This window comes from Anabas testudineus, chromosome 21 (assembly GCF_900324465.2).
Source record: "Anabas testudineus chromosome 21, fAnaTes1.2, whole genome shotgun sequence".
Lineage (NCBI taxonomy): Eukaryota > Metazoa > Chordata > Actinopteri > Anabantiformes > Anabantidae > Anabas > Anabas testudineus.
The window spans coordinates 5,961,496-6,538,211 of record NC_046629.1 but is presented as its reverse complement, the minus strand read 5'-3'; the positions used below and the strand labels follow the sequence as shown (position 1 = coordinate 6,538,211).

Below are 576,716 nucleotides of genomic sequence, written 5' to 3'. Positions count from 1 at the left end.
GCTTAATTCCCCATTTGTGGTGATTTTCAACTGTCCTGTTTTTGCAATGCTGTGCAGAAGGACAAAACTTTTAAACTTACCAGTATCAAATCAGTAGGCTCTCTGTAGACGGTTATTTTAAGGGCTTGTATAATAAAGACAACATAGTTTTGTAATCTTGTAATATTACAAATATCCAAAATGTATTTTAATATTACCATTGGCATTGTAGTTTTAAAGTTATTGCTTAATTAATTAAATTTTTTATATAATTCAAGTGAAAGATGCAAATCAAGGTAGTGTTAGCAGTGTTAGTTTTAGACTCAAAATCACTGTGCTCTGCTCAATCCCGCCCTCCCCCTCCCTGCCCTTCTCTGCTCTGCTCTTCTACGCTCTTCACAGCGCTTCAAGTAGCTGTCGTTATGAAATTACAATAAATGAGCATGCTGCAACACATACTAATTCATATTAAATTGTCTGATTGGTTAGAAGGACAAGCCTTGCTCAAAAGTGTTTAGATATAGAAAATTCTCTTACTTACTTCACAAGAGGCTTTGACAGAAACTCTATCCTTTAAGAAAAGTTTCGGAAAATATTTCTAGTAATATTCCAAGACATTACTGTAGCTTTAAGATATAATTCTGTGGTTTCTCATGGTTAGAAATCCCTCAGCTCACTCAACTACACTGTGGCTCAGACCCTCTACCCCTCAGTTGCACTAGAAAAGAACCTTCTTGTACACACCGTCACACCTCAGCTGCCCCAAGCTAAGCGATGCCACCTCGGGTCACTTAGCACTGTTGTGCCCCCCTCTGACACCCACTTTAGAGCAGCTCTCTATGCTTTGTTCACTCTCTGTTGGTTGCCCTTGCCACTCTCTGTTTTCTGAGATCATAAATCATTTTGTCCTAGAGAATGAAGTATGCTAATCTGATAATAGTGACGCATCGCTTCTTTTACCTTGCCTGAATGTTTTGTATATATGCTAGGCTTATTGCAAATGCTATTCAGGGATTTATCCCTTTATCTTGCAACTATATATTTCATAAAGTATATGTTTTGTTATATACCTTTAAAGCAGTTTTGCCCTTGATGCTCTTGTTCATTTTTCAAGGCAGATTCTGCTAAATATGTAATGTAGTGTCCTTTTCCCTCTTTTAGCTCCCACACAGATGTTGGAGCCAGTGACTCTCCCAGGCATTGTGTCCTGTGTGCTTAGTGTTCTCTGTGGAGGCCTGAACCTGCTTCGAGGAGTCCACGCTATAGAGAGCATACTGCAGGTGAGAACAAGAAAGGAAATTACATTGAAACGGATTCAGTTTCTCTTAAAGGGAAATGCTGGGCAGGTAGGACTTTTGTCATAGGTTTGGCTGCCAGTTGTATTGGAAATAAACATAAGCTAATTACTGATCAGGCAGGATATAAAATAAAGGCAAAATATAAAACTGTTATCCACAAGCTGCTGCTGCACACATATACATGCCCCATACTTTCTAAATGTCATATTCTGTGATAGCTACATTACATACAGTAAGACCATATGGAAAGAAATTAAATATAAGAGCCGCTGAATTTACTTGTTATATTGGTTTCATGATGCTGTGTCTAGACTAGTGCTAAAAAAAGCTTCACTGTACCTTTTCTTCCTGTCTGCAGAATGATGATGAAGACTTTAATTATGTGATTGCCTTCTTCCTCGGGACAGCAGCCTGTCTGTATCAGGTAAGTGATAGTCTGCAGTAAGAGCAGCAATCAGTGGCTGACTAACAGTCCTGCACTTTACAGCTCAGCAGTTTGTCAGCTAGACCAACATTAGTAAAAGTCCGATGCCTTTCACCCTGTTATATTCTTTAAAGCATGTTCATCAGCTCCTTTTGTGCAGCTCCTGATATCAAATGGAGCATCACAAAATAGTAAAGTGATGGGTGAACAAAGTCATCAGAAAAGATTTCGTACTTGCTGAACACAGTTGTTGTCTGATGACAAACACTGAGATGAAAATAAGCCCCTAGTGAGGTTCGAAGCTTTCAGATTCTTCTCTGCCATTCTTCTTTCAGTGCTACCTGTTTGCATACTACTCTGTCTGGAGAAACAGTAAGTCCTTCCTGGCGTTTGCACTCATCTGTCTGTCCAACATGTATCTGTATGAACTGAGGAACATGTGGCAGATTCTCTTCCATGTGGCTGTGGGAGCCTTCATGACCCTGCAGATCAGACTGAGGCAACCGCTGGGCAAAGCACCAGACTATAATGTCTGACAGAAGTTTGAACAACGAGGACAAAGAGACCTTTTGTCAGATCTCTTGCATATGCTCTGGAAATGCGCCGGCCAGTCTTGGGACAAAGTGGAAATAAAAACCAGTTCTCCTGGTTCAGGAAGCAAAACCAAAAAATCTTGCATTACCACAGTAGTCCTGTTGACATAATCCCAGCACCAGTGGATAAGTCTCAGTGTGGACTTGGAGGAATCTTCACAGCTGCCTGAAGGATTGATCTGGAAAGTTGTCCACATCCCATACAGTGTTTACCTTTGTTGCATCCATAGTTTAAGTCAGAGTCCTGCATATAGGATTCCCAGCTTTGCAAACTTTCTTTCCCTGCACCCCAAACTTTATACCTTTCAAAAAGCACAAATAGTTTTATGTATATGTTTTAAAAACGTGGTTTAATGGTAAACTGGACTAGTTATTTTAGAAAAGATGAGTTTAGACTGTAGGGCTGATCATCACTTTGAATTTCTTGTTCAGTTTTTTTCCTCTCTCCTGCTTGTTTTACTTTTGTCCTGCTTACATTCAACTTTTTCTAATTTTGTACCCATTAATTTTGCACATGTACCTGTGGGACATGACCTGATGCAGGGCTCTGATTTACGTCTTAATTTAAAAATATGCAATGCTGCCTTGTATATGTGGCCCTTATTTCAGGTTTTGATCATTCTGTTTTCAGGAGCCAGAGATCATGTCTTTGCATCATTTTTTACACAGTTAATTTTGCTATTTATTTACTAACTGATTGTTCAGTTACACGTGTACAGTGAAAATTTATGCAGATTTTAATAGTTTAGTTTTTCTTTTGATTGCTTATTTTATAGTATCAAACTGGCATCTAGTTGTCACAAATTAACTAGAGCTCCAGCTCACAGAAACAGCCTGTTAGCATTTATACTTTACTTCTTGCCCACACAACTTCAATGCGTGTCAGTGTCAAGTGTTAATAAACAGGTCTGTGTTGGCAGCAGAGACTCAGCTGTGTTGTTGAGGTCAGAGGCAGCCCAGATACTCTGAGCAGCCTCTGCCATGCTTCTCCTCCCTCAGTCCAGACATGGTTGCATGTGCCGATAAAGGAAAACAAAAGAAAATGTCTCTTTGCTTTTGTGTTGTATAATAGTCCAGCTAAATTCAATCAGGATATCCACCATTAATAGGTACTAAGATTTAATAGCCCTCGGCACTGTCCCAACAAATAATAGGAAACAAATGGTTAAAGGAAGAGAATTGAGTCATGCATTTGTTCATTGTTCACGAGTATCTCAACAGTTGTCCCATGATTCTTATGTCTTTTTGTTTTTAAATGTCTTTCACTGGATGAAGTTAAAAGTGAAAATTAAAATGAGACATACAGCTATTCTCCATGTCCATCTGGCATCTACACTACAGATCTGTCAAGAGACGGCTGCAACACTTGGGCCTTGTATGATTCATCAGCGTGTCCTCTGAATATTCTCTGCTTTCCAACAGCAGTACCACACCTACATGACCTAATAGTTCAGTTCACATAACGGCTCTGACTTGGAGTGTAACTGCTGTGTTTTCCACAGCAGTTACAGTAAATATGTAGTTGTTTTGGTTTATCAAAGTATGAAAAATGAATGTGATGATTTAGACGTATTTTAAAACATGGGAATGAGTTTAAAATTTTAAATGTTCCTGTTCACATTTAAATTAATTTTATTTTACACTAGAGTGTCAAGTCCCAGTCATGATTAAAATTCAGAATATTATGATAATTATATCCAATGATTCAGAGTCTGAAAACCAAGTATATCTGAGACTAAAATTACTTTTGTCCATTTGCATCTGTTGCACATGCTTACTCCTTAATTCATCATACGATCTGGTGTTCTTCAGTCCACTTCTAATCCTGTATTAAGACTCATTGCCTGATAGCTCAACTATGAAACGGAACATTAAAGAAAAGTATGCATTAGCATTACAGTGATACCCATTCTTTAGCCAAATAGATGAATGTATTTTTTATCACAACACTGCTGGAGCTTAATGAGACATTTGAGAGCTGAACCATGTGCTCTGTAATTGTAAAAAGCATCTGAGGATTCAAATTGTCCTGTAACAAGGGAACCGGGTTCATGTGCTTTTCATAATTTGTAGAAAACGTGTACCTAATCTTGGAGGCTGGAGCTTCGACCATATGGTAAAAGAGCACTGGAGATTCAGCTGCTGAATGTAGTAAAACTGCTGAGCTTTGTTTAATTCCTCCTCCATCCAAGACATTTATTCTCCCTCTTTGGAGCAACAACAAGCAACAGATTGCCTTGTGATTCACAGGCAGCTGAAATACTTCTCAAGCAGCCCTTTTGTATTTTTTAACTTAATTTTACTTCATCAGGAATGGCACTGGAGTTATGATGATTATAATAATTGTAATTGATGTTATTTGTGGGTACCTCATTATAAGGAACAGCAATTCCCTCCAGATGTAGCAGAAAGTAGGTTGTTTGTATGACAAAGGAGGTTGCGCAGGTTGAAATTGCAGACTACTTGAAGCACAATTTGAACAAAAACGTGTGTCAGGTGAATGTCATTATTGTTTTTGTGCCAAAGTTCTCACAGTTGGGGGCCTCACAAGTTGGTTGTTAAGAAAGGTCAGACTCTTTAAATCTGCCTGAGGATTTTTTCAGCTCCAACATGTCAGAAAAGTCAAGTAAACATTAATTAGTGGTTACCACCTTCAGTACAGTGGCCTTTTATTCCATACTGACTTAACTTCATGCAAATATCTGCATTTTAAATGAAAAGAATGGAATTTAAACTACAGCCCAGCACTGCTGCTTGAATGCATATCACAGACTATTGAAGAAACTGTTAATCTAGATTCTTTCTCATTTGATGTTATGCCCAGTGGTTTGATTAACACTTAAGTTGCTAATCAGCGTCAACATTTTTCATCCTAAACGGTATTCATGAGGAAAAAGAGACAAAGAACCCATGTACAGTATAAACAAAGTGATGTAGTGCTGCTGCCATCTGTTGGCAGAGGGGTTTAAATTGCTGTTGTGTAAGAAAGGGCGATCATTTCTCAGTGAAAGGCATATCACAAAACCACAACTATGTGAATACCTGAGCTTTACACTCGTAAAGCCTTGAAATGGAAGTGGACCATTGCAAAGTGCAGCATTAGGGGGCCTCACCCAAACCACGTGTCCACATACTTATGGCCATTTTAGTGAATGTCTGAGGTCGTATGCAGACCTGGTTTGTTATTATTGGAGACTGTTCAGACAGAAGCTTTCACAGAATAAACAGGAAGTCATCTAAATTCATTAGTGAGCTGACAACACAGAATGTGCAAGAAAGGCAGCACGATAAAATCATACACCTGTGAAACATCTCAGCAGTTTATTAAAAAAAAAGAAAGCATGGTGTTTGGCTGGACAAAAGAAACGAGCTGTGGTTTTGTCTGTGAAGCTGTTTTCATCACAGATTCTGTTTCATCTTGTCATCAGTCATCATGAGGATCAGCTCAGCTGTAGAAATGAAAAGGTGTATCCACTCAGGCACCTTATAGCTACACCCCTCATCTGTGATCTGTGCCTCCCATTTTTCTCATGGCACATTTCTGCACAGTAAAAAAAAAAGTAGAATGGCACTTCATTCAATGACTCAACTGGGATGACACTGCTAGTAGTGTTGTTTGAAGATAATGGTTGCAGCAGTACAGTACATTAACAAAAGAGAAACCACCAGAGGAGAGCAGTACAGGCTTTACAGTCTCAAAGCAAACATTCTGACTAGGCATCAAGTTTCTCAGGGAAGTAAAGGAAAAAACATTTAAAGCATAAGACTGGTGCCGTCAATGTTTTTTTAGTGTCAGCAAATGCTGCAAAAACACCCAAATCAACAGGTAATCCAGCAATGTTAATGTTCGACAAGGCTTTGATATCTCAGATCTTTGTTGTTGTTGTTGTCGTCAACTTTTTAAATTATAGCCTAGTTGCATTCAAATTCAGTTTAAAAAAGCTAATTTAAAATCTATTAAAATACAAAGTCTCACTTTAATAATCAATTAGTAGTTGAAGTTTTGAACAGAATTATTACCTTATAAATCAACTTTGCTTTCCTTTTATTGATGTCCATCTAAAACATTTGTGTGCCACCTAGAAGTAATTTGGCCCTAATTAGGATTTTCCTATTTACATATTTAGTTAATGTAGTTTTGCTACATTTCAATGCCAATTTAATTATAATGAATTTTTTACTTTTGAAAACTGACTATTCAAACACAGGTAAATGCCAACGAGCACAGTCAATGCACCATAGTTCATCTGAAAGTCAAACCCACAGACAACAACCTGGTGTAATACGTACTGATCAGCCACAACATAAAAACCGCCTGCCTCTGCCACCAAAACAGCTCAGACTCGTTGTGGCATGGACTCCACGAGACCTCTGAAGGTGTCCTCTGGTGTCTGGCACCAAGATGAGCAGCATATCCTTTAAGCCCTGTAACGTGTGAGGTGGGGTCTCCATGGATCCAACTTCTATAGTCCGGGTGCCAACTCCTCCCCAGGTAAATAACACACACACACACACACACACTTTAAAAGAAATATAAATTAATAATTATTAATAAATATTCAGACTGGGCCACCCTTCTCTATTGTTCCATGGCACTAAGATAATCAGAGTCTAGTCACTGTTGTGGCTGATCAGTGTATCATCACTAAAGTAGAGCACTGAATGTGTAAGCACACAAATAATCTCAAAAAGAATCTATTTATTCCTGTTTTGAGAAACATTTGCTAGTAATTACAGTGTTTGCAGGTTTTTAAAGAGGTTCTCACAAGAAGCAAAAAGGCAGGGGCTGAGGTTACAGTGTGTGCAGAGACAGAATATGGAAATCAGATAGTGACACACTGCTGATTATGGTGTTTTCATGAGACTTAGCCTGAGTGCTAGCCTTATCCTTGAAGTTACCACCTCCAATTAGCTATATTCCAATGAAATCTGGGACATGTTCAGGTTAAAAAAGAAAAGACTAAAACAAGAACCAGCAATAGGGCACATTAACACATGGGCTCGTCTTTCCCTGTCCACAAGATGAGCATCATCATTGTTGTGTGAGTGTAGAGTTCATATTAAAAGGCCTCATCGGAGATAATTGGACATTCATTGGGTCATACCATCTGATTGCGTAAGCAAAAGAGAGAGGGGTGCGTGGTGCCTGAAAGTGTGGACGGCTGAAAGCACTGCAGTGCAAAATGGCTTTAGAGCACCGAGACTGATGCGTTCCCATCTTTCAGAGTAATCCATAGTGCGCTGTCACTTGGTTTGATTCCTTCTCACAGCGAAATACAAAACCATTAGTGAAGAGAAATCGTCAGATACGCTATCTAATCAGCAAACAGCTGACTTCATGCAGATTGAAAATGCTCAATTTGGTAAAAAGAGAGCAAGGAAAACACGCATCAATCTGCTAAAGCAAAATGGTTCGTCAGCTGTGGTGTCTCACTACGACCAGGCAACACCAGTGAGAGTTTCTGATATTCTAACATGAATGGTAGGGTATGTACATCTGAATACACGTTGGTGTTTATAGATAGCTCTCTAATATATTAATGTACAAAATATAGAATCTTAAAATATCTGATAGGGTTTGGTGTTCTGAAGTCAAAATACAAAATGTCGAAGATTAGAAAAAGCTCTTCATTGACATCCTCTTAGTGTCGAAGGTGTGTGTGTGTGAGTGTGTATGCTGTTGATACTATTGTGTGAATTTGTGATTTCTGACAAAAGGCTTTCTGTAAACACTGTGGACTTTTCTATCTGTTAGAAAACAGTTTGGCCACAAAAAAAAAAATAGTCCAAACCATCTCTGCCTCCTCCCCTGTAAGACTCGCTCTTCACCGATAAGACACAACTTACTGCAACTCCTCCATGAAACTTAGAGAGTAATACAAAGACAGGTAGTGCTGTGGTGCTGGTTGCGTGTCTGTACTTGAGAGATTTGTACCTGTATCACAACAACATGGACAAAATATGGTTTACATACAGTACATAAAACCATATACATACACATAAAACCAGAGAGAGAGGAAATGATGTAGGTTCTGTCTTCCTGCAGGTTTGTCCAAACCCTTCAGAAAATCTGGCAGATGGAGGAAAATCGTATTTCTCAGAGAACATTTTTCCTTTAGGACCTACGGCCGCACAAAGCTGGCAAGATCAGTCTTCACGCTCTGACTTGACATCTTTGGTCTCAGTGTCAGATCCAGGCTGGCCAGGCCCCTCTCACAGTCTCCTCTGCAGGATGAACTTTCTCATCCCTGCTCGTTTTGTAGCCTCAGTAAGACCAGGAAAGGTCCGGAACTGCGAGAAGAGACACTTCAGTCTGTCTCAGTCCGCCATAAGCCACCAGAGGTCCATGAGGCTGCTCGTTACTCAGAGGCAGAGTTAAGGCTTCTAACCCCAATGTCTGTGTGTGAATTAGCACAGGTTAACTACTGGAGGGTCCATTGGTGAGAAAATAGGTCATCATCTCTCCTTTGCCCTTGACTGTGACCACGCCTCTGTACTCTAGAGTGTAGTTATAGGAGCTCAGGACCTGGTACAGGTCTGCGGTCACCTGAAGGCAGAAGGAGGAAGAAACAGTGAGTTATGTGCATTGATTATTATTTCATTTCTTTGTTGGCCCCTTATGATTCTCAATCATCACTGGTTTGACGATACACTGGGCTTAATCTGTTTGAAAAAAAATGTTTTTTAGATCTTTAAGGCACAAAAATCACTTGTTTCTATCATCATCCATCATTTAAATCTTATTATTAAATCACCAAACTTCTAGTTTGGAGCCAGTGCCTAATTTTGATCCAGTTCTTTGTGTTTAACAGTCGAGGAACTGGCTCTTGGTCAGGAAAACTAGTTTGAGAGGGGCACCGACCCTTTGCTGGTCTAGAACCAAGAACTGCTTTCATCAAAGGCTGCAAAAGCTGAATTTTGGCTAAACTCTAAAATATGGTCCCTAAAAACCGTAGGAGGAATTTTAATGAAATTTAACCCATTGTTGAAAAGTGATGTTTATCGGCAGGATTCAATACAGTATGACACTACTCAAGTATCTACTGTGTATTACTTGAAAATGTGACCTGGAAGTCATTGTCACGTCACCCAACTACACAGCTGCTGTATTATATTCACACTTTAGAGGACTGGATTCACTCTGCAGAGGGAAAAATGAACTTTTCCTTGACAAATGATGTCAGTGCTTCTGCTGGCATTTTTATGGATAGTCCCTATGTGACACTTGTGTATTAATATCAAGAACATGCTGTAAATATTGTTGTCTACAGAAAAAAAAAAAAAAAAGACTCAGAAGTTGCATTCAAGCGTCAACGCTGTCGCCATTCTGTTGCTTTGTCGCTTTTTCATGTTCATTAGGACGCAGTGGTTCGTGTTTGCTCTTGTGTTAATGGTTTTTCAGAAGGTGCGGAGGAGACGGATGAGATGAAATTAAAGGGTTCCATCTGTGTTCAAAGTCGCTTTGAGTTATTAAGCTTTAATGATTTCACATCTGATAGAGCAGAACCAATATAGCAATTTTTAATTAACATTTTTCATTAACTTGAATAGACTTTTTCTAAATCCAGCCATCAGCCATGTGTGAAGTGCAATTTTGCAGAGCTTATTCACATTAGATGAATTCCTAATTTTTGACCATAATAGACTGACGCTAGCTCCAAGATGGTGAAATGGAACTAACAGCTGTCCTGACCCAGACGGAAACTTGCAGTGAGAATGCCGACAATTTTAATGAGCCAATTCAGTCTTAACAGTAATTCATTTTTTATTTTGCTGAGCTTGTTCCACTAGTTCTAAATGTATTTAGACTTTTCAGATCATTTAAAACAATACCACAAGTACTCACACAGACAAGTGTTATTCTCAATAAATGTCTCTGTGAGTTAGTAATTTTAATTTTATTTATGCAGGTTCAGTGTTGAGTTTTAGCTGTTTGCATGTTGTTTGTTAATCTGACAAATCGGACAGTGTTGTCACACTTCACCTCACCTGGATCCTCTCCGGTACACCTGTGCTGTCCATGCGACTCGCTACATTCACTGTGTTTCCCCAGATGTCATACTGAGGCTTCCTAGCCCCGATTACGCCGGCAACTACTGGGCCGATGTTAAGACCTGGGAAAGGAAACGTTCAAAAGAAAACACTGACGAACTGTATCCTTCCACATTATTCATATCCGATGTATGAATTTGAATGAACCATGGCTCTGCTCTCTATTCCACAACTCACCTATTTTCATCTTGAAGTTGTTAAAAGAGTGTTCGTTGATGTATTTCATCTGGTCCATCATCCTCATGGCGTAGTCGGCCAGAGCACGGATGTGTGAACGCCCGGCCTTGTCATACGTGGAGTCATTGAGGCCTGAGGCCGCCATGTAGGTGGAGCCAATGGTCTTTATCTTCTCCAGCTGTCGGAACTGATCCTCGCTGATGATCTAGTGGCAGAAAAAGGTTTAAACACGTTTTATTTTTTAATTGCAACAAATAGGTTTTTATTTCCTCTGCATTTTTAGCAAAGAACTATGGAAAAAACATTCAAACTGTGTTGGAGTTTTAGTCCTGAAAGCTGCATTTAATCAATATTTTTATATCCACATTGAGGCAAATAACGCCGCCCGTCTGCAGAACTTTTACTGGGAGTCGACAGTCTCTGACAGATCCCACAGTGGAGGCTCCAGATTCACATCCAGCTGGCCCTGATCACATCTCACCTCATCAAAGTCAGCGATGATCTCATTGAGCAGCCGCAGACACTCCACTCCTTCGTTGTTGGCCTCTAGCTCCACGTAGAACTCGGAGAAGTTGCTGATGGAGGCGAACATCACTGCGACGCACTCACAGGACTGGTAGTAAAGCTCATCGTTACGCCGTTCACGCTGCAGGAAGTGGGCAGCCACATCTTTAGGTAGGATGTTGTGGAGCAGGCGGCGGTTGTAGGCCTGTAGCTCCTCCATCTCCTCCTTCTCCTCTGTGGCCTAGTGTAGAGACAGGGATGAACCAATTAGGTGAAATAATCAGATAGAAAAAAAGAATATAAGTATCTTGAAAATGGTTTAGAAAGGATTTGGATATACACACTGCAATATATAATGTAAGCAAATAGTACCACATACACACATACTGTATGTTTATTCTGACAGCAGTCTGCCAATCTTCACGATTCTTACCTAATAAATACCTCCGCCATTGTTTCTGTGCAATAAGCATACCGGCTCACAGCTGCCAGCGTAGCTGGAGACTCTTGATCTTGTTTAATGTGAACCGCCAGTGACAGCAGTGTGTTGGAAAATAATGACTCTTCCAGCAACTCACGCTTTTTAGATAAATAACTTGTTTATCCTCTTGACTCGATTACCAACCACAGGGAGCACAGCCTGCTCCTGCACCTCCGTGAGGCGTCAAAGAACCCTCGAGCACCCCTTAGGACATTAATACTTCACTGCTCATTTGAGAACCAAGCGCTCACCCGCTGCAGGCCTGAAAGGCAGCTCTGAAACATTTTTAGCTTGTTGATTCTCTGAGGAGAACAGCAGTAGCTGCAATTGATTCCAATGAAGACTCACAAATCACAATAAAAATGTGTAGAAATATTGACTGAAACGGATTTCTCCTGCAACACAGCTCTGATTCGACCCATATGTTCATCATGCTCCACACACTCACTCCTCACTCCTTTACCGTTACGATCCACACTGCTGTGGCTGCGTAAACACATGTAGGTCCCTACAACATGTGGACGACTCAGACACGAACCTGCAGCTTCCAGAGGAAGTCGAGCCTGGCCGTGGACTCCACCTGCTGGGCGTGAAGGTAGAGGGCCAGAACGAAGACGGTGATGACCACCGGCGTCATGATCTTCAGGGGAACCTTGGAGTCCATCACACAGCTGGAGGTCAGCACACACAAACGCTTGCTTAAGTTTTCACGCTTTATACAAAGCACCAAACAAATTCAATCAATTCCCTTCCTCTAATGTTTTTTCTGCATGGTGTATAAAGATGGATTTAATGATACAAAACAAGCTGCCCTCTAAATCTTGGCTCATTAGCGTTAGCATCTGTTGCCAGCAGGTCATTATAGTTACATTTGTGCCCGCATCGTGATAATGATGCTGTTAGCTTAAACAGATGACAGAGGTGATTCCTTCGGTCTATGTAGTAATAGAAGTTGCGATGAGGCTCACCTTGTTCCATTCATGTGCCCACTGTGAGGGGAGGAGGAGAGAAGAGCCAATCAACTGTTAGAGCATCTGCACACAGTCGAAGATTTAAGTATCACAGGCACAACAACAACAACAACACACACACACACACACAGCAGCAATGAAGTGACTCACACAGCAGTGATGGCATTGGCCATGACCAGCAGGTCCTGATTGTCAAAGAGGCTCACTTTAGGCACCTCCATGATGAGAAGGTAGACCATCTCGATGAAGAGCATGAGGAAGAGTTTACCGATGCTGCTGACCTGCAGGAAGACGGAGCAGGCCAGCAGGCTCAGCAGCACACAGGATGAAAAGTACTGAGGGAGGAAAGGGAAGAGAGAGCTTGTTAGGAAAGGTACATTTGTTTTTATGTTGGGATGTGAAGGTTTATATTCTGTAACTGTGTAAAAGGCGTCGCTGACTGAGCCAGAGGTGATTATAAAACAGCCGATAAACCCACAATTTTGACCACTTAACAGTTAATTTAAACATAACTGTGCAAACAAGTTGTTAACATTTAACTTGCAATTACACTCACTTACCACCCATTTGTTCTGCTACTGTTCGTAGGACGTCACTATAAAAAACGGACTGCTTTTGTTCCTTTTATGACAAAGACATATTGTTCTAAAGATAATATTGCACTTAAGGTATTAAACACAACACACTGTTGTTTTTTTCTCACCAGACATTCAGACAGAAAAACACATTCTGCCTGAATTTTAGAGTTTGACGTGTTGAATATTCAACTCTGAGACGATAACATAGTCATTTGATTACACCACTGGATACAGCAGAAAGCCACATCTGTGATTAGATATTATAATGTACGTTCTTGTTTTGTTCCTGCTGCCATTTGAAGCTTTTGTGCCAGACTTTGCAGCAGCACTAAAGTTAATGGAATAATTAACGGAATTAGTCTAATTAGCACTATGTTTCTGCAGAAATTATTAAGATTAATTGGTTTCAGACAAGTTGCTTATGTTGAGACTTTTAAAAAGCCTTAATTGCAGCAGCTGCACCACACTCATCTGTTTTGCTCCATTTGTCTTACTCTTACTTGCATATGTTCATGGCACTTTTAAATTTGCTTAAAAGTGAGTAAGTGAGTGTAATCTGCTGTTTTTACAGATACAGAAAGAGAAATCGCACCATGCACACTATGAAGTCACTGTTTGTGCACACACACAGGCACACCGGTACCTCGGGAAAGCTGCAAATGAGAGCATCGTCTCCACAGGGGCTGTGCTGTGTGTCCAGGCTGTAGTTGAGAAGACGAGCATGGCAGGCGTTGACGCTGTCCAAACTGATGTTGAGCTCTGCTTTGATGCAGCTCCGCAGATCGTGGCTGCGGCAGGTGAACTAAGCAAAGTTGAAGGATAATCAGGTGATTCACAATCAGAAGAATTGAAATATGTCTTGTTGTTTTATGAAATGTGAGTTAGTTTGAATAAGATTAGAAAATGCTCAGCACCTGGAAAAGTGGTTTTATTGTTCTTAATGAGAACTTACAATGTTGATGAAAGCAGAAAGAAATACAATGATGATGGTGAAGACGCCCACCAGGGTGCTGTTTAGTCTCGACTGGACGATCCTCTTAGAAAGAGTCTGCAGTGGGACTGGGAACAGCTGGGAGTGAGTGACGGGAGAGGTCAGGGCAGAAAAAAGAGAAATTAAATCAGTCAATGAAAATGTATTTGGATGTTATTTGCTTGACCCAATTTCGCTGAGTTACCTCGTTTAATATCTAATAACAAATATAAAACGATATTCTTAACCCCTCTTTATAGATCCAAAGACATTTTTTCCCAAAACACAATCGGTAAAAAGCTTTTTTTTTTTCTGTTACGCACCTGTTTGCACAAACCACAGTTTTAGCTGGTCTGTGTTACGTTTCTCAGCTTGTGAATGGCATAATACTGCAGAATAATCATGTTAGAGACGGCACGAAAAAATGTAATAACACAGCTCGGCTTTATTTTCTGATTAACTGTCTGACTGGCTGATTGAATTTTAATCTCATGAAGAATACACGGTGCCCACGTTGGCTGAGAAGACACCAGATACACAACAAGAAGTTATGAAACAAAACCTGTCACAAAACATTGATTCCTGCTACAAATCGACATCATGAATGTCACGTACATCCATCTTCTGTCCTGAAGCCCACAGAGGCTCAGTAAACAGATGGAACATTCACAGATGAATAATATTTTACTAACGAACAAGAAGAATGTTATTTTAATGCCTACATCACACCATACAGTAGTTGTTCAGCTGTACCTCTGCTTTCTACACTAGACAAGCACTGCTATGTGTGTTGATCTGTACGGTGCTTTCAGGAATGAAGTTTCAAATGCTTATCTAAGAGAAAGTGCAGCGAGGTCAAGAACAGAATATGTTTAAATTTCCAGATCAGTACAGCATCAAACCCACCGCCTGATCAAAGATTCAGTTTTTTCCCCCTGTGATTTCTCACTGAAGTTATAAAGAAATAAGAATTAGTAAGGAACAGAAAAGCTATCAGCGCTCCTCTTGATGACATTTGAGATAAATCCAGTACAAAACTGCATCCTTGGGGGGAAAAAAACAAAAAAACCCCGACTATCCTATTAGTGTCTTAGATCTTTGCGAGGTGGCAAGTTTATTTGGCATCGTTATTCAGCACAGGCAGAGAGAACTCACCCCAAAACAGCAATAGACAGCTGAGACGAACATGACAGCCGTCAGGATTATGAAACAGGTGACGAAGAAGCCGATCATCAGATCAGAGCTGCACACAACAAAGACGTAGGATGTCGTTATATATTTATATATGGAGAATTTGTATCTCTGGTCACAGTTTAATGTACAGTGTCTGGACACAGCTGAGGAGGCGACACATCATCTGCTTCTCTTTATTGTCCATGACCTTGTGTTGACACAAATGTTATATGTGTAAGAAGTATGGATTATAGCAGGAAAGGTGTAAAGATGGTGAAAATGATTAGAGAAGATAGATTTAATAATGAAAGAGAGAGGAGATAACGTACGCTGGACTATGTGGAGGACTGGGAGATAAAGGCAGGAATAAAAGACGAGGGGGGTGTGGAGAGATGAAAAGATCGAGGAGAGAGGTTAATAAAGAGGCGGGCTCAAGCAGATCAATACTGAGAGATGGGCTGGGAGTGCAGAGGAGATAAAAAAGGAGGAGGATGAGGAGGAACTGCCTGACACAAATCAGTTTTTTTAATATGGCTGCTGCTTACATGAAGTTCCACTGATTTCCATTTGATATTCTCTTTTATTACTCATCTATTCAGCTCTTTATGTTATGAAAATGACTTCCTCAGTCTGCTTGTTAGTCTAAAGACAGCCAAGCTTGCAAACGATGCTGCGAGGAGGATGAGAGCAAATGTGCGCGATTTGTGAGGCTGCAAAGATTAAAGGCAGAAGAAGTCGACCGAGCAGTAATTCAGTCTATTGACTCACGGTGGCACGATGACAATCTGGATGAAGCAGATGAAGAGAAAGACGAGGGAGGCACAGGCCACGTAAGCCCCGAACCTGGAGTCTACCTGTTTGGAGTACTGCAGGAGATCAAGGAGAGTGAAACAGCATTACAGCAACTGACAGCACGAAAGCAAATGTAAAAACAAAAGAACAAACTCTGAAAGGAAAATGTTGGTGTCTGGGATCAAACATGAGTTCAGGTACTGAAGGCTGAGACGCAGATGACCTCACAAACCGTAAACAGGAGACTCACTGTTTTCTACTTTTACCATAAAGAGAAAGACAGTTACTGAAAGTTGAAAACACCACAAAGCTCTTGTCTTATTTTCCCAGAACTCGACACAATAACCCAAAGTCTGGTCTTTCCTCTGAGCCTGTCCATCACTGTCTGAAGCCGTTTACTTCCTCTTTCCTTTAGCTGCCCCGCTCCCCCGTTTCTCCGTTACACTTTGCTTTGACTGACCTCCTCCAGGGACAGAAAAGGGCAGAGGAGGACAGATTTTTTTTTCCCCACAGAGAAGATTGCTTGCCATGGTCAATTATTTGCTGTTCTACTGGCAGTGTGTGCGTCTGTGGGTGGTGTGTATGCTTTAACCTTTTTCTCCAGGTCAGGCTCTCTGAAGGTGAGCAGGAACTTCTTGACATGTTCAGATCGCAGCCGGTCGATGCTGCGTGCGTCGATAGCGCGGCCCAGGAACTCGTCCACCTCATCCTCTGGGTTTAAGTTTTCCTGCGGGTTTCTAAATATGAAATGCCTGAAAAAAAGAAGGTGGGAATAAATGACGTTTGCATCTCAGGACAACCGGAAATCCTCTTTAGATTTTAATGCTGCCAAACGTTTCGAACTCCTTTTCCTAAAAGATAGAAACAACTAAGTGAGAGGCACACTGGGCAGTACCAAGTTGAACCTTTTGTCAAAGAGAAAAGAGAAATGACCGGACGTGACAACATACCTGACCAGACCCCGAGCTACAGGAAGCCCCTAAATCAAGTCTTAATTCTTGGTAATTAAGGTCTTAATATAGTGGCATAGAACATTTGTTACTCACTGTGAGAGACGGTTTTTACTCCTGAATTGTCTGCCTGAGGTCATGGTTAACATTCAGAGTCTGATACTAGTCAGAGAGGATTTTCAGTCAGGAAGTGAGAAATGTCCAAACGAAACTTTATGCTTTATCTTTTCTAGGAGATAAAAACACAGCATGTACTTCCTCAAATGCTGTCAGTCTGCATGAGAAGCAGGATCTGTGCTGTAGCCTGAAGCAGCGAAGTCGGAGCAAACGCACAGATACAGAACAGCCTGGGAAGCTTGTTTATAAATGACTGCAGCTGCTTGATCGCTGACAGCAGCGTCTGGGTTAAACCTCCCCTCCTCTGTCTTTTTTTTATATTCTGGACATGTGGTCATCACTGCACCACTTTATGAACACGTCTGTGTTAAAGACGAACGTCAAAGTCATCTCTGACTTTACAAAGAAAAAAAAAAAAGACAGGTGCTGAAAAAGGAATTTGATCAAAATTACTAACACAGCTCGACAAGCCGATCTAATTAAGTTGAACGGCCGTTATCAGCCACAAAACTTCAGGGTTTCTATAGCAACATGAGGTGATTGAATGCATCACAAGGAGGGGGAAGTCATTTTGTGCACAGAGCTGTTGTCAGCTCAGAAAACGAACACAGATGACACAGAAACGGCGTCGAAAGCGTAACTCAAGTTCAAACAAAACAAAAACGCGAAGTAGTGTTTGCGAAGCGGGATTTTAAAGATTTTAACTGTGCAGGTTTGGTTTGATATGGTTTTAGTCAAACTTTGCCATCATGTGTCCCTCTATGACTCTTAATGAGAAGCTGATTAAGTGTGAGTGCTCTGTTCATGTAATGTGATTCAAGTGACAGCTGGTTTGTGTTTGTTACTGATTGCAAAGTAGACCACTCAGTCCTCCGTTTCTCTTCTCTTTTAGATATTTCAGACAACGTGCAGATTCATGGCACCGCACTACAACGAAGAGGATGTTTGGAAAACATAAATATGTTGAGATACGATCACTACTCACTTGTCCTTGGGGTCTTCAAAGCCCTGCAAGACACAAAAGAAAAAAAAAATAGAAGCTGTAAACTGCAACATCCAGCTTGTAGTTATTGTTGTTGTTGTTATTAATGTAGTAGTTCTGTAACAAACTACTTTAAATGCCTAGATATCCTATTTTTAAATTAAACACAAAGCTAAGAAGCTTCAACCCACCAACTGCTTCTCTTATTGCACAATTATAATCATGATAAGACTCAATACAAGCATTATAATTTATAAAATAACTGTTATAATATCAGCCCTACAAGAAAAAAGAAAAAACTAATATCGAGTTTGAGCCGTAGACACATGACATGAAATAAAACAGGAGATATGAAGGAGAAAAAACAATCAAGCAGGTGTCAGTAAAATGAAATATATCAGTGTCGGACTGGGCTGAAGATCGGAAGCTGCTCTGTTCTCATCTCAACTCAGCGAGAAAACAAACTGTTTTCAACTGGCACAAACAGTATATTAAAAAATACAAGTACAAGTTCTGTTTGCAGTTTTCTATTTCCTCAGATCAGATAAGGGGGTGAAAAGTGGAGGTGATGGTGTTAAGGAGATAAACAGGACAAGTTTCACTTGTTCTTTTCACTTTTTCTTCTCCTAAAATACTGTTTAGTATGAGTGAGTGTTGCTCTTAATGAAAGAAGCTATTTCTGTCCTGTTTAATGAGGTGTAGTCCACAACAAAACAAGCACAGACGCTCTATTTGTGTCTCTTTCTGTGCCAGAACTCTGTGGTTGCTATTTGTTAAAAAGAATTTATGTAGTTCACATTATGAATGAAAAACACAGAAAAATGTGATCAGGACATTTAGATCTACTTTTAACTGAGCTCTATGACTTTCCAACATTAAATGCTCGTTTCAGACTCGGCCGGCTGTGTGGATGCTAAGATGCAGTGTATGACTCCCTCTGGTGGACAAACAACTCAACATCACCACCAGGCACACAGCTCGCTTCCTAGAGAGCAAAAGGTAGAAACTAAAACCTGGGTACTCCTGCTTCCTGACAGAAATGAGAACAAACATCCATAACTGCTCTGCCTCTCTACCCTCTGCGCGTCTTTGACTCCTCACTCTCTCCATCTCTGCCTCTATAAAAGTTCTTTATCTCCAGAGTTTGCCAGGTGATTAATCAGCAGCGCAGAGATACGGAGGAGGGCCGTGATTTATCGCGTGAAAACAGGGGCTCATGATGAAGAAAGGCTGATCTGTGGTAAATGAAGCTGATGTCTAAAGCGCAGTGAGTCAGGGTGAAGAACATATGGACGTTTTATAACACACTCATCTGACCAGTGATAAACCAGCAGTCGTCCAGCCTGATGTGAGATTTTCTTACACTGATATTTTATTAGTTATAAGTTAGGCAGCACGTTTCTGTTTTTATTGTCAAAAAGGTCGATCAAGCATCAGTTTGTCTTTTTCCTGATATTCTGTGTTAATGTGCTTAGAGTTTCAATAGAGGGCACTATCTTCTTTCTCTTTTCAGTCGTATAAGTCAAGCTATCAAATGAGAATTGCACAATTTGAGATTTATACACTGCTCTGTCTGTAAGTTCATCACTAGCTTTTTAACAGCATATACTCTATCTCTATCTTCACTGAGAGAGGTGGGCGGACTGATGATATGGATATAAACAAAACAATTGTGTGTGTGTGTGTTTCAGGTGTGGGTGCATCTATTCACTGAGTGAGTCACTGTTTGCAGGGTCGGCACCGCGCAGAGAACCACGGTACATAAATAACAATGAATCCCGATATGGTCACATGACTGTGCGACTGCTACGGACGTTAAAGTTTGGAGGATGGGGTGTTTTTTCTTTTTGTTTTTTTAACTATTTATTGTGGTAACTTCCTCACAGTGGCCAGCTACATGTTGCTGTTGTCTCCCTGAGTGCTCCTGAGAGCCGCTCTGAGGTGTGAACGGTGGAGTGTGCCCTGAAGGACCATCACAGCTAGTTATGAGGACTGCACATCAAAGCACTGTGGCTATTAACAGTGTGGCTTTGTGATCTAATGAGTGTTGAAACAACATCTATGCAGAAGAGTCACCTGCCTGTGGACGGTTTAGACACTTTCAATATAACAATGAGCACTGATGACATTTTCCTCACCATCCTCTTCATCTCCTTGGAGACCTGGTTTCCGCCCAGATGGTTGTAAAACGGACGGTCGGTCCAGTGTCCACTGTTGTGGGTGACAGAATTGGTCCTCTGTCGGTTCATTTTGGCTATCATCGCCTTTTCTTCTTTCTGTAATAGACGCAAGACACAGAAAGGAATCAGAATATTTTCATTATATGTCGACTATAAATCACCTTCTATTACTTAGTTTTGTATCTTGGCCCTATTTATGAATATACTTGTAATATAATTGTTTTCTCAAGTGAAAAACCCGAATGCTTCTTCCACCTCTCTTCCTCTCCACTTCAGTTCCTGCATATTCTGTATAAAACCCCAGACTGACAGCACCGGGTGGTTTCAGGTCTCACCACTATGGTTCGTACAGAGTACAGATCAGCTCCCTCTATGTGTATTCATAAAGCTCTTCTAGGAAAACTTTATAACTTCCACCTCCAGGCCAGAAAAAAACAATTTTATGTTTTTACTCCATTCAGATGGAATAAGATTAAAGCTCAAATAGAATCTAAAATTAGATCGACTCACTTCTTTTGCCGGCTTTAAAACTTTTACTTGGATCAACCACTGGAAATATCAAGATCTGCATTACGCAGTAGTTTCAAACAGAGTCTGTATTGTCCTGGGTTTGTAAAGACTCATGCAAAGACAATAAGAGGAACATGTTCTTCTAGAATTTTAGGTGACTGACCCTTAATATCACCAAAGCAAATAAAATCACTCTAAATAAAATGTAACTGGGCAAAGTTGTGCTGCGTCTCTTCCCTGTCTTCTCTTTTTATGTAAAGCTCTTTTGTTTGCAGCTGATGTGCAAGTTAAAAGACATATGTTTGTTTTTACAATATGTAAATTGTAATGTAGTGGTGCATAATGAACAAGGAACATTCTCAGTTCCTAGATTATTATTCAGGTCTAAGCATCAGTGCTGCAGGCAACAATTTGCTCAAAGCCTTAACGGTCAATCGGTTGTCACAACAGTATTCACAGCTGACAACTAGCAAGCAATGTTGCATGAATAGTCTGTTCTTATCCCCCATCAATACGCTCTAACAGTAGAAGCATTCAAAACCAAAGGACCTGCAGTAAACAACAAACTGTAGATTGCTACCAGATGCATAATATTGTTAACAGTATGTGCAGGAGTTAAAATCTCCTCCTACTAACATTTAGCCAGTTTCTACTCATTACACCATGAGAAACTGTAATAAAAGCATCTGCATCTGTATGGTTATGTACTCCGTTGTTCTGTGTTTCCACAGAAACAACCTCCAACTATTATTTATCACACATCTGATATTGGAACTGCACACTCGCTGTAGGGGGCTCGTTTTCAAAAACCCAATATATAAAAAGTAACCAAAATAATTAGACCGCACAATCTTCTTTCTGTCTCTCACAGCATGAGGAGCAAAACGAGAGGAAGATATCACTTCACATGACGTGCTATATATAGTCACAGCTTGTGATACCGCCAGAGGACACAGACAGCTGATAAACGTAGTACAGTCATAAACAAACAGGCAGCGAAGCAGATATGAACTCGGTTCTCTCAGAACCACAATTCACATGGGACAGAAAACCAGTTTCTAAACAATGACATCTGCAATATGGGCCGGCTGTGTGTATCTGTGTATATTGAAAGATGGCTCGATGCATCCAAAACGTCATGTTCTTAGCTTCAGAATAATTAAACACCCACACGTACATGTTTCCAGTGGGTTTGTGTTGTGTAAAGCCCTAATAGACACACAGCATGGAGCCTCAGCTCCACCTTAAAACAGACATAATGGACTCGGATATTCAGTATATTGTGCACATATTGAAAAGCAGCTGATAGAGTTTAGCGAGGTCTCTCAAAACCATTAACAAGTTGTCACAGCTGCTAGATACTAGATGCTTTTCAGCACATTTGATAGTAAACAGGGTTCTGTGGGAGTGAGAACTGCTCCGAAATGTTTTCACAAACAGAACAGAGACTGAAGTGAAATGTTGCTGTGGATTAGTTCTTGTAAGTACAGACGCTCTGCACTGAAGGGGATCATGTGTACATATATTTCCCCATTGTGTTTGTACTTTGGGCTTCTTATTTCAGATGATGGAGACGTCTGTACCCTTTTCTGACTGCAGCCCACGATGAGGTAGGTTTCTATGTTTTGCTTCTTCAGGTAGGCGTTTCTTTCTCCTCCTGCTCCCGGCTCCACATCATAGTCCCCATTGAGATAGTTCAGAGTGGCTTTAGTGATGTGGATGCGTCTGAAATGGTACCAACACACACACAAATGTTCATTATTCACATACTGTATATTCAAATGTACAACTCCAGAGGACGGTTTTCAGCTAAACAGATTAGCTGGTAGTTTGAACCTGACTATAACTGGAGAGACTTACCCAGCTTTGCCCCCAGCCTCCATCTGATTGGCTAATGTGACGTCATTGGACCAGACGTCAAACTGCCACTTCCTGAGTCCCAGCACCCCACAGTGCACCCTGCCGCTGTGGATGCCCACTCGCATGTTGACATTCACCCCCGTCACCTCCCGTACCAGCCTGCATTAAAAAAATAATAATGATCAAACTCTCAGACACAGGTAGACACAACAGGACAGCTGCTTACTGAGTGTTCTGTTGGTTCTAGTCAGCAGATGAAGCAGCAAAATGGACATTTATTTAAACAAGGGTGATCTTTAGTAAATCAGTGATCATCATGTGATCACGAAGTAAATGTTGAGAAAAAAATAAAAGTCATTAAAGAGCATGCAGGCCCTTCAGGAAGTAACCAAAATATCACATCACATGCTTTACTTCGACTATGAAACACCTCTGAGTAGACTGACGACGGAAACCAGGTGTCAGTGTTGCTGTGAACTCAGTTAAACATCAGTAGTTTGTGGATGTGCGACAATAAAGTTTTCTTTTAAAACCAGCAGAGATTAATTCCCATTAAATGTCACTAGAACGGCATCTGGAAACCATCCATTCATCCATCTAGTGTACCACGGTACAGCATGTACTCCGACACAGAGCTTCACGCATTTATCTATTTAACTGCAGCCAAATGTTACCCAGTGACGTCCCCGTTAACCCTGGGGGCAACTTACGAGATGGCCTCTATCATGTCCAACCCCATCTCCACACAGCAGTGGGCGTGATCAGCCCTCGCCTCTGGCAGCCCGGACACACAGTAGTAGCAGTCTCCGAGGATCTTGATCCGCAGACAGTGGTTCTCCTGCGAAGAAAATAACTTACAGTAAATGTACATGAACTCCGAAACTGACGTGCTTGTGATGGGTTCGTTTCACTTGAACATTTTGTTGGATACAGTAAACTCTACATCATGTTGTACTCAAATGTCATACATTTATTATCCCCCAATGTTATTGGCTCTTGCATGTAGTGGACTAGGACCTGTGGGACCTGGTATTTTTAGGACATGTGGGCTTGGGTTTGTGTTTGTGCCTGAGGACTTTTACTGTAAATGTCATGAAACAAAGACGTCAGCTTCAAACCAAAAACGACAAAACAGATGTAGTCAAGCTTAAATTTAAAAAGTGGTTATTACAGTGTACGGGTTTCTTTAAATTCACTTTTTAAATGAAATGAATAAATTATAAAAATATGTTTCACACTTCAACTAAACTTCCAAAACCAAATTTTAAATGAGTGAATGGTGTGTGGACTGGACCTGTCCTACCTGAGCCATTACCTGTTGATGTTTTTTTATAATGTGTACTTTTTCTCTTTTTACAATAACAGCAGTTTTCCTCTTTAGATTTAAGCAAATATGTCACACGCTAAGCTTAAAACTCAAATCTCTCCTCACAGCATGTTAGTGTGCATCTGCCCATTGATCCGTAGGGCTAAAGAGAACACTGCGTCTCATGATAGCCACCTGAGTATCTCTCTAGCACATGGCTCTGAGAATATACAAAAAGAGCCACTGTGTAAAGAGCACACTCGGTTTTGTGTGGATGTGTGCATGTGTATGCACAAATCCAAGGTACAGCTGGCCTAAACAGAAGAGTGTTAGGACCAGCGTTTGTGGTTTATTATGCCATTATGCCCGTTTCACTCATACATATTGATTAACACACCATTTTACCATTCATAAACAAATCAAATTCATTGAGCATTGGCTGAAAAAACAATGATGCATCTGGATAAGAAAAAAATATATCAATACTCAAGACTGTGCCATTTGTATAGCTGTGATCTAGATATCAGATGTGCTATAAATAAAGTCTCACTATGGTGTCTTTTATTTTTATTTAGCTGTGTTTAAGACAGAATGTTGCTAAGTCATTTAGATTTTTAAATTAACTACCTGCAACAAAATTAGGACGTAGAGTTAAATAAAATAAAAAATAAATAAAAAAAAGTAAAAATGAATCAAGTTTAATTCTGTGTTCAAGACTAAACTTTATAGTTATAGATAGATAGTTCATAGATAAACTTCAAAAAGCAAAACCTGGAAGAAATCCTGCAGAAATTGACCCAGTTTGGGATCTACGTTTTATTTTCCTCCAACATTGGAGCTGTGTTGGATTATTTGCACCAATTTTACCAACATTTTACCAATGTTTGAACAATCTTTGAAATGTTCGGACAGATGAGATGAACGGGAATTTCAAATGCCTCACGGTATTACATGTAATACTTCCCCATCCGGTCCACAAACTTCAAAACAGTTTTTCCTGCTTGGACACAAGAGTTTGTTCTTCTCCACGTGTTTTATTCACATCATGTTGTCAGGCTTCACGTTTTATCTAAGCAACAACCTCAGTAACAGAGAGATAAGACAGCTCTACCTCTGCCTAGTTTACTGTCTTCATAGAGTTTTTGGCATTTGTATGGAAACAACTGCAATCTTTCTATATAGATAATACAATAGATAAAACATACAAAACAACATTTGTGCACATTATATATACTTGTACATGTATTTAATTGTGTCCTTACTGCTGCCAACTTGTCAAAGCGGGCGAATAGTTCATTGAGAGTCATCACCAACTCCTGCGCTGTGCACTGGGACGCCAGGCTGGTAAAACCCTCAATGTCTGCAAATAAGATGCTGCAGAAACACAAGAACAGGACAGACAAAATTCAACATTCAGGGAAAGAGGAGGCTAAAAACAGACATCACCAGCAATAAGTATGTACATTAAAATGCAACTTGTGGAAAATTCAATTTAAGCTGGAATTTACGTTTCTCTGAAGATGCACGTACACGTCTGTGCGGACCTCAGCAGAGATGAGTGCTCTAGGTAAACATACTTACTGTTCTGTAACAACTGTTCAACTGCATGTTTGGTCTCTGGAGTAGTTCTGCTCATGCTGCTAAATGGCAAGATGCATCTTAAGTTTAGTCCTGCTGACCAGCTGGGGCATTCTCTGAGGAGTAGTTTCACCTGTGGCACCGAGTTTAGCTTCTGTCCTAAAACTGTCAGTCTGTGATCAACTTACATGTTGACTGCACAGAAGGAAAACATCACCTAAAGCAACAATATGAAATAGTTTAAAGACAACTACAGAGCTAAATATCACACAGGCATAAGGAGCTAAGAGAGATTATTTAAGTTACGAATCACCATTGGAGCAACTCATAAGTCATGTTTAAAGGTAATACAATACCTGTAATCTGGGGTTTAAACTACTTGATATAGCATTTGTGCTAATGAGGTCTTGTCCTGGAAAAATTGCATGAACACAGTGTGTGCGACTGAGAATGAGAGAAAATGAGCCTTAATACAACTAAGTTAGATTCCCGTCCATGAAAATAAGGTAAACCGATACAGCAGAGGTCTTTCTGAGACTGAGGCATTTTCATTACTCTCCTAACACCAGGACAGATGATCTCACCAGGCTGAATCATGGCTCTCAGAAAGAAACGAGGACAAAGGGGACCGGGTTGGCAGGTAGGGACAGTAAAAAGCTCACCATTAGCTGTGGGAGACAGTCAGATTGGCGTCATGCACACTCACAGATAAAAAAACCACTGTGAGCCAGCTCATCCTGAATGGCTCAAGTTGTCACCAGGTCACTGATATTCTCCTGTGTTGAAGGTGATAGGTCACAGTTCAGTTTTGGATATGACAAAAATGAAAACTAATTAGTGTTAATAGTGACTAGCTCAACACTAGACAGTGAAAACTAGTCAAACTATGAATATGTAGGAGGTGCTTTTTAAGTCAGAGCCGCAGGAAGAAGACAAAGAAGAAGAGACCACTATGAATAGACAAAGGTTTGTGACCAAACAAGCTCACATGAATCTCACAGGGTAGGTGCCTGCTACACAGCCAAGAACACGGTGTGTTTGTACAGTACGTGCAGGCACAATGTGTTTCTGTTCATATTTCCATGTAGAAAACAGAACTGTATTCTGTGCGTGTGGCATTAATTTGAGTGCTAAGGCACCGGGTGCACAAAGTGCCCACATGTCAAGAGCACTCACATGTTCTAATCAACTTGAGTTTCAAAATGCCTAAATTTGCTCAATTTGGATCTCGGGCTGAAAGGGATTAAGAGTCCCCACTCTGGGGTACACATTTCTGAGAATAATTGATTGTTTTCTGTGAGCTGTTCCATGGGAGGTCGAGCGAAACCAGACACTTGGCCAGTGTGAAACAGGTCTATGAGTCTGGAAGAGGAGGAAGAGAAGTGAGAGATGGTAGTGAGTGAAGTCTATGCACCTACAAGTTATAAATTAACTGTACACAACTGCAAGCAATTACACATTTTACGTCTAAATCTCTCTCTCACAAACACTAACTTGGAAAATGCACTTCAAGCATATACAGTGACCAAAATAGAAAACCCAACAGCCCCACTTGAGCAGCACTCAGAGACAGTAGAGAGGAAAAACTCCCTTTAGAGGAAGAAACCTCCTGCAGAACCAGACTCAGGGTGGGCGGCCATCTGCCATCTCCAAGTAGAGAGGGTGTCTGCCTCCCGAACCTGAATTGGGAGCTGGTGCCACATGCACAAACTGGAATCTATCCAATAGATAAGATTTAAACCAGCCTAGTGCTGACATGTTCCAGTCTGTGTAATGAAATGTTGTGATCTATAGTGTCCAAGGCAGCACTAAGTAAAGACAGAATATTAATTAATCATTTATATTCAGTGCATAAGTGACTTATTCTCTCAGTCTGAATCTGTGTGAGTCAAATATATGTTGCACAGATTCCCTGGTGGATTACCAATTCCTCCTCACTGACGCAGTGAGTGAAGCAGAGAGGAAGACCACTTCCCACAGCCTGTCAGTGGGTGGTCAGGTACAAAAGCAGCACAGTGAGAGAGGGCATGGGAAAGTCCCATTTCACTGTTACCTTGGTGATGAGTCACCTGTTAGTACACAGCATCAAATCCTGGTGATTGTTGCTTTTGTGAGTGACTGCACTGAAAGTCTACAGTATGTAGTTTCACATGAGGAAAACGTTGGACTTTCATTCTTTTGCAGCTATTATGAAGTTATTTGATGTAGTGTAGTGCGCTTCTTCGAAACCAAGACGACTATAGCTAATTATTTAGCACACGAAAGGGTTTGAATGACAACCGCACAGTCATTTACAAAACGATGACTGCCTTCGACTCAGTTTATAATTGACAGGTGACTGATGACAACAGATTGGACAGAGCCCCAGCCCTGGTAACTGAACGCTACAGAGAGGGTTTGAATGCACCTGTATCAGGACGGTCACCTTTTCCTGCTTACAGAACCACTTCTGCAAAATCTGTTCTGGGTCATATCTCTGCTGAACCAAAGCTGAGATACGACCCCCCTGTCCCCCAGCTGCTCAGCCCTGCAGCTCGGCAAGTGGCTCAAACAGACTCTGTTGTTGGCTCTACTTCACTTCATTTACCTCTTCACATCACTCATCCTATAAATAACAGCCATCGTTTCCTCTTCCTTTCTTTCTCTCTGACCATCTTTCTCCTATATTTCAGATACTTGGCCGACCTTGTTGCAGTTGCAGAAATGAACTTCCTCCCTTCCTCCACTCATGCATGATTACCTACAATGCACAGTTTAACGTTTGTAACCTGTTTGCTGCACAGCATCGGTTCCAGTCCTGCTTTCAAATAGAACATGAAGAACAAAGGTAAGGTCAGTTCCTCTAATTTATGCAACGTTCTTCCATGTCTTTCTCCTCGGGGTGCTGCTGGCCTACATAACAGCAACAGTCACAGTGCTGCTTTTGAGAATATTTCTCGAGCACTCACAGGGTGACCCAGCAGCATCAAAACATCCACCTCAAAGCTGTGTTGTGTAATATCTTAGTCAGCACACATTTTGGTCTCACTGCAGAAGCCACAGGACATTGTTTTCCTCTAGAGGACAAACACAAGTGGGATGCCACACTCTCAGGAAAGGTACCACTCTTCGAAAGTCCCCTCAGTGGTACGAATTATACCTTCTAAACTAAAACGATGGACCACTAGTGACTAAGATTTACTTTTAAACCGAGCGATGACAATTCAGAATCATAAAGAAATCCTGAGTGCATAGTTGAGACCTGTATTTACCCAAATTCTTTTTTCAAAGTCTCTACTAGGTGGTCGAGGTTTCTTGTCACCATCTTTGTTTTTGTAGAGAAGAAACTGTCATCCCAAAGAAACAAACTCACTAAACTAAAATTTAACTATTCCAGGACCGAACTGGATTGTTTTTGACTCTACCCACTAAGAAAGTCTATGAGAAATTCTAAAAATACCTGCACAAATTTGGTGAGTGTTGTAAAAATTGTTTAGCACTGTCACCACCCACCACCCATGTTATTCATGTAGTGTACTCCCTTAACTGACTTTAATAGCTATTCCAAGCTGAACTGGTGCAAATATGAACCCTATATTGTTAAAAACCACTTGAACTTCATGCTGCCTCACAGCGTATCATTATGTGCCGTTCCTTTGTGAAACAAGAACTACTGTATTTGATTGCTCAGGACTCCAGAATGAGAAAACAGCAGGTAGATGAGACTAGAATAGAAACATGCAGTACTCTACAATGTGCAGCAATAAGCATCGGACTCGGTGACTCGCCCTCCACCTTCTGGTTTCCTTCTTTCGTTGGAACAGTGGGAGCTGTCACTTCTCTTCCTGTTGTTGCTCGGCCTCTCAGCGGAGCCCTAATTACAGAAAGCCACAGTGTGCTCTCCAAGAGGCCTAATCACACCAGGTTAGCCGGCCATTGACCACACACTCATGACCACAGAGGAAAAACTAGCCAAGCTTAGCGGATGCTGCTAATGTGCCACCTGCTCCCTACTGACTCAAACCTACAGCAGCACAATCTACTTTGTTTGTTTGGTTTGAAGGTGTAGAAGTTTGCTGTAACTGCAGGTTTTTGTACTAATTATGCAGAAGCCGACTTCACGGGTAATAATAAATTACAGGTTACTGGCTTGTACAGCACTAATGAATACATCCACTGTGAACACACACAACATTTTATTCTCCTCTTATCTGCAGGCAACCGAGAATCGCTAAACGCTGTTAGAGTAAAAGTTCTCATGCAGCTTCGAGGGCCCCGTCTTCAGTCAGACATTTCAACTGTGCCCACTCTCCAAAAACAATTGGCACTCTTACTTTTACTGAACTCTTAAACTTAGAAAACTAAAAAAAGGATCCTTCCTGATAATGATCGCCTTAATAGGAATAAAAAGACCTTTGTGTACGAGAGCTTCAAGTACGTGACCTGATGCTCTAACCAATGAGGATTCAAAGGAGCACATCAAAGCGATAAAAGGTTTCAATAGCACTTATTATGTATTCAAGTTTGGGCTTCCACCTGACTCAGTGCACAGTTTGGTACGAAGGCCGCTCCTGCCACACGTACGCGTGTACACACACCGAACTTACAAGTCAGTTCTCACTTTGATGCACTGTTGTCTTACTCCACAAGGTGGTGCCAAACTAACCTCTTCTTCTTTTCTTTTCTTTTTTTTTAAGCAAAGCCACATCACACCCTCTTAAAAAAGGTAAAGCGGTATTCACTGCATCACTAAGGCTGCAAAATGAACACTGTAAACAAACAGCAGCCAGATATCAGACCAAACATCGCTGAACCATTCAAAATTCTGCGTCACTTCCATAAAAACATATGTTTTTAGCTGTGATAACATATTTGCAAAATGGTTTTCTAATTATCAATTAGCGTTTTTACTTTAACAATGATCTTCAGTGTATTTCTGACCAAGTTGATGTTGCTTTAAAACTACACAACTGCTGTGTATGAATACGCTATAAATAAATTCAGATCGTTTTGTTCAGTCAATGGATGATATATTCTAATTTCAAGTTTACAATATTTTCACTACAGTATAAATGATCATACACTCTATATGGAGAAATGCAGCCTATTGTCATGAACACACTGGCACTTCACCCGTCTCTGTGGGTGGGCTGCACCATTAGAGGATTAACCTGTATTCAAATCACGATGTATTGTACAGGTCTGTTGCCTCAAAAAAATGTTAGAAACAAAAACAAACTTAGTTTTAAACACAATATAATTGATTTTAATTAAAAACTTGCTTTGTTGCGTTTGTTTCTGAGCTTTAAAGGACAATAAAAAATGGACTAAATGGTTATAAAGAGCGTCTAGCTTGTCGTACATTTTTACAAAAAGCTAAATTTTTCTGATCCTTTCTGGTATCTTATGACCCAACAGAGCTAAGTACAGCATTTTTCTCCAAAGCACTCGTTACTGATAAGTTAATTTATATATTGAACCATAAACAGTGTAGATATTGACAGTATATAAAAGCTTGTTGTAAGTTAGTCAAATGCAGCCTTACCAAACTTTCATTTTTAGACTTTTAATTGTACCAGATGAAGTCAATATGCAGTGGTGTGTATTTTTATGTGGGTGGCTGTGTTGTCTTTTTGTCAACACACAGCTTGAAATCATTTGCGAAGTGTGGAGACGTGTGAGGGAAAAAAAAAAAGTGTCATTTAGAGCAACTTCAATCTGCTTCCCCTCATTACCTCACTTCACCCTCCCTGTGGTGGGCAGGCCTGCCCCTGATCTTACCTGACGTTGTCGTGCTTCTGGATGTAGATCTTGTGAAACATCATGTCCTCCTGCTTGGCGTTTATATCAGCTTTCATCTCCATGGCAACATGGCGGGGAAGCACTGAGAGCAGGAGGCGTTCCTGCAGGAAAGCGTGGGGGGGGGGGGATAAGTTCAATGGACAAGTATAGCACTGTATGTAAATGAAAGAGGTGGGAGCTTGGGCCACCTGAGGGGAGACAGCGCAACCAACACACCTGTTCACAACAATAACTAAAGCCCTATATTATAATAAAACAGTTTTTACTTATTAACTAGTACAATAGCTGTAAAACTAAGTGTGTAATTAGAATAATTCTGTGTATGGAAAATATCATAATATATGAAATGTATAGAAAACATGTTTCATTATAAGTATCAAACTGTAATGACTGCAGCCGGTTGTCATTTCACACTGGAATAACATGTGTTAGTGCACTCATCAGCAAACAGCTACAGGCTCTCATCGTACAAGTTATCGAGCAGTGAATATTTCATGCTAATGTACATGTAAGAAAATGTTTACCAGCAAATGGGACCAGTTCATAGATTAAAATATCAATACATAAGCAGATATAACATCATAGTGAGTGGTTTTGTGCTCACTGGCTGCACAACGATTCCCAATTATTCATTGAATGGAAACCTGCCTGCGTGCTGATCATTTATTGTCCATTAAAAATAGCAATAAAAGTAGGTCATGCAGCACACTGTATATCTTCAGCACTGATAAACTGGATAAAACAAATATTTTTCAGCTGCCGTCCTCTACTGAGCACACTCTCTTAAAGCCTGCTGGAAGTGAGCGTGTCATGTGCCTTTTGGTGGGTGTCTTCCTGCTGGTGTCCATGTCTACAGCCTCTATCCTGTCACCATAAATCAGTTCTCTCCGTTTCGCTCACCTGCTGCTGATTTTCCCTCTGGGAGTGGAGGCGAGCCTGGATGCATTCCCTGGTCTCCTGAAAAGCCTGCCTCTGGGAGCCCTCGGCAGGGTAGTGGGTGCATACTCCCACAATATTGGTACAGGAGAAGATCAGCACGTTGGACACTATCTGTGGAAGACGGCGAGAAGAACAAGCACCAATGTCAGCCAAGGGTTAAAGACGCAAGCTGTGGAGTTCAAACCCTGGACGTTTCTCACTCTCTTTACTCTTGATGCTATATCTAACACTGGCATCTATCTATGAAGAAAATAAGCAAATGATCCTTTTACTACTTATAAACAGTATAACAAATAGTGTAATACAGAAAAATGACAGAGAAAAGGTATCTGGGATTGTTCATAGTTTCAACCTTTATCAGACAAATGTTTTGTCGAGCCTAAAATAAACTGATTTACTTATTTGTACATATTAATAATGTGAGAATAGAACTTTTTAAATGGATCTTTACCTAACTTACTGATGTGGTGTGAGTTATATTAGCCTGTTGAGGACCTGAACTATAGCTTCATAGTTCAGCTCTGAGTTAAGATGCTTTGCTGTAGACTTTAGAGGTTGGTGACCAAAAACAGACAAACAGGGAAACAACATCTCAGTGACTATATTAAAACTAAGGCAAATAATTTCGATTAAGTTATTGGCTAGTTGAAAGATAATTAGTAAACTTAGTCTCCCAACTATGAGGATTTGCTGCATTAAACATCATTTTTAACCTTGAGTCAAACAAATTAAACAAAACCTATTTTAATGCTTCATAAGTAAACAATAAACTGATCAAGCAAGGGGGGCAATCTGCGTAATTGATAAAGAATAAATGTCGGTAGCACTATATTCCACACGTCTACCACTACAAAACAAAAAGACACTCAAGGTCACAAGGTTGCACTTATGATGAGGTTATTACTGTATAGTAAAGTGTTTTTCAATAGAGTCTGAAAGTACAGTATGTTTAAACATTAAATATGCAGAACGGAGATGTGGATGGCTGACAAAAGGTGGGCAGAGAGAAACAACGTGTTTGATGTATGTTTTCCAGGCCTGCAGCTGTTTTCCCTCCAACTAAAGCACTCTTTGTTTCCATTAGCTCCACTGTCTGCAGCAGGAACAGGGCGCCCCAGCCCTCTCTCCTTGATTTTGACACCACATCTATCAGAGCATCCCAGCGCAGCCCCGGCAGGACTCCCTCAGCTGAGGACACAGCAGGCCCAGAGCCAGTTCACATGCTACCAGCTTGACTGTTTGGGTGCGTGTCCAATGTGACATGACAAAACAAAAAGAGAGGACAAACAGACCACGTTCTTGCCATCAGCTGAAATATTTATCAAGATTTTGAAGATATTTGACATATTTATTCAATGACACTGAAATTACAGGCTGACTCTAAATAGACTTGGAAGAGTTAGTACTCAGAAATGTCCTGTCATTTTCTGTATAGGTGTATTTATACAACACATTTTTTATCTTTGGGCTCAAATGGGATCAAATCATAGATACTACAATAAAGAGCCAACTCTCTGTAATTAGAGTAGATCGCTATAGAAAGAACTGTGTGGGAGATTTTAACACACGGTGCCCAAGCCCATCGCCATCACCAGACGCTGTACCTTCCCTGTCCTCTCACTGCTACGACAGCCGTCTAAGATGCCCTCTAAAAGCTGCATTCCCCATCACTGCTACAGGTAAAAGAAGAAGAAACGCTTTCAAATCAAAGTCAGAGCTTAGTGGAAATGCAATTACTTAATTAGTACGGCACATGTAAACATGCTACCCAGTTTTCCAGAGTAACCTGGTTTACAGGACAGGTAATGCCAGAATAATAGATGGTTGAACGTCTGTGGGAAACCCAGTCTTGGTGCACACTCGCATGTGAGTGCTCACTAAAACTAACTTTTAATTTGCAAATGAGTACCTTTAGGTTTCATAGACCTTGTCCAAGTTTCCACCTATCAAACAGCGTGCAAATTGTCATGTGTCCAAGAAGCCAGTGCTAAAGACATTGTTCTATTCACTGCCAGGCATACAGTGGGTCCTGGGACCGGCAGCCAGCAGCAAGCCAAAGCAAGCGACCCATTCTGCTCATAGAGCCGTTTAATGGGCTGAATCACCCAGCTGAATCACATTCACACCAGGGGCCTCTCTGTTGCCGGAACAAACTGAACAAACACAGCACGTCTTTATCGAGTCAAAAACCCCTCAGCAGGTCTCTGTGCAAAAACCAAGCGCGGTCATAGGGAGGAGCGACTGGCTGCAGACTTGTCTGGAAGTGAGGCACGACCATGGAAAATAACTAAATGAGGCAGACAGAAGGTGGTGAATTTAGAAAAGGTTACTCAGCTATTTCTGCCACTTACCTGACAGAAAAAGGCAAAAGAATCCTTCAACACGTTGCACTCAAGTCAATGACCTTGTTTCAGAGGCCAAAATGGTTCAATGATGCAGTTTGTGCTGCATACCGAACATTTCATATGAATTATTCTTTTATTTTTATGTATTTAAGTCATGGATACACTACAGCAACTTATTGTTCCTGTTTAAAATTGGGCTTTTTATTTTAAACAGAACCAGCCAGCTGCAGATGTCCATGCAGCTCCACTGAGCCTTCATAGCATGCCACCCCCACACTGCCATAGAAACAGCATGCATCAGATAAAGTTTTTTTTTTTTTTTTTTTTAAAGAGGGCAATACAAATATTCCCCAGCAGCAGTCTTATTCTATTAATACTGCCAGTGCTCACCCAGGCCTTATTTGGAAACCTATGGGCTTTTCCTCACCACAGAAGGGAAGTGAGAGCAGAAAAACACAGCTCCCATCTTTAATAGAGAGATCAGCCCCGAGGGTATGAACACTGAATTCTATAATCAAATAACTACAGAGGAAAACCGGTGAGGTGTCTGCTCTTTATCTGTATCAGTACGTGTAAATACATCAAACTTAACATATAGAATCAGGGTAGATGATTTTCAGTAGTTTCCCAGGTGAATCGTGAATATTGCTTTGCTCACCCCACTCACAGTGACTCATTTTCATACTATTCAAAACCTGCAGCAGCGAAAGATGGCCAAGAGCTCTTAGGCAAGTCATTTTCATAGCAAATGTTAAAACACAGCCAACACAGATTCAGCTTGAAGGACCCCACATGTCCAAGTACCTGTGCTGGCAATGAATCCTTTGGCAGATTACGATTCACAAACATACTGAGAAGAGAACGGTGGTGTAGCAGGGGATAAAAGAGGCAACAGCAAATAAACATCTGCTCGTAGACAGTGTGCAACAGCACAAACACATCTGTCTTGTGTGTCTGTAAAATACAAGTTTCAAGTTTAAAAAAAAAAAATCGAAACTGGCTTAGGTTCAATGCATTTCCACCTGGTATGCATTACAAGGACATAGATGCCTCATTTATAGCGAAATGACATAAGTATGGAACCACTACTAACCCAATCCAGAAGCGTATAACCAAAACAACACTGGAGCACCTTCAGCACAGCTGTTCAACACATTTATCAAAGCAGCTCGTACAAGAACCTCGTACAACATGAGTCCAAAAGTCCAAACACTTACCTCATTATCTCCTGTAAAGAAAACACAGCTCCATTAACTGCAGTTTGCTAATTAAGGTGCAATGATAATGACCGTGGATGATGCAAGTCAAGCTCCTCTGTGTTCTTACGTGTCTAACATTATTCTTAGAGGATGTTAAATCATTACCAGCAGACACCAAAAAAAACAACATCCTAAGTTTTGATATTTACCCTGCAGTCTGAGTTTTTACCCTCTCATACTGTATCTCTCCCACACTTTCTTTTCCATCAACCACAAGGTGTCCCGCTCCTGTTCTTCTGAACTCATGCCACGTTTTCCACAGCCCGTCTTTCAGAGATCCTACCCACATAAGCAATGACAGCAACAAGCACCAAACCACATTGACCTGAATCATGGTAAAGCAAGCTCTTGTATTTCCGCACATGGGTACACATTAAAGGTATCCATGTGATCTCGTTAGCCACTCAGCTGCAGCAGACCAATGTTTTGTATTGTTTGGCTATCAGGTGCTCTATCAGCAGGCTTATGAGGATGCACAGAATGACACAAGCACAGGTGGGATGCAAGACGCATTTCTGCAGAGTGTGGTAAATTCCAAATAAAGCTCATGAAGCCCAGGTCATGTGTTTGGACACTTAAAGTACTGACACATACATTTTTGTTTTTCCGGCTCTGTGCTCCACCACATTCAACTTGAAATAAAACACAGAACACTACATAGAAGCGCCAAGTCGCAGAAAGCATCACTCGCAAATAGCTTGACCCCAGAACCTGTTGAGAATTTGAGTTTCTATGACGAAAGCAGGATCACAAATTCCTGGAGGAACGGCCATAAACATTATGTTAGGCAAAAGTCAGAACAAGAGTTGACTGTTAACTTTGTTTTGCCCCTCGGTAAGTACTGCAACGCGGTGTCAGTCCAATTTTTACTTTTACTTTTCATTAGATTATTAAGTTGATTACAGATATACACCCTCCTAGTTAGCACAGTAGGGCACATTGTGTGCTTTAAAGGATAAATGCAGCTCATGTGCTGCATGCTGATTACTGTGAGCAGCCCACTGCCAGTCTGAGCCTGCAGGGCAATGTACAAGAGGGTGAATGTCTAGTGATTCACATAAGATGAGAGCCTGTAGCTGTTTGCTGATGAGTTCTGGATGTCTGTGTGCGTCCACATGACAATCCTATAAGATTGCTGTCTATTACACAGAAGTCTGGACTCAAGCTTGCAGCTCGCATGTTCTTTACTATAGGGTAATCGCAGATACAGTTTAGTTGCACAGGAATTTTAGATTTCAGGAGACAGGGCTGCAGGGTTTGGTTGGGTCCAATGATTTAGCCCCACATACTCTGCATTGCATGTGACAGCCACTGGTCCCTAAACAGAGAAAAGGGGGGAAACCAGCCGAGAGAGCCACCATGGAACCCCCTAGGAGTACTATTTGTGGCCACCACCTGACGAATGAAAGCCCAATACCGGGTCTCCTAGATTTCTCCTAACTCAGTAAATACAAAGACACAGTACATTCTTTACTATCATCACCAGCTTCTAACTATATTTTCTCCCTTGGTGCAACGCAGGCAGTGCACACTAGCTCTTTTTCCAGTTGCAGAAAATGAGGTTGATGAATGCACTGGGACTGTACGTGTTGGTTCAGTGGAAAGATGCTAAAACACTCCTGGGAGCTGAAGGGAAATGCAGGGTTAGCATGATAATTCCCATGGGAATCACTAGTGTGACGCCTTTTTACATCACATCCAGTCATTTGATTTGATTTATTATGATGTTTGGTTAACGGGGACATGCACAGAGCGTTAAGCTAGATATAGCTAAATACTAATTTCCAATGGGGAGCATACCATTAATAATTCAAAAACTCCATCAGGACCAGAATTCTCCAACTAGACATGCAATTTTAATGTTGGCTTATGTAACTGATGTACCTGGATTCACAATAAACCATCTTCCCTCCAGGCTTTTTTTTTGTGTTTACAAGAATGGGACAGTAAGGTCACAGTGACCTTGACCTTTGACCACCACAATCAGTTCATCCTTGAGTCCAAGTGGACGCTTGTGGACAAAACGCATACAGTCTGGTGAAAGTCTGCACTGACAGAACCTTCCCATAAGAAAAGCTGTTTGTTTGAAGGTGGCGCTGAATTTATCAAACCAACAAATGAAGACAGGAAGGGTTTGAATCTGGATCAAAGGTGAAGTAGTGCCTTAGCCACCGTCCTCTGATTTCCAATGTTAAAGCGCCAACACAAAATGTGGAAACAATGTCAGTAACAACAGAGTTTGGCTTCGACTGGGAACGTTTCTGGGTTCCTGCTTCGACACAGAAACACCAAATGTTTTCAAGCAGCCGTGATCCCTCACAGTAGACGCTGAACTCCTGGGAACTAAAAGGTCAGCCCATGAGTCATGCCTTTGAAGAAGAAAGACAAGGCCACCGACAAACAGAAGAAAAAGCACGTTTAATTTTTCATCTCATGCTTCAAAAGAGAAGAGACAGAGAGGGGACACTGGCTAACTGGAGATTCTTCCAAATATAGACCCTGCATTTCAACACTGGCCATATGGGAGACAAGGTTGCGTGGTTTTCTTTGATGTCAACACCTCGCACTGAAATCTATTTTCCCCCCAATGCTTTGAAAACTCTGACAGGAAAGAAATTCATTTTTAATAGGCATGCAGGTTTCTGCAGCCAGTCTACTGCAGTCCATTCTGACATAAGAAAACTAACTTGTACAAATTGTCTGCACAGACTTTCAAAGCCAGGAGGTGAGAGGACTCGATCTCCATCTTACCTGTAAGGCCTCAGAGTACGACACAGCCTCATGAAATGATCTAAAGCAATGCTACAAATATCCTGCAACACACACACACACACTGCGTTAGTAGAGAATCGCTGAGCTTATGGAGAGGAAAGAAGAGGACTGAGAAGGCGTCTGCTAGTCTGCCTCGAAGCTGAAACACAATGAAAAACACTCCTGGGACCAGTCATCCTCTAATAATACTTGCATGCATTCCTCTTCCCGGTGTCACAAAACAGACATCTTTACATTTTTAATTTTATTTTTTTTATTTTAAATGATGATCACCACCATCACCACCTGAAACACTCACATCTGCACATCGAGTTGAGCGATCCGAGCACCATCTTACATTAGCACTGGTTCCACTTTCATTGAACAGTTTGGTCAAACACACTTATTCTTTTCCTGCAGAGGTGGAGAAGATTAATGCCACGCTCATGTCTAATCATTAAGGTACAAACAGCAGGTGGTTTTGTTATCCTAGATTAAAGTCTGGGGGCAGGGTAAAAAAAACGCTAGCGTGGCAAACCTGCCTCTGTCAAACCCATTCATCAATGTGTAATTTGTGTTGGAGGCTTTAAATAAACACAATAATAATAATTCTGCCAACAAATCATCAATAACTGAAGCACATTTGGCAGAAATACAGTCAAGCACACACTTCCTTTGTTAAAACCTGTGAGTTTGGTGAAGGCCAGATCACATTACAACAACTATATGATCAATGGGACTGGGACTAAGAGAAACACACAGGAGCCAGTTTGCAGAATACTCTTGTAACTTTACATTTCACCTGCTTCTCATTGTGCTGAATACAGTTCAGAGATTAGCCTACAAATGATTCACTGATCAGTGGACATGCAACTGTGGGGCCATTAAGGATTCACATTTCATTTTTGCTGCTTTTACTGAGTTACATCTTTAAACTGTTGGCCCTCTGGTCTATTTTTCATATGAAATAGCAATAAATAAATAACACAAACACTGAAGCACATTGGCACTCAAGATGCAAACTGCAAGATAGAGACTTGAGGCAGCAATAAAGATAACATCAGAAAACAAGTGTAATATGCAAAATGTGTACACAACATGCTGTCAAGTGAGCACTTTCAGCAGTAAAGGAGTTTACAGTGTGTTGTCGCTCGTGAATTCAAGTGATACAGCTCAACACTCATGTTACGTTATTCTGATAAGTCATTGTCATGTTGTTGGAAGTGCTTCTTATTATCTCAGTTTAAATATAGAGTAGGCCCTTATATGTGTGTGAAAGCTCCAGCAGTCAGTCATGAATCAGAAACTATGAAAATTTGTCACTACAAATATTTGACTTGTGTCTGCACAAGTGTTTTACTACAAATGAGAGGTCGGCTAAACTGTGAACTGAATTTACATAAAAACACATGATGAGACGAGACAGAATCATCACTGAACAAACTCTTTTCCATGCAAGTTTGCAACTGGTTATACTCCAAGTATACTGCAAACAAGCCCATCACAAACAAACACCAGTGTCCACGTGATAAATCCTACTGATCCAGACTCTCCTCCCGTAGCATCAGTATTCAAATACTAGTTATTTTCAGATCTTCCTGACTGTTCACCAGGTTTCACATTTTTATTAACATGGATCAGCACAAAAATGAGTACAAACATATACGATGCAAGGAACCATTATGACTTTGGTGATCGGCTGACTTTTCTTTTCTTTTGCCACCGTGAGGTTGATGTTTGTAGTTTTAGGTGAAATGTCTCAACAATTAAATTTACAATTTACACGTCAATGTTCCTTTTGGGATTAATGTAATAGATTAGGGTTATTTTTAATATTTTATCTCATGCCATCCATGACAAAAAAAAACTTTCTTTGTACAGTACTTTGGTTTCCAAATGTCTATATATGAATCACCCGTGTAGATAATCTCCTTTTCCAACCAAATAGCTACCTTGTATGTGTTTAAACAGAAAGAAATGTAAAATAAGTAAATTACAGTAGAGAATTGAAGGACAAAAGTAGTAAAAGTAGTTCGCTATAAGAGAGAGTTAGACTAAAAGAACCAGATTTAGTTATTAAAACATTCTTTATTGCAAATGTGGGATTCTCTGAATTTTAGGATTGTGACTGAGTAAGAATCAGGCAAACTTAATGAATGAGAGATGAGATGGTGATAAAGTTATAAAATAGGAGCCAACTGCAAACGCACAGTGCAACAGAATGAGGACAAAAACAGTCGAGATCATAAGGCCGTCATTTATCTGAAGACAAGAAAGAAACAGAGCTTGCAGTGGATCAGCAGAACCTGAGCTGAGCTTTGTATTAGCAGGAAAGAGTGAAAGTGGGAAAGCTCCCCCGACAAAAGGGGGACTACGCGATCAAAGGATGCTTAAGTGCTTAAGGTTACTGCAGCTCCGACTAAGTGTGGCACAATGTGAGAGAATTATGGTCGTCTCCGGAGTAGTAACTGTTGGATGAACCAATAACTCCAACAAGCAAAATAAACAGTGGACGTGTGTGGGAGAGACAAAAATTCAGTGTGTGTGATTGAGAGGTTGAGAGTGTGTGAGAGAGAGAGAGAAAGAGTGAGAGAGAGCTTAGTGGGAGGAAGTACCTAGTCCCCAACATACCAAGCATACCATTACTGACCCAGCAGGGGATAAATATTAACGCTCAGCCTCAGTGTATGTGAACCTCTGCCCTGTTTTGTATATTTACTTCACACCAATTGGAAAACGTAACCAAATACAGTCACAGTGTAAGGTTAAGAGAACACTACGACTGACAGCCTCACCATCACCAAGTACAGCACACTGAGACACACTTACTGAAGCTTGACATCTATCAGGCAGCTGCACTGACACCACCTGATGGGGTCTTACCTGTAGCCCTCCCATCAGAATCCTCATCGCTGCCCGGACTCTTCAGGAGCTTCCGCCACAGAGGAGAGTCTTTCCTGCCAAATCTGGTCATAAAGCCCATTTGCTATAAATGGTTGATTCCTTTAATCACTGGAATGTTACTGGCTCTGAGCTCTGAGCGGCTGGATAATGTAGAGATAAGCCTACTGGTGGGGTCCTTAGGCAATTAATGATTAATGTAAATGTAGCTCTGTCTTCTATGATTAAGGCTACAAGATCCAGGTTTGAAAGATTTGTTCAGAAAAATAAACATTTACCACATCAGACATGTTGAAGAGACAGCTGCAGGACCACGTACTCACACATTCAGTGTTTAGTTTACCCTGAGACTGATTTAACAGGAAGCCACCAACAATATACATTACAGTAAATGAGTGACTTTGGCACGAAGAAACAGGTGGATAAGGAGAAAGTGCGAACAAATAAAGCTCCAGCTCTGCATCTGACTGCCTAATATTAAGTGTCCAGCAGGGATTAAACTCGGGGACATGAATGCGTGTCAGATATCCTATGCTCCTCTTCACTGCCTCCACTTGTTCCACAGTTTTACCCACACAGCCCTTGTGATGTTTTGCGTCTGCCCATCTGTTGTGTTTGGGTGTCTGGGAGCCGTCCGGCAGCCAGCGGCCATGACAGTTCTGTCTGAGTGATCAAACACACCCACGCTGTGATTTCCACAGCACCGAGCCAAAACAGACTGGAGGCCCTCGGAGGCTGATGGAGCCTTGGTTACAACTGGCCCGTTCAGTGACAGTTTACACTATAACACCTTTCAAAATATGCCAACTGCGCTGCTGAGTCTTCCAAAAGCCTTCAGACTGTTGTTTAGTCGTGTAAACAACACATCACTGCACAGCTACACGACCACATCTCCACAAGATCCAGTGTCTGTGGTACAGAAGAGCAAATTTGTCGTGACCTTTTGGTGCCGAAGAGATATTTATTTAACTACTTTACAGCATATTATCATAAATAATACTGTTTGCACTGCCATACCAAGAGGCAGAACTAGTTTACAAACATTCAGATAACTAGATTTTGTCTATAACAGATTCCAAACAACAGGTTTTTAGCACTTTTCCTTTTAGTTTATAGTCTTTTGTGCTTTATGTTAAACACTGAAAAATAAGGAAAAGTCAAAAGAAAATACCAAAAAAAAAAGAAAAGAGAGATAAGTGTCTCTGCTTTTTGCTATATGCGTCTTTCCATTGTTGTTGTCGAATCATTTACATTTAGTTCTGCTTTTATCCAAAGAGACGTACAAGTGAGGTAGTAAGCAAAATTAGACTGTTCACGAGGTGGAGTAACAACAGGTGCTTTGGATGTTTTTGATTCAGACTGAATGAAGCTTAAGGTCTGTTCTCAGAAACACAACATTAATATATTATAGTTACTTAGGGTTACAAGTAGTGTAAAAGACCACAATTTAAAACCAAGTAATCACAAAGTGACTGAGATACTGTATGGAATAGACATGGGGAAGTAGTTAGTCAGATCAAAGGAAGAGAAATTCTAGTCTCATGTTACATAGTGAGATATGAGCACGTGAAAAGCTGCTGAATAATCCCCAAAGTTTTGAAATCTACAGATGTCCGACTGAATGCAGCTGTCTGTTCTGCAAGAACCTGATTTCCAGGAATGTTGAAACCCAGGAGGCTTTCCTGTTTTCTTAAATGTGTACAGCTGCAACACATCCAAGAGGGCATGTTTGCGCATTGCACACAGAGTTGTATGAAGACAAAGCGTACACATTCATACGAGTCAGCTGATGGCGCTTCTGTAGCGACAAGGATGCCCGAGGTCCTCATCTACCTCATCGTTTTGCGCCATCATTTCTGACAAGTAAAGCTGAGAATGCCATCAGCAAGCCACGAGGCCACACGGTAATCAAACACTACTTGGTGTTTTCATGGCAACAGCTTCAGCGGTTTTCTGAGGACATGACTGCTGGATGAATGGTTGGGTAAGAAGGGGTTATTTGCTATTTTTAGGAGCAATAATTGCTTCATTTCCTTTCCTAATACATGTCTTACACCTTTTGATGGTTTGATAATGAGAGGATTAGTCTTGCAGTGTGAATGAGAGTGACGACGTCACACATTGTTCAAAGCTTCCTATTTTTTTTTACATCTTTTAATGTTGAACTTTTGCAGGGAATGAATTCTGGCTTTGAAGCAAAGGCGCATGTGATTGTAGGCTTTTATTTTTTTATAAGCTGTATTTTGTTACTGCGAACAAAGTTTCCAGTGCATAAGATCTATTTCAATCCAAAATCACACGTCTCAGTGGCCAGTTCGCCCTTTTAAGAGTGGAACATGGCAAAGGATATTATTCCTAATATATATTATCACACTATGTTTTACATCATCATCATCATCATCATCATCATCATCATCATCATCTCTTTACTAAGAGGAAAACAAATCTCTAAAAATATATATTTAAACACCGTCACTCCAAGACAAGAAGCTGACGATTCAAAACTAAGAGGGTTATGCATCCTGTGGTTCACCATCATTTTAATTGCATATTCAATTTAACCTTAAACAATTCAAAGTTAACGATCCCACATAACAGATGTATGTCACACAACACTTCTATCACTTTTGGCTATAATGGAGTCCTAAAAGTTAAAATTCAATTACTAAAAGTGCATTTTCAACAACTGCAACGCTTTTTCAGACTCACTAAGAATAACTGTGCTCAGCTGCTTCTGTGGCTAGTTGATTCAGTGAATATGATCTAATTAACAAGCACGGAAGCTCCATAGAGAGCGTAGCTTTAACTCATCCATGACCCGTAGATCATGAGCAGTTGTATCCTGTTCAGCTTACAAAGCAGATGAGGTTGAAACTCCTTCCATATAAGGCCAGGTGGGGAGACTCAGAGCCTTATCACACCCTGCGCTACTTTGCTGCTCCACCTCACACATGTGGAAAGCATCGCTGGAAAGGGATCTGAGGACTGAGGCTTTTCCTTGACAAAATAATGATAACCTCAGAGCTGAAAGACGGCTCTTCCTGCCCGATTTGGACCATCTGTAATTTCAAAGCCAGTTTTAGCTCAATCTAACCATCCCTTTCTAAATTTAAAAAGAATAAACAGATGTACACACGTCTCGTTCTCTCCATAGTGAGAGTAAATACACACAGTTTCCTTCCCTTTGTATAAGAAGGGAAGGAATGCTGTAATCAGTTTTCACTTCTGTAGGGTCACAAAAGAAATAACACGACTCTCCACAGAGTATATCATGCATGTATGTTATTAGCATATGAGTAACACTGAGGAGTGTGAAGTAAACGCACATGTAAACGGATCTATTTTTAGATTCCTTTAGTACTTGAACAATCTGATAATTTATTCATCCGTTAAGTGGTTCAATTTTCTTCGTTTGCAGCTTCTCAACTGTGAAAACTTGCTAATTTATTCTGTTTTTATCAGAAAATATAAATTGAATACATTTGGATTGTTAGTTATACAAAACAAGTTGTTTGAAGATAAGACTTCGGGCTGTGGAAGTCTGTTATCAGGCTATTTTCAACAAAAATATTAAAAAACATAGTAAATCAGTAATAAAATAATAAGCTAAATGTCTCCATATGAGACATCTGAGCCTCCAGAGGGGTAATTGATGATGGCCATGCTGTCCCATATCCAGCTCTCCCTCTAGAGCAGGCAGCTTTTATGTCTCTCTTACAATGGTGCCTCTATAAAACAATGAAGGGGTTTGTGGGAGCTAGAGTGAGGTTTGACACTTTTAAAACATTGAAACATTTGTCTTTTAAAACATCAGTGACATTTTGTGGAGAAATTACAGTAAAAGATCAGCCTCTATAAATAAGGTCACGGTGTTGATCTGTAAATAGACTGTATGATCGACTCTGTAATTATCAGACCAAAGACCATTTCTTACACTCATTTCATTGGTGAGTCATCTCTCAATGTGAGAGTGACTCTCTTGTATGAGCAACATAAAACGCCACATTTTCCCCTTTTCTATCCGTCAGCGACCTGAAGACAGGACAATAGATCTGGATTCATCACTGATGATAACAGAATAACTTTCCAAAATTAGCATAATGGCACATAATGGGCTCAACGGACTCTGCGTGCCACTTTGACAAAGGCAGCCTGTGAGATACGCTATGTAACTGCGCATGCAAGCACAATTTGTGCTTTGCATGCAATCAGACCAGGACTCTGCACTGACACTGACATCTGAAGAGTGAAATTCTTGCACTGAACAATCATAACATGGTGAAGTATGAGAATACTTTTTACTATATATTTTATAGATACTATAATACAGATTGTCTGATTTCATATTAAGAAGCCACAGACTCACTCTGAGCTTTCTTGTTAAGTGCTGGAAGGAGTACTGCTAATGCACACTAGAGGCCTGCAGGTTTTTCTGCAGGTGTGGTCTTAAAAGTTACTGTGCACATGCTCTCAAACTTTCTTTCCATCATAAAATCTGTTTTAATCCACTGGAAGTGACACAAATTCAAGTTGACCTCAGACTACTCATCGTGCCACAGGAACAACAAGACTACAGGCGTACAAGCATTTAGCTGACTAGTGTAATCAAGAGTGTGTCTATTTTAACCCCATGAATAAATATTCTGATGTAAACAATAGGTCAGATGGCTGTTAAAGCTTTTTTTCTTATAGAGAAATGCTCCAACATTTATCTTAACATGCAGAACTGCTGTTAACGCCTCTGTGAAGCCTGATCAGCTGTTTCAGAATAACAATCACACTTTTAACCAGTCTTAGAATATAAGGAATTTCTGTTTGATTGCTACGTTATGCAGCTTCCTATTTATTGTAATTTGACGAGTAATACCTGAAGAGATGTGCAGAGCGCGGTGGAGCGTAGCAGATGGTGGAGGTTCACAGCACAGCAAGGGGATGGAGGGCTGGACGGAGCCGACTGAATTGATTACAAATCCTACGCTGATGCTAGCTCAAAATGCATGTTGCAGCTTTAAATACAGCTGCATCACCACAGACTGGAACAATGCAGAATGTAATGTGCACATGGATTTGCTGTGTCCCGCCATATGTCTGCTTACATTCAGGAAGCATGTGGCCAGATGGAAGGTGAACAACACATTAAATCCACCCGGGAGACAGGGACTAGCCGTTTCCCTGGATATCATGGGCTCTGATGGTTTTACACATGAGACCAGAGGCATACACATCAGAATATGAGTTGTATTAATGAGGTTTAACCTGAGATCTGATTCCTGTTCCAGCTGCAGCTATGACCCACCCAGAGATTTGCGTGGGTCATCTTTGTTCAGCGGCTGCCTCTGATTCATTTATTATGAGGTAAGCCTGCAACATGGGAGAGGAAAACATCCCCTGTGTAGCTGAAACTAACAGGGTCTCAACTAATAAAAATTGATGTGGCACAACAGAGTCAGACAGCACAACAACACATCACGTCACGTCCTCATTTCAAGCTGGGTTACATTGAAACACATTAGCACTTTGCTATTTTTAAACCACCACTCTTTGTCTGTGCTTACAACAAACTTCGCTTCAGCCAAGGGTCATAGGTCAAGAATTTTACTCTGGACTGAACTCAGCCAAGCTGATTGGTCTGTGCACTGTTTCAGCAGCACATGTGAACATTTCTAGGAAAGCTAAATCCTCAGTGTTTTAAGTATTTTGGGAAAAGAAATAGAGGAAGAATTTGCACAAGAGAAGAAAATACAAACTGTTTTTAAACAAGTTTTTAGATGTATGCCAGTACAAGTTGTGACACAGCTGTAATGTCGTCTCTTTATGACTGAGAGAGATGTACCCTGTCAGAAACTGTATCTGTGGATCAGCTAAGCAGGCTGCCGACAAATAACCATGTGTCTAGACATGCACAACAGAAAATAAAACAACAGTTGAACTTAGAGCAAAAAGAAGAAAGCAGCTACTTCAACGCTTGGATTTCCAGTGTTCAAAGATAAATAAATGAAGACCTCTATCTGGATTGAATCCTTCAGTCACTGCTTTGTATTCTGGACTCTCCTTCGTATGATACTCCCCTTTCCAACATCTCAGGGCGTCATCGAGAGAACATTATTTGTGTGCTTATTCATCACAGTGATAGAGATCTATTCTAGATCCCAGCACATTTACGGCACATTTTTAGAGGACACAGTTCTCATTAAATCACTGACTCGTTACAATTCCCAAGAATTGCAGGGAAGAAACTGCACGGAAACGATCGCTTGTCTTCCTCATATCAAAAGACCGAGTTGTCAACAGCAGGCAATTCAGCAGCCACAGATGGCTGATCATGGGAAATGACCATTAGCTTCCTGACGGTCGTTCTCTATGGCAAATAAACTAAGTCAATACTGAGGTTATGAGACTGTTCTAACACACTAAGTTTCTAGGTGTCTTTTGCTCTGATATAAGGACATAAGTCAACTATTGAACTTCTACTATACCCGGTGCTGCCATATCATTCAGTCTGTAAAGAAAAAATTCTATTAACAAAGCTGTATAATGTGATGAAATACAAGTGCAAGAGGCTGCACTGAATCAACAGCGTGATCATTAATAATTAATAAGCACAGTACATCTGTATTTTATTTATTACTGAAACCATCCACTTGCTATGTGCTACACATCGCGATTTCTAGGCAGAGTGAGACACTGACTGCATCAGTTTTCATCCGATCGCATTTTTTAGACTTGAGTTTATGTGAAATGAGTGTTTTTGGATTATACTCGAGTTAGCTCTGCAGTTTTAGTTATTATGGAAATTTTGTTTCAGCTTGTGGGACAAAAAGTCTAGTTACAGCTACATGGCACGACACCGAGGGAGCTGAATCAGCACAACTTAGACAACTTAGAAAAAGATCTGTTAACTTTTCAGAATTCTGTCCTACATATATTTTAATTGCAACAGGTGTTATCCAATGGTTTTTCTCAAGCGGCCACAGATTTTCCTTAAAATGCAGAGAGGACATCAAAGTAGAAACATTAAAATCACAAACTGAGCTCCTGAAAGACATCAGCGGCATGCAACAATGGGTTCAAATATTTTCCAACACAGTGGAGGACTACAGTCGATGTGATCCAGCTGCTAAAGGGATCCAAAGCATGTTTTTCCACTGGTAGTTAGTGTACTGAAGGATTTGAGATACGTTAACTCAAAAATTGTGTCCCAATATAAAGGAGACGAGACGGATTTTAGTCACTACTGGATTAGCAAAGACTAATAATGCTTGAGCTACAGACAGGGCACCTACAGCCACGATAAAGAACAGTCTGCATGTAGTACGACCCCTCTGATCTGGTCAGCACTTTAAAAAGGTGCAGGACACACTCATAAGGAAGAAACACCTGCTATAAGGTATTTAACAATCAATCAGAGTGGAAATATGTAGCTGTTCAAGGGATTATTAAGGAAAATGGAAAGTGAGAGTGTGCATGTTGATATATGTTTAGTTTCACATAGACAAGCATTGACATGTGAAAAGAAAATACAGTTATTCTGTATAATAAAGTAAAATGTAAATTATTGTTAAACAATGAACGCTCTACTTCTCACACAACTACATTTCCTGTTGTTGGTTTACATTAAATTTCATTCTCTAACTCTCCTTCATATGTTTTTGTGTTTAGATGTGCTGTATAAATAAAGTAACTCAACATTGAAGTGTGCGTTTGCTCGAACTGTTTACGCCCTGGGTCAATTATTTATTACCTAATGTTGAATCTTAGTGGTTTAGTCCGTTCTAAGAAGCCTTATTGAGAAACGTTTTTCCTGTCATCTAACAAGCCACAGGGTTCACATCATAACTTTGAGCATCATCATCCAGTAATGTTAACCATCCAAACTGCCACAGAGTTAACAAGGCTGAGACATAAAATAACATTCCCACGTCTGACAGTAACCAAAACAAAACCCAGGATGAAGCTGGCACGTGAAATGGAAAAGATTTTCATCTAAATTTTCCTGTGACCATCAAAACCCATTAAACTCGACCATCCATGAAGCTTTGAATGTTATAATGAACATACCAGATGAAAAGATGGACCTGATAAGCTTAAAGAAGAGACGCTTATTATGCTGCTGCGTCGCATTCCTGCTTCGGCCGCAGTCTATCTTCACAGCTGAAGTGAAACGGTCACCTCTGTGCTGTCAACACCTGGAGGGAACTGCTCTGAACAGTAACAAGGACAGAGAAGTGCCCACAGGGAAACTAAAGTCCTGTCAATTACAGAAGCTGGAAGGGTTGAAACTGTCCAACAGTTATATCCAAGGATCTGACGCACACCAGTGAAGGTGAATAACTGTTTGATATATTCCTGTAACCTGGTCAGCTCTTGTCCCAAATACTAGGGCCAAACAAACCTCCACTGTGATCACACATCTAACTGGTGACTGAAAATACCTGACATCCTTTTCTGGAGGCTGCAACCCACCGTCTTCCTAATCCGAGTCCAGGACTCTGTCTGCCGAACGTGTTTGTTGTGTTAATGCGATGAACTGTTCTTACGACAATAACAACGCGTCACGCTTTCAGACAGCATTTCCCCAAAGGCATTAATGGTGCTGCTCAGACGTGCAGACAAAAAGATAACAGATCCGAGTGTGTGAAGGAACAAAGGCAGTTTAAGTGATAAGGCCGCATTCAGACAGAGTTTCACTAGATGTGAAGCCTTCATTCAATCATTCCAGTAGCCGGGACCAGGACCACAGGAGATTCTGGGAATACAGCGTAGCCTTGAGCAGAGAAAACGTTGGATCTGGTTTAACATTTTCTGCAATGCAACATGTTGTCATCCAGCAAAGAGCTGCATTAGCCAATTAAAAGCAAGCAAACCGCATCACTGGTGGATTATTTTCAAAGGTGAAGGTTTGCACAATCTTCTCTGGGACTATTACAAACCACTGTGCGGACATGTGTTTCCCAGACTGCATGTTTCACTGTTGATTTCTGGCTTAATCTAACTTTATGTTCACATGTAGGTGTTTTATTTAGACAGAGCTCATAATGAAACACACAACTTAATTCATCATTAAGGATCATGATTATCTTCCTCCTGGCCAGACACTTGACCCTATCAGTCAAGGAAAAAGCTAATAAGCTAATAAGCAGTCAAACTGATTAATGAAGCAGTAACAAAAGGACAGTAAATATGAGACTAGACCAGCCCTAACGGAGACTAATAAAGAATAACAGGACTGTTTAGTCTGAGAACATAAAATCATAACATTACTAATGATAATAATCATCACCAAGCTGGTCTGGTCAGCAAGAAGCAGCACCACATTATTAGCTCTCAGAGGAATTTCCTCATTCGATGAAAAAGTTATTTATTTATTTTCTTGCAAATATTATCCCTATGTGTCTGAACGGCTTCATAGCAAACTAACGTATCCAAGCTAATGAATGTCAGATGAGCAGAGTAAGGTAATATAGCAACAGGCAAGTGCTGCTCAGCTCATCAACAAACTGAAAGTGGAACAAATAATCCGCCTGTATTAACAGGAACATACAGATATCAAACTGAGGACATCTTCCCACTAAGTTTAAATGTTTTATGTTGCAATAAGAAAAAAACAAGCATGCTTTATAATTACTATAAAGAAGTGTAGCAACAATTGTGGTCACACAAATGTCAATAATAATGTTGCTACATGAACAAATGATTAATTTAATGATTCGAACACCATGTGAACCCGATGAATCCACATGAACAAACAAATGATCAAGGTTAAGATGTTAACAAATATAAACTGAAGTCTCCTTCATTGAAATCACATGTGATACACACCCTGTAACCACCTCCTCACAGTCTTCTGAAAGAGGAATCATCCAATATTAACCTGATCCTTCTTAGGGAAGATATGGGGCTGCATGAGAACATCTTCTGGATTAGAACGGCGATCAAAAGAATAACGATATGAACATCAAGTTCATCTGCTGGAAAACACACACAGGTGGTCCCAGGGAAGCAATGAAAGGAGTTGGTTGGCGTTTGTGAAATAGATGCTGTTGCTAAGTTACAGGAGTACCGAGCACAGTTTTCTGGACTCGCAGGAGAAAATGCGTCAGCAGTGGTTGCTGAAAGGTACAGGTTTGCCCTGCATCTATGTTTGGTACAAATATTCTCATCAAACAGCAGCATCCTCTGTACAGTTCAACAGCAGCTGACACAGCTATACACATACAGTATGTTTGGACACTGCCACAGGGGATGGGATATAAAAAGGTGAACCCTGCTACATGAAATCTGATGTTTATATTGGGATTTAGGCCGTTTTCCCGTGGGCCATCTCTTAAGCACATAGCTTGTCCTGCAGGGGAGGGAAGTGGTTAAAGGTCTGACGGGGAAATTAAAAGCATGTCTGCAAACAAGTTAGGACCAGGAGAAATAGCTGTGTGAGAAGAGAAGGAAAGCGAGGAGAGATGATGTGAACATCTGTTTTGAATTCCCACACATTACAAGCAATTCAATTAAACAGGCCCAACTGAAATCCTGCCAACTACGACTGGTCCACTGACATGCCCATCGCTGTGAGAAGAATGGGAGCAGGGCTTTCTCATTAATCCACAAGAATGTTTTCTTCATGGCATGACACTGTCATTTACCCTGCTGTTTAGCATTGTTCCACAAAGAAGGCATCCTGGTGGCTGGATATTTACGGAGCCAGAGAAGACGCTGATGTATTAGACAAATGTGTGAGTATCGCTTGCTGCTTGTGGCTGACCCAAACCTCTTCTGACCACTCCTTGCTATTTGATTGATTGAGCTGCGCTTGACCTATTTCTCTATTTTCTGTAGGAATGCTTTGCTCTCTGTGGATATTTACAGGAAAAATATACTAATATAAGTCACTTTTACATGCACGAAATGCAATTTAATACGCAGCTACATTGATTGAAATGCACGACAGGCATTTATTTATTTAAAAATGTGTCTGATAGGCTTTGGGTATAGACACGGCCCAACCATTACTGGACATCTGTTACCGACCTCCCTCTGAAATATTTAAAGTCATCGAGGCTCGTGTAGGTTTTTAATTGCCGACTTGTGTACAGAGGTGGGTTGAACATGCCCTAGTTATTCAAATCAGCATAGTCCAAATCAGAAACATCTGTCCCAGCACATTTCAGAAAGTGAGTAAACATGTCAGGAGTGAATAGATATGGGTCCTTTATCCCCAGTTGTGTGAATACAGACAGCACTAACCCAGTAGAGGGAAAGGAAGTGGAAATACAGGCAGTGAAAATGCTAAGTCGATCCAGTGTAAGTCAAAAATCAATTAGAGCTTTAGATTGGTTACATACTGTAATGAATAAATGTTCTATTATTAATTATTATATCCTATTTCCCAACTCAAATCTGCTTCACACCCGACTATAGACCTACCACTACTATGCAACTACTTTATCCAAATCCAATCCAGTCATCTTGAGGCTTTTTGACCTTTCAGTAAACAAAAAAGCATCCTGAGTTGCTGGGAAAGGTCAAACAGTCACAGGACAACAAAGGCTCTGTCCCACATCATGTCTCGTCATCATTTGTCTCCCCTGACCTCATAAAACCAGCTAAGCTGCAAAGCTGTTCCAGGTTCAGATTTCAGTCTCACCTGCGATGAACCACGGCTAAGTTTGGCAACCATATATCGAGCGACCACCCAGAGGAATTATCTTGTGCCAACAGAGATTGAACAGCATTGTTTTCACTTGACCAAACAAAGCACACCATAGTAACTCTACAAGACACAAATATTTGTGTGAACACACACTAGAGGTAGATCTGCACTTGATGTCACCTGTTTAGGAAACTAAATATGTGATCTGGGGGATTGATGATGAGAGAGGGGAATAATCTGGGAATTAAAGTTGTGACAGAGCTTTTTCTTACATTCAAACTGACACAGATCTGTGTATTTGTCCACACTTCATTGTAGTTTTACAACAGAACACTAGGAAAGGTAACAGGGTTCACCGACGTCGCATTTCTGAAAACCTGCGGAAACTCAGCATATTCCGGGGAGCACACCCAAAAGAAACGGCATTATCTTGGGATCTCACATAAACAGCAGTGGTCTAACTCAGCACTGAGCCGGTTCCTATGTAAACAGGGGAGAAAAGATATGCTAAAAACAACAGCATGGTGAGGAAAGAACAACAAATACAGAAGCTTGTTCCCACACACTCACATCAATACATCAAATGACAATGTGGCTTACAGGAAAAAAATACAAATAAATGCAGGGTCATATGCTACACACAAAAAAACTCTAATGTTAGATGAGTTTTTGCTTGAACAACCAAACAGTAGATAGAAAAAGAAACAAATGATAGAGAAAAGTGAAATTCAACATCCTTTTTGGCGTTAAACGCATCATTTGCAGGTTTTTATTGCCGATTCACTTGTGATAAGATGACGACCGAAGCAGTTGGGACTGTTTTAAACTTGTGTGCAACATTACATTCATAAATTAGAACTAACCATCTCATTTCAAATGCATTACGATCATCATACATTACATTAGCCACAAGATTTGGAACCTAGCTGCAGGGAGTTGCTTCCATTCAACCACCAGATTTCCCCCATGCAGCGTTCAATCGATGTGGGATAGTTTTCCATGCCAATGTGCAATCCACATGACACTGTAGATGTGTGAATAAAGCATCTTCTTTCCCCTCTGCTATCTTTACTTGCCTATTTCTGATGGTATTTTTCATATAAATGCCTACATGTTGTGCAAAGTGACTTGTAGGAAACCAAATTTTCATCTTTATGTCACTTATCCCCCAAAGTCTGAAGTAAGACAGGGATTTTCTCAAGACGTGTGTTTAAAGTGCTGGTAAAGCACGATACAAACTCTAAAATATACTGAAAATATAGCTCCGGAGACCATCAGGAGACGACTGCAACATCAACAGAGCTGCACTGATTGTCAGTGTGATGTGACATCTCAGTGGTAGTGATGTCTACTACCGACGTTAAGCAATAAGACCTGACAGTCTGTGTCCACATTCATGCCAGAAGGCGTTGGATGCACAAAAAAAACTTTAGTAGAACTTAGTGCACAGTGTTATCGTCGCTTTGAAACAGGAAAGCACCGTCCCCAAGCTGTTTCCACATAGCTGGAAGTACTATTGTCTAAGATATGACTGTGTACCTTAGAATTAAGTAATGAAAAACAGTCTCACACCAAAGTGCACACACACATACACACAACTTGATCGCATAGTGGTAAAACATTCCAAGTTAAATTAAAGTTTTAGGTTTGTATATTTATTAAAAAACAAAACATGTACTGTAAAAAGGTTTACGAGGAGCAGTCAACTGAGAGAGGAGCCAAAACACTGAGGCAGGGGCTGCACACAAAACACAGGCTGCGGTTATTAACACTCTGTCCTACTACTGTGCAGACATTGCACTTATGTGTGCCTTTAAATAATGGTGGAAAATTAAAACCCATTAGTGTAAGCACCTTTATTACAGATAGAGTCCAGCAGCTCTGGAGAAACGCTCTGAAACTAATATTGATGTTGTAAAAATACAACCACAGGCATTTGGATTTTATGAGGAACATGTTGGCTCAGCAGCAACAATATCCCTTGAAACTATTAACTGTAAGTGCACAAGTCCAAATGAAGTAAGACAAACAACCTGAAGTCAGTCTTTCCAAAGCTAAGAGACGTTTTCTTCTAGCGCACCACTTCAGTTTCAGTGTGCGTATAGATGGTGGAGAGCAGGATATAAAGGATTTAATGACTAAATTCAACCAAATATGAAATCTCAAATGCAAAGCATCTACATGACATGTTTGGATAAAGGTTTAGTAGGTGAAAGAGTGGTTCCTGTCCTTCCCGACAGGAACCCACTGAGTTTTCTTCGGATGTAATTAATCCCCACTGAAATAAGAAATAAGTGTGGCGACGCAGCAGGAAGCTGAAAGAGGAAACGCACAAGTTCTGCTGCGCGTCCAGGTGCACAGATTAGTTTAAACTGAACTTTATAATGCAACTCACATTCTTCTACATACCTGCTTCCACAAAAAGCTGTCCATCCCGTTCAACTTCCAAGAAACAGCAACATGGATGGCGGAGAGAATAACTCCTGTGATGACCGCGGCGCGCATCCTGACCGGCAGCAGGGTGTAGATGACATGGATGAAGAACACGGTCCACCAGATCCCCTCCGAGGCACTTCTGGGCTGCACCAGCAGCACTCCGATCACCTGGATCGCCAGCACTACCAGGATGACCACATAGCACACGATCCACATATGGTCCTGGTGAAACCCGTTCCTATTGCAGACCACCATGAGTAGGAGGATGAGGAAGATGGTCAAGGAAAATGCCACCACATAAGTGACGTCCGGTCCCGCTGATGCACCGGAGCAGTGGAAGCCCAGCATGACCGTGAAGACCAGGACCAGCACGGCCATGAGCATAGTCAAGCTGCTCTGGTTGAGGCGGAAAAAGTAGCGCTGGTAGAGCCGCTCCAACTTCTCCGACTGGAATTTCTTGGATTTGAAAATGTGCATGACGCTGGCGCAGCACCCAACCAAAGACAAGTTCACTTCGGGCATGACCTCCTCGTCGTCGGCCCTCGGTTTGGCTCTCCGCTCCTCAAGACCCAGCTCCACAGACTTGGGTCTCACCTCGCTGTCTGGACGCTTCGGGGACGCGCGGCCTCGGTTCTCCTCGCCATGGTCCTGCCAAGCTGACCTGGACCTGAAGCTGACCCTGCTGACGGTCGTGGAGGCTCGCCCGGGCTGCCGGTGGTCCAGCTCATCCTCTTCCCTCCACCGGCTGTTGGTCCTGGTGAGTTTCTTCCGCGGGGATCTGGCCGAGTATGGGCACCCGTTGGCCACAGACTCAGACTCTCCCCAAGCTGATCTGTGCTCGGTCCCTCCCCTCAGCCCCGGCGCACCGACTCCGGGTGGGCTGACACTGTTTGATCTGGACATATTGGAGAGCGGGAGGCAACAACAGACTGCGCCCAAACAAACAACACACTTGAAACTACTGCCAGAAAACTATTTAGTCCCAAAGATGAGACACAGCACACGTCTGTTTAAAGCTGAATTTCCCATAGTTGGTGCGTGGTGAAACAATCTGAGCGCTTTAAACCGGGAGAATCCGGCACGTCCCACTTCTAGAGGCGAACATTTATCTTAAAACCGTGAAAACGGAGACGAGGGAATCCAAATTAATAAGCAGAGGTGGTGAAAAGCTCTGGGAATAAAAACAATTGAACATGCGCAAAAGTCACAGGGGAGAGCGTTTCTCCGGGAGAGGAGGGAACAGCAGATCCACGTGGATTAGACTCTACATCATTGGGCCCAATTAGCTGCACACCATGGAGACGCAGTATATGATGAACCATTACACAATTCAGATGAGCTACTCCCCAGAGATCGCAGCGCAACACCAGCAACTATGCTGCGAATCCGTTATTTCTGCGGACATGTTTCCTGAAAGCGGTTTGCGAGCGGAGAACACGAAGGTGAAGACGCATAAAAATCCCATGTCTGCGCTGCTTATTTGGCGCCGTCAAGTCGTCTTGATGCACATGCATTCGCCAAGCTCTGCATCCTTGAAGGTGGTGGGAGCATCACGTTTGGCCAATAAGCATCATCACGATGCCCGCACACTCGGAGCGCAGGAGAAAACTCATCCGCTCCTCCTCCTCCTCCTCCAGTGGCAACCACAAGACACAGCTCCCAGGTTCATGGTGTAGCCCGTGTGGCTGCGCCGTCAATTTATTGGAAACCTCGGCGCTGAATCAATGTCCACTAACTGTCCATCACTGCTGAATTCCCCACGGAGCGACTCCTCATTTCATTTGTAGCCGCACTCCGCGCACGGCGAATCCGCGTCAATGCGACCGCAGCTTTCCCGAGAAGTGTGCACCCGGTGCCAAAGTGTGCTCCCTCCCCGTCGGACGAGCTGCTCGGTGCCTGTTAGGAGCGTGGCATCATAACATATTTACTGCTGATTGCTGCTTTAATGGCCATTCGACCAAGTGTGCTTCCTGCAGTCCGCCTTTCCGCTGCGCCTCCATTGGAAAAATGAAGCGGTGACTCACGCGATGACGCGCGTTCATTGGACGACGGGCCGGTCAATCCAAATGAAAGGCTGCGCGACCCCCGGGCGCTTTCGATGAATGGGCGGGTCTATGCTTACAGCTGGATAGTCCTCTCACACACACACACACACACACGCACACACACGCACACACACTCACTCACACAACTTAGTTCCTACCCCCTCTCCAACTGGTCTTCCTGCAACAAAATCATTTCTAATAACTACAATTGTCCAAATAGCATCTGTTTAATTTACTTTAGTGTTAGATTTGTCCTTTAAATGGGACATTTTCACAGTTCTTTTGATATTTTTTACACTAAATGGTTAATCACACTCTGGTTAATGGTCAACAATGATAATTATCATCACTCCTAACAGTTTAAATCTTTGCGTCTTTTACCTCCGGCTGTTTAAGTTGTGTGATTGAGTGGGATCTGGTTGATCTGAGGCTGCATACATACAGAGCATAAGAGCATTTCTTTCATTGAAATTCACATTGTGTGCTAATAAATGTAAATTGGAGGCATGTGACAAGGAGCCTCGTGTGTTTGCTGATTTCTCTTCGCCCCTTTTGGAATTCATCAAGCCTGAAACACTATCAAGAACAAGAGCTCCCATTCAGCTCGTGCCCTTGTCAAATAAAAAGGGAACTCTGATATAAATCAGATCCAAATTTATTTTTAATTCAAGTTGTGCAACTTGTTTTCTCTGCTTGTCTTATGACTGCTTGTTTGTTTGCTCGCTTTTGCGGAGGCCTTACACAATTTGCTGTCGAATCATACAAGGAAATGTCGATCTAAACAAATGAAGCGTAACCAAGTGAGAAACAGGTGAAGTCAGGAAACTTAAACACTCACCTTCCCTGAACAGCATCCAGTGGTGGAAAATGTAACTCACTTCACTGCATTTCAGGGATAAATGACGTCTCTTTGTCACTGAAACACTGTAAAATACTGATAACATTCCTCATACACATTGCCAGAAGAAGCATCTTCCATAAACAGGCAGAAATCAATATGAGATCTGAAATTACCATTTAGCATTAAGCGCCACTTTATAGCAGTCAATAACGTTTATGCACACATCCCTCCAAGAAGACGTTTGGCAACAGATACTTAAGATCACGTTCAGCTCAAATGGAAATAAATCAATTTTACACATCTTTACAGACTAATGTGAAATATACATGTGTGTGTTTCCTGCTTTAACCTCCTGTCTCACAATTCTCACACACGTGGGTTTGTACATGAAATGCTTTCACGTGCAATGTGAAAACCTCAAAGCTAACGTGATGTAGGAAGCTAAAGATTACGTGCCCTGGTGATTTGACACAGAAGAACGCTACTGCCATCATCTGAAATGAACTAGTTCAGCAGAGAACCCCCCTCTGGAAATCTCTAATGTGCTTTAATCTTTATTTGATCCGGATGATTTTGGGAAAACCTCTTGAGGATGACCTTTAACCCCAGCTTCTCTAGGCTGGCTGTGCCGGCAGCTTCCAGGTGTTAATCTGTCTGTGTGACTTGATCCAATTCCAACCACATCAACTACTCTGAAGGAATAGACCCATGGTTGGAAGCTGCGAGTGTCCTGTCAGCTACAGACGTGATTCACCATGTGCAGAGGACAGAGGTGGTTTTGCAGATGGATCCAAGTACAATTGCCTCAATAATGTTGTTACCTAGGTTAACCTCTTGGTAAACCTCAGCCCGTGTTGCTATTGAACTGAGTTTCCTGCCACAACAGAAGACCGTGTGGATTCTGCTGGACAGTTTTTCACCTCTGCTCCAGTGACTCATCATCCTCCTACATCTGCAAAGTTTGGAAACTTCACTACCTGTGTTTTAAGTGAAATGCTCACATTATGTGTGTGTGATTTGGTGCCTGAATTAAGCGAAGGGGCAGGACCAGCTATAAGGGACGAATTCTGTGAGCTACTATCATGAGTCCAAGTGCTGACAAGCAAAGCATCCTCTCACCAGCATCCTGTAAACACATGCGGTGAGACACAAGAGAAACATTCAGTCCAGATTGGTGCACATCTATCCTCTCTTTCACAAAAGGGAGAAAATGACAAGCACTGCAGTGTTTGTGACTCATCCTGGTGGAGAGCGACCTTTACGAGACTCTGGGGATTGTACAATCCAACATACACACACACACACACACATACGCAGTCATATACAATCCATTATTGTACTTGCTGTATATGCTGTAGAACTCATACTGAGCCACCCACATATATTAGATATTACATTTCTGAGTCAGTATTTAAGATCGTCATAGCTACATAGTGTTATAGACCGGATAGTGTAATAGGGTAATAGTACTTTTTCAGTACAGACTGAGTTGTTTGTTTGTTTGTTAAAAAGGAAAAATGAGTTTTCTTAGTTTATAATAGGCATTGTTTGTGCGACATTAATGTTGATGTTTTCCAGAGAATTCGATTTTTGAAAAATCCTCAAGGCTGCATCTTTATGCATAGCAGGAATTCCTGCAGGACTGTACTCAGTAATACAGCACAGACAGTGACTGCAGCCTTCACTGCTGCCAAAAGGTCATAATGCAAAGAGTCAGTGTCGCTCCATCCACTCAAGCCTGTTGAAAATGCCTCAACTCGAAAGAAAGAATCATTTACATAATCGTCCCAGGGAAACAGTTTTACTGTGTTATGTCCTCTCTGGTTTTGGAGGAGCTTTGTCAAGTTTGAGTAAATGATCTTTGAGGACGTCACCATGATGTCACCAAATGTTGAAGACCTCAAATTTAATAGAAATTGTGTACTTGAGTTATTTTTTCCTGCAATGTGAATTGGGTTTGAAAGATGTGGATATCTATCTTGCACTAACTAACAAAAGGACACAGATATGTTGTATTATGGGAAATTGGAGAATTACATTTTCATGTAATGTATGTATGTTTGTCTTTGCAAACTCCCAAAACTTATAGAAGTGCAATGACACATTGTGTGAATGCCTCATCAGGTCTTTGATTTTGTTTTATTGGTTTTCCATTTTAGCGTTAATGTCATGATATTGTTTTACATAAGACAGATTTTTTCTAATTACTTGTATTTTACTTATTTATACTGTATTAAAATATTCTACATTCTGGACCTACAGATGCTGTACACGAAGATATGATCTTAACAGCAATACACAGATGAAAAGCACAGCCCTTCTGAGAGGTGGACATCCCTGCAGTTTGACTAATGAATTTAGAGTTATATTTACACCCACTGGTCACAATTGCGACTAAATTTATAGAATATGTTGGAGTTACAGTAGTTTCCATTTAGCTGTTGAAGCCAACAAGTGCTGCTAAACTGAAAAACAACAGAAACATGTTCCCACCTACATGGAGCACAAGTGAATGAGTCACCAGTGCATTTAAAACATAAACCATTACAAGCACGCTCCAAAGTGGACTATATTTCACAGGAATCACCAATCTTGACATATGCATACAGTAAAGTATGTATGTAGTACAGAAATAGTGAATATTCTTGTCTTATCATAGGTTTATTGTAAATATATATTCATTATTCATACCTGTACAAAGTCTCCTGGCCCCATGCAAAACATCAGTATCAAAACTTTATTCATTAGAACCAGTTCTGGTAACATTTGCCATGCTTTTGTATTTTTTAAGATAACTTGTAACACATATCACTGTTCCAGGCATCCAGATTTCCTCTTTCATGCAGTTTTACAATGAGCTGCACTTCTGCTCCTGCAAGATATGCAAGATAGTTTTACCAAATCATGCTCAACGATATCGGGGAAAAGAAAAGGGCACAATCAGCTGCTCACTTTGCTACAGGATAAAGGAGTGTAAGACAATAATAGGACATCAAGCTGGACTTTGGCAACGTAACTTGTATGTTTTGGAGGTGGATTCTTTAGTAGCTGACACTGACTCAGCTTAAAACAGATACGCTGATAATAAAGGTTTGCTCTGAGAGCACATTTTAAAGAACACAACAGTGTAATGACTGGTCTTTTACACATTAAACGGTTCATCCAGTGTACAAAACAGCTCTTTAATAGTGCAGCAGTATTTAGACATGGGCTGTTTTTGAGATATGTTTCCAAGATTTATGCTTCCACCTCAGTGAAATCGATATAAGTTGGGTTTTTTGGGTAGTCAGAGATTAAAAGACATGACTTTGGCAGCGACATATTGTTTTTTGGGTCTTTTAATCCATCTGGAAAGACAAAAAACATACAAAAACTGGACAGCTTGGTAGGTGGACTCTTTAGAGATGTGGTTCCAAAATTGAGGCAAGAGACTCATGGAGGAAACATAGCCAATGTGGGGGTACACCAGACCAGGTGTAACACTACATAAAATAACTGCATTCACATGTTAATTACATTATAAATTGCTGTTTTGTATGAAGAGTTCAATTGTTCAGCATTTAAAGGGTATACAAACATCAGATATAAACAGAAAAACATTTTGCTTTTGAGCTTTTTATATGTAATATTTGAACAACGTGAGCTTTGCAACACCTTTGTGTTCACTGTCATAGATGTCATGGAAGCAGAAATCTCAGAGATGACACTGGGTATCTCAAAAACTGCCAAATACAACTAAAACAATCTGCAAAGCTATACACCAGCAAATATGTGCCAAAAAGTGTCTTTTTGGGGGTTTAACAAACAATTTAAAACAGTAACTCGAGCTGAAAGTTGTGGTTTTGCTGACCTCAAGTGGCCGAAGTTCTTTCTTTGATGCGAAGGTATAGAAATGTACAGGGCAGGCGGACGTGCAGCAGACTGAATGTTTCGACTAAAAGATGTCAGTGAAATAATATTTTCAACTTGCTAAGTCACTGTTTGGCAGAGTAGCAACACAAAATATCACACATTCAGGATTACAACTCCAAAAAGTCACAGATGTAACACTGTTCAAAGCGATGAGCAAACATTACGGATTGGGTACCATGTGTCTTTTTTCACATCAGGTCACAAAAGGTGGAACTCTTCTCATTTGCAATTCAGTTTGTACTGTGTTACTTAATTCATCTCATTGAAAAAATAATGAATACAACCCCACTAAATGAATTCAAGTCTTATTTCCACATTGACGGGGACGAATCACCTACTGTAGGAATATTACTTCAGTTAACACAGCTCTACAGTATATAAACAAATTACCATCCCATAATTATCAACCAAATTATACAAGTTAGGGCTACAATGCAGTTCTGTTTGTATAACATCTCATGGGGGTTTTCATCTGTTACTACTCTTATGTTGTGCTCTGTTTTCTTAAGCGTGCCTCAACTCAAGTCATCATGTCTTCATTGTTCTTTTGTGAGTCGTCACACGGGTAATAAATTAGAAGTGGGGGTGAAAGCGATGACTGCTAGCATTAATAAAATGTACGTTTTAATGTAGATGATTTACAAAATATAGCTTCTCTGGAGCTAAAAATGCTAAGATTTGTCATTTTATTAGATAAAGGATTGAAAATGTAATCACATGAAAGAATGGATGAATGACATGACTCGTCTCTTCAGTTTCTACTGGCTACTTCGAGTTATTGATGAATAAATCCCTTAAACATAAAACACTGAGAAAAATCATAAGACACAATCAGTGTCTGACCACTAAGAACACAAGGGACACCAAAGCAAACAGCAGCTAACACACAACAGACAGAAAATCATGCAAACACAGAATGAAAAACGAGGTTTATTGGACTAAATCAGGAATGTGATCAAAGTATTTACTGAAATGAATGAAAGAAAACAAAGAAACATACGAATCTGGACCACAGTTTGTACCGACAAACACACTGTAAATGCAAAAACCGACAGGTAACCTAGTTAAAGTACTAGTTCTCTCATTATTCTTGCTATAGTAAACTGTCTCTTAACTAAAGAGCATAACACAAGCCATGAGGAGGTGAAGGGTCTATTAGGGATTTTCTACAGTGTTATTTAAAAGGAGGTGATCGATTCTATCAGTGCGTCATTAGTTTAATGCTCTCTTCTGATCGCGTTCTGCTCGCTGCTCAGATGGCTGTATCAACAGTATCCAAGTCAAAATACAGTCTCTGTACAGCTGCATCTCTCTGACTATACAAAGGTAACTCCTGTTTGTTCATAAATAAAAAACAGCAACACAGAAAATAACACCAGTTCGTTCATGACTTGTGAGGTTTTATACATCTGAAAAAGAAAAGAAATTAAGTTGTTTGACAATTGGATCTTCTGCCAGGTCAGTTATGGCAGTTTGAAAACTGGTCAGGCTTTGTGTTTCAGTTTGCAGACGTGATTTTGTTCTTCTTCTGTTGGTTGTTTTGGTTTCTTTTCCCCTCCATCAGATCTTTAAGAACGCTGTTCGGCTCACTCCACTTTGCTGTAGTCCTCTGCGTGGCCCAGCACCTTCTTCCTCTGTCGGATCATGTGGAAGTAAAGCTGGGGGAAGACTGGGGTGAGGCAGAGGAAGGTCAGTATGCAAAGGAGAGGTGATTACATCAAACTACAACAGCAAGTGGTAAATACTCTACTGAGGTGCATTGTATACACCAAAGAAAAGAAACAGGAGGCTTTTTGTTCTGGTTGCACCGTCCTAAATCTGTTATTCATAGGTTAGGCTGTAAACATATTTCATTATATTCCCCAAACGCTGCACAGAAACACTACTCACTCACACAGCTGCTACATAGAGTAGCCACAGTTTATTTCTGACTAGAAAAACATTGCAGTAGTCAAATACATGCAAATAAAGTAGTACTCTCAAAATACAGTAGTGTGAGAGAATGTTAACTGTTTCCACCAAAGATACTTTAGCTATTGGATTTCATTTATTTTAGACATGAATGATTAAAGTAATAAATTAAGACAATTAAGACAATGTGTAATTTCTTATTTTCTCTGGTATATTCATATTCAGTGCGTATTTCTCTGTATCACGGTGGAATGTTTAGTAAATTCTGCTGGTTGACTTACGAGGAATGTAGGAGATCATGATGAGGATGAGGAAGGTGTAGTAGTCAAAAGAGAAGTTGTACTTGTTGGGGAGAGTGACCGAGTACAGGCCTGTCTTCTGCACATACGGCAGCGCTGCATAGATGGTCAGCAGTTCCCCAGTCACTCCCATTGGATACAGCACGATGAAGAAGGTGTACCTGCAGCACAGGGTTGTGCAAAAGACAAACAATAAATCCTAATGATTAATTATTCATTGTTCCTGCAACATGACTGGTGCAAGGTATACTGGGCATCATATTTGCACCACAAGGTTAAGTGCAATGCAGTGCAGTCAGTGCCTTATTGATAGGCCAATAAAAACATGCATATACACTCTTCCGCTCCACAAAAGCAAATTTTCCTGCTAAGAAATGTGGGTGAGAGAGAGGTCTAAAAAAAGGCACTTCATATGTAGTTTGGATGTGGTTTGGTTAAAAACTGCAGCGGAGAAAAATGTGTTGCCAGAGGCGGCAATACCAGAAACATTTTTATATCTACAAGAAAAAGTGGAGGAGTATGAGGAATGTTTGAGAATGTTCTCAGGCTCTGAGACGAGTAATTCAAGTAGGCAAAGAGTCAAGTCAAACATTTCCTAAAACAGAGACGAATCGCAGCCATAGAAGAACATTTAAACACCATAACTGTGCTTTTAAGTAAAGACACAGAGTCCATTCTAACTATTCAACAAAGTTCAAGAACGTAAATAAAAACACTGCTTCTAAATGTTTTAATCATAGGACTCTTGAGGGATCGAGCTTTTTGAGGAGAAAGCTTGGAATTAAATATGAGCGTTACACTGAATTGCTTTTTTTTCTGCAGTGAGAATGAACATCAAAGGCCGAGAATAAAAAGTTCTGTCTCTTTTTAAAGTAGCACGCCGAGCGCTGCGACTGTTTTCTCTGATGCCTCACTGAATTTTCCACGGGTGCACAGCCAATTTTTCTGTCTCTCCGTCAAACTGAAAGTCGATAACCAATATAGCGATGGTCTCATTTGCTACCTAGCAACAAAGACCGCAGGGAGGGAGGCACTTAACAACTGTTGCCTTGGTTGTAGATGCAGACGAATCCCATTAGATATGAAACAGCAGAAGATTTATTGTGGGCTTGATGATAAATAATCCGTTTTGGGAGTCGTGTTCTGTAGTGACAGCAACATTTCAGCCCAACTGACAATTCATTTGTTCGTTTAGTATTCAACTGAGGGTTGACCTGGCTCTTATCAAATGATCTAATCTTAAAATGAGTGTGCAGCCATGTTTTTGAGCAGATAGACTTAGGAGCAAAGTCTCCACCTCTGATAACGCTCTGCAGTTTCCTACCTTGCCCATTTGATGAGGTATGGCAGGTGGTTGAGCAGGCTGAACGTGTAGAAAGAGTAGCGGATGATCTCTGTCACGGTCCAGGCTGTGACGAACAGCAGCACGCTGTCCTCGCTCTGCACCTGCACAAAAACGCACACAAAGGATAATGGGAGGAGAACAAATTAGCAGACGGGCCTGTACCATGCTGTGGTGGATAGTCTGCTGCAGGCTCATCTTGGTTTGTCATCACAGAACCATGCTTGGTTGTTTGTTTCAGATGCGCAGAGATCAAATCACACTGCAGGCCGCTAGTCACTATCCCCAGATATTAGGTTAAAACGAATGCAAATAAAATGTTAAAGACACTCCTATTTATACACTCATAATTTAAATACATGTTCACACATTCACGTAAAATGGAAAGAGAGAACGTGTCAGTAGACCATCATACAACACACAAATGCAGAAATATAATAAAAACACTAAATACACATTATTCACTAGTAAATTCAGCAGAATCATTCCTGCAAGAAGACCATCTGATGTTACTCACATGTTTACTCCGCTCCAATCTATTAACAGGGCAGACAATACATCAGCCGGTCACTTTTGAACATGAAGCCATGTAAATGTTTACAATGCTGCTGCGCTCGTACCATATTCGTAAGACACACTGTTTAATCCAAGACCGATTTATGTGTTTAAGTGTGTATTGAATATAGAGAAGATAGTCTCACCTCTCTGACGCTGTGTGTGACGGCCCATGTAAGGAAGACTCTAGACATAACCTGGAATCCAGTCAGAACCACAGAGGACGGTACAATTCCTGCAATGAAGACAAGAGACAAGAACCACCTAATTAATCAATGAATTAATCTAATTGCCTACATGAGCCTCTGGATTGAAATGTTTATTTAGGTTTTCATTATATTGTAAAAAAACTAAAACAAAATATCTATTTACTGTTTATTATTCATTTATATTGTCTAAATAAAAGCACTGGTTTTCAAATGGAGTGGTTAATAAATGCCAAAAAATACAATCAATGTAAGTGATGTTATAACAAAGAAAAAAACAAGAAAAAAGTAAAGCTGCATTACAGCTGCATTGCTTTTAGTTGTTTAATAGAGCCTCTGCTTATAAACTAGTAAAAATATTAGATAGCCAGAGCAAATGTTTTAATGAGGCACTATTTAAACTCTCTAATCCACACCAATGGAAACCAATGGAAACCAATGGAAACCAATGGATTCTAATGCAGTACCGTCCTCTCGCCATGAGGTAGGAACCTAGAGCTCAGTCTATATGTGTGTGTGTGTGTGTGTGTGTGTGTGTGAGTGTGCACGCTCTGAGAGGACAGCAGCTGCAGGAAGCCCGTTTGCAGAGGGAAAGGTCAGCTAGCTTAAGCTTCAAGTCCCAGATAATGAAGGGAATGGACTATGAACCACAGCGTGGCGAGAGCCGTCTCTCCTCATCGCATTAACACCACGACAGCAAACAGCTTCTCGCCTCTGTTCTTTGGCAAACACTTCACATATGAAAAGCTTCTGTTTGTCAACTTGCATTTATTGGACATTGTATTTACAAATTACAATATGATGAGTCATAATTACAAAATCATAATTTAAGCTATCGCCACTACCGGCTAGCTCGTCTCAATGATCTGCAAACAGATAACCTTCAGCTCTTCAAACACATCGAATGTCAACTGGAAATCTATAGTTTCATGTAGATACATATCTAACACGGAATAGTCAGATGGTTGTGCTAGATGCGACCAATAGTAAGGTTTTAAATGAAATCTCACAGACCACAGGGATGAATAAGAAGAAAACAAACATAATTGCAAAGAAAGAACTCATAAATGAGGAATGCGTGGTGAATGGAAGTTATAAGTCATATTCTGATAAACAACCTGGGTGATCTTGTTGTGATTACAGTGGCTTCAGGAAGTATTCAGACCCCTTCACTTTTTGCATACTGTTGTGATTTAATATGAACTGGATAAAATTGTCCATGTGTACAATTCCACACCTGGATTTGGTTTATCTCATTCTTCATGGCAGATTCTCTCAGGCCCCAATATATTAGATGTTTGGTGTCGGAGAAGTGCCATCTTCAGGTCTTTTCCATGACATTGTACAGCGTTTAAGTCTGGCACACTCAAGGACAGTCAGAGACTTGGTCTGAGGTCAAGACTTTTCTCTAAGAGTGACCTTCCTTGTTACTGTGCTCCGGAAAACATTCCCTCACCTTGATTTACACAGCAGCACGGTTTTTATCAATGAGGTCACTTATCACAGAGAGTTCCTTGAACTTTGTGGGCTGATTTTTGCCCTGACGTGATGTCTGAATTGCAGGACCTTATACTGTCTAAACCAAGGACTTTCAAAACCGTGTCTAATCAATACACCACAGGTGGACTCCAGCCAACACAACTCAACAGCAGTAAAAGCAAACAGTATGCACCTGACCACGGTTTCATGTGCCAAAGCAAATGGTCTGAGTACTTATGTAACTGATAGTTTTCTATTTTTATATATGTGCTTACATTAAAACTTACTAAGCTTATTTAGGATTAATGACACATCACAACAGTTCGTATTTAAACTTTTTGATAAACCAAATTGTCCTTTCTCTAAAGCTATCTCTATATTATGGGTTTACTGGTAACATGGATCCGTGGGAATGAAAGTGGAGGCTCAAGAGAAACTCACCTACAGCACAGTGCAGTATCTGTGAAAGGGAAAGATCACAGAAATTTAGTCAGTATGCTTCAGGAAGTGGATCACAGCACAGCACAGCTTATCTTTACCCACACATACCATATTGCTTAGCTGCATTTTAATTTATTCCTGGAAATCATTTTGCTTTTGGATGTATGTTAATATAATTACATTATTAAGATTCAGTATTCGATCTGTGCTTTGGCTATTTGGTAAATGGAATATATGATCACAGAGCTACAGTATGTCTGGACAGTATCAGTGTCAACACCACCTACTGAGCCTATGTACTGTACACGTGTGTCAGTATTTGTACAGCATGTGTGTGTGTGAGCACTCTCCACACACAGAGGGAACTAGAGAAGTCTCTTGTCTAGTTTTGTGACTCTATTTGTAAAAACAACAGGAGACTTTTATTTAATGCTGTGATTTTCAGCATGACCATAGTTTTATTCATTTGAAATCTTACAAAAACCCATTATAAAATTCCAATAAATAGTTTGGCTCTGTGCCTTTAACACTGTGTGGTCAGGCTGACGTGTTGCAGAGGACATACTGAACACAGTACAGATTAAAAGTACATCCACACATGAATCCTTAGAAGACCTAGTCAGCTGTTAGTGACAAGATGAGTTTTCTAGTGGCTGAATTATTAAGTGTGTTCAAATTTTGCTGATTCATTCATCAGCTAAGGGAACACGGACACCCAAATGCGCACAGTGATTTCCTACAGATGATTAACTCAAGCTGACTCCTTGGACCACTGATAGATGTATCTACAGTACAGTCATCAATAGTGTAATATAATCATTAAATAAAATACTGAAAACATAATTCATAGATTAATCTGAATAAATTAACTGTCTGTGCAGGAATTAATCTGCATATGTAAATATGGAGTTGTAAGCTGAAATCGCAGTTGTCTTATATTGCTGCTTCATATTTACAGTACATTCTGTAAATAATGAAATATAATGTGATTTTATCAGCACTGCCTAACACTCTGTGCTCATCTCACCTCCAGAATAGCTCCAGTCTGAAAGAACTTCAGAGGCTTCTCTATGGAGTAGTACAGCCCATGGTAGCTTCCTCTGGCCAGATAAGCTCTGACCAAACCTACAGCTATCACCAGCCACCTGGAGAGAAGAGGGGGGGGAAAGATTAATCACATTACACTGCAAAAGATCTTTCAGACGATGTTATCAGGGAAACAGGAATATGTGTGTGTTTAAATAAAGAATTCAGTCCTAAAAGTGCAACATTAACCTGGTTTGTGTTTATTAGAGTCAAGATTAATATCAAGCTTAAGAAGTATTATGTCCCTCAAAAAAATTTAAAGTTGTTTTTTCACAAGAGATGTTTTTTAAAGAGATAAATTTATAGTGAGATCATTTTTACATATCTAATTCATACATATTTGTTCAGTTGCCTAATATTTGTCCGCTATTTTAACCATGCTGACATATCATTAGCCATTTATTTGAATGTAATTTCACTAATCAATAATGTCCTGACAAGATAAGAAGATAAGAGTTTCACCACATAGAGTAAAATATTATCATATTAATATGACGTATTACACCACAGGGAGGTCAGAGATAAGATACAGCTCCGAGATACAAGCTGTCAGACTGAAGATCTGAGGATCATATCAGACTTTTCACAGACTGAAGAACATGACCTGTAATTAATAGACTAGACCTCAGTGTCAGTCAGAAGGAGAGATGAATAGAAATTGTACCACTTCAGCAGAAACTGAGTGGGTCTGCTTAGCTGGTAGCAGCAGCGTCTGAATGTAGACACTGCATTTTAACAACAAAAATGTGCATGCACGACACCCTAACTTGTGCTCAATACAAAGCAAGTACTGTATGACCCACCAGTACAATGTGACCTAACTGGTTGGAACAGTGAGCCACAACCTGCCACCATTCAGTTGTGCAACAGTCAATAAAATTCAGTGCAATAAAAGACACACATACACTGATTTTTGTGCTCATTGTTAAAGATAACTACTTTTAATTTAATGCAAGAATCTGGGTCACACAGTGGAGGATGGGGCTGTCACATGCATATCCAGCCTACTTTAATGCAAATCTAACTACTCATTGGAAAGAGAAAATGCGAGCCAATACAATTCCTCAGCTGTTAATGCTGAACAATGTACAGTTCAGATTATACGGTGGTAAAAATAAGAGCATGCTGAATCATTATTGATCTGAAATTGGGTTAAAGGGACATTGTGATTAGGACTTTACCCTTACTTGTCATACTCCAGCCTAGTAATGGGCAAGTATATTTTCTGAACCATCGTCTTTCAAAAACATTTATAAGAACATTGAGACCAATTTAAAACGTCCCTTCTCCTTAATTCTAAGAGTAAAATCTAACAAACAACTTCGTGTATTAGTTTTAAATTGATTTTACTGAATACTTCTTATTCAACCAGTTATTTCACCTGCAGCAATTTCCACTGATACAGGGCTGCTCATCTTTATTTTAATAAGTATATATGTTGATTAATTTTACTTAATCCTTAAATTGTCTGGTGTAAATAAACACTGACTGCACACAATAAACCATCAGTTTTTCTTTATTATGGGCTATGGCGTCCAGTCAGTCCCATTTAATGTGGACACCAGGTGGTTGTCACGTTAATCTGTATAAGCCAGTGGACACTGAGCAAATGTAAACTAAATTCATTGCATAGTACGCTAGCGCGTTTCTAATTATAGCAACTTAAAATAAACAGATGCCATCTGTAAATATTGCTCCAGCTCTTCAGAGATTTCTTGCTCAGCAGCTCCCAAACACTCTCATGCTCCAGCAGCAGCAGCAGCAGCAGCATTAGCAGGAGGAAACACGCTACGTACCCCGCCGTCATAACAACGTTGTAAATGACCAGGTAGGCCGTAGCCAGCGCACCGGGGCCCCTCTTCTTCTTCAGGCCCGCATCGCTGTGGGCCGCCTTGCTGGTCCCCGAAGCAGCTGCCGACATGACTTGAACCCTCAGCGGTCTTTGGTCCTGGACGACGGCGGCTGTCAGGTTCTCCGAGTCCGGAAACGCACAGGGGGCCACACCATGGGCCAGACCAGGAAGTGCCGTCCTGCAGCGAGAGCAGTCACTGCGCCGCACTTCCGGTTTCGCTTTGGGACGCTCTACCTCAAATATCTTTTAAAAGGGTTTGTTTAGACTTTTTCTACCGTTATAATGAGATATAGGATTGTACATATAAAGAAATTAATTAACCTATACAAAATGTATACCATTAGTTGAGTCTCCCACACTGCAAGTGAACATACACACAAAGTCTTCAGTTTAAAATACGCTGCTTTTTAACCTCGTGCATTCTTATGATGATGTTTCTATTATTTTGTTCACTGTATCAATTGTTTATGGTCATTTGTATAATGTTGCTGAGATCATGGCTCGGTGGGAAATATCAGCACCAAGTGCCCTAAACATACACGCTATAATAGGAAATGAGAAATTGTTGTCTAAATTATTTTTGTGGGTGTTTATTCTAAGGATGTACTATACTATATTAGCACTAAAGGTGCATTGGTGATGACAAGTAAGTCCAGGGCTATTTTGTTTGCCTATGTTTAAAAATAAAAATGTGTATTAGAACTGCAATCAGTAATTAGCTGATTAATTAATTTGTCAATTTAACCAAAATTACCCTGGACAAGACACTGAACGCCCCTGTTGGCCAAACATCCCATCCATTGAGGCTGCACAAATATGGACCATGATCCACTGTGGATAGGCTGAAAGATGCATTATATTAAACTGAATGACTCTGCAGTTTAGGTGGTGGTCAAACAAGCATTAGTAGCTGTTTGAATCAACCTACTAACCAAATAATACTAAAGAAATTAAAGGATAATTAATAAAGAAAACAATATTATTGATGCTTGATGTAAAATGCTTTACATTGAGGAGTTGCTGACCTACAAACATTATTATTAGTAGGCTATCTACCTTTTGGTCATGTTTAGTTCTTGTTTGCTTGTTTCACATGATTTTTGCCTTTGGCTGCAAGTGAAACACATATATTGAGTTCAAGTGACTGACACTGCCATCCATTCCACTTTTTCCACTGTATACAATATGTAAAAATATACACAGTCCATATGTTTAACCCTCTCTTGTTTAACTCTGTATGCTTAGAGGATCACTTGATCTCTGCACTGGTGGACAGTCCCACATTTAGCCATCATGGATATAAATGCACTTATTCTTAAACTGAAGCTGAATACTTGAAACTTATAATTAATGCGTGTAAAAAATCAACAATTTGTAACAGTGCTGGATATTATTAACAATATTTTTAAGTACTTGTCCTCTGTTTCCTTTAGGTGTCAGTGTTTCTCCAGTGTGACACATAGGTCGGGATGTAAACAGAGGTGTCTACCTCAAGTGCCGGTGATCTTAAGAAATATTTTTTTTACGAATAACGAATTTGTGTCAGCGTGTTGTATTTTTAATAATTAACAAAAAGACTTATTTAAAGCAGTAAATGTAATTATGACTTATTTTGCTCTCTGTATTAATTTAAAATTATTGTTCAGGCATTATTGAAGGCAGCTAAGTGTTCGCTTGAGCAACTGGTACCAGTTTAATGGACAAGGAAGAGACATTTGTTTAGGTTTAGTCCAGAGAACTTCTACACTTATATTACGTCAAGTAGTCTGTCTCTTTTTTGAGTCGTTAACATGCCTTTATTTTCCCAAAACCCTTTTGACCAAGATGTCGGTAAGTGAAATGGGTCTTTTTGGTGTTTTCAGTGTGAGAAAGTAAACGCTAGCCAACGATAGGGCCAACAACACTTAGCTAGCTTAGCTTAAGTTAGCTTAGCTTGAGTTTTTAAGGTCGCTGTAGCGTTGTAAGTTCACTAAACACCGACGTTTTTTGTTGATAAAAGCCACAAGTGATCGGGATTTTTTACTGTGTATGGTTGTGCTTGGTTGTCAACAACTTCCATGAGTTAAGTTTATGGAGCAATGAACGTGTTAGCGTTAGCGACTGTTTGATAAGTAACTAATGCTAACTTGAAGTGTGAATCATACACTGTCACTAACGTCAGTTACTAGATCAGCTGATCCTAAATCAGGTCATATTGTTTATTTCTGAACTTGGCAAAATAATAGCTAAAAATTAGCGGCTATTTTTAATCTCCGTAAATCTAACCTTTTTTGTCAAAGAATTGCTCATTGTTATTTTAAAGATTCATGATAGAAGAAAGCGAAATAAAAGAGTTTGTAATATATTTGTCATTCAGACTTAGAGCTGCAATGATAATTCAATTAAAGGGTTGATGATTGTTTATTTCTTTATATGATGAGTAAAGATTGTATTTATGTTTATCATAGAAATGTTGATCTTGTATTGTCTTGTGGAAGTACTTTTTTAGGGGACCACATAATGAGCCTTTGTCTTTTGGCTCTGCCTTCACATTTCTTGTGACTGTGTGAATATTACCTTGTTCCTGAATATTTTGAATCTTGTATTGTCCAAATATATTAATTATAAATAAACCAAAAATAGTCATTTTTAAACAGAAATTCCAAAACAATGTTTTCAGCTCATAAATATGTCATATTATACAAAATTAGTATTTCACTGGTTGTCAGATAAAATAAGATATTTGAAGATGTCACCTTCAACTTTGGGAAACCTTAATGGATATATTTTTCTCTCCATTTTATAACATTTTATTGACTAAACAATGGATCAATAAAAGAAATCTCCAGATTAATCCATAATAATTAATTGCTGCAGCCATAATCAATTATCGAATTTAAGTTTAAATTTATTGGTTGGTTAGTCATTTTTTATACAAATTTGTTAAATATCCTCTAGCTCCAGACCCCAAATAGTTCACTTTATTTCACTATAAGTTTCAGGGAGTAACTAGTAATTTTAACGTTTACATAATTATAGTAATTTGTTATTTTTGGGATATTCTCTGTATTTGTTGACCAAATAATTATCAGAGAAAATAATCAGCACATTAGTGGATGACACATATAAATGTTAGTTTAATGCCATAATAAAATTTTTTTAGAAATAAATGTTCTGCCTATCAGCTGATCAACTTTTTGCTTCAGCTCTATTTAAGACACTCTGATAATACAAGATAATGCGTTATAATGCGACAGCTTCACCATTTGTGTTGTCATAGTCATGTGATGCAAATTTTCATGCAAATTTCCTGTGTCAGCACACTCATCTGCCCCTGCAGCACCAATGATCTTGTGTAGCCAGACAGTAGTGCACTGTTACACTTAACTGGCTTTATGAGTGTTGCATGGTGAGTCATGAGCATCATGACAGGGTTTACCATACTTTAAAAAATTTAGGGATTGCCCGAAAGCACATTAGGGAAGCTCACTGGCTTGTAGGATCCCCCAAAGTTTGTTTTTCTCCCAAGTTTATCTTGATAGGATTTAGTACTTTATTAACAGGTTTTAAAGTGGGGTAGTTCAGTGCTTTCTATTCATTATGAAAACAAATTCGCACTGTGACTGGCATGTGTACCCAGTAATACATTATGCTAGAAGACATGCAGCAGTGTTGCCAGTGGGGATGTTTCTCACCTGACCATATGTACTGTATGCCTGTCATATTTTCAGAGAAAGCAACCAATGAAAACAACACGACAGATGACTGGGGGCTCATTATGGACATCTGTGATAAAATTGGAACGACACCTAATGGGTAAGCTGGAGCTCATTAGCAACTGAGCAGCACTGGGTTTCAAATACCTCCTTATTTATAAAAACCTCATCTCAACATTGTGCTGTAAAGAATTTGAATATAGTCCACATTATGTATCATCAGGACCTGAGCAGGAGCATATCTACTGTAAGAACACTGTGTTTAGTTGTTATTTTTATCCTTTTGTTTTTCAGACCAAAGGACAGCTTGAGATCCATTATGAAAAGAGTCAACCACAAAGTACCTCATGTTGCAATGCAGGCCCTCAATGTGAGTTTTATTTAGTATGTCATTGTGCCACTAAATAGACATCTTCTATTTATGTGCTATTAAAGCTACTGCACATAACATTTAACATTTAGCACACAATATAATGGTGTCATGTCCTTGTTATAGGAATCATTATGTAAAATCTCATGTAATCTTCTGCGTATGTTACAGTGTCAAGTCAAAAATAGTAGAATAGAAATTACTTTCCAAAAGAAATTTATCTTGATCTTCTTCAAAAAGCATCAGTCACAAGTGTACCAACCTAACAATACCCTCAAAAGCCAGAGCTTAATATAGTCTTGACATGCTTATGTAAAAGTAGTGTTTTCCTAAATGGAAATAACTATTAGGCAGATTTGGTGTCCTGGTTATTCCTATTACACACACCTATTTTTCATCTGTCTGCTGTGGATGTTCTAAATAAATTTAAAGCCTAGAGCTTACAAGATTCTCCTTGAACAACAGAACAAAGCAAACGAAGTTCTACCGATTTGAGGAGGACCAAACTCTTTTTTTTTAAATCCTATTTTTAATTAAGCAATACATTTTCACCAATATTCCTATTGTTACCTATATACAGGAAAGTGGATGATTTTATACAGGGGGGATTTATGTGAGAGCTGTTTCTCTGCCTGAGTCATCATGAACAAATACTGTCACATGCCCAGCTCTATTTTTAGATCTGTGCTCAATTATTCAGACAATATAAGCCTATCGTCATAAAAACACCTTTAAATTACAATAGTGTGGCCTGATACCAATACTAAATGTGCTTTGAATCTGTAACCTGAGCAGTAAAAAAATCATATTGCTTTGTTTAAATAAAAAACTTCCCTTACAGAAAACCAACTATTGTGTTTTACTTTTACGATTTTGACCTCTTCTTTTGCAGTTGCTGGGTGCTTGTGTAGCAAATTGTGGCAAAATATTCCACTTAGAAATCTGCTCAAGGGAGTTTGCCAGTGAAGTACGGAGTGTGCTGAACAAGGTATGTGAACTTAGATTTATCTGTTTCTCACTGTTCCTACTGTTTATCTGTCATCTTTTTGTGCACTATTGACCACTGTCATGTTTGTTTGCATGTCTCATAGGCCCACCCTAAGGTGTGTGAAAAGCTAAAGGTTCTTATGTTGGAGTGGGCAGAAGACTTCCAGAAGGATCCTCAACTCAGTCTGATTGGTGCCACGATCAAATCTCTGAAAGAGGACGGCATCACCTTCCCCTCTGCATCGTCACAGGTATTTTTCTACAATACAGAATGTGAGTTCCAGATTTTTGAGACTGTACACAAAGCAAGGTGTGAATAAGATCAGTATTGTGTAGTCATATAACATAAATTATATAAAACGGAAAAACTTTTTTAGATTAAAAAATCTACTAAAGATAGAAGTTCTCAAATCTGGTTCTTTATTTAAGGTTCAAGAGCATTGAACATAGTTAAGAAATCTAAGATTTCTCTCTTGTGCACATTAAATTGGAACAAAAATATCTTGAGCACCTTAATATAAGTTGTCATCCCCAGATACTGTCTGGAGTTAATGTTTCGCACATGTAACACACCACAGGAGATGCGAAGTGAGACACAAACCCCTCTGCCAAAATCACTGTTTTGCTTGCAGGACACTATCAGCGCCAGCTTTATGATTAGGAACAATGCTCCACGTATATAACCTCAGTTTCCTGAAGGAGAGAAGCATGCATAGGGTACAAGATCAGAAAGCATAGTAAATAATACTTATAGTATCTGGTGTTGTGCTGATTGTATTGACTGAAAGGGAACACCCACTAACTCGCTGTGAACTACCCGGACAATTACCTGCTCTATTCACACATGGCCTACAATGGACTACTGGATTACTTGGACTTTGTTCTAAGGAGCTGGTAGGTAAATGTCTGTTTACTGTCCAGGCCGACTAACTCGGACATTTGGATTCTCACATACTGCTCCTCTGGATAGTGTCTTCTAAAGTTCAGGGTTCCAGTGCATGTCTGAAAATGGCAATCATACCATACATACCACTGAATTACACTTTCAGTCTGCAGAACACAATTACAAAATAATGGTGTGTGGGGGTTTTTTTTTGTCTCTCCTCACTGTTATTACGTCTGTGGTTTCACTGCAAACCAGCGTGAAACTTCTAATTGGGTGGAGATCATCCCTCGGCAAGAATTTTCCAGTATGCATTTTACAGGGGAATTTCCTTTTCACATATTTTACAGTTTGTTGATATCACTGCATCAGGACTGTCTTTGTGATGATAGTAGATGGGACTATCTACTGGTTTCTTTTCAGATTATTTTGTTTGATGTCTGTCCTTTGTTATGGAACAATCTTATATATGTCAGCCGTTTAAATGGACTTTGCTCTCAGGTCACCTGTTTTATAGTTGTATCATCTGTGGAATTAATCATTCTGTAGCTGACTGTTTGATGTTGAGTGGAACCATTTGGAGTAACCAAATATAGTTTGCTGAGACCCATTAGATATTTTCCATTTTGTCTTTTTATGCGAGACTTACTGGCAAGTTGTGTTTAAACTGTCAGTTCACAAAAGCAAGCTGCAGACACACCTCCTATAATGCAAATATATTACACTAAAAACAAATTCCCTATTATTAGTGTGGCTAAACAACAGAGAGATCAGACTCTGAAACAAATGGAGAAGAATTGCTTTTGTGTTTGCAAATAGGTTAGGCAAAAAATGTTCAACCTAGTGCTAAACTTTAGTGGTTTACTGTATAAACAGACAAACCAAAGCATGTAATAATAAACACCCTTTGTAGGAATAACCAGAAATCCTTTGGGTTTTATTTGCTTTGTCATGTTTATTCTAAAGTGTTGTGCTCCATATGGCTGTTGTGGTGTGCTCCGTACTATGTTGTGGGGAAAGTTTGGGAACCTACTTTAATGGCCAGCAGGTAGCACATGAGGTGGTAGGCATGACATTTAATATCTATCAACTGATGAGCAAACAGCAGCAGGCAGTGTGACTCAAGCTGTGGCAGTGCTTCGGGTTTTTACTTTTAACCATCGTTCACACTTTGAGGCCATTTTTAGACATGATGCACATTGTGGCTGTGTTTGTGTGGATTTCACTTAGTTAACTCGCATCTGAATATGTGGATTTGAAGAGGTGCGACTTGCACCTTCTTTGACCTCACTGTCATGTCGAGAGCTGCCGTAGGTCATCTTAGACAGAAGACTATGAGGCACCTCTGTGAAGGGTTTCTGTCTGTGCACTGGGGAGCAGCTAAAGATTTCTGACAGATGTGTAGTACTTGTCACAACCTGCAGATGGCATTACAGTTACTAGAAATTGGATTTTCACTTCTAGGCGTGTGCTTCACTATCACTCTCTCATGAATGTACACACACACACAAGTACAAATGTGCCCTTATGCTTTTGTATTGACCACAGGGGTCCAGCACAAAGGTCAGCGTGCCTGCTGTGAGCAAAGCATCAGATGATGACGACCTAGCTAAAGGTAAAGTGAAGCATTAACCAGATCTACACACACGACTAGTGGCGATATCTTAGCTATATTTTCTACAACACATACAGTACATGTTGCATTTTCTAACTGTACTGAATGTTCAGGGGTTGTTGTCCAATATTCTAGACTGATAAAATAATAATTATCAACCAGATTGCCAATTCAACAAAAGCGTGTATTGTTTGTTTTAAGCAGTCTTCTGCTTTTTTTCTAAAAAAAAAGAAAAAAACAATGAAAGCAACAAGTCTTTTGTCTGTGCCAAGTCCATATGTGTTGGACGTTTGACAAACACACTCTTCTCTTTCCCACTTCTCCTCTGTTCTCCTTCCCATCCTATCTTCCACCTCCCACAGCCATCGAGCTGTCCTTGCAGGAGCAGAAGCAGCAGGCGGAAACACGGCCCCTGGCTATGACCTCCGACCCACCAAGCTACTCCAATGGTGGAGGGGGGAAGGAGGCTCGGAAGGTGCGTGCGCTGTACGACTTTGAAGCAGCTGAAGATAATGAGCTCACCTTCAAGGCTGGAGAACTTATTCTGGTTTTGGATGACAGGTAATCAGATCGTGAATCAGCTCTGCTTTAGTGTCATATACTCATTTTATAATTAAAGTCGTTAGAGATTTAACCAGATTGTTTTTTTGTTTTTTTACTGTAAAGGATATTTTTAGTTAGGGATATTTTAGTGAAACACATCACTGTAACATACATTTACTATTCAACAACATCCAAGCCAGTATAGCACATGTGCAATAAATGTTTTGTGAATCCTATAACCTCCCAGGGCTTGTTTGCCATGTGTCAGAGAGAGATATGAACAAATAATATAAATGAATTTGATTATATGTCTCATTGTAAATGTCTTTGTACGTTGTGATGGCTGTAACAGGCAGCCAGACACACAATACGGATCGCTCTTAGAAGCTCAAGTGACATTTATTTCTGTTTTGTCCTTTGTTTGCAGTGATCCAAACTGGTGGAAAGGTGAGAACCACAGAGGAGTGGGGCTTTTTCCCTCCAACTTTGTCACAACCAACCTGAATGCTGAGCCAGAGACAGGTAGGTCTTTTCATAAAATCTAAAATTGATCCTGTTCAGGTGCCTTTTTTTAAGCCTTTAATGAACCCTTTAAAATCAGCTTATTACAAAATGCTGTTGGCTTCCCTGACAGCAGTTGTTATGGTCACCGCTATGTACAGTCTCCAAAATTAGGTCTCCTACATCACACTTTGGGAGGTGCCAGAGGGTTAGGCTCAACAAAACCTTAAGACCTCTAAATTTGAACATGAATCTAGTGCCCATTTAAATGTGCACATTTAGAATGTGTTATGCTTTTTACCCATTTGATTTAAACTGGAGCAAATTGGAAATTAACTGCTAATTAAACCTTTTTTCTCAACAGTGACATATGTTGAAAAGACACCCAGTCCTGAAGAGACGACCCCAGAGACCAAACCTGAACCTGAACCTGTTGTCATTGATGAGGTACTGCACTGCATTTCATCTGTGTGCATACGTTTACTGATCCAAATCAAATCAAACTACAGACATAAAACCGCTCCTGTTTTTTCGTAGGGGAAGATGGACAGAACACTGGCACTGCTACAAAATGCAGATCCTGCAGATCCGACTCCTGACTCACCAGATCTGATCCAGCTGGAGGGTATGAACATTAATGCTCTTGTAAATCCAGTCGGTCTGCCCGTGACAGTTGCAACCAGTCTGATCTATATATGTTCTAATTCTGCCTTTGTTTCCTTCCCCATTTGTAAATACCTGATTGAATAGGTGCATGTGAACAGATGAACCCACTGATTGACGAGAAGCTACAGGAGATTGACAGGTAGTGTGTTACACTGTGGATACGAACTTTACTTTGAGGCCTTTCTTGACATTTAAGATCATTTGACAGCCATCATTGCAATAAAGAAGTTCAAGATAAACATAAAACTTGGAAGATTTTAAAGGACTATTCGACAAACTTCTCTTAACACAAATGAGAAATACCAGTGTCTAAAATGCTGTTTATGTCTTCCTGCATTGTAGGAAGCATTCAGAGGTGTCGGAGTTGAATGTGAAGCTTATGGAGGCCCTGGAACTTTACAACAAGCTCATGAACGAGGCTCCGTTCTACTCCACCTACTCCAAGATGCAGCCGCAGTATACACCGTCCAGCTCAGCTGTGGCTATGCAGGTCAGAAGAATGCACTAAAGTTGTTCCCTCGGCCCTCCAATACCTCACTGTTGAGCGCTGATGACATTTTATTTGTGAATTTTTCTATCATAGTAAAGTACTCTTAAGGACTCGCAAGTCAAAGCACAATATAGTATTGGTTATGTAGCTCACCCCACTGTTTGGACTAACTAGCTTCCCACAGTAAGGTGAATATGGTGCAAAGATAATGTGATTGGTTCTTGGGGAAAAATGTCATTTTGAAGTTAAGTTCAGGTATAATAGCCTGGAACAATAAAAAAACAAAACAAAAGTCGTACCTAATTTAAGGATTGATCTAGTGAAGTGTTGACTCAGAGTTCAGAGCTCTAAAGCCTGAAGATTTTTGTGTTAGAGGCAACATTTGTTTGACAAACCCTGTGTTAATTACCAGAGTACCCACCCACAGTTACCCTGCATAATTGAATGTCAACACTGAGTAGACTCCTGCTCTGGCTTATTGATTTTTGTTGGTCTCTTGATGTAATGTTTTTTTTTCTCCATGGCATGAATGTTGAGGAAAGTCATACCAGGCAGTCACATGCTTACATCTTGCCTTAGTGTCATATTTTATTTGTCACATTCTACATTTTTGTTATATATTTGGCCGGTAAAGAAGTAGATCTTCATGTGTCTTGGGTTCATCCTGGTAGCTTGACATTTAGCCTTTTTTCTTCCTCCCTGGAGAGTTGCAGACTGCCTGGGCTTTTCTTGGCAGTAGCTGTTTTCTCTGTAATGACTGATGTCACTGTCTCTTCCCCAGAAATTTAGAAATGTTGACAGGCCCACACCAGGTCGATACATATATATATATTTTGGTTTTTGCCCTGTCGTCTTTTTTTGTTTTTGCAGAGCACTCTAAAATTCAGGTTGTTAGATTCTGTTACACACAGACTTCAAATTAAAAAATTAAATCCTATTACTATTTATAATTATATACACACTGCTCGAAAAAATTTACATTAAATTTGATTAGTTAAATATTCAAGTTGAAAATCTTGTGATCTACATTGTATAATTTCTTCACTTTGAAAAGTGAAACACAAAAACCATAGGCTCATATAAGCAGCATTAATTTCATCACAGCAACACATGATGTGACTCACAAGGGTGTGTATGGCCTATGGTCCATCACGGTTTGGGCATGCTCCTGATGAATCAGCAGATGGTGTCTCCTGCCAGGGAATCTCCTCCCAGACTTGGATCAGGGTATCAGTGACCTCCTGGACAATGTGGTGGTACTTAACTGCACCAATATATAATGTCACGTAGATGCTCAATTGGATTTAGGTCAGGGGAGTATGAGAGGCAGCCTACACTAACCACTGCACGAGTGTAAGGTCGGACTATCACTTTGAGGATTTTCATCCCAGTACATCATAGCAGTCAGGGTACTGTTGGCTCTGATGTGGACTGGGGATATTCTCCCAAGACCAGCACTGGCCCATCACCAAACCAGTCCTGCTTGATGTTAAAAGCAGCATAACATCCACCGTAGCGTCACTAGACTGTTTCTCATCTGTCACATGTGTGAACCTGCTCTCATCTCTGAAGAGAACATGGTGCCAGTGGCACACCTGCTACTACTCATGTTCTCTGGCAAACTACCTGTGCAACCTGATTGGGCTGCAGGTACCGCCTCATGCTACCAGTAATGACAAGGACACTAGAAAAATACACGTCTTAGAAGAATCAAATGAAATGCCAAACGATTGGCTTTTAACTAACCGTTTAACTGAATTGGTTCTATACAGAGATGACTGAAGTGTTCCCACAGGGTATTTAACAACTACAATACAGGTCTCATTCTCTCATTCTTTGAGTGTGTGAACCTGATTTACTGGAACTTTACTTCCACTGTTCCTCTAACGGGATTTTTCTGTCTTATTCTGTTTCTAACTTCTCATTGTCAGACATTTTCTGGAGGCCATACATTCAGTAATGGACTTCTTTTATTAGTGCTTTAGGGGTCAGCCAGGGACAGTAGAAGTAGATCTTATTAACTTTGTCAGAAAATGGAAAGAAATTCTTTGAATTTATAGACTTAGCGTCTGAGAGGGCTACATTGAATTTGGACATTATGCTTTTTATGATTAATGTTTTTTTTCTGCATATTTAGTGGGTTTGTAATTTTTAGTCAGGAGGTGAAGAATAGTCATAAACCGTCTTGTGTTAGTTACACAGATAATACGTTTCTCTAAATGAAGTATATGAATGAGACAGAAACATTTCATGAGCATTTATCCTCCCTCTGATTGCTCAGGGTTACCTCGGGCCAGCCAGTGCTCCCTACTTGCCTCCAGCGATGCCCCAGGTTCCTACTGCACAGCCTTACAATCTGCCCAATGACCAGCCCGGACCACTACAATCACTACCCCCCAATGTGTCAGCTCCTCCCAACAGCCAAGCTGCTCAGCCTCCCTACATGAGGTAAGAAAGCCCTACATTAAAACAACGCAACCGAAACAGTATTATTCACAGTTTGACGTTTTTAATATTGTACCTTTTGTCTTTTGAGGTAGTGGGTATAAGAGCATAGATTCAAGATGATCCACTTAACATAATATTTGCTACATAAAAAGAAGAAAATGTCACTGACACTTTACATATTTGCTGTTTTCATTCAGTGTCACTTCTGTATTTTTTTTCACAGCGCTGCTATGAATGCTCAGTACATGAATCCATCTGCCGGAGCTCCTTACCCACCACAAACAGGTGTGGCCATGGACATGTCGACCTATCACAACTCCAACATGCCTCCTGTATCCTATCCTGTAGCGGCTCCCCCTCACCAGGCTCCTCAGCAGCAGCAGGCGGTATATTATCAGCAGCCTCTGCTGTAAAACTCCATCTGACAGCAGACCTGAGCTGAATACATACCTCAGATATTTCAACTGCTAGCTGTGTGTTCATTTGGCTTAGTTTGTGTGAGTATGAATGTTTGCGTGAGTGAGGTTCATACACTGCTCGTCCAAAAAAAAAAAAAAAAAGTCACACATTAATATTTTGTTGGACTGCCTTTAGCTTGGGTGCATCACTTCACCTGCCTCTCTTCTTACCCTGATGCTCCCATCACTCTGGACTCATCAGACCACACAAACTTCTTCCATTGGACAGTTCTTAACCCAGTTTTAGTAGTTTCAGCTGATGTTTTCTTTACTTGATGTCAATAATTTGACCCTGAAACAGATCAACATCTTTTCTACGACCACAGGGTGCGTCTTCTGACATGGTTGTTTAAGAAATGAGAAGCTACTCACTTCATCAGTTAGGGTTAAATAACATAATCACCCATGCAGTAATTATCCAATGGGAGAATCATAGTTTAATCCAGGTGGTGACTTTTTTGGATGGGCAGCGTACATCATTATTTTGTGACTTGTTAAGCTGGACTGAAGACAACCTAGTAAAAGCTGAAGTAACTGAGGTGTGTAAAAAATGCAGGCCTGCTGAGTTAGGACTCATCTACCGCATGTGAGTCTGAACATGGTGCCAGGGGTTTTCTCCTGTCTTTTACTTGTTTTTCCTGGTTGACGTGGCGCTGGCCATCATGAACGTCACAGGGCAACACAGAAGACAAGATGGGTTTCCTCACCAGCACAGTTCACAACCTGTCCTGTCTAATTTAGGGAAATTAGCATTTTAGGAAACTACTCAACATGAAATCTTCTGAAGTGGTAACGGGGGATCGGGCCATGTCCACGCTAATGTAGGTAAATGTGAAAATAATTCTTCCCCAGTGGTGCCGTGGTCTTTTATTCACACTACCTTCTACACCAATGATGAAGTGACAGCAGCACAGCAGCCCAATGTAAGATGAATGTAATGTAAAACTTGGAACAGAACGGGCCTAAATGCTCCTTGTGTTGCAGCTCTTAAAATAAAACACAAGTGAAATGTGAGACGTTACACTCACCTCACATTGTCAGGTTTCATTGATCCAAACTGAAGCGTATCTGTTCCGTGAGACAGATTCAAGCTGACAATAACACGATTTAACTGCATTAACGTGAACACGGCCATCATCATTTTAAAGACCATCTTTTTTTATGTCTGTAGGTGAATTCATCTGAAGAGCAGTTCATTCTGACTATGTCTTTGTCTATAAGTGTATTTGGCACCGAATGATTGAAACGCAGATTGGTGTGAGAGCTCATGTTTCTGCAAATTCAGCACTTATAAAATCTGACAACAGGTTGCAGTGTGCAGTTATTTAAAAGGCAGAAACTTAGTTTTCATCTGTCTGAAGTACTTTCTTTCATTTTCACATCAGAAATGTAAGTTAACAGTTATGTTGGTTGCTTTCCTATAAACTCTCTGCCTTTTAACTCATTCTGTGGTTGTATTTGAGATATTTAAGATGATGTTTTTTTTGTCTGTTAGTTTATTTGTCGGCTTGTGTTCGAGGGTTTAACCATAATGGGTTTCTTCATCATAGTAAAATTTATTTTAACAGGATCATCATATTTTGGGTGAAGATTTAGTTTGTGTTTGTGATTATTACATCTGTACCTTTCTGCCTCCATGGTTTTTTGTTTTGTTTTTTTTTTTGTCTCCCACATTAGTGGAATCCTATTATGCAAATTCACAGTGCTGCAATGTTTCATGTCCATATACTTCAATTTCATAATTGTCACATTGCCTGTACTTGGATTTCATTTCCGACATTTAACACTTGTAATTAACATGGCTGGAGAATGTGTAATGGTTGTTGCTACGTTGCTGCATCTACTTTTAATGCTTGAGCAAAATGGAAATAGACCAAAATCTGTGGAAGGTTCAGAAATAATTTGTTGTAAGAAATTGAAGTGACACGTTATATTTTAAACCAATGGGCTGTATTTCTTCAGATATTGGGTTAAAATGAAGGAGCAACTGAATTGCAACAAATCGACTCTCTCGTCCTGTTGCAGTAGCTCCGTTGATTTTGTTTATTCGCCTCATATTAAAGGCCTTGTATAATAGATGTAAAATACCTGGTTTGTCAGTGACATTGACGGTGCACCTTAGCTTTGTAAACATTTATTTACCACTGGATGCCTTGTTTTTTCTGTAGGAATCGGAGAATGACACAGATACAACTTTGGTCTCACAATCCGCTGGATATGTATAATTCTGTATATTTAAAATATCCCATGAAAAGTTCCTTATCAGCTTTTGTAACAGAGCAAACAAATATTCTTGGAAGTAAAAAAATTGGCCTCTGTTGAGAAGTGGTCTTATTTATTTATTTTTTCTTACATTTCCCTGCATGTGTCACCAGCTTTGTTCAATGAACATGCCAATAATAGGTTTTCTATGTTACTGAGAACACATCATTTATTCATAGAACTTGGCCTTTTTATAGTTTCTTTTCTTTACATCCTCTAAATGTCAGAATTATTCTGGTAGTAAACTAAAAAAAAAAAACAGTTCCCTTTAATTAAATGCTGGAGGCCTGACACCACAGGCTGTTACACAGTATAAAGGCTTTGTGCAGTCCTGCGGTGGGATTGTCTGAAAGCAGCACAGCAGGTAGCTCAGTCTGCTGAGGATAACTGAGGCGGTTTCGTCATCTGTTGTTCGTCCTGGTGAATTTACTGAGATAATACTGATGGATACAGCAGCAGATCAGTCGGATGTGACTGTGTTGGGCTAGAAATCAGCATATCAAATAGTCTAAATGTGTTTTGTGCATAATATTGGTTTTAATTACCACAAAAAATAGTTCCTGCTGAAATGGTTTTATTTTCATATATGGATTTTGCCTTTATTATTTTTTTCGTATTTCTAGTAGGACAGTATCTTATTTAAATTTTTAATACCATCAACTAATTGAGCAGAACTCAACAAATCCTGGTGCATGAGGGTGTACTGGAGTTTATGCTGCCTTCAAATGCTTCTCGTGAAGTCCAGTTTATAACATCAAAAATGTTTACTGAAGGAATCATTTCAATCATAAATACAGGTCTTAATCACATTTATGCCTGTGGTAGTACGTGATCACACGGCTCATGGCTCAGATCTTGTACCTTTAGTAAAACATCAAATAAAACAACATCATTATTTACACAATGCAAAACGTTTTACAAGCCTATATTGTTGTGTTCTTTTCTTATAGATGACACATCTTTGTCCTGTGGGTCTCAGACAGGGTCAAGCTACTTAAGTCAAAGCCAAATTAGATTTAGCTTCAGTGTATGCACATCAGTCAGAGTAACTGTGTTGAGTTTGCAAAAACGTGAAATTCCCACTGAAATTAAACCAGTTAGTTTCATAATAATGATTATTATTTATTTTGCAGCCTGCACAACTTCAAACGTAGTTAATTTAGTTCTATTTGTATTTAAACCTTGTAAAATGATTAAGAGGTGTGACTGATGTCAGTTATTCTGTTAACAGCTTCGTTTAGTCTGTTGATGTGCAAAGATGCGTTTGTGACAAACACTTAAACATAAAACTGTGGGAGGAGAAATGCTTTTGATAAACTGTGCATGTGATAAAGAAGAGTTTGGAAGTCTTTGAATGCAGCACTGGTAGGGGAAAAGACATTCAACAAAGTTACAACAGGATATGAAATATGGAGCAATCTGGCAGATGGGCATTTGAAAGAGAATTAGAAAATAGAAATCATTCTGTACATTATAACACGGGACATTTCACTTTTCCATCGTGCATCGGAAATTGTGCCTTGCACTTGAACGCAGCACTACTCAGCCCCGTGTGGTGGGGGTGGAGGGGGAGGGGGAGGGCCGGCGGCGCCGGACGCACTGACGGGCAGGTCGCATCCGTGCAGAGCCGCAGCCGAGCAGGACGCGTCCCCGGCGGTGGCAGCGGCCGAGCCCGATCTTTCTCTGCTGTTTGTCGCGAACCGGAGCGAAGCTGGAGTCGGCGGTTCAGCGTCCGCCGGCGGAGCAGCAGCACTTCCAGTGGAGCGGCACCGAGCGGCAGCCTCCGCCCTGGACCGATGAACTGGCTGAGATGTCCCGGCACATCTACACCAGACACGGGATAGGAGAGGGGCTGCAGAAGCCCGTGTTTCAGGTAAGGAGAAAAAAAAAATCAGTGAAGCTCTTGTCTTTGAACAAATCCCTTTAAATCTGAATAATAATAATAATATAATATTAATAATAATAATAATGATCATGATGTTATTGACAGTACAACCTACTATCAGCATGCAACCATCAGAATAAAGATAGATTAGTAAAACAGTATTCTGATCCAGGTGCACCAAACACAGTGTCCTTCACTTTGTTCAGCTGAAGCTACATTTTTCATCACTGCTAACGAGCCCCTGAGGTCATCAGTCAAACTAGACACCAGCTCCTGCGCTGTAGTGATCATTTGATTTATTACAAAGGAAAAATGATAGTGTGCTGAAATATTTAACACTTCTGATGGAGCTCCAGTCATGATGTATGAGGAGGTCCGAGTCACTTTTCTGCAGAAGGAATGGATTTCTAGCACTGTGGCACAATGGGCTGCACAGTAGCCGATGCCGAGGCTGTGATTTGAGTTCTTCTGCTGCATAGTTTGAGCTTAAAAGAAAGAGAAATCAAAGGTTAAAGCTAAATGTATAGTGATGACCGTCACTTCTAACAGTATCTGTCCTGTGATCTCATGTATATTGTCACAATGGAGTACTTTGTGGACTGTACTTGCTTGTATTAAGGTGATGTAATAGAAACGAATGAATGCAGAGCTAAAACACTCAGTTTCAGCTTGTAATATCTGAGATTATTTATATTCCTTTATCTCAGATTAGTGAGTTTGAACATACAACTTCAAGACAAAAAGTCATGTGTCATGTTCCAGAAATGTTCATATGAAACATTTTGATATGACAGCTGGATGAAGCAGTGTTATATTGACTTCATAGAATCAGGTCATCACAGCTGACAGGAGGCAGCTGGATGGAGGCAGAGCCTCGACAACCCCAGGGGCCGAGGGGCTGCTTTTAATGGGGTCGCTGGAAGGAAGGTGCCCTTGAGTTGATGTGGGAAGAAAGTGCGGGATGTTTCTAGGAAATGTACGTAATAAATACACAAATATAGAAAGTGGGGAGCGCGGATTTGATTTGCGTGCTTGTTTTTATCCTAACCAGGCCAACAGAGGGACGTACTCCAGACGCAGTAGACTGAAGAGGTCTGACGGCAGCACCACCTCCACCAGCTTCATCCTCAGACAGGTAGGACACAGCAGCTGGGATGGTTGTGATGCTCACCTGGTCTGTAAGATATGATGTTGAACCGACTGGTTAAACGAAGCTGCTTTCTAACCTGATTAGAATTAAATGCTGCTATGCATGAACATGACACGGCTGATGTTGGTCTGAGGGTGTAAAAAATCTGCTACTGATTTGTTGACCCATGTGACAGAAGCATGTAACATCCATTCATTTAGTTTTTCCACCCAGCACACAGTGGCCATTGTTTTTGATTTTACAGGTGAATGAACATGAAACCACTCTGGCATTTCTTGACATTTAGTGAAGACTGAAGTGCTGCAGTTTGTTTTTATCTATTACTGACATGTCAGTGCTAAAATATCTGTGTAAAATGTTCCTGGCATTGCCGCCAATTACTGCAGTGGAACCTGGTCATCCTCATGACGTCATGAGCTGAGCCTCATACGTCTTTGCAGTAACACGATCATCATAAATCATCATAAATCTTTTGATTCAGGTAGTAACGCGGCCTCTCTCATGGCAGCATCCTTGACAAACTTTTCTATGCACCACTACTTGTAAAGGTTGGAGGGATCATGAGTTTATGAACCCCCCCCCCCATCTGATGGATCGTCTGCATGATCACAATCGCAGCACCGTCAGCGGATGGTGAACTAATTTGGGGAGCTGCTGAAATTCCTCTTCATCACGCGCCACCATAGCTTTCTGACCTCAATCCATCACAGTCTTCGCTCCAAAACTTTTAGTTTCACTCATAAAAATTTCACTCTCGTGTGGAAAATGAACAGAAGAGCAGTGGCATCAAGATGGGAGCGTTCGGGCCTCTGCTGTAGTTTAGGGAAATCGATGGCCTTGATTTTCAGGCCGGCCTGGAAATTCAGTCTGCTCACCTGTGTACGAGGCCCCGACAGGTCATGTATAATTCATAAACGTGGTTTAAGGGCTGTTTGAATGCACTCGCTGCCGGCTTCTTTTATATTTGCCAGTGTAAAACAAATTCAAATTGGTTTCCTGTATTAAATCCCTTCTGTATGAACTACAGAAGTAAGGCCTTATCCATCCAATAAGTCACCAAGGTAACTGAGGCTGCAGAAGCCATTCAACAACACAGGTATAAACAGGTATAACTTCGTCCCAAACCCAGACTCCCACATCACCACATTTCTCCGAGGAGACATCGAATCACAGGTCAGAGGTTTCATCATGTGAATCTGCAAATGAAAGCACACGACGACTTGTCAGATATAACAGCTAGATGTGATTTATGGGATTGTCAAGCACCTGTGTCTGTGGATTCTGCATGTTCCACTACATGTAGGCCAGTTTGGAATTGCACGTCACAAAAATCTATTTGAAAAGATTTAGTCTAACGTTGCTGAACTACATCTATTGTTCAGAAACACAGTGGAACTGCAGAGACGATGATGACAGAGAGGACGTAATGGTCACAAAGAAACAAAGAACAGGCAAAAAAAAAAACAGTGGCAGACAGAAGGAATGTACACATAAAAGCTCTCGCTGGCTCCTTTTCTTTATTACACGCTCACAGATTTCTGTAACACCCCCGCTGTGATTTGTGTCATCACCGTTGTGATCGTCATCAGGTGAGAAGAGGAGCAGTGGGCTCTCTTTGATTCCCTCGTGTATCCATAGTAACAGCCGCCCTTAAACAACAGGGGTCAAGCCCAGAAGGTTGATTATCAGGAAACTGCACGTCTGCCTCCTCTTCTGCAGAAAGTACAGTAACACCTCAAATGAAAGAGGAGGAAGGCTGCAGAACAGTGTCTTTGAAGAAACTCAGTTATGGTACATCAGGGGAGCAGTTCATGTTTTTATCACGTTTGTCTGTTCACTTAACTCCTGATTGAGGATTTGATTGTCAGAGCAAAATTAGATGATGAGTTGAATGCACTAAGAGTTTAAAATGAAGTTTTTAGGAGGCTCAATTTAGTGCAGATTGACTCCCATTATTAGGATTAAGGGAGGATGACTGACACAAATTGTCACACCCAGAATCTGTTGGATGACCTCATGCAGCCAAGTCCATTAAGTGGAAACAGAAGTAGGAAACTGAGACAAAGAGAGAAGGAACTGTTCAGCGAGAAGAATGATTTTAATTGATCCTTTTTAAATGCCAATGTGTTCAGAGAAAGGACAGAATGTATTTCAGAAGATATGGTAGATGAGTCATGATCACTGGATCTGATACAGAAAGGTGCTGGTAGAAATCCCAAATGGTGGGTCGAACATCTACTGGACACGCTCTGCTCACGTGGACAGATGTTTCTGTGCACGGTTGGTGAGCCGATGCCCGGACAGTTTCTGGGCAAAGCTCAATGAGAGGATGCCAAAAACCCGGCAGATGTTTGCTCTTAGGAATAATCCAGAGCCGCAGCGTTGAAATGGCACAGATGGCCTTTGCAGATTCTCTGGTATTTGTGTTTGTCCGATAGGCAAAATAGAGAAGGTTTTTAACTGCGTGTGTTCGTGCACATGATGGCTACTTCACACATTCTGCATCGAAGCACTGGCTGTGTGGGTTTTGAGAAATTAACTCTGTATGTGCAAAATTAAATGGAGTATATGGGAGGTAGTATATCAGGATGTGACCACTCCACGCTGGAGAGATGGAAACAGGTAAAGTTGAAGACCAACAATGAGCCTGAATGGCATTTGCTGCAGTTTTTGGTACCTAGGCCTAATGCTTTAATTTTGATTTTGCCATGTCAGTGTCAGAAAGCTTTTGATTTCACAAACAAGGTGCATTGATACAGGAATAAAAGTGAAAGTCGGATGTTCAGTAATTTATTCTGTGGAGGTTTTCATGGTTGCATGACCAGTAATCAACTTAATGCAAATATCTCATCACTGTCTTCTTTAAAAACAGAAGTCTTGGCCCATATTCACATCCTGGGTCACCATGTTTAATTCCCTTCTGTTAATTCTGAGTCCCTGAAATTAAATTTAGTTTTTGAATCATAAAGAAACAGAAAGAAAACAGAGAGACTGAAGATTTTCAGCGCACAATCTGCAAAGTGATAAGGAAGGGGCTTCTTCACACTGCTAATCCCTGTTATGTAGGTCACATGGCTCAACTCAGCAGCCTTCAATTCGCGACCGCTGCTCTCCTAACTCACGCTGACATCATGCACTTCTCTTCCGGTTCCACCTGAGTAACTTTACAGCCCACTAACAAGGCAGTCTGACAGTAGAACATGTCTGTCAGGAACCTAAGGGTGAAACATGAAACTGAATGTTGGCAGCGCCTATTAAGTAAGAAAAGATGTCTCTGCTTTTGAAATGGGCTTAATAAGAAGATAAAAAAAGAAAACTAGTCTGAAGAGGGTGCATCATCTGACAGGAACAGGTGCAGCTGCTGTAACACAGTCTTCCAGCAGAGGGAGCTGTTGTTCTATTGTTTTCTAAAGAAGCGGCTGAAAAAAGAATATAACCTCTTGCATTTTCACTTAGATTGGATTATACAAGCATACAACAGGAGTTCAGTTTAATGTCACTTTTATTAAAAGCGACAGTGTACATACATTGAAATCTGTGAAATAAGTTTTGTGCACTTGACAATGTGCAGCTAATAACATCAGTACTGAAACGAAATAGATTACACAGTTATACTACATGTAACTTAAAGCATATTAATAAGAATGCATAAAATAAAATAGTTTCACACACGTCTCTAAATTGCCCATAGGTGTGAATGTGTCTGCCCTGCGGTGGACTGGCGACCGGTCCAGGGTGTACCCCACCTCTCAACTTTAACATTTGCTTACTATTCTGTGTGTGCGTTCAACAGACGCTGTTCATAAAACGTGTCAGACCTCACTCTTTCGGATTGATTTCCAATATAAATTCCTTTTAACAGACATTTATAGATTGATTTTATGGCTGCTGTGTGATTCACACATCTGTAAAAAGATGAACACTTGTAGCAAAGCAGTGGATAATTAGCGTCAGGTCTACCTCCTGTTTTAAGGGTCATCACTCAGCTTTTTACCTTCACCGAGCTTTTGCATTTGTAAACTAAATGCCAATCTTTAAAAATTTGTGTTTAGGTTATGGTTTTACCTAAGACACAAACATCACTGCACAGAATACACACACAGCTTGTTAGTTATTGATGATTTAAGGCTGCAGACCACTCCCCACCTCCCTTTATGTCCCTTCCTTATTCACAGCCAGGCAGGCTGACTGGAGCCTCCACCAGCCAATCAGCAGGCTGCATCCCACTTCTGTCATCAGACAGTGCTGGAAGAAGGGATTGGCTTGTGTGATCGGTGCTTGGAAGAAGATGAAATGCCAGGTCTGCTATGCCTCTGGGGACAACAAGGCTGCCCTATAATGGGAACCAACACTCACTCAGCAGAGGGGCAGTAACATTCAATTCATCATCAGGAAAACACAGGACCCCACCTCTTTTTTTTTTGTCTGTCTACTGCTCTTTGGTGGTCTTGTTGCTTTGTGGTCTACCTTCATGTGGAGAAAGAGGCTGCTGGTGGGCTCTGTCACTCCCCTCTCCTCATCACCCATCCTCTGTGGAACAGGTTGATCTTCTGTTTTTGTCTGTTTTGCGCTGAAGAGCTGCTTTTTGGAATCTCACTCCTCCATGTACGATAACTTGTACCTACATGGATTTGAAGACTCGGAGGCGGTGAGTGGAGGGGCGTCTGACACTTGTAAACCATGCCTTTCTGTTGTGTCACAGCCAGTTGATCCCTACATAAACACCCACATAATGCATCGAGACTCGAGCGGACTGAACGTGCACTCTTCTCTTCTCGGGGGAGTTAGGAAAGGTTGGGGGAAGGGTGTGCACGATGGGAGGGTTGGCGGTTGTGTGTGTGTTTGGAGAGTGTGTGTGTTTCTAAAGGCTCCACAATCAACCATCTGCACAGTTTTGTGAGACTGACACAGACTGAGTGTCTGCAGATACAGTGTGAACAGTGTGTTTTTTTACCATCTCTTCGTATCAGATAGTCAGTATGCATGTTATAAAGTGTGTATGAGCCTTATCAACGCTGTGAAGATTTGTATGTGAGCATGTCAGTGTGATTCCCGTCAGCATCTTGTTGTTTGCTCATGGCAGAGAACACCGTTTTCCCTTTTGGCTTCATTTGTATTTTTCTCACTTGTTGGTGTCCCCTTATTAAACTGCACTATGCATCATCAAGGTTTCCTGAAAAGACCAACAGCTATAATCATAAGGATCACACACCGTCACCATCTGTATGAGGCTGTTGCATACAATTGCGACATGGTTCACATAAGACAGTAACGCTTGCACGGCAGAAAAATCTCACATTCCCTCCCCAATAAATGTTCAGCTTTCTCTCTCACACACACACACACAGTTATACTTTAATACAGGGAAGTCTAAACTATTACTGATAAGCAGAGTGGGGATTCATGGGATAAAAAAGTGTCGGCGTAGTGGAAAAATGCTTACAAATGCAATAAATGCAGGAGCTGCTGCTAGGTGGAGGGGAGGAGGGAATCCCACTGAGCCAGAATCTGTCAAGACCTTTCTGTAACTCCACCTGACATCCTGTCTGCCTCTGACTAAAGCAGGACTTAAATCTTTGCATGTTTTGTCCTATCCACAGTATTAGAAACAAAGTCTACTGTGTCTTAATGAGTTAACTGATTTTAGAGGGGTTGGTTTGGTAACGTAGACTCATAGACGTACAGTAAAACTATATGTGATTGTAAAAAGGTCAAAACTCCTGTATGCATCTGCAGTATATTTGGGTTCTCAGGCGTCTGCTTCATAGGGGTGCATCTGGTAATTGACTCAGGTGACACAATATTAACAGGTAGGAGTAATGCATACAGTGTGTGGGGAAGGTCTCTGTTAACCTGGTCGGTGTCACAGTCCAAAACCAATGCAGAAAGCAGGAGGCACTGCACTGCTATTCAAGAACCATCTGACTTTAACTCCCTCACATGTGTTACTCCATGTAATAGTACAGCCCAAACCAGAAATACCATCTGCTTGGTGTTGTTATCCTGTGCTATTGTTCCATTAATATGAGTCTGAGTAACTGATGAGACTATTTACTTCTTCCTCTCACTGCTCAAGAAATTGATTTTCTATAAAATCTGAATATTACCGAGGGGACTGTCTCATCCAGCCTATTATGATCCTGTATGATTAATTCATCACTGCTAAGGTTCCATTAATTTTTTTAAATAGACCTTTTCCCCTTTCAGGAAAAGCAATATCTGCAGTCACGTGTCTGTCGGCACAGCATCTAATTTTGGTCCTCGAGTTGAATCTGTAGTTACAAAACTTAACTTAGAGCTGCCGTGTTCCACACTGTTTCAGGTTTTGAGTGCTGTTGGCAGCACTATAGAGGACATCTTTGGGACTCTTATTGTCTTTGTGGTTTGCTATGGCTTGCCATTATCTTGTGGGTGTCTGGAAGTTTCAGGAGGGAGTTGCTGTTGAAGTGCATCTGTTGCATCCTCAACCTCTCATGTGGCTATTGTCCAGTTGATTTACCACGAAGGTGTTATGAGCTACAACAGCACATTGTTTGGAAGTCGTGATGGTGTTGTGTGTTCGTCTACTTCCAGCATCACTGCGCTTTATGTTCATACTGCCTCACACTGTTCCAACCACCCATATTTTCACTATCATTTATCATTGGTTATAGATATTACTCCTAACTTTCCCTAACAGTTCCTTTCCTGGCGTTGTAGGAATGATGTAATCTAGTTACTACAGTTCTGCACATATGCAGCGTTGTCGAATGTATGACTCACCTTTACAAAAGCTATTATGTAAAATGCAAAGCATAGTAAACCTGCTGGAGTGGCTAATGAGTAATTAGAAGAAGACACATTGAATATTTTGAACCTTAATAATGAAGTTGTATTAGCGTATTGTAAACTGATGTCCCATGTTTGGGTGAAGTGGTTTGAAACAGCCTCGAGACATGTGCCCTTTAACCTTTAGGCTGCTGTTTTTAGTGATAGTAGACAGGATGCTTTTAGCCTTTTAGGATGGATCTGATAGTCCTGGATATTGGGGAGGGGGGCGGGCGTCTGCACAGATGAGGCTTGAGTGTGTCATGATGGATTCAAGACTGCAAGGCTGCACACTTGACACTCTCAGATAATGACCTCACAAACAACTCATTGTCAGCGTGTGTGTGCGTGAAGAGACAGGAGACAGACGTCGGAGAAGGGTATCGTAGTAATGTCTGTGCACATGATAGTAGCGTTGGGAATGATTTAAAGTGCGTCATCCTCGGGATACTTTCTGCTCTTTCTGTTTGAATGTCGTTCACACATTTACAATTTCACAAATACAAATTGGCAAAGGTCTGGATCAGCAATAAAGTTGCCACGTTTGCGCAATGGTTAGTTTACTTGAGGGTTTTCAAGATTTTAAATCTTTAAATCTCTTAACACAAGAAATCTAAGAGAATATGGTTTAAAATGGGAAATAGAGTAACCTGTAAGAAAAATACACTGAGTCGACTCAACCCCCAAAATCCCCACCTGAGTTATTCTGCTAATAAACAAACAAACATACATACAGGTCTGTCATCCAGTCTCTATGATACAAATGCATCTTCCTCATTATTTTGCATAGTGAAACATGCAGCAGATCCACTGTGAGCAGTGGTGAGGTGCTTGTATTTGCCTTTCTCTTCAGCTATAGATTTCATTTGTAATGAGGCTGTAAATAACAGTTATTTGTATCAAGGAAAGACCCCCATGGCTCTGAATGGATCATTAGCAGAGGCGCCTGGAAGCCTTGGATAGGGGCATTAATCCCCACTGTCCAGCTTGACAGGCTGATTTTAAAGACTTACAGCAGTTCAAACCCTCTGTTGCACAATTTGCACATTTATTTTCATTAAATTATTGATATGCAGAAGGAGAATTTCTAATACAAGAACTTGCAAATAGTCATTTGCTAAAAACACACTTCCTGTCTTCTTCCTTCGCCTTTGTCATCATAGAGTAGATTGGATAAGGTGGTCATGGGAAAGGGGAGAAGAAACTGATGAACAAGGCAGAATTTGAAGCAGTACATCATACCTAAGTCGTGATGTCAAACAACCCTTTGTAAGCATTTTCCTGCTCCCATGTGCTTTACCCCATTACGTGTGTGTGTGATTATGTTTGTGCTTGCACATGCACATGTTGTTCCAGCTGTTTGCACGTCTGAGATAAATGGAGCTTCATTTCTAACATGGCACGTCTGTCTCTGTAACGCTGTCTTCTCTGGATGGATGCTTTCAATGAGCTATGGTGAACAGAGTATCTGCCTTCATGTGTTAGGTAAACATTTGTGCTGAGGTTAGTTTTTTTTATTCCATTTGGCTGAGTCGGCAAGACGCCGAACGTCCACCAGCTGGCTGTCCCGTAAAATGGAAAGCAGAATCAACCCAACCTGCCAAGCCGGAGTCACAGGCACAAAGCATCTCTGTGTCTTACTTAATGGATTATTTATGAGGATTTGTAAATGTCAGGCTTTGAAGATGCCCAGCTATAGATCAAATGTGATTCACTGTAGGATGTAAAGCTAAATATGCAACATGTATAAACTGTATTTATATTTATTATAAAATGATAATGCACAGAGAAAGTATGTGACCATCTGGACCTTTACATCAGCCTGTGACATTTAGGAAAAAACAAGCTCTCCCTCTAAGGGCCAGAACAGAAAACCCAATTGGGGACGACTGTCTGTGTGATAGCTACTGGCTTTATGTGGCTTGACGGTTCAGAAGTCCACTCGTGGATGGAACGCCTCCACGATCTTCACACTTCAAAAGCCAAGTGGTGACATGCTGCATCCACAGCGGCCACTTGGACAGAGACAGACGAAGATGTGCAGTATATGCTGCGCATGAGCTTTAGTTTTAGTCATCACACATTTACTTATTACTTTTTTTATCTTCAGGGTAAATTATTTATCTCCTAATAAACATTTTAGCTGTTAGTGATGTGCCTTGCTGGTTGATGATGATGTCACATTGAAGCCCATATGGAAGTAAAGCCTGAAAGAGGAACAGATAGAATATCACTTCCCTGTGTGAGACCGGACTTTCACACAGTAACATGAAACCTAGAGCTCTGCGCTTTTCTTTTGTTAGCACAAAGTATACTGCATCATCTGCCACTCTGTCAGCGCACACATGCATTGTGGAACGTAACTGTAGATGTAACAAATGAAACCACAAGTTGTTGAACTAAGAGAGCAGCGTGTGAAGTAAAGGTGTGAACTTTTTGGTAACGCTCACAACCACTGGGGAAAACATGAAACCTACAAAGGAGAAAAAACACAACAGGTATTGAAAATGCAATGTTTATGTTCCTATGATGGACGACGTAGTAGGTGTTGAATCGTTTTTCTTTTTGTTTGACTTACATATGTGTAGTTAGAACTTATTGGATTCAGCTTGTTGTGTCAAGACACCCTGAGGAAGGCAACGCATCAGTCTGTCTTTTAATTTGTTAGCTCATATTTAATTTAATAATAACCTTTTTCATTTTAAACATCAATATGTTATGTAAATCAGGTCAATTTACTTACCTCACAGTGCCTGCATAGTGCATATCCAACAAATTCAGGCTGTGTGAAGTCGGGTGCAATAGAAAAATCAAACTACTTTTCATGTCTGCTTTCTAACAGCTTTGAATCTACATTTGATTTGAGTCTTTAATTATACTTGTTCAAAATGTCTGTCCTGGAAAACAGACCGGACATTTTCTTGTCTCGCAAACATAGGCCTTTCCATAATGTAGCTTAATTAGATTTAATGTAATGTCCTTTTATCCTGGTGCTCTGGGAATGCAGTGAAATAATGTGTTGAAGAGAAAAAAAATCACTATTAAAGCAAAAGTATGAGAGTAAGAGAGTATGCTTGTACTGCACAGTACAAGTGCAGAGTGCAGTAACTGTGCTGTTAATGTGTGTCACCAAGTGCCATTAACTGCTTCGATGGTTGGACACAAATGTAAAGACGTCATTAAAACTGATGAACATGCATTTTGTCAATGTTCAATACCTCAGCACAGCGATTGCTGCATGCTATGTAATATTTATGCACTGGTTGTTGCATGCAGCAGCGTCTACTCCAGCCAGGAAATACAGGTTTCATGTGGACCTGCAGCTGGAACGGGTCAGTGCCTCTGTACAGTTGTTTTGCAGCAAAGACACACTAAGATGTTTGGACTAAATGACAGATAAATTCAGACTGGCGAACAAGGAGGGTTACAGATGACTGCAGACAGGTGGGTTACAGACACCGTGGGGCCGATGAATCATAGAGGATATTGGTGTCACCGGTGGTAACTGTTGTAGCAACAGCCAAATTCACTCCCATCATTCAGGCCGTCCTCTCATTTAATGCTAGTGACAAAGGCTCCTGACCCTGTGTGTGTGTGTTATGTTTGTCAGCCTGCAGGCCACAGCTCACAGTGCACTTCATGTACCTGTACTTGAAAGTGATGATGAACAGTTGACTAGATTGCGGACCACAGAGAGCTTGTTGTTTCTTGCCTATGCAGCAGATATGAAGAAATCCCACATGGGAATGCAAACAGCTACTGTAATGGTCAGCCACTGCTGTGTGTAGACAGCGTGAGCGTACTGCAAGCCAGCACTGTGTTGAAAATGGTGTTAGCACGCGCTGTAGATTTGACCATTGACGATTGATGGGCCTATAGTACAAGTCCAGTATCCTGGGATCCATTCACAAGGCCCCGTTCAAGCGTGTGTGTGCTTTTCATTTCATGCTCAGGAGAATAGCGTTACGCTGACACATTTACCTCACTGCTGTGTTTGTATGGAGGATGCTGGCAAAGTCACATCAGTTTTAACTCAATGTGTATTAATAATTTGGGGACGACATGTACACTTACACATATGCGTCTGTAATGTTCTTCTTGTCTGTTGCTCAATCAATGAACAGATTAAGATCAATAGTAGAAGAACACGTGACATAATTAGATAATTATGGGATAAGAAGGATGGGCAAATCTTTACGCACGTCTTCAAAGCATGGTGGCTTTGCTCCTGTTGTTCGTTGTAGATGTGGCGTGGTGCTTTCGTCAGGAGATCTGAAATAGTTTCCTCACCCAGCGCCCCCCCCAGCTCACTACGTGCGATGCTGGAGCTTGACGACCGCATTGGTGCTGTAATAACTCTCTGCTCACTCTGCATCCACTGTTGCTTCTGTTTATGTTTGCACATTTTCCTCAGCTAGTCGCTCGTAAACCTGCTGTCTGTCTGGTTCACTATGTCTGTCTCTTTTTCGCTGCCTTGAATAAGTGAGTGGGCATTTTTATTGCTCCTCTAACCCAGCAGCAACTATTAAAGACAAATGTATGAGATTTAATGGCAATAAAGTGGAGGCGGACAAAACAGACAATTTAGTCACAGACCAAAATACTTTTACTATAGATAAAGATAGGAAACGAAGAAAGGCAGAGGGAAAGAATACTGGTATGAATAGATGTAGATATGAGAGATGTTTTCCTAGATTGGGTTCATCATCCTTTCAGTAGAGTTCAGACACTTACAGGTTATAATCTATGACATTTACATTGGTTGTCAACCACCATCTGCACCTTTAGTACATTTATTCCCTTTGTCGTTTCAAGTGGAAAAGCCTTGTCTTCTTATCGTGTCCAACTTTAATTGGTTCTTTCTGTATTTATTTAAGTAAATTCAAGTGACTCGATTATCTGCAGGCTGATTGGCCTGATTGCAGAGTTTAAGGCCCCTGTCAAATAGGTGTCGCTGTCACCTTATCTGATGCTTCTCACCTACCTAATTATGTTAGAATATTGTTATTGCTAACAATCATTGCTGCACTGTATATCAGCTCTGTCTTTGTATTTTTCTCTATAGTTTCTTCTATTTCTTCTTTATTTTTGAACAGAGAACAGCTGTAACAGAGCCAAAGTTGTGTCTCTCAGGGGTAAATAAAGTTGTCTGAATTTTGAATCTTGTATTATTTCAGGTTTTAACCCATATCAGCTGAGCGACGCACTCAGTTTAGGTTTTTCTCAGAGAATTTAGACAATGGAGAATTAATTAGCGTCATTCAAATGTATATTTACTCATATTACCATAGTTACAAAACAAATGACACAAGGTTTCGTGTTGACGTCCCAACAACAGAGTATTGTGTCTGCACTTGGTGCTTCTGATTTCATCTCTAAAAATACAGTTTTGCTGAAGCTTCCAGCTGGTTCGCCATCTTTAATCTGTCACTCTTTGATCCTGTATTGAGAGGAATACATTCCCCCCTCCTCCTAACATGTACACACACACACACACACACACACACACACACACACACACACAAACAAACACACACACACACACACACCTACCTCGGTTTCTGCCACCTCCCACTCATTCACTGGCTTTGTCTCTGAGGTTTGGAGAAACAGGCTCGTATTATGTTCTGTATCTATTTGCACTGTTTTGCATTTAAATAGGATCTTTTAAATTTTGACTTCTATAGTTTTGAGTTGTACATATCAAGTTTTACTTCTATAGTTGTTTTCATGTCTATAAATTTAATCTGAATCTTTTTATCCCTGCTGGTATCATGTAATGTTCATCTCCTGTGTTCTGTGTTCTCCAGGGCTCAGCTGATTCCTACACAAGCCGACCGTCTGACTCGGATGTGTCCCTGGAGGAGGAGAAGGAGGGCGGCCGGCAGGAGAGAGAGCAGCAGGCCACGGTTCAGCTTGAGAGAGCAAAGGTTTGTTTCAGTGGGACAACACCGCTTCAAAGTGTTTTGTATATGAGATGAAGCATCATTACCTCACTTCACCCTCTATAAGTTGAGATCATATGAGTAGGTCAGAAAGAATATTTGAGGAATAATAAATCTAATTAATAAATAACAAAAACAAAAAGACAGGATAACAATCATAAGTTAACTCGATACCAGCGGGTTTATAGTGGAAAAAAGATGAAAGTGTGTGTTTTAAAGAGCCATCTTTGCAGATCAGTGATGCTGGCACTGCTGTGTGCTGTTGATGTGCTGTGATCATTACTGCTGACTTCTGGCTGCCACCTTCGTCAGGAGGTCTGAAATAGCATCTGTATAGCAGCGCTCGCTCCTCACTGCAGACATGTTTCATGCTGGAACGTCATGAGCACAGTGGTCCTGTGTGTGTCTCTGCTTATGTTGAACTGTTTCCTCATTGGATTTCAACAAAAGATGTATAAGTACTATGGAATAAAGTATACTGGTGTATATGTATATCTCAATTAAAGCAGTAGATGACTATTGTGATTTCTTTGTTATCCTTTGATAGAAGACTTAAAGATGCAGCTTCATTGCTGTGATTCTGTGTTACAGACTAAATCGGTGGCATTTGCTGTGAGGACCAATGTCAGCTATTGTGGTGCGCTGGATGAGGATGTTCCTGTGGCTGGAACTGCTGTTTCTTTTGATGCCAAGGACTTTCTCCACATTAAAGAGGTACAATTGAACTAGTAAAGGTAAACCTGTGGTTGTGTACCGAGGATTGAATTTAGTCTACTCAGTTTAGTCTTTTAACCACTTGAAATTGCGTATTGATGTATGGAGATAATTTAAGAGCAGCTATTGTGTAATTATGTTTTTCATTATGTGTTAGAACTTGTGACTACTCTGTGCTTGTACTGTAGCACCACGGCCAGGGAAAACATTATTTCCTGAGTGGTCAGCAGCTGCTTGTTAAAACAATATGTTTTAGTTATATTAAATTGCAGCATGCGTTGACTGACTCCTTAAACAAACAACGAGACAAACTGGCTGCAGCCAAATACATAAATCAGCATCTAACATGAGAAACTAATCTGAACTCAAAGTCAGGTTAGCAGCAGTTCTACAGCTTCCAGTCGTATGAAATGATCTTCATCAGCAGTTTTACTTGTGCTTTAATGTCATTATCAGTATTTATTTACAATGAAATTTATGACTTGATGATTTTGATCCACATCCAGACCTGAGGTTCTTTTGCAGAACTCCTTGTTCTTCTTCTCGCTGAAGTCAGTTCTTCTGTTTGGGGTTGTTTTGATACTCATCTAAAACTTCCTCGATGGTATCACTTCTATAATAAATGTTAGCCTTGACTCAGATCCAATTGTTTTACTTGGAAAATTAGCTTTAAAATGTGTCTTTTATCTCATCATGTTACTCCTCTATGATTATTTTTGTTTCATAAGCTGTTTTATGTCCTATTAAGGGAATAAAAGAGAGTTTACTGGATTGTTAAGTTAACACCAATAAACATATTTTCATGAAAGATGATGATAAATGTGTTTTAACTTCTCCATCTTGAGTCATTTATCTGTTCATTTTACAGAAGTACAATAACGACTGGTGGATCGGTCGCTTGGTGAAGGAGGGCTGTGACATCGGCTTCATCCCAAGCCCCCTGAAGCTGGAAAATATCCGACTTCAGCAAGAACAAAAGAGAGGACGATTCCACGGGTGAGCAGATGTTGAGGACCGGATAAGAAGGAAAGAGCCACTATATACTGTAGTGACAGGGAGGAAGTCAGGTGGAAGGAAACCAACCTGTGCTGTTTGGTTCAACATGTGCCTGAATCGCCAACAGGAGTCTATAACATGGCTAACATGAAGAAAATACACTGGGACGAGACAATCTGGCCACTGACTGGGAAAAAATGGGCCTGTATTTATGCAGTGGAGCTGATGTGTAGGCAGATGGGGCCTGTCTAGTAATAGAGAATAGAGAACAGGTAGAACAGGTGTTGAGGACCAGGAAGGCGTGAAGAGGCAAAACAAACCTAGTGGGAGGATGGAGAGTGGCAAACGAGGCAAGGGCTCAAGGAGACAGGAGGTTAGAACAGGCATTAATAATGGTGTTAGAGCAGGTATTGCAACATTGAAGTACATTATAAACCTCACTCAGTTGAGCTATAATAGTTTATTTACATCCAAGAAACAATATGCACTTTTTTCTTTTTTTACCTAACTATTTTTGTAGATTAAAAAACAGTCTGTGTGATCGCCTGCTTCCCAGGACTGATAACAGCTTGCTGGATTTCACATTAACACCTCTATTCTCTGTTATCAACATAGCAGTAAATCCAGCGGGAATTCCTCCTCCAGTCTGGGAGAGATGGTGTCAGGCACATTCAAGCCAAACCCCAACTCTGCAGGTAGGTCCCAAAGACACACGTCTGTTTAGCTCTGAGAGGAAACACTGGCCTCTAACTCACAGAGGGACTTGTTGATGTTGGTACCTGCTGTGTATTTGTGTCTGTATAACAGCAGGAGGGTTTCCTCGCCTCCTGTGATGTCGTGATGCTTTCTAGTGTCTGATATTATTTCACATTCCACGAGTGTGCACTTAGTGATTGTTCCTTTTTGTTTTAGGGAAGCAGAAACAGAAAGTGGTGAGTAGAATGAATTACTTCTATATTTTCATCTTTTGAAGGGACAATTATCAACTGTTAGTATAACTACTGTTATAGTAATGGTAACAGTAAGGACCAAAACCACACAAATTGCAACTGAAACTGAAACTAGTGCGCAGTGAGTTAACTTAGTCTGCAAGAATTTCACTGATTGTTGATATGGCAAATTTCCTAGAGCAAATTTAACACGTTTTTTCTCGCTGGAGGTGTCAGCTCACATCTTTGAATGTTGGGTTTATACACTAACTATGTTTCTAAAAGAAAACGAAGCACCGCATTCACGACAGCCAGCTGTGTATCTGGTGCGAGTTGTTCGTGTTTCATAGATTTCAGTCCAGTACTTAACACTCACAGTTCCAAAACATGTCGGGTTTATTGATGTGGAGATCTTGCTGGATTTCTCTTTTGACAGATGCAGGCTGTGTAATGTTTTTGAACAGCAGCAACCCATGTTTGACACATACCGAGGAAGAATGTTCCTGTGCCTTTTCCCCCTGTTTACCACTGTTTCACCTGCTGTGCTTCTCTTAAATGAAAGTGCAGTTGTATGTGACCCCTATATCGACATATAGATGAAAGATTGGGTCTTTTATTAAAATCTTGTGGGTGGAGAAGTTGTGCTTACGTAAAACTGAACTTGCTTCCAGCTAAAAGAGTCAATTTGTTACCTGTTGTTTTGGGTTTGTAGACACAATATTGGCATTTGTTTTACTGTTAAACACTATAAATAACACCCAGCCACATAGTTGACCTTATTATTTTTATATCATTTCTCTGTACACTGGGTTTTCTATAACTCAGAACTGTCCACTCTGGTTTTAGTCCTGCCCATGCTTCCTTAAATATTACCATTGACCTAATTCAGCACATCCTAACCCGGGGACAGTGAGCGTGCACAAAGTCACTAGGTTGTATTAAATTAATTGGCTAGTGCATCTGAGTCAGCTTCAGCCTCAGTGCAGATCAGAGCATAAATAAATATCCACAGCTTCAATCATTATGGTTTAACATCACTGATTGTTAAAGAGATTTGTAAAATGTGACTCTATAATAATAATAATAATAATAATAATATCAAAGCTTCACTGTAGCTGTGTGTTCCCACCCCTGCAGGCTGAGCACATCCCCCCCTATGACGTGGTTCCCTCCATGAGGCCGGTTGTCCTGGTGGGACCCTCCCTGAAAGGTTATGAGGTAGGACACAGTGCTGCTCCTAAAGCCGTGTCACTCAAACACAACTGCAAATCTCTTCTCTTAGTCCTCAAATAATTATCCAGCTCTTTTCTATACTTCATAAAATTGTTCTGATCAAAGTTGTGAGGCCAAGATGTGTGCTTTACTGTGCACTGAAGTCTCAGTACTGTAATGCAGAGAATGAGTGACAGCTGACAAGTAAGAAAGACAAGAAAGATTGATTTTACACTTTATTGCCACACACTTTGACATGTGTTTGTGCTTTTGGAGAGAAAATATTGCATTCAGCGCTGATTTAGGTTTGTGAGTTAAATGGTGACTCTAAATTCCTTGTAGTTGTTAACGTGAGCGTGTCAGCCCCATGATAAATTGGTGGTCTGTAACCCGTTGTATACAGTAGTTAAAGGATGAAGGCATTGTCCATGTTAACTAACCAATAAATAATAATATTTCTTTCTGGGGGACAACATATCTATTACAGTCTGATTCATGCCTACTGTTGTGTAGTCTTGTAGGTTCTGGCTCGTTTCCCTCTGAAGTTAGAATTCACGGAGATACATCAACATTAAACATGAACTTCTCGTTGATTGCCAGTTACCACTGGAACCAAAAGACAAACAATAAAGGAAGCGAGGGGGTGGGAGGTGGGAGCTGGAGTCAGTTGTCATGGAATCACAGTCCTCACCTCCCATTCTGGCGTTGCCGTGGCAACAACCTTCTGGGTAAACCGCATCAGTCTAAAAAAGTGGAGCATGGCTTGAAATTAGAAACAGAGAATAATGTGGACTGCGAATGATTTTGTACTGCGCTTTAATACGAGACGAGATACTAAGAATTAATTCTTCAAATAATAATAAAAACCATGATCAACAAGATTTTAATGAGCAGTACTGTTCCTTCTGCCAATGGTCATGAGGGTGTAGTAACATTATCACATTTTGTTATTGTTACATTATATTATTATGGTACTTAATTATTTCAAACATTCAAAAACTACAAATACTTAAATACTTAAAAGTGCAAAAGCATTTTTGCAAACTTGACCTTGATAGTATTTTATTATTACAGTAGCAGACTGTTAATATTGATAGATTAGTAACCCAGCATGTATGCAAGCAGCATTATAATGTTGCATAGCTACTTTATAAACTGTCCATAAGGATGCATGATACTTTATAAACTATGATATATATGAAGCTATATCACTTTTCTGTATGATCTTTTCATTACATTACATTATATTCTCTCTAAAATGGAGTGAAGTTGAAAAAGAATCAAATGACTAGCTTCTTGAGTAATTGCACTTTTGATGATGGCACTATTTTGCATCTGACAACTGCTCCGTCATCTCCCAACACTGTCAAGCTCAGTCACAAATCAGTGTGACAGCTGGTACAGAACTTTGCCTGTTTCGAGTCATATATTTATTTATTAGTGGCCTTGAATCAATAGAATGGCTTTTAGGGTGAGTTTCTGAACAAAAGAAATTCCTGAATTTCTCTTTAAATCTATGCGTCAGAGTGGCTCTCCTATTCATCAGCTGAAGCTATGTTGGGGCTTGAACTGTGTGATTGCCTCAATTCATCAGCTGAGCATTGGGCTTTGTGACGCTTTTCACTATAGCTCCTAATCACTTTATTTAATGTGGCCCACGTTCATCCTGTAGGAAGCCAGGACTAGAGAGAAACTGTGCTCTCTGTAGACAAATCGCACCGTCAAGTGTGTAATACGTAAATGGACGACTTCAGAATGAATAAGAAGACTTCTGCTTTTTTGCTGCTCTCTAGTTTATTCAGTAGATGTGTTGTATGAGGATGTTGATGTATGTAAGGCCCATTTGTTTGCTTGTCACATGCCTTGCTCTCTCCTTGTCCAATGAGCCTGATCTGTTTATGATTATGGATTTATACTTCTTCTTCTTCTTCTTCTTTGATGTAGGTGACAGATATGATGCAGAAGGCGCTGTTTGACTTCTTGAAGCACAGGTTTGACGGGAGGTGAGCAGCTTATTATCCAGTTTATTATCCCGCCGCCAGTTTGCAGTGTGTCACATGTATGCTTTGTGTTGTTGCAGAATATCCATCACAAGAGTAACAGCTGACATATCATTGGCCAAGAGGTCAGTACTTAACAACCCCAGTAAGAGGGCCATCATTGAGCGATCCAACACCCGCTCCAGCCTTGGTAAAACTACAGGAACTGTCTCACTCAATGATGTGCATGTCTTGTGTTGCATTTAATGTGTGAGTGTTCTGTAATCACCCTCATACTCCTGATTCACAGTTATTCTACTATTTGTTGTCTTCTTATAGCCGAGGTCCAGAGTGAAATAGAAAGAATCTTTGAGCTAGCCAGGTCTCTGCAGCTGGTAGTACTGGATGCAGACACCATTAACCATCCAGCACAGCTCATCAAGACCTCATTAGCACCCATTATTGTCCACGTTAAAGTGTCCTCACCTAAGGTAAGATTAAAGGCTGAAACACTAGAAAACCATTCTATAAAACTGTGTCGATTTTCACATTTGCTTCCAAGCAGGACAGTGTAAATAGTCCTAAAGCTCAATTTGGTGCAGTATCTTTGGAGGAATAACATTATTTAAAAGTAACACGAAGAACTATTTTCAATGGGCAAGCAATACAAAGTGAATATAAGAGAACCCATTCTGGCAGTAAGGGGAAGTAAGAAGCAGAAGGCATGACTGTTTCAGTTCAAGGTTAATTTTCTGGAAATTTCTGAAACAATCTCTTCTCTCAAGCTTGCACAGTAGCTGTAGTGTTTAAAAATTAGTTGTATATCACAGACAATGGACAGAGTCATAAAAAGGTGTGTCTTTATGAGTAGTTAATGTTCAATGCATAATTAAAGACAGTTCCTTGTATTTCTCCTGTGTGTGTGTTTCTTACAGGTACTCCAACGACTGATCAAATCAAGGGGGAAATCTCAAAGCAAACACTTGAATGTGCAGCTTGTTGCAGCTGAAAAACTATCACAGTGTCCTTCTGTGAGTAAACTCCAAACATCCTTTTAAATCTAGATAAGCAGAAACAGATAACCTTTTTCATCATAAACCCTAATTAGCCTTTCTTGAGCTTTTGGTACACCACCATCTGATTTGCATATCCTAAAGTTTCCATCTCTCAGTTTATCTTTGCTACCCAGAAGACCAGTTTGAAACTGGTTTCTGAGAAAGAATGGGATTTTCTCTTTTGTTTCTATTAAGGTGAATTCATTTTTTGAGGTTTTGATAATCTTTCAAAAGAAATCCGTATTTAACAGCAGCTATTCTTTTATGTCTTCCTTTACAACCTCAGGAGATGTTTGATATTATTCTGGATGAGAACCAGCTGGAAGATGCATGTGAACACCTGGCAGAGTACCTGGAGGCATACTGGCGTGCTACACACACTTCACTTAGCACGCCACTCAACCCCCTGTTGGGACGCAATCTGGGCTCGACTGCTCTCTCACCATATCCTGCTGCCATTCAGGTGAACTTAAATAGAAATAGAAAAAAAGGGAAATTACATTACACTCACCTGTTTTGTTAAAAGTTGAGCAGTATCAATACTTCCTCTTTCAGGCCCAAAGAAACCGGAACAGCAACCACACAACAACAGACCACTCACCTGTGGAGCGTCGCAGCCTGATGCCTGCTGATGAGAACTACCACAATGAACGGGCGAGGAAGAATCGCAACCGTTTGTCATCAGGCTCACAGCAGAGCCGGGATCACTCGCCTCTGGTGGAGGAGGACTACCAGGACCCCTACCAAGACTCTTACAAGCCTCATCGTAACCGAGGATCACCAGGAGGCTACAGCCAGGAATCCCGACATCGGCTTTGAGCTGTGGCCTCTGGAAACAAAGTGTAGACCTGTCTTTCTCTGAAAACCACTATGGACCTAAGAGTTGAGGCAGCTTTGTTGTAACATTGAAACGACTACACTCATTTGAATTGTAACAACCCTGTATTGATGTGTAGTACCTCCTATTCCCTTTGGCCTAGGCTCCTGCCGAATAGGCATTTGAATATTAAGAGTCCTGCTCTTGCTTTGATGTGAACATGGGAGTGGACTGGATGTGAACGTAGCACAAGAGCAGAAAAGTTGTGTTTTATAGTGAAGGCTAAAGCTAGATCTGAATATGCCCCAAATGTGTACACTAGCAGATGACAATGTGCGACATAGGCTCTTCTGGACCCTTCCTGGCATCTCAGCTGTCACTGTAGCATGCAGGAAGGACCATAATTACAGGTCCCTACCTGCCTCAATCCAGTGCCAGACAGCAAGAGCATCCAGTGGTGATGGTCAGCACAGACCCTGTGCACGCATCCAGGAGCTGGTAGATGCTCAATATGACGCATCTTTAATGATCCTCAAAAGTATTTGCCACTGTCATCGCTGTGAGTGTATAAAATCTTTGTGTAAGCTTGTTCTCAAATCGGTTTTACACGTGTTTATTTTAGGTGACATGGAGCTTCCTGTGCTCACTCTTCGTTCTTTCTTAACACCATTTTTTGTCGTTAACCGTATCACCACAGAAATATAAAAGTCATGCAGATACTAATACAAAGCTCCAAACCTCAGGAATGAGAGGTCATTAAGACCTAGAAGTGCGCTGACAGATGTAGCGTTTATGTTCGTAACCCTTCTTATGGGGAAGTTCATTCTGGGTGTTGTGTTAATTTTTCTTAGAGATTTTATCATTTAGTTGTTACAGACTATAAATATAAGAAAGGGACACTTCCAGACACACGTTTATCAGCTACTGTTGTCTGTCACGTGTTTGGCAGGAGATCATTTGGTGAGTAATTTATACTGAGGGCTTCCATATGTAAATACAGTCAAATAATTAAAAGAAAATTCATTTCAGTTCATGAAATTATATTCCCTTTATTTCTTTTGTCAAAGCTTTGCCTACTTTCATTCATTTTACTTTAATTATAAAATTTATAGAAAATAAAGTAACACTAAGTAGCAGTTTAACAGCCCACCTCTTCAGCTATAAACCTTTCATTATGTTCAATTGGAGTTTGATGAAAGATCCCTCATGAGTGATAAAACTACCTGAAAGCACTCGAGCAAGATTTTGCTGCATATGTGCTGCTTTTGTTTAAATGTAAAGCAATTCCCTGCATTTTTAATTAAATGAATCCACTCGTATGCTATCAGTTAATACATGATTAATACATCATTCACTTTTAATGACATATCCTTGTATCTTGTAATTTACTATTTGTTGAAAATATCAAGTTCATATTTTTAGTCCATCAGCTGGAGAGCTCATTGTTATTCAGTGATTCTGGAGAGGAGATGTGTTCTTATCTGCCACATACAGTAGCTTTTATTGTTGTTTGAAAACTCTGGCGCATAAGCGACAATTTAAAATATTTGAATACTGCCTGTGAGAGAATGATGCTTTGACTAGAGGTTTGTGTGCACTGTAATTTTACAACTGTAATGAAATAAACTGCCCTTAAGCTGTTGTATGCAGAGCATTTGATTCTGTTGAAAGCCATTGGCACACATGTTCTTTGACTTCAGTTCTTTATATTCCTAAATATTCTTATACAAGACAAGCACTTCAAAACACATGCTATTGTTTTTTAAAAATAAACCTGTTAGTATCTTCCAATTACTGTTATATTATTATAACAAATTAAACCCATAAAAGTGAATTATCTTCTTGTGCTTCCACTTTTGGGAGTACAGATGTTTGAATGGTGGGCCTCTGCCTTGCCTATATTAAAATATCTGTCTGCAGAGATTATGTCATCTGGAGGAATTCTGGAGAGGCGTGTCGATAAACTTTACAACCTCCATAGTAAGAGCAACCATCAACATTATCTGAACTAAACAAATCAGCAGCAGCAAGCTGAGAGATAGGCTCCTTTACTATAGGAAATGCAGAGGACAGTTGATTCCATTCCTATACATGTTCTCCCCAAACTAGAACCATAGGAGGCAAAATGAAAACCAGTGGAGTTACTCATCAGGTATTCAAGTTACTGTAATATCTACATCTATGCAGTATTTGTCCACTAAATATTGCAGAAATAGTAATCTTTTTATAGACTTTACTACTGGATACACTATTGTTTTCCTGTTTTTACAGATGCATTTTTTATTATTTCATTATCCTATTTGAAAATTAGCTGCTCTATCACACCAACATGACACTGTCAATACCTGCCATGCACGCATGCGCAGGTGTTGACAGCTAGCTAGCCCAGCGCACTTCTGAACAGCCAGCTGAGAGGAGACCAGCTACTAGCCGCAGTTTTTGGAGTTTTGGTTTCATTTTTAGGAACTGACCGTCATTCTTAAATCAGTATCTTATGGGAGACATCATTAAGATTAATTTATACAAGCATGGCGGTTGTACTTAAGAGATCTGACCGCTCCTCGCCTTTGTAGTCAGCTAGCTAGCTAGGAAAAGTTGATAGCATTGAATAGCATCAACGCTAACTAGCTAAGTTACAGTGGATTCTTACAAGCTGGCATCAGAAAACCTCGTCGTCAGCCATGGGAATACTGTTTACAAAGCTATGGAGGCTTTTTAATCACCAAGGTAAGAGTGGTGCTGTGAAATGTTCGAGCATATGAGAGCTAATTGGACTCGATGGTCAGAAAAGGCCTGCTTTAAAAGACAGGTCTGCTCCGTTCATATTAGCCTTTAAACCAGCTTTAACGTCACAGTTATGAACCTTATATTGTCACCATAATGCTATTAATGTGTATAAAGGTAGTGTTTTAGCTTTATCTGATGGAAAATGAAGGTATTTTACTACACACACGGCTCACCGTTTCTGCGTTAACTTAGTCTTATATTATTTATGCTGGCACAGGTTAGTCGATCCCTTGCTAGTGATCTTGAATCGGTAAACAGATCACGATAGGTCGCAGCGAAACCTGTGTAACACGAATCCCGACGTGTGGTACAGCACCAAGTCCGATAGACCGGTGTCATGACTGGAGATGGTTACACTAACAATGCACATTGAAGTCAGCCACATCAGCAGAACACGTCGGCCAATAAGGATCAATGAATGACTTCAGAATGAATCACACTGGCTTTGTGCTGACAGTGTAATCATATCACCTTATCACCATAAAGTCAGGAGTTCAGGTGACCACACATTCATTAACACTTGGGCTTGGCTTAACAGATATGTATAATTTCACAGTTTTAGTTGATCATGACTCAGATCACATGAGACTTACTGTAGACTGTCAGCAGGTAAACAATACAGCTGGAAACTGGTCTTTTATATTTCCTTCAGATCACACAAAGCTTCTCATGTATTGACTTAATATTCACAGTAAGCAATATATTGTGGTCACATAGAAAGTTTTTTTTAGCTGTTTAAACAGCCAGCATTACAGCTGATATATAATATAATAATATATCATAATCAGAAAATCAATTTTCCAATTAAGTGTTAAACTATGAACAATAAAATGCTTCCTGGCTTAATCACTATTTAATCTTTACAAAATGTTTGCTAAACACATTTTGAAAGCCCATTGGCATAAACATTAGTAGACACCATAATGAATTTTTGTTGCCATCTGTGTCTGGCTCCTCTGTTAACTGTTCTCTGAGCTCTACTGCAGTATGTTACCATCCGAACATGAGATTTGACATTATCAACTAATTCTTTCATTTTCCTAATAGTTTAATATTTAAAGGCTAAGGTAGCAAACTTTATGATCACAGTGTTGTTCTTCCATGTGATATTACATTTGTCCTAAAGCATTTTAAACTGCAGTCCAATTCATTACTGTGATAGAGAACTCATATACATTACCCTGCAGATGTATTAAAAAAACAAAAAAAACAACAAAAAAAAAACAATTGTTAGTTGTGGTTGTAGTAGTCGATTTAGTTTAAATGTGGGAGGAAACCCATGCAGGCAATGTGCCACCTGCTTTTAAATGCATTAACTGTGAATATGTTCAGGTACAACATTTGCAAGCAGCTTATCTTGCACCTGCATGACCTTTTTACTCTAGGTAAGATGTTTTGACTTCAGCCCCTCACACAGACTCACAAAAGGTCTCCAAGCACAAAAAAACAGTGTAGTAAGCTGTGTGTTATGTCTTTGCATCTAGTTTGTTATGTTTGATAAAGCCAGTGACGTCACACATAGCTGTTTCACTTCAATATGATAAAGGTGCATACACATTTTGATCTCTGTTTGCAGCTGCTTTCACTTCCTTTACTTTAGTGAGGTTTTTTGTTCTTGTTACAGCAGCAGCTGTCACTTTACTGTATGTCATAGTTTTGCATTGTCAAATTCAGCTTAGAAACAGCCCACCTTGCTTAAAATATTGCCAAAAACCATCTCTCAGTCTCTTTACAACTCCCTTCAAAACACATTTTAATGAAAATTGACATTGCGATGAAAAAACTTAACAGGACATCAAATGCATCCCTGTGTATGTTTGTTATGTGATGCTATGGTCTACTGTAGAGCAATTATGAACAAGATTTGATAAGATATACTTCAAAGCATGTGCCAGAAAATGTGTGGGTAGAATGTGGACATGGTCTTGTTCTATCATGCTCTAGTTTGCCTTGATTAGCACTTTGTCTGGAGCTCTTCTGTTTTCAGTGTGGTCACAGGATCTGAAATGTGGTAATGTAATTAGGTTCAGTATTTGAGAAAGACTTTCACTGCTGCAGATCCAATGTATTGTCACAAGAGATTTACAAAACATAAAAAATAAAACGCCAACTCTTGCATCCCTGATGCTTTGCTGTTTTGTGTTCTTTACTTTTGTCCTATGTTTGTGCTTGCTAACACGTGTTACTTTAGTGTATCAACAGCAAGAGAGCAATTCATCCTGGTTGTCACGTCTTGTTTGTAAAAAGCGTCTTTGTGTGTTGGTATATGTGTGAAAGGGAGAGACTGTGGAGATGGCACCCATAATGCCATCTTCACAGCTGCTGCTGGGTTCAACCTGATTGTTCAAGCCTGCTTAAGGCCACCCACTAACTCATCTGTGGCTGTGAAAGTACACTGTTCACAGCAACACAGTGTCTCTGTGATACTAGATGTGTGAAGCTGCACAATTTGTTGCTGAAAGATGCTGTGCTGAACACAAAAAAGGGCTGTTGTTAGGATTGATTGGTCAGTGCAGATCATATGACATCTTATAACCAGGCTGAGTTTACATAAGAGTTGTGAACCACTCAGTCACCAGTCAGTCACCAGTCATCAGTCCACATATTATTGTCACTGTTGGCTTTGTGAATTCTTAGTAAGTGTCTTTATTGCCTTTCAGAGCACAAGGTTATTATTGTGGGACTGGACAATGCTGGCAAGACCACAATTCTTTACCAGTTGTAAGTATTCAAACATAGTACCTCCAGTAAGCTTCTTTATACAACCTCTATGTTATCTTACCATGAAACCTTTGTTAAGTAATGTTTTTTTTTATGTCACAGTCTAAAGCAAATTTTTTTCCATGTTGTTGGTTTTAGCTCAATGAATGAGGTGGTACACACCTCTCCTACGATTGGGAGCAACGTCGAGGAGATTGTTGTTAACAACACTCATTTTTTGATGTGGGATATTGGGGGCCAGGAGTCCCTTAGGTCATCGTGGAATACATATTACACAAATACAGAGGTAATAGCAAGTCAGGTGTGCTCACTGTTATTCGAAAGGAATTATGGAGCTTCCCTTGGCAGCTAAACCCCATAACTACAAAGAAGTTGCAATTGTATGTTCTGTGTCAGATTCTTTTGAAATACTTCGAAATAAATGCATAAATTAAACTTCCTATTATATTGCAGCCCAGTATGACTGTGGTGCCATTGTGTCTAAAGCTAGTTAAGGTGTGATGAAGATGCATTTTTTTTTATTATTATTATTAACTGTCTATTGTTTCTCCATCTTTTCTGACTAGTTTGTAATTGTGGTGGTCGACAGCACAGACAGAGAAAGGATCTCTGTGACCAAAGAAGAACTCTACAGAATGCTAGCACATGAAGTGAGTAAAATGTGCCACCTGCTTTTAAATGCATTAACTGTGAATATGTTCAGGTACAATGTTTGCAAGCAGCGTAGCTTGCAGCTGCATGACCTTTTTACTCTAGACAAGATGTTTTTGCTCCAGCCCCTCACACAGACTCGCACATGTCCGGCTTCTGATCTCTAAGCACAAAACAGCGTAGTAAGCTAACAGAAACAGCAGACACAAGTAATGCTAAATCCTGTGTATTTTTTATATATCCCATGTTTGCTGTATTACTTGAAATAAGGACTTAATATTTCAGGATTAAAGTTGCTGCCTGTCGTGTAAATGTATGCCTGTCACTCTCAGATTTATTAAGCACATCTGAGATCTTTTCTTATAAAGGTTTTTAAATGGTTTATTAAGTGTGGTCTTCAGTGCAGTCTGCATTTTTAAATCAATCGACCAAAGTCATTTTCCCTGACTTTTAAATGTCATTATGATGTCTAAAAACCTAATCTAAATTTAATTTTAACCTTTTTTTCATCTGCCTTATTTGTCTTCCAGGATTTAAGAAAGGCAGGGCTGTTGATCTTTGCCAACAAGCAGGATGTGAAAGGTTGCATGTCTGTGGCTGAGATCTCCCAGAGCCTCCAGCTTACCTCAATAAAAGACCACCAGTGGCACATCCAGGCCTGCTGCGCGCTCACTGGGGAGGGGTGAGAACGCCATTTAACACTCACTCTTGCTAAACCTGAAGAGTTGAAGAGTGTAAAAATGTCTCGTTCTGACACAGTATCCAAAGCTTTCGTCTTAATTCCCGTCTGTCTGCATTTTTGTCCCTCTGTCCATTACAAGCCAATTCCTCTGTGACACACCCAATGTCTTGTTTACCTTCAGGTTGTGCCAGGGGCTTGAGTGGATGATGTCAAGGCTGCGTGTGAGATGATGACCTTTGACTCTAAACAAGAGTACGCCCTTGCTGTCAGCTTCTCTGCCTCCAGACATGAGCGTGAAATGAGGATGGGGGTGAGGACAGTTGATGGATGGCCCTCTCCTGTTTCCTGTGAAGCTGATGTGGGCAGATAGCTGCCAGGACTTTATATTCTTCTGTGATAATTTATTATACAAAAGACATCTGAACTGAGAACAAAAAAACATGACCTTTTCACAAGGACACTGGACAATAAAAGAGACTCAAATTATTTAAATTGGAATTTCTGCACGGTTTTCCTTTCAGCGAAACACAGACGGCAGCACAGTGTCTGATTCTTGGAACTCTACATGGACTTATTCTTTAGCTGTGTGTGAGTCTAGCCCATGGTGGCCTTGCAGTATTGCCGTACTGGCTGTGGTGGTTTTTATTGCCCCCTGTGTGTACAGTCCAGTATTCTCTCTTAACATGGTGCCTGCAGCAGAATGTTCAAGCATTGATGGTGACTGGAACATGCAGAAGGGACGGTCAAATCACATGCCCTCTTCCTTTCGGTCCCCATGAATAATCAGTGAAATAAAGTGTTTTTATCTGTTTCAGGTGAATGTTCTGTTTCTTTCAGGTGATTCACAAGATTGCTTTTTTAATACTGAATTATATTTACTATAAGCTCATCTCTTGGGATAGTTGGAGACTGTATTGTTTTGTTTGTAACCTCTTCTTTCTCCAGTCCTTTAGGGGACAGAATGTGTCACATGAGCTCATGGTCTCTGATTCTTTTCAGGGAGCATGATGAGCAGCTAGAGAGGAGAAAGCCAGAGAGTGAGTAAGACAGCAGAGGGATTCAGGGACAGAAGACGAGAGCAGGTCCTAAATGTGAGCAGCACTCAAGTGAGTGGTTAAGAAAAGAAAAAAATAGGAGAATAGCAAGAGCTGTATAGTAAGGCTGTTACTTTTTAAAACCAAATCACATTAATCAATGAGGACTAACACAAATCAAAGCCAAATTGTGTCGTAGAATTAGCATTTCACTCATTTGTAGCTCCTCCACTGCCTCACTTTGTTGAGAGGCTTGACTTTTCCTCAAGTTGCTCCACAGATCTATTGTTGGATTAATATTGCTTTTTATATTTGAGCTTTTCCTGAGAACCCTTTCATCACCTCTCCTCACAATATGTAACAGCCATCCTGTGCCCCTAAATGTAGTTCTGCATGCAGTATGTTTTCAGTATTTTCATTATATATTAATGATTGGAATATTTAAATGCCCTTTTAATTCTGAGCAGTCCCTTTCACTGTGCGTTAAAGCATTAATCAGTGGTTTACATTTACATTTCAAATGACTGCATGTTATGTTAATACAGTCTTCTGAAGGAACAAGCCCACAGAGAATTATCACCCTACCCTGCAGCTCTTCAGAGTTTTTTAGTCTCTTATTGCTCACTGCTTTGGTTTGTTGGCACATGTACGCTATGATTCAGTCTTAAATTGACTAATGTTGCCTTAAGAGCAAAAGGCTGTGAATCGTATATCTTATAGGCTAAGAAGTAGATGTAGAAGAATAGATAAAAACGTTTTGACCTAACAAGAGGGAAGTCCACTTGCCATGACTCAACAGATAAACACCTTTGTGATATTTAGTAAAATTACACAGTGTGAAAACTACATGGCTACAAGATGCAGTTGAAAACAACACATTTTAAATTGACTACACCATATTTATATATATATATATATACAGTATGTCAAAGATGTTCTTTCAGATCACAGAATAGTAAAGGTCTGATGATGATTCATACTGAGCTGAGTTGAAACATGTTCAGACTGAATTTTGTGACGTTCCTGCTGTGATTTTCACACTGATCTGTGAATAGTCATGACCCAAAATGTTTCCGATGCTAATTTATTTATACCTCACTTTAAGCAGGTGTTGTACTCTGGCAGGTAAGTAAAACCCAATTCAAGCTTAGGCCCATGTTTTAAAAATTGAAGAACATTTTTGTCACACATTTGCCATGAATTCACTCTGTAGGAAAGGAGATGTGAGTGTCCTTAGTTTATTTTCAGTAACGTGTCAGAGATATGTCAGATCCTATATTAACCCAGTGATGTGATTGGAAAGCGGAGCTCTTTGTTTGACATATTGTTTTTAAAGGTCTAATTTGTGTTCAGACCAATGTAGGTACAGTTTGTATAGTAGTACAGACTTTTTATCACATCTGCCCACTTACTAAAATTATTCCACATACGACATTTGATTACTCAGTCCGTTCATTCCAGGTAAAATGTGTGTGTAGGTATGGAAATCTGCCATAATATAAACAACACTCAATCCTGTTCTTGTGAATTCATTCTGTGACTAATTGGTTTCCTTTTAGGACTCTTTCCTCATTAGAACTCATTGTTTTGTTGTTGGTAGGCTGGGATTGACAGTGGGTCGTGTTTATGTTGTGGTTGTCTTCCCTGCAGCTGTTGTGTTCTGGTGTCACTGGTCATCTGTAATTTTTTCCAGTGACTAATCATGTAGACACCTCCCTGGGTGTCCTTGGCATTGGGAGGTTAATCTTTTGACTGCTACAATAATTAATAGTCAGACAGCCTGTCTGAACTTGGAATGCATTCAACTGAAATTTTACATTTTAACATGAAATGACCATCACAGGCGAAAGCTGTAAAAAGTTCAGTGTTATAAAGACGTCCTCTAAAACAAAAGAGTAAAATGCAACTTAATTAGTGGTTAATAAAAAAGTCATTTTAAAAGGAGCAGTTTCTCTATAGTTGCTACAGGGACCGTGTCATCAGTAAAGACTTGTTCCAGTTAACACTGCTGTCACTGAGCTCTGGATAATTCACAATAAATGGACCCTTATTTCTAGAACGTGTTGCTGTTTGTTAATCGAAATGTTATCATACATACATTATTTTTTTAGAGTGAAAGCAGAGATCTGGAAGAAATAAATAAAATGCGGACCTATAAAATTTCAACGTTATTTGGCTCAGAAATTGCTGTTTTTGTCTGAGAATCTGATCCAAGACCACTTCTTGAGTTTTGCACACTAGATGAGATCAGAACTTCGGAGATGTTAATGGGGACCATCCAGCAGTCATCCGGTGCATCACAGTATGGGAGACAGAGACTCGTTCAGCTGCTGCTGTCCATCTCCGTCCCCGGGTAGCACCCTGCTTCTAGCGCAATGAGAGAGAGTAAAGATGTCGTACACTAGAGAGAAGGTGACATCATTTGAAGAGAAAATGTACATATGGTACATTTTGCAGTTGCAAGTGCAATTTTGATGTCTTTTGACATTTATTTTTATTCACAAGTTGCTCTTAAATTTATCCAAAGCTGCCTCTGAACTTCCACTGTATGGAGTATGTGATCTAGAAAAAGCTCTTTGTGTTTTACTTATGTTATGGTGGACAAGGGTGAGCATGGAAAAACTATACTGATCTGGGTAACTCACTATTTGTTTACAGGCTTTATGTGTAATCTTTGGGGCAGTGATTATTTATTAGACTTTTTCGCACACATATAGGGAATATCTTGGAATATGCTGAGTTGCTTTTCATCTGGGGTTCATATTTATTTGGGCATGTGCTTGTTTTTATTTTCTGTCTCACAGATATTTAGTTTGATGTTGACCTGATTTCTGGCACTATCTATCCAGCTAAGGGTCAACTAACAGATGACCTCAACAGATCTGGCAGCCCAGGCCTTCAGCTAGCTTCACCTCACAGACTCATGCTGACCTATTTACTCTTGATGAGATCTCCTTCCAAACATTTAACTAAACAACACATCAACTTCACACACAACACACACTCATTCAAACAGGGTGGCTGTTGTAGTTGGGGTTTACTCTTGTTTTCGTGAGACCCCCCCCCCTCGCCACGCTCACCCCACTGCCTACCTTATAACTGTACCGCTGATGCATTAGCCTCAACAGGTGCTCTTTTCTGAAAGGATCACTTAGGTATATATAGATTTGGAAACCTGAGAGCACAGATTTTGATTGGCTGTGTCGACCACATGATAACCTGGGTAGAAACCTCAGCTGTGTGCTGTCGCCCAGCGTTTCTCTGGAGGGAAGCTGGGGAGGCTTTGGCGGCTTGGGAGACCATAAAACTTTAATATAACTGGTAAGCTAAGAAATGGAGAAAAAGCATTTTCCACATTTTCCACACCGTGCATGGGTTTCCTTCTGTGTGGACGTCCATCATTTCCATCCTCTGCTGCCCTGTGGATCCAGGAGGACAGCTGATGAAGGAATGAGGAGTGTGAAGACTGCTGCACATTGAAGGAATAACTAAACAATTCAGAAATGCAAGACTTGGGCAAGATCAGACCATGCCTACCTTGGGATGTATTTGCAACTGCAGCAGCAGTCTGGCGATTTTGTCTTCTTTCCAAAATTTCACTGCCTGTTTGCCTATTTTTTCCTTCTACCTCCTTTGTTCCATGTGTTAATCTTGTTGTTTTACAGCAAAAATTACATTTTAACTTAAAGAGTGGGCAATCAAGTGCTAAAAAAGGTAGTTAGTATGCCATCCTAAATTTAACCTGCAGCCTCAGAAGGCATTGCATGTCCATTTGCTAAACAGAGTCAACCAATCAGGCGGTGGCATTGGCTTACATGTCAAATAGCTGAAGCGCTGTTGGGCAGCTGTCGCCAACCTTCAGCCAGGAGGCACCGTTCTTTCAGCTGTGTTGTGGCAAGTGAGGGAGGAGGGGGTGTCTGTCACACTTTCAAAAGCAGAGGCCTGTTATAATGCATACACCTTCCTAATCTTCCATTCTCCCTGTGTAATCGATTCACCCTTGTAGTGCAGCTTCTGAGGTGTTTTACACATTTTTATTACTTTGCTTAGGATTGGGGCATTTCACAAAGTTGAGACCCTAGTGGATGGCAAGTGAGACTTCCTTACTGTCAGGAAGTACTGCGGGAATCTTTCGCTGGTATGGCATGCACATTTATCTGTTGAATATCCATTTGTGTTTATATTTTTCTCGCATGTGTTAGCTGTTCATTATTCCTCCTTTTGAATGAGGTAATTGGGTTCAACGGGGGGGATGGCTGGCAGCATCCTAAAATATCTCTGGTGCAGTTGTCATTTGGTCTTTTCTTTAAGCCCCAGTATATGCTGCTTGAAATTAAAATTTAATTTGTGTGTTTATCTTTTACTTACACATGCTACATAATGCATTTAATTTACAGCCACACTGTTTGATTATATTATTCATTATTATACATGCCTATCTAGAGTTTAAAGAATGAATGCCTGACAGTGTCCTTTGTGTTCTGCGTAGAACCTCTAAAACCGTCCCAAAATGACGGAAGTTGTGGAGGAATACGAGGAATATGAGGAATATGAGGAGGAGGAGGAGGAGGGGGAGGTGGTAAGTGGATGTCTTCTCATCATTATATGTACATTAACCACAAAGCTTGAATCTGACATAAATAAGAATACAACCTGAGATATGATTTCTGGATCTGGAGCACCAGTTTCAGGCCCTATGAATAGTTAAGTTAGTGACGATACCCCCTCCAGTCAGCAGTTCATGGAACCAGTTCTCCATGCCTACTGGTGGATCCTGTTTCAGGCCGACACCTTCTGATAATGTTTAAGTCCTGAATTGCTCCTAACAGTCAACTATAAACTATTTCAAACTGAGAATAGAACATTTTCTGGTGCCTGTTAGAGATGATCCTTACTGGAGGTCGTGCAGTTGAGCAGACAGCACCACAACATTATAAACAGATTGTAAATAATATAATCTCTACAACACCAGAAAAAAGTCATTTACTTCCACAGAATTCTGCTAAATGACTTTAAAGCATTCATATAACTACGTTTTTATACCTAGCTCCGTCCTATCTATAAACACAGTGATGTAATGGCACCCACAGCCTTCCTGTACAGCATAGATAGTGCAAGATTGGATTACATACAATTTGGGCATCTGCCAGTTTCTGGAAGTTACCTTTTGTCTTTAACCCTAAATGACTGGTTAAATTTAAATCCATCACCAATATCAAGTCACATTTGTCTGCAGATCATGTGATCAAACTTCATACCCTTAAGATTTCCAGATGTTTTAAGCTACATTTATTGTGTATGAATCGTGTTGTTGAAGGTCTCCATGTCAGTGTCCAATGGAAGAGTGAAAGCAGAAGGCTAACAGTTTAATCCCATATTTCCTGGTGAAATAGGATTAAAGCTAGCCTCGTATATGTCAACATTTAATGTTGCTGATATCTTATAGGGGAGTTTTGGCTGCACAATATTAACTAAACACGTGTGGCAATCAGTTGTTTAACTCCCATATAACATATCAACTGTTGAAATAGATTTACTATCTTTACCGCAAAGATATAAATCGTTTGGGAGGTGGGACAGATGCATACACTCTGATTTCACTAGCACTTTCATCTACACTGTGGAGAAAAGTTGCATTGTTTTGAGTAAACAGTAAGACGGCTTCTTATTTAATCTACAGAATGGGGAGAAACATAGAAATAAATTAGTTAAAAGACAGTATTTTCACAAGGATTTAGAAAAAATACCATTTCAATATGAATTAGTTTAGTTTTCTCAAGTTTATTAATGTATCATCATGAACATTTTTCATATTGACTTTTGATTGACTTAACATCTCAGGCCATTAAGGAGTTGAGTGTAGAGTTCTCTGACTGGCATTCAGACAAATTTAGAAGTGGACGTCTGCGGCACTTTGGCAGAGAGATGGAGGGAGAAGCATAGGGAGAGAGGGAGAGCCAAGTGAGAAGAGCCACTGTGCTGTAAATCACACTCTGAGTATATTAACGTCACAGTGCTAGAAATTTGCTTAGTACAGGTAGATGCATGGAAAAACTGCCTAATGTGAGACAGAGTGAGGTTATTTTTACACTGCTTTGTAAGGATGTGTGATGTAGGTAGTTTACTGTTTCATCTACACCTATGGTTCTCTCCTGTCTGAGAGATTCAGATATCGAGGCCTCTTACAAATGTTAATCCGAATGATTGAGATGTTCTTTCTCGCAGCTCTGGTTATTCCTAGACTAGAATTTGTGGTACATTTGAAGGACTATTGGTTAGCTGCCAAAAATACCTGCCCCACAATGTTCAGCCTTGTGTGACAGTAAATGCTCTGTTTAAGTAGGGGCTGTGTGGGAATATGGTTAGTTTCAACAGCCTGAGGTACTTAAATAAGAAATAATGTCGCGTTTAAATAGATTTATTTCTCAGTTTACAGCAGAAATGTTTGGTTATTTGCACTGATTTTGACTTGTCCATCCTCTCAAAACAACTCAATCTCTTTCCCAAAAGGGCACAACATCAAGTTGCTCCTTCTTTTTTAAAATCAGCTGTGAGCTCCACAAATTAAAACCCTAATCATCTCCACTGTATTGTAGTGAAGACAGAAAACTGCTGAACATTAAAATGTATTAAATAAAACACAAGCTATCTGTATGGCTCCATGTTACCAGGCGTAAATGAGAATATGTTTTTTCTTATTTGGGTAAACAAATCCTTTAAATTCATGAGAGCTGTGTAAGCAGACATGGATATTATGAAGCTGTGTACTGCTGTGTGTCACAGCAACTGATGACAGGAACAATGAGGTATGAAATAACAAATAATAATAGCATTATTGTCATGTGAGCGCCTGGTTTTTATAGACTTGAGAGGATCAAAGATTTAGGGTGGTCAGGCTCACATAACACAGAGGATATTAATGCTGCTCTTTCCTCTGTAGAATATAAACTTAATTAGACACAGTCACAATTACACCATATTCACCTCTGAGGATTCATTCGGTGAAGTTTGAGCACAGAAGGAATCAGTTTATTACAGGTTAGGACCAAGATGTGAGATGACGCCAGAACAACGACAGATTGACTCATAGCAGAGTGATTTTAATAAACTGGAAGTGTCCATGTCCGTTAATGAAAAACACCAGAGCTGTGGAAAAATCACCCTCAATCCTATCAAAGTACTGTGCCGTTTCTCCCATAACTTGTTATGGAAGTTTTGAAACCTCAGAGTGTGTCCTATATTTGTAATATGTTGAGCAGATTACAACGACGACTGTCACTGAGCACTCGACTCAGTTCTTACAGGTAAAGCACCCGAGAGACAGCGGTTCAAACAGGGCAGCCTTGCTTTGTCTTGACAATGACGTACCCCCCCACCCTTGTCTGCATGTCTGTCTGGATAATCTGCTGCCTGGTTATTCCATTAAAGGCATAGGGCCTTTGGTCTTAGGAGGCAGAAATAACTAGAAATGAGTTTAAACTCTGCATGAACATTAAACTTAAAGTTTTAGCCAATATTACATTTTACTGTGACCTCAAATAAGGTTAATTGCTTTTTGTACATTTTTGTCCTGTAGCTTTATTGCCCAGCAGATGACATGCTATAAACATCATGTAGATGTATTGCTGAGCCTGGCATTGCATGCAGCACATTGCATTCATAGATACATTACCGTTCAGTGGATGTAATTGTAAATTCAGCTTTTCCCTTTTGCTTGTGTTGGTTTTGTTTGTTCTTCAGTCCCCTTCATCCAACATTAGTAGAAGTCATTTTTCTAACGCGCTGACTTCCATGTAGAATATATTAATGCTTTATTAATTAATTAGGTCTTGATTGTTATCATTTCACTGATTAAATGTAATTACTGTAAGTAAAAGGTATGTTTGCATTTTAGGAGAAGCTTTCTCTTCACCATGACAAAATCAGATTTAGTCAACACGTTGACTTTGTTTAAGCATCACATTATCTTTCTGCACATAGCCAACCCTGTTGTAGTTGTGGATGAGGTTTATCTTTCTGGATACCGTATAGTTTTTACTTGGATAGTTAATTGTATTTTCTTCTGTCCTCTTTTAGTCTGGCTTGCCTGCCAGGAAAGTTAGGAAGAAGGTCAAGGTGGATACTTCCAAGTTCATGACTCCTTACCTGGCCCACAGCAAGAAAATGCTGGAGCAGTTCAGCCATGTAAGAAACAAGTTTGTTTTTTTAAAATAAAATCAGTTTTTGACTGTTATTCCTAATGCCTATTTTGTCTAAGAAATGTATCTTAAAATATTTAATTTGCAATTAACTGTATTTAAATTATTTTTATTTGATAATTGATCATTTTCAGTGATTGCAGTGTATCATGACTGTATATCTATACTACTATATCATGCTCATTTTAATGGTTGCTCTACAGAACAAGTACCGTCAGGCTTATGACAACTCTAGAGGCCAACCTACTGCCATCATCACTGATTCCCCTGAAATGATTCGCATCAGGAAGGCCCAGGAGCAGCTCAGCGAGGTGAAGACTGTTGAACACAATGTTGTCCTCTATATTATGTCATCTGAAGTTTAATGATGGTGATTGTAATGTTACTGTATTTAAAGACGTCTAGTTTGAATTCCTTTGTAAAATGGCTTACATGAACAATTTAAGAGTGACAGTGATGTGTGATATGGTGACAGTAGATAATAGATTATACATAATAAAGATAATATGAAATTATGTGTATCATCATCAGGTTAAATACCGCATGGAGGGAAATAAGGCTCGGACAACTAGCTTGTATGATGGTGAGGCTAGAGAGATCGCCCACGTCAAGCGTGTGTCTGATCTAATCAGCAAGGTGAGATACCTGATTTATGAAGTTGTAAAAGAAAATGATTTGAATGTTTACTTGTGACTGTTTAACACCAGTGCTGCTGCTTATCTCCCCCAGGTTCTGTACAGACAGAAGTGGGATGAGACTAAGGACAGGTACCTGCTGCCTCCTGATGCTCCTGAACTGGTTCTGGCTGTGAAGAATGCTGCTAACTACAGCAAAGTAAGCCCAATGTGGAATTCAGGCACTGAAGTTTATTTCCAAAGAGAGAATTTCTGCTCATGTTAGAATAACAGCTCGATGTATGATTGAACATAATGAGTAGCTGTTTACATTTTAAAGGCATTGAGTAAATCATGGATTTATACCTTGTTTAGAAACTTTACACTGAGGTCTGGGACGAAGAGAAGACCATGTACTACCCTTACTCTGACAGCCCCGAGCTGCGCAGGGTGGCCAAGGCTCAGGAGGTTCTTAGTGATGTAAGTTCAATTTACTATCACTATTGACATTGTCTTAATGTTGTCTCTAAGCAGGATTCCAAGAAATAAAATAAAAATCAATGTAGATTATCTAGTCTATATTTTATTTTATATGCAGTTCATGTCTCATATAAAATATATGTTTTTGCTAGTTTGCCAATCAGCATCATACACACACACACACAAAAGTGAAGGAATTTTCTCTGCTGTCTGTATTTTTATTTATTTATTTGTTTTCAGATCCAGTTGTTTGTGCTGAATTGGGTGCCTTTTATAACTCTGTGTGATCCCACAGGTTCACTACAAGAAGGGCCACAATGAGCGCAAGGCGAAGTACACCTCCCTGGCCGATCCTCCTGAAGTGGAGCTCGCCAAGAGAGTGGCCCATCAGCGCAGTGATGTAAGCAGAAATATTACTGGCTGTAACATACTGTAGAACTTTAAAACAACTATAAGATCCACAAGATAAAGGTAGCGAACATATGTAATGTTTACTGGAATATACTGAATATTCAGTATAAGCCATAAAAAATCCAATATCAGTAGTGTTGGTCACAGTAAAGAGCACCACAGACAGCCTGGCTAAGGATAGCTGTGCACCTGCTTTTTGATATTACTGGCCAAACTATGCTGGAAGGGAGAGGCTAACAATAGGGTTAAATTACAGGCACTCCAATCATTTCCTAAGTGTTCTTCTTTTAATATAATCTTCTAATATTGTTTGTGTTTGTTTTCCCACAGCTCAAATACAAGGAAGATTACAATAAGAATGTGAAGGGTCAATGGTGTGAGACACCCTACTTCGATGTGGCCATTGCCAGGATGGCAATGGACAACCTCAGCAATGTAAGAGCTTAATACCACAAAAGAGACACAGTTTCCTGCTTTATTTTGTTATTTACCTCTATCCAATCCCCTTCTCTTTCTCTTTCAGAGAAAATACACGCAAGAGTTTGAGGATGTAAAAGACCAAATTTATTTCATGCAAACAGACACACCAGTTTACGATACAAACAAGAAGGCTCGTATTGCTGCAAGTGAGGTAAGTCCACACAAGCACACACGCACAAAAAGGTATCAAAGTGTTTTTTATAGGTATTATCTCATGTGGAAGACATGACAGGGAGTTGACCCATGTCTCAGAGCAGAGTGTGAGTCAACACTCTGACGCAGGGACACACCGTATTGTGCCCACACATGCACTGTGTGACTGTGAGCTCTAGATTCGGTTCACTGTCACTGCACAAATTCAGTGTGCACTTTCACTAGTTCTCAGTAACAACATATAAAACCATGGGGAGAGGTTTTTCAGCTACTGAATACCTCATAACCACCCACATGTTCACGCACAATGCACACATGTGTCATGTTGGGAAACAATAAAGACACATGAGACACACTGTACTGGCATAATTGTATGAGTCAGTGTACCAACCATGTGAATACACCTGATCAACACACCTTGTTCCCTTCTCACTCACAGTAATCTCTGTGTTTCTTTCTATAGGTCCAATACAAGAAGGATTATGAGAAAAGAAAAGCACAGTCTGACTACAACACGCTCCCCGCCACTGAGAATCCTCTCCTCCGACAGCTCAGATATGCTGGCACAATCCTCAGTGATGTATGTGTCTCAAGAACCCTCCATAGAAAGACGTTGTTACTCACAGCTGGTTTTATAAAAGATGATAGATGATAATTAGGGGCAATTATAAAAGCGTAGAAGTAGTGCAGTGGCACTAGACAGAGGTGCTGCTTGCATGAATTTGACAGTTATTGTTGTCAGACTATTAATCAAGAAGTGAAGTGACTGCCAAAGTGACTGAGGTGGTTGCGGATGTGGCGCTCAGCGTTTGCAGTCACTTGCAGTACCTTTTGTTGTCAGTTGTTACCAATATGTTGCTTAGCCAGTGAGTTTGTCATCCATTTCATGCTCCAGACTATTTTGTGGTTGATCTACATGAGTTACTCATCATGATTCATCACTTTATCATTTGTTTTTTTCTTTACAGAAAGTTTATAAGTCCAACTATGAGAAATCCAGAGGTTTCAGCATCAACTACTGTGATACGCCCAAGTTTCAGATGGACTCTGTACTTAAAAAGTTCACTGATGTAAGACTAGTCTACAGGACAAAAATCTTTCATTAATCCAAAACAATACACAATATTATTGTTTAAAAAAAATTACAACATTTTATTTCACTTTTTAGACACATTACAAAGATAAATACAACAGTGAGGTGAAGGGCCACTACATCGGCAGCTATGAAGATGTCTACATGCTTCACTGCCAGAAAGTCGAAGAAATGAAGAACGAGGTAAATCACTGGGGGATGTTTTAAATCACTGGTGTAACAATTCTATAGTTTTCCTCATAATTTGCATCTTTCACCTTGCAGCAACTGTATAAATCTGATTATGAAGACATGAAAACAAGATGCTTCTTCCCTCAAACTGTTACGCCTGAATATGAAGCTGTGAAGAAGCTTCAGCAGTGTAACGATGTGAGTATTCCTGGCAAATACAATACTACCATATACAGTATATATATATATATATATATATATATATATATATACAGCACTTACATGTGACAAATTCTTCCATCTTGTGCTTTGCAGAACGTTTATCGGCAACATCCAGACAAAGTGAAATTTACGCAGGTGGTGGATTCACCAGTTCTCGTTCAAGCCGCCATCAACGCCAAACAGCTAAGTGACGTACGTACCTTTTATGGACTACCTCGTCTTAGTGCTGTGTGATAGAATTGATAGAATCTTACTTATCAATATTGCTGTACTTCTTTCGTACTCTTTGATTCATATAATCTGTGTAAGTAATTGTTGTGAACACTATAATTGAACATTTAATGACTGAAATGGCCACAATCCTTCAGCTTGAGATGAAATTATCCTAGATATGCAGATCACTTTAAAATGTGCCCAATCATCCACATTGCCCAGCTGTCTTTCTGTGGGCACCATGGAAACTGGAGAGCCATTTCTCTGTAGTATAAATAGCAACAAGCATTCAGTTGGCCCAGAATAAACCCTGTGATCAGAGAGGGGCTGAGGAGGTAGGAAAAGGGACAATCGTTCCATCTCAGAGAGAGTCCAGCCAGAACACTGCTGCCCTCCAGTGACAAAAAACCGAAAAGCACTTTTTGTGTGTTTATATATATATATATATACATATATATATATATATATTTTTTTTTATTTTACTTTCTTCTTGTTTCAGTTGAACTACAAGGCAAAGTACGAGGAAACAAAGTTCAAGTCCAGTCTGCCCCCAGACTACCCCTTCTTCATCCAGTCCAGAGTTAACGCCTTTAACCTCAGTGATGTAAGTAACTATAGAGTCATTTGTAAATCACTCATCATTTCTACCTAAATGAACATTAATGGCATGATTTTCCTCCTTGCAGAACTGTTATAAGTACGATTGGGAGAAATCTAAAGCGAAGAAGTTTGAGATCAAGGGCGATGCCATCTCGATTCTTGCCGCCCGGGCTCACACAAACATCGCTAGTGATGTAAGTGTGCTACAGTATAATATCAATAGCATTCACTTTTAGTACTCAGTTTGCTTCAGCACAAACTTTTGCTTCTCTTTCCAGGTTAAATATAAAAAGGAGTATGAGAAGAACAAGGGACAGATGGTTGGAGCCCTTAGCATTAATGACGATCCCAAGATCTTGCACTCTGTTCATGTGGCCAAAATCCAGAGTGATGTAAGTCATTAGGAGTCAGCAGGAATCACATTACATTAGCCTCGTCTTATTGGAGCTTTTAAAAACCAAAACTTCTTACTTACCTGTCTCCACAGCGTGAATACAAAAAGGACTATGAAAAGATAAAGACAAAGTACCATACACCACTGGATATGATTTCAGTCACTTTGGCCAAGAAATCCCAGGCGATTGCCAGCATGACTGGGTATAGACGCATCAGTCCCAACTACTTCCTTCCTTATGACAGTGTGCTGCTGGATCTGGCCAAGAAAGCCAACGTCATCCAGAGTGACGTAAGAACAGACAGACTTCTCCTCATCTTAATTGTATGTTTATGTGTAATGTGATTCATTAAGTATTCGTTGACTGATTTCTTTTTGTTTCCTGCATCACAGAATGAGTACAAGTCTGACTACAACACCTATACCAAGGGTAGCCCATGGGTGCCCTATGGCTCCATGGAGGTGGAAAAGGCTAAAAAAGCTGCAGAGATCCTTAGTGAGGTATGTGCACAGCAGCATAAACTTCACACTTCTTGTTCACGCTTTTCTGTTTTTGTCTTTACATGTTAATCAAAAATGTATTTGTTGGTTGGAGGGATTTATTGCATACATTATGTTGTTTCTTCAGAGAAAGTACAGACAACACCCAGATACGATCCCCTTCACCTCCATTGACGACCACCCCATCATGTTGCAGTCTAGAGTGAACCAGCTTCAGAGGAGTGATGTGAGTCCACTGTCACTCTCACTGTTAACTTTATTTTAAGATCATTTCTGAAATTGTTTTTAACTTTAAAGTAGTTACAGTAAATATGACTTCTGCTATTATGACCCTCCTTCCTTACAGCTGTTCTACAAGAAAGGTCTTGAGGAAATTCATCAGAAGTACTCTCTGCCTCCTGATACCCCTGAGTTACTCCAGGCCAAGTGCAATGCCTACAACATCAGCAAGGTGATAGAAATAGTTAGATAATGTTTGTTTAAGAACCTAAACCAAATATGTTCTTTATATACAGTATAGACACATACATACAGTCTACATCTACACTGCATGTAGCTATGTATGCATATGTAGGTGGGGAAGTCTGTGTGTAAATATGAAGTGGATCCGTGCCAAATCTGTTAAGTCTTGATATCTTTTGTTGTTGTTTATATATTGTACTGTCTCATTTCAGAACTATTACAAGCTGGACTGGCAGGAGTTGATTGCTAAAGGTTATGACTTGAAGCCTGATGCTATTCCTGTTCTTGCTGCCAAAGCTGCCAGACATGCTGCAAGTGATGTAAGTTTTTCTTTATTTAAAACAAACTCAAATTCATGCTAAACTTATTTACCAGATGTATTTTACATCTTGTTGCGTTATATCATATGTGAAATAGTTGTTATTTGTCCTTTAACCTCCAGGTACAATATAAAAAGGCTTTTGAGAAGGCCAAAGGACACCATGTTGGCTTCAGGAGCCTTCAGGACGATCCTCTGCTGGTTCACTACATGCAAGTGGCTAAAATGCAGAGTGACAAGAACTACAAGAAGGACTACCACAAGGCCAAGCTGAAGTATCACACCCCGGTGGACATGATAAGTGTGGCTCATGCTAAACATTCTTCAAAAGTGCAGTCCTACATTGGGTACAAGCAGCACCACCATAGTTACTGTATGTTGCCTGACGCTATGAGTCTGGAACTTGCTCGCAACAGGAACTTCAATTCCAGTGATGTAAGCTGATTTAATTCATACTGTAGCAAATGATTGTTTATCCTTGTTAAAAAAAAATGGCACAAGGTCTAATTATACTTTGAATCTCTTCTTTGGCGTCTCTTTTGTTTTCCAGTACAATTATAAACTGGATTATGAGACTGGAGTTAAGGGTATTGGCTGGGTTCCTATTGGTTCCCTGGATGTGGAAAAAGCTAAGGCAGCAGCTGCAGCCCTGAATGAGAGAAAGTACCGCCAGCATCCAGACACTATCAAGTTCACCAGTGTCCCTGACTCCATGAACATGGAACTGGCTAAGGCTAACGCCAAGATCATGAATGTGGTAAGGAAATAGGAAAAAAATGGTTAGAATTACTTTGCTTTGCAATGAGTCTTGTGATTTAAATCTATGAGGGTCTTTTGATAATGGATATAAACAAATCTCCTCATTATTATCATGCAGAAAGAATATAAGGCCAGTGGAGAGAAGTTCATGCACACTTACCATCTCCCTGCTGATACCCCTGAACTGATGCAAGCCAGATACAATGCTGTCAACATCAGCCAGGTTAGTTCAAGAGGCTTGTATGATATTTAACAGCCTTTCATGTATGACATGAATACAGATTTGTAACATAACTCTAATGATGTTTTTATTTAGAATTATTACAAATATGCACATCGTCAAGATCTGCTCAAAGGACATCACGTGAAGGAAGATGCTATTCCTATTGTTGCTGCAAAAAGTTCCAGAGACATTGCCAGTAACGTAAGTTGCAATAATACCATCAATAATACTATTCAAATCTTACTGCTTTCAATAGCAATTTAGAGAATCTCATGTTTTTCTTTCATACAGTACAAGTATAAATTGGCCTTTGAGAAGGCCAAAGGACACCATGTTGGCTTCCGCAGCCTCCAGGACGATCCTCTGCTGGTTCACTACATGGAAGTGGCTAAAATGCAGAGTGACAAGAACTATAAGAAGGACTACCACAAGGCCAAGCTGAAGTATCACACTCCAGTGGACATGCTGAGTGTGGTCCACGCCAAGCACGCCTCTGCTGTCCAGACTATGGCTGGATACAAGAAGATCCCTCACAGCTTTTTGCTTCTGCCTGACAACATGCACCTGCAGCTGTATCGCAACATGATGGAGATTCAGAGTGATGTATGTTTTCAGTTCTACCTGCAGTATATGTTCAAAATCAATTACAGTATATACACAGTAACAAAATTTTAAATGGATGACGTTTAACTCTTGGGATTTTTTTCTCTGCATGCCCACAGAATATCTACAAATCAGATTACTCAAATTACTACAAAGGCACTGGATGGATCCCTATTGGTTCTCTGGATGTTGAGAAAGCCAAAGCTGCTAATGCTGCCTTAGATGAAAGAAACTATCGCCAGCATCCCAGCACTCTGAAATTTACAAGTAAGACTGATGCCATGAACATGGTTCTGGCCATGGCCAACACAAAGCAGCAAGATAAAGTAAGAATGCCTATATACATCTATAATATGTTTACTGCATGTAGGACTGAAACTTCTACACAGACCTTAAAAATATTCTCTCTTCTTTTCCTTCCCCTAGACCGCATACAAAGCTTCTGGAGAGAAGTTTATGCACACCTATCATCTGCCCGCTGACAGCCCTGAATTCCTACAGGCCAAATTCAATGCCCAGAGCATTAGTGAGGTTAGAACACAACGCTAGTTAGCAGGTACATATCAGCATGATCTGTGTTGAAACATTTTCCTAACACTTTGCTGTTTTTCCACAGAGTCACTACAAGCACAAGTGGCTAGAAGATATTGCCAAGGGATATGACATGAAGCCTGATGCTATTCCTATCCTGCATGCCAAGCACGGCAGACATATTGCCAGCAATGTATGTAAATCCTAGATCTGTTCAACACAGTATGTATTCAACTGTATGCTGAACTGAATCCTCCTCCTCGTTTTCCTTTTTTGTTTTAGGTCCAATACAAGAAAGCGTTTGAGAAGGCCAAAGGACACCATGTTGGCTTCCGCAGCCTCCAGGACGATCCTCTGCTGGTTCACTACATGGAAGTGGCTAAAATGCAGAGTGACAAGAACTATAAGAAGGACTACCACAAGGCCAAGCTGAAGTATCACACTCCAGTGGACATGCTGAGTGTGGTCCACGCCAAGCAGGCCTCTACCGTTCAGACTATGACTGGATACAGACAGATCCAGCACAGTTATGCTCTCCTGCCTGATGCCATGAACCTAGTGCTGGCTCGCAACATGAACATCCAGTCTAGTGACGTGAGTGACAGTTTTAAAATTAAATGTGTCTTTTAGATTCAAAACCATGTTTTTTTTTATGCAGCAGCATAGAATCTTCATCAGGTGTTTCAATTACACGTCAAGTTTAAGTCCACAAATTTATCCTAACCTCAAAAATAACCTCTTACCATTTCAGTGTGATTACAAGTCTGAATGGAACAACTATATCAGAGGTATTGGATGGGTACCAATTGGCTCACTTTCAGTTGAGACCGCTAAAGTCGGTGGTCAGATTCTGAGCGAGCAGAAGTACCGCACTCACCCGTCCAACTTCAAGTCCACTAAACTGATGGACTCCATGGACGTGGCTCTGGCTACTGCCAACAACCAGATCATGAACAAGGTGCAGTATGTTTAAATGTAGCATGCTAGGTCACAAACATTCATAATAATCTATTCATAACCATCATAATGTATTTGTTTTATTTACAGAAAGCGTACACTGCAGCTTGGGAAAAGGACAAGTTATCCACACATATCATGCCAGACTCTCCTGAGATTCTTCTGGCCAAGGCTAATGCCCTCACAATGAGCAATGTAAGGCATTAAGTTATATTTGAAATGCATATGTTATTTAAAAAATACATATTTGTATTTAAATGACATGATATGTTTTTCACAGAAACTCTACAAAGCTGGTGTTGTGGAGATGGCCAATAAGGGCTACAACCTCAAAGCAGATGCTATTCCCATTGTTGCTGCAAAGTCTGGTACCAGAATTGCAAGTAATGTAAGTTGGAAAGAAATTATTATTCCAAATCAGGAGGTTTGCCTACTACAATTCATCATAAATGGTAAACATGTTTAATAACTGTTGCAGTACAAGTACAAACTGGCCTATGAGAAGGCCAAAGGACACCATGTTGGCTTCAGGAGCCTCCAGGACGATCCTCTGCTGGTTCACTACATGGAAGTAGCCAGACTGCAGAGTGACAAGAACTATAAGAAGGACTACCACAAGGCCAAGCTGAAGTATCACACTCCAGTGGACATGCTGAGTGTGGTCCACGCCAAGCACGCCTCTACCGTTCAGACTATGACTGGATACAGACAGATCCAGCACAGTTATGCTCTCCTGCCTGATGCCATGAACCTAGTGCTGGCTCGCAACATGAACATCCAGTCTAGTGACGTGAGTTTGAAATGTTAAAATATCTGCTGTGCCAGTCAAACAAGAACTGTACACGTGTTTCAAAGCAGATTTTAACATGATCGCTCTATTGATGAGAGCTTATGTTTGTTTTCAGTGTGATTACAAGTCTGAATGGAACAACTATATCAGAGGTATTGGATGGGTACCAATTGGCTCACTTTCAGTTGAGACCGCTAAAGTCGGTGGTCAGATTCTGAGCGAGCAGAAGTACCGCACTCACCCGTCCAACTTCAAGTCCACCAAACTGATGGACTCCATGGACGTGGCTCTGGCTACTGCCAACAACCAGATCATGAACAAGGTGCTGTACTGTTTGTTTTGTCTGTATGTATACTCTAAAGTGCAGTGCTACAAAAATGTTCAGAAATCTTGTACATAATCACCATTCTTCATGTGTTTGCCTGGTGTCTTCATTCACAGAAAGCGTACACTGCAGCTTGGGAAAAGGATAAGCTTACAGTCCACATCATGCCAGATTCTCCTGAAATTCTCTTGGCCAAGGCCAATTCCCTGAACATGAGCAACGTAAGATGGACTGTTGCAACTGATAAATAAACTGCATTTAATGGTTAATAATGTATATGGACAATGATCACGAGGATGTACATGTAAACACTCTTATCTTATCTTACTATTATGCACTTCACAGAAACTTTACAAATCTGGTGTTGTGGAGATGGCCAATAAGGGCTACCACCTCAAAGCAGATGCCATCCCAATTGTGGCTGCCAAATCTGGTACCACTATCGCAAGTAATGTAAGTTGTCAAAAGCTTTCTTATGAATTCATATGAAATACATCTTCTACAGTAAGTTCATGATCTAAAGCAGTAGGCTGCAACCTCTGTGAATGACAAAGTATGTGTTTGTTGTTGCAGTACAAGTACAAACTGGCTTATGAGAAGGCCAAAGGACACCATGTTGGCTTCCGCAGCCTCCAGGATGATCCTCTGCTGGTTCACTACATGGAAGTAGCCAGACTGCAGAGTGACAAGAACTATAAGAAGGACTACCACAAGGCCAAGCTGAAGTATCACACTCCAGTGGACATGCTGAGTGTGGTCCACGCCAAGCAGGCCTCTACCGTTCAGACTATGACTGGATACAAGCAGATTATCTCCCACTACACTGTGCTGCCTGATGCTATGAACCTGCAGCTGGCTCGTAACATGCAATTCATCGCCAGTGATGTATGTATAGAGAGTGACTTAACCATTTTTAATGATTATGTAAATTACGTTTTACATTAGCCTTACTAATACTTTCTGTAGCTGTGTGTGATTGTGATGGTACTCTGTGCTGTCCGTTTCTCAGAACCAGTACAAGAGTGAATATGAAAGCTTCATGAAAGGAATAGGATGGGTTCCTATTGGATCACTGGATGTTGAGAAAGCGAAAACAGCTGGCCGGATCTTGAGTGAGCAGCGTTACCGTCAACATCCTAGCAACTTTAACTTCAAAAAGGAGATGCAGTCCATGGATCTGGCACTGGCCACTGCCAACAACCAGATTATGGATAAGGTACTGAATAGCACCTACCATGAAATGAACAGAAATACACATATGCTTTTTGCTATTTATATTTGTGGAATCAAACCAAATACATTTTACCGTTTAGAAATCCTACATCAAAACATGGGAGAAGGACAAGACCTCTATCCACATCATGCCTGATGCAATGGACATTGTGCTGGCCCGAGCAAACAAAAGAAACTACAGTGAGGTACAGTGTAATAGTATACATATACATAGTATACAGTTTTTATTTGTTCAAGATCTGCCATGGTTTCTAATGGACAACACATACAGTACTAGTTTTAGGCACTAAAATTAAAGTGAAGATGCTTTCAAGATAGAGCCATCCATGTAATGCCAAGCATCTTTAGGCTGCTGCCTTTTCCTGTAATTCAGTCACTCCATTGGCTTGAGATCAGGACTCTTTGAGGGTCATACCATCTGTAGCAGGAGCCTATGTTGCTGCGAAAGATACAGTAATTCTGTATGGCTCGTTATGTTTGGCTGCAGGTTGAATTTTGGAGCAATCAGACGTGTCAGTGCTATTACTGAAAGATGAAAAAATCTCAACACCTTAAGCACTTCAAAGTTTTGTCAATACTTGACTTTGGCAGATTTTGACAACAGGAAATTAAGACGCTGGTTCAAGTTAGTGTCATAATGCATTCATTTGAAAGTATACTCCCTTTTTTACTGAATGTGTTTTTCTTTTTTCAGAAACTGTACAAATTGGACAATGAACTGTCCAAGAAGAAGGGCCATAATCTTCGCGCTGATGCCATTTCAGTCCAGGCTGCCAAACTCTCCACTACTATTGCTAGTGATGTATGTTTCTGTGTCATCATCTTTATTCTGTATTATCTGTAACAACATATTTTTTGTCCTCTCACCAGTGTTTGGTTAACAAAACGCTCACGCTTGCTTCTTTAGTACAAGTACAAGACAGGATACCGTAAGCAGGTCGGCCACCACATCGGTGCCCGCAGCATCCAGGATGACCCGCTCCTCATGCTGGCTCTGAACTCAGCCAAGATTGCCAGTGATGCTCTGTACAAGAAGGACTTCAACAAGTCCAAGACCAAGTTCAACCTTCCAGTAGACATGCTGAATCTGGAGCTGGCCAAGAAATGCCAGATCCAAGTCAATGATTTTAACTACAGGACTCATCTGCACAACTGGACCTGTCTTCCAGACTCCAACGATGTGGTCCAGGCCAGACACGCATATGACCTGCAGAGTGACGTAAGTATCAGTCCTTGTATTTGCACTGTGGAAGTGTTTTGTAAATGTACATATCTGTTTTTAACCATAAAAACACCAATTGTTTCTCAATCCAGGCTGTTTACAAGGAGGATCAGAGGCTGATGCAGGGTATTGGATGGGTGCCTATAGGTTCACTGGATGTTGAGAAGGTGAAGAAAGCTGGTGAGATCCTGAGTGAGAGGAAGTATCGTCAGCACCCAAGCAACTACAAATTCAAATGCACTACAGAAGACATGCCCATGGTGTTGGCTAAGGCCAATGCTGACATTATGAACAAGGTATTTATTTAGCAATAGACAACAGTGACAAATAGAATAATAAGTTGAATCACTCAGTTGAGAAATTAATCATAATAAAAAATTCCCTACAGTCTAATGAATGCCTGATAATGCCTTAAAGGGTCTCGCTCTGTGCAGAATGAAATCACATCATTTGCATATAAACATATGTACAATCACTGATGTTTTTGTTGTGTCTTGCACATAAAGTGAAATATTCAGTGGTCAATCCTGTAGGGATAAAGACGTTTTTCTCTCTCTACTCTCATTGACTAAATCCAGCATATTAGGAAAGAATGAGAAATGATCTGTTCTGGTACCAACAGGATGTTTGTCTAATATTAGCATTAGTTTATTTATGAATGCATGCTGATAGTATTGTGTCTATACTGTAATGCCTTATGTGTGTGAACTTAATAAAATAAATTTCCCTTACAGAGTGCTTACATTAAAGCCTGGGAGAAAGACAAAACTTCAATCCATGTCATGCCTGATGCTATGGACATTCTACTGGCCAAGGCAAACAAAGTCAACTACAGTGTGGTCAGTATTTCAGAAGCACATTCAAAAAGTTGAGTTATTGTCATTGCTTTTAATACAATATACTTTATAATACACCGGGTATTTTTTGTCCCTACAGAAATTATACAAGCAGGCTAATGAAGAGGCCAAGAAGAAGGGATATGACCTGCGCAATGATGCCATTTCAATTATTGCAGCGAAGGCTTCCAGGAATATCGCCAGCGATGTAAAATAATTTAATTTCTTCTCTTTGCAAGTAGTACGAATAGTGTTTGATCTAACAATGTGAGAATATGTCACATTGTAATATCACTACAGTATTTTAGCAGTCAGATAATTGAGTCCTACATTTATGTAGTATGCTATTTCATTCTAATGTTTATTAGTAAAAATGTAATTGACCATCTCCATATTTACATGTTAATATATGCTAATATTTAAGTGTAAAAACATTACTGCTGCTAATATTATTGCTGTACAAGAGCCAAAATATATTGTTCAGTTATTTCTTTCTTCATTTGCAGTACAAGTACAAAGAAGGATACCGTAAGCAGGTCGGCCACCACATCGGTGCTCGCAGCGTCCAGGATGACCCACTGCTCATGCTGGCTCTGAACTCAGCCAAGATTGCCAGTGATGCTTTGTACAAGAAGGACTTCAACAAGTCCAAGACCAAGTTCCACCTGCCAGTGGACATGCTGAATCTGGAACTGGCCAAGAAATGCCAGATCCAAGTCAATGATTTCAACTACAGAACTCGTCTGCACCAGTGGACCTGCCTACCCGACTCCAACGATGTGGTCCAGGCCAGACATGCTTATGATCTGCAGAGTGACGTGAGTATGAATTTATAAAGTGTAAAGCTTTCATGTTATTAAATACATGTTTTAGAGTTTTTACAGTTATTCTAACCAAAAAATCTTTATTATTCCATCCAGGCTGTTTACAAGGAGGATCAGAAGCTGATGCAGGGTATTGGATGGGTGCCTATAGGTTCACTGGATGTTGAGAAGGTGAAGAAAGCTGGTGAGATCCTGAGTGAGAGGAAGTATCGTCAGCACCCAAGCAACTACAAATTCAAATGCACTACAGAAGACATGCCTGTTGTACTGGCTAAGGCCAATGCTCAGATTATGAACAAGGTATGAAATCGTATTTAAGGAACTGTTTTGTATACTTTGTCAAACTAAATCTGTGGACAGTGTTGGAATATGATTAAGGAATTATTTTATCATGAAATTAATACTATACCTGAAGAGTTCATGATGTCAGTAAATTGTCACGTTGTTCTTTGAATGTAGAAATCATATACTGAGGCCTGGGAGAATGAGAAAACAAAGATCCACATCATGCCTGATGCTATGGATGTACTTCTGGCCAAAGCAAACAACTTCAACTACAGTTTGGTAAGTGGAGAAATAAGTAATAATAAGTAAGTAATAATACAACTAATCTTTTTACTTACTTTAATTTTTAAGGGTACATTTCTAATGTTAATACAAATAGCAAAGCAAAGTATGTGAAATTATATAGAGGTGATTTGTGTTCCAGAATTATACACTACATCAGACAAACTTTTAATATATCTAAAACATTATTTTTTATTAAAACTTGATTTGAACTAATAATGTTTAGAGCAGAATTTAATATATTATTATATCAAAATAATTAAAGAGAACAAAAAGTAAAAAAAAAAAAAGGTCACGATTGTCATCAAGCCCCATTTCAAATGGAAAATGATCATACTTAATATCTGTTTGATGTTTATTCACAGAAAAAGTACAAACAGGCAAATGAAGATGCAAAGAAGAAGGGCTATGATCTGCGCAACGATGCCATTTCCGTCATCGCAGCCAGAGCTTCCAGAGACATTGCCAGTGATGTAAGTTGTTGTATATTTCCATTGATGGACATTTACTATATATTTTTACTGTAGACATGACATGGAACCTTCTCATATTCTGCTTCCAGTACAAGTACAAGACAGGATACCGGAAGCAGGTCGGCCACCACATCGGTGCTAGGTGTGTGCAGGACGACCCTCTGATCATGCTGGCTCTGAACTCAGCCAAGATTGCCAGTGATGCTCTGTACAAGAAGGACTTCAACAAGTCCAAGACCAAGTTCCACCTGCCAGTGGACATGCTGAATCTGGAACTGGCCAAGAAATGCCAGATCCAAGTCAACGATTTCAACTACAGGACTCATCTGCACAACTGGACCTGTCTCCCAGACTCCAACGATGTGGTCCAGGCCAGACATGCTTATGACCTGCAGAGTGATGTAAGTATCAGTCCTTGTATTTGCACTGTGGAAGTGTTTTGTAAATGTACATATCTTTTATTTTACACAATTTATAACCATAAAAACACCAATTGTTTCTCAATCCAGGCTGTTTACAAGGAGGATCAGAAGTTGATGCAGGGTATTGGATGGGTGCCTATAGGTTCACTGGATGTTGAGAAGGTGAAGAAAGCTGGTGAGATCCTGAGTGAGAGAAAGTATCGTCAGCACCCAAGCAACTACAAATTCAAATGCACTACAGAAGACATGCCTGTTGTACTGGCTAAGGCCAATGCTCAGATTATGAACAAGGTATGGCATCACAATCAAATACTTATTTAACATAACATCAATAAATCTATTCACTTTACATGTATGTGATGAGGAAATTATTCGATCAAGACATTTGTACTTGCAACAAATTCTCATGTTGTTGGTTTCTGTCACATTAGAAATCATATATTGAAGCTTGGGAGAATGAGAAGACAAAGATCCACATCATGCCCGATGCTATGGATGTACTTCTGGCCAAAGCAAACAACTTCAACTACAGTTTGGTGAGTGAAAAATTTAAATAGTTATAGTGTCCCACATACCTTTAATAACATATTATTTTCATGTATAACTGTATATATGTAATGTCTCTGGGGTGGTTACAGAAAAAGTACAAACAGGCAAATGAAGATGCGAAGAAGAAGGGCTATGATCTGCCCAAGGATGCCATTTCCATCATCGCAGCCAGAGCTTCCAGAGACATTGCCAGCGATGTAAGCATATGGGTTTGACCCTTCATGAAGACTTACCGTGTATTTACTACTGTACACATGACCATTGAAGCTTTCTTAATTTTTTCTTTTAGTACAAGTACAAGACAGGATACCGTAAGCAGGTCGGCCACCACATCGGTGCTCGCAGCGTCCAAGATGACCCACTCCTCATGCTGGCTCTGAATTCAGCCAAGATTGCCAGTGATGCTCTGTACAAGAAGGACTTCAACAAGTCCAAGACCAAGTTCAACCTGCCAGTGGACATGCTGAATCTGGAGCTGGCCAAGAAATGCCAGATCCAAGTCAATGATTTCAACTACAGAACTCATCTGCACCAGTGGACCTGTCTTCCAGACTCCAACGACGTGGTCCAGGCCAGACACGCATATGACCTGCAGAGTGATGTAAGTCTAGATTTCATACTGATTTGTTTCTGATGGTCTTTTAGTTTAAGTTTTTCTTCTACAGAGTGTGTCAGGAATTAAATGATGTACTACTGTTTATCACAGGCTGTCTACAAAGCAGACTTAAAGTGGCTCCAGGGCCTGGGATGGGTCCCCATAGGCTCACTGGATGTGGAGAAAGCCAAGAAAGCTGCAGAGATCCTGAATGAGAGAAAGTACCGCCAGCACCCCAGCTCTGTTCCCTTCAAGAGCCCCCTAGATGCCATGAACATTGTACTGGCAAAGAATAACGCCCTGACTATGAACAAGGTAGAATTTGTCACATCTTAATTTGCGATGCAGATTTCAGTCTGGCGATTACTTTAGGTGATAACATCCATTAACACTGGGTTTATTTGTGGTTTGTGCCAGCGTCTCTACGTTGAGGCATGGGAGAATGACAAAACCAATGTGCACATAAACCCTGACACCCCTGAGATCCTCCTCTCTCAGCAGAATGCTTTCAACATTAGCAAGGTAAGTATAATCTTGCTGGACATGAACATGTTTGTCTAAATGCTTTTTTCTTGTCTAAAAGTTTTCATCCATGTCTTTCCTTTCAGAAACAATACAGACAAGGCTATGAGGCCACAATCAGAAAGGGCTATTTCCTCCCTGTGGATGCAGTCTCTGTTAAGGCTGCTAAAGCCTCCAGGGAGATTGTCAGTGATGTGAGTGACCTATATTTCAACCTATGAAGTGCCTGTATATATGGGTGACATTATGGAATGAAACGGCAATTTGAGCGATGTAGTTGTAACATAAAACTTTGTCTGATTATTTTATCAGTACAAGTACAAGACAGGATACCGGAAGCAGGTCGGCCACCACATTGGTGCTCGGTGTGTGCAGGACGACCCTCTGATCATGCTGGCTCTGAACTCAGCCAAGATTGCCAGTGATGCTCTGTACAAGAAGGACTTCAACAAGTCCAAGACCAAGTTCCACCTGCCAGTGGACATGCTAAATCTGGAACTGGCCAAGAAATGCCAGATCCAAGTCAACGATTTCAACTACAGAACTCATCTGCACAACTGGACCTGTCTCCCAGACTCCAACGATGTGGTCCAGGCTAGGAAAGCTTATGATCTGCAGAGTGATGTAAGCACTTCTCTGGCATGTTCAGTATCTCAACAATATATGCTACGTTGACTGTGATATTATTCTGATGTTGTATGTATGTGCTTTCCCCACTAGGCTGTGTACAAAGCCGACTTGGATGAGGTTGTAGGTGTAGGATGGATCCCCATTGGTTCACTAGATGTGCTGAAGGCCAAGAATGCTGCAAAAATTCTGAGCGACCGTCTTTACAGGACGAAACAAGACACACTGAAATATAAGACTGACATGACTTCCATGCCCATGGTCTTAGCCAAAGCAAATGCTGATGTTATCAACAAGGTAAAGTATTTGATAGCCCTTTTTTAAAATAATTTTTGCAATTTATTTTCAATCTTCTTCTTGTGGTTTACTATTTATGTTTTTTTGTTTCTCACCACAGCGAAAATACATTGCTGCTTGGGAGGCTGAGAAGATTAAGACTCATGTTAACCCTGATACACCTGAGTTGTTGCTTTCCAAAGCTAATGCTTACAACATCAGCAAGGTATGTTTGGTTTGTTTTTACCTGATTTAATTTTTACATTTCCTGTCAGTCAATATCTATGTAATGGACGTTGGGGTTTATAATTGATCTGTTGTCAATCCTTTTTCAGAAACTATACCGGGAAGGTGTTGAGGAAATGTTCAGAAAGGGCTACGACCTTAAGGCTGATGCTGTTTCTGTTGTTGCTGCCAAACATGCAAGACGTATCATCAGTGATGTATGTAACTTACATTTGAATGGTTTTCTTTTTATTTTGATGTGTTCTTATCTCCGTTGTCTTATCTATCACTTCGCCCTTTCCCTCCATACAGTACCAGTACAAGACAGGATACCGTAGACAGGTTGGTCACCACATTGGGGCCCTCAGCGTCCAGGACGACCCTCTGATTGTGCTGGCTCTGAACTCAGCCAAGATTGCCAGTGATGCTTTGTACAAGAAGGACTTCAACAAGTCCAAGACCAAGTTCCACCTGCCGGTGGACATGCTGAATCTGGAACTGGCCAAGAAATGCCAGATCCAAGTCAACGATTTCAACTACAGAACTCGTCTGCACAACTGGACCTGTCTTCCAGACTCCAACGATGTGGTCCAGGCCAGAAAAGCTTATGACCTGCAGAGCGATGTAAGTATGGAGATTTGCCGATTATACGTTTGTTGCATTCATAGTTCTTACCTTTCTTAAAAAAAATACTGTACTGTACTTCTTCATGTACTTCTACCTGTAGGCTGTGTACAAGGCTGACATGGAATGGATCAAGGGTACGGGCTGGGTGCCAATTGGTTCTGTTGATGTTGAGAAAGCCAAAAAAGCAGCAGAAATCCTGAGTGAAAGGAAGTACCGTCAGCATCCCAGTAACTTCAAGTTCACTGCTCAAACAACTGACATGCCTTATGCGCTTGCTCAGGCCAATGCCCACATCATGGACAAGGTAGAGATGTTATTTGGTGTTTTTATTTTATTTTATGAGCATATTATTAGTTTTTCATCATTATTCTTGGGTTTGAGTATTTCATTGTATGTTTGTTTCTTTTGTTTGACATAAAATAAGAGAACTTGTTTTAGAAAAAGCTCTCTTTCATAATAATGATATATAACTTGAATAACACCACATCTCACTGTGTTTACCTGATGTTTACAGAAAGCATATATTTCTGCATGGGAAAACGATAAGACCAACCTTCACATCATGCCCGACACTCCAGAGATACTCTTGGCCCAACAGAACAAACTCAACACCAGTCTGGTAAGTCTGTAGTTGTATAGCCAATCAGTACATCACAGAGTATTATTATATCAGGAATAATGACCTCGCTTTGCATATCCTAAGGAGGGAAGGTGCTGTATTAGCATATGATAAGCACACAGTGCATATACATTATCAGACACCTTAACAGAATGGTTCTGTTTCCACAGAAATATTACCGTGAAGGCTTCGTGAACATTATCAACAAAGGCTACTTCCTTCCCAAAGATGCTATTTCTGTTCTATCAGCCAAGGCCTCCCGAGACATCGTCAGTGATGTAAGTCTTAAGCTTTGTTTTAAACATTTTCATATCCTCTTTATTTATTGCATTATTTTCCTGTTTTCACGTCATTTAAATAATTTGTATAAAGGAGTTGATTAAATATTTTCTGTTTCAAATTTTTAGTACAAATACAAGGCTGGTTTCCGCAAGCAGTGTGGTCATCATATTGGTGCACTGAGTGTACAAGACGACCCACTGATCATGTTGGCCGCTCATGTAGCCAAGATCTCCAGTGATAACATCTATAAGAAAGATTTCAACAAGACTAAGACCAAGTACAACCTGCCAGTGGACATGCTGACAATCGAACTGGCCAAGAAATGCCAGCAGCAAGTGAACGACTTCAACTACAGGACGTACTTACACCAGTGGACATGTCTGCCAGACTCCAGTGATGTGGTTCAGGCGAGAAAGGTGTACGACTTACAGAGTGATGTAAGTACATATTAAGTTTTCTAGGCTTGTGGAGAGTTAAATTATCACCTTAGCCCCAGAGACAATACAAATCACTCCTAACATTGTGACGTCACTTTTACAAAAACTGCTATTTGTCTTTTTTAGGCTGTGTACAAAGCTGATCTCGAGTGGCTGAGGGGATGTGGCTGGTCACCTCACGAATCTGTGGATGTCGTCAAAGTTAAACACGCCCAGACTATTCTCAATGAAAGGCTCTACCGTCAGCCTCCAAGCACTGTAAAGTTCACCAGTGTTGTCGACCTACCAGCTATTGTCTTGTCCAAGCAAAATGCTGACATCCTCAGCGATGTGAGTAATAACGTTTTATGGGATCCTGAGTTTAAAATTAAAACACCAAATATTTTGTACAAATATCTGTATGAACGAATGTCTCCAAATAACGTGAATGTTCTTTTGACAGAGGAAATACAGGGAAGTGTGGGATAAAGACAAGCTCACCATTCACATACCGCCCGACACCCCCACCTATGAACTGTCCAAGGTCAATTCTGTCAACATCAGCAATGTAAGTTTGCATTGATAAATGTACTGTGGCACAACTGCCTATGTTGAAACATGTCAAATGTAACTTCACATAACTATCATAAAAGTAAAAGTAACTGAGTATCTCACTCTTTCTTCATTTTATAATTGAATCATAACCAAGACTGCTGTCATTTTGATGAGCTAAAGCTGAGTCTTGTTTATCATGCTTATACCTTCTTTGCAGAAACTGTACACAAAGGCATGGGATGATCAAAAGGCCAGAGGCTACCATATCAAGGAGGATGCTATCTCTGTGCTGAAGGCTAAAGCTTCCAGGGATATCGTTAGTGATGTAAGAGAATATTATTGATAATATGTGAGTACATCAGATTAATATATTATCTACTTGCCTAATTTTCATACACTTTCATCTCTTCTCTTTAAGTACAAGTACAAGACAGGATACCGCAAGCAGGTCGGCCACCACATTGGTGCTCGGTGTGTGCAGGACGACCCTCTGATCATGTTGGCTATGAACTCAGCCAAGATTGCCAGTGATGCTCTGTACAAGAAAGATTTCAACAAGTCCAAGACTAAGTTCAACCTGCCAGTGGACATGCTGACACTTGAGCTGGCCAAGAAATGCCAGATCCAAGTCAACGATTTCAACTATAGAACTTATTTGCACCAGTGGACTTGTCTGCCAGACTCCAACGATGTGGTCCAGGCCAGAAAGGCCTACGATCTCCAGAGTGATGTAGGTTTATGTGTGTGCACACAGTTAATGAAACGATCACTGTGATATATACTGTGCACTTAATAAGTAATTATTGTATACATCTTTAATTGATGGAAACACGTCAATAAATTTGCCTGATTTTCTTCCGCAGGCTGTGTACAAAGCTGATTTGGAATGGATACGCGGATGTGGATGGATGCCACATGAGTGTGTGGATGTTATAAAGGTTAAGCATGCACAGAAGATCCTGGCTGATGTAAGTCTGTCACCTGACTAATTGTACACTGACTCTGCCGTTATCTGTAATGTTTATTTTTCATACATACTTTACTTGCTTTTTCACAGAGAGGCTACCGTGTCAAGTTGGATGAGCAGAAATTCACAGTTCCTAGTGACAGAGTTGACATTGTCTGTGCCAAGAATGCTGCTGAGGTCCTTAATGAGGTAAAGATGACTCTTTGCTGCTCTTTTTTGGATGTTCTATGTTCTGAAGTCACTTGTTCGGTTATATCATCTAATTGCAAAGTGTCAATGGCAGATAGTGTTATAAATAATTGAGCTTTGATTTCTTACTGTTTTCAGGCGAAATACCGTGAGGCCTGGCACCAGGACAAGACCAAGTACTCGCTTGTGGACACTCCAACTCTTGCCACAGCCAGGGAGGTAGCTAAGAACGTTCACCCGGTAAGATGACTTTCTACTTATTTAATACATATTTCAAATGAACATTACTTTGTCTTATTTAGTTTCTATCCTTAATGGCAGTCAATTCATCATGGTAAACTTGTTTATTTTCATCTATAGAAACTCTACACCAAAGCATGGGACAGTGTCAAAGCCACAGGCTACTTCATGCCAGGAGATGCTGTACCAATCAAGCAATGTATTTCTACAACTAAAGTGCAGAGTAAAGTGAGTAGCGGGCCGAACCTGAATCAAAGAAGAACATTTATTAAAGTTCTATGAATTGAGGACATGACAATATTGGGAGAATAATTTTTGTCTCTTTTGTAGCACAACTACCTTGAGTCATACCGCAAGCAGGTCGGACACCACATTGGTGCTCGGTGTGTGCAGGACGACCCTCTGATCATGTTGGCTATGAACTCAGCCAAGATTGCCAGTGATGCTCTGTATAAGAAGGACTTCAACAAGTCCAAGACCAAGTTCCACCTGCCAGTGGACATGCTGAATCTGGAGCTGGCCAAGAAATGCCAGATCCAAGTCAACGATTTCAACTACAGAACTCGTCTGCACCAGTGGACTTGTCTGCCAGACTCTAACGATGTGGTCCAGGCCAGAAAGATCTACGATCTCCAGAGTGATGTGAGTGCTACCAGTCATTATTTTATCACATCCACATAATAAAGTGAAAATTCTCTCTCAACCTCCACAAATGTCTATGATTCTGTTTTCAGAATGTGTATAAGGCTGATCTGGAATGGATTCGTGGCTGCGGCTGGGTGGCAGCGGACTCAGTTGACCATGTCAAGGTCAAGAAGGCCCAGCAGATTCTCAACGATGTATGTGCACCATATTACATGCTGTGTTTGGATTTGGTTATTTTTCTTATTGCACATTTTGCCCATTCTAGTTGTCTGTTCATTGTTCTCACCTTGATGCTATAATGTTTTTTATTTTGCAGAGGCTATATAAAAAGAACGCCATAGAAGGCTTTGGAAAATACAGCCTGATTGTGGATCGCCCTGAGATCGTCTTGGCGAAGATAAATGCTGCCAACCTCAGTGATGTATGTAACAATTTCACATCTAAACGACTACATTTCAACATACATTTTATTAAAGCTTAAATATCTTATTATTTGTTTCCTATAGCTGAAGTACAAAGAGAGCTTCAATGCAGAGAAGGGTCATTACATTGGTTCAGATGACACCCCTCAGCTGGCACATAGCAGGGACATGGCTAAGAACATCAGTGAGGTAATTATTATTTTGTGACATTTGTACAATGTATATAACAATTTATCAACTCTTTCTTAACATTTGTACCTACCTTGTGTGATTTCAGAAACTCTACAAGCAGAAATGGGACGAGACTAAGGCTACTAGCTACCAGCTGAACCATCAGTACATCCCACTTGTTAGTGGTAAAAAAGGCAGAGAGATCGCTAGTGATGTGAGTATCTTACATTTCTTTATAATTGTTAAAACTTTTGAGGCAAAAACGTGCAATTAAACATCTTTCTGGAACCTACTAGGTCAAGTACAAGGATTCCCATGAGAAGGCCAAGGGTCATTACATGGCAGGGACCCTGGTGGACTTCCCTGAGGTGGTGCGCTGTGGACAGCAGGAGAAGAACAAGGGACTGGTAAGATGCTAATAAGGGTTTATGCATTTGACCCAGACATACAGTCACAGTTTTTGCTAATCTTTATATATGGATGCATTGACATTTTTTGGTTAATTAGTTCCAGCCTGTTAGTCATAGTTTCCATGATATGCATGTCTTTACAGAGGATCTACCAGAAGGACTACCATCACACCAAGACCAAGACCCACATCCCAGCAGACGTCATCGCAAACCAGGTAGCTAAGCGGTGCCAGGACATGCTGAGCGACGTCCTCTACCGTACCTACCTGCACCAGTGGACTTGCCATCCTGACCAGGAAGACGCCATTCGTGCCCGCAAGACCAACGAGATTCTCAGTGATGTAGGTCCATCTTCACTGCACATCTGCTACGTAGACGATCACTGTATGCATGGCCTGTGCCAGATAATCGGACCACGTTTTTGTTTATTGGACATCTAATTTTGTGCTTTTTGCTTTTGTTATTTAATAGGTGTTCTACAAGGATGATCTGAACTGGATGAAGGGTATTGGCTGCTATGTCTGGGACACACCAGAGATTGTTCTTGCCAAGAAGTCATACGAGCTGCAGAGTGATGTGAGTAATTAATGAAATTAAACTATTAATTTGGTTTACTTAGTGAAAATTATAGAATTGAATTTAAAACTCAACTAAATTCTTATATTTGTGCACTTCTTGTATTCGTATTTGATTATTTACCCGTGTTATATCTTTCCTTGTAGCTTAAATACAGAAAGGATGCCAAGAAAGAATTCAACAATTACTCCATTGTGACAGACACCCCAGTTTATGTGACCGCTGTTCTGGGTCATACCTGGGCCAGTGATGTAAGTGAGCCATATTTAAAAAAACATACATATTTTAAAAAGATGTACGTACTTTTCTAAGCTTAAATTCGTGTTTGAATGCACTGATCAAACTACTGTCATTGACAGCTCAACTATAGGGAGGCTTATCAAAAGGAGAAGCACCTGTATACCCCTGTTCTGGATACCCCCGAGTATGCCAGATGCCACAACGTTAAAGAATTAAGCAGCAGTGTAAGTAAAGTTAAACATGTTAGTATGTCAGTCCACAACAAGATACAAGATGTTTATTTGTGATAATGTGTGATATCTTGTCTCTCAACAGAAAAGCTATTCTGCTGTTTGGGATAAAATCAAAGCCAAGAGTTACCAGATTCCACATGACTCCCACGCTTTGCAACACGCCAAAAACCAAAAGATCATTCTCAGCAGCGTGAGTTCAGTTTTAAGTTAAGTTAAATTCATTCCAGGTTTGAATGTTTGACTTGTAAGACACTGAATGAATCATCTTGCCCCTGTAGGTGAAGTACAAGGAGGATTATGAGAAGTTCAAAACCCTCTACAGTCTGCCCAAGTCTCTTGAGGACGATCCTGCCACTGCTCGCTGCGTCAAAGCTGGAAAACTGGTCCTAGATGTAAGTAAAATTTTGGTTTGTCATTTTATCTTTAACATGCATATTTTCTTTATATTTATACAATACTAGAACTGAAAGAACCATGTGTTCATCATCACAGCGTCTGTACAAAGAGAACTATGAGAAGACCAAGGCCAAGAACCATATCCCACCAGACATGCTGGAGATTATATCTGCCCGCAACACCCAGTCCACAGTCAGTGGAATCAACTACCGCAAGTATCTGCATCAGTGGATCTGCCTGCCTGACATGCAGATGTACGTCCAAGCACGCAAAGTCAACGAGCAGCTCAGTGATGTGAGTAACTGCTCTATCGTGTCAACATGTTAACTTCTTTATCGAGTTTATTTAATCCAGCTGTGTTTATAATTTCTTTAATTATATACTGAAAATAAATCATTATTATAAGGTTAAAAAAACATCAGTGAGAAAATCCAAGTTAAAGACAACTTTAGATTTTTAGTATATACGTACTTTAAACAATTTCCCTCTGGGATCAATAAAGTTTTTTGAATCTTGAATCTTGAATCTTGAATTTACATAAGACTTTAAATGCTTTTTGTTTTAGCTCATAAACCAGTTTTCCACCAACTGCAATACAAACAGATCTGCCAGAAGTCACTTAACATGGTTGTGTTATTATGTGCTTTCCACAGATCTTCTACAAGGATGATCTGAACTATCTGAAGGGTATTGGCTGCTACGCCTGGGACACGCCAGAGATCCTCCGTGTCAAGCAAGCTGGTGAACTTCAGAGTGAGGTTAGTCCATTCAGGACATCCAGTCGTCATTTTCTTCAGTAAATTAGTTTGATTCCATTCCAGCTAATGTTTTAATAGATGTTATTTACATTTATTGTTGAAATAATTCTTAATGCCATGTTCTTCTGTTTTTATTCCAGAGCAAGTACAGAGCCAAAGGTATTGAGGCTTTCAAGAACTACTCGGTGGTGACAGAGACTCCAGTGTACGAGACGGCCAAACAAAATGCTGTGAACTTGAGCGATGTAAATTGCTTTTTACATTTTATTAACAATTTATAATATCTCATTTCTATCTGGATTTCCTAACATAAAATTATGTATACATGACCATTCGCCCTTATGTTCCCTTCTAGCTGCACTACCGCTACGATTACAACGCCAATATCAAGGGCACCAACACTGCTCCTGCTGTTACCGTTGACACAGAGAGGGCACGCCTGGCTAACTACGTCCAGAGTGATGTAAGTGTCTTAGTATTCAATGTCCTTACTTAGAAATTGACCTCATATATTTATAGTATTAATAGTTTTGTATGTGTAGTAAGCTGTGGCTGTAATTTTTACAGTTATTAAACTTCACTTACCTTTTCTATTTGTGAATTTCTATGTACCATATAATACAATCTATTTATTTTACACATAATCCACTACTGTTGGTAGCGTCATTTCCAGTCTCACTCTGTTTTTGTTTTTTCAGAACTGGTACAAAGAAGCAAACAAGAAATTCATGCCCACTGGTTACTCTCTGCCCCACGACACCCCTCTCATCAAGCAGGCTAAGATCAACAGCGTTGTCACCAGCAACGTCAGTATTTCACTTTCTTCAATCCTCCAATTATCCTATTCTCTTAAAAAGATGAAAATCATGTTTCTAGTAAAGTATGTTGTTATTAAATCACACAATTTAATTTGTCTAGGTGAAGTACAAGGAGGCCTTTGAGATGACGAAGGCTAAGACATACACTCTTCATCCAGAGGGCGTCAACTTCGTCAGTGCAAGGAAAGCTCACAAGATCATCAATGATGTAAGATAATGTTGACCCAGGCACATGAGTGGTTGCCACCCTGTGGTGCGTTTATTGAACAAAACAATCACGTGTTGATTTTCTCCTTCTGCAGCGTCTGTACCGCGAGGACTACCATAAGCACAAGGACAAGATCCACACAACCTACGACACCCCCGATATCAAACAAGTCAAGATGAACCAGGCTCACCTCAGTGATGTACAAAACCAGTTTTCATGTCATTCATGTTCCTGATTTTATTCATGCAGCATAATAATAATAAGTGTAAGAATATGTTCTATTCATGCAACATCTTGTTTCCTTCACATTCTAGCTGTGGTACAAAGAGAAGTATTACAACAGCAGAGGCCAGCTGATCTCCATGCCCATTACACCAGAGCTGATGCACTGCTACCACGTCAATCACATCTGCAGTGAGGTACGGTGGAAAGAGTCAATTATTTCCAGATCATGGGATTTAAATGTAATAAATTGTTTGCTGAGTTTTATTTTGTTGTTGTTGTTTTTAGCTGAAATACAAAGAGGATCTTGTTTGGCTGAGAGGCCTTGGCTGCTTCCTGTATGACACTCCAGAGATGGTCCATGTTCGCAACATCACCAAACAAAGGGTATGTGATTACGCATCTATGGCAAATATCCCTTTATAACATTAGTCTTTATTTTAATAATTAGTGACATTTTCTCTATTTTATGGCGCCTGGTTTTCAATTCAATAGGTGAACTATCCAGTGGATGCCAAGAAGAACCTTGCTAACTTCTCTGTGGTCCTGGACACACCCGAGTACAAGCGTGTATCTGAGCTGAAGACCCACATGAGTGGCGTGAGTCAATTTCCCAAACACACTTTATCTCATTACATGAATCAGTGTCTTGGCAGTTAAGTAGTTTTTTTAATAGCTCCTAATAATTAATTCAATTAAATTGTTCATATTATGTCAATTAAATTAATGTTGTAATAGTTTTTATGACTTAACTGTTTCTTCTCCTCAATTTCAGCTGATCTACAAAGCCCACAGCAAGCAGGAAATGGCAAAGGTCACCACCACTGTGGACTCTGTAGAGATCCAGAGAGCCAAATGGGCCCAGCAGCTGACGAACAAGGTACGTTCAGATACAGCTTCGATCACTAAATATATTTTTTCATCCACATTTCTTTTCCACATAATCTAATCATTGTGTTGTCTGTTTCCCTAAAGTACAAGTACACTGATCTGGCTGCTAAGGAAAGAGCTCATTTCACTCAAGAAATTGAAACTCCCATCATGGGTCATGCCAGAAAAATGAAAGTGGTCTACAGTGAAGTGAGTCCCCCTCTTCCTAATTCCTACTTTATTTTTTTCTAGGTTTACTTGTTGATTGTTGTACCTTAAACTATTACTGATGTTTGCCTTTCTATCCATTGATATATGAAATGATGCTCTCTGCTGCATTGTGAATCACTGTAACTCTTCTGATGTTTTACATCAATGTTTCTTCCCACAGAACAAGTACAAAGAACAATATGAGAAGATGAAGCACAGGTACACTGCCATTGCTGATACACCCCTCCTGATCCGTGCAAAGAAATCCTACCTTCAGTCCAGCGATGTGAGTATACTCATTGAAGAACTGTTATAACAGTCCTGAAACAGGAAAAATCTGTTACTGCAACTGAATAAGCTACTGATTAAGAGGATTTTCATTAACTTTTTTATTACATTTGTGTTGGCTATGATGGTATAGATATCTTTTATAAACTTTACTCTTGTACAAGAGACCCACCGGATTAATTTGTGTTTGATAAACTTTGCTTATCATGTCTTCAGCTGCGCTACAAAGAGACCTTTGAACTCTCCAAGGGTCATTACCGCACAGTCAAGGATGCTCTGGACATCACCTACCACCGCAGAGTCACTGATGACATCAGTGAGGTCAGCAAATAAAAATCATCTGGTTGATTATTTCTTATGCATCTCTTTGCACTTTTGTTTACAGACAACAAAAATGTTAAAACCATTTAGAGATTAACAGTTTTATTTCTCTTCCCCAGGTGAAATACAGGGAGAAGTACATTAGTTCTCTGGGTACCTGGAAGTCCATCCCTGACCGTCCTGAGTTCTTCTTCAACAAAATTGTTAATGACAACGTCAGCAACGTGAGTATTGTTGACTTGTATTCCAAAGTGATGTAAGAATAATTACTCACAGTAGGTAGAATGACGTTTCACATACTATGTTATATCTAAATGAAATCCTTTTTTTATGTCTCTTTCTAGGTCAAGTACAAAGAGGACCTGGATTGGTTAAAGGGTATTGGCTGCTATGTATGGGATACACCTGAGCTGATGTTGGCTGAGAGCAACAAGGCGCTGTACAGTGAGGTAAAGGGTCTATTTACTAAAAAGTATCATGGACTGTATTACTTATATCATTTTACTTTAATGTCCCTAACAACTGTTTACTTTCTTGGTAATAGAGATTATACAAAGCCTCTTCTGAGAAGAACAGAGGCAACTTCAAGTACACCTGTGACAGTCCCTTCTTCCAGGCGGCCAAGAATGCCTCTACTCTCATCAACGAAGTGAGTCCTTTCATTCTTTAAGCAATAAATTGTTTTTTTAGATTTTTGCAGCACAATATCATTTGTGTTTTATTACACTTGAATCATTAATCACATTTTTATGTGCATCTCCTTTGATTCTCAGCTTAGAGGTAAAAGAGTGTGAATTCATAGCATTATCTGATCATCGTTTATGTTGTTTATTATGTTCTTAATTATGTGAATCCGTAATGTCAACTCTTCCAAATGTGTCCACTGTTCTTCAAATCAACATTAAGACTCTCCAGTGAGTTTGCATTGTTTTCTGGATATTTGTGTTTAACCGCCTTCTGACATTCTGAGCAGAGGATCTACAAAGCTTATTATGAAAAGACCAAGGATAAGTACACCGTAACTACAGATGAGCCTAGATACCAACTGGCCAGGGAGAACAACAAGATGAGCCAGGTAAACAACTTGGTCGCGATGTGCGACAGGCCTCTTCTGCTACCTACAGTCCCTTCGACCAGACCCCCTGGTGCATGAGGTCGTCGACAGACCTGCTGGTGGTCGCCATCGCATGGCTGTGTCTTCCAACGTGACAAATTCCTCTCACCGTCTGACTCAGCGTCTGTTCGTTCTCTCTCTGTTTTTTTGTACTGCACAGGTTATTGTAAACAGAGCCACTCAAACAGCAGCTTGAACGCTCTCTTGAGTGAGCAGGATCCTCCTTGATCTGTGCCACGAGAAAGACGGTGTAATCTCTCATTCACTGATGATTAATCAAACAAAATAATGAACAAATAATGAGAATCTCAAACTTGAATCAGTGATTATTTCTGTCATTCTGGGCACAAATGAAGACAAGCAGCTCCTTAATCGCGCTTTATTCTCTGGAGTATTCTCCCCTTCTCTCCCACTGTGACTGCTGTTTGTAATGTGTCCTCAACTTTGGCATGTTGTGTGTGTATTTTGTTGTCTCTGTGTGTGGACAGAAAAGGTATAAATCCAAAGCAAAGGATCTGCTAAAGAGTGGCTGCAATGAGCTGCACCGCCCTGACATTCTCACAGCCCTTTACCAGTCCACTATGGGCAGTAAGGTAAAAAAGTCACTACAATAACTCTGATCCTTGTCCACAAACAGGCAGGAAGCAAGCCCTGATTAGTTTCAAGACTCATACACATATACGAAAGTCAAAACGTGAATTTGTCCCTCTCTACTGTTTCTGGACAAGGTCGCATTACATTAAAACTCATCCTGATAAACCTCATCTGGTCCATTCAACTACTGAAGAGATTTAACTTCCACACATTCCACCCTTCTCATTCACGACTTAATCCGTAGGCCATCTATCCACTTTAACTCATCAAACCTTTAATTCATCTTAAAATACATTGCAGTAGTTGCCCAACAGGAGTCAGAGATGTAAAAATAACTGCTGTAGCAAAAAGTAAAAATACTGTTTTCATTCTGTATATGAGCTTCAGATTCAGTGAGCTGTAGCATAAGATGGACTGCTGGTCACCATGAGCTACGTGGGCACTACAAACGTTCATGAATTAATTGTGGTAACATGTGTTCTTGTCTTTTACCTAAAAATAACTCCTGTTGTGTTTGTGCATCTTTCATAAAGCATGTTTTTATAAATGTATGCATGACTTCACTCATTACGCATATTACACATATATTATTTTTGGATTACTTACATAATGCATATAGTTTTAGCCATGTTTTTGACTGGACATGGATTTACACCTTCATGTTATTATCCAGTAACACACACTGATCATTTTTCAAAGTCAAATAATGACAATGTTAAAAGAAAGACACATTGTTAGAACACATACCAATGAAACATATTATAATATTATATATTATTACATAATATAATATTATTATTTCATTTTGTCCTCCATCAGTGGAGGTACAGGGAGCAGTATGAACGTGCCAAGGACAAGTTCACCTCCGTTCTGGAGACTCCTGAGTATGAGACCCACAAACGCAGCAAAAAGATCAGTGATGTAAGTTTTTATGTTCTGTTTTTATCCAGAATCGAAAAAATATATTTTTCAAAAATGTGATACCTAATTTTATCTGATTTTCCTATGTGGTGATGCTAATTCCTTAGATCATCTACAAGATGGAGTACAACAAGACCAAGGCTAAGGCATACACACTGCCTTATGACACTCCACACCAACAGCACATGAAGAAGGTCAAGGAGATCACCAGCAATGTAGGTCCCACTCAGACTGACTGCATATATCACACTTTCAAATAGCAGGAAGCCACAATAGGAAATGCATTTATATATTTCATAATATGTTTTTCATGCATCTTGCAGCTTAAATACAAAGAGGTGTATGAGAAGAGTAAGGCTCAGATCAACATGGACCCTGAGGCTCATGAGATTCGTGCTGCAAAGGAGGCCTACAAGAACATCAGCAATGTAAGTGACGTCACTGTTTTCATTAAATTCAAACTTCCAGAAAATATTAATTAAGATTTTTTGTGTTATATTTTAGCTTGACTACAAGAAAAAGTATGAAGCCACCAAGAACAAATGGATCTGGACAGCAGACAGACCTGATTTCGTCAATGCTGCAAAGAACTCCTTACAACAGAGTGACGTGAGTTGGTGCTTGTTTCTTACACGTGTGATTTTCTATTTTTCATTTTAAACAGCATGCAACAGTTTGTAATGTTTTGTAATTCTCTCTTCACTCAGGTTGAGTACAAGTATGACAAGGAGATGCTGAAGGGCTGCGTGATACCTGTAGTTGATGACAAGTTAACCCTCCTGTGCATGAAAAACGCTGAAATGGCCAGTGATGTAAGTCATCCCCTTCTTTATGTGAAATTACTAAAGGGCACAGAGAACAAGGCGACTTCTGGATGTTTTGTATGAAACAAACTATATCAAACTAATATTTTTTTTTCTCCAGGTGAAATACAAAGAGAAGTATGAAAAGACAAAGGGCCACTATGTGCCTGTCCTGGACACTCCTCAAATCCTCCACGCCAAGGCAGTGAAAACTCTGACATCAGAGGTAAGAAATGATCAGTGCCCCTTCATTTTAAACCTTTATCAAGTTTAGAAAACAATACAGTAAATCAGGCTAAAACGGCTGTTTCATTATGACTACAGTAATATGTGTAGTATAAGTGTATTATGTTCTTCTTCAGAGCAAATACAAGGAGGCCAGTAAGAAGGAAATGCAGTCTGGCTCGTTCACCACTCTGCGTGAGACGCGCGACACTGCCCACAGCAAAGAAGTCAACAAGCTTGTCAGCGGGGTACAACTGTCACGTTTGTTTTTACAAATCAGCTCATTCATCTCGTGATCCTGGGTTATTTCTGTGCTGCTGGTCTTGACATTTCCTTTCTCTCTTTACAGAAACTGTATAAACAAAAGTTTGAAAAGGAGAAGGGCAAGTCGATATATAACAACATGGTTGTTCCTCCTGATGTTCAGCACGCTATGGACGTGGCCAAGAGTCAGAGCAACGTGGGTCATTTCCACAGTCGTGCTACAATAAAGTTTGATTGGTTTAATTCACAGCATACAATCTCTATTATTGGTTTGTTTCATGTAACGTGGTCAGTTTCTGGCACACACTACATTCTGTCTCCTCTTTTTCTCAATACAATAGGTTGCCTACAAGAAGGATGCTAGAGCCAACCTGTCCTACACTACTGTTGTTGATCGTCCAGACATAAAGAAAGCTACCCAGGCTGCCAAACTCATCAGTCAGGTAACTGTCATGTAGATGACAGAAAGACAAGCACCTGTACACACAAAGACTGAAATGAAAAGGCCTAACCTGTGCATGCACAGATGTTAGTGTCCACAAGCCGAAGTTTTAGTTCCAGCAATAAGTACATGTAGGCTTATTCAGCAAAACAATGAAGTGTCTTATATCTTCATAGAAAATCAGTGCTTATCATCCACATAATGAGGGATTAACACCAAAGACTAAGTGCTGGCAAAAAAATGACCTGTACATGGTCGACTGATTCTTGTCTCAATCAGATTGGCTACCGTGAGAAGGCCCGGGAGGAGGCAAGCCGTGGAGGTTCTCTGGCCTACCGCCCAGACATCGCTCTGGCCACTGAGGTGTCGAAGCTGACCAGCCAGGTACACCAAACCATATCAGCCATCTGTCTCGTGAAGCCCATTCTCCAGCTGGTTCCCTAGAGTTATCATCTCTTAGAAAATGTTTATTGTATTTATTTTATATACAAGATGGAAGGAATCATTGAGTGGAAGCAATTTACTGCAACACCATTACAGATCAGCCGTCAGATCAGCTTCCATAAGCTAATATTTGCAGACTAGTTTTGCTGTGGTAGATGCTTAGCAGCGGTCCTGTAGGCCCTAACGATAGAACTAGCAGCTCTTCCATAGCGCTTCCTCTGTCATCCTGCATTATAATCCATGTCTTAATCTGTCATCGTGATTCCATAAAAGTGTATTTAAATGTTTTAACTGCTCATATCATTGTACATGTCCCACCTACACCCTTAAACCTGTCCTCCTACGCTGCTCTTCTTCCTCTATCCCACTTCTCCTCTATTGTCTCCTTATTCCTCATAGCTTTCCTTTTGTTTCTCCTTCCATTGTGTCCTAGTCTCTGTTCTCATCCCTTCATCTCGCCATGCTTTGTAGGTGGAGGCCGTGCCCTCCCTCCATGGAGCAGCTTCCTATGATACCCCCCTGATGCGCCACATTAAGAAAATGAGTGTCGTGACTAGTGATGTAAGGAGGTTAATGCCCTTATTCTGAAGGGCTGCTATGTGTGTCTCCTCTGTCTTTCTGTTCTTATCGTAGCAGTTAATTGACTGATTGATTATTTGATTACTGTGGGATCTGCTGAGCCTTTCATCCAAACCATGAGGAACTTTTATAGAAAAGAATTGATTCGTATTGTCTGGTTTGTCTGTTTGCTTGTAAAACATTTTGTGCAGTTTAGAATTGGATGCATGCTCTGCTCTTTTGTTTCCCCCATAAGGTCGGGCTCATTGCTATGCATAGACAAGCGTTGCATTGCTGCATTAAGTTGCACTAGTCCCAACACTGTATGTTTGTTTGTGTAATTTAATAGTGTTATTTTTTATTCCTCCAGAGTCATTCAGTCACAGTTTACAAATGTGTTCAAACTACAGATTAATTAAACATCACTGCTAGATTGACATGTTTTTTTTTTGTCTAAGACGTTGTTTAAGGATACTGCTTTGTCTCACCTTCTCTCCAAAGCTGGTGTGTGGATTCAAAGAACTATCCAGGCTCCAAGTGAAACACAACCAAAATCCAACAGCCTTACCTCTGTCTTATATGCTCCATTATATATAAGTCCATGTTGTGTTTATGTGGATCACAGAGTTCTGTATTAAGTTCTGTTCACACTTAGCACTAAATGCATCTAGTAGCTCTAACTACAGGTGTAAATTCATAGCAAGAATCAGGTAAATGCAATCAAATGTAACTTGAAAACTTGTTTGAGATGCATTCTAGCGTGAAGTGTGACGTAGAATCCATGGACTGGAAATGAAAAATAATTGGAAGCATGTAAATCATTGGATGTTCTTGTATAACAAGGGATAAAAATTAAATTCAAATATTAATGTTGAGAAGCATGGTATAAACAGCATGTCAACGCTTTTACACCAAATGATGTAGAAGCAGTTACTCTTCCCTTTTTATACACTATAAAAATGGTTATGTTGTCCTTTAAATGTTTCCCGTGTGATGGGGGTAATCTAAATGTTATTATCTAGTATCTCTTACATATTTCTTACCCTGATAGGTGAAGTACAAGGAGAAGTTTGACAAGGAGGTGAAAGGAAAGAAACCACAATTTGACCTGAAGGAGAGTAAGATGTACAAGACTTTGAAGGATGCCAATGAGCTGGCTAGTGAGGTAAGTTCTTACCTACTGTATCTCTTATATAGTAGTAGTAACCATGGTTAGTAGCATCTGCAGTGCTGTAATATTTGATTACTTATAATCAACCCCAGGTGAAATACAAAGGTGACCTGAAGAAGATCCACAAGCCTGTGACCGACATGGCCGAGTCTCTGTCCATGCAGCACAGCCTGAGCACCAGCAAGCTGTCCAGCGACGTAAGACACCGCTACCTAATAAACCCCTCCCACTCCTACCCAGGAAGCTGCTGGGAGTCAGATCAGTTTCAGTGCACACGCCGTGGTTCACTGAAATGTGTCTGAACTCAGTGTTTCTGTCACCCCTGCATTAACCACTGCAGATTATCGACCATCTCATGGATTTATGCACTAAGCTCCATCATCCCAACATCCATTATTCTGTGACCTCATCTGGTAGTGATCCTTACCCTTCTCACCCTTCTTTTCCTATTGACCTCTGACCTTCCCATACTATCATCTTTTATCACTTCTACTCTGACTCTGACTGACTTTTTTCAGTTTGATGTTTTATCGACCTAGTGTTTTATTAATAAACACTTAACACAATCTCCCTCCTTATTTTTCCACCTATTTAACTATCATTTTTAATTTTCACATCTTGTCTTATCAGAATGCCATATTTATCGGCATTGCTTTTTTTTTTACAGCTAAGCTAAGACTTTAAAATATAATGTAATGGATTGGAGTAAATTCCAGACACACGTTCTTTTTCTTGTTTGCTATGCTGAGCTGTCTTACTTGACTGGGAATTCCCCCTATAGTACTGCTACAAGAAGAAATTTGAGGAGAGTAAGGGTCACTACCATATGATTCCTGATACACCACAACAGCTTCATCTCAAGGAGGCCTCTGAACTCCAGAGCAACGTAAGTGGTACAGACTTTGGAGGGTCTGTATCAACGTGACCTTCCACGCGGTGGTGGGTTTTCGTCTGCTTGTTTTGCTCTTGTAAGAGAGTTGTGTTGCAATAAATGTTTAAAGAATATTTTGGTGACAACATTGGGTAATGGGTAGTAAATTAGCTCCAAGCTAATACACTACATCAAATGAGTTAGATTAATGTTTAATGTTGTACGTTTATGCCTACTAAACACATTAATCACATTACACAAATGAGCATAAGTACATGTGATCTTTGTGAACTGCCCACTGAAGACCTGTGACATTAGATTTGTGTGGGCTGTTTCAGGTGAAATACAAAGAGAAGTATGAGAAGGAGAAGGGTAAACCTATGCTGGACTTCGAGACACCCACATATATGACTGCTAAAGAGGCCCAGCACATGCAGAGCCAGGTAATCACACGTAATTCAGTGCACTTTACATTACAGACGTCTCTCCAGACTCTTCAATGCCCTCCTATATTTTAACCTCTTGTAATACTGTACAATAAAATGCTGTCAAGTTATTGTTTATATTAGACTTAGGAAAAAAACAACTTTTACAGTGCTGTTTACCATCTTGTCTTTTTGGAAATGGTTGTGTAAAATGTGCTCAAATGAAGCTTAAGTGTCCTGTTTGTTTCCTAATACTATGTAAATTATTATAAGTTCAGTTTTTTATTACTTATTAATGCAGGGATGACACAGTTTCTTTTTGTTGCAGTGTCTAAAAAAATCCCTAAGGAAAGTGGATTGTAGTTTTTTACAGTGTTTAATTATTAGCATTGAATAAATGTAGTTACATTTAAATTATTCAATTGTTAAACTTCTCGGTGAAAAAGTAAGTAGTAGTAAGAGTTTCCTTACTATAAAGAAGACGATGAAGATGGTGTCATTATAAGCAGAATGGTGTAAACAAGGAAGAGGTGACTTTATTGTGAACCAGCTCTGCTTGTAAGTGGTTATCTGAGCTCTGCCTGTCCCCTGTCTTATCTTCGCCGCCAATAGAAAGACTATAAGAAGGACTTTGAGGAGCACATGAGGGGCAAGAACCTCTCAGGCTTGGAGGTCACCCCTGCCATGATACATGTCAGACACGCTACTAAAATAGCCAGTGAGGTAACGAAGTGATATCCCCGTCAGTTTCCCCCATTTACCTCATGCATTCCTTATAATCATACTAAGACTACATCACAACCACGGTCCCTTTTTCTTTAAACCACTATTTTTTTAATCCTGTGAGTGTTTCCTTCTCTCTCGTAGGTCCACTGATGCAGTTAGTTTTTCTTCCTTTGCATGATTAAAATAAGAATTTATCCATCTTCCTTCTCTCTACTTCCATTATTTAAAGTAGTTATTTGTTTGTATTTTTATCTGTATTCACCCTGTATTCCTAATTTCACAATCAACCCTTCATCTAGCAGGAGACTGCAAACACTTTAATGTAGACAGTCTGCATGCATGCATGTGGTCCTCATGTGATGGTTCCAGAGTGAAATGTTGAGTTGAACTTTTTGTTGTTGTTGCTGGTTCCTCTCTCTCGGTGATAAAACTCTGTTCACCTTGTCTTTTATCAGGATTCTTGCCAAAGTCACAAGTGTCTCCACACTATTTGTGACAATCTTCACTTTTTAAATAATAATACAGTAGAAGACTAAACTATGAATCAATCACTGTTTAGTTTTTTATTAATTATTTGGGGGAGAGGCTTCGTGACTTTGAGCTCAAAGGGCAAGCAGCAGTTTGCCAACTGTACTGTCTCTATGTATGCCTTGGCCCGGCCCGCCTGTGTGCTCTTCTCTGCAGTCTCTTTGTTCTTCTTCCATCCTGTAGAAAGAGTACAGGAGGGATCTAGAAGAAGGAGTGAAGGGTAAAGGGCTAACTGTGCTGGAGGAAACTCCGGAGCTTTTGAGGGCAAGGAATGCCACTCATATCCTGTGTGAGGTACGACTGACTGACAGGTGATGGGAAGTGACATCACATGTCATCCGAGTGACTTCCCGCTATCCTGCTCTTTGGTGCATCATCTGCTGAATCCTTCCCCATCTTAACTAAGCTTCATCATCACACTAAAAGGGCATCTGCTGGGTTTGACTCTTAGTCTCGTCCCTGCTTCATGACATCACTAATTTTCCAGCACTTTCCTTTTTCTGGTGTTTAAAAGATGTTTCCAAAAGCACAATTTGACCGTCTCTATATTTAATTGTCACTTAAACTAACTATTTCACAAGCCAACCTCTAATTTACATATCTGTTTTTTTTTATTTTGTTTGATTAATCATGTAATTTTAATATGTTTTCACTTGCTTATTTGAGTTTATACAGTAGTTCACATATTAATATTGCAGGATATACAGACAGGCAACCAGAAAAATGCTAAGCGTTGTGATCGATAGGATCAAAGCTGTGTATAGAAGTTTATTACCATATATACTTTCAATTTTTTGAGGCCGATTTTCTTACCTTAAGAGACAGAAAACAGTATTTAAAGCAGTTTAAGAGGAAACATAGGTTTCTTGAACTAATTATTCTTTAACACACTGTCATTAACTACTGCTGTTTTTATTTTTCAGTTTTGATTGGAGCTTCACAAACAGTCTGCTGTCAATTTACCATATCTGTTCTTTAAAAAATCCTAATGTCTTCTAACTTCTTTCATTCACCATTCCCTTAGGCCACATGGTTTTGCAGCCCCCTCCCTTCCCCCTTCAAAATAAATGAGTAGATATCCTGTTGTTTACGGCACGCTGCCAGTCGCATGTTGTTTTAGTGATTACATTTATTTTATTTAACACATTATCATTTATGATGTTTACAGAGGGAGTACAAGAAGTCACTGGAGCAGGAGATCAAGGGCAAGGGAATGTTGGCTTTGGCTACGGACACCCCAGACTTCATGAGGGCCAGGAACGCTACTGATATTCTTAGTCAGGTCCGAATCATTATTCTCTTCATTACATTGTTTGCTTAAAGATAATGTAGATGAATAGAGAACAGTGTATGAACATAAACCAAATTAAACTCTTTTTTTTGTCTTAGACTAAGTACAAGCAGACTGCCGAGATGGACAGGGCCAGCTACACAACAGTCATCGACACCCCGGACATCATCCATGCACAGCAGATGAGGAACATTGTCAGCCAGGTAGATCGAATTCAACTCATTCTGTGGTCGAAAAAAAACCATCTCTTGCAGTTTGGACACATTTCACACCAAACCAAACACATATTTTACATATTGGTTTTGATTTCTGAGTGTTTTGTTATTTTTCCAACAGAAAAAATACAAAGAGGAAGCTGAGAAGACCATGTCTCACTATGTACCAGTCCTGGACACTCCGGAGATGCAGAGAGTCCGTGAGAACCAGAAGAACTTCAGCACTGTAAGTAATAAATGGAAATGATGAATTAGGCTGGCTGTTACTGAGCCAGGACGTCTCTGACCCCTGCAGGAAGTTCTTCCAGTGTCTGATGTGTCTGTGTCTGTGAAACGTGTACAGTATGTTTTAATCAGGGATAAAAATAAAAATAGCTTCCATGATGATACGTACATGAAACAAAGTACTTTCTCTCCTGGTTTTCTGTTTTCTTCTCTGTATCACTGGGAAACATTTTAACTGCACTTTTGTTTTTCTCCCTGTAGCTTCAATACCAGATTGACCTTAAAAACATAAAGGGCAAAGTGTCTACTGTACAGGACACTCCTGAAATGCTCCGTGTTAAAGAGAATACAAAGAATTTCAGCTTGGTATCTACTCCGTAAACTTTTTATAACATTTCCTAATACCACTTTTCTTTTTTTATGCCGTTTTCACAGAACCTTAACTCACTCTCCTCATCTTTAACAAACCCTAGTGTGTAGCCTTCATTTTCATTTCTTAGGGTTTTTATCTTTTTTTTTTAACCACCTGAAATGTGCAGTATTTTAATTCATGCAACTAACTCTTCACAGTTTGTTTGTAGTTTGTAGTGTTTTTAATGTTTAGTGCAGAGCTTGTGTGTTGTTAAATACTTTGTCCATTGTGTTGCGTGTTGTGTAGTATTTTTTAAATGTACATTTACATGTTTGTCTCATTCAGTGTGTTTTTGGTGACACATAGCAGCTACATCAAGAGTAGTACGTAGCGTATCTAAGAGTTCAAATCTGCCTAACCGCCAGTTGTTGCTTTCATTCCTCGTCCACTTAAAGATTCATTACAAAGAGGATTTGGGAGGTGGAACAGCTTTGCCCGAGACTCCCGAGATGGAGAGAGTTAAACGCAACCAGCGCAACATTAGCACGGTATTCCACCGAGTGTCCCTGCCCTCCTTCATCTCCTCCTCAATCAACCTTCCCACCATATTTCCCCTAAATCTGAGAGTATAACCAGAGCTCTCTTCACATGTAATCTCCTCCAATCTAACGTTTTACTGAGATTTGTTCTCTCATCCTCAGTATTTTACATTTTTATTATTATGTTTTTAACTAATTATAGGATTCTACAGAGCCCCCAAAGGCACCACATGATTGCTGAGCTGTAAAAACATCTTTGCCCGACATCATTTGTGCACGATAAGAGCTTGTTTTCACAGTGTGGACAACTCTGTATGCACACACTACAGTACTTTGTGTACTTTTGGTCTGGGACTGTTTTTCATAGTTCCGGATATCTTATATCCAAGTAAGGAGAACCTCAGCGCTGCAGCATGCCATGATATTTATGACAATGCTGTGCTTCCAACAGTTTTGACATGATAATGACCCTGCGCTCAAGGCCGGGTCCATAAATAAGTGGTTTCCCTACTTTAATGTGGGAGAAAACCAAATATTAATGTCCATGGTTTAGAAATAACATAAGTGTAATGTTTGTGTAGCCACATACATTTGGCCACATAGTGTATTTTCCACTATAAAATAAATAGTGAACAGTATTGGACCTGTGAGGGCTCTATAGCATTTTTCTTTGTCATAATACTTCATTGCATCCAGAGGTAATAAACTAAATGAACTATCATCCATTTTTAAACCTCAACGATCTAAAATGTGTTAAAATCAATATGAGTAGAAACGTTTGATTGTCAATTGTGAAATGTATGCTCTTGTCACGAATGGCTGGTCTGTGTCTACAGTACATACTTTGCTTTCTGTTCGTCCCTGTCTTACTCTGTACCTGTGTAACTTATTTAATGGTCAGGTACAGTACAAGGAGTCTGTGGGTCAAGGCACAACCATACCTGATCTTCCTGAAGTGAAGAGAGTCCAACAAACCCAGAAGAATATCAGCTCGGTAGAGGAACAGAGTTGCATTGAGTTTTATTTTATCCCCTTTATAACCATCCTTCAAAATGCCCTTTGACCTCTACCATTTATCTAAAAGTACCAAGAATTTTTACCATTTGTGCTTTTATTACTGGTTTTCTCCACCCTTCAACATCCTAACTAAGTTTCATAAATCACTTCTTTTTTTACCAGCCTTGCAGAGGTGACAAGTAACTAAGTACATTTACTCAAGTACAATTTTGCACTTCGTATTTAGTTTAATTGATTAATTAGTAAATTGTAGAGCCTGTACTAAATGTGAAGTTCTACTTAAATATGTAGTAATAATTGTATAGGCATGTATTTCCAATTTTATTTATTGATCATTGAGTTTATGTACTTCTACCACCTCTGCAGCCTTGGCTCATGACTTTGATAGTGGGAGCTTGAGACCTCTGCTGGATTTCTTTCTTTCATTAAAGTTAATCGCATCTTAACCCAGACGTTTAAGTGAAGTATCAAACATTAATCCATATTTCACAACCTTGTTTTTTGCCAACAATACCAACATTCATTGAAATATAGTGTTATACTGTAGTGGTGTGACATACTGTGTTTTTTGTTTGTCACCCTCTTACGCTGCACCTGTGTAACTTATGTAATCGTCAGGTACAGTACAAGGAGTCTGTGGGTCAAGGCACAACCATACCTGATCTACCTGAGGTCAAACGGGTCCGAGAAACCCAGAAGAATATCAGCTTGGTAGAGGAACAGAGTTGCAGTGACTTTTATTTTCTCCCCTTAAAAACATTCCTTACCTTTACCTTTTCTGTTTTTAGTAATGTTATCCCCTCCTCCATCCTAACTCAGTGTCATAAATCGCTCCTTTTTATCGGCATTGTTGATGGTTGAATGTGAGACTATTTAATTCAGCAATCTTACTTATTTCCATCTACAACAAGAATAAGAGAAAATCAGTATGGGTTATCATTTTTTGTGTCTGTGTTGTAAAGTGTGGGCTGTTGTTGTGAGTGGATGGACGTGTCTGTGTTTTCTGTTCGTCCCTGTCTTACTCTGTATCTGTGTAACTTATTTAATGGTCAGGTACAGTACAAGGAGTCTGTGGGTCAAGGCACAACCATACCTGATCTCCCTGAAGTGAAGAGAGTCCGACAAACCCAGAAGAATATCAGCTCGGTAGAGGAACAGGCTTGCAGTGATCCTTATTTTACCCTCTGATAAAAAAAATCCCTCAAAGTGCCCCAGTCTAGAAAACTTTAACTTCCATGTTTGTAGTACTGTTTGTCCCTCCTTCATCCTAACTAAGTCCCATAAGTCACTGTTTTTTTTTTTTACCAGCCTTGGTTGATGACTTGATTTTTTTAAATTTTCCCACAAACATAACCCCCTTCCTGTGTTTTTCCCTAAGTGACTCCATATTTCCCCAGATTGTTGCAATGTAAATTGCATTTTTGGCATTTCCTTCCCTCCCTAAGTTGAAAATGAATCTGCTTTTGAGAGTGTTACCATCATATTTGACTTTTTAGTGCTGTTTCATTTTAAAGCTTCAATACAAAGAAGGAGTGGGACAAGGCACGTCAGTATCAGAGACCCCAGAGATGGAGAGAGTCAAGCGCAATCAGCAAAATATTAGCACGGTACTCCACAGAGTGAACCTGTATCCTCCTGCCCTGACAATAATTTCCCTCCATCCGCCCCTCTACCTCACTCGTCATTTCCCTTAAAGACAGTGTCAACTCCTCTGAGCCTCCTCCATTATTTGTTTTGTCATCAAACCCACCACCCACATGTAACACCAGTGTGTCTTGATGGGTCAGCTTAGCCCCATTGTGTCTCTAACATAACCTGCTTCTTCATTTCTCAGGTAAAAGGTGTGTTTAATTCTGTGCTTCATGTCTGCTGTGATTGCTGTGTCTCCTTTTGTCCTTCTGCTGTTGTCTCTGATTGAACAACTTTTCTCTCCACTTTCTTTGCATGAAATCCAAACTTGAGTAGATCAAATACAAGGATTCTATGGGTCGAGGCACAGCTATACCGGACCTCCCTGAAGTGAGGCGGGTCAAAGAAACCCAGAAGCACATCAGCTCGGTAGTGGAACAAAACCTAACCGTGTGTGCTCCTCTAACGGTTGAGACTGGACAGTAGTGCCCATCAGTAAATTAAGCCTGTTTGCCACCCCCTTTCCTTCCTGCTATCATCTCACCCTCTCTCCACCTCTTGCTCATCTCCACCCATGGCACAGACTGCAGTTCCCTGAACCCCAGCCCTGCCATCATCACCATCTTATCCCTAAAGTAGCTTCATTATAATTGATGTATTTCTTTTCTGCTCTTATTCCTTCAAATCATCTTTAATCCTCAACCATCAGAGCCTCCAATTGAGTGAAACCCTTCTTTTTTTGGCCTGTGATGCTGCCCAACATCCTTCTCCCATTCACAGTGGTTTCTAACCTGCAGCCCAGCTTTCTTCATATAAAGCACAATGACAATCTAAACCTTGTGCTGACGTGTGACGAGTGTGTTTGTATCAACATGTGTTTCTTCAACCGCGATCCTGAGCCACCAGGATTTGTCACTCTATAGGACCAATTTCTCAGACTCTGTAAAACATTCCTAAAGTAGCAAATGCTAAATGAGCTGAGGCTAATTAATGTTGGAAATTTGCTGATTACCTTCTATCTAAATGTGTGAGGGCAATCCAAGTCTATGAAACCAGTCCTATAGGTGTGTGGCCGGTGTACGGTTGAGTGTCTGATCGCCCCCTTGGGGCACTGTGCTTCTGTCCTGTAGGTGCTTTATAAAGACAGTTCAGCCAAGGGAACTCCTGTGGTGTTTACTCCAGAGATGGAGCGAGTCAAAAGGAACCAAGAAAACATTAGCTCGGTACCTTCAGAACCACTGCAAGAACATATTCTGCTGAAGAAATGTTCTTACATCTACCCCATGTTAACCCCTTTCTAACCGACTTGTCCTTAGCCTCTAGTTAATCATATTAATTCTACCCACTGCACCTTCTTTTTAAATGCATTTGATGTCACCGCCTTAGCATCACTGCAATGTTCTCCTGTTGTCGAAACTACTTCACTTCATCTTGTTTTCCCGCCGTCCTCACTCTGAAGACTGAGACGTAATCTTATTTCATGTGTTAATTCCACCTCTTAATAAAAGTCTCCCTGCTAATTCATCTGTCTGAAATCCCAGTAATACCCCAGCTTATTGTAGCCACTAGCTGTGTGTGCCCTCTCATCATTAAGTGCCACATCTCTTGTGCTGTGGATGCTAATGGTTTCTGTATAATGACTTCATGTTTCACACGTCAGGTGCTCACTGTGTGTCCTCCTCTCCTCCACTTTCCACCAGGTGCTGTACTCTGACAGTTTCCGTAAGCAGGTCCAGGGCAAGGCCGCCTTTGTACTGGACACACCTGAGATGAGGCGCGTCAGGGAGACCCAGCGCATTATTTCTGGAGTAAGATTTAGCAGTTGTTTAGCTGTGTTTTTACTTCTCTAATACTACTTTGCTTAAAGGACAAAGCTGGAAGTATTCTAAAATGTCAATGTCACAAATCCAACTAACAACTAATAAATAAACAACAGTGATCCTTACATGTATGAACTGTCGTTGTGGTCTCTGCTCCCCAGGTGAGATACCACGAGGACTTCGAGAAGAGCAAGGGCAGCTTCACTCCCACCACCTCTGACCCTGTGACAGAGCGCGTGAAGAAGAACATGCAGGACTTCAGCGACATCAGCTACCGCGGCATCCAGAGGCGTGTGGTGGAGATGGAGAGGAGACGTGCCATAGAGCACGACCAGGAGACCATCACTGGTACAGTTGCAAGCATGCACACGGTCATTAGTTGCAAGGCAAAGCTACCTCCACTGATAACTTATCTCATACAGGTGTCCTCTCTTTCATCTGTGTCTCTAAAAACTAAACTAAGATGTCTGTGTTTTCTGGAGCTGTTTAATACTCATTAAACCAGAAACAATATTCTCTCTGTGCCATCAGATCTGCGTGTGTGGCGCACAAACCCCGGCTCTGTGTTTGACTACGACCCTGCTGAGGACAACATCCAGTCCAGGAGTCTGCACATGATGTCAGGTGAGATGAGAAAAGAATCTTTTCATAGCTCTAAAACAACTGGATATCAATTTATTTATGTTTCTTTTTATCCCTGATGGTGGAGAATGTGCTCAGTGTGCTTTATAGCAGTCGATATTTAAGTTAACTCAAGTCAATAAATGGAAATCATTAATCATTGAGGCGACTTCTCATTGTCCAAAATATTTTTATTGAATTCTACTTTTGAAAAAGCAAGAAGGTATTTTCTTTCTTGAGAAACAAGAGTATATAAAAACGTCTAGCTGAATCAAAAAAATGACAGCTGTATTTTAAACGACGTAACCAGTTATATTTGACCACTGACATTGTTCTGACAGTGCAAGCTCAGCGTCGCAGCAAGGAGCACTCCCGCTCCACCAGCGCTTTGAGCGGCATGGCTGATGAGAAGTCTGAGGTGTCCCAGGATGCTGAACACCACATGTCCCTGTACAGCAACGGCTTCATGGCCTCCTCTATGGGTAATGATTCAGCATCACCCCAACAGTAAAATATTTTCCCAAACCCAGCAGATCACAACTGAGACACAGCATCTACACACTGCATCATAACTGTGTATCTATGAATCAGGGAACACTGATGTGCTGGTCCCTTATCTGAGGTGTCATATGTTTCCCATCTGCAGGCTACCAGCATGCTAAGACTGTGGAGGTGCAGCAGAGGTCATCGTCAGTGGCCACCCAGCAGACCACAGTGTCCTCCATCCCCTCACACCCCTCTACCACCGGAGTAAGTAAAACACATTCACATTACTCACAGTCCACAATCTTAATAAGGGAAGAGCAACAGCCGACTAGAAGCTGGTTAGTGCTGACCTCCAGTGGTATAACTGGATATGACATCACAGTTGGTGTTGATACAGTGCAGATGCAGTAAAGCAAACATCTGACCAGAACCATCAGTTTGTGACACGATAAACTTCAAACTAGACAAGTAAGAACAACATTGTTCAGACTATCAGCCACCCATCCTCAAATTGTTACCTCTGAGAATGTTTTTGTACTGTATGGATCATGGTAATGAGAGATTGTAGGAACAGGTTGGCTCACTGTCACAGACCTTTGCTAGTCACATGACATATTCACCAACCTTTACACTTTCACACTAACTCTGACTTTATTTTCTGCAGAAAACTGTGCGTGCCATGTACGACTACGCAGCAGCCGACAGCGATGAGGTGTCCTTCAAGGACGGCGACGTCATCGTTAACGTGCAGTCCATTGACGAGGGGTGGATGTACGGTACTGTGCAGCGCACCGGCAAGACCGGCATGCTGCCGGCCAACTATGTTGAAGCAATTTAAAGACAAAGCCCGTCCATGGTCCCTACGGAGTGGGCGAGACACATCCACAGGGTAAACTGATTGGTCTTCCTGTGATCACAACTGTGGCTTAGTGCAATGTGTAGCATTTAGTGACATGTAGCTCTGTAAGTGTATTTGATTTGTGTTGTAATTCTTGTTAAGTCTGTGGATCGTTCATATGCTGCTGCCCCTGTTCCCTGTGGATGTGACATAAGCATCATAACATGACGGAAATTGTTCTGATTATACATACTATGCCTACTATGAATAACAGACCATTTTAGAGTATTGCATCTGTTCTCAGACTCTGTCTTGAAAAGGCGAGACTCACTAGCAAATGCCCTAGCCAGTTATTTTGTAAATTTCAAAATTATTTAGTATATATAACACATTTTTTGTCCAAGCTGTACTGAGAGATTAATTTCTCGTTTAAAAAATGGGCTCAAGTAGTTTCAATTATACCTTTAATGAAAATCCCATGGAGAGAAAAAGGAAATGACTCAGTTACCATCTACCTCCTCCATGATCAAACCACTCCTGAAGAGTTGTATGAGACAAGCCTCAGTCTTCCCTCCTGTATACTGAAGGCTGGCCATTAGTAGAATGTGTGTTTTGTTTCTTCCGATTATTTAGGTTTGGGGTAAAGCATGTCCTCTACCTTTAATCAGTAGCTAATAAAGCACACCAAGCTCCTGCAGCACTCTGCCTCATCCTTTTCTTTGCTAACTTGGACCTTAGGCATCTCACATTTTATAATCCATGTTTTATGACCAAGCGCCATATTAACCAGATTTCTCCTCTAGCTTTGTTTCAGATCTCAGAGTTGCAGCTCACATCTCTGGTGTGAGTTTTGTTGGTGTGATTAACCCATAAGACCCCAGACCGATTTCTACTGAAAGCTAAATTATGTGGGATATGAAACAAATAAAATGCATGCTAAGCTCCAGGCAGGACACGGTTTGAATACAAAAATTAATGTAAAATAAATAAAGGGTTGAAGATAAGGATGCCACCTCACTGTGGCACAATAGCCACATAAATGGAGATGAGCCTGAGATGAACACACCTATAGGAAAAAACTAAATCTGCATAGTTATCTGATTCACGTGGTAAAGCTCGTTCTGTTTCTAACTATGGTACAATAAGATTTTCCCAACCAGAGAACAGCTCAAAACAATAACATGGTGTCAGACTGAACAGTAAAAACAAGAACTAGAACAAGAACTAGAACAAGAACTAGAGAACAAGAAAAAAGAGAAGCGATGTCTTTACACCATGTGTTTTATTTAAAAGGACAACAGTGTTTTTTTTTTCCTGTTTTAGATCAGTGTGGATTATTTCCCAAAACTTAAAAACACAGAAACTACAGGTGCGTGCATATAAAAACATTTAATAAAAAAAAACAAAAAACAAACAGAAGTTATAAAATCAATATTAAACTAGATCATTCCTCAATGCAGCACCGTGGATTTTTACAAATTATTGATGGAACGCTTTAATAAAACAGATTTTATAAATTATATCTAACATTAAAAATGCTTTGTAGATCAGTTGTAAACCTTTTTTCTTCTTCACAGGGACACTTGAGCAACTTAACTTGCATAATTAAATACCTGTTTGATTGTTGTAATAACCACTTCAATATTAAAATTATCTACACTTTTAATTTCAGGTATTATTTTTAGGTATTAAATTCAGTTTTAATGACTATTCTTGCCTCACCTGAGAGCAAATGAATGGCTTATAACTGATCTTTAAGGCATTAGTAAATTGTTTATTAACAGTTAATAAAGTAATTAGCTATACATTTATGCATTTGTCCTCAAATTTGGAGGATTTGTTTTGGTGTTACTAACGTTTCTGCTGAGATAGTTGGGGGAACATGTCTTGCCAGTGTGGTACAATTCCTACAGTTATACAATAGTTGAAGGTATAAGTTACAGATCAGTTTAAGGCTCTTTAGCTTCATTCCTTCACATTCTGTCCACTGACACTGATAATGTGATTTTCTTCATGAGAAGTTGGGTTGGAGTTGTGGCTCAGATTCCAATGTTTGCATTTAAGTCAGCTGGTCCTTCGCTGCAGCGTGAGCAAACCTGCCCGCTGGTGGTACTGCTTCTCTTTGGCCTCTGAGATCTTTGCAGACAGATCCACTGGCTTCTCAAAGAAGTTCACCAGCAACTGTTCAGTCAGCAGTGACGCCAGGATCTGAGCATAGCTGACAGTCCACTCCTTCTCTGCCACCGAACTCCCGCCTTCTCCGCTGGCATCGACGTCCCCACCAGTCACCTGTGTGAGCTGCGCTCTGCTCTCCTCCTCTTGACTGATGCCCTCTGACCCCGACCTGTGTCCACGATGGCCAGCCTCTCCGATCTGCAGCACCAGGCTGGTAACTGTAGCAATGGACTGGAAGAGGTCATTCTCGTCTGGGTCACCATGGAACAAACTGTAGAGTGTTTTACAGAACTGGATGAACTCCCACTGTAGAAACGGGAATAAATGTTTATTTATATAATATAATTTAATTATTATAGATTCTACTGAAGGTAAGTCAACTTTACTTTGTTATTTTGTGTAACTGAATGTTCTGTACCTGGTTCATGAGTGGCAGAGGCTTCTCCACATCTTTCTCCTTCTCTTTGGCCAAATCCTTCAGCATCTGCTTCAGCTGCTCCTGGTAATCTTTCACTTCTCCTTCAACACCTGGAACAACAGACAGACAGAGAGTCAGTCACAACAGACAATAAAACTTCATAACAAAACACATTATAAACTGTTTTCTAATAATAAACGAATAGCTAATTAATCCCAGTGTGTCTGCACCAACCAGAGGGCAGATTAACATAGAGGGGTCTGTTAGTGGACAGCAGAGGGCTCTTCATCACTGAGGGGTCCTCCTCACTTTCTGTCAGAGCTGCAGACATAAACATCACAAAGAGAAATGTTAGCTAGTCATTTACAGCCCTGCAGTGTGAAACTGGGAGTGACTTTTTTTTTTTTTTAACCTGGTGGGATGTGAAGGCGATAGAGCAGCCTGATTTTCTCATTCAGGTCTTCACAGTATAAAGTGTCTGAAATAATCAGAGGAGAGCTTCAAGTTCATGTTATGTTCAGGTGAACAAAATTAATTACATTTACATTTACATTTAGTCATTTAGCAGACGCTTTTATCCAAAGCGACAAATACATTAGCAGGTTTAAACACTTGTTAGGAGCCATCTCTACAACAGGACATTCAGCAGCGTGTTATCTGTTCGTGTCTGCTCTTCCTACCCAGCCAACCAGCAAACTCCCTAAAAGTGACCAGGTTGTCACAGTCCTGGTCCAGCAGAGTGAAGGTGCGGTTGGCTACGGCGTCGGTGTGTTGGTTTGAGTCACTGAGCCACGGCACCAGCAGCCCGTACAGGCTCTTGAACTGGGGCCGGTCCAGTCGGTACTGCCGCTCCATGAAGGAGCGATTGGAGTCACTGAACTGCCACGCCGCCACCTCAGCTGCTGCTGCAGAGCTACTGTCACCCCAGTACAGACTGATTAAATGCTCCGTCTGAAGGAGGAGGGGGACACAGATGATTAGAGTTATGAAAGGACACAACAACACAAGACACAACTGCTACTTTAAACGAGGACACGTACTGATTTGTACCTTAAAGAGGTCGTAGACTTCAGCCAAAGTCTCTGGTGAGATGGAAACATCTGGAGTCACTAATCTCAACTACATCGATACAAATGGAGAAAAGAATTAGGAACTTACAAAAAGGTTCCATATAACACAGAGTGAAAATATATCCGGAGTTTCATTTTGAGTAGCTCTGTACTGTTTATGTGCTCACAGCGTTTTCTTTAGCTGTGTCTTCGTGAGCCTGCAGGACTTGGATTCTGTGTCGACAACGAAGCCTCTCAATATGCCGCACTGTCAGGTCTCCAAATTTCTGAAAGGACCCAACGCAGAGAGAAAATAACTGAAAACATACTGTTCCCCCTCAAGTTGTGAAGCCACTGAGACACTGCTTCTCACCTCGTAGGACTCATTGATGAGGTCAGTGATGTTTGTGTGTTGCACCGTGGGAATATAAGTGTCGCTGCTTGTGCTGCTACTGCTGGTCAGTTCAGCTGCAGGAGGGGAGGACGGAGGACAAGACGCCTCTTCACTTCCAACCTGGTCCAGAAAACTGCAAATCACAGAGTAGAGAGTCGTTTTATTTTCAAACCTAAAAGCAAATGCATTTATTCTGTTCAGGCAGTAAAAATCAGTAAAGTGCATGCAATATCCAATATTTTTATTTTAAACCGCATTCAATGTGGTTTCTAATGCTCTGTTCTGGAGGTGGAGCTGGACCCTCTACATGTTGTACCTGAGAGGAGGACGCTGTCCAAACTCCTCCCAATCCTGTACAATCCCTTTCACCCACTACACAGTGCTCAACATCAAGTGCTCCACAGAGAACCACAGGAGATCCTTTCTGCCTGTGGCCATCAAACTGTACAACTGCCTTTCATCAGAATCATTATTTATATATATATTTGTTGTCATTCCACCCTGAACTATTGTTATTGACCTATTTTCATCCATCGAGTTTTCTGTATTGATGCTATTCTGTATTTGTGTTGCTGTGGATCTGTTTTGGTTGTGGTTCCTTTACTTACTCTCTGAGCTGAGAGCAACTATAACACAGCAAAACTATTTCCCTCTGGGATTAATATTTTTTTAAATTTTAAATCTTGTAAAAGTTGTACACCCATAAACAGGTAGTACCTTGTGAGGATCATAAGTGCCTGTCCATCATCAGTGCTGGAAGAGAGCTGTGCAGCGTTGGCCTCCAGCACAGCCAAGCCCAACTGGAAGATGACTTTGATTCCATTGAAGAAGAAGCAGTCGACCACGCAGACGCCACTTTGGAAAGGCAGGACGCTGAGGAAGAGGGTGAGGAACCATGAGAGGGACACTGAAGAGAGGGCGGAGAGGTCTGGAACGTGTTCAGCCAGTTCTGGCAAACGTTCCCTGATCAGCTCCTCAAACACAGACTGGTCGACCTGAGCTCCTGTCGGAAGAAATAATAAATAATAAACAGTCATCAGGCCTGGGGAGGTCAGTTAGATAAACAGAACAGCTGTGTTATTAAATTTTTTTTTACAAAAAACTAAAGCACTGTTTAAGTATATGATAAAATCTTTTAATACTTCACTGTTTTGCTCATTTGAAGATGTGGGTATTTTTTTTTAATGACCACTAGATGGCAGCAAGCATCGGGCCTGGTCAATAAATACCCTCAAAAGACAAAGATAACTTTTATTTTTTATTTTTATTTTAACTTGCTAAGTACTGTTGGCTGTGTAGCTGTACCTCTGTAGCCCTGGGACAAAATGACATCTAAGAACTGTTGAAAACACAGGAAGAGCAATTCTGTTGCATTTAGATTTAAAGTATTATATTCTTATAATGTTCTTTCAATGCAAATGTGCTTACACACACTAAAGGTTGTTAGTGAGATAAAGCTGCAGTTTTATTTTCTTAAAGGGTGGAGAAATTATCGTTACTAATAAATTATTAAATATTAGCCTTAAAGTGTCACATCATTGCTCTGAGAAAACAATCACTTCTGTTTCAAAGACGAGAAGACGAGAAGACGCCCACAAACACCTGGATGTTAAAAGGAAAAGGAAATTGTTTGAAATGCACCTTCATGTGATAAATAAACAGCCCGACAAACACAGGAAATGAGCCCTGATTTCAGAGGCCAAAATAAGCCTTTTTGGTTGTTTGGTGTCTGAGGAGCAGCAGTTCAGACAAAACATGTCTTACATGACTTCTGTGCCGTTAAACAAGCAGCACCTGCTGTTGAGTGACGGAGGCGAGCGAAGCAGAAAATGCTTCACCGCTGACCCCTGACCTCTCACCTATGACTCTGCGGTTGAAGTAGTCGGGCAGCATCGTCTCACAAACAGCCACCAGCAGCCAGAACGCTTCCTCTTCTTTAGCGTAGAGCAGCAGCACCGACGCCAGGATGTTCATGGACTGGACGGTAGAAGAAACAATAAAAGATCAGAGGCAAGAATATTTGATTCCAGATCAACTATTATAGTGTTTAAACTAAATCAATAAATAAACCAATTCATATTTCTATTTCTTTACTGATACTGCTACTTGTCCTGTAACTACAACTGCTGCTCCTACAAATCTTTGTCCCATACACAACTTCAAAGGCTGACCTGACAATATCCGATCTTTGGGTTGCGGTGAGCATAGGCAGTCAGAACACGCCTGAGTGCTGCGATGCCAGTGGGGTTTTGGAAGGCGGGGTGGTCCGGCAGAGACCGGTGAAGGTCCCGCTCGATCTCCTCTGTGGCCAGGGTGCTCTGGCCCATTGACTTCTGTACCAGGCTGGTGTAGTAACCTTGATGAGACTCAAGCTCCGAGGACGCGTCTACACAGAGCAGAGGCAGAGATGTTAGAAACTAGCAGGTTGTGTTTTCCCACAGCATGAAATGACCTCTGGCGTTGGAGAAAGACAAACAGAAGAGGTGAAATAGGAGGTCAACCACCTCATTTGTCTTGGTGTTAGGTGGTTTAGCTGCCCAACAAATAAATCCGTTTTTATTCCAGACTCTGTTTCAGTTCTAGTCATCAGTTTTTGTTCAACCTGCTCTTCGTGGCAGCAGAGAGCGACTGCTGCTAAACAGAAGTGAGACCGAGCAGAGGAACTAACAGCAAACCAAAATAAAAGCTAGGACAGTTTGGTTCTGACTGAGAAGGTGCCGATGTGGTCCTTTGGTCTGTTTTGGCCTCCACACGTGTACCTACACACACTCAAATACTGCTTCATGCCTCTGAGCTTTTTTAGACTGTAATGTGTTCTGTATATTGGTGATTGGTACATTGGTTTATTGTCAGATAACCAATAAATTACCATAACCTCACTGAGCAAGCTATCAGTTAAATCAGTTTTTATACTTATCATTTTATACTTCCTCTCTCTGCAGAGTGTAGTAATAAACAGCATTAGTTTAAGATGGTTGCGCTTGATGAACTGACAGTGTAAATGTGTGTAAATCCTTTGGATAAAATGTCCGATATCCTTTCCAACTCGTTCAGATGACGTGCCCTATGCATCAGAGGCTTGTTCAGCTAAAATCAACTTGCAGACATCTGTTATAAATGTGGCTGAGCCGCCTGTTTCCATCAGAGCGCTGCTCATTAGCTACAGTGAAGTAATATGACGACTGAACTAAGATGTAAGTGTTAGATTCAAGTCAAATTGTTATTTTAAGCAAAGAGCGCCTTTCTCAGCCTCAACTGTTGCTAGACGGAAGGTTTCTTATTTCTTATTTTTTTAGTTTATCGACAGAGTTTGAGACTTTTGGATCCAGCTGTAGGTGAATACTGTATCATCCCTTTTATTTCTCTCTCTCTCTTTCTCTCGTTCGTACCAGAAAGAGTCATCCACAGCTCCCCTCGCAGTGACTCAGGTATCCCCATGGCAACAAGTCTTTGGATCTTCTCTGTGCGAAACATGTGGACGCCACGGCCAAACTCGGAGAAATGATCCTCCCACAGCCGCTCCTTCACCTGCTCCATGCTCTGACACAAACACAGGGCGACAGATGAAGCCTGCTGATACTCACTGAGTGACACGGACTTAGGTTGATATGCTACAGATACTTTCTTTATTTTCTTTATTGCAACATTAGATTTAAAGTGAATTATTTCAATGTAGTCTGGTCTCTTCTCACTTTGTTGCCATTGGTTCCTGGTTGGTTTTGGTGGAAGGCCGTCATCAGAGCCTCGCTGTTGATGGTGTTACGCAGAACTTGCTCCTCTATCACTTCTTCATCAGAATACCCGGTGTCGTAGTAGAAGGTGTAGTAGGGTGTTGGTGAACTCTGGAGAAACAAAGAGGAAAAACATCATCAGTTATAGAACGGGAGGTTAACTGGAGCTTATTTCTCCTTTAGTAACTGGTCAGTTTTAAATGAATCTATCCCATTATACTTTATATGAAGTTCCATAAAAACATGTTGTGAATATTCTTATTTAGTAAAACATGTACCAGCTTCCTCTTGCTGTCTCTCCTGCTGCGGAACATGGAGTGTTTCCACTGCAGAGCTCGAAGTCTGGAGTTCAAAGTCTCGACCAGCTCGTCTCTGTCCTGCAGCTCGATCAGCTGGAAAGCTTTCTTAGTCCGAACACTCACTATGATGGGGTTGGGAAGCAAGCTGGTGCTTTCCGCTTTTTCTATGGACAAAACCTGATGAGGGGAATGGAAGAGAACAAGCTTTACACCCTCAGTCCACTCTCTTTATGCATCTAGAATATTAAAATATCATAGTTGATCATTGTCAAGATGTGTTTAGGCAACAAATCATCAGCATGAGATCAGCTCTACGGGAAATGTGAAAGAATAAAATGTGCAGTGTCAGTAGGGGAACTATTCCTTATTCACAAAACAGATTAGGTGTGCGGAAATGATTATTCCTTTCTGTAGACAATGCCTCAAAAAAAAACAACAGGAAATAGAGGATTTAACTGGAGCAGTGGAGGAAAAGAACGACGTGCAGCTGGCCGCCTGTCTCCACTTTTCACAATGAACTCAAACAAATAAGGCAACAATAATACTCTAATAAAACGTGCAAGGAGGACGTGATGTGGTTAATTCATGTTTGAGCTTTGCTTGGATTCTCTTCTTAAGTTTAACCATCAAACTACACTTCTGTTGAGTCTAGGAAAGTTGTCTAAAGTCTCACAGACCTTAAATGTCTTAATTAAGATGTTGAGGATGAAGACAACAGCTGCTGTCTGTAGAGGAAGTCACAGAAACACTCACATCCTGTTGGGTCAAATCCAGATTACATAAAATGTCACCACACTAATACTGTATGCTCTCTCCTATTCCACAGACACTGGTAAAGTGCTACACAGGCACCAAGCCTGATCTGATACCAAACCACATAAATTATTTCCTAATATAAATCAGTGACCACCCTGCAAGAGGAAGAGGAACAAACACAACAATAATGCTAAGTTTTCATTATTGAGACATCAGGAATTTACATTGTTGGGGCTTAATTATACCAAATGGAAAAGTGAGAACTTCCTACTACTCCCTAAAGAATCTGAATGAAAGATTAATCAGATTGGAGACACTTGGGATAGTGATTACAGATACGAGAGAGCTTGAAATATCTCTGAACGTAGGAAGGGCAGACCTGCAGTGTAACGTGTTAGTGTGTAAACATTATCAATCACATGAAACTAGTCTGTATTACTCATTAACCCGCAGCAGGAAGGATAAACAGACTGTTTAACCTAAAAATACATACTCACCAGAGAAAACACAGGCCCCCCGACAGAAACTCTAGAATAAGGTCCCTTAGGACAAAAGGAGCAGACTTGTAATTGTAAAGTGTGCAAACTGCTACGGTCAGGAAATTCCTTGTCCTCACTCACTCATGACTCCTGTAATAACGTCACATGAACTGGTTCAAGGAGCCAATGCGGGTTTTATTCTGCAGTTTGAAAGAAACAAAGATCATGTGACTTCATTTACAGCTAAACTAAATGTCCTGACTCATGTAGGGACCATCCTGACCCACCATCCTTCAGTCTTCCACAGACCATCTTAATAAAGCCTTACATTAACTGGGGATGTGTGGATGCCTTTAGCTTCCCCTGCTTTCCCACTAAACACCTCATTTCATTCTCACACTGAGGTTGTGATGCAGCTTCTGTACCTCTGAGAGGGGAATGAGCAGGATGCAGCTGCCTTCATCTCGGCTGGAGAAACACAGATAGCTGTCGGTGGTGTAGAGAGTCCCGGCTGTGTGGCAGCGGGCGTGTGGCGTCCACACCGAACAGGAGGCCACCTCGTGGAGCCTTTCGGCACGAGGGAGCCGAAACAGACCCAGGACATATTCCCTTAAAGCCTGTTCCTCTAGGATTCTAGGGAGAAGAGAGGCATGGTGAAATCTGAAACTAAATCTCGTATCTAGTCTAGATTGAGGCAACTTTACAACAAATATAAGCAAAGAGGAGATTATTATTAACGGTATCTAGTGTATTTATAGAAAGTCATGTTCCTGGTCTTCTTACACAAGCATTGTTCACTAGTCATCTCCTCCATCTGGCATGTGCATTATACACCAAACAAACTGAGCAGCACATTGTGCACAAATAGATGATGTAGAGGCGGACTTGGAGTGAGAGGTGAGGGTAACTGCTGCCTCGAGGCTCTCATGACAGGAAGCATACTGCCCTCTTGACTAGAAGCCAAATTTGGGTTTCAGCCCTGAGGAGATGACTTCAGTTTTAGACACTGTTTTTTTCCTACTCCGTGACCCAGATCTCCTGGCTTTCCTCCTTAAATGGATTCCTACCAGACAACTACGAGCCTCATTTCAAATGGTTTCAACTCTATGCGGAGCCTTTTTTAAAAACTGTTCGTTCTTTCTACCTTCATTCTTTTTTCTTTCTATTCTGGACTCTCTGTGGCTTCTGTGTCTGTGTACTTGTTTCTTCTTCCCTCTTTCAGTTTCATCTCTCATCTTCGGCATGCTTCACATTGTTCACGCCTTTTTTAACATTAATACCAAAATACTTTAGCTATTTACAAGAACAAAAAAACATTAAAAGCTATGTTGAGGTCCACCACTCATTCATACATCTGGAGTATACTGTAGCTCAGGCAGTTTACTTTTAGCTCTGTTTCCTGTCACGGTTTTGAGGTTCTGACATCGACAAAAATAAGTCACTCTGTTTATTACGGTGGTGTCTGAGGAAGAAAGCTATGTTGTTTGTGCAATGATGGAAAGTTAGGTTTGTTGCAAAGTACAGAAAACAGGCCTCACAACGCATGTTAATCTATAATCATGTGTATAGAAATGTGTACGTGTTCACACAGACATCTTGTAAGAATAATGAAAAAGTCTTAAACCTCAAAAACAGAGAGTTGTTTAAACACGTCTGAAGACTCACACATGACTAAATATCATTAGTCTTACTTTAATAAATCTCTTATTGTATGGGAGACACTACTAAGTCCACCTGTCCATAGATCCTGGCCTATTATTCAGCATGAATCTATTTTAGGTTATGGTCTTTCTTAAGCTGCTGTATGCTTCCTCAGAAACTGTCAGATGTTACACAATGTCAGATGGTGGAACAACTTCATCCCACACCTTTACTATTTTAAATTAGTGTGAAATGTTTCACACTATTTCTGTTACTTTTCAAAACCCACGCCCACTGAGTGCCGTTAATGACCATGACCATGCAAAAATAAGAAATGAACCGTGGGTTTAAACTTCTTCATTCTTTTTTCATTAGCAAATCTACTAGTACACATGTATTTCAGTCAGCTGAAACTCCACTGTGCTGAAATAGACAAAACCCTTCGTACTGAGTCGACACCAGAACCAGGTCTGACCTCTTGGTGATGCGTGTGGGCTGCTGCAGGACTCGATCCAGCTCCAGGCCCTCGCTGTCCAGCAGCCGCCTGAGTGCAATGTCAGCCAGCTGACATATGACCCTGAATGTCTCATCCAGGTTCAGGAACATGGAGAATTCCCTCTGCCGCTGTCTCGTGGTGACCCGGATCGCCTCCGTCATCAGACTGGTGGAGACCCGCTCCAACCGTGTTACCTCCGCCCATGGAATCGCGAACTTAACTGAAATAAGGAGGAAAAGAATCAAACATTTCTAAAACCATTTAAAAATCTAACGCTCTGGATCACGGATGTTTGTCCCTGCAACTGGTCCCATTGTTTTTCTGGGTTCTGGATTCAATTGCTGGTTTAAAATCTGAGCCCTTATTTTGCTGTACACACCTTCCTTTCCCAGCAGGAAGGAGTAGAAGGCCATGTGGTTGATGCTGAGGTAGAGGAAGCCCTGCCGAGGCACCCGGCCCTTCCAGCAGCAGCAGGAGTAGTACGTCACCAATTTCTCAGACGATGGAAGGCTAAAGTGCAGCTCGAATTTCCGAAGCGCCTCCCTGAACTTCTCTGGGTCCTCCTCCTGGGCAGCCTGGCGACTCCGTGCCTCCTCTGCAATAAGGCCCTAAAGGGGAGGGAGCATTCAACACTTCAGAGCACTGTGCATGGTGTTGCATAATCAAAGCACGAGAATTTAAGTTGTTATATTTATTATATAATCTACAGTGAGGTGGATTTGTCAGACTTTGACTCAACAAATGCTTAAATCCATGTCCAATTCTTAGGTAAGACTGTGTCAACACCTCTAAATCTCTAATGGTATCTCTAATCTCTGTATTCATTCCAGCAACAGCAGGTTTCACACCTTGACTTTTCCTTTGACAAAGCTGGCAACATCATCCTTGTTCTCAAACACAGACAGAGAATGAAGCAGGTTGTGGACGAGCCAGTCCCAGTGCTTTTTCACCTCCTCTATGGCAGCTCCTGGTGGACACGAAGACAACAAATGGTGTGACTGATCTGGACATGTGAAAGGACAGAAATCTTCCCAGGTAAACCCAGACTGCAGATAACAAGAAATACGACCACAAACAAAAAACACCAAAACATCTGAGACAAAGCTTGGAACAAGAAAACAGACGGCAGGAAGGTGGAGAGTTGATGGTTCAGCTCACCGCTGGCGATTACCCAGCTGATCTGGGAGCCGGGAACCTGGAGGAGGATACGATACGGCGTGACCCTGGCACTGGAGTCCAGCACCGTGTCGAGCGCCCCCACCAGCAGACCTGCAGAAACGACAAAACTGAGAATCAGACTGGGGATGAAATATGCCAGACGCCACAGACACAACTCACGGCAGTGGTCATGTTTTCAGTAAATGGTCGACCTAATGAAAGTCACTAGCTAATAATGCAGTTTAATGCTACTTGTATCAAGGTTTTAAAACTAATTCACTCACTTTACACATACAAACTAATGTAATTATTGTCCAAATTCAAGTTGTCACTGTGTCAGAAAGACAATAGTGTTACAACACAGAGCTCACACAGGCAGCACTGCAGAGAAGAGGGAGCAACCTCGTGACAGTTTAAATGAATCTCATTTAAAAACAGGACGACCTCAGTATGTAATCAAGCAGGTAATAAAGCGCAGTCTCTTCAGGGGACTACTAAACTGTCAGTTGTTTACATTTTAACACCAAAAATCCAGCAGAAAAACAGTTTGCAATCAGCCCCACAGATGTTCAGAGGAATAAAATTGACCCCTGAGAGGCAATAATGTCGAACGACATCATGCAATACAATCACCAAGCAAATAGATCCACACTCTCCACAGGCCGAAGCTTATTTTCATCGTCCTCGATAATGTCTAATCTGCAACATGTTTTTCTAATAACAACTCTAAATTTGCTCTGTGGAGGAAAAATAACATAGAAAGTCTGTATTCTGTCTTTCAAACGGCGGAATACAGACTCATATTTTACATGATCATGCGCCTTTAGACCACATTTTAAAGCTCCTTCATACAGGATCTACTACAGGAAGCAGTTTAAAATATTTCACCCTCCTGTTGCACGGTTTTGTTTTGAATGAAGACACAAAAGGAATGTGTGATGGTGAGAATAAACATGAATGGGTGTGGTAGTTGTTCTGGTTCCTTGTATTCAAGGACAGCTGTCCATTATCACATACTGTCTCTGTAGATCTCTAAGGCAACCAGAAACCCTTCATAGTCCTGGGACAGTATGTGTCCAGCCGTGAAACAAGTGTATAATAAATGATTTCTAAATTATTTAAGAACATTCAAGACATCTCCTAATTCCACTAAGAGAGACACAGTCACTCCTTAGTTTCAATATCACTCACATCAACACAACATAACACAGCCGAGTACAGAACCCTGCATCTCAAAACATGAGACACTAACCCTGAAAATTAAAGCGAAAATGTTCAACAGCTTCCAAAAATAATCACAGTCGAATCAACACCTCATTACAACACTTAAGTCAAAGCTGATGTATCAGACTGCATTAGTTATAACCTGGTGCGCCCAACTGTTGAGTGTGTTTCATTATGAAAATGTACAATGAATGAACCACAGTGAGTCTGTCACAGGCTCAGGCTCCCCCAGCCTACAAAAACACTTCACAGATAAGATGTGCCGATAAGTCACCTCCAGTGGTTGGATCCGGGTCTCAGCCAAGTGTAAACCACATCTTAGAGTGAAAATCAACCTGCCTGAAGCCGCCAAACCAGCAGCCTGGCAACGCACAACCATCCGTCTGCCCCCACAAAGACTAAAGAGGTTTGCACTGGTAAACTTTCTGAAAGAGGGGAGTCGATATGAATCAAGGCCACGGTCAATTTGTTTCAACCTTTCAGAGGCTTGAAGAAAAGCAGACATAAGTTTTCACATTGACCAAATGAACCAAATTTTCATGTTTCATGTTGCTTCGAGCTTCAAAGATGAGCAGTCGGTTCTTCAGCTTCATGAAGTATTTTAGTTAGAAATAAAACACATCGACTGGTATAAAGAGCGGATCTGCTGCAGATGTTAAGTTGCCCATCCCTTCTCAGAAATCCTGCTAGAAGTTGGTGTGGTAGCTCTGTCGAATGTGTTTTCACAGCTTTCAGAGCTCTTTGAGTTTTAGTTTCCATTTTCATCTTAATTGTTGGAAACTAAAATAAAAAAGAGACATAAAATAAACAGCTCTGCTTTGTCTTAGCTTCCTCTGCCTGTGCAGCAGGGACAACCAAAGTGAAGGTTGTTTAATTAGTTAATGTTAAACAACGTGACAACAGGAGTTGACCCTTCAACCCACTTGCAATGGGAACAGCAGGAATAAACACATACACGAAAGTAAACTCCAGGCAGGAAGTTCCTGCTATTCTATTTTATGAGAGGAGGACTGACCAAGTTTCTCCTCAGGGAAGAAGCATAAGGAAGAGGCTGTGTGTGTGTGTGTGTGTGAGCGGTTTGGCTAGTTCTAATGATATGAAATGTCACTGAGGACATAAATCTGCTACCGACATATCAGCAAATCCTGTTAAACAGAGTGCACAGAGGAAGCAAACAAACAGGCCGAGCTCTAAGACCGGCTACAGCTGAAATATGCACATGGTCGGACATCAGTCTAACACAAATCCTGCAGGATGACACACTTCTTATGAGAATAAAACATATCAACAAACAAATCAGATCCTTAGATTCTTTTTATGTTGATTGACGTGTGTTTTTTGTTGTGTTTACATTTTAAAATAGCATGAAAGCACAAGTGTTACTCATAACATTGGCAAGGTGACACCAGGATCCTGAAAGTGAAGCGGACTCATCTATAGGTCAGCCAGTTACACCTGTGCTTCTCCTGCTGCAGCACGTCACGATCTCACTTTATTAAACTGTACTCAAAATTTAAAATAGGTCAACTTGTTGCTTCCCTCCTCCCATATCCTCATAGTCTTGGCTGACACACTGTTGCTGTAGATTTGTTTGCTTTCTATTCCCCATTCACTTCAAAACGTGGCTTTGTGACCTGTGTGGAGTGTTTCTACAATAGGAAGTGAGCCTGGTTGAGAAGTTTTAGCCTCATAATGCAGAGCTGGAGCTGGAAAACCTGGTGAATGGTTTTCAAAACGACCTGACAGATCATATGATGATGCAGAATTCCCCTTCCCATTGGACACACACCCTGGAATCCCCCCTGGATCCCCCCTGGGTACCCTCATGTTAACCTGTTGTTTTCCTTACAGCTGATTTTCTGTCACTGTTTACCTGTGGTCCAGTCGGCTCTGGATCTGAGCCCCACCACCACCACCACCACCACCACCACCACCACCACCCCTTTCTTTGTTGTTTCCTTTGTCTTTATTTACCTGTAAACTTGTTGGTCGGTTCTCCGTGGCCTCTCCTCCTCTGCAGGATGAAGAAGTCGTTGCTCCTCTCGGTCACCCAGAGCTTCAGAGCGTTTTTCAGTAGAACTTCCTCCGGGTTCAGCCACATTTCTTCCAGCAGGGAGGGACCCGAGGAAGCCCTCCGCCGTGTCAGTCTCTGCCGCCGCCGTGTGTGAACTTCGCTGTGCCCGTCCTCCGGTTCCGGGACCGGCCTGATCGATGCTACAGAGGCGGGTGTTCGGCTCTACCCATGATTATCCTGCGCTCCCGACACCGGGAGGGTTCAGACCTGGTCGCCTCTCGTCTGCTGCTGCTCCCCTCACGCCTGATTTGCAGCAGCTGTACACACCAGCCGAAGATCGTATATTGAAGAAAGATAAATACAGTGACGGAAGAAAAAAGACCTTCTTAAACACGAAAGTGTTACAGTCCTACATTCATTGTGCTGCATAAATAAAAGTATGTTATTATTAAACACTGGACTGCTGAGAATATTTTTTTCAAGAAGAAATACTTCACTGTTCTGTAGGTTCTTTTAATTTGAGCATCTAAAACTAAGTTTGATGCTATATGGAAATACTATATTTGCATTACTTCATATGCACCAGTCTATATTGTGGTACAACTTTTTGTTCAATCTCAAAACACAAGAGGTTTTCACCTACAAACAGTAAATATAAAATAATGATAGTAATATAAATGTATATAATGTAATATAACATATACAATATTAATAGAATAAACCGCAGTAGTTGTGTTAATAAATAATAATAATAGAAATTAAGCCTAAAATAATAAACATGGCAAGAAAAAAAGATCAACAAAGCTACTCCTAAATTAGGTTATTGCACAGACTAAAACTTTATTAACTGATTGTAAAATAACTGTAACGACCACAAAACAAACCGTTTCACATGAATAAAAAAAAAATATATATATATATATATACATATATATTTCTGGTTCCTCAAAAACAGGGACGGAGTGAGTGCTCTTCGTTTCACTATCTCTCTTCCTCGTTTCAACTTTCTCTTTCGCCAGTTCCGGCAGAGTCGCTGCTCCCGCTCTGATTGGCTGCTCAGGTGACTCTGTGTCCAGGTGCTCTACACTGATAATAATCACACAAAGGGTTTTGTGTTCAGCTAAAGAAGATCACAGGATCAAAGGCTCTAAGGATCCTGTTGATTCTATTTGATTCTACTGAAAAGTGATTGAACAACATACAGTAATTAGGGTAATTATCAAATTACATAGAATAATTACATTTATCCATAGTGAATTAATGAGTATAGAACATAATCAAACCTGCAAAGAAAGAAAACATAACACATTCAATTCTGTCAGCAGTATATGAGATTTTATTTATTCTGTTAACTGAACGGGTTTAACTTGCTGTTGCTGTTTCATAAAGAGATCTGTTCCAAAAAAGTGATGAGGGATACAATTCATCCAGGCACCTTCTTATCCCAACTTGTTGTCGTTTTTTGTTGTGTTTCCTGTTCACATCTCAGTTTAGCTCCAGATAAACTGTAAATATATCTATTTTTACACAAGACGACCTTCTCCTAATACTTAAACTGACTCTTAAAACAAACAGGAAGAATGATGGTTACAACAAATCCTGTTCAGGTTCATATGTTCACAAAGTACATAGAGAGTTAATAGATAATTACATAAAATGTGTTTTCTCAGATGTCACTGTCAATCTTTCAAAATAAAATAATACATGAATAAAATCAGCTCAGTAGATTCTTACACAAAACAGTTTCACATCCACATGGAGGTATAATGTGACCGAACTGATCTAGACTTATTTATCACAACTAATGTCTTCAAGGGGAGACAGGCAAGAGGAGGAATCAGTGGTCTGATTGGAGTGTTGGCAGGAACACTTGTGTACTCCATGGGAACCACTGTGTGTTTTCTAGTTGGTCTAATCTGGACACATGGAAAACAAAAATACTTACAAATCAGATAACAGATGGATGTAACACCTGTCTCCATATAAAAGCTTTGTAAGTTAATCACACATATTGTATTTGAGCTAATTTATCACACATGGGCCACACTTTTTATGTCTTCTTTCATAAATATGTCTGGTAGTGTGTCTGTCTTTGTTCTATGAAGTCTAAATGGTTTAGTGATCATCAGTCAAAAACTCAAACATGAATTCAAGTTCAAGAGACCACCACATGTTGCGGCTGGGGCAGCACCATGAAGGTGGCAGACACTAGGGGAACTGAAAACTTCCCGCCACATATGTGTTGTCGTTCCACCCTGGACTATAATTATTTACCCACTTTCACTGACCTATTTTGTCCATCTCACATATTGTGTACATATACTTTTTTGTTTGAGTTTTTATGTATTGATGTTATTCTGTACTTGTGTTGGTGTGGATCTTTTCTGGTTGTGTTTCCTTTTCTTTCTTTCATTTTCACCTGTAAAGTCAATTAAAATATTAACACTAATAATGCTTTGGTTATAAAATAATAATAATCATAATAATAATAATAATAATGTTTAATATGTTAAATATGTTTAAAAATGTACTTCTAAAACTTGCATCAGTGCTCACACTGCTATATAAAGATTGGTGTGTGTGTCTATGTGTGGTTTTGTGTGTTTGTGTGTGTTTCTGTGTGTGTGTGTGTGTCTATGTGTGGTTTTGTGTGTGTGTGTGTGTGTGTGTGTGTTTCTGTGTGTGTGTGTCTATGTGTGGTTTTGTGTGTTTGTGTGTGTTTCTGTGTGTGTGTGTGTGTCTATGTGTGGTTTTGTGTGTGTGTGTGTGTGTGTGTGTGTGTGTGTGTGTGTGTGTGTCTGTGTGTGGTTTTGTGTGTGTGTGTGTGTGTTTCTGTGTGTGTGTGTGTGTGTGTGTGTGTGTGTCACTGCACCTGTTTAGCCTCCCTCTGCAGCCACAAATGGAATTGCTGCGCTCCCGCTCCTTATATGGTCATATTGAGCCTCAAAGGAAGTTGGTGTCACTTTTATTATTGTCCCCACCAAAAGCATGTGTTCCTCGCCTTTAAAAAAACGATTATCCTACCTGGTGCCTCATTTAACCATACGTTTAACCACAACCATATCGTATAAGGTAACGTAAAATATATCTCTGCTCAAAGTATCTTCATTTTATCCCTCCACGTATTTTGTGTTTTTTATGAGGCGGTCACAGTTTGTGTTGTCTGCCGGAATCAGTCCGTGGTCGCTCCTTCTGTTTCCGTGTCTGGGAGGAGAGCAGTGGTGTGATTTCAGAGGAGACTTGTCTGACAAAATGCAGGTTAGTAAAGTTTTATTATACTTTTAAACGCTGAAATTTAACGTTGGTCAATGCCATGTTTTAACATTTCTTAATGTGGGTGTGGTGAATTGAGGTTATTGTAGAGCAGAGCTCGTAGTTAGCAGTGTGGCTAGGTATCGACATGTTGGCTTTACTGTTAGCGAGCTAAGATTAACACTGAAAAGTGTCAAAACAAACGAAACATGTTGACATAAACTAATTGGTTGTAAGGATTAAAGCGTCTGTGATTTACCAATTAGTTGGTAGACGTAGAGATGTAAGGTTTTATCGTTTTATTCGTTGTGGGGTAGTGTACGACAGGAGGTATTGTAAATTATTACAGAGCCACAATAACGTAAATAAAGTGGCGTTACGTTTTATGGCATTAGTAGAAATCTGCTCTGTAAAGCCTAGGTTTTGTTTAAAGTCCATTTAAGATTTGTGACACCTGTATTTTGTTTGTAAAACCAACAAATGGTCGATTGCCCATCAGAGTCAAAAACTGGTCTAGAGTACTCTGTTTAAAACAGTTGAGGTGTGTGAAAGTTTTATTCACTGTCTAAAAACACAGAAAGAATTTCACTAACACCCTTTCACAACAAAAAGTCACACATAAATAGAGTAACTGCAAAATTGGAACCTGCTAGGGTGAGGCTAACCTAATTATTACAGTCTGAAATGGAGAGGAACAAATATGCACATTTAAAACTTTAACTACATTAAAGTTATCCAAATTGTAAAATATTGTTTTTACTTATAATCAAGAAGGTTTTGTCATTAAATATTTTTTGTTATACTCAGCAGTACAATACTTGTCAAAATTGTTGTTGAAATTGGAGAAAAAACACGACTCTCGTTGTCAGTTCTAGTCTAATGTTCTGTAGTACTTTAAAAATGACCCCAGGGGCTGAAACGTATAGGGGCCACAGATTCAGGACAATCCAGTTCTGCACAACAATGACGCTCCTGATATATGATCCACCAGGAATCTACAGTTTGTAAACAGGAGTATCTTCTAACCTTTATTACGCACCTTCCCTTTATGGTAAAAGAGACCATTGAACAATACATGAAAATGCTTGTGTAAAGTACAGTTGGTTTAAATATCTGTTCAAATTCCAGGCACTACAGGAGGTTTAGATACCTTCTATATTTGCTTTTTTCTCTTTACTTCCAGTTTTTTGTATGTGGCAAACAATTTCATATATGGAAACAATCAAAAATACCACCCAGAGCCACTGCATGCACATATTTGTCTTACACCATGGATCATTCTCAGTTTATTAATACAAAATGTTAGTGTAAGGGAATTTGTACAGTTCTTTTAAATGATGTCTAATCAACAGCAAAATAAACCAGAGCTTCTAACAATATCCACATATCTGCTTTGTTTTCTCTCCAGGACCCAAACGAAGACACAGAGTGGAATGATATCCTGAGGAAGAAAGGCATTCTTCCTCCTAAAGAGGTACCTAAAGATGAGGAGGAGGAGGAGCTGGCCCTCCAACAGCAGAGTGTTGGTAAGACAGATGGTTTGGTATAAATATTAATATTTATTAGTTTCTTAATGTGAGAGACTCATGTTTCCACATCACAGAACCTTTTTTATTTTGGTTTTATTTGCTGTACCAGTTGGTTTAGTTTATTTGCAGAACATGCTGTGACTTTTTTTTTTCCTGAACAGTTAAAACATATGAGAGCATGACGCTGGAAGAACTGGAGGAGAATGAAGATGAGTTTGGAGAAGATGATGAGGCAGCCATTGAGATGTACAGGTGAGTTTAAGTGAGAGATTATGCAGAAAGAGTTTTGGTGTCTTTTAAATGACTGATGGTCTCATTGTGGTTAGAGACTCTCAGCTGTATCTCAAATCTGATGTGAGCTGTCTCTCCTTGCAGACAGAAGCGTCTTGCAGAGTGGAAAGCATCTCAGATGAAGAACGTGTTTGGGGAGGTGGTTGAAATCTCAGGGCAGGACTATGTCAAGGAGGTCAACAAGGCTGGAGACGGCATCTGGGTGGTGTTGCACCTCTACAAACAGGGGTAGGTCAGGCCAAAACACAACAACAGTCATTGAACGAGAAATATCTTACAATATGAAAGAGTGTTTTTATTATCTTTGCATGAAGAAAGAATGTCATATACAGTAACACAGCTGTTAAGCTCATACTTCCAGTCAACATTTGTTTTCCTTGATGCAAAAAGCTGATTTCTGATGAGATATGGGATTGTTATGGGATCATACAGGCCGAGTATGAAAATCAGCAGTTTTCTCTCAGTTTATTATTAAGCTAACAAAGATGTTCTCTCCTTCCAACTTCTTAAATGAAACATTTACTGCTTTCTCTGTTTTGTATCTTTTCAAATGGAGTAGTTTTGTTTTGGGCTGTTAAAATTACCTTTTCCTATAACCCTCGGGATACAAACAGATTCAGCTCTAACTGGTCATTCCGTCCTTTTCTCTCCATTTGTGTCATTTCACAGCATCCCTCTGTGCACCCTCATCAACCAGCACCTGAGCGCATTGGCCAGGAAGTTCCCTCAGACCAAGTTCCTCAAGTCCATCTCCACCACCTGCATCCCCAACTACCCCGACCGCAACCTGCCGACCATCTTTGTCTATTTTGAGGGCGAGATGAAGGCGCAGTTTATTGGTCCGCTGGTCTTTGGTGGCATGAACCTTAAAGTAGAAGGTGAGAGGAAACATGCTCAGCTAAAATGTTTAGCAAATTTTTGTGAGTCTGTGTATTGTTTTAAAACCTGAATCCTGATTCATCTCCTGCACTTTTATCAGATTTTATGAGTAAAGGGTTTTATGACTTGGCCTGTCTCTGTGTCCCCCAGAGCTGGAGTGGAGATTATCAGAGAGTGGGGCGGTGAAGACAGATCTGGAGGAAAACCCCAAGAAGCAAATTGAAGACAAGCTGATGTCATCCATCAGATGTTCGCTTCCTACACGAAAGGACAGTGACTCTGAGGACGAGGACGATTAGAAAAAAACAAAAGCCTGTCACTCCAGACCTTAAAGATTTTGTGGCTGCTACATTGGAAAGACTCAGGACGTTGAAACATGTGGTGATGCGTCGTGTAGAGATGACGTCTCCTTTGTCAGCAAGTACATTTTTATAATTTACCCATGTAGGTGGCGTTTCTACGTGGGGCTCAGTCCTGCTCAAGGCCACTTTAACAGGACACTTGGCTGGAGAGAGTCAAACCTATGATGTGGTTGTTTACCAGTCTGAACATGTCCGTAGGAAAGTGGCACAGCACAAAATTCACCCATATGTAATTTGAATAAACCTCAAACTGCATCACCTGAATTTTTACAAAAGCATCAGCGTCAAATTTAAATGTATTTTATTATGTTTCATAATAATTTTGTCATAAAATGTACATGTCCATTTAAATCTATTAAATTAAACGTGAGTTTAAATCTTTGCCACTAACAATAACTGTTGCCAAGTTGGTTATAAAGGACTTCCTTACTAGCTTACTCTGAGAGTTTGTATTTTGTGTGTTTTAAAAGTGCAACATGCCAAAGTTGTCCTTAGCAACATTTCACATTCACTTTCACAGATTTCACATTTGAAAGCAGGAAGACACATGGCGGCCATGGCAGTGCAGTTCTGTTATCTCCATCTATACAATAATTTATTTTCTCTCAACAAAAGGTTTCTGTCTTGGAGGACGTGTCAGAGATGCTATATGTCGCCCCATCAGTCGATTTTTGGGTGTGATGTCCACAGGCGAAGCCGCCTTCTGCTCTTCTTCTGTTGGATCTCATTTCCTTTGTTTTGTATATTTTTCTTTTACAACATCCCCTCTGGCAACCCGCGAATCTTCTGTTTCATTAGCAAGACAGAGACAGAAAAAAGTCAGTGTCAGCAGTAGATCGAACCTAAACAGTGACATACTTTAATGTGATTTATGCTGGCTTTCTCTTAATCACTCTTTGATTACTTTACAACCTGACTAGCAAACTTCTGAAAAGGTTAACTCCTGGTAGACAGAAGAGAAATAGTGCAATGTACTTTATGTGTGCTGTTCTCGAAGGGAAAAGGAAGGCCACTATTCTGAAGGATGCCAAACTTTTCCCAATCGATCATAGCCCTGTTTCATCTTGTATAAAAACTGCCTACGCTAACGCTGCATGTTCAGTTTCCTCACCAAAAGCAGCACCTTCTTCTTTCTCCTCTGGGAAAGTTTGGGTGAAAGTTGCATCAGAGGGTGAACAGAGTGAGACTGGAAGAGGACAGAGAAGAATTTGCTTAATGATGATGATGATGTACAGGTGGAGGGTGCAGTAGATGTAGGCTCTGCTACAGTTAGACAGTTTATTATATACACAGACCCTGTTTCTGTGAATGAGCACACAGATACACATTTAATTTCTAAATTCATTAATAATGGTTTTAAACCGCTGTAGTCCAGAGTGAACTCTCTGACTCAACCAACTGTGGCCAACTGTCTAATTGTCAGTATGAAAATGTTCTAATAGCATTTTCATGTTCAGAAACCCGTAGTTGTTGGATACTGTGAACACTAAGTGTCAAAACATTAGAAATCAGCTTGTCAGTTTCACAATCTCTTTGTTCCTCACCTCTTTTTGTACGGCTCCGACAGAGTTACGCGCTTTGGAGTAATGAAACAGGAACTGAAGAAAAGGGAGAAATTCCAGAGTCACTAGCAGCTGAATCTATGTCAGAAATAACAGAATCAACACAATGTGCAGGAAAACTTACTCTTTTGAACACGTTCTGGACTTGCTCCTGTGCACAAAGACAACTTCAGATTAATGACAAGGAACAAAATGAAAAAGATGTTCCTGATAATTGTGTTACAGTCACCACCAAACTTTCACTGTAAACTGTTAGTCAGCTCGGTTACTACTGAGCCCACAGGCACTGCTGTGTTTTACTGTGTTCCTGTGCAGAACATTTTTCAAAATGTCCTGATAGGAGTGTTACTCTCCTCACTGACACGTTACTACTGTCATTTTTAAGCGTATACTATAAATCACTACAACACACCACTGGAAAACCAGAGTCCACGCTCTGTCCCTCTCATTTTCTTCGTCCTCTCATCATGTGTCATGATCATTAAGGGGAAATGTGGAGTCCTGGTGTTTTCAGTTTTGATTAGAAGATTAAAAAACAACAGAGCGTGACTTCATAGACTATTAGCAGCTGGGCTGATGGGAAATGAGGCAGGCTTAACATAAAGCACTGCTGCTGAGTCACAGAGGTGAATGATCATCTCCATCTTAATTTAGACAGTGCTGCCTGACAGGAGTGTAATATATACAGCAGTATTTTGCTTTTTTATTATGCTTTTCATCTACCTCGTCTTGGTCTCTCCACAAAACACCACTCAAATCATCACTTTGGACGCCTCGCACCTGCAGACAAACAACACACTCAGTCGGTAACACAGTTGGGATCTGATGCTGAAATACTGAAAGCTGACAGAGAGAGAAACATATTTAAAGTTTGACAGCAATTGGATGATTGGCTCACAGCACAATCTAATTGGTTTAACAGGAGTGAACGCCCTCAATCAGCTGAGTGTGTTGGAGGTGGAGCACAAAGTGGAAATGAGGAATGGAAATGTAAGATGAAAAGATAATTCTCTACCCGTCTGAACGTTAGGCCGTCTTCCCACTGATCATAGGGACTGGCATCTGGAAGAAGAACAAGAAACACTATTATATTATACTATAATATTATAATATAATAATATTATAATAGTTACACAACAGGCGTAGTAAATATATTGTCTTAAAACAGGGCAACATTTAATTAGTTTGATACAAACATGATGAAATCTCTGTAATGAGTAATACAGTAATACTACAATAATACTGTAATAATTCTACATGTGACTCCAAAGCTGCTATTGTAATTTTCTCTAATTCCAAAATTTATATTATTTATATATTGTAATTTTCTCTAATTCCAAAACTTGTCAGAAATAACATTCACACTAATAAATAACAGCCTCAAGCCCGGAGTGAATAAAACGTTTTTGGATATAATGAAATGAATTGTAAAAGTACATTATATAAGATAATATCTTATTTTAAATATTAAATCTGAACTTAAAACCTGCTGATAATGACTAAAATGATTACAATCCTTAGTTTCAAGTATGCTTAAATGTAATTTTAAGAAATGCTAGTTGTGCTTTAGGTGTGATTGTGTATTTTATCTTTAGCTAAGTTCAGTGTATTTAATTAGAAACCATCAATAAGCACATTCCCTGTGTTACATGATTTACTCCAGTAGCCTGTAACAGCTCAGCTCATCGTGAGGAGCCCTCCAGTGGACAGTTGAATCACTTCTCTCAATGCAAAATACAATGACTTCAAATAAAATGTTTCACAACCCCAAACATCTTAACTGCTTATTGCTACTGAACTACACAGTAAATATAAAATATAAATCCCTTTATCGTCCTTTAAGTTCGTTTTTTCCAGCAGCAGCACAATGATAAAATAAAACTTAATTTCTTTTATATAGAGCTGTAATTTTGCAACTTTGCATTGAAAATATTTTAAGAAAGAGCTAAAAGACAAAAAAGGGAAAATGAATATTTAATATTCATTGAGTCACTTCACAATTTAAAACGTGTTTTAAAATGCTGAAATTGTTTTTTAACGTTAAACTTTAATTTAATTGTTAGACTTCTATGTTTATTTCGATGATCACCCACCTGTTGTGCTCCAGCATCCAAGAAACCATAATAAACAGAAAAGAAAAAGTTGTCGCACCGCTGGCAGCGTCATATCTCCTTTCCTCTCTCCTCTTCCACTCTACTTTTGCGCGCTTTTTGGAGAGCCTTGCTGTGCGCACCGGTGTGCTCGGTCCGGCTCGGCTCGGCTCGGTTCGGTTGGTTGGTCTCTGTCACGACAACCTGTGTGGTCTGAGCGCCGTGCCCTCTGCCCGCAGCAGTTTAAAAGCACACACATTTGCAAGCTGACAGGCATCCCCCTCATAGGCAGAGGTGACCAATCACACCTACCCGGTCATCAGCGCACCCGCTTGCGCAAATCCAACGCACCCTCCACCCCCACGCTCAGAAACGCACACGTTTTCTGGGAATACCGCTGTACTGGAAATGTCTTTGGAGATCTTTTAATGTATAAAACCCCAAAATGACACATTTCGACACTTATTGTCTCATTAAAAACTCGCACACACACACATCCATTGTGTGTCAGGCAGAAATGCACCAAAGGTCAGACATGTTCAGGTACAGGTAAAGAAGAAAGGCATCTTTTGAGTCATTTAGTTGGAGACATGAAGGGAATTATATATTTTATAACTTATTATATGATAATGTCGGGGCAAAATGTCCTTATCTGTTGATTTTCTAGTGGACACTGTGACTGTAACATGTCTTTAGGAAAGGGAGCTGCTTCTCTGGTAGCAGAGCTTGACGGAGAAGATTCTTTGTTTGTGTCTCACCGCTGTTCTGTGATGATTTCTGTTTTTTTTTCTCACCAATTCTTCCCCACAGTCATGGCAGCTCTAATGTCTTCTACTTACGTGAGCTGGGAACTTGTGTATGGATGACACAAATATACCACGACCACTGTACGCAGATGTTGGCATCACTGATTCATTAAAGGACTAATGGAGACATTACCAGAGCTCAGTGTGTTCAGGCCATCATGTAAATGTTTTGTCATTTGCTGCTGATTAATGCCAGCGAACGCAATAGCTAAAAAAGCATCTTTGTGCCTTGATACACAGTATGTCAGTCTCTGTAAACTGGATGATATTTGAATGGTCCAAATATGAAGGCCGGCAGATTTATCATGGTGGAAGTCTCTGTATTCAGAGTCATTGCTCACTACCTCTGTGGATGATGGAAGGCAGACACAGCCTTGTTGTACTTGACAATGACCTACTCACACACTGACTGTGTGAGTAGGGTTTAAATGTTTATTACAGTAAATCCCACAACTGAAATATCACAAGTTTCTCCTGATACAAAGAGAGAGAATAGCAGCAACTCCTTTCTATACAGCAGTGAGGAGGACTGTCAACTAAAACCATCACTACAGTGTTTTAACTCGAAGTGAGTCTCATTTTCCCTTCTGATTCGCCACAGTGACGTTTTTAACAACTTCACTTATTTGTGTAGGAACGATTTGTAAGCTTTCTACAGTCTTCAAACTCTGCCTCCTCCAGGCCACTCAGGTTCTGAAAACAGTTTGGGTGAGACTGTCTCGTCTTTGCGACCTACTCTGCTGAAAGTCTCCTCCTCTCCATGTCTGTCTCTACACTTTTGTGCTTGTGACTCTGCAGCCATAGAAACTGCAATTCTTTTTGCTGGGGATAAGACACAAACTAGACCTGGTCCTGTTTTTTAGCTCATTAGAGCAGTAAAATATGAACTAAGACATGCTTTTTTAATGTTAATTAAAATTAGCATGTACCACCGTAATAATTAGTGTGAATTGTGCTGATATGAATAAAAACAGAGCAGAGACAGATATTATTCTAATAGTTGGACAAGATAAGGTTTTCTCTGCTGCTGTACGATGGTCTACATCACTGGTTTTATTTCATTGTGCATGACTGTGAATGGCAAGTAATACATTCAAATTGGCCATATCCATAAAGTACGAAGAGCTGCTCAGCAGACTGATTGAGCCAGATTCTCCGTCATATGGTGGAGATAAAGAAAAACACTTGACTCTTGAATCGTCCCAGCATGCAGAGCATTTGAAGATCAAGTAATCACAAGGCATCCTGTGTGATTGGCCTGCAAAAAAACAAAGGAAATAGCAATAATTGATCCACAGACAGGCAGCTGAAGAGCTTCTTCTTCAACCTTTTCATTTTGAAACATGGACTTTTTCTATTCTAAGGTGCTTACACAACCACAGAGCTACAAATCCACGTAAGTGCTCTGTGTGGATTATGAAACAGAGTGACAACAGTATCTGTTGCTGTTTTAATAGGCCTGTTTATGTCACGTCTCAGTATTTTAGATTTTTTATTTACAACACAGCTTGATGTTCGATACCTTATGTGTTGTGCAAATGAAGAAAAAACCTTAGATACAGCTACAATAACTATCTAGAGAGTCAGAATATTCTTTAAGGCTTCTGAAAATTACCTCTAAGAGAGCCGTATATATTATAGGTAACTAGGTTATTCAAAAAGTCTATATACAGTTCATTCATTGTCACTATTGGATTGATCTTACTGACTTTAACTAGTGCCACCTAAAATTTCTCAGTGCAGGTTATTGTCCGTCAGTCTCTGCAGCCAGATTCCAGCCCTGTCTTCCTTTTGAATCAGCTTCACACCCTCTTGTTTAAATATTAAAATCTAGAACTGTGTCGTTTTCTGTTCCTGTTCATTAAGAAACATCCAATCTGTGTTACAGACAGTGAGGATGCTCTACACATCTCGTCCCTTTCTTTGTCTTTACCACTCCCATGTGTCTGATGTCATACTGTAGCTGGATGTCTCCCTGTGGACACTGACTTTCACACGTGCTGTGCATGTGCAGCTGCTACCTGTGGAACACACTCCACGGCAATAGAGGATGATGGGAAAGTATCTTGCAGTCTGGTGGTTTCTAGTACATCCTTTAGAACTGATTGGTTTGTTGCAGCAGCTTCATCACTGTGAATGTTTTGTGGTTTTTCAGATGTTCTCATGTTGAATAGTCGCTGATTGCTGCTTCTATTCTGCAGCATTCTCCTAAAATGTAGCTGTGGTGTTTGATTGCATGTGATGTGTGCAGTGAAATATATTATTTTTTGTCATGTCACAAACTAAATCAACCAAAACAGAAAAAAACCCAAATGCTCAGCTGAGCGTCTCTTTTGGGGAGTTCACCATTTAAAGGATGACGTTCACAGAAGATTTTAAGTTTTCTTATTGCAGCAAAATCCCAAGAAAAGATTGATTCCAGCTGTGTTCTTTTGCTCACTTTGTGTCTCTGTATCTAGCCACAAGCCTTCAGTCCCCTATTTTCTTTCCCTGTTCCTGTTTTCATCCTATTTCATTAAACTCCCTTCTTATTTGTACCTGACATTTTTGGGTCCACAACATTTGTAATGGGTGTAACGTGTTAAAAAAACCCACAGTGACTATAATATTACTGTATCTGTAAGCAGATTTTTTTGAGTTCGGGCTCAGGGCTGAGTGCCATGGATGGATGGAAATGAAAATATTGAGAGATGATGTTTTTATGGAATTTGTTGAGAGAAAAACAAAGAAACACATGAACACTGTGCTTATCCTATAAATGAACACTCATCGTTTCTCTGAAAGAGAAGAAACCAGCTCTTGACTTTTAACAGAATAAGGATTCCTGATTTTTTTCATTGTTTTCTTCTGTTGTGGTGTTTATCAAGCTGTGACATTAATGAGCAGGTCACATCACTTTGTTGTTGAGGCGCATCAATGCTCTTCGCCTTATTAACCCCATAACTCAGCTCACCCTGCCTGCAGACCTCACCTTTAAAATGACCCACTGTGTCGCATCTCACAAGGTCGATGCAGCTTAAGTGCTGCTCGGGGAGTTTAAAACTCACACAATTCAAAAAGGACATCGCTCAAAACTTTCAGATGCGCGTGATTTGTGATTAAATAACAATGGTTTCGATGGAAAACGTGCAACAGCTGCATGTACTTTACTTACTGTACCACACCAACTTCCAATTTGCCTTTTTCTCTGCCTCTTACGGGCACATTGGAGGCTCATAGCCAACACTGAGGTTTGTTGAAACCAGTATTTTACGCTTTAAGACAAAGTGGAACATTTTGGAAGTAAAAAACAGTGGTTGCAAAAAGTGTAAATAAACACAAATACTAAGAATGAAAATACACCCATAAGGGGATGCTCACATCACCTTTGAAGAAAAATTTAATGCTTTTATATAGCAGCAAAGAGATAAATAAACACTCAGATCTACACATGCAACAAAGCAGCAGATGTTTTATATCAGTATCTAATTAAAAACCAAATTGAAATAAACTAATTATTCTCCTTCAGCAAGCGCCATAGGTGAATGTGGACTTAATGCTGTTTGCTCGCGTCTCTGCATGTTTCTCACATCACCACAGTGTGGTCTTTACCAGCGGAGTGGTTTGTGCAACATAAAGCCGAATACGTGGGGAGAGGCAGATGCTCTCCATTGACTCACAGTGACCAACACAGCTCAGTCAGTGTGAATCAGAAGACAGAAACTCCCCCCTCTGACGAAGGGGAGGCGTAAACGAGAGAGGAGAGACAAACGTAATTTGTGTGCAGCAGCTGGAAGAACAAACATAAAAATGCTAAAGACAATGAGACATGCAGTCTGATGATTTCCCATGTCCCATATAATGTCAGTTGTATGTGTGGAGTGAAACAAAAGCAGAAATAAGAAGCACAAAGTAGAAAAAAGTGTAAAAAGTGTTGTTAAACACGCTCTTAAGCTAGTTTGCTTAGTGAAGAACCTTTTTACGAATATTTATTTTATAAAACCAAAGCTTACGGAATAAACTTTCTGATGGTTGTCTGCAGATTTACTGTAAGAAAATAAACTCCACCTGTATTCTACATACAAACACATCACAAAAAAAAAAAAAAAAGAAACGTCATTATGTTTTTTATGTCCCATATTCACACCAAATTATTGAACATGTGATTTCAATTTTTAAGAATGGCTATTATGAGGTTGTGTTGAGATCAAATAAATCAGACTAATAACAGATACCAAAACACTCTCATACTGTAATATTTAAGTAATGGAATATGCAGCATACAGAATTAAGACAAATGAACCTAGTAGTTTACTTTGTTTTTGTGTGTTTTATTGGATGTGACAGTAGAGATAAATATATCAGTGTTGTTACAGCAAGTCGCTCACAAATTGAAAGTCGAGGCTTAGACACATTCATAATCAAAACCACTAACACATTTTGTGCTTTGCACTTTGCAATTCTGCAAAAACACATCTTGCACCTACAACACTCACCTACTCACACACATTTATACACACTTAAAACACATACACTAACTCAACACTGATCACTTCAAATCTTAGCATTACACATACAAACATAGATTATTAGTGAGTATGCGTGAGAGTAGATACCAGAACAGGACAGTGCGGCAACAACCTTTCACCGTTACTTTAATAAAAAGATCGTTAGGTAATGTTTGCAGACTTTTATTCTGAAACTGATGTGAGGTGTTTATCTCACTTCAGCGTTATGTCTCCCTGAGACAAAGTGTGTAAGCAAAAAACTGCAATCATTCAAGTAAATACACTTGAAAATTGAAGTGTAATTACAATCCATGATCCATTCATGTTTTTTCCAGCATCAAGATGACTCTATTATTTTAACCCTGTCAAAACCAGAACAGTTTCCCCCTAAAAATCTTTTGCTTTCCATTCCCTGTTATCATTATCGACCTGTGCAGTATTTCAAAGCTAAAGTATTTCAACTGTACATTTTCACATAACTCATTTGTAGCCACATTTGCAGCCTCATTTACTTCATTCACTTAGATAGATATTCACTTTGATAGACTTGTTAGACGGTAACAGTCACAAAACCCTCATCCATCCTGCTGCTGCATGATTTGCACGATCAATAAACAAATCTTCAGAGCCTCCTCAGATGAGCAGTAAAAGTTAACAACACACAAACACACTCTTGATGTGATGACTCACCTTACTCACAGCTCCAATAAAAGGTCTTACCTTAACATGGTCATCAAATCAACTGAACTGTGGAGGACAGTCCACGAAGCAAGTCCTGCAGCTTGGTGTGACATCGAAGAACTGTTGTGAAATCGCATGGAATTGGGTGTATATGTGAAATATATGTTGCAATCACACATACCTGTGTGTGCCGTTGTCCAGTTCAGTAGCAGGTAGGTAGGGAAACTGTGATTTGATGGTTCTGCAGTCACACAATATTCAATACAGTCCAACAAAAACACAAACTGCATGTTGTTTTTAGGGTCTTTTGGTGATTGACTTGTATTAAGGAATCAAATCACGAATTATAACCTCTGCTGCATCAGTTTTAAGTGTAATACCTGGATGAGCTTCTTTTAAAAGCATTTTTCTTTCAGATGTTGATTGCCATCACAGTGAGGTTTTTTTTTTTCCAGACCAGAACAATTCAGCATGTTGTAAAGTTCACATCACCACCTGAGATCACCTGTAGTCTAAATGAGCTCAGTTTGACTCAGAGGAGTCAAAGGTGTCGCCCAGCCGATATGAAAGAGTGGAGAGTGCGAGCGCCGACAGACACTGACAGACACGGTTGACTGGTGAGAAATTAACTGTAGTCTGTCACCGCTGCGTTCACTGCTGTTCTGAGTCAAAGGTCAGTACGAACACTTGACTATCTGATGCTGTGTCATCACCCGAGAAGTGACAGCGAGGCTTTTAACTCTAACTCTTAAACTAACTTGTTTACCTGTGAACTCCTGTGGTCATGATGCTTTTTCTTTCTTGGGTGAACATATCATTTTGTGTTAATTTTGAGAAAACATGGTTGATATATTAATTATTTTCATTTGGCAAGTCGTAGTAAAATATAAATACTTAATGATGTTTGTGCGACGTACAGGACTACTGAGGTGCTGGTCCAGATGAATGACAGATATTTGAATATATATTTAAGACCACATATGTGCTCTCTCTAAACTAAAACTTAGATTAAAAACAGCAAAGTTTCCTTTCAGAGTCCACTTCCAGTTAAAATGTGTTTTGAGGTTCACTGTGCAGCGGCGTTCAGTACAGTAGATGGAGTTTTAACTGTTCAAAATGAAGACGTGCAAGAACCATTTTGTGACGTGACATTTAGAAGCCAATTACAGTCCAATGTGCAGCTTAAGACAAGTGTTATGTGGAAACACGAAGTGCTTTCTGGCCTTTAATATGAAAGAAATACTGTTCATGAGATAATTCTTAAAACAAGGTGGCTTTCAAATTAAATTTAGAATATAAAGGGACTGGTGACAGGACTTACAGCTGGTTATATCTGTGAGGTAATGTGGGTACTTTACTTGTGTTTGATTTGTGGTGATGTCTTTTAACGTTAAGTACACTTTGACCTTGTAATCAGCTGCAGACTAAACTGGACGGGTGGATGTATCCAGAGTTTGTATAGCCAGGAGGAAGTGTAGGTATGAACCAGTGGTTAAACACACTATTCACATAACCAGCAGCACTTTCACACAAAGTAGTACTGAATACTGTTGATACTATCAAGCTTCAGATAATCACAGTTGCTAAACTCAACCAAATTCTCTGTGACATTTTAAAAGTTCTCCTCAACCTCAGTCGTGTCTGATCACCTCGTTCAGCTTGAACGGCTTTTACTGCCCACACTGTTTCACATGTAAGCGTCCGAGCATCTCATATCTGTGGCATTCCTGACTGTGTCGTATTAAAGTACACAGTCATGCGGTGAGTCATGACACAGCAGAACAAAGTCGATCTTTACGGCCTAATTACTGACATTTTCCGAGAAAGAATTTGTCAGCCATTCCCATCGAACAACAACCGACCACAAGTGTTACCATAAAATATTTACATTTTTTCTGTCACTTTTATTGTCAAGAGAGCTTTTTGGCAGAATGACAGCACAATCCGCTATTAAATGGTTTAACATTTATTATTCTACTAGTTCCTTTATTATAGACTTACTGAATAAACTCAGTTATGACAATTCTTAACCGCAACCAAGTATAAATTTAGGGCAAGATTAAAATAAATAATCCAAAAAAGAGATTAAAGAGCATTTAAATACAACTGAAATGGGATTGGGTAAATGCAAAATACATAAAGAAACATAAATAGGCCCTTTCTGAGTTTAAGTGTAAAATGAAAAACCAAATATTCTTTTATTTTATTAATTAATTGAAGTATTTACAGGGTAATGTTCCAGTATGCATGATATTGGAGCAGGAAAAGGAGGAGGAGCATTTTCCTCTGACAAACAAATCTCATGAAGCCGACTAAGGCAGCTGTCTTATTCAGAAATCAGACTGCCATCTTGTGGTTCACTCAGCTGCTTGCATGATGCCTGAAGTGTGTCAGCTGTTGGTTTAATAACAGTTAATTGCATTTAACTTGTTTTTACTATTTTATATTTTTCTATTTACTATTTTAGTGCACAGAAGAATAAATAAGAGCATTCAATTATGTAGTATAGGTTAATTTAATATGTGGTACAGAGCTGATCAGATAATTTTACATTTCACACTTATACTTTGACATGTTTATTACTTTTCATCCTAAAAAATTTTCAAAAAAGACTTGAAGTACCAAGAAATTCATATGTTCAGTATCACCAGTTAAAAAACTAAAGGCAGATTTATAAAGCTGGATAGATTCTGGATCTTTTCATAACTTAAGAGGAAGAGAAAAGTTCAGAGGTTGAGAGGAGAAAAAAGAACAATGCCATTATGACAGTTTTTACATTAGCAGTCTATAAAATATCAAATGTAAAATCTGTCTCTGCTCATTCTGATGTGAAAGAAAACATTATAAAATAAATAACGCTTGAGTACCTGTGAATGCACTTAATGTTTCGATTAAACAAAAGGAAATGACACATCGTCTGTGCAGTCTGCTGTATTTTAGTGCCTCAAATTGTTGAAGGATGTTGACAGAAAGAAAAATGAATGAGGAAATTTATCATTTATTGCCTTGCCCCATGTGTGTGAGTGTGTGTGTGTGTATGTACACTGGGGATGGGGCTAAATACAATGGGCTCGGCACCATAGCAACAACAGCATCCCATTCTCCGCCTCCCTCCTTGCTGCATGTGTGAGGGCCAGCAGGAGCAGCATTCACGTGTTCCTGCTAACTGCTCTTGTTATTTACTCCCAGTGGACTCCACACACTCATTTTACACACACACATTAGAGGACAGGTGGTGCAGTGCTGTACGTATGTGTGTGTGTGTATGTGTGTGTGTGTGTGTGTGTGTGTGTGTGTGTGTGTGTGTGTATGTGTGCTGCTGTAAATGGTCAGACACCCAGCAGCCTCGATGCATGTGTTTTCATTAAATGGTGTTGGAGCCATGTGCTGGTGCATTTGGCACAGAGATAGATGATATGAGGCAATGTGTTTCAGTTATACAACTGTTTCTGATATTTGATATCATTGGCAGAAGATGAACATCCAGCGTTCCTGTAGAATGAGAAGAGTCAAATCACTCATTCAAAAAAGGACACGAGAGAGAGACTCCTTTCAGAACGTGACACGAAAATTACAGTAGAATTTCATTGTCATACAAATGTTGTTTAGAGCTGCAGTGGAAAGAAAAAGCTATCTGCAGATAAGTGAAAGGTGATTGTACACAACAAGGCAATGTGGATATATTTAAAGTCAGAGTTTGTGACATTAGTTTTGCTCTTCTCTAGCTCTTGCTCAAACACATCATAGCCCAGACAGCTGGTCTCTGCATCTAGTCTAGCCTTTTTATGTGGTGCATTTTTATGCAATTTGTGAAACACACTGAATTAACCCTGTGTGTGAAATGCGCTACATACTGTAGCTACATAAAAAATGCAAATATATAAATTTGCCTTCATTCTAGAGAAGAGAGTAGCATGTTTTAGTAAAAGTGTAACTGATTTCTTGTAAATCTGTCTCTTGAATTGCTGCTTATCCCTGTGCCCTGCCTGTTTGTGTGGCTCACACAGCACAATAAAGCACTGAAAACCCTGGGATACAGTAGCTTAAGGAAACTGTTGAGACTCACCTCTTTCTTGGAAGTGGCTGCAGAACAACTGCTGGCCATCTGACCGTCAGCCAGGACAGCAGAGCGAGCTCTCACGTGTTGCTGCCGGGCTAATCGCATAAAGGCAACTCTACCCAGCTGTACAGTCTGTGTGGCCTCCCCTGCTCTGCTTTTATACTTTAACCCAACCTACAAATCAATAAAGCAACAGTTAATTATTATTTCATGGTCAGTTCAATTTGGTTTCATTGAATTGTGTGTTTTATTGAAACCGAACTGAATTTACACTGAAACAGGTGAATTTTGTTTTCTCTTTAGTAGATTTTCACATTCATCTGCAGCTGTACTTGGTTTTTCTAACATGTATTTTGTAATACGTCACATAGTGAATAAGTTCAGCTACAGAAAGCTACCTGGCTGTATCTCATCTACATTAAATTAGTTTAGTCATGTTCACCATAAAGAATGTGTGAAGTGCCTAACACCTAGAAATTAGATCATGCTCTGGGTGTAAAGTACAAATGTGTTAACTCATGAACCCATCTGGCCTTTGAGTCACAATTATAATCAGTAAATTGTGTACTGTGTAAATACTGCGACTCAGTAAAACACCAGACATTTATTTTATCACACAATAAATGTCAAGAATTGAGAACAGCTTGCTGGTTATAACTGTGTATATCATAATGATTTGGCTGTTTTCATGCAGTGTCATGCTGATATGAAGGATACCTCACCAGCCAGTGGGTGTATGGAAATGAAATACTGGCTGTTTTAGCAGCGTGTCAATGCCTCAGTGTGTATCAGCTCGCAGTGACTATTTGGGGGAATCCTGGAGATTACCTCAGTGAGGAGGAACCTCAGGTGAGTGCTGGGATTAACACAGGGATTAAGATGTTACACTGACTTCAGATACTCGAAGCCATTGTGTAGACATGTGTAGACAGGAGTGACACTCTGCACCTACAGTAAAATGAAAACATTAATGGTTCAAAATAGAAAATGTCATATTGTTCTAATACCAAAGCTCAACAACAGCATCCACTCTGGTTTTAGTAGTACTTCCTCTTGTTAGATTTTTTTTGGAAACTCCATTTCCACCGTTTTATCTAATTTAAAGTGAATCAGCATCTTAATGCAGTGGTATTTTCTTCTGCATTTTACTTGTAAAATATATCCTGAGATGACTCTGCTTACTATGACTTGTGGTTAACAGGGTGCAGGAAACAACAGGCTCTGGTTTTAGGGAACTACACACTTCCCTCACTTAGGTGAGGATCCTGTTCATCATGCATGATGAATGAAAGCATGGACATGGATTTCCTGTCACCTAAGCTGTGACAGAAGCTGGTTAGTTGCCAAGCAGGTTTGGCCTTTGTCTCAATGAGTTTCAACATAAAATAGTAACATTACACAAAAAACAGCACAAAATATCTATGCTGTTATTAGTATAGACAGGGTAGAAGTATACCCTGATGTTTGCAGTAATAAGACTAGAGATACATACAAGTGGTGCAGTAGTAGTAGACTGTTGTGTCAGAGGGGGAACTGAGCCTTGCTGTTCAGAATAGTTTTAAAGAAACTTAACAACACTTACATTTAGTTATTTGGCAGACACCTTTATTTATCCAAAGCGACCTACAAGGGTAGGCAGGGTAAGCGCACTACTACTCCTACTGGAGATAGGCTACTGCTGGGATTCAAACCCCAGTCTCCCATATAGGAGGCACAGTGAGCTTACCACTACACTAACCAACCTTGTGGTGAGGTGTTTGATGGAGTTTTTCAAACAGATTCTGTTTGGGAGGAGTCGGACATAATCAGGTCTCTCAGCTGAGCGAATCTCTGCCGTCTACTCTTATCTTTGGCAGTGGAGGCAGCTTCCCTAACAGGGATGGAGCAGGGCAGGATGGACTGAATGTAGAAGTGCACCCTTACTGACTTTAGCAAGTTAAACTTCTTCAACTGCCTAAGGAATTACACCCTTTGCTAAAAATTAATTGTGGAGGTGCTTATTTTACAATTGCCCATTCTGCATGCATCCCAAACCCTCCACCACTCAGCCAATGTCACCATCTAGTGGAAATGATGTGAGAATATTAGTAGTAAGGATAATATAATAGCGAAGTTGTCTGCTTTTTTGAATACTACAACTTCATGGTCACTCTATTCAGATATCTGTTTATTAGAAATTAATTTACACTGGATAAACTGAACGGACCTATGTTCAATTCATCCCAATATGATTTTAACTGTGCATCCAAGTTAGACAGAATCTATCGATGTAGCTTTCAGTATATGGATGTTGCTCAATCATAGGAACAAAGAAAATTATTTTCCAAAACTCTGTGATCATGTATGTGGACATAAACTGATTTTCTCTTTTGGTCATTAGTAGGGCAAAATATTCAAATGCATTGTGGTTGAACTGCCATGGCCACATTTGGATGTTATGTGAACTGAGAAAGCATCTGCCGCGGCGTCCTGATGAGTCTTATTAAGAGAAAGAGAATGTGTGGGTGCAATCTTGGGCTTGTTTGTGCAATGGAAGTAAAATGATTCATTATTGTCACCTTGTGTCTGATATACTTCACTGACAGGTTTTGACAAGAAGTGTCCCAGCATTTCTATTTCAAACATGAGATCTATGTCACAAAATTACAAAACACCAACAACGGATGTTTAAAATGTGGGTCACTTGAGCTTGTTTCATAAGCTGCAGTAGAAACGATTTAACTCTTGCATATTAGCGGGGAAAATAGATCCTTGTCATAATACTTAATATCACTATCAAGCACTGATCCATAAGGTGTGTAGGCATATTAATGTTGATTAGTCCACGAGTAACACGTGTCTACACACATCACATTAGTGTGCAGGTTATATCACTTCATGATACAGGAGCTTATCAAGACATTCATCTTGTTAAAGCTGCCTTCCTTTTTTTATTGCAACACTCCATCAACACACACTCACTTCCTGCAGGGTGTGTTGAACAGAAAGGACAGCAGTGGTTTGATGATACTTAAGGGAAATGAGTCATAAAGGGCTAATGTTATCCTTTTACAACTTTGAACTTTGTGAAGCGTTATTGTATGACATGTTGACAAAATGTTGTCTCACTGCTGCAGTTTAGGTTTGCTTCCTTGTGCAATTCATTTTTAAAACTTGTATAAATAATAACACACAATTAGAAGCAATTGCTGTGAACATTGTGAAGTCTGTGGAGTGTTTATTGTAACCAACACTGTTTACGGAAAGACCACTTTTAATTATTTGGGGAAATAATTTGAAGTCATACTTCTACTTGTAGTGGTTTGTTTTTTTTAGGTAAGTACTTGTACTTTTACTTGAGTGTTGAGTTTGTGCACTTTTAACCACATCTGGCTCTTGCTTATTGGTCGTCTTGCCTTGGGGCCCAAGCTCAGTCCTCTGAAAATATCCCGCCTTGTGGAGCCAGATCCTGTGAGCGACCCCTCAGTTCTTGAACTGGGTCACAGCTACAGTTTTTAAATAGTACAACAAAAACAGATGCAAGTCTAAACGAAGAAGTCCGCCTTCGCCACTTTTTCTGTTTATTTTGGCTAAAACTAGTCTGAAACATGATGATGATGATGATGATGATGATGCTCTCAGCACTTGTGTCTCCAAATCCAGACCTGAGACACTGCTTATATAAAGCATTACATAAACAATGAATCAATCCCACAAGTGTGAGTTAAACAGGGGCAAAGTGGATCACCCAAGTTAGTACAAACCTGGGTGATGTTTCCTCTTCCAACCTGAAGGCATGTTCAGTGACACTAAGTGTGAAAAGCACTTTTAAATCCTGACTTCAGTGTCGGTGCAGCTCTCTGGCAGCAGGTCCCTAAAGGTTACACAACAATCAACGCGTTATATAAGTGAGCCACATAATCGGCCAATAGGAGGCCGCCTCGCGAGTCACGTGACGCCCTGCGTCTGCCTCGACGAATCGGACGTGAAGTCCACAGAAGCTACAACCTTAGCTAAGCTGCTGCAGCTAGCTGGAGAGCTACCAAGATGGAGCGCCCCGGTGACTGCTTCGTTTCCATCGGGGTTTTCTCACTTTTTAGGACAACTACATGACGCCCGAAGGTGTTAGAATATCTATGAGTTATTTTGGGCGTCAGTTTGGAAAGAGTTCGTTTGCGGACTTCGACGGGACAGTGGGTGTTAGCTAGGCGGTTAACCCGCTGTAGCGTTAGCTAACGTCGCTCTCTCTCCGCTCCGGCGCTCCCGGGGAGTCTTATATAAAAACAACGGCTGATCAGGGAGGACGGACGGACGGACGTGTGAGTGTGTAGCTGCCATATATCCAGTTTAGTCTGGACTTTAATGCACGATAAACTATCTTAAACTCAAAACTGTGTTTTTGTAGAGTTAACTTAGTATCCTAACGACGGGATACGACGATCGAGCGAATGGGAATTAAGCTTCTTACTGTCTAAGCTCGGAGGAGTTTTAACGTCTCCCTCGACTAAAAGACGAAAATACTGAAATAACAACAATGTTTTCCTAGAAGTGATATCATCTGGACACTTTTATCTGTCGGGATCAGCCCGCCTCCTCGCTGGCCAGAGAAGGCTGTTGGTAAATAATACCGACCTCTACCCCTTCGCAGCCACAGCCGGCGTGGACGGGGAGCTAGTGCTGTGCTGGTTCTACTCCTGGACGTCGTAGGGGGCTGTTTCTGGACCGACCATGTTCGACACACGGACTATTTTACCGGTATATGACTCGAATTCAGTCATAGCCTACTTGCAGTGGCCAGCAGTGACAGTCGGGCACGCTCGGTGGTTTTGGTTTGACAGCAACATGGTGAACAAGAGTGTGATTTCTGAGCCACGTCCGGAGTTCGGGCTGCTTCTTCCGGACCATCAGTGAACCCCTCCGCTGTCTAAGTGTCTGATTTGGAGAACATGGAGACTGGACTGATGTCTCACCAAGGCGAGGTGCTCGTCCACCCGCTGTCCAACCCAGGGGCTGCGGGAATCTGCCCCGAAATGCTGGAGGTGGCAGAGGAGGCCAGCCGAGCTGGGGACTTTAACCTGGCCGTAGAGATCTACAGCTCCCAGCTTGCGGACCTCCAGCATCCGGACAGGGGTCTGTGTTTGAGGAAAGCCGACTCTCTGGCCAGAGCTGGGCGCATTTCCGAGGCGCTGGATTCGTACTGCATAGCGGCCAGCCTTGGCAAACTGCACCCGGAGGAGCTTCCCCTCCTGGTGGACACGATCGCCCGGACTCTCCGCGAGAAGGAGCCGGGTCTGCCCGGGACGTTGAAGGGGCATGTGAAAAGCAGCGGCGGGGAAGATGGGGCAGAAAGCAACGGAGAGTGTGAAGACGATGAAGCATTGGACTTGTTTTCCTGTCGCCTCTGCAAGTGTCTGCTCTACGAGCCCACAACTGTGGAGTGTGGACACACTTTCTGCAAAAGCTGCTTGGAGGACGAGTCCGTCAAAGACTGTATACACTGCAAACAAAAGTTGAACAAAAAGGATGGTCTGCCAAACGGAAGAAGGTTAAACGTCGTCCTCAGTGGCCTGTTGGATAAGCTGTTCGCAAATGAGAGTAAAGCCAGGAAATTGTGGATTGAAGGAGAGGTGTTGTGGAAACAACAGAACTTCTCGGATGCCTTGGAGAAGTACAATGCAGCAGTGGATCTAGGTAAGACAGTTCATCAATCATGTGGGCCATGAAAGATGTTTTGTGTAAAAATGTCTTTGTTAACTATGAATTAATTGTATAAAATGAAAATGAATTCCTACAGGTGACCTACTTATCCCCAATCTAGCTTCCCAGTGTCACCGATAAGTGGCGCTGCTCCTATGTAGACTGCACCGAGGCCAGGCATTACATGATCCTGCGTTATTTAACCAGCACACATATTGTCTTTTTGCTCTCCAATGACATATTACAGTGCACATATATACATTATTTTTTATTCTCTATGCAGTGCTTTAGTTTATTTTAGAGCTGTTCTGGGGAATTAATCTAAATATGTATCTTGATGGACTTAGAAATTGTCTTTAGTGTCCCCCACCCCCTCCTTACTTGTAGTGTTTCATAAGCGTGTTGAATAACATTCATTAACTCTAGCTAATATGCTACAGCAACTTAGTTCAACATATACAGTTACTCTTTTCCATGTTGTGTCACTTTAACCAGTTGTTCCTGTAAACTATGAGCCAAAATACTGAATGTTCTGTTCTCCTGGCACATTGCATAAAGCGTGCCAGGATATTTCATTAATTGTGGGGCAGGGCAAGTCCCCTGTTTCCTTTTTTAAACTCTGATAATAAAGTTAATCAGTCATATTCCCACCTCTGTCCTACATATTAGAGTAGAGGATATTAATAAAAATTAACCTCTAATTTCTGACTGCCTCTAACATGTTGGTATGAAAAATTGAGGAAAATACTGGGTTTTTTTTGTGTGGTTTTGAGTGTTCGGATGGCAATATATCAGATGTTTCTCTGCTGGGATCAATATTGATTCATGCCTTCTGTCTTGTGAAGGACTCTGGGCAGCAGGAGGACAGAGTGCATTCACAGCTTTGCCACTGACAGTCACTGTTTTCCCAACAAATGCAGCAGGAGGCCTTCTGGTATCCATGATGCAGGATGAGCATAATGGGCTCATGATGTCAGCAGAAATACAGCTGTTATCCAACCTGTGCCTTTTGGCAATTTTCTCCCCTTGGTGGTTATCTGTGCCACATCTTATGCATTGCACTTACACAATGAAAGTGATCTAACAATGTGTAACACAACCAAAGCCCCCGCCTACGCTTTTTAAACTGTTTTAAATTTATTTAACAGCATAACACAGTAATGAAGTGGAAAACGAAAATAATAAACTGCTAACTTGCTCACAAGGGAAGACAAGACAAACAAAAGCAGAACTGAAACGGGGACAAACATGGTGAAAAACAATAGAGATCGAGTCATCTTATGTGTCTATGTGAAGCGTTGATTATGTAGGTCTGCTGTTAAAGCACAACCAGCTTGAGGAACTGCATTCCTCTTTTATCATAGGTAAATCACTGCTGCAGAATCACGATAAGGCTGCCCTTGCATCTGTTCCTGGTCTTGCATATCAGACTTAACACCTCACTGTACAGTTGTGTCCCAGCTGAGATACCTGGAACAGAACTGAACAACCTCCTCCAGTTGTTAGTATAAGCGTAACTTTTCAGTTTAGACAAATGGTGCTAGTGTAATTAAACCATTTTGTATATGGAAATATTAACTTATATAAATATTTCCTATTTATAACCTGTGCCTCAGATTTACACCCATTGTACCATCTTGTATGATGGGTTAATCTTTTTGTGGAACACCTGGGGTTTACATACTTACTTTTATGCAGACTGAAACACCATCAAACTAAAGGAGAAAAAACTTTGTTGTTGGTAAAACTGTTTTGTCTAAGGTTCCATCTTGGCAGCTAGTGGTCATAAAATCATATCAATACTAAGTGAAGAGGAAATATCAGATGTAGACTTTGCGAAACTTAGGTGTTTGATTATAGCGTAATATTTTGGAGTCATGCTAATATTGTCTTTTGGTCCTGCTGGTGTTGTTTGTGCTCAGGTCTGGTCTTAGCTGACTGCGCTCAGGCCAAACAGCCTACTCACCTTCTGTTTAACTTCTCCTTTGCTAAATGGTTTTACAGATGACTTGTGAAAGGGCTTCACAATCCAGATTTCTGGTTGCTGTTGTATTCACAGAATCTAAAGAGCAGAATAAAAGTAAATATCAAACTGAGAACAAAGATGAGATGTTATATAAGTTATGTTGTAAGTTTAGTTATATGACTAACAGTAGGAGACAATGCTAACAGACCTTTATATTGTATTAAAAGAGAATAGCTAAAACTCTGGCAGCATTTAGACTTCTGCAGAAGTCTACTACTCTTCATTTGCAGCCTATTTGAATAGTGTTCGCCAGTTTATTTCTAGCAGTTTTACATATTTATAAGTTAACTGTAAAATGAGTTGAACTCTCCAACAAGAAGAGTTGATTCTTGTTATTTCTTCTGGCTCTTAAAAAAGAAAATTAAATAAGGCAGTGAGGGTTAAACCTGCAAAAGTCAAGATGAGTACATTTGGAACTAGCAACAGTAAAGTGTATTTATGTCAACCTTGTTTGATAACGTGTTCATACAGTGACTGTAATTGTCCAGTCACCCGTCTGATGTCAGAGTTATTATTGCTTTATAGGTTACAAAGCATTCTCACACGTGAAATGGGTCTCATGCCGCATGTTACGTTGTTGGCCTACTTCTGTTAAACCTTTCCATGGATGTTTGTGCACTGACCTGATGTATGTCTTTTTGTTTCCCTTGTGGTGTACAGTGCCCTCTTCAGGCAGACTGCTGTGTCAACGGGCTGAATTGCACATGGAGATGAGGAACTTCAGTCAGGCAGTGCAGGACGCCAACTCCCTCTGTAGGATAAAACCTCATTGGACCAAGGTGAGACACAGCTGAAAATAATTTTTATTAATGCTGTAAAATTAGGTGTAAAAAATTGATGTGACATTGGTGTGTATTGGCCTTTAGAGGTGCAAGTCAAACACAGTGCAAAAAAAACAACAACATATTGTTTGTTTATTTCAGGCTCACTGTCTGAAAGCCACAGCGTTGCGTAAAGCAGGCCGGAATGATGAGGCCTTGCAAGAGTACTTCACTTGTGTTGCACTTAAACCTGACTGGACCAAAGTCAAACTGGAGGCTCAGAAGGTAAAATAAACTCTTTATAAACAAAACAACATGTTAAGCATGTTTCCACCATGAGGATGTAAGACATCTAAGTCTGAAAGCCTGGTTTTCTTCTGCCCTGCAGGTCCTTAGTGAGCTGTTCTCCTCTGTGTTTGAGAATGAGGACATGCCAACGCCGCTGCACCCTCTGCAAGGGGGTTTGGCCACTCGCCTCATCAAACCTCCTGCCTTGCTTAGGTCCCTGAGTCCACTCACACAGAGACCTGGCTCCTCCACACAGGTTACTGCACACAAACACAGTTCATTCACTGAGGCAAATGGAAACATCTGTGAGAAAGGAAAATTTGTCTTAATTATTTGAGGGACTCAGTCCTTAACTCTTGTATGTTTTCCACAACGGCCTTGTGTGTCATTTTATTTAAAAAGGTTTTTGGCATCTCGATGAAATCACACATATCTTAAGCAAAATAAAAACCTGCTGCTCTTATGTAACTACATGTACTTGAGTGTATTTGCACCACTCCTGTCAGGTCTGTGTTTTACATGCTTGTATTGTCAGTCTTCAGTGACCTGAAAATAACTTGTGTGAAGAAAAGGTGTTGAACAACATTTCAGAAATTTGTGCAATCAGACAGGTTGCTGTTAGCATGGTCTTTCGTAAAGCATACTGTGATGTCATTTGAGATTCGGGCGTGTTTATATCAGCAAGTTCACATCAGGTTAATAGATTGTAACTTGAAACATGTACACACACGTGATATCCACAGATACGTGTGTATATGCACTTTTCAAAAGTACAATAGGCCAACACAGAAGAAATTTAATATGCTGGTATTTTGTATCAAGAGTTAAACAGAGGGGCGCAGGTGCAATGTGTGGCTATTAAAGGATGCAGTCTTTGTTCTAATGTCTCCAACTGTCTGTGGTTCTAGGACTCAGAGTTCAATGTGAGTAAAAATGTTCCAGTGGACGAGTCGTCCTCCAGACTCTCTGGTCTGACTCCCAGTAAATTGGACCCTGCTGGAGGGGAAGGCAGCACAAAGAGCCTGGCTGATGTTTTAGCTGCGTTGCCAGCACCGCCCGGTGGCCTTAAGAGGAAACACAGCAGTGACGGACCCTCAGCCTATAACCCTCCTTCCAAGATGATCAGACCTGGTAAGAGAGTTTGAGTTTCATTTAAACAAAAACAATAAATCACTATTGAACAGAAATTTCTGATGGAGTGATACAAAAGCTTCACATTGTTGACCACAGGTTATGAGTCATCGAAAGAAAGTAAACATCCATTGTTACCTTTGGCCTTTGTTAGCCATACATTTAATGGAAATAGTTTTGAATGGAATTACAGGTGAGATGCTACTTCCCTTTTAAATCTGAGACCAATGATTGCTTTTCTTCTGATTGTCAGCTGAAAATGAAATTGATAAAGTGAATTCAGCCTGTTGTCATTAACAGAATAATTACAAGGTACAAGAGAGTACAAAGTTAAAAATTCTTCACTGTAATTAATTTAATAAAGATGCTATTATTCATTACAGCGTCCTGCAGGGTGTTTCTTTGTACAGAACCAGTTAAACTGCTTTTTCAGTACAGACTGTACTATCAGTGCAGCTGGTATTAATCTGTGCCAATGTTTTTGATCTAGGGTGGACTAAATAAATGTGCTGTTCTTCATAATCACATTAATAATCAATGTGAAGAACTTTGGTAGACCACACACTTTGGTGCACCACAGAATAAACTGCAACAAATGGCATTAGTTGCTAAATACAGTTAGCTTCAAATCATTAATGTTTTTTATATAATTATTTGTAATAATGTGAATAATGGTCACTGAACCACTCAAGAAAGTATAAGGCCACTGTAGATGTCAACATCTGCATTATTTATTCGGCTCCTCTTAAATAATTAGTGCAGCCTAAAGGAGAAATCTACTGTTGCCTCTCTGCAAATAATGGAAAACATGAAAACATTTCTGTACTTCTCATGCAGATGAGACGAGCACCTTTCAGAAAGCCGCAGTGAGCGGAGGGAGGACATTTCCTGCTGAGCTGCTGGACAGTGGAGATATGGAGTGTTCACTCTGCATGAGGTGACTGCACACGGTCTAACATTCCAGCACATGCACACAAAACATGCATACACATCACAAATCTTGATAGTTAGGAGCAAAAATATTAACTCAATCTAGAATTAACTTCAAATCAAAATGCTGTAATTAACACACACACACACACACACACACACTAGCATGCCACAGTCACTAACATCACTAACAGCTATTGCTAGCAGGTGCAGCGTGTTAGCGTTTCGCTGTGTGCCTTTGGTCGTTTGTCCTCCAGATTATTCTATGAGCCTGTGGCCACTCCGTGCGGACACACTTTCTGCCTCAAATGTCTGGAGCGCTGCCTGGACCACAACCCCAACTGCCCTTTGTGCAAGGAGAACCTGTCTGAGGTACAGACGCTTATTTAATTTAGTCAAGTTTTACCATTTTATAAAAAAATCATATATTTATTTTCAATTTTATGGACCAAAACTCTTACTTACTTACAGTCCATTGTGTTTTTACATTTCAGTATCTGGCCACCAGAGGTTACAACAAGACTCTGCTGATGGAGGAAGTACTACGGCGTTACCTTGGAGATGAGCTTGCAGAGAGGAAGAAAATCCATGAGGAGGAGATGAAGGAGCTGTCCAAGTTAGTTATAGTTATAGTTCGTTATACACATGTAAACACACATTAAATAGTCTTAAAAAGCCTTGAAAGTATATTTGAACTTGAAACATTTCGCCGTTTCTTTGTCTCTTGTAGCTTAAACCAGGAAGTGCCCATCTTTGTTTGCACAATGGCCTTTCCCACCATCCCCTGTCCACTGCATGTCTTTGAGCCTCGCTATCGCCTGATGATCCGTCGCTCCATGGAGACTGGTACCAAACAGTTCGGCATGTGCATAGCTGATGAGCTCAAAGGCTTCGCCGACTATGGCTGCATGCTACAGGTGAGTGTGTGTGTCTACAGCTGAGCACTCTACTGTATGGTACTCTACTGTACTACTACGATGCTCTAAGCAGCAGTGTAAATACAAGAAAAAAAAAAACTGTGTTTCAGGTGCGAGATGTGAAGTTCTTTCCTGATGGTCGTTCAGTGGTCGACACTATCGGAGTGTCGCGGTTCAAGGTCCTCAGTCATGGCCAAAGAGATGGCTACAACACTGCCAAGATAGAGTACCTGGAAGACAAGAAGGTGGGCACAGAGGACAGTTGAGTGGGTGTTTTGTTGGAGGATGTCATTTCAGGCATTTTCCATCATGCTGCTGTCAAGAAAAATGTCATAAAAAGGGGCAAACACCTGACAGCTCAGCAGTGATAAGGAACGAAACTCTTATGTCATTGAGAGGATTTTGTAATTGGTCATTATCCAGCCCCAGTCATTTTCCTCTGACTATATTTCTAAGAACAAATGTTGCTCTGTCCAATCAGGTGGAGGGAGAGGAGCTGGTGGAGCTTCTCAAGCTGCATGACTCTGTGTATGAGCAGGCCAACAGCTGGTTCACTTCACTGAAAGACAACATGAAGAGCCAGATCCTCAGCCACTTCGGACACCTTCCCAGCAAAGACCCTGAACCACAGGTCTGAAAACATCTTTAGTGTCACTGCTCTTTAACACTGATTTGCAGATTTAACTAATATCTGAGAAATAAGCTTAAAGCAGTATTTATTGTACTAAACTGCACCTTATGCGGTAGGACCGTGTAGTAAACGGTTTCATATTTCTTTTAGTTTGGTTAGAATGGTTTAGTTTACTCTTGGGATATAGTCACCATTTTACACAGCAGCAAAATATTAACATTTCTCTTCTGCAGGGAAGTCAAAGTGGTCCGGCCTGGTGCTGGTGGCTGCTCGCCGTCCTTCCACTGGAGAATCGAGCCCAGCTCACGATCCTCGCCATGACCTCCCTCAAGGACCGCCTCATTGCAATCCGCAGAGTCCTCATCTTTGTCACTCGCAAGAGGCCGCGGTGATTTCCCAGCCGCACCCTAGTCGCCCCAGAACAGCTTCTATGCAGTTCAGCATCTTAGTCATTTGGTCACTTGTTTGTTTGGTCGCTCATTGACTGGTCATTTCTTTTCTTGTCAACTCTTTCATCAGTCCATCCTCTTAGATGCTCGTGAACTCCTTCCTCTGTCATGCAGCCTCTTTGAGCACATGTCATTGCTGTTAGAGGGGCCAGGGTGCAGGCATGAGGGCGTTGCTGGGTTCTCTTCTGATCGCCTGTCAGTTCATCCAGCCGTCCTCGTACCTGCATCTTCTCATTGGATGAATTAAACCATAACACATGTCTAAACGAGTGACCTCTGACCTCTTGTCCTCTGTTGAGGCCAAGCTGTGTCTCTTCCATTTAGGTCACTCCTGGGTTATTTGTCTGACTAAACTTTTATGGATCAAAAGCCTGCTAGCACAAAAGCAGCGTGAACAGAATCTAGTTCAAGAGGAAGTAATCTTTAATACATATATAAAGCAGTATTTCACACAAACTGTAACAAAAGGTGATCTGCCACAGAGACATGTTACCACCCAGATCGACAGTTTGTACAGGTCCTGAATCAAAACAGCTCACCTACTGAAATACAAAGCAAAAACACAAAACGCTTGGTATGATGGCATCACACGAAAGTGAATGTACTGGTCTAGTTGTAGTCTAAAGGTTTTTCTTTTTTTTACCCTGTCACTTTTCCTTTCTTGCAAAGTGAGGCCGTGTCTGGCGACGTGCGCACACAAGCTCCGTTTCCTCAATGTGCACCAGGAACAGCTGCTTCACTCGTAAATCTTCCTGACTGAGCCTAACTTTGTGTGCAAAAAACCTGGAGCTTTCTCTCTGCTGCCAAACCTGGCAGCGGGCATGTACCTCAGCTTGTCAGATAGAAATGAATGGGCGCGTTGAGAGTATGTATTGAAATAAGATTGTAACCATGTCCGTGCTCACACTAAAAACCTCAGACTGAAGCGCGTGAGAACAAGTGCAACTCTACAACAACACGCTCCACTTGTTTTAAAGGGGATTCGAGTAAGACTTGAACATAAATTGGGCCATCGCACAAACTTAAGTTGCATTTAGTAAAATGCATTTACAAATGCATCCTCCCAGATACAGCTGATGTGGAACTTTGTGTCCTATTGTAGCATAACTCTGGGAGTTATAGGGGTGGTGAATTTGTTTTTTGTTCCTCTCTCTGCTATGCCGTTATGTGTATAGTGAAGTTTTAATTTGGATGATTTATATGTATATCAATGTAACTTTGAGGCCTTTTTTCATTCTTTATTTATGGAACATTTCACCTTTTCTCAGTAAATTAACATGCACTCTGTAATACAATTACAACCACAGCTCATAAAGTTTCCCTCTTTTCTTATAAATATTTAGTTTATATTGAACACTGATTAATTTTTCCTTCTCAAACTTTTGCAGAGCTGATTTTCTTTAAACACATATTTTTAAACTTATATTGTTATTGCTTCTTTGTTCTTTGCCTTTACTGGCACAGGCAGCATCTCTTGGCACTCAGCATCAACCAGCTGTTGATTAGTTTAAAAGCTTTAAGCCATTTGTAGCAATGTGTTTCCATAGTGCTACTAATTGTCAGAAACAGAACAACTGTTTAAAAGTTGCACATTAATGTGCCTGTAACCTTTAGATCATGACTGAATGAAAGGAACCTTATGGAAATTGTGACACACTAGTAGCACTGTAGAGCAATATACTTGTGTCCTCTGCAAGAGGATCCTGCTGCAGTTTCAAGACACTTAGTTGCTCAACAACTGGTTAGATCAATGTTCAACGTGCCAGCAAAGATGTAAACAATGGAGATTTACAATATAAGTTTTGCTGTTTAGTTTATTTTAATGAAAAGCTGAATGCATTTTAAGAAGATTCTCCAATGTCTCGAATGATGAATGGTGCTGATGTGTTTAATGGAACTATCGTAAGTCATGAAATGAGATGGAAAAGCGCTTTTATGAGCCACATTAACTGCGAAGAATAATGAGCAGATACGATCCAGAAGGTTTTCACAGCACTTTTACCACATCTTGTTATGAAACAGCCTTATTCCAAAATGCATTAAATGAATTTGTGGCCTGTTAGTGTAGTGGTAAGATCGCTGCCCTGTGTGGGTTCGAAGCGCAGTAGTGGCCTCATCCAGTAGGGGTCCTTAAGCAAGACCTCCTTACACTTACCCTGCCTGCTGTTGTACCTTGTAGCTCACTTGTAGCTACTCCTTTGTTGTCTTGGCTATGTGCTTAGGGCAGTCACCACAGTCTGAAGTCCAGAGGCCTCGATCCAGACTAGTCTCCCAGTTCCCAATTCATTTCATTTAGATTCAGGCCAAAAACTTCAATCTTCAAACCACAGAATCTTGTTTCTCATGAATACTTATGTACATGTGATTTATTTTTTTGTTTAAATAAAGTTCACTTTGAAATTATGGGGAGTTTTTTGAAGAAAATTAATTTAATACATTTTGGAAGAAGGCTGTAACATAATTCTGAATAATTCTGGATGCTGTTTATCAAGCTGAACTTTAAGCTAGTCCAGTTGTTTGCCATAGGACCGCTGTGGTTGTAATTGCATGATTCGCGTGCATGTACATGAAATCCTTCTCTGTATAATTCTGTCCTTCCAAATGTTTGTGACTCCACGACCCAAAACACAAAAGGGTGTGGTTCACAACATGCTGCATTTTCCTGGTATATTTGTAAAGGAGGATCTTATACCTATTTTTTATCACAAATAAAAAAACACATTTAATCCAGTCTCTTGCTGTTGTTTCAGGTTTCTAGTTCAAGCCAGTGATGGCATGAGTATCAACCCGAAAACTGCAATAAATAAGAAGCTAGAGGTCACAAACCTTTAGAGGCTTATGGAGGTCTTGAAAGAGCATCTATAAGCAACTAAGCAGCAGATTATAATAAATATTATTGATGCTTTCTTATCCCCCTTGAGGAAATTCTAGTGGAGGCCAAGTGTTCGGGGTTCAGAAACACTTCAACCTGTGACCAGGAGGAACCAGGAGTCAAACCACCAAGTCCTGAGCTGTTGTCATCTCTTACACAGCTCCTTGTTTTTTCCTCTTCCCTGTCTGTGGCGCAGAATGTGTTAATATATATAGTCTGCACAGTGAGACTGTTGCTGGGCAAAGTGAATTTAGGATGTGTGTTCCCTCATCCTCTCCTTTTCCCTTTCACAGTAGACATGCAGGGCCACAGGGAGGCAGTGTTTGAAAGGGAAAGACCAACAGAGGGGGCATTGAGTTCATACAAGGTTCACACTGAGAGAAGAGGGAAAACAGACAAAAAAGAAAGCCAGACATTATATAGCTGGTTTAAATTAGATTATGACGGTGTTCACTTGAACGTCGACTGGAGGATCACTGTAACAAACTGGTGCATCGTGTGTAAATGTAAAATTATTTTTAATCAGGAAATAAATGGGGCTCAAAGTGGGAACGCACTAATGCTCCGAATGTAAACGAAAGGTGCTTCCAAAGATCCTTTAGCTTTAATCTGGCCCTCACGTGCAGCTGCAGAGCTTCCAGACAGTTTAACAGAGTGACACTGTCATGTTTCTACTCAAACCCATCTGAAACACATCCCGCGCTGTGGAAACAAGCAATGAGCTCATGAGCCGAATAACTGAAGGAACAGAACGTCACGTGACTGCTGCTTTCTGATCATCTGTGGAGGCTTTGTTTATTGTTTTTTTATATTGCTCTCTTAGCTGCGTGTTTCAATGAACAAAGAAGTGAAATTATTTCATTAGAGGGAAACAGATTGGTTCAAAAATGGCCACTGTGTTAATCTGTTTAAAACCTAGCACCTGTCCTACGATGAAGAACTGCTCTTCCAACTGATCACAGCCAACTGCAGGTTTATTGTGGTTGGTTTATTTATTCATTTTCTTTCTTTTTTTACCTGTTGTGAGGTGGGGATAAACAAGAAATCCAGCTTCTTTGAAACCCTCCTTAAATTTTCTCACCTCCTTTATATAGCTGTGATACACACACACAGATACAGAGAAAAAAGAGGAAGCCGTTGCATATCAAACACAAACAGACGGTGTTTCCTCTGTGTCCAGTCGTTCAAACACCCCAGACAGACTCACACAACCATATACACATGAGGAAAAATCAGGATAGAGAGAGAGTAGGGCCTGTATGTGTGTTTGCCCACCTGATTCTCTGCAGTGTACATGAGGCAAACAGCATGTATTCATTAGAATAAGAAGATGCAGTGGCAGTAGAAGTGTTACAGTAATCTAACAACAGCTAATAGCTCATTCTCACATGATATTATGTTTTAACAATGCAACATTACCACAACACATGTAAGTGAAATAAGAGAAAGGTAATCCAAAAAGCATTCTGGAGAAAACTGCTCTCAGAGACTAATAGGTAAAACATCTGTATTTGCAACGCTGGGGGTAAACGATAGATTGAGTGAGTCTGATTTTTATTCAGATGTTTTAAAAAGGTAATAATCTCCTGAAGTGTCCTCACTTTCAAACCATTTCCTCACTTCGACGTGTGTTTACAACACGGATTGAATGATACGAGATAGATGTGTTGAATGACAATGATATATTTGGCAGCTGTGTGACCTGACTGAGTGCAGGTTGAGCTTGCATTTAAACATGAACATGAGAGTTTGCTTCATATAAACCTCATAACCGGACTCTTTATGCATTATTTGCTTACTTACTGGACACTTTGTAAGAAGCTTTCTGACAGAAAATGTGGCCTAGAATAAACTCTGTGATTAAAATGCCCATACAGCCTGAAATCCTTGAAATATACTTGCTATAGATAACACTTGAAAGCAGGGCACACCCAGTGGGTGATACTTTGATGTCTGTGGGTCGTCCCCCTCCATCACCTTCAAAGCAAACACTCGCTCAAGAGAGTACGGTGAAGCTCCAGTAGAGGAGCGGTGCAACATATGTTCTTTACACCAACGTTTAGCATAAAAATGCTTTTCAGGCTTTATAATAAGAAGATAGGGGTTCGATAAAAGTGTTAGACTGACGCTTGGTTGATCGAAAGCTCACTCAACTGTGTGTAAAGTAACACTGATCATCAGATATGAATGTCCCGCTCTGAAGTCCTGCGGTTTCTGTTCCATGTGTGCCAACAGATGTTCATTTTTTGGAATCTGTGGACAGCAGAATTAAAGCAGAGTGAGGCAGTGGAATAAGCCTTAACATCTGGATATCCAACATCATTAACAGGGAATAGTAAAGCTGTGTTACGGAGAGGCTTGCATTCCTGTGGAAAGGAAAATAGAAAACATGGCGCGTAGAAGACAGATTGAGAGCAAACGTGACAAAGTGGAAGACGTGTAGAGCAAGAAAACGGCTGCACGTTCACATAGAGAGCAGCAAAAAGACTTGAGAGCTGCACAAATACACTGTTGATGTGGAGAATTTGTAAGTCGGTGAGACAGTTTGAGTCTTGTTGATATATCATTTTGTTATTTACATGTACATTTAGTCATTTGGGAGATGCTTTTATACAAAGCAACTTACAAGGTAAGCGTCTCTTAGAAGTGCAAACCACAATGATGTGTGGCAGCGGATGGGTAAGGATGGAGGACATAACTCAGCCTGTATTGATATCACAGCTTCCAATGGAAAAACACAGCAGTGACAGTGGTGCTGAAATATTTATTAGTGTTTCCACTTCACATGCTCTAATTGCTTCTTATCTATCTGATGGGAAGACGGAGGTAGAGATACGAGCTAAGGCTGGGATAAAAGGAGAAGAGTGGAAGTCAGGAAGATAAAATAGAAATGTTAATACAGTTAAATCATCTCCAGCAATCATCGGGATCAAGATGCAAACTCATCATCATGTCCTGATGTTTGCAGCAGAAGGAATAAAGAGGTGCACAGAAACAACTTACTATAAAGTTCATGACAGAGCTTCATCATGCAACAAAGCATGCACTGCAGGGGATTCAACTGCTGCAGGACAACAAGCAACAAAACAACAAGCCTGGCTGTTCCAATACTTCTGGAGGGGGTCGTGCGTCTGAATGCACGTCACTCAAGACCAACTTACATTATTATTATTTATGATCTATTTTCTGCTCAGGGCCGCAAAAAGTCTTGGGCTGCCCCTGTTTGAGAGGCAGAGAAGGGGCGGGGCGTGAAGAGAGAGAGAGGTAGAGAGAGATAGAGTTAGAAAGAGAGAGAGAGAGAGAGAGAGAGAGAGGGAGAGAGAGCAGGCTCGGCTCCGGCAGTCGGTCGGTCGGTATGAAGCAGCAGCGGAGCCTCTGTCTGGGATTATAACGAGGGAAAAACGCTCCTGGGATAGAAAATATCACCTGCGGGATTAATAAGACACCACCCGAGGATGAGACACACACTGTCTGTGTGAAGGAGACTGAAAATCACCCGTTATTCCGCTAATATATCCTGTTTTTTACAATAATGGCGAACGACTCGCCGGCCAAAAGTCTGGTGGATATAGACCTGGCATCACTGAGGGTGAGTGTGTGGGACACAGAGGTTTGCATGGTGGAAATGATGTGTTTATATTCACAAATATAAAATACGGGGATGCAGTGACAGCAGCCCTGCGGTGGCTTTTCTTTGTCTAATATTCACTGGCACAGGAGAGGCCAGCAAACCGGGCGCAGCCGGCTCCTAAATCTAACAAACCGGATGATAATTACTACAGGGATTCAATTAATCTGCCCTCTTTTTTTTAATTTCTGTCGTTCTTCTGCTTTCTCACAGGATCCTGCAGGGATTTTCGAGTTGGTGGAAGTGGTCGGAAATGGCACCTATGGACAAGTCTACAAGGTTAGTGGGAGCCTCCATCTGTCTTAAAGAGGGAACAAACGGGCGGAAACTGGAGCACAAACATGCATTTATGTATTTTTTCCTCTCTCACGGTCTCAGGAACACGTTTATTATAACATGCCCCCCCCCCCCTCCTTCACTTGGGGCTGGTGCGGTCTGGACTGGATTATCTCTCAGATAGCGTTTTGGCCTCTCGCTGCTGCACATCCATTCATTATTTTTATTTTAGCTGTGCAACCATCCATCCCTGAACACCCATTTTTAGTCCTGGAGAGGTCTCTCCGCCCTCCTCCGTCTTCCTCTCATCCACACCCCAGTAAATTAGCCCGTTCCCTGCATGCACGCGTTGCTGTGCACTGATTAGACCAACCCCATCCGTGCATGACAGCCTTCACCACGCTGACCGACTTGTGCGCCATTGGGTGGGCGGTGTTTCATTGCGCATTTGTGCACAACATTACCCAGCAGGGTTTTTTTTTTTTTGCTAGAGTGGCTCAGTGCTGCATTAATGGGGATAGGCCTGTTCATCCCATCACACACACTCACACACACTTTGTGGAAAACGCATTTTGATGGAAACCTGCATCACTTGTCCCATCAGAGAGGAGCAGCGACATCATCCTGCTGTTGCCTGAAAGAAATAAGAGTGAAGTACAGGTCTGGGTCTACTGAGATGTTTTATTTTGGAAGTCTTCACCTTGTTTGGAAGACAATGCACATTTTGATGTTGTATGATGGCTGACGGAAACCACTGGATCATATTTCTGTGGTTTGTTTGAAATTATGTCATCTTAATGTGATGTGAGACAGAAAACAGCAGTAGGCAACATGGATTCGGTATTTAGGGATTCAGAAATGGACAAATCGCTCTAGAATAAAAGTAGAGATCATGGCAGAGCTGCTGTTTGGTTTGCACTGGCGTGTGCAGATGTACCTATTACAGATCTCACTGGCTGTAGTGCTAAGTAGGCCAACTGCTGTGTGACACAGGTGACTTCATAATGGGAATACAAACCTGGACATAAGTCAAGTTGTCATTTATCTCTGTTCTGAGCCTTTTCTTTTTGCAGGTTCTGTAGACAGGATGTTAGTTTGGCTTGTGGAAACCTCTGAGGTTAGTGTTTGACATGTTGCTGTAAGTTGATTAAAATCTAAACCATCAGATTTGTAATATTACAATTACCTCTTCTTATAAGAAGCAGTTTGCTGTGGTGTGTGTGTGTGTGTGTGTGCACCATTTAAAATTCATGCTTCACTGAGGTAGCGTCATCCTCTCAAACGGAGAACATGTCAGCGTGGTTCCGTCATCGATATATTGCCTGTCTGTATGCACACACATGGATTTGTGCAATAATGTACAATTATAAATTATAGTGCACTAGAGGGCCATTGACATAAGAAGATCATACACAGGAAGTACGGTTTGAGCTTTATTCTATTAATTATAAGGCTTAAACCTGCCATTGCTGGCTGATGTCCACTATATATACACAGTATATATGAGGCCTATACTTCCAGCCTCAGTGAAAGCACAGCTGAAGATGTTAGTCACCTGAAATACTGGAACAAAATTAGGTCGTTGTTGACATTGAGTCATCACTGTTTGCGCGTCACTCGGCTATAAGCTCATGCCATCGTCTGCTTGATTGGTCGCTCCGCTTGTTAAATATTCAGGTGTGTTGGCAACAACAACTGCTGGCGCTGACTCTCACGTGTTTCAGGGAAAGTCTTGAAGGCTTAATTTTACTCGTTGCATCAATCTTTCGTCTGCTGTAGCTCCAGTGCTCTGAGGATTACACAAGTGACCAGTAGCCGTCAATGATTCCACTGCTGAGACAAGTGTCACTTTTAATCAGATGTTGTAGTTGTAGACCAGGAGTAGGGGATCAAAACTTAAAGCCCACTTTATGTCTCCATAAAAATATCTCCTGTCAAAATTGTATAGATTCAAAATATGACGGGGGCCGGATGTGGCCCACGGGTCTTGAGCTTGACATGTAGACAATGATGCCAGCCTGGGGTGAACCTCTTGTATACTCGTTTCCCTACAGTAAAGGTGATATAAAGACAATGAAATATCTTCTCATACTTAGATGCGACACCTGTTTTGTTTTATTTGTGGCTTAGAGGAGGATGATGGTGGCTGTAAACGTTTCATTAAAACAGGAGACAAGTGGTGCTGTGATGCTCAGATGCACTGGAACATAAATTAACCTTGACATTTTGAGTTTAGTTCCTCAGGAGCCAGTGAATCATAATCATGTGTGCCATGCAAGTATGACTGAGGATGAACCAGGCTGTTTTTTTTTTTGTTGTTGTTTCCTCTTGTCTGCTCTGCCTGACTTGCAAACATCTGACCCAAAAATGCGTACGTCTGTGTGTGTTTGGGTCTGTCTGCACATGTTCGCTGGATCCTCGACACTTGGCGATTGGTCGGGCTTCCCAGGCTAGCGAATAGCTTGTTGCAGCTGTGTGCGCTGACAACAGCTGTTGGGAAGGAAAAACAAATCTGAAAGGGGGGTTAGGGGATAGAGAGACAGAAAGAAAAGAGGAAATTCAAACGAGAGAGAAGTGTTGTGGTTTAGTTGCTAAATAAAAGGGATGAAGCACCTGGATGTGTCCTCCACACAATGTAAGACTTCGTAGACACCATCTGCGTTAATCAGTGATTGGATTCTGAGTTTTTAACTTGTAAGTGGAAACATCTGCTAGCGTGTTTTTAATTTCCCAGAATGTCTTTAGTTTTCAGTGGTCATTTCTTCATCGGCCCCCTCCTGACTCGCTCAATAGATGCATCTGGTTGCAGTTGAAATGTGTCTAAGTTTGTATTAATCTATAATTAATTGGCCAAATTCTTCCTCTATGAAAAAGTTTGTTTGTTAGGAAATGCATTGTGCACAATGTGGAACGTTTTATTTGGTTTCATGACAAAGCAAAAACAAAACAAAGCAGTTAAACAAGGACATTAATCAAGACTAAAAACATCACCCCTCGAAGTTGAAAAGAGAGAGAACAACATGAATGCAAAGAGAAAAAACAGTAGATGTGAAGAATAGCGATGTCAGGAATCATTGTGTTTCTGTTTCCATTAAACCGTGGGAGGTAAAGCGGAAAAATTAAATGAGAGATGAAGAAAGTGGCAGAAGGACTTTAAAACTCTGGGGTAAGATCACGCTCAGCATGTGGGGCTGGGAATCCCCCTCTCTGAGGAAATGGTTTAACCCATTTATGACTTGCTGAGAGCTTTAGACTCTGCAAGCTTCTCTCCTTCAAGCTGCAGCTGTGATCGTTTCAGCCTCGCTGAGACGAGCTGCCTTCAAGTTTATGAAATGTCCAAGCTGTGCAAACAAATCAAACTCTGATTTGTTTTTTAAAAATTCCCCAAATGGAGCAAAGGTGCAATTGGGTTCTTCGCCCGTGGTGCAGAGAGCGACTGGATGTTTGTGAGGAAGTAGTGAAACGGCGGAAGTCATCAGTGCAGTGAGGAGAGTTTGGTGGCTTTGCTGTGATGACCAGATTAGGAAACCACAGCTCTGTTCTGTTGCACATCTATAGATCCACGTGAAATGTATCAGCGCTTTGAAAAGTGACGACTTGACGCCTGGGTGATGTGTTCATGGAGAGCAGATCATGGTTAAAATAAGCTTTATTGAAAATGTTGTTCTATTAGCGATTAATCAGATACTTAGATTAAACATTTCATCTTTATAATGTCTGAATAGAATGAACTCAGACTTCAGCTTGACATTAAAATAATATTCCCCCAAAATATTGAGTTTACAGTGATAAAACAGAGAATTTTCATATTTAGGTTAAAGTATCTTCACTTTAGAAATGAAAATGATCAGTCCATGAGAGATGGATAGATAGGTAGATAAAAGTAAATGTGTGTTTTCTGTGTGGATGTTAAAACCCGATGATAATAAGTTGCACGAAACAGCAGAACGTTGCACTGATACCAGACTGAAAATCTTATCAGTGCATTTACATAGGAAATGAATTTAAAATAAATGGAGATTACATTTGCACTGCCGGTGATCTAAGCTTGTATTTTCTGAACCCTCCAGCTAATCAGCGGTGAACTATTCTCTCTCCTAACCTGTAGAACTGTGTGAGCATTTCTCCGGAGCCTCCCTCTGTTGTGCTTCCACCTTTTTACCACATTTAGACAAAGACTTCATTTAATTACCTCGTCACCTGATATTTTATTCTTCAGCTGATACGTGTTGATAAATGATGCTGATCGGAACACGCAGGTGTTCACTGTAGGTTCCTGTTAAATCACAGGAACCCAGTGAAGGGAACTAAGAGTAGGTGTGATTTAATGGTCTAGATTTTATAAAGGCAGCAACATTTGTTTTTCCACTCAGCTGCAGACAGGAAGCATCTACAGGCTTTCAAAGGTTGCAACAAATGATTATTTGCATGATCAACTATCAATCTGTGTTCCAACATGTATGAACTTCATGTGTATGTACAGATGAAATAGTTTCACGTCCTCTGCCTCTTTTCATCCTGTCTTTTTAACAGGAAAGATGCTTGTTTTTTCCCTTTTTGCTGACAAAGTGAAGCTGGGTGTGGCTCTACACCAGCAGCCTGTCATCAGGAGAGTCCCTCGGGGGAAATGCACTGCAGCATTTCCCTGAACGCATGGTAGATGTGTAGCGTAGTTGTGCACATACTGTGAAGTTTCTACCTCACTTCATCGTTCTGTGAGGCTGAAGAAAACCACACACAGCTGGTGATGTTTCAGAATTCGACTTGTTTGTACTAAACACTGAAAATAGTTTCGTCTTAACTGCTTAAATATTAAATTTACAACGATATTAAACAAAAGAAATCAGTAATTTCAGAGGGGAATATGGAATTTTTGCCTAATATTTAATGAATTGAATGATTTTCAGACAGCAGCTGTTGCCATCTTGTTGTGTACAGTTATAGTATCTAGGTACAGGCGCTGGTCTCACCGAGCGTGAGATTAACCCCAACAGAAAAGTCTGTTTGTTGTTTTGTCCACATTAATGTTCACTGGGTTCAACTGTGAAATGCTTTATTATCTTAGGTTCTCATTTCTCAGTTATCTTCTCATCTTCTTCTGAATTTAGTTCATGTATTGATTCTTGTTACATCAGATGACAGAGATGGAACTTTACTAATTGTAAGATGTTTGTTATTAATAATAGAGCCATGGGTCGACTTTTCAACTAGACATATTTTAACCTGTGGCTGCTGCAGGTTGTTGAATAAGACTTTACATTAAAGTGTTTGTTCATATCGCTTATCTAAAAACATTTTGTCATAGTGTTTTGTACTGTCTCGTCCCCATCATGAAAGAAAAGTGGCAATACTGTGATATTTAAGGTGCCAACACAAATAAATGACCATCAGCTGCTTTATCAAAACAGTTCAGGGGTCCACTACATACATCTCTTAAATCTCTATTGTTTTCCTTATTCCAGCTCTATAGGGAGCTATTTATAGGCCGGCCCCCGCTCTGTAAAGTGGAGGAACTACAAAGCTGTCAGAAGGAATAGACTCATGCAAAGCTGCCTCACCGACCTTCCGGCTATTCAAACTGGAATGTTAGTCGGGTCTGCCGTGACCTTTTACAGCACAGGAAGTGAAGCACAGCCACGGCTAACAGCAGCAGCGGCGGCGGCGGCAGTAAAGTGAGCCGTTTCTCCACTGGGAACTTTGTTTTACAGTCAGAGCTCCTGTTATCTACGGTGACCTTTCCTAACAGAAGAAGCAGAAGCTTTGTCATGGCAGCAGCAACAGGAACTTGACTTTGTCATGTTTTATGATGCAGAAGTCGAGCGGCTGTGTGTTCCTGCTGCACCTAATCATTGTTTTCAAGAAGGTCCGACTACCACTAAGTTGGTAAAGGTTCACATGTGATCAGTGCTACCACAACATCCTTACAACTGGTTTGATTTACAGCCTTAACGTTTCCTTGAACTGAAGAATCTGGAACGTTTTATTGCTTTTATGACTAAATGCAAAGTTATAGGGACAGTGATAGATAATTATTAATCCAGTTTATTTATCTCCATTAGCTGAGTTACAAAGTTTTAGCCTAAGTGCAACTGCTGCTAATCCACCTACAATATGTCATGATGAACCATTTCGAATCCCACATCAGTGATACGTTAAATTCACTGTGGATTAAATTGTTGTGTTGTTGAAGAGTAATTATAGAAGTTATAATAAAGTTTGATTTATTTTACACATATAGGCGACATTCCTCGTACCATTGTTAATGAGTCTGTTGCTGATAACTATTGTTAAGGCTAAAAATAAGACACAGAGTGCGAGACAGAATCTGGGTCATGTCCTTTGATGCTCACTGTGTGGACTGATGCTGTGACTCTGCTGCTATGGAACAAACATAGAAGTCCTGCTGCTGATGGATGATCGTATCCAGGACTATTGTTCGTTTCAGATTTGCAGTTTTTATTTTGCAAGTTAGGAAACTTTAGTTGGACACTGAAATTATAACTATAATTTTGCTATCGCATGGGAAAAGGCAGTCATTGTGGTAAACTGTTAGCTTCCTTAGCTTCTTTAGAGCTTAGAATAAAGATGATTTCAGTCATAGAGTGAGGAGGAAAGCAAGTAAACACAACATACATCAGTCAGGGGTATCCATTACAGCTAACTGCATATACCGCAAATCAGTAGTGGAGAAAAAAGCTCTGGGAATGAAAGATGCATACAATAGGAGGAGGTAGAAGAGAGCAGCCGCGTCCCTCCTCCTCGGCTCTGGTCACGTGCGCTGAGGATGAGGAGGAGTTTGACAACAGGGGGTTTGATGGAAGGCTGCTGTAATCCCTTGGCGCATGCTGAGAGAAGGAGGGAGCGATCAGGATAGAGAACAGGAGATATTAAGAATATTTACCAACTGTTCTTTACTTATGAAGCACTTCCCCAGTGTGATTACTCAGATATTTGTCATGAGCTACTGTTTGGTCTTGTCTGTCTGACAAATTCAGCTGAGGAAATTTACTCAGTGTGTGATATATTAAAAACCTTAGCAATCATTTTTACTACCAACAAGGTAGATAAATGAGCTGATTAGCTGTTTATCTCAGATAAAAGCACCTTTTTAACCATTTGGCACCTCAGAAGCTTCACAAACTCCCTGTACACCACTTAACTCTTTGCATTTGTTGTTCTGTGTGATACTTAATATTATTGAAACAGACGATTAATCAATTTGTTGATCAGCTGATAATTTGATGATGCCTGTAAGTTCACACTGCACCTTTGTGCCACTGATGCTTAATGCTGAATATAAAATATTTTCACCGTTAACAAATGGCCCCTTTTAATTGTTTTGATTTAATCTCTGTTGGTTTCTGTAAAGGTTGTTATCTAACACGCTCATCTGCATGTGTTGTTTTGGGTGGATGCATGCAGGCAGGCAGTGCAAACAGATGGCTTTGTTGTTGTAGTGGTGAGGCTGCAATGCCCAGTCTGTTGAATAAAGTGCTGCAAACAACAACAAGAGCTCTGTCACTTCGCTTAACTCGGCGTATCCACTTGAACTGGTTAGAAACCAGCCATCCTCAAGCACTGTGATGCAGATCTCATCCTACTACTGTTGTTGCTGATTGCACAGTTTAGTTCTGAGTTCAGTTTTGAAGGTGTTTGCTGTAAACATAAAACTTAAAAACATAATATTAAATGTCTTCTTTTTCCTCCCAGATGAGGGATGTAAGATTAAAATTTCAGTAGAATATCCCAGACTGTCTGTCCAGAGATGTCAGCTTCCTCTTTTCCCTTCATCATACTTACTCACCTTTTGGCTCTTTGACTTTAATTCCTCTTCTGCCCTCTCCTTGTCTCTTTGTTGTTCCTCTTTTCTTTATTTCTAAACAAAATATAACTCAGGATTTCCAGACTGCCTCTTTTCCCATTTGAGGAAAACCTGAGTCAATATTTTATGTGTAAAGCTCATAAACTATTCATCAGTCATATCATTAATTACATTTTCAGGCAGGTTTGACTCCTTTCAGCTTAGTTTTCATGGGTAAATAACTAGACAGCTTTAACTCTGTCTGCTTTTTGGTTTGATTCTCTCTCTGCTTCACAAAGATCCATTCTCACGGGTGTACTGGATAGACTCTAGTTTATACTGAGAGAGTGCCTGCTAATTGTAATGTAATTCGAAATAATAGGTCTTGGTGTTGTTTCACTGTGTGAAGAGGTGGTTTCATGACTTTTAGGTAAAGTTATTTGTAGTTTAGCAAGTTGATTATTTCTCTGTTTTCTCTGTATCTGCACATCTGCAGGTCTTTAGATACAGCTGATACAGAGAACTCTGGTGGTTCTCTATGACTGGTATTGAACTAATCACTAATCGTTTGCCCAACACAGATTATTGTTAGTCCAAACACAGTAGAACGGCACTGGGCCTCAGACTTTCTAGAGCAGGGAAAACCCAGGATGCAGTATGTCTGTTGTTTACCTCAAGATCTTCACAACCAAACATCAAACTGTTACTGCTGGCATCACTTTTAAGAGTTGTACTTTCCTGTGGGTGAATGTTACAAACCTCTGCTGTGTTTTGGCGTCTAAGAAACCTTTTAAACACACACCTCATCCCTCCAACTGAACTTCCCTGATTCTATTTCATTGTCTCTCTGTAAATTAAACAACACTCTGTGTTACAATGACCCCTGTCACTGGTGGTTTTCATTTCAGATGCTTAATATTTCCCCCGTGTTAAATGAATCATGTTACTGTAGCTGCTGATGAGCCACTGTCATTCAGCAACTGAACGACCTGATTATTAGGACATAGATTTCCTTTTTTAATCTAGAGCATACAGAAACAAATAATATAACCCTTATTATCGGAGATTGGATCAACACAACTTCAGTATTAGTAATCATCTGGTTCCCCTTGTTTCCCCTTGTTCCCCTTTTATTGCTTTGCACGACACTGCAGAGCAATAACAAGAGGAAAGTCCTAAATGTGTGTTTTTTAAGTGGCTCGTTGTTTGTCATCTGGGGGCATTTGTACTTTAAACCAGACGACAATTAGTAAATCCAGACTTCCACTTCTAGTTGCACAGCAGATGAGTCAAGTAGGACCTTTTGGATTTGAGAAATGTCACAGTAAGGGTGCACGTGCAATGAAACTGCAGCTTTTTCTCAGATTATTTTCATAGCAGACACTATATGCTATAAGAGTCCTGCAGTCTATTACTTAAATTTGTGCTGAGCTGAATGGTAATTAGTCATGGGTGCACACTCACATGAACAGACACACACAATCAGATTTCCAAAGCCAGTGCATCAGGCAAGCCAGTCTAGTGATTTTAGATGGGTTTCATGCCTCTCTCTGTCTTTCTTCCCAGGTCTCCACCCTTATTGATTTTTCCTCTAGCTTTTTGCACAACAGCCCCTTCATGCTGTTATCTGTGACGCGCTCCGGCCTGATAAAAGCCCACAGAAAGCCCCTCTGTTAAGAGCCAAAATGGGTCTGCATGGTCTGAGTTGGGAGGTAAAAGCACGTTGGCTAAAGTAAACCTGCACCTATCAGCTCGACTGGCTTTCTTTTAGGTTTAATAAATGAATTTATCATTGTGGGACGTTTAAACTTGCAGGTGATGGTGACAATATTACCATATACAGAACAGGTCCATCACGTTTGGACCGTTGATGGCTGTAATGTACAGTTTGAGGTGACCACATTTTAACGAGCTGGTCAACACGCCGTGGTTAAAGACACGAATGACCCTGGGAATAGTTTGCATTAGGCCTGATTGATGAACTGAGCTGAGAGAAATCCTTGGTCTGGCCCTCACCAAGAAAATCTGGCTCTGCCTAAATATTAGACCAGCATGAGTGAATAAGAAGCAGACTAGCAGGCCGGTGCAAGATAAAGGCACAACCCAGTAACCCTCCTGTTGGCTTATTAAAGACCCTCCCCCCTCCACACACCCGCCAACTAACTTAGCGTCTGGTCGAGTCTCCTCATGACAGTTGTTGGCCCGTCTGAGCTTCTGTGATTTAAACATGGCACATCTCTGTGTGTTGTGGTGGGGGTGTTACTGTATGGGTGGCCATCTGGAGGGCAAAAACAAAGCTGCTCCTGGGGGGGGGGCTGCAAGCTCTTAAGAGACGTCTTGGAAATCACAATGCCGAATGGAGGAAGACGTTTGTCTTTTAGTTCAGAGCTATATCACAAAGCTTTTACTTCTCGCCCTGAGAAGAGAAGTCGTAGCTGCTTTGGAAACGTTGCTATAGTTGCTCTAAACAGGCAACGTCTGTTTTATTAATGTGCACAATCATGCTAAGTTTATGTTCTCACACACACAAACACGTGTGTTGCTAATAAATCCTTTTCCACCGTGCAGCTCTGCAGCTTCTTTCAGGCGTGCACACAGAGAGGCAGCTGGCTGGGACGACTGACTGAAGCCTCATTAGCTTTTGTTTTCATCTGCTTCAAAAACACTGCGAGCCGGTCTGAGCAGTCACCTGACCTCAAACCCTGCCGCGTGATTGGACCACGGTGATAAGCCTCAATCAGCTGACCAAAACCCAGGCCTGTCATTGGGCCAGAGTTTCTCAAAGCACTTCCTCCTGTAGCTGGGCAGACTGTGCAAACTCCCAAGAGTACTGAAGGGTTTGAAAACACATGTAGACTGCAGTCAGGAGAAAGACGGTTACAGCTAGAAGAACGATGACAACCAAGTAGGCAGAATAAGTGAATTTGAAGAGTCATTCCTCGTGTTCGATCCTTAAATCAGGAGCTACTCAAAGCAGCTGTGTTGTTTTTCTTTGGATTTATGTTGCTGCTTTAGATGATGTTGGCAAAAAGGGTTGTTAAAGGCTTTAATAAGTTCCTCTGAGGTGAACAGAGGCCTCATCTAACCTGAATATAATCCAAAGTGAACATTCAAGGTTTTCACATCACTGTGCCCACATTTGGAAAGAGTCTCGCCGTCTCACAGGCTGTGGTGTCGTGACTGTTTGTGTTACCAGGCAGATACAGGAAATCAGACTCTCTTCAGAAGTTGCTCATGCAAAGAAGCTGCTGAAACTGAATTTAAACTTATTATAGAAATAGTCTGCCGTCATATATCATTTCCGTGTTTGCTCTTCACTCACAGTGAAAGATAAGTGCTCGTCTTGTGGATGAAAATAGATATAACGACTGATTAATTTATTGATTCTAATGTGCAATAGGGAGAAAGAAAATGTGGTTTGATGTGGTTATTGTTCCTGGTTACAGTCCAACCAGGGACCATTTAAGTATCATATTCTGTTTTAAACCTTAATTAATTCGTTGCTGTATTTCACTCTCTAACAGATACATACATTTCTCATCATCACCTCTGTCAGCTTCCTTTCCTGCATCTCTGTTTGCGTTTCTTGCACAGATGTTGCTGAGCTCCTTCTCCTGTGATCACAGGAGAACAGTCGGTGCAGAAGCCGTGTTTTTTGTTGTTGTGGGCGTTTGGCTGTCGGATGGTTGCTGCTCGGCCCTGGGCACGTTGACGGCAGCTGGTACAGAGTCGTGGTAGGGTCAGATGTGGCAGCGATGCCCGCCGACCGCTGTTTTTCTACCAGCCTGTATCCCCCCCTTGCTCCGACCATCCTCTGTTCACCAGGTTGCCTTGGAGACTGGTTTGGAAAATGTTTAGCGGTGAAACACGGTGCTTGAAATAGGAGGGGATCTGGAAAAATAAGCTGTGGAGCTGGTTGTGATGTAGATAAATTGACAACGTTCACAAAATTGATAATGGCACAAAGTTCCAGTCACATCTTTATGACCCATATTTGTAAATTAGTATTAAACTAATTAGAAACATCAACAACATCATTGATAGTTTCTGATTATATTTGTCTATTTTGTACATTATTTAACAAGAAAATCATAGTGAGATCTAGATTCTTGTTAATGTAAAAATAATATTTAGGTTTAAATGCAGTTTTGAGCCATAATAAGTGTTATTTGGAATTTAGAGGTGTGCTGCTAGTGTAAAATGTGCAAATAATAATAATAATAAAAGCAATAAATATGAGGAACCTATTTGCAGAAAACAATGTGAGATGTCAGTGTCAGAAAAAGACCAGGGTGTTTTGAAGTATCCAAATAAAGGAGATTGGAAAGGATTTTTTTGATTTGGGCTTCAAAAAGCTTATACAGCCTGTTAACAATGAGTCAACCTCAACCCTGATCCTGCAGATATTAACAGGACGTCTCTAGCATTACATCTTTGTGAGGTTGTGGTCAGAGAGCTCTTGTATTCTGCACTGTCAGTCAGTTCATTACTTTGATTACTTCAATGTAAACACTGTTCAACTTCTCTTCATCAGTTAGAAATGTACAATGAAGGAGAAAAGTACTGGAAATCACCTGCTGTTGAGAAACAATCAGTCGGAAAAGCTGCGTAAGGCTTTAAATGTTCTGCACACTGCAGTAGAAAGAGTCGGCTTCAGCTACTTGGAAACACTTGATCCGTGACTAACTCTTTTCTGTCTCACTGACACCCCACCAAGATCAAAAACAAGCCTGGGCATGTCTGTGGAGAACCCGGTCTGCTATAGGCTACCTGACTGTGTGTGTGTCGAGCTGTACCTCAGCTACACACTGAATACTAATGTGAAGTAGTAGCACACTTAGTCAAATCCTAAAAATAAAGTTTAAAAGCGTAAATACATAACTGTTTTAATCATGAGCACTGAGCTTCTCACAGTAAAACAAATGTCATATTTGTGTGTATGAGATGGTATGTTCTAGTCTGTTCTGCTCAGCGACCTTTGGAAATCATTTTGACCTCTCCTACATCTGTCTTGATGGATTGCTCATTCGCTGCAGTAGACCTTTCATTTGGGAGGTTTCAGAAAATGCATCTGAACCGTTATGTTGTGAGTAAAGATAAGTTTGATTCTCACAGGTGTATTATGTGTTGAACCATTTATTACAGTGTAATGCTCTTCCTCTCTGCTCTCTGGCATGCATTGGTCTCTCTATGCACTTGTCTCAGTGGCTTTGATAAAAGGCGCTGGTGTCTGCACTCTAGCCTACATTCTGCAGCGTGTCCTACATCTCACTGAAAAGACATAAAAGGCCAAACAAACATTCACAGAAACAGCTCGTGGTTGTCAATGAAAGAACTGATTTAGTTGTTTTGTGTGTTTTGTGGAGTTGGTCTTACTCAAACTGAGCATATGCTGCTGTATGTTGTCCAGATTGTAGAGCTTTCTGAGAGAAACATGTGATTTTTGGCCCTATAAATAAACTCTGCGTGTCTCGACGTGACTACAAGGGAAGGATTGTGTGTGATTGTGATTGTGTACTACATAGTGTGTGTGTGTTTACGTGCATCCATGGAATTCTGGCACTTTGTCAACAGCATGAAGAGCAAAATAAAAGACCTGGATGAACGAAGGATCTGACTATACACACACACACACACACACACACACAGTAAATCTCTCAGTTTAGCTAAAGGGTTTACGGTTTCTTTTATCATCATGGCATTGCTCTGCAGTGAAATCACTCTGTAATCGCCCTTGCTCTCTCTTTCCCTGACTACCTCTTGTCGTGTCTAACCACTATCACCCCTCCTTCTCCTCCTCGTCCTCCTGCTACCATGTGATTAAAACAAACCCTTGGTGTCCACCCTCCTTCCCTGTTGTTTGATTCCATGGTAACTTATGAGGACGGCTGGGATGGCTGATCTATTTTCGGCTCCTCAGCTGATGAGCTCTGCAGGCCTTGGACCCCAAAAGGTTAAATCTTTCAGTGGAGGTGTTAATGGAAAAGTGATGCTGTGCATCTCTTTTAATCAATAGGTTTGAATAAATGTGAAGACCAATGGGTTTTGGAGTGATCTACAACACAGATGTGTATGTACTGGTCCCTGAATTCACATTAATTATACATTGAAATCCCCAATCATAGAGTTATCCCGTGTCCAAAAGAAGAACTAGCACTGTCCACGATAATCTGCCAGCTGATGCTGTAATGACTGAAGCTGAGAATGAGTCCAGACTTCAGTTTCCTCAAACATGAGGAAGTTTTAATGCAAAAGAAAAATAAATTAATGACACTAAAATCTCGGTGGCTTCAAAGCCACATTTTTGGATTTGCTTCCCTGTCACTCATAATGACTCAGCCTGTCTGGGGCTTTCTGTCTGGATGAAGGGCCTTCGGCAGAGAGGGTGGCTGTTGTCAGACGTGTCTCTCTGCCGTTGTGCTGTCACGCCATGCGGGTTGAAGTGGGAGCATGTAGAACAACTGGGGTGACATCATTCCTAAGGTTAAAAATGAACCCGGTGCAGATGTTGGGGGGGATGATGCAAGTCTGGTGCAAGCCCACCTGAGCAGAAACCTACAGACCTGACAAGGATTTACTGTCAGTTCACTTGGGCACAGAGATTCAGGGTCTTTCTATTCATCCTGTCTCCTCCTCCTCCTCCTCTTGTAACTTCAACTCCCCACACTACCTAAATAAATCATGCCAGGCTTTCCAGCATCAGAGCGGTGAAGGCTTTGTGCTGTCAGATGAGAGGAACCAGACACCAGGGATTATCAGCCAGAGCAGAACGGAGGACTTTACACTTTTATTTTTCTTCCTGTCTGTGTTCACACTGCACACTTTTATTCCTCTTCACACAAGTGATGGTGAACAAATCAAATGACTCGATAATTAGGTGTGTTTAAACACAGATAACCAGAGTTACTGTCTCTCATGCCGCTGCAGAATATACATGCTATTTGGTCCAGATGAAGTTAATGTGAGACGATGCTACATCACCTTCGCTGATGCTAATGTAAAAACATACATGTGCACATTTGTATGAGTATGCACATATATGTGCACATGATCAAATCCCTCCTTGTGCTCTGTTTAACCTTGACTCAGATGCTTTTTGCTGATCGTTGTGCTGAGGATTGTTCTAGTTTTACTGCTGTCACTTATCTAATGAAGCAGAAAGGCCACAAAAAGCTGCTCTGTAACTAATTTGTCTGGAGGCCAGATGGATGTGATTCCAGTGGCCTCTGATTATTCACAGGTCTGTTCACATTGCAGGCGATTTGTTTTTCTCAGATATAAGTAACCTCATCTACAGGAACAAAGTCATCTAAGACAAATCAGATACACGAACCTCAGTATCGTCAAAGTGGAACCTGGAGACTCTGTTGTCATATTTGTCTCTGCCCTCGTCCCTTTATCTTCCTGCACCACCCTTTCATTCTCTCCATCCCTCCCTCTCTCCTAGCTGTAGGTTAAATCTCTGTCTATTTATAGCGAGCAGCAGCAACAGCAAAGCTGAATTGTGGGTCAGTATGTTGATAGAGAGGAGGAGCTGCCGCTGCTTTGTGGTGCATCACAACTCGCATGGCTTCACGTCTTGAAGGGAAAATATTTACCATGTCTTTTTAAAGAAGAGAAGTTTGTTTTCTATTTGGAAATTTGCAAGCAGAAATGCATGTGACTTGTTGCACATATATTGAAATAAGCCACAAAAAGGCTAATGAACCGTAGGTTTTTCCGTTTATTACATGCATTCATGCTCATTCTGATTAATCACTGACTAATTACACACACCGACCTTCTGTACCAGACAAAAGCCTGTTATGATGTGTTGATGTTAACAGAAGGAAAAGGTTGGGTGGAGCTGAATCCAGGTCAGCAAGCATGAATTATTTTTAGTATTCTCACCAGCTGAATGTTAGTCACCTGAAAACAAACCTGAAAACAAAGGCGGCACAGTGTTTCATAACAGCATGTATTTGTATTTCTAATTTAAATTTTAATAGTATGTATTATATTCTAGCTCATAATGTTTACTATTAAAGTCGGGGAAAACACTTTTTTAAACAAGCATAATTAGAACAAGTGAAAAACCAAACTGTCAGGAGTCTGGGTTTAGCAGCACAGTTAGTGGACATCTGGTCGTTCATCCACCAGCGGTGTTATGCTGGCAGTTAATCTGAGCTCAGGTCAGCCTGTCTCCTTCAGCGGTGCAGCTCAGCGTTTGTGCAGTTACTGTTGACTTTAGACTTTGACTGAATTACTCTTTATTCCTCGTAATCTCTCAGCTCTGTGCAGAGCAGCTCGGTTGAACCTTAAAGGAGCATTTCACCTCCAAACCTGAACTCTGGGCGGTTTTCTGGGGCTGGGCTGTTAAATACTTTAACTTTCCAAATCTACACAAAGACCTTTTTTACCACAACTAAGCCGAAGCAAAAACTGTAATAATGCTTGAATGTGATTTGATTGAAAACTGCAAGAGCCAGAAAAGTGAGACGAGACCTCTGCAGCTGTTGGAGGATGTTATTTAGGCTGTTGTGTCGTAAATTGAGTTATGGACACTAAAATCCAAGTAAATAAGGAGGGTTGGATGTTAGTAATATGTTCCTTATTTGAATCCGTCTTTGTTGACGTGCTGGTATGTGGGGACACTTTGAAGAGAGAAACTTAACACCATTATTACTGTGACCCTTCGTAATAGTTGTTACAATGACCGCTCTGCAGAAAAACCCCACTTTGGATGAGTGTGTTGAAACTTTAACTTTTATCAGACGACATCTCTCAACATCTTATCCTGATCTTACATTTAAGAAAAAGTATTGATGAAGATGAACTTTGACTTGGTGTTGTGTGATCAGGATAGTTTTTGAAGTGGATTTATTCTTATTTAATTTACTACATCACCACATTTAAGACTGGGTCTTGCTGAAATTTTAAAATACAACCAAACAAGAAGTAAGAAATGGCAAATTATGATTTGATTTGATCACTGTTTGATCAAAGAAAAAGTAAATTAAATGTGAGAACGCAAATGTCTGAAGCAGCTGCTCCGGACATAAAATGTATTTCATCTTACCACCATCAAGTACAAAGGCTGTGTAGTGTCAGATTGAGCCCATGTGTGAACACAGCGAGTGAGTTTCTGTAACACGACTGCTGCTGTTTCAATGTGCTGTAAACAAAACGCTGTGATTTCTGCAGGGTACTTTGTGCACGATGTCCTGCCTCCTGCACGCTCTGCTCAGGCACATTGTCATACGAAAACCGCTATAGCGATGAAGTAATTGGATGCAGCTGCACATAACTAGGTTAATGTTAGCTTACACAACTGTTGTCACAGTAATATTTACAGATTGAAGAATTTGGATAAGGGACGGCACAGGTTTCTGATATCACTGAATCCCTACTTCGCTGTGAGAAAAGGTTAAATTAAATACTTTTCAAGCTGTAAAATGCTAAACGGAGCAATAGAGGATCTCTCATACAGCAGAGACCCAGTGTTATCCAGTCCTGAGTCTAAAGTTTCCCCTCTCTGCCTGACTGCCACCCTGCTTTTCTGTTTTCAGCTGTGTGTTTTCACTGGCGGTTAAAACATCTCTGTCTTAATTAAGTGTGCCTCACCCTTCCCTGTGCTGAAAAAAGAGCCGTTCTCTTTTATTACAGTCCACTGTGAATGTGAACCCTCCTTCGGACCTCACTCCTTGCCCTCGCACGGCCCTATATTTACCAGAACCGCCACCTGCCCCCCTCAAAATCCATTCATTATCCTTGCAGGCCTGTGAAGAGGTGATAAAAATGCCAGTGTTGAAGGTTCCAGTGGTTTGGATATCGCCCTGCCCTTGTGTCTGAACATAGAGGGCGTAGCCAGCATCCCTGGCTGCAACCTTGTAGAAATCATCACAAGATGACATTGAAAAAAATCTTTCCATAATAGCATCGTAGCCCGAACCACTGACTTCCTGTGACTCTGTTCATTCGTCTTAGCAGCCTAGAAATCAGCCTGCATGGACAGTGCCGAGGTGAACGTGGACCATACATTCACTTTAAAGTGAAACCCTGGTACTACTCTTGTTAGAATAGCATTAGTTTGAGTCGCGGTGGACTGTTAAAATATCCACAAACATACTCGTAAAGCTGCACAGGGGTGCATCACATTTGTTACTGGGATGCTCTTGGGTTTAAATTCATGCAGACATGAATTTAGCATGCATCCTTGGACAGCAAGTGGTTTCTGCTGCTCAGTGACACTGATGTTTTGAATGAGGGACAGCAGAGTAAAATGAAGCCACTGGCAGCTGCATCCAGCTCTGCTAACACCCTGAACGCTACACCTACTCTAATTGCATCCTCTTGTTGCTAGAACAGCTAAATAATGTGTTGTTATATTTGTTGATGATGCTTTTGCACAGTTATACGTTTAACTACATGTGAAGAGGTGTATAATCCAGGAAATGGAGAAAATTAACTCCTGAAACTAGAACATCAAACTGGACATACCACTTTAAAACAGAGTCCTAATGTTTTAACTGAGTTTTATCTTCTGGGAAGATGAAAATCCTGAATGGTGACCTTATCCACTGGTGAAAATAAATAAAAGCTACAGCTAATAAAATATCCACAGATTTTTCCATAAATCAAACGTCTCTGGTTTGTTTCAACAGGAAACATCTCATATTAAAGGAAGTTCGTCACTCTCAGAATTCCTTTTTAGTGAGGCAGAAATAGTTTTCTCTCTGAATCAGATTTTTCATTATCAGATACTTCCACCTCATTGTATGTATGTGAAGTCTTATGACACCCCAGATTCAGTAGACAGTTTTTAACCTTTGACCCCATTTTAAATCCCCTCCTTCCCTCCTTAGCGTCACAGTTTCCATAGTGATGCAGTGTATGGTGCTGCAAGCCCTGCAGGAGCTAATGCATTATGGGAACGAGCACATTAGTTCCCCATCACACAAACTGATGGACGAACACACTTCACTTTGACAAATGCCCTGCAGGTCTTTCCATTCTATATTGGCAAATGCAAAGGTGCAAACACATTCAACCTGAGGAAACTCGATTATGGACACGTCTGTCTCACATTTTACATGTGAGAGTGATAATGCTAATTCGTGGTTTATACAAACTCAGAGTCTGTGTAGCCTGCCGTGTCATTTTTCCTGTCATTACATGCACAATGACACTGAAAAACAAAAATCACACAAGCCAGCACGTGCCCAACAAATTTCCAACAAAACAGACATCTAATAGCTGTTTTTGTTTGTTTATATAAATATGCTGCACTCTATTTAAATAGGTTTTGCATTTACTGGTCAGTTAGTTGTTCATCTGCTTGTTACATCATGTGTGCGGTCAGTCTTGCATATTTATCCCTGCACTCACAGCATGTGTGTGCAGGACTGTGCGCCTCCAGAGCTGGAGGAGTGGCCATCTTGCGTCAGCGGCTGAGGAAAGTAGGCCACCGGCCTTTCACGCAGCACAGACAAACGGGGCCAAACGAACACACAGCTGATTTGCACAGCACACGTGTGTCATCAAAATGAGCCGTGTCTGACATGCACACGTCCGTGCGCACATGCCGCCCTTCCACTCACGCTCTGTTTCCCTCTTCAGATGGAGCCGTGCAGCAGAGTGAGCGGAGGACATACTGTGCGATGCCTGGTGGCTTGTGTTTGATATTCTACTGTACAGATGCTTTGCATTGTACAAGCCGGCGAAAACATTGTGGTAAAACTGGGTCATCATTGAAATATTTTGAATATTCAGTTGCTGGATGTCAACGTCAGTATTTGAGGGTTAGGATGATGATTTGCTTTCAAATAAGGATCTCAAATGGGATCTGAACTGAAGTCAGTACATGATATCTCAGTACCTAGGAAGTGAGACCTGATCCAGGATGGACGTAGGTGCCAAATTCTGCTCTACACTAACACAGACATCCTCTGTACGGTTAGGGTTCTGTTGTATGGGTGTCGGTCTTGGGTCTGTGTGTTATTATTTCCAATATTCCAGTGAATCCAAGCAAAGTTGAAATCTTCTCTGGGGAGAAATGACGTCCTGTTGCTCTTTTTGGTTTGACTGCCTCTTGGACCAGACAAGTCCCGAGGGTCTGTTTTGGACTCGGTCTGACAGCTCTCCCCTCTCTCTCTCTCTCTCTCTCTCTCTCTCTCTCTCCTCAGGTGAAAGGTTTATGGAAAGTTTTTGCAGGAATCCAAATAAGTTGACAGCTTCCAGTACACGGAGCGTGCACAGGTTGATTAGTAGAAGAACTAGCACTGACTTCTGACTGCATATGTCAGGTTGCTCCAGGTTTTTTAATCTTCTCACTGTTCGATTTGATCATTATCCTCCGTCATTAAGTCTATTACAGTAACATTATCTGACTACACAGTGTCTAATAGTAAAGAATTGGATGGCAGCTTAGCTTCACAGGGCAGACGGGCTAAAAACACAGTTCGTCGGATAACTAGTTAATTGAGTTACCTCTGGAGCCGGGCGTGGCCTCGCTCTGATTAAGCTCAGCATTGGTTTCCAGGTTGAGTGTAAGCAGCTTGTGGCCCCTGTGGATTATTCAGCCTTGCTTCAGCAACACTCTTGACTCAGTCTGTTCCTCCTCTTTCTCTGCTAATTTTCACTCACATCATTTGCATTTTGGAGAAGTGTGTTTGAAAAATTGGGCTGGGAGCTCACGGTGGGTCGCGAGAGGATTTAAATCCCCGAACTATACTAAAGAAATTAATAGTTTAAGCTCCTGATGCCTACACAAAGTCCCTGCAATAGAAGTCAGATGTGCTGTTTGACACATCTGAGTCTTTGTCATCGTTCCCTGGAAGACATTAGTGTATTAAAATCTCTGTGTAACCATGTTGACAAAAGCTGTGAGCAAACACCTACAAGAGAAACGTTAAGAATCGGTCAAACCGAGCGTCCCTTTCATGAACTCCTGCATCTGTTTATAAGCAGGACGTAAACTGTTGCCGGCTCTCGTCTGATGTTGAGAGTGGGTGGAGGTTTTGTTAGACCAGGCAGAGGATAAGATGGAGTGTGTGGGAGTTGTGGGTCACAGAGGGAGCTGCAGAGGATAGTGAGCCAACAAAGGGATAAAAACAGATGCTCTGTAGTTCACATCACCTGAGTCCAACAATTCCTGTCGTTACTATCGGAGGAAAGTCAAACAATACTCAAAGAGCATTTAAAAGGTTTGTGATAGAAGTTTACACAACTAGAACGACTTATTAACAGTCCAGAAGACTAAAAGTCTGATGGAAACAAAATTCCCATTCATATAAATTCACCTATGAGCAAAACACTCGTACTGGACATTAAGGAGCAGCTAGAATTCAAACACCTTTTGGTCAACAGTGTCCCATCCCGTCACTTTCTGCTCTTCTGAAGGGAGCTGAGGCAGCATCGTGTCTTTCTAACTCATGCGACGCTGGACTCCATCTGTAAACTTCCCTGTTTACTTCCTGTGTCTGTTGATTTAATTACCCTCTTGCAAGTAGCATTAGCTTCTTTCCTACACAGCACTGTCTCTATCACCTTATCTAGCTGCATCCCAAGCCTCTGAGCAGGCCTCTCTAACAGGATTTGTTTAATAGTGCACTACTCCCTGATTCATATCTCTGCAGCCCACAGTCGGCCAACATCAACTCTAATGAGCCTCTCAGAGAGAATAATGAGCTTCCAGCAGTCACTCGACTGTGTCTTCTCTGGACGAGGGAGGACGGCGTGTGGAGGTGGAGTCAGCACCATATCTCAGTAACAACAGAGGTAATGGCGTCTGACGGCGAGCTAATTCCTCCGGTGTACTCAGCCGCTTCACCTGGGCTCCGTCCAGATGCTTCAGACACCACGGAGGAGTTTGCTGAAGCAGTGACTTCAAGTTTTCTGTCTCTTCAGACATTTTTGTGCCATAGTGTTTGTTTTAGATGCCAGTCTTCTGTCTACATGTCCAAGCCGAAGCTGAAGTCCTTGTTAACATGCACACTAGTGCTTGTTCTTTTATTTGGGTCAGATCATGATTTGTAATTTTCCCCTTTGTGCATATTCAGGAAAAAAAAGAGACACAGACTCCTGTAATACATTTCTACCAATGAAAGGATCAAGAAGGAAACTGGTCACTACACCAGAGAGCGTCCTCCATCTGCTTGTCTTTCTGCCTTTTTCATGTCTTCATTCACTAATCCATCTCCCTTCTGCTCTGGATGCTTTCATCTGTGGCTTTGTCTCCACCGTGTTGGTGTGTTTTCCCTGCTTGATCCTCCTGGCTTGTGGAGGAATGTCATGATGAAAGGAGCAGCGAGAGGACGTCTGGTCATCTCTTGTCTGGACGTCCTCAGTCTTTGCAATCAGGGGACTGATCATGTTAACTTTGTCACTTTGGACTTGAAGCTTGAAGCATGAACCAAAATCAACCTGTAAAAAACATAATAATTACAAATGATCACATGAAACTTCTGCTGATTAACCCTCAACAACAAACAGAAGTGCCATCCTCGACATTAGTTGAGGCGTTTGTACTGTATCACATTTGAAAACGCCACGGTTCATCTCTAGCTGTACTTTATGACCATCTTTCTAGGACTCAGCGTTTTCCCAGCTGCCTCTCATAGCTAAGGAAAAGCCCTGATGTTGTGGTTTGTCGGCCTGGTTATGAGCGGTGTCCATTTCACGGACAGTCATTCCTCCATATGTGTCTAAAAATGGGGTGATAGCCCGTTACGTTATGGAAAGTTGCACCCGTGCCCAGAATGTAACCCCCTTACTACTACTAGATCTAATTACAGCAGCTATGCAAAACTGCCTGTCTCTCTCTCTCTGTTGCTGTCTCACTGTGTGTCCTTAAACAATCATTAATATATAAATGAGAAATTGAATTTTCAGCTCGTAGCTAGTTTTCAGCTGTATCACAGGGATCAATAGAGATTTCTAATCGACCGTCCTTTCTCTTTCTCTGTTTGTCAGTGTCTCCCCACAGTGAGGCTGTTTTCTTGGCCTACTTACACACAGCTCTCTGTTTGCACATGGCAGTAAAAGAAACTGAGCTTGAGCTCGAGAGGGACATTTCTTCATCCTCCACCAACGGATTTCTACTTGTAATGAATCTCAAACTTAATCACTTAAACTGCCTCCTCAGATTTCCATTCGAGTTTGAATAAAAAAAACAACACCGTCTTTGGTCAGATTCCACCAAACTGTGTTTGGTTATTGTCACTTTGTCAGTATCATGATTTACACACTTACCCACAAGGTTAGGAATAAAATATATGTTCCCCAAACAGAGTAAATACCACGCAGCCTCAACAACAAACTAATGACTCCTACAGCTTTTCTTGAACGTACCTCTATCTACTCACTGTCCCTGTGCTGTCAACAACGTTCCTTCTCTCAATTAGAAGAAGTCAGGCGTGGCCTTCCTCAGGAGAAGCTGTTGAACACGACTCAACACTACAAGCTTTTTACATTAACTGGGTGTTTTGGCGTGCACGTTGTCAGAAAGCAGCACATCAGCTCACTTCACGTGTCTTGTTCATCAGCACGGCGTCACATCACACCACGTGGTGCGTGATGCATCGGCAGCGAGTGAACTACTGTGACCATGACCTCTACACAGGTAGAGGGTTTTGTTCTTATAGAAACAGATAAACTTTAGCATCATGTTTAAAGTGTTTTTATTTCACATGGCTGCAGGAACTGGAGGTAGCTCAGTGACACTGTGATGATGTTGTGTGTTTGCTTGTCTGGAACCATTTAGAAAATATTTAAATTTCTCATCTGGATTGTGTATCTTTATATATTCAGCTCAGCACTTAGCTGCTTCTCTGAGGTGTGGAAACTCATCATTACAACAATTAGCAGCATTTTCATAACGACATGCACCACTGGTTCAATCAATAAACACTGTTAGCAAGATGAGAGAGAGGGAGGCCTGTGTGAGTGTGTGTGTGTGTGTGTGTGTGTGTGTGTGTGTGTGTGTGTGTGTGTGTGTGTGTGTATTCGTCTGTCTTTGTGCATCTGTGCATTTCATCTGATTCTGTGTTGGTGTTTGTACCAAATCTTGCACCTGGCTCCTTGTCTATGTCTTAAAGCCCGGGGAGGGGGATTCAATAAAGAACGCCTTGTCCCAGAATCCATGATGCTTACACACACACACACACACACACACACACACACACACAACCCAAAGACACAGACTTGTGTCCAGATTTAGGCTAAATAGAAGCTATGCGGGTGTGTTGATAACAGATTATTATGTGAAATTATATGTTACCTGTTTAAGATGGTATATACAGTACGCGTGACAGACGTTTCTCCTGTGTGTGTGTGTGTGTGTGTGTGTTGGTCGGTCGGGGATGACTCCACTCCGCTGGCATTTCCTTCAGGGGAAGTCACACAGTTCCCTTCTTTCCTCGTCTTCTACTCATCTTGTTGTCCCACCTTCGTCTTCGTCCTCGTCCTTAAACTTTCCTCCTTCACTCATCTCATTATTTTCTCCAGACTTCCCGTGTTTCCTGCCAGCAGCCTGAAAAGTATGGAAAACAGATTTCCGGTTGTTTCGAGATATAGCTGACCCACATTTATTAAATGTAGCAACAGGAGAGAGAGAATGAATATGAAGATAAGAATACACCTGTAGTTCAGTAAATCATTCACACATCATTCAGTTTTTTGGAACCAGGGTCTAATTTTCATCTTTCATAGTTTCAGCACTGAGCTTCCTAAACGATCTGTCTGTGGGTTCAGCTTTGTTCTTTTCCACTTTAATGAGAAACCCAGAACATTCCCCAGAAACTTCAGGTCACAGGTCACAACGCTGAAGGATCACGGCGGCGAGCACCTTATGAACCCTGAGGTCAGGTACCCCTTGTCTCAGAAAGCATCCTCATTATAACCGGGTGCTGATTGGACAGATGAGTGATCAGCGAAGGAAGCTTTGAAGGTCGTCGGGACGCGTCTGAGCCTCTCTAACCGTCCGGGGGCTCATCTAGACACAGTGATTGTCAGTTTAATCACTTGCTTTTATGTTTGGAAAATTGCTGCTGCAAAGGTAATTTAGTTCGAGCACTCTGTGAAACTGTCAGCACCCAAACAAGTGGTTCCACACGTCACATGGGCAGCGAGTTGGAGGTTAATAAGCATTTGTTGAAATTCTCTACAGGTTCATCACAGTTTGGGACTCGTGACATGAAAGAATACTTATTAAACCCACTGTCGATACACGAAACAGTCATTTGGCTTCATAATTGCACTAAAAAACACATCTCCAGACACAGTTATAGACGAACACTGTCACTATCACGACAATATGCAGAGCACTAGTAACGGGAAACTTTTCTGTTGATTGGTATCAGAAAATATTTGGAGAATTAGGAAAGATTGTTCTGGGAAATATTCTACAGAACAGGGAATCGTGGGAGGAACAATGACATCAGTGAAGCTGGTGATCTGTGCACACTTCTGTTCTGCCCAGAACCTGGTTTTTGTTTTGGTCAGTGGTGAGATGCTAAAGCAGCAGCTAGTAGATTAATAATCAGCAGAACTCAGTTCTTAAACTCAGTGGCTGCTCTGTGATTGTTTCAGCAACACTTTAAGCCCCAGAGGAGCATTGAATTTAAAGCGGTATTCAGACGTGTGTTCAGATCATGTGAGCCTAAAACTCTGCACTGAAACCAACACAGATGGCCTCTCACCTCCCAGGCCCTCCAGGCTTTTCCATGATCAGGCAGACTGTGGTGCAAACATCCCACACAGAGATTCGACCAACAACGGCGGAGACGGATCATGGTGCTAGTCATGGGAGAGTCGGATGACAGCAGGATTGTATCATGTTTGAATGGAGCGTGGAGTCAGCTGGGAGGTGTTAACAGGGACTTTCAATAACTGCATTATCTACATTCAACTTAGAAAAAGTCTTGAGAGACTGAAGGATTTATTAAGCTTTCCGTGTCAGATAGGTTTACTACAGTAAGAATAGAAATCATGCTGACGTAGTGTGTGTGAATGTGCTTTTTAAAATCCCTTGAAATCGTATAATTTGGCCTGAGTGAAGGAGAAATACAAGAGAAACAGGAGAAGAGTCTGCAGCACAGTTTGACCCTCTATTTGGATTCGAGCACTGAAACCAGAGCTCAGTGACTTTAAATTCATGACCCTCATAATCGACTGGTTTGCATGATCTCATTCACAATGCTTGCGTAGATGTTTAGTTGGACACTGGATCTCAGTGCTTAACATGTTTGATATTCAGAAGAATCATCAGCAGAAGTGTGAAAAGAAAAAACACAGGTGGAAGGAAATAACCTAGAATTTTCCTTGAAGCAACAAAATGACATGTGTGAGAGTCTGAGTCTCGTTTCTGAACAAAGGAACTGGAGAAGAAGATGATATCACCTTGTAACTGTTGTGTGCCTGTGTTGGCGGTTGGAGGGGGGGTTCAGTAATTATTACAGTCTGGGTTCTGAGCTCACTTGTGCATGTGTTAGTAGCAGTGCTACAGTACAGGACGCTGGGCTTCAGTGCAGCCTGATGGAGGCTCACCTATAGTTTTTGGGACCCTTTGGGTTCAAAAGCGCTACAAAAGTCCCTAGACACTGAATCCTGAACTCTTGGAATCATTCTTCTTTTAGCTCAAATTAAAAACATTCCAGCTCTGAAATGTTCTGTTGTGTTCACAGGCTTGTTTGTCTGTGTTATTTAGTGCTGAGGCAGTAGTGCACGGTGGTTTCAGTGGTTTTATCAGAGGTGTTTTTTTTATTTTAGCTAAAATGCTGTTCCTGGAAATTGGACTGATGAGAACAATGTGTCTTAAAACCAATTTAATGAGCTGAAAGAGACCAAAAAAAGGTCACGATAGAGCTGCAGAGTTGTCAATAATTCTTTACACATGCTCATTCATAAGTTTCTACAGTAAGAAAAATACTTTTTGAGTGACACTTTATGTGAATCTTTGAGTTTTAATTATTGGATATCAGAGCTTTTATCTCTTTTTAATGCCGTGTTTTACAGTAAAGAACAGTGGAGCTGCTGTTGTTTGCATTTTAACAGACACTGTCTTATTTGATTGGCGGTCGAGACTTGCACATACTGTTCACATACAGGACTCAGTCTTGTTGTTGTGATTCGCCTTTTTTTACCCCACTGAGATAATCTGGTAATGTTTCTAGTTCTTTTCAGTCTCCTTTCTTCACTGAAACTTCTCTGTTTATCTTTCCCCTCCTCCCCCTTTCGCTCCACTTTGCCCTCTCCCTCAACCGTCACTCTTTCCCCTTTGTGTTTTACAGCTGATATATTTCATCAGCCCACCTGCACGCTGCTTTGTATACGATCTACACTCCTCTCCCCCTGCACACAACATTGCCAAAATTTGGATTTTAATAAAATAATATAAAAAAGGTTTAGGTCTTCTTATACATCATGGGTCCTGCTTTGAGTTTGACCCACTTTCTCCTCTTGTTTGTCCTCCCTCACCTTTCCTTTCCTCTACTGTTCGATTCCCACAGTTAGACACCAGCAGAGATTTGCTGCCTTGTAGTCTTTTGCAGTTTGCTCTCTGAATCAGCCTCGACCTTTTCGCCAGCCTCGCCACCACACACACACACACACACACACACACACACACACACACACACACACACACACACACACACACACTCACATATACACGTCGCCTGTGGCTGAAACCAAAATGGGTTAATCCCTCATCACTCAAACTGTACACCGTGCCAGCTCATTCAGGAACCCGGGCCACTGGCTCAGGTGTCACAATCCTGTTTCACACAAAGGAAACCTGATCATGTAGCACTTCAGACACACACACACACACACACACACACACACACACACACACACACACACACACACACACACACACACACACACACACAGAGGCTATAAACATGATGCAGATGTAAAGATTTCCACAGTAACACATCCCCTCTCTGTCCGTCTGTCTTCCATCTCCAGTTTTCCATCTTCGTTAATTCATATCGTCGTAGCCTCTTAGTTTGTCGGCTGTTTAAAGTGGACTGCAGTAACTACTTGGTTATAATGTTTGATAGATTCTCACTGATTCATATACTGTTAGCATTAGACATCAATCGCTCGATTAGACATCGGTCTAATATTTAATCGTTACACGTGCACAGTAACACGTCGCGTGACATTTAAGGCTCGTCAGTACAACTGGTTGTTTGCAAACGTTACGACCTTCTATAACACACTTCCTCAGTATTTGCTCTGCTGCAGGACTTGGTGGTTGTGGTGTGTAGGTTTTCACATTGTTCATTGTCTGTAAACAAAATAGAGGAGAGTTAATGTAGTTTGAACTAAAGGTTTGGAGCGACCACCTGTGATTCATCACGCTGATGTTAAGGCAAACTTGTTATGAACGTGGCTTTTGTTTTATGACTAAGTGATTTCCCTGTGTGTTTACTCAGCCGATGAATCTGTTGTTTGAACAGTTTTCTGTCCTCGTCCTTCTGGCTTCCTTCAGCGAGGCTGCAGCATTGTTACAGTCATATTATGCTCTTAATTGTCCTGTAACTCAGCTATTCAAACACAGCTTTATCTTTTCCTCATGTGACTCTGTTTTGTTTTTCTCTTCAGGGTCGACATGTCAAGACGGGACAACTGGCGGCCATCAAGGTCATGGATGTCACCGAGGTCAGTAAACAACAATCACTGTTTACTTTCAGTATTTCTGTGTTATTATCGAGGTTTTAATTTGAATTTATACACATATTTTGCTGTTTTGTTGTTTTTACACAGTTACATTAAAATATAGAGAATTGATTTCAGTATTTTGGGATAGATGCATGAAAAATACATGGGGTGAGAGTAATACAGAGGCTGAAGCAGCAGCAGACTCACACAGCAGCTTTTGCAGATTTGGAATTGATCCCAAACTAAGTTTAATTGCGTCTCACTTCCTACATCGGTGCTAATTCTCTCCTCAAGCACTCAGGAAACAGACTCCCCTCCATCTTTCCACTCTGCGACCTCATGTCAATGTTTTCTCTTATAATCACATAGCTTCTTTTTTTCTTCAGTTTGTGTTTTAAGCTCCAAAGATTTCCTGAGGGCAGTTTAGCCAAAAGTTTTAAAGACGCATGGGTGCATACTTGTTAGTTTCCACAGACTTGAGTAAGGACCCAGAGGGCTGCCTGTGTAATTGGAGCCTGTATTTCTTTGTGTGTATACATGCAGAAGTGTCCTCGTAGTCTTGTAAAACTGCATCTCACTGCGCTGATAGTCGTAGTGAGCGCTTTGTTACTCATCACTGAATGAATAACTGAATGAGACAATGAGAAAAATATTCACAAACATGAATTTGAGGTCACTTGACCATTTCCTGCCCAGACGCCTTAAAGAGGAATGGATGTATCATCAAGGCTGCCACTTAAAATCCTTTAATCTGGGTTAACGCTTCCAGAAGAGGATTGGACTGTCTGTCTTTAGGGACCCTGCTGGTTTTAGCTGTGACTCTAAAAACCCTAATACTTCACCTAAAGTCCAGTTTTTAGGACAGGGGTGTTTAAATGGGTCATCAGTGGTATTAATGAGCAATTAGCACGAGTCAGTCTTCGTCCCGGACCACATGTACAGGAGTATGTATTAAAGCTCAGCTCTTCTTATGCATTTTGGCCTTTTATCCACATACGAACCACGTGTTATGTCTGAAAACCGTCTTTTGAGGAAGATGGTCAGACTTTGACTCATTCACTTTGAGGTGTTGATGTGTAGAGTAGATGTTTTACCTTCTAACATCAGATGATGGTGATGTTTTTCTCCTTTGTTTATAAAGTGTTCACCTGCTAATGCACACATACAGTTACTCTCCCACTATGCTGACAATGTGTGTGCGATCTTATTATTTATTATTGTGCACTAATAAATTAATAGAGTACAACTTTACCACCGTGTTATGTGCTGCCAATGTGGTACTAACTTCATACTTGCTTGTTAACAGTATTTAGGGACACAGATTTATACATTAATTACTAATAAATGAACTTATTGGCTTTATAATAAGGAAACAGCCTTTTTTCTTGTGGATGAAAAAATTTAAAATAAACAAAGAACAACACACAGTATACATCACATCACATGGAGGAGAGGATCTGATCACATTTAGGTGTGTGAATAGTTTAAATAGTGTTTTGTTTTTCTCTCCCCAGGCACGATTGTATTTTTAGACTTTTGCATATTCGCCCTCTCTGCACTTTTACCCTTCTTCACACACCTCCTCACCGTTTCCCTGCAGCTGCAGTCTGACACACCCCTCGAAGAAAGAATGACCACAGCAGTTATTAAAGGGCGACTTTGCAGATATTTCAAATAGCTTGCTGTGGTTTGAATTGGTTGTTTTGCTTAAGTAGAATAAATGAGAAGAAAGGATGAAGACAATCAGGCCTGTTAATGAAATTAACGCATTTAACACTCGATTTACTTGCATCCTATGACTAAATAGTCTTATAATAATTGGAGTGTGAACAGTCGCAGTCGATCTTGTCTTCACCAAATGTGAACTGTGTGGATTAGTTATGTCTGTCAGTGATGTATTTCTCTACTCATCATATGACTCAGTTTTAAAAGTCTCTGTGAGTTCTTCCTCCAGGACTCGGGGAGGAAAGTAAGCGGCAGCTGGGAAACCTGTGGGTGTTACAACGATGAAGCCGTTTGTTGAATACAGAGCTGATTGTTTCCTTGTATCACGCAGTCATGTTATCCAACTTCCTGCCTTTAAGACCTGCTAACGCTGAGACAGTTTTATCAGCTCTCAGTGAGGGGGAGGTTAGGGGTTCATAATAGTTTGATTAATGATATAATACAGACATTACAAACCTAATTGAAGGAAGTTAGTGTATAATTTTAGTGTAGTTATTGCTGAGCTTGTTGTGTTCATTAGATATTTTCCCTTTGCTGCCACTGTGGCAGGTTACCAGACATACTTAGGAAGTCCTTTTGAACAATCTAGTTCATAGGGAAATATTGAAAAAGGCAGTCTGATTCGGGAGTGTTCACCTCAAACCTCAGAGTCCCACTGCAGAGAATTAAGATAGGACCTGAAGAAGGCTCAGGAATATTGGACGGACATGTGTTGATGGGTTCATACTGTTCAAGACATGGAGGTTACTTTTCTGTAGCGTGGCCCCTTCCTAGCCAGCTCAGACATTTCCTACTACAAACACACTCAGTTTATCTGGATGTTGGGCCAAACATGACTGTCGAGCAGCGGGGAGCTTGTGCACAGAGAGGGAGAAGACCTAGATAACGAGGAGTCAAATGCAAGAGGAGGTTTGTGTACTGTGCAGATAATTTTCAAGAAATAAATAGGCTTTGTTTAGATTTGGGAGGTGAGGATGTTGATGTCAGTCTGCAGCCTGCAGCTGTTCACATGACAAAAGCGTTATCATATAACAGGTTGTTTGTGTGCTGTGAGGAGTTTCAGGAGACACTTTAGTTTCTGTAACTATCTAAATATATATCTATATATCTTCTGTGTGTGTGTGTCACTGACCACTAATGGGTTGTAAGCGGAGAAGAAAGAAGGGCAGAGACTGAGCAAATGAAACCGTAGACGTCGAGGCTGAGTGGGAGAGCTCAGATAAGGAGAAGAAATACGGGATCGTTCTGTTTTTCCCCGTTGGATAAGGTTCAGCTGAAGTGCAGTGGGATTATGGGAGGGGCCGTCGCTGCTAATATCTTCACATCCATTCTCTATCTCTCTTCTCTCTTGCCCGTCCTTCTCCATTCTACGCTCTCTTCATGTTTTTTTTGTCCAACTTGTCCTGATTCTCACCTGTCTTTTCTTTTCTTCGCTTCTCTTTTTTGTTTTTCCAGCTTGTACTGTTCTTACTTCCGTCCCTCGCCGTGTCCATAACGGCTGCCAATTGCGTTTTCTGTGCAGAGTGAAACAGTAAGAGGCTCGACAAGGAGAAATCAGAGAGAAGGTGGAGAGAGAGAGAGAGAGAGCTTGATGTAATCCAGCAGGATTCGATAGAGGAAAAAGAAAATCAATCCTGATTAGTGTGAAAACGCTACAGCGAGCTTCTTTATGCTACCTTTTGTTTCCACTGGGGAATGAAGACATTTTCTACACCACATTTCCTCACTTGCTGCTTCCTTTGCTGTGACTTGTGCCCACAGAACAAACTAGACACATCACAGAAGTCAACTCTCTCTCTCTGTCTCTGTCTGTCTCTCACGTCCCACTGCTTCATGTCCATTCAGAGGTGTGAAAGTGAAAAGTGGGAAGGTGTCAAAGACTTGGAAGTTCTTACACAGGCTGCGTTGACTGATCCAAATATTTAACACAAGTGATGTGGGACTCTACATCACTAGAAAAATCAACTGGATACAGTATGAAAATATCCCTTTAATATCCCTTAGAAAGGAGGAGAACTAGTATAAAAAGACCTAGGAGGAGGAAAGTGTGAACCTCGCACACAGCGTGAATCAAATGATGAGGTGTTTAAACATAACAGGAGATTTAATCCTGTATTAGAACGTTGCTCAGCTGTTTTTCAGTGTTCCTGCTGGTCTGATTCGAAATAAAACACTTTGGCTGATGGATTTTATCTTTATTTACAGCCGTTGTTTTCTTGTCAGTGATTCTTCAGCTTTGCAAAGTCTCTTTTAACATGAGAACTGCGAGTTAGTAAAAAACAATGATGATATCAAAGTGGTGGTGATGTACAGTTACGTCTGGTGCGTCTGTGGCCACAGTCGTGCATACGAGTGTCTGATGTTGTTGGAGAACAGTATTGAAGCACATTCAGTAACAGAAACCGATCGTTTCATGGTGAATTGTGTGTCGTAGATCAAAAACAAACTTTACATCTCAACATTTATTCATCCTTATTTGCACAAAAACACTTTCCTGAGAGGTTAAACTTCAACATCCACTGTGAGCTTGTAGGTTGTTGGACCTGCTGGTCGATTCACAAACAGCTCAACACATTGCAGAAGTTTAGTTTTTTTTAAATCTGTCTCATGGTGAGACCACAATCTGAACATGCTTGTGTGGATGAATACTGTGCAGGTTCCTTTGAGCCTGTTAGAGACATGTCAACCTCTCTTGGCTTCTAGTCTCCCTCCCACTCAGCCTCCATTTTCCATTATCCTTCCCTTTTTGCGGCTGCCCACTCCCTCGGGGTCGCGGTTCTGTTAGCCCTGCTCACTTTGTGTGCTGTAATACTTTAGCAGCAATATGGCCGCCACCAAGTCTCCCCACCAGTTCATGCCCAGGAATGATAATGAGTAGCTTCAGGACGCCTTGTTTTGAATGACAGACTGTGAATATATGGTTCGGGGAAAGTGAGACGACGGAGTGAAGGAGAGGGAGGTGAGCTGTCGTAATGATGGGACACAGGAACATGGGGCTAAAGTCATTATAGGACACAGAAATGGAACGTGATGCTGCAAGGACGACGGGGGTGGAGACGATGGGTGTTCAGAATAAATGGATGGTACACGAACAGAAAAGTGACACAGTGAACATGTCAGAGAGAGAGAGAGAGGATGATGTCACTGTCTCCTGTCAGAGCAGATGTATCCTGACCTCCTGGGTGTTTTCTACCTGTCTGCACTCCGTCTATCTGGAGTCTAGAGTTTGGTAACTGTCTCGTAAAGTGTGAAGATTTTCAGTTTTGCTTTGTTTTATATCATTGTAAATATAATATCATTAAACCTTTTGTCCAGTCACAAACATATGGCTGACCCCTTGTGAAATAAAGGAATAGTTATTCAGACACGTAATTACCAGAATAATCAGAAACGACTGTTTTCACCTCATACTTAATATTTCCTGATTGAAAAAATAATTTGGAGGATGGGTACTGTATTATATTCTTGATGACTGTTTAAACACACTTTCATTTACACAAAAAGGTATAATTTACGTATGTAACGGGCCGACTGACTGGTTGACTGACTGGTTGACTGACAGGTCGGCTGGCTCACCTGCTGAGGGCCTGGCTGGATGGCTCCTGGCTTACTGATGAGTGGATTAGCAGGAGGACCGGCTGGCCGGTCTGGTTTGTTGGCTTCCTGACTGATTGGTTGGCTGGCTGCCTGGCTAAATGACCGCCTGGCTGGATGAAGCAGTAACCAACTGGCTGGCTGACTGCTGGTGACTCAGAGTGACTGGCTGACCGAGTGACCCCGTCATCTTTACGGACAATCGAAACTCCTGCTGAAGTCTTTGAACAGCCTCAGCAGCTTAAAGCCAAACAAACAGCAGACTTACCATGTTTTTTTTTTTGTGGTGTACAAATAGCACATGATGATGTCCTCTCATGAAAACCTGCCGCTTGTTTAAACATCTCATGAGAAAACAGGCAAGGAAGAATAACAACAAGCGAGCTCGGTGTGCGAGACAGCAGGGAACAGCAGGACATAAGGCACAGAAACCAGCCTGGTTTAACTTGTCACTGTGTCTTAAAGAGCAACGATTGCTCTAAAATAAACATATGAATCCATATTTCAATACAACATCACTGTCGTTCACAAGTACTCTGAATGACTGACGGCATAAAATTGCTGCTTTCTAAAATAATCGCAGATAAGTTGACCACGCACCAGGTTCAGTGGGTGTTCTGTGTTTTAGAGATAGTGAGAGCTGCAGGTAATGAGGTTCAGAAGACTCACTGTCATCTTTAAATGCTGACGCTTGGCAGAGGTGCCCTCTAACCTCTGGACGGGACTCAGAAATGTCAGCCGTCGGCTGCCTGTCATCTGTTGCTTCTGCAGCTGCAGCGCTCGATAAGATGCGCGTGTTCTTCCAGCTCCAACACCGATCATTTCCTATTTAATAATAAAAAAAAAAGATCTCATATCCGTTTTGACAGCCAGAGTGAACTTGACAGCCAACGGAGTGAGGGAGCTACCTGCAGTGATAAATATAAAGGCTGGTGAATGTCTTGGCAGTCATCAAGCCGCATTAACTCACAAGGATGTGGAAATATTTATACTTTCAAAACCTGTGCTTCCTTATATAACTCAACTAAATGTTCCACAGCCTCATTTGATGATTTATCTCCGCTTTGAGTAGCGCTGGCTGTCGTCTTCATCACTGGCCTCTGTTATCAACTGGTAAACTGTAAAACTTCTTTAGTAGTTAAACTTCCTCGTCGACTTTTAGTGCAACAGCACTGAAGAAAATTTGGGTGGCAGCTTTATTTGTAGAAGATTTGTAGCACAGCTGTTCCACAAAATGCCAAATGTCATATGTGAAAAGCCAAACGGTTTTCCTGTGCATTCGTTAAAGCTTTTCCTTTGTGGGCCTGTGAGGTTGCTGCACACCGAGTTTGCCCAGGAGCTCGGGCTGCAGCCGCCTGTCATGCTCCTGCTTATCGACTGGCCGTAATAACAGTGAAAGTGTCTCGTCGTGTCAGCCCCATTCGGCCTGCGGGAACAGACACTCGCAAATAAATGTCACACAGCCTCAGCGATGCTGCAGTGATTGAGAAATAATCGCTCGATCTTGTTACGCGTCTCTGTGCGAGTCTGGGTCTGTACTGCAATATCCTGAGTGGGTGATGGAGGGTACGGGAGTTTGTTTATGTTGTCATTTCAAGTTCAGGCTGCGTGTGCGTGTTTGTTGGGAGTGATACGCGTTTATTAGCCTGGTTTGGACAGCGTTTGTTTCCCAGCTCGTTATATTGTTGCTTTGTTAATGTGACAGGTTTATTTTTAACCTGGTTTCGTGGTTTGATATTTATTTCTTTACTGATGTCATGATGTGGGATCTGTAAAAAGCATGCAGATGTCTGAGCATCTTAAGCTGGTTCAAATAATTATGTTATAACCATCTATAGAGCTATTTAACATCCAGCAGTGACAATAGACAGAAATGCAAAAGAAGACAGTAGCACACTCTGCAAACCTTCAGGTGGGATGTAGGATTTCAAAACAGTTGTTTAATCTGTTTCACAAACATATTCTAACACTGTAAAGATCAGCAAATCCACACGATAGAGAAGCTGGAACCAGATGATTATCACAATGTGGAAAAGCAAATACATGGTATAAAAACTGTGGTGACTGAAACATGAGCATGAATATACATGTACACGTTGAAAGGTGCTTTTTATGTGCAGAAGAGATGATTCGATGTTTTTCCTTTATAATGAGCTTAGTTAGAGGTTGTGTCTGAGCTTTAAAAGGACTTGTAGAAAGGAGTGAGAGCCACACTTTAAGGAAAAAGAGGTTCTGACATCATCATTATCCTTCCAGGTCTATTTTGACTTTTGTTTCCAGCTTAAACAACCTGACTGGGAGAAAACGGTGCTGATCCACCACATCGTATATTCACTGACGCCACACTGATGTTTCTCCCCTTCTCTTTTGTTCCCTCTTGCAGGATGAAGAGGAGGAAATTAAGCTGGAAATCAACATGCTGAAGAAGTACTCCCACCACAGAAACATAGCCACCTACTATGGAGCCTTCATCAAGAAAAGCCCCCCAGGCCATGATGACCAGCTGTGGGTGAGTTTAACCTGACAGAACTGAAAATCCAACAAATCTTCTTCCTGTAAAAAACAAGTTTACAAAGTCATCCAGTGATTAGGACCAGAGCAAACACAGCAAACGGGTGTGAAAACATCGACTCTGACAATAAGAAGTGCTGAATTGCTGAATATTAAACATCAGCACTCGGCAAACTCTGCAACATTAAGACCAGATAAGCGGTCGGTGTGTCTGCAGTTAATTAGGTCTGTGTACAGAGTTAATATGCCTGCACAGACCCTGTCCGCTCGTACAGCGTTAATGTCTCCTCCAACATTACAGCCCCCGCTGGTCGTCATGTTGGAAGAGAAAGAGCAAATCAAAAACACAACAAATTACAGAAAAGTGAAACGCGGCAGCGGAAATGAGTAAAACTAACGAAGCACAAACTAGAAGAGCGACAGAGTGAAGAGGAGGTGGAGGAGGACAACGGCAGCATGTGAGATTTACAGCAGCTACAGACGAGAGATCTCACAGTTACTCCACAACACGGCCCTGTATTTACTTTTACGACCCCTCTGCAGCCTCCACTGTTTTGTGGCTCTGAGAGCTTATTTCATTCTCTTTCTATTCACTGAGGACGAGACATGAGATCTGACAGATGTGTGATGCTCGTCTGACACCAGGGGTTTTATGCCTTCTGCAGACGGCTGATAATGTTGTGTGCTTGTCTGTTCATGTGGGTGGTGTACATGTCCACCGTCTTCTCAGTATTTCCCCATTCTCTCCACCAGCTGGTGATGGAGTTCTGTGGCGCCGGTTCCATCACAGACCTGGTGAAGAACACCAAGGGCAACTCGCTGAAGGAGGACTGGATCGCCTACATTTCCCGGGAGATCCTCAGGGTCAGTGACAGATCATCTCTATCTATACTGAGGCGTCATAGGATGTGATCTCTTTACACCTTAATAAATTTAAGATTTAAATGCAAGAGAACCAGAGATTGCAGGATCTTTGCATGTAAGGCTGCGACGTTGTATATTCTTGGCATAATTGCTCTGAAGCAGCATGTACAGCGACAAGAAAAGTATGTGAACCCTTTGGAATGGTTTCATGGTTTTCTGCATTAATTTGTCGTAAAATGTGATCTGATCTTCATCTAAGTCAAAAGTATTAACATATATAATGTGCCTAAAATAATCTTTCATGTCTTTAATATTGCTTCTGATATTGCTAGTGGAAAAACTATGTGAACCACGTGAGGCCATTGTGTTTTGGGTCATTGTCCTGTAGCATCACCCAACTTCTACAGAGTTGGGTGATGTCAGCTGATATACAGACATTCTCACATTATCCTAAAAAAATTCTTGGGAATTCGTCCTCCCCTCAATCATTACAAACTGGTCAGGTGGTGATGCAGCAAAGCAGGCCCAAATCGTGATGTTTCCTCCACCATACTTTATGATGGGAATGATGTTTTTATAATGATATGCAGTGACCTTGACCATATGCCTGATCCATACTGCTGTGTAGTGCCAATGTGCTCTTTCACAAACTTCAGGTGTGCAGCAATGTTCTTTTTAGTCAGCAGCAGCTTCCTTTGTGGTGTCCTGCCATAGACACGCTGCTTATTTAATGTTTTACCTAATGTAGACTCATGAACACAGATGTTAGCCCGTTTCAGTGATGCCTTCAAATCTCTGGCTGTCACTCAGGTTTGTTTCTTTACCTCATTAAAGAGTGTTTGTTGTGCTCTTGGGATCATTATTACTGGCCGCCCACTTCTTGGTAGAGTAGCCACAGTCCCAAAGTGTCTCCATTTGTAGATTGTCTAACTGTAGACTGGTGAAGTTATAAAATCTTTTCATCACCTCACTTTTAAACCCTTTCCAGCTCTATGTAAATCAACAATTTCTAGGTTTTTATGGTTGTTTTCATTAAAGACATGAATGTTTTGTGTTATTATTTAAGCACATTATATTTGTTAATACTCTTTACTTAGATGAAAATCTGATTGCATTTTATGACAAATGAATGCAGAAAAACATGTAATTCCAAAAGGTTCACAAACTTTTTTCTTGCCACTGTATGTATTGTTTTTTCTCTCCACAGGGTTTAGCTCACCTGCATGCTCATCATGTCATCCACCGCGACATTAAAGGACAAAATGTGCTGCTGACTGAAAACGCAGAAGTGAAACTGGGTATGTGTTTGTTTGCTGCTGGTTAAACCGTGACTCAGCCTGTAGACTGGGAGCAGAGCCTGCATCGAGCTTTGAAATACACTGGATAAAAAGAAAAAAACAAGTGCTGCACCAAATCTGAGTCAGCATCACAGCTGTGCCAACTAGAGCTCTGTCATTACCAGTGTCGTACAGTGTTTCACATGATTGCGCAGTCGTAGGCCTGTATAAAAGTCAAAATGCTTCTCATCTTTCAACATTTGCAGGATTAAAGTTTTACTTTCATTTAATTTTACCAGAAAATAACTGTAGATGTATTTTTTGCAGCAGAACTGTGATACAAAACCGAACATACATCTTCTGCATCGAAGAAACACAACAGCTGATAAAATGTAAATGTTACTAAACTCAAAAGAAATTTTGAGCCACATGAAAATGATGAATCTGTTTTCATCTTCTACTTTATTCTTTCTGACCCTGTTCACAATGCGAACCACATCTGCGCTGTAGACAAAATAAACCACGTTGGAGTTCAGATAAAAGAAGGAAAGATAGAGCCTTTTTACAAAGGCAGGATCTGGACCTCTACACTCTGAACCAGGCCCGACCAGGACTTCAGACTTTAGTGGTTTCAACATGACAAGAACTTCATCTTTTCTTTAGTTTAGGGGCTGAAATTTAAATGTGCTCCTTCACATTGAGAGTCTGTTTTAATGATAATATTAGGATTCTTGTATTTAGCGTTTTAAACTTATGATGTGCGAGTTTCACATTGTTCCAAACCTACTGTACAAAGCTGTTCGATAAACACACGAGACTCCTTGAATGAAACAGGTTTTGTAAATCTTTGTTTTTCTCAGTGGACTTTGGTGTGAGTGCTCAGCTGGATCGGACAGTCGGTCGAAGGAACACCTTCATTGGGACGCCATATTGGATGGCTCCAGAGGTCATCGCCTGCGATGAAAACCCTGACGCCACCTACGACTACAGAGTAAGAACAACAACTGCGTCTGCTCTCTTATAGCTTATCAAGAACTGGACTTAAAGTAGATAAAGAAATTGAAGTGGGTTCGTTAAATCGGTTCTTGTAGGAGCTGATTTCGGCCAATCTTTTAAAAGAGTCATGACTTCCTCAGATGTTTATTTTTACTGATTCACTTTGTACCTTCTGTCCTTTAGAGTGACCTGTGGTCCTGTGGGATCACGGCCATAGAGATGGCAGAGGGAGCTCCCCGTAAGTGCACATCACACGAACTTATGGTGGTTAAATCAGTCGTTATATCATGAGACGTCCCTCCACTGAAAAATCCTACTCTCTATTGACCTTTTTGTTGTTTTATCCAGTTTCTCACAGTATTATGAATAAAACGTGACTTTGATGTGTTTCTGTTTTTTCTTTCCTCCAGCTCTGTGTGACATGCATCCCATGAGAGCCCTCTTCCTCATTCCCAGAAACCCTCCTCCTCGGCTCAAGTCCAAAAAATGGTGGGATGAGATTTTAACCTTTAGCCTTTCTGTTTGTAACACAATGCACGTCTCAACATCGAAAAATCACTTTTAACTCAACAGGTCCAAGAAGTTCTTCAGCTTCATTGAGGGCTGCCTGGTGAAGAATTACACTCAGCGTCCTCCCACGGAGCAGTTGCTCAAACACCCCTTCATCCGGGACCAGCCCAATGAGAGGCAAGTACGCATCCAGCTCAAAGACCACATCGATCGAACCAAGAAGAAGAGGGGCGAGAAGGGTGAGTCCAGCTCGGAGATCTGTTTCTGTAAGACTGAAGCTTGTAGGTGAACGACAGCGCAATGAAACTTGATGTAGTGTAGATTGAAAAAGGAGAATTTGAATTAATTAATTTAATACACATCATACATTTAAACCTTTTAATATTGTGTTAATATATATGTATATATATAATTTATATTTATTACTGAAATGAAATATTTAGGACTGTTTTTGCTTCTTATCCATAGATGAGACTGAGTATGAATACAGTGGCAGTGAAGAAGAGGAGGAAGAAGCATCTGAGCAAGAAGGAGAGCCAAGGTAACTACTGAATATGTATGTGCGGTAGTAGAAAGAGTGTTACAACTTTTGGTGCAGAGTTTTCAGTGCTAGATTATTGTTCTGTGTGTAATTAATTTACTGTTCAAAAAATGCAGTGCAGTACTATAGATGCGTAACTTTAATATTTCCCAGTATTACACATGGTGTGTAATGTGATTTGTGTAAAAATATAGCTGTGAAAAAGAAAAGTAATGAGAAAGTCACACAACTGCATCCTAAAAAAAGAAAAGTAAAAACTGCCTCAACTTTAAACATTAACTTGTTAATAACCTCTGATTTTCATCCTGCTTACAGCTCCATCGTCAACGTGCCAGGGGAGTCGACCTTGCGTCGCGACTTCATTCGGCTGCAGCAGGAGAACAAGGAGCGCTCGGAGGCTCTGCGCCGCCAGCAGCTCCTGCAGGAGCAGCAGCTTCGTGAACAGGAGGAGTACAAGCGCCAACTACTGGCTGAGAGGCAGAAGCGCATCGAGCAGCAGAAGGAGCAGAGGAGGCGGCTGGAGGAGGTGAGCACACAAAAAAAAAAAAGAATAAGATGATGGTTTTCAACACATTTACACATTAACAGTAGTTGTGGAGGTCTGGGGAGGTGGTGACATCACTGAATCACTGGACAGACTGACGGAGGACACCAGGTTGTAAAACACTTTACACAGTTTAAACTATATATTATTTAACAAGCGTCACAGGATCATTCCCCAGAGTTACAGTTACAGTTACTATAAATAATCCTGTTTTGTTATTCATGAAGCTTCGTACATGTATCCCAAGGAAGCAGCAGAGATCCTGCTCTGAGACTGACTGACGTTTCCATTTCTCAACTCTGAGAGGTGATTTGCTGCAGGAAAAAAGAAAGAATACATAGACATAGATACAGTAGCTTGTGTGAACAACTTGCTGCATATGGTGCACACTGGCCTGACATAGGTTTCATCTAACTCCAACCTGATCTCAAGTTGATGACACCGTGAGAACTCTCTGTGCAAATGAGATTAGAGCTTGTTTGATAATTTCACATAATAAAATCAATTTTAAGCTGCAGTGAACCAAAAAAAGAACGGCGTTCCCAGAGGACACGATTGAAAAGCCTTTCTTGTAATTATCCTTTATCTCTTTGAGCTGTGGTCCTTTTCCATTAGTGTCTGCATGAGCTTGGGTGCTCCTCGTTCCTCGGAGGGGAGAGAGGAGCGTACAGCGATCGCAGATACTAACGGGGACTGGAGGCAGGAAGAGAGACGGAATGAGACGATTATAAATTTGGACAGAAGTAGACTGAACTCAATTCTCAGGAAGGAATGAAGAGAGAGAGACCTAAATACCGTAAGAGGAACTGACAAACAAAGAAATGAGTAGAAGAGGAGACGTTCAGCACATTTAAACATGCTCGAACAGACAGTGGAGGTTCACTACACCTCCGAGCTGTCGGAACGCTGCAGCAAGGGGGTTAAAAAGTTTTATTATCACTCAGGTTTTCCACCAACAGTCACAGCTCAAGGCCGCTTTTGATTCACGGCAGTGCCCGTACATGCACATGAAGCCAGAGAGATACCACAGCACGCATGCTCTCCTGTTTTGATGGATTACCTCCTGTGGAATCCTGCTGAGCCCTGAATTTGTACAAACATGATGTGTCATGATACAGAAGCTGCAGCAGATGCCCTGCAGATTTCACTGCACCTTTTTACCGACAGAAATGAGTGGATTTTTTTTCCGTCCGTCTGCTTAAAGAGCCACGTGTTGGATAACTGCCCGTCAGACTTAAAACATTACTCTGATTAAATGATTAACTTTTAATGCAGCGCCTGAAATTTTGGCATTTTTAACTTCTACTTGTCATCGCAGCTCATCCCCTGTCTGTTTTTATTTATGTTTTCCCAACTCAGCTATAAGACCTTACAGAGTATAATGATATAAATCTTTTTTATATACGTCTTTAATGCACTGTAAAGAGTTTTTACATTTAGAGTATAGCGCTCCACATGAGTCTATATGGCCTAGCTGTGCTTTTTAAAGGACGGGACAGGTTACAATAAGGAATTTCATCAATCTAATCAGACTGTTATTCAACTAATTTTCAGTGTCAGTGCACAAACTTCTTTAGTTTAATCAATAATCACAACCATTCATCTCCATTTGTTCTGATTAAACAGATCTTATTTTGGTTTCCTTGCGTGTTGCATCTGAGTGACCTCAAAGCAGCAACAAACAAGTGTGTTTGAACAGACGTCGCATGAAGCTCACACAGTTCAGAGTCTGGTTTTCTAACACTTCCCTAAATACTAACTAAACTTTTGGTGCTTCTTCCTGCAGCAACAACGGCGTGAACGCGAGATGAGGAGGCAGCAGGAGCGCGAGCAGCGCCGGCGTGAGCAGGAGGAGAAAAGGCGCATCGAAGAGATGGAGCGACGCCGCAAGGAGGAGGAAGAGCGCAGGAGGGCCGAGGAGGAAAAGAGGAGAGCAGACCGAGAACAGGTACGAGAAAAATGTTCTGCTACAAGCTATTTCTACAAATCTGCAGTGGAAACACGACATTCAGAGTTATTATCTTATCATTTATTCTGACTCCTGGATGTGGGGTGGGCTGTGTTTGACTGACAGGAGTATATCCGGCGCCAGCTGGAGGAGGAGCAGAGGCACCTGGAGATCCTGCAGCAGCAGCTGCTCCACGAACAGGCCATGCTGCTGGTGAGAGCTCGTTTGCCATTCACTTCATTTTAATGCATCAGTTGTTCAGTCTCTTCCCTGTTCCCTTGCCTCTCTAAATCTACAATATGTTCTTAATGTTATTTCCACCAGTTTCTCTGTCCCAGTGTTCGGTTGTTTTAATGTTTCCACAACTCCCAAGTTGTTAAATTTTATAATGCAGGTACTTATTATTCCTCCGTTACACAAACACTCCTGATTCATTTTCCTTCAAATCTAAACTAAATCAAGTTTTTTGGGATTAACTCGTGACGGTTGTAGGTCCGAGGGGAGTCATTAACAGTTGAGGTCAAAACATAATATGTGCTCTCAGGTTTTTGCCGAGGAAGTCGGGATGTTTGCAAGCCACTTAGTAATGATGTCGTCACCAGGAAACTAGTCGTCCATGGAGAGGGGTTCCCTGTTTTTTATTCCAGATGTTCTGGGTTATTTTGGGGGGGGGGGGGTGCATGACTTGATGTATTTTATTTTTATTGTGGGGATAACACAGGAAGTTCAGATAATGACAGGATATGACGAGCTATATGCTCACTTCCTGCTCACAGCACCTTATTATTTAAAGTGTTGTCACCATTTCATAAACTTCACAATGAAATAAACGACAAAGAACAAGTTTCCTGTCACATCAGAGGCTTTTATACAGTTACTGACAACCTCTGCTGTACATATAGATCCATTGGGCGTTAAAACCACTACAACCACCAGCTGGACACTTGCTTGCTGCTGCATTAGTGTAGTTTTTTTTTTTTCTTAAGAGTCGGCATCCCGCTTTTTTTCCCATCCCAACCTTGATTTCGAGCTCATTACACAGCATTATGACTGAGTTTGACTTGTTTTGAGACTCTTAAATGCATCTAGGTATGAATATTTAGTTATCTGAAGGGGTCCATGAAGAGTAAAGTCCTGGAAAAACAGTGTTCAATTTATCGAAACGTCTTTCTGTCAGCGGTTTTGGTTCAACTCGACCCTTCCTGTACTCAGGAGTATAAATGGCGGGAGCTAGAGGAGCAGCGCCAAGCTCAGAAACTCCAGAGGCAGCTTCAGCAGGAGCAGGCCTATCTGCTGTCTCTCCAGCAAAACCAGAATCTGGACAGTAGCAAAACAACCCAGCAACAAAGCACCAAACCTCCACAGGACCCTGAACCCGTCAGGGGGACTCGGCAGCAGAGCCCCGAACCGGATGCAACAAAACAGTCGCAGGACGCCGACTGTGAGAAGACGCGGTTCAGTCAGAATAACAGTCTGGAGAAAAGTGCAGGAGCTCCCAAGCTGCCGGTCACTGATCTCCACGGCCCCGAGTCTGAGCCAGTCAGAGAGGTGAACCCCTGCAGCTCCACGTCGTCACACTGGCTGCTGTACAATGCTTCCTCTGCTTGTGTTTACTCACTCCCACTGCTTTGGGTGTGCTGTGTGAACATGGTGATGGCTGCTGTAGCTGCTAGTGAGGCTTTGTAGATGAGCTGTGTGACTAGAGTTCTCTTTCCAAGTCTAACGAACAGGTCCGTGATGCACAGATACTTATAACACTGGACTGGGACTTCTCCGTATTAACCTCTATAGATGAACGGGTCTTAATGTTGATTTCATCATGGAAAACTGCATTCGTCAGAGCCGGAGCCTCTTCTGCTACAAGGAGGTTGACACGAGACACAACTAAAACAAACATCAAAATGATGGAAAATGTTTTTTGTACAGCATCGTCAACATGTTGGGTAACCCACATGCTCAGTTCCCCTCACGATAGTATTCACATATAAATAGTTGGTAAACCAATCGGGGCATTTTTCAGAGTGACTTAAGTGGGTGGTGGAATTCAGAAGGTTAGTCAACAGATCCATAAAAGGAAAAGCAGAAGGCTGCAATTTGTATTTGAAAATGTTGATAATGATGTAAAAGTTTAGTCAGCTATGAGGTAGAAACTATTTTGAATGCAGTCTTGCATTCACTTGGAGTAGGTTTGTCTTCTGTGTTCAAGAATTTCTACTTATAAAGTTGGATGAAGTACTCTGGCAGCTTGTGAACAGCAGGTGTTTGAGTTGGATTCACATTGAAGCTCTGGTGTGTTACAGTTCGGTCTTACTTTGGTTGTTTTGTTCATCATTTAAAGTGCTGATAACAATGACTTGTTATATTTGGGATCGAACAACACGAGCGAGTCAGTCGACAGCTCGAAACACTCAAGGACTCATTGTTGACTTTTAAAAGTGTTGATTTGTGATTGGTCTAGATGTGTAGATGTTGTTATTTGTAGATTATGAATGATCATAGCCACACCAAATCTGACTTCAAGCCTTCTATTAAACTTGCCGAATAATCAAAGACAGTTTACAGCATGTTAGAAGTCCGACTGTGATGTTTGAGTTCAGAGACCCTCAGGTTATAACGTGAGTTAGTGTCTTGGACCTCAGTGTGTCTCCTAACCTTTATGTTTCCCCTGCCAGTGGTTTTCCTCTCTGCATTAAAACTGCATGTACCCTCTTTGCTGGTAATGGTGCCGTAGTCCTTCTAGTAGGGATGTGGGAATATCGTGGTAACAATAACACTGCCGTCCTTGAGGAAGTGCTCTGTTGTTCCTGCTGCTGTGCCTGTATCAGCAGATGACTTTCTGATGTGCTTGTACTAGTGCTCGTACAAACAGTCTCTTCTCTGGGGGAGGAAACTAACAAACCGTAACGCCTGATGGGTTCTGTCTACTTACCCTCCTCTTTATGTACTGACACACATTGACCTGTTCTCCCAAACCACCACTAACGCTCCTGTCTCCCTGTGTGTGTCCTTCATTTGTACGTGTGTCCTCCACAGGCTGATGAGCGATATCGGAAAAACATCCAGGGTTCTCCTCAGTCGGCTCAGACCAAACCCCAGCAGCCTCCGGTGCCACCACGCTCCGAATCTTCCTACCCCAATGGGAACTCTGCGTCGGAGGCGCCCGCTATGCACCGGCCCGTGGAACCGCAGGTAACCACCGAACCTCACATCCTCCACCTTCTCTCTTCTCTTCCTTCTTTCAGTGTTGCATAAAGGCAGCATTTTGAGTTTAGCTGTCGCTTATCGGGCAGATCGGAGCACTAAGACACAGTTCTCAACATAAAAACCAGTATATCCCTTTATCTCCAGCTCCGTTTGCTTGATCGTGTCCACAGCAGAGAGCCCAGATTGGGAGAGTCAGTGGAAGACGTGACTCATAAGCTCCTCTAACCAGAAGCTAAACACACATAGAGTCATATGACATGCTTGTACTTCATATGAATCCTGTCTCCCCGTCCGTACTTTGATCTGACAAACAGCGGTCTAGCTGTTTTGCTTACTGTCCTTCACATAGTACTGGAGCTGCGATGGCTTGTTGTTGTGCTTTCATTTGAAAATTAAGACTTCCTGTGGCTTCAAATTAAAAGACTTTCCACTGGCAGGAAGTTCAAGTGCAACTTAAGTTCAACTGTGCTCAATGTGGCTATCAGCCTAATCAGCCCTCACTGGTTTTATTTGGGCTGAACTGACATTTTCCTTTGTGAAAGCGACTAATTAGATTTGTTAAAAGGATCCAGTCGGCACACGTAGACACGTGGTGAACAGGGTCTGAGATCAACACCTGCCAAGCACCAGATATGGGCAGATTTATTATTAGGTGAGTGTCTGCTGTGCTCTGACACAAACTGGCAAAGTAAGGTGGTGAAATGACCTGAATCAACATTTGATTTGGACGTTTGGTTGAACGTTTGCTTGATTGGTGACAGATGCTCGTCACTAAACTATCGATACACTATTTTACATTATGTTTGCTTAAAACTGTCCTCTGTCCCCTCTGTTTTCGACATACTTTATTATCTCTAAATATGAAACACGACCAGCTCAGGCTTATTTGTGTGGGACGACTTCCCACCTCCACTGACTGCTCATATTGTCTGTGCTCGTTAAAGTCTCTCATTAAGGAATTCTCTTTCAGGTGACTTCAAGATACTTTGCTCTTGCAGGAATTCTTGTATTTCCGTGACTTCATGTAGATGTTTCTCTGGTTGTGTTGTGTTACTGTCATTTCCTCTGTGCTCAACTCTTCCAGGTTGTTTCAAATGGAAAATGGATCCAGCTATAAGTTGCTGTCAATCCTGTCAGAAACACAAAGGCAGTTGTTTTGTTGTATAAGTATTTTTTTATGGCCTTGAAAATGAAATGATCACCGCCCTGATTATACACTTTTCTCTCACCATTACGTCTTTGATTGACAGGTTTTCCTCCCACTTGTCGAGGCAAACAAAGTCACCGAATGTGTAATTATTACAGAATCTATTGATTTTCCCATGTGTGAGGACATGAGAATGTTTGTCTGGTGGTACGTTGGGAGTGTTGCACGTCTCTGCTCTACATACTGTACCTCCTCATTGTGTACTCGTGATTAAAAACATCTATAATTCATGGGCACCCAGATTTGCAGCGGGCTGACTCAGACAGTATTAGTCATCTTCGCAGCAAAGGCTTCAACCCACTAAGCATAAATAATCACAGTTCATTGAAGTCAATCTGTTTGGAATATGTTGCACAGATTAAATTATACAGAAGCAGTGATGTAACTTCTAAAATGAAATGAGGGTGATGATGTAATTCACTGGTGCAGGATTAAACATCTGCGATAATGTTAAAGTGGATTAATCAGTTTTCTCACATCGGCTGAGTAACCAGGCTCACATGCCGTGCTGTGTTTTAACATTGTCATACATGCATCACAGTGGAGCAGCTGGCTGGTTTTGAGGTCTTGTGGTTGGAGCTAATTAAATAGAAATGAAAACCGTGCTCTGAACTAGTTTCATTTCCATGTAAAGAAACAAAAAGCTGCAGTCGGGGAGGAATCCGATTAAAGTGGGATGCGACACCTGATCTCACGTTGCTGAATCTCAGCTACAGCAACAGGACGTAGTTAAAGGAAGCCGGGATATGAGCCGCAGTCCAGTGTTGAAGTGACAGGCTTTCTTAGGCCAGCCATGAATCTGTGCCTGCTGGATGACGTGTATGTGGTTCTGCCCATGCAGACTGTATATTTGCATGCCAGTCTGTTCATTTTCATGCTTGGATGCTGGTTGTGAGGTTAAGTGTTACAACCTGAAATGGGTCAGACTCAAGTTTTCTTCCTCCAAAGATTTTAATTTATATTTCCAGTCTCACTAATAGTAGTATTGCAGAACAGTATCAAAGCAGAACATAGATTAAGATCTCTGTGGCGTTTTCCAAATTGAAGCCAATGCTTGTACTATTTTTGGTAAACTTTAACATACAATGGCAAGAAAAAGTAAGTGAACCCCTTGGGAGGGTCTTTTAAACAACACAAAAAATTGAATGCTGTAGTAAAACAGTGATTTTAATTATAACAGCTTCAAGGACATGCAGAAGTTGGACTTTTCTGCATTGTATTGTAATACTTAGATATAGTAGGTTTTAGACTTTGATGAATTTTACTCCAGAGTTTTTCAGAGAGATTTCTGCTGAAATTTGGAGTCATACATATTAAGGATTTCACTGAGTTAAACTAAAAACTGACATCAGCAGTTGTGTTGTTGAAATGATTTGGTATTCACCGTCAGTTGTCTATTTTAAGTGTTTTAAATGGTTTCTGACTCCTTGACTACAATATTTGTCAGACGTGCTCACACCTGAGGAAGACTTTTGTCGTCAGACCTGTAGCAGCACAACCTAAACGCCGTCAGATTATTACATTTAATCTGCTGAGATTAAATACATGTCTTGTTACATCTTATTAAGAGCTTGCTGATAAATCTGTCATTACGTTTACAACCATGCCAACTTCCAAAATTCAGAATATTCACTTTAGATGTCAGCAAATAGGAATCAAATGAAAGGCCCAACATAATGTCATGTCATTCTATACCTGTGACCAATTGGAATTTACTTTCTTATAAATAAAAAAATTTACTAAGCAATAGTAGACAGCAGAAGGTGTTCTGAGATACATGATTAATGCAGCCCGTGCAGAGACAGAAACCACTCTTGCTGCTTGATATCATTACTTTCCGGCTCACCACCGAAACTGTTCTCTCTCATGAACCAGCTGCCAAATATCGTGCAACTATAGTTGCTGTTTATCTAGCAGCAAACCAGTAAACGAAACTAGTGATGCTACATATTCTGTGTCTGAATAAGGCAAATTATAAATAGTAGTGAACTTTTTACAGGGGGTTCCCTTTATATGGGCTTCTGTATAGCTCCAAATTGACAAACTGAAGCCTCTGTCTTTTTGTCAGAGTGCACTGCATGCAGACTGACCCTTCCTCCCCCATTGTGTTGTGTTTTTGTTATTTGTAAGGTCCGTTCCCATCTGGCTGCTTTAAAGAGCAGCGGCAGCGTGACCTCATCAAACTCCTCCTCTACTACCCCGCCTGTTGTGTTGCGGTCGCACTCCTTCAGTGAGCCACTCGCTTCTAGCTTTGAAAATCTTCACCTCCGCAACAGCCAGGAACCCCACCAACAACACCATCACCCTCCACCTTCTTCATCATCATCATCATCATCTTCTTCTTCTTCTTCATCCGCATCATCAATACCTGCACGCACTGACCCACAATCCCACTCCCAACCTAGGCCCTTGCCCATTGAAGCAGCTCCTTCAGAGGAGGTGCCGCCCAGGGTAAGCACAGGAAGAAAGACCTCCAGTGTAGTCTGGCAGCAGTTATTAGATACTTAACACAATTTTCTGTTAACTGGGCTTTCTGTGAACAATTTGTTATGTTAATAGCTTCCCACCCTCTGCCTAATTCTCTATGCTATCAATAATTCATTTTTTATTGGATTTTCTATTTTTGGGGTGCAGAAAAAGCTCATCGGGTCATTGTAGAAGATTTAATTAAATCCTTAACGTAACATAAACCTTGCAGGTTGGTTGGAAACTTAAATCACTTCTCTCTGATGCACAGAACATCATTAGAAAGACAGAACAAAATAAGAGTGGGAGGCAGGTTAAATAAACAAAGGGAACAAAAAATGAAATCAAATTAAAATCAAAATGCAGCCTCATGTTATATTAATGTCAATTCATTATCCCATAAGAGGTTGTATCTGGCTAATAGCAATATCATATAATACATTACACAAACCAGGCCTCATGCTAGAAACCAATCTGGATTCAATTGAACTGATAAATGCAGGTAACTGTGGTTTATGGTGTGGTTCAGGTTTGGCTCTGTTAATATGAACCAAAACCGTGTGGCCTCTTCATAACCCAGCTGCGGATACTGTACCGAGGCAACACTACATGTAGGACAAGTTGAGACAGACTGTCTTTTTGTCTGCATATTTCTTCCCACACCAGACATACGTTCAATGTACGACCACAAAATGACTAAAAATAACTGCATGATTTAAAAATAATCAGAGACGGAGAGAGAAATAAGTGCATTCCTAATATATAGGGTGTGATACTGTGACTAAGTATAAGGACGACAGGAGACAGCAAAGCTATTTGTTGTTGGCCACAAATGTTGGCAGTGACAAATCAAGAAGTTAGAATAATCTAATCTAGTCTTCTGAGCCAAAGTTAGCTTCAGAAAACGAAACTCAAACAAAAACAAAACTGCTGCCAAGCCGAACCACAACCCTGTCAAGACTCGTCCCCAACTTAAACATGTAAACAAAGTAAAATAATGGCTGTTTATCATACTCTAAATTATACTGGCTGCTGCGACTGGCAGTTCTATTGTGTATGTCTCTGCTGTGTTAAGCTGTAGTTTGGATGCTATCAAATGTTGTGCCTTGGCTTTAACTAAATTTACATGAGGCTCGTGGTGAAAGGCGAGTCTGTGTGTGACCAGTGTCTGCTAGTGTGATTGTTTAGATAGGTGCCTCGGGGGCGTGGTAGGAGGAGCTGTGGGGTTTAATTAGTGCACTGTGATGTATTTTTAAAGTATGTATTTCAGTAGCATGTTGTCTTGCAGAACACTGTACCACCAGGAGAAAGGGGCAGCATCTGACCGTTGTACCTGATCATTAGTTATCATGCTAAAGCTGCACAAGATGCTTCAGTGTCACAGATGCTTCCTTTTGGCTACAGCTGTCTTTCCAGACTGTTCACTTTTACTTTAGATTAGTTCAACAATCTCTGCACCATAAACACTATTGCCTTAGGTGCTAGTTACTGTTTCATACGTGTTATTTGCTGATGTTGTGTTGTATAGTATAATTCAGGTTTTCTGGAATGAGAATAGTCACTCAGGGTTGTTGTGATGCAGCTGCAAAGATGTTCAACAAATGACTAACATACATGTTGCTGTATTTGTGTGTTTCATGTATTTGCTACACCATCAAACACACTCTTGCTCACAGAGTGTGTATATGTGAACTGGACCCTGTTTTTATTATAAAAGGTTCCTGTCAGGACTACATCAAGGTCCCCAGTGTTGTCAAGGCGAGACTCGCCCCATCAACACAGCCATGCTGCACATCGCAATGCCACCAGGTAAACTGACATAACCCCACTGATTTGAATGCTTATTTCTATTTTTCTATCACTTTTGCAGAATTCTGGATTTTAAAACTTATAAGGAACCGTTATAGCAAATAGTCCTTAAGCCCAAACCTGCAAAAGGGCATGAGAGAGATGAAACCATATTCAAAACCATATATTGAATAAATCAAAAGGGAAATGTTTTAGTAAATCCCCATATCTCAAAATGCAACCCATGTACTCAAATTACACATAAGAAAAAGAGTGTACTAGAGTAGATAGGGGCCTGTAATAGTGCTCTGTGGGACTCCATATATTATATATCTCCAAGGAGAAAATATATTATGGCTGCATTTTTACAGAGAATATCTTTTGGGAGCTGAATCAGTGTAGGGCACTAACAAAAATTAGATAAAAATATATTCAATTCATTCAAATTCAATTCAATTTTATTTGTATAGCGCCAATTTACAACAGAAGTTATCTCAAGGTACTTTACAGTGTAAGGTTTAAGACCTTACAGAAAATATTTATACAAAAAATTATAGAGAAAACCAAACAATCCCATTTGAGCAAGCTTTAGGCAACAGTGGAGAGGAAAAACTCCCTTTAGAGGAAGAAACCTCCAGCAGAACCAGGCTCATAGTGGGCGGCCATCTGCCTCGACCGGTTGGGGTGAGTGGAAAGAGAAGAGAGAAAAGAACAGCAGGCAATAAAGACAACAACAAGCATCAAGAACATTGGGCAGATGAACTGGATTCTGGAGATGTACAGCTCCAGGCCGAGGATACCTGCAGAAAAGTACAGAGAGAGGGAGACAGAGAGGAGGAAACACAACTAAAAGAGAGAGAAGACACAAAGTTAATGACGTATTATATTATGTGCAACTGTATAAAAAAAGTAATTTGCTGCCTTCAAGAGAGTAGTCAAAGTGCTGTGGACCAGTGTTCAGGCTATGTTTTCAACTATTTAATTAAATTGACATGAAAAAGAATGACTTCTTAAAAGACTGGGCGGAATAACAAACACTTATCTTGTGAGATGGAGCTAATACACAGAAATGCATTCAGTGCTCTCACTGTCTCTGCTGCTGTAGTCTTTGTCTGTGAATTTGTGTAGGAGGATTTACATAATAGCGCTAGCTGTCTAACCTTGTGATACTTCTTTACTTATGTGTGGAAGTGTGTGCTCACAGGCACATGCACAGTTTTCTATTTCCAAACCACAAACCTTCTCATTAGATTTTCTGTCATTTCTCTCTTCCTCTAACTCAGTGCAGTGTTGCTCTAGAATATGATATACTGTGTTTTGTACTGTACTTATTTTGCATTTTTGTGCTCCTCAAAGTTGAACAGTAAACAACATAAACATACATTTAATCTCTGCATTTCCCACTGTAGAATAGCTTTGTATATGAATAGACAATACATATACATAAGCATATTCTGTGCCAAATACATTTTAACATATTGAATATTTGTCCAGAATATTTAGCCTCTTACACCTTGGATCTAAAAATATGACTTTTTTTTTTTGGCAGAAAGTAAAAAATATCTTTTCAAATCAAACCAGAAAATACTGAAGATGCAGCAGCTCTTTTGCATCCCTCTATCAACAGCGACTTAATCTATGACTTTCTTGACTCTGGTGTGTGTTGGCTCTGCAGTGCGGCAGAGCCTCGGCTGCTGTGGGAGCGAGTGGAGAAACTAGTTCCAAGACCAATCAGTAACACTGGCAGCGGAGGCTCCAGTTCCTCCAGTAGTTCCAGTAACTCCAGCTCTCAGCCTGGTTCTCACTGTGGCTCTGGAGAGAGGTTCAGGGCCCGCTGTGAGTTCACACATATACACACACTTTAACAAATCAGCACTTCAACACACGCAGGAGGATGAAATTACCCCTTAAATAATCAAAAGAAAACAAGCCACATAAACACACAAACAGTACATACATATCTGAATTTGTCTAGTTTTTCCAAGAACATCACTTTTTAGTGTAAACTGACTGTGTCACCTCCACCTCCTTCAGCCTCTTCCAAATCAGAGGGCTCGCCCCTCCAACGGCCAGAGAATGCTGGGAAAAAAACAGAAGAGAGGAGGGACTTGGTCAGGCCGAACAGACCAGCGGTGAGAGCGGACTAGCCGGCACTGTAGCTCACTAGCTGGGATAGAACTAGAACTGTGTGCATATGGTGGCTTTGGGTTGGAGTGTGCAAGATTTTCTCCTTTTTCTCCCTGTTTGTCATGTGTATTATTAATTAGCTCCTTCCTTTGAATTGTGTTATGTGACCTACTCCTTATACGAATTTGTGATAAAGCTTGTGAGTGGTTTTCTTTGGATCGTTGCATTGAGCTCACTGGCTGGTGGGTTTCCTGCACTTTTATCACTTGCTTTCTCTCTCTGCCCGGATGGCGGCCATCTTAACTCATGCCTTCTCCTTCTCTAACCTTAAAGAATGTACTTTTCTTCTCTATTTTTCATCCTTGCAGCTAATAATTGTCTCATTATTGGAATTAATCTACTAACCTTACCTGCAGTAATGTGGAATCAGCTGTACAACAGTCATCCCTCTCCTTGCTTCATCTTCGGCTTTGCTCTTACGGTGGCTTCTCATTGGCTGGCTTTCCAGATTAACCATTCTTCTTTTCTATCAGCTTTCCGTTTCCTGTAATACCTGAAAATCTTATAAAGCATCTTAACTAACAATTCACAAATAAAATGTCAAGATGAAATTAAGTTGACCCATGCTTTGCCTTTCATCCCCTCGCCCCGTAGGATCTGACGGCTCTGGCTAAGGAGCTGCGTGCAGTGGATGACGTCCGCCCACCAAATAAGGTGACAGACTATTCCTCATCCAGTGAAGACTCAGACACCACTGATGAAGATGATGACGAAGAGGTGGATCAAGAGGCAGGTGAAGAGTCGACATCTGGCCCAGAGGACTCCAGAGCTGTGTATGTACAAAGTTTGACCTCCGGTCTCTCTTTAGTATTTATTTAAACTAAGGTGTTTGTGTTGAAGAGCTCTTCTTCTCTCCTGCAGCTCTTCTAGGCTAAGCAATGGAGAGACGGAGTCAGTGAAAACCATGATCGTTCACGATGAAGGCGAGAGCGATGCAGGCTCAACGCCCTGCAAAGACAGCACGCTGATCGTCAGACAGGTACTGGCTGAAAAGAAAAGATGACAAAAACCATCAACTTCAGTCAGTCAATGCAACACATACTTTTAGTTGTTCTGGTGTATTACCCCTACTGTTTTTCCATTTCGTTTGCATGTTGTGTTGATCATTTTTTGTTCTTGCACTCGTTGCAGCTGGTAGAAAGGAGCTCAGTGTTACATCAGTGTAGAAACACAGTGTAGAGTAATAAAGACCCCCAGCTAGAGGTTTATGATGATATTAAAAATATATTCAGGTGATGTTACATGTTTAATCTATTTAGGACAATTACGTGGAAAAGAAAAAAAAAAACAATTCAACAGTTGATACATTATCAGTCGTCAGTAGTAGTAGTAGTAGTAGTAGTAGTAAGTACTAGAAAAACGCAAAAGGTATTTTTTCTAGTACCAATAAACGCCAAAATGAAAAGAGTAAGTAAAGTCTCTTATCATATAATTGGAAACTAACAAGAGTTTTGTTTCTGCCTGTAGAATAGCCACTGTAGTTTACCTTTTGCTCTAGCAAACACCTTCCCTTCACCCGAACTGATCAGGAACACATCTAGACCCAAAGTCGTCTACCCCTCTTTCTACTTTCAGAGTGCAGGTGATAACAGAAAGCGTCCAGGCCCTGGCCCGGGCCAAACCCAGACCCCTGGTCTGCTTGCAGGCTTTACCCCAAGCCCTGGCTCAACACCAGGCCCGGGCCTCGGCCAGCATACCCCAAACCCCCACCATCATCACCATCACCACCATCACCTCACACAGCACTTGGAAAGGAACGGCTTTGCTGGCCGCATCCACCACCTCCCAGACTTGATCCAGCAGAGCCATCATTCCACCCCCTCCTCCTCTGCATCCAACTCCCCTTCCTCTTCCAGCCTTGCCAGCCCCTCCTCCATGTCCCCCCAGAGTCCCCTGGACAAGCTCGGCATCCTCACAGAGGTATGTCCCCCAGCTCCAGCACAGACACCTCCTTGTGGCTGCTATTTCTTGTGTAATCTTATGAAACTAAGGAGCCAAAGTAGGTTCATCACCTGGGGACACAGTAGAAGTCAGTGATGTATATTTCTATTTAAAAACAAGTGGTAATATGCTGATGGTGTTTCCACATGTCTTGTACAGCTCTTGTACTTATTTGTGTCCTAAAGTGGCACCCTCTGCTGGTCACCATTGACACTGGTGGAAACCGTTTTATTTTATACTTATTGCACTGTTAAGTCTTGTGCAGAGAACTGGTCTTGTTGGTGGAGGGTTGCATTTTAGGATCCATTTGGACATACAGCTGGAAAATATTGAGTTTATAGGCTTATGTGTTTTGGTTAACAGTCTAAAAAAAAAACTTTGGAGGAAGGATTTACATCTTTAAGCTTATCGCCCCTTAAGGAGTTTTGTAATCTTTTTCTCTGACATTTTTCCTCTGTGGCTAGTCTTGATTTTACAAGCATTCCTAAACATCTAATCTCATTTTATTTCTTGATGTTGCCCATTTTCAGCAAACCAGTTACATTCTTGCATTCCCCAGGCAATAGATCATAGTGAATAGGGCAGTTAGGAGAGCAACGGCAAGTACATTTCCCATGGAAGTATTTAATTTTCCCCCCCTTTGTGTTCTTTTTGTCAACAGCAGTCCATATATTTTACCATCCAATATTGTTTATGCTTTTTCCACAGAATTTTTTTATAATTTGAACCTCTGTCTAGTGTTATTTGCATGCAACACATGCAGAAAAAACGCCTGCTTGCTTGCCTGACTGTATTGTCTCTACATCAGTTTGCATGTGTACACATCTGATGCAGTTTATGATCTTTCAAAAACATTCAGTCCTATTCTATCACCACTGAGACTTATTCTGCCTCTCTGTAGAGCCAGTCCAGTAACAACATGCAGAAACACAAGTCGTCTTCTTCCTTCACTCCGTTCATTGACCCACGCCTCCTCCAAGTTTCTCCATCCACTGGCAGTGCCCTCAACAATGTTGGTACGTCCTTCCTCTCAGTGGCAACTGGGAAAAACTAGACTGCCTCGTATTTGGCTATAACACGGTTTTATAATCATAATGTACAAAACATTTAAGTTTCTTGTTAATTCTGACCAAACAGATTCTTAGAGAGAACAACATGAAGAATACCTTCAGTTACTTTTAATAACAACCTAAAAGCAGTTTGTTAGCGTGGACTCCTCACCTCAGCGAGGTAATGGAGCTTATTAGCTGCAGCAGTTACAGTTCTTATAATGTCAGCTCTCCTGTTTTGGGAAATCGTAAAGCCAGATCTTTCCAGTTTTAGAGCCTGAGCCATTACCTCACCTGATGCAGCTGGTAACCAGCAACTGACCCCTGTTAGTGCACTCGATTGTTCAGTCTGCATTTAATTAATGATCTGATGAGTTTAGATTTTCCTAGAAATGTCTGATGTCCAGAGGGCAAATTGAGAGAGGCAGAGAGAAGCAGTGGTCCACTTTCTGAAACGGATATTATAAAATAATAATGCCATGGCTAAAGAAGCATTCTGAGTCTGTGCAGTTTATGTAGCCCAATTTATGTCAAAAAGATGCTTTATCATATCAGTCACACTGCTGCTAAGAGTTTAGTGTCCTACAAACTCAAACATGAAGGAAAGTTGGACAAACAATTGTCCCTGAACTTCAGATAACCTCCACTTCTTAAAGTTTTGAGTAGATAATTTGCTTCAATAATTTCCTCAGAGCGTTTTATGACGGTCAATCCTGTGCTTACAATTAACTAAGGCAAATTAATAGATTCCACATGCTTTTAGATGCTGACCATTTGACTCTATCCTGCTCTGTAAAGTCTACAGCCTACATTGTCCTACCTAAGCCCTTCCCTCTGACCTCTTAGGCTACAGCAACGACGCTCGGCTTGCAGAGGCACTGAGGGCTGACCCATCTCGGAAGGGCTCTGTGGTCAACGTCAACCCAGTCAACACACGCCCACAGAGCGATACACCAGAGATCCGTAAATACAAGAAGAGGTTTAACTCTGAGATCCTATGTGCTGCACTCTGGGGTAAGAAAACACAAACCTCAGTAAACGAGTAGCCTCTTAACTGTGACATAACCATTAGCAAATGATAAAACAACTACCACCATTTAAGACTGCTATATAATTTTTTATAACTAATTTAATAGATCTGCTATATTATGAATTTGTTTGGAAAATTATGTGCTATTGTATATTCAGTGTCTTTAGAGTTGTGGCTACAGAGGTCTTCACCACCTGATGGCAGCAAAGCCTTCATAAAGCTCGTCTATCTCACATGTCCGCCTAGTGGATTTGAATAGCACTCTTGAGTGATGTTGGTATCCTAAATGTATGTGCTCACGTGTAGGAGTGAACCTACTCGTGGGAACAGAGAGCGGTCTGATGCTGTTGGATCGCAGCGGTCAGGGGAAAGTCTACCCTCTAATAAACCGACGGCGCTTCCAGCAGATGGACGTCCTGGAGGGACTCAACGTCTTAGTCACTATATCGGGTACATATACTGGTCTTTCTATAGCTGTGAAGAAAGTAATTGACATAATGCATTATTAGCCCCTCACATTAACTTAAAACATCAAAACTAAATACTGAATCCCAACCTTTACCCTTAAGACCACTACAAGATTTTCCTTTTCCTTGAACCAGATTCTAATTATGATACAGCTTGGGGGTGTGCATACACAGACATCACATAGATGCACTAAAACACATTGTTGGATTTGGCTGATAAATGGGTGTGACTGGTTGGTAAACAGGATCAAGATCAAGGATGGGACATAAATAACATATACAGTAAGGTCCACAAGTATCTGGACAGTTTTTATAATTTGTCTTCTTACACCACTACAATGGATTTGAAATAAAACAATCAAAATGTGATAAAAGTGTAGACAGTTTTCCAAAAATATGGCATTTAGCAATTAGAGCCACTTTAAGCAAAGTACATCCATTTTTCAGGGGCTCAAAAGTATTTGGAAGTTTAAGTAACAATTTTAAATGTAGCATAATTTATAATAAACTTAGCGTCAATGACTGTTTGTCATTCTGGAGCCCATGGACGTCACCTAATTCTGAGTTTCCTACCTGCAGATGCTTTGCTAGGCCTTCACTGCAACCACCTATAGCTGCTTATTTGAGTGTTTCTGCTTTCAGTTTTTTTTTTATCAGTAGCTGTAAAGCTGCTCTGTTGGGATGAGATCAGGGGACTGACTTGGCCATTCAGGTGCTTTTGCAGTTGTGTTTAGGGTCATTATCCATCTGCACTATGAAGCATTTTCAGTTTTGTAGCATTTGGCTGAATGTGAAAAAAGAATACAGTGAGAGTACAGTGAGCTTATTCTGTTAGCAGGTATACATACCCATGTCATAACACTGCCTCCAACATATTTGACACATGATGTGGTATGCTTTGAATCGTCAACTGTTCCTTTCCTTCTCCATAATTTTCTCTTTCAATCATTCAGGTACAAGTTATTCTTGGATTCATCAGTCCAAACAATCTTATTTTTAGATGTTTTACAGCAAAGTGTAATTGCCTGTTCTTGAATGTTACCAGTGGTTTGTACCTTGTTGGAAACCCCCTGTGTTTACATTCATGAGGTTAAATGTAGGAACGTTTCACCAAGTAACAGATTCTGCAAACATACACTTTACTTCCATGGTCTTCCAGGCCTTTTGATGTTTTTGAGCTCACTAGTGCTTTTGTGCTTTTTTTTAGAATGGTTCCAACTGTTGATTTGGCCATCTATCTTGCCAGCTTAATAACCAACAGAACATTTTTCTGCTTCATTTGTTTTAAAGTAACAAGAAATTAACTCATCAGTCAAATCCAAATACTTTTGAGTGGCTTAAAATGTCTGTACTGTATTTTTGTGAAACCTCTTAAAACAATGCTGAAAGTCTTTACTTTTATCACATCTTGATTATTATATTTCAAATCTATTTTGGATGCGTAGAAATATCAAAAACAGAAAAACTGTTATTGTCCAAATACTTATGCACCTAACTGTACATATAGTGCCCAAATTGTGCATCCACTTTACGTTTCACACGCATGCACAGTCAGCAAAACTAAACTGCAAGTGTGCTGACTGTGCATGTTCTAGCCAGACACTTGTTTTGTTCACTTTTCATTTATCATCCGTGCCTCGGGTCTTACGTAATTGCATTCTTGCAGATTTCATTTATATGTCTGCATATGCATACACCTGATTGTAGAAAGAATATAAGCAACTTTACTTGAGGGCAAGCAAAAACCATGAATGGGCCCTCACTTAAAGTTCCTACTGTACAGTCCACCCAGATTCTGGGCTGCACATTGACATTTGCAGCATTAACTAACCTACACTTAATTCTGACCTCCACATTAAAAGCAAAACTAAACCCGCAGCACTTTAGCAGAAGTTGAGAGGACTTGTCAAAGTTCCTCAAAACAATTGTTTTACATTTTATGCATCCAAATAGTCCCACAAGAACAACCAACATGAAAAAGTAAAATAAGAAACTAACAGTAAACAGGGTTATTAGAAGTTAATGTGCATATAGTAATAATGTAGTTATAGTTATCATGAAACTGAAAAACTATTTCACTTCTGTTTATTCTGCTGTGCCTGCTCATAACAATAGTACAACACCACACTGTCAAGTGTGTGTTCTGTCTGGTCTACTTCTGTTCCTGGCACACATCTGCAGAAACACACAGGAGATGCCACATCCTATATTCTCAGAAAAAAAATGTTTGTGTGTCTGTTGTTGCATAAATATTTATTACAAAGTTTGGTTCCAAGATTTCTCATATTAACACAGCATCTACAAATTTTACTTCTCCTCTTTCTCAATTTCACGCACACAAAAAGCCAGTGCAGTCTTAAGTGTCACAACTGATATTTAAAGCCAAAGGATATTGCATAAATCTCTGCTCTGTGAAATCACGTCATGTGTGTGTACAACATGTAATGCTGACACACACTTCAGTATTCCAACATGGAAGGAAACGACACAGAGAAACGGATGTCAATATTCTTCCATGAAACTGCTTTGCAGCATACAAAAATATGCGTCATGGAAAGTTGTACTACCTCCGTGTAAAAGGCTGACAAAATAATTTGCAAGACTACTCAGGAAACACTGTGCATCTCGCAAAATCTCATTTTATGTAATCAAATTACTAGACAGTGTAAACACAGCCTTGCATATGAAACTGCTTTTTTCTTTACTTTTTTAAAATGTATCCAGCGATTCTCATAAAATTATGGAAATGCTGGCAATACAGCAATAATGAGCTGCCTCTATCATAAGAGTAGAACCAAATTCCAACATAAAGATGCATAAATAAGGTTGTTTTGTTTTGAGACGTGAAAGTAAAAAAAAGTAAAGTATTTACATCATTTGTCCTAGGGCCGGTGATCGGGTCCTCAATTATCCTTTTAATCTAGAATGTGATTGGAGACCAAAAAAATGATTAGACATAGTTTAGAAAGATACACACTACACACAGTCCAACACAGTGTCAGGACAACTCCTTAATAAATGATATATTTTCATTTAGCAGACGCTTTTATCCAAAGCGACTTACAAGTGAGGAACAAGGCAAGCAAACAAAATCTAAGTCAAGGATAAATCAATTTAATTAGTAATGTGCTGTACATGCATACTTGTGCTTTTACATTTACACAATAGTATTCATTTCTTAGGGTTAAGTAAAATAAAATCTCATTTAGGTTTTTACCCACTTTACCACTGACTGAAAAGGTTTTCTACTTGTACAGTAGAATAATGCACCACTGGCAATTTATTTTGTCTACATGTCTGAAAAACAAACACAGAGGACACAGTGTTCCTTTGCATGTTGTTTTGTCCCCACACTGAGAATCACCAACTTCCTAAAAAAAAATATAAAAAAAAATAAAAGGCTTTTAAGATGTGAAATTGATTATTTCCCTGATGTATTACTGCAGCAGTAATTCTGACACTATCATTCAGTCACACGTCAAATTTAAAACAGAGAATAATTTTTAGCTAAAATCAAATCTCAGCAGCAATTAAGGTTCACTTGTTAAAGTCTGGAGAGATGAAAACCTGTAGTAAGATGAATAACAATGTGAGACCAACATATTTCAGCTTGTAGCCTTTATCAGATTCTGCAACCACAAACAATACAGAAATTAAATATTAATCTTGAGAAAATAAATTTGACTTGGTCTTATCATTTTCTATCAGGGAAGAAGAACAAGCTCCGTGTGTACTACCTGTCCTGGCTGAGGAACAAGATCCTGCATAATGACCCCGAGGTAGAGAAGAAACAAGGGTGGACCACTGTGGGAGACCTGGAGGGCTGCGTGCACTACAAAGTTGGTAGGTTACAGGTTTTCACGGGCTATTTTTAAATAGCATTTATGCGCATAAATGCTATCGTTATGTGCATAAATGCTGTATTTCTAATACAGCTGAATCACATAATACATCTGAAATGCTTTTGACAGCTAGTTTTTTAGCAAGAAAACAATGGTATTTGTTCAGCTAACCATCATGGACTTATGAATGTATATTTACAGGCAACCAAGTCATTGATACTGATGGTAGGAAAACCCTGGGTTAAGTAATGATTCATTGAGCATAACCAAATTTATGTCTAACTACTGTCAGAATGTTGGTAATCGTACTGCATCTGAGAAAAGGCAGGCACTTCCTTTTTGCTGACGATGACTTACCCAGCGCTCATGGGAAATAGGGGACTTTCAGAAGTCCAGAGTCTAGACCACATTAGTGACATTTACATGTAAACCTGGAAATAATCGCAAAACCTGAGAATTTAGAAATACAAAAAGTTATGCCATAAAATATGAGACATATTTATGATCCGCACAATTTCAATGTCATCACAGATCCAGAATTTGCAAATTAAAGAATAAAACACCAAACAGAAAAGGTACTGCAGTCTAGTAGTGGCCTCAGAAGTTGAATAACACTCTCTAAACCACTTCTCATGAAGAAAAACAAGGCCAAATGCTTGGGTCAGCTTTTAGGTAGTATTGTTTTTTTTCTGTATGGCTGGCTGATTCTGGTCACAACTAATCCAGTTTTAGCATTTTCAATTAGCTATGCACTTCTCCTTTCATAACCTTTAGTCCAGCCATGAATTGATGCTGAGAAAGTCCCTCTTTGCTTAGAATAACTGTGTGACCTCTGACACTTTCACTTGCCATGTTTTCCAGTATCACAAAGCAATGTACTACTGGAAGTTTGAAGCACACTCTTAACACATCCTTAAGTTTGAATGCTTGCGTTTCTAAACCCAGGTATTCTGAAGTTCCAACATTATTAGTTTTAGTTGTAGCAGGAAATACAATCATGCATAAAATTCTAAGATAAAGTTCTAAAATTCAGTTTAAGTTAATTTTATTGAAGTTAGTGAAAATTAGTTACTGAAAAATATGAGCCTCGGTGGTACCATGTACCAGCAAGAAATGTGACAAATATCCTAGTCTTTTTTTTTTTTTTTTACCTGTCAGATGAGACCAGTTTAACTAACACAAATAATCAACTGACTAAAATTATTTTGCTTTACAGCTGATGGTGGTTTAACAGCTTTATGCCGATTATACTTGCATATTTTTAACGTTTGTCCTTTAATTTTTGTCACAGTGAAATATGAGAGGATCAAGTTTTTAGTTCTGGCACTGAAGAACTCAGTGGAAGTCTATGCCTGGGCCCCCAAGCCGTACCATAAGTTCATGGCCTTCAAGGTGAGTCATTGACCAGGTTATATTGACATCTGTTGCCAAGGCGTCTTTGCCAATTTTGGCAATGACAAAACATTTTTATATATTTATGTATCTGGGTTGTATTATGTAAACTACAAATTTGTTAAAAAACTGCACAGTTTGCTGCCAACACTGATAATCTCTGCAAATGTTTACTGATCTACTGATCAAACATCTCCTGCCTGATTGAACAAGAGAGGAAAAAAACACTTGTTTTTCTGACCTTTGTCCTTTAGTCTTTTGGTGACTTAGTGCACAAGCCCCTGCTGGTCGATCTAACTGTGGAGGAAGGTCAGAGGCTAAAGGTCATCTATGGGTCATGCTCAGGCTTCCACGCTGTGGATGTCGACTCCGGGGCCGTCTACGACATCTACCTGCCTACACACGTAAAGACACACACAAACATAATTATACATACATCTTACTTATCTGCATGTTTCAGTTCTTCACAATAATTACATTTATAGTAAGAATTTCTTAGACTGAAATAAAAGTCACACAGTCACAGAAGACAGATGTCTGAAAGAAAGCCATCCCCCTACAACATGTGAGTGTTGTGCCCTTGCAGATCCAGACCAGTATCCAGTCTCATGCCATTATCATCCTGCCTAACACGGACGGCATCGAGCTGCTAGTGTGCTACGAGGATGAGGGTGTTTATGTTAACACCTATGGACGCATTACCAAGGACGTGGTGCTCCAGTGGGGGGAGATGCCCACTTCAGTGGGTGAGTAACGGGGGTAAAAGCAACACCCCTCACTTACACAACTTGCACTGATCATTTGGCCTGCTGCTGCAGAGGAACCACGTACGTTTGAAAAGGCTGTCTAGTCAGTTAAGGAAGATTTCAAACCCTCGAGTGTCTTTAAATTTGGCATTTTATGGACATCATTTAACTTAAATATCTCTCTGCAGCCTATATTCGCTCCAACCAGATCATGGGCTGGGGAGAGAAGGCCATAGAGATCCGCTCTGTGGAGACCGGGCATCTGGATGGTGTTTTCATGCACAAGAGAGCCCAGAGACTCAAGTTCCTCTGTGAACGAAATGACAAGGTGAGACCTCCATGTACATGTTCAACATCAAATGATCTTAAGATGGAATAAGTAACGTACCAGTACTTATATCAGTGACTGTTCTTCACATGATGATTCTTGCAAACTATAATATATGAAATATTTAAACAATCCACTACACAAAAAAAGCATTTGTTTGTTTCTGATGAGTGACTATTAGACATTGCTGCAGGGGAGCTGAGAGGACACATAGGAACCTGTCATAGTCAGTTGCCATTCAAATTGAATTGGAACAGTTGCTTCAGTCTGTTGCCGAGAGGTTCTTTAAGTTTCAGTTTTGCTCAATCTCTTTTCGCTCAACTCTATCAGCTGTGGAAGTAAATTCCGAGTGCTCCAGTTTCTCTTCTCTTAACTTAGCTGGGGTGCCTGGACTAACGAGAAGTAAATAATCAGACAACATTTCTTCCCCTCTGTGGTTCCTTAGCTGCTTGTATGGAGTTCCTGTTAACAAACCACCGAGGATGCGTGTAGAAAACACATTTCCACAATGTCATAATAGCTCCTATATGGACTTTTGAGAAATAAATCAGCATGCTGGAAAATCCTGTGATATTGCACGTTAGAGGAGAACTTTTTTTTTTTATAACATCATCGGACTCATAGCATTGGATAAAGTTCGGCAGCTAACAAAATACATGTATCACCACCTGCTTTCACAGATTTTTAAAGCGAAATGCATGTTTAACAGCTGGTAAACAGCACACAGTGTAAAACAGTCATAGCTTCATAATATCCATTGCTCTGATCAGATCATTGGTGCTAACAGCTAATTCTGGACTGTAAGCCAGCAAGCTAGTGTTTTCCCCACTTATTTACGCGGCCATAGGTTTAAATTCAAACTGGATCTGAAAGGGTGACTAGAGAATGTGAGGGTGTGATCATACCATGTAGTAAAACCTCCAAACATCTGTGTCCCCTCTTCAGGTTTTCTTCGCCTCCGTTCGCTCAGGAGGATCCAGCCAGGTCTACTTTATGACTCTGGGCCGAAGCAACCTGCTCAGCTGGTAGAGGTCCACATCCTGCTGTCTTCCTCCTCTTTGTCCTCATCCTCCTCATTGTCCTCCACCCTTGCAAACACTGGATCTCGGAACCCACCGTTGACATCTTGTCAGCCCTTGGACAACCAAAAGAGAACAAAAACAGCAACCAGTCAGCCCCATTGGCACAGTCGACAACAATGGCTTCACCTTCCCTCTGGAGCTGCAGCCTTGCTGCATCTGAGCTCCAGGGGCTGCTTCCAACATAGTGACAACCAGTCACAGTCGTCGCCCACTGAAACACCTGAAGTGACGACTTGCGTACAAAAATAAATCAATGATGATGTGTGAAAAGAAGAAGGAAAAAATTTAACGTGAAGTCAAGGAAACGAGGCAAATGGCTTTGTTTCATGCTCCGCTTTCTTGGTGCTCATCAGACTGTGATGGGATGATGATGGGTACCTCTGTATAATTTCCGTGATCCTGGGCTGGTCAGTAACCTTGAGGTTTTCTAACTACTAGTACTGCTACCACTACTATTACTACTACTGCTACCTTCTGCAGGTCTGCCCTCTTGTAAGACAGTTGCTCCTGTGCCCTATGTTCCTACCCTCCACCCTTTCTTATGAGCATTCATGGGGTTGGTGGGGTCAGAGTTTGTTGTATTAATGCTACAGTAATGTGTGTAAATGTACTTCTGTTTGGTCCAATTACTGCTGACGCGCTGGTTAGAGGTTGTAAGCCAGGGAGTAATTGTAAAACCCTGGAGCCAGTGACATGCAGGCAGGAGGGGGCTCATATTTGAGGTTTTATTGTTAGGTTTGATTGACAGGATTCGAGTGGAGGGTTTTGTGTGTGTTGCTCATGTATTGTGTTGTTCGGACAGGTGCTTTAAGAAAAGGGGATGATAGAGAGAAAGTGATTTTGAAGCAGATGGATTTCAGAATAGTATTTTTTGAATTATTACTATTATTCCTTAAAGATAAGTGTAACTATGTGGAGTTAAACATGTCTTTTACCTTTACCTTTTTTTTTTTCTTTTTTTTTTTTAAAGATATACGCACATCCACCCACAGTCCACAGTCTGCTTGCTTTTACTCTGAACCTACAGAAGTGCAAGGTGTGTTTTTGATGTGGGTGTGGTCCAAAAAGTAAAATAAATAAAGGTGTGTATGTACAATAAAAGTTCATTTATGCTTCTGGATAGCGTCGTTGGTCATGTTTTTCCCCACACCAATCAGACATCCAACCCCGGTTGGATTGTCAAATATGAAATGAAAGAAAAATATGATAATTGTGTGATTAAGTAGAGGAGAAAGTTTAGTGTATGTACAAGTGCGCATGCGGTTGGAGAGTTCAGTGTTGTTGACAAATTGCATTTTTCTGGAAGGGAAACATATGGTCAGCAGGCTTATTTCAGTAGAATTTCTTCCGGAGAGGCAGTTTTCAAATAATAAAATTTTTGAGTTGTATGAACTCAGTGCACTACGTGTCAAGAATGTAGAAAGACTTATTAATGTGTGGTGGTCCACAGCATGAGATGATGTTTTTGCTTTGTATCTTGGCACACGTGATCAATCCTAGATGTTACATTTTGAGTTAAGACAATTAGAAGTTGCAGCAGCGGAGCCTCTATGTCAGATGTAGATATTTTCTGGGGTGGGGAGGGATTTGTTTTGCAACCTTTCCACAGAAGCAAACAAGTCAGAGCTGAGATTTTCTGGTATCCCGCAAATCTCCTCAAGTATGTCAGGAACGCTTTTCAATCAAGTAAGGATGTAACCCTATAAATTCAACACTCAGACTCACAATTTCAGTGTTACTGTGATAACACAACTTTGATGAAGTGTCACAAAATGGGCAACAAGGAGAAGCACTTTCCACACTCGGCTGTTTGTGAATAAACTGAAGACAGCAACTCACTTTTTCGGGAAGGAATTGTGTTCTCTAAGTTGTGCTCCCCACTTTTTTGCTCCAACAGCTGTTTCAGTTGTCTGTATATGTGAAAGACTGATCATCAAACTGCAGCAGCAATCTTTAAGCCATCTGGTCAACTGGATTTTTCTGTTTCCACAACAAAAGACTGCACATTGTTCACTGAAAGAAGAAGAAAGAAAAAAATATAGGGGGGGGGGGGGGGGGGGGTGCAAAGGAGAGTGCAGTTAGTGCTCGGGCTTATGTCAAAACATGTTTTCATCAGGTCACAGTTTATCTTGGGCATGTTTTTCCCAATGATAATTACACAAAAGCAGTGTTTTCACATGAAAAGGTTACTGGTGGTGACTCAGTAACTCACTTGGTTTCTGTCACAAACATTTTCCTACCCTCGTATAGAGAGGCTGTTTGGACACCAATGCTGTGTTGTCTGGAACTATGTGCAGTAGTAAATGTGTGTCTCTTATTGCATCAAGGCCCTGATGAGTGGCTGTATTAACATCATAATTTTTTTTTTTTATTATAGATATTCTTATTGGGCTACAAAGAGAATGAGATCCAAGTCTGTATCTGATGAGAAAAAGCAGTCGCTTACCGACTCACATTGGAAAAAGTGCCAAGAGAGCAGCATTTAAAACATGTAAAATTGTTATGAAAACCACTACTTAGAAATTCTTTAAAAAAAAAAAAAATCACTTGAAGCAATGTGTATTCCTAAGTTTTAGAGCTAGTGGAGAAGCTTAACTATAGTTTCTGTTGTTTCTGTAAGTCTATGTACACGTAAATATGCGACTGCGGTGGTTTAATATAATGCTCACCTTAGCTGGAGAAAATGTTTACAGAGGTAATGTTTTGTGACACTAATGTGCATCACGGTATTTATGTTTAACACATATGCGTCTTGGTTTTATACTTTGTTTTTGCTTTTTGAGCCCAGTTTTTATTGAATATTTTAATTTTTTGTCATTTCCTCTACCCCAGTAAATAACCTACTTACAAAACGCTAAAGAACACACGTTCCTTTCAGGTATTCACATAGCGCTGCTTCATCGTGGAAACATTGCAGTGAAGTTCCCTGCAGGCTTGGATGTGAGGCAATGTGTTTTTCCTCTGCTGTTTCTGCCATGCTACTCTAACTTATGTCCTCTGTGTATGATGGGAAGTCATGTATTTTCCTGAAAGTTTTTTTCTTTGAATAAACTTTAATTTTAAAAGAAAAGTTTGTCTTTTGTGCTTAATAGGCCTCTGTTGCTGTTTGTTCCCTAAACACATTCAGACATGTTGAAACAACACACGTTGTAACATATGTTGGCTAATGGAAACACACTAACACAATAGCTGCCCTTTTGTTGGTCTATTTCAACAAATGTTGACAGTTTTAAAACTCACAATCATGACTCAGTTAAAGAATACTAAGATTATTTAACAATAATTGGTTGAGATAGCCTTACCAGGAAGAGTTGGTTGAAAAATAAAATAGTATGGGTATCTTGCAAATTTTGATTTCTTGTGAGGCTATCTTGTGGTGTCTGATCTCAGTGTGTCTCTCAGACGCAGCAGGAAAGACAAGTGCGGATGTGTTATGTAAGGGACCTTCTACTGGCATGAGAATTTTGATGAATGGAAGATGTGATTTTTATAAACAATGCAGTCACTGGGGAAAGTATTCCTCCATACCTCTATGATATGTTGCATATTTTTTTACGGCTTTGTAAATGTATCTAGAAATAAAATGCATGTCAGCAGCAACACTTAACTTTGTGTTGATAATGATGTGCATGTAGAATGACATTTAAACACCACTGATGTTTTGACGTTTTTGTTTCCATCTTATCTAAATAAATTGAGGGAAGGGTTTTCCTATTCATCTGTATGTAAAAGGTAGAACTGAATCTTTTATGCTATATGCATCTAAAATGTTGCCACACAATACAAGGTATTTCTTAGTTCACTTTGCTTATAAGGAAAAATATTTTGTTGAGTTGAGGTTATGAATTTCAGAAGGATTTCAGAAAGCAAATACTGTTGGTAAGAGCCTTTCATTTGATAATTACTGAAGGATTAATATGTCTCACCTGGCAACACAATCGGGTCAGCTGACCTGATCTGAATGTAGACTATTGAATGAACAGGTTTTACCATCAACTGATTTTTCTTCCCTGATGGCATAAGCTTATTCCAATGTAACAATGCTAGGACTCATCAAGCTCAAATTGTGAAAGAGTGGTTTGGCGAGCATTAGACCTTAAGCCATTTGCGAATCGTAATGTGCTGGAGAAGACTTTACCCAGCACTTCAAAACAAATGCATGCATGGAAGGAGTACAGTAAACGTGCCGACATTGCTTAAGGTTATCCAAATGATGATTCAATTCAATTCAATTCAATTTTATTTGTAGAGCGCTTTTTACAATTGACATTGTCACAAAGCAGCTTTACACAACCAAAGAGATGATGACATTGAACAGTGTTCAATTAAAAATGGCAAGACACTAATCTATATAGTAATCTCTTCTGCCATCCAGCTTCTCCACTCCTTCTCTTGTCTGCAGAATTTTGTCATGCAAATGTACAGCCAAACCAACTCAAAACCTGCATACATAGTAAGAGGATGTCAAGTTTACAGATGGTGACTTTTAGGGTACTACACTGATATGTTGAGTGGCTAGAAGGTGACTTCCTAGGCATAAAGCAGGATTGTCAAACTGTTTAGTCATCTGGTGTTATTGAGTATCAACTCATGAGGCTATTTGGAGACTTCCCAAAACATGCAACATCTCCTGCTTTCTCAATGGCCAAACATTAGAGTTTGCCGAAAGGTGTGTACCATGTCTGTCACCTTTTCACCTGCATGTGTTAACATAGCATTGTAAAAGAGGATAATTCTGTTTCAGATTTGAGCAGAATGTGCTGAGATGAAGGTTTATTGTCTATTTTAATTTGTCATGTTTATGAAATATAAGAGGTTCAGACAGCAGGAAAACACTTGATTAAAAAAATAAAAGGGGGGGGGGGGGGGGGTTTAACACCATGCTCACTGTCATTCAAAAACCTCTTCTTACTACAAGCAGAAGTTCCACACCATATCTCTCGGCTATATGTCTCTCTGGGACCTAGCTTAACCATCTGCAAAGATGGTATATAGTGGAAATACTACATGTTATTTATCACATTTTATTTATTACAGTCGCCTTAACCAAGTGATAACGCTCTCTGGTATCAATACCCCGAGTAGCAATACTCCCCCAAGCTAACACGAACAGATCTCCATGGTTAGCCTTACATACATTAGCAATACTCCCACACTCTAACCCACCTGGAAGTAGAAACACTGCCAGTTAGCCCTGCTATCACCTGGCCACACCAGCTTAGCTATAGCACTGTGATACAACAGTAGCTTTACAGCTATAACGTCCTGCTAGTGATCATGGCTACCGCTGATTCCACTAAAGCAGAGGAGACAGTATAGGCACGAGCACGTCCTTGTGGTGACAAGATGTCAAGCTGGGATACCTAGCTTGTGTATGATGTGCCTCGGGCTAAAACATGCCCAACCGAGTCTTTGGAGGAGTGTGCAGACTGTAGCCTATTCCCCCTTGAGGTTCTCCGGCGCTGGCTGTCTCATCAGACTAATTTGTCAGGCGATCTAATGGTGGCTTCCACAGCACAGACGTGTGTAAACGTGCCGTTGCCAAGCTGAATGTCCTGTGACCTCAGGTTTGGGCCAAGGAGGCTCGATCTCGCTGTGATGAAAAAAAAAAAAAAACTGCCAAAAGTGACCGGCAAAAAGACGGGCAAACTCCTCCTGCTGATCTTTCCAGAGTTGATGGAGAAACTTGCAGTCTCCTGGTGCATCAAGCCAAAATAGAGAGAGGCATCCTGTTGCAGGCAGTTTGATGCTTGATTATGAGGGGATGGAGAGACACGTTCTTCGCAACATGCACTCGATAGAGCCTGCGATGGAGGCTCAACTCAACCCGAGGACAACCCTGTCATTAGCGGGATACGTCTTCTAGTCCATAGGGGATAATTTCCATTCCAGCCTGACAGAGAAGTCATACAAGGCGGCTGCACTCTCGGTCCGGGCCCTTGATGCCTCTTCGCTCCTGATGAAATACCAAGCCAAGTTGAAGAAAGAGATGACAGCTTCAACTGACTCAAGCTCATGGGAGGTGGTGTGCATCCTTAACGACCACTGCCTCTACCTCCATAAGAGATAGCAGTGAAAGGGAACTGGGACCCTCTTATGGCTTAATCTCACATTAATTACCTGGAACTCTTGGCAGTACATCTGCTACTGAAAGATTTCCTGCCTCTTCTGATGGGACACCATGTGTTAATTTGGACAGACAACACCACAGTGGTGGCTTATATCAACAGACAGGGGGTCTGAGATCCCCTCGACTACATACACTGGCACACAGACTGTTAGTCTGGAGCTTTTTTTGTCGCTATAATCCACTTGTGCTGGGGGTGCTGAACTGCGGAGAAGATCTTTTATCCAGAAGAAACCCACTTCAGGCAGAATGGAGGCTTCACCCAGATGTGTTGAGTCTGGTGTGGGAGCTCTATGGACAGCCAGCTATGAACCTATTTACAACGAGGGAAAACACACAGTGTCCTCTGTATTTATCACTACATGACCAGGATGCTCCTCTGGGGGTGGATGCTCTGACTCACCAGTAGGCCAAGGGTCTTCTGTATGCATTCCCTCCAATAGCTCTGATCTCCCCCAACCACTGCCAGTTTGGGGAGCTGTCCAATCAGGGGAGATTCATGCCCTTTCAGTACATCCCTCATATATAACGTTCTCTTGAACATGAGGCTGACCTTACAACCTTATCCGGCTTTCATGCCTAAGGTGTTGGGTTCGTGTTCTTCAACTGACCTTGTATCTTTCTATCCCACACCCTTCTCATCTGATGAGCATCAAGAGTTGCATATGCTATGCACAGTTTGGGCCTTGCGCATCTACATGGAAATGTTTTTCAACACAATGACAATGCCAGACAAACATTATTGGCTGTTCTCTGTCACCTTCCCCTTACTTTCAACATTACATACATAGAAGCTGACAATTGACACAGTGACACAGAAATTTCTTCATGACCTAGATTTGTAAAAGAAAAACCACACCTGAACTCAGCCCAAGATTAAAGCTTTTCTTACTCAAATGTCTGTGTCATTTCCCTTGATTTCCCCCAAGTAAAATATCAAATGCCACCCACGCTGATGAACGTGCAAAATGCCATATACTGAAAATTAGGGAGTGTCACACATTTTATTATAAAATGGATGGCTTATAATTAGAGTACTAAACATAAGGTGTTATACCTAAAGAAGCAATATGGAAACACTACATCCATACCGTAGCCTGTAAGTCACATTAAGATAAGAGAAACATCGTCACATCATATGATCAGCCTTTAAATAACCAGATAAGAGACCACATGCTACAGCTACAAATTTTACAAGATTTCAGAAGCAAAAACAAATATCTTTACACTTTCATTGTGGTGTCATTGCAGTAGGGTAAAAAGTATGTCTGAGATTAATTCTTTCTAAAACTGGGCAAAAAAACAAACCCACATATTTGTGCATGGCTGGCTTCTACTAGTGGTTATTGCCTTGATTTAGGTAATAGGGGTTAACAAGGCTTGGTTAACTGGCCGCCTTTCCCTCATATGTGGATAGCTGGTTTGTGTGTGTTTGTGTGCCCAAACAAACATGTCCACCACTGATGCAAGAGGCAGGTGATGGCTGTGAAAAAGCAGTTCATAAAAAAAAGATAGAACCTGCAGAAAATCTTACTGGACCACAACAACTGGAGCTTTTCTCCCACGGTATATGCGTGTGCGTTGAGGAGTCAGCAGATGTAAGTGGTGAGCTGTACAGTACACTGTGTTACATTGGGAAACCTGAGAAATTTCCATCTCAGAGGGGTGGGAACCTTGAAAAGAGAGCACAGGTTTCCCCTGAGTCGATAGGAACCTGACCACATGCTGCTACAGTGCATGCTGTCAGCATATCTGCCTGTCCTAACCATCACAGCCGGAACCACCACAGTCACCTGTCCACTGTAAGTACACTGCACTGTACTGCTGTGCTACAGTCATATGCCAGTGTAATATCATAATATTGCTTTTGTTGTTGTAAATTTTGTTACAATATTGCTTATATTTTCTAGTTTAAATAAGGACAGCATTCAGTCTAAGAATTTCAAAACATCTTTGGTGGCTTGAGATGTTTTTTCTCAAAGTGAATGTACAACACAGAAAAATAAGCTGTGATTTCTAAATGCAATTTCTAAGTAATCCCAACATAATCCTAAATTATAAAAACGCATTGCATTAAATTAAATGCAAATAAAGCAGAAGTACTATAATGAGGACCACTGATTCATTATCTCTTTCTTATTAAATAACAGAAAATGTGACTGTCAGGCATTTGACCATGAGGAAGAATAGGTTTTGCTTTAACTGATACTATCCATGTGACGTGTTTCCATTAATGTCATAAAATGTCAAGCTTAGTTCATTGTGACTCATGTAGAGATATTTGATGTATAACAATGACTCTCCTTTCCATTCATTCCATTCCCTTTGATGACACAGAGACTCTACCCGGGAACATTTATCGATTGTATGTATGTGTGTGTGTGTGTGTGTGTGTGTGTGTGTGTGTGTGTGTGGGTGAGTGTGTGTGTGTGAGTGTGCCTGCTGTCAGCTGTTGAAACGTGAGGAAACTGAAGCAGAAGTGAAAACCTTGTTTCCATGGAAGTGATGTTGTTGAGCTCTGCTGCATAAATTCTGGGCAAGAACCCAAGAGTTCCTCTCTGAAGCAGACCTAGCTAAACCTCAGAAAATTTAGACCAGGGTATTATATTATTGTTTTGGATTAGAAGCAAAATACTTTGTATTACTTCATAAATTAAGTCTTTAATTTTGTCTTTAACTGATACTGTAACTAACACCAGACAAATACTCTACTTAATCTATTAATTAACTCATATTTTCTGAAACCTTTAGTGTCTCATTGTACAAATTATAAAAAAATGTGCCTATATATATATTTTTTTTTTAACTAATTGATAAAAAAAATGCTTTGTTTACAATATTCTACTATCATTATTATTATTATTTCCTAATTTTGCTGACCTCTGCTATTACTGGCCTTTGTTAATGTGACTCAATATACGTGTTGCTGTTGGTAAACCCCCATTGTTATATTTGGCACAGGGGCGGGATGAAAGCGTGATGTCACAAGTTTTACAATCCACAAACGACTTTAAATTACAGCCAAATGTGTGTTAAACTGTGCTTGAGGAAACAACACTGGAAAAGTCCCAGCACCAGACAAGTTTTACTTTATAAATGATTTATTTTTATCGCCATTTGTTTTTAAGAGCTTTCGTATTTATAATACTACAGAAAAGTTGCACTTTGTAGTCCTTACTCTTCCAGTTTGCTCCGGTTTGCTCTCTTCCAATTCTACTAGCTCAAAGTTAGTAAACTGAAAAGAACTGAAAACATTCTGCGACCTGGCCCACTAGGTAGACATCACTATATATTTTTTCAGTGTATCTGCTATTTCAGATTTGTATGCCCTTGCAGACTGCCACCATGGTCCGGTTAGCATTGATGTTTTGTGTGGTCATCATCAAATCTAGTTTTGGAAGACCTCCATTACCCCCACTTCCTATGAAAGGTAAGCATGCTGTATATTACTGTATGTAGCTGCTTATATAGTCAATTAAACACAAATAAACATGGACCAAATTTCACTCTAGTCTAGTCTAAATCTGAATAGCAACATACTGTGTGTCCATACTTAGTCTGTGTGCAAGATACTCTTCATGAATCAGGTGGAGTTACAGAATGCCACGAAGCACAGTGGTGTTTCCCTAGCCAAGTGTACAACAACTTCAAACAATATGTTTAAACTTATCAGGTGTCTGCTGTTTTTCATTTCCTAATGTATCAGCAACTCAACATGCTGCTGTAATCATAATAATTACATTTATGTTGTTTTTCTTGCAGGTGGCTGCTACCATGTGTTTTCCGAGATAGAAATATTCAGAGTGGAAGGTGAAGCCGTAATTCTTGCCTTTCCAATGTTTGAGCGTGTGCTTGAAGTACGCAACATCGCCCCTCCAACAGCAAATTATCTCATCACCAAGGGCAATGGCACAGAGGCTGTAGCCTATCAGGGTGAGGGTCGAATCCAGCAACGTAACAAACAGTTGTGGTTTCTCCCAGCACAGGCTTCAGATTCAGGGGAATATACCTGCACCTACAGGTAATTATCAAGACTTAAAATAACTACTCATCCCTTACTCGTTCTGTTTCTACAAAAAAAGTTATATAGTAAAAAAAAAAGAAAAAAGAATTTGATATATACAACTCGAGTTGTGTTTGTATTATTGTTTTGTTTGTATTACTGTTTCCTGCACCCCAACCAGTCGAGGCAGATGGCTGTTTAACTTGAGCCTGGTTCTGCTGGAGGTTTCTTCCCCTAGGGGGAGTTTTTCCTCTCCACTGTTTGCCTAGTGCTTGCTCAAGTTGATCTTGTTGGTCTACCTGTGTTTTTTGTCTCTCTTGTGAAGCACTTTGTAACATATCTTTAGAAAAGTGCTCTATAAATAAATTTATTATTATTATTATTATTATTATTATTATTATTATTATTATTATTATTATATATTTTTTCCTATTCTTGTCCTAAATGTCCTACAATTCCTCTGTAAAATTTCCTAATACAAATTACACTATCAGATGTTACAGCATAGAGAGCATAAGAATGATACTGACAAGAGACCTGTTAAAAAAAACAAACAAACACTTGAGGCAGTGAGAAAAATGAGATTATTTCTTCTTCTAAATTGCTGCAATGTATAAGCTGATATGATCAGTTTCTATTTACAATAAATAATTAACAATAATAATAATAAAAATGATGATAATAATAATCTCGAAATACTCCATATATTCACATCAAGTCACTAGAATGTTTTTCTCCCAGTGGAGAAAGTCAGTAGTTAAAAGAGAATTGGTGAGAAGTACAAATTATCTTAAATCACTCATCTGTGCCACTTAACAACTAATCTGTTCTTCCATGAGGTCGATTGTCTTTTTACATAAATTTAGCAAGCCTACAGCAGTAGATGTAATTTCTCTGGAAACTAATGCAATATGTCTTTATGATATTCTCTGAATTAAATCAACAAATAAGTAATATAACAAATAGAAAATAAAAATAGCTTTTAACTTTGTGCACAGTGTGAATCTAACTGAAATTGAATGTTTTTGCTTAAACACAATTAACACATCATCTTGCTACTTGTGATTTCATAACTTTCATAATTTCATGTAACCATTGTCTCCAGAAATGAAACGTACTGTATAACTGGGAGTATCACACTGCATGTGTACAAGTCCAGTTATGCGAACATGGAGAAAGTGTCCTATCCGATCTCAGCCACAGTGGGAGAGAATCTGATCTTCGGTTGTCCATCTCTAAGTAACTTCAACAAGACAGACCGACTGATAGAGTGGCACAAGGTGAGAGGAAATTTTAATTTAATATTGGCTCTTAGTCAGCACCAACAGTAACTAATGAACAATGATGATTTTCCACTAATATACGGACACTTATTTCAAAGCTTTTTTAAAAATACATAAAAAAAAAAACATGGTTTTCAATTAATTTTAAACTTTATTCTTTTCTTGCTGACAGGAATCTAGCCCCACTGCCCTTCAGCTAAGAAGAGAGAGTTCCTTTGGCCAGGACAAAGGTAACCTGGTAATTCCTGCCATAAAGAGATCCCATGCAGGTCTCTACACCTGCCAGCTCGATGTGCTCATCAACAATCAGCAGTACAAAGTCAGAAGAATCATCATGCTTCATGTGGATGGTGGGTAATGTGTCAGCTTTTGTTGTATAAAAGGGTTAAATAAGTATTTCTTAGTATATGTGAGTGTAAATGCGCCTCTAGTCTTGTCTTATCTTATTAAAGTCATAACTATTACAATAATGAACCAAACAACTGAATGCTAAAATCAGCAATTACTGCTGTAATTAGACTACCTGTATATGATCATGAGTAATAAAAAAAAAAACACTAATGGAGATTTCAGTTTACTTCAGTAACAGGATAAACTATGACCCTGCCCTGTCCTCTACTGGTCTAATACGTGTAACACACCATCTTACCACAATTCAATCAACCCCCCCCCCATATTGTATAATATCTATATAGTATGAAATCAGTTATTGTAATAGGGTTATTGGATGGGTTCACACATGTCTAAATTTGTATGTTTTATTTGTGTCTGCCAGGCCCACACCCTGAAATCACTACCACTTTGCCAGATGCCTCTACAACCTCTGACCCAGGTTTGATCAGCAGCGACAGCACTGCTCCTTGTGAGTTTTTTACGTTACTTTTCTTTTATTTATTTTTTTCCTTTATATGAGCTAAATTTTTATTTGAGAATAAAAAACAATGGTACAGTTGTTTTTAACTTTTGTTTCTGTTCAAATGTTTGTTGCCTGTATATTTTAGCTTCAGTAAATCAACCACCTGTGATTGTTTCACCACTAAACGGAACAATTTTTGAAAGTCCACATGGTGAGTAACGATCATGATAAGTTTCATGCTTGTATACGAATTGACTATATTATGAATGTATTACTTCGACAAAGGTGTAATATCAATTTACCTCTGACTTGATTTAGGTTCAGGACTGGAGTTGTTTTGCACAGTGCTCACTGAATGTAAAACGGCAGATTTCACTGTGGTGACATGGCTGATCGATGGCCAATCAGTGGAGTTATCATACCTTGGTAGCCGGGTTCTGCAGGGAGGAAGGAAGTAAGTGTTCAATTGTTTTGATAGATATTTCCTCTCAGTGCGAAAAGCTGCGGTCAAAAAATAAAGTAACCAACTGGTTAGGAAAATGAGGAAATGAATTACTTAAATTTAGGTGTAAAGCCATCAAACCAAAAAAAGTACAAGCTACTTTGAAAAATATATATTTACTTTGGAGCCCCCAGGGGGCAGAGAGAGTTTATTACTTTATCTTACACAGAAAACTACTGTCAAATTGGAAAACTAACTAAAAATAAATTCTTGACAATGTATTGCTTTTAAATATAGTTTCCAGATTTTATTTTTACTTTTTATTGCTTACTGGCCCAGGATAATGTGTGCATTGCATTCACTTTTTGTATTTTCTACACACACTTCATTTCCAACTTTTCCCAGTGTAAACACTTAACGGCAACTAGTAAAAACAAACACTTTTAGTAGTGATATGTTCTCTCTGAGTTTAACCTTCTTGGTTTCTACTTGTCCCTTAACAGTGCTAAAAGGGGAGTCTTATTATTCTAAGCATCTTGCCTATTTTTAGACCTGATGTACACCCAGTAGACATTTATAGTTATTTTCCCTCACATAACTCACTAAAATCACACAGTAATATGTAAACAGCAAACTTTGTTTTCAGGATAACCAGTGTGTCTGAAGGGTGCCTGATTGAGGTGGGACTAGCTGTTATTGGGATGACAGAAGAAGAAGCGAAGGCCGAGCTAAAGTGTGTCACTAAGAACCAAGGAGGAAGACAGGAGGTTGTCATACAGCTTCAACTAGAGGGTGAGTTATGTATTTTTAGTGTTTATATGGAGTCTTTGTAATATGAGAGCCCTACAGAAATATTTTTACCACTAAGCATACTGGTGTCAAGGAGCTAAATCCTTCTTAAATAATGTTAGAAATTTCATCAGATAGTTATAATATACAATCTGCTCCAAAAGTATTAGAATGGCATGGATGATATTTTTGTACTTGCAGTACACTGAAGACAGTGTAGTACCGTAAATTGATTGTGTAATTTTGGTCATTGCTGGTGTTGATGATGAGAGAAGTGCACTCACCAAAGTAACAGTAAAGCTGAGTTCTGGTAACAACAATAGCCATAATACCTGACAGAGGAAGAAACAAGAGCAGTCAGAACATTAGACAGACAACAAATGAGCCAGAAGTTTTCAAATGTGAAAAGTTCAGGAGGTTTATTTCCATTGCATGTTCCAATGAACAGACATGAGTGAGAATCTTAATCTGCATCATAACCAACAAAATCAAGTTCCAATATTTTGGCATCATATCTGTGGCTTCCGCCATAAACCAAAACACTTACTTATCTTTGTCTGTCTCTTCACAGACTCCACATTTACATGGCTGGTGGTAGGTGTGGTAGCCGCATCCTGCTTCCTGACAGTTGTTTCCGTCTTCCTCTGCGTTCTCTTTAAACCTAAAAGGAAAAAGAAAATGGATTACATTCTGGCAAGGCAGAACAGCATCTTCTAATCAGTAGTTGAATCCAGCTACAGTAACATTCTGTTACCTACTGCCTTCCTTTCCTTCATCCTGCACTGAGAAATACACAATGTTGTTACTTATGAATGAAACTATTATTATTTCTGTTCTTTTACATTTCATAGTTTTCATTTCATTTTATTTTGACATTCTAACACTCCATCAAAAACAGACACTCACCGCGTTATAAAAAAAATAAAAAATAATTACAACAAAGTTCAGCAATGAGTTCTAAAACCATTTGTAAAGTCTTCTGCTTATTGGACCTGTGAAAACCATGTTTTTTTTTTGTTTATTTTGTGACAATCAGACTGTCAAATTCTGAATATGTAAATAATTTTACATCACACAGTAAAATGCAACATATCCAATGAGACAATGTACTGAGTCCATAAATTATTTTATCTCAAGTGTTTTCTGTGTGCAGCCACAAGAGGTCTCAACATGACAGCGTTTTAAATGTCACCACAACATGGGAGAACCCGTCCCAACTTCAGAAGACCGGGATAAAACAGAGTGAGAAAGGATTAAACTGACAGAACAGGGTTGGGCACTGAGAATGATTACCAACTTTATATACATATAAATTAAATACTTTTCATTAGAAGCAAAAAGTCCTATGTAAGATATCTGTGTATTGTGTGAATCATATGAACAGCAGGATCATCTCCTCCCAGTTATTGCTCAACAGATTAGGACACCAACTGGCTTTCAAAAGATCCATGAAAAGGAAATTGCAACATGTTCTCAAGTCTCCACAGAAGAGGAAGTCAAATGTGAAGAGGACACGTCTGAGCTTAACTTTAAGTTAAAGGGGGGGGGAAAAAAGATGTTTTTTACAAGACTTTCATGTGACCTGAAGTGGCTGTTGCCTTTACACAAGGACTAGAATAACATCAGTCTGGTGAGTTCACTGTTTTGATCAATGTTAACTAGATCTGGGGTTACGTTAATAGTTTCCACCAACATTACTGCATGTGAATTGCTATTGGTCTCTGCTCCATAGCTGCAAGATGAGAACTTTAGCTTTGTATCACACAAGCTGAAAAACAGGTCACCAAGCACCAGATTAGCTTTAGTTCATTCTTCTTTTTCATCCTCCCAAACTAAACCTTACTCCCGTGGATTCCTGGCACATATAATACACACAAAGAAAGTTGTTCTGATAAGACATAGAGCAAAAAGATGGAAGGACATGATAAGGTTCAAACTCAAGAGATCAAAACTATTTTCTCAACCACATTGTTTTTAACCTTACTTTGTCCAAATATTAAGTCAAATTCTGCTCAGGGAACCCCTGCTCAATTTCTATTAGATGAAAAAAGATGTATAAAGTGTAAAGTGAGCACTGAGTCACCCGCAGGCGGGTGTACACAATGTACATGTGCGTCACAACATTGCTCCTTTACAACTCTGGTGTCTAACACAGCCTTTAATTACTTTCGCTCAGGTTTAGGGGTGGGCCAACAGCTAAACAGCACAGCTAATCACCAGTCATCAAAACCTGATTAGCCTGTCCACTTCTGGGTACTATTCATTTCTCCTTGACCAGAAACCTTATACATGTAATAGACATTCACCTTTCTACTAGGAATAATGGTTTGTGGTACAGTTGATCCCTGATCCCTGATCAAATAATGCAAGAGACAGAAGAGATAATACTGGCCTCAATATCAGATAAATGTCAAATATAAATATTTTCTCAGACTGAAGTGTAAGCTCGTCATCGATTGTGACAGCAGTGATTTTTATCTGCTTTACACATCATTTACTATCTGCCTTTTCTGCCTGTGTCACTGTCTGGTCATGCTTTTGACTTGTTTTTGCAAGTCTTAAGCACATGACCCATGCTTTATTCCTCCATGGCAGTGAAACAAGCTTTTACTGCCATTGGTTGGGCTAAATACCTTTAGGGTTCACTTAACCCCTTAAAGAAACTTGCTAGTAACAAAACAATCTACATGTAATGTGACTCACTGCAGAAGTCTTCAATTATCTTGTTTTGCAAAGCAACAGACCAAGCCCCTGAATACTGAATTTACTATGATGTAAGACTCAAAAAAGCAGCTATCTCATATGTGATAACATTCTTATTTCATATTTATCCGATTACCTGAATAGTTTCCATTTAATTTTCTCTTGATTGATATTAATTTAAATCAGCTTGCTCCAACTTAATCTGTTACCCTTTATCATGTGTTTTTTCTTATGTAAGGAAGGAACGAAATCAAATGACAAGTCCTCTTCTGACAAGAACAAGGGAAATATAACATTTCTGGGATGTTATATGTAGTTTATAAGTGTCAGGAAGCTTCTATTACACTGTAAAATACTGTAAAAAAAAACTTACAAGATGTCTGCAACTGGGTGGCAGTTGATTGGTGGGGTGGCAGTAGACAAGACCATGGATGTTTGTGGATGTCTCGCATTTCCACCATAGAAAAACTATGAATTGAGTTGAAGAGAATATATTTGCTGATAGACAGAAACAACAGCTATTATTAGTATTATCCATTAACAGAATTTAAAAATATTTCACTCGGCCTTCTGAAGGAGAGGTTTTTCTTTGGTATAAAAGACCAAATTAGTTACAATGGCAGAGTTAAAACATTACTGTTAATCAGTCTCAACTTTCTAAAGTATATCTAGTACTACTCATCAACAATCGGTCAAAAGACAAATTATTCAGCAAATAACTACTAATTTCACAGTGCAACCTAATTCAACACAACAATCTATTTTGTATGGTGTTAGAATAATGACACCTGCCACACAATGCCCATGGGCTGTTGGGGAAAAAATGACAAACTTTCAATATGAGATAGAAAAGACAGCAGAGCACTTGCAAGCGAGTGAGAATGTTTGTTGAAACCACTGTAAATGTGGCTGTAAATGTACTGTAGTTCACCTTTTCCACATTGCATCCTGTTTGACATTTACTCAGGGGAAAGTGGTTGATCGGGACTTACTCATAGCTGAACAAATACATGTGTACCCTGGGAATTCCTCTGTCTAGTCGGGGAAATCCAGGTGCACCTTCAACTTATTCGTCTGAATAACCAGACCTTGCTTTGGGAAGAACTGTATTTAGGTCAAATTGACATTTAAGTGAATAAAGATGTTTTTTAATACAAGTAAAACTGTTTGGTCACATGTAATCTGAGTACAGCTTTGCTCTAAAGACTGTGAAAGAATATTTAGTGTATAATGTTGTCTGTCAGGTTAACATAAGACATTTTAAGGACAGAATTTGTTACATTGATTAATGTACTGTTGTTGTGGTCATGGTGAGCTATTTCGGGTAGTATTTCGGGAAGGTGTTGCTGCTAGTTTAACTGTGTTGAAATACATAGACAAGCAAAGAGAGAGTTGACATGCAATCCAAACACACTCTTCCTGCTCTTTGTGCAGTTTGTGCTTTCATCCCTTGGAAGCGGGACATAGCTGTTGAGTCACTCGCTGACCTGTATGGTCAAGACTCCACTCTGTTTGCAAAGGTCAAGGTGAAGCTTCCTCTGTTAGGTCCACGGTGTTGTGTAAACCACTATTCTTCTGTTCGTTGCCTTTGTGTTGGTTTCTTTGAGGTGAGTGAATATATTTTGCCTTTGCTTTGCTCAAGTACCGCTTTCTAATGTCAACTCTGACACCATCTGTCCCAGACTACTAATCTACTTAACTTGCCACAGAAATTGCGAGGGCTGCATGGGGTTCAAGGAAAGAAGTGTGTTGTAGTTTGGACCACAAAGTTGACACACTTTCATTATTAAATGAGCAACTAATTTAGGCTTATTCTCGATAGTTGTTCAGTGTTTGGTCTGCACTTCTCAAGTGCTTCCTAGAAGCTGCCCATTTATGTCAAACATTTAGATAAACTATGCAGCTCTTCTTGCTACCTGTGTTTTTTATAGTCAAAGTGGATGTGTTCTTTAAAATACTCCCACATTCTGCACATGAGAATCATGCAGTTAGCACTCAGTATGAGCTGTAGGATGTCTCATGCACTCAGAAGTCACATCTTTGTACAAACAGAAACTAAATCACATGAACCACTGTTTATAGCACTGGACTTTGACACCTGTGGATTTTTATTGATGACTAATGTCTTAACCATGGTTGGGTTAGGCACAATATTGGCTGTATTATACTGTATTTATTGGATCTCATGTTCTAGACTTGTCTTTGGTGCACACCATATTAAAGCATATTTAAAATTGTTAATTGTTAAATTGTCAGAAAACCTGAGCTTTAAGAGTCACTGTGGAAGGAAAAACAGATGAATCAAGTTTCTTGCCACAAAAACCAAAAAGAAAAACATTACTTTTTAAATTACTTTGACACCTAAAAGTATGACACATTGCATTCAGTCATGCATGCCATATTCCCATCGAGACACTCCCATTGCTTTTGCTTTATAGGGCTTAATGACTCAAGCAGTTTGATAACTGATATTTCCAGGCTGTATTAGGTTTTATTTCATAATGCGACTGGTACACTCTCATACAACAGGGTGTGTCATCTATACATTAAGGACAAGGGTTTCAATTCTCCATCACTACTTGGAATCACATCCTCTTCCCCTTCAATGTGTTCCCCTTCAGTACGTTTTTTTGCTTAGCTTAGCACTGCCCCATTACTCTAGGAACAAGAGAATTTGTGTAGGTCATATGAAATGCTTTCGAGTTCCCCAAAAGAATTTTAAGACAGATTTTTATCTTTGTTTCATCTTAGCTTTACAGGCTAAGATCATCATAGTACATAAGAATTGGTCACACTTGGGCTAGCGTTAGATTTTGGAAGGAGACAAAGACGCTTTTTAGTTCGGAACAATCTTAATTGTTGGGTATTTATCAAACCAAAATAGTTATCATGAGGAGATAGTAAATTAACGTCTCTGGGTTTTGGATAAACAATTGAAAAAAGTGAATGCTACCTGCAGTTCAGAGAAACTGCAATATGCAGACAAAGATTATCAGTTAATGAAGAAACAAGAAATTATTCAATGATACAAAATATGTTGCAACACCAGCATCACTATATTGTCACTGAGATTTGGAGTGCTCAGAAAAAAACATGTAAGTCAAGCCCTCAGCTAAATCTCTTATTATATTATTTATATTACGGGGGAGAAAATCAGAGACATTGGTCCAGTGAATCATGTGTGGGCCAAGTAGGATTATTCATTTTTTCTTTTTCAATTTATTTTCATTCCAAAAATTTTGTTTTTACAGTTCACAAAACAGCAGGTGAAAGTAAATTTTGCTCCTGCTGCCTCTCCCCCACGTTTTAGTGAATCACGTTTGAAATCTGCTCGTTTATGATGACTCATATCAGGACTCAGCAGTTTAACCACTATTTAAACCAAATCACTGCTCATATTGTTTATCAATTTATTTCTGTGTGTGCTTTCAGTTTAATTTTTAACCGTGAGGATTTCTGTGTATATATGGTTCATGTTTGCACAGTTGTGATACTTAAACTAGGTTATTATATTTGATCAAATTAACTGTAAGTTTATAGCTTCTAGTTTATACTGTATATATTTTATTTCAAAGATTGCCAAGATAGAGACAATATTACCCTGTTAATTACAAAGGCACTGACTCCATGACGTTTATCAAGCTGTTATGTACTCTGTACTTGTTCATGTTTTTACGACCTTGGACCTGTGATCGCTCTTCACTGTGTTGCAGCCTGTTCCATAAACAGATGGACAAAGTTTGCGTGAATGAGCAAATTTATAGACCAACAATCTATCCATCACTTAGCTAAATGCAAACACAAATACAGAACACTTGTTCCTTTCTGTCAGTTTGTTGTAGTGAAATCAAACATTGCACAAATTTGTCCAGTTAGTGAGGCCTGTTTCTTAACCCTTTCTGTGTGATTTTTGTCATGCAAGCACTTTCCACATCCTCAGATCTCAGTTTACAACATATCACTGAGTCAAATGAATTCCATAAACGTAAATGTTACGAAAAGAAAAGTTCACATTAAACATAAGTCACAGCTACAATCTAAATATATTTAGAAAAGTTATCGCTTTAATAAACATTAGTACAATCTCTCCACATTTCAACTTCACAGTACTACCTATGCTTCCCTTCCTTGCAGAGAATAAATACACTAGTAATGATATTTCCACCATCCTTTCATGCCATAAGCTATCTTCTGTTACCAGGAACCACAAGCTTTAGTGTTGTTTGATTTGGAGTAAAATCATCATGTGCTTGTTTGTCGTCTTTAAGGAATCCAGCAGAGCTTGCTGTGTCCCATTCAAGAGGTTGAGTCATCCAAGACCACAATCTAAACATATCATGAAGGCTTGTTCCACTTATAAGGTTCCTGGCTTTACCTGCCAGTACTTACAGTAAATAATACAATAACCACATTCATATTTCTGACATCCTTTCTCAAAGTATATGCAGTGTGTGGTGTTTTGATATCTGTTCTCTTTTAGACAGATTATTTTAACCCCAACTTGCTCTCCTGGATTTATAAGTAACTATATGAGCAATACATCATGTGTACTGACAAGGTAAAACAAACAAATGTACACTGCCAGTTCCAAAAAAAGTCACCAACTATGTTTAATCAAGCAAATAGGTAAGAGCCTCACATTAGAGAATTACTGCATGGATGATTATTTTTTAGCTGGCAACGACAAAGTTATTTAACCCTAAGTGATGCAGTGAGTAGCTTCTCATTTCTTCTTTTGGGGTTGCTGCAGTTGGTCAGGTCTAGGTTCAGGTTCATTATGTGCCCGAAGAATGAGGTCAGTGGATTTTTTTTCCCTGATGTCTCAGGCATATTCCAAGAGGACAATTCATCTGGTTCGAATTGTAAAAGAGTGGTTCAGGGAGCATGACACATCCTTTTCACTCATGGAGTGGCCACCACAGAGTCCAGACCTTAAACCCAATCTTAGAGCAAAATGAATGCAACTCTGGACAGGAATAAATGTTGTGACATTGTAGAAGCTTAACAAAACAATGCCACAGAAAATGTGTTCAGTAATCAAAGCTAAAGGTGGTCCAACAAAATATTTGAGTTTTTAAATTGTTTTTGGACAGGCAGTGTATTTCATTCTTCATAAAACATTTGCAAAGCTGATTTTTCAGTTTGGTCCTGAAGAAGCAGCTGGTTAAGGGAGTCAGTCCCTAGCCTAGTATAAACAGCCTAGTTTTCCTCCAGTAACAGAACTAAGCTTACTGTTAGGAGTCTCAGGGTTAAAAAGCAGAAGTGGATATATAACTCGACACTTCTTATCAACACTACAATCATGAGGGGACTAAACAATTATCCTCATATAACAACATCCTGCCAGCAAGCAACATTTCTATTACCTACACTCCCTTCCAAATGTATCCAGACAGTGAGGCCAATTCCTTTATTTTTGCTGTAGACTAAAACAATTGGATTTGACATCAAAAGATGAATGTGAGACAAAAAATCAACATTTAATGTCTCAATCCAATACAGAATTTAGAAAATTGTGTGAACCCACCCATTTTTCATGTGAACAAAAGTATTGGAACAGATAAACCTAAAATAGATTAAAGTGAATAAGACTTAAGATTTAGTTGATATATTATATCTTTTGATGTCAAACCCGAATGTTTTTAGTCTACGGCAAAAATAAAAGAACTGAACTGACTGTTCCAATACTTTTGGAGAGGAGTGTATATCTTCAGTTATGAGCTGAGTGTGTAAGTGAGTAATACTGGATGTGGAAGAGAATTGCGTTGCATCTAACTAAGCCCCTGCTCAACCAATTACACATCCAACCACCAACACCAGGTCTCTGGTCACAAGAAAAAACAGTTACCAGACATTTCTCTTCTCCATATGACTCAGTTCAGTTTAATTTAACCCCAGTCTCCCATGCCTTACTCCCACATCTCTCCTCACAGCATGACCCACTAAGCAGAGTGAGCCCTTCCCACGCTCCTCTCTGCCTGGGCTTGTCCCAGAGTTAAACTATGCTGTCTATTACTAATTCTAACAACCTCCAGATGCAGATCCAGAGACTGAAATCTGTGCTCACTAAAACAAAGATTTTATGGCTCTTTATTGTGGCTTAAAGTCATAAGCCTGCTACAACATATCAAAAAACGCTCTCAGTGTGAAGACAACACTGAGCTCTTGCAAGCAGCAAACTTAGCTTTGCGAGTCAAACCATATGACCTGCTGCACCTTATATTCACTACAACCTGCTATACCACAAGTGCACCACCATCCACACAGCTGTCTCTTCAGCAGTGGCAAGATGGAGAAGTGCTGATGTGGTTTAGATGATTTTCCTCTTCTTATTTCCTCATTTTGTTGCTACTCTTTGCTTGCAAAGCAACAATAGTTTGTGGGATGTTGGCCAATATCATCACGTTCAATCAAATGTGAGAAGAGGATTTATCACAGTCTTTTTGGATCATTTTTGACTGTTTTACAAGGTTTAGCGTAACACACATGGTCTCCTATTCAAAACTATGTGATTAAAAATGCATGAATAGTCAAAATGAAATACAAAAGACATGTTTGCATATTCTTTGTTTCTCAAAGTTACACATCAACTGGACCAAAAGCATCTGTCATTCATGTTAATAGCATTATCTTTAAAATCTAATTTCTAAAATTTTCAGATAAGCCATTACATTACACAACATGTAAGTAGGTCCACATATGCTTACATATCCTAAAATAAATTACCACCTCTAACCCAAATGTAACACACTAAATCAAAACTGACACCTGTTTACATAAGAAAGTGGCATATCTGTGGTAAAACTGTGTTCCTGTGACTAACACTGACAGTCATGTGGGAAATAGGAAGACAATATAAGGTATATATATTAGATGTAGTCTTGATATATATCTATATATATATATATTCTTACACTGAAGAATTTACTGACTTAAACCAATATGCAAACAGTAGTTTTACAAGCTTGCAACAAGAGGAAACCAATACCTTCCCAAGGGTTTAAAGTGTTCATTTACGGGCAGCGTTCAGTCGCAATGTTGAGCAGTGTTCAGGATACTGGGCCTTTATCCAGCTCCAAAGCATTACATGGCACTTTGTCAGCAGTTTCCAGGCAACTCTTAAAATGCCAGAACATTTTTCATCTGTGTGAGAGAGTGAGGGAGAGGGTGGGTGGGAAAAGCAGAGACAGTAAGTGAAAGACATAATTTTAGATTTCGGCCTCTTGTGACCCGTCAGTCTTGCTGGACAGCAGTGTTCCAGTAAGTATACAGCTGTCTGTCAAGATTTCAAACTGTCACTGCAGATTTTTCTCCAGCATCATTTTCTCTGTAGTGTAGTTTGTTTTATACATTCATAACTAACTGCGGATTTAAATGTGTTTTTATTTTTTCAGCCATGGGCCTGAGTTCAGCCATGGGAAGCTTTCTGTTTTTGTTTGGGCTGTGCGGGCTGTGTGCAGGATTTATACAAGGTGAGATGATTAACACTGTTTTCTTAGTACATAGAACAACATCAATACCATTAGAACTGTGAGACCATTTCAAACAGACCTATGAACAGATACTTTTAAGTATTCAACATGCATTTCATGTTTTGCTAAGTTTAACTGTAAGGTCCGACTCCAAACTGAACTGAAGAATTTTATCACCCCCTTGTGGCTACTAGTGTATCTGCAGTAACCATTTTTTTCAGTTCTCAATATTTCTGATACTAAATATAAACATGTTTGTCCCGTTTTAAGGGCTGCAAATGAGAGCAGAATAAAAAAAACAGTAACTGGTTGGTGGAGCAGCTGCCACTAGCATGATTTTGCTAAATGTTCTGCCAGTGTTTTAATTAAGTTAGACATAACTGATATAAGACACTGCCAGAAAGACAAAATCTCCAGCAACCTTTATTCAATTAAATTGAACTAAATTGAAGTTTGTTTTTCCTCTTGGTGCAGCTTTTTTTGTCTAGTGTGAAAACAGTAGTTGCACCCGAGTGTGCACCAAATTAACCACAGCATGACCCCTGAAAAGAGGTAGTCTTGATCCACATTGTCTAGCGAAATCTGTTGCGGTCCTTCTGGGGAGAAAGCGTACCAAACCAAAACGGAACCAAACGCTATAAATCGTGTGATTTGAAGTAACTTAATAAGCAATAATCAATGGGATGACCAACCTGTGTTAACATTCATTGTGGAAACATCTTTCTCCTGTTACACAAACGTATAGTAGTCCACAACACTTTACTTTCTTCCTGTATTTACTTTTTAAGTTCCCACGGCAGACACATGTGACAAATAAGCAAAGGCAATGTTTTCACGTGATTTGACGTGACTTATTTTAGTTCACTTGGATTTTTCTCAGTGTGAAAAGAAACCAAACCAAGAGGAAAAAGCTCTAAGTTTACAAATTCATCTACTAATTCAGACCAAAGCAAACACACTTAGGTGTGAACGCAACCCAAGACTTCATTGTCTAATTTGCAGAACAATAATTTAGTGTTTGAAATTGCTGTAAACAAGACAAATGGATTTTCAAACAATGTTTGTGTGTGTTGCAGGGAACTGTACTGACTATAAGCTACAATTTGAGAGAGTTTTCTCTGTTCCTGGGGACATGGCTATGCTGAATAGCACCCTGGTGTCTCCAGATGTCTTCAACTTCACAACTGTCCCATATAACATCACATGGTACGAATCAGACACAAACCAAGAAATGAGTACCCAGACCGGTAGAATCCTGATACGCGGGGAGACTCTGTGGTTTCTTAATGTGACGCTGGACGATGATGGAGAATATGTGACCATAGTGAGGTATGGTAGCACCAACAAAAATAAAAAAAAAACTATTTAACTAATAGTTATAAATAATTAAATAATTATTAAGTGTACTTTAATATTCAGAATTTGAAAGCATGTTGTTGCCCTTAATTTCAAGAAGTTCCTAGTTCATCTGCTTGTTGCTTTAAAATTAACAACAAACCTTGACTGATCTTATTTTTCTCCAATTTACCTTCTACAGAACTCCTTCTCAGTGCTACAGACAGGTAACCAAGCTTGTAGTAGAGCTACCAGTTACTGGTGAGTGTGGAAGGCCAAGGACAACTGAGCAAACACTCACAAGAGGAGTCAATGACAAACTGTACTGCCCTCTGAAGCACTATATTGATAAACTGAAAAGCTACAACATCATTACTTCCCTGGTGTGGTACAAGGTGAGTTATGGAAAGTCTTGTTGAGGACTGACATTCAATATTCATTAATCCTTAATCCTGTTTAATCCCCAACCTACATCCAGTTGGAGTTGTACTGCCTACTCTAGTAGTTTTCCTCTACATCTTGTCTAAAAAGTCTAACATCTACATAATTTTCTTCATCTAGGGTTGTGATCCCATAATGGATGGGCAAGCTGGGAAGTATACCTACAGAGACACCAAACTGATGATAAATACAGTGGAAGCGCAACACAACAGCTTCTTCACCTGTACTTTAAAGTTCACCCTCAGTGGCACCGCAGGATCTGTGTCAGAGACGATTAATGCGATTGTCTCAGGTTAGAATGGAGATACTTACTTGAGTGTGCAAGATAGGGACTATTTAGCGATTTATGAAGTGAGACATGGGCTGTAAAAAAAATTCTGTGTAATTTATGGGAAATTTTCACCATGAAAAATAAGGTAAAAATGTACCACACTTTACTGTACATTTAATAAGAAACCACACATTTTATACTTGGCAACTTTTTTGGTTAGCATTAAATGACTAAACTAAATAAATAACATATATACTGTTAGTTATACATTATATATATATATAAACACAGTACAAGTGTATAACATATTAAAGCATTTTATTGCTCAGTTCAACGTTACAGTAAATTACCAGCAGCTGTGTTTCCCAAATTTTTACTGTAAAAAATATGGTAAATCAAATAAGGCATTACAGTTGACTGGCATAGATTTTACAGTCAACAAATACTTATGATAAATTCTAAATTAAACAAATAAATCCATTGTAAATCAAGGTACAAACTATCATTATTAAAGGTAAAGACTGTACCTTTAAGCATTCTGATCCAATTCAATGTATACATCAAGAAAATCTGTAATTTAAACCAAATAATACGAATAATTTTAGGATATTTACTTGCTTATGCCTCACGGTATTTTTGCATTAATTATAGCTACATTTTTATGTTTTAACAGTAAAACTGTGTACTGTGAACAGTAATAAAGTATAATAGAATAATACTTTATTACTGTTAATCAAAGTATATTATGTGTCTGTTAAGGTGATATACTGTTTTGCATTTAATGGTACTATACTGTTGCTATATAATAGTTTTTACCGTAATTTCTACAAACATTTCTTACAGTGCATGCTTTTGTAAATTAAAGGTAAAACAACAGTATTGGGTTCCTGTCTTTACAGAGGCGTACTCGTTGGTTCCACAAGTCCATGAACCAGCCAATGAAATAATAAAGGCACATATAGGTAAGAATACCTATAAATGATTATTGTCAAAACTGATTCAGGGTTTGTTCGCACCCACATCTGCACTGTCGAATACACAAGCCCCTCATTCTCGCAAACACTGAATATAAACATCCACTTGGGTCAAAGGTCCTTCGACAGCACGAATCTGACGTGTATTTCTGTGTTTATAAAGTTTTTAAAAGATATTTAGAAATCACAAAAAATGTTATTATGTTATGTTATTATTAGTCTGTTTGAGAAATAACCTAGAAGATGTTGAGAAATTAAGAAAAACAGGTTCATAATGTATAACGTGTTACTGTTTGTGTATTTGTTTAGGGTCTAATTTTAGCAAGCGGTGCCTAGTGTTTGTGCCAGGTATTGGGTTTCCCTTTGTGGATATCACTTGGATGGTCAGAAACAAGTTCATTCTCAAAACCCATCCTCCTGAGCGTGTCTACACGTCTGAACAACGGTCAGCACACTTACCCAATCAATGCCTCTTTTCAGTTTTGTTATGCTGCTTTTAAAGGTTCTACAAGTGAAAGAAATGTGCAAAGTGTATGTTGAGACTCCTGGTCTAATCAAGAACAGTATCTTGGATTACTTGTATTCACTGTGATCTGTCTGTGTGTTCCAGTAGTTGGAGACAAGATGCTCCTATCAAAGGTATATGGTTGGAGCGGCTGCTGATGTTTTCTGAACTGAAGAAAAACGATTTCTACATCAACTACACTTGTCGAGCACAAAGTTCCAGAGGTTATCCTGAGGGATATTTTACTCTGATGCCAGCAGGTAACAACACAGATGCTAGCACTAGCTCAGATGTAATACCTGTAGCTTTTATAGTAAATTTCCTCTATTGGCCAGGAAAACATTCTCTTGTCTAAAATGAGCAGCATACAGCAGTGAATACAGTACGAAGCTCACAACAGGAAAGAAAAAAAACAAAAACTGTTACTCCAATTAGGAAAACAAGAATCCATGGCCTGTGGAACAAACAAACAACTCAATGGTAAACAGTGAAATAAAACTAATAAATCTAGCACAAAAGACCAACTAAAAATTCTGATCATATTCATTACCACTCACTACGATTGCACTGTGGTAAGTTAGCACTCTAAGATGTTATTAGGCCTATATACACATATTTTATATCTTCAACACATAGTAGTAGTTACAGTAACCACACACATACAGTTACAAAATTATTCAACCCAACTGCAAATTAGCTGTATTGGCTAAATTTACTTTTACCCGTTTGTAATGAAAAATCGACAAAGAACATAAAATGGTTCAACACAAATGTTTCAAGTGGTCACCCCAAATTCAACACAAATTTTAACAACTGCAGCAAAAATATTCAAACTCCTGAATAAAATCTGTCGTGACAGATTTTACTAATCTGGATGGGGTGAAATAAGTGTTTACATTATACATTTATAGTAAAGACACTGATATTTAGAATCATTCACTTTGGCAGGGATGTGAGAAGAATCATCCAATTCAGATGTAATTTGTAATATTTCACTTGCTGAAGACAAAATACTCCAAGATCATGCAGAAAGCTAAGGAAGCTATACTAAAGTACCAGCAGAGCATCACTAGGAAGAACCCAAGTATTTGGTGATGCCTATGGGCATAGCAAAAAAATTTGGAACCAAGTATTAAAAGTAAACTGAATTTATGGTTATGTTATGTAACTCCTACATAGTTTATACAATATTTTTAACAAGATTCTTAGAACTGGTCTAAACAAAGCATATCTCAAGTGGTCTCTATAAAATCTTTAAAATTGTTTGTGTGCATCATTGTTTGTTGTATTGTATGTTGCCATTTTTTTGTTGTCAATTGCTAGTGCATATTCTTTTTAATCCACCAGTCAGTATGATGTTTCTTTCCTGCTTGAAAGATGATAAGTAGAGGGAGTAGATTTACAAATTTTAATAAAATATGGTACATTCAAAGCTGTAGGGATGTGCATTAGATTATTACAAAAAAAAGTGCTTTTGATTTCTGAAACCCTGTGTCACACTTGCACACACCACTGTGTTGATAGTTTAGTGGTAGGAGAGACCCCCGACCCAACGATTCCTTCGAAAAACCACATTGGATCACATTATCGCTATTCGTGTGATTGAATAGTTTTGACACAGGGATTAAATGAATGAAAATGAATTTAGGTACCATCTTTAAGCATGATATCAAATTCCTTTAACACATCTATGGTGAAGGCTCAACCTAAAGTTGTCTGTTTGTGTGATTTTCATCCTTACAGATCCAAATATCATGCTTCCAATTGGAACCGTTCTTGGTGGTGTGATGGTTCTCTTTATCATCAGTGTCATCATCTATTACATTTTTAAGGTTGACATTGTGCTGTGGTTCAGGAGAGCTTTCCCATTCCTCTATACAAACAAAGGTAATATCTAAATGTAATTAGTAATGTGTTCTTAATTATATATGCCATAATCATGTATCACCATTGCAAAACAGACATCCGCCCTGATTGACAAATGATGATGTAGGGGGCTATCTATCCATCTGTCTACATGCATAAATATGTACATGCATATTCACACACACACACACACACACACACACACACACACACACACACACAAAATCCTAATGCGCGCTTTTTTCCTATGTCAGATTTGGATGGGAAGCTGTATGACGCATATGTGGCTTATCCAGCGCCCTGTGCAGTAGGATTCAGCAATGAAGTAGAAACATTTGCCCTTAACATACTACCTCAAGTCTTGGAAAATGCCTGTGGCTACAAACTCTTCATAGCAGGCCGTGACTGTCTACCTGGGCAGGGTAGGTGGAGCATCGTAGTATTACTGGCCTCATACAGTAGGCCCATAAAACTGTCGACAGCATCTCTTGATCTTCTGTTTATTCTTTGCAGCCATCATAGACTCAGTGGAAGAAAGCATGCAAGCTAGTCGCCGCCTCCTTTTGCTCTACACGGCCTCAACTTTCACCAGCAAAAGACACACGACCAGCACTAGTAGCAATAACAACAACATCTCAAAGAGCAGCAGCAATAACAGAGAGAGGAAGACCAGTGATAACAGCAGCTGCCTTAGTTTTGATGTCAGTGATGAATTATATCAAGATACAAGGCAACAGTTGGAGTGTGTAGAAGCAATGCACAGAGCACTGCTGGAGGGATCTTTCAAGGTGAGAAAATAAAGACCTATCAGACAATATTCTAGGCATAAAATCCAAATTATTACTACAACTGCTACAAATAAAAATACATTGACAGAAGCAGAGTCACTGAGGATTAATAAATATGAATCATTTAGGGATCTCAAAAAAATTACAAACCAGAACATGGTTTTGGTTTTACAGTCAATTTAGTGTTTAGTAATGATTTATTTAATTTATTTCCACAGTTACATGCTCAAAAAGACACACTGGTTCTAATCTGAGTTGTGCTTTACAGGTAATTCTAGTTGAGCTGGAAGAGATTACCCCGGCTCAGCTCGCTCTCTTCCCAGAGTCAGTTCGTCACTTGAGAAAAAAGCAGGGAGCTGTGTGTTGGTGGAAAACCCTAAGGACAAGGCAAATGTGGAGGGCATGCAGCAGAGAGGACCAGAAGAAAAGTGAACATAACACACATCTGTCGCCATCCCTTTCCCCTTCCTCCAGGTTTTGGAAGGAGATGAGGTATCATATGCCAGTGAAGGGCAAGAGGGTGGTGTACCCTGAGAAAACTGCCCTGCTGAACTTATGATTTGGCTCAGTCACAATGTCATGTGTGAACTGTTGGACCAGAGACTATCCAGCTTCTAATGTAAGCATCACAGTGTGTCACAGTAACTCTCCTCACACAGATAATTCACCACCAGAACCACCTAAATCAAGGTTACAGCAAAGGTGCACTTGAAGGCAGTTTTATTACAAATGCTACTCCTACAGGTACATTTACCTGTAGCTTTTCAAGTATCATGTTTGTTGGCCAAAGATTTATAACTGTACTATGTACAGCTGGTGCTGATGAAAGAGTTGATGCTTGACCAAGAAAAGATAGAGGATGCTCTGCTTGAAGACTCAATAAGCACTGTAAAGCACTGGAACTCCCTGGCAGGAGGAGACTGAGCATGAATGTGGAAAAGATGTACTTATGAAACCATACCTTGTGTAAAACTGTAAAATATGGAAATATATGATAAAAAGTGTAAATATGTACAAAAAATGTTTATAAAATTGTAAAGAAGTAAATTGTGAGTACTATATTATACCTAGATTTTATTTACTGCTACTGAAGTACACATAAGTGTAAAGAGCAGAAAGGAAAAGGAAACATTTAATAATAGGCATTACAGTTAGTATCCAGTTATCTATAAAGATGCATTTATGCAATAAGCCAGCAAAAAGTGCTAAGTGAAACAGGTAGTAAATGTTATCTTTATTTGATGAACAATTTTAAAGGTTTTAGGCTGCTTTAAGGTTCGACGCCACAGAATCAGCAATAAACTCAGACTGCCATAAGACATAAACTATCCACCTCATGATGTATATTCAATGGCAGAAAACGTGTAAAATTATGACTTTATGGCAAGATTCAATTCTCAGTGGTGTTCTTTGTATGAAAGCTTGACTATTGTTTAAATAAATGGGAAATCTGTATTCTTTTTTTACTTGTTTACTTCACATCTTTATCTTAAATTACCTGTTTTTAAATCATTTGCTCTATTACCCGTCTTTGTGCTGCTCTGGTTCCTGAGAATTGCCTTCACTGGTACTTTCTAAACAAGCATATCTGGTACTAACTATCCATACAGTCAAAAGACTATACCGGACACTACATCCTAATGAAACACAATGTCTTTTGTTTGTTAATAGAAAATGATCTCCTATCCTAAGTTCTGACCACAAAAACATCACATTGGCTGTTGAAGAAAAATTTTTATAATGTAAATAAGAGATAGGTTGTTTCCCCATAGTGCATTCTGTCTGAAAAAAATTTACTCAGTGGATTGTGGTTTATCAGGACTGACTCATAGCTGAAAAAAATACATGTGTAACCCAGGGCATGCTTTGTCTAGTGGGGAAGTCCTAGTATACCTTAAAACCTCTAAATGAACGCCCTTTGTGGAAGAACTTTTTTTTACGTCACATTGACATTGAAGTACCAGTGTTTTCATATATATGGTTAAGACTACTCCGCGTGCAACCGTTAGAGCTGAGGTTTCCTCTTTGGCAGTGTAGCGTAAACTCATCCATCATCCCTCTGTCTGCTCAGTCTCCTTTGTTTTTTTGCTTTGGCTGAGGTGAGTCAATATTTTCTGGTTTTGCGTAAGTATTGTTTTTAGTTTTCTTTCTGATGTTAATTTTGATGTATTAACTGAAGGGAAATAAAACCAGAACATATATTAATCTACTTAAGTTGCAACCAAGGGCTGCTTGAGCTTGAGGTACGTTTAATGCTTTCATGCGTTCGTGGTAGATCCAACCACAAAGAGGAAACGCTTCATTTCATATTTCACTATAGGCACTTGTGGTATCCAATAATGACTGCCTATTTTGTATGTATTTATCTTATGTATCACTAAAACATGTACTGTGTAGTGCTGCATTTTACTCACTCATTTTTCAAATAATTGTAATTGAATAAAAATTATTTTAGGCATTTTATCAAATGCTTGATTACAGTTTCAATGTAATTAACAGAATTATAGTTTTTGCAAATACTTATTTTTAAAATCTCATTTTTTTTAACCCCTCATGAAAATCGGGCCCAATTTATTAAATTTATTACATACAAGTACCCTTCCATCATTTTATTTTATTTTTTTTTCTTTTTTACCTTGGCTAATGTTACCGTAATGATGGAAATTTGAAAACTGAGAAAGGATGAAGCTTTTCAATACAAATGTCTAAACCACTGTCTGACAGTTCTCAGTTTTTCCTGTAGTCAGCTTTTCCTTTATTGCTAACGATAATTGTGTGTCGCAGCTCACTGTTCCTAGCATTACTGGAAGCGCCTGGGAGGTGCTACTACTTCTGGCTCATAACACTCGAAAACAACATCTTTCATTCGTTCATTAATTCAATCAGTGTTTTAACTAGTAACATTAGCCACAAATGCTACCTTATATCTACACAACTGACAGAAGTGGCATTTCTTTCCTGCTTTGGAATCAATAAACGGAAAGACTGTTTTTGCTATGAGTACTCTGATGTCCATTCTGAAATTGGTTCTAATTTAGACCATGTTATGTTCCCAAACCTAGTCAAACATATGGATAAATCTGTAACCATTAACCTCAATAGCGCTTGACCACTTGATCAATGTATTTTGTCCCCTGATTCTGCAGATTGGAGTTGTTCCACAGGTGGAGGACACCTCATGCACTCAGAAGTTATCACATTTCATAAACTAAAGAATTTTTAAAAAGATTTTTATTTCATTATCAACTCCTTGAGGTTGGGTTTAAGTATTATGTTGTCTTTATCATGCTGTTTTTACTGTTACCTGTGTATCTTGTGTTATAGGCTTCTCTTTCTGCACTCATCAATCGTATCAAATCATATTTTTTGAAGTGGTTTAATTCGTCAGAAACCCTGAGCTTGAAAAAAAAAAAAAACTATGGAAAAACACAGATGAAAAAAAAAACTCTCAGCAGTTTCACAGAGCTTCTCACCACAAAAAAAACAAAATGAAAAAAATTACTGAGAAATTGCTTTCACTTCACAGCCCTACAGTTGTGCAGTATATATTGTCAACGAAGAGACACTCCCACTATTTGCCTTTTAGTGAGTCAAGCAGTTTGACAACCTCTTAGAGGCTAGTTTCAATTTAATTTACATCCATTCTAAATTTAAAATTGGACTGATTACATCCTTAGATGTCAGTTTACAACATTTTCCATTGTCAAAGACAGATGTAACATTTCACAGTGTCAGGGTTTTTATTGGTGCAGTATGTTTGCGATGTCCTGCCATGCGTCAGTAATGCCATATAATTTAAATTTGTACCAGCCTCTAAAAATTCCAACCGCCAGTTTTCCGTTCTGCCACCACCTGTCAAAAAGCCCTTGTTCCTACTCTACAGTCTGAATGTGAAGCCTATCATACAGATACTGTATGAGATAAATACACTTGGATTCACATATGTAGTGAAACATCTATTAAACGTGGTTACCATAGTAAGATTCAAAAAACTTCATTATTAATCCTAGAGGGAAATTGTTTTGCCTTGTTTCAGTTGCTCCAAACTGAGGCAGAACCATAAGTCCATTAAATAACTGTCTCTGTTTTTACGGCATTCGGTTTATAGACTATTACTTGTTTATTCCAAGTACAACTTAACTCTGCTAACAAATGTGTTGTGTTAGAAAACTTATGTGATTGTTGGATTTTTTTTGTTGGGCATGACATCAATTTAAGATGCATCTGTTCAACTGCCTACATGACCAACCAACTCTAGGCCTCTGTGAGAAAAAAAACACAAAATAAAACAGGATTTCTCTTCTCCTTTTTCATAACATAACCTACTGAGCCTATCTGTCTGGCCTTGTCCCAGGGTAAAACTATGTCTATTACTCCTAAAAACATACAGAGACAAAATGATTTTTGTCTTTTTATGTCTCTTACTGTGGCTTAATATGAAGATTTTAAAGCGACAGTAATTCATTTTACATAAAAATAATACCTAATTTAATGTGTATTATCCATTTAGATCTTTACGTCTTGTATCAGGTTTGTAGGTAAGTATGATTTACCCTTGTTTCAGTAGTCTCAGTCAAGAGTGGGCAGTGTAGAAGGCACAAATTGAGTTAGTTAACGAAGCATAAGAGATTTTAACAGCGACATACAATCATAATTCACATTGCATGATTACTGGAAAAACTTATGAGATTTTTAAACTTCTGAAATATTGAGACCTGCAGTAGTCAGCCTTTCAATCAAAGTGATGTGTTGTTTTGTAGTAAGTAATGCAAGTCAATTTAACAGTGTGCAACCTGCTGGGGGTCACAGTAATAATCCCTGCAATATTGCTGTGCAATGAGCTTTTATTGTCTCTCTGTAGCTCAGTCATTGTTCTAATAATAGTAATCATGCTTGCAATGAGTTATTTTGGGATCATGTCTTTGTGACACCAGAGAACATATAAATAGACCTTAGAACCATTTAAGTGATGCAATGCCTGCTGTCTTGAAATCAAATTTTCCCGCCTGAGTCTCGATGAAGCACCAATCATGTAGAATGACAATCATAACAATCTAATCAGTTACCCATCATGTTTTCTGTATAAATGCAGTGTAAAACAAACCATGCAAGAAATAAAATGCAATGGTTTCTCTATCTTTTCTCACGGTCTCAATTGAACAACACTTTAAAGTGCATTTGTCTGTCAGTGTGATCTGAAAACTGTGAGCAGTAACAAAAGCTGTGAAGAGTCATACCACATGACCTGCTCTACCTTATATTCACTGCAGCCTGCTAAACCACAAGTGCACCACCATCACAGAACTTTTTCCACCTGTCACTTAAGCAGAAGCTGTATCAAAACAGAATTTGTAGATGTGGTTTTTGATAAATTTGTTCTTGTTGTTTCCTCATTTTGTTGCTACTGTTGGGTTGCAACACTTTCTGTTTGCCTTACTACTCTTCCTTTAAGTATCCAAAATTTAAAGGAAGAGTCCTATGTGGGCAAATATCATATTTAATCAAAGATAATTTTACCACTATGAGTTTAAAAGTATACATAACTCCCAAGCTGAACTGATGCAAAATTACATCTACTGATATACTACATTGATACCCTTCATGTAATCCTTTGGTTTTCAAGTTCTAACCATCTATCTTGTTTGCTTTTATCTATTGAGAGTCACTGCCTGCAGTTGCATCTTGTCTGAGCACACCCGATCCTGGTAATCAGCAGTAGGTAGAGAAGATATAGCTGCAAAACCAGCAGGACAGTGGCTCAAGCACCAGGGTTGGCCATTGCTATAGCAAATTCAAAAGATAACTACCAAGTGTTAACAGGTGGAACCATCTCTAACCAAAAATGTAACACGTGACAGACTAAATCAAAACTAGCACAGCTATTTGTGGGTTAATATCACACTTACCTTACATAAGAAACAAATGCAGGCTATCATTGGTGAGAAATGCACAACAGTTTCTGTCTGGACTCGCGCCAAGAATTTACTGACTTGAACCAACGTAAGTTGTGCTACAGAATATTATCATCCAAGGGTGACAGAGAGAAAGGAGGGTGTAAAAAAGCAGAGAGATTAGATCAGATAACAGTCAGGTAAAGGTTTGGCTTAAAGGAAAACGAAACCTATTTTTTGCTGATCATTGCTCTGTTTTGATTCCACACTGTCATTGCAGCTTCTCTTCCAATAATGTCTGACTTTACTTTAGCTTGTCTTATATATTCACTACTAACTGGTATAATATAAATATAAACATGTGTTTTTCAGACATGGGTCTGAGTTCAGTACTGGGAAGCCTGTTTTTGCTCGGGCTGTGTGGGATCTATACAGGATTCGTACAAGGTGAGCTGAATTTCTTTTATTGGACATAACTACATAAATATAAAATGTTCTCGCTTGTGTGCTTGTGTTATGCTATTACAAAGTTTCACATTCACTTTGTAAAAGAAAAGAAGGACTTTTATCGCCCTCTTCTGGTACATCTGCAGTAGCTTCTGTAACATTTCTCAGTTTTTAGTGTTTGACACTAAACAAACTTAGTCTGGTACTAAGAGAGAACATTGTATGTCCTACTTTTCTTGGAAAAATGCAAAGAGTTCCATGCTGGGATTGTGATCACATGCTACCGATCCAGACATGAATGTGAAAGAGAGTAAATATGATTCCTAAAACAAAAAAAAAATTGTAATCACATTGCAAGCTCACTAAGCCTGAAGCGCACACTCTATACTCATGTCGCGTGCGAGGAAGATTCGTTTGCCTACACTGTCTAATCAGCACAGAATCCGGTCATGGAGGATCAAGCTTGAAACTGTCTGTAATAATCTCCAGTCAATTTATTGATGTTTTCAGTGCAAACAAAATAAAGACATTTTCCATCTTTTTTCATATGAGCTATTGTCGTTGACTGTGTTTATATGCATTTAAGTATCCAGGTTACTCAGAGAAAGCAGCTTTCTTGAGTAGTTGGGGAACAGACTCATTTGTCATTGAAGGCTGGCCTGCTGCTCTCGCTCTCAACAGTGTTTTTGTGTGCACATCATTACACTATAACATCATTGAATGTTTCATAATGACACTATCACACAACACTTTATTCCAGTGCTATCATTCACAAAATGATATAGCACACCTCCAACTGGTACACCTCTGTCACTGCAGCCATAGTTTTTATATTAGTGATATACAGTACAGTATAAAAATACTGGTCAGCTATGATGTTCTCTGGGCAGCTCTAAATTCCTGAGCTACTAATCAAATGCTGGATTAATAACTTTAAAGTTGGGGTTAATCACAGTGTTTTGTGTAATGTAATCTACTATATAAAATTGCCTATACTGGAAAACTCTCACATTCAATACTACATGTTTGTGTGTGTTGCAGGGAACTGTACTGACTATAAGCTACAATTTGAGAGAGTTTTCTCCGTTTCCTGGGGACATGGCTATGCTGAATAGCACCCTGGTGTCTCCAGAGGTCTTCGACTTCACAACTGTCCCATATAACATCACGTGGCACAAATCAGACACAAACCAAGAAATGAGTAACCAGACCGGTACAATCCTGATACGCGGGGAGACTCTGTGGTTTCTTAATGTGACACTGGACGACGATGGGGAATATGTGACCATAGTGAGGTATGGTAGCACAAACAGAAATAGAAAGATCAATAATAGCAGTAGTTTAATCTATTAATCTAATTTAAAAAATTTATAATAATAATAATAATAAGCTATCTCATCTAATGAATTTCAATTTTAAAGAAATTTCTGATTTGAGTAGGTCCATTACTTCACAATAATAACAGCTGCTGTTAGTTAGTTTTAACTAAGAATAGGGCCCCTACTTTACACTGAACTTTCAAAAGCCACCTTAAAGGAATTTCAGTGTTAATTTTACACAATAACTGGCACTCCGGTGTGACAGTGTTTAACACGACATCTGACAGGACATTAGACAAATATCAATATATGCTGCTGTCAAAACATTACTGGATAAACTGTGATGTGCTTTGGTAGTTTTTATACAAACCAGTACAGAGAAGTAGTGGTGTGGTAAACCTGAAAGGACAGTTTCAAAAGGGCTAACGATATATAGAGTGCTTTAGAGCTGAACTTGTGGTTTATGTAGAGTCATGATGTGATGTCTTTAAATAATTCTGTACAATCTTCATTTTAAAAATACTTGACTGAGAACAGACAGCAGTTTGTTGACCTTAACCTGAGAAGTTCTTGAATCATTTGCTGGTTGCTTGAAGATAAACAATATACCTCAATGAAATTATATTTTCTACAATATACCTCCTACAGAACGCCTTCTCAGTGCTACAGACAGGTAACCAAGCTTGTAGTAGATCTACCAGTTACTGGTGAGTGTGGAAGGCCACGGACAACTGAGCAAACACTCATCAGTGGAGTTAATGACAAACTGAACTGCCCTCTGAAAGAGCAAATTGATAAACTGAAAAGTTACAACATCACTACATCCTTCATGTGGTACAGGGTGAGTTTACTGCAGATATTGTTGTAATTAGTCGCATTAATACAGACATATTCTGGATAATTAGAGTTTGTCTTAAATGTGCTGTATGACCTGCAGACTCTACACTATATTAACAATATCCATCTACACCATCATTGACTTAAGCCTAAGGTTGTGTCCGCTGTTGCTTGAATTTCTGTTAACATTTTCTCATATCTTGCCACTACTCCTGATGTACTATATCTATATATCGTTATATATCTATATATATTTGTTTGTTTTTTTTGTTTTTTTTATTATAATTTCAGTGCCTGTGCTATTGCTTTAAACACGTGGCTTTCTACCAATATATGAAGAAGAGTAATATTTTTTCATTTGTTGTCTGAAAAAGTCTGACTTACATTTCCTTTCCTCATCTAGGGTTGTGACCCAGTAGCTGATGGGAAAGAAGGAACGTATACTTACAGAGACAACCTCCTGATGATAAAGGAGGTGAACGTTCAACATAAGAGCTCCTACACCTGTACTTTAAAGTTCACCCTTGGAGGCATCACAGGATCCATGTCTGACACAATTAATGCTTCCATAACAGGTAGGGCTGTGCCATATTTTATCTACAGTGCATACAGAAAGTATGCCTTTGTTGTATCATCACTGCAAATAAAATATCATCATATACTGTGGCTTTAAGCCTATATTATCCACCCCTACTCACAAGCAAGACAGAGATATGCATTTGAGTTTGTGAGAGGTACTTTCAGGTTGTTTGCTGACAACACAACTGTTTGTGATTCCTACAGCAGAACACATATACTTTTGTAATTCACCAGTACAAGCAACTATTACAGTAACAGTAACCATTAAGTTGCAGCAAAAATCACAACTGGCTGACAAGAGGTGGAAATTAGTCACACGGCCTAAGAAACAGATCACAAACAGCATAGAAGTAGGTGCAAAAAAAGCTAGTAGTATGTATATATTTCTTCCATATATAGTATATTTCCATCATTTAACAACCTGAACCTCTGTTACAATATTTCATGTTGACTTCTTGTCTTTTCAGAGGAGTACTGTTTGGCTCCACAACTTCATGAACCAGCCAATGAAGTAATAAAGGCAAAGATAGGTAAGAACACAGTATTTTACAGTTTAATTGACTAGTGTCAAAACTTACACAGGGCTCGTCACACCAACATCAGCAGTGTCTAAAACATCAAATAACCTTGAAGATGTTGATAAATGAAGAAAAACAGGTTCATAATGTATAACGTGTGTTACTGTTTGTGTATTTGTTTAGGTTCCAGTTTCAACAAGAGCTGCAGAGTGTTTATGCCAAGCGTTGGTCCTTGCAGTGCTTATATTTCTTGGGAAAGCACTAATCCTGAGCGTGTCTACAAGTCTAAAGAACGGTCAGCACCCTTATCTAATCACTCCTGTTTTTTCATTTTGTTTAATTAGCTGTTTTTAAAGGTACTACAAGCAAAACATATGCGTTTATGTTAAGACTACTGCTCTAATCAAGCACAGTAATGGTGGAATACTTTTCTTTATTCTGATCTGTCTGTTCCAGTAAGTGGAGCCAGGATGTTCCTAGTAAAGGGATGTGGTTTGAGCAGCTGCTCCTATTTTCTGAACTGAGGGAAGAGGACTTCCACATCAACTACACTTGTTATGTATACAGTTCCAGAGGCAATACAAAGGGATATTTTACTCTGCTACCAGCAGGTAAAAACACGAGACAAGTCTCAAAAATAAAAACAAAACAAACAAACTAAAAAAAGCTGGTGAAAGGTGGTCACCAAAAGAATAAGTAAGGGCACCGATTTTTATCTCAGTGATGATCACTATAAGAGGGGAGAAAGACAGAAACAAACATAATGATCCAGAATATTCCTTATGTTGGAGGTGAGTAAGAACAAGTCTAGATAAGTGGATCAATCCTTTGCCTTTTTACACAGGCTTTACAAGCATGTTTAAAAGCCATGAAGCCATAGTGGAGCCACAAGTTAGCAGCAGCTACAGTGCTCCATTTGTATATTAAAGATTTAAGAGCTGTAACTGTGCATCCAGAAATTCTTTTTAATTAATTTGCTTTGTGTTCATGTACACAGAAAAAGCAGCTGTCACTGTCTGTAAGCAACACATCATTGGGCTCAAAAGACAAACAAAAAAAGCAGAATAAGAAAAACTAAAACATTAGGTGTGCTCTAATCACCTACAGTACATGATGCATTCTTACAAAGAAGGAATGCACTGGTGAGGTCAGGAACACAAACTGTGAAGAATGACAAAAGTGTACTAATATATACAGCTTTATTGATCCCACAGTATAACAGCTCTTTTTAAATTCACTTGTTAAGCTGTTCACAAAAACAGTTAAGATGCAAAAAAGAGAATATATAAAATAATTACAGGTTTGTATAACTTTACAAAATATTTACAGAATTGTGTAGTAATATATACCAGGTATATTTATAAATCTATTTCAATTTGAAACAGTATGACCAGTGTGACTATGATTCCAGTGTGACTAAAAAGCCACTTCATAACGGTTGAAGAGCTCAAACATTTAGCTGTGTAGGCGTATCTGTGTCAAAGTCAATAACCAAGATAAAATCTCTTCAGATTAAGCACAGAGGGTTTACCACAAGATGTAAACCACACCAAAAACTGGAAGAACCAGAATGATGGCAAGAAACAAAAAAAAAAAAAAGTTTACCATCTGAATGGAAAACTAGAAGCATATTGCAACACTATGTTTTGATATAAAACAGCTGTCTAAAGCAGCGTTCTCTGTGCTGCTCGCACAAGTATAAGGAAATTGACTACTTCTCACAGAGGTGCTTAAGCCTGGTCCTCAACAGGAAGCATGTGTTGAAAAATGATAAATTTTACATTTTCCATTGCATTCCCAATATGAGCCATTATTTACAATATATAATAAAACTTAACATGTCAAAGACCCACAATATTGCATTAGACAAAAACCTGGACATTTGACACTTTTATCCAAAGCAATTTCTTACCACATCTGGTGAAAACCCAAAACATAAAGTTGTCTGTTGTGTGTAATGTTTATCTTTACAGATCAAAACATCATACTTCCCATTGGATTGGTGCTTGGCGGTGTGATGGTTCTCTTTACCATCAGTGTCATCATCTATTACATTTTTAAGGTTGACATTGTGCTGTGGTTCCGAGAGGCATTTCCACTCCTCTATTCAAACAAAGGTAATATTTCAGTGCAGGCATGTACTTATAAAAATAAGAATACTGTGTTTATATTATGTACAGTATGCATTATAATGATGTGTTAACCTTTCAACACACACACCCACACCTCACAGCTTGCAGAATCTTAAGTTCATAGTCATACCTGACCACACGTGTCAACAGTGACAGTAACAAGGGAAACACATTAACCACAGGGCTATTATGCTAAAGAAGAACCACGTAACCTTCAGGATTTGATGTTAGCATATAGCCAAAAGCAAAACTGTACCAAGTCTGTAAAAATCTGACTATATATATGGATTAACCACAATCGCATTACATTCAAGTGTTCATGTAGCATCAGAGAGGAATTAACGAGTAAACAGCACAAGAAAAAGCACCACATGAAAAACACAACATTTCACATAACCTTTCAAAACCCATGGTACTTCTAAATCATGTTTTACACACAGACTGTGTGTAAGTGACACCCAACTTAACAACAAATGCACACACACATTAGCTCTTTATTTTTTTTTCCTGTCTCAGACTTGGATGGGAGACTGTATGATGCTTACGTGGCATATCCACAGCCCAGTGCGGTTGGATTCAGCAAAGAAGTTGAGACATTTGCGCTTAACATACTACCTCAAGTCTTGGAAAATGTCTGTGGCTACAAACTCTTTATAGCAGGTCGTGACTGCGTTCCTGGACAAGGTAGGTCATCTAAATCGTGAAGCACTGTACTATTACTGGCCACAACTGTCCACAGTATCTCTTCATCTACTTTTTACTCTTTCCAGTGATAAGCAATTCTGTGGAGGAGAACATACAAGCTAGTCGCTGCCTCCTCCTGCTCTACACTGCCTCAACTTTCACCAGCAAAAGTTACGCAAGCAGGACTAGTACCAATACTAACAAGATCTCTATGAGTGGTGATTGCAGTGATAACAGTGAAAGCAAAACCAATGACAACAGCAACTGCACAAGTTTTGATGTCAGTGATGAAGTTTATCCAGATACAAGGCAACAGTTGGAGTGTGTGGAAGCAATGCACAGAGCACTGCTAGAGGGATCTCTCAAGGTGAGAAAAAATATTATTGACAGATCAAACTACAACTAAAACAAACTGTGATCACAGAGGAAGATTAACCAAAAAAATGGTAAATAGAAATAATGTGAAAGGACTGGATATAAGTGATCCCAGAAAATCATTAGTTTAATTTAGTTTTATTTCAGCAGTTTAACATTTAAATGCTCAAAATAGCACCCTGGTTCTAATTTCAGTGCTGCTTTACAGGTGGTACTGGTTGAGCTGGAAGAGATTACTCCCGCTCAGCTGGCTCTCTTCCCAGAATCAGTGCGTCACCTGAGAAAAAAGCAGGGCGCAATGTGCTGGTGGAAAAAACAAACTACAAGGAAATCGTGGAGGATGTGCACAGGCAGCAATGAGGACCAGGACAGTGGATATAACACACAGCTGTCGCCATCTCTTTCCCCTTCATCCAGGTTTTGGAAGGAGATGAGGTATCATATGCCAGTGAAGGGCAGGAGGGTGGTGTACCTTGAGAAAACTGCCCTGCTGAGCTTATGATAGGGTTGAGCCATGTTAGGTGTAAATTGTTGGATCAGAGACTAGCAGGTTTCCAATGTAAATGTGTATCACAGTAACTCTCCTCACTTGGAGACAATTCAGAAATATTGTATTGCAAAACTCAAGTCAAGGTTACAGCACAGGTCCACCTAAAGATAGTCTTATTACAAATGTCAGACAGATTGTCCTTTAGTTGTAATTATGTTTTTGATGTTTTTGTTTTTTTATAGCAAAATATTTATAATTGTACCGGTACCAGGTGCCGAAGGCGGGGTAATTACCCTAGAAAAGTTGGAAGAGCAGATACTGTAAAGAGCTGTAAAGGAAAGGTAACATTTAAGAAAATGCTTTTATGTTTGTCTTAGAATGTTGTTGTGAGCCTCCAAATGCACCTGCCATGAGACAACTCATACTCTATATATTAAATAGTAGATGAAATTAAGGTTTCATGAGTTATTTCTCAATGATGGTCTTTGTATATAAAGCTTGACTACTGTTCCAATAAATGGGAAATTTACAAAGGTAAGCTCTTTACATTTCCAACTACTATATTCTTCCTCAAAAAAACACACAAAAAAAAACATGGTTGTTCCAGTTAATTAGCACAGACTTTCCAAACTTCACTTCATGCTCACATAGTAGTCGCGGTTGCAAAACAGGGACTTTTCCTGGTGGCGACTAGAGATTACCGTGTCCTGTCCAATGTTTGACAATCTTCTGAAAAGTGTGTCAAATCCACATAGACAACAGAGGTATCTAACAACAAAAATAAATATTTAAACCACTACGTTTACTATGCCAAATCGCCAGTATAATAACTTTTGAGGTCACATTCCTCAATACTGGTGAACTGTGTTGCATTATACTGACATTTACAGGATTTCATTATCGAGAACTGTATTAAACAGTAGAGACTGTACTACAGCAATGTCTCACTTCACTTCTAGTGCTAATGAAATTTGAACTAGAAGATATTCTATAGCATCTGCCGTGTCTTAAAATCTCTTCTTTGTTACACGTCACAAAATCCAGCAATTCAAGTCATCAAATATGTTTGATTATTTACAGGTTTACACAAATAATATACATTTTCGATGTGTAAAACTGACAAATTGACAAGTCAAAACTGTCTTTAAGTCTTGAATGCACTGGGCCAATCTGCAGCTGTCACTTGCATGACACAATGAGGTCTGGTGGCCTACATTTGAACCAATGATTGGGGTGAATCATCGTGGTGCACCTATACTGAAAAACAATTGGTACAGTTTACTGTTGAGTGGAAATTTCATGCAGGGGTTAGTGGAACATCTTCAAATGCTCTGAAGACAGAAGCAGGGAAAACCCAGCAGTTTATCAGACATTCATTACAAGCAACAAGCAGCTGTCTTGAAGTTTCAACACTCAGACTAGTAAGTTAAAGTTAGTCTTTTCTTTCAATTAATAGCCTTTTTTAAAATTGTGCTATGTACTGTATGTGATTGTGAACAATGAGTTTACATAAGGTCCTTGATTATTGTGTCGCACTGTATACCTATAGTATAATTTTTCTGTTCATCGTGTCAATGAAATGTAGTATTGGTTTCATATTGAGTCAGTTTTTAATAGCATCTTCCCTTCAATATAAAATTTACTTTTTAGAGTACTTTTTGGTACCAAATTTATAAGCTTTTAACATTCATTTAATTAAAAACCAAGGTTTTGTTTGAATTGTTCAGTAGTTTTACTAGTGAGGGACTATTTACTCACCATGAAATAAATGTTCGTCCTACCTGTGCTAATATTTAATTTCCACATTACAATCACTCAGGGACAATTTAATTTTCTCTAGGATACACCATTAATATCTGAATAATGTCTGAGTAGGACAGAGCTGATACAGTTGAGAACAAATAAAAGAGTTAGTGATAAACTAAGATGGGTCAAGAGACAAAGAAATAAAGAGAGAAAGACAAAGAGTGAAGTCCTTCAAATATTTGACCTTTTCCAAATAAAGACCAATCATGGAACTTCCTGGGGTTTCACTGGACATGTTTCAGCCCTGCCTTCTTTTTCTCAAATATCCAAACAGTATCTTTCACTTCCTCTTACTGGGAGCTTTTCAAGTCACATACCCAGCAGGAAATGTGTCAACAAACCTTATTTATTGCCGACAACCTACTGAGAACATGAGCCATGTCTGGGAAATCACACTGGACTTGTGTGAACTTGAATTAGTTAATGAGTTACCTGTCAAATTCCACAGACAAGAAGCATGGCAGTGACAGGCTGGGTCTACTTCTTGGCTGCTATACTGTCTCTGGCATTTGCTAGGTCACACGGTGAGTACTGATCATAACAGTTCCTTTGAGTACTTTACAGATTAGGAAAACTTGCTACTGCTGCTACTTGAAATTATTTCTAAAACTATACTCTGGCTGCCTAGCAGGACAACGGATAAAAGTAATTAGTTGCAGTCTCTTAGGTTTCAGTATTCTCTTTTAATATTATTTCAGTCAGTTATACCAGAAACTGTTGAAAAGCCTGTGTTGAAATGTTACCTTTCCTGTTTGAAACTTGCTGGTTCATTGTTTCTTAGGTGTGTCTCTCAAAAAGGGGGCTACCCTGCAATCCCTATTTCTAGGGAACAACAGTGAAGATGTACAATATACAGTACGGTATACATGTAGCAAAACAGAAGTTTCAAATGGAAAATATGAGATTATGACAGATGTAAACTTCAATTATCTGTGCTGCATTAATTGGGCACCTGGTACTGAATGCCATAATAACTATAGCAAGTTTTACTACATTAGTAAATCAAGGCTGATAATGAATATTAACTGGTGGGTAAAAAGTAAGTGGGAATGATCTGTGACTGTACCATGAATTGAAAAGAAGAAACCGTATGATGATATAAAAAGAAATGACTCAATACTATGATCAGTGAAGAGGACATTATATGGGATTGCATCAGTAATCACAGGAGAGACATTATTCATGAGCAGACAAATATAGAGCTTACTATTAGCATAAAATGATGCATTGTGGTGAAGGGTGACAGCTTTGGGGTCTGTGTCTTCCACAACCATTTAATCAGGCATCGATCAATCAAACGAGATCTTCAGTCAAATGGTTTGATGGCAGACGAAGCTGGTGTGATACCACTGTGGTATGGTTTGGCAAAACACCAAAGCAATAGAAATAAGGCTGCTACATCAATCACGCTCTTTTTATTTATTTATATTTTTGTTAAGCTTGGGATAATTTTTTAATCATCATATTGGCTTGATGTGCAAATTATTTGAGTAAGATTAATATAACCCTGCACACCTCATGTTGTCAGCATATACATTAAATTTACCCAACACAGGTTATATCTGTTCAATAAAGTAATCTTGCAAAATCATCCTGCAAAACAAGATAAGTAATATAAAGTCAAGCTGGGGTAGATGACTGATTACTCACCAGTTTACTTGTTGCGCTTACTTTGAATGCAAAAATGTATCCAGCGTAACATTATAGCAGTTACTGGTTAAGGGCATTTAACCCTCACACCATCAGTCTCGTCTATTGACTTAAGCAGACTCACTTCAGCTAAACAGCACAGTCTAATAGAAAACTAAAGTATAGTGAAAAAAAGCCTATGAAAATTATTGTTGTAGAACCTCTTTAGTGGATTGCTAAAGGAATTCACGCCAGCACCATCTGTATCGTGTCGCTACTATATATTCAGCTGTTAGTGTGACATACTCTGATCCTTCCACTCATACAAGCTGTGGTTTGTGCACGGACTGAAGGCAGATGAGATCAGAAATGAGAAGATACAATACGATAAGATAGCAAAAGGGCTGCGGTATTTGTGCAGCCATATATATATATATATATATATATACATACACAATACTATGCTGTCAATCAAGTACATGAAGAGGCGGGTACATAACAGTATAGCAGCTTCTCAATGATTATTGTAAAATGCTGGGGTAGTGTACATGTTACAATGTTCTACAATTATTTAGATACTAAAGTAAAGTACAGAAAAGTCACTATAGTCCAAGATATGCACAGTGTTTTTCGATGTGATCATCAGATAATCCGAACTGTTAATTGTAATGTGTTGATACTTCATCATTGTCCAAACCCTTTCCAAACTGACATGTTTGTTAGTTGCACCTCCTGTTTCTCACACACATCAACAACAGCATGCACATGAAAAAGTCAGAGCTAAGCTGGGTGAGCTAGAGCTGAGATGAGAGGCAGGTCCTTCCCTGTGCTCAAATTAGTTGTAGTGAACTAATACGAGGGCAGGATGCCAAGAGTGAAACATTTAAGATCTTGCTGGGTAAGTAGTGCAAAGCAACGCCGAAAAAACGATGATGTCCAAACTGTTATGGTTGTTGTTTTTTCCAAACACCCTCCTCTCTTGATTAAATAGGTCACAAAACAGCAAACACTGTTTGCACAATGTGTTCCTTAGATGAAAGACGTGTGTAAAAGGAAATCATTTACTAAGTGTGAAGTTATGCAATAATTCTGCAGAGGAAGTTGAGCTGTAAAATACGTAAAAGGTGCAAAACTAGAACAACAGTTAAGTGCAGCTTAGTCGAATTTGCTTTTAGTGAAATGAATTAGAAAATTCCCCATTTTCCACATATTATACATAGGAGAAAGAAAATATTTTCTAAACTTCTCAAGAACTTTGAGATATCAAAAGCACTGCGTGGTTCTTTACAATCGTATTCTTCATCGACAGCATTTTGCCAGAATATAGGAGATCTAGCAAAGTTCAAAGCAGAAAACAAAAGGCAAAATAACAGAGTTATACTGAAGAACTGAATAGAGTTTGAAACATGTTAGTAGTATTGCTTATTTTTTATGTACGCTTGTCCAAAACTGCAGTCCAACCAATATTTCTGATTAATATCTTAACCTAACTTTTGACTATGCATACAGTATAATAGATGGACTAGAGATGAGGTGGCAAAAAACCTGTGCTGTCAGATGTGTAACATTTTAAAATGCATGTTTATGTACACAATAAAAGTGTATTGTTGCTGCAGATAAATAGAAAATACAAGGAACCTGAACCTGTCAGCATTAAAATGACATTTAAAGTAGAAGGTGGCCAACTTTGACTGTAGTTTCCTTAGCTTTACCTTAATTTCAAAACGCTGTTTACATCACATGTGTAATGTAATCACATAACAGTTCCCCTAACTTTAACCTTCTTATATATTTAAATTACAAGTTGCTCTTTATGTACGTTTAGTTGAAGTCAACCATCCTATAATTCACTCACAGCGACAACGAAACAAGCTAGCATGTTAAATAGCAGGTGGCAGCAGTCAGCGGTCTTACCTCTGTTTGTTTGTTTGTTTGTTTCTTTCTTTCTTTCTTTCTTTGTTGACTTCTCCTGTGCAGAAGTTACACCTCCAGAATAAAAAGGTCCCAGGGCTCGTCTCATTTTCTCAGCAGTATCGTCACTTGTTCCCAGCTGGAGCCATCAAACAGCGAAAACCCAGCCGTTTAAGCTAGCAGCTAACGTTAGCCTGACGTTAGCTAGCATTAAAAAGCAGTTCCAGCACTACGGCCCCTTCTTCTTTTCATCCTTCAAGATATCTTCAAAATGTCCATAGTTGTATTATCCACGTCGTCTGTTCTTGAATCTGCTTTATTTCCCGTTTTCTTAGTATACAGCAGTAGCTAACGATGGGTCGACTTAACGTGAGTTAGCCCGCCATCTGACCTCTGTGTCGTGGTGCGTTCACGTCGGGCCATAAATATGGACATCAGACAAACTGCTGCTGGTTGTAATGATGAAAATATCTAATATCTGTGAAAATTCAAACTGTAAACCAATAATTAATATTAACACCAATAATTATTAACTTCTGCAGCTGTTTAGCTAAATATCACACAGCATACCTGACTTGATATAAGAGAGATAGGGAACTGAAAAAGGTGCTCTTATGTATAATCTTGTGTATAAATAGCACTAAGAGTGTAAATAATATATAATAATGCTCCCTGTCTCTAAATGTCTTGTATTGTCTGACCAGCTCTCTCGAACTCAGTGGTACCTATGGCACTGTGATACGTACAAAGACATGCAAACAATAAATCTTCACATTTCAAAGGCTGAAACAGAAATTGGTCGAGTGATTCAGATATTAATGGAGGAAAATGCGCGTCATTGTTTCTGTTAATCAGATATCAGTTAATCTGCAATTCATTTATCTGCATTTGAAACTTTTGTTCTCAATATTATGCAATCCCCTGTTAACACTTATGTGACAACATCATTTCTGCACAGTGTCTTACACCTACTAATAACTAACTAACACTATCTGGCAAAGAAATTTTCTTACTTATTTCAAACACTGTGGGTGGCACCTTCATTTAAATGTTTATTTTCTAGAGTAGTTACAAGACGTCTCTGCGGCTTATAGTGGAAAATAGGGGTTAGAACAGATTACAGTCTTCATACAGCTTTTAAAATGTCATCCAGGTGAAGTTATCTGGAAGTTGAGTGATGGCAATTGGACTTTCTTCTTGTTAGGTTAACAAAGTGTGCATGGTAGTGCAGTGATTTGGACATGATAGAAACATCATTTCCTTCCTTATCTGGAATGCCTTTTGTCTTGGTAGTATTTGGTTTTTGAAAAAGACATAGTCAAGGCTGAGTTTGAGCTGCAGGTGGTGTTGGAGAGGAGCTGGAATAGTGCTACTCCAGCAGACCTGGCACTTATCATTAGTGTAAAGTAGACAAATGTTGTAATGTAACTTGCATGAAGATTTTCATTTGTCAACTTTTTTGTCAGGGATTTTTCTTTTAGTTTATATGAAATCAGTCTTCAAACATACCTCCACCAATGCTATACAAACCTCTAATATCCTCTAATCCTCTAATATTAGTAAATGGTGGGGCGTATACTTAAAAGACAGTTCTGTCTCTATAATTGGACATAATAAGCAGCTGTCTCTGCGAGGAACTAATCAGTTCATGAATGGCCCAAGGCTGAAGTGTTCAACTACCTAACTTCCTTAAATATCCTCCTAAGCATTAAATAACGAGTCTCTCTTTGCACTTTCACATCTAGGCCTCAGTGGGGAGACAGAGACCTACTACGTGAGCGCTGGTCACCTGTTTTTGCTGAAGTGCCTTATTCCTGGAGCCACCTCAAATGTGACCTGGAGCAGAGGAGGGAGGCACAACCTGAGCCTGCCAGCAGGAGTGGAGGTCAGGGAGGGACTGCTGTGGTTTCTACCTGTGCAGATGTCTCATAATGGAACCTACACCTGTGAGAAAAGGTACAGCAACACCTTTACGAGAGTTGAAGGACTTTAAGTTTTGTGCAACATACATTTAGTTTCTGCTAAACCTAAGAAAACACTGGATGAACATTTCTTAAAATCTTCTGGAGTGTTCTCGGAGGATATTTCAAATTTAAAGCTTTGTTTTGTTTCATTATCATTATAATTGAGCCATGGTTGACAAATAGAATGCATGCTCTTAGATTAGTCTCTTAGGTATTGCATTTCCAATTGGATTACATCACAGATTGTGTTGAGTATGAATTATTGCAACAGTATGACATAAATAGAAGTTCAACTTTAGCCTAGTTAAGGCCTGTGGAGCTGGTCTGACTGACAACTTCCCATCACCCTCAGGAAGTCATTGTTAGAAGAAAGAAAATGATTTCCAATTTATTTCACAATAATGAATTATTTGTTGTTGTTCCAAAGAGCTATGACTCCAAAAAACAAATACTTGCATGCAACAACCAAGGGGATCTTTGAGAGTTCTCAACCACATTTAACCAAAGAAGAAAAAGCAGAAGGAGCGGTTTGAGTCATTCTGGGTATGTAAAGTGAGTGTGCAATTCTACAGAATTTGGCGGGTTTGTCATCCACAATTCCACCACTATACTGGTAATTTACAGTACTTCATCTAGTACTCGTCAATCTAGAATACCAAAAAGAAAACAACATACCCCAGGTTGATTTGTGAAGTCACTCTTCCCACAAAAACAAGCAAATAAGTGCCGTCCCCACATTCAGGGGTCTAGTTCTGCTTCCCTGCAGTGCTTGTAGCTGATTAATAGTCCTTCTTGATTTATGTCCTTCTCCTTAGGGACAAGTCTGGGTTCATGCACATGACGTTTGCTGTGTCAGTATCCAGTGGAGAGTGTCCTGATGCAGCTGAGACAGTGACCATCACTCTTGGTGTGAGTGGAGGTCTTCCTTGCAAACAGAGGGAGATTTTCAAACTGAATGAGACAAAGAACATACGATGGATGAAGGTAATAAACTTTACTTTTAATTAACAGTACATGTCTGTTTTTCATGGTGCATTCATGTGTCTTATTTTTTGGGTATTTATTTAAGTTCCAGGTCAGTTTGGTACAAAGCAACCATGTTTGCACCTTTTAAAGCCGAGCCTTGTGATAAGATTGTCGTCACATAAAGTACAGACTAGCAGTCCACTCAGACAATAAGAGCCAAGTGGAAAGAAACAAACATTGACAGACAGGAATGGCAAGTTGCAGCAACTGCATACATGCATTTCACACATGATAATATATGTCATAATATTTTTAGTGGTGTTGATTTATTCTTTATTCTCAGCCTTATGTCCTTAATGCAACACTGCCCTCTACTGTACACTTCTATCTATGAATCTATGAAAGTGAGGCTAACACATGCTGTAATTGTCTGAACATCTGGCCCATGTACTTGAGATGTTTGCACTGGTAGCTTTAGATGGTCTTGCACAATATTTAAGGGCAGCTAAAACAATTTCTGCACAATCAACATAAAACCACAGTCACAGTGTTCAGCAAGTGCTCTTTCTACATCAGATCAAAGACAGTACATATAGTTTATTCAAATAAAGGAAGACTGTATTTGATGTGATGATTGTTTTGTAGAGAAATGTTTTCAGTGACTTAAAAGTATTTGAAGTTATCTGTGAAGCAGTGATTGTCTTCTATAGAGCACATTACAGACTGTGTTTCTGTGTGAAGGATTGCCGACCAGTGCAGCCCCTCTTTGTGAATAAAGAAGGCTTCATGAGACTGTCTGCAGTGTCGGAGAAGGATGCTGGGAAATACACTTGCCTGGTAGACTTTAGTGTGGATGGTGGGAAGTACACCGCAGCACGTAGCATAGAGATGACTATTAACAACGGTATGTAATGCAACTCACTTGCATCATGAGATTGGAGAATGTTTTATTGTGATTATTAATTCAAGTTCCCTAATTTGATTATTGCGTGTTTTGAAATGAATCCACTTTTGTTGTTGTGGAAATAATTTGTTTTATGGGAATTGGAAATCACAGCACTAAACATATGGGACATTTAATGATTAGTTTTCTCCGTTTGCCCAGTTTATTTGTGTTTTCTCTCGCAGTCTTTAGTAGATTATTTCGTTTATTTATTTATTTACTTTTTACAGATATAGTTGCTGCAGAGCCCGAGGTGGTGTTCCCTCAAAACGAAGTGGTCATAGTGGAAGTGGGTAAGTTGTTGATAGTCAAAATGAAACTTCAACAGAAAAGTGTTTGGTGGAACTTTCACTGTGAGAATGAGAAATAGCATAAAATCAAGTTTCTATTTCTCTGACTATCAGGTGCGACAGTGGACCTGAAGTGTTTAGCCCTCATAGGCCCCAGTGAGCAAGATGGGATTCTCATGTACTGGACTGTTGGTAAAGACTTCACTGATGACTATGAGGAACTTAAAGAGTCCTGGGAATTGTGAGTTTCTGCTTCCTGTTTCCGCTTATACATGACGACATACTGAACAAAATGACACCAAAATGACTCAAAGTGCATTAAGGTGACATTGAATTTGTCAGCTGTGAAAGCCATATAAAAACAGTTATATCAGTAAGAGGATATTTGATTCAAATACTTATAATTGAGTTACAAACACCGGAGGCAAGTAATAGAACTACATAGAGGCCAAATTCTTCCTACACAATATACTGTATACTTTAACAGTAAAAATGGTAAATAACTGTAAAAAAAAATCTAAATCTAATTTATTAACCAATGGACTGGTTCATACATAGTTGGATTTGACTAATTGATGGACCGATTCTGTCCATTTCAGTATTCAAGACAGAGGCAGGGTGTATGCTCGGTCCATCCTGTCCATCTCTAAAGTTCGTCATCAGTTCCTAAATGTCCCCATTCATTGCTACGTGAGTTGCGCAGTTGGAGACACATCTGGTTTGGTGCGGCTTCAAGAAGGTATTTTCTTCTGTTCATTTTCTTAATCAAACTAATTCTATAACCTTTAATTCATTCAATCACATCATTATTAAGCATTACCACATTGTAAATTTAATTGTCTGTGAATCTCTTGTTGTAAATGGAAACTCCTAAAATCAAGGGAACAGATCTCATAACCAGTCAAACAATTTCAGTAAGACAAGGAAAGTTATTGCAAAGGAATTTAGCTTCCTTCTCCACGTTAGTAGTAGTGGAGGTATTTTGTTCCTATGTAATCTCCAACTACAGCTGTGGGTATTCTCCTCTGTTTCCTCCTCTCTCCAGCTGACCACAGTGTCCTCTACACAACAGTGGCTCTCTGCTTCACTGCCCCCCTGGCGCTTCTGGCTCTGGGTGTTGTCTTCCTTTTCTTTAGAGTAGATCTGGTTCTGGCTTACAGGAAAATACTGAGATATGTTTCCAAGCAACAAGGTCAGTGTTTTTGTGGACGGTTTACTTTTCTGTGGAATAACCCTGTCAGATGTTGTGATAACCTCTCTTTGTTACTTTATTGCTCCATTCCTCCAAACATTTATAAAAACAAATGAAAAGAGTTCTTAAAATGGGACAATTTTGTGTTATCTGCAGCTCCAGACGGGAAGCTCTACGATGCTTACGTGAGCTTCCTAGATTCCAAAACCCTGAGTTCAGCTCAGACGGCTCACTTTGTCCTGCAGATCCTGCCCGAGGAGCTGGAGAGAAAAAGCGGCTACTCCTTATACATCAGAGGACGGGACGACTGCCCTGGAGAAGGTCAGGAACAGATGCTCAGCAGTTTCATATTACATGCTGGTGCAGGTAGCTCTCTGGAAGCATCTCCGCTGTGGTCGTGATTTTCCACATGAGCCCAACATATACTCAAATGTCTTTCTGCTTTTTGTTTGAACAGACTACAACTAAATAAACTAAGATGATGTACTGTTCACTGACACAAAAGTTCTTCCACTTTGTCTAAATATTTTAAAATTAACAACAGCAGTTTAAGTATGACGTAAAAATGAAGGTCACGAGTTTGGTCAAAGAATCGGTCATATGATGATTTCAAACATTGTGGCCTTTAGCAGACAAACAAGTGGTTTTAAGTTTGCAGAAATACAGTTTAACCCTGCAGCGACGACTTGTTTCATTTCCTGTGTTTCTCTTACAGCATTTCACGATGTCATTGCTGCTGCAGTTCATCAGTGCCGCAGACTGATAATCATACTGTCACCTGACGCAAAATACTCGCCCGATAGCGGCCAAACAGAGGAAGTGTCGTCAACATGTGGGGAGCAAATCCAGCTGTGCTATGAGCACAAAGTCGGGCTTCATGATGCTTTGACCCAGAACGACCCACGAGTAATTCTGGTGGAAATCGGTGAGCATAGACACTACTGGACCTTTAAATTGAAGACGTCTGCTTAAGAAAAAACATCACATAATGCAGCATAATGATGTGAAAACATAAGTAGGTTGGACTAATTTTTTTGTTTTACTTGTTCTATATTTGGTTTTCCAAAGCACTAAGGTTAAAAAAGTTCAACAACTTCAATTAAACATCAAGAAAATCTCCCTTAAAGCAGTTGCGTCATCTTGGCTACCTGACTCCACACAGGTCTAATCCGAGAGCATCCTTGATCATGGTGGAGCAAAAACCCGTCCAGTTCTTTGCTCAGAGCTTGGCTTGATGTGAACATTGAACTAGAACAGTCCTTGGGCTTTGGCTGATCTGTTTGCAAGAACACAAGTACAGAGGAGATAGATTGAGAAACGCCTGTAGTCTGGTTCGCAGCTTCCCTTTGTTACCAGTCTATGTGCTATTCAGCTGCATGTAGTAGCTTCATATTAACCACACAGACATGCAAGTAGTGACAGTGTTTTACACATTTCACTTAATCTTTCTTACTTTTCTGTTGCTACAAATTGTTTTCGTGGTAATGAGCCATGCTCTCGGAAAGTGGCTGTATAAATCTTTGGGTTGTTTTTTTCAAGCACTAAAGTTGTCAACACAATGAATTTTATTTAAATATATTGTCAACTTTGTGTTCTGTTCTATTCTACCAGATGGCCCGGTGGATTATAGGCACCTACCAGAATCTCTCTGCTATATCAAAAGGAGACAAGGAGCTCTGAAGTGGAAGACAGACTCTCATGCAACCCACAAACTCATTAAATTGTGCTCAAACAGAAACTTCTGGAAGAAACTGAGGTACCACATGCCCTCAGTGCCTTCAGAAAGATGCCAAATCATTGATTGAACTGAGCGGAAAACTTGAATCCTACCCTGAAGTTTACAAATAGGAGCCAACATATTGACATTCTGGCTGTTCCTAACGGACGAATACGGCAGATTCCTGGAAACACATGATTCAAGCATATGAACACCAGGCCCCTGAATCATTCTTCAGGATGTGTCAACAAACAAAACTTGGTTGTTTACAACTAGCATAATGAATCTGACAGTAAACGATAGCTGGAGTTCTTCCCTACCTAAAAACACTGTAGGTAGTTACATAATGTGAATAATGTGAAACACATTTCCACACAGTCATGGTGCTGAAGAACTTGTATAATACATTTCAGTGTTTTAACCCCTTAACTTAAAAATAAGATGTACTTCTAATAAATCATAGATCTAAATTCTGTAATGAAACCGTCCCTGACAATCTGAGATTAATAGAGATTAGTACTGCATCAGTTACTGTAATGTGTGTACACATACTAATGCATACTAATTCAAATTCCTGGACAAGGAGATTTGCTGTTGACTCGCTAATCCACTTTAGGTTTTCCTGGTTCTATACTCATCCAAATCCAAAAGCCAAATCATGTTTGGGTTTGAGACTCTACATCATTTGATTATTTGCATGACATTAACAAAAGTTTAACTTTTTGTTGTTACACCTAATACAATGTACAATGTTACACAATGTACAATCAACGTGCGTCAATCAGTTGATGATTGAACTGTGGAGGTGCTGCCAGGCATACAAACACAAACATGAAAGTGACTCCAAGTTGCCATTTGACAGCAGTAAGCATAATGTGGATGTACTCACACTTAGTATGTGCAGAGCGTGCGTGGTTAAATGAATTTCTGTTTCAGTTTCCTCCTTGTGTTTCTAGTGAAACATTAACTTCTAGATATTGTACTGTGTGGGCTCTTCATGGCAAACCGAGCAGTCTCACATACTTTCTACACTCACCATCTAATCACCTAGAATAATAGAGTTAAAAGTAAAAGTGTTAAAAAAAAAAGGTGTGGTCATGGTGAATAAGAAACAGTTCATCTGGCAGCTCTGCTGTGTTACATGACTCGGCAGTACTGGAATCGTGTGTCATATTAATTAAAGAATACACAAAGCGAGTTTTGTTCCACCATTCAGATGGTAGGAAGAAGAAGAAGAAACATTCACTGTTAGAATTGGAAAAGGTAACACATGCTGTATCAAAGCCTGCTCTCAGTTCATTTTGTTTAGTCGTCTTCTGTGTGGCTTGTGGCGATCTACCAGATATAACTTCCTCTGTCACGTATTGCTGATGCAACTTGAGTTGAAATATATTGAACAAACTGGTTTTACCGTTCTGACAAACACCTCCTCCAGTGGTTTTCCTTTATTTATAGTGTTTTCCACATTAATACTGAAGGCGTGTAGGGATTCAGTTTTAAAGGACCCAATGATAATTGTCAGACAGACTGAGTGAGAAGAGTTTGGGGGAAGACAGGAAGCTGACAAGGGAGCAAGGGACTCTGGGAATAGTAGTCTTGAAAGAACAAACATTTGACTGGTAATATACATACATTCATAGCAGGTGATTTTTTTTATTATAAGATGTAATATAATCAATATTAAAGTGACAGAGAAGCAGTTCCTTTTCCCATCTTTGTCCTATTACTTCCTCACGTACCGTGTATTTCTACATCAATGCACTAAAATGTATTTGAGTAATAATCTGTAAATCACTGTGTTTTGTAACAACTTGTGAAGTTCACAGAATCTGAAGTGCCTCTGTGTCTGAAGACAACTTCAGAATAAAATTGTGTTTACTGGAACTTGTTACTCAGAAACCTGATAACTGACTTACTGAGTATCGGGGAGTGGTGATTGGTGCTCGCGGCTCCTCGGTGAACACTGTACTTCATGCATCAGCTGAAGAGATTCAGCCTGTGCGCTGGAAAGATAATGGCTGATGTTTTCCACCATGGACAGAAACTGTCTGCACTTGACCTAAACCAGAACCTCATCTAAAGCTCTAAAAACACAGTCCAGGTCTCCCGCTGACACATGGACATTCATTTACAGGGACTCGGATATTCCATGCACATTGTTTCTGTGAATTGTCTATATTTATGACCTCTGTGGTATTCTTTGTTTCCTAATAAAAATATAACTATTTTTGCACAATAAACACATGTACAATATGTTTGGCAATCATAGTTTTCCATAAATAAGAGTCCTCTGCGCATGCACATCACTTCTGCTGTACCTGGCTTCTCACTCTACACAGGACATTGAGAGTCTGGTGATTATTATTTATTTCAGTTTGACTTGTTTGTGACCCAGACAGGAACTAGGACTGTTTAACTCTGTCTTCGGAAAATTATGGTCCTGTGTAACTAAGCTAGAACCGCAATTACGTTTTTGTAGAGAACATGATCGTGTCATAATTATGTTGTTTTCGAGGTTGGGTTTAAGCAAGATTTGGTTATGGTTGGAGAAAGGCTGTGTTTTGGTTTAAGGTGTAAGATGCTGTATGTGAGTCTGACCCTCACTTTTACCCAGTGCTGTGAGCTCCTGAACTGGATGTTGTACTGCAACTAATCCTAACACTACATACACATTAAATGTGAAGACAGTTAAGAAATGGATTTTTTGGGACACTGGTCTGATCAGTTTTAGTTAAAGATCAGTGATGAAAACCGTGACTCACAGACAGGATTTTACAACTCTGGAAAGTTATCATTACTAAACTACTACTTAGTTGCAACAATTGTGAGGTAAAAAAGCAGAAAAGTAGAAAATTGCATTGAATTAAATCCCTTGCCAGATTAAATACCTTAGTAGAATGACCGAAAACTGCAATGAAATTAGAAACAGTGAACGTCTGCAGGACAGGGGCAGCTATTTCTCCTGCGATAGTCTCTGTACCTCTGCTTACTAAGCATTACTAAGCATCAAATTGCTGTTTACAGTGAGTGCTTTAATCTTCCGACAAGACAGGACTTGGCACTGACATGAGTGAGGCTAATAAGTAGTTGCTGGAAAAATGATGAACCACTGAGTTAACATGTTTGCATGTTTTCCATTATGGTAGATCATTGGGAAGCACTTAGTGTGGAGTCTAATTCGATTTAGTGCTTCATCACTGGAAGATTAGAGTTACATATTAAAAAATTCCCAGAACAGCACTCTGCAAGAGTCATTTATGTTTGTTTCAAGGTCAATATTTTCCTGTGCAAATTATGCTAATCTATGCTTGCTTGTGTTTCAGTACACTCAAATGAGCACACTGAATGAACTCGGCACACCACAGGTACACTGTCAAAGTTTTGTTGTACACACTTACCACTTCCTCAGTTTGCTCCGTGTAAAAGATCTGAAACAGCTTTAGTTGTGTCTTAGTTCTGCCTTCATATGATAAATATTCATGATAGTAATGCCCTTTTTGGACTTTTAGTGTTCCTCTCTATTGACATAATTACCTCTTACTGAAGTACAACAATCTTTTTGTACAAACTTTCATGTCGTCATCCTCATCATTGTAACATAAAGTAGTAGTAAGTCTAAAATTACTCTGCTGAAGGGTAAACGAGAGGCAGTTGTCAAGACACAGGCGTGTGAGAATGAATTTCCCACTACGGTCTTCTGGTCTGTGTGCATGTGCGTGTGTGTGTGTGTGTGTGTGTGTGTGTGTGTGTGTGTGTGCATGTTTGTGTAATTTGATGTCCTCATCATTCTGCTGAGCTCGGTGATCGTACACAAGGTATAAAACCATGACTGCAAGTGGAAAAGAAGAACAGCACAGACACACAGGCAGGAGGCTGGCTGAGTCTACTTTAGCTCTCCACACACACTTTTATGAGGTAAGCACATATTTTCCTTAACAACCCAGTGCTGCATATTTAAAAATAGCATTTTGCTGTAAAGCTGCTGAGTTTCTGCCTGAGACAGAAAAACTAAAAGCAACAATCTGACATTTACTGGTGTAAGAAAATACTCTAAGTTTAATTAATGCATTTTACTGCTGTATTGATTATTTATCAAGCCTGGTGAAGCTACATTAGTTATTTTTTCATAGATGTGATCTTTAAATCTAATTTATACAGACAGGGATCAAATATTAACAGTGGTTTAATCTACAGTCTACTTTGACATCACACAGTGTTTCTGTAAATAAAATGTATATGAAATCAAACTTTTAGTTCTCAGGCAGGAATGTTGTGGGATCTGTAGCAAAGAGGTTTGTAATTACAATCAGTCTACTCTGCCCTAACGTAAATATGTAGATTTTACATTTTCAAGTTAATTCAACTTAAAATTTCTAGTTTTTATCATCGAGATGTTCTGACTTAATTAATTTTAACTCATTAAATTAAGGATTTAAAAATAAACTAGTATGTTAATGGACTAGTGATATTTAATCAAGTTAACATTTGGTTGTGTTAAAAGATATATTTTCAATTTTCAAGATTTGACTTGATGTAATGTTTTAGGAGCAGCTACTTAACTCCTATTTTTAAGCTGAAACAAGTTATATTTTACAGTACAGAGCTTATCGCTTGGTGCCAGCAGCCGTCTGGAAAATCAGAAAACTTCTTACACAGACTTACTGTATCTCACTCAATTGTAACCTTTCCATAACCAAAGTGTTTCTTTAAACTTACAACTCTAATACACAGGACAGCAATCAGTTGTTTTGTCTTAATAAAAGACAATTTATTACTGAAAATAGTGAATAATACTTCAGTCCTTGCATTAATGAGCAGAGCTGTGTTTAACTGTGTGTTTTATCAGTTTTCAGCTGATTCAGGTTTTTTTTCTTCAGTCAAATCACAAGAGGAACTTTAGTCCTTCGCAGATACCGGTTTAAAATATCACATTTTCCACTCTATGCTTGTACGTTGTTTCCTTTGTACCTTAATTGTACCATAAGTCGCTTTCAATAAAAGTGCGTGTGGGTGGTAATTTCTCACATGTAGAAAGTTCCTCTGTCACTTGACAGAGGAAGGACTCCCTCAAACATGTACACTACCAAAATACAACACATATTATTTCCTATTTCAATAGCAACAATCTACAATTAGTTATTAGTTGTCATGAGGAAGATTTGTACCAGAGTCACATCCCTAGGACACTTTGAAAACAATTTGTGATCCATCTGTGAGTTGTATAATCTACTGCATCTGTATCATCTGTCAATATCCACTCTGATGATATTAGCACGGTTTCAGGAAGCAGCATTGCGGTTGAAGGTTCAGGCCTGTGAGTGCATGAATGTGAAGAAACCAAGCGATGGTCTTTAAATGCACTCTTGTCTCGTCCGTTTCAGCTAATGGACGCTTTACGACTTTTCCTCCTCATCATCGTGATGACATCTGCATCTGAATGTTCAGGTAGAGTACTCATCATGATGGAGAAGAGTGCCTCAGTGGATTCATTTATGCAGCTTTAACACAGAGACATGTCTCCACTGATCACATGTACACTACATACACTCATGCTACTTCTCTAACGGAAGCTTTCTTAAAGGGACAACCACAGAAAAAAGTCTTAAAATAGCATGTATGCATTATGCATAGTGCGACAAGTCTCATTTCCCTCACAACACCAATGCTGCTTTTACCAGCTGTGAAGTTTTGTTTTTATACGTTGTGCTTTTCACCTTCATCATTGTTACCTCTGTCATCTTCTCCCTCACAGAGACCACCAAGCCCCCATGTGACGACTATAATATGGAGTACTTTAACCTTCTGGAGGGTGAATCTTTTTATTTTGTGCCGTATGTTTTTTATGACATCTCTACAATCCCACATGAGGAGTTCACGTGGTACAAAAATAACTCCAAGGTTGAGTTGATCTCATCTGATGAAAAAGACAGGATACATCACCACGGGGGAGCGCTGTTTTTCTTAAACCTCCACCCTGAGGACTCTGGTCTGTACACGGCCCGGTGAGAATACTGGTCTCTTTTAAACTTTAGCAGCTTTGGGAACAAAAGTCAGAAATTTTTTCTTATTTCTTTCATTTCTTAATGAATCTAAATCAACTTAATGTCCTACTCGGATCTTTTGGCCACACTACAGTGTTTTATTTCTACTGAGATGATCAGCTGCTACTGTCTCTCATTGTTCTGCATCACAGAGACTTCCTGCTTCTTTTCCAGGCAGACGCTCCAGTCAGGAGAATGCAGCAACTATTATGTCAAAGTGACCGTCTTCAGAACCAGCGATAAAAACAACAGCAAACTCCTCTACGGACATATCAAAAACTCCGATGTGAACAAATTGATCCCATGTCCACATCCTGTTAAGAAGACATGTAAAGTGTTTAAGGGAAACTTCACCTGGTACAAGGTATGCTCACCTGTGATTACACTAACACTTTTGCAACCACACAAATTTATTTATTTTATATTTTTTCATTTGTGTAAAGTTAGTGGTGATTGGACACAGTCTTTCCCCCTTTAGGGACTTCTGCCAGTCTCCAAATTTCATATGACTTTTTGCATTTTGCTTTTCACCTTCACTGGCTACAGAACTTCACTCCTCTTCAAGGTGAACATGAAGATCACCTGCGTGTCAACAACGCCAAGAAAAAGGACGAGGGCATCTACACTTGTGTTTGTAGCTGGACGCATAATCAGAAGGTGTACAACTCATCGGCTGCGAGGAGGCTACAAATGAAAGGTGAGACAGGTTTTATAGGTATTCGATGGGGTAGTGGTCAACTTACCTGTTTACTGAGGAGGTATGAACCAAAAATATTCATACCATGAATGCTAAAATTAAAGCAGCACACTAGAGCAGATTGAAAATGCTTATCTTGTGTGTATATGAATACAGATTTAAACTAGCATTGTCATATTTTATATTATCCCACAATCATTGTTCAAATTTTTACTATTATTCAAAAGACTTTTATATTTTTGAGACTCTCGAGTTTGGTGATGTTGCATATTTTCATTATTTTAACAATAAGTAAAGGTGTTAGGACAGACTCCACTCTTACCAAAGACATGTTTAGCAGCAGGATCTGTAAACACTGATGTCACTGTTACAACTGAACAAATATAGCAAGATGCTATGAGTTGCACAGTCATGCACGATCATCGAAGTGATGATCGTGCATGACAGCTCGTATTGACATTAATAAAAGAGCAGTAAAATGTTAAACGATAAGTAGGAACATTTTCTTTATCGTTTGTTATAGGCTGCAGGTATTTTTGCTTTTGTACTGTTATATTTTGCAAAAAGCATGAATCAGGGTAGAAACACTAAAACAGGAGTGGCTAGTCCTGGTCCGGTACTGAGATAAAGCCATCAATATTTATTACTCAGTATTTTAAACCAACAATACAAACTAAATAATGACTGGGGTCCTAACAGTTGTTTTGTATTTTTCACCACAGAGCGAGTTATCCGCCCGAAAATAGAAATCCTTTTTCCAATGAACAAGGAGCAGTTTGCTGCTGAAGGTATGAAAAGTTTCCCTCATAACACCGGTGCAGTTACTGTACTGAGACCTTACATATGTGCTATTGATTCAATTATGGTTTTTTAATTTTGATTTAGGGGTTAAAGATATGGCTCCTCAGGCGTAAAGGTGTAACATACAAAGAACCAAAAAACAAACTTGTTAATAATAATCAGTTGTACAACCAAACACAGTAAAAGGTGAATAAGAAGCAACACAGGACGGGGATGCTACTGGAAAGTCTATCAAATAAACAAGGGTTCTCTTACTGACCAAAGTAGGTTAAGGAAGCAAACACAAAAACAAAACTTAATCTAATAAACCTTCCCTGTTAAGAACAAGCCTCAGTGTCAGAGCAGATGGTGTTGTTGCATGGATGCATGTGTGAAAGTATGTTTGTGTGACACCTATCTTGGCCCCCTGTAAAGGTCCAAACGATGGTGGTGCCCAGAAACAAGAGAATTAATACGACAAAGGCACAGAATCAAAGTGCCTACTAACTAGAAACAGTGAAATACTGCCACAAAGCACCAACCAAAGTAACCCAGGGACATGCTTCTCTCCCTACACTGCAGCCGCGCTGAAGGAAGACCAGGCAGGGCTTTTAACAGGAGCAAATGATGTGTCTGGGCTGCAGAGATGCAGAGATGACCACACCAATGGGTAGACGGGGGTGGAGCCCGTGGTGATTGGCCTGATAGGAGCTGAGGCGTGCTGCCAACCAGGAGTGTGTGTTGACACAGCACAGATCGGCACGTGGTCTCTGTACAGGAGCTGGGTCACGCACTAAAAACACATGGGAAAGCAAAAGAAAAAAGAAAGGGCCTGGGGCCATAACACTTCTATTAAAGTTAATAGTTAATAAAACCCGTTATTTGGGTTTAGTATTTATGCATCAACATGTGCTTATATCCTAAAAGCAGTTGAAACATTGCTCAGCAAGGAATCAGCTGTCATTGTGAGGAGTGTGTGGTGTCTTCAGAGAAGCTTGAGCTTTACATAAGCTTATAATTACTTATATTACGTATTTGTGCTTTAAAAGATTTTTTAAACTTTAAAAGGTGATTTGTAACATACCCGTCCAACATATATCTTACTTCCTGCTGTGTAATGTTGTTACACACACGTATATCTGCACTGTAATAAAGTTTGACTGTCAGAGAAATCTTGTCTTGTGTTGTTGGAGCTCTCAGGATGTCGATTCATCATCGTCCATGTTGACTTCGTTCTGTCACTGATTACAAATGTTTAGTTTCTCAAGCTGTATCCTGTTTAAATGCAAAACCATCTTTCTAGCCAGCGGTACTTTATTCAAGTACACAAACTGTGTTCACACACAGCTCAACAGTGCAGCAGAGTCTAAAGGGAAATATGCAACTTTTTAATCACGTGAAACCTATGAATGCTTCTTCTTGAACCTATACCTATAACCTATAACCACACCCATGACTGATGGGATGTTATTAGGTAGTAACGCTGTAGACTGCAGGCAGCCCGACATCAGAGGTTTTACACAGCATCTCTTACTTACTGCAGTATGCTTCATGAAAAATATTAAAAGTTGAAGCAGCAGTGTTACGTTGCCAACAATAGCGAGCAACCAGCTGATGCTGGTGCAGAGTAAAGTCCAGACAAAAAAGATGGCGACGTGCTGCTATGGGAGGTTCATTTACTCCCTATGTTGTCCACAACTTAGGTAAAAATGTTGTGGGGTTGTTGCACAACATGCAGTCCTACAAAGAATAAAAAACGGCTCTTATAATTATAAGACAAGAAACTAGGATTTACTATAGTTACTTTGGTTCTTGTATTTTCTTGCATTTATAGACTGGGGCCATGAATTTCAGTTGTATATTATGCAGCCAGTGAAACAATGTAAAGATTTTCTGCATCATTTCAATGAATCACTCTTACAGATCTCAGGGTAAACTCTCAAAAATGTGTTGTCTTCTTTCTGTCAGGTGCTGGGATCAAGTTAAACTGCTCTGTTTTATGTGGAGCTGGAGAAAATAACTGTCACGCTAGCTGGGATGTCAACGGGAAACCTGTCAACCAGATGCCTGGATACAATCAAACCATCGAAACGTAAGCCGTAAAATGTAAACCAGAACTCAAGTACACATGTTTTCTACTAATAAAATACACAGTTCACACAGTTCCAAACACATTTTGTGCACGCCGTGTTCAACATCACCCTTCCACAATCTGCTACTGTTTCCAAAGTGTTTTCTGCAGCTTAAAATATTTTTAATTTAAATGTGGATTTCATGTGTAACAAATCAAACTCTGTGTCTGTCGTCAGCTTCACTGGGAAACTTTCTCAATACACCATCTCCACTGCGATTCTGGTCATTGAAAAAGTGTCTGCTCAGGATTTTCAGACTGAATTCACATGCAGCGGTGTGGGCTTCTACTCCATGAACTCCACCACTCTGAGTCTGAAGCGGGAAGGTTGGTAACAGGACAGGCTGCTGTGCATTTGTGAGATTATATAAGGTTGAGTGTTCTTACAAAATGTACTGTTTGTTTACCAGAATCGACAATTCCTGTGCTCATCAGAGCTATCTGTGTGCTGTTCGTCTGCGTGTTTGCTGCTGTCCTCTTGAAGTGCTTCTGCATCGACCTCACTCTCCTCGTCAGACCCTACTGCACAGGATGCAGCCACGATCAAGGTGAGGGACACAAGGGTTCATTCACATAATGTTCGCAGGAACACTTTTGAAAGTGTTGCTCAATCAAATACAGTTAGTTCTCATGTTGACATTAGTTGCACAGTACAAGTAGAAGAGAAACAACCAGAGCTGCATCATGGTGTAATTTTGTTCTGCAGCAAACTGCTAACTTGTATATAATCCTAATTTAGTGAAGTTACATAACAATTTGCTCCACACTCATCATGTTGTAGTGTTTTCTGCAACCTAATGACTGACATCTGGGCTTTCTCAGTTCACTTGTGCTGGGATTGAGTCATAAAGATCTCAGGCCAAAAGTAGACATCTTATAAACACTGAACATTCAAGGCTTAAAAATATAAAAAACACAGACACGCCTTGGAAAAGTTGTGTATCTGTTGCTTTGTACTTAACAGATATGAGGACGTACGATGCCTACGTGGTCTACCAGACACAGAACATGGACAAGGTCACTGAGGACAGACTCTGTCGGTTCGTCACAAACATTTTACCCTCTGTGCTCGAGGAGAAGTGTGGATATCGGCTGTTCATACATGGAAGAGACGACATACCCGGGGAAGGTCCAAGGTTTTCTTTATAGTTTTTTTTTTTTTTTTTTTGAAAGATCCAGGATATAATATCATACTTCAGCATTTCTGAAAGGCTCCTTTACTTTAATACTAGTTCGGGGAATCAGTTTCAAACAGTAGATCAACTAGTTTTTTACCCTACAGATAGTCTGGAGCTGGCCGAGGACCGTATGAAACAGAGCAGGAGGCTGATGGCCATCCTCACACTGAGTTCAGTATCACAGTCTGAGATCACAGAAAAAACTCCTGCATTGCCACAGAACTCAGCGATAAGAGGGTTTGATTGGCAGGTAGGAATCGTACACAATCAAACAACATTTTTGTTGTTTTTGGAAGCGAGTGTGTCTGTCTGTAAATCAACCGTGTTATTCTGCAGGTGGGACTGCAGGATGCGCTGGTGCACAGGGACAAGAATGTGATCCTGATCCAGCTGGGCGATCCTGGGCCTCAAGGATACAGATGTCTTTACCCCAAGTTCCAGCGTCTCATTCACCAGAGCGCCCCCATTAGATGGCAAGAGGAATCTCCGGATGCTGCCGCATGGAACTCACGCTTCTGGAAGAGAGTGCGCTACCTGATGCCTGCTACACCTGTGAAGAAACATCCACCCTCTGCTATTATTTGAAACCTACATGGATGTAGATTTGACCTCCTGGAGCCACAGATATGTAGCATAAGAAAAAAACTGAAACACAGTCCCAACACATTATAGTGTGTGTGTGTGTATATATTGTTGTAAATCATTGAAATACACCGTGTGTGTTAGAGATGCAGCATCTGTTCCTGGCTTGTGTGTATTTATATAAAATGTCAGTTGTTCTGTAAAAAATGGAATGAATGATTGTTTTCTTGATCGTTTTACACAGCAAAAATAAAATCCCAGAAGATATAGAAACATAAAGTGGTATATTTATTCAGTTCAGTTCTCGCCAGAAATGTCGTCTTCATTCTCTGTTCTGTTTAAATTGAGGAACCAAACCACTAGCAAGACATAAAAAAGGGCAGAGGCATTGAAAAAATTAACTAGAAAGAAGACCACTGCAGATATTTCCACAGCAACGTTGTGCAGTAGTGAGGGCTTCATGAACTTTTTCAATAAGAAAATTGTAAATATAAGGCAGAAAATTCAGGTTTTAAAACCAGAATATTTAGTTGACGCAGGTGACGAGCTAACCACAGCAGATCAGTACCAAGAATACTTTACTCCCCTTGAAGAGAATGAACTAATTTCACTCATCTCTTCTGCATCATCAGCTTTACATTAGACCCTATACCGACACACTTTCTAAAACAGAGAGGTGAAAATAATGAATTCTTCCCTCAGCAGTGGGTATGTGTTAGCAGTTATTAAACTGCTAATTAAGAAACCTGATCTCGACCCCTGTCAGCTGTCCAATTACAGGCCGATATCAAACCTCCCCTTTATGTCCCAGATTCTCAAAAGGATAGTAGCGGAGCAGCTATGCTCGTATCTACATAGAAATAACATACACAAACTCTATCAGTCAGGATTTAGGCCTTATCACAGCACAGAGACAGCACTTGTTAAAGTAGTAAATGACCTCCTATTGACCTCTGATCAGGGTTGCGTCACTATGCTTGTGTTACTTGACCTCAGTGGAGCTTTTGACACCATTGATCATAGTATTCTCCTTCACAGATTAGAAAATGTTGTTGGAATTAAGGGAATGTCCCTCTCCTGACTTAGATCCTATTTGACTGATCGTTATCAGTATGTAGATCTAAATGGTGATTACTCCACATGCTCTTCAGTGGAGTTTGGTGTTCCACAGGGTTCAGTTTTAGGTCCACTGCTTTTTTCCCTCCATATGCTTCCTCTTGGCAACATAATCCATATGCATAGTATTAGCTTTCATTGTTATGCTGATGACACACAGTTATATGTTTCATGAGAACCAGATAACCTTCTGCTTAATCCTGATAAGACAGACTACTAGACAGAAGTCATACTAGTCATAGGCTCACATGCAGCTAGAAGCAAGATTTTAGATCACGCCGTAACTCTAGATGGCCTTTCTGTTACATCTAGTGCAACAGTAAAAGACCTTGGTGTGATTCTAGATTCCAGTCTTTCATTAGAAGCTCATGTAGATAATATCACCAGGACAGCTTTCTTTCACCTCAGAAATATTGCCACTAAACAATGCAGAAAAATTAGTCCATGCTTTCATCAACCTCTAGGTGGGACTACTGTAATGCCTTACTGTCTGGCTGTTCAACCAGGTGCATAAACAAGCTTCAGTTAGTTCAGAATGCAGCAGCGAGAGTCCTCACTAGAACCAGAACATATGAGCACATCACCCCTACCTTATCTACACTTCATTGGGTCCCTGTGAAATTTCGCATTGATTTTAAAATACTACTTTTGACATTTAAAGCATTAAATAGCTTGCATTGCAGTATCTGAGTGAACTGCTAGTGCCTTATGATCCACCGCGCCTACTTCGATCAAAGGATGCAGCCTGCCTGTCAGTACCTCGTATCATAAAAACTACAGCTGGGGGCAGAACCTTTTCTTACAAAGCCCCAAAGTTATGAAATAGCCTTCCAAATAGCGTCTCAGACAGGACACTGGACTGCCTGCTTCCTAACACATAGTATGTAATCACCCATATGAGGATGGGTTCCCTGTTGAGTCTGGTTCCTCTCAAGGTTTCTTCCTGTTTCCTTCTCAGGGAGTTTTTTCTTGCCACCGTCGCCCTCGGCTTGCTCATCAGGAACAATCTGATTATTATGATTCATACACATTCACTGTTTCATGTAAACTTCCATAGTTTCTTTGCTTGTGTAAAGCTGCTTTCTCAATCTCAATTGTAAAAAGCGCTATACAAATAAAATTGAATTGAAAGGCACTTGTCCATACAAAAGGCAAAAAAACAATAAGAGTTGGAACAAAGTCCAACAACAAACAGGTAGCAAACCGGGAAGGTAAATCACACACATCTAAGAGGGTGGGATTGATGGAAAAGAGTCAGGTTGTTGAAGGACTCTGAATCCTAATGAGAGAGGAGAGGTAACCAAAAGAAAGAGTATGAGGACATCTGCTGGCAGATGGAGATGTTTACATTCTATCATTACTGGGCAAAGACAGGAAAGCCTGCATCAAATTCCTGATTCACAGGAATACACATTCCTGATACACAGTCCAACATATTTTCTTGCAGAACCTGAAAGTAAATTGTTTTCCCACTGAGAAAGGATCAGCCAACCTACCTGTGTCAACTGGTAACTGTGCAGTATTATCACAGTGCTGTAATGGTGCCTGTCAGGACGCATTTAGGCTTAAAACTTTTTAACAGAAAGACACCATTCAGCATTAGGGGTGTAGAAAAACATCCATTTTCATTAGCTACTTATATAAAGCAACAGAGACCTGATTACAAAATATATAAATACAGTACACATTTACACATGAAGACATTAAAATCCATCTCAGGGGCCTTTACAATCTGTACAACAGCACCCTTGAGCTAGAAAAGGAACAATTCCCCCAGAAAACGCTTTAACAGAAAAACTATTATTTGAAATGATTATTGAAACACAGAAAGCTCCTCACAGAGATACTCTGCAGTGCTGACTATATTTAGCACAGCTTCACCATTTTGATGGACTTTGGTGATATATGCATTACGTGATTTCCAATCACAGTATGTAAAAGGTTATCGCAAATGATCAAAGGTCATAACTGAATTTCTTTCCACAGGTGAAGTACCCGCATTTTGTTGATGCAGCTCTTTGTAAAACCACTTTTCCCCTCTTTCCCCGGCTGGACATCTTAGGTATAAAGTGCCGTCAGTCTGCCTGATGAACACTCTTGGGCCGAGTGGCAAACGGTGATGACTGAATGTTCATTGCATATGGAAAATAAATAGATAGTGTGTGGCCGCCCTGACGAGCACAATGCATGAAGACACGACTGGAAACACACTGAATCTGTTGCTCCAGGCTTTAGACATTAGAAACTGCCCTGCACTGATAAACGCTACATTCTGTGAATCTTGCACAAACATTTCCTGTTTAGTGTTTTCAGAGAAGCAGCCTATTTTCTTATCTTTGTCATTTGTAGTTGCTGCACTTCAGATGTCCTGTCCCCTTGTATTCCCTTTTCTGTAGTGACTGTAGTGTAACATTGTAAAGGCCCAGAATAAATATATTTATTTGAAAGAATGCAGACTGACCAGAGAGTATCTTTATTATCTTTATTCAGAAATAGTCTAATGTCATGAAAACAAAACCCACAGCAGTGACATTTGAATTGAATACAGTTTAAATCACACTTTTATGTTCGGATTTGACTTATTGGTAACTCTTTGTAATAATGTTAAGTAATAATGGATTTAAAATCCAGGTAATATGAACATATGTACATTTTTGTAAATCATTCAGAAACGTTATGTTGGTTTTAGGCCACGACAAACACAGGTTTCTGATGTTTACGTTGGTGTACAAAGGATCAAGGCAATAACGTCTGAATACATGACCTCCCAGGGAGGCTTCTAGAAAACACGTGAGAAAACAGCTCTCTGTGCCGTCTTTGCCCCATCTCCAAGTTTGACAAATCTCTACTGGCTCAGATGCTATCAACAAGTTAATGGGCCATTATCCAGCCCAGGGTTCCCGCTACTCATAGCCAGATATGTTGATCTGCCATTTAAAATGTTCAAGAAATTAAACTGATTCTGATATTTACTCAAACATTGTACAGCTAAGAATAAATGCAAAATAATAAACCAAAATAATAAATAAATGAACCATCAAATCACATAGAGTGATTAAACCAATGATGCCTCACTTCACATGTGAATAACCCACAAACCACAGCCTGAACTTTGCCTGCTCAAAGGTAAAAGTAGTTTTTGAGACATAAGAGAACCGTTTGGGGCATTGAAGATTTTGTAGTGCCAGTGTAACTACCTCAAACACCTACACATGCTAGATAAGGGTTCACTGATATCCTTTCTATTTTGCAGGCTGCTCAACTCAGCGATGAGCACAGCAGATTTAAAACCACAAAGACAAGTAGAGGAGAAAAACAGTGCAGAAACACGGGAGTCTGACTGAAGCCGCTCCAGCTGTTCACACACTTTTATGAGGTAAGTTTTCATTTACAATCACACATATTCATTAGAACATATACCATAAAGTTTAGTAAAGAGGACACTGTCTGAGTAACCCAAAAACTAAAAACTATACTTATAGAAATACACAATGTCGCAGTATAGAAGGACTGTACTTCATTTGGTCAGCGGCTTTTATGGAGGTTTCAGTGAACATCAAGGCAGGTGAGGCCAGATTCATTAGTGCCAGCCTTTAAATAGCAAACGAAATGAAAGGAAAGATGGGAAAACAATGTTTGTTCTGAAGCTGTAGCACAAGGATCACATATTTACAGTGGCACATATTTAAAGTAGCTACACTGCTGCCTGTAGAGCAGCGATATTCAACTCAGTGAACTCACTTTAGACTCTTATTAGCTGTATTCATGGTCAAACTGAGGTGTAACAAAGTCCGATGAATAAAAACAGCATCTACAATAATTATGAGTAAAAAGTCTTTGTTAATGTTAATGGCATTTAACAAATACATGAAACACTCCTGATCACCGTCTACTGAAGCTGAGTGAATGTGCCTCAGGACATCAGGAGTTAAACATCTTTGCAAAACTAAAACAATTAGCATCCTCAGTCCCGTAATGAAGTGCAATTCAGAGGAAAAGTGATAAACAAACCTTACTTCTAACCTTTTTAGAGGCATCAAACTCTAAATTTGCTCCTATTTGAAAAACGTCACTGTCAGATAAACAAAGTCTGGACAGGTTTTCTGTGTTAAATGTCTTTAACATGCAGAGCTGCGTTTGACAGTGTGTTTTCATCAGTGTTTAGTTAAACCTGCAGTTTTTCAGTCATATCAGTAGAGGAACTTGTATGAAAAGATTAGGTCCCTCGGTTTTTTGCAGAAAGCTGTTTCAGGACATTTCATTTCCACTGCATGCTTGTGCAACTGCTGCTGCTGTTTCTCGCCAGTCATTTTTGTTCTTACTTAAATAATCTACTGTGCTGAGCTGGATTTAACCTTAAATCTGAACCGAAAGTAACACAACAGGACATGAGAACAGTTCAGAGCATCAAAGTTTCGGTGTTTTTTTCTTTACGTGCATGTTTGAAAGCATTTGCATTGATTCATTCCTGTTATCAGCATATTCTCGTCCAATTTTAATTGGACAATGACAAAAAAACAAAACAAAAACATTTTATAGCCACTGTGATCATGCTGCTCTGGGACGATGACACAGAGATTATAACATTTGAAATCCACTGTGTCTCACAGCTGATGGATACTTCCAGACTTCTCCTGATCTTGGTGCTATCTGAATATTCAGGTAGGGTGCACATTATGATTAAGTATTTTATGTAAAGTATTGTGCAAATGTCTCTAAATTTGTACTAATTATGCATAATGAATTAAAAACTCATTTTACATGATGATCTTTGTGACCTGCAAACATTTCACCATCTTTTATTACAGTCACAAATGTAATAATTTTTTATTTTGCTGCTACGTTAGTACTTAATGAAGTCAACATTTAATTCAGGATATAGTATTGATACAAACTGGATCAGGATTCATTACTTCTCCCTCACAGAGACCACCAAGCCCCCATGTGACGACTATAAGAAGGAGTCCTTTAATCTTCTGGAGGGTGAATCTTTTTATTTTGTGCCGTACGTTTTTTATGACATCTCTACAATCCCACATGAGGAGTTCACGTGGTACAAAAATAACTCCAAGGTTGAGTTGATCTCATCTGATGAAAAAGACAGGATACATCACCACGGGGGAGCGCTGTTTTTCTTAAACCTCCACCCTGAGGACTCTGGTCTGTACACGGCCCGGTGAGAATACTGGTCTCTTTTAAACTTTAGCAGCTTTGGGAACAAAAGTCAGAAACTTTTTCTTATTTCTTTCATTTCTAAATGATCAGCTGCTACTGTCCTTCATTGTTCTGCATCACAGAGACTTCCTGCTTCTTTTCCAGGCAGATGATCCAGTCAGGAGGGTGTAGCAACTATTATGTCAAAGTGACCGTCTTCAGAACCAGCGATAAAAACAACAGCAAACTCCTCTACGGACAAATCAAAAACTCTGATGTAAACAAATGGATCCAATGTCCAGATCCTGTTAAGAAGACATGTAATGTGTTTAAGGGAAACTTCACCTGGTACAAGGTATGCTCACCTGTGGCTGCAGTGACAGCGTTACAGATTTCATACTGTGACCTGGTAACATCATTAATGTGTTATTAGATTAACAGATTCATTTAATAAACTGATTTTACAGACTATTACCACTGTATTAATGTCACACAGAGTGTACAAATGTTTAATGGGTGGTTCCAGAAGGGTCTGGAAAGTAGTTTGAAAAGGTGCTGCACTCTTTAAATCATTTAGGTAATACAATAATAAATGTCAACTTCACATATTCTGATATAAAGTACAGTATCGATACAGTAAATATGCATAAATTACCTACTGAATTACTGCATGAGCCACCCAACAGTGCAACAATCAAACTTTTAGGGTCATAAAGACAGATCCAAAAACATTCAATTCAATTCAGTTTATTTATACAGCAACAAATCTCAATGAAAAGACACTTTACAGTGTCAGATTAAGATCTGGTGGAGTTTTATGGAAACCCCCCTTTCAAACGAAGAAGCAGCAGAACCAGGGGAAGGGTGGGCAGATCTCTGCGGTGGAGGTGGAAAGTGGAGAGAGAAGCAACAAAAGAACAACAACAAGCAGCAGACACAAACTAAACAAAGGAAACACTAATTACTTTCATTAAAGTTAAAATAAACCATGGTGCTGGTGCTAATGTGGTTGCTACTTAATTACTAAGATGATGATTTACTAGCTAAAATAGTTCTGACTTCTTTATGCATCGTTATTTTCACTGGTCATGTTCTTCTCTGCAGAACCTCACTCTACTTCACGGTAAACATGAAAATTACCTGCGTGTTAAGAACGCCAAGGAGGACAAGGGCATCTACACTTGTGTTTGTACCTGGACACATAACAACAAGGTGTACAACTCATCGGGCTCCAGGATGCTAATAATGAGAAGTGAGTTTTAATTTTCTTATAAGCATTTTCTGGGAAAGAGGGAAGGGATCTGATAGTTGGATTGTTCGTGCCACTAAAGCAGAGACAGCAACAATTTGTAGAAAGACAGGAAACAAATGAGCAAATGTTGGCAGATGCTTTGACGATTGACTGGATAATGGTTTAATTAACCATCAAAGTAGAAAACACGTGATAAATGAGAAATAATCTTAATGAATTAATCAACATAGAGAAAAAAATCCACTGTGTTCAGTTTTTTACTAACTGATTTAGGTTTTAATGACTATTGTCATGTGTGTAGCAGAGGAGAATAGAAATGACTGCTCAGTGTTGGGTTGTATTTTTCACCACAGAGCCAGTTGGCCACCGTGAAGTAGAAATTGTCTCTCCGATCAACAAGGAGCAGTCTGCTGATGAAGGTACTAACAGTTCCTGTCCTAACACCACAGTGCTCTCGTGGCTCTGTAAATACAATAATTCATGCACTAAGATGACCCCCTACACTGTACCTGAGTTTTGTACTAGAGTGTTTTCAGCCAGGTATCTGTGAATCGTTATAACTGTGGTACTTTTGTCAAATTAAAAATGAGACAGTTTAACAAACTGATTTTGTCTTTCGCGTTTCTTGTCATTACTTTGTCGCTGAGAATCTCAGCTAGACTGAATTTCACTCATCTTTGTGTTTTAAAGCACTGATCAAACCGAGCCATACTGTACGTAGCAGGACCTGCTGTGAAATACATTTTCATCTCTCTGCCAGGTGTTGGGATCAAGCTAAACTGCTCAGTCGTCTGTGGTGCTGACGTAGGAAATGATTGCAAAGCTGGATGGAGTATCAATGGAAAACCTTTCAGCCCGAAGGATGGATACAGTCAGACCATCGAAACGTAAGTCTGGTCAGAAGAAGTGTCACCACAAAATGTCCTCAATGCTCATTTACTTATTCTTGTTTGATTATAATGTCGTTATAATCAGGGTCACTGAGAAACCTTCACTCAAGACCATCTCCACTGCGATCCTGGCTATTGAAAAAGTGTCTGCTCAGGACTTTCAGACTGAATTTAAATGCAGCGTTGAGGGCTTCTACTCAGCCAACTCCACCACTCTGAGTCTGAAGCGGAGAGGTCAGTGTCTGGATAAGAGACTGGTGTTTATCTGTGGGACTAGATAAGGCTTTAGCTAGTTTTATCATTCACGTTGACACACATATTGTTTCTGAATTACATTTGTTTTCCAGAGTCGATAATCCCACTGGTCGTTGGAAAGTTGTGTGTGTTGTTCTTCTGTGTGTTTGCTGCTGTGCTGGGAAAGTGCTTCATTATCGACCTCACTCTGTTCTTCAGACCCTACTTACCTGGAAGCAAACACACAAAAGGTACGCAAGACAAGGGCGATTCTTCTATTGCACATTAGCCAACGTGAAAATGTCACTTGAATATGTGAATCAGTTCAGAGGCCTCTAAGTTGAGTCCTTTGTGAACTCCATTTAAACAATAGAAAAGCTTTCTCCTTGTGTGGCGAAACTTCATAATAAACAGAGGGAGGGTTTGAGTTTTTGGATATACCTTTATTTTCCAGAGAATAAGGCATAATGACCATCGAGTCATAAAAGCTGCTTACTTTGTACACAGACACGAGGATGTACGACGCCTACGTGGTCTACCAGACGCAGAACTTGGACAAGATCACCGAGGACAGACTCTGTTGGTTCGTCACAAACACTTTACCCTCCGTGCTCGAGGAGAAGTGCGGATATCGACTGTTCATCCAAGGCAGAGACGACATACCCGGAGAAGGTCCAAATGTTCTCGTTTTGTTACGTACATCTCCATCATCTGCTTCTGCTCTTTTTCTGTATTTACATGCTTCTAGCTGATGTGGTTAAATAAGATGGCTAGTTTTTAATTATTATTTTTTTTTTTTGCCTGACCAAACAGATTATCTGGAGCAGGTGGAGCACTGGATGCAGCAGAGCAGGAGGCTGATAGTCATCCTCACACTGGGTTCAGAGTCACAGGCTGACATCACAGAAAAAACTCCTGTGATGGGAGGGTTTGACTGGCAGGTAGGAGTGTTTCTCTGCAAAGTGTTTGAGATTTAAATAAAACTACTACTCCAGGAAAAATACTTATATAACTTAACTAGATGGGAGTTACAGTCAGTGCTATTGATCATGTTCCAGGTTGGTTTCCACCATGCGCTGGTGCAGACAGAGATGAAAGTGATTCTGATCCAGTTCGGTGACCCTGGGCCTCAAGGATATGCAAACCTTTCCCCTAGCTTGCAGCACCTGATTCATAAGAGTGTCCCCATTAAGTGGCCGGAGAGTTCTCGGGGGGCCACAGCGTGGAACTCACGGTTCTGGAAGAGAGTGCGGTACCTGATGCCTGCCACACCTGCAATGAAACGCCAACAGTCGTCTAATATTTGAACCGACGGATGGTGACAAATTAAAGGAGAAAATGTCTAATTAAGGTGCTATAGGTGTTTAACTGGGTCGAGTTCTTGTTGTTGAGTTGTGGTGTCAGAAAAGCATTATCTGTTTAGAGGACCCAGCTGCTTTTGTTGTTTCTCTGTTTTAAAGTTTCACCGCACATGTATTTCAACATATCTGCTTCTGAAGGACACAACCCGCTGCTTGTTTCTTGTGCTTCGTCCATGTACAGATACAGATACAGTGTAGATAATGGTCTGTTCAGTACTTTATGTTCAGGTGTACAACAGTAGTTTTCTTGCAGAACTGAGCTGATGGAAATTCCCACCTGCAGCCCATTAGGCTGCTCTTACACCATTCATCCAGTAGAAGGAGACAATCAGCTTTAAAACGATGAGTTCACCTGCACTAGTTCTGCTACTGCTCTCTATAAACTATATTTGTATTGTTTCTGTTCACTTCACACTTTTCATTTTCTTTTTGTAGGCTGTATTTTATTTTTTTTACTAGACTGTCCGATTCTTTTATTTTGATGTATTATAACATGGGAAATCAACTCCCCGCCATGGGATAAATAACTTTTTACCAATCTGAACCACAAATAAACTTTATTATCTTGTGCTGGAGAGATTCAACTGAAAAGCTCAAAGCTCCTTTACTGCAGTTGCACAAACATGAAGCCGCAGCAGCGTGTGTGTGTGTGTGTGTGTGTGTGTGTGTGTGTGTGTGTGTGTGTGTGCGTGTGTTTTACTGCAGTTTTATTTCCAGTGTGTACAGTACAGTACGTGCTCAGTGACGCTGTGCGTTTTGCGTTTTGCTGTTTCTGGGTGGAGGCACCGAGCGCGCAGCGCGCAGCGAGCAGCTGATTGTGCAGAAGTGTTGTTGGACTTATTGAAACAGCAGCTTCTGTCCTTGTGTTTCCCTGTGTGGTGGATCCATTCATTCACGACGAGATGGATGCGATGTTAAAGTAAGTGGAGGCTGGTTTATCCTCTTGTTTTTATGTCGATCAAAAAAGTTTCAGACGTGAAAAACTTAAATCACTGCGGCAAAATATAAAAAACACAACAACCCTGCATGTTGGAGAAGTTATCTTTACTGTTTCTAAGACTATATATCAATAAGTGTTGTATGTGGAACCACATAACCACATAAAGACCTTTAAATATTTACACAGCTAGAGAGAGTTTGACTAAGTGGTGATAAATATATTTAAATGTGTTGTTGTCTGTTGTTGATTTGGAGGGGGATTAATCTGAACTGAACAAGCCATTTTGGTCTGTAACAATTGCATTTAATTTTATTTGTATAGCTCAAAATTACAGTTAAGTCATCTCAAGGCGTTTTACTGTGTTTAAGGTTTAAGACCTTATAAAGTATAACTGTATACAGAATTATAGAGAAACCCAACAACCCCACTTGAGCAATACTAGGAGACAGTGGAGAGGAAAAACTCCCTTTAGAAGAAAAACCTCCAGGAGAACAAGGTTCAGGGTGGGCGGCCATCTGCCTCGACCGGTTGGGGTGAGTGGAAATAGGAGAGAGAAAAGAACAGCAGGCAACAAAAAACAGCAAAAACAATGGACAGGTTGGGAGGACCCGTAACTGGACTCTGGAAATATACAGCTCCAGGGCCGAACTTACCTGCAGAGGAGAACAGAGAGAGGGAGACAGAGCGGAGGAAACAGAACTACAGGAGAGAGAAAAGACAAAGTTAATGACATGAACTGGTGGCATTTGAATGGATAGATAAGAGGAGAGAGAAGAGGAGCTCAGTGTTTCAATAGGCAGCAGACTAACCCATAGCAGCATAACTAAGAGATGGTTCAGAGTCACCAGGAGTGGGTTTATTTACATTTTGAGTAAAGCCAAGGGAGTCTAATTGTAAATGAAATGCTCCATTGAGGCAGTTATCATCAACATCTACATGAATGTTAAAGTCACCCACTATAACGACTTTCTCTGCTCCAAGAACTAGAATCAGATAGAAACTCTGAGAATTCAGTTGAAAACTCAGAGTAAGCCAAAGTAGGTAATCAGTGTTAAAATGAGTTAAAGGGCTAAAGTAATGCATGGACGATGGACATGGAGGTGCTGGATGGACCCACAGGGTCCTGTCTAAGGACAATGGATCATAACCACCAACCCAAGTTAACTCAGGCTGTGGAGACAGTTCCCCAGCTGTAGCACTTTAGTGTTTACATAGACATAAACATAGACAAAAAGATTATTATAGTTTTTACTTCCCTTTAATTCAATATGGGTCCAAATCACATTCTGTTGTTGAACAAACTGAACCAAATGGAGGAGTCAGGACGTAAACCTACTGAACTCCTTACAAATTACATGCAGTAAAACAAACAACCCAAAACTTCTCGTATGTGCAAATCCAGGCTACAACATTATTTCCTTTAAAATGTGATTGGTAAAACAAATTAGATTAGCAGTGTTATATAAATGTGATTTTGAGAAAACAGGGTATTCAGATGTTAGTTTGCATATGTCCCCATGTGCCCTTTTACCCCATTCGCCTTCTGCAGCGAGCTCTAGACATGACTGTGGCGGAACATGTGCGTGTCTGCATGTGTGTGTAAATGTGCATGTGTCAGCAGAAGCACGACAGCGGCACGCTCCCAGTGAAAGGGATGGGGGTGCCGGGAGGGGCAGGGGGTTGGCTGGATGACGTTTGGCCCGGCAGCTGGGAGCTGCTCCGTGCTTTTGTCCCTCCGTGACCTTAATGATCCGGCACTCGCCCTCATGTCACACACACACTTTCACGCACCTGCACATAGTCGGACAGATGACCGCACATATGCGCACACACATGTGCACAAGCACATATAGAGCATGTATGTAAATGTGGAAATTTGCTAAAGTACCACAGACACACACACTGTTCAATAGGCCCTGTGGAGACAATCAATCATGACTTAATCAGGGAGCTGTGATTTTATGTGTGTGTGCGATGCACAGAGAGTGTATGTATGTAGTGCTTCATGAAAAATGTGATAATATTAGACATGTGAATGTTTTTTTTCAAGACTAAACAGTGTGATCATCTGCCAGAGTCTCACTGGACACTCATGAACAACACAAACACTATTTATTGAGGGAAAGGGACACTAACACACCGGATGGATTATGTTCCAATGCAAAATATTTTTGTAATGAATGAAAAACTACGTTTATTGTTGGAAAGCAATTTGCATGACAGTGGTTCTGGTTGATGGTGTACACTGCACAGACCTGAGTTCATCGTTCATCTCCAGAGTCCTGTGTGTGGTTAGGTTTAGGTGAAAAAAGAACATGTATGATTTTGTTTAAGGGTTAATGACTGATGCCATGGCTTTGGTCCAACAGTATGTGATGCTGTCGGCTCCTCGACATGTCGATGCCACAGAAAATGGCCCCCTCGATAAGCTAGTTTCATTATCTTGCCAACATGAGTTGTATGGAATAATGGTAATTGGTGCATGGGAAGATCTGAGCATACATGTTTATGGCTAAATCATAAGGCTGCAGAGTTGTTTGTAATGTACCTGAACAGGGTTTTTTGAGCTAAACATATTTTCTTTTTTAAACAGAAACTAAATATTATTAAACTGTGAAATCACCTTTATTTACTGTCCAACATTCCTCTTTCAAAGAGACTATTCCATTGATGCTGCTGAAGTTGCCAGGGAGGTTTTATTGGCCTGAGTTATGTGGTAAATCTCAGCAATGTGTCTTGCTTTGTGTGGCTGCTGAATCACTCCATCTTCATTACACCAAGCACGAGCCTGTGTGAACAGCAGGTGGTGTGTGTGTGTGTGTGTGTGCTCCAGTTTTCATGCTGCCTGCTTGCCTCCTTAAGTGACCCAGAGGGCACTGGGCCTAAGGCCAACCTTTTGTGCCTTCTAAGTCCGAGGTGACCCTGTCCCATCCCCCTCTGCGCACACACACACACCATGTGGTGGTTCTGGTTTGTTTGGTTTCCCTCTTCAGAGGTTGGAGCATGTGTGTGTTTCTGTTGGTATAGCATTATGCCTGTAAAGTGTGTGTGGATGAAACCAGCTGGACTACCTCTTCCTCTCCCGTGTCCGCCTCTCAGGCCTTGTTAAGGGGTTGGAATAATCCCTGCTGCCTAGATCAGTGTTTACCCAGTGGGCTCAAGAACGAGCTGCTGCAGCCTCTGCTCCTGCTGTTTATTTACAGACACACATTCAACCATTGCCCTGGATGAATTATGTGTGCACCTACACTTATCACTCACTTATCAGTGTGAAATGGGTTGCACTGAACTTTCACTATAATCAAACACATTGGAATAGTCTTCAGGATAAGGACAGACGTCAGTAAAGCAGAAGAAACAGGACAGTACAAACGACATAAAAAAATTAGATTATTTGTGATGAAATGCAGGATACAGCTTATTTTAAATGATGTACTGTATATTGTAAAGACAACAGTAATCACACAGTGCACAGTTTCCTCTTCTTCTTCTCTTTTTATTATTACTACATTGTTTCCATCAGTAATGTTTATTTTCAAACCAATTATCAAATGTTTAACAAATCTACAACACATGTTACTTACAAAATCCACTGTACGTGTTTTATTTTAATATTTTTAATATAGGCAGCTATAAGAGCCAGTATATTAAAATGCATGGTTATAGTTTTATTTAGTGTTTGTGACCAGACAAGTGATGGTGTCAACCACACGGTGCATGATTCCTCACAGCAAGATAGTTTGGTTTGATTCTACAAAATGGCCGAGGGCTTTGTGCTCGGGGTTCATATGTGTTTTATGTGTCTGTTTGGGTTTGTGATGCTCCAGTTTCCTCCTATTCAAAATGGAGTTATGTTAATTTGTAGACTGAGAATTGATTTACTATTTATTCTGTTGAACAAACTTAATGATATGTAACCTGGAAAAAATATTTCCAGGACAAATCTATAAAATGAGTAGTTAAAGTAAAGTTAAATCCTAGAATGGGAAACTAATAGGAAGGAGAATAAAAAGTATAAAAAAGCTAATTAAATGCATTTTAAATCTATTTTAGAAAATATTTTAGGAACATTTATTGGACTCTGGGCTGTAATAACAGGCTGTACTTTCACATCTGTGATCATTGCAGATTAGACGGTACTTCCTTATGTTTCTCTCTTTGTTTAAAATAGAAATGCCACACAGGTCAAACAAAAATACTCTGGTTTATCTTGTGTAAACAGCAGCTATGCTGCACAGCGCTGCATTCGGGAGGATTGGTAAGGTGCAGGCGACAGGGAGCAGGACACCTGTTCATCCTGCGACCAGAAGCAGATGGTCCACATGGCTCCTGCTCCCTGAGGGGAAAAACCTGTCAGCTGAGCCCCAATTAAAGAGTCACTGCAAGTCAGAGGGGACTGGGGGTGGGGATGGACGGCTGAGGTTCTACAGGAAAATCAGTCTGATAATGAAATGACTGTAATGTGATGTATTAACTGCTTGACTGAAAGTTTTAACACAGTAATACCTAAACCTTCTGGTTTAATAATACACACGGCTCAAAGCCTCCTCCCAAACACTGGAAAGATAAAACTATTATTGCTGACATGAAAATAGGTGTAGGCTGCTTTTGCTGTGAAGCTTCCTAAATGATGCAATAAGTTGCCTGAAGCGTGTGTGATAAACAGTTCTAGCTTCTAATTAGTTTAGTTTTTATGGTATTTGTTCGATCCATTTTTTATTATAAATCCTTGTGGGCTTTCTTGTGCAAACACAAAACCACTTGCATTCATTTTATTGCTCCGTGTACTAAGAATGCAGAAACCTTCAGCCCTGTTTTTACAGTTTTTGGTGACCAACCAACAACAGGTTTTACATCAAATAGACACTTTGTCCCAAAGATAAATTTGCATGTACAATACCAATGACATCTACTGTAATAACTTTTAAAAAGGGATCAAACATGAACTAAAATGGGAACTATACCCAGCAGATTTGCATGTGCTAGCCTGGGTTTTCCGAAAGAAGCTTGTTTGCTTTAAAGTTGTAAACAAGATTTGTTCATTTACATTGATGATCCTCATTTGGTCATGGAACGTTTACTAAATGCAAAAGCCTGCTCTTTAGTTAAACTAAAATGTCTGCCAGGCTGGCACCAAGCCACTGGTGCTGGTTGCCAAAGTTAACAGAATCACTTGGTGTAGAGTAATGAAAGGCATTGTTCCCATATTTGTGTAATATAACTGATGCCAAAAGCAGTTAAACACATGATAAAAATTTGTTTAGTGGTTTTGTGTCACTCACTACATGACCACACACACACACTAACACACACACACACCTCAACTATACTTTTGCAGCTAAACTGAGAAAAGTTACACCAGTGAGTCAACATCACTAATAAGGAAAGTAAACAGTGTTAGCTCACAAACCTGCTAACCTACTGTTTATTTGACCAATGATGAAAACCTCCTAGGAGGCTAATCAGATAGTTTGTCAGTTCAGACAAAAGACTGAACACTGGCTCAGGAGGGGGAAATAAACTGGGTCTAATTAGACTGATGAGAAGCAGATGTGTTGATAGGAGAATGCAGGTGACAGGGTGGAGAAGTAAATGGTCCTCACAGGCTGCACCATGTTCTCCAAACATGGATTTTCAGGCTTCAGTGACACACTTATTGCTTCTAAAACATGTGGATCACCTTAGGAGATGATACATTTACATTCTGCTGTCTGTGATTTCTGAGTAGCTCCTCACACAAATAACATTTAATTCACAGTATGTGGGCAGTGGCTTTTAGTCCACATTGTTTATCTCACACTGGAGAAATAAGAGAAAAAAAAAGCTCTATATAATTTTGAGTTATCATTTTAAATACATATGTGGCAGACCAAAACATTACCAATCAATTCTGTAGTTTCTCTACAAAAGAAATTAACATTTGCAAAAATTGTGCCTAAATACTGGGCAGCAGAGACACAGGAAGCACAGCGAGTTGTTTACTACTCTCAGGACCAAATTTTGGTTTGTAACAAAAATATTTTAAATCTTATCCCAGGATGAATCACTCAGGTGTCATAATTAGTCAGATATTCTTGTTGCCACAGTAATAGCAAAGCTTTATATGGCCGTATGTTGCCAAAAGACAAAGAAGATATTCAACTTGTAAAAAAATGTTGATGTTACGTTAACATGGTGTTCTACTGACATCAGCCAATAACTTATTTTATTTTATATATTATACAAGGATTACATTTTTGTTTTGTCATGTATTCACACTTGTTCTATAATCTTCTTCACTAAAGAGTAAATCATGTTTTGTTCCAGTAGCCGTGTGGGAAAAATAACCTTTGAAACGGCCTCTTAACTAGAGCTGTTTAAGTCCAGTCAGTCTTCTTTTTTTCTGACGTCCTCTGAGTATAAAATACGTCTCCTCACAATCTGAGGCCTTTGAAAAGATGATGCTATTTTGTCAGAGCCATGTCCAAACAATAAAGCCATCCTCTGATGTTTTTTTCCTAGACTTTCCCTTTTTTGCCTCTTTGAAGGCTTTTTCCCTTCACCACCTGCTAAGTTTCCATCAAATAGACACACACACACACACACACACACACACACACACACACACACACACACACACACACAAATACACACAGGAACTTGCATGCCTGGCTCACATTTTCAAGCACACACTACATTTAACATAATTTGTCTCATTGTCTGAATAAGACCAATCCCCCACCCATGAAACAAAGGAGTCGAAAGCAGCAGCCGTCCCCTAGTGGGCCAGGTGTTCCACAGGGCTCTGTTCTGGGTCCTGTGTTTTTTTTTACTTGCTCTTTCTCCTATATATCTATATTTGTGTGTATGTGTGTAATGTCTCTGAGCATGGTGTGTCTGTGTGCAGCTACCCGCAGAGGGCCCTCCTTTGTGTTCCCCTCCCCACCATTGTCAGCCTTCACGTCCATTCATGGCTTGAGCTCGCGGATGTGTGTGTGTGTGTGTCTGTGAGGTTTTGGGAAGGGGGTGGAGTTATCCTAGCTTATCTTAGTGTCCTTTCTTATTGGTCAAGAGGCGTGTGTACAGAATAAGCTTAGGTGAAAATGGGAAAGTGAGACGTGAATGTTTGTGATCAGATTTCTGTGTTCGTATTGGTCAGTAGGCTGACTCAGTGTCGGGAGGGGATGGTAGATGCCTTACACTCCATCTGTTGTCAGTCACACTGATAAACCTGCAGCTTCAGGACACTGCTCTCAGGCTCTCAACCAAAAAGGAGAACTCTTAGGATTGCTGCTAAACTCAACCAGGAATCTCATTTTGCTCAGCCACACTTGGATTGACAGCTTTACTTTTTCCAGCACTCCAGTGGATACTGAAAATTATACTTTTTTTTTACATTAAAAAGGATTTTTGTTGTCCATCCAGGCTTACTTTTTCAGTGCTGTCACTGGGAAATTCCCCGTTTTTGTGACTTTGTGCTTTGCTACTGACGTGGGCAAAACGTAGCAGTTTAGGAAATTGTAGGAGCTTTTGCTTTTCTCTATTTTGCTGCCTGGCTGTTTCTCTTGGAACTGTGTGGTAAGATTTTTCTGTTATTTTTACTTGTGCAATTTGGTTAACCTGAATATAAATTTAGCATGTTAAAGACTCTTTTATCACACGTTTTTTTTAATATGTTGCATGACCTATGATAAATTGTGAGGGGTCGTGCAAGCTGTTGTTTCAACATTATATATATTTTTTATTCTGGAATTTACCTGAACAAATTCTACTGTTCTACTCTTTGTACTCGCAGTAATAAATGTAATAATAAATCTCACACATGTGGAATAATTCTACATGGAAAGTTAGCAAGGAAAAAAAAAAAGAGTTGTGATGATGCTTTTTCTCTGTAACTAAAATGTGTTTAACACGTTGAAACATGCTGATACCTTAAAACTCTAAAGATTAAATGTAGTGAGAGACGATGTCTAATATTTTCCAAATAGGATTTTTAGGTGTATGCTGTTCACTTTGGAAAGTTTTGTAGATAGTCAGCATAAAGCATATTCAAATGAAATTGAGACTGAAAGGCTTTGTGTGGTTTTCAACCAGGGCTTCTCGGGGGATTCCTGGGGGTTGCCCCACAACATAGAACATAGTTTAATTTCACTTTAATTTCATTGATCAAAATCATCCAATCAGAAAATAATGTAAATAATACCAAGAGTGAAACAAATGTTGATCAGTAGTTCCAATTTTATCACTAATGTTCCACTTATGTTGTACGTGAGACTTATATCTGATCTTATAACCGAGGCTGAACCAGATCTAACCAACTGAGAGTCTGTGCTCAGAGGTGAAAGTGAGTGCTACCTATCTAAAAGGTCACATGTCAGACAGTGGTGATATGTTTCAGTGAGGATGAATCTGGACACCACCAGTTGCAGGAGAGCAGTAGGGGGATGGAGGAGGAGGATCCTTTCAGGGAGGTCCCCTGTGGCTTCAGGAGGCATCTGTTGCCCCCATGGCACCCCCACCCTGTACTGAGCCATTGTCCTCCTCCCAGCCGGTTGCTATCGTGGCAGACTGGCTCACTGCCAGGCTCAGCCAGCAAATGGCAGCCGCACGGTTCCCCTGAGGGACTGTCAGGGTCTGGCCTCGGGGGAGCTCATCCCTCCATACCTCCCCATGGGGGCTAACCCTGGATCATGACACTTACAGAGATACACACAGTGCAGAGGCCGTGCAGGCAGGCTGGGTCACTGAGGTGCAGCATCTGCTCACCATGGAAGAACATGGACCCCTCCTCCAACTAAAACACACACCTACATTTTATTACTTCAAGGCATTTGAAATTGATTTATTTTAATTATTACATGTTCGTACAGACTTGGATTCAACAAACTCAAGAGATGTTTGCCAATGTCTGAATTACTTACCAAAAGGAATATTGTTGACAGTACAGCGTTTACTCACACTGAACTCTCATCATTTGGACTAAGAGCCACAGCCCTGCTGTTCCAACCATCCTTGTACTCACAGCACCTGATTGGCTGAACACACCTGATCCAGGTAATCCAGCAGGAGAGTAGCTCTCAAAGTTAGGGTTAGACTCCCCTGTCCATCGTGATACAGAAAGGTTTTGTTTATGCATTAACAAAAGACAAACATTTGTGCAGAGAACACATCAAGTACTAGAAGTGTGTTGTCTGCCTGTTGTATTTTATATAAAAAAAACCTAAGAGCCCCAATAGTGTTAATAGTGTTGTTATTCACACCTTATCATAGCAGGATTTATTCAAACTTACTTTTCTAGGACAAAAGTCTGTAAACTCTGACTAAACAGAGACTAATCCACTTTGTGTACTTCAGTACAGTTAATTTCAATTGACATTTCATACAACCTAATCTCACCTAGTGTTAATTTATTACTTTGCACTAAAATTAAATTTTAAATAATTTTCACAGGGTTTTTAGCAGCAGGAAATTATTATAAAAATATTTCATACAAAGGATACTGATTGTGATATTATATATTATATTATTATTTTTATATATAATTTTACATTATAATTCTCTCTCTCTAACTATGATGAAAATTTCTTTTGGATTTGGGAATGCAGGCTGCAATGTTTTAATATCCTTTAATTTCACTTTCAAATTCATCTCAAACTACATGTTCAGTGCCTCAGACTTGAATGCTTAACTCTTTCCTAACCACTTGCATTTGACATACATATGTAGAACCATCCATTCTCAATTCTTTGATTGGCTAGGCTTCTTTCACCATAGCATTACGTCTGGTGTGTGATGTGCATACGACATCTTTTTCCAACACTTACAGGACTCACAGAGAGACTCTAAAAGCCAGTAAAGGATATAGTAATAGTGAAGCCAGCAGTGATCACACATATCCGCTGCCTTTGAGTGGGTGATTTACGCTTGCTGTGTCACAGACGTATTTCTGCTGACTATGTGACAAACTGTGACTAAGGCTGGTATGACTGCTGCATTATCAAGCATTGTGTATGTGTATGGGTCTGTGTGTGTGTGTGTGTGTGTGTGTGTGTGTGTGTGTGTGTGTGTGTGTGTGTGTTGGTGGGGTGAACGAGTTTAAGAAGCCCCAACCTCCGTCTGTGCATGCTGCTCAGGCTAAGAGAACAATACTCCCGTCACAGGAGGACAGATTGGGTGGCAGCTGCATTGTTGAAGGACGGCAGGCCAGACACACTTCTCCCCCACCCCCCTGACGCACACACACACACACACAAAAACAAACTCTTGCTCTTTCCCTTTGTGCGTCTTTTGTTGTTGGGGAACTAAATTATTCCAGCTCTCTTGTGGCATTCACTGTGACAAATAGTGGCGCGGCAGCTTAGACCTCAGGGGTCAGGACATTAAGGGGCCCCTGCTTTCCGGTGCTTCAGCACAAGATCGAAGGGACTACAAACATCAGTACATTATAACTACACATAAACATGCACACAGTGTTTCAAAAGTAAATAACTGAATATGTGTTTTTCTTAGAAGAGTTATATTTTATATATGTATTTATATATTTGAGAGGTTTTCATCTGGTCCAGAGAAGCAACTTAATCAATTAGAAAATTTATTTGACATAATTCTGTCAATGAAAGGTTAAATTTCAACAACAAAGTTTAAATAACACACGACACCGGTTATTAAATAAGATCTTGAAGCAGTTTAATGCTGTGGAAGAACCCTTGACGTTTACATTTAGTCATTTAGCAGACACTTTTATCCAAAGCAAATTAAAAGGCAAAGGAAAGGGTAAGTAAAAGTAAGTCTCGCCTAAGGACCCCTACTGGGAATAGACCACAGCTGGGATTCAAATTGGAGGGTGCAAGTCACCACTACACTATCGAAATGGTGTCAAGCTCAAACCAGACTGGCCCACACCCACTCAGATCAGACAGTAGATGAAACTGGAAGAATGAGTTGTACTGAGGAAAAATTATACTGTCCATCAAACTGAAAGACTGAAACTAGATTCTTTCCTTTAATGTATGTGAGTAGCTGTGTAAGCAAAGGAAAACATTTTATAAAGGGGTCATCAGCTTTAAATTACAGACAGATCAATCTTTGTCTGGACCCACACGAGGCTAGTTTGCCACACTCTGAATAGACAATAAGGAACTAAGGACCAACTGAGGACTGTTATCAGGAAAACTAGAAATCCTTCATCTTTCAGTGTTAGTAGCCTGTTGACTCATGTTTTGGTCTTTAAATAATCTGCGAGCATATGAATTCAAACTGCATCAAAGTTTTTAGAGAATCAGTGTTTTTTGACAGAAGTCTTACAGAGTCAAAAATATACTATTTCCTTGCCTGTAGATGCTGCAGGTCAAAGCTTGGACTACTGTCGAATAGCGCAGGTTGAACCAGCACAGCAGCCAATCCTGAAGCTCAGTTAACACAGGAAATTGTCTTTATAATAATGATATTCTCTACTTTATGTCTTTTTGTAAAACATACGTGGTCGTACAATATAAGGGGACTTGGGTCTTGAGACTATATCTATGTTAGAGATTCTTAAATCTTTTTAGCAACTTTAAAATATGACATTGAATTGTGCTTTGAAGCTCTCTCTGATGTACTATTATAATGACCTAATCCTGTACATACATCCTCAAATTCTTCAGGTGCTTGTACAAATTGAAAAGAGGAACTGACTCTCAGCTTTCATGCCGAGCAGCCCTTTTACAGAAAGAAGTTTTTGAAGTCTGCTTGTGTCATTTTTTTGGGTGACACTATAGATAGATTAGGGAACCAGAGTGTCTGCTTGTGGATATCAAATAATTGCCAGTAATGACCTTAATTCTGCACAACAGGGTAAGAAAAACTGGACTTAAATGAATGTAAATGATTTTAATTTTGAATAGAAAGAATCCAAAGCTGGATAAATTAAATATTATAAATATTATACTTTTTTGTTCCTGTACATAAATGAAGAACTTAGACTAAGAAATGATTCATATTTCAGTTTTACTACTTGTCTGATCCTGTATCTTTGCATACCAGAAGCTATTGATGTTGTTTGGCGTCTCATATTTTGTCTCTAGTCAGATTCCTATTTTTCTGAGAGCTCATTGTTACTATAATGCAAATGAGTACAAGTGGGACAGCACATAAGGAAGGTTACAGTTTCAACTTGTAAAAGCTTGTTGTGTTTCATAAAACATTTATTCTGGCTTGGTGGCACGTGCATTTATGCTCTTCTTGTATCTAATCTATTATTTTTCCTTTGCCAAAAAAGAGGTTGGCTTGCGGGAAGCAGAGTAAGAGGATTTTATCTTATTGGGCCATGTGCTTTTACACATGGATGAGTTCTAATAACAATGTTCAGATAAGATAGATATAGATATGAATATGGAAATAGAGGCATTCTACACCATTCATACTAATGTAAACCACCATGTTCATATAACAATCAGGTATCTGCAGGAATTTAACCAGTCACTTCTTATGTCTCTTTCAAGCTTCACCTCCAGTACCAGTCAGTGAGCTGTTCTGAACTATCAGCAGCAACAGTGGGGTCAGTCAAGTGCCTGGGAGGTCACGGAGAGCGTGGAGCTGGATGTATGAGACGGCTTCATGGGCCTGAAGAACCATCTGGAGGATGGGACAGGCCACATCCTCAGCCTGGGGCTGGATCTGGACTACCTCCATGTGGAGGGTGCTGAGAGACAGGGTAGCCTGAGCATTGAGATGGGTGCTGAGAATATAGGGGTACTGCAGGTCAGAGGTAATGCCCTGAGTAACAGCAGTACCAGTATTGGTAGCAGCAGCACTGGTTGTAGCACTCGTTCGAGCTGTAGCAGCAGTAGTAGTTGCAGTAACTTCTCTGACAGTGAAGATGAACGACTGCAGAATGTGTCTAGTTCTCGAAACGCTCATCAAGATCGCCCTCACCAACACTATCCAGAGTCCTCTTTGGTCTGTCAGCCAGACCGGCTGGACATGGCACCAAACCGATCCTCTGGCGATCCCCCACAGACAGAAATGTCACCACTCACTGATCCTGTTACAGACTGCCGCACTAAAGTGGAGTTTGCACTCAAGCTAGGCTACTCTGAAGAGCTGGTGCTGCTGGTGTTAAGGAAGCTGGGTCCAGATGCACTCATCAACGACATCCTGGGAGAGCTGGTCAAACTAGGAACCAAGACAGAGGTTGAGCAGCAAGGAAGTCCAGCCGTGTCTCAGTCCTCCTCCACTTCTTCTTCTTCCTCTTTGGTCTGCTCCTCCTCCTCTTCCAACTCCTCTCTGGACTCATATCGGCTACTGTGTCCGTCCCAGCTGCTGGATGACAAAGAAAACCTTCGACCTGTTGTGGTAGACGGGAGCAATGTGGCGATGAGGTAAGAAAAACTTACATACAACATACTCATACATGTAGCTACACTTTATGACAGAATGGCCATGGTCAAATGACGTGGACAGTATCTGGCCATTGTTAGCAGCTCACTACAGCTGCCAAAGCAGCAACCACACAGACATATGACAAAGCTGTATTCTGGCTTAACATGCAAATAAGTATGTTTGGTTCTTATGACTCTATTAGATATGACTCAGTGGTTTATCTTTGAAGAGTTCATGGGGTTTATTCACTCACTCTTATGAGCTTCAGTCCTGGGGGCTGTACCAGGCAGAGCACTGTTAGGCTCTCAATTGTCGACCCATTTTCCAACAAGCTGGTTTGGAGTCTGTGAGTAATTTCAAACAGTTTTTTGTGCTTTGACAAATAGAATTAAAATAAATAAAGGGTAATATAACATTTTAAATATAGTGGTGGGGCAACCCCTTTGTTTGCTTTGCATAACTAATTGCATCTTTTCTTTCTGTTGTCTTTCTACAGTCATGGTGACAAGGAAGTGTTCTCCTGTCAAGGCATCCAGCTGGCTGTAGATTGGTTCTTGGAGCGAGGTCATCGTGACATTACAGTGTTTGTCCCTGCATGGAGAAAAGAGCAGTCGAGACCTGATGCTCTCATCACAGGTAAGAACTCCTGCAACCTTTGGCAACGAGCAAAGGGACGCGTAGAAATCCTCTAATTTAGGATGTGGTTTGTATGGAACACTAATCAGCTGTATCCCCTGTCTTTCTTCAGATCAAGAAATCCTACGACGACTTGAGAAAAAGAAGATCTTGGTCTTCACTCCATCTCGTCGCGTGCAGGGACGCCGTGTGGTTTGCTATGATGACCGCTTCATTGTCAAACTGGCCTATGAATCGGATGGCATCATCGTTTCCAATGACAACTACCGTGACCTAGCCAATGAGAAACCAGAGTGGAAGAAGTTCATTGATGAGCGTCTGCTTATGTACTCTTTTGTAAATGACAAGTAAGCATCTGATGCCATAAAAGAACTAATTCTGTAGAGAAAGAAAAAGAGCCAATGTACAAAAGACATGCATGTAACAAAATGTTTTCCTCTGATGTTTTCACCCTGCATTTTTGCAGGGAAATTATCTGAGGACTTCCTTTTTAGTTATGAGACACTCTCATTTCCTCATTGCTGTTCTTTTGATCTTTTTTTCTTTAGCTTTGCTCTACTGATCATCCCCTCTGCACTACTTTCTGCAGCGTGTGTCTTGAATCACTTAAGTGATCTAAAACATACATACCTAAGTTTAATATTCTATAATTATATTGAAAGATGTTTCTGCTTTTGTTTTGTTGCTCAGTTTATTTTTGTTTGTGTTTTGAGGTTAACAAACATTTAAATCCGTTAATTGTGTTTTAGATTCATGCCACCAGATGACCCACTGGGACGCCATGGACCAAGTCTGGAGAACTTTCTGAGGAAGAGACCGGTTCTTGCTGAAAACAGGAAGCAGCCATGTCCTTATGGTAAAAATAGTATACTTCTAGTCAGTGGAGCAAAGATTTTAAAAGAAATTTAATAATTTGAAGGTTAAAAACTACAAGAAACCACCTTGGATTGTAGAACTACATTAAATTAAGCTCAAATCAAGATGTAACAAAATATTTTTGTTCCAGCTTCTTTAATACTTTTTATTTGCTTCTTCCTTCAGGTAAGAAGTGCACATACGGCCACAAGTGCAAGTTTTATCATCCTGAAAGGGGCAATCAGCCCCAGCGTGCCGTAGCTGATGAGCTCCGTGCCAGTGCCAAAATTTCATCAGTAGCTTCCAGAGGCCTATTGGAAGATGCCCTGATGGTAAAGAGCCAAAGTTCTGGTCAACCAGAGGAAACAGCTGAGGTCGAGCAAAGTCAGGACCGTCAAAAGAAACTCCCAAACCCCAGTCCTCGGAGCACCTTTGAAATCCAAGAGGACAGGCTTCAGGTTCAGTCCAAAGTGGAAGGACGTGGAGGAAGCAACAACAGAAGCATCAGCAGCTGTAGCAGCTTTCTAGGACATCCTGCTCCAGGAGGGCCTCCTTCATCAGGAAGCCTAGACCGGTGGGAGCATGCTGGAGAAATTGATGGAAATAGCTTCAGGGTTGCTGGAGTCTCAGGAGCCAACCAAGTGGACAATTACCATAGAAGTGAGTCTCCAGAGCTGGGCTACAGAACACTAGTGAAGGCCTACTCAAATCTCAGTCTGGTAGTGCCACAGAGTCCTGAGTGCTTCTTTCCAGCTGATCTGCGAGCAGGATCGCTGCCATCAGACTGTAGCAGTGAAGGCAGTGTCAGTTCAGACTCTTTCTCCCCTGATCCTTTGTTAGACGATGGTCCAAAGTGCCACCGTCACCACCACCATCCTCCCAATCATCATCACTGCTCCAGCCAGTTCTCCCAGCCATCAAGTCGCGTCCCACCTGGATTGGGCCAGCGTCTTCCTCATGGCTATCCTGTTCCACTGCGAAGACAGTATGATTTTGGCTTGGAGGACCCTCCTCCTTCTGCTACCTCTCATGTATCACCACGTCCGTTTAAGACTTCTTCAGTCTACATCCCACCCCACTTTCAGCATTCATCATTGAGCAGTTTCCCAGGAGAATTCCCAGCTCCTCCACCACAAACATCCAGTGTTCACTCCCACCCTCAGAGCTCCCCTCTCAGACATAACCCGAGGAGCTCCCCTTGGCAAGAAGGTGGGCTTCAGGACTCCAGAGTGTACGAAGGGTCACCACTTCATTCCAGAAGAATCTACTCTGGCCTAAACCAACAACCACAGCATCCAACAAGCTGGGACCCTCACTACCAACAGTCCCCTAAGCCTTGCTATGACATGTTTACCTCTCAGAGCCACTCGGAAGTCTTTGAGAAGGGTTGGCAGTCTCCTTGGGGGAGACAAGCCCATTCATCACCACGTGGCCTTTCAGCATCAAATCTTCCACCACTCCCCCAGGTGTCCCTTCCACCCATCACTTCCTACAAAAGCCACTGGCCCTCACAGCCTCAGCTGCAGGAACCCCCTTCCTTGGGTCGATTCCAGGACCCTAGGGAGCGGATGTTTGTTAACTTGTGTGGCATCTTCCCTCCAGATTTGGTGAGGACCATAATGACCAGGTATCCTTATCTGATGGATGCTCAGGAACTTGCAGCTGCAATATTGATGGAGAAAGCTCAGCGCGATTCTTGAATTAAGCCTGTAGAAGAAGTTCCAGCTTTTTTTCTTCTGCAGGTTTATCCTCTGCTACCATCTTGAAATCAGGTTGGACATACACAAACCAAAAGCACAAGACATGAAGCTCCTTAAGCTGTTAATTGACTGTTTATTGTCATTGCAGGGATGTTATCTCATTAATGTTATTGGCATTGTTGTAAAGACAAAATGCCCAAATTGCCATATTTTCTATGAATGTGGTTGCAATTTCAGCACTTAAGATCAGGAAAGGTTGGGGGAGTCAAGACGCCACTGTGCTTAGGGAGACTTTTAATGTGTTAAGGGCGATGGTGTTGTTCATTTAAAATTAATTTATTCGTTATATTTTAAGTTATTTAGATATTTTTAAATTATCCTGTTTTGGCACTTTTTTGTTATTGTGCTCCTCTTCAGCTTTTTATTTTATTTTATTTTTTGGCAATCATATCAGGGTATATTTCAAATTTGTACTTTCCATGTCTGTCGTCTATGTCCGAGATGACTTGACCGACGTATAAGAATCATTTCAGTTATAAGATTTCACAGTCCTATTTCAGATACTTTTAATATCGTATTAAATGCTCGAGCTAGCTCATTGGAGGGTTGCTTTGTGTTTTGACAGGTGTTAGATCAGTTGCTGTGGTAAGATTTTGTGGATTTCCCCATGGGGAAGTGAAACTCAGATGGCACCCACAAAAGACAGCAAAAACTCCACATGAAAACCCCAAGCTGTTGAATTGGAGTTCATTTCCTTACTGCTCTGTTAGCAGACTTCACAGCTCATCAGTGCTGATGTTTTTCTCTCTTGAATCATGTTACATTGGCTGTTGAGAGCATTCTCACCGGAATTGTTAGGTTGAGATTGTTTGTATTATTTTAATTTTAATTATAAGTGTTAATTTATTATAATTTCGATGTGTGTGAATGCATGAGACACAGCGTCTCCTTTGTCAGTGGAGAGGGTTTAGCTGCCTCAAACAGGGTATAACTTTGTACCCAATTTTTCAGTGCAAAACGGCAAGAGTTGGAAAACACCTTAAAATTACAAATATCAACTGAGTACAGTATGTTACCAGACACTTAACAATGGCAACACCTACAGGTGTAGTAGTTTTTAGTTCCACAAACATTTTTCAGAATGACTAATCTCATCGGTGCGATGATGAGTACTGCAACTAAATTAACAGGTTACAAATTATTTCACTAGCAGTGTATCTGTCAGTTATTATTTCTGTTTTATTGTACAACCAAAATTAATTATTGTAATTACCTACAGACAGGCCTTAGGTTTTTACAGTTGTCTTCTCTTAACTGTAAAGCGCTTCAATTTGCATTTTTTGCATGAAACAATAGATTATTCTAATGTCTGAGGAACCGTTTGTGCAACTAAAACATCTGTGGTTGCACAATAGACATCGTAGCCAGATGACACCTCTCTTTGTTGATACAAATTGTATCCTGTATACTTTATAAACAAGATCATTGTTTTATATGAGAATATTTCAGCAAAAAATATTTCAAGGTGAATATTTTGAGTATTTGTGGCAAACGTCACCTTTGGCCTTTATTTATACAAGGGGGCTTATATTTCCTTTTTCGAGAGAGAAAGTCTCAAATGCACAGTTAATATTGTTGTTTGTATTGTCAGTGAACTGAAGGGATGGTTCTATGTAGCTGAAACAGTAATGACGCCTCTTAGGCAGAGGTTCAGTGGCCTGAACAGGTTGGACCATTAGATATATATAAATACTATATTCTATTTATATTCATTATTATTATAGGTATCTTAGTATAAATATGTAATTATAAATAAAGGTGGCTGTGTAGAAATAATGGAGTTTTCTACTATTCCTCAGTATATACTGCAGTAAAAAGAGGGGAGATGTGTACAGAGTTTGGCTCGAAGACAAACTGCTTTTCGAGTTTGTGCCACCGGCTCCAAATGTTTATTGACACCTTTCCCAGAAATCTAAAACCACAACGCTGCAACAACAATGTTGTCTTTATTATTTCAATGTTCTCTCACCTGGAGAGCTTTCTGCTCAATGGCTGTACTGTAATAATCTCTCAGGAACAAGTCCGATGTCATACCTCCTGCCCCCGTCACACACCTCAACATTACATTCATCCTATGGTCACAACAACGCCGCCCTCACCCTGCTAGTGTGGCACTGTGTGCTAGTCTTTGCTACAGGATGGAGGCAATCTACAAATACATAAAAAACAAAAAACATAATGGTGAATAATAATTATTCCAGTGGACATTAAAACCATATTAAGTGTATGAAGGCAAAAACTATTTTTCTACTGTCATGAACATGTTAAAGAGCTATTTTTCTAACTGTGTGTAATGTTTATCCGCAATAAGAGATTGTGTAAGTCAGTGTGTGGCCTACGCTTTGCTAACTGTGTTAATGTTGTTCCACAAATGTTACTTGAAACGTATTCAGTGCACATATGACTTTTTTATAATCCGCTTTCCACCACTAACAGCTACTGTTAAGAGTCCTTTACATTGTAAATTTGCAGTTTCTTGCCTTTTTTCTGTTTCTTTGTAATTTCAGTAAGTGGAGTTTGGATTTTTCAGCCGATTTTAAACACGTTAAACACATTTTGTGTAACTAATAACATTAACAAAGATTTGAAATGGCTTCCACAAAACCAGACCACTGAAACTGAAGCAAATTCATGAAATTAGTTTACATCTGTGCTTCACCTACTCCTAATAAAAAAGGCACCTTATGACTTCAACATGATTTTTACTTTAGCAATGCAGCACTTTTTGTGTCTGGAACAAAATCTTTCTAATTTAGTTTTTTCCCACATCATTACAGAGCTTCTAAAATTCCACATAGGTTTACAGAAGAGTAGAAACATATGAGCTTTCTTTGTTCACACAATGCCTTGAGAAGTCCTACAGAAACTAAATTGTAGGAGGTTTAGGTCTTTTTTCACTTTCACTTCTGTTCACGTTTTCATTTTATCATCTTGGAGAATTTATGTGTGGGTTTTGTCTAGACATCTAAATTACTGTTTTGTGTTGCTTGTTTGGCTAAAATGTCTTTAAATCCAGCTACTTCACCAAGTGTGAAAGTTTTTAAATATCAAAAATTACCCTGTTTATCAAGCATTAATTCTAACCTTTAAATGTAATGTGCTTTAATTCAGCTTCATTTTCAGAAATAATCTGCAGCAAATTGCCTCTTCAGGCACCAAAGCCAAGTAAAGGGCTGTTTAATGCGTTCCAGTGTTTCCACAGGCTTAGGTTGAATGGTGGTTCAACTAAACCAAATTAAAATAAGAAGATATTTAAGTGTGAGAGTGTTGCTGCTGTTTCACCGTGTGGTGCTGGTAGATGAAGAGTTTCATTCTTAACGACAGCCGAGTGGTGGATTAATTAATTATTAAATATACCTACTTACTTTATAATGTGCAGGACTCACAAAATGTGTTGCTTTAAGCTTATACTGAATTTGAAAGACTGGATGTGCTCATCCCAAATACATGACCAACTTTAGAGTGAACAAAATAAAACAGACTTGAAATTTAAATTAAACCGAGATTACATGTTATTAATTGTGTCTTTGTATTGTTCTGATTATTTTATAATATTTTGGAGCGACGTTTGTGCTGAGCTTTAAGCAAAGAAACCCAAAACACAAAGAACAAAACACGAACCTGTCGCAACAACAGAATCTGGGAAATTGTGGCCAAATTAGACATGTTGACTGTTTTTATGTGTAATGTAAACGTGAGCAATAAAAGCCCAACTCAAGCTTTCATATTGTTTTTGGTCCTTGAATAACAGTTTACACACTTTGTCTCAGTTTGATGTCACTGATTAGGAAATATGAACGGACGTGTGGTTCAGTATTATGTAGATGAATTTAAACTTAATAGAAATGATTTATTTTTGACTTTCAACAGGAACATTTTGCTACAACTTGTTTAAAAAAACAGATGGATTTACAGACAATAATAGAAACTGTCCAAACCTAAAGGGACGGAAACCTTTTGTAAACTATACAAAGCAAATAATTTAATGAAACAACCTTTGTTCAACTACAAGAATATTTGTGAAATTATCTAGAGTTTTTACCTGAAGTGAAGATTTATTTGTTTGTGGTCGGCCACATGTATTTGTAATTCAGTCAATAGATGAATATTATTTTTCAATACTAATCCAAAACATTCTCCATAAAAATCTGCATATGTTATATGAAGATAACTTGTTTTGAACAAAAGATCTATACAGAACAAATGTTATTTTAAAAATTTTATAAACACAAATCTTGCTCAATGCAGAATTACTGTAAGTTTACAGACATTCGTAATCAGCAAACTTGCTGTTGCTGTTGTTTTTAAGCTGAACCAAAATGATACATAATCATCTGCTATTGAAAAAACACGTTGCTTCACACAGTATGTGGTTTCCCTGCTGTGTCTGACCAACGTCCATAGTCAGACATTTACTAACAAAAAAGTCACGACAAACTGACTTTTTAAGCAGCAAATTCAGGCTGACACAACATCCTCCGTCACTATCCAGCTCTAACGTCATACTGTAGCTGCATAGTTGGAAATATAAATGTATTCTTTATTTGGGGAGTGAAAGATAGATTTGAACAAATGGATAGAGAACGCAAGCACAGTAAGAATGTAAGATAAGCAAATTTTAGTTTGCCGTTTGCTCAGAGTAAGCATCTGCAAAGTTAGCTGATAAAACATTAACAGCTCAAAGATGCTGACAGCAGAACCGCTCGGGCTAACTTAAAAAGACAAAGTGTAGAACTACGTAGGGGAGAAAATGAGCTGAATAAGGCCGTTTTTTTAAAAACTAATTATTTAAATTGTTCAACTGATGACAAAAGAAGTAAGGTTCAGATATTAAAGCTTTACAGACAAGCGTGCCGGCAACATCAACAAGCTACAAAGGGTCATTTTATTTGTTGAGTACTAGCACAGCCGAGTCTGTCCAGTGTCTCATTTAACCTAACGATCCTGTTGCTGGATAATTATCATACATGCAAGCATTAAAACTGCCAGTATTGTACAATGGAGGAGTCCATGTTTGACAGGATATGTTAAAAGACGTGTGCTTTGTTGGGGTGGGGGGGTGGGGGAGCAGAGCTCTAAGCAGTGTGATAGGCCAACTGCTGCTAGGCAGAGCTTTGGCGAGGCTGAAGCTACAAAGCCCATTAGCTGTTTTTTATTTTTTCTCCTTCACTGAACAAAAGCAGGAGTTCCTTGGGTGGCAGCAGGGTCTGGGCTTCACAAAGGAAAGTAAGGTGTTGACATGGCCACGAGACTAACTGTTCCTCTCCCTCGTTGTGTCCACCCTGTAACCCGCCTCACATAGATTCAAACTCATCGATCCGCTGCTTGGTATTACCCTGCCGGATCTGGCGCAGGGTTTTGTACTTGTCTCTGCCTGCCCTGACGTTCTCCGCATGCAGCATGTCGTTCTGCGTTTTCTTGGTGTCGTCCCGAGCCTCGGCCAACTCAGAACTGAGAGCCTGGAAGGAAGAGAGAGACAGAAAACACTGCATCACTGTTCTTCTAAAAGCAAATTTGACCATTTGTTATCTTAAGCTGCTTTTGCACATGTTCTGACAGCACTGAGGACACTCAGGACTTCCTCAAACAATAGCAGCTCCTCTCTCTTCACTGTCAGACGCTTTACGAATGCAGCTTTTACATTAGAGAATATTTAATCATCTTCTATCCTAAAGACTGAATAACACTGAATTATTTGGCAATGCTAGGAAGAGAAATGTCCCAACTTGGCAGCTTTCCCTGAGCTGACAGTATGTGTTGGATTTGTGCTTTGCTCGCATGTCATAACATGCATGACTTTTAAGAGATGTTTCACACAGGAAACCAAGTGTTGTTGCTGTTAACAAGCACCAGACATCAGGATGTCTGAGTGATGTGCTAAATCAGCAACGTGTCAGTGCGTCACCAGCTCCACATTTTCTAGTTAATTAAATTCTTTAATGCGATTTAAACAACTGATCTTAAATCATAAACTATTCACATTCAGCTCAGCCGCACACTGCTGATGCCACAGGTTTAGTTATCCTGCACAAACACAACATTGCACTGGTCAGGTGGGACTGTCATAAGGATAAAATCAGCTCAACACAAACCTTTCTGTGATTGCATGTTCTCAGGAATGTTAAAAGTTGCTTCACACAGTATGTGTTTCCCTTCTTTGCTTAATGAAACTGATGCAGCTGTTGTCTAATGTGTTTTCATGTGTAGACGGTTCAGCTGTTATTATTTCCTTTCCATTCCCCACAGCTGTCCCACCTGTAGTTGTTTCTTGACGCGTTCGTTCTTCTGCGCCTCGGTGATGCGTTCCTCTTCGCTGCGGTGGCTGGTGACTCCGTCGCTGAGCAGCTCTGCGCTCGCCTCGGCGTTCGTTTCATCCTGCTCGTCGTGTTCAGGCGCTGGTGGAGACGTCATAGCCGTCTTCAGCTCCTCCTTAGTCTTTTCCAGGTCTTCTTGTGCTGACAGAGCCTGGAAGAACACGCATGGGTACTTATAGTATAGGAAGATAAAGACATACATACGAAAAGATGCCTGGTTATAAATGGACTCTAAACATTTTAGATCATGAAAATAATCAATTAATAATGTATAATCATTTGTTTTATTGGATATATATCAACTATAGGTAAATGCAGGTGGGTATCGCATGAGATGAAAACAGAAGTGAAAGTAAAGGCACCAGCTGATTCAGACAGAGAGTTCATCTTCATGTTGTTTTGCTTCAGAAATGAAACAGGAGCTGCTCAAATGTTTTGCACATCTGAATAGGACAAGTACGGGTACTGTACATAGCTCGTCTGAATTCATTTCCTGCACTTTAAACAGCACACTACAACAAAATATTACACAGAAAACAAGGCACCTTTTATTGTTTCCTGTTTTACTACACAGAGTCCCCTCTTATAGATACAGAGAGAAAACATGGACAGACAATGTAAAAGCTGCTGATTATGCTGCAGATCAGTCGGTGTCTGTTTACCCAATGATTATAATCTATCACGTTTATGGCTCGTCTTCCCTTTTTCTCTAACCCACTGGAATGTCCAGTTTCCTCTGTCATGACCTCACTAACACAGCCCCCACATCCTGCATTGATCGTGTATTTTTGCATCAGGTAGCATTAGTGTCACTACAAATACTACTGGTCAAATGGCCAGACTACCTTGGGAAGAGGTTTGAGTGACTGTTTAAGTAATTAGTTCAGTGACGTCTCACACCCAGGAAAGAGAAAGCAAAAGCAGAAACTAAGAGACTCTCTTAAAAAGGTGTTACATTACTTTGTGTTGCCATTCTGTGGCTTCATCTTCCTTTTTCCTCTTGGCCTCTTCAAGCAGAGCGATTTTGGCAGTGAACTCCGCTAACTCAGCAGCCTGTCAATGAAGAAATAAGTTACCACACTGAACATGAACATGATGTCTAATGGGAAATCTAAAAGCCAGTTAGCATTAATATGAAACTGACCTAACAACCTGTGCAGTAGAGAAACGTTTGAACGACTTGAACGGACTGTATTAATGTCAGCGTTCTGCAGATATTACTATCATGTGTAAGTCACATCATCACTCTCTCTGGTGAAAAGGTAAACATCAGAGTTGTTCTAATTACTAGGAAGGTAAATTAGTTTTTTGTTGCCACTGTTCTGTTCAAGTGGTATCAACTTCTAGGAACTGCAGTTGTTGTTGAGAGTGTAGGTACCAGTTGTTCCTGGTTCTTCATCTGGTCGGCAGCCTGCTGAGCCAACGCTGCCTTGGCCTCCTCCGCCGTTTGCCTCTCCTTCTCCAGACGCTCTGCCTCCTCCTTCGCTCGCTTCCTCTCTTGCTCCAACTCCAGTGCCCTGCGAGTCTGCTCCTCTAGTTCTGCACAGACATGAAGAAATTAGTTACAGACCTTAATGTCTTAACATCAGGGAGCTCGACAGATGCGAGAAGAAAATCTCCATTAAAATAATTTTCTAATTACTTTCTAGAGCCTCATTTAGAACTGTGAATACACACAAAGATTTGTCATGTGCTTCAGAAATACATGATGCCTCGACATTCCCTCTGCTCGATAATAAGCCCTCCACAGTTTGCATTTGCTTTTTCTTTTGAGGGAACAGTGATCACTGTGTGTGGCATAAACAGAAAAGAGATGTACAGCGGAGGGATGGTTTGAGGCTTCTTTGCTGCCTCTGGACCCGAACATTTTGCTGTTTTGAATAGGACAAATGTATTCCCATAATTTCTTAATAAACTACAAGACGTAATACAACAATAAAACATTTTGACACTATAATGCAGTATGCCGACCTCACTGTGAAGTACAGTACATAATCCAATTTGTACATAAACAAATATAGAATTGACAGGATCTATAATCTGTTCTCTGCATATAGCAAATAAATGATTCAACTTGATTGGATTAAAGTAAATTTGATGTGATGCTCTGTTACAGGTGAAGATAGTATTCATTATTATTATTATTGTTATATTATTATGGGCAGCACTCTTTTGTGAAACACACTGTATGTCGAGTCGGAGCTTGCTGCTGCTGCTGCGGCCTCAGGCTGCTACTCTCTGTGTTGGAGACTCCACTTTATGCAAATTCTTAGAAACAGGAGATATGATATTTGGTTTCACACGAGCAGGCACCCAGGAGCTGTGTGCTTTTCTTGGCTGACTTTTTAATGACATCAGCCACTGCTGTGTAAATTATCTCTCATCAACCTGGGAAGCCAGCTGCAGTGTGTGAACACTGGTGTAGATAGATAGATGCTGTAAAATGCAAATGAGGGGGTACGTGTGTAGAGTTCCTTCAGCTTCATCATTTCAAGTTTTAGCTGTGACTTTTTAGGTTTTGGTGCAAAAACATTCCAGCACAATAAAAGAAACAGTGACAGAGAGATGATAAAACATCATCTCAGTGAGTGTTTCAGATGACTTTACTAAACTCTCGTACCTTTTTGAGCCCTCTGCGTCTGCTCTTCAATCTGCCTCAGCCTTTCGATCAGCTCATCCTTCTCGCGCTCTATCCGCTCCTTTTCCTTCTCCGCAAGCTCGCGCTTCTTCTTCTCGTTCTCGAGCTGCGCTCTGGTGACGAAGTGCAGAAAAAACCATCACACCTGATCTAACGATCAACGGTTATACATCAAACATGTACATCAAAATAGTCAAGAAGAAAACGCTCATGTTGGATCAAGATGTTTTCCAGATGCCATAGAAGCTGTTTTGTTTCATGTTAACGTTCTCTCTAAGTTCCTGCATAACCTCAGATTAATCACAGTAACCTTCTTTAACGCGGCCATGTAAATCAAATATCTATATATACACGGGAGTTTCATGGGAATTTTCTACCATCTAGAATTGGTTATTAAAGACTTAAGATAAATAAACTGGGATGCCAATACAGTCATTGAGTGATTTGTGATTAACAATAAACGCACACACACATACACACTATCCACCCACACATACTGTAGACACAATCAACAAATACAGAAGTGAATGCTACAGACTGAACAGTGACAGCAGCTCACATCTCATCTCACACTGCTACCCATATATGAAATAAGAAAATAAAAAAGAATAAACTTTTATGTTTAATACTCTTTGCACATTAAAGTATGATACTGTTTTTGTACAGTACTTAAAAATATTCACTTCTTTGTCAGAAAAAATAAATAAATACAAATCAGAAAACACAGCTACAACAGTGACGACTTCAGTCCTGCAGATGAATGACATGAGCATAACGTTCCTTGGTGCAGCGTCGCCCCCTGTTGCTCAAAGATTTATTAATGAAATTTCTCTCACAGCATCAGGCAAACATGAAGGTGTGAGATGTTCTCGACCAGCTTAGTCGGTGTGCACTGTACCTCTCCATCTGTTTGTGGTGTTTCTCCTCTCTGGCCTGTGCTTTCATCTGCTGCACCTCGATGGTGTCTGGCTTCCTCCTCCTCATGTACAACTCGTGGTTTCCCATGCATAACGCCAGGATGCGCTTGTTGATCCGCAAACGAGGGGCGTAGAAAACAAAATCCTGGATGCGACAGAGATGGAAATGACAGTGTTAATACACCCTTATACACAAATACATCATCAATCACAATTTATTCCAACACTTACTGGAGCTTTCTTATCGATGGGCTTGATGACAAACTTCTTGTCGTTGAAGGAAATGTTTCGGATTTCACTCCACGGGAAGCCAATCTTTGGTGACAACCTGAAGAAGCATTTTTTATATAATGATTAAATTATTTATTGAGTGATTTATTATTACATTATAATAACATGTTTATGCTTTTAAATGTTCACATTTTGTACACTGGCTGTCAGCATAAAACCAATGAGGAGAATTTTTTTTTTCTGTGATCGGGTTGTTCATCAACTTCGCCAAAAGAGGGCGATATTGTCAAACCAATTAAATCCAGGGTCTTTAAGAGAGCTGAGAAAGTCTGGGCTTATTTTCTGGTACCATTTGTGCTCTAAGCCTAATTAAGTTTAACAACAAACAAGCTTGAAAGTTCAGTGGGATCATTTGAGACTAATTAACATGTTTCCAATTACATCAAACATTTTAATAAATCGCATTGGTGGATTAATTGTGGCATCACCCACACAACTGCACAGGTATATAGTGAGTGTGTGTGTCTTAGTTACTTGTCTTCATGCTCGTAGATGTTGAGCCCCAGGGCGTCGACCCCCAGCCACAGTTCTGTGCCTTTCTTGTTTTTAATTTCAAAGTAGTTCACCCCGTACATCTCCAGATCCTGAGCAATCTTTAAATACTCCATCATCGCATCCTCCCTGCAGACGCGGACGCAAACAGGAAACACACAGACAAACATTCAGGTGTCAAAAGCTGGAAAACGTGATATGCAGTGATTTCTCTCTTCTCTCTCTCACCTCAACATGCTTCTGTGTTCCTCGTGCCAGGTCTGTATTCTGTCCTCCCACTGTTCCTTTGTCAGCTTGTGTTGCTCCAGAACTCTACAGGAACCACACGCAAACAGAAAATGATAATAAGAATAAGAAATACTAACATAATACGTGTCTTCCACAACTTAACCAGGCTTTTGTAAACGCATAAATAAGCAGACGCTTGGCGTCTTTGTGTAGATGTGCTGCACCTTTGTGGCAGTAGTCGGTCGGAGGCCAGATAGCCAGGCTTGTGAAGGTCTTTGTTGTAATCTCCATACTTGGCCTGCACAGCGTAGGAGGCCAGCAGCACGGCTGTCTCTGGGGGACAGTAGTTTTCATCATTCAGAATGGCCTCTTTCACCTGGAGGGAGAACACACACAAACATTTTTTTTTATTATATAAAGGCCCAAAGTGCTGCTTATACTTGAAAAGTAAATAGATGAATAAATTCTGACCTGCAGGAAGAAGAGCTTCTGAGTGATCTCCTGGATGAGCTCCTCAGAAACATCCTCTGGGAAGAACTTTGCTCTGAACTTGAACTGAAGGGGGTTCTCCTTCTTCACATCCTGCTGTGTCACCTGGAGAAAACACACACACACTTTATGTTACTATATGTTAATACTTTATGTTCCAGTGTGTAAACATAGAGAGTGCAGTCATGAGAAAATCATCTGATCAACGTTTCAGATACTTCCACTAGATCATTTTTTTTCAGATCAAAGCCGTTAAAAGTGACAGATATGAGATTTGAATATGAATATGTTGGAGTGGTTGTGTTCAGGGTCTCTCACCTTTTTGTTGAGTTTGAGCCATGTGACGTAGCCTTTACTGTCTGTATACTGCAGACCAAAGAACCAGACCTCCCTCAGACCCACAGTCTTCACCACCTGAAACCAAACACAGGCCTTTCACATTGTGTTTAACATTGTACAGGACATGATGGAAATATCCTCGACACCACCTGAAGCAGGTACACACACACACACACACAACGCTGTTCAAGTGAACAAACTTTTCTAATGAGATCGTGTTCCCTTTCTACTCTCAAACATGATGTGTTACTCACAAACTATCATCCCCTTTACAAAAAGAGTCAATACCTCCCTAAGGGGACACTTACACAGACTCTAATGTGATTTACAAGTCAATACCACAACACTCAGTACCATGTAATTAACTCTTTCTCACGCACAGACACAGAAAGTCAGTCTGAAACAAAAACAGTCTGAAGCACATGAAACCATGTAACACACACAGAAAAACACACTCACACCTCCAGAGAGCGTCTTACATCGTCCCTAAGCTCACCATTCATTGTTTAATGGTTGTGTGTTACAGATCAGTTTGTCATATGTGTCTCTGATTTCATGTTTCCTATTCCAAATCGTTCTGTGAACCGGTGCAGATAACACTGTTACCTCTTCAAATGCATACACAACACTTTGTGTCTGACTTCTTTATGCCACATTCAGTGTGTTCCCATCAACCCACCGTCTCCAAAGTTCCCAATATTTGATCCAACCTTTCTGCAGCTTCAGTATGACTCAATCATGCATTTTACTTTCATGCTAGCAGTCATCCTGTAGCAGTGTCTCTTTTAAAGAGAGGGTATCTGAGTTTTCTATTTACAGCTCATGATGGACATATGAAACTTCGCCTCATCATCCACCAGTGAGGTCTATCATTACTTCTACACCTGTTAGCTCACTCACTTTGCACCTTCTGTCTCTATTCTCCTTCAGTTTGTCCAGTCTGGACAGGATAAGAACTGCCACTAATGTACAGGTTTATTGTTCTGTTTATTTATTATGATTCTTCAGAACAGCTGGAACCCTTAAATCTGCATTACAGCCTATTTTATTACACATTTTATCACGTTGCCATCACTCTTATTCAAGCATGAAACAGATTAAAGTGTGTGCCTCTCTTTTGCATCCCCAGTCCTCTGTCACTCATATGATACGATACATACTCATATAAACAGAACTAAATTACTGCAGGTATACACAGTAAAACCAGCGTTCATGTGCACACACGTGCAGACACACAGCACGGCAGCAGGACTGTGCGCGCACACATCGCTGGGCATTTGACAGCTAGTTGCTATGACGATGCATGGGCACAACAAGCTGAAGCATTCGTATGTGGTGAGTCAGCCTCCGCGTGCGTCTCATAGACAGAAACGAGATGGGAGAGGCAGTGAGACAGGAGAGGAGAAGGTGTGTGAGAGAAGTCCGCTGTAAATCATCTGCATGGAGACATATGTATAGAAGACGGTTCGTTCAATTTCTAGAACATATGTTCTCATTTATAGCTACTGAAGATGTTTAAATATCGCAGAGCTTAATGGAATTTCACTTGCAATACTGGAAATAATGATAAAACTAATCAGCATTGCACAGTTTGTTTCTGCAATTTAAACATTTCTGATCCAAATATTCATGTGGCATCCATTTCCTTGTTCTGCTCTTATTTCCATGTCTTAGCCTACCTGCTACCTTTGGTTCAGGTCTTGCATGTTAGATATTGTTTAGCAGTACAAGTGTTTTTACTGCGCTGCAAACACAACCCCTCTAAGATGAAACTGAAATCAGTCGAAAGAGTTGGCGCTGAGAAAGTAAAGCCACACCTGGGGTCAGGTAGAGGTCAGCACATGTCCTCGGTGTAGAGTGACACTAGTGTGTTTGTATATGAGAGAGAGTGAGAAAGAGAAAATAACGGTCTACACAACAGCAGGTAAACAACAGGTGTGTCTTTGTGGCTGTGTGTAGTTATATTTTTAAATGTAACTTCAAATGACTATATAATAATAAGAATATAACTGTAGCTGAAACTGTGTGTATGTGCACTATACTGTACATACTGTATGTGCAAAAGGTTATTTCTAAATGTGGAGGATCTCAGGAATGGTTCTGAAAAGTCTTGAGCTCTTCAAACAGCAACATGTTATTTTTTCTGTTAGGTCCTGAACATGTCTCTTGCAGGTTTTAAAGCCGTTCTGTGATTTGACCTTTTCCCGAAAACAAAGATTCACTCTTGCAGTCCGTCTTCTTCCTTCTGCGTCACCACAACCTCAACAAACCTTTACAGCCTGACATGAAACAAGGCTGAAAGCTGCCCTTTTACCACTGACACGGTCTCCACACACAGTCGCACTTACACCATCCACCAAACACTTGCATCCACTGTCTCCCAGTTCAGACAAAGACTGCTTTGTGCGTCATCTCTGTCCAGAACCGGTACCGACCCAAACCCAGCCAAGCACCAACTGGCACACAGACATTCATTCTCAGGCACTGGTAATGGATAACAAACACGGTAACAGACTTCACTTTGTACGAACCTCTCTCTTAAAGATTCTGTTTCTATGCAAATAAACAGCAAATGTATTTGTTGAAGGAATAAAGAACTAAATGTATTAATAAAAAGTGAATTACAAGGACCTGGTTGTGTTGGTTTGAAGACGTGTACTGTGCAGGACTTGAATTTTTCTATATTTATGTCAAAACATAAGATTTTTCTAACCTTAACCAAGTGCTGTGAGTGTCTAGATACTGCTAAAAAACTGTAGTGTGGGTACATTTTATTAATACGTTCAAGATCAGCATATACTCAATATGTTAGGAGGGAGCGTCCCCATAGTGTCAGACCATGTTGCATGTTCCTATTCAAAAGAATAAGATTAGCTGCATTTATGATTTAGTCATGCCGGACTAAATCTAAATCTGAATCTGAATCCAACTTCTTTACACACATTTAGCAGCTTTACAATTGTTGGTCCATGCATTGTGTTCCTGGTTTTTTAAAGCTAATAAAAACCATGTACCATGTACGTCGGTGTCTGAGTGTGTGTCTCTTACCTGGTCAAACAGCTGTTTGCCTGTCGTGTTGGGCTGGATGGCAAACTCCAGCTCAGCGTCCATGGTGGTGACGCGCACATTGATCTGCAAAACACACAAATCATAATGTTATAATTGGATTTTATGTGTTTGTGAAATGTCTACAACACAACACAACAATTTTTTTCTTAAATAAAGTTCTCTGGTACCACAGAACAGTGGTGTATGAATTAACACTTCTTCACTGCTGTAACATAAACCAAATAATTCGCTGCCAGCTGAGAGAATTGCACAACTGGCAGCTCTTTATGCTTAGAAGAAATAAATGAAACAAACAAACAAAAAAAAAAAAACGAATCTAAATAGAATTTGTGAACACTGAGTAATACAGACCAACCCAGGTCAATGTGACTCAGATCTCTGTCCTACTAAGAGATGAGGCTCACAATTACTAACTCCTGCACAGCGAGGGCATCTGCTGAATACATGTCAACATGACGCAGCACTGGCTGAATCACAACAGAGCAGCTTCATATATAAAACCTATTAATATTAATTAGATCTGACACAGCCGTGAAAGATGGAGATGTTAAATGTTGAAGACTTAAATCCTGCAATATTAGAGATTTGTACAGATGATCACTACATAAATTAAATTTCTTTCAAATCTTTCATCTACATACAACATTTTGTGTTGCTACATTAAGTAATTGACCTCATTTTCATTGGCTGCAAATGAAACTTCATTATAGTTTTACCAACTTTTGCAGAAGAACCTCACTAAGAAACTCACTATTTTGAATTATTCATAATGTGTTATTGCCACTGGGAAGCTGGTGAGGTGCAGTGGAGTTCTGCTCAGCTGCACAAATAGGAAAACAGTGATGAAGAAAGCTTGTATATGAAACGAGTTCTGCATTCTGGAGGTAGATTTGAGCAAAGAGAAACTTTTTACAGGGCTGCTAAAATGCTAAAAGCAGCTACGTATTAAGAATTGGTATGAGTGCGTTTCTTTTATGAAAAACCACCAGGCTTCGAACTAGCATCAACCAAACCAGCGTCTTACAGCAATCTTTTTAAGACCATGTGTAAAGCAACACAACATCGCTGTGCAGGTGTGAATGTCTGTGGATATCCCTATCGCTTCCTATTGGAGCTGTAACGCGTTAGACTGTGCTGTGGTGTTGTGTGCTGCAGTAAGGAAACACAGCTGCAGTGAAACTGGCACTGGCCTCAAATAACCCTGAGGGGCCAAGCGAGAGAATGAGAGGGAGAGTGAAACAGAAGAGAAGCTGCAACAATGGTACATTAGAAACTTGTAACCTGCCCTAAGGATAAAATGCTGCATCAGTAGGGTGTGTGTTTGGGATTTATATATGTGTGTGTGCATGTATGTGCACTTCAGAAAGAGCGACAGAGACAAAGGCAGAGAGACAGAAAATGCCTGAGGTGAACAGAGTGCATCAGTCATGAGAAACCAGCAGCCAGAAAACACAAGGCTCAGACTGCTCAACTGACCTGGAAAAGAGACACACACACACACACACACACACACTTTGAGAGGACACCGACTAATGCATTGATTAGTCTCTTACATAAGCGTTAACCATCACACCTAACTCCAACCCTGACCTTAATCCTTACCTAAATCCTGAAACCAAGTCCTAACCCTCGGCAGAAAAAGGGCAGAAAGTAAAGACTGATGGAAATATCTTCACTTTCCAAAAATGTCCTAGAAGTTATTGTTTATAAAACTGTAGGTGGTTAACTTTTCTTCAATTAATTAATTGATTAGCCTCTACAGTGGCAAGAAAAAGTATGTGAACCTCTGGAACCTTTTACGCCTTCATTGAGAACCATAAAGACCTCACAGAGTTGAATAATGACCTAAAAACCTAATTGGAGTCAGGTGCATCAAAAAGATGCGTTTAGCATCAAAAGGCATAAGAAGGTCACTGAATATCATCATGAAAACATTCTCCCAGGAGGTGGAGGAAACATTATGATTTGGATGAATAGATGCTATAGAACGACTGAAGAGACGTCCAAAGAATATAACAGAGCTAAAACAGTTCTGCAGGAAGAACGGGCTAAAAATTCCTCCTGAACAATGTGCAGGTCTGATCCACAGCTACAGGAAGCGTCTGGTTGAGGTTATTGGTGCCAAGGGGGGGGTCAACCAGTTACTTTTTCCACTTGCACTATGAGGTTTTTATGGTTGTTCTCAATAAAGATTTGAAAGAGCAGAATTTGTTTTGCTGTTCTTATTTGTTAATACTCTTGACTTAGATGAAGATCAGAAAACATTTTATGACAAATTAATGCAAAAAACATACAATTCTAAAAGGTTCACATACTTTTTCTTGTCACTGTATGTACCAATGGTAAATAGGCATCAAATAACTGTTATTAAGCCATGTCAACTAACTTCAAGATAACTATTTCAATCGCTGATGGTATATTTTAAACCTATTTGTGGTCAATACTGACGTCCTGATATATCTGTGCTGGGAAATAAACAATAAAATTGTTTCTTAAGTATAAGAAGTTGATTGATTTAACTAATTATCTCCAGATGATCAACTCAATTTATTGATAAATTCCAATTTTATAAATCAAAAAAAAAGTGAGTGTTAGTAAATTAGATGTCATGAAACTATGGGAACATAACGATATCGTGGTGATGTGTGTGTGTGTGTGTGTATATTTGTATATATGGAACAACGTGCAGACACAAACGCACAATATGACTTTATTGTGTTTATCAGCCCATGTCATGTGTCTCTGTGCTGTGGCTGATAAGGTTTCCATAGCAGCGCCCTTGTAGCTGATTTTAATGTCATTTTCTAAAAAGCCTCGTGGGCGTCCTAAAGAGGGATTTAAACACTTGACAGGGTGACCTAGAGAGGACTGACCTCCTGAGATAGGAGCTTAACAGTTCAACAGAGAGACAACAGCCAAACAGGAGAAGAGCGAGTGACATCTGTTTTCACTAATTATAGAAAATAACATCATCTGCATGTTGGATAATTAACTCGGCATCAAAGTATCGTTAAAATGGAAAGAATCTCTATATCTACTAAAACCTAGAGACACAGCAGTTCTGCAGGGAGAAGAAGGAAGAACATCAATTTCCTTTGTGCTTTGCTCTTCTCACATTGTCTCCTATTGTCTCTAACAGAAATTGTTTAACTCGCACAGAACGTGTGAGTTATTTTCACTTTCACACAAATTTCTGTGACTGCAGAGGAGCTATTTTCACATGCAAGTATTAGGGGTGTGTGTGGAGCAGAAAGACAGAGATACAGAGAGAGCAACATGTCTTCCAACTGATAGCTGTGAAACGTTAAGCTGATAAAGCAGGATGTCCGCTGACCACAAACCTTTCTGTTACTGTTGACAGATACTGCTAAAACCTTTATCAGTAGCGTGTTCAAGATATAGTGCTCAACATTTTTATTGTACATGCAGAAAACTTTACTTTAATGGTGCAATTGTAGCACTGATAATAATAGTAATGTTGCTAATGATCACTACTTCCTCTCTTTGAGCTGTGACACTCGGCCTTTAGCTTTTCCACGGTGGCAGTACTGCAGCAGGTCTGCTCATATGTAAAGAGGAAAAATGGCCGACGCCTAAAAATAAATTTCCCCTGTTGAAACTGAGTTCAGGTCTGCAGACTGTGGATTCTAAAATATTTATCATGAAGATCTTGACATACTACTTGGTCATGTTTGCACTGGATGTTTTCCAGTGAGCTCCTGAACTTTCTCTGAGCACCAACGTATTATGAAAATGCAGTAAAGGCTGTTAGTTTTCCACTTTGGCACAAGTTTACAGAATCGAGCTGGAAGTACTGTTGGTTTGTTTGAGACTAAGCACAGTTATTTAAACGTCCTGAATCGGCAGCAGAGAAATAAACTAAACATTACTATTTAGACTGAGGTTTGGTGTTTTACATACTGAGAATGCTGTGGCGAAGAGAGAAAAGGGGTTTCTGACTCATACTAAAAAGAATTCAATGAATCCATTCAAGCAGCAACTATGACTACCACCACACAGCATGTCATACTAGAACTTATTAGCACCTACTACAACGATGAAGTGAGAGCCAAAGGGAGCAAACCATCAACACCACTGACTCATTCAAAAACCACCAAGTACAATATTTACTCATCTCCATTGATGTCTTTTGGTGTAACTGTGGTGTACGAACCTCTAATTAATTTTTTATCACTTTAGCCTGGTTGTAATCGGGATGTTATTAATGAAATAAACTAATTAGAAGTGATAAAGTACAATAGCATTAAACACAGTAACAAACACAGTGGCTATTTCTGTTGTAGCCCTTTTTGGTTTTGCAGGATTACATGATGCACATTGGCCCAAAACGCAATCCCACACGCTGCCACAATTAAATGTGAAAGGCACAAAACAACCTGAAATGACTCTTTGTCTTCACAGAATCGGAGCCACAGATCCAGTGAATCTGGAAGAGGCGTATCAGATTATTTTTTAACTCCATTCATGTGCGCAAGGAGCCAAAAGGACGTCAGACGGCTTAACCAGAGGAAGTGTCTAACGTGCTTACTGCCATAAAGCTCGGCCCGGTGAGCATACACTGAAAACATGTCACTTAGTTTTTATTTCAGTAATTTAAATAAAATCATCTAACTATAGGAGCGATGAGAGTTCAGCGAATAAATAAATATATATAAAAGTATATGTTTATGCATGGCTTGTATTAAAGAAGGCGTGTTTCTGTTGCAGAGTATTTAATTTAATTACAAAACATAGAAGTGTTTTAGCTGCGATAATTACTACAACTCGACTCGAGCTGTAATTTGTTGTAAACAAATTCGAGCCAAATCTTTTGCCATGAAGCTCTAGAGGAAAAGAAGAGTGTGTGTGTGTGTGTGTCTCAGTTTAACTGGCTGTTTACCAGCATCCCCCAGTGCCTTCGTGTTATTCATAACGAGTAATGACAGCTCAATAGTAGGCTAGTGTGTACAGGCAAAGGCTGCCCACGCATGGAGTCCACCTGTTGACTTGTATGTGTGTGAGAGAGACTCAGACAGCCATAATTAAAATCTGTTTGTAGCTAAGCTGGTTTACAGAAGCTTTAAAGGGAACTAGGGCCACGCCGTCTTCTTCACCTTTTCTCTTCTCTGCTTTTCATCCCCCTCCACTCTTTCCAGTCATCGACTTAACATTTCCTCTCAGAAACTCTTCAGTCTCCACCTTCACCTGGTTTCCACTGAGAGGTTCCCGCTTCAAAACCCGTTTTCCTCCATCACTCTCCTTCAAAACCACTAGTGCACCTCTCTTTTCTATTCTACCGTCTTTAGCTCCTCTTTATCCTCGTCTGTCTGGAGCACAGGCAGCAAATGTCTCACATTTGAGAAGTAAGAACCAGAAATACATTAACTAAAGATTCTAATAACTCAAGTTAATAACTGATATTATTAATAGTTCAAATTAGATGATCGTTAAAATGCCTACAGTAGGTACCTCGGCACTCATTTGTTTGACGATGTTTTACAATTACAGGCACCTTTTCAGCAAACACAAGAGACATTAAGCAAGCCAGCTCTAGGATAGATAACTGTGACACCACAACTATTGTTGTACAGTCAATTAGCAGTACATACAGTATTTTTAGTGATTGTATTAATAAACATATACAAACTGTGCCGTCAAACGTAGGAGGACAAACATAGCACCTGTTTACTGAACATCTGGTTCCAAACCTATGAACATTAATCTGTCTCTATTGCAGTGTTCTCTATTCTGGTTTCAGGCTTTGGAACCAGGCTCCAGGGATTTTCTCTCATTCACTAAACCACTAAAGAGCACAAGAAATATGTTATGTGATGTATGTGTGTTGGACTGGTGTGAGATCAGGACTCATTCAATTTAGCCAAAGCTGCGGAGAGGCAGTGGGAGCAGCGGTGAACTTCACACCCTCCCTCTAATTAGATTTAGTGACTTGGAAAATTCACATTACAAAAATTAAAATGGGCCTCTGAAATATTTAAACCCTCCAGCACAGGCTTAACCCCCACCCACCCACCCCCAGCGCCACCACCCGGAGGGGCAACATGTGCAAAACGCTGTGATAAATCAATAATGTACGACGTCCCACCGCATCTCACACCCTGGATATGTGTGAGATGCAGCATGGTCCATGCTCACACACGCTAACACACACTCACACACACACACACACACTCACACACACTCACACACACTCACACACACACAGCAAATCAATTTATCTTTTACAACACTCTCCAGCGCCATTTGACCCTCAGGGTTGTGTGTTGAACTGATTTCTTTGTCTTTGTGTTTACTCTTCTCTTCACTTTCCCATGTTGCCTCTCTCCGTCCTTCCCCCTCTCTGAAGCATTATTTACCAATGTGAAGGGGGTCACTCCGTCTAAGCGCTTGTTGGATCATTGAACGATGTCTGAAACATAATCCAACCAACTCTTTCTGAAGCCAACTATCTAACACACACACACACACTCTCTCTATGAATGTTGGCTGTAAGCGTGGTGGCGTCGCTCTGAGAGCTCGTTCACTTCAAAGACATCCTGGCCTTTATCCACGAGTTGAAAAATCCTCACCGGGACAAAGTGGACACTTTCAAAATAGTTTCAACTTCCACTATTTGTTGACTTCTCACTTGCGGTCGACCTCAGTGGAACACGGGGAAAGATAAAACAAACATGAATAATTATCTGTATGCGATATCCAGATCTGTTTCGCTGTGATCCACTTCACAGGAGACATTCCTTCTCATGACCCCGAAAAGGACCTAATGTCAAACCAATTTATTTTTCTTTTGTCTTGATCTCTCCAACACAATACAAGACTTTTTATGTTTTTACTTCAGACCTCGGCTCCAAATACCAAAAGTTCAGAACTACAAACGACATTTACACTCTCTATCCTCTTCATTACTCGATTGTTAGGATGAGGATATCATCCGCTGACACAAACCCCCTGCTCCAAACAACATGAAACAAACCCACAACCCATGCTGTGTTAGTGGTGTGTGTGCACACAAAAACAGTATTAAGACACAGCCCACGGGAGGGTGACGCTCCAGACCAGACTCACTTCTTAATGGCCTGCCCGAGGCTAGCCGTTTCTAAGTGGCCCAACAATACGGGTCCAGTGGGTGGTTTACTTGTTTCACCTGCAAAACTGTGAGTGCGTTTTCCATCCCTGCATTTTGTTCTCCAGTTGCTCTTCATTAGCTACGAGCTGATGGAGAAAAGCTCGTTCATGTGTTGAGCGATTACCAAGCGTGCCTCCAGGGTGTGAAGCTTTAGGTTTTAATCCAATGTGACATTTTAGCATTTTCAACACAGAAACTGCTGGATAATGTCCAGACAAAGCAGTGAAAGGGATGATGTGTTTACTGTCCAACTGCTGGGCTCATTGTCAAAGTATAGCCCAATGTAACCGGAGTGGGACTCCCACAGGAGTGCAGCTAGGGTGTCGTTTTTCTGGACTGTACACGAACAAAGTGCCTGTCACTCAGTCCCCTCCTAAATCCTCTTTTATCTCTCTGTGTGCCTTTTTATATTCCCTACAGCATGTTTCAATAATCTGAGCTTTACTCCTCCAGTCCAACGTTCTCTTCTGCTCCTACTCTTGCAAACTTTTCCCTCCCTGTCCATCCAGCTCTGTCTTTTATCTCCCACCACATCATTTCTAACTATTCCTCCCAACTATTTGATAGGTATTGATTGGTTTGTACTGATTTTAATAAAGATAAATCTTGAATGAATAATGCATGTAACAGTGATTTAAGTGTGCTCCCTCAAGGTTATTTCATAACATAGGACACAAACTGAGAACACTCTTCCTCTGTCTCTTTATTATTTTCCTATGAGCAGTTTCATCTTTTCCTTTTTTCTTATTTCTCTTTCCATTTATATTACATTCTGTTTCACTCTGCCTTCTATCCTCCTGCTACCTTTTCCATCACGTCCTTAGTCTCTTTCCAGGAATTGGATGTGGCCTAATTCCCCATTACTGAGATTGATGGACCAGCGGCTCGGTGCAACTGCTTGCTGGCTGTAGATGACTGTAAGCAGTCGGCATGTACAGGTGGCAGGATTGTAAACACCCTGCGACAACAAGCTCCCAACCCTCACTGTGGTTTTCACTGATCTTTATCTATTTGTTTAGTTGATTACAATTATAATGAAGTATTGAGTTGCTTAAATGAAATAAGGGCAATTCACATGCTGCATGTCAGCTGCAACACATTTAAAATAATAATGTATTTGTATATGTTAAAAGTTCTACTCCAGACTACTACATCGTTTAGGTTGCAGCAGAAATGTAATAGACTGACTATGTCATAAAGCAAAAAATTGTATATTTGTTACACACGCTTATAAATGCTTCAGTTTCAAATTGCTCTGTGACTGAGACGTTTCCTTAACTATTATTCCCACTAGATAATTACTGCATGGATGATTATTTTACAAACAGTTATTTAACCCTAACTGATGCAGCAAGCAGCTTCTCATTTCTTAAACAACTATGTCAGAACTATGTCATCCTGTGGTTGTAAAAAAGATATTAATCTGTTTCAGAAGAGTTAAATTATTGACATGAATCAAGCAAAGAAAACAACTAAGGAGATTGATGAAACTACTGAAACTGGGTTAAGAACTGTCCAATGGAAGAAGGTCATGTGGTCTGATGAGTCCAGATTTACCCTGTTCCAGAGTGATGGGAGCATCAGGGTAAGAAGAGAGGCGGGGTGAAGTGATGCACCCATCATGACTAGTGTTTACTGTACAAGCCTGTGGGGGCAGTGTTATGATCTGGGGTTGCTGCAGTTGGTCAGGTCTAGGTTCAGGTTTATTATGTGCCTGAAGAATGAGGTCAGCTGACTACCTGAATATACTGAATGACCAGGTTATTAATCAATAAATTATTTCTTCCAAGATGACATAGATTGGCCACCACAGAGTCCAGACCTTAACCGCACTGAGAATCTTTAGGATGTGCTGGAGAACACGTTTTGCAGCGGCTCTAATTCTCCCATTATCAACACAAGTTTTGGGTGAAAAATTAATGCAACTCTGGACGGGAATAAATGTTGACATTGCAGAAGCTTGCAGAAGCGATGCCACTGTGAATGTGTGCTGTAATCAAAGCTAAAGGCGAAATATTAGAGTGTGTGACTTGTTTTTTGGACGAGCAGTGTATAATTAAGGCGACACAATAAAGGTACGAACAATCTGAGTGTAATCCTGTTATTTAAGCTGCAGTGCAAACTCGGCCTGTATGTGTCAGACCAACATGAAAGCTTCCACTGTCCTTCAGTCCAAAAATAGTACAGAGAAAGCCCTCTTTGTGTTTGCTCTTTTCAATAGACAGGACGATTCCACAAACTGACCGACTGTTATGCTTCTGGGCGACTGTGTGTGTGCATGTTTTCACAGAACTGCTGCAATATGAACTGCTGCAACACTTGTGACTGGGAGAGCTGATGACAGATTCTGGGCTCCCTTAAAAAACACAGATGTAGCAGGTATGAATGTCGGCACAACTGTTTCATGCTGCACTTTAGCAATAACAAACAATGACTTAATTCTACTAGTCTTTGCTTATTTCTTATCAGTGCCTGAAACCCATCCTGCACGTATACACAACCTCTGTCTAAGCCAGAAACTTTAACCTCCTGAGTACTATTCAGCGAGGGTAAAACCGAAACCATTGTTCAAGTGGCGCACAACAGTTACTGTACCTGTTGTGGTTAAACTGTTGAACTTTACTTCACCCAGTTGAAAGCCTCAGTTCAAACTGTTAGCCTCTATTTTAAAAGGCAGAAATTCTGTCTTGAATGTTATAAAGAAACATTAGTATGTATGAGTGTTGACAACACTCCTATCATGCGACTAGCACTGCTTCAACGTGCTGCAACCAGATGGTCAATTTCCAGTGGGTGAGAGCACATCTGACTCCCTCTGTGTCCTGCATGTGTGAAAGTGCAACTCTGGAAAATGTCTAGACATGATTCTTCTTACGTTGTCTGGAATTCATTTGTGAAAATGGCTTCTTCGCTTGTGGCTTTAATTGGTTTGTGCTGTTCGTCTCGCTAAAGCAAAAGTTTAAACAATTTACCACTGATCATGTTTTACTGGTTTCAATCTGTTAAAATTAAAACTAGTTTGAGGGAGGCTTTGAGCAACTTTAACTGGCACTGACACCAAGTTGTGAATGTGCAGGCAGCTTCATATATCAGTTAGATACTGACCGGTTTGGGCATCTTTCTCCTCTCTCCGCCCGTCCCCTGTTGACGAGAAAACAGAAAGAAGTCGTCCTCCGTCTTCCCTCCTCTCTACAGGGCACCGGTGCCTGAAACACAGAAGCACATGCATCAATGTGCTGGTTTAAGATGAGCAGGTTCTGCGCAGATTTGATCACAGGCGATCAGCTCGTGGTGCATGATGGGCAGTTTTCTGACGTCGCTCATATGTTGGCAGCAATAACCTTGTGAGACCAAGGCGGCCACATGCACAGATGTTTCAGCCCTGAAACTTTAAATATCTGGCAGATCAATAATTAAATGTACATCTTGGGTTTCTATTGACTAATTATTGTTTTTACATTTATAGTTTCATTAGAAAACCGATATGATGACTGTGTGTCTCATTAATTTGTCTTAATATTTGAATTGTATGAAGGTTAAACCAGAAACACACCATCTCATGTGAAGCTTTTTAACACAAACAACAACAGTTTCTGGAAACAGAGAACAAATTAAAATGTGATATATTCAATAATTCAATGACACAAATGAATGATTTTGAGTTAATCCTCCTTTTAAGTTCTACCAGTGTGATATAATGTTAGACGCAGCCTAAACTTTACTGGAATCAGCTGAATCCCGTAGAAACCGTGAAACTGTTATTAAGGAAACACTGCAGCTGCTCCTGAGCTCCACTACTTTGGCTCCTGCTGGAGATGAAGTTAGAGCAGCCAGAAACCCTTTTAAGAAAGACAAATGAGAAATGAAGTGTAGGAGAGAAGAGACAGAAGAAGAATGAGGCCGTTACAGAGAGAATTGGGCAAGTAGCTGAGAGGACAAAAAGAGAACTCCAAAAATAACGACACAGAGCAAAAGAAGGAAAAACCGATCTTCCGCTTTTCTCCTCTGCTCTAATTTTTCTTCTCATGTACGTGATCTCTCTGAGTTTATCCATCACCTACTAGATATTAGTTAGTCACACTAGGGCACTGTGGGTTTATCTGAAACTACTTGTCAGCTAAATGACTTGAATGTAAAATAGAGCGAGCAGTTGGTAGGTGTCCCGTAGGTGCCAGATCTTTGTGATGTGCGAGGCCAAAAATAGACCTTTCTCAAATGTCAGCACAGAGAATGAATCCAGGCCCAATCACGAGCTTAGCCTGAGCGCAGAAACGAAATGAAACCCAAGATTAACTGGAAGATTTTTCACCAACATGCTCACAGTTATGTAACTCTGTAAATTCAGTGTGTTAATATGTCGTCGAAGTGTTGTGCAGTATTGTGGGTGACCTGATGCCATTGAAATATTGCAGTACTACAAAAACCAAATGACTTGTACAATGTGTATTTTCATGTTGGATCTCTGCTCTCGTTAGTTTATGAGCTTGTATCTGTGAAAGTGTGACGACGGGTTTGTGTTTGCTAACTTAACCACAGTGTGTACTTCACAGAAGTTGATGTGGTTTTTTTACACAGATTTTTAACGGCTCTAACACTGTTTCTATTCCCTTTTGAATCCTATTCCAGAGTTAGAATATATACATATATATAATGCACTGGATATTCTTGAGGCACGCTGCAAATTGTACATTCACATCAGAGAGCTTCATAGGTGTGCTTAAAAAAAGTGGCCTAATTCACTCCTGATCCTCTCTTTCACATTAGTCTCCAGAAAAGTCACTTTGAAGTCCCCATAACTGTGGGGCAGGTCCTGCCAATCAGTGCACAGCTCAGTGAGACCTTCCTTCATCACATTACTTCCCTTTTAGGGCCAAACCCTGAAGGTATTTGAGGCCTGGAATTTGTCTTTGTTCAAAATCCACACTCAGGCAATCTGAGCCGTCTCAATCTGATGAACAAAAGCAGCTTAACAAACACAGGACTGTCATTTAATTGTCTTCCATCATTTACTCAGGTATAATATTCACACTATTTCACCAAATATTAATAATATTTAGAGTTGTAGGTCATATAATTATGATAGCAAACACACCAATTAATGTTAAAGCTAAAAAATGTTTCAATCTCTCTCGGCTAATATAGCTGTAATCTAACGTTATCATTGCTGCAATTGATTAATAATGGCAAAAATAACAACTAAAGTAGTGACTGAATGTGGCTGCATTTTTCATTTATTTCACCCAATATTGACCTCCAGCTCATCAGGATAATGAAATGAAACAGCCACTATTCATCCATGACATGCATGCCTGCAGACAAGTGGAGAAACAGAGTTAACATGTACGTCTGTCCAAATACTGTTCAGTTCAGCCAAGTGGACATTTCACGTTCATGAGTACAGGACATTTAAGGACAGACAGATGTACGAACAACCCATAAGGAGCAGTAATAAGCGTAGTTTTCTGCTTCGAGCTCAGAGCTGTGGAGCTCCAGTTCAGTGAAAGTGCTGTGATTCACAGTTTACAGTGAACTCCGGTCAGCACGTTGAATCATCAGGATTTATAATCAATGCACATTTGCAATAAATAAATTGTAACACCTCCCACAGCAGTTGTTTGGCTACAGCCTGGAAAAATAAAAGCAGCACACACACGTCCTAAAAATAGGTTGCAGGTACGAAATTAGTTTCAGCCACACATACGGCTGAACCTTTAGCAGGGAAAGTCCCTCAGCTTAATGCTTTAAATATAAGCGGGTAAGCCTTTTAAAATTGCACGATATGCAGCCTGTGAGTAATCCCGAGTTTATCAGCTGGGTCACCCTGCTCAATTTTCTCTACCTATATATTTATTTCCTTTTAATTAGCAAAACAATGAGTGTGGAGGGGAACAGTGCACTGATGTGAGAAAAGGAAAAGAGAGTCAGGAAGGACATAAGCATTCAAAGCTTGACCCATATACCTGCAGCCAGGAGATAGGTGAAGACACTGAATACTAAAATAATGAATAGACTTAAAGCTGCCTCACAGCTCTTGTTAGAAATCTGCAGCATTGAGTGATAAGGGTGATGTTTCTGCAAGTCAGAAGAAAAGATTTAAAGATCATTTTATATATTCTGGACAAAAATACCTTTTCCACCTTTACGGATCTTATTCTTCTGCACAATTGCTTTCTTTTTCTCTTTGATAGTGGTCGATAACATCAGCATAGATCTCCAATCTGCAATGTGTGTGTTTGCAGGAAACAAAAAACAACAGCACAGAAGTGCTCTGTTTAGCAGCCCACATCCTCGTAAACCTGGATGTACGAGCCTTCGGGGTATGTGTGTCCCTTCATTCAGTGAAACCAGAGAGTTGCTCCCGAGCGGATACAGCTTCCAGGTCACCATTCATGCAGAAAGAAACTCTGCTCCCTGTGTACACTGCAGCCTTTCATCTCTCTCTTGTTTGGTCCAAATCAACGTCAACTGTTGCATTTTACACACACTTTCATAGAAGCTCACGTGCTTCTGTTTTACAGATTCCTCCTCCTCCTCCTCCTCCTCCTCCTCTACATTCCTCTGCCCTTAACGACACTAGAGGATGGAGGGTTAAAGCTCAAATGTGATTTATCATTATCAATTCTGACAAGATTACAGCATAATTATAAATATTATAAATCAACTAAAATAAGCTTAAATGCAAAATAAAAAGCTTTTTGTAGCTATAAAATATCTGTTAGTGAAACTGTTCATGTTAAACTTGTGTCTTGTGCTGATTGAGGGTAAAACATCAGCTGCACGTGCAAGAGATGGCAGGTAAACACACACACACACACACACACACACACACGTTGCAACAGCTGTTGTAACGGCAGGAAACTGAACCAACTGCTTTGCTTGACAACAAGGCTTTACTTGTCCAACATAAGGAGTGTAAGAGGGTCAGTGTTTCCTGACCAGGAAGTGATAAATGAAACCACAAGAACAAACCCTGATGTCGCCGCTTGAAGCGACACATGGATGCTGAAAACTGGCTTTGAGAAACCACAAACATTGCTATCTTGTTTCCAGATCTTTTCCTTTCCATCTCTGTTTAGGAACCTCTTAAAGAGTCCGACTACAGGAGGAAGGTGTAAAGTAATCACCATTACAAATCTTCATCTGATCAGTTTTCAGTGGAATCAATATGGACTTCACTAAACAGCCAGAGGCCAATTTAACAGTTGTTAAAATTAATGGCATCATCACTGCTGTCTGCTCCTGCATGGAGCAGAGATTTAAGATTTTACTTTTCTTTTTTCTCTCTGCTTTAATATTTCATGTCCCCCAGGTGAGTTGTTGTTACAGAAAAAGAAAGTGAAGGAAAAGACGAGGTGGCGAGACACTAAAAGTGAGAGACGGAGCGAGTGTCAGTGAACCTGTCCGTGCTGCTGACAGGGAAACCGAAGGGTTTCCTCCCTGTCACCAACCGATTCTTACAAAGTGCACGTTATCCTATAAGAGGGTTGTAAGTATATAAGTATATGTTACAACCAAATGCACAAGTCATGAGGTTTTAAAATGCATTTAAACAAACCACTGATTTAATGTAAACTACAGGGAAAATTACAAATCAAGCCGTGAATGTTGATGCCCACTGCAGGGCAGAGCAACTTCCTGATTCAACTGTGTCCTACTGTACTTACCACTCATGCACACATGTATTTTTACACTACAACACATCATTTATCATGTTCTCACTTCCACACAGACAATTTCTGGGTATTACAAATAAATAAAAATGAAGCTCCATGGAACTGCATGGAAATGAGTGACTTCAACTGAATTTAAGATTGCATAAGAACCACAGATGAGTCACATCCTCCGTTTTTCATAAGACAACACATTCTTATTCTTCATTCTCTGATATTCAGACACGATAATATTCAACAGGTTGCAAATCAATAGCGCTGCTGAGAGAAATCTAAAACCCGCCGTCAAAGGTATCTCCTGTCATGATGCAGATAGCCTCTTTCTCAAATGAGTTGTAACTTGGTCCCATCAAGGGGGGGTAGCCTTTTGAGTGACAGGTACAATGTCCAATAAAATCAAGTCCCATGCTGCAACGAGGCCAATCAGGGACTCTCCAACTTGTCCGACGCCGCACGGAGCATCTGTTTGTGCCAGATGGAGCTCTAGCGTCATGTGTGGGCGCGCAGCTGTGTCTGTATTCAGGACCAGCGTTTACGCGCAAAAGTTAAACTAGTCCGCCACACGACGTGGTTTCCAGGACGGAGGGTAAACTCAGTCCAACCCGGGGACATGTGGGAGCAGACATCACGCACAGTTAACACGTCCATACGCGCAACAAGTGTCAAAGTGATGTTTGGATGGAGGTTTACGCATATGGGGAAAAATAAATTAATCTGAATTGACCTCAAATGTCTCAGCGCCTCCATAAATAGTCGACTAACAGCTGGAGCCCTGAGCTTCAGTAACAACGTGCCAATTGTGTTTTAGCAGCTGCTACTGAAGTTGGACACATTGTTTCCTCTCGGTTTACGGAAGAGCTGCCGACAGGAGACAACCGCACAATAAACAGTGAAGCGCAACAAAGCTGGTGATGAGAAAAGCGCCCTGAGGCTCGGACCGACACCAGGCTGCAGCCGAACCTACTGTGAAATGGATGATCATCTAATTACCGCGACCCGGTGTGTTGCGTAACATTGAACCTGACACACGGCACCTCGGGTGAAGTGAACCCGCTTTACTCACCCGTCCTCTCGTCCTGAAACGTGCAAGAAGCCGGTAAGAAACGGAGCTGAAGCTAAATGTGCGCCACACCTCGGAGCATGCCGCCTTTAAGCCGCCTCATTAAAAGGTGTGAGCTCTAAACCCAAAGGCTACAGCTCGTTAACGGGCCGCTTAAAACCAAACACCGTTAGCGCGCTGCAGCCCGGACACGAAGAGAAATCCGCCGCTGACCGCGGAGATGAAACTCACCGCCGAGCTGCGCCGAGGATGTGTCCAAGTGTCCCCCCCCTCCAGCCGGCAGCGGGACTTTATATATCCACACAGAGTAAAAATAGCGCGGTTCACCTTCCCGTCCTCGGCGCTGTTTACCGGACACGGTGCGCACCGAGCGTGTGCAGTGACACAGGCTTCAGTGCTGGAGACTTCACCGAGGTGCAGACAGTCAATATGGCTGACGAACTTACCGTACCGAGGCGTGGTGAGCCGAGTCCTGCAGATTCACCCCCCTCCCTCCCTCTTTCACCCCGTGACAAACTCTGCAGAGCAGCGGTAGGTGAACCGGGTCCCAAACCTTCCCATACACAGAGAGGAAACGCATCAGATGGAGTCCATTTTATTTTGAGTGGTTCACCCCTGACACCACGCACAGTGTCTAATGAGGCACTGCAAAGTTTATGCATGTGTCATGGTGCAAAACAGATGATGGGCTGATGTTGTGGTTGGATTTAGAGTTGAACTCATCCAAACAGCCTGCAATAAATAACCTGAAGCAAGATACACTGTGCTGATTGAATTTTATCTGTTTTAATTCCAAGTGGTGGCGAAAATAAAAGCATGTTATAGCTCATGTTGCTGTGAAGTGCATCCACAACAGGAGAACAATCAACATCCATCTCTCTGTTAGTTCTGTCTGAAAATCTCTACAATCATTCACTGATCAACTGCAGAACATTGTGAAATGAAACCACAACGAAAAGAAAGAATCAAAATAGGTCTGTTGGTTTCCTCACAGGACACAGTTGTGGGGAACATATGCTGGTTTAGAGCAATGTTTTTAAAGCATCCATACGCCAACAATACTGTGAGTGAGTGTCAGTGACAGTGGCATTTACAGTACATCAAGCAGCCAGACTAAGCACAGTGAAGCCTGATATTACCATCATTATTTAATAGTGGAGTCACAGTTTTGGTGGCTCGGACTTCATCCTTGATATTTTCTGTACTAATAATAAATAGATTTCCTAAAAGAGGATGTTCAGTAAACACATTGCCTGTGCTCGTCTCTCGAGTTTCCTTCTCCACCTCACCAGGCTGCGCCGCTCATCTCCATCTCCTGAAAAAGCTCTCCATTCATACCCGCCTGTAAATGAAGGCTTTATGAAAATAGCTGTGTTGTGAAACAGAACCCATGTGGTTGCGAGGAGGAGAGATGTGTCATCCTCGAGCTGTGAGTCGCTGGCTCTCAGCCTGCCTCATCCTGAAGTCCTACTGAGAAAAAACACACCAGGAATCCATCATCACTAATCTGCTGTGGAAACTTAGTTTGACCAGTGGTGTTTTGGAGCCACAATAACAGATGGATGCAAGTCTCCCTCGAATGTGAATATCTGTCCTGTGCTGAACACAGGCTACAGCAGAAAGGAATGTGTGGTGCTGTACCGCTGCGTTGCCAGCCTCTTCAGAAGTTGGTTGAAAATGGAGGCCAGATTATAATGACAGATCTCTAGGGAGGCTGATTCATCCGTTTGCATTTCTGGCCCATGTCGATGTCACTAACGTGCATGTGGTTCTTGATGTCAGGGTGAAAATGTGAAATAAATTGTGCAGATGATTAAATGATTGTACTCATCAGTGCCTTTCCTTCGATCCCTTCTATCATTCCTGTATGGTTACTGTAAATCATGCTGGTTGAACACGTGCAGCTACTGTGTTAGGTAAAGCTGCACTTTTCAATTTTGATCATCTCAGTCTTTTGTGTGTGTGCATCACAGTTCTCTCAGCTTAATATTTTAGACTTTCTCCGTCCTCCCACATTTGGTTGCACTTATCTGTCTTTTCTCTTCAAGGCCACGTCCTCTCACTTTCACTCACCAGTTTTGATGAGTTCAGTCATGAGGTAAAGGAAGTGGGATTACGGCGATATGATCTCACAGGTGTACACTGACGGTGCAGCAAGTCTTATGCTCTTACAGTAACACAGTCTGGAGGCGTTTTTAAGCATTTAGATATTTGCACTAATGACTCTTAAACCAGCTTGTAACATTTAAGGTGTATTTGTGTAATTTTAGAGATAAAACCCTTTGAGAAACCTTGTTAATCTTGCTTTTAACACATAAGATTGGTCCCAGTTTGCTTTAATTTAAAATTAGATTGTAGGAGCCTGGGAAATTGGGACGTTTCATCAGTGCTGGTTGCTTTGTTGTGAAACACTGACACCTTAAGGCCACTTATGGACACAACAGCTGTTTGTTCATCTCCAGGGAAACTGGAGACACAGAGACACAAAACCTTGCTCTCAACCCTGTTCTCAGTGTAAGGAGAGTAGCTCTTAGACTTTGGATTTTAAAGAGGCTCGTCACTCTATTCTTGTGATGTTCTCACTCCTCAGGTGTCTCATAGTTTTCTTAACATCGTTTTTAAAATGGGATAATTGAAGTATGTGCGTGTACTTTTCAAACTGTTCTCCACATCCTCTCCACCAATTACTGAGCCAGACTGACACCAGCCCAGACCAACTAGATCCAAGCAGGGGTGACGACCAGATCCCCAGATTCATAATCAGCTGTACAAACAGTCTTTCCAGGCTCATTTCAGTCTTTTCCCTGTTGCTCCTCTACATTGCCATCTACAGTGGAGACACTTTTAATGCATGAAACTGTTTTCCATCAGATTTTGCTTCAGGTCAAATTAATTCTCTGACTCCTTTAAAAATCTATCACTCCAATAATTCACAGTATATAATAATCTCAGGGACACACATCTAAAGTGGAGATCTGCACAGGGATGTGCTCGTCGCTGTGGTAATGTTATTTGAAGTACAACTTTTAAACTGTCCTATTTCATTAGTGAACCCACAGAAAAGGTAACTTCACCCTGACCTTCAAACTGTGGTTCAGGGGAATCTTCCCATTTGATGATTATTACCTCCTGTCTGCAGCTCTTTATCTTCCTGCAGGAAATATCAGGGCGAGACCTGCAGGCACACATTCACATCGTCTCCCTCTTTGTTCATAACAAAAGAGCAAAGTTAAGTTACTTCAACTCTTTTTGAACTCCCACTGAGATTAAAATTGTCTTTTTAAAGCACGTTCATAAAGAAGCATCATGAAAGCGCAAAGGCTCGAGCGACCAAGAGAAAAGTTGGGTGGAGTGTGATAAACCTGCCTCACCTACTCAAATTCAATCACACACACAATAGAAGTGCACGACTGTAGATAGCAGCACTAAAGATACAGGTCATGTGTGTTTTAAAGGTGAAGGTTTAATTTTCATTAGTACAGCACACAAGCACATGATGGCCTCCACTTTCCCAGAACAAGGTTACAGCAGATAAGTGCAGGAATCATTGGTCATTTAATTAATCAGTCAAAGACAGAGAGCTCCTTTGTAACTGATTTGACAGTAGATCAAGAAAAACATGCCAAGTTTTAGTTTGATCTAATTTACACTTGTACTATTCTTTATACTCTGTATGTGCTGCATGCTGATTATTTTATCTTCTTATGATTTATGTATTTATCTTGTGTATTAATAAGAGTTGTGGTTTTTTACCAGGTGTGCAGGGGTTCACACAAAAGGGCCAAAATTTAAATTGATTGCAATCTTCTTTTCCAGGACAAGGAGCACCATGCAAAAATATAGTTGCATTACAAAATGCCTGTAAGTAATCAAAGTGTGTGAGATAAAAGAGCTGCAAATGGTGAACATTTAATACCATGTCTGTTCTCTCCAGAGGGAAAAACCGGTTTAAAATCTGAGCCGTAGTTTTTTCTGTGGCCACAAGAGAGCAACACATCACCTGGTTATAAATCCACCACCTTCTGGTCTCTGTCATCTAAAATATAATAAAACAAACCATGACAAATGTGGAGTTTTGATGTTCTTTGTCTTTCGATTCCTGGTTGTTTTAAGCAGACAGAGGTCTATATTGTTTGATAGAAGTGTCAACACAGCTCACAGTTCATTATGATGCACATGCACAAACTCTCTCTGATCACAAACTGCATTTAATTCACCACACTTTCCTTTATGTACATTCTCAGCCCAAAGATTCTCAATGAGGTTAAGCCACCAGGAATATATATATATATATATATCGGTTCATTCAGTATATTCAGGTAGTCAGCTGACCTCATTCTTTGAACACACAACATTGTTGAACCTAGACCTGACCAACTGCAGCAACCCCAGATCATAGCACTGCCCCCACAGGCTTGTACAGTAAACACTAGTCATGATGGGTGCATCACTTCACCCCGCCTCTCTTCTTACCCTGATGCTCCCATCACTCTGGAACAGGGTAAATCTGGACTCATCAGACCACATGACCTTCTTCCATTGGACAGTTCTTAACCCAGTTTTATTAGTTTCATCAATCTCCTTAGATGTTTTCTTTGCTTGATTCATGCCAATAATTTGACCCTTCTGACTATTCGACTATCCGACTATGTTTTGAACCGACATTGTATAGAGAGCGGTGGGGGGGTCCTAACCTGCCCATAGTTATTGATGCTCGTAAAATGTACTTAAAATAGATTTAATGTACGGTAAAATACAGAACCGTAGAACGGCCCACTTTGTCAAGATTTTCCATTGTGGATGACATCTTACATCTGGCATTTATAACTTCTAAGCTGTTGGTCTTTGAAGACCGTGTTGCTGCTCACAGCCTCACAGAAAAGAGGCCAAGACAATAAACCTGCTTTTCTTAATTTGCCTCCACTAGATATTGTGGGAGATACAGTATTAACTCTCATCAGATAACTTCTGCTCTGTGTATCATCTGGACACAGTTCAGTTAGATCCGAATTGTCATTTATAAGTTTTGTTTGGGTGTCGATCTCTGGCAACCAGACCAAAACAGACCTGGATCGTCAACACACCGTTGGGCTCTGCCTGTGAGGTGACGTGATGTTTTCAGCAGCGCAGAAAAGAAACAGTGAACCCAGCCAAATGTAATATTAGTCTGGTGGAATAACGTGCCGGTGGCTGTGAAAGTGCTGAATAAATCAAATTATGGTCTTGAGTGTGATAAGAATGGTAATTACTATTACTACAACTGCCTTCTGCTTCGTTTTCTGCTTAAGTTAAGATTACAGACATTTTATAAACAAGCCAACAGTTTATGAAGATTAGCTAAATTGCTTTTTAAAGGTGAGAACAGGTACAGTGAGGATCCAGATAAGTTTGTCTAACATGGGATTTGTTAAAACATCAGTGTGTAATCATCAGAATATAAGATTCATTAGTTTACAGCTTATTAGAATGAGATTATTCCACTACATAGAGAGTCGTTCGACATCACAGAGACCATGCAGTTTAACGTCCTGCTTTTAATACAACACACTAATTTTACACACAGTGGTATGGATTCAACTGCTGTTGGGGCTCCTTCACAATTAAAGCATTCAATTTTCAAACCTTCAAGTGACTCTTGTTTTGAAACAGCCATTAGAAATGAAATACATCACTGAAATTTGCACCACATCAACAACATGGTACCTGATGGACACCGTAGTCTTACTCACACTTGGACAGGAGCGGGGTGTTCACATAGTTGCAATCTCCAACCTCAACACTAGTTCTCACTAAATCCAACACACTGCACCTTTGAACTGTGTTTCTAGCTTTCAGTAATTAAATGTTTCTGGTTTTCACTCTTTGAAGATTAATTGTATTTATAGGTAAGAACCACTTTAGAACATTAGTAGTGGCCTTGAAAAACAAGTGCACTGTTAACTTTACGAAGGTCGTATGCCCGACACGTGCTCACACTACTTAACCTCACTGTCCTCCTGCAGCTCTGACCTATTTTGGTATTGGGACGATAAGATTTTCTTTCCAGGGAATCTTCTGGCAGCGAGAGAGCGAGAGGACCTTGTTTCCCTCCAAAGTTGGTGCTCTGTCTGAACTCACTCCCCCTCTGAGTGTGTCTTTCTTGTTTTGCATATTAGATAGAGGCAGAAATACATTACCTGATGATACTAACCTAACAAAGGTCAGCAAAGCACCTAAACTATAGTCTATGAACCATACGTCTTCAAAAAGAGCATCTGTTCTCATACAAATACACTATGTTGGTTCATTTAAGTGATAGCAAGTGATGTGAAGTGATGTTTTCTTTGTGTCAGTTGAAATATTTTCCATTTTTAGCAGCTCGTGCCTCCATTTTGATTAGATCATTGTATTTGTTGATACTGAAACTCATCTGCTAATTGACTTGCACGGGGATACTCATGCTCACAGTATGAAGATGTAAACTGTGTGGATGTACAAAGCTTAAAAGATAGAGTTTCGTTCTGGTAAACACAGAAGACACTGTGGATATGAGCTCAGACTTCCAGTAAACTCCAGCAGATGAACGTGAGCACTGATGGAAACACAGTATTGTTGTCGAGAGTTGTTTTAAAATGGTATCGTGATGTAAATATTTGCAAAAGAAGGCGAGATTAACAAAGTCTGGTTGGATTGAACGCCTGGTTTGTGTTTTCTTTAGACCACTGTGTTTTTAATTTGTCTGCTACGAGTTCCCCAGTATTATGGAAATGCAAAACTAAATTGTTGTATGCCTTGATGAAAATAAAAGTGAGCTAATGTACACAGCAATAAACACAGCACACATGGCTAAAACTTGTATGCAAAATGTCCAGGGGACATTGAAAATGTTACCAACAAACCATCCACAATGAAATCGAACTGCTATTCGATGGAGTTCATTCCCTAGGCTGCTCTGTCAGACCTGAGCTTGTCAGAAATAAGAGACCCCATGCAGGCTGCTGAGACTAATACTTTTCTATGGGTGACCTTTATTTTCTCTCCAGGAAACCCTTCATCGTTCAGCCTTTTGTGAAGCGGCTTTGTTATTTAAATGTCATTTGACTCGGTTTGACACACCTGCACTCTGCCTGATATTGTGTGTACACCTGTCTGCACGTATTTAAATAAACATTTTAGCACATCTAAATTGGAAGCTCGGAGCCCTCTAATCATTTTTCTGTCAGCCAAATACGGCATTAGTTCAGCTGTTAAAGCTCTGACTTCTCTATCTACACTAAACAGGTGCCACCACTGCTGTCCCTGTTTTTCTTTGTCTTCATCACCCAAAGCTTCAGAATTGAAGATTCAGTTTTTAAAACGCTTCTTATTCATTTTTATCTCTACTCCTCTATTCAGCTGAAAGTCTAAACGTCTGTGGTAAATTGTGTTTTCACTCAAATGAAAGTAGAAGCTCAAGTTTGTTCCAACAGAGTTCAAACATTAACCTTTGACCTCCACCCACAGATAGACCTCTCTCTTCTAAAACCTGTCAGGAAACACCGCTTTGATGCTTTAAACTAAGACAAGTAGGCTTTTATAACTTGACAGCTCTTCCACTATATGTCTTCCTTTCCATCTGGTTTTCTAAGTCGATCATTCTCCTTTTCATTTTGACCCCACCACCTCCTCCTGTTTAGTTTTTGCTTATTTTAATTATCTTCAATTTGTAAAAAAAAAACAAAAAAACAAAAAAGCCTCCCCCTGATTTTCCACCAGAGTAATATTTTCTAGCGTAACAAATTTTCATCCTTTTGCCTCGAGTTATCTTGTTGGACTTTTCCATGTTGTAACACAGCATCCAATTCTATGTCACAAGAGAGCAGCAGGAGGAGACACATACACAAACAGCACGTGCAGCTCTGGGAGTGGTGCCGTTAGAGGGCCTCACTTGGCCTTCACAGCAACACGTGAGCTGGATAACAAACTGATCAGCGGGGTTAGTTACATTATAGCTGCAGCTCAAGGTGATTTGCATCTGGAACAGTGACTCGTCTTTGCAAATGACCTCTGAAAGGCTCCTGCATGGCCAGGAAACAACCTGCCAGGTGATGTCATGGTTAACAGCTGTCAGACACAGTAAACAAATGTTCAGAACTTTTACAAAACAGAGGATCTGGATACATATTTAGATAGTAATTGTAAGTAACTAATTGTATGTTCTGACATCCACATTTCTCTAGTCCTCTTCAGATATTCAAATATTACTCTGTCGGACTTGTCTCACTTTGTCAGATGAAGGGAGGAAGTTGTAGCAGGAATGCTGGCATTGTCAGACCAGACGGGGAGTGATCTGGTCATGGAAGTGCTTGGCTTGGTTTTTGGATGACCTTTCTGCATGCATGCCTCTCCTACTCAATTTTGCAGTCTAAAACATCCAAAAGTTTTTTTTTATCTGTTTTTGATGCCAAGCCCTGAGTTATTGCTGATCATACTGTAGCTGATTCCTTCGTCTTTAATCATTTCTCCGTTTCTCTAATTACATTTTACTTGATGCCAAAGACCTGGATTCTTGCTCACTACCTGAGAAGATCTTAACGATGGTTCAGCATGATCCAGTGTTAACATCAGGATAACGAAGGATCGTTTCTTCAAATCTAATTATGTTTAAAGTAAAGTTAGTTAGTGGAGGATAATGAGACACTCTATGTAATAAAATGTTGTTTACTGGAAATAATGGCTCCGTGGACGCGCACAGGCTGACAGGACACTGTTTGTTGGATATGTTGGAGCTGGATTGTGAACCAGCACACACACATTCACAGTGAGGTGGATAAGCATGTTGATAATCTGAATTGCATCCCAGCAAATAGGTTGGTGAATGACAGCTGGCAAACTCCGTGTCCCCCCGACAACTGCTGGGCTGTGGGCCAATAGAAAAGTAAAAAGTGGGTCAGCACGGTAGATTATACTCCCATCAGTGATGGAGACATGCCTGGATGTTCGTTTGCCTTCTCTCATTGTTCGGTGAGTCAGATATGAATGCAATTGCTCCAAAGCCTCTTAAAGCCACTTACAATGATTATATTAATCAGATTTGGGGGGTTTTGTAAACCAAATCCCTGTGAGGGCTTTATTGTGCTGATGAAAACTGGAAATTGATTTCAATTCTGTGGCAGTTGTCATCTGTTCATGTTCCAGCTATTGCTGTATTATAATAAACTTAAAGAGCAAATGGGTCAGAGGTGTAAAAAGGTAACAAACACAGGGATGTTAAGATCCATGCATCTATTTTAACTGTTATACATAAGTTTTTAGTTCAGCAACACGTTCAAGACGATCATAGCATTGTACACTTTTGTAAGAGGAGATTTATTTTTATGGAAATGTGAAGTTTGTTGTTGTTTTGCTGAGGAACTGTAACTTACTGGAGGCTGAGCGATTGTTTTGTTTTATTCAAGCCCCAAAGCTGTTTTCAGTCTGCTGGTTGCTGCTATATTCTGCTATAGTTCTGCAAAATAACTGAGAGAAAACAGCAAGAATTTCTAGTAAATAACAACTGAAATGTGTTTATTGTTTACCAACAACTAATGTGTGACTGTGTCTGCACCAGGCGCTCCAGATTCTCTGCAAACTACTAGTGAAGTTCCATTTTAGACAGAAATAGTTCAATATAAAGTGAGAAACAGCTTACGCTGAGATGAATGGACCAGCATGTTTGCATTCCTTATTCATTGCTACACTGGACAACATGTGCTGTACATTTCAAGAGCCCCAACAAACCTGGTGACCCAGTCACTGTACTGCAATCGAGCCAAACTCTAACTGTGACTAGTGTTATGAAACCATGAAGTAATTTACAATGTTGACTATAAAAGCCAACAGGGGAACTTTAAATGCTTGGCAGAGTGGTGCACCCTGCTTTCTTCTTCATTTATGAAAGTAATGTTCTACTGAGCTGGAACAGTCCAGCTAGTTACATCACTAATTACATAATTAACACACTGTGTACAAAGCACCGCCATGACAGCGTGCCCGATTGGCTCCATTGTCAATCAAATCCTGGCAGAGCATCAGGGCGATAAATTCAGGCAAAGACAAAAAGGCAAATATGTTGATTAACGATCCTCAGTGTGATTCTACTGACGGCAGAACTGAGTTTAAAGGCTATTTTTGCTTGCAGGTCAGGTGACCGCAGGGGTGACGAGGTCAGATTGAGATCAAACGAAAATGTACAAGGAACAAAGAAGGACTGAGGACTATGATGTGTCGTCAGTCAATTCATCACGTTCAGTATTTGTCACATTATTTATGACTTTTATTGTATTATCATTTATAAATAATTAACCAAACATCCTTTACTTTTTCCATAATTTCAATTTTAAAGGACTTTACCATGTAGTGGTACCTTTTACTGAAGTTTTCATTACTAGCATGGACATCTTTCCAGAATTTATGAAAGGTCAAAGTTCACATTCCAGCATCAAATGAGTCAGAGATTTCATCAGTAGAAGCTTTCCATTGAGCCACACGAGCAATGGTGAGGTCACTGAAAAGTGATGCACAGTGATAAAGTCTGAGTCATAGGCAGCGTTTCACTTATCCCCAAGGTTCTGGATGCGATTGAGGTCAGGACTTTGTGAAAGACTTTCCCAAACTTGGAAAGTTATGGAGCTCCCTTCGTACAGGAAAACAACACTGTATGCTGTAGTTTTAAGACTACCCTTAAATGACTGTGTTATTATGTTTTTAATTAGCAAATTGGCATAAAATGAATGTGTCAACGTGTCATAAACATCAAAATGGAAAATAAAAAACAATGTAAAAATCAGTATTGTGTTTTATTCCAGAGAGATTTCCATGATTAGGTGATTAGTGATTTAACACTGTGCACATTTCAGTTTGGTAACATTAGCCAACATTTTCAGATACCAAATCATACAGATGGATTATCACGGAATGAGCAACAGAGATTAGTTGACAAGTTTGGTTTCCATTTTAATCCATCCTTCTTTGTTGGCTCACATAAGTTGCATCCTCCAGGTTCTCCTGGGGAATTCCAAAGATGTTTCCAGGACAAGTGGGATATGAAACATTGACCTTGAGGCCGGTCTCCTCCCAGTTGGATCTGTCCAGAATTCATTCATTCATAAGGAGGCGTCCTGATCCAGATTCCTGTACCATTGCATCTGCAGCCTCGTGTGTTTGGTCAATACCCAAACTTTATAAGTGATGTTGTACCGTTTCCATTTTTCAATAAGCTGTACCAAGCACCAAGCCACTGTGGTGAGTTAGTGCTCCAATATGACTCTGAGGGATGTGAAAGCCAGCTCTGAGTCACTCCTTAGGCGGCAATGTAAAACCTAAATTTGACTGTGATTAATTGTGATTTTGGCCACGTCAAAATTTCTGGATACCCACATGGGGAACTGTAAAAAAGGCCCGAGTGTAGTAAACAATGAAACTTACATAAGGTTACACGTCATGGCCGACCATGACACACACACATTGTTAAAGGTCAGCCACAGTCGCAACTACACCCGACACATTAGTCCTTTCTTTACTCATCCAGTTACATTAAACCTGTATTTTTTCTAATGTTGTAGAGTATAGTATGTTATTACTGTATATTCGTCATTTTAATTGAATGTTCTCACCTCACGTGTTCAGTAAAAGAGCATTATGTAACGCTGTATGTGCAGGTGTGTGTCACATCAAAGGGTTTAGATATTAATAACTGAAACAGAGGGTTTTGTGGTGTAAATCATACACTGATGAGCAGGGTCGTCTCTCCTTGTGTTACCCTCTCCTTGGCTTTTGAAAATTTCCCAAAAAACATAATTAGAATTGGACATTATGTCCAAATTGTGCCTGGAGGACTCTGTAAATGATAAATTTAGCTTTGTTCTTGTTACACACAAACATGTTTGCGCTGTGTATATAGAAATGGGAATTTTTCCATGAAATCCTGAAATGTTAACTGCAGAAACATACTAGTGTTCAGACACACGGAGCATATTCACCTTGTAAAAACAGGAATAGAGCTTTATTCCTTTAGCACGAACACGTCTGAGCACCCCACACCAACTGTATATGTGTTAATAATCAGAGAGGGACATGAAGTGTGGGAGTTGACAGTGGGGCAACTTTTAAAGCCTTGATGTTGGGTTGGGGGGTATTAGAGGTTCTTGATGTTGTGAGTTTAACTCATAGGTCATGGAAGCACCCCCGCCTCACCTGCCATTTCCCATCCCTCTCATGTTGTCCTTCCATGTTTCACTCTTGGTTGCACTGCACAACAAGGGGCATCCTAAATTTAACTTTATTGATCCACACGACGAATCTCCTTCACATTTTCCACTTAATTGGGTCCTTAAAACTTCTTCCTGATAAGTGGTTTAGGGACTGCTACTCGTCCTCTGAGACCACGTTTAGACAAATAAGTTTAACGTATTGAACTTGTGATATTATACTCACATTATTGTTCTGTCTGAATGTCTATTTATGATTACACACTGGGAAAGCTTATCCACCCCTTTTTTTGTCCTGCTATCATCAGTAAGTGCAGTCATACTGGAACAATGTGAACAACGGCAACAAGGTGATTTGCTTGAAAAATCCAGATAAACACATCAAATCCACCTGTTATCTGAACACGTGCTTCTCACACGTTCCGTGTTCTCTCTCCATCTGCACCTTTTGTACAAAGGAATGAAGACAGTCACTGTCGTAACTTTGCTCCTATGTGATTGCTGACCTAGATTTTTCTATGTATATTTGAATTCAGGGTATTTTCTTCACATGTGTTTTCATGAACTTCCTGACTTCAATGCTTCCCCTCACGTTCTCATTTTTCAGCTATGAAAATATAAAAAACATGCACCGTGCTCCACATCTACATAAAAAAGGGGGCATTCACACCTGTACTCCTAAGATTCAACATGAATTTACTGAAGGGATTCCCCAAAAACTATTCTGGGGTTCCCCTGATACAGTGGGAGAGAGATCCTCAAAGCTTTTTGACATTTACCTCGTGTTGGAAATGGTTGGGAGCACTGGTGGTGATAACAAAGCAGAAGATGAAAGTTTGGCCTAATCCCCATTTGTCAGTGCCAGCAAAGGTCAGACTGATGTGCCCTTCCACCCACCTCCACTGGTACACACATGAAAGGAGCTCAAATACAAACTAGCATGTGCAAAACAGCTGGGAAGCTGTTTCCTCATGTGATTGTGGGTGTGTTCCTGTGTGTGAGCGACTACATATTTGACTGTTAATATAATGATTTGACGACTTGTTTGTGTGAATGTATATTAATGGTACATGCATGTGTTTAAGGGGTACAGGAAAGATGGGGAATGATTGTTCAAAAGGGAATCCAATAGAGATTCCTGTCTTTGCAGATGAGAGGAAAAGTCTGCTGGAGGGTCATGGAGAAACAAGGATGAGGGTTTATTTCTAATGTGCATTTTGCTCATTCAACTATCACTCACTGCTTTAAAATAGCTCTGCAACAAGACTGACTGTCTGTTACTTGCTTGTTGAACACATTAATGAAGTGTTATATTAGTTCTTGCAGAGAAATGAAGTCATGCATCCTGTCAGCTAAACAGCATCAACACCTATCCTCACTTTTTTCTGTGTCCTTTTACATTTCACACACTACTATGTCTTCAAAGAGGGGGAAATGTGGACATATGACACACACATGCACATAAACAGAAAGACACACACAGATAAACGCACAGAGATTTTCATGGATGCAAAAAACACATCAAACAATCACTTCACTGTGTGTGTGCACACATGCCAACAGACACATGTACCCACATACAGTACATTCTTTCTTGTTTATTAACTCTCTGCCAGGTGTCTTAGTCTCTCTGAATGACAATTCTTTCAGTCATCTCTCCTGTTATGTAACAAAACTTTGTGGGAGGTCCTAAATTCTTCTGAGACTCATTTTGCAGGACTCAGACGTCAAAATGTCAAACAAAACGCTGACATGTTTTTCTTCAGATGGCTCTGTGCTGCTACAGAGTCCCATAAACCACTGTAAAATGGTGTTCTTTTGGTTTCAGCTTAGAAGAAACAAATAAAAATAAAATGTGCTTTCATTGTACCATGGCAACTCAGTGATATTATTTTGCACACTGAAATTTCAGCATCAAAGTGTCCTGTGGGGCAAACCAAAGCTGCAGAATGTGTGTCGGAAAAACAATTTGGGAGCAACCAGGGTTTCTGTGTAGGGAGTTAAATGCTTTTCCGAGTAGGTCAACAGTGTTAGCGTATAGAGGAAAACACGACTAATTGCTGTTTTGACTGAAATTCACGAGTGTGATAGATTGTATCAGGTGTGACCTCATTGCACAGAGACCTACGCGTTGGCTGAGGAATCTCACTGTGAAGCCAAACTGCTAATCATCCAAATCATCCAACGAAAATAAAGTTTTCTGTTGCCAGGAGGTCAGCTGAGGTTTTAACTACACCTGTAAAGCTAGCAAAAAGTCCAAACCTAAAGAAATACTCCACCAGATATGTACTGTACGTTGACCACCTAGGTATTTAAACACCTCCAGGTTCAATGTTCATCCATTTATACAGAAACGTCATGCAAACTGTGTTAGAGCACGTGATAATGCTAATGTGGTGCAGTGTGGATCATTTAGAGGTTGAAGGTTCAGCTGCTGACCTACATGGACAAACTGTGATATCGTTTGAGACACAGGAATGTTCGCATCTCGCTGTTTTATCAAAAGCACATGCTCTTCATACACCGTGCCGTTGTCTCTGGTTTGAGTTGCCCCAGTGGGAACTGAACCCAGCACCCCATGCAGAGTGATTCACTCTGCTTTCTGCTGGATCAGCACAGGATAGGAACCTGAGCCAGAACCAGGCTGATACAGCTGTATGTGATCCGACAGCTGCAGCAGATCAGTGTGAAATCCAAATAGTAGTAAGAAGCTCATTGATTACACTGTTTACAGCAGTGATGGTGGATGTAACGCTCCCGACTTATGACTTTATTTTATTGCAGACCTGCTTCTGTGTTGCACAGCTTCTCATCTGCTTGAGTCTCCCTGATGCACCTGCTGCTTGTTCCCAGTGATTAGCCTCTGGTACTTATCCAAGTCTGTTTCTGTTGTCTATTGTGCCCACATGGTGTCACTTTTTGAGCCTCTTTGTATTTACTTCTAGTGCTGCAAGTAGTTTTGGCCACTGCTTGTCTTTTTGGATTTTGTGTCAGGCAGTGTGATGACCTTTTACTCAACCAAGTCTGTGCTTGTTACTGTACTTCCCTTTTTATTTCCTCAACAGTTCTTCTTTTTCTGTATCCTGTTTCAGAGCAGGAGAATTGAGCAAGATTTCCGCCGTGTCGTCCCTCAGTTTTGCACCTGACCTGAAACACTAAGACATCAATGCATACTGAGCATGAGAGCAAGGCCGGCACACTGGGCTCCTGCCCACGTATTTATACGCTGTAACTTTGCCAGGTGAAGCACACGTTGGGTTTCTTCTCGAGTTATAAATATTAGCCTCCTTACATTATCCTCAGGCAGAGAGCTTCACCTCGTACATTACTGGCTGTTAGAAGAAAACATTTATGGAGACTTCTTGACCTTTCTTGTACAGTTTGTTCCTTTAAAAGGATTCCTGTTGTCATCTGTTGACATTTAACCACATCAATCTTATTTTACAGCTGGTTATTTCGTGCCATGAACTCCAACATGACTGCAGGTTTTTCACGTACCTGAAACTGTTTCAGTGTTTCAGGTGGTGAGTGAGTTTTTTATCATCTAAGCACACTGAAATTAATTATTATTTTGATTTAGTCAGCTCTACAACTGAAGTAGCCCACATACTATGTTTCTAGACTTGTTTGGTTCCCTCCACTGAAAAACAAAGGCTGATAAAACCTGAAGCCAAACATAATTTCTCTGTGACCTGTTACATTTAGGGTCTGGCTTTCATCACAAACAGTGGTGCTGGTGACGCAGGTAAAGGTAATTTGGCACCGCACCTGGCAATGCAATCAGCTGCATAACAAACAACGAGCAAACGACCTGGTCGACACTGAGGCAAACGACAAATACGAACACCATACAGCAGACTTATTAACTAAATGACTTCACTGATCAAATATTTGTGTCTTAATTCGTCCTAACATGCAACAAAGACAACTTCTGAGCATCAACAGAAAACAGTATGTACTGCAGCTCTCAACACCATGTACTGATGGAAATAGGAGAATAATGTACATCGTTTAAGGGCTTTGTGAAGAATCTTTTGTGACTTATGTTTGTTGTAGATATATGAGTGAACCCCAGCTGCTGATGCTCTGTTTTTTGTTGAAATGATAACAAATGATAGTTTCCAACCAGAAAATTGCAACTATGCCACAGTTAAGTCATGGATTGTGGTTCGTGTTAGTAAATTACTGCAAGTTTCCTTGCTGTAAATATCCATATCAGGTTCACACTCATAACTCAAAAGAGCTTAAACAAACCTTTGTGGGATGCTTCAAACTGCACTTGGACTGGAGCTGCTCAGCGTTCCTTCAGAAATTCCTCCATAAATTATTTAATAAACCTCAATGATGGTTGTGTAACTTTTACAGTCTCACACCAACACATCATGTGGAGTCGAACAGCATTTTCAACAAAGACATTTAGATTTTAGTAGAGTTCAGCTGTTTTAATAAAAACAGACAAACAGACAAGTGCCCATTTGAACACCGAAAAGGTCAATTTGCTGTAATCTTTTTTTTGCTCCTGTTCATACTGGTTGTTAAAGATGGTGTCTTAAAGGTCTTTAAGTGAAAGTGATGGGGACAAAATTCACCTTCTTGTTTGCAGAAATGCTTTCAAATGTGTATCTAAAACTAAAATGATGCTTAAGAAGTTTGGATCTCTTCGAAACTTAAAGTCTTTTTAGTATAAAATCCCCTCTTTGAGTTGGACTTTTTGAGTCATTGCAACTGGAATTCCTTCTTGTTAGGTCGAAATGTTTCACAACTCATCCAATTTGCTTCTTCATTCAGATGATAGTTGGTTAGAAGCCACAAATTTATGCTCCAGGTTTGGTTTCACTCCACCACCGGCCTGAATAGGCTCGAAACAAAGGTGTAGTTAGCAAAAAAACGTGTCAGCTCCTTTCCGTTTTATGCTTATGTGGGTACATTTTGTTGGGTTTGCATAGTTTACACATGCATTAATTGTAGAGGGTATTACTTTGAATTACTAACACCTAATTTAACCAAATCACATTTATGTGTTAGGATGCAATTTATTTTACAGAGATGTCCCATCCTTCTCCCTCATCCTTTCTCAAAGAATACTGTACCATTTGCCACAAACATTAAATTCTCTTTTCTTTTATCCAACTCTGCAGATGGACTCCACTGACAACAAAATCGAACCATATAAAGAAAAAAACTAGACTTTTACATTTCTGAGGATGAATTCACAGCTGACTCGCAAAGTAGTTTCACAAGAGCAACATTTATTAAAATTAATGATATTTTGTTCTCGTGAGCGTTGGACATCAGATGTACACAATATACAAATGGTGCATTTCGTAGTAAATATACTTTCTATAGGGACAGCAGCATCAAAATTGGCATGTACAAAAATACACATTTGATTTTCCCACACAACACAACATACCAAAAGAACATAACATAATATATTTATATATATATATATTTATATATTTCTGGATCATAAATATGCAGAACTATACACGTTGAACACAATTCACTGTAAAGAAGATAATTAGAATATTAACAATATTATTATAAATCAAAGAGGATAAAGTACTTTTTGAGACAACTTAAAATGGCAGCATTTAACATGATAATGATCTTATTCCAGCGTGGAAACGTTATTTTATGCTCATAATATCACTGTGTTAATACTCATGAGTTTTCAGTACGTTAATCCACAGTGAAATAAGATAATTTACTGTAAAGTGTCACCTTTAAAGAAACCAGCACTGCAACGACAGTAACGCTGCGACAAAAAGGTTGCATTATTATGGACAAACACAACAGTTGGAGAAACTTTTCAGTGGTGCATTCAACTCAACACACACACACGCACGCACACACACACACGATAGGTCGTGTTCTTGTTAGTTCTGTCAGACTCAAAAGAGTTTCTTGATAAAAATGAAGTGCTTTAAAAGCAAGAATAAAAGAGGTTTCTCCTTCAATGACACATGTAACATCACATTTAACAGCTTTCTGGCTAACTTTTACAAATACACAAACACATACAGAGTTTTTCTTCTTCCCTTCCCCCTCTCCTCCCTCCCAGGTCACAGAGATATAAACCAGAGCTATAGAGGACAACACTGGTTCTGTGTGTGTCTGGAAATTTGGCTCATATGAATAAATACCGGCCTCACTGATTCACTGATTCGAACAGGTAAACACTTCAATCTCTGCAAGAGTAATAGTTCACTTAATAGATGCAACTGGTCATAAAAAGGTACATTAAAATACTGTATATGCTTTGTTTTCTTAAGAAACAAGTGTATGTGTGTGTATACATATATATATAGTTTACAGGGGGAGGAGGAAACCTTTATAGTCCTAAAGGTTTCCTCCCCTGGCACTGCAGCAAACTTCACAGATGTTGTGAACAGAAATGAGACCATGTCCATAGTATTTGCATTGTGTCATAGCAATTGTGTTGTTTGTGATGGAAATTACACGAGTGTACAGGCGTGTGTGTTTCTTCACATCTTCTCTTCTATAATGAATTAATTATTTAATTAATACTGTTAGATATTTCAGTATACCAGCTGTAATAGTACACAGCGATGCCACCGTTAAATACACAAAAGCACTTTTAAATACAAAACTGTAAATATTGTATCTACTTTTTACCAGATGTGTGTTATCAGATACAGATTACGGCCAGAAGAAGATGAACCACTGAAGCAGGAAGTGCATCTGTACTTTCACCTTTTCAAATGTTGGATGCACCATTATAGTAAACTGCTAGACTTTGTATTGGGCTGACTGCTGCTGCCAGAAGGGAAGAGATGCATATGGAGGAATATAATCACATCAATAACGACAACAGTTGTATACAAGTAAACATATCAGGTAAAAATCAGTCTGTCATACACAGTGTGTCAAAGTTCCTATTTACACGTACGACTCTTCTGCAAAAAAAAGCTGTTCAAAGTCGTCTAGGTGTGGGTCGCTGCACCTCCTGTTCTGCCACTCCCTCTTCCCCTGCACAATAGCTAGTGCCACCTCCTGACTCCTCTGCAGACAAGCATCTGTATCCTCCCGACCCTCTGAGGAAAAGTAGTCCTTCACAGCCTGGGTGGCGGAGGGAGAGAGGGAGTAGCGAGGTTCAGCGTGTTTGGGCTCCACGTCTGACACTCTCAGGCCACCGTCTTGGGGCTGAGTTTTACAAGTACGACGTCTGTCCAATGTTAGGCTGCATGAGTTCGCAGTGACCTTAGTAGGTTCAGATGCAGGCCGTGGAAGGGTTAGGGTCCTTCTGTCATTGTGCCCCTCCATGGCTGGAGTTAGAGAGTGGGACTTTGGTCTCTGAAGGACCAGAGTGGTGGCACTTTGTCCATAGAAAACACCCTGTGGGGGCTGCACTGACTCCTTTCCAGCCTGCATCTGTGTTACCTCACTTCGCCTGTGTGGTTTTGGGTTGTTAGGAGTTCTGTAGGTACAGTTCTGGTCGTGGAGCTGCCTTAGTTCTTTGACAGTCAGGGGTCTCTCTGACCCCCTGTAGAAAGGAGAATGGCTGCGCTGCAGCTGCAGCAGAGCCTGCTGGTAGGACGGAGGGCTGCTGGATCTCTGTTGGCAGCTTCGATTTGTCACCACAGCCTCCAGGGCACCGACAGAGTAGCCGTTACTGGTTGGTTGGGTTTTCCCATTTAAAAAAGGCAAGTCCTCGTCTGTGTGTCCATTATCAGGCTGCTTTAATGACAGGCGGCGGTCCTTCTTGAGCCACGTGTTAGGGTGGAGGCCGTGGGTGTGGGAGGTGGTTTGGCTGGCCCATGGAGGCAAATGAGGTGGCACTTCCTTCTGAGAGGGGGAGCCTTTGGGGGACAGCTGTGGGTGTCCAGGATAGAGAGGAGAGAGGGGAGCGGGCTCGGCCATCGAAATCGCCCCATTGGAAGTGCAGTCAGTGGAGTATTGTGAGAAGGCGGAGTCTAAGGAGCTGAGGGAGGAGCCTGTGGGTGATGTCGCCGGTGACGACAGACTGGAACAGCTCGCATCCAGTCGCAACGGAGGCGGAGGTGCGTGCTTCACCTTCCTCCGCCCACCATTCTGGACTTTGACTCCCCTCTTCTCGCATCCATCTTCTCCCTGCTCCTTCAGCTGCAGCCCATTCAGCCGCTGCTCCAGAAACACCTCATCCTCGTCTTCCTCACCCTCCCCTTCCATGGCAGCGTCATAACTCGCCTTCCTCACCGGTAGGCGACGTTTATCAGCACAAACTGTCATTGTGCTCGAGGGAGGAGTGCCAGCCAGAGCCAAGGCCGGCTCTGAGCTCCTCCTCAGCCTCCTGGGACCCTGTGATGGACCATTGGCCTGGCGAGTGCGAGCCTGTCGAACTGCAGGCGTGAACCTCCTGGGTCTTGCCAGTGGGGGGAGCTGCAGAAGGAGATCAGTCTCAGGGTCAGGATCGGGGTCACAGTCACTGAGGGTGATCACAGAGTCTCGGCTACGGCTGTCCGGTTTGTCTTTGTCACGAAGTGGCAGCTGCTCCTGGTAGGGAGACTCAGGATCATCGTTGAGCTCATTCTCCAAACTGTCGTAGGATGAATCGTTCATCTGGAAAGATGACACATCTTGGAGGAGAAAACCAGAAAGAAGAACAGAGGAGAAAAGGAAGTTAATATGAAACTTGGACTAAACAAGTGGTGAGATCAAAAATACACTGAAAACACAATAATGCACCAGACACACCGAGACGTTCCGTTGCCAGTCTCACTTCACCACTACATGATTATGTGGACCTTAAATTATACAACTTTTGCAGACATCCCTTTGCATGAAAGCTTCCTGTAATATAGTGTCTTTTCATGGACAAGTTACAAAAAGCAGCCGTCCAAATTGAAGAAGGTTTACCTTGCAATAAAATACAATGAGGGCTACAACTACATCTCCCACAAAAAAAAAAGTACAAGCAATCAGAGAGAAACTGACTCCTGAGCTGAATAAAGTCACAGTTCACCGCTAGAGGTGAAGAGAAGTGTTGTCTCGCTGAGGGCTCATTGACCTTTGGCAGTTATTTACGTGTGTGCAAGAAAGTTGGTGGTATTTATGAATGGGCAGATTCAGTGCTGCGTCAATCAGCACACAGGGCGCCGGCAATCTCTGAAATTACTGTTGGCTGATTTACTGACCCCCAATCAACATACACACACTGTGAGCTGTCTCAAACTCGCCTCGTTATAATATTTTAAGGTGTAACACACTAAAGCATTGTTAGCTAAAAAGCCTTTTTATTTTTTTTATGTCCAATCAGACTTTTTAAACTAATTCTTTGCTCTGTAAGTAAAGTAAATTTGTAGTTGTTTCTTTTGGAAACTAAATCTTTCCATCGTGTTACTGACCTTTCTCAGTTTATTGCGCCACAGCAGAATTAGAAATGTGATTGTTGGACTATTTTTAGAGGTTTAATAAGAGAGCGAAGGTCATGACCAAACCCACAGACTTGGCCACCATCTGAAACAGTTCTAGCATATTTCTGTTTATTTATTCCATGTGCTTCGTTACCTGATCCATGGTCACTGCTGCTGCTCTTCTGGCTGAAGCTTCTGAACAGCGAGGGGACGTCTTCTCCCAGGACACTGCTGCAGTTCTCTATGAGAAAGCGAACTAGCTCGCACACCTGTGGGGGAGAAACACCACGAGGTTACAGCGTGAACTCTCTGACTTTTCTCCGCTTGGCTGCAGATGTCGACGATTCACATTTTAAAACAGTTGGATGAAGGTGCGATTCTGAAAGAAAAGTTCAGCAGCAACTCAGCAAGCAAGTTTCCAAGTGTTGACGTTGGCACAACGTGTTGATTAAAACTCACAAATGTAAAACACTCACACTGCTTAGTGAACATTTTAACATTGATTAGATTGGATGTGATGATGTGGTGAAACTAGCGTGTAGTTCCTTGCACTGCAGCTACTGCCCGTTTCGTTTTATAACACTGTGACCTACATAACTTTGCGATATCGGTTCCAACCAGTTGTCAGAAGCTGTGATTGTTTTGTGTATATAATACTATCATTCTGGGAAAATTTGTGTTTGTTTGTTTGCACTGATGTGGACCTTCCAACTCCTACCAGAGCATTTGCATTCCACACTGACCGAGAAAACATCAAACTCCTTCTTCCCAGTCCTGGAGAATATCCTGATAATAACATGTGACGACATGCATTGGCTTTGATAATCACTGTAGACCACTGCTGGGAACGCCGGATAAATCCACTGGAGAAGTTTTTGACAGTAACTTTTCGGATTGTAAGATAAAATATATTACAATATTCGTCATCGCATTAAGGAGCGAACACCAAAAAATGCAGTTCATGTTCAACATGCCGACGAAGTCTGTGTTTTATGGGTATTATCAGTCCAGTTGGGATCTATCTATAAACAAATCACATTACTTGGCTGAAACCATCATCTTTAAAACTAAACAGATAAAATTTACTAAACACATATGACGTCCTACAACACAAATCGTTGGCGCGAGCCATTTACAAACGCTGGAGTCAAATCCTCCCCACTAAATAAAGTTTCCGCTAAAATCTGCCCGTTTTGTTTATGAATGAGCCGCTTTTCTCTGCCGTCGCCCTCCCTGTGTGACACTATGGAAAACACAGCAGAGACAAACAGATGTCAGAGCCAGCTGTTTGCTTGTGGGCCAGATGTTGTATGTTCATATGCCTGCACGGTGTCCACGTGCATTTAATGAGTCAGTGCTCGAAAGAACAGCCCGTCTGTTGAAACACGCTCCACTGTAAAGTAACTTCATCCTGCTATTCAGGTATAAACAGCTTATTTTCCCAAAACAAAATGACATAAATGACCTTAACAATTTTAAGTAATTTAAAGAAAGTCAACCTGCTCCATGATTTCAGGACACTCAGGGCTCCATAATAAGCTAAATGAATCCTGATGAGATGCAGTCTGTTGAACAGTGTTGTGAAACTACCAGGTTTTATCTCATTTGCGTGTCACACTACCTGTCTGCAGATACAACATGGGCTGTTGACTTCTGAATGAATGAAGGCCCTAAGGCCACACTTTGGTTGGATTATGGGTAATTCACAACTCTGCTATTCGGAACCTGCAGAAACAGTTGCACAAATGCCTCATCTGTCTGCTCCTGATTGCTCTTTGATGTGTCTGACACCACAAATGTCTGCAGATGAAATAAACCAGTTTTTGATTACAGCTAAGATAAGTTTATCTTCACATATTGTTGCTACTCTGTGAAATCTGTCTGCTCTAAGTGCACCCTTTCATTCCTTAGGAACATAGCCTGACAGTCATTTTAGTTACAAACTGGAAAATATATATGTAATGTAATTTAGCAAATCAGTCTGTCAGCTGTGCAACAAATGGCTTCATTCATTCCTTTCCTCTTATATGCCCTCCTCAGTTTTCTTTTCCACTTCCCTATCATGGTTCTCTCTTCATTACCTAACTCTTTAGCCTTCCTACCCTTCTTCAATCCCTCTCCAAGCATTCCTCACTGTCACTCAAAGAGAGCTGCTACGTGATGCAGAGCACTGTTAGAATGAGCCCGTGGGCATCCAGGAGACTTTCTCTTATCCATCCATCAGCAGGCCATTCAGAACTGCCTCTTCTTTCCTTTACCTTGACAGGGTGTTATCTTAAACTCTCGTTCAACCATTCAGGGACTAACAGGGAGAATATACCATTCATAAAATATCTGTAATATGAAGGGCAGGTTGAGAGTACACTCTCTACACTAGGATACATGGAGCATATGCAGCACACTGTTCATGTGCAAGCATGTGTGTGTGTATTAGGATTTTTCACAGCTGCGTGTTAGTGGGTCATTTCTGAGTATTTCTGAGGTCATCAGTAAACACACATCCAGCCGTCTCCAAAGAAAAGTCTTTAAAGCTGCTTAAGTATCACTTTCCTGTTTTCTCCTCCACCGGATGCTGCCTGCTGCTGTGATGCAGAAAAGCAGAAGCAGAAGTAAAACGTTTCTTCCACATTTCAACTCTAGAGAAAAACAACTTTCGTCGGAATAATATGTTTTTATCTTCAGTAATAGAAACGCTAAAGCTGTGTTTACCTCAGAAGCTCCTACACAGCTATGTTCAGCCAAAAACATTTAAATTATATGATGCATGAAAGAAGACTAAACTGAACCGAGCGCTCACGTGTCACCAGACAAGGTTGGAAACTAGCCACAACACGGCCAGGGGCTCAAGCTAGTTTAAATTGGCCCCTGGCTTCGGCCGCAAGAGGGGAAATGTCGAAATCCCACTTTGTTATTTTTTAAGTCGTTTTTTTTTTCCTCAACACAACGGCTGACTGCGTTTAGGCCACACACACAAACAAGCAGCGAGCGAGATGGAAAGTGTTATCAGGGGGTACTTTTGAAAGAGATATTTAGGTATTTGAGGGTGTTGAGGGTATTTGTGCTGACACGTGTGTGAAGAAAAATATAGGGGTGTTTCATCAACATCATTTTCTGCTAAAATACACACTTGGTTTTGGGATTCTCTAGGAAATTATTTGCATATTTTCGCAACGAGCCTCAACCACCTCAAGGATACATATACACGCATACACACATTTGAAAAGACAAGCAAACCGGCCGCCCACACAGGCTGTGTGTAACTCAATGACCATAACAGACCACATATCAAAAGGCTTTGTATTCTTTATGTCTTTGTGACTGTACACGACGGAATCTGGTGGTCAACGGGGGCTTCCTCTGTGGGCTCTGGCGGCTGCAGCTACTAAAGAATTAAGTCAGTTCAGATTAGCCTGGCAGGGCAAGATATGAGCGAGAAAGACTGAGCAATGTTGCTTCACAGGTATGATTTTTGTAATTTGGGGTAACTAACACTTTAATGGTGACATAATCCTCCAAGCATTAACTAGCATTAATTAACATTTTTTCCTGTGTGCTAGAAGGTAAAACCACTTGAAACAGTGAGACTTTCCTCTTTCCTGTCAAGTCTTGCTCTAAGCTCTGGGATTTTAAGCTCACCCACGGGTAAGAATGCAGTGATTTTTTAACTTATAAGTCAATAATGACATGTGAACGTGACTGAGCACATGTGCCAGACTGGTTTAGTGTGTGTGTGTTACAGCTGAGTGTTAGTGGGTCAGCTCCTGTTCAGAGGTCAACACTCGTAACCTTTAGTCTGCTGGCAAATGTTTTTTCGGGCTGACAGTGTGAGCGTGTGAAAGCAGGGAAGCCAAGCAGTCAGCTTAGCTTAGCAGTAGACTTGAAACTGGTGTTCCTTCTCACCTTTTTGGTGCCCTCCCCCTCCATCTCTGGGGTGCTTGATGCTGGAGCCCAAAGCATGCTGGGAGCGATGCAGACAGACAGGTTGAAGGCGTTCATCTGGTTGTCGCTGGCATTGCCTTGGATGCAGTGTAGCACGGCGATCACGTGTCGCAGCAGAAGCAGATTCTCGCTGGGCAAGAGATGGAGCAACCTGAGAGGGAGAGAGTGTGATAGATGAAGAGAAGGAAGAAAGGACGGAAAGAAGGAAAGGGAGGAAGGAGGTGGACATCATGTGAACTAAATGAAAGGAATAATAATAATAAAAAAAACTCACTTTACTACACAAACTTTGCACCTGGCTCTTTTTCTCACAGTGTGTGTGGGTTGTCTGCTGATCTCAGGCTCTACAGGAATTTCCCCACAAACATTATCACTGTTGCTTTCATGTTTTTTATTTTCTTAAGCAAAAGGAATTTGGTTTGTTGCTTCTGGATCCGAACCAATGCCCTTTCTCTCTCTCTCTATCTCTCTCTCTCTCTAATCTCTCGACATAAACTTTGTGTAACTGAAAGAAAAACCAACAAAGGGCCGTAGTAAGAGGTTGGGGCACCGCACACCCTGAGCAATCATTTTTTCAGGTGTTTCCTTAAATGTGTCAAACACCTGTATAATAAACTCCCCTATAACAAATAGAAAGCAGTGAAATTAGCAGTAGGACTTTAAATATTGAAATAGTTCCTACCTCTGGGTGGATTGCATCATCTCCTCCCCTGCATCGCCCTCCATCACATCCATCCACTGGTCATACAGATCCACACACAGCATGCTGCCCGGGATATTCCGCAGGAAATCCTTTATGCAAAACAACATTAATGTCTTACAGTTACGAATTAGTTAATGGTTAATTTGTTTTGTATGCTAATTATTTTGTAATGGTAATATTTTTTTATTTTCATTTGACTCTGGTGGTTTTTGCACTCTGTATCTAATTGATTAACTGCAGCATCTTTGTCTCACAACATGTATAATCCTACTCCACACCAAAACAAAGCCAGATGATTCAGCTCTGTAAAAAACACCTCAGCTGCTCCCTGGGTGCCTGATGCTGCAGCGGCTGTTTGGTCTGGATGCTGAACAATGCTGCACCTTGTGTGTCTGACTGGCAGCCAGCCTGGCTGTGCAGAGACAGATTATCCTGTCTGGATTTATGTGACTTTGGACACACATCAATTGCTCCTGCTTTCTGTTGTCTGGTTTCCAACTAGTGAGATGCAGCAGAACCGTGTGAAGCTGAGCGTGTCAATGTGTGTTACCTTGAGGACAGCAGCAATGACGAACACAGACTGGTGTGAGATCTCCAAGTCGTCGGTCCCGCTGTCCAGCCTGTCTCGAAGCTCCCGGCAGGCCTTGGCCCCAGCTGAGCGCCTGAAGATGCCCCTGGTGTAGGGCCCCTCCAGGTAGAGGAACACCAACATGTCCTGAAAGGAAAAGGGAAGTTAAGCAAAATCAAAATGGCTTGATGTAGATTCAGTTTGGAGTGTAGGAACTGTGTTGTTCCACAGATGGGGTTTCACTTCTCTTTGTTTCTAGTCCAACTTCAACTATTTATCTGAGTGTCATCAATTCACAGAACAGCAATCTCTCCCAAAACTGTCGAATCTATAAATGAATCTCTTTGCCTGCATACCACTTCATTTCCCTTTCCACAAATAAACTTTGAACCCACAAATCATCCTCAACTTGGGGCCTTGACCCCTGCTACTGGTGTACGCGACCTCCACTTGGCTCACCATGACAGGCTTGGGCAGGCCATGATCTGAAGAGCAAATGGAGCTTAGGGGTCGTCCGAACAACCGTCCCTGAGTGGGGGATAGCAAGGTCGGAGACAGGGGCAGGCCATCCAGCTGTGTGTTGGAGCCTCTCCAGAAAGGCCAGTTGATGAGAGACCTCTTCCTCTTAAAAGTCTTCTGCTGACCAGGCTCTGCAGAAAGAGAGAAAAGGAAACTGTGGCTATGGTTGTGCTGAAGTGACAAAATCAATTAAGAAGACGACTTTTGAGTGTTTGAGAACACAAGTAAAACTCAATCAATGGAAGACGGCTGCGCAGAGACAGTTCCACTGATTGTTTCTGGAGTTTGGGTCAATTATCTTAAATTTAAGACAAATAATTTCACACTAAAAAGTGACTTAGATGGCACCAAGGTGTGGAGCTTGAGACAGACATATATAGACATGCCGTCTCATTCATTCACAGCTTAATTTGAGGTTTGTGTGTGTAGCTGTCTGTGTTTATACATGTATGTGTGCAAAGGCATATAGTATATGCATGTATGGGGCTCTGTGTGTCCCTTTAGGCTTGCGGCTGTCGGTTCCTTGTTCAGTGTTTGCTCAGTCTTGCCAAGTCACAATGTCTACCTGTGCTGTTTGCATTTCAGTGTCTGTCTGCAGGTATGCAGGTATGTCTCCACTGCGTCTACATGTCCTCTGTGACATGACAGCTCAGCGTGTGTCTGCAGTTATGGAAATGCATACTACAGATGCTTTAAAGTGCATGTGAATAGCGATACACAGCGAATATTTGCTATTATTAATCCAATCTTAATGCAAAATGATGTAAACTGAGTGAAACCCAACAAAACCTGGAGTGGTGTTGAAAACAAGTAGTCAAGTAACTGATTAGTTAAATGGAAAATAGCAAATATGATAAATAGTGAGCAAAAACCAAAGCATTTGTTGTTTTTAGTGTCTAAAATATGGTCATTTTTACTCTACCTCTGCTATACGATCACTGTATGACCTGTAAAACTGTAAGCACCGTGCAGTAAATCTTTTAGAGCCATTGTAGTAAACTTTAACTGTAGCAGCTTTGATGTGCCAAGATTCTTAAAATGATAGCATTTATATTATTGAGCAATTGTGATTTGTATCCTGGGGTGGGACTAGCAAACAAAAGATTCTTTCAGTGGGTGGAGGACCTAGCAGGACTCACAAAATATGCAGCATACCTCACATAGAATTCATTATTTAACAATCTACTGTGGCAAAATGCCCGAATACACTGGAACAAAGTTCAGCAGTAACAGAATTACTGCCCTGCTCTGGCTCTCAGCGGGCCTCGCCATCGTTGTAAAAACATGACCTTGCTGTAAATCACACGTTACGTCATTACAGCTCTCTAGTCAGGGTACAGTTTGAGAGAGAGAATGAGGAAACAGAGGCAGACTACTTGTCAACGGGGTGGGCAGTGTCTGTCATCCTACTATAATCATCTACTAGCATGTTACAAAACAGGTGCTAGATGCAATATTTCTCTTCACAGCTAATAAAACTATTATGACTATGACTATAGATCAGTAACTGATATGCAGAGATTTCACAGAATCAGGCGAACATTGGTTTATTTTCCTAACCTTAACCAAGCCCCTCTTGTTGTAAGGATTTTAGAAGGAATTGGCAATAGAGACGCTGGATCTGAAAGTTATTCTTAAAGAGAGTAAGATGGCAGCTACCATTTGATATTATTATTGTACATCTGTATCCATCGGGTCTTCGGATGTTATTCCGAGCTCAGTAAGTGTTCATAGTTGGGTTTGTTGTTGCCACATTTGTTGGCCTTGACAATCCTTAGATACTTAACAATCTGTTAGTCGTTAGTTTCCTCTTTGTTTTTTTGGCTCCTAACAGCAGTGAAGGTATTAGCTAAATGTTAGGTAAGTTTGGTTTTACTGAAAAGGAGTTTCTCCCATGGATATCCCTCAACACGTCTGTTAGCTTTCCAGTTCGGAAGCGAGTAATTAGGCCTCTATGGTGGCAACGGCTGGTATGAGATGATTATGTAAGATGCTGTTATCCTTGCGGTAAAAGAATCCGAGGCAAAGCTTGCGGTTGGCAAACTGGAGCCTCCTTGACTGGAAAACACACACTTTTCCTCCTCAACTTGTTTTCCTCTCAATCTCATCGCCTCCTTTTTCCATCCGTGTCTCCGACTCGTGCTCGCTCCTGTGCTACGTCCTCTTGTTTTTCTTTTTCAACCTCGTCATTTTTCTGTCCCTCTCACATTTGAGGTCCCCTTTTCAGTCTCTTCCTTTACACATTCCTCTCTATCTGTTACTCTCTGCTGTTTCTTTTTCCTTCACCTCCACTGACCCACAGACGTACTCAATAGCTGAGTCATCTCTTTTCACTTTCCACCTTCCTATTCTCACACTTATCCGTCCCTTCTGGGGTTTCTTCCCCTTTGTCTGTCTGATGTTTGTCTTATTTTGACACTGCGTCTGTCCTAACCCTTCCTGTAACCCCTCTTCTGCTAAAATCTCCTTTCCCACCATTCTTCAATTTCTTCCGTCATGAATAAGCACAAATAAAACCCAACGGTTTATATAAGTGAAAAGAATTCTGAGGACGGACTGTCTGTTCTACAGTAACATTTCTTTATCTTCATACTTTTTGCTGTTTCATGGAGCAAAGTTAACGGATGGATTCTTGACACTGACCAAGTGTCTACTGGGAAACCTCAACTGTCATGTTGAGGGAAAAACTCATATTTTTATGTAGCTCTCTTTACAGCACATACAGTACTTTCACTGCGAGTAGATGGCCAACAGTGATTATATCCCCTTTGCTTTTACTGCCAAAATGCTTAAAACCTTTAAAACTTAACAAGGACAAACATTTTGGAAGCTATTTTACTAATTAGTTTTAGAAAAGACTATGACGCTGCAACATTACCACAAGAAATTGTGTTTTTATCCAAACCTGCAGAGAAAACATCTCATCACCCCCAAGATTCATCATTTGGCTTCATAAAAAAGTCCTTCACACACATTGGGAACTAGAGTTCTGACCTGTTGTCTTACCTAAAAGTTGAGCTTGTGTCGGTGCCACCTTGTTGGGTTTGAGGATGAACTGACACTGGGTATCTGGAGGGAGACACTGGTCCAGCAGCAGCACCTCTGGACATTCTGTGGGACTTGTTGGATCCCTGCCGTCTCTTCCCCCAAGTCCCACACTGCTGCTCCCGCCATCCCGAATGTGGCTCATTTTGATGCTGAAGGGAAATTCGTGGCCTGAATGAAAGGACAGGGTCCAGAGGTTAGAGGTGAAGGGTCTGGTATGTGCAGTCTGTACATTGCACAAGAAGCCAAAGTAAAAATCTGATAAAAATTAAGGCAGTACAACAATGACTTAGCAATGTGGATTTAGGATGTTAGGGATTTAGTGTTAACTCCAGAACAAAAGATTATGGTAACAAAATGCCGCAGAAATACCACCGTGACAAACAACTAACTGCTCTGAAATGTTCCCAGATGTCCGGTTTGGATGAACCGCTGTTTCCACAGTGGTGAACCCCCTACTGGGAATATATTCTGTATTAGTACTTTCTAGTTTTTCAAGAAATATTCAGTTTTGGAGGGATAAGACGGGAGGTCTTTTTTTCTTTACATTAAGCATACATCCAGTTCTTAGTTTCACACATGCACGCATTTTTATTCCCCTCCAAGAAGTACAAAAGGTAAAGGCTGAGAGGAAAAGAGTTTTAAAATGTCTAAATGTGTTTTTGTCTATGATAGGTGAGCTCACCAATGAGAGGGTAGGGAGGGTCGTCCTTACTGGAGCTCACCCACAACCGGAGGTCCTTAACGCAACCCTAGATAGTGAGAAAGGAAATTGGTTTTAACAAAATATTTTTTTATTACAACTAAATTTAAATATTAAGCCAAACATCAGCAGTGGCGTTTGGTTACTCACTGATATGCCAAACTGCAGCAGAGCCATACGGATCACATCAGTGGTGCTGTCCATGTTGCTGACTGCAAGCGTCTTGGCCTGGTGGGAATATAATGGAAATACCTGGTTGTTTGTGTGTTACATAAATGATAGCACAGCTAGTGATGTCTTTAATTACTCACAATCAAACTGCATTTATAGTTGTGCTGACAGAAGCAATACAGAAGAAAGAGAATCTTACATAGGCACAGTTTCCAATATCCTTTGCAAAGATCTTCAGTGGAATGGTCTTAGGATCGTCCTTCTCTTTTCCCTCAACTATTCGACTAAGTGCAGAGGGAAAACAAAGGAAGTAGGTCAGCATACTGTAGATTAACATTTGGAGTTACTGCCAACATGTAAACGTTCAAGCAATTCATCTTAGCTATCAATACAAATACATGCATTAGATGTAAAAGTTTAGCCAGGCTGTATTTATTACAGTGGTTGAGATCTTACAGATTCATCTCACCACAACTGTTGATTGTTTTTTCACAGTGTGATTATTCTCATGCACGCTGAGCTGGCTTCGATTTAATCACCTCTGATCCATCCAAATCAAATCTTTTCTGCCCCGTAAGGGAAATTTGATTTGCAATATAAACTTTTAGCTCTAATACAATAACAAAACCACTGCAAACAAAGTAGCTGGGGGTATAACTAAACATTTACCTTTTGATGAGTGCCAGCCATTTGTCCTTGTGCTCCTCAGAGCTGAGGGGGGGTAATGAGAGTGATAAAACATAATCAGACGAAATCATGAAAAATGCTAAATGTCTCCGTTACTTAACTCCCACTGGCTTTAAAACCACATACTGTACTTTCCCTAAGCTTAAACTAAATTCCTGAGGATGGAGATCATAATAGTTTTAATGAGTATGTATGTGCGCATATCATTGAGACAGGTGCAAATATACAGCGCAGCATATGTAAATACATTTTTACTGTTTGACATTTTTGTGCCTGTTGCATATGTGTGTGTTGTCTGTTCTTACTGAAGTAAATCTGCACTTTAACGACTGAGAACTGCCTTCAGGCTCAAAGATTTATGGATTTTGTGGTTGTATGTTTAGTTTTTTGTTCCCTTCTATAATGTGCCGTACATCTGCACTTGGGAACATACTGTACTCTTTCAGAATTACATTTGACTCAGAGAGACATTTTAGAAATACTCTTAGAGTGCTTGGTATGAATAAGTAAATGCAGATTCGCTGAATGGAGTTATACAAGAGGAAATTAGGTTACACTAAAGTGCTCATTTTTGATCAAATTAAGATAATCAAGGGAAACTACATAGATGGCTCACTTTCCATGCATTCTTCATCTTGAATGTGGAAAACTTAGGCTATACTGGTTGAGAAAGTGTGTGCGTTTGTACCTGAAAGTGGCCACGCAGTTGCAAGTGGGCCAACCCATGACAAAGCTCCTCTCTGGGTTGGTGCTTCCTTCACACACCTCCTCCATGCAGTTGGCTGTCCACATCTCACACACCCGGACTTGAGCCTTCACTTTGAAATGAGTGGGAGACCTTAAAAACAAGAAAAGAGACAAATGACTTGCAACCAGCAATCTACAGAAAATCACTACATTTGAGGAAGCTCACGTGAATGCTCACATAAAAAATTGCCCTTGTCAAGGAATTCCACAAGGAAGGTACTAGGATCCCCTTAGGTTTTGAATCTGACTATTTCTTCTCTCTGTAACATATTTTCATGAACCACTAACATATGGAAATCTTTTAAAACCCTTAATATAGACACAAAATATTACTATTTCAGAGGTTACACACAGGCACACTCAGTAAAAGTGCATTTATCCACCACTACATCTGTGATTATACAGGGAAAAGCTCCAAATGCATACATGTGGCATACACACATACTCTCCCTGCTACAGATAGATAAAGCCACACAAATGCAAGTACACATAACTTAACTTTTCCCCCCCCCTCTCTCTCAAACTCACACACACACACACACGCCAACTCACATTCCTCTAACTCAGCCACAATATAATAAAGCCAATTATAGCGCATACTCTCTGTGCTGGATGGGTCAGCTCCACCCAGTGGCACATGACTCCCAGGACAGACCACAGAGGTCCTGCTGTGTCTGCACTGAAGGCTGTGTGTGTGTGTGTGTATAATAAGTACATAAGTACACTGACAGTGGAAAGTCTGTTTGCAGTTCATCTGTGTGTTTCTATGCGAGTGTTAGTGCATGTGTGTGTCTACTTCAGAACTTAAAAAATGTAAATGTGGTGTTTAAGTTTCTATTTTTGAAGTGTGTGTGTGTGTGTGTGTGTGTGTGTGTACTGCAGTGTGTGCAGTTTGTGGGTGGGGAGCCCCATACTGTAGGCCAAAGGCAGGCTAGTGCAGCTTTGATCTGAGCTAGGCTTCATATGGATTTAATTGGCTGGGAAATAATTACATACTGATGAAAAGTGAGGGAGGGAGACATGAAAGAAAGGGGAGAAGTGAACAAAAAGGGAAGAAAGGGGAGAATGGAGGTAAAGATATCAGAAAGATGCAGCTCTGCCCTTCACACTTTACAGTTTGCTACCAGTGTTTACTGGTAGTGTAGAATTTAGAAATAGGTAGAAATAAATAAAAGGTTGCTTCTTTAGGCTTTTTCCTGTTTATGTCTTCCTGTCTTCATTCCCGTCTCACTCAAATAGCCACATAAACATATACTCCTTTATTCTCTCTGTCATTTCATGAGAGACACAGAGGGAAACTTACTTGGCCTTGGCGACGAGCAGCGTGTCAGTGAAGAGGAAGAGGTGCCTTTCCTGGGTTTGAAGGCCTGTCTTTAGCTGGGTTTGGACGTGGCCCAGGAATAGGCGGCCTGGACATTCAGCCAGGAAGGCCTGGACAAGGGGACTGGACTCGGGGCTAACTGGTGTCAGACAGCTTTCCCTGGAGGACAAAACATGCAACACAGATACACAGAGTGAAATACTATGGAAGTCCAAAACAAAACAGTGGTTTGGACGTATTTGTAGGAAAGTCTCAGCTTTAATTCTTTGACATGGATATTCCCTCAATAACTGTAGCAGGATTACCATTAAGCAAACTACTAAACTACCAAAGCTGCCTTGTACTGTTAGAAAAGGATCTTACAGCTCTGTAAAGTGAATGTACATAATATTAATAATATCCATGAATGCTGTTAAACCATTTCCTGAAGCTCATTAGTTTTTGCCAGGACAGAAGAAAGGAATTTAAGCTATTCTTTTCAATAAGCTGAGCACATGTGAAATTTCAGTAACACCTTCTGCACATTAACACAGTTAAGCACATTTTGGTCCATCCAGTCACCACATTACTGGAGATTAAGTGAAGTAAAGATGAAGTCTAACCGTTGACTACGTAGCAGGACTATTTTCTGGCTATTATCTCGTACTGACCTTAATGCAACACACATTAAGTTTGGGGAGAGTCATTTGCTCTCTTTTATTCCTGTGTTCTCACTGTGCTGTAATAGCACCGGGGATTTTCCAAACTTGTCCCAGATTGTGGAATAATGATGCAGCAGTAAGCATGTAACTAAAAAACATGACGCTGACCATGTTGTGGTAACCCAAACCTGATAAAGCCTGTGAAAAGGTTTAAATGTCCAAACAGCTTGTGTAGGCTACTTCAAATCCAAATGCTGGACATTTACCTCATTATGTTCTGTACAACCACACATATAATCAGGCTTTGTCAGCAAAGTAAATATTGAACTTTTGGGCCTGCAGTGCAATCATTTGGCTCCAAATCACGTATTATGTTTCATAAGATGCTTGCAGAAATCTGTTACACATTATTTGTACGTTCTGGAGCACCACCACCACAGCGATGGATCTATTAATGTAAACAGCCAGAAAATGCTGAGAATGAACTGCAGGAGCTCCGGTCAGCATCTGTGGAACTTCTACTAGTATGTATGAGGTGAATGACGACAGAGGGCCATTTGATTTCACAATGAACCATTCATCCAAAACCTTCACTTGGTCCTGTTTTAATAGTAGTGTACTGTCTCGTCTGTGGAGGCTTTTTTCTTCTTCTTTTCAGTAAAACACTTTGTACTGTTTTTACATAAGATATAAAAGCGATCCTGTAATTCTGTATACTCTCCTATCCTGTAATTTTGTTGTACAGTAATTGAATCTTGTTTCTGTTTCCCAGCTGTCAATATGCGCCACTGATGGACACATGTAAACAGACGAGCAGTTTTGGAGGAAGAGGAAATAGTATGAGCGCTCCATCCTTTCCTGTTTATCCTACAATACCAGATAAAATACGAAATCCCCCCTTAAGCACACTGCTTTCTATCGGTCTTTCTCTCTTTGCCTTTTTGTGTCTTTTTTATGTACACAAAACGTACACGCCCAGTTCTTAACACAGTTTCTATTTTTATTTCTTCTCTAACTTGAGGACACACACAAACAAACATACAAACCTAATGTTTATGCTTAAAAGGACCAATCTGCCCTGAAGCTACGGTAGATTTGATTGTTCTTCTTGGTGATTTTAAAGTTGATGTTGAAGCGTCCACCGGTACTTGTCCACATTTTGCTGAGATAAACTCCCGTACCTCAAAACCTTTCCAGTCACATTATATAAGCTTTTGCTTATGTAATTAATTAACGAAGAACAGACGACTGCCTTGGACTGCCTCCCCTCTGTTTATGTGTCTTTGTGTGTCATCCAAAACTAAATCCAAAGGGCGCTGAATTCAATTAGAGGCAGTGGATGGAAGCCAATTAAGTGTTGATGCTCTGTGGGATGTGTCATAATGAAGAGACCTGGATTTGCAAATTCACTGAAACCTTTGAGTACAGAATGGGGTAAAGGGAATGTGTCCCACCATGTTTTATTGATTACAGCCGGAACAAAACAAATGATTGTTTCGGGAAAAGGAAAATGCTTTCCATGTGGTACACTGTGAATGGCTTTACCCGACTTTGAAAACATTTGGATAACTAATCCAGTGCTATAAATTAAGCACTTCATTCTTTGTTTGTCAGGAAGATAAAGGAATCAACAATGTGTCATCTCCGCCAACGTAGTGTCATTCTGTGACAAGCCTCTGTATTTTACTGTTCCCTTTGTCCAAATGTATTCTACAGTTAAATTAATTCAAGTGCAGAGAGAGTGTCTCTGTCCCTGACATGCCCATCGTCAAGGCTGCATCTCTGAACATGGCAGTAACTGTTCTCCTAGTGTCATGTAACGTGCCACTGTAGAAGGGTGAAAGACCCCTGCAGGGGTGGAACCGTGTCCCTCAATTAAGTTGTACTGGGATTAACACCATAAAGGAGCAAAAGTCTAAAATAAATTCCCATTGAGCTTATCGACTGCACACATCCTCGTCTGTTCTTATTGTCAGTGCAGATCCGGGAAATGCTTCCATCACAGGAGCCCACACACACACACACACACACTTATTCACAAGCCTTCCTGTAAAGCGCCTTTCACATCTCACTGCCCCAAAATAAGACAACATCTTCCGTATTCACCACACATCCCTCCCTCCTGAATGTAAGATTGGCAGCTGAGCCAGACGCCCTTTGAATCTGACGGATGAGCAGCTGATGGTTCCATTGTACATCATGTGATGTTGATAAATTGAGCACTCAGTCTGCCTGCAAAATTCATGGCCACCTTTGTTCCGGCACGGCTTCGTGGGGAGAACTGTTGACTTTTTGGAACACAATAAGGGGCCGATATAACAATGAACCACAGAACAACACATACTAATGTCCCAGCATGAGTATTCAAGCAGCATTGGACAAGATTTACATGTGAGGGTCAACATATCTTCTAAAAATCACAAATTTGTCCCGATGTCTTGATGATTATTCCCTTTTCATAGCAAGAAGGCACCAAACACTTAAAAAGTGCACAAACATAACTCGAAGAAATGGTGGTCAAAATACAAAAATAAGTTAAATATGGAATTTGATTGAAGCCTTGTGTATAAGTGAGGAGCAGCACCGTAAAGACATGGAGTGAAACTGTAGTCAGTGATGTTGGGTCATGTGTGTGTGTCCTTGAGTGATGCAGTCTGGGGCCGTGATCTATGTGCACAGCCTGAGGACAACAGCTGGATGAACAGCTGTAACTTTCAACTCAACCTCCTGTTTAACTTTTATTTCTCCTCCACTTTTTTCTTTGCCGACTTGTCAATCTCAGAACATTTAGTGTCTCTGATTCGTTGATCTTGTTCCCTCTCATTCGGTTAAGGTTTTATTTATTTTTGCATCTGATGGATTAATAAACAACCTTGTATTTTACATAATTCATCTACACAGAACATCTCCTGAGCTGCCAAATGGTTGATCCTGACTGAGAAGACTCCCTCAGGGCTGCAATGACACAAACTTACATAACTCTGTCCGTCTGTTCACCATTCATTATTAATAACCCTGCAAATGACCCTTTGTGTTTATATCTGTATCTTCTGTATCATCAATTTTCCTACAGATGCTTTGCCTCTGGTAGCAAATGTGACTCCAACAGAAACCCACATGTTTTGAGGTTTTATAGCATTTATTCAAGATCAACCACTGAATGAAGAACTGAATGAACAGAAGGTGACCGGTTCACTCAAGGTGTGTGTGCATGTTCCTTAGAGGAATCTGTGGATAACAAAGCCACAGGGTGTGTGTGTGTGTGTGTGTGTGTGTGTGTCATTCATTGAACCGGTATGGCTGTAGGTTTTTTGCATAAAGAGGGCTGCATCACTAGTAGTTCGACCTCTTTCTTACAGACAAAGGCTGTAATTGACAGCTCAGTGTGTGTATGAGACAGAGATGTGTTAACATACAGATAATAGAAGACGTCATTTTGCACAAACACGCACCAGTATGTACCATCCACTGTCTTCACAGGGAAAGAATTGGCAGCCACTGCAACAGTCGCTATGGCAAAAGGAAGCCACAGAAGCAGACTACCAGGATAGAGTCAAACAGCCTCTTTCCTGTGGTTGTCTTCTTTCCACCTGACTCATTTCACCTTGAACCTACCACAGCTGTGCCCGATCATTTCCATAGGCAAACTATACAGTCATTCCTGGCTGACACACAGCGCTCCCTGTCTAACCAGAGGAAACACACACACATACAGTTCAGGGACACACACACACACACACACAGGGGATGAGGTCAGACTACTAAACACTTCCCATTTTTTCAGTTAGTAAAGCAGAAGTGGACGTGGGCTATCAACCACAGTATCCTCAGTATCCTGAGAGCTCACTATCGTATAAAAACCATGAAATGTTTTTTATGTTGAGTGAGTGTGTGCTCTTAGATTTGACATTTTAAGGACCAAACATCCTCAAACTAGTGACTCAAATACCTCCCAAGTGTTTTTGTGTGTGTGTGTGTGTGTGTGTATGAATTTTTCGGGGACACTGTCGCATGAGGTTAGGGATGTCAGCCAATCATGTGTTTTAATGCTTTATGGTGCAGCCACCTTCCTCCCTGCAGTATAGATTTTATTGCCCGGGGGGGAGGGGACTTAAACTAATACCCTGCACTGCTCGTCTGGAGGCTGCAGGATGAGGTATTACTTCTGGATGAGGTGCAACTGTGTGTGTATGCATACAGTGTGTTTGTGTGTGTGTGTGTGTGTGTGTGTGTGTAGAGGTGATGTAAGTGGTTGAACTAAAGGCCAGAGAGCCTTTCAGCACCTCCTGGTCTGATGGGAAAGGCAGAACAGAGAGAGACCGATAGAGGCACTCACGTCTAAAACATATGAAATAAATGACACAACCTGTTAAAAGACATTCACAACATTCACTACCACGACCTTCCACCCTACCCTACTCCGGGTCACAGGACCACTATAGCTTCATGTCTCTCCCCTGCAAACACCCTGTGCGCACACATATCTACATCCGGACACTAATAAACCTCTCGCACAGTCACTGACATGGTAGGTGTTGACCTCAGGTAACCCTAACTGGCTCCTACACCTCCTGATGAGAGGTCAAGGGTTAAGGGTGACAGCTGAGTGTGTCAAACCCTGGCTCCATTTCTCCTGAGACTTGTAGGTGGCACGCACACACACACACACACACACACACACACACACACACACACACACACACACACTGGTCAGACTTGGACAGACATAAGCTACTCTGTCAGTCAGCCTCTGTTTGTCTTTCATTCAGTAGTTTGCCTTTCTCCCCCTCTCTCATTGCCTGTAAACTGAATATGTGAGTCTTTCTAACTTTCTCCTGCTGCTCACACACACACACACACACACACACACACACACACACACACACACACACACAATGCCCTGTGAGGACTGACCCATTTATAGTGTGAAGTGTTTCCCAAAGCACCTTAATGTTCCAGTTTCACAGTTTAGAGTGCTGGAGTCCCACCTAACAGTCCCACCACATCGAGTTTCAGCAACAGGCAGTAGCTCACTGGAGACAATATGCTGGCATGAAGACGTAAATGTTAAAGAGCTTTAAGGTGCACTTTGAAGAGCTGATTTCATTTAAAACTTTAAAGGTTCATGAAATGGCATCAGTTGTTTTTTTTCCTCCAACAAACCCAAAAGACTTGAATTGAGAGAAACACAGTTTCTAGTAAATAAATACCCTCCCAGAGGGGTTTATAATGACTTATTTCCGAGCCTGTTAAAGGAAGAGGAAGGGATTTGTGCGATACGAAGGTGATGAAAAGCCAGATAGCTCTGGGAGCAGTAAGCATTTAACCCCCCTTTAAGCTATAAAAGAGTCAGGGAGGCCGACCTCCTAATCCTGGTGTTGGAGACCAATTTATAACAATGTGGGAGAACAATCAGCATCTTGTGAAAATACCTAATCTGTAAAGTCAGACTGAACTCTGACTTGCTTAATGTTACATGTATTTGTCCAGAGAGAGCCCCTAAAGTCCTTAGGTCAGAGTTGTGTGGGATGAAGGGATGAGAGAATGCTATGGAAAACATGAAAAGCCCCAATAAACCCTTTAGACAGAAACTGAATTATGGAGAAGCTCCAAACGTTTATATCCAAGAAAGACTACACATCTTTTAAAAGTATGTAGTGAAACCTGTGGAGCAGGCTTAAGTATTCTACATCTGTAACACCATCTACTGAGAGATGTTGTTGCTCCCTTAAGGAACCAAAGGCCATCCATGACACATCATCTTGTGTGCGCTCTTACCTGGATGTGCTTCTCGATCTGGTAAGTGCTTTGCTGATGACCAGCGAGGGAGCTGATTGGCGTCTTTGGGCCAGGGTCTTCATTTTCTACACGGCCAGAGAAAAAGAGAGGAGGTGGGTGAATGCAAGCGCTGAGTGATGCTTCACACTGTTTGGCCCATGATAAATAGCATGGAACTGAGCAAATGTGACAGCAGTAAAGAGGGAAAAGGGGAAGTGAGCTAAATGGTTAAAGAGATGTTGTCTAGCAGCTGCAATGTTTGCGATCCCTCATATTCTATGTTTGCACTGTAACATAATAAATCATAAGCTTCTTTACAGAAATATGACAGGCATCTCTGTGGGCGCCACAGCTATTTCAATTAAATCTAATCTATTTAGAACATACCAAAACCATGTGATGCATAAATATGTTGTCCTGCATAAACATACATACAGAGAAGGCTGGAAAAGGGTAAAACAGGCTAAAGTAATTACAGCCAAGCATAAAATGTAACACTATGAACACCATGGAGGACTGGACTCAGAGCTTGGAGAAAAGAAATATGCATGTACTTCACATTTCTCCAATGAAAATAAAGATTTCTCAATGACAAACTTGGCTTTGCTGACAAAAAGAGTAAGAAAAATACAGATTTTAATGAAAGGCACACATATTCCACGTTGTTACAATGCTGTTTCATTATGTTTCTGGTCAGTTTAACTGGTTTTACAGTCTATGGAAAATGTGGTTGAGGTTAGGGCTAAGTTTTCATCACTTTAATTTAAGAAACCCACCCAGATGAGTCTGCAACGTCAGCAATTTTCCATCATATTCGTCATTCACGTAACTTTGGTTTTTCAAACACTCTTTCAAACGCAACATTTCTCTGAAATATTGAACCACTGACATGAAAACACCCCACATTGCATAATAAAAACAACAATGAAAGAAAAAAAATCAAACCCTGATGTTGTAAAATATGATGAGTGTGCAGATACCAAAGAGGAAGCAAATTCTGTTTGGAACCATCTCAGCTCCTCTTGCAGGATAAACACTGATATAACTGTACACAGTGTGCATACATGTTATGCATGGACCTGTCACGCATGTTAAGGGGAGCCCGAGACGACTCTTCAACATTTTCAGACAAGCATCTCAAGGCAAACAATTCCCAATGAAGGGCGGCATGTGGAGAGTCTACATTCATGAGTATTTCCAAAAGCACAGCTCCGACCCAACAGCACATTCTTCCCTAACTTACCAACACTGAGCAGAGCGCCAGACTTTCCAAACCAGGACAAAGTGCAGCAAGTGCTCACAAAAAAGGCCACAACAACATCAATTGTAGATTAATGACACGAGATTACACTGACAATGACCCCAAGCATCAAGTAACTGTATTAATGAAAACAAATAATAACTGATTGTAAGCATCATGATTGGCTTTGTTATGTTCTTTTATATACTGTATAAAACAATTTAAAATAATATAATATAAACGTTTGACTATCTGAGGATATGAGGATGGTGCGTATTCATGTTTTGCTACCAAATCTCTGTGTTTTCCAGCTCTTCTGCAGATCTACAGCAGACTCCGCTCACATCCTGCCTGCTGAAAGATGCAGTTTCACCTGTTTCAACGCGCGCTGAACGGAGGCGCTGTTCACTGCAAATTCACGGCTGCGCTCGCAGGGAATCACCTCTTCCCTCTGTCAGTGAGCGACCAAAACCAGAGAACAAAGCGAGAAATAGACATCGCAGAGATCTGCATTAGTGAATAATAGTAATTAAGTCAGAGGCGAGGATCTAATGCAAAAAGAGACCAAATCAGAACTGCACCAAACTGGAAACATCATTCTTCTGTCTTTATGTGCTGACTCCTGTCAGTCTGATGAACAAATCAGCACATTATCCTGTTCAGTTATTTGGTTCAGGTGAACACGACCGAACTGAGGATGAGTGGAATCCAGAAACAGGGCTGGGATTCTGGAGTTACCTTGGTCAGAAGGATCTAGTTTGTCACTTTACCGAATATCAAAATACAGAGGTTTTAAAATCCTCCATCATTTTATTTCCACTGTGCGCAACAGATCTAAACAGTTTTCAATTAGCAAAATGTCCCTGAGCCAGTGAAACGTGCTGACTTGCACACTAAACACACCTAGAGATAACCCCACCGTGACGGAGGTGCCACCGGAGCGCACTCCACTCCACACTTTAATCAGCGTCCAGTCCAAAAACCTACATCGACCTGAGGCGCACCAATCAAACCCAGATTTACATAGTTAGAGTAATCCAATAATGATCGATATGAAATAGAGAGAACATCTCTATTCAACCTTTAAACCCACTCTTTGCATGGAGACCTAGGGATACTTGTACTGTAAAACACACATTTCGTGAGGGTAGGCTATGATTTAAATAGTAATATTAGTTTAACTCAGCGCACAGAAACGCGTAAATCAGGACGCACAGCTGTGTCCGTGCTCTGCGCTGCAGCAACAGTCCCTGGTACCTTTTTGTTGTCTGGAAGCGCCTTGCTCTCTCCCGTCAGGGAGTCGGACCTGTTCTGTCCCATGGTCCCCTGCTGCGGTGACATGGTTTCCATCAAGGCACTGTGGATCCACGGGGCCGAGCGCACCGACGGTATATTCCCATGATACGAGAGTTAAGTCCAAAGTTTATCCGGTGGAGAGACGAGCACAGGGTCCGAGGAGAATCCATGATGGAGAGGAGTTTATCCGCTGGAAGAAGAGGTTCAAGCTGCTCGACGTGCTCTCCTCTACGAGTCTCTGTCTGAGCTCTGTTTGCTCTGCGCGCTGATTCTCCGATCCGCCTCTAAAGCCTCTGATGTTGTCAAGTTGAGCCACGCCACTTCCGCTTTTTGTTTTCACAATAAAGCTGCATGAAACTCACCATGACTGAGCCTCTGGTTACATTAGACTTTATTTATTGATCAACGCGTTTGAATTAACACGCAAATTGTGTTGAACAGTTGCTTTAGTAACAAAGATAATAATGAAAAAAATCTACTGAACTTGTTATCTTGACTTCCAGTTTGTGTGTAACTACAGTTTCTCTGCAGTCAGTTAATTATCTGGATATATTTCTAATTCTACTGTAAAGTTGAATCTATCTTAGATTTAGAAACAGGTTGTTTTACTGCTGTCTGATTTCTGTCTATTGATTTTACACATAACAAGAAAAGTTCCTGTGATATTTACTGTGCTGTTTTTATAAAGTATTAGGTTTTGTATGATGCTCTTATTTTGAAGTCAGAACATACTTCTGGTCACAGCCTGACCTAATCTACGTGTATTGACTGCTCACCTTTGTGAAAGCAGCTCTAGAACAGCTCAGCCTGCCTGTGCACCTTCAGGTGTGTGTTTTTATTTGAAGAACTGATCGCATGTTTTTCTTTTCTGGCAGTCAGAGCCATATAGAAGCTGCCTGTTCTCCTACCACAGGAGAGCAGTTTGCAGAGGGTCCAGGCCAGGTGTAAGAATGTGGACCCAGGGCCAAGAATAACATGAGTAATGAAGAGGAATGTCCACACATATGACGCATAAAACATTTTCCTTATAGCTCCAGCTACAGTACATCTCACTGTAGCTTCCCGAGCGGGTGGGAGTGTTTACTTTCAAAAGTTTGAAGGTAATGGGAGAATTCACTCCTCCACTAAAGTGAATTTCTGCCAAAGCAAACATGGCTTCAGGATTTGGGGATTTAATCACCGTGTCCCCTGGTTTCACAGTTTGAACTGGAAGCTGATAAGCGTTAAAAATATTTGCTTGTAAATTTGATCTGCAGAAATGTTTCTACCTGATTGGGTTGTTTTCCACAGCAGCCACTTGCAGGCCATTGTCTCCTCTGCACAAACACAAAGGTATGCAACAATTGTTCCATCTTATCTGCCACCTGAAAAGTGTCATGCATACAGTGATAAGAACATTGATAGCCCTCTGCCATCCGCCTTGATAATGGCACAAGCTGCATGAAACAGCAGACAATCAATACTTTCGACTTTTGTCTGGAAACTGCTTCAACTCTCAAAGCCCAGAAAAACTGCATTCCTTCACTGTGCGAGTAAATCATCCTTTCAGCGAGGGTCCACTGTGGCCAAGTCGTATTTGTTCTTGAACTTTAATTGCACTCAGTTTACAGGTTAAATCACTGCTTTTGTTTCCTGCTGTGAGATCCAAAGCAAAAAAGCCCAAGACTAAGTTGAGGGTGTGTCCAGAAATGTGGTTGGAAAAGCCAGTGGTTCGCCACGACTGCAACTGCACCGCGCTGTTTTATTCCTACCTCATAAGTCTTCTACTCTGTATCTGGAGGATGCCGGGTTGCGACAATAAAAAGTGTGTCTTGGAGTGTTTTTCTTTTGGTATCCATGGCAAAGGTAGCACATCTTTCCATGATAAGTTAAAAACACACTTTTTATTCAGCCCCTATCCCCAAAGTGGGTCACACACGTCGCTGCAGACAGCAGCCAAAAACCCCAAGATTCTCCTCAAGCTGGAACCAAGCTTGGCTGACTGACAGCAGGTCAGCGAGGACTGGGAAGCCGAGCCTGTACTAATGATTCTCCAGTCAAATGAAAGACAGAAAATCAATATGTGTCCTCATGAATATCATGTCCTTTAAAGTGTGCTTGAAAGGGAACGTCTCCGTCATACCCGGGGAGTCAGGCTACTTTAAACCCGAAGTCGTATCAACCTGGACAGAAAACTGTTCATTCCAGAGAGAGAAAAAGAGCTGGAGAGAGTCCAGAGCTCTGACAGGAGCTGCACATGAAGACCTTATTCTTGCCTGCACGTGGTTAAAGATTTAAGCTTTCATTTACCACTGTAAACACACGCACACACACACACACTATGCTTAGCTGAATGTCTATTTAAAGACCTCTCTTCCCTCCCTATATCCTTTGAAAACAGGGAGGGTGAACCGAGCCCACGAGCAAATGATGAGCAGCCCGGAGTTGCTGTGACCCTAAACAGCATCCACCAGTCCAGGGTGGATGCCTCCACCACCGCCACTGCCACCACTACTGCTGATACTACTTTAAGAAGCCAGACTTCCATGTTTCCTGCCAAAAATAAAGACTGACTGTTTCCTTTTTCCCCTGAATAGTATAATCCTGAGGCGTGTGGGTGAAAAATCTTTGAGGTACGGACAAAGTCACCTATATTTTGACTTTTTGGAATATTTTTCTCTATTGCTGTGTGAGATGAGTTTCTGGTCGTTGCTTTTAAAAGACAAACTACAGCAGATTATTTTGCAGTGCATTGAAATTTTGGTGAGCTCTAACATCACATAGCCACAAAAACTCAGAACGTCATAAACAAGTAGTTTTAACAGTTCAAACAATGATGTTCTTTCTGATGAGATCAGGCTTCGAAGAACCATATTTAAACCCCAACTCTAGTTTGATTGACATTGTGGTTAAGAAGCCATATAAGTGTCTTTATCTACAGTAAGATTTTAAAAATCTTACACAAAGCTGCTTTAGTGTTTAGAGTATAATGTTGCATCAATGAGGAGCTCAGTCCAGAAATTAGAGAGTAAGGACATCTTCTCATTCCCATTGTTTTTGTCTTCACATGCTGTGTCCATCATCTGTTTACTCCTCAGAGATTTACGGATCCAGCCTTTAAAGCCTCCGAGACAAACATCAGGGTTAGTTACAGAGAATGAGAAGGTGGAAATTTTTAGCAACGCTCTCCTCCACAGTCATCGTGTCTCTGTCTCTTTCAGTTTGTCTAAACATTGTGGCGCTGAGAGACTGAGGAGGATCAGGCCATGGAGACGTGTGGAGGAGACAGACGGAGGCGGCCTGGGTGAAACAGACTGAGACAAAACCTGCGGTGAGAGGGAGCGACTGACTCAGGTGGCAGAGAGGGAGGACAGCCATCTAAATAAGAGCTGGAGATCGTGAAGGCATCACATCAAGAGCACCTTAAAGAGTTAATGTCCTGAAAGTTGGAAAACGCACGCTGACTTTCTTTTTTCTTCTTTTTGGGTTAGTTTCAGTTTGCTCTCTATCTATTTTAGGTTCTAGGTCCTAAATGACAACCAGGCCTGGTTAATTACAGTCCTGTAGGTTAAAAGCAGCCGGTTTATTGGAGGTTCACGTAATTTGTCATCCTGTCGGAAAAATTAAACAAAGACACAGCATTTCCAGGTTTTGTAATTAACTGACTTACTTCTTTTCAGAGGTGTGTCTTCAAAAAAAAAAAAGAAAGCCTAATTTGAGTGCTTTACTGCCTCACTATGTAGTGCTGGTAACACCAATAATGTGTTAAAACAATTACGCTAAACGTTAAAGAAATGAGAGGGTTTTTGTTAAATTAGCAAAAATAAATAGAATATTTTCAAATAGTATTAAAATAAAATACTAAGGTGCGGATAAACAAATGTACAAAAAGGAGAAAAAGACATTTCTAGCCATGAACAAAGTCATTTGGGCCAAGATTCGATCCTTTAAAAGGCCACTGGTCCGACATGTTTTGATGACAGACGAGACACAGACGGACAGTCAAGCGATCACTCAGTCAGTCACAGAGATAGCAAGACAGAAATCAGAGAAACAGATGGTCTGTCTGTTGGTCTGTTACATCTGCTATCGAGTTGGTTTCATACATGCTCACACACACACACACACACACACACACACACACACACACACACACACACACACACCCCTCCTCCTACTCCTTCCAGACCCTATAACCTTGCTAATCTGATTAGCACAGTCGCCCTGCAGAGTGAGGGATGCTACAGTTTGGACACACTGCAACGTGCATGTTTGTGCTTTATCGTTGTTGTTGTTGCTGTTGTTGTCGTGACTGCGTCACCCTGACTCCATGTTAGTGTGTCGCATATGCAGCAGCATGTGGCTCAGTTGCTTGGTTTGGTTTTTACACAGCATAGGACACTGAACACAAGTGCACAGCACAGAAGCCAAACATCTTTGCATGTTTTTCTGCTTACTGTTTGAAAATTAGGCTGCTATTGTATGATATGGTGTAATATTCTTAAACTATATTTCACTAATTAAACACTTTGTATGTACATGTGGGTGTTTTACACACGTGGCTGCTGCAGATGTGTGAACACGCACATCCGACGATAAAGATTATTCGGAGCATGCTGCAGAACAGGTTAAGTTATTTTCCTCAGGGCCGAGTTTGGTTCAGTTTCAGCCAGTTGAGGGGTCAGGCTGGTGTCAGCGGCAGGTTCAGTCAAACAGGGTTTCCATGGGAGAGCAGCAGGGGTCTTGCGTGAGCACGGGAGCTTGGATCAACTAGTCAAACAGCAAATGCACCATTAGTGGGATTTTCAGGGATTTTCTTGCACACGTAGACACATGGTGTACACAGCATACAGTACGGCTTCAATAATATCCGCTGGAGTGATGTTCTAGAGAATCACTCGAGCGATTCACATACATTATCTATGGTAATTTAGGGAGACTGGCCTAATTTAGTCCTCTTTAAAATGCCTCAAGGGCGTGAATACTGCTGCTATTTAAAGTATGCTAATGAGTTAGATTTCTTGCAACTTAACTGACACTACCTGTCATCTTATAGACCTACTTAAAAACACTTGTGTTTCACTTTTCCTGCAATTTTACAGCATGTTTATATAATTGATTTGAGTCAAGTGTCAATGTCCAGTGACTATGCATTTTCTAATAGAAAAATTACTTTTACTTTCTTTTAAAAATTATAATCATACTATGCTTTATCATGTCTCACCCACACTGTAGGAATAAATACTTGCATCTCTCTGACTGTAAAGTTGAAAACACACTTTCTCACACTCAGCTGCCTACTTCTGAAGCACATAGTGATACTACAGGCTCACAGTGCTGCAGGCCGACCATCACGACCCCATTACTTTACAAACAAAGGTCATCTTCTAGTTATTTTTCCCACACACACAGCCAGTCATGTTTTGAACACCATAAGTGCACAACCCTTTAGCAGCACTGTGCTGTATTGTCCTGTAAACACTGGTACAAACTGCAGCTATTTAACAATTTAACAAATGAAATGAAATAAAAAAGTGAACTTTACACCGACCTCTGTTAATAAGTAGGTGTTTTCAGAGTGCAGCTCTTGTGATTCAGGATTTGGCTAATACATATTTAATGCTGGTTGATGATCTCTCTCAAATCTCAGAGGAAAGGCTTGAGTTGACCAATAGTGTACTGTGCGCTGTGTGAGTGAGCAGTCATGGCACGATGAAGCTGTCAGGAAATGCTCACATGCATCTTTGGCACCATTTCTAACTTAATTGGCTGACATTTTAAGACTTCTTCATCCAAACTGCAGAAAAATGTCATGTCAGCATCCAAAAGTTTATTTTACCAATGTCCAGGGAAAACTTGAGGGGGGGACTCGCTTTGGGCAATACAATAAAAATGAAAGGTCCACGCCAAGGTCGTCCTCAAATCATTTGAACAACATCCTTTCTCAAAGAAAATGTGGTGCTGCACAGACACAGAGAGACCCCTGCTTAGTGCAAAAGAATTTTTGAAAGGGAAACGATCACAAATCACAACAAAACAGAGCAAAGTGAATTCAAATCATTAGATTTATTTGAACTCACTCTGTAAGTGTCACGTTTTCCACAAAAGTCACAGCATATGTTTCTGACAGCTGGAAGCGAGGATTGATCTAAACCACCTTGGTGTAGCCGATCATTGAATGAGTGATAGACAGCGTGCAGGTTGACATTTGCTACACTAAAACCTAATAATGTCTGGTTTTACACAGATAAACTTCTTTAAAAAATCATTTTTCAGTTCACCATGACTGGACATGGTTTTCCTAAATACTACAAATATTAAAAATACTTGTGTCATTCATCAATATTTAACCAATCAATCAAGTTGCTTCCTGCCAACAGCCAGACAAGGCAATAAAAGTCTCTAACCACACAAACATATGCCACTGATATATGCTCATATCCGGTCCATCAGCTTTAGACCCCTGACCTCCTCAGACCAGGCAGAAACGAGCCAGACAGCTTGACAAGGTGGAGCAGAGACGTAGGTTGGATAGAAAACATCACTTCCTCCTTTTCAATATGAAATATTCAAAACGTATTTTTAATTATCAATCACAGTTGGATTAAATTCATGCAAATCACATCACTTCTTGTGCAGTGGGGACGAGTCAAATGACGTTATATCAAATAAAACCTTCCAGGAAATAAGAATACATGGAGTCGCTGATCTGACTGTGAAACAATGGCAATAATGAGACAGGGAACTGCAGTCAGCTGAATGTTTGTATGACAGAGAGGATAATTGCTCTGAGCATCCCCTTCGAAAGGCCACCGAACAACACTGACTTGAATGAGATTTTCATGTCAATAATATGTCTGAAAACACAGCAGGGAGAACGGGCTGGGGGTGTGGGGGGGAGAGAGAGTTGCTTGGGGATTGATGACAGGACTGTCTGTTCTCTCTGCTGGAGAAGTCAGACAGGCAGCGGAGAAAGAAAAACTAATCAGGAAGGTTTGGGGGAGGGGGGTTAAGTGTGTTTATGTACACTTCAGTCAGCAGCTTAAACAGTTTATCATTCGCGGTGCAGATGTGTTTCTGAGAGTGTGTCCGTCTGCCGGCATCTGGGAGCGTATGTGCGTGGTGTTTGTGAGTGTTGTGCAGGCGCCGACTGACGGGCAGCTCACACACAGCGTCGCCAAGGCGCTGTGTGTGAGCTGCTATCGCCACCAGTCGCCTCTTATCGCCCCACTAGGGGTTAAAGGTCAAGAGGTCAAAGCCTGCATTCCACCGTAGGTCAGTATCATTAGTGGATGCTGAACTCAGTCAGTGGTCACGATGAAAAATGTGTGAAAATATCTGTGGAGAGTTACATCGAGCATTTGTGGCATTTGTTGGATATTTTGTATTCTTTCTCTTAAATGCATCTCAACAGATGAACTTTCAACCCTGGATGTTGAACATCACAAGCAGCCAGTAGTCAAGAGGTCAAAGGTCAGAGCTGGTCAGTGGTCAACAGGAAAAGAGTGTGACTATGATGTATAACAGACAGTCCATCTCCACAGGGAATGTTTTGATCACATTTTAAGAGTGTTTTGGTTCTTTCCATTATAAAATTACACATTAAATGAAGAAACATTGAGTTTTATTACACTGACACTGACTAGAAGAGGGATGGAGCGTGTACTGCAGCTTTCCAGAGCTTCCTGGAACATCCTCCAAAAAAAGAAAAGCTGATCCGAGGTCGAGGGGATTCATGAAGTTGTAATTTGACAGAATGCTGTTCCATTGCATCTGCACCAACCCAGAAAGAACAGGGAAGGCATGTGTGTCTTAATGAGATTAGATGGCACGTCTTAGTTACACAGTTCCAGAAATTAACGAGCGTGGATCTGGACCAGAATTGCAGTGTGGAACTTTTTGCATTTTCTATGCACAATTAGCCAGCCTCAATTCAAGCACACAGACAGCGAACACACGGCTACACTCTCTGACACAAACCCAGTAATGTTGAATTACACATCGTCACAAGTGCAAAAACGTTTTATTTGCACACAGAAACACACACCCTGCCTCCTTGTTTCTGCTTCCAGGGAACGCCTGTTGCTATATTTAAGCACACTGTAGAACCGCTGTGAGTGCTGTAATCATTTTTTATTGCACATTCAGTCATGTGCCCTGTCAAAACAAAACGGCAGAGAAACGTTCTGCAGCAACCAAGAGCCAAATGTAGATAATACGAGTCTTGGCATGAAGACCTGAAGCCGTTCTGCTGCACACATCTGTGTGCATGTTTGAATGTGTGGTCATCAGTGAGCTACTCCGTGCATTCTCAATCTGATGAAATCTTACCGTCTGAAATTAGAGACAGTAGATGTTTCATTTTCTCTTGTGTTTCTGTGTATAGTAAAAGAACGCATTCAAGGAAATTAGATGACATGTACTGATTTTCACCCTTTTCTCGGAAGTTACAACTGTGATAACAACATGTCTTTAGCACATGTGCATCTGTGTGTTCACAGGCCAAAGATGAAACAAACCGATGTAAGTGCTAATTGAAGTGTGGACTTGAAATGCAGTTATTAGTGTTGATCTCTCTTTTACAGAATGTTCAAATAAACAACGCTACATCTACAAAACCAGGTGGAAAATGATAATTAATATATCACCTGACTATATTTTTTTAAAATCATCTTTTTGAGGTTTCATCAAGTCTTAGTTACTGATTAAATTCATCACTGAACTTGACTCTTCAGATCAGTTTCATTATTTACAACACCCTATGTTACTGGTACTGGCTTGGGAGGAGAAGTTCTTACTTCCCTTAACAAAGCTTGACTCATGTTTTCTCTTTAATGTTTGAGCTTTCAGCTGCAGGATTGTTAAAGCAGCACAGTGACAGAAACAGCAGTGGGAAGAAGTCATGTGCTTTACTGCATGTCTCTGCTCATCAAGGGCTGTCTGATAAAGAGACTCTGACACAACAAATGACAGTAAAAGTCCTGATATACCCCAAAACAGGCGTGGACGCAGGATGGTTTATTCAGATATGTGCATTCTTTGCATGCCTACTGTTGGTGAGGTGACTCTCAGTATTACAGAGACATCCTTTTCTCATTATTCAGCTTTTAAAATGATAATTCTAGTTTAATAAAACACACTTTTTACTACTATTTCAGACTATGATAAGCACAGCACACACTCCAATGCTGAGTTAATACACAACATACACAGTATACAGGGTCTAGCTTCAGTTTTCTGGGTGGCACTTTTGTGTTTTTCCATTCAGCCATGATCTTTAATCGCTGCCTGTGCTAACTATCCACAGTTCCTCTGCTTGTGTTTGTTTAAAAGAAAAATCTGATGTAAAAAGCATCACTTCCTTTGCATTTGAGGAATTTTTCCCAGGACAAAGCTTCCAGGCAACTAGTATCTGAAAAGCCTTCAATCAGTCATTAGTCAGTTACATTGCATTTATAGTCAGGAATAATTGTGCCTTAAACTTTAGGGGCTTTTCAAGTCCTTTCCTTAGAACAGTATTTAGTCAACCTGCATGTGAATCAGGACCACTTCCTTCTTTGTTTTGAAAATGTTAACGCATTTGGAAGAGAGGGAACAACAACTTCCTTTTTTATTCTTAAATTTAACAGAAATAAAAACAGAAAGTTGTGTAACCACCCTTTGTGTTTATGTTTGTGTGTGTGTGTGTGATGGACAGTTCTGTTTATTTCTTGTCAGTGGGCCACAAGGGGGCAAAGGGGAACACACACACACACACACACACACATTTCCAGGGGCAAATCACCGTAGTGTTGCAACAACAGAGGTGTAGCTACTGCTCCTGTCGAGGAGCAGTAGTGAGGCTCTAAAAATAGCTCTGATGAACTGAGTGGCTTATCACTCTCTCTGTTTTTATTACCTCTTTCTGTCTCTCTGCCTTTCATCTTCCTCAATCAACATGTGGAGAGCCACAATCTTCTCTCACACTGTCTCCACGTTTGAGAATCCTTTCTGCTGGAAAGTGTTCTGCAAGATAAACTCACTTTTCATTAAGTCCTGCAAACTGGATAAAAGCACTGATAAGTGCACAACAGTGTGTGATTCCTATGTGATGAATTAATCATATTTGTCTCTGTCTGTCTCATAATTATTCATTATTGCCACCTTCGTTGTTACATTTAGAAAATCTTTTTATGTTTAGGAAACTGACTGCCTGACATGTGTGACTGACACGGCACTGTTGGTTTTAGTGTTGGTGATTGAAATCGTGATAAGTAGATGGGGAGATAAGTCATTTCAACGCAGCTGACAGAAATATGTTTCGTTTATATTTAGATTTTTGTGTAATTTTAAATCTGTATTACAAAAAAAATGTAGTAGTTGATTAGTTTTATTCCAGTGTACAATTGAGCAGACTACACCCTCCACGTAACACTGTTGATAAATTCTCAAACCTTCTCCTGAACCAACAATGCCGTTCTGCAGCGGCTTTGCAGCACGTTTTCTGCATTGCATCAGTGTTCTCTAAATCTTTTTGTCAGCAGAACAATTAACCACAACATTTATCTGCAGAGAAAACCTCCAACCATCACCCACAGCTAATTTCAGCTGTGTCTGTTCTCTGGGTCTCTACAGCCACAGCGCATCAGCGGGACGCTGACATGTTGGTGAGAACCAGGGAGATAGGACAGTTATCTGTCTGATGGAGACACAGAAAGCGTCTGCTGGACAAGATTCAACTGGCACAGCAAACACCAGCGTTCGCTTGTTTCATCAAACCAATAAAAGTCGGCTTTGCCACAGGAAACTGTATGCAATATCAGAAACGGTGTTACATTTTACGTGTGGTTAGTTTAAGCTGTTGAGCAATTTGTATGTGCATGATGAGAAATTTGTCATATGATTAAACAGGAGCAAAAAGCAAGCCAATCCAACATAAAAAGGCTCATTAGATAGATACAATAGCCCTCTTATCTAGGCTAGAAAGTGATATGTGAAAGCCAGAAATAATACTGAAAAGTCATCTAATGCTCTGATAAGTGTTTAGACAAGCTCCGCTGCAGAGCTCACAGCCTCTCTGAAGACGATCTTTGTTGACAAGATAACGTGTGTTTAGTAGAGTTACTATAGAAACCCAGTCGATTACTTAATGCTCAGCCACAGTTAATCACCACCTTGCACTTAGCTTCTATGAACCTGTTTATTTCTCTGAAGCATGCCGTATGCACTAAGCACACATGCTTTCTAGGTTTTTACCATGTAAAGAATCTCCACGCGTCAAATAAAGGTGCAGCCTGTCTATTTTGGCCTGGCCGTGCTCAGTGTATTCAAAGATGTAGCAGCAGAGGGAGCTACCTCTCCCACTGAAGGTGTAAAAGTCGTCAGAGGGGTGGCCAGAACGTGTCACAGGCAATCTTGTCAAAAACTTTATCCCCCTCTCTCCTTGAATCCTTAACTACTGATCACGTCTTCCTCTCTATCGTGATCTGATCCTCATTTTCCTACACCTTCTCTCCTCCATCTCCTGCTCTCTAACCTTGGAACACATGGGTCGACACTGAAATATAATCCCTCCTCTTACAGCTGACTTAATACTTCCTCCCGCCACCCTAACGTCTCAGACTTCCCAACCTGACTTGTCACGTCCACCGTCTAAAGCTGAAGAGAAATAATGCAGGCTGACATTGAATCTCTTGTTCTTGGCCTCTTTGGAGAGGCAAAGCTATGATGGTGACATGTGAGGAGGCCTCATAGAAACATAATAGACACTCATGAGCACAGAATCTCCTGAGTCCTCAAGGACGGGTCTTTTGTTATGAAGGTCTGAGCTGTCAAGTTTGTGAAACCTATAGAAGGTGTCGTTCCCTCTCAAATAAGGGCTCCCTAAGGAGATAATCCTCAGACGCGCACATACTGCACATGCATGGGAAGTCACGTGAGAACAATCGCATACCTTCATATCGCGTAATTGTAACCTGTGAACCCTCACACAGACACACACACAAGGCACCATACATGTCTAAATACATATACAGAGCATCAGCCTGACCTGATTTGTTATGACTTGGGGACAGTAATGATACACCTGGAAGAGCCAGGAGATAACTTTAATGATACCGCTGAACGTTGAGCCCTCATGTGTGTTGAATGTTTGTGTGCTCATGGCTGTAAAACTAATACAGCGTCAGGCACAATGCTCATCGTATGGCTGGTATCGCTTCGCAGAACACAAATAAAATGGTATTTCCCATGAGCAAACTGAGCTCTGCACAATAAATTAGTTCAACTTTCTTAAACCATTTTGAAAACGCTCAACACTGTGTGTGTTTGCAGGTGTCGACCGTTTATTTATTTGATTTGTTTCTAATTTGTACACATATTTTTTTAGAAACACTAAACACTATCGGTGCTCTATATAATCTATTATACCTAACTGTGACCTGAATTTCTTCCTTGTATCTGCCTGCTTTGTGGACCACCTCACATGACGGCACCTGACTTCCTACTGCAGACACAGACCCACACAGATAAATTCTTTAGAAAGCTAGTCCATCCAGTCTGGGTGATATTTCATGTTTATGTTAAGACAATGTCTAAAATATGACCGACAGCGCTAAAACGTGACGACACAACAGAAACATTTTGATGGCAGGTGTTTCTTTTTAAAGGAATTCACACTGACAAATGCAATAAAGTTGGGTGGCTGCCGGGCTGCTCTCGGAGCAGTGTAAGTGTCGGCTGCCAGAACTGATCATCAACAGGCCTACTTCAAAAGGAGCTCCCATCTAGTCAGTATCTCCTCCTGTCCTGCCAAAAATGTGCCTCAGGTCTCACTTTATTAACAATAAGGAGCCTCAGCAGTGTATCAGACTGCTGTGAAGTGTTTCAGCAACGATATCAAACACTCTGCAAACACACCTGCTCAGTTTGGTATTGGTTGACGTGTCTTTTACTGAAATTAAAAATGTAAATTTGTAATTTATATCATCCAAAATATTCTTACTCTTGTCATAAAACATATTTGAGCCGTATCTCCCAGCCCTACGTACAGTAACTGTGTAATCTACACAGAGTGCGGCTGATCTGAAGTCACTTCTGATGTTATCATCTCTCTCTGTTATCTTCAGAAGAAAATATGTCAATTAAAGTCCTGCTCCGCCTCCAACTTGGCTCATTTGGTTGTTATCATTGGCTCAGCGTGTTTTCATGTGCCAGACCATCGACCTCACGGTTACGATAATAAACAGTGATATCCGAAGATCCGACAATCTGTGAATTAGTGAATGATACAGGCAGAGAGAGACAGAGACGGTTTTTCCAAGTGTCCAGTCAGTGTTTTAGTAGATGGAGTTGACCCTTTCTGGACACTTATTAAAGGACACATAACAGCCATTTAAAGGGGTCATAGATTTAAAAATGGCTCAAATATGCATACACATGATCACACATCTCTACGAGCATCATAACACGTTTTCCCCACTTGGCTTTCATGTCTATTAACCATTGATTTCTGGTTCCAACACAGAACTAGATCATATTTCTTTCCTGGTTTGACAGTGTTTTCACTCAGACATACAACAAGTGCGTGCAGCAAGTGACAAAACACATCCTGCTGTTTGCTTTTGAGCTGATCTGTGAAATTCCTTAAGTTTCTGTTTCTCACACAAGAAATACACCACCCCGTCTGGTATATGCCTCACTGATTCCACAACACTGGAGGTTCGAGCTGCAGAAAATCTGCAGCTAAAAATCTACTTAGAAGCAAATGAAACTTACTTTGAGGTTGTAAAACTCCACACAGCTCCCAGCTCTGCCTCTGGCAGTGTCAAATTGCTCATCCTCCATCACCAACATATCCATGACTGACAACAAGTTGATGCAACTTCTGATTTGCCTCGTCTTCCCTCTTTAATTTAAATGTTTCTGGACCACTTAGACTTTGGGTTCGGAAACCCGTTCTCTCACACCCGAAGATCCACTGAGAGACAGCAAGAAGCAGAGAAGTTCCATTTACCCAGAAACAAATTGTTCATTAGCAAGAACGAAAGTCAATTTACTTAAACTCAATCTCAACTTGACACACTCTCAGCCGGTTCAGCCGGTTCTGCTCCTGCCTGTCTGACTGGCAGGGTGTTTAGTCCTGTCCAGGCGGTCAACCCCACCCCTTCCTGCTCCCCAGTTATTCCACGCCGGGACAAGCTTGTCTGGTTCCATTGGCTAATCAGGTGGAAGAGGGCAAACAGAGGGAGCTGCAGAGGCCAAGAGGAGGAGGAGGAGGAGAGTGGTAGGGAAAATGGACGAAGGGGGGTTATAAGAAGGCGTCCTCCAAGCTGTCACAGAGGGGAGGGGGAGGGGGAGATCAATGCGATCAATGTGATTATCTGTGATCGCTCACGTGAAGAGAATGAGAAATGCTTCTTCAACATTCAAACCTCCGTCAGCATCAGCAGTGGAGCAGTGTGAGGCTGTTCCTGCACTCAACAAGTCCACAAACCAATAGTTAAAGCCTGGAACAGAGGGGGGTCCTTGGAGCTGGAAACATTCAACAACCAGACTGAAAGAAAACACCAAAAACAAGAGAAACAACTGAGATCAGTGGTAAAATAAACATTGCTCTTTGTATTTGGGTCAGTGTTACCCTGTGCTCCTCCCGCAGACAGACACTGTACTGTACTGGGATTGTTCACCTCCACCCACTGCTGCCCCGTTTAGCCCTAGCTAACCAAATGTACTGTGCTGATGTGAGAATAGGCCATTGTGTTGAAGCATGTAGCTTTGTGTGGAGGGACACACACGTTTGAATAGGGAGAGGGTGTTTGTCTGGGTGCATGTGTCCTCTCTACTGTACCCAGTGTACAGTATCTGTCTGGTTAATTAAGTGCATTTAGAATATGACAAGAAGATTAGAGAGAGAGAGGTGGTTAAGAAAGGTAAGTTTAGGGTTGTTATGCTGTAAAAGACGCTGTAAAATACTTTGGGACAGTGCTGCACTCAGTTCTCACATGAAAAGCACCAGAAATAGTTGTGTAAAGAACATAAAAAAAGGTAGAGGTTGGGTGAGATGCTGTAACGTGCATACTTTGTCACACCCACTGTGGGAAGAGGGCACGAATGTCAGATTGTTGGGTTCAAAATGTTCCATGTTGCTCATGAGTTGAGGGTAGTGTTAAAGTGCATTTAGACGAGCAGCTGCAGTTACATCGGCCTCGTCCTTTTTTGCAAAGTTTCCTCTGTGTGTCTGTGTGCTAGTGGATGCCGCATCACTGACACCGTCACCATTCAGCCAGAGGTACATCAGAGGTTTTAGTGCACGGAAACCAAAACACACATAGAGGCGAGACACACCTCTCCTGGAAGATGAAGACATGAGATACGGCTGCTGTTAAAGACAGGGCTAAAAGGATTATAGCCTCCAGTCTGAGATTGTTGTAATGGCTTCTCTCACATCAGAGGGGGTGACGGGGGGGGGGGGGTAAAGCCTGGAGAAAGAGAGACAGGATAAACAACATGACAAACCATAACAGTCATGGAATCAAACCCAGTGCAGGTGAGGGATTATTAGGCTTCAGTTACAGTTTGGCTCCCATGTGACTTTCAATCATGACCTCAGCAGGCTGAGAGCAGTGTTTGGTGACACTGTTGATCCTTACATGGAAGAAATGGAAGCAGCTTAAATTCTGTGAAGTCTGGAGGGAAGTTAACACAGGTGAGACTTCAGTTCACATGGTGACACTGAGATGGCAATCACACGTCAGAGGAAGTATCATCTGAAGAGTTGACAGGAGAGTATCCATCACTGATCACCAGCTTCTTAAACAGGTGGTGTCACTTGTTATTCATAGACTATGCGCCACAGGAGTGGATCTGTTGGATCACTATTCCAGACTTAAATATCTTACCTTGAAATTTAAAGTCAGTTGTGTCGCAGTGCGGGTGAAACAGTTCGCTTTCAGTGATGTTTTCTCAAAAAGTCTATTTCTCCATCATGTTTTTACATCTGCAGAGCAAGTATCATTTCCAGCTGCTTATTTTTAGCTCTAATCATTAAAAAAGAAAAGATTGCACACAAGAGTTTACTTGCATTTACAGCTTACAGGTAGTTGCACTACAAAGTGATCCATCTTTCTTTACACCTGATTCAACATGTGAGCATTTTCCCTGTTGACAATGTCATTATCATTTTAGCATTTAATTTATGCATAAATACTTTCCAAATCATTCCTGGAAAACGTCTTCCTTTAAATATTCTGACAATATTTCTCAACCAGCTATTTGGCTCACACTCTTTGGCTCCTAGACTTGAAGCTTAACTTCAAATCACAGACATAAACACACGGTGATTTCTTACACACAAAGCAAGTTTTTTTTTTTTTATTTCTTCTTTCCAAGCTATTTCACTTAGTGAATCACTGAAAGAAGTCTACAGGCTAGATATTCATTATTTAACTAGACTATTTTCCACATGTGATAGTACATTTGTATATTTAAAATAAATGTTTTATGGTATTCCATTTATTCTGTGCTGACCCTTTGCTCCCTCCCACTCCCCCGAACCATCCCACTTGCTGTGACGAGCTCCACACTGCAGGATTCAGGCATTAAGATAAGATATTTTGACAGCATGTGATGGCTTGTTTGGACTCTTTCTCATACTCAAGTCTAATACCTCTGGACTCTCTCCCTCAGTGTGTTTACGTCTGCCTTGTGGTCCTATTTCAGCAGTTCATACAAGCAATGCGTATGTATGTGCAGGGATAACGCTTTCAATGTCATCATGCTGGAAGAACGACACATCTGTATAATCTGGAGAGACACTCACTTTAAAATTTAAATGTCTTTACATGGCCTGCTGTCCAACAAAAAGTATGCCAGTAAAATTGTGTTTAAAATAAACTCTTGAATGTAATGCAATAAAAATAAAGCTGATCACATAAAATACAAACGCATTCAGCAGATGCAGGAATTGTATGCATGTATACTCACTAGGCACAAGTGGGACACACACTTTAGGTTCACACATACTTACTGTGGACATTCAGTGTCTTTGAAATGCATCATTTCTGGAGTTTGCAACAAATCCTCCAACTAGAATGACCATTCAAGTAAACTAGAGGTTTAGAGGCTAAACCAGCACTTCTCTATTTCTATCTCTTATCTATTAAGTCAAACGCTCAGAACATCAGCAGACATAGGTAATCTTCATGTTTCTATTTGTTTTATCAGTTCAGAAATGTATTCACAGGCTCAGAGCCTGATTAATAATTATCACTTTTTTAAATAATTTCTGATACTGACCCAGTAATGTTCCCACATTTTCTTTGTTAGAAGACTGAAGAATTTTAAAACGTCTGTAGACGAGCTACAACGTTTTGGCTGAGGAAGGAATATATAAAAATTCAAACCAGTGAGTTCATCACTGAGGATAGAAAACTTAACTAAAACTAAAAATTATTTTTTCAAGTATTTAAGAAAGATGGAAATATGGATTCTCTTAAAGAGTTTGTGTAGCTGTTTCTAAGATAAAACTAATAAATGCAATAACTAAATTCTTGGACACCCATTTTGCATTGCAGGACAAAGGTCTTAGAGGCTTCCACAGAGTCAATTTAACTTATTTTAAACAAACTTTTGGTAAATCCAGTTTCTCAAAAGGTTCTGTCAGTCCTTTAGTCATAAAATGTTCATATTATGAAGCTGTCATTGGGATTTACTATGACACCATCTCTCAAATCAGATACAGAAAAACTCCCTCAGAAATTCTGGCTTTAGGTCAAACAAAGGTTCCACTGAACAACACACATGAGTGTCATCAGCATGAAAACATGTAAACATAAAAGACATTAACATCATGAATTAAAAGACCAAGTGACAGGAAATAATGTCTCAAGCAGAGACCCTTGACACACTCCTTAACTCATGACTGCAGCAACAGACATCACAGAAAGCTGTCTAATTGATAAATAGAATAAAGAGAAACAGCTACGAGCAGAGCCAAGTTCTGTAGGTCATCTGACTTTTGTAGCCTTTCAATGAGGATTCATTGAACCACAGTATTAAAAAAACTGAGCAGAGGTCTAACAACTCTAAAAAATGAGTGGTCTCCAGAGTCACTTTGCATTAGTGTGTAACTTATCACCCTCTGGACGAGTGTGTTTGAAAAAGGCCAGATTGAAATTTCCCAATAAAACACAGCTTCCAAATTCTCATTTAGCCACTGGCAACCACTTTGTCTAATTCTTTTAATGAAGGGAAAATTTGAGACACGTTTAAAATCACTGCATCACAACGTTTAGGTTTGTGGCTGTGCACTAACGCTAACTTTAAATAGATGTTGTTAGATCATCGCTAGTGCTGCAGCTTCTTGTCCTACTTTAAGTCATGCAGTGTGGCTATAAGACAGTCTTACATAAATCCAACAGACTGTCCAACCTTTGGTCTGAGTCTGGACTGTTACTAATTGGATCACGTCTCACTCAAGCTTTAATAATACCAAGTTAAACAGTAGCTTCAATAGGCAGACCGATACAAAATTGATGATCAGCCGCAACACACTTAATATAAACCATCTGATCCATGATAATCAGAGATATCGTTAGCACACATTTAAACATACCAGTTATGAGCATGTCACAATTTTTCAGGACTCTATTGACCTTTATGGAAATAATAGTTGAGCAGCTGCACGTGCTATAGATGATGGTGATGGCATTACTATTAAAGCCCAGGCATTTTGTGTAGCCTCATAAAAAGGGAATAGGATGCATATAGTTTTTGCTGATTTATTATTGACGACTAAATTAGCATTTTCCTAGCATTTTACTCTGTGTCCAGAGCTGTGCAGGATTTTATGACACATGGCATCATGCTGAAAATCAGCCTTAATCATTATCTGATCTTGCTGACAGGGTTTGCCCCTTTCACTTTATTCCCTCATTACACACATCTTGTGGACTCGAGCAACAAGTCAACAAGACTTACAAGTGTTGTACTGTAGTGCAAAAGCAGAAGTACAGTATATAGTGAGCTCTGTGCACATGGAGCAGGTTGATGTTGAAATGGTGGATGTTACTGCGTCGCAGCCATGTGGTCTTTCCCTCTTACCACAAATAAATCAAGCACAAATTCCAAGAAAAAATGTAAGAAGATTCATCAACTTTGCTTCCCATCAGCATCTTTTCTTATTAAATCTGGAAAAATTGCGTACTTGGCTGACCCCTCGCAGCATAAAACAGAATGCTATGCCCATGTAAGGACAAGATCTCCCAATAATGAATCTTTATTCCTAACTGAGTGAGGGACGGGGAGGAGGGAGCCGGTGCTGACTGACAGATGATATCCTCACATCCTAAAGTTGGTTAGTGAGCTCCAGGCTCTACCAAGAAGTTAAATGAGTGATCGGACATCTGGCACGAATCCTCAGGACTGTGCTCCCTCCTCTCGCTCGTTGTCTTATCGCAGGCTCTTCATCTCCCTCGCTCCTCCTTTTCACATCTCACCCTCTTCATCTACTCTCTCTTTCTGCTCTGGTTTGTATGAAGGCGGGTCGGGTCGTTATTTTTTCACCCCTGTCTCTCTGCTGAGAGTGTTTACCCATCTGCAATGTTTTATGTCTCGTTCTAATGAGAACTGTAAATCATAAATCTTCCCCTGTGGGATCAACTTTCTGGAAGGAGGGATGTTTTTTAATCCACTGACCTCACATGAGGAGCGGATGAAGATGAAGGAAAGATGGGTCACTAAGTCATTCCACTGCTTTATAAGAATCATTAACCTTACAGTACTTTGGGGTCATTCATGACTTGAGCAATGTATCATCCCACAGCAGATGTGAGAAGACGTTTTCTGCTCAGCATCTCAGATGGCAGATTTACAGGTTAAAGAGCAAATGTTTTGTTTCTGCAGCATTGCAAAGATTCACTTATGTTGGTGTTTTATGGCTTGTACTGATCCAGTGATGCAATGCCAGCATATTGTACCAGTATTGAAAACAAAAGTAATAATAATATCAGAAGATATTCTACTATCGTCCTGTTATACTCTAGGGGAACTGACGTTCATAAATTCCCATATTGTTTTAATTCATGTTGTATTTCCAGACACTGTGATTTAACTGTCTTCAGTACGTTGGGATTTCGTCAATATTTTCCAGCTATGTTTGTTTTGTCTGACTCAGTCACAGTTTAGTCACTTCTAACATTCTTTTCGTCATTAGTGATGGTTTAATGATAAGTCTAAAGGATGTTCTACCCAAAATGGCCATCATGTTGGAGGACACCCACTAAATGATGCCCAGGCTGTTTCTTACTTTGGACATAACTCTGAATGAGGACTCTGGACTGTGGGAAACAGTCACCTTCACGTAATTTAACTGGCAGATTTGTGATTATTGTGCAGGAGTTTTATTGCTGGTAGTTAAATTACATTCATGTTTCAGTCAATCAAGTAAAGCTGCTACAAACAGTTTTGGGCCATAGAAGGGAAAGTTTGAGCGATATTAAGTGATATTAAGACCAGTGATTTAAATTTTTAAGATAGTTCAAGTTGATTGTTACAAAACTGATCAGTAAGACAACTGACTCAAGTCTGTGAAGGGGAAGTTTAATATTTTCTTCACAGTTCTATTCCTAGTAAGAAAATACAAATCTAGATTTATTTACAACAAAAATATAACTTTCTTTGCACAAAGCCTAAATAAATATGAATGTAGTATGTGTCAATTTGTTGCTATTGCTATTTATATGATTATTGATGTTTCTTAACAAAGGTTACCACACTCACACCACACAACTGACTAATCACGCTCCACCCAGTGAGCCACGCTTTCTATTAAAATGAACTTTAAAGAGAAACGTTAACTGTAACACTGGACCAGAATGCTGCTTTGTATTTCTCTCTTTTGAGTTACTCCAAAAACAACAAAAGTTTAATTAGAAGCTAAAAACAACAGATTCTCCTTAATATCAGTAGTCTGGCACAACACCTGCATATCACTGTTGTTATTTAATATAAGGCGTACATCATGTCAGCTGGACCTTCAGTTCATCCCTTTGTAGCCTAATTTCAGCTTTAATGTATTTATTAACTTACATTTATTTATTAAATCAGACACAGCAACATATGTGACAGTAAGGAAGACCAGATGATATCTGTTCTGAGCTGGGATCCACATTGACTGTGGAGAAATCAGGACGGTGCTGTAACAAATGAGGAGGTTGTTGAATAAGACAGACAAAAGGTTAAAGGTGAGTCACACGGCAGACAAAGGTGGACGGCGACACACAGAGGGATGCAGATGGCAGCCATCAGTAATGTGTGTGTGCACCGTAGGAGTCAAAGGGGAGAGGACCTGCTGACAGCTTTTCACGTTGCTGTCGACAGACTACTGTACAGAACAGAGAGGATTTGAATGTAATTTGTTTTATCACTTAATGCTTCCTCTTCTGAATCTTTTATCTTTCAACGACAACGGCTCAAGTCAAATAAGCAGAGCTAAATCAGCTCGATACCTCCACAGATCACACTGCAGTTCAGTGGTTACAGTTAGAGTTTATTATTGCAGCACTAGACATGGAATTAAACAACAATTAAGTTCTGTCAGCATTTACTTTCTACTTTGTAGTTAATGTTTAAGTTGTCACATCTTCACACTTCAAACTATTTTAAGTACGTTTTTCAGGTTTGTTACTGACATAGTTGAGTTGATTAAATTCCAGTTCACCTTTCATGGCTTCATTTGGCTTCTGGCAGCACCTTCTGTCAAGGTGCAGCAGAGGAATAGTTGGTGAAATATTTGTCATTCTTAGGCGTGCATTGGTTTGGTTGGCCGAACCTGCAGAGCAACGAACGCAAAAATGTTTAGGCAGCTTAAGGAAAGGGAAATGCAGAAACCATCAAAATGAAAACAGTGAACATGTAATGAGGGAATAAAGTGAAAGGGGCAAACCCTGTCAGCAAGATCAGATAATGTTAAGGCTGTTTTTCAACATGATACCATGTGTCATGAAATCCTGCACAGACCATCAGGTGAATTTGAGAAAACTTCTAATGTGATATCCAAGGTGAGAAGGACTGATTGTCATCATGCATACACGGGAATATCCACAGAAAACTAGGCTTGTTCATTATTTTCCTAAATCGATGTGAAAGCTTTTGTTGGACTTGAGCTCCAAGACTGGAGGATAGAAAACCAGGCAAGAATCAAGACTCCCCAGCAGGTAAACATTCCTGAGCTGTGTGGTTTAGACAGGGAGCTGCAGGAGTCACAGTAGCATCTGTCTACATAAATGTAAACGCTGTGAACCAGGGACATATATGATCTTTAAGGGACTAAAGTTTAGCGTGTGACTGAAGAATCACGCTCCGCTCTGCTTATATATGCAAATATGCAAATGATACGACTTAAAAACATGAACAAATCTATGTAGCTGCTGAATGAAACTAGTTTCTTGTTTGTTAAATGACGAGTGGATGATCTGCATGTTTTTGGTTTTATGTTAAAATGGAGTATTGTGCTTTTTTGTATGAACAACAAAGCACAATGGAGTATTTATGTTTCCTGATGTACTCAACTTAACAAAAGGTTAAACACAGGTGATGTCTGTCGCGCCATTATTACCATAAATCTCTTAACAAATACTAGATGATCCTTTCCCCTGAGGCTCAGCACGCTTCAAACCACAGCAACTCTGCAGCCAAGCTGGTGGTTATTGTCACAGCTCTGCAGCTGCTGGGAAGCATTTATCTGGAGCGCATTACATGTGTCTTTATTGTAACAGTAGGCATAATCTGATATCCTTGAAAGTAAATGTATTCAGACCACTGTCATGTGTGCCCTCTGGATTTGTACAGAAAAACCTCAGTTTCATATGACAGAATAGACTCAGATAAGGTTTTCATACGGCACAGTTTACTAGAATTGACAAATTTACTGGTAGATCCACTGTAGTGTGCTCCAAATGCAGATAAATTGTCTACTTTTCCCCTGCTCAGTCATATTCACCCTCACCTGCAGCTTGTTCACTCTCAGTACATAAACCAGCACGGCACCAGCTACCTGTTTTTCCCAGTGTTGTTTTCATACTATCACTTTTATAATCTATTCCTAGACCTACTTGCTTATCACTCACTCACTGCTGGATTAAGGCACTATCTGCTCACCTTGTTAATTAACTTTAACCCCTCACTCGATTACCTTGTCATCTTTGAATCTGCCTGCTTTGTTTGCTCCTTGGCTGAGGTGATAAATATCCAAGACATGAGCTTTAAGAAAACACAAACCACATGTTACGACTTAAATTGTGCCACCTGAGAACACTCACCTGGCAGCATTTACCTGAATTGTTGTCAGCCAAGACAAAGCAGCTTGATTTGCATCTGTTTTATTCCCACTGTCTCATCAAAACCTCAGTTGTAGCTCATTAAGGTTGTGGTCTTGCATTGGGTCCTATTAGTTAAGTGTGACACAGACCTCTACCTGCTCCACATATTGTCAGCTATGCTTTGCACAGTGCCTCAGATACTCATAAGCAAATTACAATAATTAAGAAGCTGCCAAGCAGAATTAATTTTAGTGTGCTAACTGGTTAGAAGATCAAGGTATGCAGAAAAACCTTAAGAAGCAAGTCTGACTTCACATTCATGTGGATGGCACTGTTCCACAATAAGATTTTTCATTTTTCTATTACAGAATACTTTTAAAAAGGTTGCATAGTGTAGATTCAATGAGTTGAACTAACTAAAAAACTCATGTTTATAAGTTCTAAAGTGGTCTGAAAATTAAAAGTTGACTTTTAATGTGAAATTAACATATTTACATTTAGTTAACCAGAGCGGTTTAGTTGATTCTACTAAATTCCTGAGTGATGTTCAACAGTGTAAATATTTAAAGATATAAAGATTGAACTACTCTGGAGAACTAGACCCCCAACCTTCACTCTGTTAATGCCATTCATACGACTGACGCACCACCCGTGACAGTGTTGACATAGCGAGGATTGAACCAGATCACGGAGATCCAGTGTGTGATTCACAAATAGCACACGTCTTATCGGCATTTGATCGAATTCCTCAAAACTGGAACGTCAATATTGTTGTTGGAGGTGAGTGAGGTTTGGCTGGGCTCTTATTGGATTGTGTGCTGTATTATGTTAGAGCTGAGAGCAATGTTACACTCACGGGTTTTACTTGCAAAGAAAAACAAAGAGTTAACTTTTTCCATGGTGTTGTACACAGTCCCAGAGACCTACATCTCACCCCCATCTCACTTCTAATCCCCAGATATTTATTACTAAGATAAAGAGTTGAAATCATTCCTCCTCAGAGGAGCTTAAAAATAAGACCAAGCACTAAGAGGTGAAAAATGAAATGTGGCTTCTCAGTCAAACAAGGACAAATGAGCTGCACACGAGGGACACAGTCAAAACAGCTTAACCTATTTCTTCTACACTACTTATAGTTACTGACATTATAGCATCACAGCCCAGTTCAAATCTCATCACACAATAGGAGCAAAGCAAACATCTGGATGGAAAAAAACTTTTATCTCAGAAAGACAGAATCATTTCTACAGAGTCACTGCGAGGTGAGATTTAAACTTCACTTTAATGACCTTCCCCGTGCTCCATGTTCAGTTACAGGAAGCTGAGTTTTGTATGTTGATTTCATTCTGCTGTCAGGATGTGATACAAGACAGATGCAGACTAAATGCTATAAGAAAGGCCCTAATGCTTGATTTATACCGTACCGTTTTCCAATTCTTCTCGCTCTCTGAAGGTTTTACTGCTCTTGGTGGTGGATATCGATGTCAGCTTGGAACCATAAGAAGATCAGGTGGAAAGACAGGGAGAACGAAAGAGAAAATGCTGAAATAATCAGTCTTTCCATGCTGCGCTTCAGAGGGAAATTCTGCTCAGAAAACGTGACTGTTCCATTGTTTACTAGAAACCTGCAACAGCTGATGTTAATCAGTGGAAAATACTATCTGGATTTGTTTTAGACAGCTGCAGAATGACAACAGTGCAGCATAGTAACACAATACTCAGTAACTCACATAATCTGCCTGTTCCTATTATATTATTATTCGACCGTTCAAACTTATTCATTGACCAAAACCGTAAGGACAGAAAGGAAACGTGGAGAGAGAAGAGATGTAACAGCAGGTCCCCAGCCTGTTGCAATTTCATGGTATAAATCTTAACCACCGGGCAATCAAGAAATCCAAAGCATTTCAAATGTATGAATCTTACAGTTGTTACTCAAAATGTTAGTAAGTGGGATCATCTGTAGTCGTACTACAGTGGAGCTCAAATGTACAGTATGTGTGCAATTGTATTGAACATCACATCTCCTCAAACACTCATTAAAAGACCACAAAAGCATCAGGAACAGTCATGGTGGGATAAACGAATAATCCTATGAACAGGCTTCTATCAGCCTTGTTTTAGGACGGTCTTGTTTTCCCTCTGTGCACATTAAATACTGATGACAGCGAGAAATGTACAGTAGGTGTGGCTGCTTATGAGTTATTCTCTCTTCTCCCACCGTTTGCTGTTCAACTCACAAGCACTAAACACTGTCGCGAGTCATCAAATGTTCTTATCATGCAAATACACAAAGACTTAATTCACTAGAATCATTTATCTCAGTTGATGAAGCTGTAAAATAATGGCGTATTTCATGGACATTGGTATTAGTGTTTCTTTACTTTAAGAGCAGCAGATTCATGTCTTTTGGATACCAAACCCTGGAGAGCTGACAGATAATTGAGAGCCTCATTAATTTAATTTACCATGGTAATAATCACCCTGCATGCTAACTATGACTCTGCTAATGTGATCATTATCCAGCTCTATGGTTCACTGCCAGTGGAGCATTAGCAGTCCAGGTCTCAGTTAGCTCAGAGTGCTAATGAGGCCCAATTTCCTGCACAGAGACAAGCTAAATATTGTGTTTCATCCACGCTCTAACACACTCTGTGCTAATGGATAAATGCTCAGGGTGCAATAGTGTAGTAGGGAAGACGACCATCTGTGACCGAGTCATTACCAAAACCACAGTTTAACAAGACCAGGATCAGACACTGGGCTATTTAAGGCATAGATGTGCCTACGGCACCGCCACCTGTCAGGCCGCCAAATCACAGAAGACATTTGTAATTACTCGTGACCCTCTTACAGGAATAAACAAACCACTGAGAGGAGACTTCAGAGAGAATGTAGAAAGACGCTGCAGGAGTTGAATCTCAATTCAATCAGCTCATTTGTCCGTAGGACTAGAAAGGCTGTTTCTTTAAGACCCCCTCCGTCCATCCCACACCGTGCAGCTACCAGCCAAAGTGCAAACACACTTTCCCCTCAAGCTTTTGGCCCCTGACTATGTGCAGAATTGCTAGCGCCACTTAGCTTTACTTTGTTTATGCTTCCTTTGTAAGTGTTGATAAAAATTTGACATGGTCTCATTTTGGATGATGCTTTGCAGATAAACTCTTAGTTTAGGTACCTGAATTTATTACAAAATGCAGATTTTGGCACCCTGAGATGCAGCATGGTGAAAACAGTCGGCATCGTTCGCTAGTATCAGGCATTTCTAGGAAAGTACTCCATTACTTTGGCCTTAACTCTGAGGTTGAAGGCATGAAGCAAAACTAAATTAAAAGCAAACAATGAAAAAGAAATGAGTGTAAACGATAACCAAACATAATTTCACAGTAAAGCTCTGTTTATCAGCTGAGGAGGAGCCGCAGTTGTTTTTGGCAGCTCTGCAGAAGCCCCTCACATCAGCCATTAATAAACAGCTGGTTTATTATTGAGCTGTGTCCAGTAAAGTGTCAGAGCAAATGGGTCAGAAACTGTCTCTCACTTTGGGTGAATGGGTTTATTAAATGTAAGTGATGTATAAAGAAAAGCTGTAGCTGTAGGGAAAATAAAGCACAGAAGAACCGCAGCAGAAATAATAAAATTAAAGAAAAATGTAGTCCAGATGTGGTCGATGTTAAATACACTCCTTCTCTTTGGAAAGTTTAATGTTATTCTTTATTCAGTAATTTAGATCTGCATCATTTTAATCATTCTTATATAAAGAAACGTGGGATTGGTTATTGTGAATTTCTATTGACAGCCATCAATATTCAATATAAGCTATAGTTAATGTGGATCACTCGTGTCTGACTAATGCTCGGTCTCTTTACTAAGAGTGACTCTGGTTAATAATAAAACTTTATTTTCAGTAGTTTTCAGATTTGATTTTGTCATCCTTAGTGTTTTCTTCATTGTTCTCAGGAAGCCAACTAGCAGCAGGAATGGGCAAAATGTTGATATGCAAACAAACATGTAAACACTAAATATCAAGGAGTAGAGGAGAGTGACCATGAGACCAGGTTCTTCATGAGGAACTGTGTCGACCTGAGGCGCCGATGTGAAGCTGTTGATTACAGACTGAGGTGGAGGAGATGGAATCCTACGTATGTAATGTCATCATGTAGACAGGTATGTGTGTGTACAAACCCTGTGTGGTGATGTACAGTATATACTTTGTGTGTGTGTGTGTGTGTGTGTGTGTGTGTGTGTGTGTGTGTGTGTGTGTGTGTGTGTGTGTGTGTGTGTGTGTGTGTGTGTGTGTGTGTGTGTGTGTGTGTTACCAGCCTGAGGACATCACACCACACTCAGCAGCAGCGAGGCTCAAAGCTGATGACTTAAGTCTGCTGAAACTCTGGCAGATGGTAACTATGCGCTTCTCACTCTCTGCCTTCACCACATCTCTTGTCCTTCTGCTGCACAGACGTGTGTGTCACCTGCGTCTACATGTGATGACATGTAAGATCATATTACATCTTTGTTGCACATCCGTTCATAATTGCAAAGTCAAAGCTGGACACAGAGGTTTTCTTGCAGGTTTCATCAGGAAATAATTAGGTCAGGAAGATGTCTGGGTGGGCAGCTGCTTTGGCCACTTGGATTTTACGTTTAGTCCTTGAATAAAAGTATAACTTTCTATAATAATTGTCTCTCAAAAGCTGTCCATCTTGATGCTGCCATCACAGATCAGATTTATTATGCTTTTCCAGAATTAATGTATGTTAATGCTTCAGAAAAGCTATTTCTCAGATCTCACTGCTGCTGCACTGTGTCTCATTTTCTAACTGTACGGTTCATCTGGTGTTTGGGATCAGTGATTGACAATGAAAAGACACTTAAGGCTGGAGTTATAGGTCTTGACGGACTCAAGTAAACACCTCTAAATCTCCTCAGAAAAGAGTGTTATGCTATACTATGCTGTACTATATCAAGCAGCACTGTGTGTTAGACAACATTCAACATCCTGACAGGATGTGGATTTATATAAAAAACAGGTTCATGTGTTATATATAAAGGAAAATTGCTGAATAAACATCTTTAAATGACAATTTGACAATGAAAAAGCATGTTGTACATTTTGGGATCAAATTGAATGGAAAATTGAAGCTACGTGCAGCAATTAAAAAAAAAGATTTACTGTGTTCTCTGTACAGTATTCACAAATTGAAAGCAGTTCCTCTTGCTGGTGCTCTTAAATCTTCCTGACAGTACACAGCACACGTCACACCCGGAGAAATGTGGCCATAGGCAAAGTGATACTTCACCGAGATCTTATCTTAGTTAAGTAACTGACTTAGAGCAAATCTCAGTCACCAGAGGTGAATATGAATCGAGTGCAGCATGTGACGAGGGAGACCCACGCTCTCTCTAGGATTTGAGCACCCTCCCAAAACGTGAACTTTTCCACCTCAGAAGAAAAACGATGCAGAGAACGCCATGGTATACGAGGTGATGTACCGCATTCAGAAACGAACACACACATCCAAAATCAACAGCTTCTTAAGTGATAGATCTTCCACCGGGGCTGTACTTGTACATGAAACCAATTAAGTTTAAGTGTGGTTACTGATGTTGGTGATAAAAAGCTTTTCCAAAGTTTGACCCACTGATGAAAGGTTTTTTCAATGTTTTATAAAATGAGCGTTTGTCATAGTTTAATTTAATTTGAAATGCTCGAACAGTTTCCTCAAAGAAGAAATGACACAGCAGAAACAACTGGATAATAATGAATGCAAAGTCAAAGCTGGATGCAGTCAGGAAGATGTCCGGGTGGGTAGCTTGCCTCGAAGTTTCCACAGACCAACCTGGATTTCAGGTTTACAGTAAAAACCACTGAGCGGGACGTTTCTCTTCAGGGACCCATACTGTAACTAACATTTACATTTGTCCCACATTCTTGACATTGTGTCGGCCTTGGTGAGCACAAAATGTGGTGTAAAAACTCATAAACAAGCTGCATTCCTGTGGAAAGCTCAGTGGGAGAGCTGTCTAATAACTCTTCATACAAGTGATGAAGACAATGCAGCTGTAGCCAGAATACTTAATCTGTTCGACTGAAGGAAGAGAAGGAGTCTTCCTAAACCAAATATGGTCGTAAACACATCACCTTGTTCATCTGTCATCGTGCTGACAGCTTATGTGTGTGTGTGTGTGTGTGTGTGTGTGTGTTATTTATCCTTATTCTGTACCTACTGGCCTGTAAAAATAATGAATTTGTGCTTTATTTAAACACCTCAAACATCTTTTATACATCTCAGCTGGAGGGGTTTGATCCCTGCTCACGCTTACGCAGCCACATATCACAGTTTTTACACATTTCATATTATTTGAACATATAGATCTTAGCGAGGATACAGTGCTTAAACAAATGCCTGTGACTACACTCACTGGTTTACACACTCCAGATTAGCAGCAGTGTTTCTTTGGTGAAGCGTCCAGAGGGCAAACCTCACACACAGCCAATGAAAAGCAGAGGTCGTCGATCTGGACGGAGTTTAGTTGGGGGATGAAGGGCAGAACTTCCTGGCAGCAGCAGAACCACACACTATCCCACTGGCACTCAGCTGAAATCCCCTCTGAGACCAGCACAAAGCACCAGTGGCATTCAGCTTTTCTCCACTGCCCATCCACTTCAGAGAAACTCTCAAAACAAAACTGCTCCGGTTTCAGTCACGCTCACTCTCTTACGTCTTCGACCGACCTTAAAAGCATTCACAGTAAGCTGAACTTGTACTTGAGGCCACACTTTGTGTCTTGGTTTACAAGAAGCTCGTCATATCTCATACCAGTTGCAGTTTAGTGCACATCTTTCATCGGAACAACTGAGCCTTACAATTTGGGTTATTTAGAGCGAAGATACCAACCATCCATTTAGCTGTTAACTTATTGAAGCACATTTCAAAGTTTGCTGACAGGTCTGACTGGTCTGACCAGAGGCTTCTTGTGCAAATCTTCTATGAGATGTACAGCAAATGCCTGTTGAGAGTAGAGAGATGCTGTGGCACAGGCGTGAAGAATCAAATGCTGCAAAGACCACCAGCTGTGACACGACCGGCATCCTTTAAAGAGGAGTCCCACAGTGTAGGAAGAAGACTTGCACAAGTTACTTTGCTGAATTACTGTTCACTGGACAGTAATTAATTAGTGGATCACAGATATGCTAGAACTTGGCTTTCCCCACAACAATCTATTTTTTTATGTCTTACAGTTCTCCTGCCTGTTCCCTGCATATGTTGCTCATGGTGTAATAAATACAGGCCTCAACACTCGCCACTCGCCAGCTCAAATATGCTGCTGGGATTGTGTCCAACAAGTGGTCAGAGTTATTGTTCAACACCACAGTATCAGGATGAGCACAATCTCTGACAACCATGTAAGTGAATGTTGTAAGAAATTCTGTCTTTGAGTTGCAAAAGAAAAACATTTACAGTTAGTTTAGTGCATCTGTGACCTCAATTACAGAGTTGTAAAGGAGTGTATTTAGTGAGCAGCACTGTACTTAACAAGACAGATGTCAGGTTATTTTAACATTTATAAGAAGCTGTTCAGGCGTCCAGATCCAAAGAGGACAAATATTACTTAGTGACTAAGAAGGGAAACACACTGCATCACGTTTGACCTCCTTTTTTAATCTACAGTGGGTAAATATTATTGCAGAGGTCCCGTCCAAACATCAATCCCAGTGGTGTTACGCATACATTATCAGTTCAACTTTACACAAGTTGCCACACTATTAACACAGGATAAAAGCTGGAGTGATGAAGAACCTCTGCAGTATTTCTCTGTCCGACCCCAAGTCAACCACACCAGCTCAGCGTGGCCATTCCCAGTCTGGTCTGGCTCCAAGAACACCACAGCCATGAAGTCACAGATGAATCCCAGCCGTGACATAGAGAAGATGGAATTCAGTAAAATAAAGGGCGGACGTTCTAGATTATGAATTAATTAATAGGAAGGGTGGAACTGAAATGATAGAAGAGTCAGAAGTGGATACAGAAACACTCAGCTGACATTTATTAACACACAACAACCTCCAAACAAAATTGAATCCAATTCTTCTAGGACAGATGTGACTGTTAGTTATTCGTTAATCTGTTTTTTACTCTCAACATGAAGAAGCAGTAGAACAGCTCATTTGTTTTCTCACATTTAAATCAGGCTGCACGTGTTTGATTATGACTCAGTGTTGGTTTGCAAACATCAACTTTCACATTTTCAGTCTCCTCTCGCAAAATTTGGTTCCTGTGAAGTTGACTGTTGGAAGTGTGCTGTGGTGTCAGAGTACTGTAGTAATTCCTAATGAACACCACACCCACATATCCAGCAGCTCTGTTGGCTGTTCAGGTACTGGAAGTCACACAACACACTGTAAACCACAGGCACATTATACTGTACTGTACTTTTATGCCCTGATTCAAAATGCATTTGTTTGCCAACATGCAGTATTTAGCAGATACGTCCCTCCAGTTTCCAGATATAGACACAATCTGACAGTCACAGTTACTTGGACGACAAAATCACATAATCTCATCATCTCTCTCGTCACATCAGATCAGAAATGATAATCTCTCATTTTATTTCTGTTTTGTTTGTGTGTAATATCACTCGTATAAACCAAGACACATCCATCATGACCATCCCGTCTTCTCCCTCCTCACTCTTTTCCCCCTCAGAGTTGTTGATCCTCACAAATAGTGATGAGAAATACCCCCATATGGTTTTTATTTCAGGGTGGTTTCTGTTGAAGTACTCAGCTATGAGAAAATAATAACAAAATAACAGCTAAGATGACTAACACATTTGAGATATGCTTGGAAATGATTGCTTCGGGGATTTGATCCCACAACAAAACTCATCCATCATTCATCGTCATCTTTGAGAAACGTTTCTCAGCCCATCGCTCTGTCACTCACCTCGTGACGGTTTCCACTTTGACATGACCATAGAAGAGATTATTTACATTTCCAATGTAGGTCGATTTCCTTCTAATTCGTGAAATAAATATGACATTTTAAAATGTAAACATGGCATAAAGTTATATTTTGACACAGTGAAAAGTGATTAAATAACAAACTGCAGTGACCCTGGTGTTAAAAACACACTGAGTCACATTTCTTTATTACGAAACCATCTCCACTGGAACCACAATTAAACTCTAATCTTAACCAAACTCCTGTAGTCCATTAATCCAAACTTAGTAGTGATTAAAACATGATCATCTTCAACTGTTATATAATTTATATCAAAGTGTAGCTTCATTTTCATTTCCCCCATGGTCAAATACAGTAAGCCTGTGTATTATCTTAAATAAAACAACTACTTTTTGGTCAGTGATGAATTCACTGAACAAACCAAATGGTGAAGTTTTCCAGTAAGTGCACATCTGGAAAACATGCAGTGCATCCGTTAGACTTAAAACATAAAACAACAATAACAAAACATGATCAAATGAATCAATATCTCTGGATCTGACCAATTATGCTACTGATCACCAATTGTTACCGTGAAACATCACTTTTAGTTCGGGGTCTTTATGACGCTGGCAGCAAAGTCGAACCTCATAGTAATTCAAGTTACAAGTTACTTATGTGATCTTCATCTAAGTGAAGAGTATTAACAAATATAATGTGCCTAAAATAAATTTGTGCCTTTATTGAGAATAATCATAGAAACCAAACCTAAAACTGAATTAATATTAATAATAATAATAATTTAATAAAATGAATAAAATCTCTGATGTTGTAAAGCTGAAATTCAGAATCTAAAAATAGCATCAACACAAAAACAAATCTGAAAATGGAACCTTCCTCTGAAATCCATTTCCTTCGGGAATCCAGACTCTCTCATTCCCATGGCATCAAATACTCCAGCCTGTGTTGGTGTGTGATGCCACATGCCAAAGGTTACCTTTAGCATCCGGATAAGATGCCAAAGGGGTTGAGGCCTCTGATCCTGCAGTTCCCCAAAGACAGGACAAGACAGCTGAACTCCAGCACCCCTAGAGGAAAGAGGATGTTTCCATCTGAGACTGTGGAGTCACATACGGTTTCTTTAAGCTCCCTGCAGATCATCTGGTTTGCAGAAACATCTGTGGTATGTTGGAGACTTCATCCTCTCGCGATCACTCACCCGCCACCCCCACCGCTTTTCTAGAATAGCCTGTATTTTAGGCGTTTTTCCAAACTGTATATAAATATAGACACATAACCACAACCTCAGACTTCTCCAGGAGACCCAGCACATGTTAGAGAAAACCCTCTTCTTGGTTAAAAGAGTAAAAATAACCTTCATGGTAGAAAGACTGTAGTTTTTATTTGACAAGTACTGAAATACAATAAAAATTTAAATGTGTCAGAAAAGCTTCAACCCTAAAGAAGATCCAGTGGATCCTGTTTAAAGATATGACCCTTAATATGTTAGTTAAACCTGAATATTGAGATTAAGTTGGTTATGATGTTGACATATGTCTCAGAGGAATAAAGTCCTATAATTTGTAAACCACATCAGCAGTAAAATCATCTGCCACAGTAAACTGTCTCAGTGACAGAGATGGGACCACAGGGGAAATTAACACACTAGGATGATTTAAGTAGTGACACTGTGTGACTCACTTGGTGTGAATCACTGTTCTGTCGGAGATGTGGTCAACAACCACATCATTCAGACACAACAAAGGGGGATCTGACTATTGAAAGACTCTGTGAAGGACGGGGTGATGCCAGACCTCTCCCTCCCTCTGTCTCGCTCTGAGTGTCCTACCAGGCTAAGCTTCCTATTTTACAGTTGTTAGTTAGTAGCAGATGAAAAAGCACATTTTATGTTTTAACGCAACATTATACTAATTACTTTTCCTGTTGAGAAAATCCCAGCAGTTATGGTGCGACCCTGGAGAGGTCACCAGTCTAGGCAGTCTGTGCTGACATGCAGTGACCAACAACAATTCACACTTGACCTCCTACATGTACGGAGTACCCGGAGAAAACCCGCACAGACACAGGGAGAACATGCAGAACGGCACCCAGCCAACTAAAAAATCTATAATCATAAAATCAGCTGCTACGCTTCACTCAAAATACTGTATTAGATCAACAGTTCATTGTAAACCATGCCATTAATAGTTTCTTTAAGCCTTTGTTAAAGCTAATTTTACTTGTTAAATGTCTAATATCAAATTCCAAATCATGTTTTCATTCCTCTGTGCATCTCATTGGTTGTTGAAACAGGAAGTAGGAAACATCCTGTCAAGGAAATACCTGGTGTTACACCTGTCAATACTATATAAACGTTGTCTGTCTAGACAGTGGGGTAATTCTTATGTAACAAAGCAGCTGTTTCTGTTGGCAACTCTTAATATTTTAGCATTAATTTAGGGTACTGGGTGGAAATGTGAGTTAATCTCATATTATTTAGGAATTACTTTTGACAAAAGTAATTCTTTTACAGCTGTTTTTGCAGCAGAAGTCTGTCGTTTCTTTAGATGAGATGGAAGATCATTTCTGTTTAACATTTCTGCTGGAAAAACCTTTTTTCTAGAGTAAACATAGAAACAATTTCACTAATAATTGGGCTTGTGCATAAATAATATCAATATTTAATCAATACTCTTTAAATACACTGATGCTGTTGACTTGGAAAGGTGCAAGTAAGGTCCTGGTCTGACATGATTTTGACCACATTGACAGGAAAACACATCCTCATTGCTTGTTTGGGTTTCAGCAGAAAAATGTAACATGACCAACGACAAAAACATCCAAACAAAAAAGCAAAAAATGCAAACTGTTCTTTAACCGTTATTTTATCCAAACAGGGACACTTGTAGTAGTTCAACGCATCCAAACTATCCACAGCGATGTTCCTTCCATCTATGTACTTTGCAGTTATAACATAACATTAGCTGTGCTCTGACGTCTGAGCATTCCTTTCTGCATTTTTATAGATTTCTGTGTGTGTGTGTGTGTGTGTGTGTGTGTGTGTGTGTTCCTTCAAACTAGCTCCACACATCCACTGGTTTCCATACATACCTGTAAGACATTTATCAAAGGGACTCCATCACAGGGACCATCAAATCTGATGGGCTGCGACCGGTTCGACGACATTCAGTGTGATACATTGTCGTGCTGAATGTTTCCACAGTTACAGGAACAACACACAAAAGCCAACCCTGCTATCATTTTCCCATTGAGCCTTCTTGGAGAGTGACCAGCAGATGTTCCCCATATATCTCACTGCATGTCAGTCCTCTCAGCATCCACAGCCAAAGATAGACACAGACGACAGGGCACAGCATCCTCCCATGCCCTCGTTCACATCCCAGTTACATAAACCTTTTGCCCTTCAAGAATCTCTGCCATAGTTGGCTGAGCATTGATCGCTGTCACACGTACATCCTGCCATTACACAACGGTCCAGCTTGGCAGCAGCAGATGAGCAAAGCCCCTGGCCAAGCTCATACATTTCAAGATACTTGTTCTTCCCTTCACTAAATGAAATCTGAAGGCCGGTGCTCAGCCGCTGAAGCTTGCCTCAGGGGAAGTGGAGAGGAGAAATGAAACCTCCACCTATCCTGCATCTCATAGAATCTCCTCAGCACTAATATTTCTGTACATGTCATATGTAATATTGAGCACATAATGCATCAGTTAGCTGTGTAAAAAGGTTTCCATTTATTATTGGCTGATTGCCTTTCATGTTCCATCTTTTCTTGTATCTGAACCTTTATGTTAGCAAACACACCTGACCGCTCGATGACACCCTCCTGCTCGCCAGCAGCCTTGGTACAAACCTAAAACTATAGATCAGAAAAGACAACTTGCGATCGCATCACATGCTGGATACAAAAACAGCCTGTTGATCAAACATGGATCACAGGTATATCCCAGTGGCTTTAATATGTTAGTGTCAGAGTGTGGACTGTTTGGTCGGTTGTTGCTATAACCTTACCAGTGATTCCCACCAGGGCTGCCTATATTAAAAAATATTCATTCACACTCCTACTTTACGTGTTTCGCGTGTTGTGTAACGTTGTTACGCAAAACTTGTGGACTGCAAACAAAAGACATTCTTTTGGTTTACAGAGGAGAACTTAAGAGTCTGTGTAGATTGGCATCAGGCATCTGTGTGATAATGATCAGCTTCACTATTTCAGTGATTTTCCACACGCGTGGATGCGGTGAAGGCATTTTTCATGCATGTGTGAAATAAGTGAACAATAACCACAAGTGCTGAAGAGGTGGACACTCTGTCACCTCTTTGAATGCAGAGGAAACTCCAGGTGGTTATTTAGACACTGAATCACCCGAGTACTGTCCTGTTGATTGAATGGTGTTCAGTTTTACTGGAAGAACCAGATTTTTTTAAATCACTTTGAACCTTGCTAGTACCTCAGTCTTGTCTGGTTAAGATGTGACTCAAACAACACGAATTGACCAGTTGCATGATTGTCATAGTGCACATTTTGCGTTCACTCTTTGCGGGCAGGTGACCTCTGCAGGTTGACTTGAAGACAAGATGAACATGCAGCCAAATCAGCCCCTGAAAGATGCTTGGAGCAGATGGGGCAGACACATGATGGTGTCTGTTAACCCACGCAGCGAGGCAGCCTCATAGTCGCAACTGTATGTGTTTCTGTTGCTATGCCAATGCTTGAGTTGGTCATTTGTTTTCTTTTATCTTGTTTTTCTGTATTTATTTTTAGATCGGATGCACCTGCAGTAATACCATCAGCTTGTTGCTCACAGACGCACTACCTGTTCAGGGACACGCTGTTCTTCAAATGATCTGAAAACAAAACCATCTGCAAGGCTGGGTACATGCTGCTACAAGGCAGCTTAACTCAAACCTCTCTGTAGAAGGGTGCTGGAGGTCTGAACTGATCAATTTAGAACATTATTTTAAGGTAAAACTGGTTCTTACAGTACAGACCTACTGTACATGTGGCATTTTTTCAGTCCCAATCTTTGTATTTTACATTATAAACATATACATTTATATTATCTATCCAACTAAACAAGTTGGCAGATGTTTACAGACATGTTTCTCAGCAGAATGTCTGTTTATGAAAGCAGCAAAAGAAAGAAAGAAAAAGAGAAAAGCACAGATGGAATTAATATTCACTAATATTTCTGTCGTACAGTCCAGGTTACAGTACAATATATGAGCCCAGTGTTTTGTTTCTGCTTAATCATGTTAAAAAACAAATTGTGTCAAAGTCATACACTGTGTCCGTCAGTGATGTCAATAATAGTGGAGAAAGGTGTAATACAAATGCTTGTTCCATGTTTGTATTGAAATACACAACATAAAACCTGCTGCAAGCTGTTTGTGTAAATTTCTGCTTTGATATTTAAAGTCACGAATGATCAAAGTGACACTTAAAGCAGACAAACGAACTGTGGACAGTTTGTTGTTTCTTATTTTTCTTGTTTATTTGTTTGTCGTGTCTGTACCCAGATGGTGGATGTGCCATCTGTGTAGGTCAATGATGTTTCACATTTCCTGAATGCCCTGCAGAGCCCTTCTTCAGTCGCCACTTGTTTGGGCTGAAAGAGCTGAAAACAGACCCACGCAACAGATGAGTCTACAAAGTTAAGTCTAGAAATATGGTTAAAAAAACAGTAACAGGAATCGTTTATGGACTTTTTAATAAGGTAGCAAAGAGATTTTAATCGTAACACCTCCTGGAGCCTGGACGAGCAGTGACCTGGCAGAGGAAATGCTGCTGTGGGTTAAAAGTCTAGAAAACAACAACAATTATTAACCAGTTAATTGAAAAAGAGAAAGTTATCCCTACGTGCAGCTTTACCGTGTTTGGACGGAGTGTGTTTCCAGCATTAACAAGATGTCTCTCTGTGTTGGCTAAATGGAATTCACAATGTTTAAAAGGTTCAAAGGCTTAGAAAAATATTTATCAGGCTAAATGATATAATAAACTGTATATTAACAACTCGACTGCGGTTTAAATTTCTTGTTTACATGGACATTTCAATACCGCTGGGTTATAAATGCTAATGGTGTAATAAGGATGTCAGCGTGCTACAGTCACTGGACACTTGGTTGTACTTGTCCAAACACACACACGTAAACATACAGAGTGGACTGGACCACGTCTTGTGCTGCAGTTTAGGCGAGAACATGAAAGTTGATCTAAGTATTATTTATAGAATGAGATTCTTGGAATATCAACATTAAAGAGTGATAAAACAGTTTGTACCCCAGCGATTCAGATGGACGTTTGGCCACGTTTTGATTTTACAGATACTACAGATACACTATAGGCTGTCATCCCTAAGTGTGTCTATAACATGCAGTTCTGCTACGCTAATTCTCATTTTCCAGCTATTTATGTGCACATTATTACCCCTTTAATGTTCTAAAACCAGATGAAGGAGCCTAATTAAACAAACAAGACAAAAACATTAGACATATTAATTTATTATTTGTAGAAAATATGATTAGTAGATTTTCCTTCTTTAACAAAGACGGGGCCTCAAGGATTCATACCTGATTTTTATTCCATTGATTCTCCGTCAAATGCCTCCTTAAAATATTTACAATTGGATCAATTCCCACGATAAATAGTTGAAGTGTAATGTTTCTGTTTAAAATTTTAGAATTACTAATGTTTCAAAATGAGGTTTAGCATTAGCTTTAACACACACAGACGACTCCCCTGTAGCGTGAGTCTATGTTACATTATTTAACAACCTTGGCGTTCCCTCCAAGAAATGTTGGAGGTGAAGAAGGTCAAGACAGAATTGTCCCAAAACAAACACCTCATCTACTTCAACTTCAACTCCCCATAACGAGCAGTCATGAGATGTTCAGACACCTTTGATTCACTCCCATGACTCTTATATAAGAGCTGTTGCACTAATTAGCATCAATTTCGTAACAGCTCATTTTGGGCTCATATAGCTGTGATCAACCAGGGAAATCTGCAGGAAGCAGAGACAGGAAACTAAAAAACCGAATCACATGATTATGAAGATACAGGTATCTTCCTTTTTAATCAGTTGCATTGTGTGGAGTGATGATATTGCCTTAGATATTGTTCGTCTTGATTGTGAAGCACTGCAGGTGTAATAACCTGCATAATTCTGCAGCAGATTATAGGATTACTCACTCTCTTTATCGTCCTCTTTTCTTTCTCTTTTTTTTTTTTTTGCTCTGTGTCTGGTCGGGTTGTAAAGAACATCAGTTCACAGTAGCCGACATCTACACGACCTGATAGTTTCCCCTCGAGCCAGAACCTCTGCTGCTTGTTGTTTTTGTCTTCACAGGCGCGTCCAGCTCCATCGGCATGTTCGACTTCATTTGGAAGAGCCAGTGAGTGTGAATATGTCAGGTCTAATCTCGTGAAACATCCCCACAGTGAGACAGAAACTGTTCCTTCGGTGGTGCAACAGTGAGAAAAACAGTAGACAGGAGTATGTTGTTAATTATACGTTGTTTATGAAGGTTAGGACATGTGGTGGTCATGATTAAAATGTAGGTTTTCTGAGAAGTAATGTTTTTACTTTAATCATTTCCAAGGGGAATCCCTTGTGGACAGGCAGCCACATTAAGGGGTCAGGGTTTAGTGTCCAGTCTTTTGTTTAACAACAAATCCTTATGTTATTCTTCATCCACGCTGCCTCCCCTTTTCCATCCTTTGTTGTTTTTCTCTTACTTGTACCTCTGCTTTCTGCAAACTGAGCTGCCTCAGGAGAAACTCACGTGTTTGTTCTTACTGTAATCGCACCTCCACAAGGGTTGAGTTGATCACATTTGACACCGTGGCCTGTATGTGGAGGAAAAAGCTCTTTTGCACTCTCATTTCACTGACACATTTGAATTTAATTAAAGGGATATGTTTCATAGTTAAAGCTAAACCGTGAGGCTGTATTTCACAGTTTTACATACATTTCGCAGGTAATTATAGGTATACATTTCACAGTTTAACTCAAATATTGCAGTTAATTACAGGGATATGTTTCATAATTTGCTTTAACAAGCAGAATATCCCCTCGCTGGTCCTCAAATGACCTGCCGGGCACGCACGTTACAACTTTTACAAGACAGCGAAAAAACTGTTTTACTGTAAAACCCTGGAGGCGAGAAGTGAGAGAACTGTCAAGGGTTGAACAGTAACATTATGTTAATAGACTCTCTGTACCTCACTTCTCAGATTGTGTTAAAGTGCTCCTCCACACAGACTGATTTCATTAAATTGTCACCAATTATCACTTTTCAGGATCTAGTGAGAACAGTGTCTCTTCACAGTGTGACAATGGAGCTGTCTTTGTTAGTTTGAGCTTGAAAGACATTTGATGTCATATTAAAATTAAACACAACCACCTACTGTCAATTAAGTTTAATTGTCTAATGCAAGGTTTTGTGTTTGACTATTAGAAGTATAGTTGTACCATAAATCAGCAGGTAGCCCCAAATTTACGTTCAGTGTCTAGATTTTCTCAGCCAGTTTTGGGATTTAAAGGGCTCAAAGGGCTGCTTCTCTAAACTCTGTTACCAAAATGGGTAGGGCCCCTGAGAGCACTTAACTACTAATTAATTCAAGAGATTGTAAAGCAGTGCCTCTTTTAAGATGTCCTGTCCCTGAACATTACCTAAATGTTCTCAGGTAAGAATTTAAAGTGATACACCTGAAGAAAACATTTGGGGGCGCTGCTGTAGGGTCCACATTACTATTATAATGCACTGTATAAATGCATGCACCTGGCAGCCCAGTGGCCCAACAGATGGGCTTTAGTGCTCAGCCAGGAGAGCTTTTTGGCTGCTCCATCTCCAGTACACTCCTGTCGTATGCTGGCAAGAAGCAATAACTGCACTAGATCAACTTGGACACTCAAGTGAGGCACTGTTGTAAACCTCTGCATGTCCTGTGTTGTCCAGGACAGAGGTCCTGTTGAATTGAATTGACACTTGTTTAGAACTTTGTTTCCAAAAAGTTGTAATGCTATGTAATAACCAGATACAGCACAATGCAAATATCTTTTTGATGGATTTGATGCCAGCAACACCTTTTTTTAAATGCTGGGACGCTGTGTTGCATCACCTCTTACTTTAACAACTATGTAAACGGTGAGCTTTTATTTTGAAAGTAAACATTTTGATATAGGACTTCAGCTGCTCCACAGTTTGGAGCCTTTTGTTGATCATCATGCACTAAATGTTTTTGAATGCGTGCAGACTAGTTTAGCACCCCGACTCTTTTACTCCATGGGTATGCTGTTGTAATGTGTGCAGAATGTGGTTTTGGTACACATGTGGCATTGTTTTGCTGAACTAAATAACACTTTCCCCCCAAAAAAACCTGGGTGGCAGCTTATGTTAATCAAAAACCTGCATGTTTTTATTTATTTTAGACATTTCCATGGGGAAATCTTGTGGATAAGCAGCTACATCAACAGTGTCTTTTCCAAGGGCACGTTCCAAGAGGAACCATGAATTTAACAACTGACCACAGCCACCTTCACAGATGTGCTGGTTAATCATGCTATGTTCACTAATAAAGCCTCATACCATCATAGATAACAAGCTGGATGTTCCCCCTAAAAGAATTTGTTTTGCATTGTGGATGCAGGCACAAACTGTGTTCATTAACAATGGTGTTCACACACGTGCACTGTTTTCCACCACAGAACATGTTGCACCATATAATTGGAATGAGGACAAGGTGACCAGAGGCTGGGACACAGTGCACGAAGCAGTTTAAGTGTTGTGTATTGCTGTTCTGTTCTGTTTTGTTTTGTTTTGTTTGTTTTTGCTTGTTTTTTTTTGTTTGTTTTTTTGCCAACAGGATTCTGCTGCATGGACTCACATCCAACTCGTTTTGTTCAAAAGCATCAGGGTGCTTCACACAAGTCTCTGTCCAGGCAAGAAGATGAAAGACGATGTGGAGCTGTGGCACATCCTTCTCCGATGAGCTCATCGAAACACAGACAAAAGTCATTCATTAACCACACGGGGGCTGCTGGGACAACAGAGAGCGATGGAGGATGGAGAGAAAGGTTGATTTTGGTTAACTGTCTGGAGCATCTGCTGAAAGCTAAGGAGGGGGTTAGAAAACAGCAGCATGTCTTGGATATTCACTACCTGTGTCAGTTTCTTGGCCATGCGAATGTCCAGTGGTGAGCAGGGTTTTTGGTTGTGCAGAAGGAATTGAGAGAAGCAGCCAACCACAGCATAATTAGTCACAGAGAGAAATTACAACCAGACAAGTTGTAGTACATTTTAATGTGATGTCTGTCACCTGCAGTGAAACTTGTTTTGTTCTAATCTCAGTGACAGATGGACATCAGATATGAGGCAATCCTTCCTTTGATACAACATTTGTCCTCACAGTGTTCAGATAGTGATTTAATATCATTATATAACACAGGAGCAAATCAGATACTGATATAATTCCTCGCTGGTTTGTAGCAGTGCTTCAACATGGGCGCAGTGGAAGAACGCCAGAAATATGTGGAATTAGCAGGAAACAATTGAGCATTGTAAAGGAAGCTAACAAGTATGTTTGCAAATACTGCAAACCTACAGGGTACAGTTCTGGTTAACCTGGGGACAAATTCTTTGCCAAGACTAACACATTTTTAAAGAAGAACTAGTGTGTCTGCCAAACGACTGGGACCTTTTCTAAAACCCAACAAAAACTCACATCTGTGTCTTTTCAGTTCACGTAAATTATTTATCTGTATGATGATTGCAATTAAAAGGAGCATTTTCACCATCTACTATGCATGACACGTGAAAACATTCAGAAACTCTGACATTGACTCTTTAGGGCCATTTGATGGAAACCACAGTTGAATGTCTGAGAACCTCAGTAGGCACCGCATGAGAAATGGTCATGCTACTTTTGTAAATATGGCAACATGAGCTCATTTACTCATTATAGTTTCCAGTAGTCATGAGATTTTGTATTTACACTCATTTAGGTCATTACAGATATTACTACCAGGACTGGAAGAACTGGTGGATTGGTGCTGTTACTTTTTCAGTAACTATTTTGTTCTGTGTCAGAATAAAATTTAAGCAAAGTGACTTATTTCCTAAGAATATAAGCTAACAGAAGTCTCTCGTTGGAATCACAGAACTCATTCACACAATTTTCAGTCATACTTTAACTGCTGATGACTTACATTTGTTTTATTCACATCAATATATATAGGTTGCCATTTTTACAGTGTATAAGTCACATTTCCTCCATCTCCAGGTGGTCACAACCTATTTTCCCCCTCATCAACAGCACAGGATCTCAGTTTTGGTCCTGTGCCATGCATTTTCCCGGAGCCTTAATTGTTTCCCGCCAGGAGCATGACACAAACAGGTATGTCATCAGTCATTAGCAGGTACTGGCAGAATATGTAGCCGTTCACTCTATCCCACGATTATAATAATCAGTGGGGAAACTTGCTTTCTTTTCTTTCCTTTCTCCTCTCAACATTGCTGCTCTGAGACGAGCACGTGAGCTGAAGACAAAGTGAATTAGCGTTTGTCTTCTTTCCAAAGCCCTTTCTAGTCACCCTCTCTGAGGACCGCAGGTGATGGTCTGCTCATTGTTCACATAGTAAAACCCATGTATAGAGAAGCTGCTTTTAGCTGTTATGCTGCACTGAGCTCAAAACAACAATCTAGTGACTCTGTGCAGCTACACTTAGACGGAGTGGTGCTCCGAGTTAAATGCAAACACTGGCAAACAATTGGACATGATGATTATTATAACGTGGGGATATTGAGCAGATGCAATTGTTTGGTTAGCATTATAGCTTTGCAAGACCCAAAGAGTTAGTAGTTCAGTTGTTGGATTTTGAACTAATGATGCTGTATGATGCGGTCAGAGTATAGTAGTAGTAAAACTTAGATAATCACCTGGGGATCATGAATATCTTAATCAGACTCCACACAATACATCAAATGGCTGTCAAGATACTTTCCTCTGTGCAGAAGATTGGAGATTTGCTCCAAAAGTTTTTCAAACCACCAAATTTTGTTTAAAATTCTGAGGAACCTCAAACAAAGGACACAAATATGTCAGCCTGAATCTGGGAAAATTTGCATAAAATAATCTACATGGCATCTGGAACATTTCACTTCGATGGAAGAAGAAGAGAGTGAAAAAGGTTTTGTTTTCACTAACACCATAAAACTAAAACTACTGTATTTTCTACATTCTTTTTTCCTTTAGTCATTTGTTTTACCTGTTGGGAGTGATCTGTTTTTGCTCCTTCTGTCTAATGAAAAACCTTTAGAATTACCCTGAATAAAATCTGCATTGAAATAAAGTTTCTTTGCTTTGTGTTGTAGCATCCTGGCCCCTTCCTTCTAGGGTCTTTTCAAACAGCCAGCAACCAACACAGACCACAAGATGGTAATGAGATAGGAAAACGTCAAGAAAAAACACAGCAATGCCAGGTAAAGTTTAAATTGGAGATACAAGGAGGTGATAAGAAGAAGGGAACTAACAAGCAAGAAATGCAAGAAAAAGAGCAGAGGCAGTTAAGGCAAAGACCAAAGGAGGTCTTGTAGGAAAAGGTTCTATTTTGGAGGAGACCCAATTTGCTCCCAGGTTGGTTCCAGCCAGCACCAGTCATCCCCAGTTAATTATCATCCGTCTGGATGCTGGCACTCAGAAAGGTCCCGGAAGCAATCTGTGCCGGTCCACTGACCAGTCAACCCACAACTCCCCACCTTCTCCTCCACAAAGGTCTGGCCAGCAGTACATGTACCAATCAACCCTCTGGGATGAGTCGGACATGTTAAAAATCAAGTTTCACCTCATCTCAAGCTCCACATCCTGTGGCATTTGCTGAACTGTCAACTCACCTTAACATCACAAATCTCTACTGTAGGTCCGTCACAGCGGCTCCGTGGAATCTCCTCTAAAGCTAATGTCCATATTTTACAGCAGAGTTAAATATTAACTGAACATGAGGTTCGGCTCAGGAATGCCGGCTAAGTTCCCGGTGATTAGGTGTGTTGTAATCCTGTGCTGTCAACAGCGAGACCCAATTCTTGACATCTATTGTAAACAGAGGTTAAAGCCAAAGTCAGCTCCTTTTGTTTGTAAAATTCCTCCTCAAGCGTGCAGCATGCGCTGGTCATGAATGCATCATTATTCTGCACACAACAAAGAGCCTTCAGACAATGGAGGGTGGAAGGAGAAGTCAAGTGTCATTTTGTCTGTGTTTCAAAAGCCATATGAAATATGCTGGGCATGCAGGGGTGAAATACAGTTTATGGTTTTATTGTCATCAAGTCGAATCAGAAATGATTTTCTGTGGTTCCACACTGTAAAGCAAACTGAAGACACACCAGGAAAAACCCCACACTCAAATATTTACAGTTTGATTCACACAGTGATAACCTTAACAGACTGCTGGTGAGGTTTTATGATAGCAACCATGTACTGTTTTTCCAAGGCAATTGTGTAGTAGGGTTTTCTCTAGTCTGCTGGATAAATATACAAATTAAGTCCAGCGATGTTGCAGTGTTGACAAGAATGACCCTGTTTTAATACACATTAATACCTTGGGCTCATTAAGTCTTTCTAAATATTTTTCCTAGTACGTGCAAGATGATACCTGCAACATCTCACGTTTTGACACAAACTTTTAACTGAAGCGCTGTAATAGCATTTACAGATCGGGCGGCCAAGACAAACACAGCGACTCTATTTCTAGATTATGTGCACATGCGGACACTGATGTCATGCTTACTGTGTTTCTCCACAGTTCTCCTTGGCCTATACACTCTTCTGTCAGTACTTGCCGACTTATAATCAAATCCTGCTCCTAGTTAAATTGTGGATGTCTCCAAAACCACCTGTTGCCTTAGTAACAGATTGTTTTACAGGATGACGATGGCGGAGCGGGCCGACAGGCGGTCTTGGTGTTGTGCACAGACAGAAGTAGTTCCATGTGTGGATGACTGTGGCAGGGCTGAAGCAAGGGACAAGTCATTAGTGTCAGTGTAAACAGGGTGGGTGTGGGCCCGATCTAACTGGCTTATGTCTAACCTCATACTAACAAACAGTGAAGTTTCTGGAAGAAAATGAAGGAAAATTCATAACAGATTAACTAATGCAAGAATTCCAGCTGATTCTGCACACTGGAGACCATTAGACCAAAAATAACAAAACACTGCCATCGAGACTCGCTATTGTGTGCAAATCTGAATTCTACAAGAATGAAGTGCTGATCAGGAACAATTCTACGAAGGCTGTAGAGTTGTCCATGAAGGAGCTGCTGCACTCAGCTGCTGCACTCAGCTATTTGAAACTCACAACAAATACAGTCAGGATCTAAATGTCTTAATTTAAATTCCCCGTTTCCCTCTTTGTTTGCTCAGCATGCTTCAAATATTCATTTTAAGCTTGAGAAAGACTATGTGTGGTCAAAACATCTGTATTAATCACAGTAGCTTCTCTGCAGTCATCTGGAACAAATGCACATCTTGCACTTGTTGGTCATTCTTTGTTAAATGTAATTAAATGTCCTTAAATGGAGAGATGAAGTCACAGCATCACATTCAGTCTTTCTCAAAAAATGATCCTGTGGGTTATTTTCCTAATACTGAGACACACAGAAATCCTCTGCTATAACAAACCTATGTGATATTACACATTTATTTTAGCTTCAACACCCATGAAAAAAGTACAAGCACAGCAAAATGTAAAAAATAAATAAATAAACAGACCCTGTTGATTCAGACATATTTAGGAAAATAAAGAATAAGTTTACCCAGTGGCAATTACTTTTCTTTAATGCTATTGGAACTTGGGTGTCTGGTTGTCATTTGCAGCACTCGTCGTTTCCGAAGCGTCTGGACATTTCGCTGCTCATCTAGATTTTCAGTGGAGTGTCTGTTCTACTGGTCACGTTCTTCTCAATCATCCTCTCTTCAGAAACATCCTGTGAAGCAACATGTGCTCATTGTGACGTCAGTGAGTTAGGGATGACTGTGAACTGACAGGTATTTTATCAAACAGACAGCAGCGGTGTCTGTTTACCCCGTCGAGTATCCTGGTGTTGATCTTTTCATTTTAACGACATCCATCTCTCTGAGTCAGATATACAAGTACACACATGTTTGACGTGTGTGTGTGTGTGCTTGTGTTGAAGCAGTAAAGCAATGTCTCGTGTGGGTGCTTCAGCGCTAATGTGTCTAATGTCAGCGTAGGAAAAAAGTGCAGAGCCTGAAGCTGGTAACCCAAGAACTGCTCACTGAAATTAACATGAGGGCACATCAGTAGAATTGAGTTAGCCATGTTAACGATTACGCCTATGCCAGTGGGTGATGAGGGCTTATTTATGGGAACATATGAAATGTGACTGGCAGAGAGCAGCTCTGGGAGGGGAGAGACAGACACAAGGGAGCAGGAAGGCCACCACAGAAAGCCCGGAGAAGTCAGCAGCAAAGAAAAAAAGGAAAGAGGCAATGCAGAATTAAGTTGGTTCTCTGATACATCCTTTAATCAGCCTTTATGCAATTAAAGAATGGAGGTCATGTGTACATACAGAACAGCACACACATATATAAGTCATGCCCGCTGTGTGCACTGATGCACCCCAAACCATAACTGATGCATTTGCTGTTAACAGTCTGGATGGTGTTTTTGCTTGTTGGCATGGAGAACCCGACATCCACTTTACCCGAACACAGGCTGAAACATGGACTCGTCTGATCACAGAACACGTTTACAATGTCTTTCAGCCCATCTGACATGAGCATGGAAGAAACAAGGCTTGTATACAACAAATTATCGAGATGCTTCACATGCTTTTCATTCTTCTGTAGGTGCTGGGAGCAGCTTGTTTTGTGTCACGGTATAATTCGAAAAGAAAACAATGAGCGACAAGCTACAAGGTCAGTGCAAAACATGAAGAATAAGTCTGCCTTGTCCTGTGTTGCATATGATTCTGAAATCATTGGAAACAACACTGTCAAAAAACACTGACAAAACATGTTGCTATTCCTATTTGCCATATTTTTGGACTTCAAATAAGAAACTCTAGACACAGTCACGTTGCATATTTGCAACCCTGTTATTACTACATTGTCGGGCTTGATCATTGTTTTTAGTAACAAAACCTTCTGAAAAGAGGAGGAGGCAACACTGTTATGATAGTGTAACCTCAAATCTGACATGTCAGGAAGTCATTTTGTCAGTCATTTCCTCCAGCTTCTCCAGAGTACATGGCCATGAGTGTGCTCATGGCATGGCGCCACACTTCACTACCACATTAGTCTGTCGTCACGTCGAAGACATTCACCCAGGTGTTTTACTACAGACGCCGTTACAGTTTATTGTGGTTCTGACTGACAAGAGGGAGGCCCAGCTCTCTCTTAGGGGTGTAATTATTGCTGCGGGTTTGCCAGCCGATGGCATTGCTGTCATTGTTTGTCCGCAATGACACGCCGAGCGAGAAAGAGAAGGGTGATAATAGAGGCTGACTGCCAAAGTGAAGGGGGACATAGAGGAGGGGAATTGAAACACAAAAGGATGTTTAAGATAACAGCAGGGAACATCTGTATTCCAGTAAGAAAGTAAATAGTGTAGGTACAGATGTGTTTGAGTGTGTGTTCACTTCCTCTGGGCTCTGGTTACACCTCTTTAACTTTTTGTCATAACTGTTTTGGGAAAAAACTCCCCATACCGGACAACGTGCCAACACTGATCTTTATTGTGTGCTATTGAAGCCTACATTAAGTTAAGGTGGTAGACGGACAGGACAGTGCCAGGAATCCACACTGATGGTTCTGCACTCTACAAAGTCAGTGTTAACAAATCAGTTGGGGTCACACACACATGTCTCAGTAACAGAACTAACATTATCATAAGCAGACCTCATTCACATGAACATATAACGAGGACCTGGATCCTGTGAGGCCCCTTTTACAACGTGTTACAACTCACACATTCTGTGTCAGCCTGTACAACAGAAACTTTGAGCGACATCATGTTGCACAATAAACGTCTGGTGAATCACATCTATAGAAATGTTTTGCCAACGGGCATGCTGTTGCACTGGTATAGTTTTTAAAGAAATACACAGCCTTCAAAGATAAATGATGAAATGCTGTGTTATTTTGTTTAGTCATCATTTAGAGACGCTGAATGTATTTACATGCACTTAAGTAACCATATTACTCAGAGAAACCAGGTTTCTTGAGTAATCGGGGAATGAGTTTACGTGCAGTAAAGAAACCTGGTTTCTGGGAATCCATAATCTGATTTCTCCTCTTCTTTGGTCTAATTCTAGAAGCATGGTTCACACATTTGAACTGTATAGAGAGAAAGGAGACAGAGGAACTGTGAGAGATATGCGGACATACACTTGTTTTCACAGTGCAAAAGGATGTTTTGTATTATAGACCTATTGTTGTTGTTTGGGTGTGTTAGCTGGATAATGTAGTGTTAAGATCGCCACCCTCCATGTGGAGACTGTAGTAGGACCTCCGTGCTAACCTCGCTTGCCCTGCCTTTGCCTTGTATCGCTTTGGATAAAAGCCGAATGTAAATGTAAGTAATCAGTGAACATGAAGGATCATTACCAAGAAACCTCTTTCACAATTCCCCCTGCACACCACATACTTCGAGTCTCCTACATAGAAGCCAGAAAAGATGTAGCTGCAGCTTTTGGACTTGCTGCTCACGCACAATGCCAAATTTCTTTCATTCGCCTTCTCAGTCAATTGGCTAAAACGATCTCGCTCCACCGGACCGAGTGTGTATTATTGTACAGTATGTGTGACAGTTTATCGTGAATCTATTTAAAACAGCAGCTTTGATGATCGACTGAGACTTGGGTGCTCTTATATTGGACAAATAGTGGTTTTAGCAGCCTCTTCTAGTGAACCTGTCAAGCTTTTGGAATTCCCAAGCAGTGCATTGACATTTTACTCACATTACAGGAAAATAAATAGTCATAGCTTGTGTCATAATCACTGTTGACTTCTGCCAACAAGCCCAGGTGTGTGAGAAAAGTTCCCAAGAAAAGCAGGTGAACGTGTTGGGATTATGATGCACTGTATGAGCGTGATCATAGGTCATAGGTCAGTGAGTGCCAGTAGAAACTTGACGGGGGTGAGATGCTTTATCATTTTACATCTGTTTATATCTGGCATTCTTGTTACTTCCAATAAATACTTGACTTTTTCCCTTCTAAAATATTTTTCCAGGGTTCTGGTGCACAATATTTGGATAGTTCAAAGCTACGCTTGAAAAGCGTTCCAAAACTTGCAAATTAAATAGATTCCATTACAAGTACACACATGCAGTAAATTACAGGATAACCCCAAATTAAAATGCTTGTGTAGGAGTTGCCTAGAAATCACCTTGAGCAATATGGGAAAGACTAACATCAGTCATTCTTATTTTTTATACAGAATGATCATCCAGGATACCACTTCTCCACAGCTGTAAACTGCTTGATACTAGTCTTGTTTTTAATTATTAATTAAATAAATTAAATTTCCTTTTTCTTATTGGATTAACAAACATGGACATAGAACATAACTTGCTATAACAAAGTGTTTTAAATAGGATCCAGTGGATTCTGGTTTTGGATTAACATAACAAGAGGACACGATCGAGATTTTAAGAGATTTTAGAAGAGGTGAGTTGTCTCTTCAAGGATGACAATGGCTCCATTAATAAGGCCCAAGGGGTCACTTAATGGTTTGAAGAGTATGAACGTTAACAACACAGTGATAATTTGGCAAAAGAAGCTTTTTCTGTTTAAAATTCCAGCTGAGTCATCCGAGCAGCTGTTCTTCCATCTGATTCATACAGAAATGAGGAAGGAGGACGATACCTGATGGCGGTCTGCTTCCCGGTCACGTCGCCTGACAGATGTCACCTTCAGATGAGCAAAAATCTGTCAGCAGTACGTTTCACCTTCAGTCAGCTGGCTAAGCCTGAGTGGAAATTGAGTTTCTGAGCTACAGAGCAGAGAAGAAAAGAGTAGGAAAGATTTTTCTTTTGTGTCTCTGATGAACACAATAAATCCTGCTGCTCCTTGAATATTTTCCTTGTTATTACCTTTGGGAAATACTCATAATAGCTGTGGTTAACACCTCGGGTTTACAGTGCTGGGAGGAATAGTGCCTCTATTTATTGCAAGCACAGATCAAAGTTAATTCAATTAAAGGTACCAATTAAACTAGTCTGACAATTATCTAATAGAGATCTATTGGATGGTGTCTGTATTCTGATTTGAACAAAAGCTAAGATCAGCAGAATGTGTTTTTTTCTCAGTGACTGATAATAACCTGGTGGATTTGGAGGCTAAACTTGCAGACTGAAGCATATTTGAAAGGACTTTTTCTTTGTGCTGGTTCAGTGCCCAGTGCTCCTGTGTTGATCCAACCCAAATCTTGACATAATGATGCTGTTTTTTGCCTTCCAGTTTCTCAGCCCTGTTCATCTGATTCTCTAAATACTCTGATTCCACTCAGTCACGTGTATATTCTCCATCCTATGTTCCAGTGGATGTTTTATACTGTCAATCATAAAGAAAAATAAAAAACAGTCTGCTGCTCTGGTCGGTTCACACTAAACTGATAACAGAGGAATAATTATATTCTTTCAAAACAGTTTATACATTAATATTCATATTACATGCAAATCGATGTCTACAGAAACAATATCAAGCAGCATCTTAAATAGTTTTTTTCTTGCTTTTCTTGCAGAGTTTCCTTGTATTTGGGTCTTGTGATGGTGTAAATCAGCCAACACTAAGTCTAACCTGTTCACCCCTCCAATTGCCCGCCCAGGAAGGCTAAGGCTCTCACGGCCTTTGTCCCTCCACAGAGCAGCTGACAGGTAAAAAACACACAAACACAGCAGCACACAGTCACATTTTAGTACACGTTCTTTCACACACACACACACACCCACATAGATCCGAACTCTCTGTGCCGACCCTCGTCTCACACTCAGTAATCCGTCATATGCTGAGAAACAGATCAAGCATTCTGGAAGTGCAACAAAGTGAGATAATTACAACATAGACGGCTCCTAGCGCACTGTTAAAATACCGCTCCACACACTTCACCCCACCTCAGAATCACCCAGACTCTGCCCCCTTCAGAACCAACCCTTCGCCACATTAAAAACAACCTGTTTTTCTAAAGGCAGCAGCCTCTGGTCTAAAAGGCCAAGTGGCAGCAGTGGAGAGCTGATAGTTTTTAGGATGGACAGGTAATGAAATCCTGGGCGACAGATCAGTTAGTGAACTGGCCTAACAAGCAGCCTGATTGGTCTGATCTCTCTTTCGCCCTCACCCTCTCCTGATCCTACCCCTTGATGTAGATCCGTGTGATGCTTGATGGGTATTAGGTCACAGAGTGAGCAAGGCCCGTCTTAAAACGCGTCAGCTTTTCACTCTCTATGACTGGTACCTCGTCTTCTGCTGCCACTACCACCTCCGAAATCTGCCTTTGAACCTAAGGGCTGAAGGGTTTAGGGTGCAAGATCAGAGAGTGATGGTTGCAGATGAGGAAAGGAGGGAAGGTAACAAGAGGGAGAGTGGGGGAGAGCAAAAATGGTTCACAGGCAGAATCCAGCATGTTTAAAATAAGAGCGGGGGCTGCATCTTATGTGGTCTGGGGTCTTATTTTAAGGTGGGATGTGGTCACACTGGGTCTGATGCTCGTGTACCCTTTAAGGTAATCAAATCTGTCAGTCCTGTAATAAAACCTACCTGTGTGACACAATACTTCACATTAAATTTAGCATTAATTGCACTCATGACTCTCTCATTGGAAGGAAAAGCTTGGCTGATCAAAGTGAAGATTATCACAGATGAAGTGAACCTGGCAACACCACATGTCACGCAAAGAGCACGTCTCTTCTGTAAATCTTCCAACATCAGAGTAAAGGTCAGAGTAAACGGGCTTCAAGATGTGACTGGCCAGCTTGAGCTTGAGCTGTTTTAAGTTATTGATGACAGAGTAGAGTACTGAGTGAAGTACTGAGTGAAAACAGCGTGCCAACATTTTAAAACATGATCTCCGTGCTGTACATATAGAACTAGGTTATTCACATGTGAAAAGAAGGGATCTCAAAGAAACACTAATAAGTGAAGCAGTACTTTTGCAGGCAGATTGTGCTGCATTATACTGTATTTCAGCATGCATATCTTTTTATGTTTGTGCTAACTCTGTGTTCAGTTTATCTGTGTTACTGTAAATAAACTTGCATCTAAAAAATGACAAAAAAAAAAAAAAAATCGAAGCGTGTTGACACAGGCGTTAACGCTGCTACACTTGAATCCAGAGACTATGACCTCAAACTCTGCTAGAAAAGAGGCAGTAAACCTTTAAAAAATAAAATATCTGTAACCTGCAAACATAATAGGTCTATTTTGAGGGAGCGGATAAGAAACATCCCCCACCCCCAATGTCATCATCATCATTCTGTATCATGTGTATTGATGCGGTCACTTAAAAAAAAAAAAAGAGCATTTCGGTGTGTTTGTGTCGACTGACCTGGATAATATTGCAACCACTGTTCTCAGGCAGATATCTGCCAATTTAAAATGAAAGTTGACTTTCTGACGCATAAAGCAGAATATGTGAAACAATGTGTATCAGATTAGATGAATGGGATTTGACTTTCAGGTAGTTATTATACTGTTTTATACTGAGCATTGAGCAATTCAATTAGAGTTTGGTGCTTCTCTGTATGATACCAGGTCTTTTTTAGACCAGACAAAGACATAAAGCGACTGTCATTTACCATCACCCGTGCTCTTTTCATGCTGTGGCCAAGTGGCCTTCAGGGGGCAACCACTTAAAGCCAATCTATGAGTCTCCTGGGCCTTGTGTGTCTGCTGACCTTTTTTTTTGTTGTTGTTCATACAGTCCAGAGTGAACAGGCTGTTTAGTTTGTGTAGCTAGTGGCATCAAAGAATAAAAGGAAGGGAATATTGCTAAAGAACCCATGGTGCTTCTTTGGTCCAGAGCACATACTGTTAATGTATTACTTCAATCCAATTACATTCAATTCCTACTTGGTGCCCTAGAGGAGGAAAACGCAGGAGGGTCTTTTTAAATAAGACCACTGAGGTGCACACAAATTGGTGCCTTCCTACAGACATCACCTCCTGTCACATGAGACGACCACCGATAAATTGTTGAAGAAATGGCTGCATAACAACAACAAACCAGTCGGATGGTTGCGCTGCTCTTATGTGAGACATCAGGGGAGCGCTAATGAGACGACACAGTTTAATTAAGAGCTTCAGTAACGAGTAAGTGATGTGATAAGGGTTTTAGGGAGTGGAGGGGTTATTGTTCCTACAGAGACACAAGGGGAATCACCCGAGGATGGGAAGTGACCCACATTTCCAAAGAGGAAAGATGGGGGTAACCCCACATCCCCCCTAGGGCAGTTCACTGATTGGTTCATTACACATTGTAAACATGTCTACGACCCCCCACCCTGGTACACACATGCAAACACACCCTGCCCCCTTTCCAGTCGGTCCATGATCATCCTGCCCTGATAAAGACCAACGTCCAGATTCCTTCACCGCACTGATCAGATTTATACATAACTGCAGTAGAATTCAGTCTGTGCAGGAGGGGGGGGGCTAGTCAGTAATAGTACAACCTGTTCACAGACAAGGAAGCAATGTAAAACAAGCTGACATGAACTGAGCTCACCTTTAGTCCTCCCTGTATTATTCAGCCATGTGGTCAACCCCCATTACACGAGGCAAACAATTAATGGAGATTGAGATTTGTTATTTTCTTAATAATAAAGATAATGTATCTGATGAGTGTCATGTGTTAAACATCCTTGGGCCAACATGTTTTTCAGTTAGTAGACAGGTGTACTTTTTACCTGTGGGTGTTTTGACACCTCACACCAAGATGGTCTGCTGTCACTTGGAATCAGTGCCAGGAGCTGTATTCATCTGGACAGTTGTGCAGAGGGGGAAGCTGTACGGTTAAAACACATGTATTAAATTCTAGGTGCGTTGCACACTAGGTGATCTACCTTTACCGTGTGATGTCTGCATCTCCCTGCTCTGCATCGGTTGTCACTTCCAGTTACTGCTGCCTCACTGGCTGGACATTGTCCTCAGGCGACGGTGCTGCTGGCAGCTGCACTCAGATGGAACAGAGGACCGACATGCTGCCGCTGGGTCTAGTGTGGAGACTTACAGCTGCTTCAAAAGGAAACAAAAGAATAAACCACACAACACAACATACAGGAAGACTGTGTGTTGTAATAATAAAAGAAATGTAGACACACAAGGGCATCAAAAACAATAAAGAAATACCAAAAGAAAGGAAAACATGGTTAAAATGATTCCAGCTCATTAGTCTATAAATATAGCTCAAACACACCAAACACAATGGTACTAAATGAGCTTTTTTATACCATACCAGGAAAATGTGTAATTTGGGCCTATTTAAATAAAACCCAACTAACATTGGATTTCTTTGCATGATGTAGCTTATATTTAGGAATTACATTCCATAATATCATATACACCATGACCTGTAGCGTTTAACCCAGATTTCCAAAGACAAAGGGATGCCAAACAACCTCTTTCCAATAAAGTGAGATTGTTAATTGTGATGCCAGACATGCATATTTATGTTAAGTATTTAAGTATTTGAAATTTGTCTTTTATAGTATCCATGAGAAAAGAGCACAAGAGTGAGTAGTTGTACATCTTAGATATTTAGAGTATGTGTATTATTTCCACCTGGCCTCAGTAAAACCTTCAACCATCAGACAAACTGTGTATGTCTCAGTCTTTGGCGCCACCAGCTGTTCAAACTAACCTGAAGGAGATGATCAGACTGAGAAAGCATCCTCAGACAAAAGATGAAAAGTAAAATAATAATAAATAAATGAAAATAATATTCATTATAATAATAATGAATATTGAATGTTTGTGAAAATCTACTTCCTATGGTGCTACTTCTGCTTGTAATAGAGTATTTTCTTATAGGTATGAGTATTATGTACATCTGCCAGCTCCAGATGTCGTTTAACGGTGAATTTGACCTGATGAACAACTAAAAATGAACTAATTGTTAGTTCGGTCTTTGAACATTGGTCTTGATTTGATGGCAGAACTCTGCAGACCCTGAACGCACCTCCGTGGTCATGTGACCCCGCCGACTCCACCTGGTCCAAAAGAAAAAAGCTTTAAAAGAAGCAACAATGGACAGAGACGAAAGCCCCAATGCTGTCATTTGCAAGTTATGTGGAAATGCCTTCACTCTGCCTGGTAGTGTGTTTACAATATTATCATATTCTTGTTTTATAATTTATTTAACTAAAAAACTCCATTAGCCTAGCCTGCTAGCTCGCTTGCTAGTGTTAGCTAACAAGCTAGCTGCAGCCGCTAGCTAGCTTGCTACACAAACAGGTGTTAGCAGGTGATTAATGGTGCTAAAAATATACAACACGTCTGTTGTTAATATAAAAACTAACAGATCGTGTAGGTATGGGGCATTTGATGTAGTTTATTTCTGGGAAGCTGTAGTTAAACCAACTTTAAACTCGTGTAGACTCCACCTGTCGCACCAAAGCGAAGTGCAAAAACCAATTCTGTGTTGAAACCAACTCATTGTTAAGTGATAAATAATATTAATTAAAGAAAATGGGGAAAATTGTAAAGAAAAATAATTTGTGTGGTTTGGAGATTTGGACAGATTTTATCAAATTTGATGTGCGTTACAGAACAAGCAGCTTTACAGGTGTTGGACAGGTGATATATATATTTTTTATTATTATGCAATTTATTATTTTTAAATGAGTCCAAGTTAGTAACTGTCTCTAAATTGCTTACAACGTGGGGGATTACAAAATATCCTCTCACCAATACATTTCTTAATATTAAATAAACCCATCATATTTAGACAGGGAGTGGTAATAAGTATAGTGAACTGTATCTGCTTATCTGTTACACTGAGCACATTATTTCTACTTACCTTAATTGCATTGTATTGCAATTAATACAATTAATTTTAATTGTGTCTTTTCTTTTCCAGAAGATGAAGTTGACGGCAACCTCCCTCGTGCACTTTTATGTGGTCACATCTACTGCACGTCTTGCCTGCGGTCAATTCAATGTGACTGTGTCATTAAATGTCCAAATTGTGAGGTAAAAAGTACCAAAAACATTATTCTTGTAGTTCAAGACTGGCAAGTACCTTAAGTACTGAACAAAGTAAATGAAACACATTAACAGTTTAACACAGGATCATTCTCAGTTTGTCAAAATTTAATAAGAATAAGTGAGTCACATGAAGGCATATTTTGAATCATATACGGACAAATAGGAACAAAATATCAAATAGAAAGAAAATAATTGCTTGATTTGCATGAAAGTCAAGGCTGAACATTTTTAAGTGGAAGGATAACGGTAAAAAAAAATGTTTTAACTGTTAAAGGTTGAGTCTACACTTCCTGAAGGTGGGGTGGATGGCCTACATGAAGATAGCAGAATTATCGGGCTCATCTACACAGCTAAAATTAACAAAATAAAAAGGTAAAATCAGCTCTGAATGTCACACAGTTACTTTTACAATGATTTTAAAAGGCTTTTTCCTCTTCTGTATCCTAGACTTTGATATTTTTCTTTGTCATTTGTTATGATATTTCCTGAAGCCTCCGGTGGGACAGGTCAAAGAATCAAAGAAGGATCAAATTATCACCCTCCCAAGACATCAATGCCAATATTGACGATATGGTGCAGGTACGTTTGGGGTGACATACATATATTCACTGAAATTGATCATGATTAATTGCTTTCTATATTGCCCAGCCCTAGATTCAGACAGGTGGAATAAAAACTAGTAAATTGCATCTAATAAAGAGGTAGATATAAAATAGGCCTTTTGTTGAACTTTGACTGATTCAAATAGTTTAAATTCTCATATTATTTTGTTCAGCCAGCTGATATCGAGAACATTGAGAGGGCAGTAGATGAAGCGTTGGCTCAGGCTGCAGAAAATCTTGCCCAACTGGAACATATCCATGAGGTGAAAGCTGCATTCATTGTGTAGAACGTGGTTTTAAACATAAAGTATAAATAAATAATTTGGGCGTCAGAAAGAAAATGGTAAATCAGAAAAGTTTGTTCTGTGAATGTGTTGCTGGATCTACGCAGAGTCTGACAGCTGGTCTGGCAGAACAGGTGAAGAGAGAGAGAGCTCGTCTGGAGGTGGAGATTAAGCAGGTTGCAGACAAGGCTTTACATAGTGTCCAAAGGTGGTATGTATAACCAATCAAAATATGCAAAATATTACTAGTTGTTTGTTTCCACAAAAGGTTATTTTGTTGATTAATCATTTGGTCTCTTAAAAGCATTAGAAAACCATAGAGCTCAAACTGACTGTTAAAAAGTTTTTGCTTTATTGTAAGACCAAAAAAAGCTGTAAATCACCCTGTTTTCTTTGGAAAATGACTTGAAATTAATTGATTATTAGAATAACGAAGCAGCTCTACTGTCTGTTTAATTTCATGTTCTTTGTAGGGTATTTATCTATACGTATAAAGCCTGTGATTTCACACGCGTTGCTTTTCTAAGTTTGGAGAGTTGGCTTTATCTTGATGCCCGTCATTTATTTATTTTTTTCTTCCGCCTGTAGGAGGGATGTGCAGTTGAGTCAGCTGACAAAACTGGAGTCACACTTCTCCACCAGCAAAGCGGAGGTGTGCCGTGTCCAGGAGAGGTTGAAAGCCCTGGACATTGCCATGCAGATGGCCAGAGAAGTACGCCGGGTTCCCTCTCTGGGGCAGTACTGCACCTTAGACCAGGTATGAAATTCAAGATTCAAAGTATTTTATTTAACACTGGTGGTTATTACTGAAGTGACTACAGGTACATCTCAACAAATTAGAATATTGTGAAAAAGAAAATTTATTAATCTTGATTTTATGGTTTCACAATATTCAAATTTGCTCAGATGCACCTGTAAAGACATGGCAACTGATGCTTACTAGTAAACTCTTAATGTGTGTGATACAATAAAAATAATAATGTCGCAGTTCACTGTTTACTGAATTTCTTGTGTGTTTGTGTAAATGATAGGTTCTGGAGACTTTGCAGGCCCCAGTGGATAAACAGTCCTTTGACATGACGTGCCTTAGAGTGGGCTCTAGAATAAGGTTTGTTACTTTACGCCTAATGCATGTTGAACCAAGCATTAGGCTTGTTTGTGAAATACTGAAATTAGAAAAGACAGTTGCAATGTTCATGCACTCTTTCATGTGTCCTGGCATCTAGCTATGTTTTCAAGTCAGAGGGTTTGAACCATGGTTTGACGTTGTCTCTGAAGATGGAAGACAGGAGCCCAAAACCGTAAGTCCTTAATAATCTACTATACATTATTTCACTGGATTAATTTGTGCCTGGGTATAAAACGGTTCTGCTAAAAACCTCTGCCAACTTGTTTCTAGACCATGAGTCAAAAACTTTAACAAAGAACAACAGCACTTTGTGTGTATGTTCTCACAGCTACACTTACTTTATCATATAAATCAGCCGTGGTGATGAGGAGAGTCTCCTCTTTGCCTCTTGAGACGTCACAATATATTGTTAGGAACAGTGTTCTTTGTTGGAATTGAAAATCCTTTTTGAATCATTTTGTTTATTTGCTTATTTAGTAACTGTAATGCCCGGACATACACAGCCCATCCAAAAAAAAAAAGTCACAACCTGGATTTAACTAGGCAAATAGTTCAAAGCAAGTTTTTTTAAACTGTGAAATTGAGATCTTGAAAAATTAGATATGAGATAATGTCATCTTTACAGTTTTAATGTTCTGTTATTTTTGCTGTTTGTGTTTTGAAACAGTCATCTTCCCGTTTCCTTTTCAGCTTGTCTGAGTTACCACCTAAAGGGTTTCACTCAAACAGCCCCAACAGAAAGCTGCCCTGGCAACATGCAGAGGGCAGGAACAGCAACTATATGCCAACCAATTGCGGCATGTTCTCCATGCCACAAAAGAAGGGCCAGCAGAGCCCGAGGGCTAACAGTCCATCGCCACAGGGCTCCTCTCCGAGTCCAAGACCTCGCCGCAGGTCCAGTCTTTCTTGCAAAAGCCTAGACTCGGACCTCGGAACTCCAGATGTAATTATTGAGGAGTTTTTAGACGAGGGACAAGAGAATGGTGTGTGTTTGTGTGTGTGTGTGTCGCTTTTAAAGTCTATTTTGCATCCATTTAAATAGTTCCATATTTAATCTGAACAATCAAATAAACAAGCTGTAATCCATTTTTCCCTAAATGGGTTGTGTCCTTGTGCAGCTGCCCCACCCACTGGGCCTGAGCTGGCAAATGTCAAATGGAGAACCCATAAAAGAAAGAAAAATCTTTATTATGGAAATAAGAAAAATGGTAAGAAAAAGCAGTTGTATGTACAATCAGGTATGTTATATTTATGTTGTATGTCCCTAATGTGTCCCTGTCACCCTTTTTTACTAGACTGTCATGCAGATTTGCTATTTGCTCTTTATTTTTTCTCTTTCCATAACATTTCTCATTTTATTCTCAGTAACACAGTGGGTGGTGGTGACCCACGTTGTGAATCCAAGCCACTTCTATGTCAGCTATGTGGCTGAGAAGAGAGAACATGAGATCCTGTCCAAGAAAATCAACCACCTGTGCTGCAGAAATATTTGTCTTTTCACATCCAGTGACACAGTGGAGACCGGTGTGTGCTTTCATTTCCAGGTCTTCAATGAGAAGGAAAAATAGGGACAATTTTGATCAATGTTAGGCAATGTTTGCTGGAATAAATGCTTAGATCTGCAATTGTTTAGGGATGTTTGAGGATGATTCATTTCATTATTTAGTTTGATTCTTCACGACGACAGGTTAACGTTGTTTTTCATTATCAATTTGTTCAAGCTGCCCACCAAACACCAGTACTCAGAATGCATGTCGGAGTGGAGTAAAACACTTGGCAGCTTTTGTTTTTCTGCTCCTTTCCAGGATCTATGATCTTTGTGAAGTCGAAGGAGGGACTCTGGTGCCGCGCCAATGTGGTCGAAGTCTTGCAGAATGACTGTGTGGAGGTTGTGAAATCCTGTCCAATCACCCAGCTGGCCAGAGTCAAAGTCTTCCTTCTTGACTATGGTCTCACCAAAAGCATCCCTATACAGAGGTCTGCACACAGATGGACAGACGGTGTTTCCAAAAGTGGAGCCTCACAGCTCAGACTTCTAAAGGGACAAATTTGACCACAGCCCACACTCAGAAGCATACCATATTTCCACAGTGTACATAGAATAAATCTGTTTTTATCTGTAATGTCAGACAAGGTTTATAGTTCTGTACAGACTTGTTTCAATACAACCTCGGCTCTCTTTGTCTTCTCCAGTGAGGAGAAGACCACAGAATCTTTGCTGAAGGCTGCAAACAACCACCTAAGGAAGTTGGGTGAGTCACTGAATGCGGATCTGCGTCACTTTACTCCTCAGGCCATCAGATGCTCCCTCAAGGACCTAGTCCCATATGACCTGGTAAGACTACATGCCTAGTATTTGTATTGGACCCAATTAAACTGCTCAAAAACATTAAGGGAACCCTTTATCATCACAGTATCACATAAAGTCTGTTAGACTTAACAGGGTAACAATCTGCTCATTAATCAATCAGCAAATTAAGGTGACAGCAGGTGCAAAAGACTTTGCCTTTGGTGGCCACAAACCATATGCAATGTATACCACATACTGTAGCTGTAGAAGGATGTGTGTTAATTTTGTGGGTGTGTGTGTGTTTCTTTTTTTTTTGTTTGTTTGTTTTTATAGACAAAAGGCTGGAGTAAAGAGGCACAGGTTGAATTCTGCAGTGTGGTTGGCACGTTAGCTGTGGAGATGCGGCCTTTGGGTCAGGACAGAGACTCATTGTTGGTGGACTTGAGGAAAGTTCCCATGGACCAGTCCAGTGATTCGCCCATCTCTGTCAGAGAGTACCTGGTTTTCATTGAAGTGGCCAGGTACAGGTCCACATTACTGGGAACCTTTCTGACAGGGGCTCTTAAATTGATTCAACATCGGATTTACACTTTCTGATTAATCAACCTCACCCCCTTTTTAAATAGGTTTTATTCTCCGGTGTCACTGGGCAGAAGGCCTCTGCTGTACTACCCGCCGGTCTATCCCAAGATCAACACAGAGCTCAATGCCGTGGTCTCCCACATTAACAGCCCTGCTGACTTCTACATTCAGCTGGTATTAAATCTGCATGTGCATATGTAGTACCTACTATTTCAATAATATGTCAGTCTTAGATGTTGGAATTTAATTTTAATTAACTGAAAGGTGGAAAAGAATTATGAAATTTCATGAGAACACCTGTGTGTGTGTGTGTGTGTGTGTGTGTGTGTGTGTGTGTGTGTGTGTGTGTGTGTGTGTGTGTGTGTGTGTGTGTGTGTGTGTGCGTGTGCACTTTCTATTTCCACCTACTAGGTTGACAACATGGAGTCCTTGTTGCTCTCAGCAAAGCTCCAGGATTGTTACAATGCAACAGCGACGACTGGAGAAGACGAACTCAACATCTACTGCCCTGTTATAGGACAGGCTTGTGTTGCCCTCTATGACGACAAGTTATGGTATAGAGCTCAGGTCATAGGTCAGTGCCCTTATATTGTGGTTTTTCACATTTGTGAGCAGAACGAGGACTCATGTTTGTATATTTTTAAGAAAATTAAGTTTGTGTTATGTGCTCTAATTTGGCTAAAAGGGCTTATTTTACAAACTAACCCTGGCATGTGTTTATGGCATGTTTGTGTAGGTCATCCAGGTGGCAGAAAAGTGGAGGTGCGGTATGTAGACTTTGGCAATAACAAAATCTTGTCCGTCAGTGACTTGAGGAAGATCAAGAATGAGTTCTTTGCCCTTCCTTCCATGGTGAGAACATATTTGTTTGATCAGATAGTGTTTATTGGATTTTTAATGAATACCTTAACATAATATACACCTGCTTCAAACAGTCCTGGCTAAAATATTTAATTTTAAAGTTGTTTCCTACTCTTATTTGATAATTAAGCTTAAGGCATTAAGATTGGTCACAGTTATTATAATACTAAATGTCTTACACTTCAGCTCTGCACTTGAATGAATCTCCCAAATGTTCCATTAGCAAATATTACAGTTAATATGCACCAAGTCTCTTCTGCTGTCTAGGCAATCCACTGCTGTTTGTCTGAGGTGATTCCTCTGGATGGAGAGAACTGGAGTGAAGCCTGCACGAACAGACTGATCAGCCTGGCTCATCAGAAACTGGTCACTATTATGGCAACAGGTAGGACGTATTCAGGTGTAGATAATAGTACTTCTTTCTTAGAACGATGGAGTACTGCCAGATTTTTATGTGTATAATATTACACTCACCAAAATCCACCCACCTTTTTCTCTCCTTGTTTGACGTCTTTGTTCATTATTGTGTCCTGTGTACGCCTCCAGGAAAAGTCCCTAAAACTGAGCCTCTGCCAGTCAAACTGTTTGAGAGTGGTCTGAACGGGCCACTGGCCAACATAGCTGAGCTGCTGGTCAAAGAGCAGCTGGCCTGCTTCAGAGTCGGGTGAGAAGTGTCTCCTGCATTATGTATTTGTAGGACTAAGTAGAACAAAGCCAATTATTTAACAAATGTTGAATTTAGGATCGAGAAATTTTCACTGATTAGACAAAATTGCAAGGTTGTGCATTTTTTATAGTGTAATCACAAAATCTCAGTCCTGGAGAAACTAAAGATTGTAGATGGTTTACTAAGAGCTTAACAGTTATTTAAGGAGGAATTGATTCTGTTTGATATTGTTATCTGTAAATGCTGTATTTTTGTCATTTAGAATAAAATCCACACATGCCAGTTCTCCTGGTGATGATTCTGCCATATGGGATCCTCCACTTGAGCTCAGCTCAGAACTGGAGGGCCTTGATAGCCCAGACCAAAATGTCCCTGGAGAGCAGGATTGGGAGCTGCTGGACCTTCAACCTCAGCTGAAGCTTCCTGCTCAACTCAAGGATCTGAAAGTCAGAGTCAGCCATGTAAATTCACCAAGTAGCTTTTATGTCCAGCTCAGTCAGTATGACTCCCATCTCAAAAGGTTAGCAGTTTTCTTCTATGTAAAGCACCAAATTTTCCAAAAATCATAAATACTAACTTGAATGATGGTTCTGCTAAAAATATTAATTATAATGTTGAGTCAATGCTGTTTTTAACGCTGTTATTAAACATTATTAAGCTATATTCGCTGGTCTGAGCTTCTTGAATGTGAAGACTCTCCGTAAGGTTTTAAGTACTAGGCAAGAACAAGAAGCTTCACAATAAAATCGCTAGTTGCTGCTTACTCAGTTATTCAGATCTACACACTTGTCTGACAGCATTTGACCTACAACATGGGGTAAATTAAACGAATATACTCGCAGCATCTATGTTTGTTTGCTTTGTTTTTCAGGATATGCGAGCTGGTGAAGCAGCAGTGTGGAATCACAGAGCCCCAGGATGTGGTGTGGAAGGAAGACATGTACTGTGCTGCTAACATTAATGGGGTTTGGGAGCGAGGACAGATCTGCTCTGAGGTCACATCCAGCAATATTGCAGAGGTGGAAAAGCTGTGACTCCCATTTTGAACCCTGCATCACGATTAAAGCTTTTAATTTAACTTAATTTAATTTCTCATTGCTGACTCTTTCTCTCTGTTGGCTGACAGGTGATGCTCTGTGACCATGGCAACAAAGTGAAGCTCCATGTCAGCAACCTGCGGCCGCTGCCGTCCTCATTGACAGGCTCTATGTCACTGGAGTGTACTCTCACCGACATCAGGTTTTACACAAAAACCATCTGAGACATGTACATTATATATTAATCCAGTGAACAGAGATAAACCTTCCAAAATAAATATTGTTATCTGTGTAGATTTGGTCGTCAAACTATTCTTATCATCTCAGGAGAACATTATTTATTGTGGTACAAGGTGCTGAGCACATGTTTATTTACATGTAAATAAAAGTTTCGAAGCTGCTAATGTTTCTATTTGTCCTTCTTTATTATGGCCACGTCCATATAGTCTCCCACCCACTTTTGTTTTGGATGATTCATAATCTTACTCTGATTTCTTCCTCGCTCTCCGTTCTGTCTCCCAGGCCAGCAGGAGGCCGATCTACCTGGACAGCTACAGCATGCGACTTAATCTCTTACTACCTGACTGGAGCCTCAGCTGTTGTGACCATCAAGGTTTTACTTTACTTTTTCAAAGTACCAAAGATGTTTCATTTAACTGCAAATTTATTTTAGAAACATATTAGGCATCCTTATCTTCAGATTTGTATGTGTTATTAAAATATTGTCTTTATACTGTCTTCTATATATATGCTTTTTTTTTTTTCTTTGGCTGTAGTGACCTAGTTTTTCTCTGTTGGTGTTCTTCAGGAGTTGACAGACGAGCGTCCTGTACCTGTCACTCTGTTCTGCTCCAACAAGATGGGACAGTTTGTCAGCATTGCAGACTTTCTTGCCAGTGAAGGTCTTGCTCTCAAGGAAAGAAAACCAAGGTCTGTGTTTGCATGTATCACATGCACTGAAAAATGTGCTTTTATGACTGGTAAATCCTTTCTAACATAATAAACCTTTATTTTTTTTACTTTTTTACATGAATACTGTGGTAACATCCTCTCATTCTGATGCAGAAATAGATACTTAGTTGATTTGTATGTTTGACTGTCTTTGTTTTTGTCGGTCCTTTTTCCTTCATCAGTGACAACACAACGACTCACATATTTACAGATCAGACTTCACCGTACACCACAGTCTAAAAGATCCTATAGAAATAATAGATTTTTTTTTACCATGAACTCAGTAAATATTGCAGAATGTTTTCCATAACATTTTATCAAAGATTTCATTTTTGATGCATTGTATTGATGCCAGCTGAAGAAGTCTTTTTCCCTAAATCACTCAGGGTTAAGACAGCCATGAATACTTTGTACTATCACCACAGGTTAGTTCTTCTGCAGCTACAGAAACTGTATATGTTGTTTTTTTTCCAGAGATGCTGTTAAACCCAAAGAAAGTGATGCACAGTCTTCAGTGAGCGAGATGCAAACGAAAGGTTCTGATGGCGAGAAACAAAACACTCCTGAACCTACAGCTTCTCTCATTCCCACCTGCTCCGTCCCCAGTGTCGTCCCTCCAAAACCAGCCCCTCGCACAATTATATCTGCTGAGAAGGTGATCAAACACACACACCCACACACACCATTTTGATACCAGATTACAAATACTACTGCAAAATGTGCTGAATATAACAAAAACTAAGTAAAATATGTATGTGTACTCTCTGTACTGCGTTTGTGTGCAGGTGAAGACTCAGTTGTACCTCCCCCCTGAGGTGCCGTGCCTTGGTCACATCCAGATAAGTGTTTCTGCTGTTGCAGACGACGGTGTCATTTACGTCAGAACACAGAATGCAGGTGCACTTATAAAAAGACATAATCACTCATTTTAAATGCTGCACACTTTGAATCTTTTGTTTCAGAATGTATGTGTCATACAATCCCTAAAATAATTACACTTTCTGTGATTTCCTCAGAGTCTCAGCTGGAGGCGCTAAGAGAGAGGATTCAGCAGAGCATGAAGACCCTGCCCAAGCAGAAGCCCTACACATGGAGGTCGGTCCAGGGCTGTGCCGTCATTGGACCTGATATGTTGTGGTACCGAGGGCAGCTGCTGGAAGTGCTGGGAGGACACGTTAAGGTCTGGTTTGTGTAACCTTGAAATTCAAAGTTAAATGTGTGTTTTCAAAGACAGCAAAGCAATTATAGTTTAAAATTTGGATGGACTTGTGTTAGTTAGTGACAGCTTTTATATATTCTTCATCAGTGTTTGTTTCTGTCTCTGTGTGTCAACAGGTACAATATGTGGACTACGGTCTGGTGGAGACCATCCCAGTGGTCCATGTGTACCCCAGGCTGCTGTGTGACGACGTCCCTCAGCTCTGTATGCCCTGTCAGCTTCACGCCATCAACCCTGTACGAGTTTGTCACACAGCAAGAAAAACAAGAGGATTGTTCTTATTGTAAAAATATTATCGAATGATGCTGCTGATTTGCTTTGGTTCCTAATAAATCATATAATAACCCAATAAAACATATTCACCCTGTATGTTTTTCTCTCTTCAGGTTGGTGGGAAGTGGCAGCAAGATGCAGTAGCCTTGATGAGGGAGGTGCTGCTGAACCGCTGTGTGGACATCCAAGTTGTGGTAAATCACACTCATTAGCAGCTGTAGTGGTTTGATAGTCAGGAACTTGAATGGTAAAGTAGTTGCTGACCCCTGGTGCGTATTTGTGTGTGTGTGTGTGTGTGTGTGTGTGTGTGTGTGTGTGTGTGTGTGTGTGTGTGTGTGTGTGTGTGTGTGTGTGTGTGTGTGTGTGTGTGTGTGTGTGTGTGTGTGTGTGTGTGTGTGTGTGTGTGTGTGTGTGGTAGGAGCTCCCTACGGATTCAAGAGGACCGGTCACAGTTGAGTTCTTCCTAGACGGGCTAAGTCTCAGCAGGATCCTCTGTCACCATCAACATGCCTCCATGATTGTCGACCCGAGTGTCGTGGTACAGAAGGTCTGCGTCCTGGTTTCTGTGTCTTTGTGGCCAAAGATGAACCAGTGCTGTCATCATTTACTCAGGATTATTTGACTCTCTTTGCAGGAACACTCTCCTACACCCTTCCTGGATGACTGGGACATTGACACTGAGGTACTAAAGGAGCAAACAAGTCTGACTTCAGTCGGACTTCAAGTCTTTACCTGTCTAAATATTGAGGCTGATGCTGTGTTTCCAGGGTCTGAAGAGCCCCGGGGAGCCGATGCTGGGGCCCTTTGTCTACGCAAACCTGCCTCAAGAGGGACAGAAGTTTCAGGTCAGGGTGAAGCACCTGTGGACACCTAACGAGGTAACTACTGAGGCATCATTTCAAGTTTTGTTTTGCTCATCTGAAAACTCTCTGCATACTTCCCTGCTGCTTTAACTGATTTTGATTCTTTATCTGTCTTGCAGTTGTTCTTGTGGCCTTTGGAGGGAACGGCAGATGTGGAGGTGGACGGAGAGACTTTGGATGAGGCTCTGACCAGAATCAATGAAAACATTAACAGTCTGTCTCGACTCACCAACTTCCGTCCTGGTAACGTTATACTGGGATGCTGGGTGCTGCTGAAAAGATGATTTAAACATTAGTTTCTTTCATTAAACAAATTTATAGGTGGAATATCCTTTCTGCTTGTGGTTTCCAGGGAGTCCCTGTCTGGCAGAGTACAGTGATGGGAAATACTACCGGGCCAAGTTGTTAAACGTCACCAGCGTGGAGCCAGTCATGATCCTAGTTCAACATGTTGACTTTGGCTCCGATGACACTTTGCCCACCAGCAAGTATGAACTCTACACACTGTAAAGTAATGAAGTTGTGATGTGCAGACCTATACTCGCAGCGTCTGTCACGTCATTTGTTCTTTCAGGCTGCGTCAGATGCCAGCCGAACTGCTGCAGTTCCCATCACGGGCTCTCAAGGTCAAAGTCGCCGGCTTCAAGGCTCCGAGTGTCAACACGCAGCAAGACGTGCTCCCCTACAGCCCGACGTGGAGCATGAAGGCTGCGATGGAAATGATCGACCTGTTACACAGCAACATCACAGCCTGTGTGGTGGTAGGAAACGCATAACTAAGGTTTATTGTGAGCAATGTGCTTCACTTATGTGTACTGGACCTGGATCTTCTCTGTGTATTTGTTGTAGCTTTTCATACTTATAAAAAACTAAAATAACTCAAGATTTGTCAGAGTCTTATCTTTCTGTTGAGCGTCTCGTCCTTTTTCTTTGTTCAGGTGAAGGAACCAGAGCTCACAGTGCTGCTGTACAACGAGGATGGAGAGTTGGTCCATCTGCCGCTGATTCGCAGCGGACTGGCTGAACCCGAGTGAAGCAGCGTGACAGCCCACTTCTCCCACAGGTTCTTGTTAGTATTCAGCTTTATATCACCTTTTAAAATACGTAGTTTTAGTGTGTAGATGTCTGCAGCTCGTTATTTTAATCACAGTCTGACTGTAAAGGTCAGTTAGTGGATTTGAATTAATCGTCCAGGTTGTGAAAGTTTTCAGCAGCTTTTCTGTTCTAGTGCAAAATGTGAGTGTTTGAATCAGATCAATTCTGGATTTTTTGTTTTACAAACACAAAAACAAAACCAAAGGTTAACTCCTAGTTTGTTTTTTTCCCCATCTTGTCCTCTTCAGGGTTCTTCTCAGACGTCCTGTTTGTGATCATCCTGATTTAATTCTCTCACTGCTGGTTTTATTTCTTTTTAGTCTGTTCCAAGTTGTGTTGTGTGTTGCTATAGAGCAGTGATTTTATTTGTTTTTGAAATATAAGCTTGGCTGCTGTGTTCGAGCAACTCCTTGACTTTGGCACTTTGTTTTCTTGACATTGGACTCGTGACACGAATTGTCTGAGACGTACAGATTAAAGTCGTCTAACCTTTCTGTAGTGTTTTCTTTGTAACTGAAGTTTCTGCTAGTTCTCTGTGTACTATCGAGAAATACATCGTGACAACAGCTGCAAAGTAAAAACTCATGATTTGACCAAAAAAACATTTATTTTACAAAAACTGTACAGACAGCTAAGACAATAAATATGTATTAAACCTTTATACAAGTTAAAATTATGACTGACTATTCACACAGCACACGGAAGCAGTTTTCTTCTGTACAGATTTGATTATTTCCAGGCCTTTACTGGAAATGTAAACAATATGAATCAAGTCTTTCTCAGTTTGAGGTACTGTTCAGATTTATAAGACTAAAGTTTGGTAGTTGTTCAAACTATTGTCTCAAATGACAAAAGATTATTTTATATTTAAATAAATTGTGCATCACTGAAACACTAAAGGTGACCTACAGTTTATCCTTGAAATCTAACAAACACGGTAAAAGATTAGCTCATCAAAAAGCCACGTTTTCATCCAGGTTTACTTGCTGTTGTCTTTCCTACCTTTGTTGGCACATTTTTACACCTATTGGTGCATTACTGCCACGTGTAGTTCTGCGTTAAGCTGTGTCCTTGAGCACAAGCGTGACCCACTCATAAAAAAACATCCCTCCCCGGCACTACTGGAAAATGTCATGTACTTTATTTTGCTCGTAGGTGTTCAGCTTTAAAGTGAAAGGATTTTTTTAAACCACTAGTCACATGTTAGAGCAAGGAGTAGGTCAATGTTTTGTTTGCTGACAGGGGCACATAAGTCTTCCTGCTGATTTCAAACCATTACACTGATGAATAAAGTGTAACGAGATGTAAAAACACGTAGCAGTGCAGCAACGTTGTGTTGAACAAGAACCCGAAAATATAGAAGAAAACAAAGTTCAGCATCTTTCCTCATCCAGGGATATAACGTTTGATCCTGAATAAAGTTTGTTTGCTCAGAGTATTAATTTTTTATGAGCCTGATCCGAGCACCTCCGAGTTTCAAGATTTTCCAAAATGTCAAAAAAGCCAAAATAGAAAAAGCACCAAATTCCAGCCAGCTGAGCTCGCTGTTGACAAAGGAGCAAGAAAGACAAGAATCCTTGTCTCGCAGATTCACAGTTACACTGAAATGAAGCGTGGAGACACCTTTTCTACGCCCTGTTGTCCAGAACGACGTTGCCGTCTTTGTCTTTGACCCTGAGTCGTCCGTTGGGGTAGCGGGTTTCCTGTCTGCCGTCCGTGTAGACAGTCTTCACAGTGCCGTCTGGATACTCCCTCCTTTTGTAGTCAGCCGTGTGGATCTCCTTCTGGCCCGTGTTGAAAAGGATCTCTTTGGTTCCATCACTTGGAAATAAAGCACATAATCGTTTTTTTAAAGTTGGAAGTAGGTTAGTAACAAACTCTTAGCAGACAAATCAAAAAATGTACCTAGCTACCTGTAATCAAAATAGCACTTGTAGTTGAAGGTCTTTACATTGTAAAATGCTGCATTGAACAAGTTTTGTATTTGTTTTATATAAAAATGAACAAGTAAAGTAACAGAAAAAGACTGAACACAGTAATAAGAGCATGGAGTAGCTCTATGCAGTACCTAAGTATAGCACAAATCTGAACTGCAGTAGGCATATTTAAGCAGTAATGTGATATTTCTCTCCTCAGGTATCTGGTGTAGTTTTCACCTGATATTTGGTTGAATGGTATCTAGCAGTACAAGACAGAGGTGTGGTTTGAACTTACGGGTTGACCTGGATTATGGTTCCGTCTGTCAGCACACTCTCCTCCCTCCCATCGGGGAACAGGTTCTTGACCGTCTGGTCTGGGAATGTAATTTCCTTGTGGCCGTCTGGAAAATGCTTTTCTGAAGCAGAAATAAAAGAAAACAAAATACATGTGTTGTTCAGTGTAATCAAAACGGTAGTGTGGTGTCTAAGGTCAAAGGTGTAATCACTTCAGCTGATTCTCTACAGTTACTGTGACAAAACAGTGATTTTGACTTCTTGCTAAAATCAGCTAAACTTGGTATTTTTATTGCTTGATGGAGAACATCCATCTGCTCTCACCTGTCTGGTTGTTTGGGAAGTGCAGGACCTCCATGCCGTCTGGGTAGGTGATGTGTGTAGTCTGAGCATCAGCATAGTAGTAGATCTGAGAAGAGGGAGTAGAGCCTCTTTACATTCACAGCAGAATAACCACATTATTTCCACAATAATTACATTTGAAAAACCTCCATATCATTTTACATAAACACACAGTCTATGTAAAATAATTTCTCTTCTGGGATTTAAAGCCGGGGTGTCCAATCCTGTTTGGAAAACAAGCAGGACGGTGGCCCTTGAAAACTGGTATTGGACTCCACTGACTTAAAAAATATGGTTGGTGATGAACTTACGTATCCCTGAAAAAGACTAATAGTGATAATGCAATAAACATCCATTGTTGTAAAACTAAAGTATCTAAAAAGAAACACAGTAAAACTAAGTTAAGTTTGAATACTAGTGTCCTCCAACATGAATAAGGTAAAAGGCCTCACCACTCTCTGGTCGGCTGTGATCTGTTTGGTGTCCCCGTTGAAAAAGGTGACCTTAACCGTCTGTCCGTCTGCTGAAATCTCCTTCCTGGTGCCATTTGGGAAAATGATGAGGCGATCACCACCAGCCAGAACCTTCTCTGTCTAAATGGATCAGAAACAGCTTCATCAGGAGCTTCTACTTCAAACCAGCAGTGATATACAAAGCACGTTGATGTCAGAGAATCATCAGGTTTTTGGAAATAGAAATTTCAAACTGCTAATTCTGCACTTTTAACGGGGTCGATTTGGTAAAGTGTAAACAAATGTAGGTTCAAAAGCAAATCATATAATGTTGAAAGTAAAACATCTTTTCGCTTTCTCACCTTCCCATCAGGGTGGGTTATAACCTCCCGAGCTGCTTCTGCTTCCTCACTGGCTTCACTACGCTCTGGTTCCTTTGGCATGTCCCTTTTCTATAAAAACAAGTTGTTTAAAATCTAATCATTAAACATGAGCACTGTGTCTGAGCCCTGGAGTAGATCAGAGCTTTAAAACCACTAATCAGTTTTCCACTTTTTGTAGCGCTTCAAAACGCTGCATTTCTTACTGGAGAACAGTTGTTTGATTGCTCTTGGCTTGGCACTTTGTCTTGAATCTTGCTGGCAGGTGTTGACCTCTCCTCTGTCCTCTTGCCAGGCAATGAGGATGATGAGGAGGAAGAGGACGCTGGTCCTGCCGGCCTCCTCAAGCTGCTCTTCATTCCTACTAACAATTGACACCAAACAAAAAACAGTGAAAAAAGAATTATTGATGCTCCTTCAGTATTAAAACGCTGATCCAGTCATCAAACCTTTATATGCAGTCGGTTCAAACTAAACTAACTAAAAGAGTGTAAAAGACGTAGAAATACAACCAATTAATTCTGCAGCCTGGATTTTTATGTGAAGTTGTATTAATAGTATTAAGGTGATATAGAGAACTTCAAGAAATATTAATTTTGAGTTAAATACAAATCCAATAACTCCCCTTGAACACTTCAGGCAGTGCATGGTGAAAACACCTGCCCTGCTGAGTTGGATAGTGTGATAAACATAAAAACATAAAAACATGTATTGCAGCTGTTTTAAAGTCAAACTTTTGGACCAAGGCAAACAAATGTGAGTCTGTTTTTGTATCTGGTGAAACAAAGTCACACAGTAACTGTAATAGCTTTAATTCAAGGCAAATGCTATGTATCATTTTTGAAATAAATCAATAAAATTGTATATTTTCATCAACACATAACTGATCTTATTCTCAAAGCACCCTTAGGGAGTTAGAATTTTCCAAAACCTGTGTACAGCAAATCATTGCAGTGGTAGAAATCCTCACCGTACCTGTGGCACCTTGACTGTTCTCCCTGGAGCTGCTCTGAGGAGGGCTGCTGCTGCTGCTTCCTCTGGAGTCAAGGGGGCTCTAAACACAAAGAATCCATTAGTTTAAAGGTCCATTTCAGTCAGATTCAGAAAATAATAATATGACAACAACAAAAAATTTAAAATGAAAATGTATCCTAGCCACATGAACAATATAACCAAGAACAAATGGTACAAACATGCTTACAGCAAATTTTACTCCTTTGGTCCCAGCTGACAAACTGTTTTCAAACATTTTGGGACCATCTTTAATGTCCTTCTCTGCACTGACAGGGTTTTTCTTCCAGGCACTGAGGCGAAGTTTTTCCAATGTACGGACCTTAAATTAAAAGAGAAATTGGATTTAGAATATTTCTATAATTCTAATTCTATTATATAATATTAATTTTAAGACAGGGTTTCATTAAAGTCACCAATTATTTGAGACACAGACGACCTACATTGTGTACTTTTCCTGAACACCTCGATACTGTTGAAGCTGACCTCACTCACGCTACATCTTCTGTATAGGTACAGCTTTACTTTAACGTAAAGCCTGCATAGAAAAGCAAGTGATAGGTCCTCTTATGACAAGAAATACGGTTGGTGGCAGTAACAGCACATTGGTGGTGGTGGATGTTGGTGTCATGGTTCCGTCTTTCCGAACTGCAGCACAAGACCATGGACGTTTGTGTTTCAGAGCCCTTACACCCCAAGATTACACTGCAGGGACTACATTTACAACTAGTTGTGAAGTAATCACAGTGCCTAACCACCTCCAGATGTGGAATTAGTGCATTCCTTCATGACTTTATACATTTAATTTCCAGGCATTTACTTAATCCAGAAGTAAATTGTCCAAATTTTATTTGCTTATTAGTGCTAGGATTAAATTAATACCTCATCCCGTAGAGAACTGTTCTCTTGGTTGAGGGAGTCGATCTGTTGCCGCTGCCGGCTGTGTGTGGAGGCCCAGCGACTCTCCTTCCTCCTCAGCTCCTCCTCCAGGGAGCTCACCTGCTGCTTCAATGCCTGACAGGGTGACAAAGCACAGCTTAAAGGGGAGTTCCTTAGTTTTTGATTTTGTACAGCACATGGGTTTAAATTCTGATTATTGGAACTAAACAGTTCAAACATTCTGGTTTATGCCAACACTTAGTAATCCTATAATATCAATTCATATTCATCTTAACTCATGTCACCTGGATTTCCTCTCGTTCCTTCTTGTCGGGGATGGCTCTGGCAGCTGACGCATGCTTCTCAAACAGTTTGCGTTCCTTTTGCAGCTTCCTGTTCTCCTCTTTCTTGTATTCCTCAAACTTGGCCAGCTCCTCCACTTTCATTTGCTCAAAGTCCAAACGCTCTTTCCTACAAAGACAACAAAGACATACAGTAATCCACACGTATTCCAACCAAAAACAAATAAAACAAACAAAAGGAAATGGTGAAAGAACTAGATGTACATTTTACCCAATAGACTCTAAAATGTATTTGGATCTCTTGCTATAAGGCCTTTACTAGCTTTTGCATAACATATCTTTGTCAAACTGTGTAAGCCAATGAGAAATAATGTAATGGCTAACAGACATTTACCTCTTACCTCTCTTTAAAACAGTAATTTAAATTATATTAAAACAATGCAAATATTTGTCACCTGAGATTTCCTTGTATTTTCTCGTTTTCTTGTCGAAGTTTGGTGAGGGCGGCATTCTCCTTCTTAAATCTCTCAATCTCAATCTCCAGTTCAACCAGTCTCTCCCTCAGCTGTCTAGACTGGACCTGCTGGCCTGGGGACAGGGACACAAAACTGAAAATAATACCTGCTACACACCAAGACAATACCCGATACTTGACTGTCTTTGTAATTAGAGTGATGTTTAAGCTGCAGCTTAAATGTGAGACCATACAGCTGATGTGTGACCATCCTAATTGTTTTGATTTTAAGGCCAAATCTAATCAAACTGTCACAGCATTCAGCCCTCAAAACACATCTCTAAAACTATTTCCTGGAATAGATTTCACATTAAAAGTACATTACATGGCACAATACAATAATTATTTTTAAAAGACTAAAGGGATTTCTTCACCTGTTTCCTCTACTGACTTTTTCGACTCAGGTGCAACTGAAGTGTCAGGAGGAGGGGAAGGAGGGAGAGGTGGATTCTGGGTCCTTGGCTTTAGTGAGGGGAACAACCTTGTCATGAGCTGGGAAGCAGGAGGAGGAGGATCGGGCTCCAGATTAGCTGAACCAGTGACTGTGAGCCTATCCATCTCCACTACTTTGCTCACTGCCACCTTTCTCAACAATGTTCGCTCCGTCAGTGTTGCTCCACTCACTGTTGTCTTGGGACTAACTGGACTGGCTACTTTACTGTTGACTGTAGTGTCCTCCAGGTCATTCCAGGTGTCGTCATCGTCAAACACAACTCTCCCCTGCTGTTCTTTGTCCTCTATCAGAGTTGATTCTTCAGTGTTGCTGGTGACACTGTCCCTCTCACCTTCATCATCATCATCTTGTGTCACATCTGAAGCTGAATCTTTACAACTGTCCTCGTCCTGATAAGATCGTTTATCATACGGCGGATTAGACTGTGCAGGAAAGAACAAGGTGCCAGGAATCAAAAGTGGTTTAACCACCACTTCTCGGTCTTCAAATTCAGAGCTCTGGTGCGTGTCTTCTTTCCCACTGCCCTGTCCTTCCTTGACCTCACTGCTTACTTTGCTTTTGAGTGTATCTTCTCTTCTCTTCACCACAAATGCTTCTGAGTTCACAGAACTGCTTTGAGATGCCAAACCACCACAGTTGTCAACACTACTACACATACGAACAGCACCCATGGGTGGTGACTTAATGGGGGTGGAGGAGAGTCGTCGCTGGTGGAGCCCCTTGGCAGCCTGCAGCTGTTTGTGCTGCTGGTCCATCTGAAGAACCTGTAAGTACAAAGACAGACTTTAAAAATGACACGGCTTTGCAGTCAAGGTACAATTATGTAATTTTAAACAATGAAATCATTTGATGTCATTACTGGCTTCATCTTTTCACTGCTTAGCACACAATGAAGCATCAAGCTACATAGACATAATAATTTAGGAGCACAAATTCATGAATAGTCTGAGAACACAGCAATCACTAGAGAGTTAAATACAACACCTTCATTACAAAAGAAGAGTTGGATGAGAAGGACAACTCCTCAGCCGCCTGCTCCAGCAGTTCAAACTCTCCCAGCTCCATACTTTCCAAATGACGGTCACACTCCCAGTGCTGGAGCTTCTCCTGGAAAGACAATTCAAACGAGTCCTGTGGAACTCCATCCCCTCCTTCTGACCCTGTGCTTCCTTCTCTTGAACCACAACTTTTGTCTTTAGCAGGATCGTGTTCAGTTTTCTCTGGTCCTCCTAACACACCCACCTGTTTGGTTACAGGATTTGGCTGGTTGTTGTGAAGCACAGGTTTCTTCACAGACTGGGCAAAAGAGCCCACTTTCCTTTTAGTTGGCTCCTTTCCTTTTCCCAGTTGTTTGCTTTGTCTGTCTTCTGAACCAATCTGAATTGACACTGGTCCTGCTGTGTTCTGCCTTTGATGACTACCTAAAACCTTTGTCCGACCTGTTTTACCATCAACTTTGATGTCCTGAGGCGACGAACAGAGACCTCTCTGTTGGTTTTCCTTATTGAGTATGGCAGTTTTGCGCTGGACAGGAAGCCCCTGGACTCCATTTATGACACTTTTCTGAAAAGATGCAGGTTCTGAGTTACTACGAGAGATTACTCTGGCCTGGGGTTGTGGTTTGGAGTCCTTCTTCCCCTCTATTTTTGGTAAATTGGCTTTGCATTTGTTGGTAAATCTAGAAAGCCCCTCGCCTCGCTTCAGAAAGGCCCGCTTGGGAATGGCTTGGACAACTTGAGCTCCATCTTGGCTCTGTTGTGGTGAAGAAACACATTGTGGACATATTGAATTTGAACCTCAAAAGTTTCTTTGAATCCACCAATATGGAGTGGCACTGCTTGCCATCACACTTGCATGCACTAATATTATATGTAATGGCTCATAATTAAATCACTGGTAATCTTAGGACTTTGCCTACAAAATTGTTCTGATTTTAAGAACACTGAACTGGCAGATAATTTACTTTTTACAGTTCGTAAGTAAGTCCCTGGTTATTGTTTTTACCTGTTTCTGGGCAGACTTCAGTCTCTGCTCCTCCAGTCTCAGCTGCTCCTCTAATAGCTCCTCAAACGTCAGCTTCTGACCACCAATACCAGGCTGTATAGGTCTTGAGAGGGTCACACACACAAAGCAAAGGCAAGCATACAGACACGTCAGTCACTGGCACTCAAAACGGTAAACATAAGACAGCCACGCTAGCATGTTTCAGCTTAATCACTGGCTTGGTTTATCTCTTTATACAATATTGGATTGCAGTTTTACCTGTCATTAAGGACTTTGTCATTTCCTCTGTTGCCTTCAGTTATAGGCAGACCACTACTTGGTTGTAACGTATCATCACTCTGTTCTTGATCATCTCCTGTAGAGTTCCACACACCTGTAGATAAACACACAGTTTTCACACAGAAGTTAAACTGCTGGCTGCTCTAAAAAACTAAAAATTATGTTTTTCTATGTGTTTTCTTACTGTCTTCCTTGTCATCCATTTCTTTATGAACTTTATGATCTCTTGGAATTCCCTCCAGTCCCCCTGAAAGATGGGCCTGCCTCAGGACACACTTGGAGCCCTGTGGGACTCCATAGCAGTTTATTGTGGGACTGTGTGGGTTCTCTTGATGGTGAGAGGGTCCCTGTATTGACTCTTCCTCCCATTCTGCTCCTGACAGCTCTGAAGTATCTGTGTGATGCAATAAACACATAATGAAGCTATAATTAGTTAGGGAGGGTTTGGCAAATAGATACACATCAGTCTCCAACCTATGTATTTTATATCACCAGTGAAACCTGCAAACTGATGTGCCCACAGTTCTGGTCATTTTTCTATCTTACCATCTATGTAGTGCTGAGATGCATTTATCATTCCCAACAGCTTCTGCTGCTCCTCCTGTAGGCGAAGCAGCTCCTCTAGCTGATGGGCTTTTAGCTGCTCTTGCATGTGCTGCTGCCATTTCCTCAACTGCACAAATACACCAAATATTATATTAAAATTAGGCAGAGTCAATCATCTTTTCCAGAGTATCAATAGGTTTAAAACAGTTCAGAGGTTTAGCTTTTGATGATCTCGCTACTCACAGCAGTTTAAACCTTCATGCTGAAAAAATAATCCACATGAACATATTCCAATGATAGCGATAGTCTAGCAGTCTTGCCACTAAAATACAACTATAAATAACTGCTCCCAGCAGTAACAGAGAATACTGTAATAACTGTTTAGCTATGGATAATCAGCAGTTTAACTGTCAAGTAGATGTCACCACCTTGCATGGTTGTAATAAGAGCTGTCAATATCATCTGTAATGGTCAGGTATTTAAGTATTTTTCTTGAAGATGAGAAAAACGTCTGTGTAGTGTTCATTATGATCAGATCAGCGTACTTATTTAGAACATAAAATAGAAAACTCAATATTATCACAGGTAATTGACATTTTTCCATCCATGGCATAAAGAGAAATAGGAGACACCATATTCGAAAATGCAATAATGCCCTTACTTGCTCTAGCTTCATCGTAAGGGGCATGCTCTGCGTTTCGCTTGCCATCTTATCCAAACTGTCCACCTGTCCACTTGATATTCTTGTGGAGACTGAGCAGAGACCAGTCACTGGCCTGTCAGTCCCAGTCCTCTCTCCTCCAGGCGACTGTGCAAATCCATCTACACCGAGACAGCTGCTGTCTGCGGAGGCCGGCAAAGGGGCGAAGTCGGAAACGAATGAGTCGTCTGGCTCCAGTGACACGGATCCAACGGCAGAGATGTGTTGCAAGGAACTGGCCAAGTCCGGGCAAGGGTTGAGGATCACCCCGGCTCTGGTGCTACTTGGCATCCACCGGGCTAAGAAGTCTGCCTGGGAGTGCTGATGCCCGGCTGGAGATGACATGATAAACGCGCTGTGTCAGGCAGGGCTCGCTAATCCTGGATTTTAAAGTCAGATTACGGTGACAAGATAAGGGTTAATCACACCATAAATAAACACAGGTCCAGATGATGCTCAAAAACTATTTATAGGTTAAATTAAAACTAGCTATTATCATAAGACTCTGGCTTCTGTCGGTTAAACGTAATGCTAGCTAGCCAAGTCAAAAGGGTATATTTGTTTTAAAGGAGCGTTTGGTTAGTCACAAAATTCATCACAGTTGTTTATGAAAACAAAAACAGACTGGGTGACAACATTAATTAAATGCATCTAGCAATTTAGCTCATATTTTGACAGTATTCCTGGTGTGTTTTAGCTAGTTAACGCTAATCTTCGGTACATTTAAAAGGGTCCAGGTGACGAGTTCTTCGTCTGTTGTTAGGCGGCTAATAGTTAACGTACACAAAACAGTTCTCCAGTTTTACGCTGTAGTTACACAGCAGAGTATTTCCACAACTATAATAAAAGTGTAAACGCACATGAAGTTTACCTGTAACACAGAAGAAACGCGGTGTTACTGAAGTTATAAACATTACAAACAAAAGTTTCGAAGCCTGCCGCCATATCAAAACAAAGCCCGCGAGAGTGAAAACGACTACACGCCACTCGCTGCATTATGGGTAATGTAGTTAACGTAATTGTCACAGCAATATGTTGATTTAGTCGTTCTTATTTATATGTAGCTTTTTGTTTTATGTACATATTACATTATTAAAATTATGTAAATTAAACATTTTCACAAATTTAAAAATGACTCCACTGACATTTTCGAAAAACTAGCTTCGTTCGAGCCATATCCGGTTTAACTGCGGCTTGTCTAAAATATTTCACAATAAATGTGGCAGAGTGAATATAATACTGTTAACTGTAAACTTTTAATTTTAAATAGAAACATTTCTATGTTTCATTCTATCTTTAACTCCATACATTACTATGTTTTATTTTGCTGTAAATAGATATGGGTTTTTATTGACTGATTTGGACGTTCACTTTTATACAACAAATGTAGACACCGGATGTGCTTTCTGACGGCTGCGATTGGCTAATACGAAAATACAGCACTTCTCATTTAGCAACTGAAACTTAGCTGAATGTGTCAAGACAATGGAAAAGGTTTTGTGTAATGCTCACGGTAAGCTCTAAAACATATTTCTTTCTTTTTAAAATCTACGGTTAGTTATTATATTTGTCTGCATAGAAGTCGTTATTACATATTACTCTTTGAAACTGTTTATGTGCTAACCTCTGTTTGCCCTCCTCATGTAGTAGTTAGCATGAATGAGTGACAGCAAGCTAATCTAAACATAACGTTAATGTTACACACAGGGGCACAAACCGGGGCTATACATGTGCATGTTTGCCTAATATCTCACCTTCCGTGTCCTCATGCAGGCAGTGTGTGCATGTTAAAAACCGGCGTGAAAGATGGACCAAATAAAGGCAAGAGCTTCTACGTCTGCGTTGACAAGCAAGGCTGTGATTTCAGCCAGATGGCCAGGTATTCCTCAATAATAGACCCCCATCCTCTAAATGGGAGATTAATTTAGAAAGGACACAAAGGGTGGGTCCAAGAACGTACCACAGGAGTGACTTAGCAAATATTAATGTGTTTCTGTTGTCTTTCCATTATCTTTCTCCAGCGTCCCACCATCCCACTGTCTCCATCATGAAGACTCAATGGTGGAACTTCAAGCTCTTACCTTTAATCTACAACAGCAGAGCCGCAGGTAACTGTAGTTTTTATGATACAAAACAAGGATAATTTTTTTTTTACTAGTTTTTCTGTCATCACTTGCACATAAGTGTTAAATCTTATCCAATTACAGTTTACCAAATATTTGTAATTGTCAAGCTTTCTACCTGCTTTTCAGCAATATCCTTTCAAATAGTCTTACTTTCTAATAAACTGTATCTGTGAATAGTGCCATATTGCTTGGCTTCTTGTTTACTTTCACTTAAAATGAAAGAACTCTAGTATTTTGCTCAAATGGACGTAGGTGACTTCAAATCGTCTGTTAGTCTAATTGGACTAACCTCTAAGCTTTTTTTTTTTTTTTTTTTTTTTTTTTTTTTATAGGTTATTTTACAGGTGTGTTATAGGTAAAAAGGCTGGCCAGAAGTGGTGTGGAAACGTCCCATGGACTGCAGTAAGATGGCATTGGTTACAAATTTTACTATACACACACTTACTTATATATTTATATATCACACACAATCAATTTCCATTTTAAAATGTCCTTTGTCTTTTATCATGGCAGCCAGAAAAAGAAAAGAGAAACCCTCTTTCAGATACACAGCCACAGCCCTCCTGCTTGCCACCTGCCCGAAACCCTTTTAAGGCTCCTGGCAAGACAGACAAGGACTCTGAGTGGAGAAAGATGCAGTGTGGTGGAAGTGATGATAAAAGACAAGAGAAGAAAAACAGTGAGAAAAGTAACAAAGCTGAAGGAAAAGAAAGTTATCAGAAAGAAAATGTGGAGAGTGTACGTGCAGGAGTGGAGGAAGAGAAGTTGGATTCATCTGATACTTACCGCGGTAAACAACTTCCACCAGGAATGAAGCTGAAGAAGAGAGTTTCCGGTGAGGAAGCAATCAGCCCCAACCCTATCAGTGTGGAAAAAATGACAGAGAAGATGCAGGACAAGATCAAAGAGAACCACACTGAGCAAAGAGAAGCAGATAAAACAACTGTGAAAAATACTGACCCTACTGTAAAAGACAGTGCCTCTAAATCTGCACCCAGCAGCCGCTCCCAGGCTTCCAGAGACTCTGATAACACCACAAACCCCACATCTAACAAACCAATGCAATCAGAGTCCAGTTCCACAAAAGATTCACAGGACAATGATGACGATGATGTTGTGTTGGTGTCAATAAAACCCCCTACTCAGAAAACTGCTCCTGTTCCTGCTGTTCAAAAGACCCTGACCACCTTCCCAGGATTTCAGCCAACTTCAAAGTTCAGAGTTCAACAGGAAAATCCCAAAGGGCTGCACAGCCTGCTCAGTGCACAGCTCCAACAGAAAAAGGTGAGTGAAGGAGTAACTGAAAAAGACATGGCCAAGTTTTGAAACCTCAAGTGTCCATAGATTAGACCCTTATCTGTAGTGGATGTTTGAGGTTAATACCAATACTGGGAATTCAGATGTCACCTGTCTTCAGCATTTGTTATCTAACTTGTCGGGACATATACATCATATTATTTTTCTCATAAAGAATCAGCCACCATCCGTGTCAGTTTGACTTTTACCCTCTTTTTGTTCTCCTGAAAGGCGACTTTATCTTCGGTGAATGTGGAGGCTCTGCCAGATAAAGGGGAGAGGCTGAAGAGTCAGGTCAAGGAGCTGGAGCAAGCACTGGAGTCTCTGAGTCTCACTGCTTCTTCTGAGCCTGGTAAGACTGATATAAGAGTTCACCCAGTTCCTTTGTTGTGTATATTTTATCAGAAATCATTTCACACATCTTACCTTCTAATGCATCAGGTCATTGTAAAAGTCACTTTGGCAGCCATCAAACCCTGTTTTAAATGTACAACAGATCTAAATCATTTGTCATACAGTTATTTGCATTCTTAGAGTAGGTGTGTGTAATTATGGCATCTGTACTGTACAAATTCCCTTCCCAGAGTCCCCAGTTCCCAGTGAATGCAGCAGCAATGATGCTAGTTCAAGCAGCTGCCAGATCAACCCATTCAGCCGACAGGGTGGCACTATCCTGCTCCCTACCCCTCCAGCCCCAGGTCCCTACCAGCACCAAGCCTCTGGCAGCTCCCTGGGATTACAGATGAGCCAGGGATACACACAGATGTATGGGGGTAAGCTGAACATCATTGACTGTGTGACAACGTAAAACATAGGAAAAGCTAGTTTGTGGCACCAGGGGACTTTTCTTCTGTGCTATGTAATTTTACGTTTTTAATTTTCACTTTGATTTATTTTCCATTCTGACCATTTTTATCTTTTACTGCTTTTATTTATTGATCATTTATAAACATTTCCTAATCTTTAGTCCTTAATGTTTTTAGCAAACCCACAGGTCCAAGCCTTTTATGGTGGCAGGATGACTGAGGACCGTCTGCTGGCAGTAAAAAACGCCACCTGCGAGGCTATTGACCATCTACACAAATCACTAGAGTCCTGTCCTGATCCTGAAGCTGAAGCCCCAGACCCAAAGAGCATCAAGGTAGGGCTAGTCTAGTTTTCAGTCAGTTCTTCACGTGATGATATCTGACATTACTAATAACTCACTTGATAAAATTTAATGGGATATGACTGTGTTATGTGACAGTTTGTGTCATCTTGACATTCATGCTGTTTGTTATTGGTTTGTCAGGTGCCACTGCTGGCCCATCAGAGAAGAGCTTTGGCCTGGCTTCTGTGGAGAGAAGCCCAGAATCCCTGTGGAGGTATTCTTGGTACGTTCACTGTTTAACATGATGTATATTCAAGGGATTCATTTGTTAAAAATGGTACACAGTGACATGTAATTACAGTGACAGACAGCGTGTGAGCTATCTTAAGAAAGAAGTCGAATCTGAAAAGTAATATTACTGTTAAAGTCTTTGTAATTTTAGTTTTATTATGACCAACCAAGTTTCATGTAATTATCTGAGATACTTTACATTATAATTATTATGTCTTCAGTGTTTCTTATTCTTATTACTCTCTCTGTACTCAGCGGATGACATGGGTCTGGGGAAAACCTTGACCATCATTTCTCTCATACTGGCCAAGAAGGTCAAGGCAAAAGAGGAAGATGAAAAGAAGGAAGAGAAGAAGCTGGAGAAATGGATCTCTAAAACTGGTAAGTAGATTTTTTTTTTGATGATGTTATGATGGGATACAGCAAGATAATCTTTTGTTTTTCTTCATTGTCTAGACTCCAGCATTGTGGTGTCTAAAGGAACTCTGATCATCTGTCCTGCCTCCCTGATTCACCACTGGAAGAAGGAGATAGAGAGACATGTGAAGACAGGGAAGCTGACAGTGTACCTGTACCACGGGCCCAACCGAGAGAAAAGCGCCAAACTGTGAGGAAACCATGGAAACATTCACTCATAAACACCACTGTGGTTTTCTTTGTGACAGCTACTTATTAATACCTATTACAAATAAATAACAGTTCAAAGGAAAGTTGAAAGTTGCTCAATGAAAGGGTTAGGGTTAGCGCCTGTTTTCATTTTTTCCTTCATGTGTTATTCCCCTGTGTCGATTTATGCCTTTGAATAAATATAAAAACTGTAATGAATACATGCCAGATTTTTGGCAATCTGCCATCCCTCCACCCCAGAGGATATTTGAACACATGAAATCAGACTGACTACATTGTTCTGTTTTTCCCTCAGGCTGGCTGATTATGATGTGGTGGTGACAACATACAGTTTGGTATCTAAAGAGATTCCTGTCCAGAAGGAGGAGGCTGAAAAACCCAGAACAGATGCTGACGATAAGGATGTGGTGAGCATTTTACAGTACTATCATTTAGGATTTTAATAAAAGTAGACATACGCAGAGTATGCAGACAGCTGATATTTGATTTGATGTGTTCCACACAACAATAATTATCCCCGGCACCAAAACTTAACACTACGCACATTTCATTCCTTGTCATTGTTCCTCAGCCGACACCCTCTGCTCCTCTGCTGCGAGTGGCCTGGGCCCGTGTGGTTCTCGATGAAGCCCACAACATTAAAAACCCCAAAGTACAGACTTCCATGGCTGTCTGTCAGCTCAGGGCTCGTGCCCGCTGGGCAGTTACTGGTACACCCATCCAGAACAACCTGCTGGACATGTACTCGCTGCTAAAGTAAGAAAAAGGCACATATGCACATTGCATATTTGTTTGTGTAAAATGTACTGAAACTCACTAAAAATGACTTGCATCAGTTTTATAACAGTTAACATGTAAAGTCGAGAATGAGAGAACCTGAATGAGACTTTAGGGATAGGGACTTTTATTAATTTTCTGTCTATCTCTGTTTGTCTCTCAGGTTTCTGCGTTGTTCTCCATTTGATGAATTCAAACTCTGGAAAGCTCAAGTAGACAATGGCTCTAAAAGAGGTAGAGAAAGACTCAACATCCTGACAAGGACTCTGCTGCTCAGACGAACCAAAGACCAACTCGACTCTACAGGAAAACCACTGGTAGAAACACACTCACTATGTTATACTAAGCACAGTCGTTAAAAAGCCACAGCTTTGTTTATAATTTTCTCTCTGTATATATGCTGGCCTTGGTTTCTTAGTCTTTTTTAGGACAGTTTTTCGTGTGTTGACTGATTCAAACAGCACCACTCTTACTATTGATTCTGACATGTTTCAGGTGTCTCTTCCTGATCGGACCTGCGAGGTACATCGACTCAAACTGTCAGAGGATGAACAGGCTGTGTATGATGTGGTCTTCGCCCAATCCAGGCAACTTAAAATTTGTCTTATTATTACTTAGTGTATTTTTAAGTTGACTCCCATTTTCCTAGGAAGAATTAATTTGAAGTAAAATAAAATTGTGGTTTTCCTTTAGATCCACTCTGCAGAACTACTTGAAGAGACACGAAGGAAATGATGTTAACAAGGGAAAAGGTTCTGGTCCCAATCCTTTTGAAAAAGGTGAGATATCAAGTGGTCTTGAAAAGCACCGTGTGTTGTGAAAACTACCACATTTATTTATTTATTTTAAATAGTGGGGCTGTGATTTAGTGCGTTTGCAGCTAGAATGCAATTTCTGACCCAGCAACTTATTTCTTCATCAGCTGTTAGAGGGATAATAAGAGTAAGATGACCTGATCTTTTGCAGGTTGTATATAAATGGCCTTGCAAATATGCATTCTGAAATTATTTTGTATATGGAACTTTATTATTTTGTAATGAAAATTGTGTTTTTGGGAAGCTGCACTGTATAAGATAAATCAATTTTAATTTCCCCTTAAGGCTAGATCAAGCCTGACAAATTCTTCTTTCACATCAAACTTGGTTAATGTAATAATAATCTGTGATGCATGTGTCTGTCTCTTCCCTCTCCAGTGGCTCAAGAGTTTGGCATGTCCCAGTCTGACCCTGCTGTGTCGAGTTCCCAACAGCCCCAGCAGGCATCCAGCACGGTCCACATCCTGTCTTTATTGCTGCGCCTCCGACAGTGCTGTTGTCACTTGTCTCTTCTTAAAAAGGCATTCACATACACACACTCTTTGCTGTCCTACCAAGACTTATCAGTTTTTTCCTTAATTTAAGAGGCATGTTCACACATTTACTTCTTCATCTTTTCTTCTCTGCTCAGACCCTTGACTCAACAGAACTGCAGGGCGACGGGATAGTCTTGTCTCTGGAGGAGCAGCTCAATGCTCTGTCGCTCTCCTCTAGCCCCACACCATCAGGTCCTGACCCTAAAGACACTGTGGCTCTTAATGGCACTCGCTTCGCCTCACAGCTGTTTGAGGACACTAGTGAGAGCACCAAGGTGGGCGTGCATTGTACACAGCAGATCATACTCATCACAGCCCTTGAATGTGAAGATTTGTTTTGCAGGTTCTTAAAAGACTAGTCCTCTCCATCCAGTTTTGGCCCTTAAGGAGCATGTCAAATGTTCCTCCACAGAAAAGTTCTTTCTTTGTTGATGTAGTTCTTAGTGGTCTCCAGCGGAGGTCAGTAAAGGCTATGGGTTGTTTAAAGTGTGTGGTTTTGATGTCCTGTTGGTGGGAAACAAATGAGTCATTACAGGAAATGTAAAATGAATGAAAATACCACAACACTACAATAATGTCACTTGGGAATGTAGTTAATACAGCATAGTCTTCACTATACTAATTTGTCTATCTCAATTTTCCAGATTTCTGCCATTGTTTCCCAGCTGAAGGCAATTAGGCAAATGTCTGGTGATCAGAAAAGGTAAAACATAAAGTTTTTTTGTTCAGTTATTTTCTTTCTATCAATCTTTCTATCTATCTATCTATTTCTGTCTTGTTTTTTCAAAATGTTTTAGCAGGAAACACAACCAGTTGACAAATCAGTTCTGTGCACCATATGCAATCTTTTCTCAAAAAATGTGCCAGCAGTTTTAAGGACCCTTTTATCTAATGAAAAATATAGCATCATTATCTTTTTATGACAAACATGTTTACCTTTGTTACACCCCTCTATGAATATGATCTTTGAAAAAAACACCAAAAGAACCAACAAATGTTACACTCACACTTACATGTGTTTAATCCATTTGGTGTCTCCTGTCTTATAATGTGTAGTGTGATCGTGTCCCAATGGACCAGCATGCTCCACATTGTTGCAGTCCATCTGAAGACAATGGGCTTGAGATATGGTGTCATTGATGGGACGGTCAACCCCAAACGTCGGATGGACCTGGTGGAAGAGTTCAACACTAACCCTAAAGGACCTCAGGTGAGTCCACCCCAAAAACTGTTTAAATAAAAGCCCTCGAAGCGCCTCTTAAGATACAGTTCAGTGCCCCTCTTTACCCCTCTTTAAGCCCTTACAGTAGCAGAATTAATAATATTAATTATTAATTAATTAATAATTTATTCTAAACGACTTAGACGCCTGTAAAGTATGTCTATAGCTAGCATATTCAAGTAAATATAAAATATATTGATTTCTATTTGTGGCTCCCTGACAAAGGTGATGCTGGTTTCCCTTTGTGCTGGAGGGGTTGGTCTCAATCTCATCGGTGGAAATCACCTGTTTCTCATTGACATGCACTGGTAAGATACACTGACAATCACAGAACCAAACTGTAATTGATGCTGTTCACTTGCTTGACATCTCCAGTTTTACTTACACGACTGTACATGTGTAACTACGGTCTGAAGTATTGTTTTAACTATAAGAGCTTCTCAACTGAACTTCATTTGAGAAATATATACAAACAAAGTCACTATTACTTTATTTTTACAGTACTTAAATTTCAACTGTTGTTCCTGCTAATAATTTTACAAGCAAAGGATTATCAATCAAAAACAGTACTACTATTTGGTTTGCAGTAACTAGTAACACAATCTTCACTAAATAATCGGAAATGCTGCCAAATAAGTGAATAAATCTCTGATGTGTTCAGTATAAGAGTGTTTTCTAACCTCTAACCCCTGAAAACTGTGATAGGAACCCAGCTTTAGAGGATCAGGCCTGTGACAGAATCTACAGAGTCGGACAAAGGAAGGATGTCACCATCCACAGGTAATGAATCAGTAGGACATTATTCACAGCAGCGTGTGAATAAAACTTTTTCATTACAACATTGTACTAAGATAATTAATAAAGATAAGCTATAAATTCACAGAAACACAATTAGGTTGCCTTAAACTGATCAAGTTAAAATGTCTGTGTGATACAGGTGGAACAGAGGGAAATGGATTATAAACTATTTGTCATGAATTAATAATTATAACATGCTGTTTGTGTGTTTCCAGATTTGTGTGTGAAGGCACAGTGGAGGAGAAGATTTCCACACTGCAGGCAAAGAAAAAGGAGCTGGCCCAGAACGTGCTGTCGGGAACAGGAAACACTTTCACCAAACTCTCCTTGGCCGACCTGAGAATCATTTTTGGTGTCTGAGATGTGAAAGATGTGAGGACGCTGTCAAAACCCACAGACACCACAGTGATAGACACCACCAATACTGTTTGATCTGCATCCTTTCTGCTTTACAGAATGTTACTGTACATCATGTGCCTTCCTTCCTTTTCTTTAACTTTCCATTTATAATTTCTAAACTGCTGTTATCTCTTCACTTAAATTCAGCTTTGAGCTGAGCTAATTCAGTTGATATTTAACTTTACAAATGCTGCTTTCATCTTGATGTGCTGCTTCAATGTAACACTGGTTACAAAGAACCACTTAAAACCATTTATAAAAGAGCAACTTCTAGATACCTCTTGTTTTTTTTCTGAAAACCATTTTCAGGTCCGAGTTTGTGATCCACCATTATAAAATGTACAAACCATGTAAATTTGGAGACCACAGCTACAGCAGCAGATACAGTTAATTACACACATTTAATTCTTGATTATCAAATAGACACCATTAGGCACACTAAAATCATTATGTAATTTCTGTATAGGAAACTGCAGATCTATTAGGAGCTCTTATGCTCCTTGTCTTTTGGTTCAAAATCATTATTCATGCCCCTTTTTTGTGTTTATATCACATGCTACACTAAGTGTTGTGGATATTTTAGTGATCTTTGTATTTATATGTTTTTCTTATTTCACGTCACACCACAGGGACACACTGAAAAGTCAAGTGAAGCAAATATTTTCTTCTACTTGTGTCTCCTGTTGAGAGTTTCCTTTATGTTTTCAAATGCTCTTTTTAACTGTATATTCATGTGTGGGCATGTGACAAAGTTTAAATAAATTCAGATAAATTAAGAGTGTTTTCTGTATAAGCTAATTTTTATGTAGAAATAAGTTAGAAACTTAAGCAAATATACCATCAGGTGCAATTCAATTATGTTCTAATGATTTTGATTCTGCAGCCATTTTAAGTTGATGCATGTCTGTGCATTTATAACAATGATAACTTACATGCACATTTTAAAATATCATGTTTTAATATTTTATTTTTGCAGCAGAGTTTTTGCTAAGCCACTTCTCGTGGCCCAGGTTTTTGTGAGATGTGAGTCCACCATGTTTCCTCTGCTCCCAGATGCTTCCTGAGGAAAAGCCGGAGGGTAGCTGTGCGTCCGTGCTGCGTTTAAGAAACACAGTAATTGTGGCATTGGGCGTCTGAAATCAGTCAATCAGCCTACAGAGTAACAAAAAATCAAAATGATATTTTTATGAAAGAGTTCATTACTATAAAACGCGTAGCCAGTGTATGTATTTTAATATTTGTCTTTTTTTTTTTTTAATCCAGAAAGACATAAGACGCACGTCAAACATCTGTTGTTAAAACTATCTGCTGGCCGTCTATACACCATTAACATCGCGCATTTTTCAATTTAAATTATTAATGTGGGAATAGGAAATGGTTAACGTGTTGGCTTCCACACAAACATTTAATATTTTTTAATAGTGTTTAAAAGTCGTACAAGTTCGAGTTCTGGGGCAGCATGTGAACGCAGCGGTGTGAGGGCGGGCGCTAGCTGCTCCGCTCGGTGCAGCCCTCGGAGCCGCAGTCACCACGGACAGGTACTCCAGCGTCCTGCCAACGCGGCCTTAACCAGTGCTGAGTCCAACGAAGAGCTGACCCGCAGCCATGGCGGCTGAGACGGACAAGGTGGAGCCCGCGGACAGCGAACAGGATGAAGAAGAAGATGTATACGAGGTGGAGAGGATCATTGACATGCGGGTGGAGGAGGTAACGCGAGCTAAATGCTAACGTTCAGCTAGCTTGGCAAACATGGCCTTTCACTCCACTCTCACGACGCGTAGCCCACCTACAGCCCTTTCTGTTAATAAACCACCTTTATGGGATGTCTTTTAAATGCACATTGATGCACAAACTTGCCCTTGTGCCGCTTAATCACCACGTTAAACCGCGGCTGGCTGCTCGCCCGGACATAAGCATCGTTTTTCAGCCCAACTTCTCCCATGATGTCCGTTGGGCTCTTCCCTGCTGAGGCCAAGGACGGAGGCTTGCAAGCTTGCAGATATTTTTACCATGTTTGCTCTTGCTTAGTGGCATAATTATATTCCACAAATGAAGGGAATAATGCTTGTTTAATTGCATAAAACCGATTGGAGGGGGAGATTTCCTTGAGTTAATCACAGCAGGATAATGACATTCCAGATATGGACTTACTATCCTCTGCTAGTGTTATATTAGCATTGTGGCAGCTGCATTGAAAATGACATCCCCTGGGCACCTGTGTTAACCTTTTTAAAAACTTTTCTGCACACAACTATAATGTTTAAATTAAATTTGATTGATCATTAGGCTAATATAGACTTGTATAAGGCATAAACTTTAATATTTAAGTTCATGTTTCTGCAAAATCTATGTAGTAGCCCTTCCAGGGCATCAGTATGCACAGCATGCACTAAACTTAGTATTTAGTATAAAATTACATTTAAGTGATTATGTGGTATTTACTGTAAAACAAATCTTGGATTTCATTGAGATTGCCTGATCTTACATGATTTAACTAATATTTATTGTCTCTACTTGTCCTAAATGTTGCAAAAACACTAAAAATTAAATCTGCACTTAATTTCTCATCAGGTGGAGCTTACACAAATTAAGCACACTGTGACTCTGTTTACAGTGTAGTGCTGTTCAAGGAATAAAATATTAAATAAAAGAGTTAATTACCACTTATTTTTAACAGTGATTCCAACTGTTAACTCGTGTATTTTCACAATATGGTGCCACATTTTCACTTTTAAATATTAACCAGCCCTTCACATGAATGCTCATCAAGGGAGTGCTTTTGTGTATTTGAATAGGGGTGGTTTGTTGGGTCGTGTTTGCTTTTCCTTTAAGTGCAAAAAGGTTCTTTGCATTCACTGTTTCTTTACAGTAATCAGCAGCTTTTGGAACTCTTAAAGGAATTGAAAGGTTTGGGAAGTAGTTACATAGATGGACTTCATTAGTAATTTGTTTATTATTCTGTTTTTTAATAATGTTGTGTAATGTTGTATCTATCTGAACAAAGTAGAACTGGGTAAAAAAAAAGTCTGTTTCCACAACAGAACTGTGAGCAAATATTGACAGCAGCAGTCATGCAAGCCACTTTCAGATACTTGTATGATAACACTTGCCTCTAATGGGGGTCCAGACCTTATTTAACTTAATTACCTTGATTCTATGTCATTTTACTGTATGTAAACCCAAACTCAAGTAATAATCCTAGAAATATGTATTTAGGCCCAACTGCTCTTGCATGTGAAAAGTCACTGTGTGCTTCTCTGGTCACTCCACAGTAAAAGCTTTGTTGTTTCACTCTTTTTCATCATTGATTGACTGATGTGCTTAATCTTATCAACTCTATTTTAGGCTCTGGACAAACACAATGACTCACTCTGGGATGTGATGTAAATCAAACGAATTCAGATATTTTGTGCAGTTATTGCTGATTTGTTTTGCTTTTTCTCAGGAATGAATACTTGTCACACTGTACAGTGTATGATCTATTATGTACACAATCAGTAAATCAAAGAAATATTTCACTATATAAATGATATATATATATAAATTGTGTCTGCTGTCAGCTAACTAGGCTTGTTAGTCAGCTGTGAAATTGTGGCAACTACCTACCAATGTGTCAGGCCAGTTAGATGGTGATGCCTGATCTTCTATCTCTTCGTTCAGGGTGAAGTGCTCTACAGAGTCCGATGGAAGAATTACTGCTCTGATGATGACACTTGGGAGCCAGAGGCCCATTTAGAGGACTGTCGCGAAGTCCTCTTAGCTTTTAAGAAGTCCTTAGCTGAGGCTAAAGCCAAGAAAGAGGCAGAAGCCAAAAAGAGCGTGGTAAGTGACAGCCAGCATTACAGAATACTACTCAAACTGTAGCCACCAAGACAGCGGTACAGGTGTATGAATAACATTTATGGAGCACAGTGTTGACTGTTGTTCATTATGGCCCACTAGAATGAAGAGACTGTTTTCTGATTGGTTGCAAAACCAAACGGGTCATGGGTGAATTACACAAAATACAGTGTCAATATATTGTCTAATGCTTTTTTCACACTGCCAATGACGAATAACTAGTGCAGCAACACGTGCCATTAAGGCCCTAGTGTCACGACAGAGGAAATGCAGATATTCTGTGACAGATTTCAGCAGATGAGAGCCAATCAGGAGCAGAGAATGATGTCTGTTTGCTACAGAAGATGAAGGAAATTTAAACAAAACAGGAAAACATGAGCACACTGTCTTAGCTTACAGATTTTTTTTTCTACATGTTTTAAACACATTATGTAATGTAGGTTATCAGTGAGAGTGAAAGGAAATTCTGCTGACATGTAAGTCATCCAGTCCAGTATTATGAGAATGTTTAATCCAGATATGTAACATTGCTTGTCCTGCTCTTTTGTTAGAAGCTGCTGCCTACAAAGAGCGACGTGTTTGACGCTGACTCAGAGAGTGATAGTGACAAAGACCGTCCAACTGAGGCCCCTGTAAAGAAGAAGAAAAAGAAAAAGATTCGGGAAGAAGAAGAGGAACCACCTCCCAAAGACAAAAAGAAGAAGAAAAAGGACAAACGGAAGGAGGAGGTCAGGCCTCTACCTGCTCCAGAGACAGATGATGAAGAAGAGAGAGCTCCAACTCCACCCTCTCCCCCTGTGGAGAAAAAGACTGAATCTAAAAAGCGTGTTGTTGACTCTGAAGAGGAGGACGATGAGCCTGTTCCCACTAAAAAATACAAGAAGGAAAAGGGAAAAGAGGGAGTAAAGCATAAGAAAGACAAGGGAGATGATGGGAAGAAAAAGAAGGGGAAGAAGGAACGAAAGGTTGAAACGTCTGAAGATGAGGCCACTGCACCTCTGGAGGACGAGCTCAGCAACAGCACATCAGAGTCCCAAATAGAGGATACTGCATTAACGGAAACTCTAACAAAATCAGCAGATAAGGCACGTTTGGATGATAAGGCCAAGCTAAAGAAGGGAAAGTGGGAAGTAAAGCTTCAGGGCATTAAGGACCTCATTCATGAAAAAAAGAGCAAAAAGCCAGATGCTGCCCAAAAAGAAAACGCCCACCAAAAATTAAAGAGCCTCACTTCTAAAAGCAAAGAGGAGGCTGCTCCACTCTCAGACTCCAGTGACAGTTCAACCCTACATAAAAAAGCTAAGAGCAAAGGGCAGGAGAGCACGTCAGCACCACCCAAAGTCCCATCATCCTCTACATCCTCATCATCCTCCTCGTCTTCAGTCACTGCTTCTGGCAGCACCAAAGTTAAGGAAGATGAGGTGGCTAAAGAGGAGGCACTGGGACAGAAGGATGCCACGGGTTCCACTAATCTATTTGAGAAGTTCCTATTAAACTGCGAGGCCAAGGACCGTGCTCCTCGCAGGCAGCCCGTTCATCAGCCTCCTGTAGAGAAGAGCAGCAAACCCACAAAGGTACAGTATTAAGCTGTTTTTAAGTCTGTCTGAGTCTGTCAGCCTGACATTAAACGGATGTTACTCTACCAGCTCTCTACTACAGAGTCTGAGTAATGTCCAATTGATCCCATGTGTGAATACAGCTTGTAATTGCTTGTCATCAAAGACATCTAACCAACTTTATTTACATACTGTAGCGCATTGTTTTCAATGAAGTGACTAGTGCTGCTTCAACATTAACAAAATGCTGTAATGGTGTAGTTAATCAAACACTGTGGTTTCTGCAGAGTACTGTTGTGTTTGTCCTGTTACCTGAACACTTTATTCAGGGAACAGCCTTCTCGAAAAAACAAGACTGTTTCCCTAAGTGAGAACGAGTCTGCTGATGTGCTGCCTGTAACTGGACAGTGTCAGGACCTGATTCTTCAAACGTCATGAAGAACTCAAGTTCCTATTTCAAAAAATTACAAATTGGTGCTGAGCAGTTCTGATTAACAGTGATCAGAGTTAATGCTGCACGGTTGCTCTGAGACAGGAAAGTCGTCTGTCTATCCCTCTATCTATACTTCCACAGTAGTCATAATAAATTGCGGCATTTTCAGTACAAAACAAAGTCTATTGCAACTCAACACAAAATCACTATGCTAGAAAAATAAACGATTTTATTCTAAGATAACTGAAAAATATCCACTTCAGTTAATTATGACAGACCTTTGAATCCAAAGTTAAGATCCAAATTACAACACATTTGACACCTGTCCTTGTACTGCCCTTTTAGGTAAAGCTATATGGAATAAACCTTTGGTGTTGGTGGGTAATTATAAACAAATCTGCTACAGAACACCACCATCACCTTTATATTAAAATTAATGTATTGAAAAGTCAAGACAAGCTACAACATTGACATTTATGTTGACCTCTACTCAACATTGTTTGCTTAGTAGTTTGCCTTGAGGTTTTAACTGTTTTGTTTTTATCCCAACATCAGCTAACAGGGAAAATTGAGAAGGTCCCAAAGACAACCAAAGAGTCTCCAGCTCAGAGACCAGAGCCTGAGAAGACAGAGAAGACCAAGCAATCAGATGGTATGCATGGCACACACAATTATTATTACAGTATTACAATAAATCCTCCCTACATGAAAGTAATATTGTTTGAACTAACAGTAACTTTAAACTGTTGATCCAACAGTATGATTATTTTGGATGATGTACTGTAGTTGCAGTAGACAACAGTGCCTCTGTTATTTAGTTTAGCCTGATTATAAAAAGAGGTGAACAAAATAATACATATGCTTTTAACAACGCCACAGACTGCACCTTCCAAAATGGATCATGCAGATAAAGCGACCACTCTCTTAACACCTCTGTGCACACAAACAGTAACAACACAAATTACCAGATAGAACCGATAACAAATCAGGTTTTTTTGTTGGTATATGTTAAAATTATTGTAATTGGCTCCAAGGGAGTTTCTTTTTTTTTAAAGATTAATTATTTCTTAACACATAATTTCACTATGTTACATGATGTAATTCATTATATGACAGGTTAATATTTGCTACTGCTTAAAATTACTAAAATAGATGGTTCATAGTTTGTCAAGTACATCTTGACATGACTAAGGATGGTTTGTGGTCTAGAGTTTGGTATTGTCTGTTTTGCTCCTGCAGTGATTGATGATTTGCTGGTTCATTAATCAAGCTCAAAACATTTCCTTAAATTCAGCAGTTCTCCCCTTCCACTACAATAATAAATTTTTATGTCACTACTTGATAAACCTGCTACAGCCAGTAAGAAGCAGGTCTACACTGAGCAGAAATGGAAAATGTGGAGCCAGGAACTGCTGCTGTTTTCTATTGGATTGATTGACAGGCATGATTGAGAATGTTTAAGCTCTTTGTGTCACATCTGTTGTGAAAAATGACTACTTGTCTGCCCACTCTTTAGTTCCTAGACCTGCCCAGAGTCGTGGCTTCAGCTTAGACAGTGAAGAGAGAGAAGGAGAAGAAACTACAGCAAAGCCCAGGACTGGTGAGGATTTCCGGGAGAGGAGAGACAGGCCAGAAGATGCGCAGCGTCCCGGCTGGGAAAGGAGAACCCCATCAGATGACAGAAAGAAGAGGAGAGAGGACAGTGAGCCCAGACTCTTCATGGCCTGTGATGACGGTCAGGACACACAACACCCACCAGAGGGTGCTGACAAATCTGGTATGTTTCCAGTTGGCCATTCAACATGCTGATCTGTGTGTCTTCCAAATATCAGATTGTTTTAGCATATGTAATTACACATTTCCCTTTGCATAATTGAGATGTTAATTATGTTCGTGTCTGACTTCAGTGTTACTACAAAACCTGAGGTTTTAAACAAATTGAGCAAAATTTTCGAAGAATTTCAATTCAGTATCCACAGTTTAGCCACATGTAGCTGAACATCTGTCTGCATTGTGTGTTGAACAGACAAGAGCCAAGCTACTTTGAGTCTTGGAATGGACCTCAACCTGGACTGGATGACTCTGGACGACTTCCAGAAACATTTGAACGGAGAGGATGAGATTCTGTCGGGTCCACCATTATCACCAAGTGAGTATTTGCATTCATGTCTGAGATGATTGGCTGACAGCTGTCTAATTATTTACTTCTATAATTACTACGTGTAAGATTACAAGGGGATTGTAAGAGATTTTCTAAGTTCGTCAATGACACTTAAAAAATGCATTCTTGTAATTTAATCTTTAAACCCACTGTAATAAGACATCTTGCATTGTAACTAAACCTGTCATGGATACCGCTTTTAAGTCTGCGGAGCTTCAATTATGTTATTCGGCAAATATATAACATTATTCATTTATTTAATTATTCAATCTATACTGTATACATTCTCTAAGTTGCAATTGGCTCTTCCTTCTTCCTACCAGGTGAGTTGCGGGATGCTGTGAAAAGTGGAGATTACATGGCTGTAAAACTGGCACTTAACTCCAAGGAGGACTACAACCTAGACCAAGAGGTATGTCCTCTTTAAAATGTGTCTTATTTTCATTTACTGGCATATTTAGACCTTTTTGTTTATTTAATATTTTTAATTTCCATACATTCCAATGCTTTGTGAGCTTAACACAATAGCACATTTTACAAACTCAACAGCTTTGCACCTTGGTTGCCCCCAGTATGTACTGTATGTGTGGGAATGATTGTGTACACAGGCATGAAGAAAAACATCCAATTTAAATATGAACAGTGTAATAGTGTCTCTGCATTACAAATGCAGACAGTGTGATATTATGTTAGCCGAGGAGTAACAAGATTAGAAATTTATGTTGACTTAAACATTAGTGGTCCAGGAATAGTTTTTAACCTATGTGGAATGTGTCCACTCCAGACATATTTTAGCGTCTTAATCCCTGTGTAAAAATGTCAACGTGGTATTGGACCACATAACAGGTATGCATATTTTCTGTCCCAGTCGTTGGTTTGTGATTTGACTTTTGGGTGATCACATTCTTGTGGAGCTTTTTTGGAAACCCACTCCAATAATACAAAATAACATTAGGACAGTGGCTCAGTGGTTCACTAGGGCTACGTAGCTGTAGTGACTCAAGCCTAGTGCATTCAAGGATCTTAATAGTGATTCGTACATGATTCATAAAAGAACAGCTGAGGTGTTTTAACAACTATGCACCAAGAAATCTGTCTCTTCAAGATCCACATCAGCAGTCTTTACTGTTTGATGTCTACTTATGATTCATCGCGTCAAGATGTTTTTCACAACACCAACGCACCTTCACTTTTGCATCAAATCCAGGTAAGTTAAAGTTTAACAAAATGTTTAAATTGATTTATGGAAATATCATTTATGAAACAGTGTTGTTACAGCGTAATGAGATAGTTTAACTTGAGTAAAGCTATTGTTAGATTTTTAATCATGAAGCAGGAACAACTGTGTAGTAAGTAAGAGATACAGTGAATCAAAGGGCCAATTTGTTTATTCTTATAGGTCAGAATATGTAAAAAGAACAATCCCACATTGCTGTTGCATTGTTGTTGGCTAGATGATATTAAATACACTTAGCTATCTTATTGTTTTACCATGACAAGATAGGGGTGAACATTTAATTGTAACACATTTTGTCACACTTTTCCTAGGTTAGCCAATCTACAAAATTAAACTTAGTGTTGCCTGGTTGATAATTATTTGTGCATGCCAATCTGTCCACTGCTATCTTGTTTATAAATTATTTGTTCATAGTAACTTGGACCGAACATTTTGCCATGCATTATTACATATTCATCATAATGTATGCACATTAGAGACTCTGGTGTTGTTTCTTTCTTGCAGTGAACAAGCCAAGCGAAGAAAAGAGCATGAGTGCATGAATAGGACAAGATGAACACTATGAAGCAGGTACATATATGCTTTCAGAACATGTATCATTATCATAATCGAAGCACATGCAGCATGCACCAGTAGCTATCATGTATTCAGCTTAATGTTTGTTTTCATTTATCGTACTTAACATTTAAAACATCTATTCAAAGTATTATGTGAACCACTAAGCGCCATTTAAGTGTTACCATGTTTTTCATCTGTACATGGCCTCATTGTGGATAGTTAAATAGTTGTTTGTTTGTTTTTAGCCACATGTTATTATGTGACTAGATTGATAGGTTTTACTGTAAAAACACTGCTTTTTAAGGACAAAAAGTTTTATGTATACGACATTAAAAGAAACAATCATTTGTTTTCAATGCAAACCATTAATGTAGGTCTGTCCATATAGCATTTCATCCACCACCCCATGACTAGATATATTTGATTAGACATTTACAATGTCAAAACGCTGCTTGATCCAATAAAGCCAACTGTTCTTGAATGGGTCACATGTGGTTTTTGTACTGGCGATTTAAGAGGTGTCAGGAGTTTTTTGATACCAAGGTTGGGCTAAAAAGTGATGAGTGGCCATCACATTGATCTTTGTTTGAATGAGCCTGGATAATGGTGGGGCATTGCCAAGGTGCTTAAAAAAATGTGCAAAGAATTTTATGCAAGAAAAAACAAAAACGTTAAGTACTAGAATTAAAACCAAATTTTAGCAGTTTCCCCCCATTTCTCATAGGTGTATGTTGATAAATTGAAGAAATCAACTTATATATGGGGTCTGATTTGGCAAATGAGTCTTACATATACTTGTTCTTTTTCAGGCGTGTTCAATTGGTGAGAAGAGATCATTTGAAGGAGAGACGAGCTTGATTGAAGAGAGAAGTTCGAGTGATGCTCTTAGGTTGACTTCTAACCTTGACAGTGCAAGAATCGAAGAGAGTACCCCAAGAGTAGAAGAGAATATCCCTCAAGATTTGGATTGTCCAAAATATGGTGAAAAAATGCCAAACTGTCCTGCCAGAACAAACGCTGAGCAAGTGACAGAGAGGGAGCATGAAAAGATCGAAAAAAGTGGAAAATATATAACTGAATTCAAAGACATTTCCTGTGATTCAGCTATCAAGCAGGAAGGTCAGGGAAAAGAAGGCCAGAAGCAAGCAGAGGATGATGAGATGTCATATGATACAACATGTGGTTTACCAAGTGAAATGCGTTTGAACTTTGATATCCCAAAACCAACAATAAATCCAGAAGAAATGCCAACTGAAGATAGTGAAAAAACAGAACAGAAGGGTATAGATGACAAAACTACTTCCCCAAAGCAACCAAATGACTTGAAAGCTGAAGAGCATGTGGTTGCAGGTCACTCAGATAGTACAAAGGAGATTGCTAAAAGGCCATTGCAACGCCGCAGGAAGACTGTGGAGAAGAAACAACCAACACGATCAAGTTTAAGGACCTGTAAGAAAGTGCTTGAAATAAAACCTATCGCAGTGGATGATGAGAAAAAAGAGTCATGCAAAAAACACTTTTGTTTATATTGCAAAATGGCTTTCACCCAACTTACAAAGCATTTGGAAAGGAAACATGCAGAGGAAACAGATGTTGCACATGCAGTGCACTTTCCCAAAGGTTCCAAAGTCAGACAGACTTTACTTGACCAAATTCGCAATAAAGGAGATTATGAACACAATTGTGAAGTTCTCAAAAGTGGTGAGGGGGAAATTGTAACCAAAAAACAGGTGAAAAATCCCAGTGTATCTGTTCGTGACTTCCTGCCATGCCAACATTGCTTTGCTTTTTATCGAAAAACTGATTTATGGAGACATGAGCGATCATGTATGGCCAGAAAGGGAGACCAGAAATCTTCTGAAAAAATAAACAGAACCAGGGTCCATAGTGCTGCCTCCAGACTACTTCCAATGTCAGAATTCTTAACTGGAGGCTGTGAGGAAATTATTCACATCATGCATCAAGATGACATTTCAAGGCATGTTAGGAATGACCCACTTATTTGTAAATATGGCAATGCATTGTCTGCTAAGTATTATCATGACAAGTCCCAGTTTGCTTATATTGCACAAAAGATGAGGGAACTTGGTAGATTTGTACTTGCTGTAAATGAGCTTGACAAAAGTGTAAAGTTTTTGCATGAAATATGTATACCCTCCAAATTTGAATTAGCTGTTGAAGGGGCCAAAAAGCTCAGTGGTTTTGATCCCACTTCCAGTAAATTTAAAACCGTTTCCCTTATCTCAAAAATTGGCTACTCTTTGAAACGAGCTGCCGAAATAGCATTTGGAGAAAGCCGCATGACAGAAGACAGTGAAACTGAGGGGGAAGTGAAAAAGTTCATACAACTTCTTGATACAAAATGGAGCCAGTGTTTTTCACGAAAAGCTCTTGCATTATCTCTAAAGCAAGAAGGGAAGAAAGTGGAAGTAGACAAGTCAACTGTAACGGAAGATTTGATAAAACTCCACAGGTTTATTATAGGGGAAGAAGATGAAGCCAGGAAAGAGCTAAAGGAAAATCCTAGTTTGTCAACATGGAAAAAGCTCAGTGAGGCCACCTTAGCGGACGTGTGTCTGTTTAACAGAGGGAGGGTTGGAAATATTGGTAGAATGCTGTTGCAAACCTACACTTCCAAAAAAAGTAAGGGAATATTTGTACCCTCTGCAGATCAAATAAAGAGAAGCACAAAATTGGAGCTGGACCTTGGTGCTAGTTTTACAAGGTTGGAACTAGAAGGTCAATATGGACGTAACATGCTGGTTCTGCTAACAGAAAGAATGGTTTTGTCAATTGACTTACTCATTAAAGATCGTGAGCAAGCTGGTGTGTCGAAGTCTAACCCATACCTGTTTGCACGGACTGAGGGTCCATCCTTTATCAGAGGATTGGATTGCTTTCGAAGGGCTGCAATGGAGTGTGGAGTTAGGAATCCAGAAGCACTTCTGTCCTCATCATTAAGAGAGCAAATTGCCATCTGCTGGCAACTAATGAGCCTTAGTGAATGTGATTTGGATCAAGTGGCCAAGCTGGTGGGAATAAGTAGCCAGGAGTGTTACCAGCTCTCAAAAAATTCCTCACAGCTGGAGGAAGTGTGCAAACAACTGCTCAAGATGGATCGCACACTGCCAACAAATCCTTCCAACACTACAAGAAATGGTGAGTATCATTGGTTTCTCTATAATACTTTACTTTTTTCCTTCAGTGATTAGATAGCAGAGAGCTGGTGCCCTGGAACTATAGTTAATAATTGACTAAATTAAATTATCTTTAAATAATTAAATTATCAGGAAAGAAACTTTGAAAATGCCACACAAATGCTTAATTTGCTTTTTCTGAAACTTTTAACTGTTGGGACCTACTATTAATATAGTATAGTATATAATTGAAAGGCTACTATATTTATGATTGAATAGCCATTGTGTTTCTATTATATAACTATGATTTTCTAAATTATCTTTTTAGGAACTACACAAAAGCCTGCATTAAAGAGGCGACCTTGGAGTGAAAAGGAGCAGGCTGCAGTGAAGCGTTACTTAAGTGAATTTATCACAGGGATGAAGGTTCCAGGCAAAAAGGAGTGCAATGCATGCATAGCTGCTGAACCAGATCTTCATGGAAGATCTTGGACAGATGTCAAAAACTATGTACACAACACACTACAGACGATACGGAGGAGAAATAACCAGCTGAAGTCTGAAGGAAATGAAAATGCTTTCAATCCAAAGAATTCAAAAGCTGGAGTTAAAACATCCAAAAAAGATTTAGAAGACACAAATATGTGTAATATGACAACAGTTCATCCAGATCATCTGAGCGAAAGTTCTGATTGTTGTTTAGCTTTGGCTCCACCAACCACTTTAAGAGAATCCACACCATTTCCCCCAGAGATGACTTCAAGTTTTACATCTTTATGTGCCACTAGTTCAAATATGGTACATACAAGTCAGCCACTAATTTCTTCTTTCACACCACTTAATGCTACTGATACGCAAGTAGTTCCTACATTTACTCCACTCAACACTACAAATGCTCTAATGCCTCCGGCGTACTCATCAGAGAATAATAGAATTCTTTCAATGTCTCCTTTGTATACACAGAATGCTACAAGTATGCCACCCCCTTCTGTGTATACACCACAAGACACTTCAAGTACAATGATTCCTACTTATAGTCACCTTAATGCTCCAAGTACCTCTATGGTTCCTACATTCACATCCTTGAATACTCCAATTGTCCCCACATTCTCATCAATAAATGACAGAAGTATGCCTATTGTTTCTTCATTCACACCTCTGAACCATCCGAGTACCCCAGCATACCCCACAGGCCCACCTAGGGCCCCCACAACTGCACAAGTTGTCCCATCAATCCATGGACCTAGTATTCCTGAAAGAGCACCAGTGGTACAGGAAAGTACACCCATGTCCACTGCAGGAAGACAAGTCAGTTCAGCTGTCAAGCCTCAAAAGCGAAACAAACGGTTGTGGAGTGAGGAGGAACAGGCAGCGGTGAGGCGTCAGCTTGGAGACTTCTGTAAACTGGTCAAAGTGCCAGGCAAAAAGGATTGTGACGCATGTTTGGCTGCTGAACCTGCATTAAACAGCAGGACATGGAGGGAAGTTAAATATTTTGTGCATAACTCAATTCAGTCAATGAAAAGAAGAGGACAAGTAGTTGCCTCTAAACAAAGTGGCGTCCAGGAGCCAGAGACTCATAATTCAAACACAGAGTGGGATGGTCCTGTTTATCTGTCCCTGTAAAAATTTGTAATGGACATGCTAGACAAAAATCTCACTGAAATTGTAGAGATGTATGAGCTCTGTGGCTTTAACCTCAAATGATATAGCGCTTACACATTCAGCACATGTGAATTGTTGTAAAATGTCATTGAACCGTGGTCTCAGTAGCCATGCGGATCTAGACAACGTTTACAGCTCGTCCTGCCATTCTTTAAATCACATTTCAAAAAGGTCCTGAAGTATTCAAAATCACCAGATTAAGCTCTTGGTGTACTGTTGCATGAATATACACTAAATGGGTGAAAACATGAGGATGTTTGTACAACAGCTTTGGCTCAAAAATATGGCTATTAATATTTGATATGGTTAGATTGCATATACAGTACGTATGTAACACAGTTAATTATGTGACACTTGATTTGTCAGTTCATCACAAGTGTTCTCTATGGAGTTTTAAATTTAAATGTATGATCATTTAGTAAACGTGAACCTCATTTTGCCGAATTTGGGAGATGACACCGGTCACTGGCAACAACCACAGTTGGCACATGTGAAAACAAACATATTTTACAGATCCAAACAGTATTTGTGAATCGTTGAAAGCTATGGCTGAATTGTTGGAATCTCCTGCCACTGTGACCAGGGCAATTTCTGCAATGAGCAAAGATGACTGGCCTGGCCTCAGCGACTGTATATTTCCAGAGGGATTTTTACTCTTTAATTCCAAACATACTTCTGCCTGTACTGTTTTCAGTAGCATTTTTATCAATTTTGATGATCAAAAACTAAATAGAAAACCTACCAGCAAATATTTGCAGCCAATCCCTCCAATATGTTAGATGTGCTTTGACTTGCTTTACATAGTTCCCCAGTACCTTGCCCAAGTGTACTATATTCTTGCTTTAGCCAGTAGCCTATATTGTAGATGGCCCCTGATAGTCTGCAGCAGTAATGGCATACCTTCCTTGCTGATGTTAGCAAATTAGGAGCTTTGTGTGCATACCTCTTACTTAAATATTATAATAACTTTTTTTTTTCTTTTGAAGATTTTGTTGATAAATGAGCATTATCTTCCTTTTATATGTTTTTCATATGTATTATCAAGCTGCAGAAAACTTGGTTGTATTTTTGTATTATACAGGAATCTCCTAGAACATTTAGTACTTCATTGATTTAATGTACTGTAATTTTAGGTAAAATACACTGCATTGTTCTCATTTTTATTGAAGTTGTCATGATTAGATTGCCTTATTATGTCAATTACTCACTAACATTACAGTTTTCTTAATCATGTTGATTGTAGCTAACACACAGCTTAGCCAGTAAGTCCTGATAAGCTGTGCGAGTTGTTATCATGGCTATGTACATTGGCCTATAAACCCACAGATTAGATGGTGTTTTTTTGTTTTTTAAGAAGTGCAGTATTTTACAAAAGTTAATACATCCGATCAAAATAACAAATGTCTTTATATCTTACATAAATGTACGTCATGACTGTACTACACATTAGACACTTAATGAAACGGTTGTTTTCCCTCTGAATAAGATGGAAACTGTTTACTTTTTACCTATATTATCAATTTCTACAAAAAATACATTTCATTTAAGGTTTTGTACCTTTTACATGCTAAACAGTTTTAAGCCGTAAGACAAGTTGAACACATCTCACCCTGAATTTAGTAGTAGCACATTTCTACTGGCAAATGCAAGTTGCAGACTTTTGTCAAATTTCAATTTGCAAAACACTGGATATCCATCAAGATATGTTGACAATCTGTTGTTAACAAATCTGTGTGTCTTCATTAGGTTACATATTTTTTATAAAAACAGCATTTATTTTCATTTTTCTGTGTTTTAAAGATTGTTGAGGTTAGGGTTAAAGAGTTCCAGAACGAACTGATGTTATTTTTTTAAGGATAATAGCTTTTGTGTTTCCTCAGTAGCCGTATACAGTGATCAGTGTTCACCCTTTCATACCCACAAGCATTAGTGCAGACCCGGGTCATTTTAACCATTCACACCAATAGCAGACTGGTTCTTCCTGTGTCCTTGCTTCATAGTGAAAGGGATATATTGGTATTACAGAACATTAGACAGTAGATAGTTACACTCCAGATACATTTGTATGTGAAGGTCTACAACTTATATATAATCATTGAGGCACTACAATTAATGTTGGGTGTTGCAATGTTTTCTAGTACAGAACTTTCTTTCTTTGCTGTTGTATACACAGTGCTTGTTAATCTTCATCCTGTTGTAATTATGCTGCTTTTAGTTCCTGCTTCTTATCAAGTCTTGTAAGGAACCTATATCTTCTGCTTGTACAATAAAATGCTCCTTGGATTAAAATGTATAGATTTTGTAGTTATGAGAAAGACACTTGTTTGCCCAGGGTTGCACCTAGACATTAGAGTCCATTAACTTTGCTGCCATCATATCTAAATATGTGGTAGAGGTCAGGCAGCATAACAAACATGGGACTTAATAATTATAGAGGCTAAATTGGAATCTTGTGTTTTAATACAATATCAAAATGGATTTAATTGACTGTTTTTAAAAAATGTATGAAAGGGCTTTTTAATAAAGGAAATAGTTCAAGATTCCTTAAGCTTGTCTTAATACAATATTGAGGTGCTTTTATGCATGTGACAGTAGATCTTGGTCACTATAGCTGTCTCTGTTTTGCCCACACGCTCTAAGAAATGGCAGCCAACAGTCCTCGCTTTATACAAAATGCAGCAGTCTGACTAATCCAAATCAAGACAATGTCTTTCAGAAAAGAATCTGTTTAAGGCAGTTTTTCTCCTGATAGAGGTAGTTTCTTCTTCTGACTATAATTTCTTCGCTCTAATACCTATCATTTGCTGTCTCTTTGACTTCCTCACATATTAGTCATTGACCACTTTTCTTTAGATAGGTTGTTTGTTAGTGTTTAACTTGGGAACAACTGCAAGTTCGTAACTAGCATTTAACTCAACGCCTAAAATAACAAAAGCGACGTGTTTGATTTGGTGTGTTTCCATTCTGCAGCTGTAACACACCGATCAATGCAAATTAGCAATCCACAGAAGGTCAGAGAGAAGGGGGTCATTTTCCTCACTTTGTCTGTGAAAGTGCAGCTTTGAATCTGTCTGTTTGTCCACAGGATGTCAGCGGTATGTCCCTGAGCATGCTAGCAGCAGCCGGGGGCCAGGACGACATCCTCAGGTTGCTGATAAAAAAGGGGGTGAGGGTGAATGCACGACAGAAGAACGGCACTACAGCTCTAATGCATGCTGCTGAAAAGGTAACTTGGTGAATTTGCACATTAAATTTAACTTGGAATTTCTACTGTAGTTATTGGTTATCAGACCTTAGCTCAAAAAACAGCAGTAACAAAGGTAAACATCAGCCATTTATTACTGCCTCTAGTTCTGTTTTAAATTTGATTCTGTCTCTCAGTGATTAAAAATACTGTGAACCTCTACAGAAACGTGTTTTATATTCTGTCACACATTTTATGTTAAGTGTTGTATCGTTTGCAAGTTTGTTAAATTTTAAGTGTTAGGTTAAAAAATGGAATGTGTATGTTTGTTGTGTGGGTTGACATGGGTATAATTGTACATACAAAACTGTATATCATAAGCTTTTAACAACACTCTCATGCAGTGTTCACAGAACGTCACAAGACGCCTGCAGACTGAGACACAGACATTCAGTACTTTGTGTATTTTCTCACATCTTGATTTTATTTCTTTTCTGTGTCAGAATTTCCTGACAACTGTTGCTATCCTGCTGGAGGCAGGCTCCTACGTGAATGCTCAGACACTGAGTGGGGAGACGGCACTGATGAAGGTAAGGTTGCATTTGACTTAAAACAGGTTTAATGCAGAACTATGAAACCAATCAAGTTTGAACCTGTAGGCCAGACACAGGTGTCAGGTAAAATGTGGTTCTTCAATAGTAGTTGTAAAACGATGAATTTATATCACATGACATGACATGAAACTTTTCTAGTCACAATCAACAATCATTTTATGTTGAAATTCAACCTCCTACGTCATCCATAACATTCAAACCAATGACATTACTGTGGTGGGGCAGAATATATTAAGCTGCAAGTGAACAGATTTTCTCATTTGTAGTCTTAGTGCTAACCTAAGCTAAACTTCTGTTGGCTTTAGCTTAACAGTTACTCTACAGACATGACAGTGCTATCAATATTTTCCCTAAGCTCCAAGCTGACTACGCTTCTTTCTTAAACTGTTCTTTAATGTAGTGGAACCCAGCCCCTCATTAAAAACATCTGTTTACCATTAATTGTTCCAATGCAGAGTGATGGAAAACATTAACATACATTAGGCCTCTTACACACAGTGATTTCAAATTGTTGGAAACTGTACATGGGTCACGGGTTGTGTTGGTCACTGTTTCCTGTTTTGCACTATAGGCATGTAAAAGAGGGAACGCTGACGTAGTGCGCCTCCTGCTGGAGTACGGCGCTGATTGCAACATCCTGTCCAAACACAAGACCACGGCCATGCACTTCGCCAAACTCAGCAACAACCTAATGGTGTGCGACCTCATCAAGGACCACATCAGCATGTGAGTGCTGACCACAGATTCCAACCTGACTGGAAGCGAAAGAAAAAGAACTGAGTTTACATCCTTTTACACATTTTCTAAATGAAACTGGTTATCCAGAGGGCTTGTCACACACACACACACAACACAAATGTTCAGATTGTTGACTGATCCTTTATTGAAGGTTTCCATTAAGAACACATCTCTCTCTTTTCTTGTTTTGTTTGTTTGTATTTGGTTTAGCTTGCCCTGTTTATGCCTAATACTGATTGATGTACACAAAGCACCACTGCTCAAACATCCTTTTGCTAAAAACATTGCTTAGGGTGGAGAGTTGTTCCTTTCTATTCAACCTGTAATCTCTGTTTGTCTCAGGTTGTCTAGTGTGGCGGAGGACACCATCCGAGCATACTTTGAGTCTCGTCTGGTGCTGTTGGAGCCCGTCTTTCCTCTTGCCTGCCACAGGCTTTGCGAGGGACCGGACTTCTCTTTAGAGTTTGGCTTCAAGTCACAGCCACAACCAGAAGGTAAAACACAAACTTCAATGCAGAGGGTCATTATATCTGTTAACAGCTGTTTGAATTTCTTCCTAATTCCAAAACGGCACACATCAAGCACATAATACAGAAAATATAGGTACATGTACTAGAACAATTCCAGTGCAGATTGCGGTAAACTATAGAAGTCTTTGAATTACCTTTTCATCATCAATTTACAATAATAATCACATATGGTAAAGACATAGAACTATATGTATAACTAAAAAGATCCTCCATAAGAAACTGAACGACACTTTCAGTAAAATAATTATTAAACAGTGTCATCAGGGATCGGTCAACCTGAAACCTGCCTCTGTCTGAAGTGATGCTGCTGGTTCACTCACTGTCTGTTGTGTATGTGGAAAAAGATCTTTTATCTTAAAATTTGAATTGGAGGAGAGACAAAAATTAAAATTAAATTAATTATCGTGTTTTTATCCATACCTCCTCTTCCAGGCTCAGGAATCCTCCTCTTTATATTTCATGCCAACTTCTTGAACGAGATCACAGCGAGGCTCTGCGGACCCTGCAGCGTTCATGCTGTGGTGCTCAACGACAAGTTCCAGCTGCCCATCTTCCTGGTTGGTTCTTAACAAAAATCACAGACAGAACTGTTCAGTTACAGAAAGGCTTTCTTTTTCTGCAGTAGCTCTTCATACAGACAGTAACAGTGCAGTAACCATTAAATCACAGGAAACTCAGTAAATATTATATATTAATGTCTCTCCTTTTACCTTCAAACATTCAGGATAGTCACTTCATCTACTCCTTCAGTCCGATTCCAGGCATCAACAGACTCTTCATCCGTCTGGCAGACACACCCACAGCCAAGGTGACAGACACAGCAACACACAGACTAAATTTAAAACATACATGTGTAGAACAAGTGGTTTTCAGGATTTAGAACTGGCATTTGTAGCCATTAGAAGAAGAAGGAAATGAATGATTCATTAATCAGAAGATTTAGAGACACAGTTGGGTAGAAATGCTAATATCTAGATTTTGCTGTACTCTCTTTTATCTGAACAAATACAAGTTGAACAAAGAAGTGACCTGACTGAGGAGCTTGGATACATCATCACTGTTGACCAGTAAAATTGTCACGTAATAAAAGTGACTACAGGAAGCGCACAAGGGACTATTTACAATAGCGGATTAATAATCATTAGGGTCAAACTAGTGCATATTTACAGTAGCAGGATGGCGAATGGGGGACTGAGTGAAATTAAACTACTCTGTGTGTGTGTGTGTGTGTGTGTGTGTGTGTGTGTGTGTGTGTGTGTGTGTGTGTGTGTGTGTGTGTGTGTGTGTTCTTGGTAATGAACAGTGCAAGTGTGTGGCTCTCTGATGTGATTTTAATTGTTCAAGGACAAGTGAGGAGTAACACTCTTGTACTTGTTAACAGGATCAATTTATGTGTTGGTTCTGGTCTTTCAACATTAATTGTGGACAAGTAGAAAAATATATGTATGACCAGCACTGCACTTAAGGTTTCTATTTTATTTTTTTTTCCTCTGTTTATTTAAAACAACTAATGTCAAACATATTTTCTGTTTCTCACTCAGCAAGTGTTTGCTAATAATGCCCCCAGTGGGAAAGTTTTAAAAGCTGAATTACCATTTCATTCCTTCAGCCAATAAAAGAGGGTAAAAAGTCAAACTATTTGACAGCGTGTTAACTGTTTACTTTTTTGTCTGATGTCCTTTCCTTAGGTCAAGCTCCTCATTTGTGCATATAGAGTCCAGCTGCAGTGACGCCCCCTCTGATCATGTCAAAGGTCACTGCGAAAACTGGCCATTACAGCAAGACGAGCACACATATACTGAGCAGCAGCTGAAATGCTCTGCTAGACTCTTGGTCTTCTAAGAGACGACTAGTTTGTTGGATTCTCGTCACCTCAGATGTTGGTGCAAAATCTCAGACTGAAGCTCATTGAGGAGATCTGAACCTGGTTTAGACCACAGCTCCGTATTGGTCTACATGTGCAGCAGATATCGGAGGATCTCGCCGCGCCAGTTAAACCTCTACTTTAAGCAGCCACAATCAAAAGCTCCCTCCTCTTTCACTTTAGCAAGTTCTAACACTGAAACCCTCCTGGGTCGTGCCTTTCTCTGATCTCCACCTTCTGTCAGCGTGGTTTTGATATAAACCTAGCTTGTGTGTACGTGTGTACCTTTTTTTTTTCTTTTTTTGGGTGCATTTAAAAACATACAAAGGAGATTTTCATCACATTTTTTTCTGTTTTTAAGCTTTTTTTTTTTTTTTTGAACCAAGCTAATAATTTCTAACTCGTATTGTGTTAGGTGACACAAAACTTTGTAATGATCTTATTTCAGTGATTAACTTGTGTTTAAGTATCAGCCTCAGTCTCTTTCCTAAAGCTATGATGTAAAATCTGGCAATGCTCTGTTGATATTAGGTAGGAAATAGCTTCTGGGTGTATTGATAACCTCTGATCAGAGACCAGCTTGATAAGAACTTCACATCTCATTGAAATTAGAGGTGTAAACACAAATCAGAGTCACACTTTTCTACATGTTAATATATCTGAATGATGTGATTGCAAAGTAGGATGTTGTGCGTTTTTAATGAATGAAGAGAAGTTCCTTTTGCCTTGCCTGGACAGAGATGCTGTTTATATTTTCTGGTTTGTACATATTCACATACTATATATAAATATATACGTACATACACTGTATACGGTTATAAAGTGTAATCCAATGACTATTGTTGCTTTTTTTGCCCCAGTAGGAGTGGGTTAAGTTATTTAGTTTGTACAGTAAAAAGCTCTGATGTTAATTTAACTTGAGAGGGCTAAAGTGTCTTGTGTTAGACCAGCTTCCCTCCTAATGAAAGTTTTTTTTTTTTTTTTTTTTTAAGTCACCTACTGATGGCTGCAGAGTCAAACATTTTTTTATCGCTGTTTTATTTAACCTGCAGGGCTACCATTCAAAACTCACTCCACCATCTCCTCCAGTCTTTGTTTTTGTAAGGTTTTGTAATTGATATTAAAGGATAGCCTCTACAGCAACACAAATACCAAATGTTGTGACGGCATGCCTGGATTTTAGCTTGGTGAGACTGTTTGTAAGCTCAGCTCAGGCCGGCAATATGTCTTTAAAGTGCAGAAAAATGTTGATGAGACTTTTTGTCTTTGTCCTCCAGATTGATGGGGCCTCTCTGTGCTGCCTTAACATCTAGTTTGTTTTTCTTTCTCATCCATGTCAAAGTAGAAAAGGAGAAACTATTTTTGACTGTTACAAGACAACATTTTACCCAACAGATCAATGGACGACATGTAAATGTGACCACAGTAGCTGATTTTAATACACAGATTTCAATGCCTTGCTTGCTGTTTTGTGATTTCCTTTCTCTGTGACAATAGTCGTACAAAAAGTGCCGAACTACTGTCACATTTGGAGACAGTACAGTATAGTAGATGCACACCAACGGCTCTCTGTGTTTTTCTTAAGCATACTTTTATTTTAATCCAATTCAGAATATATACCAGAATAACTTGCTTATTTGGTGTCAAATCTGTTTAACACAAATTGATGCTCTTGCCTTCGATCACACTGCCACTGTAAAAATACCTTAACTTGCACTTTATTACTCACCTTGACTTAATTCCAACTGTAGGAGAACCTGAAACCTAAAAATACAACAAAAACATCAAAACTGTCAAAATATAGATATGTGTGTGAGATTAAACAACAAAGATGTGACATTTGAATTCCCAAACTTTTGGAGTGGGAAGATCATCTGAAACACCAAAGCTGACTCCAGATCAGACCTATTACTACTAAAAATAACTAATAACTAACTAACCTGCCTTGATAATGATGCTTCAGCATCATTGTGAGGGATTACACACATGTAACTTGTTACTGAATCAGGAAAGTGTTCAGTAATCACATTACCAACAGTAAAGAGCGCTGAGGCAAATACAACAATTTGTAATGTCCAGAAAAAGAAAGAAACCGCTGGTGCCCAGAGCAACATGCACACAACAGGTCAGCTGATGACTAAACCTTGTGTGAAGAAGCTGTGAAGATATCAACCTTCACTAGCCTCCAGAGAGCAGAGGTAAAAGTATAACAATCCACCATTTGGAGGAAGCTGAGCAGAAGCACACAGGCTGTTCAACAAGATGAAGCTCAGTGGAGGTGGTGTCGTGGTTCTGGCTGCACTAATATTTATTGGTGCAATAACTCATGATGGGAGCAGCAGCATAAATTCACATGTGCAGGTTTTTCCATTCCAATAATTTTGGACACAGGGAATTGGAGAACAGCTGTATCGCGACACAAACTCTCTCTCACACACACACACACACACACACATTGGGAGGAGGTAAAAGGTGCATCTGAACGTGGAAGTCTCCATTTTCTCCACAATCAGACACAGTGAAGATCTGTAAATCCGACAGAGCCCCCAGAAATAAAACCTCACTGCCGCCCTTGATCTGCACAGTTCATCAGCAGAGATGCTCGTCGGTTTCCTGCACCGCCGACCAGCGACGTGAAACCGATCTGCACGCTTTGGTGACATGTGAACGCACCTGATCCGCCATATTAACAACGTGATCATCAGCTTGTTTTACTTTTTTCTTTCCTCCCCGACGCAAAAAGTCACTGCACTATCAGTTTGGTGCTTGTTCTTATGACTCATAATTGGCTTGTGGTACCCAGTGGATCAGTTTACAGTTTCCATTTTGCACAAATCATTTTTAAATTTGGCCTTAGAGGGTTTAATATTGGGGGCATCCTGCATTGAACACTGTTTTTTTGACTATTAGTTATTTTCTCCAAACGTTTGGTTTCTCTTGCATGTGTCTGGATGAAATTACGTGAGGAAACCCGACAGAGCTGAGAACATGAACTCTCTCAACCCGGATTCTTGCTCCTGATTGGACCCGAGCTTTGCGTGCACTTCACTGCAGCCTGTTTCCCAGTTCCGACCAAAGCCTCTCAGGATCAAAGTGTCACACACCAGCTGAACTGGAGTCGGTTCACACGGAGTATATTATACACCTCGCTAAGGTTAAATCAGCTTAATGGAGCGTTTTAATTGCCAACCATGCGACCCCCTGATTG

At 40.3% G+C, this 576,716-nt stretch overlaps 25 protein-coding genes and 2 long non-coding RNA genes across 69 annotated transcripts in view; 18 read left to right on the top strand and 9 right to left on the bottom strand.

Annotated features, from left to right (window-relative positions):
* Positions 1-3,213, top strand: part of sec22a (SEC22 homolog A, vesicle trafficking protein) — an 8,236-nt gene extending 5,023 nt beyond the window's left edge. The window contains exons 5-7 of the mRNA XM_026377184.1: positions 1,141-1,259; positions 1,636-1,701; positions 2,037-3,213. Of these exons, the coding sequence (XP_026232969.1) occupies positions 1,141-1,259; positions 1,636-1,701; positions 2,037-2,237 (386 nt within the window). The 3' untranslated portion in view covers positions 2,238-3,213. The remainder of the gene's footprint in view (positions 1-1,140; positions 1,260-1,635; positions 1,702-2,036) is intronic.
* A 2,880-nt stretch (positions 3,214-6,093) lies between these two features.
* On the bottom strand, positions 6,094-56,434 carry adcy5 (adenylate cyclase 5). Its single transcript, XM_026376494.1, has 21 exons — positions 55,505-56,434; positions 32,157-32,306; positions 31,236-31,357; positions 25,160-25,271; positions 23,302-23,429; positions 22,592-22,750; positions 22,315-22,456; positions 20,180-20,317; positions 18,045-18,067; positions 16,585-16,744; positions 15,969-16,066; positions 15,183-15,270; positions 14,010-14,126; positions 13,701-13,859; positions 12,630-12,814; positions 12,477-12,497; positions 12,047-12,179; positions 11,005-11,268; positions 10,524-10,728; positions 10,284-10,408; positions 6,094-8,841 (listed from the first exon to the last, which is right to left on the bottom strand). Exons 1-21 carry the CDS (start codon positions 56,432-56,434, stop codon positions 8,713-8,715), a joined length of 3,588 nt encoding a protein of 1,195 aa, XP_026232279.1. The 3' UTR covers positions 6,094-8,712.
* A 6,807-nt stretch (positions 56,435-63,241) lies between these two features.
* hacd2 (3-hydroxyacyl-CoA dehydratase 2) lies at positions 63,242-71,737 on the bottom strand. Its single transcript, XM_026376909.1, has 7 exons — positions 71,445-71,737; positions 69,590-69,707; positions 68,563-68,581; positions 66,583-66,671; positions 65,864-65,985; positions 64,522-64,700; positions 63,242-63,998 (listed from the first exon to the last, which is right to left on the bottom strand). The coding sequence occupies exons 1-7, from the start codon at positions 71,567-71,569 to the stop codon at positions 63,916-63,918; spliced, it is 735 nt and encodes a 244-aa protein (XP_026232694.1). The 5' UTR covers positions 71,570-71,737; the 3' UTR covers positions 63,242-63,915.
* A 1,437-nt stretch (positions 71,738-73,174) lies between these two features.
* Positions 73,175-84,273, top strand: stam2 (signal transducing adaptor molecule (SH3 domain and ITAM motif) 2). The gene is made up of 14 exons (XM_026376495.1): positions 73,175-73,330; positions 75,211-75,295; positions 75,490-75,565; positions 76,458-76,553; positions 76,657-76,803; positions 78,984-79,050; positions 79,413-79,611; positions 80,021-80,115; positions 80,459-80,541; positions 80,632-80,719; positions 80,845-80,899; positions 81,103-81,250; positions 83,532-83,698; positions 83,922-84,273. The coding sequence occupies exons 1-14, from the start codon at positions 73,291-73,293 to the stop codon at positions 84,109-84,111; spliced, it is 1,536 nt and encodes a 511-aa protein (XP_026232280.1). The 5' UTR covers positions 73,175-73,290; the 3' UTR covers positions 84,112-84,273.
* Positions 84,274-88,095: 3,822 nt separating this feature from the next.
* Positions 88,096-111,538, top strand: cacnb4a (calcium channel, voltage-dependent, beta 4a subunit). 4 transcript variants are annotated; one of them, XM_026375589.1, is made up of 14 exons: positions 88,096-88,291; positions 89,355-89,438; positions 102,071-102,190; positions 102,797-102,919; positions 103,788-103,915; positions 104,534-104,610; positions 104,828-104,847; positions 105,982-106,062; positions 108,001-108,059; positions 108,137-108,246; positions 108,375-108,526; positions 108,971-109,066; positions 109,377-109,553; positions 109,646-111,538. In XM_026375589.1, the coding sequence occupies exons 1-14, from the start codon at positions 88,229-88,231 to the stop codon at positions 109,907-109,909; spliced, it is 1,554 nt and encodes a 517-aa protein (XP_026231374.1). In that variant the 5' UTR covers positions 88,096-88,228; the 3' UTR covers positions 109,910-111,538. The 4 variants fall into 4 exon arrangements, with proteins under 4 accessions (XP_026231374.1, XP_026231373.1, XP_026231376.1 ...); XM_026375588.1 differs by having other exon boundaries at positions 104,531-104,610; XM_026375591.1 differs by lacking the exons at positions 88,096-88,291; positions 89,355-89,438 and adding an exon at positions 93,748-94,101.
* A 748-nt stretch (positions 111,539-112,286) lies between these two features.
* On the top strand, positions 112,287-117,544 carry arl5a (ADP-ribosylation factor-like 5A). The gene is made up of 6 exons (XM_026377364.1): positions 112,287-112,634; positions 115,355-115,415; positions 115,554-115,701; positions 115,982-116,065; positions 116,597-116,748; positions 116,930-117,544. The coding sequence occupies exons 1-6, from the start codon at positions 112,589-112,591 to the stop codon at positions 116,976-116,978; spliced, it is 540 nt and encodes a 179-aa protein (XP_026233149.1). The 5' UTR covers positions 112,287-112,588; the 3' UTR covers positions 116,979-117,544.
* Positions 117,545-121,033: 3,489 nt separating this feature from the next.
* Positions 121,034-174,151, top strand: neb (nebulin). Of its 16 annotated transcripts, none has more exons than XM_026376089.1 (141): positions 121,034-121,103; positions 121,833-121,920; positions 122,272-122,361; positions 125,042-125,086; positions 125,859-125,966; positions 126,184-126,291; positions 126,512-126,616; positions 126,710-126,814; positions 126,970-127,074; positions 127,370-127,474; positions 127,816-127,920; positions 128,009-128,116; positions 128,582-128,698; positions 129,087-129,188; positions 129,287-129,394; positions 129,476-129,580; positions 129,698-129,796; positions 130,317-130,421; positions 130,504-130,611; positions 130,696-130,809; positions 130,905-131,102; positions 131,205-131,312; positions 131,440-131,538; positions 131,659-131,763; positions 131,987-132,094; positions 132,217-132,528; positions 132,644-132,850; positions 132,971-133,075; positions 133,169-133,276; positions 133,367-133,678; positions 133,798-134,004; positions 134,105-134,209; positions 134,295-134,402; positions 134,492-134,803; positions 134,961-135,167; positions 135,257-135,361; positions 135,447-135,554; positions 135,645-135,956; positions 136,072-136,278; positions 136,398-136,502; positions 136,627-136,734; positions 136,855-137,166; positions 137,291-137,497; positions 137,595-137,699; positions 138,209-138,316; positions 138,422-138,733; positions 138,829-139,032; positions 139,471-139,575; positions 139,673-139,780; positions 140,079-140,390; positions 140,493-140,696; positions 140,856-140,960; positions 141,329-141,436; positions 141,526-141,837; positions 141,946-142,149; positions 142,290-142,394; positions 142,497-142,604; positions 142,697-143,008; positions 143,114-143,317; positions 143,420-143,524; positions 143,611-143,718; positions 143,837-144,148; positions 144,245-144,448; positions 144,549-144,653; positions 144,763-144,870; positions 144,965-145,276; positions 145,380-145,583; positions 145,794-145,898; positions 146,069-146,176; positions 146,306-146,617; positions 146,744-146,947; positions 147,060-147,164; positions 147,369-147,476; positions 147,570-147,881; positions 148,015-148,119; positions 148,209-148,307; positions 148,446-148,547; positions 148,668-148,775; positions 148,878-149,189; positions 149,282-149,386; positions 149,509-149,613; positions 149,699-149,803; positions 149,892-149,999; positions 150,082-150,192; positions 150,339-150,536; positions 150,667-150,771; positions 150,918-151,022; positions 151,131-151,235; positions 151,327-151,434; positions 151,523-151,636; positions 151,737-151,934; positions 152,294-152,398; positions 152,539-152,643; positions 152,754-152,861; positions 153,097-153,204; positions 153,317-153,424; positions 153,519-153,623; positions 153,739-153,843; positions 153,935-154,033; positions 154,142-154,246; positions 154,422-154,526; positions 154,622-154,726; positions 154,908-155,012; positions 155,231-155,335; positions 155,455-155,559; positions 155,680-155,784; positions 155,880-155,984; positions 156,938-157,042; positions 157,863-157,964; positions 158,072-158,179; positions 158,288-158,392; positions 158,469-158,573; positions 158,672-158,776; positions 158,889-158,993; positions 159,130-159,240; positions 159,342-159,452; positions 159,598-159,699; positions 159,978-160,082; positions 161,752-161,865; positions 161,964-162,068; positions 162,653-162,757; positions 163,081-163,185; positions 163,780-163,890; positions 164,605-164,715; positions 165,590-165,703; positions 165,811-165,915; positions 166,049-166,153; positions 166,414-166,518; positions 166,960-167,052; positions 167,945-168,037; positions 168,679-168,771; positions 169,114-169,206; positions 169,575-169,667; positions 170,026-170,118; positions 170,820-170,912; positions 171,390-171,497; positions 171,671-171,857; positions 172,041-172,133; positions 172,472-172,612; positions 172,777-172,880; positions 173,281-174,151. In XM_026376089.1, exons 3-141 carry the CDS (start codon positions 122,293-122,295, stop codon positions 173,452-173,454), a joined length of 19,092 nt encoding a protein of 6,363 aa, XP_026231874.1. In that variant the 5' UTR covers positions 121,034-121,103; positions 121,833-121,920; positions 122,272-122,292; the 3' UTR covers positions 173,455-174,151. The 16 variants fall into 16 exon arrangements, with proteins under 16 accessions (XP_026231874.1, XP_026231875.1, XP_026231876.1 ...); XM_026376090.1 differs by lacking the exon at positions 156,938-157,042 and adding an exon at positions 156,309-156,410; XM_026376091.1 differs by lacking the exon at positions 125,042-125,086.
* Positions 174,152-174,717: 566 nt separating this feature from the next.
* On the bottom strand, positions 174,718-189,710 carry LOC113173184 (TBC1 domain family member 8). The gene is made up of 20 exons (XM_026376561.1): positions 189,249-189,710; positions 186,051-186,161; positions 185,741-185,859; positions 185,272-185,500; positions 184,872-185,112; positions 183,181-183,388; positions 181,500-181,697; positions 181,183-181,332; positions 180,880-181,030; positions 179,662-179,876; positions 179,350-179,467; positions 178,208-178,493; positions 177,470-177,623; positions 177,285-177,383; positions 177,098-177,166; positions 176,728-176,998; positions 176,460-176,525; positions 176,282-176,368; positions 176,048-176,157; positions 174,718-175,935 (listed from the first exon to the last, which is right to left on the bottom strand). Exons 1-20 carry the CDS (start codon positions 189,373-189,375, stop codon positions 175,519-175,521), a joined length of 3,426 nt encoding a protein of 1,141 aa, XP_026232346.1. The 5' UTR covers positions 189,376-189,710; the 3' UTR covers positions 174,718-175,518.
* A 2,759-nt stretch (positions 189,711-192,469) lies between these two features.
* pdcl3 (phosducin-like 3) lies at positions 192,470-196,033 on the top strand. Its single transcript, XM_026375628.1, has 6 exons — positions 192,470-192,546; positions 193,949-194,066; positions 194,231-194,321; positions 194,445-194,588; positions 195,030-195,238; positions 195,390-196,033. The coding sequence occupies exons 1-6, from the start codon at positions 192,541-192,543 to the stop codon at positions 195,536-195,538; spliced, it is 717 nt and encodes a 238-aa protein (XP_026231413.1). The 5' UTR covers positions 192,470-192,540; the 3' UTR covers positions 195,539-196,033.
* On the bottom strand, positions 195,682-199,329 carry nms (neuromedin S). The gene is made up of 7 exons (XM_026375629.1): positions 199,257-199,329; positions 198,179-198,225; positions 197,887-197,943; positions 197,288-197,314; positions 197,146-197,199; positions 196,713-196,787; positions 195,682-196,387 (listed from the first exon to the last, which is right to left on the bottom strand). The coding sequence occupies exons 1-7, from the start codon at positions 199,327-199,329 to the stop codon at positions 196,355-196,357; spliced, it is 366 nt and encodes a 121-aa protein (XP_026231414.1). The 3' UTR covers positions 195,682-196,354.
* A 13,931-nt stretch (positions 199,330-213,260) lies between these two features.
* On the top strand, positions 213,261-224,827 carry LOC113172912 (LON peptidase N-terminal domain and RING finger protein 2). Its single transcript, XM_026375986.1, has 12 exons — positions 213,261-214,957; positions 217,650-217,768; positions 217,913-218,035; positions 218,139-218,294; positions 218,947-219,169; positions 220,007-220,106; positions 220,357-220,471; positions 220,594-220,715; positions 220,830-221,016; positions 221,127-221,261; positions 221,498-221,647; positions 221,881-224,827. The coding sequence occupies exons 1-12, from the start codon at positions 214,213-214,215 to the stop codon at positions 222,037-222,039; spliced, it is 2,334 nt and encodes a 777-aa protein (XP_026231771.1). The 5' UTR covers positions 213,261-214,212; the 3' UTR covers positions 222,040-224,827.
* Positions 224,828-228,297: 3,470 nt separating this feature from the next.
* Positions 228,298-295,679, top strand: LOC113173819 (mitogen-activated protein kinase kinase kinase kinase 4-like). Of its 3 annotated transcripts, XM_026377397.1 has the most exons (32): positions 228,298-228,557; positions 228,810-228,875; positions 257,266-257,322; positions 265,025-265,150; positions 265,906-266,016; positions 267,224-267,314; positions 268,154-268,284; positions 268,473-268,527; positions 268,700-268,778; positions 268,863-269,038; positions 269,268-269,340; positions 269,656-269,866; positions 271,671-271,832; positions 271,959-272,045; positions 273,045-273,380; positions 274,866-275,021; positions 278,374-278,694; positions 280,427-280,518; positions 282,173-282,333; positions 282,532-282,629; positions 283,279-283,457; positions 283,546-283,663; positions 284,260-284,604; positions 285,527-285,641; positions 286,521-286,688; positions 287,011-287,154; positions 290,880-291,014; positions 292,305-292,405; positions 292,660-292,809; positions 292,992-293,151; positions 293,340-293,479; positions 294,425-295,679. In XM_026377397.1, exons 1-32 carry the CDS (start codon positions 228,501-228,503, stop codon positions 294,506-294,508), a joined length of 4,485 nt encoding a protein of 1,494 aa, XP_026233182.1. In that variant the 5' UTR covers positions 228,298-228,500; the 3' UTR covers positions 294,509-295,679. The 3 variants fall into 3 exon arrangements, with proteins under 3 accessions (XP_026233182.1, XP_026233184.1, XP_026233183.1); XM_026377399.1 differs by lacking the exon at positions 273,045-273,380; XM_026377398.1 differs by lacking the exon at positions 278,374-278,694.
* On the bottom strand, positions 282,199-283,284 carry LOC113173829. The gene is made up of 3 exons (XR_003299844.1): positions 283,035-283,284; positions 282,517-282,576; positions 282,199-282,331 (listed from the first exon to the last, which is right to left on the bottom strand). It is a non-coding gene; the product is annotated as an uncharacterized LOC113173829 (long non-coding RNA).
* On the bottom strand, positions 283,540-343,572 carry LOC113173827. Of its 8 annotated transcripts, none has more exons than XR_003299840.1 (9): positions 330,323-330,435; positions 308,609-308,722; positions 308,346-308,393; positions 307,133-307,267; positions 294,385-296,574; positions 292,647-292,801; positions 290,044-290,091; positions 287,023-287,178; positions 283,575-283,670 (listed from the first exon to the last, which is right to left on the bottom strand). It is a non-coding gene; the product is annotated as an uncharacterized LOC113173827 (long non-coding RNA). The 8 variants fall into 8 exon arrangements; XR_003299839.1 differs by lacking the exon at positions 283,575-283,670 and adding an exon at positions 284,619-284,696; XR_003299841.1 differs by lacking the exon at positions 287,023-287,178 and having other exon boundaries at positions 283,545-283,670.
* LOC113173826 (interleukin-1 receptor type 2) lies at positions 302,243-309,166 on the top strand. Of its 3 annotated transcripts, XM_026377409.1 has the most exons (11): positions 302,243-302,490; positions 303,026-303,053; positions 304,025-304,118; positions 304,451-304,709; positions 305,797-305,971; positions 306,147-306,324; positions 306,750-306,836; positions 306,976-307,041; positions 307,149-307,284; positions 307,919-308,064; positions 308,633-309,166. In XM_026377409.1, exons 1-11 carry the CDS (start codon positions 302,411-302,413, stop codon positions 308,776-308,778), a joined length of 1,395 nt encoding a protein of 464 aa, XP_026233194.1. In that variant the 5' UTR covers positions 302,243-302,410; the 3' UTR covers positions 308,779-309,166. The 3 variants fall into 3 exon arrangements, with proteins under 3 accessions (XP_026233194.1, XP_026233196.1, XP_026233195.1); XM_026377411.1 differs by lacking the exon at positions 303,026-303,053 and having other exon boundaries at positions 302,335-302,490; XM_026377410.1 differs by lacking the exon at positions 303,026-303,053 and having other exon boundaries at positions 302,412-302,490; positions 304,007-304,118.
* On the top strand, positions 309,520-325,876 carry LOC113173822 (interleukin-1 receptor type 1-like). 3 transcript variants are annotated; one of them, XM_026377404.1, is made up of 12 exons: positions 309,520-309,691; positions 318,159-318,236; positions 319,313-319,565; positions 319,774-319,966; positions 320,133-320,304; positions 321,183-321,245; positions 321,567-321,702; positions 321,871-322,022; positions 323,506-323,649; positions 323,883-324,050; positions 324,142-324,416; positions 324,685-325,876. In XM_026377404.1, the coding sequence occupies exons 2-12, from the start codon at positions 318,161-318,163 to the stop codon at positions 324,973-324,975; spliced, it is 1,923 nt and encodes a 640-aa protein (XP_026233189.1). In that variant the 5' UTR covers positions 309,520-309,691; positions 318,159-318,160; the 3' UTR covers positions 324,976-325,876. The 3 variants fall into 3 exon arrangements, with proteins under 3 accessions (XP_026233189.1, XP_026233186.1, XP_026233187.1); XM_026377401.1 differs by having other exon boundaries at positions 309,522-309,691; positions 321,868-322,022; XM_026377402.1 differs by lacking the exon at positions 309,520-309,691 and adding an exon at positions 312,167-312,371 and having other exon boundaries at positions 321,868-322,022.
* On the top strand, positions 330,350-338,338 carry LOC113173820 (interleukin-1 receptor type 1-like). Its single transcript, XM_026377400.2, is given in 13 exon segments — positions 330,350-330,416; positions 330,680-330,754; positions 331,796-331,842; positions 331,844-332,049; positions 332,722-332,914; positions 333,314-333,485; positions 333,957-334,019; positions 334,191-334,302; positions 334,464-334,618; positions 335,981-336,124; positions 336,656-336,823; positions 336,910-337,190; positions 337,407-338,338. Coding segments are annotated over 13 exon segments (1,965 nt in total). The 5' UTR covers positions 330,350-330,361; the 3' UTR covers positions 337,701-338,338.
* LOC113173825 (interleukin-1 receptor type 1-like) lies at positions 338,620-352,359 on the top strand. Its single transcript, XM_026377408.1, has 12 exons — positions 338,620-339,109; positions 339,943-340,018; positions 344,780-344,990; positions 345,814-345,982; positions 346,706-346,868; positions 347,138-347,200; positions 347,312-347,438; positions 347,797-347,936; positions 348,243-348,389; positions 348,546-348,710; positions 349,105-349,314; positions 350,001-352,359. The coding sequence occupies exons 2-12, from the start codon at positions 339,952-339,954 to the stop codon at positions 350,192-350,194; spliced, it is 1,656 nt and encodes a 551-aa protein (XP_026233193.1). The 5' UTR covers positions 338,620-339,109; positions 339,943-339,951; the 3' UTR covers positions 350,195-352,359.
* A 1,512-nt stretch (positions 352,360-353,871) lies between these two features.
* LOC113173823 (interleukin-1 receptor-like 1) lies at positions 353,872-361,779 on the top strand. The gene is made up of 12 exons (XM_026377406.1): positions 353,872-354,021; positions 355,488-355,551; positions 355,859-356,108; positions 356,322-356,511; positions 356,694-356,844; positions 357,567-357,632; positions 359,593-359,716; positions 359,934-360,082; positions 360,166-360,303; positions 360,720-360,884; positions 361,038-361,183; positions 361,270-361,779. Exons 1-12 carry the CDS (start codon positions 353,932-353,934, stop codon positions 361,516-361,518), a joined length of 1,782 nt encoding a protein of 593 aa, XP_026233191.1. The 5' UTR covers positions 353,872-353,931; the 3' UTR covers positions 361,519-361,779.
* A 4,139-nt stretch (positions 361,780-365,918) lies between these two features.
* Positions 365,919-372,061, top strand: LOC113173824 (interleukin-1 receptor-like 1). Its single transcript, XM_026377407.1, has 12 exons — positions 365,919-366,007; positions 367,242-367,293; positions 367,558-367,807; positions 367,951-368,140; positions 368,890-369,037; positions 369,391-369,456; positions 369,798-369,924; positions 370,013-370,161; positions 370,275-370,412; positions 370,669-370,833; positions 370,975-371,102; positions 371,220-372,061. Exons 2-12 carry the CDS (start codon positions 367,245-367,247, stop codon positions 371,466-371,468), a joined length of 1,659 nt encoding a protein of 552 aa, XP_026233192.1. The 5' UTR covers positions 365,919-366,007; positions 367,242-367,244; the 3' UTR covers positions 371,469-372,061.
* A 291-nt stretch (positions 372,062-372,352) lies between these two features.
* On the top strand, positions 372,353-390,673 carry LOC113172744 (probable ribonuclease ZC3H12C). Of its 2 annotated transcripts, none has more exons than XM_026375759.1 (6): positions 372,353-372,441; positions 384,924-385,802; positions 386,300-386,439; positions 386,552-386,786; positions 387,189-387,295; positions 387,481-390,673. In XM_026375759.1, the coding sequence occupies exons 2-6, from the start codon at positions 385,039-385,041 to the stop codon at positions 388,992-388,994; spliced, it is 2,760 nt and encodes a 919-aa protein (XP_026231544.1). In that variant the 5' UTR covers positions 372,353-372,441; positions 384,924-385,038; the 3' UTR covers positions 388,995-390,673. The 2 variants fall into 2 exon arrangements, with proteins under 2 accessions (XP_026231544.1, XP_026231545.1); XM_026375760.1 differs by lacking the exon at positions 372,353-372,441 and adding an exon at positions 379,945-380,019.
* A 2,695-nt stretch (positions 390,674-393,368) lies between these two features.
* LOC113173156 (radixin) lies at positions 393,369-420,228 on the bottom strand. Of its 3 annotated transcripts, none has more exons than XM_026376501.1 (15): positions 420,152-420,228; positions 414,081-414,181; positions 403,811-403,894; positions 400,742-400,837; positions 400,406-400,528; positions 400,159-400,310; positions 399,935-400,018; positions 399,689-399,835; positions 399,155-399,251; positions 398,905-399,068; positions 397,989-398,119; positions 396,747-396,907; positions 396,329-396,421; positions 395,310-395,519; positions 393,369-394,513 (listed from the first exon to the last, which is right to left on the bottom strand). In XM_026376501.1, the coding sequence occupies exons 2-15, from the start codon at positions 414,090-414,092 to the stop codon at positions 394,349-394,351; spliced, it is 1,719 nt and encodes a 572-aa protein (XP_026232286.1). In that variant the 5' UTR covers positions 414,093-414,181; positions 420,152-420,228; the 3' UTR covers positions 393,369-394,348. The 3 variants fall into 3 exon arrangements, with proteins under 3 accessions (XP_026232286.1, XP_026232285.1, XP_026232287.1); XM_026376500.1 differs by lacking the exon at positions 420,152-420,228 and adding an exon at positions 419,937-420,145; XM_026376502.1 differs by lacking the exon at positions 420,152-420,228 and adding an exon at positions 420,033-420,145.
* An 18,411-nt stretch (positions 420,229-438,639) lies between these two features.
* LOC113173155 (rho GTPase-activating protein 20-like) lies at positions 438,640-462,894 on the bottom strand. Its single transcript, XM_026376499.1, has 15 exons — positions 462,587-462,894; positions 460,090-460,175; positions 453,653-453,829; positions 452,291-452,440; positions 451,585-451,626; positions 451,115-451,199; positions 450,895-450,972; positions 450,727-450,793; positions 450,003-450,212; positions 446,937-447,127; positions 446,460-446,624; positions 445,889-445,998; positions 445,168-445,357; positions 441,422-441,536; positions 438,640-440,490 (listed from the first exon to the last, which is right to left on the bottom strand). Exons 1-15 carry the CDS (start codon positions 462,677-462,679, stop codon positions 438,815-438,817), a joined length of 3,435 nt encoding a protein of 1,144 aa, XP_026232284.1. The 5' UTR covers positions 462,680-462,894; the 3' UTR covers positions 438,640-438,814.
* A 56,199-nt stretch (positions 462,895-519,093) lies between these two features.
* On the top strand, positions 519,094-532,381 carry rnf17 (ring finger protein 17). Of its 2 annotated transcripts, XM_026376739.1 has the most exons (38): positions 519,094-519,191; positions 519,958-520,070; positions 520,360-520,457; positions 520,577-520,664; positions 520,861-520,950; positions 521,079-521,182; positions 521,560-521,728; positions 522,003-522,079; positions 522,198-522,272; positions 522,791-523,083; positions 523,219-523,308; positions 523,466-523,624; positions 523,906-524,077; positions 524,294-524,435; positions 524,724-524,911; positions 525,017-525,146; positions 525,384-525,546; positions 525,709-525,824; positions 526,101-526,218; positions 526,380-526,497; positions 526,763-527,020; positions 527,372-527,519; positions 527,627-527,739; positions 528,060-528,150; positions 528,346-528,467; positions 528,963-529,143; positions 529,274-529,385; positions 529,505-529,668; positions 529,824-529,943; positions 530,094-530,174; positions 530,399-530,527; positions 530,615-530,662; positions 530,748-530,858; positions 530,963-531,086; positions 531,196-531,331; positions 531,418-531,604; positions 531,782-531,912; positions 532,187-532,381. In XM_026376739.1, the coding sequence occupies exons 1-37, from the start codon at positions 519,125-519,127 to the stop codon at positions 531,875-531,877; spliced, it is 4,791 nt and encodes a 1,596-aa protein (XP_026232524.1). In that variant the 5' UTR covers positions 519,094-519,124; the 3' UTR covers positions 531,878-531,912; positions 532,187-532,381. The 2 variants fall into 2 exon arrangements, with proteins under 2 accessions (XP_026232524.1, XP_026232525.1); XM_026376740.1 differs by lacking the exon at positions 523,466-523,624.
* Positions 532,382-532,538: 157 nt separating this feature from the next.
* cenpj (centromere protein J) lies at positions 532,539-542,989 on the bottom strand. Of its 5 annotated transcripts, none has more exons than XM_026377278.1 (19): positions 542,886-542,989; positions 541,976-542,394; positions 541,315-541,441; positions 540,953-541,162; positions 540,748-540,862; positions 540,490-540,592; positions 539,470-540,237; positions 538,406-539,249; positions 537,973-538,105; positions 537,521-537,686; positions 537,219-537,350; positions 536,527-536,658; positions 536,301-536,379; positions 535,532-535,689; positions 535,308-535,397; positions 534,946-535,086; positions 534,476-534,560; positions 534,153-534,273; positions 532,539-533,759 (listed from the first exon to the last, which is right to left on the bottom strand). In XM_026377278.1, exons 2-19 carry the CDS (start codon positions 542,357-542,359, stop codon positions 533,567-533,569), a joined length of 3,981 nt encoding a protein of 1,326 aa, XP_026233063.1. In that variant the 5' UTR covers positions 542,360-542,394; positions 542,886-542,989; the 3' UTR covers positions 532,539-533,566. The 5 variants fall into 5 exon arrangements, with proteins under 5 accessions (XP_026233063.1, XP_026233065.1, XP_026233061.1 ...); XM_026377280.1 differs by having other exon boundaries at positions 535,532-535,686; XM_026377276.1 differs by having other exon boundaries at positions 541,976-542,346; positions 542,886-542,985.
* A 446-nt stretch (positions 542,990-543,435) lies between these two features.
* ttf2 (transcription termination factor, RNA polymerase II) lies at positions 543,436-552,772 on the top strand. The gene is made up of 23 exons (XM_026377302.1): positions 543,436-543,527; positions 543,788-543,893; positions 544,036-544,122; positions 544,473-544,542; positions 544,654-545,424; positions 545,668-545,788; positions 546,021-546,209; positions 546,420-546,577; positions 546,728-546,809; positions 547,073-547,198; positions 547,274-547,424; positions 547,740-547,851; positions 548,016-548,200; positions 548,385-548,538; positions 548,717-548,808; positions 548,915-549,000; positions 549,415-549,557; positions 549,668-549,847; positions 550,217-550,275; positions 550,629-550,782; positions 551,020-551,102; positions 551,500-551,574; positions 551,808-552,772. Exons 1-23 carry the CDS (start codon positions 543,500-543,502, stop codon positions 551,950-551,952), a joined length of 3,357 nt encoding a protein of 1,118 aa, XP_026233087.1. The 5' UTR covers positions 543,436-543,499; the 3' UTR covers positions 551,953-552,772.
* A 712-nt stretch (positions 552,773-553,484) lies between these two features.
* Positions 553,485-574,969, top strand: mphosph8 (M-phase phosphoprotein 8). Of its 4 annotated transcripts, XM_026376181.1 has the most exons (14): positions 553,489-553,698; positions 555,652-555,813; positions 556,383-557,405; positions 558,376-558,472; positions 559,337-559,597; positions 559,847-559,969; positions 560,305-560,393; positions 569,664-569,804; positions 570,266-570,352; positions 570,948-571,102; positions 571,457-571,608; positions 572,077-572,201; positions 572,369-572,452; positions 573,333-574,969. In XM_026376181.1, exons 1-14 carry the CDS (start codon positions 553,597-553,599, stop codon positions 573,372-573,374), a joined length of 2,643 nt encoding a protein of 880 aa, XP_026231966.1. In that variant the 5' UTR covers positions 553,489-553,596; the 3' UTR covers positions 573,375-574,969. The 4 variants fall into 4 exon arrangements, with proteins under 4 accessions (XP_026231963.1, XP_026231966.1, XP_026231965.1 ...); XM_026376178.1 differs by lacking the exons at positions 569,664-569,804; positions 570,266-570,352; positions 570,948-571,102; ... (2 more) ...; positions 572,369-572,452; positions 573,333-574,969 and adding exons at positions 562,586-564,935; positions 565,242-569,655 and having other exon boundaries at positions 553,485-553,698; XM_026376180.1 differs by lacking the exons at positions 553,489-553,698; positions 555,652-555,813; positions 556,383-557,405; ... (9 more) ...; positions 572,369-572,452; positions 573,333-574,969 and adding exons at positions 560,400-561,188; positions 561,723-561,788; positions 562,586-564,935; positions 565,242-569,655.
* The last annotated feature ends 1,747 nt before the right edge of the window (positions 574,970-576,716 follow it).

Excerpts from the sequence above, each read along its gene's own strand:
- stam2 (XM_026376495.1), top strand. The coding sequence starts at position 73,291 with ATGCCTTTATTTTCCCAAAACCCTTTTGACCAAGATGTCG. Across the intron at positions 80,900-81,102 it reads AAGCTACAGGAGATTGACAG|GAAGCATTCAGAGGTGTCGG; the intron begins GTAGTGTGTTAC and ends CCTGCATTGTAG. Across the intron at positions 83,699-83,921 it reads GCTCAGCCTCCCTACATGAG|CGCTGCTATGAATGCTCAGT; the intron begins GTAAGAAAGCCC and ends TTTTTTTCACAG.
- hacd2 (XM_026376909.1), bottom strand. The coding sequence starts at position 71,569 with ATGTCGGCAGCTGCTTCGGGGACCAGCAAGGCGGCCCACAGCGATGCG. Across the intron at positions 69,708-71,444 it reads AACGTTGTTATGACGGCGGG|GTGGCTGGTGATAGCTGTAG; the intron begins GTACGTAGCGTG and ends TCTTCTCTCCAG. Across the intron at positions 64,701-65,863 it reads TACCTCATCAAATGGGCAAG|GTACACCTTCTTCATCGTGC; the intron begins GTAGGAAACTGC and ends CCTGTGCTGCAG.
- arl5a (XM_026377364.1), top strand. The coding sequence starts at position 112,589 with ATGGGAATACTGTTTACAAAGCTATGGAGGCTTTTTAATCACCAAG. Across the intron at positions 112,635-115,354 it reads GAGGCTTTTTAATCACCAAG|AGCACAAGGTTATTATTGTG; the intron begins GTAAGAGTGGTG and ends ATTGCCTTTCAG. Across the intron at positions 115,702-115,981 it reads CATATTACACAAATACAGAG|TTTGTAATTGTGGTGGTCGA; the intron begins GTAATAGCAAGT and ends TTTTCTGACTAG.
- LOC113173822 (XM_026377401.1), top strand. The coding sequence starts at position 318,161 with ATGGGCCTGAGTTCAGCCATGGGAAGCTTTCTGTTTTTGTTTGGGCTG. Across the intron at positions 324,051-324,141 it reads TGACTGTCTACCTGGGCAGG|CCATCATAGACTCAGTGGAA; the intron begins GTAGGTGGAGCA and ends TATTCTTTGCAG. Across the intron at positions 324,417-324,684 it reads TGCTGGAGGGATCTTTCAAG|GTAATTCTAGTTGAGCTGGA; the intron begins GTGAGAAAATAA and ends TGTGCTTTACAG.
- rnf17 (XM_026376739.1), top strand. The coding sequence starts at position 519,125 with ATGGACAGAGACGAAAGCCCCAATGCTGTCATTTGCAAGTTATGTGGA. Across the intron at positions 523,625-523,905 it reads CAGTGACACAGTGGAGACCG|GATCTATGATCTTTGTGAAG; the intron begins GTGTGTGCTTTC and ends GCTCCTTTCCAG. Across the intron at positions 530,859-530,962 it reads ACCTGTGGACACCTAACGAG|TTGTTCTTGTGGCCTTTGGA; the intron begins GTAACTACTGAG and ends TCTGTCTTGCAG.
- LOC113173825 (XM_026377408.1), top strand. The coding sequence starts at position 339,952 with ATGGCAGTGACAGGCTGGGTCTACTTCTTGGCTGCTATACTGTCTCTG. Across the intron at positions 348,390-348,545 it reads ATATGTTTCCAAGCAACAAG|CTCCAGACGGGAAGCTCTAC; the intron begins GTCAGTGTTTTT and ends TGTTATCTGCAG. Across the intron at positions 349,315-350,000 it reads AGTAATTCTGGTGGAAATCG|ATGGCCCGGTGGATTATAGG; the intron begins GTGAGCATAGAC and ends CTATTCTACCAG.
- LOC113173826 (XM_026377409.1), top strand. The coding sequence starts at position 302,411 with ATGCTGCTACAGTGCATGCTGTCAGCATATCTGCCTGTCCTAACCATC. Across the intron at positions 303,054-304,024 it reads CCCGGGAACATTTATCGATT|ACTGCCACCATGGTCCGGTT; the intron begins GTATGTATGTGT and ends ATGCCCTTGCAG. Across the intron at positions 304,710-305,796 it reads GAATATACCTGCACCTACAG|AAATGAAACGTACTGTATAA; the intron begins GTAATTATCAAG and ends CATTGTCTCCAG.
- LOC113173823 (XM_026377406.1), top strand. The coding sequence starts at position 353,932 with ATGACTGCAAGTGGAAAAGAAGAACAGCACAGACACACAGGCAGGAGG. Across the intron at positions 355,552-355,858 it reads ATCTGCATCTGAATGTTCAG|AGACCACCAAGCCCCCATGT; the intron begins GTAGAGTACTCA and ends TCTCCCTCACAG. Across the intron at positions 360,304-360,719 it reads AGGATGCAGCCACGATCAAG|ATATGAGGACGTACGATGCC; the intron begins GTGAGGGACACA and ends TGTACTTAACAG.
- adcy5 (XM_026376494.1), bottom strand. The coding sequence starts at position 56,434 with ATGTCCAGATCAAACAGTGTCAGCCCACCCGGAGTCGGTGCGCCGGGG. Across the intron at positions 25,272-31,235 it reads CAGAAGCACGACAACGTCAG|CATCTTATTTGCAGACATTG; the intron begins GTAAGATCAGGG and ends GTGTTTCTGCAG. Across the intron at positions 12,815-13,700 it reads TCATTTGCAGCTTTCCCGAG|TACTTTTCATCCTGTGTGCT; the intron begins GTACCGGTGTGC and ends TTCCTCCCTCAG.
- LOC113172912 (XM_026375986.1), top strand. The coding sequence starts at position 214,213 with ATGGAGACTGGACTGATGTCTCACCAAGGCGAGGTGCTCGTCCACCCG. Across the intron at positions 217,769-217,912 it reads TAAAACCTCATTGGACCAAG|GCTCACTGTCTGAAAGCCAC; the intron begins GTGAGACACAGC and ends TGTTTATTTCAG. Across the intron at positions 218,036-218,138 it reads TCAAACTGGAGGCTCAGAAG|GTCCTTAGTGAGCTGTTCTC; the intron begins GTAAAATAAACT and ends TCTGCCCTGCAG.
- cacnb4a (XM_026375588.1), top strand. The coding sequence starts at position 88,229 with ATGTCCCGGCACATCTACACCAGACACGGGATAGGAGAGGGGCTGCAG. Across the intron at positions 103,916-104,530 it reads AAGAGAGGACGATTCCACGG|CAGTAAATCCAGCGGGAATT; the intron begins GTGAGCAGATGT and ends TTATCAACATAG. Across the intron at positions 108,527-108,970 it reads TTAAAGTGTCCTCACCTAAG|GTACTCCAACGACTGATCAA; the intron begins GTAAGATTAAAG and ends TGTTTCTTACAG.
- LOC113173155 (XM_026376499.1), bottom strand. The coding sequence starts at position 462,679 with ATGGAAACCATGTCACCGCAGCAGGGGACCATGGGACAGAACAGGTCC. Across the intron at positions 450,794-450,894 it reads TGCTGCAGTTTGGCATATCA|GGTTGCGTTAAGGACCTCCG; the intron begins GTGAGTAACCAA and ends CTCACTATCTAG. Across the intron at positions 445,358-445,888 it reads ATGATGCAATCCACCCAGAG|GTTGCTCCATCTCTTGCCCA; the intron begins GTAGGAACTATT and ends TCTCCCTCTCAG.
- LOC113173156 (XM_026376501.1), bottom strand. Across the intron at positions 399,836-399,934 it reads GAACACAGAAGCATGTTGAG|GGAGGATGCGATGATGGAGT; the intron begins GTGAGAGAGAGA and ends CCGCGTCTGCAG. Across the intron at positions 399,069-399,154 it reads CCATCGATAAGAAAGCTCCA|GATTTTGTTTTCTACGCCCC; the intron begins GTAAGTGTTGGA and ends TGTCGCATCCAG.
- LOC113173819 (XM_026377397.1), top strand. The coding sequence starts at position 228,501 with ATGGCGAACGACTCGCCGGCCAAAAGTCTGGTGGATATAGACCTGGCA. Across the intron at positions 275,022-278,373 it reads ACCGGCCCGTGGAACCGCAG|GTCCGTTCCCATCTGGCTGC; the intron begins GTAACCACCGAA and ends GTTATTTGTAAG. Across the intron at positions 278,695-280,426 it reads CAGAGGAGGTGCCGCCCAGG|GTTCCTGTCAGGACTACATC; the intron begins GTAAGCACAGGA and ends TTATTATAAAAG.
- LOC113173184 (XM_026376561.1), bottom strand. The coding sequence starts at position 189,375 with ATGTGGCTGAACCCGGAGGAAGTTCTACTGAAAAACGCTCTGAAGCTC. Across the intron at positions 181,333-181,499 it reads GAGACAGCAAGAGGAAGCTG|AGTTCACCAACACCCTACTA; the intron begins GTACATGTTTTA and ends TTGTTTCTCCAG. Across the intron at positions 179,468-179,661 it reads CAAAGATCGGATATTGTCAG|TCCATGAACATCCTGGCGTC; the intron begins GTCAGCCTTTGA and ends TCTACCGTCCAG.
- pdcl3 (XM_026375628.1), top strand. Across the intron at positions 194,067-194,230 it reads CCTCCAACAGCAGAGTGTTG|TTAAAACATATGAGAGCATG; the intron begins GTAAGACAGATG and ends TTTCCTGAACAG. Across the intron at positions 194,322-194,444 it reads GCAGCCATTGAGATGTACAG|ACAGAAGCGTCTTGCAGAGT; the intron begins GTGAGTTTAAGT and ends CTCTCCTTGCAG.
- cenpj (XM_026377276.1), bottom strand. The coding sequence starts at position 542,928 with ATGTTTATAACTTCAGTAACACCGCGTTTCTTCTGTGTTACAG. Across the intron at positions 541,163-541,314 it reads ATCTCAGCACTACATAGATG|ATACTTCAGAGCTGTCAGGA; the intron begins GTAAGATAGAAA and ends TGCATCACACAG. Across the intron at positions 534,561-534,945 it reads TCACAGCCGACCAGAGAGTG|ATCTACTACTATGCTGATGC; the intron begins GTGAGGCCTTTT and ends CCCTCTTCTCAG.
- neb (XM_026376089.1), top strand. The coding sequence starts at position 122,293 with ATGACGGAAGTTGTGGAGGAATACGAGGAATATGAGGAATATGAGGAG. Across the intron at positions 150,537-150,666 it reads CCAACGAGATTCTCAGTGAT|GTGTTCTACAAGGATGATCT; the intron begins GTAGGTCCATCT and ends GTTATTTAATAG. Across the intron at positions 172,881-173,280 it reads CACACCCCTCTACCACCGGA|AAAACTGTGCGTGCCATGTA; the intron begins GTAAGTAAAACA and ends TATTTTCTGCAG.
- nms (XM_026375629.1), bottom strand. The coding sequence starts at position 199,329 with ATGACGCTGCCAGCGGTGCGACAACTTTTTCTTTTCTGTTTATTATGG. Across the intron at positions 198,226-199,256 it reads TGGATGCTGGAGCACAACAG|ATGCCAGTCCCTATGATCAG; the intron begins GTGGGTGATCAT and ends TTCTTCTTCCAG. Across the intron at positions 196,788-197,145 it reads TCGGAGCCGTACAAAAAGAG|TCTCACTCTGTTCACCCTCT; the intron begins GTGAGGAACAAA and ends GTCCTCTTCCAG.
- LOC113173824 (XM_026377407.1), top strand. The coding sequence starts at position 367,245 with ATGGATACTTCCAGACTTCTCCTGATCTTGGTGCTATCTGAATATTCA. Across the intron at positions 367,294-367,557 it reads GGTGCTATCTGAATATTCAG|AGACCACCAAGCCCCCATGT; the intron begins GTAGGGTGCACA and ends TCTCCCTCACAG. Across the intron at positions 371,103-371,219 it reads TGGGAGGGTTTGACTGGCAG|GTTGGTTTCCACCATGCGCT; the intron begins GTAGGAGTGTTT and ends ATCATGTTCCAG.
- LOC113172744 (XM_026375759.1), top strand. The coding sequence starts at position 385,039 with ATGGGCCTGAAGAACCATCTGGAGGATGGGACAGGCCACATCCTCAGC. Across the intron at positions 386,787-387,188 it reads TACTCTTTTGTAAATGACAA|ATTCATGCCACCAGATGACC; the intron begins GTAAGCATCTGA and ends ATTGTGTTTTAG. Across the intron at positions 387,296-387,480 it reads GAAGCAGCCATGTCCTTATG|GTAAGAAGTGCACATACGGC; the intron begins GTAAAAATAGTA and ends TTCTTCCTTCAG.
- ttf2 (XM_026377302.1), top strand. The coding sequence starts at position 543,500 with ATGGAAAAGGTTTTGTGTAATGCTCACG. Across the intron at positions 546,210-546,419 it reads ATACACACAGATGTATGGGG|CAAACCCACAGGTCCAAGCC; the intron begins GTAAGCTGAACA and ends TAATGTTTTTAG. Across the intron at positions 551,575-551,807 it reads AAGGATGTCACCATCCACAG|ATTTGTGTGTGAAGGCACAG; the intron begins GTAATGAATCAG and ends GTGTGTTTCCAG.
- mphosph8 (XM_026376178.1), top strand. The coding sequence starts at position 553,597 with ATGGCGGCTGAGACGGACAAGGTGGAGCCCGCGGACAGCGAACAGGAT. Across the intron at positions 555,814-556,382 it reads CAGAAGCCAAAAAGAGCGTG|AAGCTGCTGCCTACAAAGAG; the intron begins GTAAGTGACAGC and ends CTCTTTTGTTAG. Across the intron at positions 558,473-559,336 it reads GAAGACCAAGCAATCAGATG|TTCCTAGACCTGCCCAGAGT; the intron begins GTATGCATGGCA and ends CCCACTCTTTAG.